Consider the following 566,185-nt stretch of genomic DNA (forward strand, 5'->3'; position numbering starts at 1 on the left):
TAATTGAAGACATTTTTTCCAAAAGACATGAAAATGACCAAGAGGTATATGAAAAGGTACACATTTTTGTCAGCCAAAAATGTACTACACAGAGATTATGTAAAATGTGATATTTTGGTATTGCCATTTGAAGCAAAGACAAGATTCTGCAGAGAAGAATTTTCTTTGCCGAGAATGACACGGGCTGATTTGAATGGCAGTCCCCGTTAGCTTCAGCCAGGGAGAGGGGTGGAGAGGGAGCATTTCCCACAACCCTCCAGCCCACTGTGCAATGTCACTACCACATTCACATGTCTCCAAGAACTCTGCTTCATCTTTACTTTGTTCTATGGCATTTTCCTGTATGATATCTTTATTTTAATTGCAATTTGAGTGAGAAATAATTACCATCCCCAAGGTTAACAATATGGTATAGAAAATGGTTCAAAAGCAGGATGTACCTTCTAGAAAATTCTCCCTTTATTCTGCTCCTTTTCTATACCGTTGCCTGCTCTGTGAATATTAGCCCATTTTCCATCACTATAATGAAATACTTGAGACTGGGTGCTTAATGAGAAAACAAGTTTATTTAGTTCATGTTTATGGGAGTTCAGGGGCAGGGCACCAGCATCTGCTTAGCTCTGGTGAGGATCTCTTGGTGGACAGAATCAAAATGGCAAGAGGGCGTGCAAGGAGGAAAGACCACACGGTGAGACAGGGGACGAATTGGGGTTCCTTGAGAACTACATTAATCCCTCCTGAGCCAGGGCCCTCTGGCCTCTAAGCACCTCCCACTGGATGTCACCTCTTAAAGGTTACCATTGTCACACTAAGGACCAAGTTCCAAATGCATGAACACATAGGGAGCAAAACATATCCAACCCAGGATACCTATTGTCACCCCCAAATATTGAGCTTCATCGTTTGGGGTGAATGATGAATGCTTGCAACATTATGTTGAATGTGCAAAGAATACTATTTATCTCAAATGTTATTGATAATACACAGTTATTTTATTGTTCTGTTAAAGCAGTTCAGCAAGGGATAGGTGCATGCCACCTGGTCCAGGACCCTGCATGGCTACAAGCTCCTCACAGAATTCTCTAATGAAGACTAACGTTTGTGAACCACTGTCTTGGGGAGTGAAAGGGGAACTTTCCCTCCAGTTAGTCTGTTCTTCGTCGCATTTTCACAGTCCTTTCCCCTTCAGACTGTCAGTGCTTGCAAAGGAAAGGCAAATTAATATAATCTTCATGAACATATTGCAATTACGAGGGGAAACTGAGATTTTTTTAATCACATAGCCAAATTACAGTGTTTTTTTCTCAATTATCCAGTTGCTCCTTCCTTTCCAATAAAGCGTTTGATTCCAAGTAGATTGCAAGCCGGACAATTTCCGGATATTCAGATTGGAGACATTCATCAGAGGCATTCCTAAATGGTTGTCAAATTTTGGCAAACCTAGATCGGAGAAAGGAGAAAAGAAATGCATAATTCATCCTCATACACAGGAAATGCAGTATCTAATCACAGTGTGCCATTGCCTTCACACAACCAGCTTAAGTAATCACAACTAGGAATGCGAACCTCAACTCAGAGCAGCTTTGGATTTTGCCCCAGCAGTTCTCAGTGCTCTCCCCTTGCTCCTTTGGGAAGGTTATAGAGGTTTTAGCCCCCAACCCCAGCTGCGTACTTCATTAACATCCATTCCGTACTGTTTCTCGTCTACCTTGTTCCATCTCCAGTAGAGTAACTCCTGGGTTTTCCTCATTCCCTAAGACTCAATCATCCACTAAGTATGATAGCAGACAGAGCAGGTGTTGCCCGTTTTGTTACTATGAGGCATAAACGTTCAGAACGTGCAGTGTGGAGGCTACCACATTATTTACACTGTGAGATGCTTGTGATGGCTTTCGTTGGCAAGGGACATTCAGGGAAATGGCGAACAGACTCTGCCTATCCTCGCAGACTTTAAATTTAATGAGGAAAGCAGCTGAATAATTGCATTATGGTGTGAAAGGGGATACAATTGAGAAGCATGAAGTGCTAATAAGCACCTGATGTAATAATCTAACTTTGCACAGTGCAGGATTATGGAAGGAGAGGGACTGCTGCTTCCATGTTTTTGAACCAAATTCAGGGCTTGCCCTCCACCATCTTAGATTCTCGTCATTGATTGATACAAGAGATTTAGGACTCATTCCTGGTTCCAGATATTAATAACCATGTCTCTGTTTATTATCTTCTGGATATGTTTATATGAGAGAGAGAGAGAGAGAGAGAGAGAGAGAGAGAGAGAGAGAGAGGCAAAATTTTTAACTTACAGGCACAGAGCTCTTGCTATATAAGAAATACTTCAAGGAATGATGCAGCAAATGCATTCAACTCAATGAATATTTATGGAGTACCTACTATTTTCAAGGTCTTGGATTGGGTACAAAAAAAGAAGTCAATAGTCCTTGTGTTCACAAGTCTTAAATTGAAGAATGTTTGCATATGAGGCTGATTGGGCAGGAAACAGAAAAAACAGGGTGGCGTGAGGATAAGAGAACCAGCTAGAGCAGGTACTCAGATGATCACAGAAGAGCTCTGCTCCCGTCGAGAGGCTGTAGGTAGAGTATTTATGTAGGATGGAAATAACATCCTGATGTAATTGCTTTTAGCAGAGAGCAAGCAAGGAGCTCCAAGCAGAGGGGTGCTGAAAAAGCCACAGATATAACTCCAGCAGGTCAAATACTGGCTCTTCCAGTTAGCTCTCCCTGCCTACACTTCCCCGTCTGTCCTAGTCAGGGAAACCACCCTCCCAGTATTCCCATGGCCCCTTTGTTTACTCTCTATTGGCACTTGCCAAATTACAATGCAGCTCCACTTTACCCTTTTTTCTTAATTTTTATTTATTTATTTGAGAGGTAGAGTTACAGACAATGAGGGAGAGACAGAGAGATAGGTCTTCCATCTGCTGATTCACTCCCCAAATGGCCACAACAGCCAGAGCTGGGTTGATCGGAAACCAGGAGCCAGGAGCTTCTTCCAAGTCTCCCACACAGGTGCAGGGGCCCAGTGACTTGAGCCATCTTCCACTGCTCTCCCAGGCCATAGGAGAGAACTGGATTGGAAGAAGAGCAGCCAGGACTAGAACCGATGCCCATATGGGATGCTGGCGCCGCAGGTGGAGGATTCACCTACTGCACCACAGCGCCAGCCTCCACTTTTCCTTTATATGTCTATTACTTTCACAAGACTTTTTAGCCTTGGCAATGTGACCTGGGGAGCCAGTAATGGCATCTTGCTCGGAGCAGAGACTACGTAAATATCTATTTAGACCAAGAAAGAAGGGATTAACACTGTTCCGTCTCACCAACCATAATAATGCCCCCACTTCGAAAAGTCAGGTTTCAAAATAGCTCTTTGGGTGAAAGACTTTTGGCAAGACGTTGTCACATAGACTGCTGCGTCTCGTCAGCGTACACAGCCGAGTCCCCATGCAAACCTGTAGTAACGCCAGGAGAGGTACACCTCCAAGAATACCTCATCCCAGAGAGGAACCTGTGGCTGGAGCAGGGAAGCAGACAGCTCAGAAGAATGTTAGACAAATTCACTAATTTATAAGGATTAAAGAATAAGGATTCCTTGGGTGACCTTCAGACCCAGTTTTCCCATAAAAAGGTTAAATAAAATTTAGCTATATCAGTGCCTGCTTCCCAAACTGGACTGCCTACAAATTATGGAAAGCAAAATTCAAAGTGATGTTGCAGGGCTGGTCTGTGGCATAGTGGGTAAAGCCACCACCTGCAGTGCCAGCATCCCACATGGGTGCCAGTTCGAGATCCGGCTGCTCCACTTCTGATCCAGCTCTCTGCTATGTCTTGGTAAAGCAGTACAAGATGGCCCAAGTGCTTTGTCCCCTGCACCCACGTAGGAGACCTGGAAGAATCTCCTGGCTCCTGGCTTCGGATTGGCACAGCTGCAGCCATTGCAGGCAACTGGGGAGTGAACCAGAGAATGGAAGCCCTCTCTCTGTCTCTTTCTCTGTCTCTGTCTCTCTCTCTCTCTCTCTGTTTCTCTCTCTCTCTCTCTCTCTCATTTCTCTGTGTAGCTCTTTCAAATAAATCAATTTTTAAACAAAAAAGAAAAACAAAACAATGTTGCCTCAAATGGCAAGCAAAATTAATCTTCGCTAAACGATTGTCATTTCAGAATTAACGCAAAGATTTCCCAAACAGGGAAGCAGCACGTTGACAGCAAGTTAATCTGAACTGTGGACGTCAACCTTGAAGCCGCAGGCATCGGTCTCTGGCAGCGAGAGTGGAGGGAAGGTAATTAGCGCAGTCCACCTCACAACTCGATGGGGCTTTGCAGACTGCTTGAAATTCTGGGAGCATCTCACTCACACCTCAGTAGCTCCTTGAAATATGCTGAGCCACAGCAGTCAGCACACAGGGGCTCATTAAGTGAATAAAAGAGGGCAGAGGAATCCCAGTTTGTAACCGAGATCATTTCATGGGCAGTTTGCCAGCCATTTGGGAGACCATAAAATAAAGATCTTTTAACATGAAGTATTTCTAAAGTCTAATGTTCTGCACCTATAAAAGCACTTTTCAAGCCATTGAAAAAAAAAGACCTCTTTCCAAATTATTTCCTAAATCCTTCTGCCTTCAAGATTAAGCCTGTTTATTTTGATGTAATGATTTAGGAGGCGGGATGACACCATCAGATTTCAGGGGGACCAGAAACTGCTCTTTGGGCCAGATGTTCCGGATGCGCCTGCATGTAGTCCATCACGGAGCAGAAACCCTTCTCAGACACCAGATTAAGGCCTGGCCGTCTTCGCGCACACAATGATCACACCGGCAACACTTACCGAGCACAGGCAGTGGCTTTGAAATGGCCAGCGAGGCTGAGCAGCAATGATTTGATAATACCTCGAGTGAAAAGGAGAATATTTTAAAAAAAAAATTTAAATGCTTAAAATTCAGATGAAATAGAGAAATTAGAGCAGCAATGTAGGAAACAGTTACTTACAAGCTACAGTTATCATCGCTGAACACGTGAAGACACTGGTTAATATGTCTCCCATGAAGCATCTGAAACCAGAAGACTGCATAGGTTATGCACTTCTAACACACAGACCTAATACAGACTTCCTATTTCAAAATCTACTATAAAACTACAGTCATAACCATAGTGTGGTATTGACAAAAAGATAGACATACAGACCAGTGGAAGAGAGAGCCTAGAAATAACTCTCAGGGGTACATTATACTGATTTTTAAAGAGGTGCATAAGCAGTTCAATGGATATTCTTTTCAACACTGGTGTTGGAACAATTGGATATCCACATGCAAAAGAATCACCCTCTAAATATCCATCACACCTTACACAAAATCTAACTTGGAATGAGTCATAGAGCAACATGGAAACCACAGAATTTCCAAAAGAAAAAATAGGAGAAAACTGTATGACATTTTATTTGATGTTTAGTTTGTTAAAATGCCACTAAATACACTAACATGAAATTTTAAAAATTTATTAATTGGACTTCCCTAAAATTCACTAAAAAGAAAAACTTTCTAAAAAGCAAAAAAAAAAAAAAAAAAAAAAAAAGAAAGAAAGAAAAAAGAAAACTTTTGTCCTGTGAAATATACTGCTAAGAGAATGAAAAGATCAGGTATAAATTGGAAAAAAAAAATACTAAGAAATCACTTATCTGATAAAGGACTTCTATCCAGAATATATAAAGAACTCATAAACACCAATAAGAGGTGCTGGCACTGTGGCCTAGCAGGTAAAGCCACCACCTGCATTTCATATGGGCTCTGGTTCGAGTCCTGTCTGCTCCTCTACTGCTCCAGCTCTCTGCTATGGCCTGGGAAAGACAGCCCAAGTCCTTGGGCCCCTGCACCCACATGGGACAGCCAGAAGAAGCAGCTGGCTCCTGGTTCCAGATCGGCACAGCTCCAGCCGTTGCGGCCAATTGGGGAGTGAACCAGTGGATGGAAGACTGCTCTTTCTTTGCCTCTCCTCTTTCTGTGTAACTCTGACTTTCAAATAAATAATTAAATTTTTAAAAAAAGACAACCAACTTGAAAATGGGTGAAAGATCTGAAAATACACTTCACCAAAGAAGCTATACATATGGCAAATACAGGAAAGATATCATTAAGGTATTGCAAATTAGAAGAATGAGACTCCATTGCATACCTATTAGAAGGACTAGAACTAAAAGGATGACTATGAAAATGCTAGAGACAGGCTATGCAGGAGCTAAGCAAGTCTACTGGGAGGAAAACAAGACTTGTTATGGGTCAAGATACACTGGAACCAAGGTCACAGCACTGGAGTGGTGGCCTTCTTCACTCGCTCTTCTCGACCCCATAGCATATATGTCTGTAAAAATGATCCAACAGAGTAACCAACTCCAACACCCACTTTCAATAACAAGCACTTTACTGAATGATAACAGTGCCCCTTCCTATCCTGAAATAAGATTCACAGATATGCTGTACCCATCCACATACATATCTAAATTAAAGAACTACATTAACAGAGAAATAGAAAATACTGTAAAACAAGGTTATATATTAACACATCTCTTACACTAGAAGGTACAGAGGTACCCAATGCTCTGCCTCCTAATGATGAATGACCCGTTCCTTAGAATTCTTTCTTGTTTGCACTTCTCTTGCATGTACATGCTCCCTCTTTCCCCCTGTTTCTGGCTCTCTCTAATTTGATCACTACCTCTTTCTCTACTGCATTTAAAACTGTGTATCATTCTGTTCTGTGGATAGATCTACTTTAGTTATCTAGGCCTCTATTCATGGATATTTGTGTTGTTTCTATTTTCTGCCACTACAAAAATGATGTCAATGAAACCGAAAAAGCTAAAAATAATGTTGAAAATGCAGAAGAAATTAGGAGAACTCATACTTTCCAATTTCAGAACTTAGCTATAACATATGCAAAAAAAGGAAGATGAAATCTCATTTTACATCATATACAAAAATTAATTCATAAGAAATTAAAGGACTAAATGTAAGACCTCAAACTACTAAACATGTTCAAGAAAATACAGAAGAAAGCGTTGTCACATGGGATTTGGCAATGGTTGTTGAATGTGATACCAAAAGAAAAAAATATATAAATTGGACTACATCAAAACTTAAAAAAAAATAACTTCTTCATATCAAAGGACACAATCAACAGAGTGAAAAGTTAGCTCATTAAACAGGAGAAAATATTTGCAAATTATATACTGGATAAAGGAATAATATACCAAATATATAAAGAACTCCTGTGACTCAACAACAAAAATTGCAAACAATCTGATTTAAAAATTGAGAAAGGGCTTGAATAGATATTTCTGTGAAAAAGACAAGTAAATGTCCAATAATTAAATGAGATGGTCGACATTGTTAGCCATCATGGACATGCAAATGAAATCATAATGAGACACCATGCCATACCCAGTTGGGTGGCTCTGGTCAGAAAGACCAACAATAACAAATGCTGTCAAGGATGAGATGATTTGGATCCATGATGGCTATGGTTTCAAGGTGATTTGTCCACCAAGCCTTCTTACACTGCAGGCTTGGTCCCCAATATGATAGTATTAAAAAGTAGTGAACCTTAAGATAGGGCCTACTGAAAGGTCACTAGGTCACTGGGGGCATCACATTCATAAGGAATTCACTTCTGCTCTCATGGAGTGATTGAGTTGTTATAGAAAGAGCAAGAATGGTCCCTCGCTGCTCATTGCTATGTGAGCTCGATCTCTTTCTCATCCACTCCCACCATTATATCGTTCACCACATTGTGATGGAGCCAGAAGACCCTCACAGGACTGCACATGCTCTCAGACCTCCAAAACTATGCATGAAATAAATCTCTTTTCTTTATAAAGTATTCAGCCTCAAGTATTTTGTTCTAGCAACAGAAAATAAATAGACTCATAAATTGCTGGTTGGAATGTACAATGGTGAGGTTTCTTGGAAAACACTTAGAAGTTTCTAGAGCTAGCACATGCCTATAAATTCCATTTCTGGAGAAATGAAAGCATGCAACCATGCATAAATGTACACACCTGCATTCATGGCAAAATTTTTTATAAAAGCCCAAGGTGGAAACAGCCCAAATGCCCATCAGCTGAATGGATTAACAAAGTGTGGTCTATCAACACAAAGAAATATTGTTCAATAATAAAAGGAATGAAGTAATAATGCATGCCACAACATGGATGAACCTTGGAGACATTACATGAAGTGATCAAAATCAAACACAAGGCTGGCACCGTGGCTCACTAGGCTAATCCTCCACCTTGCAGTGCCGGCACACCAGGTTCTAGTCCTGGTCGGGGCGCCGGATTCTGTCCCGGTTGCCCCTCTTCCAGGCCAGCTCTCTGCTGTGGCCAGGGAGTGCAGTGGAGGATGGCCCAAGTCCTTGGGCCCTGTACCCCATGGGAGACCAGGATAAGTACCTGGCTCCTGCCATCGGATCAGCGCGGTGCGCCAGCCACTGCGCGCCGGCCACAGCGGCCATTGGAGGGTGAACCAACGGCAAAGGAAGACCTTTCTCTCTGTCTCTCTCTCTCTCTCTCACTGTTCTCTCTGCCTATCAAAAAATAAAAAAAAAAAATAAAAAAATCAAACACAAAAGACTACACAGTATATGAGTCCACATGCAAGAACTCTGCAGAACAAATACATAGAGAGAGAAAGCAGCCTGGTGATATCCAGGGGGCAGAAGAGGGAAGAATGGAGAGCAATTGCTAATGGGCCCATGGTTTCTTTTTTTCAGAGATGAAATTGCTTTGGAATTAGTTAATGAAGACTGGATATTTATGAAAACACTAAAAATCACTCAGAAGTACACTTTCAAAAGACAATATTAAAAACTTTGAAAAATGCAATGAATGGCATTTTACATGTGTCAGTTCACACAATGTGCTAGTGTATGCACAAGATAACTCTAGAAATGCTATGGCCAGGTCAAAGTTGATATGAAAATTTAAGTTTGATGGAAATCGTCACACTGCCTTACCTAGGCATTTCCAGCATACATTGTTAAAACTGTTGCTACCAGGGAAGGAGAATGTGAGCTACTTAACAACCAGGCCAAAAAAGTATGTTATCAAATATTTGGATTTTTGCCATTTGGAGGTGGGATTGTGTCACAGGGTAAATGAAAACTCATCTTTTTCAATTTTATTTATAAAATAGAAATAACTTGAAAGAGATTAAATGCAAAAAAGAATGGAAAATACTATAAAAAAATCCTATGCCCAGAAGTAGCCATTATTAACATCTGGTGGACATTCTTCCAGATAACTCTGCATGCATTTAAAAACTCTTACTCTAAATTGGAATACAACAAATGAACAATAAAGCATATAGAATACACATTTTGATATTTTTATGTCAACCTCTGTAACTGCTAATGAGATGGGGAAAGAGAATATTTCCAATATCCTGTTTCTTTGTTGTCCCTTTCAGTCTGTGCTCCAAAAATTAATCATGATTCTAACCTCTATAAGTGATTCATTTTCACCTTTTATTTATACATACACACACACAATTATCCACACATGAGCATATACACGTACGTATTTGAGACCCATATATGTGAGTGTGCGCAACTATCCAACTCTGTCATGTTTCAGTTACTTAAATGTGAGAAGCACCACACTCTTGCACATACCAATAGCTCTTTTTAACTTTTTTTACTTACATAATCTATTTATTTAGAACAATTTTAGGTATACAGAGAAATTGTAATAGTAGAGTTCTCATGAGCCCCTCAGCTAAGCTTCCTGTACTATCAGAATCTTACAATTATTAATTTCCCTTTGTCACAAAGAATCCATGTTGGTATGTCACTATTACATCAATTCCACCTGTCTTCTAAGCTCTTCTGTTTTTCCCTGTTGACTTTTTCTCCATCATCCAGCTCCAGGGCTCCATCATCCAGGAGACCACACAGCTCCTTAGGTTCCTCTGGGCTATGACAACTCATCAGACTCCTTGGACTGTTGACCTTGACAGCTTGGAGAAGCACACTGCTTTGACAAGGTGGTGACTGTCCCTTCCTTTGGGTGGGTTTTCTGCTCTTTCCCTCATTATTAGACTGGATTTCAGAAGGCAGTTGAGGAAACTGCCATTCCCATGGCAGGTATCAAGGACACATGAGGTCAATGTGACCTATCACTGATGTTAACCTCGTTCACCTGAGGTGGTGTCGGCCAGGCTTGGCTACAGTAAAGCTCACTTTTCTCTCCCTTTCCATACTCTGCTCTTTAGACACAGGTTTCTAAATGCGGCTCACATGCAAAGTATGGGGAGGTAAGCTTCACCTCCCAAAGGGAGAAGGATCTATGCAGATTACCCCATGAGGAAAAGAGAAACATGCCACCAATAATAAAGAAGGTTCCATGATCAACTTGGAAGTTTGGGAAACATGAAGTTACATGAATCTAACCTGAACTCATTAAACTTCACTAAAGCATCTCCCAAGCCTTTATAATAATAGTGCACATTATGCTCGTCCAACTTCAGACATACAATGTGGCATTGTGCAAATTTATTTTTAACTAGAAGATGTCCATCTCCCTCTTTTTGTTCTTTTGGTCCCATTGTGATCTAAAAATGCTTCTCAACCCTCATAATTATCTGGGGAGCTTTTTAAAAAATATCGATTCTCACTAGACCTAAATTAGTGTCACCAGGGATAAGCACTTGGGATTTGAAAAGCAAGTCCTCTAACTGATGCTGAGGTACTTAACCCTGAAGAGGTGGGACTTGAGGGCAGCCAGCACTTGCTGACCAGAGCTCAGGGACCGTAAAGACCCCAGTACTGCACTGTTCCCCTTTGTCTCCTCCAGGCAACAGATCTCCACGAGCCCCTGGCACTGAGGGTAGGGTGAGGGAGGCACACAGTGTCTGCACCCATGGGGAGAGGTAGATGTCAAACATGTAGACAGGTGGACAGTCAATAGGCCAGGTGATGATAAGTGCTCTGAAGTGAAGCAAGGTATGTGTGATAGACTGTGCAGCGCCCTTTGTACAGGGCTATCAGAGAAGGATCCTCTATGATGTGACTTGTAAACAGATTTCAAAACAAAATAAGGTCACACATTATGACGTTACCTGGAGGTTTGTTCTAGAGAGTTACTAGCAAATGCAAAGGCACTGAGGCACTGAAAGGTCTTGATCACCGTCCTGGAGACTTGGACCAGGAAGGCAGAGGAAGGGCATGAGGACGGAGCGTAGAGCAGAAATATGCCTGCCATCGGGCACGAGCAGCTTGCGCTCTGGGATGCTCTGGACCACTTTCTGATGTCAGGACGAAAAACACAATGGAAAAGATGGAGTCTCAGCAGGGACTCAGTCTCCTCCAGACAACAGATCTCCATGAGCCCCTGGCACTGAGAGAAGGTGAGGGAGGCACACAGCATCTCAAAGCCTTTGAAATCCAGTAAGGAGCACTTAGACAGTCACCAGGATTTTAAATACAGGATGAGACATGGTAAAATCCAATTTTGAGCAAGATTCAGCAGCTTCTGTATGTTTTATGAGAGGATAGGAGGAGGATGGTGAGAGAGAGGGGGACCATGAACAAACAGATGAACCGATCTGAACCACAGAGCTCCCTAAAATGCTGTGTGGAATAAGGCAAAGAAGCCACCCATTCAATACAGCCTCATTAATTATGAAACAGCACTTCATGTGAATTAAAGCTGAATTACCTTGTGCAGGCATAAATGATTAAGCATGCAGCAAACAGAATAGCCTGAAAGGAGACCTCTCGCAATGAGCTGGGTTCTAACAGAAAGAACAAAAATAAATGAGTTAGAAATCATTGCTGATCAAGTCCTGTGGAACAGCACAACCATAATAAAACTTCTCTTCCTGCATCAAACAAAATAGCTTTCAAATATATGTCAGGTCAAGCATTTTGTCATAAATAAGACGGTAAAGTCACCTAACGTTATTCAGGGTCATTCATTAGAAAACTTTTGCAAGTAATCAGTTCTTCTATCACTATAAAACTAGACATTGTGTTAATTAAATAGTTTGGGTCTTCCCTTTTGATTTAATGTGGGGAAAGAATTTGTAGCATTTATGATAATGTCACAAATGCATAAATCTGACCACAATAGTGATGCTGATGTTAATGATAACACCTAAAATGTGTAGCACACCTTGCAGTTCACAAGGAGCTTCCATATATCAGCTCACCAACCAACCTAACGGCCCAATGTGAGGTGGGAACTCTTGTTTTAGGTGTGCAAATGAGAAGACGAAGACTGAGAGAAAAGATGAAATTATTCAAGGTCATGCAGCTATGAGATGCCAGAGCCAAGATTTGAAACTCGCATCTCGGCAGAACATAATGTTTTGTCTGAAGTGCAGCTGGCAAAGCCAATTGCAACTTTGCATAGTGGGAGCCTCCAAGGCCCCAAAAGAGAACATGGATTATGAAATATTTGTCCTTGCAAAGCCCTTTGCAATCAGCAAAATATTTCAGTGCTGTCAAATTATGGTGGAAAATGGCAGCAAATCTTCCAAAAGTTATAAACACAGGAGGTAAACCAATGAAGAACCTGAGTATTACTCTAATCACCTAAACAAAATCAGAGCTGTTTAAGGATTACTACATAAAGATCTAAAGAAAATGTAAACAGACTTTAACAAACTTTTGCCAAATGCTTCAAAAGTTCACTCTTGCGATAGCTGTTTAAAATTTGGAATGATATTCTATGAATGCAATTATTTTTGCTATTTATGCTATGAGTGAGGATTGAGTCACCTAACAAAACCTACTTAGCCCATAATGTGGGTGGAATACTGAAGATCAGCAATGCAAAATACATCAGGAAGAAATCACGCCCCTGCCAATGTACAGCATTTCGTGCACACGGTTAGATGAGTTATTGTGAGTTCAATTAATCCCTCAACCTCCTTGTAAGATGTGTTGCTATTCTTAGCCTCCCCTGATTTCATGTGGAATTTGGAAAACATTTCTTCATAGAAATAATTCCAGCCTGAAAAGCTGCAGCCATGACTACGCTTGGATACTGAAGGGCAAGTGGTTGACCCATATGCATCTCAAGATTCTTATCTGTACACTGGAGGTGGCGCACTTATTAACTGGCCCACTGAGGTCTTGGGCATCCACTCTGTGCCATGCACAGTTGCAGTTTGGAGTTCACAGATGACCTTGACCTAAAGCCACAGCCTACTGGGGGAGCTCACAGTCTGATGAGGGAAACACGGGCCAACAGGCAGCATCAGGGCAGATAATGCGCATGACAGAGGCAAACTCTGTGAGCTAGAGTGCCAAGAAGGGTGGGCTCCCTGGATGAAGTGCTGCTGAACTTTCTTAGATATTGGCAACCTAGAAACTGCATTCATTTTATTTCCTAGAGCATATTCTACACCAAATATGCCTCGTAAGTTCTCTTCCCAGTACAACTAAGAGAGACACGTCAAAGGGTGTTTCAGTTCTCTTTCTAGGTTTTGGGATAACAGAGTAAGCAGCTTTGACTGTTTTATTGTACAGGGGAAAATGTGAAGTGTTGGAGAGTTTGGTAAGTTCTCTTCTGTAATGGCTCATAGAGTTCCTGCTGACATGCAGGGAGCTGGACTTTGGATTTTGGCTAGCTGATGATAGCATTAGCTCTCATCACCTTGATGCAACACCAAGTCCAAACATGATTCATCCGATATTAGCACACTGGAGGTTAAGGGGCTCGCTTGCTGAACTTATTCCAAATCCATTCCAGATCAACACATTTATGGTTTTTTACTTCTGGCCAGGGACATAGCATTAAAAATGCTCTTTCCTTGTTTTCTTTGCTTTTCTTCTTATGAAATGTGTCAAATACACAGGTAAGTACGAAGAGTAAAGCAACAGGCACCTGTATATCCTCTAGCCTACGAAATTTTAACATCTTACCAAATGTCAAGGATTTTTAAAACTGATAAAGTGCCATAGATGCGTGCCTCTAATGCCTGTTGTCCAACACCCAAAGTCAGTCGCCTCCTCTGTGAATGCATCACGTGGGCTCTGGCAGAAACCCCAGGCAGGTCCTCCCCAACTGGCACAGGTTGATGCCAGTTCCTAAGTGTCAATTCATCATCTCTCAGTTATTCTCAGATCCTGAAGAGAAGATCTCTGTTTTTTTGGTTGGAGTTGGGGCTTGCAAAGATTTAAAAAGAAAAACAAAAAACGGAATGAGCTTACTTGAATGGTCCAACGTTCTGTCTTGGAAATACCCCGATGCTGTTGATCGGCACTGCAGAGTCCTGTCCTGGGAGTTTTCTCTGGCAGGCTGAGATCCGGTGTGGCCAGAGGAGCAGCCTTTTGCAGACTCTGCATTTAGTTTTTCTGGTTCCAAGTCATCAGCCAAAGAAAAGTCAAAATCATCGCCTGGAAAAGTAGAAATGTAATGAATATGTGTGTGTTCAGTGACTGCCCAATGCAGGTTTCTAACGATCACAGCAATAGCAATGCCAATATCCTGTTGGAATAGGGTAGAAGAATTTCTGGATTAGATAGCATTTCCATTTGTCTTCATCATTGTAGGTTGAAGACGAGGAATATCTGCAGTGTCAAGACAAGCCAAGGAAGCTGATTGCAATGTAGTCAGGACACAGTGACCAATCTGTCTTGGTTGAAGCTGAAAGCCACATTGAGAACTGTCAGGGAAGGCATTGAATACTGGCTATGTAGTTGGGGATTTATGTGGCTGGCACTGGGAGTGATAGAATGTTGCTGAATAAGAGTGACACTATATACACACATACATGGTGTTTTTATGTAACTAAAATAACACGTGGTTTTGATGTGTGATAAAATCCAGGTGTCCCTGAAAGAGTTTCTAAGATTCACACTTAATCCCCGAGGTATGTTGGGGGAGCATAGACAGATTTGAAGGCTGCCTCACCCAACATCTCTATAATACCAAGCTTTATAGAATAGCCAAATCCTTCTTCTCTTTTTACTTCTTTTAACTTTTTTCATTCATTAGAAACTTATCCAACTTGACTACATTATCAGGAGCTGACATAGCTGGCGGCTTACACTGGCAGATCAGAGAGATGTTGTCCCAGTTCTCATGTGGCTTACGTTCTGGAGTGGGGCAGGGGAGAAAATGTCCCGTGACAAGTGTCATTAAGGAAATGTGCCTCTATAAAATGCATTGAATTACCAGTAAAATATAGCAAACATTTGTTTAATTTTCTTCAGTTAGGCTATTGAATGCATACATACCTCCAAGAACATGTGCCTATTCCTTCTGCAATGGTTCATATATAAGTCTATTTTACCAGTCCTGAAGTTATCCTAACTTTCCCTCAAAGAAAAAAAGTCAAGTTTATATCAAAAGCATGCACCATTGTTTCCATATATGCCATGATAACTTCCAGGAACAGCTGGGGTCTTGAACCTGAGAATACCAAGGGACATTTCACATTGATTCTTGATTTGATTAAGAGGAATTAAGTGGAGAATTAAAACTCCTGACACCAATGTTTCACTGGAGAGGATGAATGTGTTAAGAAAGAATGTCTTCCAACTAAAGGGACAGTAGAGCACCACAGCTTGAACTCACACACTGCAAGTCTCCCCTTTGGTTCATTCTACATAAATACAGCTAGGAATTGTCTTGGTTCTATCTTTGCTAGTCTGTGTTATATGCACCCAGGGCTTCACTTAATCCTGTGGCTTTAGGTAAGAAATTGAGCCAATTTATCCAATCCAGCTCTCTGCTAGGAAAGCGGTACAAGATGGCCCAGGTCCTCAGATCTCTACACCTGCATGGGAAACCCAGAAGAAGCTTCTGGGTCCTGGCTATGGATTGGCCCAGTTCCAACCATTGCAGCCATTTGGGGAGTGAACCAGCAGATGGAAGACTTCTCTTTTTCTCTCCCAGGCTCTGCCTCTCTGTAACTCTGCCTTTCAAATAAACAAATAAACCTTTAAAGAAGAAAAAATGACTCAGGAAGTTATCAGGCATTTCTAGATGCTGGGCTTATCGAGCGTGGCTGCTTTCCACGACTTGAATGGATGGCACGGACTTTCTAGAAGAAATGCCCCCAGGGATGGAAAGGACTGTGTCCTCTGCTGTTGGCCCCGCTGCAGAGCTGAGCAAGCACAGCAGGGGATCTCCAGGCAAGAAGACAAAGCAGAAGTGTGCAGGGGAACGGCCAGAGCTCTGAGAAGGGTGCAGAGACAGAGACAAAAGAAAGCAAGGGGAGAAGAAATAATGGGCTCATGTGGGTTATTCTTATGGTGCAGTGGGGGCTTCAGGAGGAAAAGGCGTGGAATCTGAGCTGTGCTAATTAATAAATAGAAAGGCTTTCTCCCCTTGGCTTGAGCATAAGACAATTAAGGAAAGAGAGCAGCTGGGAGGAGGGACCGCAGTGACATCCCCAGAACACCCCGCAGGCCAGAGGAGTTGAGGAAGTGGAGCAAGAGTTGTGGAGAAGGTGACAGCATCCTGGGCACAGGCCAGGCACATCTGGTGCCTCCTACAATGCACTTATTATTTCTACTGCACAAATTGCGCTGAACAAGGAGCTGGAGGAAGGAAGTCAAACTGCTGTGCCCTACTTATGGTCTGGAGAGGGACAGACATGCAAGTGAACAGTCAGGACACAGCGCAGTCATTTCCACCATTTATCCAGTGGATGTCCAGGAAGGAGCATATCTGGGTCTGCCTGGGGAAATCCAGGGAGGCTTCACAGAGGTGGCAGAACTTAAATGGAGACTTAAGGGTGAGTAGGAGTTCTTCCAGAGAGATAACAAAGAGGACAGGCTGGGCAGAGACAAATGGAAGCAGGGGAGGTGGTGAAGGAGAGTACTGGAGGGTGGGGAGCAGAATGAGGAGGGGAAAGGGAAAAGAAAATGCAAGAGAGAATATGGTGGGTGCTGAGCAGAGTGACAGGAGTGGGCGTGAGGGTTGAACCTGCTAAACAGAGCTCATGTCACATACAGAAGCTTAGATGCACTCTGTGGCAATTTGGAGTGAAACAGGAGAGGTGCTGGGTGTTAAGTGCTCGCTTGGCATCGGCCACGTGCTGTGTGCTCTCTCCTAGTCCAAAGGCTGGAGTGAGCTTAGCACTCTTAGTGATGCCTGGGGTCCTTGCACAACAATGGGTCTCAACGGGGGTAGTTTCTCTTCCCAGGGTCCTCCAACAACATCCAGAGACACTGTTTGTCACAGCTTGGGGTTGGGGAGGGACTAGAGGCCCAGGGCTGTCACTGACGTCTTTTAGGCACAGAAAGCCATAACATGGAAGGACTTTCTGGCCCCAGTCACGCTGCGGCTAAGGAGCCCAGCCCTTGAGAACACAGAGCTACATGTATGAGGCCTTGTCACTGTCAGGGCTCTGGCACCCACCATGGGGAGCTTGTGTCTGGTTGTGCTTGCTCTTGTCAAAATGCCCCACTCTCCATAATTATCATACAGTCATGTGCTCTAAACACATGTTCTGTGTGGTGTTGGCCTGATGGCTGCCTCCCTCACTAGACTAAAAGCTCCCTGGGGAAGCGGGCCACACAGCAGACTCATAGAATGACAAACACCCTAAACAACACTCTGACCTTGGAATCAGCCCCTAAGGCATTCAGAATTGGCTAAGAAGCCCATGAGTGCATTTCAGGCATGGAAAGCTAAGACACTGTGGCAAAAAATGTTCTACATGAAGGATCTCTGTGAGACCCCAGCAGAAAGAAGGGGCCATCAAAGAAGGAGGTACTTTTCTCTGAAGGGAGGAGAGAACTTCCACTTTGATTATGGCCTTGTGTAAATAAGATCAGAGTTGGTGAACTCAAGAGGCTTCCATAGCCTTGGCAGCTCATGACAAGAGCCTTGGGTGATCACTGACATCATAAATAAGAGTGTCAATTGTTAAATCAACAACAGGAGTCACTGTGCACCTACTCCCCACGTAGGATCTCTGTCTTTAATGTGTTGTACACTGAGAATTAACGTTAAAACTTGTCTTCAAACAGTACTTTTTACTTTGTGTGTCTGTGTGGGTACAAACAGTTGAAATCTTTACTTAGTATAGAGTTGATCTTCTGTATATAAAGATAATTAAAAATAAATCTTAATGAAGGATGGGATGGGAGAGGGAATAGGAGGTGGGATGGTCTGGGAGTAGGAAGGCAGGTATGGGGGACGAAGTGCTATATTCCAAAAGATGTACTTATGAAATTTATATTTATTAAATAAAAGCTTTCTTTTAAAAATAACCAAAAATAAAATAAAATAAAAGCCCCCTGGGGAAAAGGTGAGCTTCTGTGTCACGCACACAGCCGCTTAGACCAAGCACTCAGCTGGTGGAGCAGGCCTAAAAAATCGCGGAGATGGCCAGGCTGCTTTGCTTCCCATGAAGGCTAAAACTGACCTGAGGGTGCTGGACGCTCCCACCACATTCAATGTAGTCTCCTTGCCCAGGCCCGGGCTCTGACACCCTCTGTGGCTCCACTCGGCCTGACTCTGAGCCCACGGAGCCGACACTGTGGGAAACCTGAGGCTTCCTCCACCAGCCCTGCCCGCGACTTTGGGCCACATGACAGGCAGTCTGAGGATGCATCCCTACTGGCTGCCCAGTGCAAAGAGAGGCTCTCAGGTACCGAGTAATGAGCTTGCTACAGAGGAAGTCCTGAACCACGCTCATGCAGCACGAGCCACAACAGCCAAAATATGGAAGCAACCGCAGCATCCACCAACAGATAGATAAAGAAAATGCAGTATGTGTATATATGTGTGTGTATAAATATTTATATACATATGTATGAACTACTAACCGTCTTTAATATCTAAGGAAATACTGACAAGTTTGAGTACACGGATGAGCCTGGAGGCAGTACACTACATGGACAAACACTATTTGATTGTTCTTCTACACGGTGTCTAAAATAGTCAAGTTCATAGAAACAGAGAATACAAAAGCGATTGCCAAGGGCAAGGGCAAGGGTGGGGGGAGACAGAGTCTCAGTTCTGTTGAATGGGTCAACAGATACGGTGAGCACGAGCCCGTGGTACAACCAAGTATGCACAGTTAACAAGCAGGTGTGTACCAAGAAAGGAAATAGCACGCTAAATAGTCTTCCCACAAACATACAAAAGGGGCTACCGGGGCCTTGGGGCTGCGTCTGCCACCCTGACTACAGCGATGGCATCATGAGTACTTGCATATGTCACACATGTTAGATTGTCCACATTAAATATGTACAGTTGTTTCTATATCAATTAGACCACAATAAAGTTGTTTAGAAAAAGAGGAAGCAACTCTTTTTCACCCAGGAGTGAGCTCAGATGGACCTCTGCTATACTCGCTTAAAGAACGGAAGCTTCCACGTACCCAGATTATTGAAATACTTGAGCCATTAATATCCCAGTGTGGAGACCAGACCAGGAGCTGCGGCTCCTCCAGGGGGAAAAGGGTGGCCTAAAGCAGACTGCTTGGTGATGACTTCTGGATCAGGAAGAAGTCCAGGAGGCTCCCAGTGATCCCAGGGGCATTAATAGCTCCAAGTCAGAACCCCAGCCAGTGGAAGACGACAGCCCCAGAGCCCTTCCTGTGCTAGGGGAGCTATCGAACTCGAAGAGTGACGTTAACGTGTCGGTGTTCATCTGGGGAATGTGGAACAAAGCAGTCCAGAGGAAAACTGTCTCTGCCGATGAAGATTTGTTTCACTTGCAATGGGAAAAGCCTCATCCGTACCCAGAGCCTGTGCACAGGCTGGGCAGAGGCAAAGGGTGGCTGAAGCTGCCGCATAGGGTAGCCTTCAAAGACAGGCGTTTCACTTGCAGCAAAATATGCCAACACAGACGACCCTGGGTAAAATAGTATGGTTAGTCCAAAGTTACACAACAAACCAGCGATGGAACTAAGACAAGAACACTTGACCAACGGGGATGTTTTATCTGAGACAGAGAAGGCGTCTGGACAAGCAGTCATAACCCTAGGGTCCAAGTGTCAAGGCCGCTGCAGGTCCAGCTTCCTGCAGAGAATAGGAAGGGGATTTGCTTGCTTTGTGCAGAGGCGGAGCCACAGGGGAAAGCAAAGCCAATGTGATTTATTGAATGAAAGCACTGGACAGTTATCCACAACTTGTTTCTCTGCTGCCTCAAACAACCTCAGCTGGAATTGCCATATGAAAAGGACCCAACAAATGCAGAATTTGCATCTTTCTCAATCAAAAAAATATTATAGTGCCCCGTCATCTCCCAGTGCTGCCAAACCCTGTGCAGGAACCTGTCTGAGAACTGGAAGGGAGCCAATGCATTGGATGATGCCTATTTTAGAACAAAAACTGCTCGGCTGGGTCTCAGAAAGACCAGAGTGAGTTTCCAGGCAATGGAGCCTTGTTTGTGGCCGCACATTGATGCTGTACAGTACACAGCAGAAGAACTAGATCTCAACACACCCAACAGTGAGGAGCTGACACCCCTGCATATTGCCATCATGACCAACAATGCACCCATCACCAGGATTCTTCTGAGGCCAGGGGCCCACCAAAGTCGGCACTTTGTCAGTATGGAAAGCCAAGCACTGCTTCTCAATACACCGGTCCAGGAAGCCCAGAAGAGGGTGAGTGAAGGAAGGGTTCACTCTGGGCAACAGAGAGAAGGGACAGCTGAAAGCTTGGGAGTGGAAGTGTCGGCTCTACAGACGTATGAAAACAGGCTTCGCACATGCCCAGCACATTGCTAATGTCATGGGAGCTGTCAAAGAGCAGGGAGCCCAGAGGTGCCCCCCACTACCTGCCTCATGGCAAGCAGCAGCACATCCCTCACGGTCAATGCCTCTTAGCATTAACACAGGTGTGACGGTGATCGGCTATGAAGGTACTGCGCTCCTGATATCTCCCACTGCTCCTTCTTAAGAATCTGTCACTTCGGGGTCAACCGTGCCTGCGGTGTATTTTTTTTCTCTGAATAGCAGGACTATTTTCACCCTACTTCTGGAGTTGAACTATTTCCCTAAGTACTCATGTGAAGAAGCAGTAAAGTGACTGAGAGCAAGTCACAGAAAGGATAAGACACAGACAAGATAAGATTGGGTTGTTCTTGCAAACGACTTGATGTTCCATTCATGTTGCAGAAGGGACTGTTCTGTGCACAGGGCTGGGACAGGCCTGAGTAGCACACAGTGAGGAATTGGATTTGATGCAAGGGTCTGACAGACTTGATCAAGCATGCTAAATAGGGGACAGAGAAGTTGACAGCTATAAACCAGGTAAGTAGCATTGAGGATTAACAACAGAATGAACCGCGAAGATGAAGTTTGCCAGTGGTCAGAAAGAACAAGGAAATTGTGAAGTGATAGAATCAGTAAAGGTCCCAGAGTGGAGGTAGCCTTTGGTGGCATCTGGGCCCGGCTGTGAAGGAGGGCTAGGATATGGACCAGAGGGAATTGGTGGAAAGCAGATTCCAAGTGGAGAGGATGGCAAGCATAAGTATAAAAACAAGAAAATGCTGAGATCAGGAGAGGACAACTTGTGGAGAGAGCAGGAAGTAGCCAGGCTCCACAGGAACACAGGTGCATGTAAGATTCGAGAACGGAATGAGGGCCAGGGAGTAGAGTGGGGCCTGACATCAAGGCTAAGGAATTTGGACTTTGTGTGGTGAATTCTGCAGGGCCACTGAGTGATGGGGGACAAGATCAGATGTGGACTTAAAGACTGAAGTAGCCACACTATGTATGATGTAATGGATACGGATTTAGAACAAGAACAAGAATGAGGAAGTCATTCAAGAGAGAGGTCATGAAGCGGACCTGGCTGCGGTGGCAGTCCTGGCGAAGAAGAGGGACAGCCCAGAGGAGGAAGGGATTTCAGAGGTGTTAGTCACAGCCAGTGCTTGCACAGAGCATTTTTCTGTGCCAGGCACGGTTTAAAGCTTATATCTGTATTAAATCTTTTTAATTCTCACAAGAGAAAGAGGAGGCCAGATGATTGAGTTCATGTGGGAGCGTTGAGAGCACCTCCGCTGATTAGGCACATGTGAGCGGCGCTTAACTACCATCTGGGGAGATGTGGACAAGACCGTGACAACGGTGAGCACGAGCCTGTGATGTTTCTCAAGGCTGCCTGGTTGGCCACTCAGCTTTGCCAGAGAGCTGGACGACATTCAAAAATGCATCATATACTAGAAATGTCACACGGAACCTTCAAAAAGAAGGTTCATTCAACGTAGGAATCATAACGAAATCTTAATTTCTAAGCGATCAACAATTTTTTTCCTCTCTGAAAAGATAATGTGCCCCTTAGTCACATTTTCCCTGACATCCAATTTTTTTTCTCCAACCTTAATAATGAATGCAAGAGTCGTGGTGCAGGAAGCATTTCAGCAGCTAGCTGTAGTGAAGTTATATCTGAAGACAACCATTGCATCATTTCTGCTTGCTTTCTTTACAGTTAAGACAGTTTAATTCTGCTGAGAGGGGAGGATTCCGTATTTTCCAAGTGCAGCCACCATATCCTTGCATGAAAAATTATGCATTATTGCCCCCGATAAAGAAGACAAAGCCACAGGCAGCTGTGGTCACCAGGGATGTCTACGGAAGAGCATTTGTTCCAGAGAAAACCACAGGACTCATACTCGAGTGATGTGCCTGGGGCCGTCTTGCCTTTGTTGGGCCACCAGCAGGCCCCACTCAGTCCTCCCTGCATGAATTTCCTATTCTTTTCCAGGATGCTTTACAAGCTCCGGGAACACATCCCGAATTTCAGTGCCGGGGTCTCGAGAGCTGCAGAATGCCAGGGTAAGAACTGAATTGCCACTAACGAGGAAAAGTTGTCTCAACACAGCTGGGGAAGGGTGAACTCAGGACAAACAAAAAAATAAAAACCCCATCTCCGCTGAAAAATGGAGCCAGAGAAAATCGGGGAAACAGTGTTTGATTGCATCCATTGGAGAGAGAGAAAACAGCACGTTAGTTTAATTGTGAGTTCTTCTGAAGTCTTCTAACTCGGCAACATTTCCAGAAAAAAAGAATGAAAGTCATGATAAAAGTCATAAGGCTGTGGGTGAGTCCAAAAGCAAGAAGTCTGGGGGACGATCTGATTGCTGTTGATAGCAGAGGTGAGCGATTTTAAGTCCTGGGTGCACTCAGGTTGACTAATCACTGACATTGGAGGGGGTGGTTTAACTGGCTATATTTAGGAGATATTTGGAAAGCATGTGAATTTTAATAAGACACCTCATGCACATGCAGAACTGGTAAAGTCCAATTGCCTTAAAATTTGTGGGCATATTTTGAAGAGAAAACTAGATGTTACTCTCCAAAACGTGAAACGTTGCCTTTAAAACAGTGAGCCCCGGATTTCAGTCATCCAAGCATCATTTTCCTGATTTTTTTCCATATCATAGGACCTGCTTGCTCTTAGCCATTTCGTATTTTCTTTAGTTTGTCTCATTTTAGAGGTTTTTTTTTTTTTTTAATATCTATTTGAGAGAAAGAGACGTAGACAGAGAGCTTCCATCTCTGGTTCACTCCCACCGCTGGGCGTGTGCCAAAGCTGAGAGCCAGCAGCCAGGAGTGCAATCCAGGTCTCGCATATGGGTGACAAGAACTCAGTTACGTGGGTTATCATGGCTGCCTTCTGGGCTCTGTGTTAGCAGGAAGCTGGAGTCAGGAGCCAGAGCCTGGCACTGAACCCAGACACTCTGACAGGGGATGCAGGTGACCTAACCTGTGGGTTAAACACCACCCTTAGACTTTTTCTTTAAAGGAAGCTATCAATCACTTAAATATTCTAAAGAGAGAGTAAATGTAAAAATAGACATTGAAAATTTAACATTTAATTTGTTCTCAATACAGAAGCACCAAAGATCTCTGAGCCTTTTCTACTTAAAACCCGCTTCACCAAAAACAAAAGCATAGCAGGTGATGGGGGGTCTGCAGGATGCTAAGCCTCCGCGCTGAGCCAGTCTCCTAGGTTTTCTTGGGATTGAAAGGGTTAGAAGAGGAGCCCCACTTCTCTCTCACTGTGCAATCCAACATTCATTTCCTCTGTGTCCAGAGGTCTCTTCTACTACCCCACACTGTGGACAACATGGCTTTACAATCAAGGAGACACTTGCGCTGTGTGTTCTGGAAAACCAGGCTACAACCAAGGGATGGAAACCAGTAAAAGCAAATGATAAATGTAGCAAGCCATCGCTGCTGCAGCAGTAGCCTATGAGTTAGAGGCAGCCATCAAAAGAGCAAGAAGGAGTTGGGGGTAAAAGGGTGCAAAGTTTCAGGCTGACAAGATGACCAAGTTCTGGACATCGATCCCAAGGCATGGTGGCTATGGCTCCCAGGAATGCGCAATTTTGGAAATTACTGAGAGTAGCTCTGAAATGTCCTCACAAAGACGTATGTGAGGTGTCGGAGATGTGAATTACTCGATTTAACCATTTCACAACACACCAAAAAAGCCCATGGAAAAAAAAATGAAAAGATAAATATACTCAGCAGACTCATAGAATGGCAGATGTCCTAAATAGCACTCTGGCCTCAGAATCAGCCCTAAAGGCATTCGGATCTGGCTGAAAAGCCCATGAGAGTATTTCAGGCATGGAAAGCCAAGACACTCTGGCAAGACAAATTTATTTTGACACCAAAAATTTTTATATTTCTTTTCATAATATTCATTTTCATGAGGTTTTTGAGGATCCTTCCTATGTATAGATTTCAAAAATTATTTTTGCCCCAAAATGAGCTTAACATTTAATTCTACTTTTCCAAGTCCTTTTGCAAGTATATCTTTGTATGCATCACATCAGACAGAATATAATTTTAACATTCAAGAAAGTCTTAGATGGGCAAATCTGTAGACACAGAACCTGTATTAGTAGTGTTAGGAGCTGGGATGATGGGGCATGTGTGGGATTTCTTTCTGAGAATGATTGAAGTGCTCTGGATTTAGAAACTGGTCGTGGCCACGTAACTTCCCTTGTAAGTCTATTAAAAATCACTCAACTATAGCCATTACAACGGTCACTTTTATGGGCTGTGGGCTATTTCTCAATTGGGAAGTAATGAGAGTCCCTTACTGCTGTAGGTGCATATGCCAATCTGGCCAAGAGTCAGGGCGATGACTTCCGGGTGAGGATTCCACACCTGACCTGTTTACAGAGACGGCTTGAAGCTCACAGCACTCTTTTTTTTTTTTTTTTTTTTTTTTTTGACAGGCAGAGTGGACAGTGAGAGAGAGAGACAGAGAGAGAAAGGTCTTCCTTTGCCGCTGGTTCACCCTCCAATGGCCGCCGCTGCAGCCGGCGCACCGCGCTGATCCTGGCAGGAGCCAGGAGCCAGGTGCTTTTCCTGGTCTCCCATGGGGTGCAGGGCCCAAGCACCTGGGCCATCCTCCACTGCACTCCCTGGCCATAGCAGAGAGCTGGCCTGGAAGAGGGGCAACCGGGACAGAATCCGGCGCCCCAACCGGGACTAGAACCCGGTGTGCCGGCGCCGCAAGGTGGAGGATTAGCCTATTGAGCCACGGCGCCGGCTAGAAGCTCACAGCACTCTTGCTGTGACCTCTTGGTCACCTCATCCTGTTAGACATTCCTTCATGCCCCCTCCTTCTAGAACGCTATACTCTTGGTTCTTGGCCTCCTGAATTTTCCCTACAGAGCCTTTCACCAGTGTGATAACAGCGGTTAAGAGCACACACTCAGACTCTTAGCTCTGCATCCTGGTCATGCCAGTTACTTGTTGGGTGGCCTTGGGAAAAGTTTTGAATCTTCCTGAGTGTTGCCCTCTGGAACATGGGAAGGCGAAGGCTAGCTGGCCCCTAGTAGGCTCTGAAGAATAAGGATGACTTCATCCCTGGGATTCATGGGGTGGGGCTGGTCTGCAGCAAACTTTCCCATCAACTTCCTGAATTCCTTCCTTACCTCTGCTTTCTGTTCATTCACCTGTGTTCCAACGGGAGACCCTCTAGTCTGCTCCTCAGACTGGTTTCCAAACTCACGTCTCTAAACCCAACTTTACTCTCCACCTCCATTGTCACATTTCCAAATCCTGACTGCTGATCTTCCTATGTCTCATAGGTACATGTCATCCATGTAAAATAGAACTCATCGTCTCTCTCACTGATCCCAATCCGTTCTTTATTGGGGGAAGGGGGGCTTCTTGGAGCTCATATACATTGAGCAGAATGCCAGCCCCTGGAGGGATTATTCTCATGGATAATTGCATTTCATCCCCACAACAATGCTATAGGTTGTTATCTTTCTTCTTTTTTGTATAAAGGAATGGAGGATCTGAGGGGTTAATTAACTTGCCCAAGAGCACTCAGGTAGGCAAAGACAGTTCCGGTCTACCCAGCTCAAAAACCCAGCTTCCTCACTGCTTTGTCATGCTCTCTTCCAGGTCTTGGTGACTGGCAGAACTTTCATGCCATCCCCTAAATTAAACCCATCAGCTTTCTCTGATTCTTCTTGCCTTTAATCTGTCACCCGCCTGTCAATTCTGGACAGGAATTGGAAACTCTTGCTGAAGTCTCTTCCCTCCTTTCTTCTCTATGTACCTGGTGGTTTTCTTTGCTCCTGGGCTCCCCTTCCTACTCTCCACCTGCTACTGTGATGATGACACCACCCTGCTCAAGAGTCTTCAAAAATACCCTGGACTCATCTCCCCTTCCCTGCCTCCTTCTCCTCCCCTGGTCCTGCTTAGACTTCCCTGAGATTTGTGTGCAACTAGAATTTACTCGATCAAATCCATCATTAGTGCATATGAGGAACTGTTTCTTCACTTAATAAGCACTTATTTTAAAAACTAACCTAGAATTACACACACACACATACACACAAGTGTGTGCAAAAACTAGGGCAATCTTCGCAGTACTGTGCAATGTCAGTTTCCTGGTTTTGATAATGTGCTCTAGGCGATGGCGCTGTGGAGTAGTGGGCAAATCTTCCGCCTGAGACGCTGGCATCCAAACTGGGCACTGGCTCGAGTCCCAGCTGCTCCTCTTCCCATCCAGCTCTCTGCTATGGTCTGCGAAGGCCATAGAAAATGGCCCAAGAACTTGGGCCCCTGCACCCACGTGGCAGACACAGAAGAAGCTCCTGGCTCCTGGCTTCAGATCAGCTCAGCTCCTGCCATTGAGGCCACATGGGGAGTGACCCAGCAAATGTCTCTCCCTCTCTGTCTGCAACCCCAACTCTCAAATAAATCTTTATAAAAAAAAGATAATGTGCTCTCATTGTGTAAGTTGTTGCCAGTGGATGAAGCTGGATAAACATGCCTTGGCCCCTCTGGACTGTTTTTTTTTTTTGTCTTTGTATGGATCTATAATTATAGGAAATTAAAAATTTAAAAAGGATAATGCAGTATTTGGGTTTTATGCCCAGGAAGCAGGTGGAAAAATAATGGCTGCATAATTACTACACTTATACTTAAATTATTACATGGTTGTAGTCTGTGATTCTTGCTTGCTTGGGCCTGGGGTGTGAGACACACCCTGGAGTTCACCTTGGAAAGGAGAACAAAGCCTTCCTGGCAAAGAGCAAAGCCCGAGCTTTCAAACCAGACAGCCCCGGGTTGCGTTCCAACTCTGCTGTTTATAAGCTAACGAATTTGGGCAAGCTACCTCACCCGGAGCCTCCCTTTCATCATGATCATAGTATGTAGGATAACAGAACCTACTTCCTAGGGTTTTCTGGGGGTTATTTAAACAAGATGATATGCAGACACGGTGGTATATTCAACTAAGACAGAATGTAAATGAGCCGCTGGACTTCTTCTCGCGTGTGTGTGGCCCACATGGCAAGTCGTGTTGCCTGGTCCACTGACATGTGTCCAGAAGCCTGCTTACTCCATCCTGTGATCGTCTTAGTTCAAGCTACCATTACCGCTCATCATCTGAATCACTCCAACAGCCTCTGCACTGGGTTCCTGGCTTCTGACTCCAACACCTGACATGTAGTCTGAACACAGCAGCCAGAGTTCTCCTGTCACGATGTAAGTTGAATCAAGTGACTCGTCTGCAATAAAATCCGCTAATGATCTCTCCTGTTGCTCAGGGAAGGCAAGGCCTTGGAAATGCCTCGCAGTGTTGCTCGTCCTTCCCCGCTTGCACCCTGTACACACACCTCTGAGGTTCTTCCCAAGCAGACTGCTCACTGGCTCAGTCTCAGGCAGCCTCCTGGTCCACAACTTGGCCCTGCTCTGATTGTTCTCCCCCAGAGATCTGCAAAGCTCTTTGACTCCTCATTTTAAGCCAGGGCTCCAGGGTCCATCTCACTGAGGCCTCCCCTAAGTACCTTTTGTAGACTTGCAATCCACATCACTGCCACTCACCCCTTTCCAACATGCTATCACATCGATTTACTGTCCCCTCCTACAAGAAAGCGAGTTCCATGAGACTGCGTGGTTTTGTCTGTGAGGTTCACTGCTGGGTCCGCTGCATTGAATGGTGCCTGGCATATAGTCGACCCTCAATGGAATCTTCTAAATGAATGCATGAATTATTTTAGTGGAGTGAATAAGGCGGGCCAAGCCATGGATGTGTGGAGAAGCCTGGTTCTTTTGAGAAACTGAGAGCAGATTACTGTGTTGACAGCTGGGTGTGTGCAAGGGAAAGAAAAAGAAGCTGAAGACAGGCTCAGCAACATGGGCGCTGGCAAAGCACAATTGCACAGGAGACACAGGGGACACAGGGTCCCTGCTTAGAAAGACTCACCTTCCGTTTAATGCTCTGCATTTGACCCTTGGAATCCTTAAACTTTGTATTTACTTATTTGTTTGAGACACAGAGAGAACGTCCATTGATTCACTCCCCAAATGCCTGCAAAGGCCAAGTCAAAACCAGGAACCAGGAACTCAATCCAGCCGCCACATGGAGTGGCAGAGACCCAACCACTTGAGAGATTGGCACTTACTCCAAGGATGCTCACCAGCAGGAAGCTGGAATCAGGAGTGGAGCTGGAGTTGGAACCCAGGCACTCTGGTATGTGATGTGGGCGTCCCAACCAGCAGCTGAGCTGCAAGGGTAAACATCTGCCCCATGATGCATAAATGTTTTTTGAACAAAGGACCCTGCATTTTATTTTTTGTACTGCATCCTACAAATGGTGCAGTCAGTTCTGGAAAGAAAGAAAGAAAGAAAGAAAGAAAGAAAGAAAGAAAGAAAGAAAGAAAGAAAGAAAGAAAGAAAGAAAGAAAAGAAAGAAAGAAAAGAAAGAAAGAAAAGAAAGAAAGAAAAGAAAGAAAGAAAGAAAGAAAGAAAGAAAGAAAGAAAGAAAGAAAGAAAGAAAGAAAGAAAGAAAGAAAGAAAGAAAGAAAGAAAGAAAGAAAGGAATAGGGAGGGAGGGAGGGAGGGAGGGAGGGAGGGAGGGAGGGAGGGAGGGAGGAAGGAAGGAAGAAAGGAAGAAAGGAAAGAAGAAATCCAAGGGCCTTGTATGCTGTGTTAAGAAGACAGTGGAAAGTCTACATTTGAGGCCACCCAGCAGTTTGGAAGATGGAACAGAGAAGGTGGAAATACCATGCCCATTCATCATCCCTACCTAGTGATTTTCCTCATCCTTGTAAGATCCATTCAGATGTTCCTTCTGCCTGGACTCCTCCCAGCCTCCAGCTGGCAGAGCTAACACAGTCTTCCCTGGCAAACCTCCTTGCATTCTCTGTGCACACTGCTCATAAATCTCTCACGGTGCTCAAGGCATTAGAATCTAATTATGTACAGACACATTTATCTTTCTGTGTTAATGCAGGAGTTGCTCAAGGTTGGGGCTTGTCTTATTCAGTCTAGATGAATGTGTGCTTAGTAAGGTGGCCACAGCGGGTCCTCAGGGAGTCTGACCAGTGAATGAGTAATTGAACAAATGACTCTTATGTGAGTGTTTGAATCTCAAAGTAGACCCATAAACCTATGTTTAGAGATTTCTTCCCTTGACAGCAGCAGGAGGAGGAAGTGGCAGAAGAGGTGGCAGTGGTTCCCCCAACCTTCACATCCCCCTCCACCTGACTCCTGGCCTCTCTCCATCCCTTTCCAGTAGATATCAGAGATTCTTCTAGATAGCAGATCTCCACGTCTTGTCTTCCCACTCTCTCCTCACCCTATTCCTCATCCGCTTCTGCCACTTCATGCCACCAACAACAACCCTAGGTCAATGAAACTGGTGAGCACTCTTAGTCCTCATTCCATCTGCCTTTTTGGCTTGAGCATTCACTGTTGACCGCTTCCTTCATCTTGAACCACTGCTCTGCCTGAACTTCCGTGCTACAGCACCCTTGGTTCTCTACCCATCTGTCTTGAGGCTTCCTCTCTGTTGATTTTACTGGCTAATCCTACCATACTCGCCCATTCAACACTGGAGTTCACAAAGCCTCATTCTAGGTCTCTTCTGCCAATCCCATACCCTCTTCCTCATCCATCTCATCAGCTTCAATGCCCACCTAGAATGAGATGACTCCAGAGACGCAAACTCTAATCCTGATCCCTTCTCAGAGCCCTGGGAGATGGAGACCAACACCACCTTGACTTTGTCCTTGGATGTCCCAAGGACCTTATATGCAATCTGTTCCAAACCATGCCTGTGGTCTCCACTTACCCAGTGAATCTGCTCACTGTGCTCCTCAGACCCTGGCTTTTTTCACGTCCTCAGCCCAGAATGCTCTTACCTTGCCCTTTTACCCAGGAAAATCTCCCCTCATTGTCCAGATCTCAGCACCATTGCCATTCCACAGGGAAGGCTTCCCTGAGTTTCTAAATGGATCAAATCCCCTACTGTATCATACACTTTTTCTTCATGCCACTTACCACAATCATTATTTCATGTTTGTTGATGCAATTATTTGGCAAAGTCCAACCTGTGCTCTAGTAAACAATAAGACCAAAGAACACAGGGGCTATATTGTTCATAATCACCTCTGTATCTCCAGACCAGGCAAATGGATGGTGTGCAATAAGCATCTATTGCTTCTGTTCTAGTAATAAAATAGTAATTAGGCAATAAATAAAAATAATTAGGCAATGATTTACTGAGCAGCAGGCTTTGAAATTTGCCTGACAGTTATTGCCCTATTTAATGTTTAAAATAGACTTTAATTCCCATCACTGTGTTTGCATACATACATGTGTGTCTATATATATACACAGAATTTACTATTATGTGTAAAATACTACATGCTATGTACCTAATACATACATATGCATGTTACATAGAACAACAGTAATATTTATCGTGTGTGTGTGTGTATTTGCTTTAAAATTGAGTTAGCCAAGTTAGCTAACTATAATGTGCCCAGACTGGGACTTGACCCTGTGTCCAGTATACTTTCCCCAATACAGGTCTTCTGGAACTGACTCCAGTATCATTTCTCCATCCATATCCCATACACAAAAGATGCACTGGACCTGCATAAGTATTTTCCCAGTATTATTGACTCAGAAATTCACAAATTTAAGTTGGACTGTTTTACATGACATGGACACATGCACATTTCTACTGCACAGGTGGTATGGAGAGAAATGTAGATGAAGTTGTAAAATGTGGCCCATCCTCTCTGTCAAAATGACTGTCCCTTTGGACTTGACATTGGTCCAGGACCACATGGCTACCACTACCCATTTGGAGACGATGCTTCCCCATGGAACGGAAGATGCAAACTCACCATTTTGACTGCAACGGTACGTGTCCAGCCTCCTGACTCCTTCCAACCACTTGTCTTTCCTTAGGGAAGAGTCAGCATCAAAGATACTTGCTTGTAGCCAGGATTCAGAGGCATTGAGGTCGAAGAGAGAAGAAAGGGAGCGACAGAACTTCCTTTTCTTTCTAAATATTCTGGGAAGATATGAAAGTAGCATGGTGGACAGTGAGCAGCAGTCCCTCTGGGTTAGAAACCAAGAGTGATCTGGTACCAAGTACACATCTGCAACCTAAGTCTGCACTTTCTGGAAGTTCCCCAAAATTCTACCGTGTGCCACATCCCAAGATCAATGTCAAGAATACTGAGTTAAAGGACCAAACTGTGTGTACACAATGTTCACAATCTATGGGAAAAAGATAAGAATAAAGCAGACACACCCAATGCTTTCATAGAGCTCATTCTGTGCCTGATGTCTTTCTAAGTGCTTTACATAAATTAACTGATACTATCCTCAGACAGCCCTGAGAGGTAGTTACAACTGCTGCCCCATTGTTCGGATCAGGAAAGAGAGACTTAGAGTAGTCAGGTCACTGACTGAGATCATCCAGCTCGTAACTGACCTGGCTGGGATACAAACCCAGACAGTCTAGCTCCAGCAATTGTTGTTGGTTGCCATGTTCTGGAGGGAGTATGGGCTTGGGAAAAGTTCCGTGAGGGTTGCTCTGAGAGCCCTAGCAAAGGCATTGCCAGTTGAGTGAGAGAGAAGGCTTTCTGGAATAAGTGCCTGGGAAGAACAAGTAGGTCTCACACTGGGTCATGTTAGGAAATGACACTGGAAAAGGAAAATGGGCAGATAAAGAACAACTTTGTGGGGCCAGTGCTGTGGTCTAGCAAGTAAAGCCACTGCCTGCAGTACTGGCATCCCATATGGGCACTGGTTCGAGTCCTGGCTGCTCCACTTCCAATCCAGCTCTCTGCTGTGGCCTGGGGAAGTAGTAGAGGATGACCCAAGTTCTTGGGCCTCTGCTCCCATGTGGGAGACCCAGGAGAAGCTCCTGGCTCCTGGCTTCGGATCAGCACAGTTCCAGCCATTGTGGCCAACTGGGGAGTGAACCAGCAGATGGAAGACCTCTCTCTCTCTGCCTCTCCTTCTCTCTGTGTAACTCTGACTTTCAAATAAATAAATAAATCTTAAAAAAAAAAAACAACCTTGTGTATCACGTGGAGGAGAGAGGATTTCATGTTAGAACAAAGGGAGACCACTGAAGCATGCCAACGGGAAAAGTACCATGGCAACATGACTTGGTTTGTTTGTCCAAAAGATCCTTGACCTTGGAGGATGACTTCAAGGGGCTGGATTGAGGGCACACAGGCCATTCAAAGTATAACTAAAAGGTGCATCCGCCTTTTGCTAAGCGTGTTATGCTGAAGGCCTAACTGAAGCCATGCCATGCAAAGAGGAACTGGGATAGTTTTAGCCTCACAAAGTTCTGCAAGGTCACCTACATGTGCAATCAGAGCTCCATTTTGAGTTGTTTCCTTTGGTGTTTAAATGGATTACAGCAAGATTTGTATATTCATTCCCCCAGTGGAGCTCAGCCAGGGTGATTTCAGGTCCAGGGGACATTTGGCAGTTTCTAAAGATATTTTTTCTAAATGTCAGCCAGAAAAGGGGTACTGTTGGTATACAGTGGATAGAGGCCAGAGATGCTGTCAATCATTCTGTCATGCACAGGACAGATATCCACAGTAAAGAATTATTCATGTCTTCCTTCCCTTCCCTTCCCCATCAGTAGGGACAAGGCAGATTTCTCTGACTCTCACTCCAGGTTTTCCATCTGACTTGAAATGATCAATGAGACATTATCAGGCTGATGCACACAGAAGCTTGAGGTGCACTTGTGTGGAGGTATGTCCTCTGGCATTTATGTGACTATGACAGGGAGAACATTCTTGATGTGATCTGCAGGTTGTAAGAGAATGCCATAAGGGGAGCAGACATAAGACCAAACTGAGGCCAAGCTTAACCCAAAGTATATGAGATCAAATCAAGTTACCCCAGCTGACTTCCAAACAAGTCTTATGTGTTATGAAGACTTTGCAGTTGCTTATTTTTTATGCAGAATTATTGTGTCAAGAAGTGACTGGTATAGTCAGCATTTGGGTGGTTTAAAACAAAGAGCAATAGATGAGATTACTCGAATTCATTGATCCAAAGTGAACTCAGTCATCTTTTTTTTTCTCCAAACAGGCCCCTACCTTTTCTCTGATCTTGGTAAATGGTCCCACTATACATGCAGTTGACAAAGACGGAGTCCTAAGTTTCACACAAGTGCTGTTCCTTTGCTGGAACTCCAACATCCAGACAATGATCACATCCTGCCTCTTCACCATCCCTCTCATCTGTACGCCCCTCCACACTTTCATCCTTGCTACTGCTGTTTTATTTCAATGCACGGATACCCTGTCTCCAATTTTTCCCACTCTATTCACTCTCTACTCACATATCCATGTTATCTACAATCCATCTTCTGCATTCTTATCCCTGCTGTTTTCCTAAGAGTAAACCTGATACTTTGTCAAAGGCCCTTCTTTTTCTACTGAATAGATCCCAAACTCCTTAACCTGACATTTAACTCCCTCCACCCAGCCCCTGCCTTTTTACTCAGTCTCCTTTCTGGCAGACTGCCACTGTAACTTGCGCCCCTATCAGACTCTTCGCTATTCCCTTTAATTACATCAGTGTCTCAGAAGCCCATGCCTGCTCCCTCTGTCCAAAAGCCCCCCTTTTTGCATTTATTTTCATTAACATCCTGCATCTTTGAAGACTCCAATCAGTCATCACCAACTCCAGGAAGCTACTTTCTGTCTGTTCCTCTATTCTCCCTTGTTTTTCCCTCCTATCCCAATTTCTAGCCCTGCCTCTGTGTCACGTCAGGACTTCTGCTTATTTCCATGTCAACTATTCTTTCTGCTTATCTCCCCTTGTATTTCCACAGTCTGGAGCAATAATGGTCTCCTTGTAAGTGCTTGTGGGATGAGCGAATGAATGAATGAATGAATGAAAGAAAAGCTAATGGATGGATTGGACTGAAGCTTCCTTTATGCAGTAGCCTCTACTTACCTAACCAAGTTCTCCTTGTACATAACACTGGTCTGGGATGGGTTCAGAGTTATGTTGCCATCTTTGTCACTGTGGAAACTGTCTTCTGTCCAAATGTAGTAGCCATTGGTGAGGAGCCTGGGACTTCGGCGACAGGTGTAGTAGGAGCCCGTCAGGGGGTCTGTGGAGCAGCATTTAAAGGAACTCTCACCATCCAGGAAATCACAGGAAAGACTAATGAAAGGAAAATGAAGAATCCTCCAAATATCCAGTACAGCCAGTCACACAAAAACCACGTTCTGGTTACTGCAATGGGAAACAACTTTGTATTCCTGACTGTCAGTGACTTCTTCAGCCCTGAAAGCCGTCACTCTACTTCTTGGGCTTCATCTGCCTCATGACATTCCTGAATTCCAGTGTCTTTTCTGTTTTCAATTTCAGGGAAGTTGAAACAACCTCTTCACCACCCAATGAGCCTGCAGTCTTGACAAAACTGCAAAACAGATTTTCTATAATGTTGGAAGCTCATCGTCCCTTCTTCCCCTTACTCTGAATACTCTCCAATTTCCACATCATCATTCTTGAGATATAATAGGAAAAGTATAACTATGTAGTTACCAGAAGCAGGCAAGATATGGGATGAACACGCAGGCAGAGTTCTTTATGGCCTTTGCAAAGTCCCCCCATAGCGTGGCTGCACAAATGGTCACTGGTTTCCTCCCCTGACTTGGTACCCAGAGCATCTTGTGCTTCTCTTGCTAAGATTTGTGAGGCTTGGGTATATAAAACAAGTACATGCCCATATGACTGAAAGGCAACCAAAGCTATGCAGGTGTTCTAGAAATTTAGAATTTCTTGGCATGAGGAATGTTGGAGCTTGGTGACAATAGCAACAGAGCCACAGTGGAGAAAAGAATACGGGATTTGACCAGGCAAAACTACTGGCTTTCTCTATCCTCTCCCACAAAAACTTGGGATTTTTCTTTGTCCCAAATCCTGATTCATTTCAGTGTTTGTGTGTATGCCTGTCTGCCTCCATAATTATTTTAGAAATGGTCATTTTCCCATTCAATTATTGTTTATAGCCATTGCCTATATTTCCACTAAACTAGGGTCCTTTTGCTTTTTAGTTTTTAAACTTCTTATTTGGTGGAGTATTAAGTAATGTAAATTTAAAGTATGTCATCTCAAAAACTAAAAATAAATAAATAAATAGAGAAGGAAGGCAGGTGGGAGAGAGGAAGGGAATATCATTGGTTTCCTAGAATTGTACCTACAGATCACATTGTATCATTAAAAGCTAATTAAAAATTAAAAGAGAAAAGAACTTTCTGGAGGGCAGGAGCTGTGTGTCTAATTGATGTTCAGTATGTTCATAAGTGCAATACCAGCTGCTGGATGACAGCACCTAGAGGCTTTGGAAATCTGACCTTAAAACACAGTGACTGAGTACATGTGTGTGTCAAGGGGCAGTGATGTCATCAGTCAGCATCCCTGGTAACAAACCCCATGAGCTCTTCACCTGGATGTTAACAAGGGACTTACACACATTTCTCCATGAGAAGATTATGCCTCCAGACAACCTCAGGGTGAAAGACTCAGAAGAGATCAAGTAAGAATCTACACCTCTTACCTTCTGTGTTAGTGCTCTTTCCCCTACTGTTCTGGCTCCTTAAGAATTAATGGGGGTTATGCATTTAGCCTAGAGGTTTAAATGCCAGTGAAGAGGACTGCATGCCACGTTGGAATGTCTGGGTTTGATGTTCCTCTCTGGCTCTCGACTCCAGTTTCCTGCCTCCCCCAGGGAGGCAGTGGTGATGGTTCAAGTAATTGGGTCCCTGCCACCACATAGGAGACTTGGATTTAGTTCCCTTCTCTCAGCCTCAGCTGTCACAGGCACGTGTGGAGTTAGTTAGCAGATAGAAATTCATTTTCTCTCTCTTTCTCTTTCTTTCTTTCTCTCTCTCTCTCTTTCTGCCTCTCAAATGAATAAATTTTAAAAAATTAGTGGGGTAATTGCATGTATAATGTGTCAGACAAGTAGGAGTTTACAGAGATATGGCCCTGCATTTCCACCCACATTCCAGTTTCAGAAGTCTCAACATTCAACAATTTTCACTTGGAGTCTCTCCAACCTTCAGCCATCTTTCCTTTCCAATGCCCTTAACTTTATCCTCCCGTGGTTGTAACCACTATGGGGACACTCTTCCAACCTCCGGATTATGGTAAAAACAAATATTCTTCCCCAACAATATCAAGCATAATAAATGGATAACAAGCTTATCCCTAGACATTGACTTCCTTCAATTCTGCTGTGCAAATTCTAACAGCTGATTAATTTTACCAGGTCCCTTCCAATTGTTCTCAGAAACCCAACCCCATACCAAAGCACAGCAACTTGCTTAATTGCCCAAAGAAAAAGTCCTTTCTTGTCCTGTGAGGTGACTAACAGACCTTGGAACAGTCTAAAGTTCATGGCCCCAGGACAGGATAAAGATGGGTTGGTGAAGAAAGAAACCCTATCACAGGGCTGGCGCCATGGCTCACTTGGCTAATCCTCCGCCTGTGGTGCCAGCATCCCATATGGGCACTGAGTTCTAGTCCCGGTTGCTTCACTTCCAGTCAAGCTCTCTGCTCTGGCCCAGAAAGGCAGTGGAGGATGGACCAAGTATTTGGGCTCCTGCACCCGCATGGGAGAGCAGGAAGAAGCACCTGACTCCTGGCTTTGGATTGGCGCAGCGCCAGCCATGGCAGCCATTTGGGGAGTGAACCAACGGAAGGAACACCTTTCTCTCTGTCTCTCTCTCTCTCTCTCTCACTGTCTGTAACTCTACCTGTCAAATAAAAAAAAAAAAAGAAAGAAACCCCGTCACAATCTTTAACAAAATTCAGACAGTTGCTCATAAATGGATAGATTATAAAATGTCTCTCACCCTTCCACACATTTCCCTCGTGCTCTACTGAATTTCTTATCTGTTTGCAAAATCAAAGACCAATGCACAAGTTAACAGACGCACTCAAGTTAATAATAAAGTACGTTTTAAATGGGTATCATTTATTGAGCGCTTTCCCGTAAGTCTGACCTCATGCTCTACTCTTTATCGACTCTTCACGAGTCTCTGCAGAAGCTAAGCCTTAGTATTATCGTCATTGTACAGAAGGGAAAAACTGAGAGCAAATTAGTTGGATCTTTTATGCAGCTATTGGGTGTCAGAGCTGATATATGAACTCCGGTCACTGTGACTCCACAGTATGTGCTTTTGTTTGTGTTTTGCTGACTCACTTGGGAATATGAGGAGGCCTGGGCTTTACAAGAAAGGACAGGTTCTGCTACAATCGCCTGATGTCTTTACATTCCAAGCACATGACACAAAATACGGGGTGGGGGGCCCTCAACTGCTGCCTGCATACAGGATGAGAGAGAAATCAGAAGACTGGAAGGAGGAAAAGACAAGCGACTCCACGTGGATTCAATGCTTGAATGAAATGGTAGATTCCACATGGGTGAGTGGAGCACCAAATTCAGCCAGCTTGTGTGCTGTTGTATAAGCCTGTGGCTCCTGAAAAATGAGCTAGGAAAGGATATTTAAGAGAAAATCAGGGGCCAGCGCCATGGCTGACTTGGTTAATCCTCCGCCTGTGGTGCCAGCATCCCATATGGGCACCGGGTTCTAGTCCCGGTTGCTCTTCTTCCAGTCCAGCTCTGTGCTGTGGCCTGGGAGTGCAGTGGAGGATGGCCCAAGTGCTTGGGCCCTGCACCTGCATAGGAGACCAGGAGGAAGCTCCTGGCTCCTGGCCTCGGATTGGTGCAGCACACTGGCCGTAACGGCCATTTGGGGGTGAACCAACAGAAGGAAGACCTTTCTCTCTGTCTCTCTCTCTCACTAACTCTGCCTGTCAAAAAAAAAAAAAAAAAAAGAGAGAGAGAGAGAGAGAAAATCAATTTGAGCAAAAGTAACTACCCATTAGTACCCAGTTGTTCGCAGTTACCTGCACACTTTTAGCCAGAGAGTCACAGCCCATTACTGAATGAGGCACATTTCTGTTGTGTATGTGCCATGGGAAAGAAGCTATGTAACTCTACCAACATGGGATGTGAGCTAAAAGAATGGTTTTGTATCAGCACAAAATAAAACACACAGGAAGAGAAGTGATCGCTTTTTCTTGAGAAAAGCCTCATACATACCTGGGGGGAATGCACGTAGGAGACAGCTCTCCAGCAAACCCTGTCTCTGACTTCGAAGCACCTGCAGAAGCCAAGGAGAGAGAAGCAGAAACATCTCACATCCATGACCGCCAAGAGTGGAATCCTCTATGAAGGCATGGACAGCGACACCCCAGCCTCAGCCAGAAGACACGAGCAAGGGTAGCACCCAGGGAATGGGCCCACTCAACTTGGCACCAGGTCTCAGAGGGAAGCAAGGGATAACCTAGGGCTGGTGTCACTGTTCCCTTCCTAGGTACAGGATTCTTTCACAGGCTCCTTAGCACAGGACGAGGCAACAATAAATCATTAGCATCAAACAGAGCTCATGATAAGGGGGAGAACACATCTAGGGGGAAGCTGTGGTTACTGTAGCTTACTCAGTAATCTAAGGGACTCAGTTATAGTCCCAGACTCTCCCTCATCAGGGCTGTTTAAGACACATCTACTGTCCGATAATGAGCAGAAGACATTAGAGGGGAAAAGTTTTGTTTGATTTTATGTTATATGTGAAGTCTTCTCAAATTTTTAAAAATTTTGTTTATTTATTTTCATTTGTATTTGAAAAGCAGAGTAAGAGAAAGAGAGAAAGAGAGAGAAAAAAAGAGAGAGAGATCTCCCATCTGCCACTCCCCAAATGCCCTCAACAATTAGGACTGGGCCATGCCAAAGTTAGGAGCTTAGAACTCAGTCAGATTCTCCCATGTGGATGGCAGGGACACAAGTACTTGGGCCACCATCTGCTGCATCCCAGGGAGCATATCAGCTAGAAATTGGATTTTAAGAAGCCAGCGTTTTGTCGTAGGGGGTTAAGTCACCGCCTGCAATGCTGGCATCCCATATGGGGACCAGTTTGTGTTCGGGCTGGTTGGTTTCTGATCCTGCTCCCTTCTAATGTGCCTGGGAAAGCAGCAGAGGATGGCCCAAGTGCTTGGGCACCTGCATCCATGTAGGAGACCTGGAAGAAGCTCCTGGCTTCTGCCTAGCCCTGCTCTGGCCTTTGTGGCCATTTGGGGAGTGAACCAGCAAATGGAAGATCTCTCTGTGTGTGTATGTGTGTGTGTGTATGTGTAATTCTGACTTATAAATAAAATAAGTCTTTTAAAAAAAGAAACTGGATTTTAAGTGCAGGAACCAAGACTCAAATTAGGTACTCTAATATGGAATACAGGTGTCCCAAGCAGCAACTTTGACTGTGTGCCAAACACCCACCTGTCAGTATTCTTAATTTTAAAAAGAGAAAGATCCACTCATTCACTCTCATTAAATCAAAGGCATAGCAACAGACTTCACGTGGGGACCATTGCAGTTGGTTAATATTCTAAAACAGAACTGTACAATGTTCAGCAGTGGTGTCAATACTTCTGTTAGGCAGGCTCAGTGAAACTTGATTCCATCACTGAAAATATCTAAGTCTTAGATTCTAAGACAAAGAAAGCGATTTAGACTTACAAATTAGACTGGATGATTTGTAGGGAGACAATTCTGAATGTGTGAGGGAGGGTTAGAAGTAGGGTTTGGGGAAAATAACAAGAGGAAGGAAGAAACTTGAAACCACTACCGTTTCAACAACGCCCTTATTTTCTGCAAGTAGCTATCAAAATCATTCAGCATTTTTTAGACACAAACAGTTTTGCATCTTAATAGTAGCTGATAAACAATCTCCTTTCACATTTATGCACAGGCATCTAAAAAAAACAGTGATTTTTTTTTCTACTAAAAGGAAAAATATCACATTTCTCTCAAGGAAAGAAATGAAGTCAAAATCATTGCCAACGTGAACACTGGCATTTAAGAAACACAAGCTACTGACAGATGGTTAATGGTCTGAGTATCAGCAAAATCAAAGCAAGGAAATTGCTAAACGGAGTCTAATCGTTCAAAAGATAATTGCATATAGCAGTTCTCTCACATTTACTTGCTGCTGGCGTTGACATCAGATGAGTTACTCGGTGCATCTTTGGAAGGCCGTTTGTTCAAACTTCACAGATTTTCTGCAAAAGACGTTAAAAAAAGGTGGACTATATATTAAAAATAGAAAAAATGATGCCAAACAGATGGCATCTACTAATTGCACTAGTCAGATTTGTTTACCGAAGTAATAGAGAGAGATAGGCTTGAGCGCAAGAGACCAGATTGCAGGACTTCACTCAAAGTGTGTCTGCTTCTAAGATTTTGTCTTACATTTTCCATTGTCTCACTTGGTGCATTTAAATAATATCCTCCCTTTATAAATAAAGACATCGTTGTATTTGGGAACACTAGACTCACAATGGTTGATTTGTAATTCAAATAAAAATAATGAGTGAGTTCGTTGATTAAGAAATCTGGAAAAACTACCAGCTCTAGAGCCCTCCAAACAAACATATTTATATTTTAATCATGCACCACAAATCAACCCCATTATCAAGTTTCAGACAGCGCTTTGGCACTCATGTCTGTCTTTGGCCCAACAGCTTGAACCATTGACAGGTAGTCACAGAGACAGTCAGTGCAATTGTTATCAGCCTAGACATTCCAAAAACAGCATAATCAGTGTTACACTAAAAATAGTGTGCCATTGGACAGTGCCTACAAACTCAGTTCCCATGAAGAGTTAGTTTACTCTCTCAATTACAAATTAGCAATAGCAAAGTACGTACATTATGCCAGCCTTAGTCATTTAGCTCTCATCCCATAATTCTACCTTCAGTAGACTGTTGGATTTTGTACTCGTATTTACCACTACTCCAGCAGCTTTATAAGGTAAGACTAAGTTATTTCTGATTTGCCAACGCTAACCACACTTTGTAATATAATAATGAGCAATGGATTGCTTTTGTAGCTGTAATACAATGAATCAAACCACACTCATTCTATAGCTCCAAATTACTTCAATCAACTGTATATAATCTATATTAGCACACAGAGAAACCTACTTATAAAGACCTTTCAAGATGTCAGAAGAACTTGCTGGCATTCCTTGGAAGATTTCTGAATCAAAGCACACATTTACAGATTCTGTTTGTTTGGAATATAAAATAATATTATTTACAATATAATATATTAGTCTGCCCCCTGCCCTTTGCATTCTTGCTGCATAAGAGTGTGCCCAGCCCAAATTACTCTGCTAGTTTTTCCCAAGAGTTAAATTAGTTTTAAGCCAAGAACTTCTGCAGCAGACAGCAAGTTATTATTATATCTTACAACTGCTTGTGGCTGTCACAGGCAGTAAACTGACAGTTAGCTGAGAATTAGTAACAGAAAAAAAGGCTGCAGACACAATTCGAGAACTTTTCAAGAAACACACGCTCTCTATCTACCAGTTCCACCAAAGCAACACATCTGTTCTGAAAAATAATGTTCCCACACACATTCCTTCCAAAGGGAGATCCCTGTCTCTTCTTCCAGTTGACAAATGCCAAAAATAATTACTGAAGTGTGCAGCTTCCTGTGGTCGGCAGCGGAGAAACCGAGGACTGAGCCGATCTTCAGTCGAAAACTGGATGTCACAAAGTCAACAGGTGCAGAACCCCGCGATAAAGGGAACCCCTTCCTCCCTTCTACCCAGATCACCGTGTGCAGGCATTTGCAGAGAAGTTGTCTTCTGCAGCCCGGCCCCTGTCCTTTGGAAGGTTTCTTAGAACAGAGACTCAAGTGCGTAGTTCTGGGGAGAGTCAGCCTTCCCACCCTCTTGTTTTCTTTCAAAATCAGCCTGCGAAACCAGAGGCAGAGAAGCAGAATGAGGTCACACTTCCTGCCGGGCTCCCACCAGAGGCGCTCACGGAGAAGCTTGGTGAAGAGTTAAGAGAGGCTCCCGGATCTGCAGCCCAGGACGTGCAGCCCATGAGTCAGGCCAGCCGGGCTCGCCATGGTTGCTGGAGGGACGCGTTTACGAGCCAACTCAACACCCCCAGTGGCAAGAACATGAGAAAATCTCCCAGTGAAGTGATACTTCCTGCTCAACATCTTCTGGTCACACTTGACTATGAGTAGTACAGAGGAGGGCTTTTGCCCAAGCCACTTAGATTTAAGGCATGGACACTCTTACATTCAGAATCCTGGCAAATAACAGGAGCTGGATCTTATGAAAATATCTCTAGTGGCACCATACTGATTTACCAAACTTTGGACATCCCCCCTCACAAAAAAAAAAAAATTCTATGGGTGGTATTTTAACTTTATATTATAGGAAAGCTCAAAGAACTTGACGCTTTTTGTAGCTCCCTACATATCTGCTATGACAATCAAAGAAACTCATTTTCTAGCAATATAGAGATAGCTTTGGGTAGCAGAAAGAACATGGGTTTTGGAATCACACAGATTGATGTTCAAATTGGCATCCCAGCTGTGTGGCTACAGACTTGTAATTGAACTTCCTGTCAGTTATATAGGCTAGCTTACAGAATTAAAGGAGATCAACGAAGTGAAAACTAACCGAGTCCTCAGCACAGACGTGCAAGGCAGCTTCCTCACTCATTTTCTGTAAACCAGCACCTCCTCTGACCCAGTGGTCAGGCCGGCAGAGAAGCCCATCCCATCCTTTCTGGTGTTCTCTTTCCCTCCAAGGTTAGGCTACTCAGCAGGATCTCATGGAGTATGTGGCCCGGGGCAGCAGAAAGGGGGCCCATCAAGTTTCAAGGTTCCCGACCTCCTGAACTTCATATTCTTGTTGAGTGTGGGCTGAAGTTCATGACCTGCTCCTTGTGAGTACAGTAAGGTCAAGGTCATCGGTTGTCATCACCACAATTTGGCTGCAAATGATGGTGGCGTCTGTCTTGCTGGACCCTCCCTAGCACCTTCTTGGCTTGCTCAAGCTGCCGTGGTGGACAGACCCACCAAGGGACCAAGCGTAGTCCCAAAGGCTGGGAGGGAACTGAGGCCTTCAGGCCAACACCCAGGAATGTGGCCTAGAACCACATGCAAAGACTTAGGAAAGGATCCTTCTCCAACGGGGCCTTGAGAGGACTACAGCCCCAGCTGACACCTGGACCATACCCTGTGAAAGACGCAGAAACAGAGGACCCCTCTTAGTCCTGCCCACATTCCTGACCCATGAAAACTGGGAGCTAATAAATGGCGTTTTCAGTCACCAAGTTTTGGGGTAATTTGTTTCGTGGAAATAAAGAGCTAATACCTAGTGCTAACAAATGCTTACTGCTTGAGCTGTCTGTCAGTGCTGACCACTGCCATGGCTCTCTGCTGCTGTAGCGCCTCCCTTAGACTATGCACTCATAAATTCAAGGCTACTGGTCACATCTACCTCTATGCCGGATAGCTATTCTGTTCTGCAGCTGTCCTGGGAGCCCCCAGCACCTTCATCTGTTAGTCAAAGCTGTCTCCTTCCTCTCCTAGACTGTGATCTCTTGTAGAGGAGGAGGGCCAATCCTTTAGACTTCAAGATCTCTGTATCTGTCTGTGTTGCCAAATCTTCTCCAGGGAGCTCACATCAGAATGAGTTTGCTGTTTCTTTAAAGGTCTGGTACATGTTGGATTCTCATTAATGATCCAAATAATCACCCATTTTATGGAGTGTGCGAGGCCGTGTTCTATGCCCTTTTCATCTATCAGCACAGTGAATTGTTATACCCACCTCTTGACAGATGCTGTTACTATCCCCATTTTAAAATTATTTACTTACCAGAGAGAGAGGAGTTCCCATGGGCTGTTTCACTCCCCAAATTTCTATGACTGGAGCTGGGCTGGGCTGAAGCCAGGAGCAGGGAACTCAGTCCAGGTCTCCCATGTGGGTGGCAGGGACCTAACCACTGAGCCATCACGTGCACATTAGCTGGAGGATGGAATCCAGGCTCTTCAATATGAGATGCAGGCCGCCCACGTGTAGCCTAACCAATAGGCCAACTACCCACTCCTGTTAACCCCACTTACAGATGACCAAACTGAGGCACAGAGTTAAATACGTCTTCCAAACACGCCTAGCTGGTTGGCAAGAAGCCAGCAGAGCTGGCTGTAGGGCTCCTGGGTGTGTATCCGTAGAAGCAATAATGACCCTATCAGATACGTATAAACATTTCCTATGAATGAGACACCACACTAAACACTGTATGTACATGGCCTTGTTTAATCCTCACCCAGACCTGGAAAACAAGTTAATGAATATCCACACGTGATATGGAGGGTTAGAGAGTCTGCCCCCATGTCTCAGCGTTGCCAGGAGCCAGAGTGAGAATCCCAACCCTGCAGCTCCTCACGGCTCTGCTCTCTGCAGGCCCACGTGTCTCCCTGTCGTTTCTCAAACACGAGATCCGTGCCAACTTCAAGATCTTCAAGATTGGCTCTGTCTCTGCCAGAGCATCCCTGCAACTGTCACCGCCCTTTCGTCCCCAGCTCCCTCAGCCCTCTCTTTCACGGTCTGGCTACCTCGCCTTCCACTCCATCCCCCACTCTGTCTCTGCTTTATTCTTCTCCTGAGCACTTTCGCCAGGCAACAGAGGTTGCTCAGTTAGAGCACAAACCTTCAACGGGCAGACTCTTGTCACTTCCCCTCATTTCTACAGGGCCTGTATCAAGAATTGTGCTGCCCCTTTAACAGGTCATCAGGTTAATATTTGTAGAATCAACCAATACATGAATGAAAATCCAGGTGAATCTGATTTCAGAATCCTTATTCTGCATGCTATAAACCAGTGTCTGTAAAAGTATGCTCTACATACCATTAACAGATTATGTGTGTGGGTAGGGAAATGGGTGAGCCGTAGACTCATGTACAAAAGGTCCCAGGACAGTTTATATATTTAAACAAAACCAGAGGTTACTATGGATTTTGTGATATAGGGCCTTGGGACCGTGCACAAGGCAAATGGTCTTACCAATTCTCAAAGTTATTTGCCTTGGGAATTTCCAGTCAGAGGATACCTCTAGAGACCTGTGTTCCAGAGTTGTGCTTTGCCAACTGCTATGAAGGGTTGAATGTGCTCCCCAGGCCCCTGCGGGAGTGCAGGATCTGAGGAGCAGAGCAAGGCTGCCTCCACCAGGTGCACTTGGCCACCAGTGCACACACTTTGGAAAACACCAACATAAACGCATGAGCTTGATGATTGGTTGAAAAATACGACGACCAATAAACAAAGCCGCCTGCAGGCTTGCTTGAGTACTTCCTGACCCCCCTTCCTGCCTGGGCTTCTCTCTCCTCTGCTACTTTGTGTCCCCTTTTCTTGCTCATGTGAGAAAATTGGCAGAGGGGCCAGCATTGTGGCAGAGTGGGTAAAGCTGCCGCCTGTGATGCCAGCATCCCGTATGGGTGCCAGTTCGTGTCCCGGCTGCTCCTCTTCTGAACCAGTTCCCTGCTGACGCACCTGGGAAAAGCATCAAAGATGGTCCAAGTGTTTGGGCCCCCACCACCCACGTGGGAGACCTGTAAGAAGCTCCTGGCTCCTGACTTTGACTGGGCCCAGCCTTTGCTGTTGCGGTCATCTGGGGAGTGAACCAGAGGGTGGAACGACTCCCTCTGTGTGTCCGCCCCCCACCCCATAACTCTGACTTTCAAATCAATTCTTTTAAAGCAAGAAACTGGGCAGAAATCAACACCATATCTCCCTCTGCTCCTGAATGCCACCCTTGCTTCATCGCACCTGTCTCCTCTGGGGCTCCAGCTACTGCCTTCTCTTGTCTGGACTTCACACCTGCCTCCTGTCTGCTTGCCACACGCCAGACCAGCCTCTACGCTGCAGCCAGAATGACTTTTCATTATGAATCTCTGATTGTGTCACTCCTCTACATCTTCCCTGGCTTATCACTGCTCCTCTCTCTCTCTTCAAGTTCCAAACCCTCCTCTTGGTCTGCAAGACTCTTCGGGATCCGGCCTGGCCCATTTTCCAGTTTCATCTTTCTCTCACCACACTTGACCTTTCTTCTTGAACTCGACTGTACCTTGATATGAAGATTTCCGAACCGTCTTGCCCCAGTGCTCGCCATTCAATACTGATCAAGGGCAGAATGAGGTCTAGAAATAAGTGCTGTTAGAAATGGGAGTGACGGGGGACACATGATTTCAGCTGGCCCAGGAGTACTCTGAAGCAGGATGATGGCATGTTACAGAGCCCCACACCCTGGGAGGAGGGACTGCTCCTGACTGAGAGCCCCGAGTTTTCTCCCAGGTGTGCAGCTCAGGCTCTACCCCTTGGATAATAAAAGTCTCCTGGGGCTGGCGCTGTGCTGTAGTAGGTTAATCCTCCACCTGCTATGTTGGTATCCCATGTGGGCACCAGTTCTAGTTCTGGCTGCTCCTCTTCCCATCCAGCTCTCTGCTACGGCCTGGGAAAGCAGTGGAAGAAGGCCCAAATCCTTGGGCCCTTGCACCCATGTGGGAGACCCAGAAGAAGCTCCTGGCTCCTGGCTTCGAATCGGCTCGGCTCCAGCCATTGCAGCCATTTGGAGAGTGAACAAGCAGATGGAAGAACTTTCTCTCTGTCTCTTCCTCTCACTGTCTGTAACTCAACCTCTCAAATAAATAAATAAAATTTTTAATAAAAAAATTCTCCTTTCTCCTTTGCTCTCTTTGGCCACCTCTGGTGCCTTCCTTGGGGGACTGAGCAACTCTCCCAACCTACTTTCTTTATTTTAAGATTTATTTTTATTTTTTATTTATTTTGGAAGAGTACAGAGAAAGAGAGGAAGAGAGAGACAGAGAAAGAGATCTTCCATCCGCTGGCTCACTCTTCAGATGGCCACAATGGCCAACACTGGACCAGGCAGAAGGCAGGTCAGGAGCTTCATCTGGATTTCCCACATGGGTGGGAAGGCCCCAAGCACTTGGGACATCTGCTGCTGCTTTTCCCAGGCCATTAGCGGGGAGTTGGATTGGAAGTGGAGCAGTCGGGACATGAACTAGCACCCATGACTGATGACAGCTTTGCAGGTGGCAGCTTTACCCACTACAGCACATGGCTGCCCACACCCACCCCCAACCTACTTTCCTTGTGTGGAAGTTGAAAATGGAAAGATTCCTTGGACTTTGTGTTGTCGGAAGTTCTTTGTACTAACCCATCACCTCTTCGACTATGTATGCACTTTCTCAAGAACGGAGACAACAGCTTTTTTATCTGTCTGATTCTGGTCAGCTCCCTGGACAAACATCCACACTTACCGTTCTTTTCAGTTATCCATACCCCTCTGTTTTCAAGCACCTTGAACTTGTCAGAGTATTCACTGCTCAGGTGTCCGTCCTGTGTCTTAGGAATAATCCTCTGTCTTTGAAGAACTTTCAAACTGTTTTGAGTTTATAATAATGAAAAGAGTCCATTGGCAGTGTGAATTGTGGTCAGACAGTGAGATCAGAAAGCCACTAAGGGTAAAAGGGGACTGGGGTGGGGGTTGGGCACAAACATCTGGAGAATAGCTTGATTCAGTTTGAGCCAGGTACTAAGACAAAGTCAATTTGGATTTACTGAAACAGCTCAGGTTGGTTCCCTTGTTATGACACTGGAGTATCTCGTGTCCAGATAAGGACAGAAGAATGAAATCACTAATAGCTTCTCCTGCTTTTTAGAATCTACAGTTTCCACATAGTTAAATTCATTGCCATACTTTCACTATCTGCCTTCACATTTGATTTTCTGTAATCAATGTTCTCAAATTTCTTTTCTTGCTAACGTGTCTTATTAGGACTAAAATAATATTTCTGGAATATTGCTGAAATCCCAGCAGCAATCTTGGGGCTGGACACAAAGTAAGCCCTCAGAAAATGTGTGTCTTCCTGAAATCGTGAAGAATAGAACTGGGACCCCCTTAGAGAAGACAATGACCAGAGATATGAGTTCCAGAAAAGGACGAGAGAGGCACATGAGGAAACACCTGGTGTTTTGATATGTCAGTTATGGTTTGCAAAAACATGTTAACCTTTTTCTATCTAATTTAATACTCATCACAATTCTGTAAAATAATTTTAAAATGCCCTCTTACAGGTGAAGAAAAGCGAATCAGAGAAGTATCTGGTGTGCAAACATACTAACAAGTATCAGGCTGAACATACAGTTCCTGGTCTAACTCCTTTCCTGGTGTAATTACAAATCCCTGCCTTCATTATCTTAGGTTGCCATTAAAAATGAAATAGAAAGAAGAAAATCAATGGGTTAATGTCCTTCAAATTTATGTCTCCTATGATCTTCAAGAAACCAATAATTCTCAAGAAAACAAGAACAATATGAGGAAAGAAAATAAAGAAAACCAAGCCATGTTCACTCACATCCTGGTAAAACTGATTCTTTTGAATGCTTTGAAAAAAACACAAAAGAGGAAGTAATCCAATACCTGATCACATGGATGAGTTGCCTCAATACTTTTGCTAAGACAAACAACGGGTTGTCACAATGCTTTCACTGACCAATACCCTGGCCCGGCCAGAGCCTTTCCCCTCCTACATCTGAGGTGTTGGTCCTGGGCCAACAGTGTAGACAGACCAAGTGCAAGAGACTGGTAGGGGCTCATACACGGACCCTCCCTGCTCTTACCTACAAAGGCCTGCTATTTATCAAAATGGCTCAGTTTGCATGTTGGCCTACTTGAGTATACTATTAAGATCAGGAATTAAGCTTATTTGCTAGTGTGCTCCTTGACCCAGCATGGCACCTGGCACATTGCAGGTGCTGAATAAACGCTTGTAGGAAAGGATGGAAATAGAATATTCTTTATTTGATAGCACTAGAATCAAAATTACAAAGAACTGCAAGGAATTGCTGATTCTAGAATCTGCCTAAAACTCTTATTTGAAGCTTACTCATGCTTCGAATCATAATTCAAGCAATCTTCCATGATTTGTCAATTCAGAATGACCACATCCTCTATTGTCTCTATTACAAACTGAGTTATGTGTGTGTGTCCATCTTCTCACTGTGGTGTCACCTTAGTATTGGAACCAAGTTATATTTTCCTTTCTGTTTCTTCAGTCTCCATCACCAAGTTTCTAAAACTAGGTAGCAATTCAATAAAAGTTTGAGTCCTGTGGAACGAATAGTTGTATCCCCTCCAAATTCACACATCAAAGCATTCATACTCAAGGCGCTGCTATTTAGAGATGGCACTTTGGGCAGGCACTTGCACCATGAGCGTGGAGCACTCACGAATGGTATTAGTGCCCTTTGAAGAAGACACGTGATAGCTGATCTCTTTCTGCCATGTAAAAGGCCACCAACTGCCCACCAAGAATAGTGTTGGACTTCAAAAGCTCTAGAACTGTCACAGATAAATTTGTGTTGTTTCAACCACCCAGATTGTGGGATTTTTGCTATTGCATCCCAAATGAAGTTAAGAGATTAAGTGATAACATAGATGCCTGAAGATGAACGGATGCACACATACGTGTTGTCCGCCGTACTTGAGTGAGTCACTCAATCGCTACCAGCTCTGCTCTCAAGGAAAACAGTGGTTGCTAAGAGATTGAGTGTTGATTGCTGCTAGTTTGGATAGTTACTGTGTTCTGTTGCTCACGCTCTTCTCCCCCTGGTTTTAACACTCTCTCCCAATGTGCTTCTATAAAACAAACACCTAAGGAATCAAAAATATAAATGTTAGGTCAATCACTCACTCCATTTGGTTCATATTTGGCTTACAACTCTCCTTTGGTTTGCTTTTCTAAGTTTGCAAATTGGGGAGCATATTCTCAGCTTTATTGGATGACTGAAAATTGTTACAGGCAGTAGAAATTAGTTGCATTGAATATTATTCTTGTTGCCCAACTTTCATTCTCTTTCTTTCAAGTCACAACATACCAATTTTGCTTTAAACAAACTACTGCTTCCAACGTCTCAGTCCATCTTCTTTGGAACAAATCTCTCCCACCTGTCTGATTAGCAATTGGACCCAGGCCTAAGTCAACTCGATATGGGTCACTCCCATGGCCGCTATGCTTGGTTCAGGGCTGCGCATCAAACTTCATTTAGTCCAGTAAGACAATGATGTCTAGGACTTGTTTTTATGTTCACCAGAATGTTGTAATGAGAAAGCTGAGACTGTTGGGTGTCAACCCTATGAATGGAACCACCTCTGGGAAGCAGAGAGAGGTTAGGATTTGATGCCTGAGTCAAATTCACCCAGAAGGCAGACTTATCCATTATCTTGTATTAATTCTCCAAAACCCATATAGTCTCTTTATGCTTACATCTGTTTTTGTTGAATTTTCTGTCATAGGTAACCAGAAGAATACTAATACACTTCAGGTCTGAAAGTTTTGTGCACATAAAAATCATTTAGGATGGCTTGTGAAAATGCAGATTTCCAGGTTCCAAACACAGGATGCAAATTAGAGCCTAGGAACTTCCATTTCAATCAACAGCCCACTAAGTCTAATGCAGATGAATGAAAACAGCCCACCCTTGGCCCTGCCATGGCAAAGGAGAATGAATGGTCCATTGAGGAATCAAGACTGGGTTCCATATCCAGTGCTTTACTCCATAGGGAGCCTTCCCCTATTTCTCGTTATTTATTTTTTATGTGCAATGATTAGATGTCCCAGTTTGTCTGGAGATCCACCTACTGTTCTGGTGCATTGTTCATGGTACTTCCCTCCCAAATGTCTGGGCTTGGACGACCAATTCTATGGTCATTTCATTGCTTCAGAATCTTCACAAAAGGGAGTTTGTTGCTTGCCTGGCTGCAATTACTAAACCAAACATACAGTTACTTTTTCTAGTTTCTGACCTTTAGTAGCAGAGACTGTGATACCTCAAAATCATTACTAACAAGTCTGAAAGTCTCAAATCTCAGAAACACAGGTGGATTTTGAGTAGCACTCAGACATATAGTAATACGTCATCTGGCACGTTCCACGTCCTTTTTCAAGAAGTGGTATTTAAACCTGCAAAGCACAATGGGAAATACACTGGAACCATGAGCAGAGTGAGGCCTGAACAGAGAAGGAGACAATGTCTGTGTCAGTTCTCATATGGCCTGAAGGTCCAACTGCCAGCAATTAGTTCTTGCGCAACCATCACTCCAGGTCAGCTGATAAAGGGATGTGGTGCCAGAAAAGACAAGTGAGCTGTTTGCCAGGTGGAGGCAGTGATGGGGTGCCACTTTCAAGATTTTTAAGGACCTACAATGGAGAGATTTCCCGAAGGTGCCTGGTGTAGCAGTTCAGCTTCCTACTGACATATGTAAGAAGAGACTGAAAACCTTGAATTGCTCTGATTCTTCTTTACTCTGCTAAATACAAATGTTAAATAAACATATAAGAAACAGCAGCTTGCTTGTGTTTTATATGTAATCAAGGAATATCTGCTATTTAGTAGTTATTTTGCCTCGCTTAAAATAGGTGTGCAGTTGTTAAATATTCCAGGAGACATTGTGGTTCCATATTCATATTTTTAACATTGGAGGAATTTAGTTCAGTGACTTCTGCCTAACAACCGTTGTTTCAAGATAATTTGCCCACTGCTTGTTTGGCTCTGTTCAAACACAGCTGTAAACTCTTTCTTTCTATATTTGGAGATGCAGTGACTGATGGCATCAACCATCTGTGAGAGGGCTGTGTTGGGGTGGAAGCCAAGAGAGGGAACTAGCAAGACACAGCTTTGCTACAGAGCTGGGGAGTCATCTCTAGATTTTCCTGTGTCCTGTGCCGCTGCCCTGACTTCTGATTCTGTACGGTCAAAAGAGGGAAGACATCCTAGCCTACCTTACGTGGTTGTCAGTTTCATTAGACTTAGTGCCCCCTTCTAAAACATTATGCATCACCTTCTCTACTCTTTTGAAATTAAATTCTCACATCACATAACCAAGCTACATACGTATTTTGACCAAATCAATCTGACATAGTGATAATATAAAGAACTGGCATCATGGAAATGTTTCATAAGAAAATAACACACATTTCATAACATCAATGTTCAGTCATGACTCCAAAGAGACACAATGAAGAAATTAGATGCTTGCATCTAATTTAGATTTGCCCTGAACTAATAGCTACAAATACAGACTGATACAGGTGTATTCTGTCAGGAACTCGGATACCACGAGTGATTTAAGAATTGGTGACATGAGTGTTTTAAAGTGGGATAAACTCTTGGTAACGTTCAAAAGAAAGGACAAGCTTCTCCTGCATTATGTAACTGCTTCTTTCCTGGAAAACTGTATGCATGTTAAAAGCTTGCAAAAATATTTGGTCCCATATGTGAAATTTAGTTCTAGGCACAGAGAATTATAAACAGGTTTTCCTCATCCACAAGCGTCTGGAGGGACCTTCTAAAGCGAGTCGTGAGTTGGGGCAGTTCTTCAAGGTTTGAGACTGGATTACGCATCTCAGGATGTCTAGAAGCCTGGTCTTTCACCACCAGGCAGTGGCAATCCTCTAACCCACTAAAGTGACAACTAAAAACATCACCTCTTCCATTTGCAAAATGCCTTCCATGGGTTGGGATGAACTCCAGAGGGAACCACTAGCCTACACATTCCACTCAAGTCAGAAATCATTTACGTAAGTCCTCATTTCCATTTTTTTCTCTCAAGTTGCATTATTGCAATGACTCATTGTTATGTTAATGGATGAATCATCTTTTGGGGGTGAGTTGGTAGATTCCCAAGAAATAATGAAGAGTGGACAGAATCTGTGTTATCCATTAGTTTATATTACAAACAACCTCAAATGTTCAGTGGTGTCTATCCTATTTACTTTTTTTCTCGCTTACTTGTGGGTCAGTGGGGATTCTTCCAGGGTTCAAAGAGATTTAGCTCCAGGCTTAAAGCAGAAACTTGACTGCTGGTACTGTCATTGTTTCAGGAGAAAAGGTTCCTCATGTTGAACATCATTAGCAACTTCTGATACAAAATCCTCAGGCATCTAATTCGCACAGCCCTGGTTCAATCTCCTTTTTGGTTCTGGGTGCCTGACTTCATCCTGCCAATAAGGCTCTCCACCCTGCATGTGCTTGGGCAACGTGCTTCCTCTTGCTGCACCTGCAAAAGAGCTCAACATTCTGTAATCCAAAGAGCCCCAAGCTTCAGCCACTCTCCTGTTGAGTGGGAAGGTGACTCGGCCTCTGAGATTCCTGAGTGAGTCTGTCCTCAGTTTGGGTAAGGTTAGGCTGAGTAACAAACAACCCCTCAAATCTTGAAAAAGTTCAAACAACTCATCCTTTAAAAAAAAAATCTTGTACTATCTATCAGTTGTAGGTTATGTTCATAGGAATCAATGGGGTCAGTAAAAAGGTTAATATGGCAGACTATGAGTGACCTAGGTCCAGGAGACACAAGTCCAACTAGTTTTAGTGTCTTCCAAAGTAGTCAACTTCTTTTTATTTATTTATTTAGACAGGCAGAGTGGACAGTGAGAGAGAGACAGAGAGAAAGGTCTTCCTTTGCCATTGGTTCACCCTCCAATGGCTGCCACGGCTGCAGCCAGCGCACTGTGCTGATCCAAAGGCAGAAGCCAGGTGCTTCTCCTGGTCTCCCATGGAGTGCAGGGCCCAAGCACTTGGGCCATCCTCCACTGCACTCCCTGGCCACAGCAGAGAGCTGACCTGGAAGAGGGGCAACCGGGACAGAATCCGGCACCCCGACTGGGACTAGAACCCAGTGTGCTGGCGCCGCAAGGCGGAGGATTAGCCTAGTGAGCCAGGGCGCCGGCCCCAAAGTAGTGAACTTCTAATCTTGCACTCTGCAGACAAGTCTCAGTAAGTGTTTGCCTTGAATGCTTTGTATGCTTTTTCAGGGCGGTTTGTTCCCAATTATTAGTGAGTCCTGGCTCACCGTAATCTGTCGAGAACCTGCGTCGATAGAACAGCTATCATCTTGAATGTTACTTTTCCTGTTCCACACAGAGAGAAGTTGGTGAGCTGGCTCTTTACCTTGTCAGCTGGCCGTGACAAAACGGCCAAGGTCACTTCTAATTTCATGTCATAGAAAATCAAAAAGCCATGCATAATTTTAAGGAAGATAGAAAGTAAAATCCTGTCATGTGTCTGCAAGATGATTCTAGAAATATTTGGTGGCCTGAACTAATGCCAATCATGGTGAGAAATTTCTCAAACATACAGGGAGTACAGATGCTGGGCAAACAAAAAGAAAGAAGACAAAAATTCACTAGAGAGTGTCTTATTTATATCTTTTCTGTGTATCTCTGTGCTGTTTGTAGCTCAGTAGCTATTAGTAACATAGTAGGTGCTGAATGAATGTCTTGAATAAAAGGATGCATATGAATACGGTTAATTTTCCAAATCTCACCATAATTGAAGCTTAAAGAGAGTAACATTTCTATTTTAACGCCACACTGCGAAGCAAGAGAAATACAAGTGCCATTTGCATGCAATGTTGCGCTTACAAAAGTTGAGCCAGGATTGGACAGCGGAAAGAGAGAAAGCTGTTTCGCATCAACAGGACTTTGAATGTGACCACGAGCTCGCTGCCCCCATAAGGGAATCCTGTCTCCTGTGCTTGGTGCTGCTTGGGCCCGGGCAGGTGCTCAGTAAGCACAGCTGTGCTGTCTTCAGCGGTGGAGTCCTGAGTCATGTCTCTGCACACACAGACACATACAACGCCCTGGGAAACGCTGCCTTTTGCATTCTAAAGACCTCCCAGGCTGTGGGGAGCAACAGAACTGTGCAGTTGTGATGGTCACGTGATAAATCTACAGTACAGTGTCTCCCACAGAGTGTCCGTTCAAGAGACACGTACGGACTTGAACAGCAACCATTCACTCAATTCTTAACGTGGAAAGGAGTGGGTCCCTAAAAAAAGCGGGCAGAGCATTTACAAAACTCTGCCTAGGGTCCAGGAAGGGTTTTGGGAACCTGGTTCCCATCCCATCAACGATCATAATCGATGGCCTTCATCTTCATCTCCCAAAGGTCAAGCATTTCACAATGGCCAATGGGTGACCAGAGCTCGCGTTCCTTCCTTCGTTAACCAGGGACCCTCCCGCGAGCCGTTGGCGAACTGTCGTCAGGCCCCGCCTCCCAGGGCGGCCGTCCAATCGGCTGCGCGGCCCGGGCCCAACCCTCCGAGTCACGTGACACGGCCCAGCCTGCTTCCGGCGCGTCGCGGGCGGCTGACGTCGTGGTGCCCGGCGTCGCGTCAGGGCTGGCCGGCGGCAGCGGCGGTGGAGGCGGAGGGGATGGCAGCGGACCCCGAGCGGGTTTGAGGGCTCGGACCCAGCTCCCTCCCGCGCTACCTCGGTTGACCCGGCTCTGCGCCCCCAGCTCGCTCCGCTGCTGCTTCCCCCACGGCCACCGCCTGGGTGGAGGCGGAGGCGGAGGCCCGGGCTGGCCGCCCCTGCTCGTGCCCCGGCTCGGCCCCGGACGACCCGGCTGCTGTGCAGGGAGGAGGCCGAGTCGGTAAGAGGTGGCGGCGGGGCCTGGAGGCCTGCTGGCCCCCGCCCGGCCGCCCGGGACGCCCCCGCGCCGGGGTCTCTCTCCCCGACCCGCTCCCCTCCCGCTTCGCTTCCCACAACTCGCCGGCCCTATTGTCTGGGCGCCGCCGCTCCCTCTCCCCGCCTCCATTCCCCCCTGCCGAGGCCCGACGGCTGTCAAACCGGGGCGGCCTCGGCTCCCCGCCCGCCCCTCGGCTTCTGTGGCCTCGCGGGCCTTTTCCGATCCTCGCTGCACTTTGTCCGTGTCTGCGTCTTGCCGAATGCCGGCTTCCCTTTCCCTTGTCATCGGCCAGGACTTCACCGCCCGTCCGCTTTCTTGCCTGCCAGTGTCCGCCGCTGTCTGCCTGCCCCTCCCTTGCTGTCTCTCCGCTTCGAGTTTTCCCACCAGTAGGCTGTCTTACTTTGTGAAAGTTGCTTACTTCGCATCCCACACCGCCCCCGCACCCAGCCACCCACCCAAGACAAAAGCAAAGCTTGCCTTCCGCCGTGCCTCGTCCGGAAGTGTCACGCGGGGGCTTCTGCCTCCTGACCGGGACACTTCCTGGGGGCTCTCAGCTTGACGCTAAAAAAGCAAAACCAAACAAAACCGTTAGTGCAGAGGGTGGCCTCGGAAAAGGTGAGGTTGCTCCACTGGCGTTAGGTTAACTGACACTGGCGAGCCCTCCGCTTAAAGCGCTGGTGGCTTTGGCCCTCTGACACCCTTGGTCGCTGCCCGCTACCTTCTTCCCGCTGATCTGGGCCGGTGCCAGGCCCCGAGGGCACCCGTCCCCCGCCCCGCCCAGCCCCGAGTGTTTTCAGTTTGATTTGCACTTAGGTTCCTGGTGAGTGTGCAGGCTGTGTTTCCCCTTACCTCTCCCAAGATTCTTTCAAAGAGGACGGAAGAAACACTTGGAATTTCATTTTTGCTGTGATGTTTTGTCTGTTTTGAATTGTGACCAAACCGTTTTATATAAAAACTGACAATTGTGGGTTTTTTTTTTCAATTGGAGGGAGCATAGTCTTAGTAATCTTAAATATTTAAAAAAAAATGGGCTACAGATCTCTTCTCCTCCGTGAACAATAGATTTACTTTTCTGATGGCCTATATATTCTGATTAGGCTATGTCAAAATAATATTTAGAGTCCTCAGATACTCATGGTGAAAAAGAGCCCCCCTTAAGCGTGCTATTTACTGCCCTGTTTACAAAAGATTGGTGAACAGTTCACATATGAGTGAGCTAGAGAGAAATAGATACTTCAATGTGGTTTCTTGTTTAACCCTAGAACCACTTCTATCATCAGTGTGGACACTGCATATTGAGGTAGTGTAGAAATAAATTCTCCAAGTAAAGGAAACCCATGTCACTGTTTCTTATTGAATGGAAAGTGTAAGGAAGAAATTTCTTTTGAAACTTGGTAAAATTAAAATGATTGAATCAGCTGCTGCCAAGGTGAGGGCTCATAGGTAGTGAAGAATCCTACTCACCAGAGGAACTGTTAAAACCCTCGCAGGTACCTAGAGTGGCTTGCAGGTTTGTATGCTTCTACCGTCTTGTCTAGTATCCTGTTGCGAGGCATTCAATAAGGATTTGTTGAGACGAAAGGAAAAACTTGGAATGACAGTAGCCATATTCCAGCTTTCTTAATTTTTCAAACAGAAGAGCATTTTCAGCTGTCTCAGTGGACCCTTCTTGCGCATTTTAACTGAACGTTAGTAACTTTTAATGACCTATCTATTCATTATTTTAAAATAGTTATCTTTTTGGTGTCATTAAAAAAATTCATGTTCAAGATTGCCTGCAAGTTGCACTGTACTTTGCTTAGAGAGATTGGTAATCATCATTCAGCTTTCTTGAAAATTTGGCAAGTATTCTACCTTCTCATGTGTTGCTTTTAATATGAATTTTTCCTCTTTCCTTACACTGTATTCCCTACACGTCTTACTACTACACAGTGGAAACTAACTTTATTTTTTTCTCCTCTTGAGGCAGTGAAGAGAGAATACTGAAGAATTGACTCTCAAGATGAGTAAAAAGCCTCCAAACCGTCCTGGAATCACTTTTGAGATTGGTGCTCGTTTGGAGGCCCTGGACTACTTACAAAAATGGTACGGAAGCTATGGAACTTTAACCTGAAGCACAGGATCTGTAGCCTTACGTACGAGTATGTTAACTGATTGCTGTTCATTCTTTAATGGTGGCAGAAGCTTCAGTGTAGTCACAGCTGAATACACATAGGTTTCCTACTTTTTAGGGTTTTCAGGGTTAACATCTATAAACTTTTTAGGTGGTTCTTAGTACAGTCATTTTAGGTGTTTGAGAACTGAAAGTAATTGTCTATACTACGAGGTATATACAGAGTAGCAGTACCTTTCTGCATTTAAAATGAGCTTTATTGGCAAATTCAAGAGAGGATTAATCTGGATAACAAACTCCCCGAGGTTAAGGTAAATTTTGATATAAATATATCTTTATGTTCTCTGTCGGAGAACACATTACAGAGCTTATTAATGGTTAGCATAGTCTTTTGTTCTGTAGAGTATGCTTTCAGAATATCTCCACTACTACAATCAGACTCTCACTTAGCCTCCCGTCCTAGAGGACAGTAATCTCAAGGCAGAGTGGGACTGTCTCAGACTGTCTATTTCTTCTCCTATTCTGGCCATTTGTGTAGAGCTAAGTTAAGAAGTGCCCTCACCCTCAGCATTTCCCTTACACAGTGGTGGATTAACTGGGATTACACCCCTATCTGGAAAGGAGAGACGGGAAGCGATACACAAGGGTCACTAGCCATCGTGGGGATGAGGAGGAGTCCCCTTGGAGACTCCTTCAGGTTAGCTGTCTGTCCTGGCAGATTCTCCTGTTACCACTCTCAGGCCCCAAACCTGAGAGGGACGTTGCAGAGATTACCCATCTGGGTGGTGCTGGTGGTTCCTCCGGAAGCCTGGGTATTTGGATTAGGGCCCCAGTGTTTTAGCACTGGTCTCACTACACCTTCCTTGCAAGCATCATGAGCATTTTGTAGTTTTGCTTTTGATTGATTTGCATTAAGTCAACTTCCTCGGTTGGCGATGTAGGCAGAAAAATCTTGTTTAGTCATATTTGACTTTAGACTAGGTTTTTCTTTCTGTTAGTGTCTGGCATTAGAGCACAATATACTTCCCTGGCTCCCAACTTAATGGCTGCCCTCTTGGTTTCTGCTTTGGTATAGTTTGAGGTGGGGAGGTACAGTTACTATGCCCCCTACTCCCAAACTACATCTTAGTGTGTAGTACTTTTTAGGGGTCTTAAGTGTTGTCTCATCAGGAGTAGAGTGTGCATAGCAGTTTTCAGGAAGGGCTTGAGATGCACCCACAAATCAGGCAGTAGTATTCTTCCTATGGGTGGTAATAGAAAATGTCTCCAGATATTGCCAGATGTCCACTGGGGGGAGGAGGAGTTGAAAATGCTCCCAACTGAGAACCCCTGCGTTGGGTTATGCAACAGAGGATGCTAGTATAGGCAGTAATTGGCTGTCTCGGTGCTGATTTGATCAAGAGGAGCTTTTTACTCTTAGGTACACAGGTGGGAGTATGGGAAATAATACTTTTTACTACTTTGATGTTTATCTTAAGTTAGTTCTATATGTTTTTTAAGTTACTCACTTTCGATAGCTAGTTTATTCATACTAACATATTCTTGCTTCTCAGCTGACATAGTTAAAATTGAACTAGCTTCAGGTTCAATGTATAGCTTACTAGTTCTTTTAGTAGTTTTCAGAGGTAACAAAGTAATTTTGATACTAGTGAGAAATTTACTTTGGTGATTAAATGTTTTTAATTTAGTAGGTGTTAAATTTGTGATCCAGAAGTTTAAAAGATTACAAAAAGAACTACTTTAAAAACCATGCCTGAATTTATGTTTACTATTCTGTGCTTTGAGTATTGGAATATCAAAAGGTATAGCTCCTTACCAAGATTTTCGTAAGTGCTTACTAAATAGAGTTAGATGTCATGCAGCTATTCTATTAGTGAAATTGAAATCTTATTTTAAAGGCCTGGTAATAGTAGGTCTCTTTAGTGTAAGTGAATGTACAAGTAAATCACATGATTATCATTGATAATTGTCATCAGTTTGATTATCATGAGCGCAGCTCATTTGTATAAAGATTTTGGCATTGTGCTTCGAGTGGCTCCTTAATAGAATTAAGAGTATTATATGTATGCTAGGTAATTCAAATAAATAATTTTCTTATTACTTTATTTAACGTCAGTAGTCTCAAGAACTAGTCAGACTTCAGAAGGTCTTAATTTTAGTGTTAAGTAGTTTGTCATAGAGCAACTATTGCTAAGATATACTTAAATTTTAATGAGGCATAAAATCTCTTTAACAAATTTTATTTCTATATAGGCTAATACATTCTTCCTTTCATTCCATTTACAGTCTGTATTTCATATAAATTCAACAAAGTTTCGCTTTAGCATCAGATAAAAGTATAAGATTATTTGATTCTTGAACTTTGACATTATTATGAGGAGCAGAATAGTTAATCATTGAACATATACCAGAGAGGGTGGGCACTTGACCTAGTAGTTACGATGCCCACATTCTGTTTTGGAATGCTTGGGTTTGATGCCCATCTCCCGCTCTTAATTCCATCTTTCTGCCAGTGTAGATTTTGGGAGGCAACAAGTGGTGGCTCTTGTAGTTGGGTCGTTGCCACCCATTTAGGAGACCCGGATTGAGTTCCTGATACCAGCTTTGATGTGGGTACTTGAGTGAACCAGCAGATAGAGGGGCTGTGTCTCTGTTTCCCTGTCTTGTTCTCTCTCTGTCCCTCTAGCTCTCAAGTATGTTTTAAAAAAGAAAATACACAGAAATAATTTGCGTCCTCTTTTGCTTTTCTCCCTCCCTCCCAAATTCTCTTTTTTCCATCCGTATTAAATGCATGGTCTTCCAAATTTATTAAGTTCAGTTTGAAAAGTATTGAGTCATATTTTATAAAATGTAATTTGAGCTATCATAGGCATTGGACAGGTAGGAGGAAGCAGGAATGCAAATCTCGCTTACTGTCTTTGACAGTTTGCGTTGTCGTATATTTATTTGGAGACACTGCCTTATCACCAGTTGGTGCGTTAGGGTTTTCCCTTGTTTTGCACCTTTGTTGCACCTTTGTTGTGCTGCACCTCCAGGTGCGGCCTCGCCTGGCTTGTGCCTTCTTGCCCACATGCTTGCTCCTCATGGCTCCTGGCCTGCTCTCTGCCTGGTATGGACCCAACTTAGCTTCTAGACTTCTTTCTCTCTAAATGAAACCCCTCACCTTCCTGTGCATTTCTCTCACTGAATAAAATGCTTAAAAAACAAAACACAACAACAAAATAGGTTTTTTTTTCTTCCAAGGGCCATTTGGATGTTTAACATCATTCATGGGCCAAATTACCAACTTAAAAATTAGCCTGCTCTAGCTTTACTGAATTTCAAGCCCCACCTGTGATTCCCTGGCAGGGCCAGACCAAATGATTTTGTGGGCCTTCCATGGCCAATGGGCTGCACATTCCTTGCCCCATTTTTAAAAAGAAGTGCAAAAGGAACGAGGTAATAATGTAGCAGCTAAAGTGCCATTTTTTTCCCTTGTAAGTAAAAGGTTTTTCATATATAAAGAGGAAAAATAATTTTAGTATGTGTCCTAGAAATAGGATAAACTATAAATTTAATGATTAGAAGTAAACTCAAGTTAAATTCTCACTTTTAGTTTAGAGATAGCTGTTTTTTTTTTTTTTATTTTTTAAAGATTTTATTTATTTATTTGAAAGTCAGATTGAGAGAGCGAGAGACTGAGACCTTCATTTGCTGGTTCACTTTCCTGATGGATGCAGTAGCCAGGGCTGGGATAGGCCAAAGCCAGGAGCCAGGAGCTGTTTCTGGATCTCCCATGTCAGTGGCAGGGGCCCAGATACTTAGGGCATTTTGTCCTGCTTTTCCCAGGCCATTAGCAAGAAACTGGATCAGAAGTGGAGCAGCCGGGACACAAACCGGCACCCATTTAGGATGCCAGTGTTGCAGGTTGCAGCTTTACCTACTGTGCCACAACGATGGCCCTGAGATAGCTTTGATTTAATAGGAGCACTCAATCTTGTTTTTCCTAGGAAAAGCACATTGTTACTGCTTGAACAAACCACATTACATATTCCTTAAAGTTCAGAAAGATATTTTATTCTTGGAAATATATTTTGTATTTTTAAGTAGTGATTTATTACTTGTTTCCAAAGTACCTTTCCAGCTGCATGAGAAAACTCATTGTCAAGTTGATTATTTACCAGTACTACTAAGTGCAGACCCTGAGAAGCCATGGACTGACCCATCATCTTCCAGTCCCACGTGTGTTTTTTGGTACTTGGGTCTCTTCTGACTAAATCTAAATCCTAATTAGTAGTGTGGGTTGTTTTCATATTTGAAAATTTTATAGTTTTACCTAAAACGTTTTCTTTAACTTCCTCCTCAGTAATCTTCATGAAGACTTTAGTTTGCTAGTGGGTATAGCCAGAACAATCAACCGTTTTCTTTTTTCCACTGTATTTTCCATTTTAACCTCTATCCATTCAAACTTTGGCATTGCGTTTTATAATCTCTTGAAGGCAGTAACATAACAATGAAAACAAGTACAGGTGTGTTGAGACAGGAACACATTGGAGTGAGAAAGTTCGGGTGTGGTGTTGTGTTGGAGATACTGTAAGTGGGTGGGTTTGCATTTAGAAGGTTACTTAATAAACCTGTAAATGTGGGTAAGTCCTTTGAAATCTTGGTTTGCCTATCAGTAAAATGGGAGCGATGTAAATGGCTTTTACTTACAGGTTAATTTTCAAGATCAAATTATGTATTAAACTTACCTTGAGCTCTATAAACTGATACCTAGTCATAAAGCACGGAGGTAAATGCACTGAAGAGGGAAAGCTGGAGAGCTGAAGACTTCAGTGCCCAAGCTTTAGGCACAGCTTTAGTGTTCACACGGGAGTAGCCTGAACGCATAGCAGAGGAAGCATGTTATCGCAACAAGCTGTAGATAGTCTTTTTGAAGCGATAGTAAGATCCTTATATTTCCATAGAGTTTTATAACTTATAGAGCACCCTTGCAAATATTTAAGTATGTAATCATTCTGAATATTGTTCAGTAAGACATGAAAATGTAAAACTGACTGATTTAGCTTCTGTCTTTGATTACAATTAAAATAATTATTGTACGTGATTTTGTTATAAAAACAGCAGATAAATAATATACTTTGTGTTAGTCGTAAAAGAAATTTGAAATATAGAGTCAATTTAAAACATTCAGATGAGATATGCTCCTCTGACTTCTTTTGGAATATTTCTATTTAATTCTCTTCTAGATCTAAAGAAAAGGAAAATGAAAGATTAAAAAATGTGGAGATGTCTCCAAGTATCAGAGTTTGATAGAACAGTATAAATTTGAATTGGCAAATGCTGTTTCCACACATTTGGAGTTTTTTGAACTATATGGAACATTTGCAAATGTGAGTTTTTAAGATGTTGATGAACAGAATTTTAATAGGGTGGGAAAATTGAGGAAATTTAAATTGTAGCAAGTACAAATACTTTCTAATTCAAATAAAAGTACATATTTTCTGAATAAAGGCAGTTACTTTTTCCTAATTCAAAGGACAACAGTAGAGATAAGTTATGTGATCTATCTTGATGGGAGGAGAAGGCTCCTGGAAAGTAGTATGTAGATCACATTTTAAAAATTAAACTGCATTTAAATTGTGTTAGATGAGCTTGAAATTTGTAGCAGTATTAGGTTAATAGTTGCTCATATGAATAAACTTTTTGTGTCACATTAGATTTTCCTAAATTTGCGTATGCCAGAAAAATCATGATCATTATTTTGAGTCATTTACTATCTGTGGAAATTTCATTTCAGTTATAGACTCAGAAGAAATGTGCAATTACATGTCTATGACAAAATAGTTGTTCATAAGCTCATGGGAATCTCGTCTGTGAATACTAGGTTGAGGATCCTTTTTGTGGTGAATTCAGATTGGGATCTGTCAGATTTACTTTTTTGTTGCTGGAGTTTTTATTTCTGAGATTCTTCACACTCATAGTCACTCACAGCTTTTGGATCCTCAGGTCTAAGTTCACTCGTCAAGCAGCTCTGTACCAGTGCACACATTTTAGTTCTTTAATTTTTAAAGTTTCTGCAAGAGAAAGCTCTGTGAATCCCTTTAAACAATGCTAAAGATAAACTCTCCTCCCCCTATTATCCTCCACTTTCCTTCTTTTAAAAACAGTGTGAAAAAGCAGGAATAGAAATGGGGACAGACCGACTTATTTTAAACACACCTGGTTTTACTGTGCTCGCCCTTGCTCTGATGTTCTTCCTTTCATCATGTTGATTTTTTTATAGAACTTCTTCTGATCCATAGACTTTTTTTGCTTATCCTAGTTTTCTTGAAAAGCAGAGAAAAGGAATATTGGAAAAAGTAAATTTAACTGAAAATCAGAAAATTGGAGTTTAAGTGCTGTTCTGCCGTGAATTCTGTGGCTTTGGAGAGGTGCTCTTCTGCCTTAATGTCCTTGCAATGAGAATACTACATTTCAGATCATCTTTTATTTTTTTGATATATTTTACCCTATTCAGGAATGACAAATTTCTAGAAACCTTTAGATGGAGAAACACAGACTTGAGACAGAAGTAAGGTAGGCCAGAGAAGTTGTATGTTGTTTGTTTGCATTGGCTATTCACAGAAGGGAAAATAAGTTGAGAAAAATGAAGATAATTTGGAGTCAAAATACAGGTTTGAAGCATTCAGTGTGTAATCATTCTGGACAGGGAGCCTCTTGACTTCGAGTATAGTGCTCTCTCTTCTACGACCTGTTGCCTCACAAGGAGATTCGCGGCAGCTTTCAGTTGACTAAACAGGCCATCCTGATTCCCGACTTACTCAAGTGTTGTGTATGTCTGGCATTTCTAAGGGCTGAAAATGTCCAATAAGTGTATGTCACTCTTGCTCCTTGGAATTAGAAAGTTTGGGCAAGACAAATCACTTCCAGGTGTATCTATCCCAGAGAGGCTTCCTCCTGAACTTCTCTTAGAATCAGCTCTCCAACCTGGCTTTCCTAACCACCTTCATAAACTTGGAATAGCATGAAGTTCAGGGGTCCAGGGCTTACCATGCTGGGCTTTGTGTACGTAAGTTTGTGTTCTTACAGTGGTAAGGGGTGGACTGAGAGAAGAGTTTCATCTGCTCATCTAACTTTTGATTGAAGTACAGCTAAAGAGTATGACACACTTCCTCTCCTTATACATTACGTCATTCCTGCTGCTGTTACGTATTGTGAGATTTCACACTTGTCACATCACGTTAGATAAATGGGTGTTTTTAGTGGGAGTTTGATTAAAGACATAGCTGGGAAATAGTTTATCTGTTGTGGTAATTTACTGAAAAGAATATGTTGTGATTTTAGTTCTGCTGAGTCTGTAGAACTGGCACCTGCAGTGCTTACATGGTTTTAATTTTGTTTGTAAATGATTTACATTGAAGGAGAAAATAGTTTTGGTTTTTTTAGAATTGTGAATATAATGTTATTTTTTTGAGAAACCATTAACTAAATTAATATCTAAGAATGTTCTTTTTATTAACTTGGAAAATTGATATGCAAGTATTATGTGATTTCAGTAATTATAATTCAATTTTGGAAGTATTCTTGTAGTATCTTGAAGGACAGATATTGGTGTTTAATATTCAGTGTCTGAAAAACCTGTTTTCTCATTTCCTCAATTCCCCTTCAATTAAAAATGATTATGTTTGTGGTATATCATTATTCATTAAGTTACTGAAGTGTTAGAGACTTACATGAAATTATATTTATTTAAGACTTAACATAGTGACTTAATCATAAAAGATACCCAACGAAGCTTATTGACCTTTGGCTACTTTGTAAAGAATGAACACAAAAATTTTGGGGATACCTTGAAATATCTGTTTAGTATTAAAGATAATTATGGTGATTGATTTGAGACATATTGTTTGAAAACTAAGCATAAGATTTTTGTCAAACTAGAATAGCAAGTTGAATTTCATTTTCTTAGTTCTATAACAAATTAATACTCTAGGTTCCTGTATTAATTTTTAAACTTATGACAGCTTTCAAACATGCTAAAAGTTCTACTTTCTTTTCTCAGAGTGTTTCATTTATTTATTTATTTGAGAGAGAGAGAGAGAGAGAGAGAAAGAGAATAAGAGAATGCTTTCATCTACTGGTTCACTCCTGAGATACCTACAGTCTAGGGGGCCAAATCTGGGAGCCAGGAATTCAATCAAGGTTTTCCACGTGGGTGGCAGGAAGCAGACTACTTGAACCATCTCTGCTGCAGTAGCAGGAAGCTGGAATCATGAGCCAGGGCTGGGGTGGAACCCAGGTGCCTGATGTGGAACCTTACCAGTGTGGGGACTTCCTAACCAGGGTGGGGACTGCTAGGCCAAACGCCTGGCTGTTGCATTATGATGATGTGATGTTTTATCCTTATGCATAGTTGAGAGACAGTGCTCGTTTTTTTTTTGGGAAATTTTAAAGACAGAAGAGTCTTTTTGCTTAGTCATGTTATGTGTAAGGGAACATTTATTTTGTCTAATATAATAAAAGCTGTTTTCTATACCCTTTGAGTTAAGAAAGACAAACGTTTTAGGTATGTTGTATGTATAAGAAGCAGAATCTTAAAATTAAATTTGCAAGAAAAAAATAACATACTTTGATTTTCATATTATTTTTATCTGTTTTCAGTACCCCTTGAAGAGCCTCCTATATTTGAAACACTGCAGTGTGACAAGAGCTGACATCGTCAGTTAGAAGATGCAGAATCTATAATGATTGAACACATAGGCTTTATGGACAGAAAATCCTAAGTTTAGTGACCCATCACTTACTACCTCTTTTAACTTGAGCTGGTCACTGAACTTTTCAGAGCCTCCTTGACCTCCCTTTATTTATTTTTTCAAGATTTATTTTTTATCTAATTTGAAAGGCAGAGTTAGAAGGAGAGACAGAGAGCTTCCATCCATTGGTTTCCTCTCCAAATGGCTGCCACAGCCGGAGGCTGGGCCAGGCTGAAGTGACGAGCCTGAAACTTCATCCAGGCATCCCACCTGAGTGACAGAGGTCCAGGCACCTGGGCCGTCTGCTGCTGCTTTCCCAGGCACGTTAACATGGAGCTGGATTAGATGTGGAGCCACTGGGACTTGAACCTCTGCCTGTATGGGATGCTGCCTTGCAGGTGGCAATTTTACCCACTATGCCACCTACTTTACCCACTACCCAGCCAGCCTCTAATGTAAATTCTTAAAACTTTAATCAGTAGGCATATAAACAAATGACTTTGTAGTAGTAAATAATTTTAAAGTGGTAAATACCAAGAAAGGGTTTTGAATAACTGCAGCCTGCTGGAACTTTGAGTTTTGCTAGTAGTGTTAAGTAACAGAATTTGCAGTAACCTGAAAACATTTCATGAATTACATTACACTTTTTTTTTAGAAGATTTATTTTTATTTATTTGAAAGAGTTACTGATCGAGGTAGAGACAGAGAGAGAGAAAGGTCTCCTCTTTGCTGGTTCATTCTCCAAATGGCTGCAACAGCTGGAGCTGGGCTGATCCGAAGCAAGAGCCAGGAGCCTCTTCTGGATCTCTAATGTGGGTGCAGAGGCCCAAGGACTTGGGCCATCTTCTACTATTATCCCAGGTGTATTAGCAGGGAGCTGGATTGGAAGTGCAGCAACCAGGACTCAAACTGGCGCCCATGTAGTATTCCGGCACTGCAGGCTGGGGCTTTAACCTGCTTCACCACAGCATGGCCCCAAATTACATGAAACTTTGAGTGAAATACTGATTTTAGGGAGAGGTATGTTTTATTAGAGTAGGAAAGGAATTCTTGATGCTGTCATGGATTCTTGTGGTGGGAGAGTCCATAGTGCAGGTTACTTTGAGTTGATTAGAACTGACAGTATGAATGCAAGTAGGCATGGCTGGAGATTGAGGTGGTAAGGTGGTAGAAAGCAGGAATTTAAATCCAGTCATCTGAAATAGAGCATGAATTTGGAAGGTGGTTGCCACAGGGTTCTAAAGGAAAATGCATGGGTAACTCTGTTCTTACCCTCCCTTTGCTGGAAAGGTTGTAGACAAGTAGGAAGCAAAGTGAACTGGTAGTCTGCACTGGATATGTATAATGGGGATGAATGGGTCTGAAAACAATACCTAAGAAATAATGTACCAAGACCCTTAAAATGCAGTGTTGGAGAAGATGTGATTTTGACCTATAGGCCTTCATCTGCATGTTCTTAAAATGCTAGATTATTTGTATTTTTATTTCCCTTTGAGGTATCAAATGAGAATTAAAGGAGTTTATTTTCAGTGCATTGTTTTAAAGTGTGAACAAAATGCAGTATCTGCAAGCACTGAGTTTTCAAATACAATACTAATACTAAGTGACATTGTCACTATGGCTCGAATCCGTGAGTGAATGGGCAAGAAGGCACTTCCGGCAGTTACCAAGCAGATGCAGATGTGCAGTGCTTTCAGGAAGCTGAAATTGTCAGGGTTACTAGGTTACAGGAATATGGTGTTTGCTTTGGATTGCAGCCTGCAATCATTTTTGTTACTTAGCAGTGATCATCCTTCTGATAATCACATGAAAGGCGGTTCTTCCCCTCTGTTTTTAGGTCTTACATGTCTCAGTCAGTTTTTTTATGAACACCATGTAACAGGTGAAGTTCTTACCCACAAAACTTCTGAATAATTAATCCTAACTCCTCGGATTCTGCTAATATTTAGATTATTCTTAAGTCTTATTTCAGGTATGTTTCACACATCGCCATCTTTTAAAACTTAACTACCTTGTCCAAGAGAGCATCTTTATTTAGGCAACTGTACTAGTATAATACATCTTTACTGGCTATCCCGTTATATTGTAACTGTGTTAACCTGTTAGATTTTCTTTGTTGGTTAAATGAATGAGGGACTGTCAATTTCTAAATTTAAGAAATTTTATTGTCTCATCAATGTAAATATGTAATTTGAAGAATTTGTGCCACAATACTTGCCCCATAAACTTATCTTTCAATTTCAGTTTTCATGAACTTTTTTTTAAAGATTTTTAATTTATTTATTTGAGAGGTAGAGTTACAGACAGTGAGAGGGAGAGACAGAGAGAGAGGTCTGCCTTCCATTGGTTCACTCCCCAAATGGCCGAAACTGTCAGAGCTGTGCTGATCTGAAGCCAGGAGCCAGGTGCTTTTTTTCTCATCTCCCATGCGGGTGCAGGGGCCCAAGGACTTGGGCCATCTTCTGTTGCTTTCCCAGGCCACAGCAGAGAGCTGGATTGGAAGAGGAGCAGCCGAGACTAGAACCAGCGCCCATATGGTATGCCGGCTCTGCAGGTGGAGGATTAACCTACTGTACCACGGCGTCGGCCCCTTCATGAACTTCTGATTCACCTTTATATATTAGGGAATTTCCCTTATAATTTCTCAATAATTTTATCATCATAGGTGAAAATCTGGATGTATCATACTTGATATATCAGAATGAGTTCCTTAACTTCAGATGATGTTTGTTTTATTACATTAAGTACAAAGAATTCTTAAACTAATATGTCAGATTATATTTCTGCCATAACCCTGCTTACCATTCCTTTTTCCTCTTTCATCCAAGGATAGTGGACTACTCACTAGTTTGAATGTTGATAATCTTGCCTTCTGGAAGTTCTTGTCTGCACATATTTGATTATGAAAATTTGATTACACTTGTCAGTCACCATCTTCAGAGTACACTGATTCCCATCGTACCAGACACATAGCCTTTGGATGCTGCTCAGGGAAGGTTCAGTCTTCTGATTGAGTGGGTGGGTCAAGACCTGCCCATGTAGAATAATTAGCAGCATTAGCAGTATAGAAATAAAGCTGTAATGCTAAGTCTTGTTGCAGTTTTCTCATACTCCCCTTGTTTTTTCGCAAGTCCAAAGAGTTGATATTATAGGGAACTGATAAACCATATTTAGTGTATAGCCAGCCTCTTTGGTCACTGTCAGATACTTATTGGATTATGCATTAGTCTAGCATCTAGATATTGTTGCTCTCTGAACAGTCTTTCACAAGTGGGAGGCAGCAGCCATAGTGTTAAACTGGCAGTATTTTGGATAAGGCAATAAAATTTGTAAGAATTCAGAGAATATAAAAATAATTTTTGTTCTTGGTGATAGCCTTAATGTATTCTGTGTTTATGGCTGTCATTTAACTTGATCATTAGTATTTTGATTCAAAAAGGGACCTAAGAAACCAATTGAGATATATGAAAATTTTGTGAAACTTAGCAAGAATCATTTTTTATTTATTTTGGAGGGATTTTTACTTCTCTTGAACCAAAAAGAGCTGAAAGAACCCACTTTAGGGTGAGTTATTTTCTTAAGTTTTTTCTGTTCTCCAGGATTGAAGTATAAAAGGTGGATGATAGCAAAGTAGACCCCAAGCAATCTCATTTTCTACACAAGTAAATAAAATTTAATTGGTGCATGCATTTAGAAATGTATAGCAGAAAACAGAGAGAGGAAATTTTATGGTACTTTGTAGTAACAGATGATTTAGGTTTAAGAGCTTTGTAGAATTTTGGTGTTGAGATTCATACTTTTTTAGTGAGGTTGTCTTCTCTTTTCCTATGAAACTCTTGAATGATGCCAACTCTAATTGTTTTCTTCATATCCTCATTGCTATTATTATCGCCTTATCTCTGACACTTTAAATTCTAAAACATCCATTTCCCACTTTGTAAATGTTTTCCCAAATCATTCATGAATGTCTGGGACTGAGCCTAATCTCTGTTCTTTAACTCTGTCAGCTTTCTGTGATTCAGCCTTTTAAAAAATTAACAAAACAAAAACATTAACACTACATCTTCCAGATTCAATAAGAAAAATCTTTGATTCAGTTCACAGTTAAAATGAGACATAAACAGTACATCAAAGTACTATTGTTGTGCTTCAACATAGGGACACATTTGTGAATACATTTGTTCAATAGTATTTTCTCTTCACTATGTGTATCCAAACATTACCATGGACCATCTGCTAGAACAGGAGAATCATTTCACTGTATAGGACTATATTTTGAGTTGTTGTTGTATTATAAAGATCTTTGATACTATGATTTTCCCCAAAGTGTAATTAATAAGACAACCAAATTCAGCATAAACTTAAGTTACTAGCTGTTGTTTGTAGAGTAAGTGGTCATTTCATTGGTTTACTGTTTCAGAGCCCTTCAAGTCTGACCCTAGCCAACAGGTCTAATAGATTATTTTGTCTACTGACAGTGCCTAGCAAATGTCTTAGTTGTACTAGATGTTCAAGTATATGTTGAATGAATCAACAGAAATTGTGCATTCTTGATACAATTTCTGACACCTGTATTTAAGATTTAAATTTGATAAATGAACATTATAAGATTAAAATAGATAATCTTAGGTATTTTTGTTATTTAATTCTCAAGTGTACCTTTCAGTCTCTAGGTATTTACACAGGGAGTGCAACAAGCCGTGCCTTGTCCTGAAGACTGTTAAACGCTGGGAAGGGGCTGGTGCCGTGGCTCACTAGGCTAATCCTCCGCCTTGCAGTGCGGGTTCCAGTCCCGGTCGGGGTGCCGGATTCTGTCCCAGTTGCCCCTCCTCCAGGCCAGCTCTCTGCTGTGGCCAGGAAGTGCAGTGGAGGATGGCCCAGGTGCTTGGGCCCTGCACCCCATGGGAGACCAGGATAAGTACCTGGCTCCTGCCATTGGATCAGTGCGGTGCGCCGGCCGCAGTGTGCTGGCTGCTGTGGCCATTGGAGGGTGAACCAACGGCAAAGGAAGACGTTTCTCTCTGTCTCTCTCTCTCTCACTGTCTACTCTGCCTGTCAAAAAAAAAAAAAAAAAAAAAAAAAAAAAAAGGCTGGGAAGGATGGGGGAATAGAGAGTCTGGACAATGGGCACTAAGTCAGAGTGAGATCAAAGGAATAAATTCCCAGTGTTCCATGGCGCAGTTGGGTGACTGTGGTTCACAGTGTGAGCAAGTGGAGGAGCGAGGTGTTGGGACCCAGTCATAAAGTAATATCAAGGAAAGGGCACTATTAATTGTTCTGATTTGATCAGTACACATGGTATGCATGTATTGAAATGTTGCACTGTGGCCCATAAATTAATGCAGTTATTGTTAATAAAGACAATAGGGGTGTATATATGGTTTCGTTCCTGATTTTAATGGTAAGCAATATTTCAGTTCAACCTTACTATTCAATACTCCATGTACAAAAATCAGGATTTTCTCTTGACAGAGCTTTTTTTGTTTTTGAGGTATCCATCACGAATTGAAAAAATCGACTATGAGGAGGGCAAGATGTTGGTACATTTTGAGCGCTGGAGTCATCGTTATGATGAATGGATTTACTGGGATAGCAATAGATTGAGGCCCCTTGAGAGACCTGCACTGAGGAAAGAAGGGCTAAAAGATGAAGAAGATTTCTTTGTAAGTAGCAGATTTTTTCCACTTGCTAATTTTGCTAAATACATAATGACATTTTTAAAGATTCTGTTCAATTTTATGAAAACCTGTTTTTGTTAAATATGTATTATACATTGTTTAAAATAGGATTTTAAAGCTGGAGAAGAGGTTTTGGCTCGTTGGACAGACTGTCGCTATTATCCTGCCAAGATTGAAGCAATTAACAAAGAAGGTATGTGCTTAAGATGATCTGAGACTTAAACTGGAATTGATAGTAAAACTTCGTTGCATTTCAAATTTTAATTAATATATGTAATTGTTGCATATGACTTCTCCTTCTCTTGGTATTTTACTGAACGAACTTTCTGCTAGTAATCATTTGGGAGCATCTAATTTGTTCTGTACGTAGTACAAATCAGACGGCACATGATTTACTGCTGAAGTAAACTGTTGGAAGTTAACAGAGGTAAATAGTTGTTAGTTTGTCTTCTATTACATGCATTTTATTTCTACTTCTCTGTAGTTTATGCAAACTATTTATGTGCATCTCAACCAGAGTGCGAGGAAAGAAATGGAAATTTGAATCGGTTCAACTCCCAAGTGTGGTGCATGCAGTATTTCCTGAAGAAAGGGTGTGGAGCTTGATCGGTGTGGACATTTCCTTCACCGCATCTTTCCCCGCTCCCTTCCCACGAGTTCCTGTAGATAATTCAGTAAATGTCCTCAACAGCCTTTTTGAATGTTTGATTCTGAACAAAAGTTAACTGACATGAATAAAAATACTGAAAATAAATCAGGTATTTTCGTATGGCGTCAAACTGGGAAATCTGTTCCACATATCAGGAGTTTAAAGTACAGAACTTGTGAACTGATTAATTTGGAAAGATGTGAAAAATTAAGATTTAAATTATTGAAAATAGTGAAAAATTTTATGATTTTAATTTCTCAGCTAAAAACCTCATTTAAAACAGTTATGAGATGTTCGCAGAAGTATTTTTCAAGTCGGTAATGTATTAGTTTTCTATTAAAATGATTGTTTAAACTTGACCGCTTACTATTTTTACTAAGGGACAGCTTCTTGGCAAGAAGGGCGTTTAGTCTAAGTAGGGGACGTTTGTTTCAAATTGTGTGTTGGGAGACAAAACGTTAGCAGGATCATGAAGGAATAAAAAGGCTTTTCTGGCAGAAGATAAGTGAGGTATGGAAAAGAATAGAAGTGAGAGATACGTCATTTTTAAGGAACTGCAAGTTGTTTGGAGTGAAGGATACAGTTTTGGCAGTTGAGATTGGAGGGGAGGCAAGGATTGACACATGAAATGTCTTGTAATATTGCTGAGGATTTTGATCTTTATTTGGAGGTTATGGGAGTCATAGAAGAGATTTAAGCTGAGAACTAAACTAATAATAAACTTGAGAGAAAATAGGAGGTAAGAGAACTTAGACGAGGAAGGCATTTAAAAAGGGCTATCTTGGGCACAGACGTTGAGTTGGCAGCAGGTTAAGAGCTACTTGGGATACCTGCATCCCAGTTCAAATCCTGCTGCCTCTGTTTCTGATCCAGCTTCCTGCCAATGTGCCTGAGAAGGCAGTGGATAATGGCCCAAGTACTTGGGAGACCCGAATGGAGTTCAGTCTCCTGGCTTTGGCCTGGTCAGAAAGATTTTCCTTTCTCTCTCTCTCTCTCTCTCTCTCTGTCTCTCTTTCAAGTAAGTAAATAAAAAAAGAGATACTAAGGAATGTTAGTTGTGAAAAATTAAATCATAGTCTAATTAGAAATCATGTTATGACTTTACAAAGACCTTAATCCAATTTGTTGTTTTAATGAATTGAAATCATGAATATGGCTAGGATCCAATTACCACTAGTTACCCTACTCCAGAGATGGGAGGCATCTTAGTCAATAAGTATGGAGGTTGTGTCTCCTTTCTAGCATGCCCTGTGTCTCACCCTCCCTTCTGCCTCTGCAGAGCTGTATTGATGGAGCTTGCATTCCTGAGTTTACTCACGTTGGCTCCCCAGTGTGTAGTCCAGAGCCTTGCATGGAGTAAGCAGCCTCTGTAACAACTTGTGGAAGAAAGCAGGAGTGAATCTGTTAGATTGGCTAATAGGATCTACCAAAAATGAAACAAAGCAAAATTAAACAATGCTTTCTACTTTAATTAAGAAAAGTTTTAAGTGTAGAGAGCTTTGGGGACCTCTCTTGTATGCCTCGAGTTCTGTGGGTGTGGGCATGTGCACACAGAAATTTGGAAACAAAGCCACCCTCATGCACTAACCCATCCTTTTTGTCCGCAGAAAATCACCTTCATTAGAGGAAGAGTAGTGATACTGATCATCATCCTTGCCATTTCAGGAGAGGTTTTCAGTGAGCTCTTAGCAAAATATTGGCAGATATTATTTTTTTAAAAATCTCCACCAGAGGTGTATTGGTTTTGTGATTTCTATATGTCCCATGTGATGGATGAGCCTGCTTCCTTTCCCCTCAAAAGAAGGAATCAAAAAAAAGCAAAGTAAACCCTTGATTCAGTGTAAAAGTAAAACAAAAAGAACAAATGTGAACATTTAGGTGTTTGTAATACAACTTAAAGAAACGAAGAGAAGGGGTAGTCAGTGTGGATTGGAATGGTCAGGGAAGTTTTCAGATTCAGGAAGGTATTTGAGTGGGTTGTAGTTAGGCAGACATGGGAAAGGAGAAGGCATCACAGCAGATAAAATAGGAGCAGTATGAGCAAGGGCAGGGAGGGCTCAGTGTCCAGATGGGCTAGGGAGCAGCCTGGCTACCCTGGAACGCCCTGTTGAAGAGGTCAGACAGGAATGATGGTGGAGCAAGGCATACGTAGGGATTGGCAGTTGCAGAATTTTGCCCGTGTGTTTGTTTACTCCCTTGGTATTCACCTTGCTGATCATTTTTTTCCCTGTAACTTGGGTCTAAATCTTCATTATCTTTGATATTTAGCATTAGACTAATTATAGAAAGTTACAAAATCAAATGATACTCAAATTGCTAAAAAGAAAAATCTTTTTGTGCATTGGCTTTGGTGCCAATTTTAGTGTCATTAATAACACTGATTGCATGTCTTGTTTATATTTCTTTTGTAAAGGCCAAGTAATCTGTTTGTTGGCCCTCTGCCCTCACTTGGGAAGTGGTGGAAAAACATTTATCTCCGGGATAGAGAAACATTTGCATTTCTTTGAATATAAAACCTATGTAATTTTTGTGTTTTTAATAGTACTGGCTCAAATTGACTTCAGAGCGTGAGGTGATAATCAAAAGTGAATATGTTTCATAGTGGACATGCAAACAGAATGTTGAGCCCCAAGTGGGTGAGTTTGAAGGAAAGGCAGGTGGCTGGATGAGACCAGGTGTGAGTGGTGGCTGTGCTGCTGCTTGGCTGCAGCCTCACCCTGCACTTCCACGTCCTGATGCACACTTGAAGAAGTTCATCTAAATGCGTTTTAAATTGTTTTCCAGTTTAACAATCTGGGAATCTGTAATTCTTATTTGCCAGTTCACTGCTGATTCCAAAAGAATATTTCTTTCCTGGGAAAATGATCTTTTCCATGTATCAGATTTTTTTCTGTGTTATTTATTTTGAAAGAAGCTTTCAAAGAGAATAATAAGTCCTATGGAAATGTTATATTTTAATAAATAATTATTTTTATCAGACATTGAAACATACTTATGTTATTATGTATTGAATTTCAAAATCAGTAGAAATCAGGTGTACATGCAATTAACTTATCAAGACTTAATTTGTGCACTTTATGAGGGAAATATTAGTTGTTTTAAGAGGGAAAGAGAAAGTAAACTTAAAAAACTTGATGGTGCTCTTAAAAGAGCTATATGTATCCAGTATTGTGATCACAGAACATTTATTTATATTGGGTCACTATTTGATAGATTCTAAGCGTTGCTATCAGGTTGAATTACATTTTCTAATGCTTCTGACTTGCTCCTGTTTCAGGAACATTCACAGTTCAGTTTTATGATGGAGTAATTCGTTGTTTAAAAAGAATGCACATTAAAGCCATGCCCGAGGATGCTAAAGGGCAGGTAAGAGTATTCAGTACCTTAGTTAACCCACAGGGACGTCTTCTTGAATGGTAACTGGAAAAAAAAATCCAAAAAAATACTTTATATATGTTGTTTTTTAAGTGAACTAATTGTAGGATTATGTGCTGATAGCCCCAAATAGCAGCAAGAAAAAGAAGCTTAGGATGTGAAGTAAAATACACTTGATAATTGCTTCTCTGGTTTTAGACCTGCTAAAGTTATAGGTCACTAGTTTCTGTTCCAGGTGAAATCCCAGCATCCTCTAAGCTGGTGTTGTCCTATCGACCCAGCTGGATCGTGTAACCAGCCTATGGGAAGTGAGGTAAGTGCCTTGTTTTAAGTTTTGGTTTTTTTTTTTTTTTTTCTGATATATAGTACCATTTACAAGGTTAATTTTTTTAATTAAAATTTTGCATTAAGTTTCTTTTCTTCTTTCCTTCTACAAGTCATTATTCATCTCCCTTTAAAAGGCGCTTACCTTATACTCTAGGCTGTTTCAGGTAGGGCTCTCGGAGTCCTGTGCTGGAAGCAGTGTGTTATGTGCCTTGTCACTGCTCAGAGCGAGAATAAACGGTAAGCATGTGAAGGAGAAACTGGAATGCACTTAAAAACCATGACTCCATTTGTTGATTCTGTCTTCTGAAATGCAGGAAAGAAGAGGTGCCATTAGCAATTTTAAACATTTTCTTGTATATTCTGCTGTTATTTGGGATTTTCAGCACCTGGACCTACAATTATTTTAAGATCTTAAAAATAATTTATAAAAATAACTAATAGGGAAATATACTACATATTTGTTCCATAACATGCAATGAAAAATGTCATTCTGAAATGTTTTAAAATCACTTGGTCAGCTACAGTCAGTTGCAAATATTTAATAGTCTAGCAATGTATATTAATACATTAAAAAATTATGCCTGAAGAAATCTCTAAGAAGTGTGATTGTTTTAAATTACTTGGTTTTCCAAATTTTAATTATAAAATGATTAGCCATCAGTTTTTCCTCGGTTCATATGGAGATGCAATGTAAGATGAAAATGCTTTTAGTAATGAAAGTGCTTCTGTCTTTCTACATGTATGTATAAATAAAATGTTCTTTTAAGCATTCAGTGGTGTGATTTCTTGATTACTGTATAGAAAAATTGAAATGTTGATTGAAATGTTGGGAATACTCTTTAAGTTTCATCAAAGAAAAATCTTGTGGGGGATTAAAAATTACTATTTTTCTGTTTCTGACTTGGCTTGGTTACTCAGCTGTTTCTGAAATGGCACCAATATTATTGCCTTAAGTCCCCCCAACCCAGTTGGGGCACTGAACCAGTTTGCTTTGTTGTAAAATTATAGGTAGTAAAATTTAAATTTATTGCATGTTTTGAATATTTATTCTTAACAAGTATGAAGGGACTTCAAAAGTGTCATGGAAAAATAGAATTAAAAGTTAAAAATATGTAAACTGTATTTCTCAACATAACCTTCATCAAGTTCAAGACACTTTAATAGGCAAAGATACTAGCCATTTAGCCTATCTATAAAGAACTGAGGGACCTGGGAATATAACCATATCAATGAAGTCTTTTTGAACATAATTAACTGAAGAAGAATGGATGATCTTTAAAGATTTTTTTAAGTTTTGAAAGTGAAAATAAGTCAGAAGAAGCCAAATCAGGATGGCAAGGTGAATGCTTAATGATTTTCCATCAAGATGCTTAAAACTTGCCCTAGTGTGATGAGCAGAATGAGAAGGAGCATTGTTGTGGTGAAGAAGGGCTCTTGTAACGCTTTCCCAGGCTTTTTTTCTACTACAGCTTTAGCTAACTTTCTCAAAACACTCTCCTAATCAGCAGATGGTATTATCCTTTTGGTCTCCAGAAAAATTAATAAGCAAAATGCCTTGAGCATCCAAAACAGAACATAACAAAAAAACTGTTGCCATGACCTTTGGTCTTGACATGTCTGCCTTTCCTTTAACCAGACACTTCCATATCTTGGTAACCATTGCTTTGATTGTGCTTTGTTTTCAGGATCATACTGGTAAAGCCATGTTCTTCTCCTGTTACAGTTCTTTGAACAAGTACATCAGGATCTTGATCTTACCTGTTTAAAATCTCCATTGAAAGCCCTACTCTTGTCTCCAGCTGATGTGGGTGCCAGTTTTGGCACCCCTTGAGTAAAATGTTTACTGTACTTAATTTTTCAGACAGAATTGTGTAAGCTGAAGTAGTTGAGCTGTCTATGGTGTTGGATATTTCTGCTTTTACTCTTCAGACTTCTTGAATTAGGGCACAAACAAGATATTTTTCCTGGCAAATTGATGTGGGTGGTCTGTAGTTGTGGACTTCATCTTTGGCATTGTCTTGTCACTGCTTAAAAGGAGTTGTCTGTCTGTAAGCTGCATTGTTCTCATCAACTTTTCATAAAGCATCTATGATTTCAACACTTTTCTTCACAAGCTTCACAATTTAATGTTTGTTCTGGCTTCAGTTTTAGCAAGATTCCTATTGCTCTGATGGGGGTTCTTTTTAAATGAATTGGTCTCAAACCTAGGTCCTGTTCAGAAGTGTTATAACAAGTTAGTATTTGATTATTTTATTAAAAGTATTTTGAAATCCATGGATAGTTTTTTTGAAATACTTATTTTCCATGAACGATATGAAGACCCCTCCTGTTTATCCACACCATGTTAACATTAAAGTGGGTGCTGGGGTGGGCATTTATTTAGCCTAGTAGTTAAAATGCCAGTTACTGTGCCCGTATCCAGTATTGGAGTGCCTGGGTTTGATGCCTGGTTCCAGCTCCTGATTCCAGCTCCCACTAGTGCCGGCCTTGGGAGGCAACAATGACAGCTCACATATTTGGGTTCCTGCTCCACAAGTAGGAGACCTGGATTGAATTCCAAGCTCCTAGCTTTGGCACAGCCCTGTCTTAGTCATTGTGGGCATCTGAGGAAGGAACTAGTGGATGGGCGATCTCTGTTTCTCTCTCCTTGTCTCTACAAATAAATAATTTTTAAAAATCTATGCAAACTGTAAAACTACTAAAAGAGTTATTTGAGTATTCAGTATTTAGTTTCTAATTTTTCATTCACAATTTTTACATACATTAAAATATTGATGAAATTGTTTTTAAAAACTATTCCCATTTGTGGGCTTTTTTTCTCTTCCTGCAAGTTTTTGACTTGATTTTACCTTGACAGTATGCTAAATCAACTATTGTTTAGGCAAAACACAAAGAATCCTTTCTGATTATCTTCTAGATTTTGAGTACCTTTGGAATTCATTTATAAATATGTGCAATAAAATTTCTTTTGTTAAACTGGCAAAGAATACTGTAGTAAATAAATTCAGTTTTCCAAACTTTCTATAGGTTCTGTACAAAATGTGACATAACAATTTAAAATATACAAATTATTGTTTATTTGAATCAGTTGGTTAATAATTCCTGTGTTCAGAGGTTACCTTGGGATCCTTTAAGAGCTTTTAATGGATTGTTAGCTGTACCTCTAGACTTTTCTCACTGAAATAGAAGATATGATAGACATGTGAACTGCCCAAAAATGTAATTTCCCTCTCTCCTTCCTTTCCTTTTCCCCTTCTTTTACCTAGTTTTGAGCAGAATGGCTGTGTTGATACATAAATAGCTATGAAACTGGCCTAATTTACAGTATGAGGATTGATTCCTCCATCTGGTGTCTGTCTTCTTACAGTTAATTCTGATACTCTACCCTATAAAGCATAGGGTGAGGATTGAACCATTATAGTCTTAATTTGGAGGTATGTAACAAAGGGAAGTTTTTGTTTTGTCTCCTATTCTTTTCAAGAATTACGGTTCATAATGATACATTGCCAGGTTCTCTGAAGACAATATATAGTATACTGAGAGCACTTTCTTTTTTCTTCTTGAAGGTGTGCTAATACAACATTAATGTTGTAACTCACTAGTGTTAACCATTGTGTCCTAAGATCCTTTCCTGTTTCCTGAACATTTTTTGCATGTGTTTTATTGGATTCTTAAACCAAGTCCTCTGACATAGGTATGGCTCATATTTCCATTTCGTAGTTGAGGCAGTTCGAGACTTAGAGAACTGAGTGACTTAACGTTTCCCTTCACTCTTACAGGCTCTTTGAATGCAGATTTTTGACTTCAAACACAGTGCTCTCAGTGCACTGCTCTCTTCTGTTGTCTACCCAGAAACTGGAAATGTATCGTTATGAACTGTACTTGAAAAGACCACGTTTCAGTTATTCATACAGTGAAGGTTTCCTACTTAAAAATGCAAGAGCACATGATGCTGCAATGTCGCTGTGACAAAAATTGCATCACCAAGGAGCATTTTTTAAATGACATAAAAAGTAGAATATGGTTCTCTTCTAGTTTTCTGTTGGAGCCATAAAACAACTTGGAATGGACATCACTTGACATTTTTTGGTGTTTCTCTCACAAGTTAAACATTTCCCCATGTGGAACCCAGAATTAAATACTCTGGCTTTTAGAATTAGGGAGCCCGCAAACGTAGGTGCCACGCGCTGCTTCTTGGGCTTTCCGTCACTCTTTTTCCCAGTGCCGTATTCTCTGACTTCAGTGCTTCTGTGTAGCGCGTTTCTTTCTGCCTGGAGTACCTGTCTGCCCCTTTTCTGCCAGCCTTTTCCCTGGCAGATTCTTGCCTGCCTTCAGTGTTCAGCTCGTCTATTATTTTCTGTGGCACCTTCACCAGCCTCTTCAAAAATTAGTCAAAGTAGTAAAAATTGATCATTTCTGTTCTCTCATAGTCTTTTGTTTATTCCTCTAGTATATCTCTTGTCACAGTGTCCTACAGTTAATTTTATTTTCTTACAAATTCCTTATGAGCAGGACCAGTCTCTTATCAATGTTGTTTCTTAAGTACTTGGTATGTTTCCTTACATACTTAGCAGATTACTCCATTTAAACAATGCTGAATGAGTGTGCTAGGTGCAGTCCCGTGATGTTTTCAGTTCGTCTTAGTCATGAGCGATGCATAGGTTTTGCTTGTTTGTTTTGTTAATGGCTTCTTATCTTTCTATTATTTTCAAAATGGATAGCCACCAACCTACATTGCCTATTACTTAGTTTTGTTAACCTCTAGTGCTTCTATCTGTTCATGTAACTCATGGATTGCATTCATTTGAGGTTTTGAAATTATTTTTAGTTGCTAGCACTAGGAGTGTAACATTGTGTGCATTTTGGATGACTGAATCAAACATTTCTCACTAGGAGTGTAACATTTATACATTTTGGTGACTGGTCTGTTTGACAGAAGTTGGTGCTTCTTGTAGATTAACTCTGGGGATATTACAATGTTTGTTTTTAAAAATAGCTTTCTAATTGTGTAAATTAGCTTGTTACCACAACTTTACACTTCTTTACACTTTTGCAGGTTTTTTGCAATAAGCATTTGTAGTGAGAGGTACACTAGTAAAATTTACTTAGCGATAGACTAAATAATTAACACCAGAAAAATAAATATTCATACCTCAAAAGTATAGTAACTAATACTGACCTAGGAAGTTGTAGAGATAGAGGAATTAGTTGGAGACCAATTGTAAGCTTTATTGTAGTCAAGTCATGTAGCCATTTTTTTTTTTCCTTCAGTAGTATTAAGCAATTGTGATAAATTGGTATCCAGACTTTAGCTTTAGAAAATAATAAATCCATATCCTGAGTTTTATGAAGTCTGTTATAATTTGGATAGTACATTGTTAGAAGGAATAGTTATTTGTCCATTGGGGATATATTTCTTTTCATCTTTATGGAAATGCAACATGAGCATTTTTCTCTTTTATGGTCCATTGTGCAATGGGAAACAAATGCATTACAGCACTTAAGCCCTAAAAAGGACTAAGGTCATGTAATAATCCATATTTGCTATAGGCTTCCTCTGTTACTTTGGATGTTGTCCCTGTAAAAAATATTTTAGAGAAATACTCATTACTGAATATTTTTTGATTTTTGGAAGGTTGTACAGTCCAACTAACCAGTTACATTGTTAAATTAGATACTCTGTTGATGATCTACTGTGTAAATATAATTAATTTGATTTTATGTGTTTATGGGAAAGTAGCTTTGAAAGTGTGATATTTATTTTTATTTACTCATAGTACATTTTGATCGGTTTTTAATACTTCACATGTTTTGTGTTTTTTCTTTGGAGGACTGGATAGCTTTAGTCAAAGCAGCTGCTGCAGCTGCAGCCAAGAATAAAACAGGGGGTAAACCTCGAACCAGCGCCAACAGCAATAAAGATAAAGAGAAAGATGAGAGAAAATGGTTTAAAGTACCTTCGAAGAAAGAGGAGACTTCAACTTGTATAGCCACGCCAGAAGTTGAGAAGAAGGAAGAGTTGCCTGCATCTAGCGAGACATTTGGTACAAGATACGCTCTTATGTTCCTTCCTTATGACACTGGTAAACTCAGGTAGTAAGTTAATGAGTCCCTTAAACCTGTAACATTGAACGTGTAGTTAAATTATGAGTTTTTTTTCTTCCCATAGTGTGGCAGGTTGACAGTCTTCAGATAGATTTGAACATTAATGGTATAAAATGCGTACCTGATATTGGGTGCCCTCAGTATTGTTGGTAGTAAGATTTTGTTTGTTTTTTCTTTATCCTTTTATATATTTCTTTATATATTCAATGTATAATATGGAAAAAGCAATGTTTTTTCCTGATTTTCTTTTTTAAAGAAAAGTGCTTAGCAGTCATTTATTTCTTATACATGTAAATCTCTCAGTATAGAGTAATTTATGTTTTCTGAAATTCTCATCAGATACTAGATTTAAAAAGTTAATATGCAAAGCATTTTGACCATTTTGGTAATTTTTTAAAAAAGAAATCATATGTTTTAATTTTGGATTCTACTGAACTCTCATATATGTGTTCTGTTAAAAGTAGGACTTCATGTAGAGAACATTCCAAAGATGGTCTTTCCACAGCCAGAGAGCACATTATCAAACAAGAGGAAAAGTAATCAAGGCACCTCATTTCAGGCAAAGAGAGCTCGACTTAACAAGATTACTGGTAAACTACAATGATTCTTTTTCGGGGGAATGGAGGGTTTGATTTTAGAGTAGTTTATTTTTAATAAAGTAGAATGCACCTTTGGTGTAAAAATGAACTGGTTAATAAGAAAGTTTTTCCAGTTCTTCAAGGTCAGTGTCTTAATGTTGTCGGCTTTTCTATTGTAAAACGTTTATCTTCTACCTACCTCACAGGGATGTTGTGAGGATTGATAATGCTACAAACTTAGAAAGTTTTGAAATCACCTTGCTGGTAGGAGTAGTTTCTATAAGAAATACATTATCTACTTTTTCTGAGGTTCTAAATATCTTTATGCAAACATTCTACATTTAGGAATAGAACAATATATGGTTGGAAAGATGAAAATCCAAATGAAATTCAGTTTCTGAATCTGTTAATTCCTAATGTAAAAGTACTTCTTTAAGTTCTTTGCTTTCTTTTCTTTTCTTTTTTAAAAAATTTCTTTCAGATTGATATCTAGAATTTGGGCTTATTTCCATATGTTCCTTGTAGTTTAGGAAGTAGCAGTGCTAGGATATGGGAAACACTGACAATTCTAACTTGGTTACTGTTCATAGAGAGAAAAATTGAAGTATTAGAATGGTGCCAATCATGAGGCTCTGTCACTTTCAAGACTGTTTCAATTTCAATATTATTGTCTTTAAAAGCAATTATGAATGTACAAGTATTTTATTTTTCTGAGTATGTTTTAAAAGGGTAGTTTAAATACTTTAATGATTCTTATGTTCTTATTTTAAGGACAAAATGGTTTTTAGTGCCTCTGGTCTAATAAAGCTGTATAAACTCTGTTGGCATTCATTCAGTTAACTTGAAGAAGTGTGGTTTCATTGGCAAGATGTAGGAATAAACATAAAATATACATTTTGACCATTTTCTGAAAATAGGGAATCTCTTGAGAGTTGCTTCTGGAGTGAGTGTTCATCCAAGTGATTACAAGTGATTTCAACAGATGAAAATAGGTTCTTTACATTCATTTATATTATTTTTATACCTTTCTATGATAAAGAATGCATTTGGTCCCAGGACAGGAAAGATTTCAAGTCAATTCATCCATTACACCTTTTCTTCAGAAACTGTAAGCCTTGGGGAAAACCAAAATTTTCTCTAAGTGGTCCTTCTGACAGCGACTTGAGACTTTAGTTTTGCCTTAAAACGTGGAACCCAATGCAGTCCGCTGAGCAGAAGTGGAACAGTACTTGTAGCTGTGTGGATGCAGAGATTGGACAGCACTGTTGGAGGAGTCAAGTTCAAGGAAGACAAAGGTGGCACTGACACAGCACGACTGCCAGCTGACCAGCATTGTGTTTATTTTTTTACCTTCAGTCCGGATGACCTGCTTTCAGTTTCAGTTAGTGTACTCTGAAATATGTCTGTTCTTGCGTGCCTTACCAGGAGATTCAGACTCAGCGTTTAAAGAAGTAAAAAAGAAAACAGTTGATGCCACATTGATCATTATCTCTGTGAGGCCTTGAGAAGCCAGTAATGGGGGGAAGAACTTTTTTCCGTGTGCCTGGAGTTACGGTCCTGGTTGTTCAGAGATGCCCTGTGCCTTTTCTGGAGGGACCTTCTCTTCACGTTCCCTGGGGAATCTCAAATGGCATTTGGCAGAAGCAGCAAAACATAAGACTTTATGAAACAAACCATGGTGATCTTTTTCCCTTTATATACTCAGGAGTAAATTCTTTTAATGGCACATTTCTCTTCATCGACTTCTAATTTCTGCTTGAAACTGTATTGTGCAAAAGACAATAGATATTTTAATGTTGTCTTAAGTGGTTGAAACTCAGGCTTGCCTCTGTACAATAAATTTCATATGCAGCTCATAAAAAGAAATGGTATTGAATATAAAATAGCTGTTTTACTCTAGAATTATGGCATCTTTTAACTTAATTGAGATCAGCTATATGTTTCTTCTGGTCCCTTTGCTTCCAAGTGACTGGGGCTAGGGGATTATGGCAGCTTACCCTCATGTAGTCCTCTCTACTCCATTGTATTTTATGTTTTGAATAATTTTAGCTGAAAATAAATAGATGAGCTATGGTTAAGTTTAATTCATATATTCACTTTTCCTGTTCCCTTCCCCAAACACACACCCCTACAACTGTTCCAAACCTGGTATGTATAGAGAATAATACAAGAATGGCTTTTTTCAAAACTTCCAAATAGGTAAGACAGTGAAAATGTAGTTGCACAGTATATATGAGAGGACTTCAAAAAGTTTATAGAAAGATGAAATTCAAGATAATGCAGATGTTTGATGAGCTGTTGAAGTCTCCTGTGTATGTGTTCTCCCAGGTTCTTCCCATTATGCAGAGTGCCTTAGAGATTAATACAGAACATTGGTTTATCAAAACCATTGTTTTTTAGTCTTACCTATTTTAAGTTATAATCTCAATGTTACATATTCAGCTTTCCAAGAAACCTTTTGCTGAAATCAACATTTGGTTCTAGTATTACTTTCAGAATATAATTTTAATGTGTGAATTCCTACATAGATCCCTACCCAACTTTAGGGTATAGTCAAGTTGTATTGCCTTCTAGACAGATAGCCCCACCTCATGGGGTGTTTGGGGGCACTCTCTTTTTCCTATTAGTTATGTTGTGAACAGCTTCAGTAATAAATGTGCTATTACTGTTTTATTATGTTATTAGTTGCTAAGTATGCTTCCTTTGGTTTTCTTGGCCACCTTTGAAATGACACATCAATGATTTTCGGTGGCCTTTTATGAGCAAGGTGGCCATAAAAAGTACAAGGTTTATAGCCCTGGCCTCATTGAAGGTTCCTGACTGGCTTCGCAAATAGTTTATACCAAGTAAATGCCTTTTATTTATTAATTGAAGCAGAGTTTAATCTTTTTTGAAATTAATTATGTTTATTCCAGAGAAAATATTCTGTCTTCTAACTTTGAGAATTGACATTCATTGGGGAAAGCTAGCACTTCCAATTTTTTTTCAGTATTTATGGAATGAAATTATAGTGTTAAGTTCAAATGTTTTAAAAAGGATCCATACTTTTCCACTTTTCCTCCTTTTTTTTTTTTTTTTGGACAGGCAGAGTGGACAGTGAGAGAGAGATAGAGAGAAAGGTCTTCCTTTTGCCGTTGGTTCACCCTCCAATGGCTGCCGCGGCTGGCGCACTGCGCTGATCCGATGGCAGGAGCCAGGTGCTTCTCCTGGTCTCCCATGGGGTGCAGGGCCCAAGCACTTGGGCCATCCTCCACTGCACTCCCTGGCCACAGCAGAGAGCTGGACTAGAAGAGGGGCAACTGGGACAGAATCCGGCGCCCCGACCGGGACTAGAACCCGGTGTGCTGGCGCCACAAGGCGGAGGATTAGCTTAGTGAGCCGTGGCGCCAGCCCATACTTTTCCTCCTTAACATTAAATAGAGCTGCCAATGTTTTTAGAACTTTTTTAAGTAGATAAGATGCAGCTAGGTGTAGCAGTAAACAAAGAAGTCTTGAGTGAAGGTACCCACGTGAAATTAAAAGTAGCGAAGATATTTTAAGCTAAGAATAATGCAACAAACAATCTTGTTTTATATTCTGTGTGTTTCAAGGATTTAACCTGTCTTGAATATTCTGTATTTTATTTCTCTTGTATAAGCAAAGCCCACATTATAAGTACTGGCATTCTAAACAATCTTATTCTGGGCATTAAGCCATAGAATTTTACAATTTTACAGAATAAGCGTGTGTATGTGTTAAAGGATATCATTAGGAATAATATTTAAAACCCACACAATTATGTAAGGAACTCTGAAGTTTTGATGCAGTCCCTTGACTTAGTAGGGGTGTTTGTAGTTTTGAAAAGTAAATATTTGAGAATATTTACTTCATGCTTAGAAAGTGTGGGAGATTTTAGCTGCTCAAATTTTTGGAAAGTTAATTAGGATGAAAATCAGTATTTTTTTCTAATAAGCAATTTCTGTACAATTTTTCTCAAGGTTTGTTGGCATCCAAAGCTGTTGGGGTGGATGGTGCTGAAAAAAAGGAAGACTACAATGAAACAGCTCCAATGCTGGAGCAGGTATGAAATGGTAGCATTTGATTTTTTTCAAGGTTCCCACTGGAATGATCATGGAGCTATAGTATCCATGCAGTTGAAATTGACATTTGGATCAGATATGGGAATAGACAGCTAATTACTTGATGATACATTTTTAACTTTGCCTTCTCTGAGATGTACAGATCAACTACAGACTTCATTAGTATTTGTTTTCAATAGACTGGCATTATAAGCCATTGTCTCTAAAATTTGAAGGCCTGGAGACAGGTATCCCAGGGTATAAGCTTCCAGCCGGATCCCCTTTCACTGGCTTACATAAAGACCCTTACACAAATACTTTTCATTTGTGAGTTAAAACAGGGTTTTTTGACATCTAATAAAGCTTCTTTTGTAAGAAGTTTCTTTTATAACAATTGGTATTGTTAGACTATGTGTTTTATGAATTGATCAATGAGCCATACATTTTTGCTAGGATGTATATTTTAATAACTACAAAAAAAGAATTTAAAAAACTATTAAGGGTCTGTCTTTAAACCACCTAATAGAGGAATTTAAAAATGAAGGTGGCAGTTGCTAGATTTTGCCTTGGCTACCTTCAGATTCCCACAGTACTTGTACATACGAACTGTGCATGCTTTTACATTCTCTAAGGGCTTAATTCTTAGGCACTGTTAAGACTAAAAGAACACAATAATAGCCATAACTGGATTTCCTTGGTTCTCTTGTTTTAAAATCTGAGCCTTAATGTAGTTTTAATATATCCTTTTTGTATTATTTTAATTTTCTTTATTAGTAGACTAATAAAGAAGACTTTAAAATAAATACCTTTTGCTCTTCTCTATTTGCGTTTTAAAGAGTAGTCTAAATTTAATTGATATTGTATTGAGTTTTTCAGGGTTATTTTGGGCCTGATTTGATAACAGTGTGTTGTTTTGGTGCCTCCATTAATGTTATATTAAATCAATGGTCTTTTAAATTGATTAATATGTCAATGCATCATATCTTCTGATTTTCTGTGATCATCAGACGGTTAAGTCTTTGCCGTTATTGTCAGTATATAACCAAATTTTAAATGACTTTTTTTTACTGTGTACTACTATATTCAACATCTCAGATAATAACAATATTTTGTATATTCACCACTGTTTATGGTATTCTCAGAATGCGATAAATCAGGGACTTGGGTAATAAAATGTTTCTGGAAAATTCATTACAATGTCAATCTTTCATTACGCACAATCCTGCTGAGCTGAATGTGGTTATGAGAATTACTTATATATGTCGAAGTTAGTGTAAAGGACAGTACACATTTCAGAGAGAAGTACAGAAAATATTTTGAAATTGGGGTTAAAAAAGAAGATAAGGAAAATTGAAAAACTCGGCTATTTCTGTTTGCATAATTGAAAATTTTGAGTCCTTGCCAGTTTTGTAACAAAGAGACCAATAATCGTTAATGAGAACTTTGTAAATTATTTTAGATTTTAAGGAACATCATGCTGTTCCTTTATTTTTTGTCATTCAGGTTGATTTCAGTGTGAAAATGTTTTGTAACCAAACTCTTGACTTTTATGCTATGTGTTAGCCCTGTTACAGAATTAAAAAGCCGAGTTATAAAACTCTTAATTATATCTCAGTTGGTTTCAACAATAAATCTAAAAGAGGTATTGATTGTCATTAACCTCTGTTGTCCTGAGTTCAGATGTCACTTGTGACATAGATTGATAACAGGCATGTAGCTAAAACTTCATGTGCTAATGGATTTATTTATATATTTTAAAAATATAAATTTTGTGGTCTTGAACCCCCATTCTCAGATTATTAACTATAGATTATTTAATTGTATTAGGGAAATGTCATGTTATACTTTTTGGATAAAATTTGCATTAGATGCATAATAATTCAGTAAGTTTTTAAAAATGTTAATTTGTCCTTGTTTAGAAGTTAAGCATCTTATCAAGATATTAATTTAAGTTTAAATCTTGTTTTATAACTTTGTAACTTGAGAGTAATGGATGCTGTAGTGATGTCTTTCACGTATGTGAAGAACAATAAAATTGTTTATTTACAAGTAATGGCTCTAATTACTTTTCTGGCAACACCTTTTATGATAAGCTTAGCAATGCTTTGCCTTTATGGAGTACTTTTTCAAGTGACTAATCTGCACTTATACACATGTATAATGAGTGAATTCAACAATAGAAATAATGACAACTGAATGAATGTGACACTTGACCCTTGTATGTGGTATGTCCAACATGCCGTTTATAGAGCATTCAGAAGTGCCCTACCTAATACCAAGTGTACACTTTTTTCCCCACCAGAATTTGAGTGCTTTGTTTATTAGTGGGAAGAGAGTGATTTATTTGGTTCCCAGACACTGGTCTTTCATAGTCCAGAGAATGACAGACAACAGACCCAGTGTTCATCCCTCACAAAAGATAGGGAAGTAAAAAGGTTTATTGGGAACAAATTTCTTGTTCATAGTTCTTAGCAACTTGACTTTATAGTGGCCGATATTAGTATAGGTTTAGAAAAAAATGTGTCTTCCATATATTGCTCTCCAGTAAGTATATATGTCAGAAAATGAGACAGTGCAGGCATTCCAGCACGTAGGCGCAGACTCATCCAGTGTTGCTGTTATCTGTTGTCTTTGAACAGTGGACACATTCACACATACTATACATATGTAGGAAATTTTACTGCCAAATGAATAAAAGTATTCTTTGTGAAAGAACTGACAAAGTTCTAATTTTTTTTTAAAAGTATCAGTTTTCAGGAAGAAGGTAAAAACTCTCATCTAAGAATGCGACGTATTTTGTTTTTAAATCCAATGTTTTTAACTTACACTTTATCTCTTTGGTTGTTTTTTTTTTGTTGTTGCTTGTTTTGTATTGTTTTTTAGTCTTTTAACTCTATATTGCTGGTGGCTCTGATTTCATGATGCGTTATGCTTATGAAACTCTAGCTTTCAGCACTAAGAGGAGTTAAAGATAATGTTTTGTTAATTTGGTCATTGTTTTCCTGTTGAGATCTTTCTTTAAAGGGAAACTGTCTACTTAGACCTCCACATTCAGCTTGATTAAATGTAGAACTCAAAACATGAAAATACTCTTTATTAATCTGATTATTGTTAATGTCATTAGCAATTATTCCAAAGATATACATATCAATTTAATACTGAAATATTTGTCTTATAAGATAGCATTTTATGAGACTATTATAAATAATGTATTTAAAATAAATTTAGACTGAAAGTTGACAGCATCCCTTTAAAGACAGTCTATTCAACTTTTAGTTAATAATTTGTGGGGTTCTTTTTGGTTTTTCATTTGTAATAGAAATGTTATATGTTGCTTAACAATGTTTTTGGATACTAAAGTTGCTTAACAATCAAAATAGAAAACAAGAACAAAAATGAAGAAACCAAAATAAAAATATCAATTTTTTATTATTTATTCAGGCGATTTCACCTAAACCTCAAAGTCAGAAAAAAAATGAAGCTGACATTAGCAGTTCTGCCAACACTCAGAAACCTGCACTGTTATCCTCAACTTTGTCTTCAGGGAAGGCTCGCAGCAAGAAATGCAAACATGAATCTGGAGATTCTTCTGGGTGTATAAAAACCCCTAAATCACCACTGTCCCCAGAATTAATACAAGTCGAGGATTTGACGCTTGTATCTCAGCTTTCTTCTTCAGTGATAAATAAAACTAGTGAGCACAGATTTTTAAAAAATAGTTATTTATCATATAAGATACATTACAAACAGTTTGATTGTAGTAAATATTGTTTTTTTATGAAGTTGCTTTTTAAAATCTTAGCTTTGGATGATACAATAGTGAAGGCTTGAAACTATTTCAGGGGCAGAAACCATCTACATTGCTTACTGATGTGTTGTTCAGAAACTATGCTGCTGGGTGAGAAACCTTACACAGATCCCACTGCAGTTGACGCTCCTCAACTCAAAGAACCCAAGCACAATGAGAGGCCTGATTCATTACAAAAAAACCTCCCCTGCAAAACAGAAACACATTGAAAAAGACCTGTGGTAGACATTTTTACTTAACTCCTAACACTGTTCTTTTGGATATATTTATTGTCACCACCTTTCTGTAAACCTGTGCAGCACATTTTACTCATTCTGATATATAATACAGACTTGTGTTTAATCCTACTAATGAAAGGAGTGCCTCCTTGGTCAGACTTTAAAAAAGATTGTATTGTTTCAGTACCACTAACCTTTCAAGGGTTAACCTTTTTAAAAATAGCCTTTTAACATGGGTTTGGAAATAGCGATGTATGTAGACGATCCCTGTGGGCCCTGAGTTCCTCATATCAGCTTAGTATTCCAAGTTAGAGACACATGAAAAACAGTTATCCAGAAAGTCACTGGTCAAATAATGCCTTTTTTTCCCCCTGCTTGACAAATAAATCAGTAATATAATTAATAAATGAATATGACATGGTTCCTATTTCATATTACATCTTTCAGAATTATTAAAAATGTTGTCATGGAGAAGACATTTATCAATCAAGCATGTTAACCTCTTCCATTCAGTTGCCATATTTTCTACTAAACAACATTTAAAATTTTTTCATCAGTTTTTAAAATTCTTTTAAAATAAGTGACTAGAAAGAATGAGAAGAGAAAAAATTGTTTCCTCATAAGCTTCATTTTGTATGGCATTTATAATGAAATAATGTCATTAGTAGTCACTAGAATGTCATGACATTGGTAAGCACTTTATTTTGAAATTGTTTTTATCGATGTTATAACTACAATATTATAGTAGTTGAATTTTATTCATTTTTTTCCAGTTATCACCATGTCTCTTTTCATTTTGATTGTTGTAAAATTGCTCGTAAATACCCAAGTTTCAACCTCTTTCAAGCATTCTTACTTCCTCTAAATTAATATGAATATATCGTTCTATCTTGCCTTTCCTTAAAAGTCAAATTTTTTGACATGTAGAAAGAGCATATCTCAAAAAAAAAAAAGATTTCCAAGTATTTATGTTGCATCCTTAGAAAATGCTTAAATGGCTCACCAACTTATTTATTAAAAAACCAACAAAAATATATATAAGGGCAAGAATAATATACTCTAACAAATCCCCATCATTTCTCACAGTAGCTACATGAAGTTGTTTGTGTTCAATTTTTTTTAATGAATCAGGCCCAGGCATATGTTTATAAAAATCCATTTGGGGGAAGGAGGATGGTATAATCATTACATTAGTTTTACTTTGGCAAGTAAGTAAAGCACTAACTATAATATAAGATTTTTGTTGCTTGTGCCCCCTTTTTTGCTTAAAGTGTTTAAATTTATAATGTGGCAAAAAGAAAATACATATCTATATATATGTAATTTTTCTTTTATCTTTGCTATAAAGAAACTGTTTCTCCAAAGGAAAAATGTCAATTTACACAACAATTTGTAATTTGAAATTTAAATTTAGTCTATATTTTGGGGGAGCTAGTTGAAAATATTGTTCTGTGTTTTTTTTATTTTTCTTTTTTTCTTTTTTTAGTTCTTGTAGGTTTAAGATTATAGAAGTTTTGATTAACTCTGAATAGGGCACAATTTTTGCCTTTGATTACCTTTGGAAGATGCCATTCCTTGTGGATATCTTACAACCACATCAAAGGACAGAATATGAATCCTTTTCCCCATTTGCTTCCTTAAGTATTTTAAGATGCTCCTGGTATGTATCTGCTTCGTGAACATTGAAGATCTTTTTCTAGGTCCTCCACAGCCTGTGAATCCCCCTAGACCTTTCAAGCATAGTGAGCGGAGAAGAAGATCTCAGCGTTTAGCCACCTTACCCATGCCTGATGATTCAATAGAAAAGGTTTCTTCTCCCTCTCCAGCCACTGATGGGAAAGTATTCTCCATCAGTTCTCAGAACCAGCAAGAGTCGTCAGTACCAGAGGGTAATGTATATTGATTTCCTATAGAACCAAACATAAAAGAAGATAGAGAAAAAACTAAAAATTAAAGATTGCTTTTAGAATATTAAGCGATTTATGCTTGTTTCGTACATCTTTTGGACTTATAAACACTTGGTTTATTCTGCAAACATTGAGTACCTTCTTTATGCCAGGCACTGTTTAAATGTAACACTTGAATCCACATTGATACTAACTCAGCCAGTTTATCTGTATTAATATGGTATTGTGTTCTCTATTTTGTATAGTGCCTGATGTTTCACATTTGCCACTTGAGAAACTGGGACCTTGTCTTCCTCTTGATCTAAGTCGTGGTTCCGAAGTTACAGCACCACTAGTCCCAGATTCCTCTTACCATAATGAATGTCCCAAGGTAGAAAAGGAAGATACCCAAATACTTACAAATCCTTCCAAAGCAGTCAGTGATGGAAGAGGAGCTCCAACAGCAGCAGGTAAAAAAAAAAAATAAAAATAAAACAAGACATGATTTGTAAATAATTAGGACTGCTGTTACTAGATAGGAACATTTTGGTGTTTAACTGCATCATTTTAACTCCTGTATAGTTTCACATATACTGTGATACAACATTTATGGAAGATAATTTCTCTGTTTTAAAAGTTCTTCTGTGTGATCAGTTTACCATCATATTCCCTGAAAATTCTTTGTACCTTGTCAGTTTCATCTACTTTGTTCTCCCTGTATGTTTCTTATTTATTTATTTATTTATTTTTGACAGGCAGAGTGGACAGTGAGAGAGAGACAGAGAGAAAGGTCTTCCTTTTGCCATTGGTTCACCCTCCAATGGTCGCCGCGGCTGGCGCGCTGCGGCCAGAACACCGTGCTGACCCGAAGGCAGGAGCCAGGGACTTCTGGTCTCCCATGGGGTGCAGGGCCCAAGCACTTGGGCCATCCTCCACTGCACTCCCTGGCCACAGCAGAGAGCTGGCCTGGAAGGGGCAACTGGGACAGAATCCGGCGCCCTGACCGGGACTAGAACCCGGTGTGCTGGCGCTATAGGCGGAGGATTAGCCTATTGAGCTGCGGTGCCGGCTGTCCCTGTATATCTCTTAAATCTTTATTTCCACTAAGTGTTATTTATTGGAACTAAGTGTAATTATTTTTAAGCCAGAAAATAGTTAATATCATCCATATCAGAATGCTATTTTGAGTCCTGGCTGCTCTGCTTCCAGCCCAGTCCCCTGCTAATGCACCTGGGAAGGCAGCAGAAGATGGACAAATACTTGGGCCCCTTCCACCCATGTGGAAGACCCAAATGGACTTCTAGGCTCCTGGCTTCAGCCCAACCCATCACCTGGCCGTTGAGGTTATGGGAGTGAATCAGCAGATGCAAGTTATATCTCTCTCTCCCTCTCTCTCCTCTGTCTCTCTGTTCACTCTGCCTGTTAAATATTTACATATTTTAAAAAATGAATATATAAACTGAATATCTGAATCTTAAGTATAATTTATATTTGGAGGAAGAATCTCCCAGTCAAATGAAATTTACTGTGAAGTTATTTGAGGACTCTAATCAGTAAAATCAGTCATACTTAAAACACATTTTTTGGATGATTTTGTGATATTTATTATAATGTGACAGTATTTGGATGTCTTCTATCAAATTGATACTTTAAATCTAATAGAATGTTGATTTGCATCTCCCTTATATGATGCATTTTTTAATTTAGAAGTTTTAACCTGATCCAGAGTCCATGTGATGAAAAAAAGGCATATAATAGTTCCAATGAAAGTAAATTACTAACTTGATAGAGGGTGAAGGAGGTCTGAAGTGATTCAGTCTGAAATGGAAATGGAAGAAAGCATAAAGAAGTATGTTGGCATATTTACCAGCATCTTCCCTGAACCTACTCTATCAACTCCTTAGATGAAGAAACATAAAATACCAGAGCTGCCTCTTTCTGGTGGTGGCATTTATTGAAATAAAGTGATTGAAGTAACTTAGGACACATACTTTATTTTTTAATTTACTTCCTTCACATTCTTATCCTTCCCTAAATTAGTGTTACTGTTGGCAAAAAGTGTACAGTTCTCTACAATACCATTTTATCTATAAAGGTTGAAGTCATTTTTCACATGACTATGTTTCCATGTCTTTTTTTTTTTTTTTTTTTTTTTTTTTTTTTTTTTTTTTTTTTTTTTTTTTTTTAGGAAAAGCTACAAAATACAGCATTTTTTATAGTTTCTCAGTTGGCTCTTTCTAAGCCTGGTGTTTCCTTAGAGTAATTTTTCTCCTTTTCTCATCAGATTTGTGAATTATCATTTATCTTTGAGATAATTTTCCTGATGAAGGTCTTACGCAGTTCTTTGACAGTCTTGGTTTTGCCATTGTTTGAAAAGATGAGGAGTATGTTAAAGCCTTAATGGAGTATATCCATTAAGCAAGTCATTTTTATATTATGAAAATGTTTGTATTTTCCTTAATATACATATATTTTAATGAGTATAACAAAACTGAAATATAGACCAGTTAAGTAGCTATTATAGTTAAAAGTGTTATACTACCCAGATTATATATATTGTAAAATATCAAAGCGATGACTCTGCATGGAGATCCTTGACAGAGATGATTTTGTCTGTAACCAGGGAATTAGCCTTGTCTTCTTCTCAGAATCTCTGGTGTGGTTGTGGAGATACTGCTGAACTCCTCATCTCTCATAATGGTTGGAATTGTGCTGGAGTATAGGGAATGCTGTCAGTGTTCTTTTTCCTTTTAAAAATTAGCAACCACTATTTGGGAAAGTAAAAGTATTAAGATAGTTTTCTTGGAAAGTGAAGGAGCAGAGCTTAGGCTGATAAGATAACTGAATTGCTGGTGGAAGAGAAAGGTTCATGTGAGTAGTGAGTGCAGTGGTTGGCGCATTTAATTGCTTACAGCAAGGAAATGTGTAGTTTTTTGTTTTTGTTTTTGTTTTTTTTTAAGATATATTTATTTGAAAGAGTTACTGTGAAACAGAGAGAAAGAGAGACAGAGAGATCTTCCATCCACTAGCTCACTCCCCAAATGGCTGCAATGGCGGAACTGGGCCGATCCAAAGTCAGGAGCCAGAGATCATCTTCCGCTGCTTTCCCAGGTGCATTATCAGGGAGCTGCATCGGAAATGGAGCATCCAGGACTCCAGCAAGTGCCCATATGAGATGCTAGCACGAAAGGCAGCCTTACCTGCTCTGCCACAGTGCCAGCCGGAAATACATAGTTTTAAATGTTGATTACTGAAAATCAATCTATTAGAGGTTTGATCTCAGTATTTGAATGAAGGGAAGTAATTCTACCTTGTTTCTGTATTGCCTTTTAATTTTTTTACTTTTTGAGGAAAGTAATGGAATTTAGGTCATATTCTGTTGGATATCTTTTAATTAAAGCCTTGTGAGCTTATGTCACTTGCATTGAAATTCCAAGTGATCTGCATGCTTTTCTCCCTGAACGCTTTTGTTATCCACCTTCTCTGTACGGTTTTGCATTATTTCTTTAATTTCTGTCTGCCTCTCGGGTTGTCTTACATCTAGTCCAAGTTCCAGACAGTTATGCTTTTGTTTTCGTTTTGTTCCTTTTTCTTACGTTTGTGCCTTTTTCTTCGATTGGTGTCCATCTTGAACATCAAAGTAAATTTTGTTACTTTTGATTTTAAAACTTCTCTAGAAAGTGTTAATCACCAGAACTTAGTCAGAGATGTTTTCTGGATTGTATCCATTTGAAACCTCTGGAGACTTTAGAATGCAAAGATGTTAGGTGCTAGCAGTGGAACAGTTTAACAAACTTAGGCTGTGTGTGTGTGTGTGTGTGTGTGTGTAAGATAATATGCACGGTGCTGGGTTTAAGAGTAATACTACAGGATTGGTGGTATTATGCAAATAGCTCAAGTATTATATACACCTGTTCTTAACAGGTTAAATTTAGCTTTTAATTGTTTTTCCAGTAGAGATAATGAGTTTGCACTCATCTGTCTACATTCTCCTGCTGGGATGGATACTACCCAAGGCTGGCTACATTACCAAAATGTTTAATTGGTATTTTTATAAAAGTTGATGCCTTTGTTTCTATTTTATTATCAGAATTTTTTGACAGCAGGCAAAGGATTTTACTTAAGAATACAGCTTCAGATAACCTTAGTCCTGTCAGTGTCTGGAAATGTAGTGTGGATTAAGTATTTTCAGAAGTATGCTCTTGAAAAAGAAGCACTTTAGTGTACCAACAGATTTCTGTTCTTTCCTTGTCAGGATCTCTGAAGGTAGGGAGCACCTCATGCATAAGATATGGGATCTGCCTTCCAGAAACTTAAAGTCTAGAAGGAACACAAAAGCTAATGACCAAAGTGTAACTAACTATTTAATGCACAATGTTAAGTGCCTCAAGATATGTAGAGTGTCCTTGGGTGCAAAGGAAGACAGGGTTGTCCTCAGGAGGCCTCAGACAGAGAAGCAGATGGCTTATTAGGTGGTCTTGTTGGGGCTGGCAGTTGGTCTCTTAAGAGCCTATGGGGCAACCCAACCTGCCTGTCCTCCTGTTTTCTATCCCTTCAGAGCAAAGATTAAGTAAATCAACTTCTTGAAACCCAGTTTTTCGTCTATATAAAAAGATTGCATTCTAAAATGTTGGCTTTTTAAATTTACTGTATCATCAGTTATGCTTTTTAATGGAGTCTTAAGTTTATTCCAAAGAAAAGATCATGATATGATGGGATTTAATTTTCAAATATTTGACAACTTTTATTCCCACTAACCCCAGTGAAGACAAAATTGGGATTACTAGATAAGATGAAAATGACTTTAAGCCTTAGGCCTGTGTTGAAAGAAATACCTTTTTCGTAACATACCCTGTTTTCTAATTTTTCAGCAAATTGGCACACATGTATCAAACAGTTGACCTGTTACATTACAGCATCTCTTAGTGAATACAGATACAAACATTGGCTTGGCATGGTTATGAAGACCACACCATTGTAATCCCACAGTGTTCATTAGCAGACCATCTAGTTTCAGAGTAGGATTTGATGACAATCATTACACTTCTTCAGTGACATTCACAGTCGTTTCTTCGTTTTTACATGAAATACAGACATAAGTATAGAAATAGTGTCAAAATTTGTATTTGAGTTAAGTTAGTTGGACTCTTCTTTTTTTAATTTTTTTTAAAGATTTTTATTTTTATTTGAAAGGCAGAGTTACAGAAAAGAGGAGAGAGAGAGAGAGCGATCGATCGATCGATCCATCTTCTGTTCGCTGGCTCATTACCCAAATGACTGCAACAGCCAGGGCTGGACCAGGCTGAAGCCAGGAGCTTCATCTAGGTCTCCCACATGAGTGCAGGGGCCCAAGCACTTGGGCCATCTTCCACTGCTTTCTCAGGTACATTAGCGGGGGAGCTGGATCAGAAGTGAAGCAGCCAGGACTCGAACTGGTGCCCATATGGAATGCCATTATCACAGGTGGAGGCTTAACCTGCTACACCAGAACAGCAGCCCCAGTTGGACTCTTCTTAAGTGAATCCTCTGTAGAGAGTCCATGAACTATATTATTGTTGGTTAATGTAATGCTTTTTATCACCAAAGAAAAACAGAGGGTCATGTTGTTAGCCTAAATTAGTATGGCAAGAAAGCATGCCATAAACTCTACCTAATCTGATTGTGTCTGGTTTTAAAGTGGCCTTCGTTTTTGTTCCAACATCTTTTGTCACTTTTACATTTGCTATTTAAAGGCTTCATTGTTTTAAATTGTTCTTCAGTTTATTTTACAGATTTTTCAAAACTAAGTTATAACTAGGGCCTCTTCTCTACCTCCTCCCCCACACCAACTGTTCATGGCTTCTGCACAGCCCAGGGTTTCCATGGAAAGGCTCAGGGCTCGCCTCTTTTTAGCCAGAAGAATCTGAGATCCTTACCACACTAGGAAGGATTTGAGAGGTCACTCTCCATTGCTGGTTTTTACAATGTGTATACGCAAGCATGGTTCAGAGCTCTGCTTCTTTTGCTTTAATCTAAGTGACTTTCTCTTTTTGTGTTATGTACTGGCCTGCCACTTTTTTTTTTTTTTTTTTTTTTTTTAAGATTTGTTTGAAAGGCAGAGTTACAGAGAGAGAAAAGGAAGATAGATCTTTCATCAGCTGGTTCACTCCCCAAATGGCCACAATGGCCAGGCTGGGCCGGGCTGTAGCCAGGAGCAGGAGCTTCATCAGGATCTCCCAGTGGTTTCAGGGGCCCAAGCACTTGGGCCATCTTCTGCCTTCCTGGTTGCATTAGCACAGAGCTGGATCGGAAGTGGAGTAACCAGGATCTGAACCGGTGTCCATATGGGATGCCAGCGTTGTAGATGGCAGCTTAACCCTGTTACCACAACACCAGCTCCTACATAATATTATATTCAAAGAAATGTTCTGTTGATTAAATTTTGTATAAAATTTGTGAGAGAACCTCTGTTCTATAAACTAGTACTTAGGTTTCCCAATTCTAATACATGATGACATAAGAAATTGTGAACTTTTTTTTAAGATTTATTTATTTATGTGAAAGAGTTACACAGAGAGAGAGGAGAGGCTAAGAGAGAGAGAGAGAGGTCTTCCATCTGCTGGTTCACTCCTCAATTGGTTGCATTAACCAGAGCTGCACCAGTCCGAAGCCAGGAGCTTCCTCTGGGTCTCCCATGCAGGTGCAGGGGCTCAAGGACTTGGGCCATCAGAAGTGGAGCAGCCTGGACTTGAACCGGTGCCCACATAGGATGCTGGCACTGCAGGCAGTGGCTTTACCTACTATGCCTCAGAGCTGACCCCTGTGGACTTCTTATAAAACTAAATGCATAGGGCTGGCACCGTAGTGCAGTAGATTAATCCTCCACCTGCGCCACTGGCATCCCATATGGGTGCCAGTTCTAGTCCCAGCTGCTCCACTTCCAGGCCAGCTCTCTGCTATGGCCTGGGGAAGCAGAAGATGGCCCAAGTCTTTGGGCCCCTGCAGCCACATGGGAGACCCAGAAGAAGCTCCTGGTTCCTGGCTTCAGATTGGCGGAGCTCCAGCCATTCAGGCCATTTAGTGAGTGAACCAGCAGATGGAAGGCATCTCTCTCTCTCTCTCCCTCTCACTGTCTGTAAATCTAACTCTCAAATAAAAACAAATCTTAAAAAAAAAAAAAAAAACTAAGTTCATTCTTTGGCTGTATTCTAAAATAGGTTTATTTTTGCTTTTCTGTTTGTGCATACCTCAAAAGTCCTGTCAGTTTTGCATATATGAATATTTATTTTGATATTCTGTGTAAAATGTTGACAACAAACCATTTGTCAGTCCCCTAGTTTTGTGTCTGAACTTTCATCATTTATGAAATCTAAAGCTTTGGGAACAACCAGAACATAGGACAAATGAGTCTAGAATTAACTCTTCTGAAACCACTTTGGGATTGATTATTTATATCTACCCTACTGGACTTAGCTCTGTATTCTAGAGCAGAGATTGATAAGCACTGGATTTGTCTTCCATATCCCTGAAGGAGTGGTACCCATTGTAGTCAGCGAAGGTAGACCAGTAATGCAGTTCCTTTCATGGACACCCTGGCCCCGGTCCAAGAGGCTGTAGGCTTCACGCTATGGCTTTCATCCTGGAAGAGGAACCTAAGAGTCTGTCACATTGCCAAGTGCCACTTCTGAAAACACCAGTGCTGCTCCTGAGGCTCGAGAAAGCACATTTGCAAATACATGTTTCTATTTTATATTGACATCTAGACAAAAATGACTTGCACAATTGTTCTGTTTTGAATATTATCATTACTGAACAGCAACACATTCATGATGGAATTCAAAGGTACAAATTTGGTTTGGGCCAGAAGAGGTTAAATGTTAGTTTACAAATTTTGTGCAGGTTGTTGGAAATCAGTATATATAATATTTCAATGAGCTGAGTAGCAGCAGATCCTGTCACCAGAGCAGAAATGGTACCTGTTAATACTGCTACAATGGCTTTTGACATCTTCTGTGGTGTCAAAAGTGGCAGTGCTAGTGAGCTACAGTACAGTTACTTGAACATTTCTGTGTGTGTCAGACCCACGTTTATGCTATTTTTGGGAATGGTATAGTCTCAAATTAATGCCCCATCACAGAAAATAAAATAAAAAGAAATACTTATTTACCAGACAGTAGTATAAACACTTTACATATTTTAATTTATAGAATCCTTACAATAAAACAGAGTAGCTACTTTTATTCCCATTTGACAGATAAGGAAACTGAAGCCCAGAGACACTAAATGACATACTCACCACCATATGACTAGTAAGTGCTGGAACCAAGATTTGAATCTAGGTAGCCTGAAGGAACAGAAATCGTCCTTACCTTATCAATTTTTTGAAGTAAGAAATCTCACTTCTTTGTTAACTAGGTCTGGCAGTAAAATTACATAGACTTTTAGGGAAAAAAGAATCTTATGTAGAGTTTGGGGAGGGGTTTTAATTTAAGATATCATTTGATTCTTTTAACTCTTCCTGATTAAACTTACATATTTTCCTCCTAACCCACAGGAATATCGAAAACAGAAAAAAAAGTGAAATCGGAAGAAAAAAGTTCCACTGCATTTGGTATGAACAGAAAGTAATCTTTAACAAAGACTAAAGCTTGGCAGAGCGGGAAGAGATAGTCTGTCCCTTACTCTTTACCTGTTAATCTTGCTTTAGGTGTAAGTGACCATCTGCTTTAGTATCTGTTAGCATTAGCTCCAGAGACGTGATTTCTTAAATAGATATCTTGTTTTATATATGTGCGTGCATATGTATACACACACACGCATATATATGTATTTTTTGATCAAAGATCCTGTGGCTTTCTCTAGGAACATGTCTATTTATGTACATCTGTGTTTGTGAAAGTGTGGTTGTTTGAAAATAAGGTTCCATTTACTATATCATTAAGACTTAAAGGATGGATGATCTGTAAGAATAGTCATTTGTTGTTAGTCTTGTCTCTTCAATGTACTTATAAAAATTTGCTGAGTTTTATGCTATCTTTTCTCTCTACTGTTATGTAGTGACTAAAAGTCAAGAAATAACGAGTGACCACTTTAAAAATGTTCTCGGTTAGTAACTGAGAGCTTGGGTCACAGAAAGTTGTTTAAATATGGTTGATAAATTGTAGGCGGAACCAGTCTGCATTAGAATGATCGCTAATGGAATACATGGGATGATTCAAATTGAAATAAAATGCTCTCAGATCCATTTCTTCTCTTTAACATACTTACACCTGGAAAAAGGAACGCTTCGAAATTTGAGGATAGGAATAACAGAATGCCTTTTTGTGTGTGTTCTTAGCCTTCATTCTTGTACATGCAGGGGAAGTGAGGGAAGACTGAGGAGTTGTTTAGGCAGTGATTTAATTGACTTACTCATTTTTCCAAAGAGGAAAGTCCATAAAGTTTTTTTATAATTTCTATATTTTCTCATTAAATTACACATGGAGATGCTGAGTCTCCTCAGTCAGACCTTTTATAAGTCATGAAATTTCATTTCTTGCCACACCAGGAAATTGACCACATTCCTCACTTCAAGGTTTTAACTACTATCTATGTTAACTTTAAGGTGTCAGGAGTTGGGATTTCTCTACACTGCTAACGAAGACCCCCTCTTGTAGTTCAGTAAGCCAATGAGATGTTCCAGACTCATGGCATGAGCAGTTTAACTGAATCTGGCCACTCTGGGCATGTGACTGGCATAGCTGGTTCAAACAGAAATGCTGCTTTTAGGTTAACCTCAGAGGAACAGCCCAAGGTAAACCATGATTACTAAAGTATCCATTTCTGTTGTTTAGGGAAGAGAAAAGAAAAGGATAAGGAAAGGAAAGAGAAGAGAGAGAAAGATCACTACAAACCAAAACAAAAGAAGAAGAAAAAAAAGAAAAAGAAATCTAAGCAGCATGGTAAGTATGCTGGTTAATTTAAGTAATACTGAGTATGGTTAGTCCCAGTTTTAAAAATTCTAAGATTCTTTCAGCTCTCCCCTTTTACCAACATGGAGTTAGGACGAGCTACTCATGCTTCAACACTGGTGAAGTTCCCATGGCTTTCCTTTGTCTTGCACTCTGGTGAATAAACTGATTTTTGCTACCAAGAAGACACTTTAATTCCCAGCACTGTAGTGGATCCGACCCTCTCACCAAATCACCTCAACATCCTGGAGGAAATATCCTGAATCTCGGAGCGTAGCATTCCTTAGATTCACTTTCCAGAATGAAGGAGAAATAAAGATATTTTTAGGAAAAGCCACAGGATTTCTAGCAGCAGCCCTTTTCTACAGGCAGATCTGAAGGCTGCACTCGAGGGCAGAAGGAAGATAATGACAAGAGGAAGGTTTACGATTCCAGGAGTCCCAGGGAGCAGGGTGTAGGGTGCCTAAGTTGGAACTCTTGACTATATGAAACAGCTTGGTTTGTGAGGATGATTTCAGCCACATGTTACAAAGCGTCTGCCTTGGGCTGAGCACCCCGTGTTCAGTGTTTCTAAGCTCCTTGTGTCGTTTTGGAGGAATAGGAGATGTTGGCTGCTTTTAGGCTCCAGTAAGTTAGATCTGCACACTAAAATCTCTAACGTGAACACTAAAAGAAACGTAGGGCATAATTTACAGAGCAGAGGGAGGAAGAAATGTGGTACTTAACTATCCAAAGAAGACAAGGCGATAAGAAAGTATGGAAAACAAGAAAAATACAAATGTATGTCCAAGTCCTAACCACTGGTTACTATGGATGTGAGTGTATTTTGGACTGGAGTCTTTGAGTATAGTTAAGTCCAGTGTCTTGAATGAGATCTTCCCGGACGCAGGGTGTACCCTATAGCTACTAACTGGGGAGGGAAAGGGAAGGGAGATTGGAACACAAAGGGGGAAACCATGTGCGGGCTGTAAGTGGAAAAATGCAATGTAAAACTATAAACTTTATTTTGTGACATAAGTTCCAAGAAGTTGAAAACACGTGTGGGCAGTGATATCAGCCATTTAGCCCATCCCTGCAGAGCTGCAAGTGTGCTTCAGTGAATGAAGAAATCTGGTTCAGTATTAGTGTTAGAAGACCTAGAATCTTCTGTGCTTTGAATAGAGAAACAGTTAAAAGTGATAAACTGATAAGAACAAATCAGAAGGGGGACATACTGGTATCAGAGTGATGGACAGAACCACAAGAATTCAGTAAGTGGTAACACAAAGTGGTTAGAACTAATAGAGAAAAAATTGCAAAGAAAACTTGTTCCTTATAATTGTAATCAGCCTCTAACTGATAACCCTTTATAATGAGCCTTTTCTAAAAAGTCACACTTTTTATTTCTTAATAAAAAAGTGAAGAACATCGTGTGATTGTTTACACTGTAAAATTAGACCTATACATTGAAAAATTTACCTCTGTAAACAGAGTCCTGGGCAATACTGAAGAAGCACAGAACATTGCTATTTGGAAGCAGCAGGTGCTCAGCCTGCTAGTACCAGTGTCTGTGTAGTTAATTATTACATCTGAGGAGAACTCATTCTGGGATATTTACATCCCTATTGGAAATGATCCTTACCTCAGACAATTAAATTAGAAGAGTAGACTTTCAGAAGAGGGAAATATGGAGTTTAAAATAACTTTAGAATTTTCAGGACATCTAAGTGTGAGAGAAGTCACATTATTATTCGGTGTGGTTACTGGAATAAAGTGTTCTTTAGTCCACAGTTATCACCTTCAGGAAGTTTTAAAAATTCTTTTATTCACCACTGAGTGTTTTTTCATGTATCCTGCTGGTGGTTGTTAGTTGCCAGGCTTGACCTGTGCCTTTGATATTAGTTCATTACGTCCTCATATTAACCGTTCACAAGAGGGCCTGTGGTCTTCATGTCGCAGTCAACTACAGCACAGAGAGAGCTGTTCAGCTCACATGGGGAGTGAGTGGTGAAAACCAGATACAAATCTGTGTAGTTTGGCTTCAGAGTCAGAGTGTTTAACTGTAGCCATTGGGCTGTGTTAACTTTACGTCCTTTACTTTAAATATTGTTTACCAGGCTGGGTAGTCTTCCCTTCAACAAGTTTTTACTTATTTTTGTTGCTCTGCTAAGTTCTTATCCTTATCTGTTACTTTAAATGAGGTTACAAAGAGTAATAATTTAATGAAGTCATTTTTTTAATTATTCCATGTGGTAGTGGGTTAATAAATTTCTTGATTACTGGAGTTAGTGTACAGACATAAAACTAACATTATGTATGAGAAGTTGCCATGTTGATATGTTTTAAAAATTTTTTATTTAGTTTCATTTTGTTTGAAAGAGAGAGTGAGTCAGAGTCAGACAGAGATCTTCTGTCTGCTGATTTATTCCCCACTTGCCCACAACAGCAGGGACTGGGCTGAACTGAAGCCAGGATCCCAGATCTCAGTCAAGGTCTGCCATGCGAGTGGTAGGAATCCATCTGCCTCCCATGGGGCACATCAGCAGGAAGCTGGAATAGGAAGCAGAACTGGGACGTTAATACAGGCACACTGGTCAGGTGTGCCCACATCCCAGGCAGCATCCAAAACGCCACATCAGATGCCTGTCCTACCACGGTAGAGTCAACAAGTGATGTCTTCACAGATTTGTAGCTGTGTTTGAGCAGGTCACTTCATTTCTGTGTTTCATCTGCGTGTAAATATGAGGAAACTGAAAGCATGTCAAGATGTAAACAAACTAGGACAAGAAATACAGGAGAATTCAAAGCATCATGTAGTAACAGCAAAGATGCCCTGTAGGGAGTTGGTAGTCAGCAAGTACGTATGCAGGTGGGGCTTCAACATTCATGAATGCAAAATACGGAGTCAACGCCGAGTAGTCCATCCCTAGAGAACCAGCAGTTCTGGGAATTTAACCCTGTCAGTGCAGTCATTTTTACCTTAGTAACAAGAAAAATGGGTGCCCTTCAAGGATTTTTAAGATTGTGAAACCAAAAGAAGTCAGAGGAGCCAACTGAGGACTGTAAGGTGGCTGCCTAATAACTTCCGGCAGAATCTCACAGCATTGCCCTTGTCTGGAGAGGGGAAAGAGCGTTGTGGTGAGAAGGACTCTCCTGAGGAGCCTTCCCCAGGCGTTTTTCTGATAATGCTTAAGCTAGCTTTCTCAGAACAGTCCCCCCTGACCTTTCTTCTTGACCTGTCCGCTCTTCCTTTCACTGCACCACTTCCTCTTGTCTTCAGGATCACGCTTGGTCAAGCCAGGTTTCATCCCTTGTTCCAGTTCCTTGAAGAAACGCTTCGGGATCTTGACTCAGTCTGTTTAGAATTTCCATTGTAAGCTCTGTGCTTGTCTGCAGCTGATCTGGGCAAAAGAGTTTTGACATTCATCAAACAGAAAGTTTGCTCCACTTTAATTTCCCGGTCAGAATTGTATATGGTGAGGCCGGCGCCACGGCTCAATAGGCTAATCCTCCACCTAGTGGTGCCGGCACACCAGGTTCTAGTCCCGGTTGGGGCGCCGGATTCTGTTCCGGTTGCCCCTCTTCCAGGCCAGCTCTCTGCTGTGGCCAGGGAAGGCAGTGGAATATGGCCCAAGTGCTTGGGCCCTGCACCCCATGGGAGACCAGGAGAAGCACCTGGCTCCTGCCTTCAGATCAGCGCGGTGCACCCGCCGCAGCACGCCAGCCACAGCGGCCATTGGAGGGTGAACCAATGGCAAAGGAAGACCTTTCTCTCTGTCTCTCTCTCTCACTATCCACTCTGCCTGTCAAAAAAAAAAAAAAATGTATATGCTGAACCACTTGAGACCTCTGTGGTTTGGCTGTTGTTTCTGCTGGTAATCACTGATTCTCTTTAAGTAGGGCATTGAGAAGATGTGTTTTGTTTTGTTTTTTTCCCTTACAAATGTGTCCGGAAGGTCTGCCTCCGTGTGCTTCATCAGCCGTTTTTTTGTTTGTTTTTTGTATTTTTTCAGGATTTATTTATTTATTTGAAAGTCAGAGTTACACAGAGAGAGGAGAGGCAGAGAGAGGGAGAGAGAGAGGTCTTCCAACCATTGGTTCACTCCCCAGATGGCCGCAATGGCCGGACAGCAGCCCTTTTTAAAATGGATTATTCATTGCCCCCATAAGCTTTGCATAAAGCATCCCTGGTCTCACTGTATTCCCACCAGGCTTTATCACAAATTTAATTTGTTCCGACTTCAATTTTAACAGAATTTATATTGCTCTGATAGATTCTTTTCAACTGCTGTCTTATCCTTCTTAGTGCCTCAAACTTGGTCCTATTCAGACATGTTACTGTGAGTTTATTTTGATGCAAACAGTTTAGAGATCAGTGCATAGTTTCTTCACACTATGATTTTCTATGACCATTTTGAAGCCCCATCATATAGTAAGAACGATAAGAGGCATATCTGCATCTACCAGGAATGTGTGATATTTGTGGTGAGGTTGGTACCTGATAAATCTGTTAAAAATTTAGAGAAGCAAGAGTGATCAAGGGACATCTGTAGGACAGGGTTGAGGAACCATTTTTCTGCCAAGGGCCATTTGGATGCTTATAACATCATGGGCCATACGAATTGTCATTTTAGATTATCCTGTGATAGACTTATTGTATTTCCAATCCTGCCTGCGATTGCCTGGGCAAGGCCAGACCAGATGATGTCCTGTGCCTTATAGAGCCAGCAGGCCGTGTGTTCCCCACTCCTGATGTAGGAGACTATACACATTCTGCATTTAGAAACACAGCAGTAGACTTTTTAATTCATAACAGCCAGAGAGGATTGGAGTTAGAATGCCAAAACATTTTTATTCATTTGGTAATGCAACATAGACTAAATGTTAGCCAGGTTTTGTTTTCAGTACCAAACTGATATTTCTTTGATTATTTTACAGTAAGTCCCTACTTCTGCTTTGACTTTTGCTGAGAGGAGCATGTAGAATGTGGTTGCTAGGGGGCAGCTTTGAAATGTCTAGCAGAAGATTTCAGATCCTGGTCATAACACCGCTGGATGACCTCTGACAGGCCACTTACAAGTCTCTAAATCCTAATTTCTTCACTTTCTAGATGGTAATGATGCTTTCTACTACATAGAAGTATTACTGGAATTAAATAAGATGATCATTGTAAAGTACTGTGTGTCGCTCCCCCTCTTCGTGGAGGAGCAACACTAAACCCTGCCTAGGCTTCATATCCGAGTCACGGCACCATTATGTCGCTCCCCGTCTTCGTGGAGGAACGACACAGGACCCTGCGCTGTTCTTTCGTCTGCTCGGCCCTCCCCGGGTTTGCTGCTGGTTCTTCCCGGGTTGGCTACCGACCCTTCCACCTCCGTGGAAGGGCAGTTCCCCCTGCCACATTCCCCACTTCCGCGGGGGAGCGGCACACCGCCGGCCGGCTCTCTCGGGGGCTGCACAGGTGTTCCTTCAGATGTTCCCCTTAGATGTTCCTGGTGCATGTTGTCTCTCTCCTTCTTTATAGTCCTCTTCCGCCAATCCCAACTCTGCTACCCACACGCCGAGTACGCTGCTCTCCTCCAATCAGGAGCAGGTCCTGCTGTTTATTGGTTGAACTGGAGGCAGCTGTGTAGAAGCTGTTTCTCCCTTCTCAGCGCCATATTGTGGGAGAGCAGATGCATAGAATAAGTCTTAATTCCAGTAACTTAGTCTAGTCCGAGTTGCTCCCAGTTGCTCCCCACAACTGTGCACATTACCTAGCATTTAATAAGTACCCTTTCATGCCTGTCCTTAAATAACAAGGTTTTGGGCAAGACTGCACTGTAGTCCAACAGCAGAGCGTCTGGCAGTGGTCCTAGGTTGAGGTTCAGGGTGAGGCCCAGGAACCTGGGTTTTAACAAATGTGTTGGTCACTTTTCCATTACTGTATGGAAAATCCTGAGGCCGAATGGCTTCATAAAGAAAGGATGTTTGTTTAGCTCACTGTTTTGGAGGCGGAAAGTGCAGCATTGAGTGACCTCCGTGATTGGTTCTTTGGTGAGGGCTTGTAGGTGCTTGGTGTTAGGATGGGAGTGTGTGTGGAAATGAGAGGTCAGATGGCTAAATGGGAAGCCAGAGAGCCAGACAGGCTGTTCAGGAGTAAGGTTCAAGTTCTTCTAACTCAGTCTGGCAGGAACTAATTCAGGGGTCCCCTGATAATAGCCTTGGATCCTTTCTTCCAAAGACAGTATCCTTGGTGACCTGAAGATCCCAGGGGACCTAGGCCCCACCTCTTAAAGGTCCACACCACCTAAAACATCACCAACACATGAACCATTGGGGAACAAGCCACATCCACACTGTAGCAACATGCTTTCCAGTTTGTGTACACTTCCAGTGTTGAAATCTACTGATACTGCTTTCTGGCAAAGAGTGAGGCTTCTGAGGTCAGGCTGTCTGGGTTTGAATGTTGCCTTTGCCTTGGATACCTGTGTTTCCTTGGATGGTTCACTTAACCTGTTCTGCCTCAGTTCTGTTTGTAAAATAGCTCTAGCAAATTACTTCCCTTATTGGATGGTTGGGAAGAGAAAAAGAATTTAAAAAAATGGAGGACTTCAGAAAGTTCATGGAAAATGGAATTCAAAGATGCTTATTGTGGTACAAAAAGCTTTGAAAATCCATGTATACACCAGGTCTTCAGAAAATTCACAGAAAATGTACATAATGGAAAAACTACACATGGATATCAAAAAATCTTTTGTACCAAAATGAGCTTAGCTTTTTTTTTAACCTTTATTTAATGAATATAAATTTCCAAAGTACAGAATATGGATTACAATGGCTTCCCCCCCAATAACATCCCTCCCACCCGCAACCCTCCCCTTATCCACTCCCTCTCCCCTTCCATTCACTTCAAGATTCATTTTCTATTCTCTTTATATACAGAAGATCAGTTTAGCATACATTAAGTAAAGATTTCAACAGTTTGCTCCCACACAGAAACATAAACTGTAAAATACTGTTTGAGTACTAGTTATAGCATTAAATCTCAATGTACACCACACTAAGGACAGAGATCCTACATGAGGAGTAAGTGCACAGTGACTCCTGTTGTTGACTTAACAAATTGACACTCTTGTTTATGGCCTCAGTAATCACCCTAGGCTCTTGTCATGAGCTGCCAAGGCTGTGGAAGCCCCCTGAGTTCACTGACTCTGATCATATTTAGACAAGGCCATGGTCAAAGTGGAAGTTCTCTCCTCCCTTCAGAGAAAGGTACCTCCTTCTTTGATGACCCATTCTTTCCACTGGGATCTCACTCGTGGAGATCTTTCATTTAAGTTTTTTTTTCCCCCAGAGTGTCTTGGCTTTCCATGCCTGAAATACTCTCATGGGCATTTCAGCCGGATCCACATGCCTTAAGGGCTGATTATGAGGCCAGGGTGCTGTTAGGATATTTGCCATTCTATGGGTCTGCTGTGTATCTCACTTCCCATGTTGTATCATTCTCTCCCTTTTTTATTCTATCAGCTAGTATTTGCAGACACTATTCTTGTTTATGTGATCCCTTTGGTTCTTAGTCCTATCATTACGATCAATTGTGAACAGAAATTGATCACTGGGACTAGTGAGATGGCATTGGTACATGCCACCTCGATGGGATTGAATTCGAATTCCCTGGTATGTTTCTAACTCTACCGTTTGAGGTAAGTCAGCTTGAGCATGTCCCGAATTGCACATCTCTTCCCTCTCTTATTCCCACTCTTATTTTTAACAGCGATCACTTTTCAGTTAAGTTTCAGCACTTAAGAAGAATTGTGTATTGATTACAGTATTCAACCAAAAGTATTAAGTAGAACAAACAAAAAAAATACTAAGAGGGATAACATATTAAGCTGCTCATCAACAGTCAGGGTGACGGCTGATCCAGTCACCGTTTCTCATAGTGTTCATTTCACTTTAACAGGTTTCCTTTTTGGTGCTCAGTTAGTTGTCACCTATCAAGGAGAACAAGTGGTATTTGTCCCTTTGGGATTGGCTTATTTCACTCAACATAATGTTTTCCAAATTCCTAACAGGGATCACTTTTCAGTTAAAATTTAAACACCTAAGAATAATTGTGTGTTAATTACAGAGTTCAACCAATGGTACTAAAACAAAAAAAAATACTAAAATGGATAAAGTATTACATTGTACATCAACTGTCAGGACAAGAGCTGATCAAGTCACTGTTTCTCACAGTGTCCATTTCACTTCAACAAGTTTCCCCTTTGGTGCTCAGTTAGTTGTCGCCAATCAGGGAGAACATATGATATTTGTCCCTTTGGGACTGGCTTAATTCACTCAGCATGATGTTTTCCAAATTCCTCCATCTTGTTGCAAATGACTGGGTTTCGTTGTTTTTGACTGCTGTATAGTATTCTATAGAGTACATGTCCCATAATTTCTTTATCCAGTCTACTGTTGATGGGCTTTGGGTTGGTTCCAGGTCTTAGCTATTGTGAATTGAGCTGCAATAAACATTAATGTGCAGACAGCATGGTACTGGTACAGAAACAGATGTATAGACCAATGGAACAGAATTGAAACACCAGAAATCAATTCAAACATCTACAGCCAACTCATATTTGATCAAGGATCCAGAAACCAATCCCTGGAGTAAGGACAGTCTATTCAATAAATGGTGCTGGGAAAATTGGATTTCCACGTGCAGAATCATGAAGCAAGACTCCTACCTTTCACCTTACACAAAAATCCACTCAACATGGATTAAAGACTTAAATCTACGACCTGACACCATCAAATTATTAGAGAGCATTAGAAAAACCCTGCAAGATATAGGTACCGGCAATGACTTCTTGGAAAACACCCCAGAAGCACAGGCAGTCAAAGCCAAAATTAACATTTGGGATTGCATCAAATTGAGAAGTGTCTGTACTGCAAAAGAAACAGGAAAGTGAAGAGACAACCGACAGAATGGGAAAATATATTTGCAAACTGTGCAACTGATAAAGGGTTGATAACAAAGAAATCAAGAAACTCCACAAGATCAAAACAAACAGCTCACTTAAGAGATGGGCCAAGGACCTCAATAAACATTTTACAAAAGAGGAAATCCAAATGGCCAACAGACACATGAAAAAATGTTCAAGATCACTAGCAATCAGGGAAATGCAAATCAAAACCACAATGAGGTTCCACCTCACCCCAGTTAGAATGGCTCACATTCAGAAATCTACCAACAATAGATGCTGGCGAGGATGTGGGGAAAAAGGGACACTAACCCACTGTTGGTGGGAATGCAAACTGGTTAAGTCACTATGGAAGTCAGTCTGGAGATTCCTCAGAAACCTGAATATAACCCTACCATTCAACCCAGCCATCCCACTCCTTGGAATTTACCCAAAGGAAATTAAATTGGCAAACAAAAAAAGCAGTCTGCACCTTAATGTTTATTGCAGCTCAATTCACAATAGCTAAGACCTGGAACCAACCCAAATGTCCATCAACAGTAGACTGGATAAAGAAATTATGGGACATGTACTCTATAGAATACTATACAGCTTAGCTTTTTATTTTCTATTTTTTTCAAAGCAGGGAGTTATTCATGTATTTTGAAAGAAAGCACATAAGTATACTATCTCCCATCTACTGACCCACTTCCCAAATGCTCATAACAGCTGGGGCTGGCCCAGGCTGAAGTCACAAACTAAGAACCCGGCCAGAGTCTCTTATGTAGGTGGCAGAGGTCCAACTACGTGAACCATCACCTGCTGACAGGGTACACATGAGCAGGAAGGTGGAATCAGGAGTGGAGCTGGGACTCGAACCCAGGACCTCCTGTATGGCTGCAGGCATCCCAGGCAGCAGCTTAATCACTACTCGAAACCCCTTTCCCAGCCTTACCTTTTAGTTCCATTCTTTCCATGAACTTGTTGAAGTGTCCTTGAACACATATGGTATTAAAAATTGTGTCATGTAGGGAGTCGATGTTGGCTGTGCTCTAGCAGTCATGATGATAGCTGTGTAAGTTTCACGTTGCTGCTGTCAATAAATTACTGTATACCAGTGACTTTAAAAATTCCTGTTTATTAAAATTCTAGAAGTCAGAATTCCAAAATGGGTCTTACTAGGCTAAAATCAAGGTATCAGCGGGGAGGGGAGGGACCCTGGTGCTATGGCATAGCAGCTAAAGCTGCCACCTGCAATGCCAACATCCCCTATGGTGCCACTTTGAGTCCCAGTTGCTCCACTTCCAATCCAGCTCCCTGCTGATAGTCTGGGAAAGCAGAAGATGGCCCAAGTCCTTGGGCCCCTGCACCCACATGGGAGACCCAGAAGAAGCTCCTAGCTCCTGGCTTCAGGTGGGCCCAGCTCTGGCCATTGTACCATTTGGGGAGTGAACCAGTGGATGGAAGAACTCCCTCTGTCTCTTCCTCTCTCTGTAACCCTACCCTTCAAATAAATAAAATAAATCTTAAAAAAAAAAATGTATCGACAGGGCTGTATTCCATTCAAGAAGCTCTAGGGAGCAATCTGTTTTCTTGCCTGTTTTAGCTTCTAGAGGCCACCACATTGCTTGGTTTGTGTCCTCCTATGATTTGTACAGCTAGCAATGGTCAGTGAAATCTCATTTTGCTTCTGATTCTGTTGCCTCCCTCCTTCACTAAAAAGACTTTTTAAAAGTTATTTATTATATGAAAGGTGGAGAGAGAGTATGTGAGCACACAAACTCCCAACTGCTGGTTCACTCTTCAAATGCCTGCAATAGTTAGGGTTTCACCAGAGGCAAAGCAGGGAGCCTGGAATGCAGTCTCAGGTTCCCAGGAACCCAGTTATTTGAGCTATCCCTGCTGGTTTTGCTGTTCCTCAGGGCCTGCATTGGCAGGAAGCTCAGTCTAGAGGCTGAACCGGGAGTGTAATCCAGATATTCTGATGTGAGAGGTGCCATCTTCCCTTTCACTTCTGAGGACCCTTGTGACTATGTTGAGGCCACCCAGATAAACCAAGATACCAACCTTAATTCCCCAGTGCCACAAAATTTGAAGTGTTTATAGATTCCAAGGATTAGAACATGAACATGTTTGAGAGATTGGTATTCTGCCTACAACCACCAACTTCAGACAGATACCTGTACAGATCAGTGGTATTACTGCTTTTCTCTTACAAACTTGCTTTTCTACTCTACCTCTCCTGGATGTTTTCCACCCTTCCACATCTCACTGACATGTTCCCTAATCTGCTTCAGTTGACGTGGCTTGCTGTATATTCAGCTGAAGAATTAGGGACTGGCAGGTGGAAACTTACTCAGCTTCTGTAGACCACTCACCTGAATGTGCTCATCTTCTGCCTCTGTTTAAAAGGAGGGAATGTCCACAGATGCTTAAAACCTTGGCACTGCTGCCACCCCACCCACTGCCTCCGCATCTTCAGATTCCTGTAGGTGAGCCGCATGAGCTCCCATTTTAAAAAGCCCTCCAATTCATTTTGCTTTTCTTGTCCCTGCACCTTGCACAGCCCCATCTCAGACCCACTCTCAGTCACTTCATTGCTTAAGCAGAAGCCAAATGTCAAGCTTGATGTCGCTGTCTGCACTCTGTGCCTCCCATCTATAGCCTCACTACACCTTCCTCTCAGTATCCCCCTCAGCTACCATCATCCCATGCCTAGCCACCAGCATCCCTGTCCTGTACTGTGACTGCAGCTGCAGCCTCTGAGCTGTCTCCTCACTCTCACCAGTGCCTCCCTGCACCCCATCCTCCCTTCCACAGTTGAGTGAACTTTGGCAAATGAAACTGGACTTGTGTCACAACCCTTGAATGGGTTAGGGTGAGGCTTCAAAATGATAATAATCTGATCGGGATGTTGTCACAGTAGCCTCATTTCTTACCTGCCGCGTGCCCGGGGCTGCAGCCACAGTCTCAGTTTGTCACATGGGCATGCACTCTTGGCTTTGGAACCTTCCCATGTGCCTCAGCTTGAGCCTTCCCCCGGTTTTCCTTCCCCTGTCCTCAGCTGCAGCCTTTGTGAGCTGCGTGGAAACTCTCCCCTTGCACATGTCTGTGCTGCTCACTCCAGGCCCAGAGCAGAATCATGTTTGATGGATTCCTCCCAGGGCCAGTTAATTTCTTGTAGAGGTGTTTTGCATATTTGTCGATCCCATTAGCACTATAATGATCAGTGTGGTAGACATAAGAAGAACTTTTTTGTTGTTGTTGCAAATCACAATTTTTCATTTTTATTTATTTATTTTTTAACTTTTATTTAATGAATATAAATTTCCAAAGTACAGAATATGGATTACAATGGCTTCCCCCCCCATAACTTCCCTCCCACCCGCAACCCTCCCCTTTCCCTCTCCCTCTCCCCTTCCATTCACATCAAGATTCATTTTCGATTCTCTTTATATACAGAAGATCAGTTTAGCATACATTAAGTAAAGATTTCAACAGTTTGCTCCCACACAGAAACATAAAGTGAAAAATACTGTTTGAGTACTAGTTATAGCATTAAATCACAATGTACAGCACACTAGGGACAGAGATCCTACATGAGGAGTAAGTGCACAGTGACTCCTGTTGTTGACTTAACAAATTGACACTCTTGTTTTAAAATGGCAAAAAAAAAAAAAAAAAAAAAGTCTTACACATCATGTAATTGTGAGTATAATGGGGGAGAAAATGTGGAAATAACTTTTTCTGTCCTGGCCGAGAGTCTGCTGGTAACAGTAGAACTCAGTGATCCCGTCTGTGCATATACTTCTGCATGTGTTTACTTCCCAAGTGCTCTTGCCGAACCCCGCGTGTCAGACACACGATGCTAGCCGTGGACGGCCAAGGCGACAGCGTGGTGGTGTGAGGGTGCTTCGTGTGCTGAAGGAGGGCGTCCTCATTATTTCTCTAGTGGCCCGGAATGCGTACCTGCGCCTCATTAATGTTCCTTTATGTGTCTTGCGTTGCAGACTATTCAGACTATGAAGACAGCTCCCTCGAGTTTTTGGAAAGGTGCTCTTCTCCACTTACTCGATCTTCTGGGAGTTCCCTGGCTCCACGAAGCATGTTTATGGAGAAAACTACGACCTATCAGTACCCGAGGGCGATTCTGTCTGTCGACCTCAGTGGTGAAAGTAGGTGTGACTGGGTCATGGTTCAAACGAAACACGATTCCCAATGTAGAGCTGCGAATGAAATGTGCTCTGTTGAATGTCTGAGCAGGGCACACAGTTTAGCAGTTGTGACACAAACTTTGACAAAAGGTCTGAGCATTGGAAGTTTGAACTACTTTCCAGTTCATTTAAAGTGAAGCTGGCTTGTATGAGTGGGAGGGATGGTGATGGGATCAGCCTTAGTGTCTGCTCTCTCTAGAGTGACCCTTCCTAGGTGTTTGCCATGTGAGGGTATTTACAGATTCTTTTCTACCAGCTTACCAACTAGCTGTTGTTACCTGCCTTTTGTAATTAACAAGCAAAGGCTTAGCAGTTAAAGTAACTTTAAAGTTAATGCTAGGTTTAAAATTCACATCAAGATCTGTCATGACTCCAAAGTTAATGCTCTATCAAATATTTATCATAGTCTTAAAAATGTACTTTGAGGTTTTTTTTGAAACTTTTATTTAATGAATATAAATTTCCAAAGTACGATTTATGGATTACAATGGCTTCCCCCATATACCGTCCCTCCCACCCGCAACCCTCCCCTTTACCACTCTCTCTCCCCTTCCATTCACATCAAGATTCATTTTCGATTATCTTAATATACAGAAGATCAGCTTAGTATACATTAAGTAAAGATTTCAACAGTTTGCTCCCACACAGAAACATAAAGTGAAAAATAATAGATGATTTTTTTAAATGATGACGAAATCAGATCAGACCTATTGTCATGTTTAATCCCAGTGAGAGTCAAGTTAGGAATTGATAATTTCTTTTTTTTTTTTGACAGAAGATCAGTTTAGTATGCATTAAGTAAAGATTTCAACAGTTTGCACCCCCATAGAAACACAAAGTGAAATATACTGTTTGAGTACTCATTATAGCATTAAATCTCAATGTACAGCACATTAAGGACAGAGATCCTACATGAGGAGTAAGTGCACAGTGACTCCTGTTGTTGACTTTACAAATTGACACTCCTGTCTATGGCATCAGTAATCTCCCTATGCTCCAGTAATGAGTTTCCAAGGCTATGGAAGCCCTCTGAGTTCTCTGACTCTTATCTTGTTTAGACAAGGTCATAGTCAAAGTAGAGATTCTCTCCTCCCTTCAGAGAAAGGTACCTCCTTCTTTGAAGACCTGTTCTTTCCACTGGGATCTCACTCACAGAGATCTTTCTGCCAGAGTGTCTTGGCTTTCCATGCCTGAAATACTCTCATGGGCTTTTCAGCCAGATCCGATTGGCTTTAGGGCTGATTCTGAGGCCAGAGTGCTATTTAGGACATCTGCCATTCTATGAGTCTGCTGAGTATCTCGCTTCCCATGTTGGATCACTCTCCCCTTTATTTATTTATTTATTTATTTATTTATTTATTTATTTTGACAAGCAGAGTGGACAGTGAGAGAGAGAGACAGAGAGAAAGGTCTTCCTTTGCCATTGGTTCACCCTCCAATGGCCACCGCCACCAGCGCGCTGTGGCCGGCGCACCGCGCTGATCCAATGGCAGGAGCCAGGTACTTATCCTGGTCTCCCATGGGGTGCAGGGCCCAAGCACTTGGGCCATCCTCCACTGCACTCCCTGGCCACAGCAGAGAGCTGGCCTGGAAGAGGGGCAGCCGGGACAGAATCCGGTGCCCCGACCGGGACTAGAACCCAGTGTGCCGGCGCCGCAAGGCGGAGGATTAGCCTAGTGAGCCGCGGCGCCGGCTTCTCCCCTTTATTTATTCTATCGGTTAGTGTTAGCAGGTACTAGACTTGTTTATGTGCTCCCTTTGACTCTTAGTCCTTTCATTATGATCAATTTTTTGTGAACTGAAATTGATCACTTGGAATAGTGAGATGGCATTGGTACATGCCACCTTGATGGGATTGAATTGGAATCCCCTTGTATGTTTCTAACTCTGCCATTTGGGGCAAGTCAGCTTGAGCATGTCCCAAATTATACATCTCTTCCCTCTCTTATTCCCACTCTTATGTTTAACAGGGATCACATTTCAGTTAATTTTCAACACTTAAGAATAACTGTGTGATAATTACAGAATTAAACCAGTCATATTAAGTAGAACAGACAAAAAAAAAACTACTAAGAGGGATAATGTATTAAGTTGTTCATTAACAGTCAGGGCTATGCTGATCAAGTCACCATTTCTCATAGTGTCCATTTCACTTCAGGAGGTTTCCTTTTTGGTGTTCAGTCAGTTGTCACCGATCAGGGAGAACATATGGTATTTGTCCCTTTGGGACTGGCTTACTTCACTCAGCATGATGTGTTCCAGATTCCTCCATTTTGTTGCAAATGACTGGATTTCGTTGTTTCTTACTGCGGTATAGTATTCTAAAGAATACATATCCCATAATTTCTTTATCCAGTCTACCATTGATGGGCATTTAGGTTGGTTCCAGGTCTTAGCTATTGTGAATTGAGCTGCAATAAACATTAGGGTGCAGACCGCTTTTTTGTTTGCCAATTTAAACTCCTTTGGGTAAATTCCAAGGAGTGGGATGGCTGGGTCAAACAGTAGGGTTATCTTCAGGTTTCTGAGGAATCTCCAGACTGACTTCCATAGTGGCTTGACCAGTTTGCATTCCCACCAACAGTGGGTTAGTGTCCCTTTTTCCCCACATCCTCGCCAGCATCTATTGTTGGTAGATTTCTGTATATGAGCCATTCTAACCAGGGTGAGGTGAAACCTCATTGTGGTTTTGATTTGCATTTCCCTGATTGCTAGTGATCTTGAACATTTTTTCATGTGTCTGTTGGCCATTTGGATTTCCTCTTTTGAAAAATGTCTGTTGAGGTCCTTGGCCCATCTCTTAAGTGGGTTGTTGGTTTTGTTTTTGTGGAGTTTCTTGATCTCTTTGTAGATTCTGGTTATTAACCCTTTATCTGTTGCATAGTTTGCAAATATTTTTTCCCATTCTGTCGGTTGTCTCTTCACTCTCCTGACTGTTTCTTTTGCAGCACAGAAACTTCTCAATTTGATGCAATCCCAATAGTTGATTTTGGCTTTGACTGCCTGTGCCTCCCGGGTCTTTTCCAGAAACTCTTTGCCTGTGCCAATATCTTGAAGGGTTTCTCCAATGTTCTCTAATAACTTGATGGTGTCAGGACGTAGATTTAGGTCTTTAATCCACGTTGAGTGGATTTTTGTGTAAGGTGTAAGGTAGGGGTCTTGCTTCATGCTTCTGCACGTGGAAAGAGTTTTTTTTTATTTAAAAATTTTTTTTTTAATTTGACAGGTAGAGTTATAGACAGAGAGAGACAGAGAGAAAGGTCTTCCATCCGTTGTTTCACTCGCCTAATGGCCGCTACGGCCTGCACTGCGCTGATCTGAAGCCAGGAGCTGGATACTTCCTCCCGGTCTCCCATGTGGTGCAGGGCCCAAGCACTTGGGCCATCCTCCGCTGCCCTCTCGGCCACAGCAGAGAGCTGGACTGGAAGAGAAGCAACCAGGACTAGTACCTGGCACTCCAACCGGGACTAGAATCTGGGGTGCCAGCGTTGCAGGCAGAGGATTAGCCAAGTGAGCCATGGCGCCAGCCCTTTTAAAATTTATTTTTAAATTTTACATCAACATGTAATGGTTGGCACATTTTTATGGGGACACAGTGCTACTTTTCAACACATTTGCATAGCTTAAATTGACTACATCCAGCAACCTGTCTTTGCTTTTCCTTATGTTTTCTTTGTGTTTGGATCCTCCTAGCTCTTCTCTTCCAGGTGTTTATACAGATTATACATCATCCTGACCGGTGGTCACCCACATCACACCCAGTGTTCTGTGTCATTTTGTTAGCAGGAAACAAATACTGCATGTTGAATTTCTGTTCACAGATAGATCTGTAACCACAGATCTGTGACTAATCCAATCCGTGATTTAAACACAGTCAGGCACTAAACACCCACACGTAGATAGGAAGCCATGTCGCGTGAAAAGAGTGCTGTGTTGGAACCTGCTGGGTTTTCCTGGCAGAGCAGTGCTTGTGGTAGAAGTGTCGACGACTCTTCCCTTCCTTGTGATGGACAGGCAGCCTGTTGCTTCGGAGAGGCTCTCCAGGTCTAGATGCCAAGGGCAAGTTCTGCCCAGTAGAGACGAGAGCCAGGGAGTGAACCCTGAGAGATAAGGTCCTCATTTAGGTAAAACACAAGGATCCCTATGGATGAGCTCACTCCCTATCTTTTCCTTTCTTCTGAGTGCCTTATGTGGTAGATACAGGATTATACAGAGGTCTTCAGGAAGTTCGTGGAAAATGCTTCTTATGAGAAAATGATGCATGGATTTTCAAAAGTTTTATGCACCAAAATAAACTTATTTTTTAATTCTATGACATGAACTTTTTGAAGTACTCTCGTTACAGTACAAATTATAAATCTGTTCATCTTACAACCAAAAAATGGATAATATCTGTGGAAATGACCAAAATGGATAGTGTTTGTGAAAGTGTGTGGAAGCTATGCAAATTTAAATCATGAGTATCAACCTTAGCCATAACCTCTGTGAGCATGAAGACTAGGGGAAATTTTGAGTTACTAACGATGATATATATATTAAGGTACAAAGCAATCATAGTCACCCAAGGTTTAGAAATAATCGGTGTCTTTGCCAGAGACCAGTACTCTGTCTTCCATTTGTTTGCTCCTCTTTCTAAATGCTGACTAGCTTCTAATCACTTCCCAGAGCCCCTTTATTTCTGAAAAATGATTTGAAAATGGGAGAAAATGTGCTGAGTATATTTTTGTGTACATTGTAGACTTATCAGATGTGGAATTCCTAGATGATTCTTCCACGGAGAGTTTGCTTCTGAGTGGAGATGAGTACAATCAGGACTTTGATTCAACCAATTTTGAAGAATCTCAGGATGAAGACGACGCTCTTAATGAAATTGTGCGATGCATTTGTGAGATGGATGAAGAGAATGGCTTCATGATTCAGGTAACTGGTGAGCCTCTCCTTACAGTACTGAGTTAGTTATTCCAGGTGCTCAGTTAGAGGCTCCTGACTTACTATCCTGTGTAAAATGCCAGTGATAGTGATTGGCAGATTTCTTCATCAAATGAAGTAGTGTTCTTGTTTTAGGGTCACTTTCCCTTTACTAGGGAATTTAATTTGAGGACTTCATGCTGAAACTTCTGAAATACCCTTAGGGTGGACAAGCGTCTACAAAGAAGAGTAGACCATGACAATCCTTCTCATTGCTGTCAGTCTTGCTTAATAATTAACAGTGTGCAATTTGAGTCACCCTTCAATGGGCAAAAATGGAAGCACAGCTTTCCAGTATTCTCAAGGAAGAAAGGGAAACTTTACTGCAGGAGTTAACAGCCTTTCCCTCTAGGAAGGAGTATTTCAGAGAAAAGGGCAGCATCACCCCTACTTTATGACAGCGCATTTAAGATAAAGATGCTAACTGCAGAGGCGAAGCACCCATAATCTTCTTTTGTTTCGCCCCTTTCCAATGATATTCTCAAGTAAGGGAACTACGGATTGATAATTTCGCCATGCAGGTACTTAAAAAAGGTCATTGCAAGCTTTGTTATAAACATGCTTGAAAAAAAATGCGTCTTTACTAAACCATTATAAAGGGCTTTTCTGTTGTGATTGCCTAAAGGTCAGGAAGAGACAGACAAGGGAAAACCTGACCTTTTTTAAATGATTTAAATAATTTATCAAAAGATATTTTAATAGGTACAACAGAGGAAATTCTTGAAATAGTTTACTATTTCAAAAATAAGATTCATCTAAATCATGACTTAACCTTCGTTAAGCATCTGTCCTTGCCCTGAGCGAGTCTCCCGGCCTGGAAGCACTGTAAGCGCGCGTCTGTTTTCTGGCAGTGTGAAGAGTGCCTGTGCTGGCAGCACAGTGTGTGCATGGGGCTGCTGGAGGAGAGCATTCCAGAGCAGTACATCTGCTACGTCTGCCGGGACCCTCCTGGTAAGGCTGTCTTCACTGTGCTCGTTGCACGGTGCCGAAACATCTTCTGCTTATTCCAGAGCGTATCTGCGGTATAAAACATTATCACTTCTTGGTCAGTTCGACTCAGCTTCCATATCCAAACTTCAAAATATTTTTCCTTGTTTGTTGTATTTTTAATTTCCATAGTATCTCCTTAAACAAATGCATCAGCAGCAGGGTATCAACAGAACACCAGCTTTCTGGAAGGGCCAGAGGCACTGCTTCTTCTAGTTGAGTTAGCGCATATGGACTCCTGTTTGTTGATTTCCAGCACGGCTCATTTACAGTACTGAGTTAGTTAGCGCTCCTGCTGGCGTGATTGTGCTGCATATCCAACTCATCGTAGCTCAGACAGGGCTCTCGGGTCACCCCCTGTGATCCCTGCATTTACTGATGAGTCACAGGCCTGGTGCAGAGGGGTAGCACGACACGTGGCAGACTGAGAGGGAGCCTGTGGTCCGACTCCCCGTCCACCGTGCTCTCTGAGTGCCTTTCTACATGCAGTGCGGTCTTCGGTGGCATTTTCTGCATATTTGATATAGTTTTAGCCTCAAAGGTGGAAAGTTACTAGATATTCTCAGAAGGCAAATGAATTACCTCTATGCCTATCAAAAAAAAAAGGAAAAAAATCACAATTATACAGACCTATATGATATCGGCACTTATTTAGTCAGTTGCCAGCATTTATTGGATAACAGATGTCTATGTGTTAGTCATTGCATTCATTCAAACAACAAATATGCCCATTTATTATTCATTCAGCAGAATTTATTGGAAATCTTCTGTTTGCCAAACACTGATGCCATGATGGGTTTAAACCCTGCCTTCTACTCGTGATGTGACAGAGGACACAGACATAGAAGTGTCTAATTTTAGTAGGATCCAGCTTGTATAAACATGAAGGTTATAAGGTGATTTGGGATTTTGTGAGGTCACAGGCTCGGGGGAGTTGTCCATGTTCACTCACCTAGAACTCTGTCTCACCTAGTGTCAAACAAGCTTAAGTGAGAGAAAGAAGAACCTTTGTCTAGTTTCTCCCTAGTCCTTTGGCCATTATTATAGAGAGCAGATACCTGCTCCATAAAAGGTGAAGGCAGTCCACGTAAGGTCCTGTTGAAAGTGGCGTCTCCCACTTCACCCTTGGTCAAGTTTCTTCTTCGTGGTAGGCAGGAACACTGAGGGTGTGGTGTGGAGGGACTCAAAGCACTCTTTGAATCTGCTCTTTGTGCTGGAGCTGCCTCGCTTACTGAGAAAGTTGAAGGGTTATCTGAAAAGTGGAATCTTTTGTGACTTTGATGTTAACTTCATCTACAGGTCAAAGGTGGAGTGCGAAATACCGTTATGATAAGGACTGGTTAAATAATGGGAGAATGTGCGGGCTATCGTTTCTAAAAGAAAATTACTCTCATCTCAATGCCAAAAAGATCGTTTCCACACATCATCTGCTTGCTGATGTCTATGGTGTTACAGAAGTCCTACATGGGTTACAGCTGAAGATTGGAATACTGAAGTAAGTGGATGGTGGCCAAGGGAGGCTCACGCTTAAGGATGCAAGTTAATAACTTTTTTTTAAACAGAATTGACCATAAACTAAACACACACACACACACAAAGGGCCCACTGAAGGTCCAGAGCAGCATTTTTGTGAGAGAATAAAGTTTAATTTTTAAGAACAAGGGAAAATGACTAGTGGTTGTAGTGGCTAGCTGCTTCCGCTTGTTGTCCCAGACAGAGCAAGCATAGGTGAAGGAGGATATAGTGTCTGATATTTGAACAGGTTTTATGTGCTCACCCTGTACATAAAGTTAGGTGCAGCTGATGTGGTGAGCCTTGCATTTTGTGTCCTCCTTCAGGAATTCTATCAAAATGAAAGATTTTACACAGAGTAAGTGTATTTTTATATACTTTTATATCTTTAATTGCCTGAAGATTGATTTAGAGAGGAGGAAAGGAGCTGATGGATCATGAGTCCACCTTTCTGCTGCGAGCCACGAGTGTTTAGTCACCCAGAGTCTGAGCTTTCCTAAATAGCATCAAATGTCCTCAGAGTTCTTGTGTTCAGTCCTTCTAATGTATTGCCTGATTGTAGTTCCTCTTTAAAGGAACAGGCAGAATCCATGTTTTCTATAAAAACCTGAAGAACCACTGGTTCCTCACGAGACGGTCTTCCTGTGCACTCACCTGTCTTAGGTGGGGCCTCACCCCACCCCGTCTTCGTGCCCCTCCCCGTGTCCACGCCCTCCTTCACTGTGGTTCCTCAGCATTGTGCGATGGGTCCTCTCTGTCTTGTACCCTAACAGCACCTCCTTCACTGCTGTCAGCGTGATCTCAGTGAAAGATAGGTAAGGTGGTTCCTTTTAGCTTAAGGTACCATTGCCTTCCTGTTCTCCAGTGAACAAAGTCTGCGCTCTTCAGCGTGCTCTCCGAGTTCTTCTGTGATACGTATGCTTCTGTCTGCCATCTTGGTGTGCTTTCCCTCCCCTGGGTTTTTATCCCCAGATGTTCCAGTGTGCCCGCCCATAATCCCTGAGTACAACGTGCTCTTCCACAGCTAGGCCTTTACTTAGTCCCAGAATATCCACCTACCTCTCGCCCCTCTTGGCCTTGTCACGATTATTGTCTGCCCATCTAGAACTGACCATGCTCTTGACAAGCTCCATGTATGCCAGTGTTGTGCACTTTGGTGCACTTCATTTTCCTGTGTGTCCCCTTGCTCTACCCTGAGTTCTTCTGTAGAGCTGTGTCTTACTCATGATTTTATCCCAGGTGCACAGTGGAGGCCTAAGTTCTCAGTAACTGTTAAGTGATATTTGCTTCACTTATGTATCGTAAGCCTGACTCTGCATTTCTTTATGAAAAGTCAACATGAATGTCAAGACTTGAAGGAAAGACAAATTTATTAGGCTTAAAAAAAAGTGGTTGTTCCTCTCTTGGCATCTGTATGAATTTCTGTTGTCATAATTTTGATAAGAATTTTAACTTGACTGTTTCTGCTTCATGAGCCTCTAGGCCCTCTTTATATTAATGCTTTTAGTAATAATAGTGATTATTATTATTACCTACTATTTATTGAAAACCTAGTACATGCCAGATAATTGTGGTTTTGTGTGAGATTTCATTTAATTTTTACAGTAAGTCAGAGAAAGCATCATCAGACATGGCTTGTCCAAGCTTCTCCGTGACACAGCAGGGTTTAAATCATTGGCCTTTTGGACTGCAAAGCCAGTTCTCTTTCTACTCTACTGGTGGAGAATTTTAGTGTTTCCTGGGTATTGTTAGGCAATGAAAAGATAAAATTTATCATCTCAGAAACAATACTTGCATGTAATATTAAGAACAGTTTGACTCTGAGGTTTATCTAATTTGGAAATTATTAAATCCCAAACATGGTTGAGTCTTTGGAAAAGTTTATGCCCCAGATGTCCTCCTCTGTCTCCAGTGCTGTGGCTGTTTGGCTTGCTGCACAGTTGTAGTTACCACAGAGCTAACTGCACACCATTGTGCTCTCATGTCTGGTGACAATAGAGGCGGGTGGGCATTACAGTAGGCCACTTTCCCAGTGTTACTTTCTTCAAAGTAAAAATGATTATTATTCAGCGTTTGCATATCTAGAAATTTATCTGACTGGAATATACCTGTCTGCAAATACACGTTTTCTCTCTCTCTCACTCTCACTCTCACGTTCCCCATCTGCCTCAGCAGAGATTGTTTGTCTGGACTCAGTGGGTAATTAATGCTGTTGGTTGGCCAGACTCAGCAGGTCTACTGTGTACTGCTCTGGCAAAACGCCCGTAAGGAGGTGTGTTTGAGGGAAAGAAAAAAAAAAAACAAAACAGTAAATTGCTGGAGTCCCATACAGAAACAACAAAAGAGAGAGTATGCTTTCCCATTGAGGATCATTTGATGTGTATGGAAAACATCTGGAAGATTATCCCTCAGTTGTGACTGCCATGGTGGAGATTTTTACTTTGTGGACATGTGAATTTGCAATTTATTTTCTTGCCACTTTGTGACCGAAAGGAAGTTTTAAAATAAACTTATAAAATTTTTCCATATTATACAATAAAAAAAAACAGCAGTGAAAAATCTATAGGAAAAAAATGCATGTATCAATCAATGATGTGAACTGTCAACAGATTTAAATTCAGTATTGCTTTTCTGAGGATTATTTCTTTAAAATTGAGACATGTCAAGCTTTGCTTTTGTCTTCAGTTCCTGCCCTCCTCCTAGCCTGACTGTGAAATGGTGCCCCACTTGTTGCTTTTTGTGAACTGCTGTTTTTCCACCTTTGTTTGAAGGAATAAACATCATCCTGACCTTCACCTCTGGGCATGTTCGGGGAAGCGCAAAGACCGAGATCAAGTAATAGCGGGGATAGAGAAAAAAGTAGCAGTGCGAGACACAGTTACCCTAGAAGAAAAGAAATATGTACAGAACCATAAAGAGCCTCCTCGTTTGCCCCTAAAAATTGAAGGAACCTATATTACAAGTGAGCACAGCTACCAAAAGCCACAAAGTTTTGGTCAGGACTGCAAATCTCTCGCAGACCCTGGGAGCTCAGATGATGATGATGTTAGTAGTTTTGAAGAAGAACAAGAATTCCGCATGGGAGATAAAAACCGTTTAAAATTCTCAGCAAAAGAGCATAGAATGCCTGAAAAGGTAAAGCTGGTTCATTTTTCTTTGCATGGAAGGTGATAGAAAAACACAGGAAAATTTTGTAAAATAGCATACTGAATTTCCAGGTTTCACTTACATTTCCAAATTCGTGGTATTTTGTTAAGGTAGACTTTTGTTTTTTCTATAGGAAAACACTGGCGATATGAATATTTAATTAGCCCCTCATTCAGATTTGTAGTAATTCTGTTTACTATTAACCTAATAAAAATTTCAATTTTGTAACCACACTTAATGCCTCAGAAAGATAATAATGAGTCACATTGCTTCCAGATGAAAATGTCTGCCTGTGAGGACACGAAGGCACATGTGGGTGACGTGATTTGTCTCTCACATGTTTCAGAAAAGGCCCGGCCCTCTCATTTTCTTTCCTTCCGTTTTAGCACATTTGTAAATGCATGAAGATCCATTTCACAGTAAGCTGAATTCTTACAGCTCTGTATGTATGCTGAATTTTTGTAAACTTACTTCCTATTCACTGAGATCATCTTAAAGAGTTTGTGCCTTCATTTTTTAGAGATTTTCAACTAGCAAAGCCACTTTTACTTTAGTTCTTTATTTCTATGATTTCCTTATAAAGTAATCATGTAAACTAGTACTTCCTAATAATTTAGAAATTTATATTTCATGAAATCTGTGGTAAATTATTTTAGCAAAATAATATCCCTCGTGTAAAATGAGTTGTCACTGGCAAATCCAAGTCCAGATTTGGTGTGTGTGTATGTGTTTGTATGTATGTGTGCATGTGCACGCACACATGACATGCACACACACACTAAGCAGTTTGCCCTTCTGACTTTCTTTAAAGATACGCAGCTTTCCCTCACCTCATGATTTAATTGTAGCAGTAAAGCCCAGTCTGTAGTTAATTACACTTCCTCCTGGTCTTTGACAACTTTCTTGATTTTTCCATCATTGCCTTGCCCTGAGCTTAATTGAGGGTGGGGCCAGTCTAAATGGGCTGATTGTAATTACAGAATAGACTGAGTGACTTTGTTTATTGAACACGTTTTGTTTTGTTGAAGCATCTCCCATTGTCATGCTGTGCTAGGCTCTACAGAAGCACCAGGCCACACCTCTGTCAGATACCCTAGGAGTCAGACTGGGTTTCCCGTATCATTGTGGGTGATATGGTTTTAATGTATCTTTCCCATATTGGTGACATTGCATTTTATCCAATTTTCTTATTTTTCCCAATGGTCCTTTGGAGAAGAACCCAGCAGAAGGGAATGTGGTGTTTGTTTATAATGACAAAAAGGGCTCTGAAGACCCACGAGACTCGCATCTTCAGTGGCAACTCAATCTCCTGACACACATAGAAAACGTGCAGAATGAAGTCACCAGCAGGATGGACCGAATAGAAAAAGAAGTTGATGGTAATTTAAGAAAGAACTAAAATGCAACTGTAGTGTGTCTGTTATGATGGAGACGTATGATGAGAACTTCAGATGCGCTGCAGACCGAGGGAGCCTCGTGTGTCCCTTTATGCTGTATTTAACTTTGTTGTGTCTTTTTGGTGAAGATGGTAAGACTGTGTCTTAGGTGGTTGTTTTTTTCAAGGTGATAATTGAATACTGCCCATGTGCCAGGCTCGATATAGGACACTTATTTCAGAATAGCCTTCAGTTTCCTTAAACTGTGTGGGTTTGTTTTTATCAGCATAAGGAATTTAAGCATATTTGAAATATGAGAGGAATAAATTTTTTTAAGATTTATTTTATTTATTAGAGTTACTGAGAGAGGTAGAGACAGAGAGAGAGGTCTTCCATCCGCTGGTTCACTCTCCAGATGGCTGCAATGGCCGGAGCTGTGCTGATCTGAAGCCAGGAGCTAGGAACCTCCTCTGGGTCTCCCACATGGGTGCAGGGGCCCAAACATTTGGGCCATCTTCCACTGCCTTCCCAGGCCGCAACAGAGAACTGAATCAGAAGAGGAGCAGCCGGGACTAGAACCAGTGCCCACATGGGATGCCGGTGCTTCAGGCCAGGGCTTTAACCCACTGCGCCACAGTGCCGGCCTGAGGAAAAATATTTTGAATGTTTGCTCGCAGTTTTGTTAGTATTTGCTAAGGGAAATTAACAAAACAAAAACTCCTAAAAGAGTAAGTGGATAAACTTTAGGTTTGCATACAAATTTTCAAATGCTTTTCCATTATATATTTTATATCTTCATTTGTCATCCCTGAAGAGCCCTGCAAAGCCGGGGGAAAAAGAGTGTCCACTGCATAGCTGAGAAAGTGGAGTCATCTGGGTTACACAACTCCTAACCTAGTGTTCATTTTATGCTCTCTGACTTCTCTTTTCTCTGACCTCAGAGACTGTATCCCACTGTCCCCATCACCACTCCTTTTGTTCATTTTGCAATTGCAAAAGCACATGTTACTTCCACACTGTGCCAGGTTAGACCTTCTGCCTTTACTTTGCCCTGAAAAGAGTGGAGGGCAAATAGAAGCCTATTCAGCACCTACTGTTTGGTTAGAAACCAACTATAGAGTTAATGTCTTACACAGACTTTTTGAAGAAAGGGAACTGTAGCTTGACATTATTCTATAGTATATTTATATTTCCAATAGAAAGGAATTGTAATACAGTTTTTACAAAGTAATGAGATAATTCGGTTGAAAAGGACACAGAAATTGCCACTGCCTTTCCTTTGTTACAAAGAATTTCTTTATTTTTTAAAAGAATGGTTAGAGCAGATAAATTTCATTTAATTGTGGTAGAGATGGTTTAGATCTACATTAATCAAAAACCTGAGCAGGCATAGGACACAGTTGTTTCCTGTTCGAGAAGAAGGTAAAGGTGACGTTCAAAGTGAAGTGTGTGTGTGTGTGTGTGTGAGACCTAAATTAACAGGTCACATTTCTAAAGAGGAGTGAGACGTAAAGAATTCTTGTCACAAATGATTTGAGTAAGCTGACCTTTTCAAAGACAGAAATTGAGCCCTCTATTACCCTTCCATCCTTGTAATGATAAGGATTTTTTTACTCTTCTTCCAGCAGTCATTTGGATTTGTTTGTTCTCTTTTCTCTTTCAGTTCTGGAAAGCTGGCTTGATTTCACAGGGGAACTGGAGCCACCAGACCCTCTGGCAAGACTACCCCAGCTTAAACGCCACATAAAACAGCTCCTAATTGACATGGGAAAAGTACAACAAATAGCAACTCTTTGCTCTGTATGACAGCAGGGAAAACTTAATGAAAAGAATGTGGGTCTCTTTAGGCGAATCACTTTTACTCTCCACGTGACTGCCAAGTGGATAGTTAAAAAGCTTAGTGACATTTGGCCATGAACTGCTTTGTGATGTCGGTGGGATGGCACCTTGGAAAGCGAAGTGAAGAACAGCTTTATCAAGGAAGCTTACACTGAAACATCGTGAGCAGGCTTCGAGCGAGCATGTGTTGTATGCCAAGGATCTGGGAAGTAGAGTATCATCTACGCTAAGGGCATCCAATGTGCAGGATTTGTGAATAGTTGCTTATGTGAAGCTTGAGATGCCCATAGAAGTGTGGTGTATTTATATGGATTTTTGTAGAAGGAGTCACGTTTAGAAGCCAGCATTTGGCCAAAAACAAAATTGTAAAGGAAATTGAAATTCTAGAGTTCTACAAAGTAGTTCTAAGAACTGCCTTCTCAGCAGTGGGAACCAGCTGCACGGACGTTCGGGTTGTGTAAGCTTTCGGAGGATCATGAGCTGTTTCTGGGTAATGAATGTCCTGAATCAGAAAGCTGACAGTGAAGCCTCACTTCTGGGAGGAATAACTGTGGAGTTCTTACTTCATTGTGAATGTATTTGAAAAACACCAAATAATTGGAATCTATTGCGGGCATTGAGCTCATTAGAAACAGACCACCTTGCAGAAGAGTCTGATGTGCCAAATGTTGATGATCCTGCTGGGAAGAGGACTTTAAATATTGTGGGAGTTCTCTCATGCCCAGTTTTCTCTAACTGCATCAGTCCATCTGAAACCAGTACATCACATGTGCTGGGTAAATAGTTGAGAGGCAGTATTCAGGATTCAACATACGGTTTGAGCCTGAATATGCTGGCTGTTTGCCTTCACAAAAAACTTGTAAATAACCTCAGCTGGGATGAGGAGTGACAGAAATATCAAAATAACTTGTGGCTGTGGATTTTTCAACTGCTACTAGCAGAATACTGGAAAAGCTTCATTTCTGAAGATGAATTTTATTTTTAAAAAATACATGCGCACTCAAAACTTTTAGCTTTGATTACAAATGGACAGATTTCTGAACCAAAGGCAACTAAGTTGCTGTCTTAGCTCTTGCTGGATTTTGAGCCTAGGTCCTACTGTGTGCCGGTCCTCAAGTGAGTTGTTCGCGCCCAGTGCTCCATACGCAGGTATGCGGAAGTGTGTGTGCTTGTTCTGAACAGACACTCAGTGTACGTATGTACATAGTCTACACATATTTATATCACACATGCCTAGTTTTATTACCATAGACTATACGAATTGGTGGTTAACATGAAATGTTACCTTTTAACAGACTGTTTTTAAAAATTAAAAGTGTATGTACAGGTTTTGAAAAATTTTTTAAGGGGGAAAAGGACTGTTAAGAGGAGGCTATTTGATGACTATAACACTTGAATATTTTATGCCTCGTTCTGTTTATCAGTTCTAGCGATCTGTATAAATGCATTTGAGAACTGATAGACAGTAAACTTGAATTTATCTTTGATAAGAATACATGCCACTGTACATTCAGATATTATTTAAATTTGCAAACACACTGTTCTATATGTAAGGTACTGTATGTAAACCCTTTATTAAAACTATTCCACATATCCTAAAATTTCAGCTTGCCTTTTTGCGGCCTTATATTTTAATGTAAAGACTAAAAGAATGTGCAAAACAGAAACTTTTATTGCCTTTTGAGATTCTACAACTTGACAAATGTGCCAAAGATCAACAGACATAAAATATGATCCTGTGTATTTACTTGTGATGCAGTGATTTTGTCAAAGATCTTGCTGATCAATGGAAAGCTTTAGCAGAGGTGATATTGTGGGGTAGTCGCTTAAATTTGCCTATTAAAGTGAAAAAAAAGTGCCTGTGTTCTGTGTGTGGAGTAAATTTGCGAATGTCTGTATTTCATGATTGATACTAACTAAACCTTTGACTTATCTTTTAAAATAATGGCTCTTATTTCCCTGTTGTGGCTAACTTCCAGACATTGAATTTATATTTCTTTTCTCAGAAACGGAGCAAGTAGCCCCCTAATCTAGGGATGGTAGTGTTGCTTAGAATCTGGCCACACTCACAGAAGAGCCTTTGTGCCCAGTAGCACTGATCTTCTACTCCCTGGTGACCGTGGGTAAATCCATGCACATTTGGCCTGGTAGCACAGGTTGGGCATCCCTAATCCAGAAATCCACAATCAGAAATACTCCAGAATCTGCTGGAACTTTCTGAGCACTGACGTGATATGCCACAAATGGAAAATTCCATCACTCATCTCACACTACGGTCTCAGCCAAAATGTGGGCACACTGCACATGCTGTGTGAAGCCACCTTCGGTTAGGTGTATAAAGGTGTATATGAAACATACATGAGTTTTGAGTTGAGACTTAAGTCCCATCTTCAAGATAATTTATGTGTGCGAATATTTTAAAATCTGAAATTCTTAGTTGCAAGCATTTTGGATCAGAGATACTCAAGCTGTGTCTAAAATAAAATCAGTGTTTGTTAGCAGCCAGCAGGCTGAAGTTCCATTTAATAATTAGATGTTTAAAATTGTTGCTTATGTGTATATGAATTAGAAATTGAATTCTTTTAAATTTATATCTTTAACACTATTATTTGCACATACCTTTAATACACAGACTATCAACAATTGGTTGAAGCCTTTTAAAAACATTTTATTTGAAAGGTGGGGTGATGAACTTGTTACACCCACTGACTCATTCCCCAAATGGAGCCAGGAGCTTCATCCGGGTCTTCCACATAGGTGCAGGGACTCAAGCACTTGGGACATCTTCTGCCACTTTCCCAGGCACATTAGCAGGCAGCTGGATCAGAAGTGGAGCAGCTGGGACTTGAACCTGTGCCCACATGGGCTGCTGCTGGCACTGCAGGCGATGGCTTTATCTGCTACGCCACAGCGCCAGCCCCTGGGTGAAGCCTGATCGATTAGTGGGCAGGGCTTTTCTGTATGAGTTCCAGAGGACAGTTTCGTTGCAGGCAGTCTCAGGTAAAGATAAGACTTTTTTTTTTCCCTTTCAGTCTTTAAATATACCCATATAGGTATGTTTAAGCAATATACTGTAGAGGATTTCTTAAAAAAAAAAAAAGTTATTTATTTGAAAGGCAGAGGCAGAGAGAGGTCTTCCATCCGCTGGTTCACCGAGAGGATTTCTTGAGAAGATGTTTTAATTGCCGCCTAGACGGTAGTGTGGGCATTGCTGGGGGAGGGATCCCCACTAGTGTAATACTGATAAGTCTAGTTTGTATTTCCTCACAGTTGTGTGTTTCCGCTGATTTATTTTCATGCCTAAGAATAGTTAATTTTTCCTGAAAGGAACTGGTTATTAGAATTTCAGGCAAAGCCCCTTTTCCTAACATTCATCTTAATTCCACTTACTTCCGCTGAGATGTTCTCACTTCCACATGTGTAAAAAGCAGCGTACTGTTTCCGCTCCGAGAAACCGAGCCTCCTGCCAGCCTCACTCTCCGTGGATCACATTACCCTCAGAGCCCAGGCTAGAAACAGTCACTGCTCACCTCCGTGCCACCGCAGTGTCGTCTTCCTCTGCAGTTCTCCCTGGAAGCCTGCTGTCTTTCTGAAGAAAATGTGGAGCTATTAATGCTGACCTGAAATGCCAACGTCATTATTCTACTCCATCAAAATGACCACTGCCAACCTAGAAGGTTGGGTCAGGCTTTGTGTATCTTAGCTGCAGTATCCGTACTAATTGAATGCTTTTGTAAGACGGGTGAAATGGTCCTTTGCTAGCTGAAGACACTGGTGTCTGAGACAGAAACTTCTAGTTAGGATGCAAATGGCGAGTTCAGGATTCAAACTTTGTGCTAGTCCAAGTTCATGTTGTTTTCTAGCCTGTGTGCTTCAACTGCTGTCATCTCCATTTGCTACTGTGAAACTTCTAGAACTACTGCCAATCGTGTTTAAGTCCGTGCTATCTGGATCATTTGCAGTTCACCTAACCATGTCTCAATTGGAAACCCAGACATTGCTTCAAGCTTTGATCTCTCTTCCAATGAGAAGCACTCCATTATGGCAGGCTTCATATAGCACCCAGTGCTGTGCCAGGAGCCACCCCAGTGACTGGAGATTGGGTGGAGTGGACCAGGTGGGCACTCTGAGTCCTGAACTCAGACTTGCGCTCTGGCAGTTGACCAGCCATGCGATCCTTCTGAGCTTTGATTTCCTGACCTTCATGGCAATGATGCCTAGTTTAGAACTTGCATGAGAATGTAAACAAATAAGGTACCTAGAAGCTTTTACTAAATAAAATTGAAACTGGTAGACATACTGAATGTCTTTATGTGTCAGCCATTAAGTGAAGCTAAGAGGAGATGTAGAATTAGTAAGATCGTGGTTTATAGGCTATTACAAACAAAATCAGTTCCAGCTAGGAAAGAGTCCAGGGGGCCAGCCAGGGAGGCCAGAGAAAGGAAAGGCAGGTGGACTTGCAGGTGGAGGGGTTTTCATTAAAACGTGTACGCGCATGTGTGTGTGAAAGAGACTTCTAAAGGATTTTTGAAAAATTGTCTTTGAGCACCCTTGAGAGAGCCAGTGACAAGACTTGGATGTATTTGGGGATTCGAGATGAGCCGAGAGGAAAGAGCTCATAGAAGTGGGCGTGGCTTAGGACACCGCTATGGGCAGTGAAGGGCTGCTGCTTCCATCTGAAGTTCCCTCGCAGATATAAACTTCCGAAAAGAGCAGGACCTCCCCGATGTGTGAATACTGATCTTCATCTCAACCAGTATTGGCATTTTAAAATGTATTCGATGGGATCCGAGTACATATTTGGTAGTACCCACTATCGCTAAAACACAAGGGGACATTTGGCACAGAACAAAGTTGCTGTTTGGGTGCTCTGCTGGGTTCAAGTCCTGGTTCCACTCCTGCCTGTGGCTTTCGGCTAATGTGCACCACAGGAGGCAGCAAATAGGACTCATGGACTTGAGACCGTGCCACGCATGTGGGAGACCCACACTGATTCCCTAGCTCCTGGCTCTGGCCTGGTCCAGTCTCTGCTGCTTCAGGCATTTGTGGGGTCAGGAAGAGTGAACCAGTGGGTGGGAGATCTCCGTCCATCTCTCTCACATTACCTTTCCAGTGGGGGAAAAAAAACTTGAAATATATGAGCAACACTTCCACAATATTTGGAAACTTTTCAAAAATTTGTTTTTGCTTTTCCATTTTATTTCTCAACAAAACATTACCTTCTTTTATATTTAGAAGGGTACTTTAGTGGCAGGAATGGAATGAGAAGACAGTGCATGTTTTTGAAGTCTTCATACAAATCTTTATCATCTTCTAGCACTTCTCTCTGCAGTAAAATGGTACCTTGTAGCAATAGTAAAAGTAAAATGTTACAGTAACAGCGTCAAAATGCACGAAGCAAACACTTATCCCTGAACAGAGAAACAGGAAAGTCTCCAATTACACCCTCCTTTCACATTAATAGAATAGAATCTGTACGGATGTAGACAAATGTAACAAAAATGGTCACCCGGCTTAACTGACGTGGAACATTTCACCCAACAATGTAAGAATCTGAATGTCCTTTTCATATGTGCAGGGGGCACAAGAGGTATCCAGTCTATAAAAACAAGTCTCAGTGTAAGATGATTGAAATCAGGGATATGTGTTCTGGCCACAATGGAATTGAGCAGGAAAGTAATACCAGATAATTACCTGAGAAAGAACCCAAATGCTTGAAAACTAAGCAATATACTTCTAAATAATCCATGAAGCCAAGAAAAAGACTGTATAGAATAAGAAAATATTTCAGACAGTGAAAATAAAAACACAACGAGGTTACATTTGTGAGATATAGCCCATGCTATGTTAGATTTCTGGCCTTAAATGCTTCCATGTGTAAAAACGGAGGTACAAAAAATGACTGATCATGTGGGGAGCAACTCGGACTAGACTAAGTTACTGGAATTAAGACTTATTCTATGCATCTGCTCTTCCACAATATGGCGCTGGGAGAGGAGCGTACAGCTTCTACCCAGCTGCCTCTCACCAACTTGACAAACTGTAGGACCTGCTCCTGATTGGAGGAGAGCAGCGTACTCGGCGTGTGGGTAGCAGAGTTGGGATTGGCGGAAGAGGACTATAAAGGAGGAGAGAGACAACATGCACAAGGAACATCTATCTGAAGGAACACCTGTGCAGCCTTCCACGGAGGTGGAAGGGTCGGCAGCCAACCCGGGAAGAACCAGCAGCAAACCCGGGGAGGGCCGAGCAGACGAAAGAACAGCGCAGGGTCCTGTGTCGTTCCTCCATGAAGAGGGGGAGTGACATAATGGTGCCGTGACTCGGATATGAAGCCTAGGCAGGGTTTAGTGTCGTTCCTCCATGAAGAGGGGGAGCGACAGATCAGGGGTCCCACAAACTTGGATATGTTGACATGTTCATTCCATTAAATCTGGTTTTTAAAGATTTGTTTATTTGAAAGGCAAAGTAACAGAGGGAGAAAGGGATGGGGCAATGGGAGGGGAGAGGGCCGGAGGGAGAGAGAAAGCGCGAGCAAGCAAGCAAGTGCCAGCTTCCATTCACTGGTTCACTCTCCGTATAGATGCAATAGCTGGGGCTGGACCATGCTGAAGCCTGGAGCCAGGAACTCCTTTCTGGTCTCCCACATGGGTGGCAGGGGCCCAAGGTGCTGGGCACTCTTCCTTTGCCTTCTCAGATGCGTTAGCAGGGAGCTGGGAGGGGAATGGAACAGCTGGGACTCTAACCAGTGCTCTGATATGGGATGCCAGAATCACAAATGGTGGCTTAACCTCCTGCCCTGACACTGGTCCCAGTTCAATTATATTTAAATTTCCCCTAGAGATTTCCTCTTTGATGCATGCATTATTTGGAAGTATGTCATTTAGTTTCAAGTGTTTAGAAATATTTTCTGTTGTCTTCCTGTTGCTTGTTTCTAGTTTGGTTCCACTGATATCAGAGAACATACTGTATGATTTTTAATTCATTGAAATCTGTTGGGATTTGTTGTATATGGCTCAGGAATAGTCTATCTTACTGTGTGTTCCGTGGAGATGCTTAAAAGAGCATGTGCTCTGCTCTTGTCCGGGCTGCATTGGTCCGCTCCTGTTGGTGATGATGTTGAGTTCTTCTGTGTCCTTGCTGGTTTTCCTTTCTAGTTGGTCTGTCAACTATTGAGAGAGGGGTGTGGAAGTCTCTCACTTTAACTGTCAGTTGTCTATTTCTCCTCTCAGTTCTCTCAGTGTTTGCCTCACAGATTTGGCAGCTCTGTTGTTTGATGCATAGACAGCAGGATTACTTTATCTTCTTGGAGGACTGACCCTTATGCTATTGTGGAACCTCCCTCCTCACCGCAGGGAGCTTCATGTGCTCTAAAATCTGTCTTATCTTTCAATAGTAGGGCTATCCCTGCATTCTCTGATTAATATTTGCATGGAATTGAGTATGTCTTTTTCCATCTTTTACTTTCATCTACCTATATCATTCTATTTGAGGTGAGCCTTTTATAGACAGTATGTAGTTGAGTCATTTTTAAGAAACATACTCTGCCAATCTCTGTCCTTTAAGTGGTGGACCATTTAGCATATTGTAATAATCTATATTTTAGGCTTAAAGTATGCTGTTTGGTTACTCATTTTTTGTATTGAGTTCATTCTCACTGCCTTCTCTTTCGCTGTTTTTTTTTTTCTACCTTTCTATGTGTTATTTGAACAATTAGAATTCCATTTTAGTTCATCTGTAGCATTTTCGAGTGTATCTTTTGGCAAATCTTTGTAGTGATTGCTTAAGCTGCTGCAATCACAAGAGGCCTCAGAAAATTCATGGTAATATGTATTGTGCAAAGAAAAAGTGTGTGGCTTTTGAAATTTTGGGTGCCATGATAAACACCACTTCATCCATTTTTTTATTACCTTTTTGAAGTACTCTCAAATATACACAATATATAATAGCTTATTTTTACATTTTCCCAGTTTGAAATATTACTCTCCTTTATTTATAATTATCTTAAATAAACTTTTGTATAACTACCGAAGATAATTTAGAGCACTCACGAGAAAGAAGATATGTTCTGTTTACACAGACAGGACTTTGATGTGTCCTAGGATTGGTTTCTCTGGGTTTATTCTCTGGGGTTTGCTCAGTTTCTTAAATCTGTAGGTTTATGATTTTTGCCAAATTTGGGAAACGTTCAACTATGATTTCTATCCTTTTTCAGTTTTACCTTTTTCTTGTCCCTTTCTGGCACTCAAGTAGTATTGAGCATTGCCTAAAATAGTCCCTAACAACATGGCGCCTGGCGGATGTTCGGGGGGCGTGTCTGCGGCCGCTGCAGTTAAGCCACCTGCAGGGATAGGTCCACTTTAGTTCCGGACACGTGGACTGTGCACAATCCCTATATGCCCCTGTGCGTGGTCCACCCATGCCTGCATGACCTTTTCACTGATTAGCTCCCCTACTGCACATGTCTTTCGTAAGCTTTATAAGCCTGGACACTTCCTCAATAAAGTAGTTCCTGCTTCGACAGAGCTCACGGGTGCTTGCTGTGGCATGCTTGACCCATCGACCTTACCTCTCCCGTTCACCTTGTCGGGGAGTGCTTGTACTGTCCCCTGCTGGTCAGGGGCCAGTCTCAGACCCCCAACAAGTGTTGCCCAACCTAGGGCTCGAGGGACACAAACGAGCCCTAAAGAAGGACTGACTCCGGCCAAAGTGAAAGTACTGGCGGACACGGCTAAGCGAGGCTCTCGAGGCAAGGTATCCCCGAAAGGATGGGGCAATCTCATGGTAAGTGATGACCCAGTGCCTAAGGCGCTGAGATGCATACTAAAGACTCAAGGCTTAGAAATTTCTGACTCTCAAGCCGAGGAGGTTTGGGAAGTCCTTACTGAAGTGGTGCCATGGCTCGCAGCTGCCAATCTTTTTGATTGGTCCACATGGGACCGGGTGGAACAGCTGGTTCAAACACAGGAGGTCAGTCTTGGGACTTTTCCTACATTGGGGACCTACCCTACCCTGTAAGCCCTTAAGGCTTGCTTTCCACCGACCCCAAGCAAAAGAAAGCTGCACAAAAATCTTGCACATCTAAGCCGGTTGATATGAAACAGATGAGCTGGGTGGCCTTCGATGAGGAAGGTCAGGAGGCTCAGAAATCCCCAGAGGCAGTTGTAACTCAGGTAGAGCCTTCAGGTGTGTCGGTAACCCCTAAACACCCAGCATGGCCTCAACCCACTGCGCCTCCAATTACAGAGGGGATGTCCGGCCTTGTGTCGCCCACGTGGTCACCCCCTTATGGGCATTCCCCTCCCTTGGATCACCCACCGCCCTCTTGTCCTTCTGACTGAGATGGCTTACAGCTGCCATTTGATGGATCGGGTGGAGTCTCACCCTCACCCTGCATGGCTTTTCCAGTAAACGTCAATCCGGGAGGCAACCGGCCTGCACCCTGGTATCCTTGGGAAGCCCATGAGCTAAAAGAATTAAAGGCTGTTTCTGAAGATGGGCCAAATTCTCCATGGGCTGAGACTATTCTCCAGGGTCTCGCTCATCAACAATGTACTACCCAAGACTGGAAAAATTTGGCTAAAGCTGTACTCCCTGGTCCTCTATACATAAAGTGGTGTGCCTTTTTTAATGACGAGTGTCATACGCAGGCGGAAAGAAACCAGGCCGCTAATCCTCCTATACCAGTAACTTTCGGAATGCTTTCTGGATCTAGTGACCAATATGTTACTGGCCTGCAACAGGCTGCCATTCCTGCTCCTTACCAGGAGCAAGTAAGAGCCATAGGACTGGCTGCCTGGAAAAAGCTGGAGGAAGGCCCCTCTGAACCACCCGTAGCTGGGATCACTCAAAGGCCATCTGAGGACCCAGCCACCTTTATAGAGTGGGTTCCCCCCAGGGCCCCTGAGAGACCAATTCGTTAAGATGTTAGTATGGGAGGGCATGACCACAGATCATAAACTTGCTTGTGCAGGTATGAAAGACAGGTCAATGGGTAGATGGGTCGTGGCCACCAAGGATGTGGGGACACAAGCCCATCAATCTCAGTCCTTGGCGGCTGCCTTAGAAACCCAGACAACCTTACTGTCTGAGGCCTTTGCTAATGCCCTCACTCTGGCCACTGGGAAAAAGTGGGGAACTTGCTTTGGATGTGGTCAATCGGGTCACTTTAAGAGGGAATGTCCCAATAGCCGCCCTGCTGCTCAAGCACCACCTCATTCTCTGCCCTTTGGAGGAAAAGGTGGCACTAAACCTGAGACTCCATGTCCCTGCTGTCACAAAGGTTTCCATTGGCTAAAGGACTGTCAATCAAAGTTTGATATTGAAGGGAAGCCTTTAAACTAGACACGGGGCACCCTCCAGCCCCGTCACATAAAGGAGGTATCTCCTCAGGCTCTACCTTGACCTCACCAGCCGCAGGAGATAATAGGTCTAGGTTTACTCCCAAAGGTCCCCTCCCCCCCCCCCCGTGCCCATTGGACTGTCCCCATTATTCCAGGAATTAGGCCCAAGATGAATATTTTCATAGCTGAAAAGAAATTCCGCTGTCTGATTGACACTGGGGCCAACCACATGGTTTTGAGAAAAGAAGTTCCTCCACAGTGGAAACTAGTCCTGGGGCCCCATCTGATGGGAGTTGGTCAGAAGAAACTAAAGATTTCCTAAAATGGGAGGATGTGGATGGTAGCCAGGGGGAAGTGCGCCCCCTTGTGGCCACTGGTCTATCCACTAACCTGTTGGGACAAGATATACTGGGAGAAACTGAAGTGTATATTACTACAGATCATAAGGCATTCTATGAGGATCTCCTAGAGGAGGAAGAACATCAACAGTAATTTAAGTCACCAGGCTCCCTAAGCAACTACAGGGGTGACCCATTCTTCGAGGTTTCTAGGACTGGTGTTCCAGCCCCCTGGGTCAGACCTCACCCTCAATTCTAGAGGCCACTGTTCCATTGGTCCCTGCAATTCAATGGCTCCCGGGGCCACCTATATCAGTAGAACAGTGCTGCCTCAAAACAAGTTGTCAATATTAAAAGAAATCATGTCAGAACAATTACAACTTGGACACATTAGGCCCTCTGTGAGTCTATGGAATAGCCCTGTATTTGTTATTCGAAAGGCTTCTGGAAAATGGAGAATGCTACAAGACCTTAGAAAGATCAATGACCGCATAACCCAGGTGGGAACTCCCCTCTGAGGGCTGCCTTGGGTCTCTTCTATACCCTCCAATTTGACACTTATAGTAGTATACATCAAAGATTGTGTCTTTTCTATCCCCTTAAATCCTAATGATTGTGAAAAATTTGCCTTCTCCATACCTTCCACAAACCTTCAGGGTCCGGATGAAAGATATGAATGGGTAGTTCTTCCCCAAGGAATGGCCAATACTCCTGCTTTTGCCAACATTTTGTCTCCCAGGTTTTGCACCCCTTACAACAGGAAGGGATCACACTTATATAGATATAGATATAGATATAGATATAGATATAGATATAGATATATAGATAGATGGATGGATGACATTATTATTGGATCTGCTAACCCAGAACAATTAGGGTCCACTTTCAGACAGTTACAAAAACTCCTAGCTCAAGCTGGTCTCCATATGTCCAGCAATAAGGTCCAGACTGTCCCCCCCCCCCCGTTCAAAATCTTGGGGATGCATCTCAATATGGATTCTGTCTCCCCACTTAAACCTCAGCTATCAATACAGCCCAAATAGTCGTTAGTGGAACTACAAAAACTACTGGGAGAGCTAAATTGGCTGAGGCCCTGGCTCCATATTTCTACTGAAGATCTCCTCCCTCTATTTGATTTATTAGAAGACAAGGACCTTACTGAGACTATCAGTCTAAATGAAACACACCTCAATATACTACAAGAGGTCCAATCGGCCCTTAATAGTGTCCAACTAGCTAGATATAACCCTAAGTGTCCCGTGAGCCTTTGGATCCTTTCAGGAGCCAAACTGGTCATGGCTGTAATCACCCAAAAAGGAAATCCTCTCCAATGGATATACACCTCCATTGCCGGAGCCCCTAGAGTGTATTCACATCTTGACCATTGGCAAACCTCATCATTAAGGGGAGGGACACCTCTGTTAGACATTATGGCAAAGATTTTGAGATGCTTGTTGTCCCCTACTGGTCCTCAGACTTTGAATGGATACAAAGAAACAATCCTAGAATGTCCTTAGCTCTAGAGGGTTTTCTAGGAAAAATTGACTGCAATTGTGGTCCAACTAGGTGGGTAACTTCCTTTTCCCACCTGTCATGGATACCCCCTACCCTCTTCTCTACCAGGCCCCTAAAGGAGGCTGTCAATGTGTTTATGGATGGGCAACAAGCTGGTTCTGCAGTAGTAGTTTACCTCCTGCATCAAGTGCTCTAAAAAGGTCGCCTCAATTATATTTTGAGTCTGTAAGGGATCTGCCCAATTTAAGGAACTATATGCTGTAGCCATGCCATGTCCCATATTGGAGAGCCACTAAATCTATTCTCAGATAGTCTCTGTGGTCAATCTCCTGCCCACTCTAATTTTGTTCCACATTAGGTTGGATAACAATCCTATCACCCCATTAATGACCCAGGTAAGGTCCTTATTGAGACAAAGGTGTCAACCTCTCTTTGTACAACATTTGAGAGGACGTTAAAATTTGCCAGGTTTCTTGTCACAAGGCAATAAAATGGCAGATCAACTGGCTATGCGTGGGGTCTTGACAGCCCCAATTCAAACCATTCCTGATTTACAGCTCGCTCAAGGTCTTCATGACCTTACACATCTACATTGGAGAGGGTTACATCATAGATTTCCTTCCGTTCCCATTAAAGAAATAGATTATAAGAACCTGCAAATCATGTCTTCCCCTGTTACAAGTCCCACCTTTTCAAACACCTGGAGTAAATCCTAGAGGACTAAAGCCCAACATACTATGGCAAACTGATGTTACACACTATGCACCACTTGGCAAGCTTAGATATATCTTTATGTCCATTGACACGTACTCCCATGCCTGTTGGGCCACTGCTCACTCCGGTGAAAAGGCCAAACATGCTGTTAGTCATTTTCTGCAGTGTTTTGCTATTTGGGGGCTACCAGTAAAAGTTAAGACTGATAATGGCCCTGTTTCATTAGTAAGACAACACAAGAATTCTTCAACAGATGGCATATTCAACACTCTACTGGAATTCCTCACAACCCACAAGGACAAGCAATCATCAAAAGACAAAATAAGATTTTAAAAGACCAACTTATAAAACAAATGGGGAATCATACCCCCACAAGACCAGCTACGAATGGCCATGCTCACCTTAAATATTTTACATTTTCCAAAAACATCAGCTCTTGTCAGCCTTTCACAAACATTGGTCCCTCCAAGTACCCTACCTTTCGGTTATGGTAAAATGGAAGGACCCACTAACCGGTGCTGGCAAGGACCAGACCCACTGATGAGCACTGGTAGAGGATTTGGATGTGTCTTCCCCCAGGGGAATTCCAATCCCATATGGGACCTGCGAGAAACCTTAAATATCTCCCCTCTGCCGAAGAAGGTCACCCAGGAGGACCCCCTCCTGAGGAGTAACTTTTCTTTTCTCTTACAGGGATGAAAAGACCATATCGGACTCTGCCTCATTGTGACTGGAGCATCATGGTACATCAGGAGTGCTGCTTTTATGCTAATCGCTCCTGCATCATCCAGGACAAGATCCTCCAAGAAGACCTTGAAAAATGTTGTAATGAGGCCGGCGCCATGGCTCACTAGGCTAACCCTCCGCCTTGCGGCACTGGCACACCGGGTTCTAGTCCTGGTCGGGGCACCGGATTCTGTCCCGGTTGCTCCTCTTCCTGTCCAGCTCTCTGCTGTGGACAGGGAGTGCAGTGGAGGATGGCACAAGTCCTTGGGCCCTGCACCAGCACGGGAGACCAGGAGGAAGCACCTGGCTCCTGGCTTCGGATCAGTGCAGTGCGCCGGCCACAGCATGCCTGCCACAGCGGCCACTGGGGAGTGAACCAACGGCAAAAGGAAGACCTTTCTCTCTGTCTCTCTCTCACTGTCCACTCTGCCTGTCTCTAGTTACCTGTGGTCGGGCTTTGGGGGATGGCTTCCTTATCTCCTCCCCCTTGTGGGCCCCTTGGTCTCCACTGTCCTTGTAAATTTGTCTAAGATTGCATCGCTGCGGTTCAGTTAATGGTGGTCCGACAACAATATGCCACTCTTCAGGAACCGGGTTATGCCACTCTTTAAGCGCCAGATTGGCAACCCTATATGTCCACCTACGGCCACTGCCAAGATGCAGAGGTGTAATACATCATACCCTGAATTGCTGAGGTGGTAGCTGGTGATGGGTAAGATCCCCTGGGGCAGCCCCTAACAGCTGGAGTAGTAGTCAAAGACGGGTAAGATCCCCAGAGGGGGACAACCTAGGAGACATGCTCCTTAAAGGGCTGATCCCAGTCAGAGGGGCAACCTAAGACAGGCACACTCTCCGCTCAGTTCCTCTTTCTCTCTAATATAAAACAAAAAGGGGAAAATACTGGGCATTGCGTAAAATAGTCCCTAACAACATGGCGCCTGGCGGATGTTCGGGGGACGTGTCTGTGGCCACTGCAGTTAAGCCACGGGAGATCGGACCACCTGCAGGGATAGGTCCCCTTTAGTTCCAGACACGTGGACAGTGCATGATCCCTCTATGCCCTGTGCGTGGTCCACCCATGCCTGCATGACCTTTTCGCTGATTGGCTCCCCTACTGCGCATGTCTTTTGTAAGCTTTATAAGCCTGGACATTTCCTCAATAAAGTAGTTCCTGCTTCGACAGAGCTCACGGGTGCTTGCTGTGGCGTGCTTGACCCGTCGACCTTACCTCTCCTGTTCACCTTGTCGGGGAGTGCTTGTACTGTCCCCTGCTGGTCAGGGGCCAGCCTCAGGCTTAAGCCCCCAACAAAGTAACTTAAGTGTTAGATCTGTTATAGTTATGTAGGTTACTGAGGATTTGTTTATTTGTAGTATGTTTTAAACTTTGTATTTATTTGAAGAGAGAGAGAGAGAGTCAGTTTATTGTTCTCTCCCCAAATGCCCACAATAGCCAGGGATGGGATGCCAGGAGCCAGGAGCTCAACCCAGGTCTACCACATAGGCGGTAGGGACTCAACTAATTGGACATTACCTGCCCCCTCCCAGGGTGTGCATTAGGAGGAATCAGGGTCAGAATCAGAGCCTAAACTCAAACCCAGGTATCCTGACATGGATGGTGGCATCCCAAGTGGCATGGTGACCATTACACAAAACTCCTGTTGGTGGGTCTTTAAGTCTCTTTGAGTCTCTCATCCTCGAGTTTATAGACTCTTCTGTCAGTTCTGTTCAGCACACTTACTGAGCTTTTTATTTTGGTTACTTTGCTTCTCAGCTCTAAGATTTCTGTGGGTTTCCTTTGGGCCCTCTATTCTGTTCTCTCACATGCCTCAGATGGAGTCACAGTGGTTCATGGAAGGTTTTTGTGCTTTAATGACGAATGCTTTACGGTCCTGTCAGATAATAATTCTGACATCAGTGTCGTGTAGTGCTGATGTCTGTTCATTGTTCTCATTCAAGTTGAGATTTCCCTGGCTCCTGGCACAGCGAGTGATGTCCCAGCAAAGCCCGGGCCGTTTGGGTGTTACGTGAAGCAGCTCTAGATCTCATTTAAACCTCCCTGTTCATCAGAACCCCTGTAACAGCCCGACGGCAGAGAAAGAGGGATGCACGCCAGTCCTGCCAAGAAGAGTTGGAAGTCCAGGTGTTCACTCTCTTGAGCCCTGGCTGGGGGTGTGCTCCTCCTTAGTGCTGAGCGAGGGTGGGGTTCAGGCTCTCCACTCAGCCTCTGCGGAGGCTGGCAGGGAGCGGGTGTCTCATTGCTCCCTGCGTGGTCTCCCCTGACACCACAGGGAGACGGCCTTATTGCTGCCATCATGGGGTCTCCATTGGTACTGCAGAGTGAGGGGAAGCGCCACTGCCCATCATGGGTGGAAGTCTTGACTTCCCACTCAAAATCCTGCAACATCAGCCGTCAGGGGGCCGGGGGGCTCCTCGCAGCCTGGCAAGGGTGGAATTCTGGGTCCCCACCTGGCCCGTGACGTTTGCCTTAGTAAAGAGGTCGTTGTCTGAAATTTCTGTCTCGCCAGGCTGCCCGCTACCCTGGAACTTTGGCTTGCGAGGGCTTTTGTTTGTTTGTTTGTTTGTTTTTTGCTTTTTACCTGTGCTTCCTGGCATTTCTGAGTTTCTCCAGCACTCAGTCTGACTCTCATGAGAGAAAAAAAAAAAAAAAAGCAAACCCCAAGAAACCCCAAGGATCTCACAGCCGTTTCGTGCCTCTGGCCCTGTAGCCGCTGCCCAATCTGCCTTTTCCTCCACCTTTCAGTATCGTCTGCCCCGGCTTCTCTACGTAATGGCCACGTTTTAAACCAGACTTAACAGGAAGACTGGGGAAACTCGTTCTACTTCCTGTTTCTGGACAGAGGAATCAAGTAGCTGGCATATTTAGGATTGCCATGGACACCTAGAAGGAGGAGGAACGTGGCTGAGTGTGGCTGTGGGTCTGTGGGAGACCGGGAGAAGCTGTTCTCAGCAGGGGGCAGGGACCCGGCAGTCCGTGGCAGGCTGGGCCAGGGCAGTGATGCTGTGGAGCAGGCCCTGTGGCCGGTGGGAGCTGCCGCATGGATGAGGTCAGAAGCGACAGTGGGTGGTCCCTCCTTGAAGTGATAGGCTTCTGGGTGCTGCAGTCACTCTCCATCCCCGCCCCCACACCGAATCCTCTCGGTAAGCATTATTGGCCATAGCACCTTAGGACTAGAGACTGAAGGAGATGGTTATGTAGGGAGTGGGAGAGGCGACAGGCCTGCGAGGAAGAGCCTGGCCCAGTGATGGGCGCTCCAGCCAGGAGCAGGCTGGCCTTGCGAGGTCTCCAGGGAACCTGTGTGTCCCGGGAGCTTGGTGGAGAGGAGGCAGAGGCAGGGCCGAGGAGCTGAGTCATGGTGAGCAGACGGTTTCGGTGGAGGAGGTGACGCCACGCCGTGGTTCTCTCCAGGCTCACTGCTCTGTTGCTTGGGCACAGAGAAGCACTGTGCGTCTGGGTGTGCACGAAGCTCCCGGGCGGACTCTGCACAGAGCCCCACACGGTTCTGGTCTGCTGAGTGCTCCGGGCGCCAGCTCCAGGAGGAGTCTCGTCTCAAGTGTGGGCTGCTGCCCGCCCGCAGGGCTCTCTTCATTCTGGTGATGCCCTGCTGCTCCGTGGACCCTAAAGCAGCAGACCCAGTGGAGCAGAGATGCCCCTGGCATGGGTCTGAGTGCATCGGGTCCCAGGGACCAGGCCAACGAGAATGACTTAGCACCTGGGGCAACTGTGCAAGCTTGGGGAGATGGGAAGCATGGTGATCGGGTGGGGTTTGGGGGAGCCCTCTAAGCGCGGTCAGCTTTCTCTGAGACTCGTCTGCGTTAGGATGCCTGCAGATGGGGAGTGGAAGGCTGCTCAGTGCCCTGCTTTTTACATTACTGTGGTGAGAACGGGGCTGCTGGCTCCCCAGAGCATGGGGGCCGTGGCCCTGGCGAGAGGCGGCTGTAAGTGGAAAATAGCCTTGGACTGAAATCTCAGTGATCTTTGTGGCCATCCCTCCCTGCCCAGGGCTCCTTGGCGCTCCTGCACTTTGGGTCCCCACCCCAGCAGCAGGAGGCAGAGTGTAAGGGCTGTCCCTCAGCTGGTGAAGCAGCCGCAGCGGGGGCTAGGCTAGGAGGCTGATCTGATCAGCCAGTCCAGAGCTGGGGGGATCTGAAGGAGGCAGGAGGGGCGAGGATGCAGGGGAGGGGTTGCCTGGGAAATGGTTACCAGGTAGGGTGTGGAGCTGTGAGCTAAGAGGCTCGGCAGGTGCTCAGGGGTGCTGTGTGAGGTGGTGGGGACTGGGGGTACTCCCTTCTGTTTGGGGTGTGCTGGATCCCCCAGTGTCTGGGGAGCATCCAGGTGGTGTGTGTGTGGCAGCGTGGCTGGAGGCAGTGGCAGCAGAGTAGCATCCCCAGGTCAGCTGTGCGTGCCCCCAGACACTGGAAATGGCTGTGGAGGGCTGCTTTCTCTAGTTCATGTCATGAACACGATAGTGATGCCGATGACCAAGGAGCCGGCAGGGGCTGATCTGTGTCCCGGGAATTCCCATGTGCTGCAGTTCTAACCCCACGGCCCCAGGATGCCACTACTGTGGGAGAGAAAAAGAGGCAATGACATTGAACCATGATGCCTGGGCGGGGGCCGAGGGCCCTTACTCAGGCTGACCGGCATCCTCATCACAAGAGGAGACAGACGAGGACAGAAGGACACAGGCAGCAAAGAGCATGTGAAGACACGGGGAGGCAGTGGCGGTATGGGCCTGCGAGAGAAGAAACCAGCTCAGCCGACATTTTGACCTTGGACTTCAGACTCCCCCACCCCACCCTGCGGCCTGGGACGCCCTGGGATGGCACTGCTATGGCTGTATGTGACAGTCACAGGCACTGATCATCCCACAGAACTGCAGCTGTAGCTTCCCCTCTCCCCCGCCCCCCAGTGTGGCACCCGCCCTGCACGGGCCCTCTCCCTGGACCTCTGCTCCTTTAGATTTCTGCACGAATCCCCTTCCTCCTCAGCTGCCCCGTCTTCACTGAATCCCCCTGGTCATCTCTCCACCCCTGCCCCTACCTGGCCCCAGCCCCGTGCCCTGTGGGTCACTGCTCTGTGCACCTGCCATGGGCACAGTGAGAAGATCCATGATGATAGTAACTGCTGACTTTTAATGAGCACCTGCTGGCCAACATCTCACTCATTCTCCTGCAGCTCCCCGGACACCCAGAGAGGCCTGAGCATCCCTGGGGGACCTTGCTTCCTGGAGAAGAAGGCTGAGGCTTGGGGAGACAAGGGAACACTCACCTCGTCAGGCCATGCTTGGCGAGGTCTGAGGACCCCAGGGAAGGAGGAAAGGCAGGGAAGTGGGACCACGCATGCGTGGTTGGATGTTTGCTCTACTCTCATCTGCTGCATTCATGGGGGCGACACTGTCCTGTTTCATTCTCCACCATATGCTCGAGGGGCTCTAAAAATACTGGAGGGAGGGAGGAAGCAAAGAAGGAAGGGAGGGGAAGGGAGAGGAGAGAGGGAGGCAGGGGAGGAAGGAGGGAGGGGTGGAGGGAAGGGATTGCGTTGCGCCCACAGAGGGCCTGAGCCTGTGGCCCACAAAGCTGCAGAACTGGGCTCTTTTCCTGAGAAGCAGCTACTCAAAGCCACTCCATTCGCTCCCCTGCAGTGTAGACAAGGCCCTCCTGCCCCACTGCTCACACAAGTGTGCTCAGGGGGAGCTGGCGCAGGTGCAGGCAGCAGCCCGTGACCAGCAGAGCAGAGTGGGGGGGGCCGCCTCCCTGAGCGCCCACAGGCAGCAGGGCAGTGCCAGCTGTGGCCCTATAAAGCAGCCCGGGACAGAGGCCCCAGCGAGGCTGCTGGCTTCTGTGCCTTCAGTCCAGGAAGGGGCCAGGAAAATGGCCCCGATCCTGTGGGTCTTCAGCCTGCTGGCCTCTCCCTGCTTGGTGTGGGCTAACATCTTTGGTGAGTTTTGAGGCCGAGGCCCTGGAGCAGGGGCGTGGGGAGGGAGCTCTCGGGCTCAGAGCACCATTGTCAGCCAAACTCTGCCTCAGGGCCTTTGGACGTGCGGTTTCCTTTCCAGAGGAGGAATCGGGAGGTTCAGAGGCGAGCTGAATTGCTGAGGCGGGGTGGAGACGGGAAACCAGATCTTTCTAATTACCTTGTGGCTCCCCTCACCTCACCTTCTCAGCAGATTTTTGGCACCAACCCTGGTGTTTTACCCCTGCAGCTATCCCAGAGTCAGTGTCATCTATGCGAAGTATAGAAGTAGTAGCGGGCAGAGTGTGGAAAAAGTGGCAGCCCTGAAGCGAGATGGACCCGTGTTACCCTCGGCTCAGTCACTTGCCTGTGTGACGTGGAGCAAGTGCCAAGCTTCAGCGTCAGAGTGGGGCTTGGTGGGGATGAGCCGTGCATCTGGTCTGACGATGCTAAGACTCCTGCATCCCATAGTACGCACGATGGATTCCAGGCCCAGCTCTAGCTTCCTGACCTGGGGGGCAGGGGTGATGGCTCAGGCAGTGAGCCCCCATCGCACTTGTGGGCCAACTGCCTTGGGATCATAGCCGGAGCTTTGGCTTGGCCCAGCCCCTGCTGCAGCTGGCATTGGGGAAGGGAACCAAACAAATCAAAACACACAAGAACACGAGTTAGGATTTCTAAGATATTGAAGCTCCCACCACCTCTCGCTGGAGAATACGTGGTTCATTAGCCTCTATCCCCCCTGCACTCAGCAGGGAAGGCTTGATAAACCGAGGAACAACTCCCTCGTGGTGTTCTGACCCCAGATGACAGCAGCTCAGAGGGAGGTGGGGTCCCAGGACTGAGTTTGGAATCTTCGGCTTTGCCTTGGCCATAACCTTGGGCAGGTACCTATCTTGGTTGGTGCCGCATGGGTGGATGGAGATACCACCTGTCACCTCTCAGGGAGTGTTGGGGACTGAGAGATGGATACCATGTTGTGATAGGGAACACTGGTGACGCCACATGGGCTTCTGTGCTAAGGGTTCTCCTTGGTGCCCCGAGCCCAGTGTGCACCCAGCTCTGAGTGTCAGCTGGCCTCCCCCCCTTCATAGAGTACCAGGTGGATGCCCAGCCGCTTCGCCCGTGTGAGCAGCAGAGGGAAAGGGCCTTCTTGCGCGGCGCAGACTATGTTCCCCAGTGCTCCGAGGACGGCAGCTTCCGGTAAGGCTCTGGGCTCTCCAGGTCCTCAAGGCACTCTCCCCACCCCGCACCCTGGGCTACTGCTGTTTGGAAGGCACCCCTGTGAGTTCCCAGGATGCACTACTGCCTGCTGCCATCCCATCTTTCCCTTCCGTGTCTGGGATTGGGGGAGGGCATCTCCCCCTCTTCCCAGTGTCCTCCTGGGCAGTCGCAGCCTGTGCCCGTGCTGTTGTAGTCACGGGGCTGGGGGGCCAGTAGGGGACCCCACCATTGTGGCCATGCTCTTGGCAACATCTGACCTCCTTCCCCACCACCATCTCACACAGGCTGGCCCCCGCAGAACTCCTCCATACTCCCTAGGGTGCAAAGACGTGGCCGGCTCCGGTCCTGCTCACATCTCTGCTGTGGCAAGGAAGGGGTTAAGGAGGAGCCCTTGGCCTTGCCAGGCCCTTCTGTGCTTGACCCGGGCCATTTCCAGTTCCAGTTCCAAGGCCAGCCCGTGCCCGGGCAGCTCTGCGTCTGCTCTTTCCTTTACCGGCATACGCCGGCTTCCACCTGCTCAAGTCTCAGTTTAGCCACCACTCTCCCTGGGGAGCCGACGTCCCCAGGCCTGGCCTGACCCTCTGCACCTGCTTCCCCATGTAGCCTTCCTGACCCCACGCCCCCCTAAGAGGGCACCACCTTTACCCTCTGCAGCCTCAGATCAACGAAGGGCACCTGCTGGGTGGAGCTGCCCCTGGAACCCCTGGGCGGGCACCTGTCTCGAGGTCGGCAGCCAGGCTGGTTGGCGAGTAGATGCTGGGGTTGGGAGGCTACAAGGAGTCAGCAGGGCAGAAGCGCGAGGTCTTTCCTTCCGCAAGGCACCCGCTGCTCTCCACCGCACCCTCTCATCCAAACCAGCCACAGCCGGGAGGAACGCGAGTGAGGAAGGCGACCTGGCTGGGAGCCAACAGTGTAACACTGCCACCTGCCGTGTCTGTCCCCTCAGGTCTCTGCAGTGCCAGAACGACGGCCGCTCCTGCTGGTGTGTGGATGCCGCGGGCACAGAGGTGCCGGGCAGCAGGCAGCCGGGGAGACCCGCAGCTTGTGAGTATCAGAGTGGGGCTCGGTGAGGGTGAGCCGTGGGCTTGGACAGGTGCCCCGCCACCCCAAATGTCCAGTGCCTGGTGCGAGAAGCTAGGAGCTGTCTTCTCGTGTGCGGCGGGAGATAGGAGACGGTTCTGAAATCTGGGACCTGGCCGAAAGCCGTCCCTTAGATAACTCTGGTGGGTCATGGAAGGAGCCAGAGTCCACTAACACAAGGGTCCATTAGCATGGTGGGAAAAGGAGCCTAAAATGAATGCCCTTTCAGGGCATGAACGCTGTGTTCTGGGACTGGTTTTTCATGGCCAGCCTGGTAGCTTCGCGTCTAGGCAGCTCCTCGCCCTCTCCAGCTGTGTAAATTTGGCCTGGCACACCGCCTCATGGAGCTAGGTTTCCTCCTGGAGTGGGCTCTGCCCCCGGGTGCTGCTGGGAGGATTCGGCACACAGCAGGTGAACAGGGGACAATGACCGGGTCTCTGGACTCCACAGAGGTGCGAGAGAAGCCCAGGGCCGTGAAGCAGCTTCCGCGAGGCCACACAGCGAGCAGGTGCAGAAATTGCTTGCATTCAGACAGCTCTGTTTGGCACAGGCCTTCCCTCCCAGCGTCTCCGCTCTGCAGCGCCAGCGCTGTGGCGGTGCGGGCGACTGGTGTGGCGCTGCTGAGACCAGCTCGCCTCTGCTGCCCCGACCCCCGGCATGGCCTGGGCCATGCCCTGCCCTGCCCTCCCAGCCGGATCCCTGTAGGGACGGGAGTCCTGCCAGATTCTCTGCCCCACGCACCTGACGCCGCTCTGTGCCCCCCGCCCCAGGCCTGTCATTCTGCCAGCTACAGAAACAGCAGATCCTGCTAAGCGGCTACCTTAACAGCACGGCCACATCCTACCTCCCTCAGTGCTTGGATTCTGGGGACTACTCGCCCGTCCAGTGCGACGTGTGGCAGGCGCAGTGCTGGTGTGTGGACGCCGAGGGCATGGAGGTGTATGGCACGCGCCAGCGGGGACGGCCAACGCGATGTAAGCCCCTCCCCCTCGACCCCAGGGCACCAGCGCTGCCGGGGCGGGGTTGCAGCCTTCCTCACTGTCAATCAAAGGGTTGGGTCGCCCTGATTGGACGTGACCCTGATGAAAGGAAATGCAAACGTTGTGACGGCTGGTATCCTCATCTTGGGGTTTCCATGCGGTGGTTCTGTGGCTGCTCCTTAGATGCTCATGCAGGGTGTCACGTTGAGGTTCACGAGCCTCCCGCCGCAGACCTGGGTCGCTGAACCACTCCCCCCCCCCCCCCCCAGTATGCACCTGCTGCTATCTCACTCCAAACATCTGTCGTGAAAACACGTAGGTCCAAGGAGCTGCGAGATAAGAAACCGTCGCCTGCTGCATGGGGTGGGAGACAGGTCACCTCCGCAGTGCTCGGCGGATGGCGAGTTTATGCCGGTGCAGTGCAAGTTCGTCAACACCACGGACATGATGGTATTCGATTTGGTCCACAGCTACAACAGGTAAGGGGAGCTGGGCCCCGGCGTGGGGACTCTGAGTGTCACCAGCACAGCGTGGCGAAGAGCGATGGTGCTTTGCTCTTATGCCTCCGATGGGTGTCCCGGGGGCTGCGGCATCTTTCACTAGACCACCATGGCTGCTACAATGAAAATATATGTAGCTTCGGGCCAGAACATCTCTCAGAATAGAGACATTGCGCCCTAGCCGGGGGTTTACCGAGTCACCTTTCACTGCACGGGAAGCTGGGGAGCAAGTGACAGATGGTCCAAAGGTGGACGGCGGGATCCAGGTGATATGTATGCAGCCACTCAAGAGAATGCATTCGAGCCAGAAAAGCTGCCTTGGAAAGGATTCCACAGGCTAGGATGATAGCATAGCAGGGTGCGAGACGCGAAGTACAGCTAACGCAGGCATCATACCTAATTAAAGCAGATCCGTTATGTGCGCCTACGTGGTTACGACCGCGGTGGGGTCTGTAGGGGACTAGGGGTGCAGAGGGTGCAAATATGAGACGGTGCTTGCTCTGCTGTCCTCCTGGGCTACTTTGAGGGTCAAGGGTGCCATGGGGTTGCAGAGATGTCCACACAGGCATCCTATTTCAGAAATGATCGTGCTTAGAACACTTTGTAAACAGTGTGTCTGCAGGCACGTGTGAATAACTTTGAAGACGTAAATGGCAACGTTGTAAATGGAGCTGTGTTGTAGATCATGGCCGGGACAGCCAGGCAAGCTTCCGGCTATTCACGATGGCCACTTGCTGAGGGTGAAGGAGCTCCCAGCAGACTTCACGTGCAACTGAACCATTCTGGGTGGGGAAAAGAAGGGAGTGAGTCTGGGTGTTGATGAGGACTCTCTTGGAGAAGGCAGCATTTTGGCGGCTGGCTTCCCAATCCAGCAGTGTCTCCCCCTGGGAGAGAGAGGAACTCCTCATGGGCTGGTCTGGGGGAGGTGCAGGCTGGCAGTCTGCCTCAGGAGTGGCCCCCACGCACAAGCTGTGCTGGAGCTACATGAGTTTTTTTTTTTTTTTTTTTTTTGACAGGAAGAGTGCACAGTGAGAGAGAGACAGAGAGAAAGGTCTTCCTTTGCCGTTGGTTCACCCTCCAATGGCCAGCACACTGCGCTGATCCGAAGGCAGGAGCCAGGTGCTTCTCCTGGTCTCCCATGGGGTGCAGGGCCCAGGGACTTGGGCCATCCTCCACTGCACTCCCTGGCCACAGCAGAGAGCTGGCCTGGAAGAGGGGCAAGCAGGACAGACTCCAGTGCCCCTACCGGGACTAGAACCCGGTGTGCTGGTGCCGCAAGGCGGAGGATTAGCCTAGTGAGCCACAGCGCCGGCCTGCATGAGGTTTTAAAAGCCGAGAGCTTGCCCTCGGTTACACCTGTGATCCTTCCGGTTTTCTGTAGGAAGAATCCTATTCACAGCAGGAATTTCATGCATTCGACCCCCAACACAGAGTTCTGAATTCCCAGGGAGAAAGAACAAGGGTCGGAGGTTGTGCTCTTGTGCACGTCTGCCCACGGCAGCAGGAAGCCGGGCTGCAGCTGTGCCCTTAGCCCCCGGGGCACAGCCTCCTGGGCTCGGGTCCTCTGTTCCTGGCTGCCAGACCCCTGTCTATTTCATTCTTGTGCGTGACTGCATGCCCTTGGTAGTGCTTTAGCGGCCTGCAGCGTGCCTGCCGTCATTGGCCCTCTCAACGCATCTGCGGCACCTTTGCAGATTTATAAAACTCCACACTTTATGCACCTGCAGGGAGTTCTTAGGCAGCACCCAGTTTCAGCAAATGTGGGTACTTCTGTCCCTAGGCCCAGGGCTGGCCTTCCTGTGAGCACACACAGATCTTAGTCTGACCGATCCAATGCTTCCTATAAACAGGAGATTTTGCATCCTTTTTTTTAAAAAAGTTATTTATTTATTTATTTATTTATTTGAGAGGTAGACAGACAGGGAAGGAGAGACAGAGAGAGAGGTCTTCCATCCGCTGGTTCACTCCCCAAATGGCCGCAATGGCTGGAGCTGAGTCGATAAGAAGCCAGGAGCCAGGAGCTTCTTCCGGGTCTCCGACATGGGTGCAGGGGCCCAAGCACTTGGGCCATCTTCCACTGCTTTCCCAGGCCATAGCAGAGAACTGGATCGGAAGTGGAGCAGCCAGGACTTGAACCGGTGCCCATATGGGAGGCCAGCACCATAGATGGAGGCTTAGCCTACTATGCCACAGCACCAGCCACAGATGTTACATCCTCTTGCCTACTTTAATTGATGGTTACTGTCTCTAGCATACAAATGAGAGGCGTGAGGCAGAGATTAAGGAACTCACGTAGGGAGGCGTAATTAGTGTGCACTAGAGCTTTCTGGTTCCTTTTATAAGTTTACTTTACCACTTTTACTATTGCCACTCATCTCTATCACCCCAAGCACATAGCACAGAGTCTTGCACACAGGAGGTCTACAACAACCAGTGTTCACCAAATAATGTGTCAAGGAACCTTGTGGGTACCACTTTGAAGATGAGGTGCAATTCACAGATATTTCCACAAGAGGGCAGTCATGTTAAAGGTAAAAGTTCAGAAGCGCCCATTGTATTAAAACAAATTCACTCCTGAAACACGATCCTTACTTTTTTGTAAGAAAGCATGCCTTGGAGCATACTGTAGCTTAGGAAGGTCGTGGGAAGGAGTGCACGGTTGGTTACTGAAAGTACAGCTGTAATCAGAGGTGTTCTGATATCTATGTTGAATGGAGTAGTCCCAGGCTCAGGGCCCTAACCCCCAAGGGTGGAAGGTGCTGTATAGAGTCTCAGCTTAGTGCTAATGCTCACCAGAAAAAAATACAGGATGGCTAGTTGCATTTGCATCTCCGAGAAGCAAAGACTACTTCATGCATCTCTCCAGTATTGCTTCAAGAGGGAGTAGGAAGTATCCTAGTCACCACCAGTCTTGGGTTTGGGAAAGAATGGATCTGGAGGGAAGAGAGAGCTGAGTGGATGTTGGAAGTGAGCGATGGCGCTGCCTGGGGCAAGGGGCGGGGAGGGCACGTGTGGCTAAAGAAGTGTTTCCCGGGTGGGACCCACGCTACCTGCTGGAGGAATCAAGTGGACAGCTCCTAGGCTTCCACTTCACCCTAGGTTAAGGGTGAGCTTGGGAAGTTGGGAATGTAGAATCTGATGGGGTTTCTTTGGGGAACCCAAGTGGAGGAGTGGTGGAAGGCAGCTGGCTTACCCCACGGGGCCCCAGGAAGGCTGGGAGCCCAGCTGCTGAGAGGTTTTTTGTTTGTTTGTTTGTTTGTTTTTGACAGGCAGAGTGGACAGTGAGAGAGAGAGACAGAGAGAAAGGTCTTCCTTTACCGTTGGTTCACCCCACAATGGCCGCCGTGGCCTGCGCGCTGCGGCAGGCGCACCATGCTGATCCGATGGCAGGAGCCAGGTACTTATCCTGGTCTCCCATGCGGGTGCAGGGCCCAAGCACTTGGGCCATCCTCCACTGCACTCCCGGGCCACAGCAGAGAGCTGGCCTGGAAGAGGGGAAACCGGGACAGAACCGGCGCCCCCAACTGGGACTAGAACCCGGGGTTCCGGTGCCGCAGGCGGAGGATTAGCCTAGTGAGCCTTTTTATGCAACAAAAGGCAAACATCCTTTCCCACCAGTCATGTTATTGTTATTTTAAAATATTTTGTTGATTTTTTTATCTTCAGCCTTTATTCCGACATGTCCAAAATAGGTCCAAGGTGGAAAAGAGAGGAAAACCCAGGGCAGGCGAAGTGAGAGTAGAAAACGAGAAGTCAGGGGCAGCCCTGGCGCACACCAGGCCCCCTGGGAGGTGGTGACGCACGTGAGGGCTGCATTTTCTACCCTGTGCTTTCCTAGCACCAGAGAAAAGATAAAATCCTCTAAGCTATGCGGTGTCCACCTGCCAGAAACAAGTCGGGTTCTCAGGGGAGCATATGGCTCCCCCCAGAGGATGGAAGGGAGTTTGTTCCTTGGGTCGTCATCAAGGACGCAAGTCCGGAGGGGACCACGTAACTTGCCGGTCTGGTGCTGCCGCCCAGACCACTGCCTTCCCAAGGCTGCTGCCCGGAAGACGCAGAGAGGCAGGATCTTCACTGCTTTTCTAAGACTGAGTTGCTCGGGTCCTGGCCTTCAGGGTCGTTAAGTTGATAGGAATGCGTATTACAAAAAAATCATGCTTGGGCTTGAAAACTATTTTGCACCAGAATCAAGTTGTCTTTTAACTACGGTTTCCATGAACTTCTCCAGCCTGTTGAGTCCTTCTGTGGCTACGGCCATTTCCATTTCCCTGCTGCCTGCACGCAGGGTTCTGTCTCCCACCTTGAGGTTGGAAGTCTATGAATGATCCTTCTAGAAAGGTTCTCCAGCCTCCATTCTCCCCTGATCCAATCGCCATTCTTGGTTTTAGAATCCCACTCCAGGCCGCACCGCAGCTCACTTGGCTAATCCTCCGCCTGTGACGCTGGCACCCCGGGTTCTAGTCCCAGTTGGGGGCGCCGGTTCTGTCCCGGTTGCTCCTCTTCCAGTCCAGCTCTCTGCTGTGGCCCGGGAAGGCAGTGGAGGATGGCCCAAGTGCTTGGGCCCTGCACCCGCATGGGAGACCAGGAGAAGCACCTGGCTCCTGGCTTTGGATCAGCGCGGCGCGCCGGCCGTAGTGACCATTTGAGGGGTGAACCAACGGAAGGAAGACCTTTCTCTCTGTCTCTCTCTCTCACTGTCTAACTCTGCCTGTCAAGAAAAAAAAAGTATCCCACTCCAGATCACTGCTTCCGGAAGCATTCTTTGGCTATGAACAAGTTTCAAACCCAGACAACCCAAGGATAAGCCAGGATGGAGCCAGGGCTGTCTGGCCCGATTTCCTCGGTAGAAGCAGGGTCCCGGATCTCCTAGGGAGGAGGCTGAAAGCGTGGCAGACGGTGCCCTGGTGGCGGTAAGTTACCAACGAACCAGAAGAAGCAGCAGCGAAACCACCTCAGCAGTGCTAATTCTTACGCTGGGGAAGGTTCTAGAATTCCTAGATGGTGACGTCCTTTCAGAAATCAGCCGTAAAAGGACACAGTGTCACAGTGGCTTGTGGGCACTAGAGGGCCCCAGAGCTTGAAGTCAGTGCTGGTGGCAGGGCGGCCTCTGGGAAGACCACGCTCACCAGGCGGCCGCCCACCGGTGCTGCAAGGGCACAGGAAGCGACTCAGGATCCCTGGCCCTGGTCCTGACCAGGTGGGCTTGACCCAGTCAGAATCCCATCTTTCTCATTTGTAAGGTGGATTTCTGTAGAAAGAAATGGGGTAAGGTATGGAGAGTATTTGGTGTGGTGTGTTTGAAAACGCGTCGCCTCTTGTTATTTTGGGGACTAGGAACTAGCAGTGATGATCCTGTGTGGCCAGGGCAGGGCTAGCATTCTGCTGTGTCTGCCGCAGGTCCTTAGCTCTAGAATTGGTGAGGGGGGACTAACGATGACAATGCGGGGTGTGCCCGGAAGTGAGCAGCAGACGGGCCTGTAGCTCCTTTAGGGTGGTCTTCTGGGGAAAGGTGGGAGGAGCCTCCTTCTAGCTAAGGCCAAGGATGGGGGAAGACACCCAGATGAAGGCCTATGCAAACAGTGCTGCAATGTCTGACCCCAAGACGAGGGCTTTGACCAGAAAGTGGTGGGATTCAGATCAAAACTCTGAAGGTCGTGTCTGCCCCGAGCCAAGATGGTTGAGGTTGAATCCTGGGTTGAACTGGCAGAGCACGGAGCTAGAGTAATATACATTTCTTGTGCCTTGGGCTGGGTTGGGTTTCAGGCCAGCCAGGGGTCTGGGCAATGCATTTATCCAGACACGTGAATACGTCGATGAGATGCCAGGAAAAATGAGGTGTTGGATATGCACCCTAGAGTGCTGGAGGAGTGACATGGCCTGCAGGATTCGGGTACCGCCAAACACCCACTGGGTGGCACCACTGAGAGACAGCCATCCGGCGGTGGATAAAGCCAGGGTGTGACCTCAGTTCTCAGTATGGCTTCCAGGTGGCGACCCACAAACTTCACCTTCTTCATTTCTAAAATGGAGAGGACAGTAATACCAGCTTCCTTTCAACAGTGTAATGAGCAGTCAGTGGGCCAAAGATAGTACACATTTTGTGGGTGGGCTTTTCCAAAGTACAGCTCAGCAGATAGGAAAATCTATTATTAGCACGTTTAGAATTGAATTTCCAGGTTCCATGGAGCCAATTTTTATTATGTACCCCTTGTTAGTGGCCAGTAGACAGAGCAAGGTTCTGGTTTCCATTATGCAGCTCAATTGCTACAACACTCTTTGGTTAAAAGATTGATCGATTTGAAAGGCAGAATGACAGAAATGGAGAGCCAGACACAGAGATGTTCCATCCACTGCTTTACTCCCCAAGCACCCACAACGGCTGGGGAGGGACCAAGTCAAAGCCAAGAGCCGAGAGCTTCAGCTGAGCCTCTCACATGGAGACAGTGACCCAAGCACTTGAGCCATCAGCTGCTGCCTCCCAGGTACATTAGCGAGAAACCGGAGTGGAAGTGGAGTGGCCGGAGTTAATCCCAGCACTCAGATACGAGATGCAGGCATCCTGGGCAATGGCTTAGCCTGCTGCACCACAACGTCATTGTAACGTCCTTTTTATTTAACTCCCACGCACATACAGGCCAGTAGGACAGAAGAAAGTATCCATAATATCCATATTGATTTCCATTAAGTTGGCTAATACTTGTTGCATTACAATGTTGGGGCTCGAGGAGCTACTAGGCCATTAATTGCCTTCTAGTAATAGTTTAGTAATTAGTAATTGTGGTGTGCGTGCAGGCCATTTTACAAGGGTCTTCAAAAGTTTGTGGAAAATGGAATTAAAGGATGCTTATTTTGATGCAGAACTTTTTTTTAATGTAGAAATTACATCTTTCTGGAGTGATTCTGATTTTTTAAAAAAGTATTTATTTATTCAAAAAGCACAGAGACAGGGAGAGAGGGAGAGAGACAGAGAAAGTGCCCTTCCACTGGTTCACTCCCCAAATACCCAGGACAACCGATGTTGACCCAAGGTCAGAGCCAGGAGCTGGAAATCCGATCCAGGTGTCCCTGGTGGGGGCTGGAACCTAAACTTGAGCCATTGCTGCTGCCTCTGGGCTTGCGTTGTCAGGAAGCTGAGTCAGCAGCCGGAGATGGGCACTGAACCCAGGACTCTGACACGGGACGTGCAGGTCTTACGCACCCTGGTGCAAAAACTTCTGAAATCCATGCAAGTTGTTTTTACAATGCATTTTCCATGAACTTTCTGAAGATTCTGCATTTGTGTGGATTTCAAATTCTTTTGCACCCAAGCTTATCTTTTACGTCCATGTCCGACTGTCTGCACAGGTCACACACGTTTGCTTTCGGCTAGAGTTTATAATTACCACCACCAACTGTAGCATTTTATTTCCTTGGTGAGATTTAGTTGTTTTCGTCTGAATGTTCCCATCTTTGGATGCTGAGGTTTTTTTAATATTTTGCTAGCAGAGATCACAAGGCCGTAGCCCTGTCCAGGTTATGGCTGCTGCTTCCGCTGGCCTCTTGTTTAGGGATATGTCTGCAGGCACAGGTTAATGCCTCTTATGTGGGCCTCTCGCACTGGCTGCAGAGGGCTGAGAACAAAGCCCGCCATGCTCTATCAACAGAAGTTCCTCTCTTGTTGCCGAATCCCTGCACATGGCGGGAATTCCTCCGTCCGGCTCTGCATAGCCTGACTTCCTGTCACCCCCAGGGAGCCCAGGCGGTGAGCCCTACAGCCAGGGCCCGCGTGATTAAGTCCCTTGACTTGTGAGAAGGGGCGTGTAGCCCTCCTTAGCGATGTGGTGATGATGCTGTGGTTTTCCAAGCCTGGAACTGGAAGTGTTGGGATCTGCTGTAGGGAAATGAGGCTGCTTTTCTGTCCCAGGGGGCTCTGAAACTGTCTGGTCTCCCCAAGGAAAGCATCGGCCGTGTGCCAGTGTCTGTGACACAGAGCTGGCCTCCGGCCTCTCCCCGAGCTGTGTCCCTGTAAAGGGAGCGGCCGATGCCACAGTCATCCCACGAGACGCACGCACGCACTCCACTGGTTGGTCCAGGCTCACGGCTAAGGGACAGCGCTTGCTAGGTGACCACTAAGGGCAGCTCCATCCCACAAGATGCAGCCTCGCTGTGGCCTGGGAAGGCCAGCCGAGGGAAAAGCTGCAGGAGGCGTGGGGCTCGGCCAGGCGGGTGCGGGTCCCCTTCCCACGGCTGGGGCTCGGCCACGTCCGTGGGCACCGGAAGAGCCTGGGACGGCTTGGATGAGGCAGTGCCCGGATCTCGTTCTCAGGTTCCCAGACGCGTTCGTGACCTTCAGCGCGTTCCGGGGCAGGTTCCCCGAGGTGTCCGGGTATTGTCACTGCACCGACAGCCAAGGGCGGGAGCTGGCTGAGACAGGTGAGCGCGCGCTCTGCAGGGGCGGGAGCCGAGGCATCGCCACTTGCGCCACTTGCGAGGCAGAGATCACCAGGGGCTGCTGGGGACGCCTGCCAGGCTGCTGCGGGGCCTGAGGGGACACGGCCTCGGCCCACCTGACCGCAGGGGGCTTAGCACGCAGCCGCTACCAGCCCATCTGTGCATGCTGCAACGTGGCACCCCCTCGTGGGCAGACGCATGGAGTCCAGCGTCTCTAGGGTTGCCCCTGGTGCTGTGCACAACCTGCACAACCTTGCGCAGCCGGCAGCCCTGACTCGCGAAGCTCCTCCAGTGTCGTCCAGGCCTGGTGCAGAGCTACGGCGGGAAGGCTCTGTGCCCCTCGCTGCCGTTCGCACTGCGAGGTCGGGCGTCCTTTCGGAACGCCCGTCGCTGACACGCTGGCTGTCCTTGCGCAGGCTTGGAGCTCTTACTGGATGAAATCTACGACACCATTTTCGCTGGCCTGGACCCTGCTTCCACCTTCGCCGACACCACCCTGTACCGGATCCTGCAGCGACGCTTCCTGGCGGTGCAGTTCGTCGTCTCCGGCCGGTTCCGATGTGAGTTAAGGCGCTGCCCGCGGCCGCGCCGGCCCTACCCCCTCGGCGGCTCGAAGTCGCCGCAGTCCACGCGGCTCCGGGGCCGGAGCGGGCGTGCGAGCACGAGCCGCAAGGCACGCCGGGAGCAGGCGGGCGGCCTGCTTTACGGCGCGGATTTCTTCCAGGCCCTACGCGATGTGAGGTGGAGCGCTTTACGGCAGCCAGCTTCGGGCACTCCTACGTCCCGAGCTGTGGCCCGAGCGGGGCCTACGAGGCGGTGCAGTGCGAGACCGGAGGGCCGTGCTGGTGTGTGGATGCCCGCGGGCAGGAGCGCCTCGGCTCTCGGCGCCAAGGGCGGCCGCCAGCTTGCGGTAGGTGTCTCCCGGGGCGGGCTGGGGCTTCCTCGCCTCTCTGGCTGGAGGAGCCCCAGGTCCTCTGCCGGCTGCCTGCTCCCCGCGCGCCCTGGCAGGTGCACGTGACCGAAGACCTGTCCCAGAGTTAGTTTCCGGGATGCTTCTTGCCTCGTGTCAGGCACGGTGGGTTCCTCTGGGAGATCCGGAGGAAGAGCGAGAAGGGAGAACGAAGGGGCGCTGTGCACCGAGAGAAGTGGGTGCAGGCAGCCGCGTGTGGTGGAGTGAAGGGCAGGTGCCTAGTGCGTCCGCCAGGGGTGAGGAGGGCACCGCGCGACGTGTGGTTTGAGCCTTCCACAATGACGTTTCCTGCAGTGGAAAGTAGGGTAAGGGCGAGAGAGGGAGAGGGAGAGAGAGAAAGAGAGGGAGAGGGAAGGGGAGTGGAGGGAGAGAGAGAGAGGGAAGGGGGAGGGAGAGGGGGAGAGGGAGAGAGGGAGGGGGAGGGAGAGGGAGGGAGAGAAAAAGAGGGAGAGGGAGGGAGAGGGAGAGAGGGTGGGGGAGGGAGAGAAAGAGGGAGAGGGAGGGAGAGGGAGAGAGGGTGGGGGAGGGAGAGAAAGAGGGAGAGGGAAGGGGAGGGGAGGAAGAGAGAGAGAGGGAAGGGGGAGGGAGAGGGAGAGAGAGAAAGAGAGGGGAGGGGAGGGAGAGAGTGAGGGAAGGGAGAGAGGGAGAGGGAAGGGGAGGGGAGGGAGAGAGAGGGAGAGGGAAGGGGAGGTAAGGGAGAGAGAGGGAAGGGGGAGGGAGAGGGAGAGAGAGAAAGAGAGGGGGAGGGGAGGGAGAGAGAGAAAGGGAAGGGAGAGAGGGAGAGGGAAGGGGAGGGGTGGGGAAGGGGGAGGGAGAGGGAGAGAGGTAAGGGGAGGGAGGGGGAGGGAGAGAGAGAGGGAGAGAGGGAGAGGGAGGGAGAGAGGGAAGGAGAGAGAGAGAGGGAGAGAGAGAGGGAGGGGAGGGGGAGGGAGAGGGAGGGAGAGACTGGGACTCCAAGGTCAAGGTGTCAGCGGGGTTGCGCCCCCCTGAGGGTGGGGGTGCGTTTCTTGCCCCTTCCCGACTTGCTGGCTGCGGCAGCCCTTGGTGTGCTTTGTCTTGCCATGCATGTGATGCACGTGGCCACCCTGTGCCTCCATTGTCACGCGGCTGGCTTCCCTCCGCCTCTGCTCTACTTACAGGCGCACTAGTCGTGTTGGTGTTGGTTTAAGCACCACCACCCCCTTCCGCTCTGACCTTCTTTAGCTGACTCTGTCTACCATGACTTGCTAAATAAGGTTGCATTCTGCGGCTCCAGAAGGGATGTGGACTTTGAGGGGACACTGTTCAGCCCAGTGGGGGGACTGGTGATCCTAAGAGGGTGTGGGGAAGGGTGTGAACTTGAAAACTCTTCTAGCGAGGCAAGGATGAGAGAGAGGGGAGAACCCAGGAGCTCTCCCGACGCGCATAAACTGGCTCAGTTCAGGAAGACCTGACACCGTGAATAGAGGAATACCGGTCTTTTCAGAGTTTTAAAATGGTTTGCGCTAGCATTCATTCCATAATTCCTGTTACATCGTTCACCGTCTCCCACTCAGTATTTTGAGTTTGGTGGTGTTCTTTCTGTAAGAAGGCTGCAAATTAGGAAGCCCGCCCTGAGGATATTTGCAGTCCTATTTCAGTCCTGTTAAACCTAGAGAATGTTGTGCCCTTGTTTCCAGATGGGAATAAAGACCGATGGCTTGAGGTTGAAATCAACAGCACCATGCAGTGCGGGGCAGGCCATGGGTTGTGACTCGCTCTCTGGCACAGCAGTCCTGCCTGTGGGAACGCATGCCAGGGGAAATACTGCCTGACTTGCTCTGCTGGGTAGCCCGACTTAACAGTGTATGGAAGGAGGAGGCTCTTCATCCGCAAGGGGATAAGCAAAGCAGTGAGCTTCGTTTCTCCCAAACCTTCCAGAAACATCCGTCGGAGGAAGCCAGGCCCTAGTAGAGGATGGGCTATGGGATCTGAGGCTGCCAGTCCCCCCCACCACACACACACTACAGGTTCCAGTTCTTTCTCTGCTGCCTGGTGGCGCAGGGACATGGGCTGACTTCCTTTTTTGGCATCCATGTGAATCCAAAGGAAAAGAATTATCTTAAAAAGCTGAGGAGAGAACGGGTGGTCTGAAAGCTCCCGTAGATGTGTGGTTTAGGAAGAGAAAGGAAGTGACTGAGAGAGCCACTTGGCATTTGGAGCCTATGCCCCCATCCCCAGGGAGGCCCCTTGCAGTGTGGCTCCAGTCTGCCTGGAATGTTTGACTAGAATGACTGACTGTGCATGGGGTTGACTGGGTTGACCCCTGTTTAACTCTGTAGGACCCCATTCTGTCTTAGCAGACAGCTGGGAAGGAGGAGGACAAGGGAAGGCAGTGCTCTCTCAGTCTTCCAGCTCGGGTCAGCTGGCGAGATTCAGAGAGATTGGAAACCACAAAGAGGAAAAGCAGACCTCTTACAGTTTTATCATAGTCTAACCTAGCGTGCATTCCATGATTCCAAGGCCAAGTCAGGAATCCCAAGACAATGCGTGACATGTGTTTACCATGTGAGCGATCTGGCGTTATTTCATAGGAAATAGTCTATTTCTTATATATCACACTCTGGGGAAAAACGTCCCAGCAGAGGAAACACAAATAGCAGATGCCCTGGGGCTCCTGGCCTTGTGGCTACCTCTCTCTGAATGTGTGCCTCTGTCCACACAGCCTTCTGCTGGGCGTCTTTCTGTGCCTTCACACGACCCTCTTAGAAAGCACCATCCTTAGGCTTCGGGCCCACTCTAAGTTGGTGTGACGCCATCTTCAGTCCATTACACCCGCCAAGATCCTGTTTCTAAGTTAGCTCATGTTTTCAGGTTCTGGGTGGACATTAATTTCCTTTTTTTTGGGGGTGGGGGGGCACTGTTGAACCCAGTCCCATAGACTTGTGTGATCAGATTTCCCCAGAGTGAGCCAGCATCAGGAGACCTGCTATAGGAAGGGCCCAGCGTCCCGTGGAAGCCGAGGCAGAGCATAGGGGAGGGAAGATGGAGAAATACAGAGAGGAGAGTGACCCAACAGGGTCGCTGGTCTGGGTGGGGTTTGTTGGCCTCTGACGCCAGGAGAGGCCTGAGGGGACGGCTCAGGGTCGCCTCTGAAAGCACCTCTCCTGCTTGCTTCTGTTCTGTGCAGCTGAAAACCAGGCTTGTGCCTCAGAAAGGCAGCGGGCCCTGTCCAGACTCTACCATGGGGCTCCGGGCGACCTCCGCCAGCGCGACTTGGACTCAGCGCTGGGGGAAGGACAGGTCCCTCCGGGAGCGGCCGGCTCTGCCGCGTCCTGCCCACCCGCGATCAAGGAGCTCTTTGTGGACTCTGGGCTTCTCCGCCCCATGGTGGAAGGGCAGGAGCCAGCGTCTGCCGCCTCTGGAAGTCTCCTCAAAGATGCCGTCCGAGCGGTTTTTCCCTCCCGAGAGCTGGCTCGCCTCGCCCTTCGGTTTACCACCAACCCAAAGCGACTGCAGCAGAACCTCTTTGGAGGGAAGTTTTTGGAGAACCTTGGCCAGTTTAACATGTCTGGCGCTCTTGGCACGAGAGGCACTTTCAACTTCAGTCGGTTTTTCCAGCAACTCGGACTGCCAGGCTTCCAGAACGGAGGGGCCGTATCGGAGTCCAGTGCGACCGCAGGACCTCCCAAAGCCTCGCCGCAGGGTGTTGCTATGAATGAGCCCATTGTGGGCAGCTTTGGCTCTGAAGTCAACTTGGAAGAGAACCAAAAGGCCCTGAAGTTCCTGGCTTCTCTCTTGGAGCTCCCCGAATTCCTCCTCTTCTTGGAGCATGCTATTTCCGTGCCGGAAGACGTAGCCAGGGATTTAGGTGATGTCTTGGACATGGTACTCAGCAACCAGACCTGCAGGCAGGCACCTGGAGGGCTATTTGTCCCAGCGTGCACGGCAGAAGGAAGCTATGAGGATGTCCAGTGTTTCGCTGGAGAGTGCTGGTGTGTGGACTCGGGGGGCAAAGAACTTCCTGGCTCGAGAGTGAGAGGTGGACCACCGAGGTGCCCCACGGAGTGTGAGAAGCAAAGGGCTCGCATGCAAAGCCTCATGGGCAGCCAGCCTGCTGGGTCCAGCTTGCCCGTCCCTTCTTGCACCAGCGAGGGACTTTTCCTGCCTGTGCAGTGCTTCGACACGGAGTGCTACTGTGTTGATGCTGAGGGCCAGGCTATTCCTGGAACGCAGAGTGCAGTTGGTGACCTCCAGCAATGTAAGTCTGTTGGTTGCTCTGTTTATAGATGCTTAGAGCATTTAGGCCTTGACCCGATGCATTGCAGAACAATGAACACACACATGGCTGAAGCCCAAACTTCATTTCATGACAAAATTAGCTACTTAAATGAAAAATTCGCCAGGAAAACTTGGATAATGTTCATTATTCCAAGGTCTATTGGGTCTAAAAGAACTGCTACGTACATTTCTGTATTTCCAGTCAGCAGGTGCTCATGGGGTGCCCTCTGTCTAGACAGTGTTCGCACGTTTAAGGCGGATGGTATTTCTATGGCTGTGTTAGGTTTTAGATGGGGGTTGACAGTAAGTGGTTTCATCTTGGTTTTTGCCAGCTTATTACATTTTTCAAGCTGAAATACCCGTTCCCTGTTCCTCCCCAGGCCCCAGCCCCTGCCAGCTGCAGGCTGAGCGAGCTTTCCTTGGGGTGGTGCAGGCCCTCCTGGCCAACTCCAGCACGTCAGCCCCTCTCTCCAGCATCCACGTGCCGCAGTGCCGTGCCGACGGGGAGTGGAGCCGAGTGCAGTGCGATGGGCCCCCCGAGCAGGTCTTCGAGTGGTATGAACAGTGGCGGGCTCAGAACGCTGAAGGCCAGGAGCTGAGCCTTGCTGAGCTGCTAATGAAGACCATGAGCTACAGAGAAGCAGCTTCCGGAAGCTTCCATCTCTTTCTTCAACGTCTCTATGAGGCTGGCCAGCAAGGCGTCTTCCCGGTGCTGGCTCAGTACCCTTCCGTGCAAGATGTCCCCCTGGCAGTGCTGGAAGGGACGCCGACTCAGCCCGGGGAGAACATCCTCCTGCAGCCCTATCTCTTCTGGCAGATACTAGATGGTCAGCTCAGCCGCTACCCAGGGCCCTACTCAGACTTCAGTGAGCCGCTGGCGCACTTGAACCTTCGCAGCTGCTGGTGTGTGGACAAGGACGGTCGAGAACTGGAAGGAACACGGGCTGAGCCGAGCGAGGTCCCAGCATGTGAGTTAACTCGTGTGAAGAACTGAGCCTGCGTGGTTTAAAAGCAGACGTCTCGTGGGAGGGTACTGAGTGTCCGAGGGGTCTGGAGGTTAAAGGTAGCCAAGGACATCGCTTCGACACGTGGGTGGGAGAATCCAGGCTCAGCGAGGGCACAGGACTGCCCCCAGGCAGATGGGCAGGTATTGACAAGGTTGACATAAGGAAGACATCTTTAAAATCTTCACGATTGGTTAGGTCAGCGCTTTTGATTTTTGTTGCAGATCTTACGTACACCTAGCATCGTCTATTTTTTTTAAACATTTATTTATTTCACTTGAAAGTCAGAGTTACACACAGAAAGAGAGGCGGAGAGACAGAGTAAGGTCTTCCAACCCCAATGGGCTGCAACGGCCAGAACTGTGCTGGTCTGAAGCCAGGAGCTTCCTCAGGGTCTCCCACATGGGTGCAGGGGCCCAAGGACTTGGGCCATCTTCTACTGCTTCCCCAGGCCATAGCAAAGCTGGATCAGAAGAGGAGCAGCCGGGTCTTGAACTGGCATCCTCATGGGATGCCGGCACTGCAGGTAGCAGCTTCATCTGCTGTGCCACAGCGCTGGCCCCAGCATTGTCTTAAAAGCAATGAAGGCCCAGGAGTGGATGGGTCCTGGCTCTGTCCTCCTATGGTAATGCTTTAGTAATCTCTCATGTGTTAGGTGTACTGATGGATTAATCAACAAGCAGAATGCACCTGGGTGCTAAGGGCATGAGGAAAAGACCACGTACTGTGCCTTAACTGGCGGGAGGGATTTAATTAAGGGATGGATTGCAGAGCTGCAGATGGAAGTCTGTAAGATCTGCGTTGTGGTAGCAGATTATAGGAGGCAAAAATAGAATAAAGCTGACTTTACGTGTCTTAAGTTACTATGCCTTATTCCCAAATAGCCATACCAGCTGTTTGAGAGACCGGATTCAATGCTGGTGTGACCAAATCAGAATCTAACCAGACGTTGCTGATATTGTTAGGTGCTATTGTAACTGTTGAGCCTCGGTGAAATCTGTTTTTGCAATGCTGGCCTGTTTTCGGGGTAATATAGCAACTCATCAGACTATTTTTATATTAGCTGCATTTCAGGCTTTGGAAGCCGCTGGGTTTAGAAAGCTGGGTGGCGGGACTGTGTGGTGACAGCTTTGGTCCCTGAGCAGTTTTTATTTGTCCTGAGCATTTTGAACAGCCTGGAGACTGTACTACTAGGATTGCCCACTTGAACGCCAAGATCTAGCACTAGGACCCCGCGATGTCCCCCCGACGGATACATAGGAACTCGCATTTGGTATTGCGAGGCCTGTGGAACATTCTCCAGACCAGCGCTCAGACCTCCACAGCGATGGCCCTCTGCGTTCTGATGCGCTGAGACTGAACTCGTTCCCCGTGACATGCAGTCTTAGCCGTCTGAGATGCTGGTACCTGAAGTACCTGGTAGTAACCCAGTGTGTAGGCTCCTTGGCCTTTCTCTCGATGCTGGGCTGAGTGTTAGAATTGGGGTTGGGGTTGGGATGTGGCCCAGTGGTCAGGTCACCGCTTGGAACACTCGCATCCCATATTGGAGTGCATTGGTGTCACAGCTGTTCCACTTCCCATCCAGCGTCCTCCTAATGCCTCCTGGGAAGCAGCAAATGGAGGCCCAAGTGCTTGGGCCCCTTCCACATGCATGGGAGACCTGGATGGAGTTCCAGGCTCCTGCTTTCATCCTGTCCCATCCTGGCTGGTGCAGGCATTTGAAAAGTGAACCAGTGGATGGAAGCTCTCTCCCTTCCCACCCACCCCACTCTGACTTTCAAGTAGATGACAATAAACAAACAGAAGAACTAGGTCTAGAGAATTTTGGATTTTTAATTGAGTAACAGGGCTTTGTAGAGGACCAGGTGCACAAGATCATGCATTAGGAAGCGAATGTTAACCACCTGTGTTCAGTGTTTTACTTTTGTATTTCTGTTTTTGAAGTTAAGTGTTAACAGCTGAACTGGCCGGGAAAGCAGCCACACGTTGTGTGTTCCTGCAGTGGCACACGTGTGTGTGTTATGAATACACACCCCTATTTGGGGGTGCAGATGCACACTGTTCATTGACATGGATGGGTCGCCAGCAGTGCTGGGGGGTCGTTGGTTTGGAGCCTTGCTGCTCCAGCAGTGGTGTGGCAACGTCAGCCCTCACTCAGGAACTAGAGGCAGGATCTGGGCCCCTGCCCTGCAGCTGAGTCAGAACCTGCAGTTCTACAATTCTTGCTGCGGAATCTCATCCACCAGAAAGCCCGAGAAGTCCTTGGCTGGAGGGAGGAGCTCGAGTTGTCTGCAGTCCTGGTCCTGGTCAGCCGTGGAGTGAGCCAGAGGAGGGGCCCTCAGTAAGGCCTGGCACATAGGAAGTACTTAAATGGCAGTGAGGACAGGACCAGGACCTTCCTACATTCCCAACCCTGCCTGGGATGGAGGACTCGGGCCTCTAGGAGCAGGAGGCCACACTGCTCTCTGGCCTGACATTTTCCCTCCTTTCTTTATGTAACACGCACTTGTGCGCCACCTAGAGTGTGTTCTGTGCAGTACTGATGGGTGGATAGGAAGAGTGGGATCTGACCCTAGGAGCTGAGAAGCCAGAGGGGGCGCTGTCGAGCTATCAGCGCAGTAATCCACTGCAGGTGTGCGCACAGGGAGGCACCACGGACGGGACTCACTGGGGCCCGGGTAGAGTAACCACTTGGCACCAACTCGGGGCCGGATCTGGAGGGGTCTTTGTCCAGCCACAGAGTCCCGGCAGGCCCTCTCCGGCGGAGGAAAGAGCACGTGGCAGTCAGGGACGCTAAGAGGCTGCATGGGTGGATGTGGGCTTGGGGCAAAGTGGGAAAGAAGGACAGAGCGGCAGAAGGTAAATCGGGACCAGATTTCAAGTGCGCTCCTGTGCCCAGTGAAAGAATTTTCACCTGTCCTAGAAGAAACGGAGAACAAGTTGCAATTTTCAAATGTAAGTTTTTGTCTCAGGGATCCCAAACCGCTGGGGTTAATAGAGGAGGTTATTTGGTTGGGATATCCACTTGATCAAGAAAACAACAATGACTTCAGATTCCAGAGGCTAAGTTTTCTGCTGATCCTACACTCAAAATAATTCACTCAACACGTCTGCTTTTGAATTCACAATGTGGTTGGTGGAAATCCGTATGTCAAGGGCAGCTCTGACAGTGTGATGGTCATAAGGCCAGCATGTGCCAGACGCCATGTCAAACCCTTGCGCTGCAGCATTTCATGGAATCAGTACAAAACCCATGATCACCTGGAAGAGGTGTCCCAGCTGTGCCCATTCCACAGACAGGCTCAGCCAAGCTAGGCACATTATCCACTGTCACGCGGCTAATGAGAGATCCTTGCGTTAAACACTGGGGACAAGAATAACTTGCTACTAATCCACCAAGCCTCCTTTCAGCCTTTGCTGTCTGCCCATCTGTCCACTCACCTGTCTACCTTCCGTTTGTCCATGCTTACACTGGTGACAGCTGGGCAAGATCGCTGTTTCCAGAGTGTGACGCCTGGGCTGGAATTGAGTATCGTGTAGTTACACACAGGCGTCTTGAAGCTGTTTGGCTTCTGCGTGTCTCAGTTTGTAACCTGTGTGGTAAGGGGATAAGAATGTCGTACTGGGCTCTTGCACAGCTGAAGTTGCCCTGTGTGTCTAGGTTTCCTTGGCACAATGCCTAGTGGGAATAAACATTAGCTACTGCTGATCGTATGCAGTAGGCCCTCCATAAATGCTGAGCGCATGGAATTGTGGCAGCAAACCAGAACGTTCCAGTGCACGTGTGTGCCTGCATGCACACGTGTGCATCACAGCAGGGTGGAAGGAGCCATGTGTGCCTCGCGGATGGATCCATCTGGGATCTATTTGTACCCCTCTAGGTCCTGGTTCCTGTGAGGAAGTGAAGCTTCGAGCTCTGCAGTTCATGAAGGAAGCGGAAGAGATTGTCGCAGCTTCCAACGGTTCTCAGTTCCCTCTGGGAGAGAGCTTCCTAGCGGCCAAGGGCATCCAGCTGACCAACGAGGACCTCGGCCTCCCCCCGCTCTATCCGTCCCGCCAGGCGTTCTGGGAGAAGTCTCTGCGTGGGAGTGATTACGCCGTCCGCTTGGCGGCTCAGTCGAGTGAGTGCCGTGCCCTTGAGCTTTCTTGCTGCAGCTGCTTGGGGAAGCCAGGGCTGAACTCATCTCTGCTAAGTCGCCTTGAGGGTTTTGCCGCCTCGGTTTCTTCAGCCTGGTGAATTCCTGAGAGCGAAGAGGCGAGGCGGTTTTGTGCGCCCTGTCAGAGTTGACATGCTACACACGTCTGCCCGGGCCTCCCAGCCAAACCGTCCTGGGCACGTCTCCCCAATTTGTATTGCAGTCCCCTGGGAGCCAAATGTCTTTATGCAAATATGGAGGAGCCCAGCCCATTGTGGTCTGTTCTGTGCTTCCCACTGTTTCCTAGGATTTGGAAACACTGTGAAAGGGCAAGGGTGAGGGCAAGGGCAAGGGCAAAGGACCCTCATGTGGGGGAGCTGCTACGCTTGTGATGGCCTCTGGGCCACAGCACGGCTCCCTGCCTGCGTGGGGCAGAGCAAGCTGAGAGCCCAGCCTCCTGCCCCAGGGCAGCAGCGGCGGGATCCTCAGGCGGGACGAGTCTGGGGCTGAATCAGCTGCCCAAGTTCATCCAGGTGATAGCCAGCGGAGCCTGGCTGGGGTTCCAGCACTCTGGTCCTCAAGCCCATGCTCTTAGCGCCTCTGTGCCCTGCCAGGCTGACCCCAGGGGTGGCTGGGGGCGGTGCCAGCATCGTCCTCCTCCTCGCCCTGCAGTCTGCTCTGGCAGGAGAGGCCTGTCCCCTACAAGTTTTCTCGCTGACACCCAACTTTGCAAGGACACGTGCTTCCTCGCTGGGCCTCGCCTGAGCTCCTCAACTCTTCCAGGTTGGCTCGGCTGAGTCTCTGGAGTTTTCTTGATCTGGGTCCCAAAAGAGCAAAGCAGTCTTCCCCCTACATCAGTACCAAATGAGGGAGAATTCGCTCCAGCAGGCTGGAGCCTCCCTGTCGCTCCCCCTCTTCGTGGAGGAACGACACAGGACCCTGCGCTGTTCTTTCGTCTGCTCGGCCCTCCCCGGGTTTGCTGCTGGTTCTTCCCGGGTTGGCTACTGTCCCTTCCACCTCCGTGGAAGGGCAGTTCCCCCTGCCACATTCCCCACTTCCGCAGGGGAGCGGCACACCGCCGGCCGGCTCTCTCGGGGGCTGCATAGGTGTTCCCCTTAGATGTTCCCTCTAGATGTTCCTGGTGCATGCCGTCTCTCTCCTCCTTTATAGTCCTCCTCTGCCAATCCCAACTCGGCTGCCCACACGCCGAGTACGCTGCTCTCCTCCAATCAGGAGCAAGTCCTGCTGTTTATTGGTTGAACTGGAGGCAGCTGGGTAGAAGCTGTTTACTCCTCTCCCAGCGCCATATTGTGGGAGAGCAGATGCATAGAATAAGTCTTAATTCCAGTAACTTAGTCTAGTCCAGGTTGCTCCCCACACTCCCTGCCTTCCCAGCTGGGCTGTCGCCTGCTGCCTTGGCTTTGTTCTCTTACGGCCACGAGAGCAGCTCCCCTGTGCCGCCTGTTTCGCACCTGTCCCCTCAGCAGATTTGTCTGTGCCCTGTCCACTGTCATCACTCCAGTGCCTGGCCCAGCACCTGACGTCACGTGTGCATTGGATGGTAATTAATTAACCGTCCTTCGTGCTTCCTGGCTCTTTCTTCCTCTTCCTTCAACCCTTGCTCTGTGGCCAGGCACATCTTTCTGTGTTCCTCAGGGACCTGGGGACTTCTGCTTTTAGCGAGAAACCATTTTTAAATGTGGGGCATGGGCAGGATTGGAGGTAGTCAAACAGAGAAGTGGGCTTGGTGCCCTCTGGTGTGACCGCCTCGGTCAGGGAGATCAGTGCAGAGTGTGGGCAGAAACAGCTGGAGGAGCTGTGGGAATGTGGTGCTGGGTGGTTTGCTGGCTGCGTGACCAGCCCCAAGCTCGATGTTGCAATCGGAGGCTGTAGAGAAAAGAGGAAGGGGCTGCCCAGAGGGCCAGGGCTGCTATTTTCCCAGAGAGTCTGGGTGGGGTTTAAGGGCTCAGGTCAAGAAAGACATTGAAGGGAATAAAGTATCTTCAGCCAACAGCACATGACGGCCATGTGCTGGGCCTTGGTAAGGCTGTAGGAGAGGTTTGGGGGTCAGGGCACACAGCCATGCCTGGCAAGAGCCTCTCATTCATCCACCTGGGAAGTATGAGACCCATTCAGGTTCAGAGAGGTTGGGCAGATTGCTAATGATCACACAGAGGCTTATGTGAGTCCAGAACCCTGTGCACTGTACCAGGCTACCTCAGTGGCAGGTGCTGGGTCCCCAGACATCCTAGCTGTGGGATGGGGTATGCAGGCTCTCCCCTCTGTAGCCAAGAAGCCTGGTTCTGACAGGTGGCGAGCTGGGGAGAGGTGCCCTGTGTGCAGCAGGTGACAGCCAGGCGGCCACAGACGCGGTCACTGTCCTCCGAGATCCCTGGGAGGAGCCACAACCTCACTCCAGGCTCCAGCAGGAGTGCAGGGGAGGGCGGGGGCAGGCCGTAGACACCTGGAAGGAGGGAGGCAGTGGGGCCAATCAGACTGGAGGGTGCCAGGGGTTCCGTGTTGGCAGCAAGGCCAGACCAGCCTGCCGTGGGCACACCTGCTGTCTGCTTTTCCTCTCCTTCCCCTCCTCCTCGCCCCTCCCGACCCCGTCCTTCCTCCCTCCCAGTTATTTCCTGAGTGGCTTTTAAAAGCCAGACACTGCTCCTTAGTACAAAACAGGCAGAGATCCCTACACAGAGAGCGGAAAAGCTGGCGGAGATGAGACAAGCTGGATCCGCAAGCACAGCATCTGTGTGTCGGCGCGGAGGGTGCCGTGTGGGGAAGCCGGGCAGGGCAGGCGTGAGGGAGCTGCAGGCCGTGCGGCTCCCTTCGTGCGGGAACCAGCAGTTCCTCGGCAGCCCTCCCTGAGCCTCTGTTCCGTCAGCTGGCGAAAGGTCGGAGCTGCCGGGGGGCTCAGACAGATTGGGTGGGCTACAGAGCTTTGAAGGGGCAGAAGAACTGAAGTGGAAGGGTTTGGCAGGAAAGAACAAGGCAGCGGGCACAGACGGGCCTCTTAGTTCCAAGGCCAGCCCCTCCACTTCCTAGCTGGCCAACTCGCTGCATCCGCCTATGCCTCAGTTTTCTCATCTGCTGAACGGGACGATAGGATCTCCTCGGTAGGGCTAGTGTGAGGATAAAACCAAAGCACGTATCCAGGTGGTGCCCGGCACATCACAGATGCCTCTGAGTCTCATTGGCTGTCCCTGTACCTTCACGTGTCTGAAAGCCCGACACTGACCCGGTCACTTCCACCTTGGGGGTTTGGCAGAGGCATGCCAGACTCTGTCGAGGCCCTCCCCTCCCTTCCAAGAGCCCCTGTGCTGGTGTTGTGGGTGGAAATATCCATCGGATAAATCTGAAGGCCCCCTTACCTGGACAGAGCCCACACCGGGCCGCCGTCACCCTGTCCTCTCTCCCGGCTGCAGCCTTCGCCTTCCATCAGAGACGCCGCTCTTCCCTGGGTGACTCGGCGGGCGCACCCTCCCTCCTGCAGCCGGGCCCCTACGTGCCGCAGTGTGACGTGCTTGGAAACTGGGAGCCTGTGCAGTGCCACGCTGGGACGGGTGAGGGGGCCGGCACCCTGGGGGGGAGGGGCGAGGAAGGAAGGAGCCCCCTCAGGCTGCTCTTCTGTGACAAGCCTTGTAGCCTCTCTGGCTTCCAGTATACTGGGAGCAGTGACCTTCAGCCAGCCTGAAGGTCACGAGGGTGGATGCTCGGGTGCTAAGAGCTGTGAGTGGGCAGTGGCAGGGGGAGGGCCTAGACCAGGGGACAGACGGGAGGTTCTGCAGGTGCTGCTGAGATCCTGACTTCCGGCCCTGGCTCTTTCCTAGGGCACTGCTGGTGTGTGGACAGGAAAGGAGAGTCCCTCCCCGCCTTGCTGACTGCCCGCTCCACACAGACCCTTCAGTGTAAGTGGCGTCCACTACACTGTCCACCTGCCCCGGCAGTGGGCACTTGAGGCTGGGGCCATGGCCTGCCCTGCATACCAGCCCTGGCATGCACCAAGAGGCATTTCCCCCTGTCCTCAGGTTGGGAGGCTCATGCTGACCTTGGCCTCTCCCAGTTGGTGCTCCCAGTTCTGTAGGTACAGAGGAGCCTCTTCTCCTCCTGAGCACCTGCTCCCTGGGCAGTTCCTGCCATTCCCAGAGTCCCACACTGCCCCGCACCTGCACGCCAGCCCTGTGTAAATGATGACCCCCGTGGCATCACAAAGCTGGTCCATCCATCGCCCTCATTGTCCTTGAACTTCAGCCTGGGTTTCTCCTGCAGTTCCAGCTCTCTGTGAACCCAGACCCATGGCTCTGAAGCTCTGGGCCAGGCCATGCACCCTGGGCTCTCCCAGGGCATTAAAGCAGCCTCTCTCCCATGCCAGGCCCTACGCCCTGTGAGAGATCTCGGGCCAATGCGCTCCTCTCCGGTTGGAAACAGGCTGCATCCCCCAGGAATCCCTCTCCAAAAGACCTCTTCACGCCCACCTGCCTAGAGGTAAGTCTGATGGCCCAGGACACGTGGGATGGGGGAAGCTGGTACTCACTCCATGTGTTCAGAGGTAAATTTTCTAGTTTTCAATATGTTTGCCCTAGTTAAAAACTCATAGGGAGTTCTCGGCCTGGGTGTTTTTCCGGGAACTGGTGGACTCTGGCTTTGTGACCTTGGACAACTTAGTTACCTTCTCTATTCTCTGGTCTGTTTTTTAATGCTAAAGTCAGGCCATAATCCTCTTTAATGCTAGGATTGAGATCTTCCAGAAACACCTTCCAAGAAAAGTCTTTGAAGATAGCGTGTGTGTGTGTGTATGTGTGTGCGCACGCACCAATGCCACCATGTCTTTCCTGAAGCCATCTTGGCCATGTCACCATCCTGCGTGTCAGGTTGTCAGCATCAATGGATGACATTGTCCTGTTTCCCTCCCCAGCTCCGTAATTCCGTGGAGCCCTGATTGAGTGCTTAGAGAAGGCACTCGTGCCTTGAGGCTTAACCACTGCTTCCCAAGAGATGGCCATGTCTGCTCCTCTGTTTCCTCTCCCTGAAGGAGGCCTGATAGGCACACCTCCACCTGCTCTGCTCAGCTCCCAGGGGCCTCATGCAGGGCAGCCGCAGTCAGCAGTATAGGAGTTCATAAAACCCTCTAGTGCTGAGTGGAGCTCCCTGTGTTGGAGGCGCCCTGTCTGGTGCCATGAGCGAGGACCCCGGCTCGAAGCGAGTGTTGTGGATGAGTTAGCCCGTGTTACTTAGTCTTTGTCTTCACTCACGGTCACCTCCAATGAGAATACAAGTCTGTCTGTCCTGGGCACTGCTGCTCTCGGAGAAGGAGAAGTGGAGGTAGAAGTAGAGATGGCAACTTCCACGGGTGGGGAAAGTGGTTCAAGTGCAGGATCCAGGACGGGTCTCACAGCCACCCCTCTGCAGGACCCTGGGCCATGCACAGCACCCACGGCCCTCACCGACCAAACTGAGTGCTTGTGTCTTTGGCCCAGCCACCCAAGGATAGTCAGGTTAATAGCTAGAATGTTCTTAGTTTTGAGAGTTAACCCCATACAGTGTTCTCAAACCGTTGCTAGTTTGAATCTTAGCTGTGTAACTTATATGCAGTGTCACCAGAGGCACTGCGGGTCTCTCTGGTGGGGACAGCAGGGTCCCCCCACTGCCCTCAGGCACTGTGTGGCTTCAGTGGCACACTGTGGTTGTGCTGGGGGGTGGGGAGCCCAGCGTTGCGCCCCCTGTAATTGCTGGGTGCTGTTGTTCCTGTCCTTGCTTCTCTGCAGACCAGGCCCAGCCAGTCATCAGGTGAGCAGGTGCCAGGTGCCCACTCAGGGAACACTGAGCAGGGGCCAGGAGGTGCACACCTGCTCAGGGTGGATGTTCTGTCGCAGCCATAGGAGAGAGGATGTTGCCATCATCAGAGGGGTTCCTGGAAGGCATGGGCTCCAGGATCTATCTGGTCCTGTCTCCTGGTTTTATAAACGGGGAGACTGAGGCCCAGAGTTGCAGTGGCGTGCTGCTGTCCCCCAGCTGACAGGGTCCAGGCACTGGCCTGGGTTCTGTTCTTTGGGTCCCTTGCCGGATGGGAGTTTGAGCAGCTGCCTTACGCCATTGTCTTTGTTCCCCCTGGTGCTGGGGGCCTTCTCCGGGGCTCCTCCTTAAGAATCATTTCTGGGCTTGGTAGGTTGGGTCAAGAGGGTGAGGGCTGTGGGCTGTGCTCCACTCTTGCTTCTCTCCACCATAAAATGGAATAACTGTGGTCCCTGCCCCGTGGGTCCATCGCACCCACCGATGCAGTTTACGTATGTGAAGGGTTTGGTAGTGACCGCTCCCCACCTGCAGTGACCCGGCCCTATCCCCTACCGTTTGGACAAGCTATCACCAGTTGTTCCATTTTCTTTTTTTTTTTTCCCCTAAGATTTATTTATTTATTTATTTATTTATTTGAAAGGCAGAGTTACAGAGAGAAAGAGAAAGGGAGAGTCAGAGAGAGAGCGCACTTCCATCTGCTGTTTCTCTTCCTAAATGGCTACAACAGCTGGGGCTGAGCCAGGCTGAAGCCAGCAGCCTGGAACTCCGTCTGGGTCTCCCTCTGGTGCATTAACAGGGAGCTGGATTGGAAGTGGAGCAACCAAGATTCAACACAGTAGTCATATGAAAAGCTGGTGATGCAGGTGCCGTGCCACACACCAGCCCCTCACCAATTGTTAGGGAAGGGACATCCTCAACACCAGCCCACCGACAAGTGGACTCCCAGAGCCTCCTGCCTGCCATGACATGACCTTGGTTCTGTCTCAGACAGGGGAGTACGCCAGGCTGCAGACGTCAGAGGCTGGCCCGTGGTGTGTGGACCCCGTGTCGGGAGAAGGAATGTCACCCAACTCAAGCAGCAGGGCCCAGTGTGAGTAGCTGTCCCTCTGCTGGTCGCCCCAACCCCTCCCTGCTGAATGCTAGGTGTCGAGTCCCTCGAGCTGGCTGTGTGTCCCAGCTCTGCTGCTTCTGTCCGTAGCTGTGGGGACAGCCCTTGATGGCAGGATGCCGCAGTTTTCTCATCTGTAAAACACGGGCAATGTCACCCAGCTCCAGAAGGTCTTGGGAGAAGTAGATGCTGTAGGGCATGGGGTTGGCATTGGTCCCTGGTAACAGGGACACTGGTGCTTTCAAGGTTGACCAGCTGTCTGTAGTGATGCTTGGCGGACCCTGCCTGGCCCTGGGCTTTCTTCCTGGTCCTGTGATCCGGCATCCACAGTGGGGCCCTGGGGGTGCCCTTGAAGTGCAAGGCCCCTCAAGCCGTCAGTACTCCCACTGTGGGACCCATAGGACCAAGCCTGTGCTCCTAGACGGAGCTCAGGGCCCTGCACATCTGGCTACTGGGACTTTGGCTTCTCTTGCTTATCTGTCACTCACACCTCCAATGGGCCAGACTTGAAGAAGCAGGCCTGGGTTTTCTCGTGTTCTGGCTCTGTTGCCTGCAACACTTCCATCCCCTCTTCAACCCCTGCCGGGCTGATTCTGGTATCAGCCCCTCCAGAGAAGCTCACCGGCCCTCCCAGTGCTGTACTCAGTGCCTCCCTGTGGCTGCTGAATTGCACCACGGTCACCTTTATCTCCGTGGCTCACCTGGCTCACCTGGCTTCTCTCTGTACCAAGGCCCTGGCCTCTGCGAGGTGCTCAAGAGTGGAGTCCTTTCCAGGAGGGTCGGCCCAGGCTACGTCCCAGCCTGCCAGGCACAGGATGGAAGCTTTGCCCCAGTGCAGTGCGACTTAGCCCAGGGCAGCTGCTGGTGTGTCCTGGGCAGTGGAGAGGAGGTGCCCGGGACCCGTGTGACCAGCAGTCAGCCTGCCTGTGAGAGTAAGTTATGGACCTCCCCTGGAGGGACCGTGGGATCTTCCTGCAGCCAGGCTGGGGACCCTGGGATTGGTGGGAGGACAGGAAGTGCGGGAGGGAGGTGGTGATGGTTGACTGATGATGTGGAAACCTGTGTCTACTTCCTAAACATGCCCAACTTGGGAGGCTGAGGCCAGGAAGTGCCCGCCAGGGCCTCTCCAGAACTGGGACACTGGCTGCTGGGGGCTCTTGCTCTCGGGCTGTCTGCTCCGGAGTGGGGAGAGGCAGCCCGAGCGCAGGGACTCGGTGGGCCTGGTTCTACCCTGCTAGGGCACTGTGGACACTTTCTGGGGTTCAACTTGTTTGTTTTTGTTTTTCTAGTTAAAAAGCTGAGTCTCAGATGTTGAAAGGCACATCCTGTGGATAGAGCAGCAGAGTGAAGAATATTATTAAAAGTATTGTTTAGTTATCAGTGACTTTCCTTTTATTTCTCTACATACTCAAGCCGCAGGACTCTGCAGTCATTTTACAGTTCATATGACAGCAAGTGCAGACAGCATACAATATTCATTATAAATGGGGTGGGCCTGGCCAGGGTGAGGAAAATCGCACTGAATGATTCTGCTTTGACTGCGGTTGCTGAGTCTCGGCCACAGTGCAGGGTTCCTACACGGAAGCTGCACCCTAGAGGTCAAAGTGGGTCATTCGCATCTCAGAGGCCCCCGTACCCTGATGTCAAGTGCAGATTGTCGGTTCTAAAGCCAGACACCAGCAGTGGTAAGGCTGTGCTCAGGGTCTACTAAGTGAGTCTAATCTGATAGGAACTTGTCACATGCAATGTGTGTGATCTTTTTCTCCTTCACCCATGCATGTGCTACACACTTGTGGAGCTTGTGTGTGACATCCATGTGCGTGACACACACTCACTGAGCCCATGTCTGGCACCCATGTATGTGACACATACTGAGTCCATATCTGGCACTCATGTGTGTGGCATGCACTCACGGAACCCATGTCTGGCCCCCATATGTCCCATATGTGTGACACATATTTGTTAAGCCTGTGTCTGGCACCCATGTGTGTGACACTGAGCCCATGTCTGGCACCTGTGTGTGTGACACTGAGCCCATGTCTGGCACCCATGTGTGTGACACTGAGTCCATGTCTGGCACCCATGTGTGTGACACTGAGCCCATGTCTGGCACCTGTGTGTGTGACACATACTTGTTAAGCCGTGTCTGGCACCCACATGAGTGACACACACTCAGTTGCGATCGTGTGTGGGTCGCTTTGTGCCATGGCCTGGGTGAGCAGAGGAAAGACTTTATCTCTCCCATGGGCTCAGCAGGGGACCCTGTGCAGATGACTAGAATCCCAGAAAATTGATAAAATGCATGTGACACTGGGGCTTGGCATTTCAGAGCAAGGAGACCCACATCTGCCTGGGAGAACCACAGAAGTTGTTCAGAGTCCAACAGGAATCCCCCAGGCAGATGAGCTGGGGGTGGGAAAGCAAAGGGGTGTGTGCAGGGGAGGGCAGACCTGCCTGGAGGCAGCAGGGTTGGAGGCAGTGGGTGCATAGAGAAAGGCAGAGTCCCTGACATGCGGGGAAACTAACAGCCCATGTCCAGCTGTGCTGTGATTTCTCTGCTGGCAACAGCACTGGGTGGGATGTGGGGGCAGAAAGGCAGGGATGAGGCCCAATCGCAGAGGCCTGGCAGGGACGCCTCACTGGCCGTAGAGGGGGGAGGTCTGCAGTGTGAGAGAGGCAGGGGAAATGAGACAGGGAGCAGGTGTGAGCTGCCGCACGGGTGGAGGAGGCGGGCCTGTGTGGGAGGCCATCCTCTTCCTGGCCTGTGCTGGCTGGCAGCCGAGGTTCCACTGCTCGGGCTCAGGATGCAGGAGCAGGAGCAGGAGCAGGCCTGTGCTCACGTGTTGGCTGGGAGGAGGGAATATGCGATGGTGATCAGTTGGATTTGGAAGGGGAAGAAGCCCCAAGAGGCATGTGTGTTCAAGTCTCTGTTCCAGTGGAGAGGATGGGGGCAGGTCCAGGCCAGAACCTCGGCGCCTCGCACACCCAGGGGAGGGGAGAGGACTGAGCGGGAGACGCGTCATGATGTCCCCAGAGGCCTGTCATGATGTCCCCAGAGGCCTGTCATGATGTCCCCAGAGGCCTGTGCTCTTGCCGCCACCGCCACGGGGGTTTAGTTGCAACATGAATTGTGCAGCAACCGAATTCAAACTACAGCAGCCCCCTCCCCATGCAACCTTGAGCCTCCTGTGCGTGGCAGGCTCACTGAGGGCTGGGCAGGTGCCCACCGCTGCTCCTTTCTCCCTCCTAGGCCCACAGTGCCCACTGCTGTTCAACATGTCAGAAGTTGTTGGTGGAGTGATCCTGTGTGGCCCAGCCTCGGGCCCTCCGGGGGCCGCTGTCCAGCAGTGCCAGCTGATCTGCAGCCGGGGCTACCAGAACGTGTTCCCGCCCGAGCCGCTGGTGTGCAGCCTAGAGAGCAGACGCTGGGTGTCGCAGCCGCCTCAGCCCCGGGCCTGCCAGCGTGAGTGACTTGGGGGATGTCTGTCCCGTGACAGGAATGCAGGTGTGCAATGCTCCACTTCTCAAACCCAAACGAAGCCTCCCGTGTGTGGTGGGCTGCATGGCACCAAGAGCAGGAGAGTCGGTGTCTGGAGTGTTTCTTACGAAGGATCAGGTACACCTCATAGACCCCTGGACCAAGGTTTTGTTTGGGGCCTCTGAGCCATCTGCCCCTTGGGAGAATTTGCCACTGGCCCAACTCTCCCAGCATGCCTTGGGTTCAGGACAAATCCTCTGCAGGCGGGTATTCCACTGGCCATATTGGTGACTCGTGGTGAAATGCTCAGAGCTGCTCATCCAGCCTCTGAGGGTCGTCCTGACCCACCAGCCTCTCCGCGACGTCCACCTGGAGATCCAGGGCTAATGCCTGGCAGGGCTGAGGTGCTGGACCCCACTCCAGGTGGGCGCCAGTGCCCTGTTTCAGCATCACCTGGCTCTGAAGTGCTCTGTGAGAACGCCTGCCTCTGCTCGCCTGCTGACCTACTTGACCCGAGGAAGGGCACCACGCTCTAACCATGTCTGCCTTGGCAAAGCCTAGCCGTGGTCACCAGCAGCCGTGCAGGGCCGGGGCACACAGGAGACCTTGCATTTGGCCTGCCCAGTGCCGTTGGAGGAGCATCTAGGACAGACACCCAGCTCCTGGTATCTGAGTGTCACAGGGCTCTGGGAGGCCTCCAGGGTGTCAGGACAGTATTCGTTGCAAAGCACTGTGGGATATAGAAGATCCCCATCCCGAGAAAGTTCACATGTGATTTGTACAAAACAGTGAGCTGTCCTCCTGACTCTGACCAGTGGTCTGAGCTGAGAGCAAAACCAGGCTGATGACAACTGAAGACAGAGCAGGGACTTTGGGGAGGGAAGGTGTGGGCCTTCAGCCCTGGTGAGTGATGAGGGCCACTGTGTATGATCGTGCAGGCTGTACACTGAGCAACTCAGAGGACAACTCAGAGTATCCCAGAGTCGGGATGTCTGTTCCCAACCTGCAGAATCACACGGAGTGGGCTGTCCAAGGCCTGACAGGACAGAGTTTCCCGGAGAATGTCCAGGGCCCCCAGATGTGAAGCACTCTGGTTTGGAGGCAGAAGCAGGACCGAGCTGGCTGTGGGGTGCTGAGCGCTTTCAGAGACGAATCCTCATGCCAGGGAGGGCGACAATGCAAATGGCTGTGCCAGTGTGTTTTGAGCAGTGAAGAAGGGCTACCTTTGCAGAGGAAAAGCCGTAGAGAAGAACCCGTGGGCGGTCACCTCTGCTGACCTCGGGGCTTGCCTGCAGGGCCTCAGCTGTGGCAGAGCATCCGGGCCCAGGGACACTTCCAGCTCCAGCTCCCGCCGGGCAAGATGTGCAGTGCCGACTACGCGGGCTTGCTGCAGGCTTTCCAGGTCTTCATACTGGACGAGCTCACGGCCCGTGGCTTCTGCCAGATCCAGGTATGTGCTGGCCTTCCCCCAGTGGATGCTGGGATTCAACTCAGGCTCACCTTGGAGGGAACCTCAGGGCTTGAGTAAACCTAGGGTTCAGGTTCATGCCCCATTCGTTTGGCCAGTGAGGCCCAGCATTGGGCAGTCATAGCGGCAGAGGTGGGGTCCACACCTCTCTCTCACTGGCCATTCTTTTTACATCACGATGCCAAACGTGTCCTGAGCACTTGTGTGTGCCAGGCACTGTCTTTCTCTAGGCATGGCTTCATGGCTAAGTCCTCACAGGGACTTAGCATCTTGTAGAGGAGGCAGACGAAGGCCAGGGAGCTAGAAACTAACAAGCCCAGCGTCACAGAGCTAGGGAATGACGGAGCCAGGCCAGCTGGCACGAGTTGGATCACCATGCAGTAGTGCCACCGGCCGTGGCCAAGGAGCCTGGAGGCCTGGGGCAGGCCAGCTGGGGTGCTGGAAGGCACTGCCGGAGGTGTCCCCAACAAGCCTGCAAGGAGGCACGAAGCTGTCCCCGGGAGTGGGAGGTCACAGGCCGCCTCCAAAGCACCCTACCATAAACAACAACAGCAGGGGCTGTCAGCTGTGCCAAGTGCGGGCTTTGGTGACACGGAGTCACCTGTACATATCACCTCATTAAATAAATCTTCTGCTCAAAATTTGCGGAGTCAGCATTTTTGGCATCTTGTGATACGAATTTGAAGAACATGCATTTTCACAAATTGAAACACAGAGAATGTGGGTTCTAAAAACCATTCAAAGAAATGAGCTCGACAACACTATCCGCGGCATCTCTTAACCACGGCACTGGCTGTGTTCCTGGCACCAGGCTGGTGCTTCCACATTCCTGCTAGTCATCACAGCATCCTACTTGTGGTGCCGTTAGCCCTCAGTTTGTAAGTGAATTAACCAAAACCCGCAGAAGGCACATCAGTTGCTTACTAAGACTATGTCTGCCTGGACTCTTTCAGTAAACCTAAACTGTTCATTCATTTCTCTGTTTAACAAATGCTTGAGGCCAAGCATGGTTCTAGATGCTGAAGATTGTCAAAGATAAAGAAAGCTAGTTAAAGGGGTAAGCGTAGGGTTTTAAGCAGTACTACACTAAAACAGGCGGGGAGGGGGTCTGGCAGGAGTTGAACTGAACTTTGGTTGGTACAGAGGTGACCGGGCGCTTTGAGAGAGAAGCTGCTGCACCCAGGAGACCCCGTGAATCAGGACTGCGTGGGCTCCCGAGGCACAGGGCTCTGCTGCTTCCACTGCCCCTCTGTGAGCTGGCTGCCCGGGGCAGGTCATTTCACTTCTCTGGAGCTTGTGTGCCTCCAGTAGGGAAAAGGGAGCTACCACGTCCTGGCTTCCTCAAGCAGGACCAGCAGAGGGGGAGAGGGAGTGATGGAGGCCGTGTTCCCGGCCTGGTGTGGCATCAGAGGAACCAGCTCGCCACTCTGCCCCCATCTGAAAGTGTCTGTTTCCACGCAGGTGCAGACTTCGGGGACCCCCATTTCCATCCCTGCCTGTGACGGCTCCTCAGTGCAGGTGTGGTGTCTGACTGGGGAGCGTTTGGGAGTCAATGTCACATGGACATCGCGGCTCGAGGACATCCCCGCGGCCTTCCTGCCTGATTTCCGTGACGTTGGTATGCTTTTCTGCACAGCTGTCTTGAAGAGCGGTGTAGCTTCTCTAGGTCCCGTTTTCCTCCTCTGTCCAATGGAGCTAGTGGAGCCCGAGCTGCCTCCCATTGAGGGTCTGCGGAAGGAGTCCTACACTTCACCCCCTGGGAGAGCTAATTACTGAAAAGTGTAGGGCTCACAAAGTTCTCAGTAGCTCACTACCAATGCACAATGTCATCAAGAAGAAAGCGTGATCGTACCAAGAGTATTCTCCAGTTCTTCTCTTGGATTTCTCTGCGCAGAGGTGTGAAGGGGAGAGTGGAGTAGAGTGGGCGTCTTCATTGGCTTGGCATTTGGGTCCCACCCACTTGCAGTTATAAGCCATTTGGAACCACTTACGCTGCTTGAACCAGGGAGGTGTGATATGGATATAGCAGTGGAGTAGAGAGATAAGGGTCAGAATGGAGTTTATAATCTCAGTTATGAACATGCATCAAGTTGAGCTCTGAGCTTTCTGGTAGGAAGTAACTCATGTATCTCTCCTTTCTTTTAAAGATCAATCTATTTATTTATTTATAAGTCAGCATTACAAATAGAGAGAGAGAGAGAGGATAGAGATAGCTTCCATCCACTGGCTCATTCCCCAGGTGGCCACAATGGCCAGGGCTGGGCCTGGCCAAAGCCAGAAGCCAGCAGCTTCCTCTGGGTCTCCCGTGTGAGTGGCAGGGGCCCAACCACTTGAGTCATCTTTCGTTGCTTCCCCAGCCCATTAGCAGGGAGCAGGATTGGAAGTGCAGCAGCTGGGACACGAACGAGCTAATCCATGTATTTCTGACCGGAAACCGGGGGTCAACTCTTCTCTCTTCTACCATCCAGTGGCACAGAGCCAGGGCCAGCATGGGTTGGCGTTTGCCTTCTCTTTTAGGAGGGAAACTTGTAGAAAATGTTGCCAGGGTGTAATCCCAGAGTCTGCTCCGTTGGCAGAGATCTGTGGGAAGTACCCCTCCCCCAGTGTGCCCAGCCTTATGGATTATGAGGCCCTCTCTGATTTCCTCCGGAGAGCCTGGGTGCTCGGATAGCTTTGGAGCTGCCCAAGCACGAGTCCTGGCTTCCACGGGGAGGTGGCAGTGAGTGGGCTTTCCAGCTGCCAGCAGTACCACAAAAGTTGGCTCCTTGCCGGGATCTGCCCCAGCCCTTATGTGGTGCTCATCTGCTCCCTTGCAGGAGAAAAGACAGTTCAGAAGGCTGGAGGCCTTCTCCGAGGCGTGGCCTCCTCTCTGAGGGGCTGTCCTGGAATGCCTAGCAGAGGCATGCCCAGACCATTTTGCTGATGGGAAGGCTGAGGCACAGAAGCGGTGCTGAGGGTGGAGGTGGGTGGATGGCTAGATAGTGCCTGTCTGATGACTGACTGAAGACATGATACCCTGTACCGATAGGGGTCGCACTGGTGCCACAGAAGCGACGGGAGCCAGGAGGCCTTGGTTGCAGTCCTGCCTGTACTCCTGACTCCTGTGTGGCCTTGGGCCGCTCAGTCTCTGGGCTTCAGTTCGCCCCCTGTAAGATGAGGCCCCAGATGATGCCTACGTCTCCTTGCAGCTAGAGTGTTCCTGGCAGCCCTGCCCTCCTGATCCCCCCAGGCCTTACGGAGAACAGCTGGTGACCTCTGCCTCGTCCTGTGTCTTCCAGAGAGGGCCCTGGTGGGCAAGGAGCTGCTCGGGCACTTCACGGAGCTGATCCAGAGTGGCGCCTTCCAGCTGCATCTGGATTCCAAGACTTTCCGGGCAGACACCGCCGTCCGCTTCCTCCAAGGGGACCACTTGGGCACCTCTCCCAGGCCATGGTTTGGGTGCTTGGAAGGATTCGCCCGAGTCCCACCCACTGGCAGCGCCGTTCCAGGCTCACTGGGATGCGGTAGGTTCACCTCCTTCTCCTGGGACTGCAGTTATGGGGCTCCCTGAGGCTTGGAGAAGGGGCACAGGTGCTCTGGGCAGTCCCAAGTGGCGATGGATCAGTCCTGTCCTTTAGGACCCATGGCAAGTGATCCGTGGAGGAGACTTGCTTGGGTTGCTCTTGTCCTTGGCGGCAAGCTTCAGAGGTCACTTTCACTGGAGTCCAGCTGCAGGTGCCTTGGATGGAAGCTGTATTTCCTGCTGCACAGCCCAAATTCCCGCCAGTTCAGTGGCCCACGGCAACACACACACAGTGTCTAGGTCTGTCGGTCTGGAGTCTGGCATGGCTTTCCTAGAGCAAAGTCAGGATGTCTGCAGGGTGTGTTCCTCCTGGAGACCCTCGAGGGGAATCTGTTTCCTTGCTTTCCAGTGGCCAAGGGCTGTCCGCATTTCCTGGCTGGCGGCTCCTTCCTTCCTCGCCAAAACCAGCCGTGGGTGACCCTTCTTCCATGGGCACATCCCTCCCTGGCTGCTTTCTGCTTCTCGACACTTGTAATGACACACAGTGGGGCGATCCAGGATACGCCCCCACCCCCGACGCGAGGTCAGCTGGTTGGCGGTGACCTTCATCCCATGTGCAGCCTGCATTCCGCTTGGTGAAGTGGCCTGACAGCCACAGGTCTGGGGCATGAGGATGCAGACGTCGCGTTCTCTCACTGAGGCCGCCAGGGTCTCATGGCATAGACCCATGCTCTCATGGGAAAGGAGACCGAGCGGTGTTTCTGTTGAGCTGAAGAGGAGAGGTTTCATGTTTCTTTACTCATTATTTATATTGGTTACGACACAAAAGCTACATGGCCTCTCCTTTCCTGAGATCCACGCCAGTTGTGCATTCCACACTGGAGCTGAGATGGAATCCTACCCGAGCACAGAGACCCCACCGCTTCCCCCTGATGTTCAGACGAGACTGGCAGTTTGCACTGCGCCTTGTAGCTCTGTGGTGCTCACACTAGCCCAGATGCAGAGCTGGGGGAGATTGTGTGTGTGTGTGGGGGGAAGGGTGGCCTTGAGCAGGGCTGACCCCCAGCAGGGAGCACAGCCCACCTGACTACCAGGGGCTGAGTCAGCCCCACCCTCTGGCAGCAGAACCCATGGTTTTTCCTTCCGCCTCGCAGGAAGTGGGAGCAGGAGAGGAGGGTGCTGCCTGCCAGGGTGGGTGGGGCAGGGGTGCGGGAAGGGAGAGACAGCCAGCATGCTGGCTGCGGGGGTCCCAGATTTCAGCCCGCTGAGTCTTGGCTTCCACTAGTAGGGGTGTGTGTGTGTGGGGGTGTGATGTGTGATATGTGTGGTGTGTTTGTGGTGTGTATGTGTGTGGCATCTGTGTGTATGTATGTGGTGTGTGGTGTGTAGGTGGTTTATCTTTGGTGTGTGTATGTGGTATGTGTGGGACGTCTGTGTAGGGTTGTGTGTGTCACAGGTGTGTGTGTGTGTATGAAATACATAAAGAGGCTGGACTAGAAGTTGGACCCCACGGTTCTTCCCTCAAGAACTCGATTTCTGCTTCCCGTCAGCAGGGGCATGAGCAGGGGTGCTTAGCTCAGAGTGAGGGGGAGAGCTTAGCGGAGGGTGTGGGTGTTTCACCTGACTGGAAACCCCTGGCTCTTCCTGGGACTCAGGCAGTCTCAGGGTGGCCAGGGTTTCAGAGCACCCAGGAAAGGCAGGGTGCGGTGTTCCCAGGACGCTGTGTCCTTGCTGTAGAACTGGGGCTGGCTGCCTTTTCCGGGCAAAGACCAGCTGGCAAGTGTTTTAGGCTTTGTGGCCCACGCCATCTCTGTCCCCATGTCCCCACTCAGCCACTGCAGGAAGAAATGGGGCCGAGTTGCAGTCGACCTTGATTTACCCAGACAGAAGGGGAGCTGGATGTGGCTCAGGGGCTGCAGCTTCATAGGGCTTGCTCCCAACCCGTGTTCTGCTTGTCAGCTGCTGCCACCTCTTCCTGCCTCAGATTCATCAGGTGCACCGTTGGGCTCTACCGCCTGGCTCCACATGGCTAGAAGGGCCCAGAAGGGAAGTCACAGATGCAGTTTCGCCAGCATCAGTGGTGGTATTTTTCGCCTGCTGAGTTTCTAGGCTTTGCTAGCCCCCGGGGCATGCGTGGTAATCCCGTGTTACAGATGAAGAGGAAGCTGGGAGCGTATGGTTGCCTGTATCACTTGGAAACTGCCAGCTATGAACGTTGGGCGGACCTGGGCTGGAGTCCAGGCCCCAGCCCTCTCTCGCGGCGGGATCCTGGGAAAGTCGCTTATCCTGTCGGCAGAATGTGAGGAGCAGGGACAGTAATATGCATTCCACAAGGCTGTGGCTTGGGGAGCATGAGACGGTCCATGCACAGCATGTCCCTGGGCACACAGCCAACCCCCACCCCCACTCCCACCCCACCCCACCCCAACACAAGCAGTTTTGCTGAGATTGCAACTCGGCTCCATCGGCCTCCAGTCTTGTCTTCTTGCATGCCTCATCTCCCTTCACAACAAGGGGATCCTGCGTGAACTCGCACCCTCCAGTTCTCGCGTCTGTTCTTCCTGGCTCTTGTCCTCCTAAAACACACCTGGCACACAGCTGTGGAGGCACAAAGTGCAGCATTGTCTGTAGAGGTGGGGCAGGGTTTCTGTGGTCACCTCAGGGGACTCGTTGAGGTGGCCCTGGGAGGGCCATGACTTAGGGGCCAGTGGGCGCTTCCACCCCGTGACCCGTGGAAGTGGACCCTGATGGTTGTGGATGGGGTCACTGCTATTCACCACGTGCTTCAAGGCCAGCCCCAGGGCTTCCCCTTGGAATTCCCTGCTGGCAGCCCCATGGCAGAGTAGCTCATTAACAAGGATCCCAGAGAACTTGTCTGGATTTTCCATTGTATGTTCTGGATGGCATTGACCTTGACTCATTCACTAGGACTTGTTACCATAGAGCTGTGACGAGAGCCAGGCTCAGGGAAGTCACAGACAGGGCTCCCCGTCAGGGAGCTCACAGTTGGAGAGCTGGGAGGGAGTAGACGGCTACACCATCCTGTGGAAAAGCCTTTTGTACCCTGGTCAGAGCCGTCGGGAGAGGCTTGCTGGGGTGGCTGGGGGGAGGAAGTGTGGAAGGTGAGAACTTGCTGCTTGGATGAGAGCAGGCAGGAGGTGGGGTGTGTGTGTGTGTGTGCGCACCTGCATGTGTTCCTGTGTGTGTGTGCATGCCTGCATGTGTTCCTGTGTGTGTGTGTGTGCGTGTGCGCGCCTACATGTGTTCCTGTGTGTGTGTTCCTGTGTGTGTGTGCACGTGCCTGCATGTGTTCCTCTGTGTGTATGTGTTCCTGTGTGTGTGTGCGCATGCCTGCATGTGTTCCTGTGTGTGTGTTCCTGTGTGTGTGTGCGCGCGCCTGCATGTGTTCCTCTGTGTGTGTGTGTGTGTGTGTGCGCATGCCTGCATGCGTTCTTGTGCCAGGGATGATGAGGCAATGAAGAACATTCCAGAAATGGGAATGAGTGTTAAAGCGGGGAGCCCTGAAGTGCCCCTGCGTCAGGCAGATAGTTGATACAGTTAGGGAGCCGGCTGTTTTGGGAATGTGACAGGAGGCGGGGCCCGGGAGCCAGGCAGGAACCAGGGCAGGAGAGGCCTCTAGTGATGAAGGTTTTTTATGTTGGGGAGTGAGTGGGCCAGGTGGGCTTCAGAGAGCTTCCTAGTGGGCAAGGGGCCAAGGGGTTCCTCACAGGTGTCTTCCCGCAGCATGGGCCGGGTTGGCACGAGGGGTAGCCTGATTCCAAAGCCTTGGAGAGCGCTCCGACTTGGTCTCAGCTGCCTCACTTTGAAGGCAAATGCGCGGTGGCAGTGGTGGGCTCAGTGGTAGGGGAGGAGCCCCCTGCTGAAGGAAGCCTGGCCCTGGTCCGCGAGGTCTCATTCTGACTCAGGAGAGTGTTCTTTGGGGTGGAAAAGACTGACGTCAGAGACAGAGAGCTGGGGTGGGAGGAGGCAGCACACGCCTTCCTGGAGCACAGGAGGCTGGGAGTTGCCGGCCCTGCAGCCCACGGCCATTCCCAGCCTTCGGTTTTCTACCTCGCCTGCCCTTTGGGTTTTAGATGCGAGGCCGCTTGCGCTGAAAAGCTTTTGTTTTCCTTTAGCTGAGTTTGGAGGCCACTTCCCTGAAAACCTAGCCACCGTGAAGGGACCGAAGAGCTAGAAATGATTATCAACAGCCTGACTCATAGGAGTAACGAAACTGCCCTTGCTGCGGGGGGTGTCACTTGCTGGTCCAGACCGGAAAGCACACAGCTCAGTTTCCAAGACGTGGCCCGAGTTTCTGATTTACTCAGACACGCCACGTACGTATGCAGGCCAGGGACAGCGGCTGCTCCCCCAACACTGGCTCCTGCCGCCCCAGCCCTCTACCTGGTGCTCACTTCAAGGGAAGCGATGGATTTGGAGGTGGAGCAGAGGCTTTGGTTTGGAGACCAGTGAATGGGACTCAAATCCCGCTTCCATCACCTCACAGCCTGCTCAGCTAGGACCTTGAATTTCCGTTTTCTCCAGTCTAGATTGGGGTTTATGCTTTTCTCATAGGCCTGTGATATAGGGCACTAAAACATCTGGCACTGTGGTTGGCATTGTCTGTAATCTCACGTCTCTACTGCCTTCTGCAGAAAAACACACTAGGAAGTAATGCATGAGTGTCTTGAGCTCGGTGCGCTCATCTGTGAAATGGGGCCAAAATTCCGCTCTTGAGACAGTGCTGAGTGAGTGCACAGAGCACCCAGCAGAGTGCCGGGCAGGACAGTGGGCCAGGATTTTGCTCCTACTTTTTACTGGGTGAAAGGTCAGTTCTGCCGGGAGTTATTTGACAAACTCTTTGGGAACACAATACCGAAACAGGAAAAAAGCAGGAAAAGCCTTGTCCTGCACCCTCTTCTGTGAGCGACCAGGTTCAGTGGGGTCAAGTTCAAGGACGTCCCTCCCAGCAGAGCTCCCCAAACCCTGACTCAAGTTTTTTGTGAGGCCTGCATCGCCCTAGTTGGCTATGTGGCTTCCCTGCCTGTGCTGTGTTGGAGGAGGAGAGTTGGGAGATCAGCAGTGTCAGAGCCACAGGATCACAAAGCCCTGGGAGCAGGCCGAAGAGCGGCTCCAGGGTGCAGTGAAGGGGGCATCCAGGGGCATGGGTTGTAGGGGCTCCACCCTCAGGGTCATATTTGGGTGTTCGGAGTCAGTCGGGAACCCAGGAGCCCCAACAGTGAGAGCCCCCTCAGTCGTGATTTCTGGGTGCCTCACTCACCTCTCCTTGGTCCTGGGTCTAAGAGTGCTCTTGGGGGCCACCTGTGGGGACCAGAGGCCACAGGAGTCATATGAGATGGCACCCAGCTATTGGCATTGCCCCCCGTACGGATGGGTGGGTGTTGAGGCTGGTTGTATGGAAGGGCTTTCTCCCAGTGGAAAAGCGATGACTGAGCCCACCCAGGAAGCTGGCATCCTGTGTGTGCTTTAGGCATCCTGGGAGGCAGGACTCCACCCTCCCCCCCCATTTCACAAGGGAGACAGTCAACCTTAGGACAGTCCAAGGTTACACAGGGGCAGTGGCAGATTACCCGACCCCAGCATTTGTGACCTTGACCACACTCCACCACACCCTTGGCTTTGGGAAGCATTCCCATGGCAACCTGGGCACAGACTCGTCTTTTAAGCTGTTCTCCAACTTGCCCTGCTGCCATTCTTCCCTTGGGACCCAAGGTCTGGCTCGGCATCTGGCTCTGGTGGGCCGTTTTCATTCCTTTCCTCGGATGGGCCCATCTCACTTCCCACTGCAGCACTTTGCCATTGCACTTGCCCCTGCCTGGACGTCTCTGCTCCTGCGTCTTTGCCTGGGGTCCTCTCCATCCCCCTCAGGTGCATCCCCTCACTAGCACACCCACCCCTCCTGCTGCAGGTCACCCATAACTGGAATCCTTGTCTGACTCCCTCCTTTCCTACAAGTGTACCAGCTCCTAGGGAGCAGGAGCCTCGTCTGCCTCCTTCATGGAGCCCGGGACAGAGTCGGTTCTTAGTGGGCGGTCTCTAAGCTGATTGTGTTTGTAAAGAGATTGTCTTGTTCCTTAATGTCATCTCTCTGCTTGCTGTTTCCAGTTAAGTGTCCTGAAGGAAGCTATGCCCAGGATGAACGGTGTGTCCCCTGCCCTGTTGGATTCTACCAGGAACGGGCAGGTAGCCTGGCCTGTGTGCCGTGTCCGGTGGGCAGAACCACCACTTCTGCTGGAGCTTTCAGCCAGACTCACTGTAAGTTCTGCAGGGCTCAGGTTTGAAATAAAACCCCGCAGTGTTTGGGACACAGCCGAATCTCTGCACCTCTACCTGACTGACGCGTTGGGCCTGCTGCTTCGCTCTTATGGGAGGCTCTGCTGAGCATGGTAGGATGCTTGGTAGCATCACTAACTGTACTACTCCAGTAGCACTCCCTCCCCCAAGCTGTGGCACCCAAGTGTGTCTCCAGATAATGCCAAGCGACTCTTGGAATGGGGGGGGTGGTGGTAGTTGCCCACCACTGAGAGGCACACAGTGTGATTAATAACCAAAGGGCCACCGTCTTCGAGTCCCCATCCTGTGCCAGGCTCAGGGCCGGGCATATCACCTGTGCTCTCTCAAGTTCACCCCTCCCCACATCCCTAACTGTTACAGATCGGAAGGAAGGGGCTCAGAGAAGTAATGGAGTAGCCAGATTCACTCAGCTCATTGGTGGCATAGCTACCTTTTGATCTTGCCTGTGTCTGATTCTGAAACTTCTGCTTTTTGTACGTCAACCTTATCAGACAGAGAGGTGGGAGATATTTTCCATCCACACTCATTGCCCCCGTGGAGCTCGTCTTCCCTTTCTGGCTCTGTACCCTTGTCGGCACCGTGTGCACACATGGCCTTCCCATATATCATGTGATTTCGCTTGGCCTACTTACTTGATGCTCACGGAGGTGTTGTGGGTTTTTCCTAGCTAGGACCCATAACTAGCCTTATTGGAAATTTTCTCAGGTTACTCTAAAATTGTGTCAGTGTGAGGCAAAAACTTTTTGGCTCACAATATGAATTATTTCTAGAATTTTTAAAACAAGTGATCAAAGGAGGCCATGTTGCTTTCTTTAATGAAGTTTCCTTGGACAGGAGAGCAATGGTGATGCGACATTAATTCCAAGAAAGTACAAATAAGAGGACTTTCCTGGGCTGCAGTCTGCCGTTCCTCCTGGGGAAGGAACTCTCCCCAAGGATCTAGATTGTCCTTAGCATCCAGGCAGCACTCTCAGTCTGCCCCACACTGTGCTTTGAGATGCCCTGGAGTGCTGTGCAGGGACCGTGAGGGTTAGGGGAACAGAGGCAGGGGCTGAGACGGGCACAGTCTGTCCCTACTCTCTTCTCTGGCTGGGGATCTAGGCCAAGTCCCCTCCAGTCCCTGAATGTCAACTCCCTCATCTATGACATCTGAGACGTACCCCTGGGTGGCTACAAAACGCATCTGAGTTCAGGCGATGGTTTTCCCTTATCATAGACTGGTGCTTACACAGCACACATTGCTTCTCCCAGTTCCAGAGGCTGCAAGTCAGGTCAGCATGCCAGGCTGGGGGGCTCTTTGTGGGCTCTCTTCCTGGCTAGGTCGTCACATGGCATATGCTTGGTGTATCACCAAGGAATGAGAGCTCTCCTGTGTTCCTCTTCTGATTAGGGCGTGGATCCCAGCATAGGGTCTACCTTTCCGACCTCATCTAATCCTACTCCCCTCTCAACATCACACCCCCAGACTCCATCACGTTAAGGATCAGAGTTGCTACAGAGGATTTTATAGGGACACAAGACAGTCAGTGCCCAGCAGAGCAGAACCAAGATGTTTAACGTGAACAGTGGACAGTTGTCCTGTGTCCTGCCTTGGGAGCCAGCTTGGACGGCATTCTGTGCGGTCATGGAGGCTGTATTGTATCACTTCCCCATGGCTAGACATCTTCCTTAAATAATAGAACTGATTTGAGTCAGCAGTTATCCAGGATCAAGATCGGAGTTTGGGCTAAGAGTCTGTTTGTATCTAAGAACTTCTCCATGGCTCATGAACTTCCTCGTGTGCCAATCATTTTACATGTTTTGTGTTCCTACATGGATTCACACAGGAGAAGCACAAGGAGGGAGGCAGTGCTGAGTGTTAGTGATGCCAGGCAACCTCAATGCTTCCTGGTTTCCTTTGGGTGTTGGGATAGCTCTGATCCCAGTTCCTCTGTCTCATCGATGTCTGCATTGTAGCTCCTGCTTACACTCTTCTCCTGTGTCGTCTACCTTAGCAGGCTCACTGGGAGTGTTTGAGGTTGTGTTGATAAAGAAGTAGCTCTCTGTCTGCTATTTAATGAGGTGTGGATTCACAGATACAATGTAACCTTTGGAGCCCCCCCCCCCAAGTTGTTACTAATGAGTGGTTAATCCTATAACTAACAATCTTGAAACATTGAAGCCGTGTTGTGATTGAGTCTCTGGGCTGGCACAGAAGGTGACCTTTCACCTACTTTCTTGCCTGTGGCTCCAAGTCAAGGTATTCCCTTTGATATCAGTCATCAAAATTCATGCAGCACCTGATTTGTGCCAAGGATCTATGAGTATATACAACAAATTGAGAGAAAGTCCTTGTCCTCAGGAACTTGAGAGCGATAGGAAGAGGAAGCCAGTGAGTCTATGAACATAAGTCCAGTGTATGTAATACTATGGAGGAGCTATGTGTTGGCCACTTACGGCACCTTGCACTTGATCTTGAAAGATGGGGGAGGATTGGCTATGTGGCCAGGTGGAGAAGAGACTTCCAGGAAGGGGAAATAGCTTGAGCACAGGCATGGAGGGTTCCATCCATGCATTTGACTAATATTTTTTCTAAAATTTATTTGAGAAGAAAATGCCCACAAAGGTTGGGGCCAGACAGGGGCTGGGAACTCACTCCAGGTCTCCTGCATGAATGGCAGGTATCCAGCTACTTGGGCCGTCACTGCTGCTTCCCGGGGTCTGCGTTAGCAGACAGCTGGAGTCAGTGTTGAACCCAGGCACTCTGACGGGGGCTGTGGGTGCCTTAACTGCTAGGCAAACACCTAACTCCTGGACTAATGCTCAATTTTGGATTTGAGGGAGGGAGAGCTTTTACTGTGACGTGTCAGATGTTGAGCAAGGCACTGAGTTATGTTCATGAGCTCAGCCAGCTCTGGTCCCTGCCCCACGGGGTAGACTGGGGACTGCCAGGTGGATACATGGACACAGCAGTTACTCTCCTGCCATGAAGGAGAGGCATGGGTCCTTGGGAGACTGTGCAGCTGTTGGACCTGGCCTCGTGGTCAGGGTGGAGGTGTCCCAGGCTCTTTGAGCTGCTGTAGCCAAACACTCTGGGGTGCCTTCTGGAAACATGTGCTCCAGAAGCAGGCCAAGGCCAAGACACTGGCAGGCGTAGCACCCGGTAGACAGTGGCTTCATGAGTGGGCACCCCTGGGCATCTTTGATAAGGGCACTATCTGTTCATGAAGGCTCCACCCTTGTGACCTAACTCCTGTCACATGGGGCATAGGATTTAATACATGAAGTTTGGGAGATGCCAACATCCAGACCCTAGAAGGAGGGCATCCTGAGGAAATGGGAAATGATGGACAGTGAAGAGTTTTCCCAGTGAGCACTGGGGGCGCGTGTACCAGGAGACGGGACGCCACGAGCAATGCCTGTGTTAGGGTAGTGGTATCAGAGGGGCTGGCGTGTTCAGGGCACTCAGTGTAGTGGGTGTGTGGGGGGCAGAGGCAGCGTGTACAGGAGGGAGGAAGGGTGTGGGGCAGATTTCAGGGCCTTATCGATCCAAAGAGGCAGGCTCAGTGCGGTCCTTTGGTCAGGGTGGGTACGCTAAAGAGTTTGGCGTTAGGAAGTCGGGCTGAGGTGTATGAGTTGGCCATCTGGTCAGTGGCCAGCTGACTGGGAGTCCAGAGGGGAGGGATCCTGTCACTGATCGCCATGTCTGTCTCTTGTTCCAGGTGTCACCGACTGTCAGAGGAGTGAGGCAGGCCTGCAGTGTGACCAGGATGGCCAGTACCGAGCCAGCCAGAGGGACAGCATCAGTGGGAAGGCTTTCTGCGTAGACAGCGAAGGGCGGAGGTTGCCGTGGTCGGAAACAGAGGCCGCGCTGGAGGACTCCCAGTGTGTGGGTACGTGGGGAGGCTGAGCGGTCATGGTCATGGGGCTGGAGGAGGCTCTGAGCAGCCTTGTGCTAAAGGAGACACTGCTGGAGGTCTGTTTGTCTCCGTCTTCTTGGTTTGAGGACTTGTAACCTATGCAGAAGCTAGAAGAAGAGTAAGATGAACAAACGCTCATCATCTGGATCCAAAAATTGTTAGTAGTGTTTCGTTCTCTCTCTTTTGTTTTTCTGAATCATTTGGAAAGTGGTATTCAGACGTTATGAAACTTCGCGCTGAACCACTTCAGCCCGCACGAGGGATGAACTTTCATAGAAGAATCGTCTCTGCAGGCTTCCCTTCCGGCAGGCGGCTTGCTCTAAATCTGGCCCGCCTTTCTCCCCACTAGGGTGCCGGGTGCCTGTCCTGTTTCATGACTTCCTGGGCAGCCCAGAATAAGTTGCTCAAGCTCTCTGACCCTCCATCCCCAAACACTTGCTGCTTGTGTCTGAGGCACTTTGAAGGCTGACACCATCTTCTGCTGTCAGCAGGTGTTTATTGAGCACCACTGCCATGGTTGTTGCTCCAGCAGAATATGGGAGACTGAGTGATTTATACAGAAGAAAGGGTTTTTGGCTCATAGTTCTGGAGGCTGGGACAGCCACAAGCTTGGCACTGGCATCATCTTAGCTGGTGAGGGCCTCAGGCTGCGACATGAGCTGGAGGAGGAGAGGAAGGGCGGGGGCACTGCTGAAGAGAAGAGACAGCAGCTAACAGCCCTCTCTCGGGTAACCCTGCAGTCCCCTGAGAGCAGCCTAATCCCTCTCTCTGACCCGGTCACCTCTTAAGGTCTCACCGCCTCTTAGCACTGTCACATTGGGAACCAGACTTCAACATGTGTTTCAGAGAGGATGAGCCATACTCACAGCATAGCAACCGCCCCGGGCCAGCCACAGTGCTCCAGTGAAACAGCGGGTCGGGAGGGGCCAGGCGGAGCCTCAGGCATCCTGCAGTGTCAGGTGCCAGCAGGGGGTGGGCGTGGTCTGCAGAGCCAGGAGGCCTGCAGTCCCTTCACCTTTGCGGTCTTGGGCAGTACTCGTCCTGTGCAGTGGGGGTATCAGCGCCTGCCCCGTAGGAGCTCTGGGTATCAGCAGGGACGTGCCTGGCAGAGGCCATGAACGCTCTAGACTGATAAGAAGGCGCAGGAGCCGGGGCTGCCCTGTGCGCTCATCTGTTAACCACGGAGGCGGCTGAAACCCCCTGGAGCCCCCTTACTCCCCACCTGCAGGGCTCTGCTCCGGCTGCCCATTGTCTCCTGCCTCTGCTTGAAGGCACGTGGCTTGAGGTCCGTGGCACTCCCGGCTCAGCAGAGCGAGCCCCGCTGCCAGGGTCTCCCACTGTTTCTGTGGAAGGAGGGAGTTTGCACGCGTGGGCTTGCCATGGCCTGGCATTTTCCATGTCTTATCAATTGCAACTCCCAAGTGGTTCCCTATGTAGATATATTGTCGCCGAGGAAACCGAGGCAGAGAGTTTAAGTACTTCTCTTCCTCACGTAGTCAGGGTCCAGCACACCTAGAATTTGAATGTGTGTCAGACCTCCAGCCCCCTGGTTTTTCTGCTTCTGTCTGGAGTTGTCTGCTTCCCCGTTCAACACACACACAGGCACACGTACACTCTTGCATACACACATGCCTGGTGATCCTCGAGGGAAGCTGGTCCAGCTAATGAGGAAACAGCAGAAAAAACTCCCAGTGAGAGATTATGTTCTTGCCAAGCTCAGAGCAATCATCCCCATCCCTTGCAAACAGCTAACACATCGCAGGATTTTTTTTGGTGTGTGTGTGTGTGTATGTGTGTGTGCGTGCACGTCCCTCCATGAGTAAATTGCAAATCCTATGCAAGTCTTCTGATTTTTCCCAGTATCACTCCTCTCGTGCAGGAATAACAACCAGTGAGCTAGAGCTGGAAGGAGCTGTCAGAGGGCAGCTGGGGCTCCTGCACTGAGAAGAGGTGGGGCTTCTCAGGGGAGCAGCCATTTGCCCCAGGGCCCTGCTGATGGCCGGCCATCCCAGAGCCGGCTCTGGGGATCCGTTTGTGGGCATGTCGCAGCTCGCAGCTCGTTCAACTCTGCATTCAGAGCAGAAGAGAGTCTAATTAGTGGCACCAGGCGTGTCCTGAGTCGGGGCACGGCATTGGTTGGCAGCTTTGATGCCGCCTCCCTGTGGGCTGGCTTGGGAAGAACCTCCGGATGATCCCCAGCGCTGGCTTCCTGTGCCCCCTCGGAGCCTAGGCTTCGCGTTCCGGAGGTGCAGGGGATTTCCACGCTAATGGGCTGGCCGTCCCCGGCGAGTGAACCCCTCTTCTCCAGACCCTTCCATAGCAGCTGTCTCTGTAAGACTGGCAGTGCAAAAGCCGAGGGCTTCAGTCAGCCATGTTCCTGCCACGCAGGAGCCTACCTGAGAGGCATCTGCCCTTCTCTGCCCCGTGGCCGCCGCCTTTGTCCATGCTGCTGTTGTCACCCATTGAGGTCACGGCCATATTCTCCTAATTCCCCGTTCTGCTCAGCCCAACACGTTTTTAATGATATTTTCAGCACAGTTATTTTAAAAGGCAAGTCTGCTTATGCGATGGCCCGTAAAATTCTACAGTGGTTCTGCAGTACTCTTGGGATCAGGTCAGCTTGTAACATCCCAGTCTCCTCTCTCAACTCAGGACAATAAAACCTGCATTCCACTCGGGCTGGCACTGCACCCTGTTTCTTTTTCTACACCAGAGTAGTACGTAGTTGTTGACAGAAAGACTGCATCCCTCTGGTCCTCTGGGTGTCTTCAAGACTGTTTGCTGGCCGGCGCCACAGCTCAACAGGCTAATCCTCCGCCTTGCGGCGCCGGCACACCGGGTTCTAGTCCCGGTCGGGGCGCCGGATTCTGTCCCAGTTGCTCCTCTTCCAGGCCAGCTCTCTACTGTGGCCCGGGAGGGCAGTGGAGGATGGCCCAAGTGCTTGGGCCCTGCACCCGCATGGGAGACCAGGAGAAGCACCTGGCTCCTGGCGTTGGATCAGCATGATGCGCCGGCCGCAGGGTGCCGGCCGCGGCAGCCATTGGAGGGTGAACTAATGGCAAAGGAAGACCTTTCTTTCTGTCTCTCTCTCTCTCTCACTGTCCACTCTGCCTGTCAAAAAAAATTTTTTTTAAATTAAAAATAAATAAAAAAATTTAAAAAAGACTGTTTGCTAAAGGTCTTCAAGGAATGAGATGCTCCCAGCACTGGAGTTCCTGTGGCTGGCCCTCTGAGCCCTAACGCTTAGGGAGTGTGTCCTCACAGGCGGCAGAGGGGCGTGGCATAGACTGCACTGGGCACCAGCTTCCCACGCTGCTTGACTTAATTTTCACAGCCAGCAAGCTGGGGCTGGAAGAGGCTGAGATGTGCCCAAGAGCTTGGTGCTGGTGAGGAGTGCGGGTGTGAGGGCCTGCACCCAGGGCTGCCTTCTGACTGGTGCTCTGTCCCCCCTGCCTGCTGCCCTGACCCGAGTCCTCCCCTGGTGCTCCCCTTCATCTTCTCTGCGTTTCCTGTAGTAAATGTGCTTATTCCACATGGCCTTTGCTTACATAAACAGTGAGTCTGACACTGGCCAGCAGAAGTATTTCAAGGTCCTCTTACCTTTAGCTTCAGAAACAGTTTCCTAATTCTGCTCTGTTGACCCAGGCTAAGGATTTCATACACCAAGTCAAGTGCCTACACAGTGGTACCTACTTCCTGTTGGCATTATGTCTTCATAATGTTCTCTGCTGCTTTCCTGGCCTTGTAAGGGTACCAGTAGTCATCACTTGTCTGTCCATCTATCCATCCATCCAATAAACAGGGGACTGTTCCCTGTCATTCTCCCAGCCAGCCAGGGCTGCATGAGGGTCAGAACATTCCCTGAATCATCTGCAGCACCAGTGCAGGCTCTAGGATCATGCACCTTAATAGCCGTGTCAGTCTGTGACACAATCGTGATGCGGCGTATGTGCACTCTCATGTGAACTCTGGGTTCTCTCCCCAAGACAGTTGCAAATTATCAGGCAAGTAAGGATGTGGAAAATTATCCCAATAGCATCTATAAGTCTACAAATGACATCAGCACTCATTGACAACTTGACTGGCTTCCTGGAGCTGCTTCAGTGAGAGCTGATGTCTCCTCTAAAACCCAGCAGATCCACTAATTGTGTTGTGAAGCCGACTACATTTTTGGAAGCTTTAATTAGAGACTGGAAGATCGTTCAGATTTCATTCAGTCTCCTGGACTGTTTGGAGCATCTGTTCTATTCCAACCAAGACTTAAGTGCACATTGATGTGAACAGCACAGTATTTGCTAGACTAGAGGCTGAAGTCTACACACATACCAAGGAGTGTGAAAGCAAAAGCAGAGAGGAGGAAATCAGAGAAGGGCTGAGCCCGAGAATGTGGTGACTTCGATATTCCATGTGGACTGACCACTTCATAGACTTAGAATTATTTTCTCTAAATGTTTTAAGACTTTACATACATTACATATGTTGTATTAAAATTACCTCCTGGGGGCTGGCGCCATGGCTCACTTGTCTAATCCTCTGCCTTTGGTGCCAGAATCCCATATGGGCGCTGGGTTCTAGTCCTGGTTGCTCCTCTTCCAGTCCAGCTCTCTGCTGTGGCCAGGGAAGGCACTGGGGGATGGCCCAAGTGCTTGGGCACCTGCACCTGCGTGGGAGACCAGGAGAAAGCACCTGGCTCCTGGCTTCGGATAGGCATAGCTCTGGCCATAGCAGCCATTTGGGGGGTGAACCATCGGAAGGAAGACCTTTCTCTCTGTCTGTCTCTCTCTCTCTCTCTCTTTCTCACTGTCTAATTCTATCTGTCAAATAAAAAAAATTACCTCCTAACCCATCCCAAAAGCAATAAACTGCTTTTTTTTCCTTAAGATTTGTTTATTTATTTGAAAGGCAGAGTTACAGAGAGGCAGAGAAAGAGAGAGAGAGAGAGAGAGAGAGAGAGACAGACAGACAGACAGAAAGAAAGAAAGAAAGAAAGAAAGAAAGAAAGAAAGAGAGAGATCTTCCATCTGCTGGTTCACTCCCACATGGCTGCGCCAAACAGAAGGCAGGAGCCAGAATCATCTTCTGGGTCTCCCACAGGGCCATCTTTTATTGCTTTCCTAGACCATAGCAGAGAGCTGGATTGGAAGAGGAACAGCCAGGTTTTGAACTGGCGCCCATATAGGATGCCAGCACTGCAGGCTGCGGCTTTAGCAGCCATGCCACAGCACTGGCCCCAAGCAATAAACTACTTTTAAAAAATTATTTGAAAGGCATAGAAAGAGAGAGTCAGACAGGGACAGACAGGTAGATGCAGATTGTTCATTCCCTGGTTCACTCCCTAAATGCCTGCAACAGCCATGGCTGGGCCAGGCCAAAGCATTGCTTATAATGAAAGCTGAGAAAAGATGGTGGCTTTGGATGACCTTGAGTATATGACCAATCTAGACACAGACGTCTTTGATAGAGCCGTAGATGTGTATGATAACGAGTGCTTCTATAGGGTTTATAAGTGCTTCTGCAGAGAGCTGATACTCAGGTACTTTGGATTTAAGAATAAGTCTTGCTTTTTGATAGTTACCTGCAAAATACTGATACACTTGGGCATTTGTGGCTTGGAGGATGGATCTTTAGAGTTACCCTCCATGGTTTTTTTTTTTTTTTTTTTTTTCTTGGTGAAGAATGAGTTCCAAGTCTGATAGCTTGGAATTTATATCTCTTTCTTCTCAGTTGTCTAGTTCAGTGGGAATGTAGCAATGATATTTCTACCAAATGGAGTTCACGTGTGTTGATGGTGACTAGAGAAATGTGATGATATATCACTTAAGCAAATACTGTTCTAAAAACATCTAAGTCACAAGACACATCTCCAAATTTATATGAACTTGTATGAACACACCTTACAGAAGTAAAATACTGTATATCAGAAAAAATTAAAGTTGCTTCATTGAAAGAAAGATTCTAATAAAATAATTGCATGATATAATTAGCACTCAAAGACAATGACAGGAAAATACAAGTTTAGAAAGAAAAATCAGGAGAAGAAAGTTGTAATGGCGAATGTAATATTAAATTTCTCCTTATTTCCTAAAAATGAGGCAGAAAAGGGGAGACCTGGTCGGTTAGGTCTGTCCATATTGGGTAAGAGAGCAGACTAGAGCTACCTGAAAAGAAATTCTCTCCAAATGTGTGACCGAGGGCTGACGATGGGAACTCACTTCTGGTCCCACTATTCTTTTTTGCTTCTCTGTAGCTGCTGCACACCCTTCAGAGTAAGACTCATAAAACTCACACATGTGCTTGCTTCTTAGTGATGCGGAAGTTCGAGAGGGCCCCAGCCTGGAAAGTGATCTTCAGTGCTGATGCCCCTGTGGCACTCAGGTCCGAAGTTCCCAGCTCTGAATCCCCACTGATGCAGTGCTTGGCAGGTAAGGGATGGTGGTCAGATGGGCACCCGATGAATGGTATGGAAATCTGTCCTCTTGACATTGGCAAAGCAAACCAAGTCAAAGCACTACAGCTGTGACAAAAATGCCTTCTCAGAAACACTAAATCCATGGATTTTTAAAATGCATACTCAACTCAGAATTTCATAGCAGAATTTATAATGCACCTGCTGTGTGCCAAGAACTATGCTAAATGTTAGGGAATGGACATGGAGGGAATTAGTTCTTCATAAAACTATTTGTTCCGATTGGGATAGAGATCTATTTCAACAGGGAGGTCAGGGAGGTAGAAATAACAGCCACCATTTGCTGAATTCCTATCTGTACCAGGGTTATCTCATAATCCTACAACCACCTATAATGCAGCCATGACTATTGTGAGTTACAGTTGAGGAAAATAAGGTTTTGAAAGTTTAAGTGACTTTCTCAGTGACACAGAGCTAACAAGTGACAGAATTTAAACTCAAACCCAAGCTAATGGATGTCAAAGCCTGCAGTCCTTACTACTGTGTTCTGCTGACCTGGGTAGGCACATGTGATTTAATCATCAAAGGCATTCTTGAGTGTGAATTGATTTGGGACATCTAATTTGGTTATTCTCAGCATATGCTATTGTTTGTATCATAACCACAGTGCCAAAAAATGAAGTAGGGACTTCATTCATGTTAGAGTGAATAAAATTCACAGGAAGCAGAGAGACAGAACCAGGACATCAACAGAGTCAACATGGGGAATTAGCATGAAAAGCATCATGCTTGAAGGATAGCCACAACAGTTGTGCCACCAAGGACTGTCATACACCTGGCTGTGCACACACACTGTGACACAGGCAGAGGTGGACAGGCACACTAGTGGGAGAGGAGAAACAAGAGGATGCAGAATCCCAGGGAGTGAAGCGAGCAGGACAGCTCCATCGGTCAGTGTCATGGTTTATCCAACCAGGCTGACCCTGACGTCCAAAAGAGGGTAAGAAGAAACAGGTAAGATTTGGAGCAAGGCAGCCTCTCATGATGCTGGCTGGCAGGTGTCCTATCAGAGGCGAGCAGGACCCTCCAAGACACGTGGTTCTTTCAGATCCACTGGCCATCGAGCATGCAGCGTGCGTGTGTGCATGCGTGCATGCGTCTGCCCTGACTGCCATGGCACTGAACCACAGACCAGGTGTCTCAGTTCTGGAGGCTGCTGGTCTAAGAGGTGGCATCGGAGTTGATTTCTTCTGAGGCCCTTGGCATGGGGCTTGCCGTCCTCTCCCTGTGGCTTCCCGGGATCTCCCCTGTGTGTGCCTCTGTCTTGACCTTCTTTTCCTCTGAGGTCACCAGCCCTGCTGGATCTCGGCCCACCCTAAAGCCCTCATTGTGCCCTGTGCCTCTGTAAAGGCCCTGTTGCTAACTGCAGTCACACACTAATCCTGGCGATTAGAGTTTTCACATCAGAATTCTGAGCGGGGACACAACTCAGCCGAAAACAAGCATCACAAAGATTTGACAGTAGGCCAAGGGGTAGTTCAAGATGTTGGAAAATGAAGCCACTGTGCAATGGGAGACGTGGGTACTGCTGGGGTGGGAGAGGGTTCTGGTAAGAACACTGGGTCATCTACAGAACCAAACCACACACAGAGGGACAGGCAGGAGATGTGGCCCAGAGCTGGCCCGGGGCAGAGCTGTGCTTGGGGCCAGAGCAAAAGCCAGGGTTAAGGTCCGTGCTTGACCAATCCAAGTTCAGGATGCCGATGTTGTAATCCTGACCTGTGACCTTTGTTGCTCTCCTGAACCTGAAGCAGGGCTGCTTCTGCAGTGAGGACCACGGGAGTTCAGCCGAGGGAGGAAGGCAGTGGGACAGGAATGATTTTCATTGAGAATCCAGTGGGCCGGGTGTTTGTGGGTGAAAGGCTGCCCGTCTCTCCTGGGGACCTTGTCCATGAGACATCAGCACTGTCTGATACGGACACGAATGTGGAGAGATGACGCACAGGCCAGCGTCACACCCGAGGGTGGGTGGTCAGCCATGGTTTGGGGGGTCCTGTAGAGAAAAGAGAAACCCCCTCAGTCTCAGATGTGAGTGGCGTGGGCCTGGCCTTCACTGGAGCAGTGTGTTGGCGAGGGCTGGGGTTGACATTTGCAGCTGTGCTTGCCCTGTGTGAGCTGGGCCTCCCCGTCTCTAAACTGACCTCTTCCTTGATGAACACGCAGCATGAGTAATCCACAGTACAAGAAGGGGGCTCCTACATCACTAACTCCCTCCACGGGGCAGCCCCTCGCCCCATGGAAACAGTGAAGCGATGAACGTGTAACAAAGGCTAACGCAGGTAGAGGCAGCCTCGGGACCCCACCTTAGAATTCAGCCGCAGCTCTGCCTCCCGGTGGGTAACTGACCTGTGCTTCGATTTCTCCTCGCTGAGCTGGGAGATCCTCGAGTGGGTCCAGCAAGGGAAAGCACCCAGCAAAGCAGGTGCTACGCGAGATGTGCTCAGACATCTCCCGTGTGCGCTTCTGTGTGTTTGCTTGTGTCTGTGTGTATTTCGGTGTGATGGCACGGGCGAGGGTCTGCTGTACTCGGTGTCCCTGAGACAGCTGGGTGGGTAACTGTTCCACGGTGCTTGCAGATTGTGCCAAGGACCAAGCCTGCAGCTTTGTCACGGTGTCCACGAAGGGGTCGGAGGTCTCGTGTGATTTCTACGCTTGGACGAGTGACAACTATGTCTGCGTGACTTCTGGGCAGGTGAGGCGGGGCAGCTCTGCCTCTTGTCCCTTTAGGTCAGAGGCACCCTCAGGTGACACCAGGCCGGTCAGGTGACGGAGGAGAGAGCGGGCAGCTGCTCCCCGTGCCCTCCATTTCTTCAGAGCGATGGGATGCAGGGAAATCGAGGCTGTGATTGGATGGGAGGGGGTGGGTTCACGCTGATCTTCCAAGGCACCCGTCAGGAGGGCGCCTCGATGCTGGGCAGTCTTCCCTGTTCTCACTGCTGTGGCAGGCGGCGGGGGATGGGGTGCCGTGGGGACATTGGCCAGGGCCCTAAACTCCATGTGCCCCTCAGCACTTCTTCCCGTTGTAGAAGTAACGCGTGATTAGTTTTAAAAGAAAAACTATCCAGTACTCATTAGTGCCACGTGAAGTGGCTGGGTCTGTGAGTCAGCGCCATGGAACGTGGGCGGTTTTCCGTGGCATCCACTGAAAACTGCAAATCTCCCAACTCCTCATCCTGAGCGGGCGCAAGTCTCCGCTTTGCCCTCCAGCTTCTGCTGCCTTCGGGAAGGAGCGCGCTCATAAGCGTGTCTGTGTGTGTGTGCTAACGGCTTACAATCCGCCGCCTTTTCTGCCTGGATTACTGCGTGACATTCCCCTCTGTGTCCGTGTCTGCAGCGTTAAGCATCCTGCGGGTTTGTGTGACTTCCTCCCTGCTCCCTGCGCTGAGGACGTGCAGTTCTGTCGCTGGTGCATCACACGCCCCTTTGCCCGTGCATTTGCATCTGAGAGCAGAGTCGTAAGCGACATCTTAGAAAGGGAATGCAGGGGGGCCCCTGGAATTTAGGGTTCTTAAGCCAGGGTCTGTAGCTACAAGACAGAAGTGGGAGGGAGGGACTGGATTCAGATCTCAGCTTCACTGTCTGCTTGTTGCTGTTCAGCCCTCAGATGGTGTGGGGTCACATGGGACCCCACATCCCAGGATCCTGCTGAGGACTGGGTAAGGCCACCATGGGGAAGGCTCCCAGAGCGGCCTGCACTGCGTAGTAAATGCTCAGTGGCCGACCATTCCTGTAATGGTTGTAATTGCCCTCCGTATCGTTAGCTGCCCCTGCGCCCAAATCAGGTCTCTAGGACATTCTGTGCCAACCATGAAGGCTCCTTTCTGGGGCCCTGGGCTCTTTGTACAGTCCACAGCATGGTCTGCCACAGTATGGTCCTCCCTGATGACAGCACTGGGCCCTGGGCTCTCCACACAGTCCACGGCATGGCCTGCCGCAGGACGGTCCTCCCTGATGACAGCACTGGGGCCCTGGGCTCTCCGCACAGCCCACGGCATGGCCTGCCACAGGATGGTCCTCCCTGGTGACAGCACTGGGCCTTGGGCTCTCCACACAGTCCACGGCATGGCCTGCCGCAGGACGGTCCTCCCTGATGACAGCACTGGGCCCTGGGCTCTCCGCACAGCCCACGGCATGGCCTGCCGCAGGACAGTCCTCTCTGATGACAGCACTGGGCCCTGGGCTCTCCGCACAGTCCACGGCATGGCCTGCCGCAGGATGGTCCTCCCTGGTGACAGCACTGGGGCCCTGGGCTCTCCGCACAGTCCACAGCATGGCCTGCTGCAGGATGGTCCTCCCCGATGACAGCACTGGGCCCTGGGCTCTCCGCACAGTCCATGGCATGGCCTGCCACAGGATGGTCCTCCCCGATGACAGCACTGGGCCCTGGGCTCTCCGCACAGTCCACAGCATGGCCTGCTGCAGGATGGTTCTCCCCGATGACAGCACTGGGCCCTGGGCTCTCCGCACAGTCCACGACATGGCCTGCCGCAGGACGGTCCTCCCCGATGACAGCACTGAGCCCTGGGCTCTCCACACAGTCCACAGCATGGCCTGCCGCAGGACGGTCCTCCCTGATGATAGCACTGGGGCCCTGGGCTCTCTGCACAGTCCATGGCATGGCCTGCCGCAGGATGGTCCTCCCCGATGACAGCACTGGGCCCTGGGCTCTCCACACAGTCCACGGCATGGCCTGCCGCAGGACGGTCCTCCCTGATGACAGCACTGGGCCCTGGGCTCTCCGCACAGCCCACGGCATGGCCTGCCGCAGGACAGTCCTCTCTGATGACAGCACTGGGCCCTGGGCTCTCCGCACAGTCCACGGCATGGCCTGCCGCAGGATGGTCCTCCCTGGTGACAGCACTGGGGCCCTGGGCTCTCCGCACAGTCCACAGCATGGCCTGCTGCAGGATGGTCCTCCCCGATGACAGCACTGGGCCCTGGGCTCTCCGCACAGTCCACGGCATGGCCTGCCACAGGATGGTCCTCCCCGATGACAGCACTGGGCCCTGGGCTCTCCGCACAGTCCACAGCATGGCCTGCTGCAGGATGGTTCTCCCCGATGACAGCACTGGGCCCTGGGCTCTCCGCACAGTCCACAGCATGGCCTGCCGCAGGACGGTCCTCCCTGATGACAGCACTGGGGCCCTGGGCTCTCCGCACAGTCCACGACATGGCCTGCCACAGGACGGTCCTCCCTGATGATAGCACTGGGGCCCTGGGCTCTCCACACAGTCCACGGCATGGCCTGCCACAGGATGGTCCTCCCTGATGATAGCACTGGGGCCCTGGGCTCTCTGCACAGTCCATGGCATGGCCTGCCGCAGGATGGTCCTCCCCGATGACAGCACTGGGCCCTGGGCTCTCTGCACAGTCCATGGCATGGCCTGCCACAGGACGGTCCTCCCCGATGACAGCACTGGGCCCTGGGCTCTCTGCACAGTCCACGGCATGGCCTGCCGCAGGATGGTCCTCCCCGATGACAGCACTGGGCCCTGGGCTCTCTGCACAGTCCATGGCATGGCCTGCCGCAGGACGGTCCTCCCTGATTGCCCGACAACTCTCAATGCTGAGGCCCACGGTCCCAGCTCCGCCTCTTCTGGGCCGAGCTTAGGGTGTGGCAGGGACTGTTGGTCCAGGTGGGAAGATTTAGCTGCCCCAGGTCCAGCTGTCCTGTACCTTGCTGCCATAGAAGGAGCGGGGGCTCCTGCTGCTCTGGGATCCTCGGCTGGCATCCTGGGGTCTGCCACAGTCCCGTCCCTCCCTGTGCTCTCCCAGCCTCTCCTCCCCTGGTCTCCCCAGGGAGTCCAACTTCCTGAAAAGCAGTGAGAGCTGAGACCTTCGAATAGCCTTTGCCTGAACTCTCACCCTCCAAAGCTTCCCATAGGGAACTCAGGGACTGGAAACAACCACGAATTGATGGGGTCGAATGTCTCCTTCCCCACCTGCTACATGGCCCAGTTGCTGGAGATAAGGCAGAGAGGTCAGAGGTGCCCTAGAACAGCGAATTCTTCGCAATCTGATCTTGCTCTCCCCAAGCTTAAATCCCTCCCACAGGGCCTCAGTGGATCTCACCTGCATGTCTGGTCCAGGAGATGGCTCCTGCCCCTCCTCTCCCTTCACTCCACTCATGGTAACCAATAGTCCAAAAACCACTGGACCTGGTGCTCAAAGTAACCCGGGCTTCCAAGTCTCTGTGTCTGCTGTTCGCTCCATGTAAAACACCCTTCTGCTGTTTGCACCTGGTAAACTCTTGCACATACATCAGCACCTTACCCGGATTCCCCTTTTCTGGGGAAGTTCTAGTGCTCCTTTCTCAGCAGAATCAGCCACTCTGTCAGCTCTGTAGCCTGTTCTCTGGCTACGTACATCTTTGCAGCTAGCACTCTGGGGCGTGGAATCTATGCTTACGTGGCTGTCTGTGCCAATGGAAGAGCAGGCCTCTCCTGAGCCTTGTGGTCATGGCTTGAGTCACTGTATTCAAGTGTCAGACATCACAGGATGATAACGCGGCTTCTTTCCATCTCCAGGAACAAGACACGACGGGGAACTCGAAGGCCACCAGCTTTGCAAGTCTTAGGTGCCAGGTGAAGGCGAGGAACCGCGATTCGGATTCGCTGACCGTGTATTTGAAGAAGGGTAGGTTGGCCGAGCGGGCTGGCACAGGGCCTCGGTGGCCTCCCTCGATCGTGGCCGGGGCTGGCCCGTCCCCCTCTCCGTGCACTGAGCCCAGCTTCCTTCACCCCATCCTGCAGCAGACTCGTCACAGCTGCGCCCTCACAGGCAAAGAGCTCACCATGTCATTTTTGCTTGTCTACTCATTCCTTTCATTTTATTTATTTATTTGAGAGGTAGAGTTACAAACAGAGAGAGGGAGAGACAGGGAGAAGAAAGGGCTTCCGTCTGCTGGTTCACCCTCCAAGTGGCCACAACAGCCGGAGCTGCCCCAATCCGAAGCCAGGAGTCATGCAGGTGCAGAGGCCCAGGCACTTGGGCCATCTTCCACTGCTTTCCCAGGCCATAAGCAGAGGGTTAGATGGGAAGAGGAGCAGCAGAGACTAGAACTGGCGCCCACATGGGATGCCAGCCCCGCAGGCAGACAACCTACTAAGCCACAGCGCTGGCCCCGTCACCACATCCTATCCTGTCCCATGTGCAAGCTTGGCGGCCTGGAGCTGCAAGTGAGGGGTGAAGTTGGGGAGCAGACACAAAGCTGCCCGAAGGGTTCAGGCAGAAACCAGCTGCGGCCAGACTGTGCCCCCGGCAACCCCTGCTGCTGCCAGTAGTGAGGCCATCGCTTGAGGGGCCTGGCTCTGGGCTTCCCACAACTGCCCCACCTGGGCCTCCTGACCCAGGATCTTCTCTGCCTGCATCCTTCCAGGACATGGCCTGAACCAACTCAGACCTCAAAGGGCTTTGTCTCCATCCCCCAGCTGCAGTGTGCATATCCTTGACCTGGGTCGGGGGTGGAGCACACATTCTACTGCAGTATGCATGCTATGACCTGGGAGAGTGGGAACCACGCACTCCGGGCACTGTGCACTCGCATGATCTGGGGGAGTGAACCTCACTCTGGGCAGCACATGGGGTGGGGCTACAATGCTGTATGTCTTCTCTCGCTCTCTCTCTCTCTCTCTCTTTTTTTTTTTTAAGATTTATTTGTTTATTTAAAGTCAGAGTTAGGGAGAGGGAGGGAGAGATCTTCTGTCTGCTAGTTCACTCCCCAGGTAGACCAGGCCAAAGCCAGGAGCCAGGATCTTCATCCAGGTCTCCCACATGGGTGCAGGGGCCCAAACACTTGAGCCATCTTGTGCTGCGTTTCCCAGGCCATTAGCAGGGAGCTGGATCACAAATGGAGCAGCCAGGACTTGAACTGGAGCCCATATGGGATGCTGGCGTGGCAGGCAGTGGCTTTGCCTGCTTTGTCGCAATGCCAGCCCCGAGGTAGTGCATTTCTAATACCCAGGATGCAATGCTGATGGTCGGGAACCACCCTTTTTTGTGGAGTAGTGAGAAGCACACCTGCAGGTTTTCCGTGCATGTTCCCACCTTGCCTTTCATCCACTCCTAAGGAATCTCTTAGAAGAAGGCGCAAAGGGGCTTTGTCGTTTCACAGGCATTGGGTGAGCAGGCTGGGGAGCTGTCTGTGGCTCAGGTATTTCTGGGTTCTCACGCAGCACCTCCTGGAAGGACAGCGGGGATACTCTGGACCCTGGTAGTGTGTGCGGGACCAGCAGTGAGTCCTTCCCCAGAATGCTGTGGTCGTGCTTTCCAGCAGTGTCCTGCCCTGTCTGGACCAAGGGACGTGCCAGTAAGCACGACGCTGTGAGTCTTGGGCCACAACGAGGCTGTGCCCCCATGACCTGGCTCCTTCCACAGTCACTGCTCTCTCTCATGTCCCCGCAGTGCATGACTTAACAGCAGGGACCCTGAGTCTGCCTGCCTGGGTGCAAGCCCACCTCTCCCATCCACGCGGCCTGGGAGCTTGGCCACCCTCCTTGCCATTCTAGGCCTCAGTTTCCATGGCTGAAAAACAGGTGTCCCGAGAGGACCCAGGTTACTCAGAGGTTTGGAAAAGGCAACCCTGGGAAGCTCTTAGAACGGCACCGGGCATGTGACAAATACTGGAAAAGGGGGGACCTGCGTGTGATCAATTTTCCTTCTTGCTATGAAGTTTCCTGACCGCCCAAGGCCAGGATCTACAGACCAGAAAACAGCCAGAGGTGACTAGTGACTAGTGACTGGACAGGGCATGGAAGGAACGGGTGGGGGTCGTAGCTCAGGGCAGGTGGCTGGGGGCTCCCGGCAGCTTTGGCCTGGTGCTGGGGACCAGTGCTGTATGCAAAGCCTCCTCAGCAGGGAAGGGTGCTGGGGCTCTGTCCCCACCTCCACCTTGACTTAGCAGAGCCTGCCAGGGTGGCTGGAGTCAGCACAGCTCCGCTTTCTGTGATCACCAGCCAGAGGCACTAGAATTTCTGCCTTTTTTTTTTTTTTGCTTTTTTGCTATCTATTTTTAAAATAACAAAGCATAGGGATTGTTTTCTAAAATAAGAACCAAAATCAGCGAGTAATCTCTACCAGGAATGTTCCTTAAAATCATAACTTGGCTTTGTCATAGTTGTAAAGAATGTAATTATAATTTCTTTTTAAGTATTTGTTCCTTGTTCTTCTTTTTCCACCTCTCTCGAAAGGAAATTGAGAAACTTCCTTCCTGCCAAACTGAATCCAGGACAGAACTATGCTTTGCTCTTTGGGGTTTGTTTTGTTTCAGGTGGGAGACGCTCAGAGGCAGCCATTCTGGCTCCTAGCACAGAGGAGGGTAGGGAGGTGAGGGCCGCTGGATCTGGCTTCAGACCCCTGCCCCCCACTCCCTAGCCCTGAGCAGGAATGACCTCCCAGGCTGATCTGAAGCTAGCTCGCATCTCTCTGCAGTGGGACTGGTGCATCACAGCCAAGGGGCATGGGTCACGGTTTCAGACTCTGCAGCACACTCCCTGGCATGCAGTGGCAGGCAGTTAATCACGTCCTTTCATATCCCTCACCCTGCCTGGCCTGCACGATGGGGCCAAAGACTTGATCTGTTGTCCAGAGCCATCCCCTGTCCTTGCCTGTTGAGGTCTGTGGGCCTTGCACGTGGAGGAGGAGCCCCGAGGCCTCTTGCTGCTCACTGTGCCCAGGTGGAACTGCCTGCACTCTGAAAGGTCCACGGAGCGACCCTGGTGTCGGGCAGCTCGGTGTGCAGCGCCCCGTACGTGGTTCCCGAGTGCCTGTGATAGCATAAGTCTCTTCTGGGCACCGTGGATGCCTCTGTGAACAAAACAGACCAGGGAGTTGCTCCAGCAATAAGATGTTGCAGTGGGTGCTAAGTGCTTGGTGACAGTGACACAGACAATAGGACAAAGATGCACATGTGCTGCTTTAGGGAAGTCCAGAGGACGATCCACTGGGGCTGAGACCTGGAGGTTGGGAAGGAGCCTGGCACGCACAGACCTCAGGGACGCTGGACCTCTGTGCCGCCGGCCCACTGTGGAGGACACCACACTCGGACGTGGCCCGAGACGCTAGTGCAGCACTGCCCTGCAGGGAGACGGCCTGTAGAGCCGCAGTGTCCAGAGTGCCGAGTGTTTGCAGTGTGGCCCCTGCAGCACGAGCACTGGTGAGCTGGAAGTGCTGCTGAAGCAGTCACCTGTGGCTAGTGACCGCTGCCTCCGACGTCGCACGGCAGCAAGCTGGGAGGGGGTGTGGACACAGTTGTAGGTTGCTTGGATGAAGCCTGCTGGAGTCTTCGCCAGAGGCACAAATAGAATGAGAGAGAGATGGGGGGAGGAGGAGATGAATTCTGCCTGTACAGGTGTAGCAGTGGGCTCTTAATGCTTAGCTGGGCCTTTGCCTGACCTCCTTAGAGCCCTGTGGGCAGACAGGGCTGCGTGAGGGCCCGGAGGGAGGAGATGCCTGAGTTCTGGCCATGAGTACAACCTCTGAGCATACACTACGTGCCAGACTCATGGCTTCACCTCTGTGTACACGCCGATCTCTTTACCTGCTCAGCATCCATGTGGAGTCCATGTTCCCATCTCCCCTGTGTGCAGCTGAGGCACTGAGGAACCTGGAGCACTGTGGGGCTGACAGACCTGTGGTCAGGTCGGGAGGAGCACAGGCTGGGGTATTCCTTCTGCCACCCCCAGCAGGGCAGGCAAGTTCATGTGTTAAGACCATCTTAGAACAGGCATAAGAGACTCACACCTTGGCTATCATGATATATCTGTAGGAGGGTTCTCACATATAAAAGGTTCATGGAAAAGTGTTTGCTACACAACTATGCATGGATTTCAATTGTTTTTGCATCAAAATAAACCGTTAATTCCATTTCCGTGAACTTTTTGTTCATTTCCATGAACTTTTTGAAGTACCCTCATGTATCCCTTTTAAAAAAAAATCTCATGTTTGCAAAATATGAGAAATAGCAGGACTGGCAGGAAAGCCTGAGTTAGGGACAGGAAGAAACTAAACCATAGCACTTCTAACCAGAGGGCTGGTGAGAACCATGAGCAATCCTCCTTGGGAGGCGGTTGTGGGGGAGGGAATGGCCCAAGGCCATGACTGGAGGTAGAGCAGCCAATGCGACTTCAGCCTTGCAGTGCCTAAGCCTCCTCATTTACCACAGTAGCCTGTTGCAGACATGCGTTTGACAGCAGCACAGAGCAGTGAGAATGAAACCAAACCTGCAGGGAACGCGTGTGGCACAGTGTCTGTGTGTGTAGTCGGAGCTCAAGGAAAACTTGCTGGTATTGACAACAATACTGTATACCAGTTTCCCACGTATACTCTTTAGACCCTTGAAGGTGCAGAGGGTGTTTGTCCTGGCCTGGTGTGGGGCCCCGGCCTTGACTGGCTCTGCACTTTTCATGCGCAGGCAGGCCCAGAAGCTACATGGCTCAGGGACAGGTGTTGTGGTGCAGTGGGTTAAAACACTGCTTAGGATGCCCATATTGGAGTGTTTGGGCTCGACTCCTGCCTCTACTTCTGATCCAGCTCCATGCCAATGCACCTGGGAGGCAATAGATGATGGCCCAAGTGCCTGGGCCCCTGCCACCCACATGGGAGACCCAGATGGAGTTCCTGGATTCCGCCTGGTCCAGCCCCAGCTGTTGTGGATATTTGGGGAGAGAGCCAGGAGATGGAAGATCTCTCTCCCTCCCTCTCCCTGTCTGTCTCTCTGCCTTTCAAATAAAATAAACAAATGAATCTTAAAAAAAAAAAAAGTTTCATGGTACTGCATGCAGCTCCTCCAGGACTACACGTTGGTCCTGGGTGGCTCAGTGGATTATCGTGTGAACCGAGCAAACTTGGTTCAGCTCTGCGGTGTTTCAATGTTGTTTTAAAATTTGTCTCCCTTTCTGCAGGCCAAGAATTCACCACAACAAGTCAGAAAAGCTTTGAACCAACGGGGTTCCAAAATCTGCTCTCTGGATTGTACAGCCCCGTCACGTTTTCAGCCTCAGGAGCCAACCTGACCGACGCTCATCTCTTCTGTCTGCTTGCTTGTGACCATGATTCGTGCTGTGACGGCTTCATCCTGGCGCAGGTGCAAGGAGGTAATGGTGACAGTGAGGGCTGGGACTGACAAGGGACAGGGAACAATATGTCCAGGAGCCGGGACATGCAGCACAGAGCCTGGTGTAGAGAGTTTAAGGTCTGAGGTAGCCAGGCCCAAACAGAAGGGGATAGTCACGTACACCAACTGAGGGACAAACCGTGACCCCTTCTGCCTGCCACACACAGTGCTAGCCATGTCATGTGGTCCTGTTGACTTCTGCCTCATTGCTGATTCCAGGGGAGGTGTTGTGAGCTCTATTTCTTAAGTGATGTCCTATGCGGAGAGGAAGACGTCCTTAAGTGTTGGACAGTGCGTAGGTCCCAACTTGGTGGAGAGAAGAGGGGAGCAGGTGCCAGGGTCCTGGTACAAAGCAGAGGAGCTGTGAGGAAGCTGGGGCCACAGCAGGGAGAGGAAGTAGGAGGTGGGCCTTGGCTTTGACCAGGAGCAGGAGGGAAAGGCAGGGGCCAGGCCACCAAAAACTTTGCAGGTTGCACTAACTGTCATTTGTCCCCAGAGATTCTGGAATCCTTAGAAGGCCTAAGCAAAGAAGTGTCCTGAGTGGCTTTGAGACGGGCACTGTGGCTGGTGTGTGTGGAAGGCGGGGTGTAGAATAGGCATAGAGAGGTCAGTGAGGAGCTCCCCAAGAGTCCAGGTGAAATGGAGGAAAGGGGGCAGATTCGAGATCTTCTCAGGAGACAAATTCAGGAGACTTTCGGGGAGGGTTGAGGAGAGAAACTTGTCAGAGATCATTCCTGAGTGGCTGGTGACCCTCATTGGATAATCAGCTGGTGTGAGAAAGAGTGGAAGGCAGCAGATTTCAGATTTGGTGATGGGAAACGGAGGTTTACAGAAGTGCTGAGTCCCTGTGGGCTACACTAGCTTTGAGTGCTTTCGAGGCCCCCACAGCATGCAGGTCACGCCTTTGGATACCACCATCCAGAGCTGAGAGTGGCTTCTGAGTGGGATATGGAGATGTGTGGGTCACCAGCGTCAGGTGTGGGCTGGAGGGAGACAGGAAAGGGGGCGGGAGTGATGGTGATTGCTTGGAGGGGTGGCCAGACAGGAGGAAGAGACCCAGGAGAGCCGGCCTCATGGAAACCAAGGTGGGAGAGCACTGGGAGATAAAGGAAGTTGTCCACGGTCAGCCGTGGTGCTCAGTGGTGCCTATGAAGAGAATGTTGTGTTAGCACAGCGGGCCAGGAACTCGGGTGGGAGTGAGCTGATTCCTCAAGTTCCTTCCAGGCTTAGTGCCCTGTGATCCTGTGGTGTGCATTTATGCTGGTGTTTAGACAGGGAAAACACGTTACACACACACATCCATGTCTCTGTGAATACCTGTATTTAGAAACAATGAATTCACACCCAGGATGTCTTCATTGAACTAAATGTAGTTTCTTAGGATGCCATGATTTCCCCAGACGCTCAGCCACTCACCAGACCGTAAGATTTTTCATGTTGGAAAGATTGATTTCATTTTCCATAGCAGCGTCTGTGGAAGAGTGGTTGCATTCCATGGAGCAGTAAGCCCACAAATCCTTTCTCCATGACATTTCTGGCTGGTGGCTCGCTTGCTTTTCCTGCCAAGTGTAACCTGTGGTCTGTGCATTATGTGGACCTGAGTGATTCCCTCCCAGTGGAGAAAACAGACCAACTTCAAGGCACACAAAGCGTCTCCAGGAGGTGTTGTTCCGGGTCTGGCCCAGTGGGTGGATTTGCAGTTCTGCTTAGAAAGCTTTGGTTAGATCTGCCAACAGCCAGCAACAGAATCCTACTACATCATTCACACGGTCTGGAAAGTCGCTTAATGTCGTGGTGGATCGCCCTCCTCCCCCAACTCCATTTTCTTCTCCTTCCACCTGAACTCTGTGAGTTGAGGATACTTGGGAGTGGGGCCCCAAGGGCCTTGGGAGTCTGAAGCTGGTGTGACTACAGTGAGGCTGGCAGTGACCTCTCATTTCTGGCCGGCCCCCACCTCTCCGCCTGGGAGCTCTCACTGACAGCACCAGCACCAGTGGGAGAAGCTGCCTGGCACCTCCACTGAGGTCTGAGTGCTTCTTTCTTAACTTTAAGAAATTCATGCAGAAATTGTAATTGACATACAGTATTTGTGTGCGTGTATGGGGCACAGTGTGATAACTCACTGTGTGCGTACAATGGTAGAGGTCCCTCAGGGTGATTTTGTTTCCTCAAACATTCATCCTCTCTGTATGTCTGGAACCTTCCACCCCATCGTCTTCTGGTGATTCTGAAGTCCACAGTGACTTGTCAGTGCAGGTTCCCCTGCTGTGCTAGAGAATGTGAGCACCTCCTCCCCCTATCTGATTGCATTCTGGTCCCTGTGATCCCCACCCGACCTCCCCAGCCTCTGGGAACCGCGGTTCTACTCTTTACTTTTATGAGAGCGGCTCTGCAGTTTCACATGTGAGAACATGCAGTATTCGTTTCTCTGTGCCTGGTTTATTTCACTTAGCATAATGTCCTCCAGCTCTTGTATAATTTCATTATGCTGTTTTTCGGCTTGCAACAGGGTCAGACCGTAGCTTCCAGACTTCCTCTGGGCTCCTGCAGGGCGCATACTGCGTCCTGTGCTGCTGCTGGGTCCACAGCCCACTCAGTCTGCCCCATGCTGAGGCTTTGCTGCCCACTGGCCATTCCACTCTCTTTGTCAGGAATTGCGCCTCTGATTGCTGCCCTGTAAAACAATGTGGTCGTATGAGGTCAGTGGCCTTGAACCACCATGAGCACTGATTGCGCAACACAGCTCCACCCCTTGCACGTGGCCGCTGAGTCAGAAGCACCACGGTGGGTGCCTGGGAACGAGCATCCCCAAACCCTCCCCGTATTCTGATGTCATCGGCCTGAGCACCTCGGACTGGCGACGACACCTCAGATGACTTCTAAGATCATTTTTAGAAAATACCGAGTTGCAGCTGTTACTATTTTATTTAAACGACTGCCATTTAAATGCAGTCAGTGGAGGGGTGAGGACAAACTATCACACCCACAGGCCAGACAGCCATGAGTCATCTCTCCTGGGGACAGTTTGGTGAGAGACAGATTTGAAGGCATTTCTGGATTTGGTCATAAATTAGGATAAGCAGTAGGAAGCAGGAGTTGCAGGATATTGCATTTCCTCTTTTTTTTTTTTTGGCGAAATGCGGACAATTATACTACTTTCAAGGGTTATTTATCCAAATGATGCATAAATTATTAGTTTGTAGATCTGAGTCAACTTGGGCAATTTCCTCATTTATATGAGACACATTCTCATCAGGAAAGTGGAGGAAGCATTGTCTATGAGAACTAAGGGACTCAGTGTACCTAATGTGTTTACCATAGTGGTTGGCAAATTGCAGGCATCTAAAACACTTCTGTTACTTGGATTCAGCCAACTAAGATCATCATCGACTTCAAGTAGTTTGGAGGTAGGCCTTCCTGATGGTAAAGGAAGTCATAACTTTTGGGCAGTTTCTTAAAATTCTGAGCCGAGCTGGCGCCGTGGCTCAATAGGCTAATCCTCCACCTTGCGGCGCCGGCACACCGGGTTCTAGTCCCGGTCGGGGCGCCAGATTCTCTCCTGGTTGCCCCTCTTCCAGGCCAGCTCTCTGCTGTGGCCCGGGAAGGCAGTGGAGGATGGCCCAAGTGCTTGGGCCCTGCACCCCATGGGAGACCAGGAGAAGCACCTGGCTCCTGCCTTTGGATCAGTGCGGTGCGCCAGCCGTGGCAGCCATTGGAGGGTGAACCAACGGCAAAAAGAAAGACCTTTCTCTCTGTCTCTCTCTCACTGTCCACTCTGCCTGTCAAAAAAAAAAAAAAAAAAAAAAAAAAAAAAAAAAATTCTGAGCCGGGAGTCATTCAATACAAATGCAAGAACAGTCCAGTGCCTCTGCGAATCTCAGATTCTCTCAGCGTGGCATGGCCTTGGGCACATGGCCTCTGCTTGCACTTGTCCACACACTACATCTTGGGGCACAGGTCTTAGTTATTTTTAATATATATTTGTTTAACTTGAAAGACAGGGAGAGCTGTCTTCCCTCTGCTGGTTCACTCCCCAAGTGCCCATAGCAACCAGGACTTGGTCAGGCTGAAGGCAGGGTCTCCCAGGTGGGTGGCAGGGTTCCAAGCCATCACCTGCTCTCTCCCAGTGTGTGCATGAGCAGGAAGCTGGAATCAGAAGCAAAGGTGAGGATTGAACCCAGGGACTCCAGGATGGGATGCGGGCATCCCACATGGTGACTTAACCATAGGGCAGATGCCTGCCTCGGAGGTCTCAGTGGGAGTCCCTTCAGAGTTGGCCTGTGTGTGTCAGGGTGGGGGAGAGCAGAGAATGGGCCAGGCACAGCCGTTTGTGCCTGCGATTCTGGCAGTGACATCCCCAGGGTGCTGGAAGTGTCGTCAGCGTGCTGACCCCATGAAGAGGCTGTGATGGCAGGAGTGCTCCGTGGGCTTGGTGGCAGCTCTGCCCTCGGGTATGTGCCAGTATGACAATAGGACCACAGGGAAGATGAGCCCAACTTAAAAACAGGCCCTTGCGTCCTCGTGTTGCCAGCTACTCCTTTGTTCTTGTTGTCTGACCCCAGCTGCAAAGCTCCCAAGGCCCAGTGGTGTTTCCAGCACGTCAACTTCTCCCCGTCTCGTGGCCCTGCAGGTCCCATCATCTGTGGGCTGCTGAGCTCCCCCGATGTCCTGCTCTGCAGCGTGGAAGACTGGAGGGACATCACTGAAGCCCAGGCCGATGCCACCTGTCCTGGTGTGATGGACGACCAGGCGCGCCGCCAGGTGACGCTGCGCTTAGGAGGCCAGGAATTCAGTACAGGCAAGTCTCTGTCTTGGGCCCACGCTCTCTCCAAGTGATTCTTCCTACCAGCAAGACCTTCTTCTTTCCTGTGAGCCCTCCCTGTGCACCCAGGAATTTATACTTCTAGAAGGGAAATCAAACCACCCCCGATCCCCCGCCCCACCCCCCACAAGCAGGTGAGCTGCGTTGCACTGGAAGATCATTTAGCTCCCAAGACCGCGGGTTGACTGGAGGGGACGTGGCAGCTGGCGGGGCTGCTGGTCTCAGCTGGTGCCCTCACCAGTCTAGGGGCTTGGCTGTTGGCTGACTGGGTCCAGGTCTGGACATGGCTGGGAGGCCTGGCCCTGCTTCTGGTCTCCTGTGTGGCTGAGCATGTTCGTCTCCTGTAGATGGCAGAGGCAGGACAGAGCAAGGAAAAGCAAGGGTGGGGGGTCCTCTCTCAGTTCAGCATGGGCCTGCCAGGCCATCACACCTGCCTCATTCTACCAGGTAAAGCAAATCACATGGCAAAATCAGAGGTCCAAGAGACTAAATACCCTCGGCTCCTTAGTGGGATTGCAAAGTCAGTGTGTAAAATGTGTGATTATGAGAAAGGGTGAGAAATTGGAGCCCAAATGCAATCTGTCCCCCTCACCATTGCCCCCAGGGCAGGTTCCCCTCTGTGGGAAGTAAGAAATGCCGGGTGGTACCCACTGCACTGCCCATGCTCAATACAGAAGGGCAGGGGCTGTGGTCCTCACTGTGCGGCTCAGTTAACAGAGGTAACCACCGCGCTTCCTCCTCCCCACTCTTTCTCTGACTTTTCCTTTGTGTAAGCTTATACACATTAGTGCTAAAAGTCTTCCCCCCATCATCCGTCTCAAACCGTCAGTTTGCAGAGATGGGCTGTCATTGCTGGAGACCTCTGTCTGTCTTCCACGGCCCTGTCCTGCCACTCCCACAGACCTCATCAGACCAGTGCTCCTCATGGAGTCAGGACCATCACCGGGAGCTGGCTAGAAATGCAGATTCCCAGGCCCCGCCCTGCATGGCCAGGGGCCCAGGCACCTGTGTTCCAACAAGTGGTCTGGATGATGCCAGTGCCTGTAAGGTTGGGTGACAGATGGCCTGGAAGTTTCCTTCCAGCATCAAGAGTCCAAACTGCAGTGAGTGCAGGAGACAGCTGCTCCCTCCCCTCTTCCAGTTCCAGTGTGTGATTGGGAAGAACCCTCCTCTCTTTTGTCTGCTCTGCTCCTCTATTTATCCGCCAGCGCGAGGACTCAAAGGGAGCACTGTGCTTCCACTGCACCCTCTTCTGGCTGCACACCTGCCAGTGAGAGGGTCGGAGGAGTCTTGAGTGGAGCTCTCGGGGTCATTACGTGGTCCTCTCGGGGGTCGTTACGTGGTCCTCTCGGGGTCCAGAGATGCTCTACTCCCTCCCAGGAAGCTCTGAGACCCACTTCTCCAAGTAGTGCCATTCTCAGGGTTCTGGTGGTGGAGAGGTCAACATCACCTCCTCCAGAATCCCTCCCTGATTGCCTGCAGAGCTTATTGCTTCGTGCCCTGGCACAGGGCAGGGGCCCCTCTAGTTCTGCTGGCAGGCAGTGCATGGTGTTTGCCTTTCCCTGACGGTGGGCTTTGGACACTAGTTGTGTGATTTTGTGCGAGTCAGTGAGTCTCATTGGGCTTACATGCTTGTCTGTATAATGGGAGTGGTGACAGTGTTCATCTCACAAGGCTCTGCAGATGACAGGGAGACAGAGGCATCATGGGAATATCTGATGCAGCATTTGCTAGACTGGGCACTGCTCAGAAGCCTTGGCCTACACTCAGCACAGCGCTTCCAGGGGAGCGCTGTTATTGTCATTCTCCCCATCTTACAGCTTGAGAAACTGAGGCCCATGGAAGTCCCCAAGGCTGTAGAGCCTGGAAGTAGGAGGGTTGAGATCTGATACCAGGCATTATGGCTCCAAAGCAGAAGTTCATAAGAGTGTTTGTCCACGGTGGCTCTTGGAGCTAATACTTGAGGAGTTTAGTGGGGTGCCTGACATGTAGCTTTAACACCAGGTGCCACCATCATGATCAACGTCTGTTAGCTTTATCTTTGCTCATTGTCCTGCTTTGAGAACTGGATTCTGTCTCGTTCATGTCTGGATTCACAACCCAGAGCATTAAACCTGGCGTAGAAAATTCACAGTCTCTGGAGCGAGTTACCAAGGCCTTAGAAAAATGCTGCAGAATTTAGTGGAATTCCACGAGGCTGTGACAGTTAGTAAACATGTGGTCTCCCTCACTTGGAGAGGTAGCCCAGGGCGAAAAATGCATTTCAAGGAAGACTTCTGAGGTATTTGTGAGTGATAAATCAGAGAGAGCTGCTTAACCCAGAGCCTGTGCGTGGTGTGTGCCCAAGAAACGAGGCATGTGCCCTGACTGTCTCCCTGGGGACAGGGGGTCACTGCACGGGGCTGGAACGATTGGGATTTCCTCAGTGCGCTTGGTGTGTCTTCTGGGGTAAGGCCAACATGGGAGAAGACTGTCCTGTGACAGAGACTTCAGTCTGCCTGAGCGGGGCTCTCAGTGTTCTCAATTGGAGGCTACCCTCGCGTGGACTAAAGAGGAGGCCGCCTCCCGCTGGCCACAATAGGTGCAGATGCTTCTTGTCCACCACGAGAGACCATTGATTGATTGAATACCATTAACTCTTTGGGCAGGGGCACATGGTTCTTGCTGAGATGTGAGTGGCTGATAGATAGCCTTTCCTAACAGCAGATATTGGTAGCGGGAGACAGGAGTGAGGGTTTCAGGGATATGAACAACGGAAGGAGAGGGCATAGCATAGATTGAAAGGACATGGGGTGGGGCCAGAAACAAAAAAAGACAAATTCTGTTGCTCCCAAAGCTGGCTGAGGGCCAGCCTCTTTCTTCCCAGTTAGCGATTGTAGATAGAGGGCGGTTGGAGTGTGGTCTCTGGAGTCAGACCCAGGATTCCGGTCCCAGTGTGAATGTTAGCTCATTGCATGGCTTCGTTAGGCCTTCATATTCCTGTTTGCCCAGTGAGGGCGATTGTGGTATCTTACTCTTAGGCAAATGAAGATTAACGGAGGAATGTATGTGAAAGAGGACGACTGGTGCCTGCAGCAAGGCGGGGACCCAGTAGATTAGGGAGAAGTGAGTTTAGATTTGAAATTCCTGGAACTGAGTCCTGTGAAGTTCCAGAGCTCTGGGACTGGACTTCAGGTCTGTGATGCTGAGCCCCAGGATCTGTCAGTAACACAGGGCCCTTTCTTACTGATCTGCGAGTGGGGCACGGGCAAACTCTGCTAGTGTGACAGCAGACTGTCTGCAGGCTGTAGCACAAGACATATGTTTTCTGAGTTCCTGGTCTCTGGTCTCCCACCCGCACATCCATCAGAGCCACTTAGTAGGACTTCTGATATGGACGCCCTGTGTTCTGGAACCAGCTTGCAGGCCCTCTCAGGGTGTGGCTCAGCAGGTGACCTGGTTCAAGGAGAGCTAGCTTTGACAGACGCTCCTCAAATTGCAATGGGGCTACCTCCTGATAAACCCACTGCAAGTTGGAAATATTGCTGCAAGTCAAAATGCATTTACTACACTCTAGCTGGGCAACACAGTGCATTGCAGGGCACCAGGTCTGCCTAGACACGTGCAGAGAGGATGAAGAGGATTGTGCCCAATGTGGCTAACCCAGGAAAAGATCAAAGTTCAAAACTCAACGAATGGTTTCTGCTGTTTACATATCATTTTCACACCAGTTCAAGTTGAAAAGTCGTAATTCAGGGACGGGCAATACTTAGAAAGCATTGGCGTATTGATTGTCATTTGGAGAAATAACCCGACAGAATTCTCTGGATTCCAAGAGTAAGTGTGTCAGTCTCCTGCGTGTGTTCACAGCCGGTGGCTCAGCTGTCCTTTTGGTCACGGGGAAGGCAGTTGGCTTGGTCGCAGTTCTGCCCATGAGGGTGAAGCACAGAGCTGTGACAAGGCCTACTTAAAGAAGCGATCTCTGCCTGAAGTGCCATGGCCGGCGCTCAGACCTTCAGCCCCAGAGAGAGGAGCTGGCCACGGAAGCTCCCCTCTGCACCTCTCAGTCCACCCCTGCTGCCACGACCCCCTTTCACGTTACTGGGGATGGAAAGTGCTTCTGCGTTAACGTTGTCTTTGGACCAGCAAATGAAGCAGTTTCTAACCACAGAGTTTCACCCCTCAGGTATCCCTTTGGGGCTTGCTACACTCATCACGTCCTCATGGGAGCTAACAGTGTATTAGACTTCAAGAGTTTTCTGTCCTTGATTTTGTTTTCTCCGTGTGCCCAAGACATGAACGAGCCATGGGCACAGACCAGAAGCCAAACTTGGGTAAACAAGGGGTAGCTTTGTCCTTGCCTGATGAGACGGATGGCACTAACCTCTTGCTGTTCTATCCAGAATAGGGATTTGGGCTTCAAGGATTTTAAAGAGCTATGGTGAGAAGTGGATAACAGGTTCAGAGGAGCTATAGGGTCAGGCGTGAGCCGCAGAGGTGTGTGTGTGTGTGTGTGTGTGCACATGTGCGCACAGCCACAGCAGAGGTGAACTGGAGGCAGAGTGGCTATGGCTCTTGCGCTCAGTTTTGCGTCACTCTTAGCCTGAGAACTGGCTAGGCAGGCCTGAGGCACCAGACCCAGTACTGGGGAGCAAGGTGTGTAGAAGACTTCTACCCACAGGGAGCCCCCAGCTTGTAGGGGTGACAGATGTGGGCATTATTGAATTCAGCAGGCCTCCTGTTTGCCTGCATTAGTGTACCTATGAGGACTGTAGGAACAGAGTGTGCCTTTTGAACAGCTTTTCCCATTTGTTAAAAACCACAAGCCCCATCCAGGTCACCTGTCCCACAGAAGTTTAGGGTTGACTATTTTTTTTTAAGATTTATTTATTTATTTGAAAGGTATAGTTACAGAGAGAGGAGAGGCAGAGAGAGAGGCCTTTCACTCCCCAGTTGTCTGCAGTAGCAGAGCTGAGCCAATCCAAAGCCAGGAGCCAGGAGCATCCTCCAGGTCTCCCATAGGGGTGCAAGGGCCCAAGGACTTGAGCCATCTTCCACTGCTTTCCCAGGCCATAGCAGAGAGCTGGATCGGAAGTGGAGCAGCTGGGACTAGAACCAGTGCCCATATGGGATCCCGGCACTGCAGGCAGTGGCTTTACCCAGTACACCACAGCGCCAAACCCAAGGGTTGACTTATTTTTTTTTTTTAATTTTTTAAAATGTTTTTGACAGGCAGAGTGGACAATGAGAGAGAGAGACAGAGAGAAAGGTCTTCCTTTTGCTGTTGGTTCACCCTCCAATGGCCGCCGCGGCCGGCGAGCTGCGGCTGGCGCACCGCGCTGATCTGATGGCAGGAGCCAGGTGCTTCTCCTGGTCTCCCATGGGGTGCATGGCCAAGGACTTGGGCCATCCTCCACTGCACTCCCTGGCCACAGCAGAGAGCTGGCCTGGAAGAGGGGCAACCGGGACAGAATCCGGCGCCCCGGCCGGGACTAGAACCCAGTGTGCCGGCGCCAGGCGGAGGATTAGCCTAGTGAGCCGTGGCGCCGACCTAAGGGTTGACTTATAATACCAGCCTGCAGCAAACTACAAACAAACCATCCCACAACACGCACAGAGCCCTGTGTATATGATCGGAAGAGATAGGAATTTTTGTCTGGGGTTTGTCTTTCCTGTCAGCATCAGGAAGTAAAGCCTGGGAGTCTGGGTCTCTGCTTCCTTCTGTGCCAGGGTGATGTGTGTTCCCAGGGAAGGAGTCCATCCAGGCTGTGCAACTCCTGAGTTTCCAGGGAACACCTCTGGGCCTTTTCAACTATTTGGTGCTGGCAGGATCCAGCTTCCTGTTTGTGAGACAAAGGGCTTAGCTGGCCATGGAACTGCATGTGGCTGGTGCTGACGATATCTTGAGGCACAAATAAATGGAAACCTGGCAGATTAAATGCCTCTTGATGCCCATAAAGACTTAAAACTTGATAGGAAAAACAGAATGCCTCAGCAGAAATACTGATTTCAGAGAACATTCTGGATCCAAAAAGGCAGTTGCAAGCCTTGGCCTGCTCTACCCTACTGAGGACAGCTGGGGTGCCAGGAGCGAGGTGGAGAGATGTACAGTGCATCCAGGATTCTCAATGTAACCAGGTGTGTCTAGGTTAGATGTCTCCTGAGCACCTACAGACAGGGTGGGCCCTTAAAAATAACCCATTGGTGACCCGCGACAGCTCTCAGGGCTGTGCGCTCTCGCATGCTTGGTACCTTGCATTCTGTCTTAATCAACCTCGAGACAGACTCAGGAGGCTATCAGAAGGGCGAGGAATGCAAGTAGAAACGTGGGGGAGGGGACACAGAAAGCAGACAGTGGATGATCGGCAAGCTCTGAGGCAGTCGTGCTTGATCCCACGAATCCGTGCAAATCACAGAACCATCAGAACTGCCCCCCTGGGGAGTTCCCACACGTCAGGATTCCCAGTGTGCACTGGCTCTCCAGAGCGTGGGGGGGGGGGGGGTCGCTGGAAGGATGGCCCTGTGCATCCAACCTGCTGCTGTGGCCAGGCAGCCTCTGGCTTGTGCACTTCCCCGGGAAGGGTGGCAGGCAGCAGAGCTCCCTGGGTGCCTGAGTTATCTGTCAGTGCATACGGTCTGGAGGCAGAGCGATAACACAGACTCAGGGCGACTTCCTCAAGACTGCTCAGCATACAAGGAGCACGGCTCGGTCTTCACTTACACCCCGACCATTCCTTCAGCTCCAGCTTCATGCTGGCACCCCAGGGCTTGGCCCCTCACGAGGAAGCTCGCCATCCAGGAGAGGAGACAGGGAAATGAACAGATGACCCTAGTGGGGACGAGTGCTATTGACCAGATGAGCCACCTCTGATGGACAGAACCTTAGGAGACTGTCTCAGCCTCAATCCTGCCTCCAGGCTCGGGGGTCAGGGGCCTGAAGAGATCTCCCAGAGCTGCCGTAGCTGTTGTGAACCCACCTAAGCTGAAGCAGAGGTCCCGGATTGTTCTTGGCAGTGGTGATCTTGGATCACGGAAGAGCCCTTCCCCCACAGCCCTCCAGTGGACCATGATGAAAGGCCGTCTCTAACTTCTGCTGCCCATCTGTGCGGCGGCCAGCAAGCAGGCTCAGAAATCATCACTCCACCTATCACCTGTTCAGTGAGCCCAGGGACATCCCAGCTCCTGCCTTTGTAGGTGTCTCCAGGGCACCTTTTTGGAAAGGCTTATTTAAGATAAACCCGGCAGTCCAAGCTCACCTTCTCCTCAACATCTGACAAGCAGGAACCCTTTAGATTGGAAACTGGCCACAGACTGGCTCTGGAACCAAGCCAAGGACGCTGGGCGCCGGAGGCTGTCATGCCCCCTCCTTGCAGGTGCCCCAGTGGTGCCGAGACACTGTTAGCCAACCCGTTGTCTTGAATACCACGAACCTGGTTGCTTGCTACGTATTTCTAGCATGCATGATGCTGAGAGGAAATCTCATGCAGTTTGCCGGGAATGAAGAGAATCCGTGTCCGGGTTCCTCTTGGGGTGTAGCGATCCTGGGGAGCAGCTTCTCGATGCTCCTAAGCCCTCCTACAGTGTGCGTGCCAGTTTAGGATCCTGCCCAAGCACAGCTGCAGTGCGCGGCCTCTGCCGGGGGCTTCGAAGTAAACTAAGAGCACAGGCCACCCACCAGTGCTGAAGAATCAGGCTGCATGCCAAACTGCCAGTACTCCAGGTGTGTACGTGTTCCTACAGCCTCGGCCACAGGGAGAGGGGCTGCGAGTCAGTGTCTGACGGCCTGTTCCACTGGCGGGAGTGGGAGAGATGCCTGGGCTGTCACCACTGTTCTTGTTCATCAGGGAAAAGGAGGGACAGTGTCTGCCCCGTTCTGTGTCGCTTCTCAAGATTGTGCGAGGGTCGCTTTGGGGAAAGGAGTGGAAGGTCAGATGTCGGCTTCAGGAGGTCTCATTTGGTGACTCGGCTTCTTAGGGTGGGAAGATAGGCCCCAGGTTTACTTCGTGGGCTCTGGGTTGCATACTCATGGCTCTGGGTTCCCATATTTATTCTTCCTTGTGTTTGTTTCCATACTGAACTCCAGGTCCATACCAAGGATCGTGCTGGGGTGGAAGACAGACAGAGGAGTAAGGCCCAGTTCCTGGTCTCAGGAGTCTCCTAGCACAATCAAGGAGCCATGAAGCATGAGATGAAAGACAGAGGTGCCCTCTGGGTGTTGTGAAAAATCCCTAGGAGGGTTGGCAATGCAGCCAGAGAGCACGGGGAGGCCTCCAGGAGCCAGTACGGAACCTGGCTTGGAAAAACTGAGTATGGAGGCGATCAAGTGGAAACGTCAGGGGCTGTAGGCAGAGAGAAACTGTAGCAGTGACGTGGAAGCTTGAACCCAAGCATGAGGCTGGGGAGACAAGTTTCTTGGGGACAGAAGTGAGCACGAGGCTCTCAGACTGGGGGAAGAATAATTGTTTCTTCCACCCCCTGAGCTTTCAGTGGGAACCGACCCCTGTGGCAGACAGGACAGTCAGAAGGAGCAGACAGAGGCTTATTAACATCCAAGGAATGAGTGGTTAGCAAGGAGGTGGCTTTGAGTTTCCAGATGGTAGAGCACCGTCAACAAAGCAGAGCCTGTTCCTAGGGACGGGCAAAGAAAAGGAAAACGACTTGGGGTCTCTGGAGGCAGCTCTCGTGGACAGCAGTGACTGGTGGATAAAGAGGGTTCGTGAAGTGCGTCCCAGTGGCTCCCTCGGGTGCCACCCCTGGATCTGCCCTTGTCTGCTGTGGTTGACCTTTGTTCTGCCTGGTAGACGTGGGGCGTGCGACACCTCTCTTCCTTGTCACTCTGTCCTGCTTTCAGCCATTTAGTTTCCTCTGGGGACCTCACAATCATTTTTAACAATCACAGCTGCCAGGAGGTCATCATTTCCTCTTGCTGATCACAGCGATGCTGCCTGGGACACACTGATCTTTTAGATGCTGGAAGGGACCCTCCCCAGGGGCTCACCAGGTGTGTGGTGGACTCAGCGGAGTTCCACTGGCTGAATTGTGCTGAAATGGGCAGAATGGAAGGATGGAGCGAAGGCTCCCCATGGTTCTGAGGCTGCAGGACACCGGCCTCCATGGCCTCGCCATGCAAAGGGGAGGCTCCATTCCTGTCTCAGCTCGGTGCACTCTGGGCCAGAAATTGTCTTCACCTGGGTGCCTATGTGTGGAGCCCCACCTTTCTCTGGGTGACGGCGAGAACCCTCTGTTCTCTACTTTATGTACAGCAGGGGACACATGGCGGGTGACAACACTGTGGTTCTGGCATATGAAAGGCCCACCAGCTTGCCAAGTCAGAAACAGAGACCGCTGAGAGCTGCAGGTTCCTCTGGGCTTCCGTGAGGGATCACTCCCTGCTCTTGGGCAGCAGCAGGTGTGGGGATGTGAGCTGACTTCTACTGAGGACTCAGAACTGAAATGCCTAGCAGGCTCCCAGGCCAGACTGTTTCTTAAAGTGATCATTGGTTTGAGCCCTAAATTTGAGAGCAGTAGAGCTGCCTAGAGGTCAGCTTTTGTTTCTCCGACTTTGATATGTTGAACAAAAGTTCCAGTGCATGGCCTAATGTATTTGGTACATCTGTACAAAATATACATCAGTATTACATATATATACATATATATATATATCTCAACATATATCATATATCTATCAGGAAAGACTCAATACACCTGATGTGGGCATTAAAAGATTTTAAAAACTGAATTCCCTGGTTGCCCTGTGACCAGGTACAAAGCGCCACGGCCTGCCCTTCGTAATGTGTAAATGATGAAATTGCAAGGAGACGGTGAAAGTAGAACAGAAACTGAGCAGGCGGCCGCACGCTCTGTGTTGGCATCCTAGGACCGTGTTGAGCTGCCTCCCCTGTAATGTGGAAGTGTCAGAATTGCAGCAATCCAAGTGTGGGTCACCCAGATGTCATAGGGTTTTCACTTCCTCAATTTTATGAGTGACTTCCGTCCTCTGAAGAAGACTATGAGAGAAGTGTGTAAGAGTCCTTACAAGAAATACATGTTCCAGTCTAGGGCAGGATGAGAAGTTCTGGCATCATCCCGGTTAGGTAGTTTTGGTAGTTTTGGCTAGCCCTGTGGCGTGAGGCAGGGTCTTGCTCGTATATAGGGAACTCATCACTTTGAGAGCCAGGTTTTCCTTAGAGTTAACGGTGTATCTTGTTTTGTTGTTGTTGTTTGGTTTTTACTGTATATCTCCTTAAACACAAGAACTTGTACATTTTTAACCAGTTTGGATGGATAGAATTGTAAAATATAAAACATGATGGTTAAAAGTATGGTTTATGGAGCCAAGCAGATGGGATTGAGCTCGGGCATTAAGTTCTATTGAGCTGGAACTGGGAGACTTTGCCTTATAGCATGACAGTGAGGTTTACAGGAAGTATTGTAATAAAGGTGCAGATGGTAGCCCTAGATCTATGATAGTGGCTCTTTATGCATAACTGACTCTTAATTGAAAGCAAAAGTTGACCTTTGCTTGTGTTCTCAATTTGTCAGCCAGCTGTCTCCTGCAGTACATGGAGCTGTTTGTCCCTGGACACTACAGTTTCTGAGTTCTTTTCTTAGCCTTCAGAATTGCAGAGGGAGTTGGCAGGAACTGAGGGCTGGACGGGATCAGAGGAGGCAACATTGATGTGGCAAGTACAGCCTCATCCAGGGGCATATCCATGGATGTAGAGTTCACCAGAAGGAGACTTCAGCATTAGTTACTGGAAGACAGCCTGTACACTTACTCCCACCTTCGCAGTCACCAGCCCCGTTGGCGAAGGAGGCAAGAGTCTAGAGGACATAGGTGATGTGGGAAAAATTTTCTCAAGTCTCGCCAGAGCCCTGCTTGGTTTAAGGCAGCCCCCAGTTCCTTGAGTGATGCTCTTGTCCCAGGCTTTGGTGCCTCATGCATGACATTTGAGATCTGACCAGCTCTGGGGTCGTACCAGGGACAGTCATAGATCTTCAAGATTCTGGCCCACGCTTTGTACAGGAAACTGAGTTCTCAAGCCCAGGAAGGGCCAGTTGGGGGAAAAAAAAACACTTGGCAAGAGTGTATGACCAGTGGGAACAAGCACATGTATGTTCATGAAAATAAACATCCTCCTTTGCAGGTCTGGCAGCCCTGGAGGGAACTCAAGACACCGCTCCCCGTTTCCAGCAGATTTATCTCTGGAAAGGTGAGCTCATGGGGAAGGGGTGGGGCTTACTGTGAGTGTCTAGCCCCACCTCTCATTCACAGAGAAAGTACAGGCTGAGCAGGTCTGAAAGGCAAAGGGACACTGGAAACCCAAGGATGGAGGGAGGAAGCACTAGGCTCCTGGGAGATCAAGTTCGCTGGCCACAAGCTTCCCTTGTTTCCAAGACGGGAGCTTGGAGGCCACTGAAAACCACAGGAGGCACCCAGGGCACTGAGCCCCTGCACCTCTTTGCTTGGGTCTCTGTAGGAATAGGACCCAGGCAGGTGGTGCCCTGGACTCCTCTGCGGAGAGAATGCACCCATGGGTGCCTGGGGCAGGTGGGGGCAAGGTGAAATGTACACTTGGTAATTCCTTTCTGTTTGTTTGGCCCCCTTGGAGCTCCTGAACGTTGAGTGTCTACTCAGACCCAGGGACTATGAAAGGCAGGGGAGGGGTGCACAGAATGAGAGAGGTACAGCCCTAGACTCTCAGGGGTTATGACCTGAGAGCAGCAAGTCAGTGACCTGTCACACTTCACGATCACAAGGCCAGGTGAGAGCGAGGGAAAAGTCCCTGACCCCCTCCCCGCCCCCCGTCCGGATACGCCCTCTTCACGTCAGGTGCAGGAGTGCAGAGGAGCACAGACTCGGGGTGCACGCCCAGCGACTGGCTGTGGATTCCGGTCGCCTCTTTACCACCCATGTGGCTTTGACTGCGTCCGTTAGCCCCTCCCAGCCCAGGTGCCCAGGGTCAGGGTGGCAATGAATATAGTGCTTGTGAGCACTGGGTCAGTGCTGCAGGGAAAGTGCTTCGCCCAGTGCCGAGTGCACAATAAATGCTCGTTACCGTCTGGTGGTGGTGGTGGTGGCGAAGAGGAGGGCAAGGAGGAAGTAGAAGGAGGCAGAAAGGGGTGGGAGAGGCAGAAGAAAAGGGAAGTGTGCGCCATCACTCTCGATGTAAAGTAGTCAGTCAGATGCTCCACTCACTGTCAGGCAGGTCTGCAAGGGAGGGGCCAGGCAAGAACAAGGAGGCGTGCAGAGGCTAAGGGGAATCCTGTGGGATGCCTGGCAGGGAGTCCTGGGCGGGCCCCTGGCCCCTGGGGTGAGCCCGCAGTCTGGGCCTTCCCAGTTATCAGAAGTCTCTGAGACATGAGGTGTGATCTGACAGACCAAGAAGGAACTACTTCTCAGGATGTCAGGATGTCCGCCGCCCGGGATGGAAAGCCCAGAAGCTCAGCCAAAGACTCTGTTCCCGCCTTCCTGAGACTCTGTTCCCGCCTTTGTGGCAGAGCTCTTCCTGTCTTGGACATTTTGTTATTATTTTTTTCAAATTCCAGCTTGTCCACTGAGCACCTGAGTGGTCTGGGGGAAATTATTTCACTTCCTGGCCTCTCAGTTTTCCTAAGAGTAACATAGAACTCTTACTCTGCACCTTCACAGGTGTCGTAAATGCCAACACCTATGAACATTTTATTTCCTCTAAAAGACTGAAAGTGTTAATAGTTTCAGTATCATGCACAACAGCTCTGTTATCGAGAGGGAGGCGAATGGTCCGTAAAAGGCCAGAGAGTGGGGCCCTGTGCCTCTGGGTCTACTCCAGATCCCGTCTTGGGGCCTGGTGTGCGCATCTGCGAGGGAGTCACACGCTGGCTCCACCTTTTCCTCCCGGCATTACAACTATCCTCTGCGTCTTCCTCCTAGACTCTGACATGGGGTCTCGGCCTGAGTCTGTGGGATGCAGAAGAGACGCGGAACGAAGGCCAGAGTCTCCAGCAGAAACAGGTACCAGCGCCAGAAACTTGCTCACGCCCTTGGGTGGGTGTCCAGCTGTGGGGCCAGGCTGGTGGCGCCAAGGGTTGCGTCAAGAATACACTCACGGCATTATCATTTCTTCAGACGTAGACTTACTTCAGTGTGCCCACCCAGTCGTCCATGTCATAGACATGAACAGCTCCTGAGATAGACAAGTGGCACAGAAAATAAGGCAAAGTCATGGCAAATGCACCACAGATGCTGGCAGTGAAAGCAACCGAAATGACAGAACCAGAAGGTACCCCAGCTGTGAGACAGGGCAGGCTCACCGGGCTGGTCGTGGACTCACTCGCGTCAGCCTGAGGGGTGTAAGCAAAGTCGCACGATTTAGAGAGAGTTCAGTGAGAGAGAGAATCCCGGGACTCTTTGGAAGAGACTGATGAGGTGCAGTGGACGCTATGAAGATGCACATTAAATGGTATGACGTTTATTTGACAACAGGAGGAACTGAAATTCAGGGGGAAGGAGAGAGAGAGACAGACGTGAGAGGGAGAATGAAAGAAGGCAGGGAGGGCACGTTGCAAAGCAGGTCGGCCAGAGCTTCAACTGCCCTTTTGCCACCTAGTGCTCAGGGCGGTTTCTCCACCTGTTACGGACCTTGGATTCCTTGTGGGTACAGTGAAGCAGTCTTGCCTACCTCCTATCCCATTAGATGGGAAACACCTGGCTGTTGCCCTGGACCCAGCAGGGACCTGAACAGTGGCTGTTCCTTCCCCTTCCCAGAGTTGGTGTGCAGCTCCACATGAGATAACACTCCCCTCCACTGGGGATAGAGCGCATGCCATTGCAGTCGTTTAGCAGTTCTGAAGACACTCTGCACTGATAGAGTCGTTGTAAGGTCCCAGGAACTTGTTCTGGTTTAGAGTGTGGGTTCTTAGGTCAGGAGACTGGAGTTCGAATCCCAGCTCTGCCGCTGCCTGTGTCACCCTAAGTGAGCCCCCTTCTCCAAGCCTCAGCTTGCCAAAGCCCCATGTGCAAAACGAACACCTGATTCCTGCAGGAAGGGCTGCCTCCGGCCCCTCCTGCCAAGAAGGGGAACTTGGCCCGGGCCCAGGACCTTGGAGGGGTTCACTCGGTGGACAGACCAAGCTCAGCTTAGTGTTCCCTTTCTCAGCTGATTGCGTTCCTGGGCTTAGGAGATCAGGCGCCTGCATCGTGCCAGGCTGTGCTTCTCAAGTCCGTGGGAACGAGCTCTCGAGTCAAAGCACACCAAGGGATTTCTTGCATCCGGTAGCTGCCACCAGTCTGGGACGTTTGAGGCCAGCGCAGGGGAGCCACGAGAGCAGACTCCCTTCTTACGAGTCCTCCTTGCCTTTAAGGGCTTGCAGAGTCTGCAGGGAAGGCTCCCAGGACAGCAGGAAAGTGACGGCTGCAGGATGCAGTCTTCCATCCCATTCTGAGCACAGACACCGTGCCCTTGGATGGCCACAGGCTTATGAGAATTTCTTTGGGCCAGCCACGGCCCAGCAGCGTGGCAGACACAGCGGGGCCAGGTGCTGAAGGCAGTGGGACAGAAGATGCCAGACAGTCTGCAGGAGTAAGGAGAGGCTTCTCAAAGGAACCTGGAAGGGGTTTCCAGATGCTTCCAAGGGGACACCTGGGCAAAGGCGCCCTGGGTAGGGAGAACACCTGTGCCAGGACTCCAGGCATGAGTGTGGCTGAGCCAGTGTCCAGTGTGCCTTTGGACCTGCCGCCTCCAGAGCAGCCTGTGCTCTCCTTGAGGTCCGGCCTGGGCCAGGCACGTTCCAGCAGGCTGCTGTATGATAAAGTGCAAGGCAGCATCCAAAGAGCTGAGTGCCAAGCTGATCTCTGGGGTCTACCGGTGCCAAACTTCTCTCCTTGCCAGGTGCCCATCGAGCCTTTATCACGGGCGGTGGCTGTCACTAGCAAAGGAGTTCAATCTCCTCAATCTCCAAGTTCATGTTTGATGGAGCATGGAAGGTGGACTGCCAAGTACCCCAGCCCAAGCAAAGCGAGGTTGTGTGGAGTATACTGGCCCTTATTCCAGAGCCCTGAGCTAAGGGACACTGCACTCATGCCCTGGCTCTTCCCCTGATCTGCGTCGTACCCATCTGGAGAGACTGAGCTCTCATGAGGTTTAAATCTGTTCCCCGTGGGCCTGGGAGCTGGGGCCCTCTGTCCTGGGAAATCGCTTCAGAGAGCCACAGCCCCAGAGCAGGAGGGAGCATCACTGGTCCTTGAAGCGTGAGTAGGACTCGAGAGGAAGGGAGGGGTGTCATGGGTTGTGTGCCAGCAGACGATGGGCAGGAGCGGTGACACGGGGACGGTGAGCAGCATGGGGATGAGCCGGCGGTGCTTGTGCGCTGCCGGCGTGTCACCAAGGTGATCAGAAGAGCTTCACCCGCAGGTGGATCTCAGACTGAGGAAAGATCCTGGACTGGCGGACGCGGCAGGCGTGGAGGGAGCAAGGGTCTTGGGCCGGGGATCACAGCCCGGAAAGACAAGAGGAAGACTCAGAAATGGCCAGACTTGGAGCAGAGAGCTGGGGTGGGGCAGAGCTGACGGCAGGCCTCATGGAGACGTTGGGCTTCCATGTGGCTTCAGCAGACAGAGTGAGAATGAGAGTTGAAGGCTAAGAAGGGACGGATTGCGCCCCCCTGCTCCCTGTTGTCGGGGTGCACTGCTGTGATCAGCACAGATGCGGGCAGGGCGATAGGAGCGCTGGACAAGAATCCCATGGGGAAAAGCCCTGCACTGGGTGAACAGGGAGGCCAGCGCTCCCACGGCATCTTCCAAACCAGTATTCCAGGTGCTCCGATTCCATGACTTCCAGGCTTTCTGGGACCTTCAGAACCTTTCCTGTTCCCCCAGTTCTCAGCCCTATTCACTTCAGACCTGGCCTCTCACAGCCTAAAAATGGCTTGCTCTGTCTGTCTGTCTATCTATCTATCTATCTATCTATCTATCTATCTATCTACATCTCTTTCTCTTTCATGTTTATTGTAGAGATAAGGGCAAAGGAATTTGATGGTGTCCTTTTTTTTTTTCCAGATCTGACAACAGAACTTTTCTCATCTGTGGACATTAACCAAGTCATTGTCAATGGAAGCCAAGCCCTGCCCAGCCGGCAGCACTGGCTTTTCAAACAGCAGTTTTCAGCCCAGCAGGCCAACCAGTGGTGTCTCTCTCGTAAGCATCCGCGGAGCTCATCCTTCTTCTGGACCCTGTGGTTGGACACCCAGGCCAAGCCTGACGACTCCTGGGACACAGATCAGATCAAGCCCTGTGACGTAACTCAGCAGTCATTACACTCTGAGTACAGTGGGTGATACATGAGGGTGCTTCAAAAAGTTCATGGAAAATGCATGTTGTAAAGACTGCATGGATTTCAAAGTTTTTTTTATATAAAAGTAGACTTCTCTTTTGATTTCATTTCCATGAGCTTTTTCATTTGTGAGAAACACACACACACACACACACACACTCACGGCACACGGAGCTTTCACCCGCTGGATCTTCTCCAGATGTTCACAAGCACCAAGCCTGGACTGTAACTGGGAATGCAGTCCAGGTCCCCGTGTGGGTGGAGGGAGCACAGTTCCTTGAGCCATCAGGGCTGCCTCCCAGGGTCTGCATTAGCAAGAGGCTGGAGTTAGGAGCTGGAGCCAAGAATCTAAGCCAGGTACACTGATGTGGGACACAGAGCTCGCAGCTCTTAGGCCGAATGCGTGGATTCTGTGAAGTTCTCTAACAGAAGAAAGATAGGACATGATTCCTATCTTTAAGAATGCCACTTACTCTTCATTCTGTTTCCAGAGTCTGTTGTCCATCCATATGCCCATCTGTCCATCTGTCTGTTTGTCCATCCCGCTCACCCATCCATCCCTCCCACCCACCCATCTATCTAACTACCTATCTATCCATCTCCCTCCCTCCCTCCCTCCCTTCCTTCCTTCCTTCCTTCCTTCCTCCATCCATCCATCCACCCACCCATCTATCCATCCCCTCCCTCCCTTCTTTCTTTTTTCCTTCCTTCCTTCCTTCCTTCCTTCCATCCATCCATCCATCCTTTACCCAACAGGCAGTTGTTGAGTATGCACTATGTTCTAGACTTCGGGTTTGACTTTGGGAATGAAAACAAAAACAAAGAAAAAACAAAATAAGTCAAACATATTCCTTGCCCCCAGACTGCTCACATATAGCAGTGACAAAGGCTGACACGGGTGTGGGGTCGGGGAGGCCCATTCAGAGTTGACAGTTTTTATAGCCCTGTGGCCTCTGCCCTGTAGACCCTCCCCTTACTGAGCCCCATATTTTACTCCACCTTTATTCATAGCGTCTGCCCAGCTAGTAGAACACTGGTGTTGTTTCCTGGCCTTTCGGACTGGATGGGCATAGCTGTCCTGGGCCTCCCCCCTGCCTTGGAAGAGCCTCTCCCGCTGCCATTCCCACCCTACCCCTCTGCCGAGGCTCTGAGAGAGCACTCTCCCTGTAGGCCTTCCGAGGCCTGAAACCGAGCGCTCTCTTGCCTGTAGGCTGTGTCCAGGAGCCCTCCTTCTGTCGGCTCGCAGACATAACAGAGAGCGCACCCTTGTACTACACCTGCACCCTCTACCCCGAGGCTCAGGAGTGTGATGACACCATGGAACCCAGCAACCAGGGCTGCAGGCTGGTTCTGCCCCACAGGCCCAAGGCCTTGTACCGGAAGAAAGGTGGGTGTCTGGGGGGAATCTGTGTGTATCACCTGTAGGTTTCTCAGGATAATCGGTATTTCCAGTGGGCTGCTGGCTCCGTTGTTTTGGAAACATGTAGATTAACTCCTTCCTCTCAAAGTTAAGTTATACATGGTCCTTGGAGAGGTGGGAAGCCATTTGGAAATGCATCAAGTCAACCCTAGGGAATAATCCTGCCCTGGACTAACTCTGTGGAAGGAGCTACTGTGAGTGCACAGTCTGTGAGAACACACCCAGCTCCTCAGTTCAGACAACAGCAGCAGCTTTGGCGAGATGCTTATTTCAAAGATTGGTTGATTGATTTGGAAAGGCAGAGTGACTGACAGACAAATTGGGAGGGATTCCATCTGCTGCTTCACTCTGCAAATGGCTGTAACAGGCAGGGCTGGGCCAGGTCAAAACCAGGAAACTGGAACACCATCCAAGCCTCCCACATGGGTGCCAGGAACCCAAACATTTGAGCCATCTTCTGCTGCTTTCCCAGGTGCAATAGCAGGGAGCTGAATCAGAAGCGGATTCCAACTAGTACTCTTAGGTGGGACACCAGCAGTGTCAAAAGTGCTGGCCCAACCCGCTGTGCCTCAGCCCTGGCCCTAGTGATGCGTTTTCATTTTATTGTATTTTTTTCACCCTGTACAATTTCTGTTATTTCTGCCAAATGTTGTCTCCCTTCATTTCCTGTCCTGTCTGCTTTGCTGGGGTTTCTGAGATCTGAGTGCCCCTTGTGGGTTTATGTGGTGGTGGGGGGCACCGGCAGCTGTGGGAAGCAGGGAGGGGCGTGTGGAGAACTAAGTGCATATTGTAGGGTCCTCAGCCGACCCTCTGCCTCAGGCACCTTCACTGTGGCACTGCTGGCCCTAACACCTGCTGAGATTTCCGATGGAATATTGAGCTGCGTCTTGGTTCTTCCCATGGAGATGTGGAGTCGGCTATTTGGGGGGTTATTAAGCCAGTTTGTGCTTCTCTGTGTGCTTGCTAGCTCCCCAGATTTCTTGCTGTGTTACCCTCTCCTATTCTCTGTCCTTCATGAGGCTATGCCTTTACCAGAATCTCTTTATTATTACAGTTTGGTGAGATTTGGGACGGGAGCCAAGAGAAAAATGAGTTTAATATTCTTTGAGCAGAGGCTGTCAGTCTGATTGTTTTTGCTCCTTTGTCTATATTTTCATGGACACAATGCATATTTCTTTAAACAATATTGTTTCTTTCTTCCCTTGTGTAGCTGTGCTGGCAGATAAAGTGAAAAACTTCTACACACGCCTGCCATTCCAAAAAGTGTCGGGGATTTCCATTAGAGATAAAGTAGCCATGTCTGAAAAATCCATTTCCAATGGGTGAGTTACTTCTGCTCTAGCCCTGAAATCTACTGCTAAGGCCACTCTGCTTCCATAGCAAAGATAACACAATAAAAATTCAAGGCAAAAGATTTAAAAAAAAAAAGGAAAAAATTCTATAAAACACAAAACTGAGGGGGAAGTAGATAATGAGGAGGTTACCATATCTAAATTTTAGCTAAGAAAAATTCCTGATATTTAACAGAGTTTAGCCCAGAGCCTCCATTCAGCCGAGAAAAGAGACACATTGAGCTTTGTTATGACAGTCATGACAGTGAACTTGATCTGTTCAAGAGGATTGGAGGACACTCGAGATCCGGGTCATCTTGGCCTGGAGCCTGGCATGTGACAGGCACAGGATATATGCTTGATGAATGGCTGAGCCAGTGAACGAAGGGTGACATTCCTGAGAAAAGAGTGGAATGCTGTCTTCAGAGAGAACCTCATAACCAGGATCCGCTCGTGCACATTGGTCCAAACGCCTCCCATGTAGGTAGTCGTAAAGAAAATGGCCCCCCAAATAGGCACGACCCAACAGTAGTCCCTGGGCCACCCACAAGGGTCTCAGGTTGCTCTTCCTCCTCTCACGCCAGGTTCTTCGAATGTGAGCGACGGTGTGACGTGGACCCGTGCTGCACCGGCTTTGGCTTTCTGAATGTTTCCCAGCTAGAAGGTGACCTCAGCAACAGCCCCGTCCCCGCACACAGCACGCGGCGGTCTGGGAAACGCTGTCCCATCTGGAGTCTTATCTGGGCCCCGCATCTCCTCAAGGAGGGAGGGGAGGGGCGATCCTCACCTCTACCGGGCAATGAATTTGCAGAGTTTTTCTCATTCAGTCAGAATCTTCCAGGGTTCATCTTCCTGGTCGTGGCTGTGTTTTGCTGCAGGAGGGGAGGTGACGTGCCTCATTCTGAACAGCCTGGGACTTCAGACATGCACGGAGGAAAACGGAGGAGCCTGGCGTATTTTGGACTGTGGCTCTCCCGACACCGAAGTCCGCACCTATCCCTTTGGATGGTACCAGAAGCCCAGTAAGTAACTTTCCCAAGCGCTGCATGGGCATGTTTGACTAGACAGTGTCCCAGTCCTGCGTGGGGTGAGGTCCTTGGGTCAGGAAGGACATTGGGATACAGTGGTTGTAAGCAGTAGAAACTGATCCCGTATTACCAGAGTAGGAAGAGCATCAATCAGCAGTCTGCTCCTTGGCTCAAAGGAAAGGTAATGACTGAATCTCTTTCTGAGATGGACATGGGTCAGCTCCATGGATGCATTTAGCGTGAACAGTGGACAACTTCTTCAGTGCTCCACAGTCATCCTTGGTCTGCTCTGCAGGCTTGGCTGTTGTATTCAAACCTTAAATTCCGGGGAGAATTTGGCCCAGCTTGGGCTGTGTCAAAGAGATAGTGAGGGTACTGTTGCCAGTCAGGAAAATCCAACAAATGCGTCCTCCGCCAGATTCCCATAGTTTTCTCATCTTGTCAGTTCACTGGGACAGTGTAGCCCATGGCAGTCTCAGGGAGGGAAAGGGGGTACAGCGAGTGTGTACTTGACAGGGTACACACAGGTCGGATTTCATGGCCTCGAGACTGGCAGCCCAGAGCAGGTCCTTAAGGCGTGTGTGCTGGATCTGTCTTGGCCGTATCCAGAGCTCAGTGTAGGGCTGATGGAGGAATGAATGAATGAATGAATGGCCAGCCTTCAGGGTGTGCTGGAGGAGCCACTGCTCTCAAATGAGGAGGCATCAGTGTCTTCTCAGCGCTGCTGTGCGGGGTTTGTTTTCAGGAATTTGCACCACTTCCTCAGTTTCCCTGGGAGTGAGACTCGCGGCAGTGCTGTCGCTTCTGGCTTGGCTAGACTTGGGGAGCAGTGGGCGACATCTCCACCTGTGTCTGAGACACACCCTCACAAGGATGTCCCGGATCCAGAAAGATCAAAAGCACTGAATCAGGATGCAGAGAGGCTGAGCATCCCGCCAGCAGCTGCCCCCTTAGCTCCAGAGTCAGCGTAAGACGGGTGCGGGCTGCCTGGCCCTGCCCTGGGAAGGAGTCATGGAAAGTCTGATGGGGAAGGCGTCCTAGCAAGTCCACAGCAGTGAGGTGCACCTCCAGTGCATCACCCACCGCAGCGCTTGCACTCTCTCCCTCTCCAGTGCTGCCCTTCCCTTGCGTGGCTGACGCTGAAACGCCCAGACAGGCAGTCTGCTGGTTTTCCCCTTAGGCAGTTGATGAACAAACAAGTGGCTAATACATTAAAGAAGACAAAGACCAACAGACCTAAGCTCTGGTGGTTTGGCCCCTTATTCGGAGGCCACCTCCAACCTGAAAGATCCAGACAGGGCCTCCGGGCCGAGCCTGGCGCTGGGAGCTTGTTCGTGAGCCCACCAGCCCCTCCAACTTCCTCTGCTTTGTGACAGATTGGGAGTTGATTGTTACCAGGCCGAACACACTCTTCCTGCTGGTGTCTGCACTCAGCATCCTGAGGCTGGATCTGAGTTCTCGCCGTTGGCTGTTCATTTCATCTTAGCATCTTGAATTATTTTAACAAATACCTCAGGGCTGTATAATGCAATATACAGCCTTGCTGGGTTTTTGTTTGGAAAAAAACTGGTCTGTGCATGTATATGTAGTCCCACTTACACCCCCCCACCCCACCCCCCGGGGCATGGAGGGGAGTGTGTCTGCTGGTCCCCCGTGAGCTCTGTGAGTTTTCCGGTGGCCTCAGGACAGAGCTGTCACCGTCAGTGCTTCCTCACCCCATCTGTCCTTTCACCGCCTCACCCCACCAGCGCCTGAAGAAAGTCATTTTCCATCTTCATATGACTCATGGAAGAGTTGGGCAAAAAGGAGCGTACGGCGTTATTTATCTGCTCAGAGGCACGACGGGAATTAGACAGGGCGCTAGAACATCTTGACAGGCGCTGGCGAGGGAAGGAACCTGGCACGCTCCTTGTCCCCGCTCACGCCATCAGCCCTGTTTCTTTTCATCTCACTGCCCAGACCACTTGCTTTTTCCAACATATATTCTTCGGGGTCACTCTGGGGACTCGGGAGCTTTGAGAAGAAGCTGTGGGGCGGGGAGCTGAGCAGTCACAGAGGAGTTCTTGGTCAGCAGACGTGGACGGAGCATCAGCCGTGCTCTGGCGCCTCTGGAGTTACCAACCCCGCCTCTCTCTGCTGGGCTCTCACCGAGTGCCGGCTGCTTGCCCAGCACCATCTCATTTAGTGTTCACACCAGCATTGGGTGAGAACACGGGAGCTCGGGGAGGTTCAGTCACTTACCCAACATCCCGGAGCAGTAGACAACCGAGGTAGAATCTGGGCCCAGGTCCCGCTGATTTTAAATCCCCACGTCCTGTGGCTGAGTGTGGCTAAGACCTGAATCCTGCCTTCCAGGTACTCACAGGCTAAAGCAGAGTGACCAGCCATCAGCAAACCATTTTGGTGCTGGGACCCTCACTGGTGAGGCTGGAAGCTCGGGGGCTTTACAGTGTGCACTAGGTCATGTGTTTATCAGGTGCAAGGAAGCACGAGATGAATGAGATGCAGTTATTTTACACAGATCCAACCTAGAAAGGAGAACAGGCTCATCTCATCTGATCTTGGAAGCTAAGCAGGGTCGAGCCTGGTTAGTACTTGGATGGGAGAGGAGAACAGGGACCCATGAGATGAACGACAACATAATGGGTGAGTCCTAGAGTGCATCTTGGGCATACAGTGCTGTGGGCACACGTGACAAGAAGTCCACTCTGCTTGGGCATGGTGGATGTCTGCTGACAGCTCCTACAGCCCACCCTGTCCCCTGGCTCCCGGACCACCTCCTGCAGGCTCCAGGCTCCCAGGCCTGCAGCCATGGAGATGCCCGAGAAGGCAGGAAGCCTTTTACATGTGTGCTGCCTGCTTCCTCTGTTCAAGTGTGAAAGCAGAGGAAGAAAAAATGGTCCGCGGGTGGTCGTCTCTCATTCTTCCATTCATGGCCCAGTTAGGAAATACCTTGAGCTGCACGTGGCTTCTGGCTGTTCTGGTGCAGGGGGCTCGGAGTCCCCACATTCGAGCAGAAGAGAAGGGCTGACAGGGCTGTGCCGACAGGCTGTAGCGGGACGCTACATCAGATGTGGGCAGGAGTGGGGTAAGTCTTAAGACTATGGGTGGTTATGTCTCCTAAGACCTAGGCAGTGGAAAAGAATCTCATTTAAGGAGATTGGTTTCGTAATTAGACTGTTCTCCCAGTTGAACCGTGTTGACAAGCACAAAACCATCTTTTGATTTATGAGTTAGGATGAGCCAAAGCATACTCAGTAGCTGGGATCTGAACATTTGTTAGTCTCCAACTGTCTTTTCTCTAGGAGATAAAAAGCACACCAGGATACTCCTGGAAAACCCCAGCACAGAATCTGGCATTGCCACGTCTTCCCCACCCCTGCCTTTGTGTGAACAGTCCTGCACATGAGGCTGGCATTGCCATGTCTTCCCCACCCCTGCCTTTGTGTGAACAGTCCTGCCCATGAAGCTGGCATTGCTACGTCTTCCCCACCCCTGCCTTTGTGTGAACAGTCCTGCACAGGAAGCTGGCATTGCTACGTCTTCCCCACCCCTGCCTTTGTGTGAACAGTCATGCACACGAAGCTGGCATTGCTACGTCTTCCCCACCCCTGCCTTTGTGTGAACAGTCCTGCACATGAGGCTGGCATTGCCATGTCTTCCCCACCCCTGCCTTTGTGTGAACAGTCCTGCACATGAAGCTGGCATTGCTACGTCTTCCCCACCCCTGCCTTTGTGTGAACAGTCCTGCACATGAAGCTGGCATTGCTGCATCTTCCCCACCCCTGCCTTCCCCACCCCTGCACATGGCAGTAAGAAACTCTGGAAGGGAGCTAGGGAAGAGCAGCTACTGGGCAGAAACGTGAAGGGTGGAACAAGAGACATAGAGTTCTGCCAGGCGGTTCTGATGAAGAGTCGCAGTCCTGGCCTTGGCCTTGCTTCAGATGCATGGTTTGATCTTTTAGTGTAGTGACGTCCGTGTTCCATAGTTACTGTCAGCACATGAATGCCGGGTCCCTGGCTATTGGGACATAGCTCCTACTGTGTGCCAGACACCATGGGGACACCAGGGGTGGAAGTCCCTTCCTGTGAAAGGCTGACTGTGCAGCAAAGGAGACAGAGGTGACGGAAGGGGGACCTTTCTTAAGCACTTAGCATGTGCTCGTCCTGCACAGACTTACACCCTCTAAGAAGGGAGTGCCCTTCCCAGGCCCGCTGTGGGAGGTGATCGTGCCCTGTTTTCAGACCCGTACAGCCTGTGGCTCGTGCTGTGGTGGTGGGGTCCTTGGGGGTGGATGGGAGGTGCCTCTCCAGAGCATGAAGAAGCAATTCTGTTTGTTGAGGGCTTGTGCAGAAGTGACCCCAGGGCAAAGCTGGGCAGAGATGGAGGGGAGCGGAGGGAAGCAGCAGTGGTCCCGTCTGTGATAGCAGCAGGTTGCAGGGCTGAGGGAGGCAGGTGCTGGCCCTTGCAGATCTCAGGACCTCAGAGGAAGAGACCCGCACATGGGTGCTTGCAGCGTGAACTTCTGTCCCAGCTCTGTTCCGAGAGCGAAGGGCCACACAGAGTCTCCCAGCATCCATGTGGAGCAAGGCACACACCTGGAGTGGGGGGCACTGAGGAGGGACTCCCCGGAGCCTGTGGCTCTGTCTGCAAGTGAACACAGGGTTCCGTGGGTCTCGGCCAGATGGGCAGAGACTCAGACAAAGCCGTCGTGAATGCCGATGAGCTGGTTGCAGCCCCATCTGTGACTCCCTGGAGTTCAAGGCAGACCCACAGTTAAGTACTCAGACCAGAGTACTGCCCCCTACTTCAGATGCCAATCACAAGTCCGAGTTTCTGTGTATGAATGACTGGCTACATCAGGGAACCTCGTGACTCCTGCCTGGTGCTCAGTAAATGCTGGACTAGCTCACAGAACTCAGGAGATAGTTATTTTTGTATTCCTGGTTTATGATAAAGGCTGTGCTTCAGAAACGGCTGTGGGGAAGAGAGGCATAGAGCAAGGCGGGAAGAGGGGCTAGCGCTTCCGTGCTGTGCCCTGGTGCTCACTGCTCCAGCTCCTCCACGTGTCCAGCCACTCGGGGGTTAAAGAAGCCCTGTGCCAAGAACTGGGATGAAGAGCAATATACATCAGTGCACCATCACAGTATCATAAGTGTTTGCCATTCTCCGTGGTGTAAATTCTCCCACCATGCTCCACTTGAATGCATCAGCTGGCTGCCGAAAGCAGAGCTGGGCAGGAGCAGGCACACTGGCTCCAGCACACCACCTCCCAAATCTGTGGTCTATTTAACAAGTCATAGTTAGCTGAGCACTTCCCCTAGGTTTTCTGCAAAAGTTCCCCGTGTAGGAGGGTACCCGGGAGAGCTTGCAGGCCTCCAATGGACTGCGGCTCTGAAGCTGTTGATGCCCACAGCTCAGTGAAGCTTATGAGGAACCTCAGGCAGCTCAGGAAGTGCCACCGCCAGGCGAATAGCACCCGTTGACATCATCACTTTTTTCTCACTAGCAGAACCGTATGATAAATGCTTTGCCGAAATGCAGTCCTCAGGATCTCCTGCAGCTCGCTCAGGGCACCAGATATTTATACAGTTTGCGGCTGTCCTCTGTGTTGCAGAAACGTGCAACTGTGCAAACTGCGCTGGCTTGGAATTCAAAACCAGCTGCTAGGAGCAGCATAGCAGTGTCCAAGGGCGAGGCCACTGAGTGCCCTCAGGCAGACAGATTGTCCTCCGAGGGCTGTGCTCCCAGCACCCTTGTTCGGAGAATCCCTTTCAGGAAGGACAGACATTTAAACAAACCAATGTCAACAACACAGGGCAACAAGTGCCCAGCCGGGTGCAGTGGAGCATGAAGGGTGGTTATTAGGAAGCGTGTGTGTGTGTGTGTGTGTAACTCACAGGATGAGCGATAGCAGCAGCCTTAGCTCAGGGCTTCTGATCCTGGACCAGTATCATTAGCATTGCCTCAGAGTTTGTTCAAAATGCACATCTTGGGCTCTGCCCCAGGCCTGCAGTAGCAGACCCTCTGGGGTGGGGTCCCGTCTGGTGTGTGTTACCAAGCCTTCCACATGGTTTCATGGCTGCTAAAGTTTGAGAACCAGGGCCTACAGTGATGGCAGCAGGTCCCACCAAGCAGGAAAAGACACCTGACCGAAGGGAAGAAAGCAGGAGAGAGGCAGGTGTGAGAGGCCACAGGCAGTGACCTTGGGCACCAGAATAGAGCAGGACTCTGACCCAAAGCTTTTCATGGATATAGATAGGGGTAAGAGACAATCGCAAGGATGTGTCCTTGTGAAAGGACAATATTAGGGGTAAATAATGGCCAGCATTTATTGAGTGCTTACTTTCTGCCCCAAACTACACATGTATCAATTCCTCAAAACCTCACAGCTCTGAGGTCTTACTATCACTCTCATTTTTTAGAAAACTGAGGACAGAGAGGTTAAGTAATTTGCTCAAGATCACACAGCAGGGGAATGGCCAGACAAGTGTTGTCCTGGGCCACTGAGCCCGAAGCCCCTGTCTTGAGCACTGACCACGCTGCATGCAGCCCCCCATGAGCAGGGACATGCTGTTGGCAGCCCTGCTTGGGCCATTGGAAGAGAACACAGTGATGGGTCCTTGAAGGCTTAGAAGTGTTCAGTAAAAGGAAGAGGAAGGGGAAGGAGGTAATTAGCATTTGTGAGCCAGCCGTCTGCCGGGTAGAAATGGTGTCTGCTTTCATTCTTACATCAATCTAATTTTACCAGTGCTGACACTGGGTGAAGAAGAAGTCAGGTGGATTATCATTGCACTTGGTTCCTAAGCAGCATACTGAGTTCAAGTGCAGGTCTGTCTCCCAGTTCTAGGCTGCCCACCCATGCCACACTGGCTACATTGCCAGCTGCCGGCTGGTGAGATCTTACCCTATGCCTGGCCCAGTCCCAAATGTCACACACAGCCTTGTCTCCTGTGATTCCACAGTAATTCTGGAGGCAAGTACCACTATCCCCATTGCACAGATGTGGAAACTGAGGCCCAGAGAGGTTGAGTGCCTTGCCCAAGGTCACAGAATCGCTAAGTGATGGCGGCAGTCATTGTCGTTTGCCTTCTGTTTCCACTCTCTGTTCCCTGGCACGTGGTGGGGCTACATGTCTTCACCTTGGCTTTGGTCAATGCCATGTGAGCGGCTGTAATGTGCCACTTCTAGACAGAAGTGCAAGAGCAAGATTGAGATTGGCTGCCTGGTCTTTGCCCTGGGGGTCTTCCTTAGCTGTGGCCTTGGGGAAGGATTACACAGCTGCGCCCACAGCCCCTCTGCAGTGGCCTGGCCACGAGGAAGAGGCTTCCTTCACGGTTGGGAGCTGGCTGGTTATCTCACAATACCCTAGGCCATCCCGACTGGTACCGGTGCCCTCATCTCACTGCCTGGGTCCGATTCATGTCTGTCCAACTCTGTGATAACGAGGTGAAAGAGCTAAAAGCCCGCCCTTTTCTCCTTTGCAGTTGCTCAAGGTGACGCTCCCGGTTTTTGCCCTCCGGTCACTCTGCCGTCCCTCCCAGAGAAGGGTAAGTCCAGTGACACTTTGACCTTTCTTGCCAGGTGCACCTGCTCTTTGTTCGCCTCTTCTCCTTTCTCCCTTTGCTTCTGTCGGCCACTGAGAGCTCCCATGCACTCTCTGGTCATTACTCCTGATTTGTTTCAATTGTGCATGTACAGAGGGAGGGCAGATGAGGCAGTGCACCCACTGTGCAGGTGGGAAAAGCGACTCACGGAATGACAAGATCTGCTCCTCTGACTGGAGGCAAGGTGGGCCTTCGGCCCAGGTCTTCAGGTGTTTATTTTAAGGATTGTTTCACCCTATCTGGTAATGAATGGCTAGACCTGCACTGCCCTGGGAAAATGGCAAGATGAGTGAACTCAGATCTTATCAGGGAGAGAATTGGGGCTCACAGTAACTGGAGATACTATGGGTGACACCTAAGGAGGAAGCCTGGCCCGGAGCCCTAGGGCCTGGAGTGCAGCCCAGATGGAGCGGCTGTTCTGCACGTCAGTCACGGCTGTCACATCAGCCTGTTCCATGTGACCACCACGGAGCAGGAAGTGGGCGACAGCGGGGGCAGTGGGGCATCCTGTGTTCTGCACGGGGGTATGATGGAGGGGACAGCCCCGCATGGACCACACCGCACCGGCCTCTCATCAGGAAATGAGAGGTTTGGCTCAGGCTCCAGACGCCACTGGGCTGGTGTGTGACATGATGTCTGAGGGACTCTAGACACCTGTCATTATAGCTCTGACTTTGGAGACAGAGCACAGCTCATGTGGGAGGAATTATTTAAAGCCAAGGAGTGGCTGAAAGTATTAAAAGTCCCCGCCCGGTGCCGTCTCTCTGCTTCGCTCAGTAGCGCAGCTGACTTTGGCCGTGGTGAGTGTAGGATGCGTGCAACTTCCCCCGAGCAGTCTCTGTGGAATATCCACGCTAAGCACTTTCCATTCATGGTCGGGGGCTGGCTTCCTGAGGTGTTGCAAGGAGAGCGTTATTATTACCATGTCACAGAGTGCCCAGGCGGGACTCAGGGCAAGGCCACAATGCCAAGGACCAACAGATAACACACGTCCAAGCCGTACTTCGGGTGCAATTCATTTTGAATTTGATTCTAAAACGTGCAAACAGTTGAATGAATCCAAAAGTCCCCAAAGATTTGTGATTTCAAAAACAAAGGTGACAAACAAACGAGGTCACCATCCCATCCCACCTCTGCCCACCTCAGAGGCCACCACTTTCTAATCTGTCAGCACTGAAAGACTGGCTCATCCTGTGTCCTTGTCTCTAAGTTGTGTGAGAATCCTGCTGTCCTTGGATGTGCCAGTTTGATGCGTGACTGTGGAGTTCCCATATTGATGGGTGAGAACTTGACTCTGGAAATCACCCGTTTTCCGGTTATCCTCCGTCATCCTCTACAGTCATGTCAACACTGGGGGTGAACTCTAGATAAGTACTGGATTATTGTGATCAGAGCAAGAAGGTGCCGCAGGGGTGCCAGTGGGTGAACAGCAGCACTCTGTCCTCACTGTCACCCCCGTGGAGCACCCCTGCTTTCCACAGCACCCAGCACCTCCTACAGTCACATGAGCCTCACTTCTGCAGGGCGTGGATCATCCCGTTCCTCGGCCGATCTGCTGGCTTGCTTGCGGCTTGTCTTCATCCAAAACCACGCTGAAATCCTTGTCCACTTCCTCTCTCCACTGTTTCTCCTTCCTCCCACCCTCTCTTTTCTCCTCTCCTCCCCTCCCCTCCACTCCCCTCCCCTCTCCTCCCCTCCCCTCTCCTCCCCTCCCCTCTCCTCCCCTCTCCTCCCCTCCCTTTCCTCCCCTCCCCTCCCCTCCTCTCCTCTCCTCCCTTCCCTTCTCCTCCCCTCCCCTCCTCTTCCTTCCTTTCTTCCCCCATCCCACCCTGCCTCCTTCCTTCCTTCTTCTCTTCTTCCCTCCCTCTTTTCCTTCCTTCCTTCCTCCCTTATTTTCTTTTTTACCTTGTGGAGATAGACGTTTTTATTCCTTTGCTTCCTTTCGTAGACGTTCATCCAAGGAGAGAAGAGAAAGGTGTGTGCCAAGCCAGAGGCCATGAGTGTGTTTTTCAAACCTTTCAAGCCTTAAGGAAACTCGTTTCCTCCTCAGCACTGTGCTAAGCGTTTGGGCCACACATAAACCCCAAGAGAGGAGCGCTTTGATGGTTTTGCTAGTTAGAGAAAATGCAAACCAGGCGGAAACAGAGAAGGAGCCCACACAGTTATTTCAGAGTCGCTGCATGCCGGTTAATACATTGGATTCCCTTCCGTTTTCCTTGGGTTCTTCTGTAAGTGAGGGGGTTGTAGTCTCCATGTGTAGCGTGGCGGTGTCACCCGGTGTTGTAGCATGTGTCTCCTTCCAGAGTGCCGCCTGTCTCTGAACCGTTCCTGCCACGCGCGTGTGCATTCAGTCACTCACTCGCCTCGTGCGCTCCCGTTTCCACAGCCCTCACGCTCTGGCGATGAGCAAGCATGTTCGGGCCCCATGTGGCTGTCCTGTGGTCGCACCAGTTCCCGGGCCCACTCTTCCAGTTTTGAACACTTGTCTTTTGTGATTCCTCATCCATCATGTCGAATACTGTGGCGCCCACAGCTCCTTCTAGGTGCAGATGATTCCCCGGGCCCCGTGAAAGCTTAGGGTTCCAGAAATTGATATTTAAAGGCTCTACATTTATATTGCCAAAGTGCAGTCTCCAGCGTTTGTTGCCAATTGCGTGCTTACTAGCTGAGGACGTGTATTCTCTCCATCAGAAGTTTCCATGCGTAAGAATCATTTCAAGAAAGAATTACTAACTTAGTAGGGAGATGAGGGCTGCTTTGGTAGCGGCCAGGGCAACACTGAGCCCTGGAAAGGGAAGCAAAGCGTAGGCACCTGGCTGGCCGCACAGTGCTCCTGCTGCTGTGGCTGAGTCTCGTCTCACCAACGAGACAGAGAAAAGCTGGAGTGCTCAATGTCTCCCTTCACGTTCACATAGTCCTCGAATCTGAGTAGACTGTGCCGCCTCACAGGCAGCATTGGGTGGCGCAGTATTTTTAAATGTGCCTCGAACAAGTGTGATTTCGAAGCAGGAGAGGAGAGGTGCCAGAGCCGACAGCCCATCTGTGCCGAGTGCCCAAGTTGGAATTTGAGAGCTTGTGCGTCGCCCTTGGATGTGCATCAGGGGAGGGGATACTCCTGCCTTCAGGGCACTGATGTGTCAGGGGCATCCTGACACGGATTACGTGCGTGCGTGTGTGTGTGTGTGTGTGTGGGCATGTGTGTACTGTGCATATGTAAAACCTCGTCTTTGTGTACGTCCTGTCTAGAGAGAAAAGGAGATATTTATTATATACCACACATTTATAAATCATTCCATGCTCACGAGGCAGTTGGGTGGGAGCAGAGCCTGTTTTTCAAATCAGGAAAGTGAGGCCCTGAGACGTCTAGACATAGCCACAGACCCAATATCTTGGTCTGTGTGTGTGTGTGTGTGTGTGTGTCTAAGCCACCTATTCAAAATCTAACTTGAAGAAAGGATCCTGATACCCAATTGGTTGATAAGGGTGGAGTGGGGGTGCAGGTGACCTCTGAGCTCTGACAGGCCAGCGTTGAGTACCTACTGTGTGCTAAGGATTCCTCCAAGGGCTTGATTTCTGTGGCTTTAGAGAAGGCTTCTGGCACATTAACAGCATGGGCCACGAGACACAGGAACAGTTCAGTCTTGTGGGCAAAAAGCCACGCGTGGTGTGGCATAGAACATGAGAGCTGGAGACAGACTGGAGCTTGAGTGTGGAGCCTGTGGAAGAAAGGTACGTTCTTAGAGACTTCCTGCTGGGTTTGCCCTTGACCTTGGCGGGATCTCTCTGGGGACACGAGTGAGCAGAAGAGTGACAGTGAAGTCTAGGGCAGGCAAATGTGAGGTTGTGTGTTCAGGAGCCATGGCCGTCTTTCCTTTCAGCTTAACTCAGTTGAGTGAATATAGACACTAGCACCATTTGGGTAATGGGTCCTGGGTTTTCACTTGGCTGGAGGGCCTGCCAGCAAACACAGGTGCTCCCCTTGTAGTGGGGAGGAAGGTGTAGGAGGCGGCCATGAGCCATCCGCACAGTGGAGTTGTTAGTAGGCCACCAATGTGGGTACAGGAAGGCTCCCCCACATTCACCTCTCCAGGATGGGCACTCATGTGTTGGACAGCAAAAGGAGAGGGGATCAACCCACACAGAGCGGATGGCGTGAGCCGTCCCACAGGGACCTGCACCAGCCTGGGGCACACAGGAGCCTCTGAGTCAGTATTGCAGAGCCCACAGGAGGCCAGACAGGGCCGGGAATAAAAATCAAGGGCCTTGGGAACCTGGGATCCTTGAACACTGATCTCGGAAACTCTTCCCCAGCTTGCTGTGTGCTCTGCGAGGAGGAAGCACTGGGGGGCGGCCGAGTTAAATTTGAGAAAATGAGGCCGATTGGATCATCTGTGTGTCATCTGCGGTTTTCCTCTCTTCCCGGGGAGAAGTTTTGTTTTTGTAAACAAGCAAAACAGTGGGATGTTGTTTCGTTCGTGAGAAAGATGTGTGGCAGTGGTGCTTCTTAAAAGACCAGCAGCAGCCAGAGTGGAGAGGGGGCTTGGGGCGTGGATGGGGGCCACACACTGGAGCCTGCCTGGTCACTCCCTGGGCAGCCCTCCTCCAGCCCCAGTGCTGCCGTTCTTCCCAGGATGATTGTCTAAAGAGTTCTGTTGTTGACTTGGAAGGCAGAGTGACAGGAGTGGAGGCGGGGCGGGGGGGGGGGTGTCTTCCATCTGCTGATTCACTCCCCAGATAGCCACAATGGCTAACTCTGGGCAAGGCCAAAGCCAGCAGCCCAGAACTCTTATCTGGGTCTCCCAGGTCGCTGGTAGGAACCCCAGCACTTGAGCCATCCTCCACTGCCTTCCCGGGAGCATTAGCTGGCAGCTGGCTAGAAGTGGAGCAGCCACGACTTGAACCATCGCTCCAGTATGGGATGCTGGTGTCGCCTCTACCACTAGCTCCTTCCCAGAGTGATTGGCATGATGCCCCCATCCAGTTTCAGAAGCACTCCTCTTAGAGGGGCCACTGAAATAAATCCCATAGTTAGACTGGAGGCTTTTCCCAGCCTCCCTCCTAACCTCAGCCTGTAGCTCAGTGACAGGGTCAAAGGCTGGACTCAGAACCCAAGTGGCTACACTGACAGCCTTCTGGGCCACGAGACAGAAAGGAACCAGTCTTGTCTGCTGTGCCTCTGTCTTGAACTTTGGGCTGTGCCAGTGGCTTGGTGAACGTACTTGGTCTTTATTGCAAATGCTTCCCATTAAGGCAAGAGACAGCCATGTCGGATCTGAAAACAATGTGGGCCCTGGCAGGGAGCATGCCTGTCATCTCACGAAGGGAAGCCCGGTGGCGTCATGGGCAACACCCAGGGATTTCCCAGCCTCCCTCTGCCTCTGTGTGCGGCTCCATTGAGGTGGCGGTGAGCAGGGAGAGCCCCACCGCCCAGGCTTGCAGGAAAGAGCACGGTGCACACGGCGCAGCATTGCAAGAGCAGGGCGCTCAGGGAATGCTGCCGCTGCCTCCCAAGTCCCATCCTGTCCCTTCACAGAGGAGGAGACGGGGGCACGGAGAGTCACAGCCTTCAAGCCGAGCTTTCGAATGATGCTTCTGACGTTTACTGAGGGCCAAGCACGCCAAGCTATGCAGAGTGCTTTCTCTTTTCATCTTTGCAACAGCCCAGTGAGGAGTGCGTGATGGCGTCCATTCTACAGATTTGGAAGCTAAGCTTCAGAGAGGCCCAGGGCCCTAGATTGGTAGAGCTGAAACTCAGATCGGAGCGCAGTCCACACCCAGAGCCCTCCCTTGTGGATGGCAGCTGATGCCGTGTAGATTGTCAGGGCATCAGCCCCTGGCGTGGACTGCAGCATGCTGGTGATTTGTAGGGAATTCCGTCCCAGGGTGGCAGGAGGGGAGGTGAGTGGTGATGGCCTCTTGGCAGGCTTCGGCTGACCTTGAGGGATGCCAGGACCAGGATGACCTTCTTATGTCGTCACAATGGCCACTCGCTGACGGGGCTGCCCTGAGATGGGGCATAGACTGCAGCCGAGCGGTTGCCAAAGGGGCTGATAGTGGTCCGTCCATTTCCCGGCAGCCCACCGCCTCCCGGTGGAGCACTTCAGCCCTGATGGGGGTCTGGAGAGACCCTCTGGCATCCTCTCCAGGGGGCAGGCACTTTCAGTGCCCAGTAGGGGATATGTTGAGGGTGGAGCCGTGCTATAAACAGGGGGCTGTGCCAGCCCAGGGGCACCACCACACTGGCTGCAGTCCCCGGGCTGCTGGCCCCGAAGGCACACGAGACTCATTCTTAGCACTTTCAGTCCTTGGGCAAGAAGGCCTGGGTGGACAGGCTCTGACAGCAGCACTGTTTAGTGTGTGTAAACCTTTCTGATACGCAGACGGCTCACACGCATACACACACACAAACACACACATACACACTGCTGACGGGGCTCATGGGGCCAACTCTGTCCCTGTTCCATGAGCACAGTTATCCAGAGCAGGTTTCATATCCCAGGGCCCAGCAAGGCAAGGCTGGTGCACCCTGACCCCTGCCTTCGCTTGTGAGCTTTTAGGGAACAGCCGCAACACTCGGCGTGTGGTCAACTCCACTGCCGAGCCAGTGCGTGCCGCAGGGTTCGCGTTAATCACTGGCCGCTGCGGGCCGGGAGGCCGTCATCCACGGCTGAGTGTGCTGCACATGCAGCCTCGTGCCTGATGACCCCCTGGACTTGCTCTCTGACTCTCTGAGACTGGGAAGGAGAAAGTGGGAAGTGGGGCCACGGCAGTGACAGGCCTCGGGAGAATGGGAGCTGGGAGGAAGCTGGCCCCAGCCCCGAAGGTTTCACGTCTCCCTAGGGTGCCAAGGGAGCTGACAGCCCGCTGGGCAGGAGATGGGTTTGCGACACAGTTGTGGTTTTCCCTGCCTGCACCACTTCTCCCCTCATTCATTCGCTGTTCGTTCAGCAAGTGTTTAGTGAGAACCTACTCAGTGCTGGGCACTGCAGGCTGGACAAAGGCCGACTCTTCCTCCTCTGCTCTGAGCCCAGTCACTCCTCAAAGGGCCCCTGAGCACCCATCCAAAGCAGCTCGCAGCCACACTGTCTGCCCTTCACCCTGCCCTGTTGTCTCGGCTCCCTCGCTGCTGGGTGCTGTCTGTGCCTTCTGGAAGGGCAGGCGTGAGGGGCCGGGGTCCTCTCTGTTCCTCACTGCTGTGTTCTCAGCACATGTAGGGTTCCATGACCTGTAATTGCTGGTTAGGTTTTGTGATTCATGGTTATGCCTCACACTTAGAAAATTGTCTGGTATACAGTTGGTGCCACATAGTACTTACTTACAGTTACTGAATTTTGAGTATATCAACATCAATTTCCACTTTGATCCAGGTTAGTGATTAAGTGTGATTCAATTAATGTTTGTTGAGTGAATGAGTGAATGGTATTAGTGGTGGGTGGTGATGGCAGAGTATTGAAAGCCACTTGGGGGCTGGTGTCGCAGCTCAATAGGCTAATCCTCCGCCTTGCAGCGCCAGCACACCGGGTTCTAGTCCCGGCCGGGGCGCCGGATTCTGTCCCAGTTGCTCCTCTTCCAGGCCAGCTCTCTGCTGTGGCCCGGGACTGCAGTGGAGGATGGCCCAAGTACTTGGGCCCTGCCACCCGCATGGGAGACCAGGAGAAGCACCTGGCTCCTGGCTTTGGATCAGTGCAGTGCGCTGGCCGCAGTGCGCTGGCCGCGACGGCCATTGGAGGGTGAACCAACGGCAAAGGAAGACCTTTCTCTCTGTCTCTCTCTCTCACTGTCCACTCTGCCTGTCAAAAAAAAAAAAAAAGAAAGAAAGCCACTTGGACGAGAGGGTCAGGCCACCTGGGTTGAATCCCTCCTTTGCCCCTGCTTAGGGTTGTGACCCTGAGCCATCTACAGGATGTTTATGAGTCCGAGTTGCCTCACCTGTGGAATGAGATGATGACGCCTACCTCCAAGAGGTTGTAAGGAAGCTTGGAAGAGATTCCCTGTGAAATTGCTGCCAAGGCCTGGTGATGACCGACAGTGCGGAGTAGCAGGGTTAGGACTACAGGCCCGAAGGCCTGGTGACGACTGACAGTGTGGAGTAGCAGGGTTAGGACTACATGTCCTAAGGCCTGGTGACGACTGACAGTGCGGAGTAGCAGGGTTAGGACTACAGGTCCTAAGGCCTGGTGACGACTGACAGTGCGGAGTAGCAGGGTTAGGACTACAGGTCCTAAGGCCTGGTGATGACCAACAGTGTGGAGTAGCAGGGTTAGGACTACAGGCCCTAAGGCCTGGTGATGACTGGCAGTGCAGAGTAGCAGGGTTAGGACTACAGGCCCTAAGGCCTGGTGACGACTGATAGTACTGGAGTAGCAGGGTTAGAACTACAGGCCCTAAGGCCTGGTGATGACTGGCAGTGTGGAGTAGCAGGGGTAGGTCTACAGGCCCTAAGGCCTGGTGACGACTGACAGTACTGGAGTAGCAGGGTTAGAACTACAGGCCCTAAGGCCTGGTGATGACTGGCAGTGCGGAGTAGCAGGGTTAGGACTACAGGCCTAAGGCCTGGTGACGACGGACAGTGAGGAGTAGCAGGGTTAGGACTACAGGCCCTAAGGCCTGGTGACGACCGACAGTGTGGAGTAGCAGGGTTAGGACTACAGGCCCTAAGGCCTGGTGATGACCGACAGTGTGGAGTGGCAGGGTTAGGACTACAGGCCCTAAGGCCTGGTGACGACCGACAGTGTGGAGTAGCAGGGTTAGGACTACAGGCCCGAAGGCCTGGTGATGACTGGCAGTGCGGAGTAGCAGGGTTAGGACTACAGGCCTAAGGCCTGGTGATGACTGACAGTGTGGAGTAGCAGGGTTAGGACTACAGGCCTAAGGCCTGGTGACGACGGACAGTGAGGAGTAGTAGGGTTAGGGCTACAGGGCCCTTTCATAGGTAGTCTTTATGAATGCTACCCCTGCAGTAGTGCAGTACACAACCTGGGCGGCTGTACTTAGGGAGCCTGGAAGACTCTTGATAATTCTTTGCTGAATGTCTAGATCTTAAACCTTTGAACTTGGAATCTTGGAGAAAACAGGACCCCCCAGCCCACCCCATCACTCCCAGTAACATCCTCCCCAGACAGCACCTATTTTGTATCTGGTCCATCACATAAATTGAGTTTAAAGGAGATAAAGCCAAGAAGGAAATATGCCAACCTAAGACCTATCTCTTGGTTATTTAAGCTTAGCCTTAATTTTTTTTTTTCAAATCTCCTGCTTAGCTAGGGAAGATATTTTTTTTCCCAGCCTGAAGTCAATCAGAAAACACAGGATCAAAAATGCCCTCAGTCACAATCGTGGGGTAGAGGGTGTGGCCTCACCTTCCTTCCCTCGTCCACACCTGGCTCAGCTGGATCACGCCAGCTATCACGGAGTGGCGTGGGATAGAACAGTGTTTGTTGTTTTTGTTTCCCAGTGCCATGCTGGCGTCCCCTGTCAATCCACATGGAATCAATCAGACCATGCTGAAGCAAAAACACTGCTGTTTTCATACATTTTTCCCACGCGTGGTCACAGTTTACTGAGAGGATAAACCAGAAAGATCTCATTTCTTAGACATGCAGACCATCGTCAGGGACGCGGGAGAAGTTTGTCCGGCAGGCTGCCCTTCCTTGGGCCCCTCAGACCGGCCTGCACAGCCAGTGGTGTCTGGAACCTTCCCTGACTGGGACCCACAGATGGTGTCCCATTAGTTGTATGGACTGGAATGATTTTAACAGCTGATTTAAAATGGTGACATTATGTTATAAACACGTGATGAAGTCCCTTGTTGTGTAAGGGGTTGGCTCAGACGACTTCTCAGTGTCTCTTCATTTCTATTTGCGCAACTCTAGTGGTGGGCTCAGTGGGGCTGTAGCAGCACGTGGCTTTGTTCCCTATGTTTTTGCGATCACCTTACCAGTAGACAAGCAGAGGGCCTTAGCTGACGTAGGAGCCGTAAGGCACAGAGACCATGGCTTTGGGGGAGATCTCGTTTCTATTCCAGCTCTGCTCCTGCCTTGTATGACCTAGGACAAGTCTCTGCCCTGAGCCTCAGTTTCCTTAAGGTGAGATTCGTAGTGCTAGCTGCTTCCCCACGCTGCTGTGATGTCTGGGTGAACTCACACACCTGAGGTGCCCCGCGCCTATAGCCAGCAGTTGGTATATGACAGCCGCAGCAGCTGCCATGCCATGTGGTGACTAGAGGGGCGTGCAGCACAGAGGGTAACGGCTGCCCTCAGGGGTCTGCCCGTCTGGGTTCCCGCCAGCGTATCAGTTATGAGCTCAGGCCAGGCTCCCACAGTCCACCATGCTGGTTCAGCATCCCCGGGCAGCCCTGCACAGTCCTGGGACGTCTGCTCGGCTCCGCTTGGCTCTGTGTGCATTTGTGCCGCGGCATGTCTGTGGTTGTGCCGGCCACCCAAGATCAGGCACGGTGACCCCGGGACGGAGCAGGTCAGACGCTCTTTTTTTTTTTTTTTTTTAATGATGAAAAACTTTATTCTGCATCAAGGTATGAGGAAAATGAAGCTGCATTTGGGGCACATTATAGATGAGAAATGATCCATGTACAGTGAGTACAAAATAATCACAGAATTACTTCTTAGCTAGTACCACTTACTCCAAATTACCAATGCTTAAGTGAAAATAAAATGATTTGCCACACTAAAAGACTAGAAGTGAAACATGACAGAATTTAAACCAGCACCTATCTGCATTTAAAAAAAAATCAAATATTGGAAAAATCAAATGTTGAGGAACAGCTCTGGACTTCAGCATCTCCTCTGAAATCCAACCAGTGAGCCAGTCCATGATTTTTTTTTAGCAACTTTTCATTCATTGTATGAAAATTATGAATGCAAGGTGAATTTATTGACAAAAAGGGCACTTTTTGGCTAACACTACAAAATAAACTGGTTTTCTAAAATTATTTAGGAAAACATTTCAAATAATTTTCCAAGTGTCTAACTGATACGCTGATCTTTAGAAAATATCTAGTCTGTAGAAATTCATCTTGAGTATGAGTGCCCATGCCAGCTCCAGGAAGCCTTTGGGAGTTGGGGCAGGTTGGCCGGGGGAGTGGTGTTCACTTGAAAGGAAATCAGACTTCTTAGAAAACAGATTCTGTCTAAGCCTTTGAATTTCTTCCACTTGGAATTTTGCTTGTGATGAACTTGGTAATTTTTCATGAGGACATGGGGGGTGTAGATCCAAGTCTGGTTCATGTGTATGGTGCTTCCTCTTAATTAGACCTTTCTCTGGGAGTGCTTTTGAAGTTAGCACGAAAGATGATTACTCACCAGCCCACAAGCTCACAGCCCCAACAGCTGCGGAACCATCAGTGTCTCTAGAAACTTCTGCCCGGAGTGGGCACGCACTAAAGGCCACCGCTTTAGGAGATGTCAGCCGAGTCACAGGGAGAAGCAGAGCTGTGCTTGGACTTGGAGAGGGGGCACTCTGCACACGTGCTGCTGGGAAGTCGTGCGCTGTGCTGCTGGGTGTGCTGTGTGGCGCCTCTGAGCCTCAGCTCAGTCCTCTGCACGGTGGTGACAGTGACAGTGCCTGGCGTGCTGCACCTACGATTCTTACAGTACAAATGAAAGTGTTTTGTACACCGAGAGGCAACGCGTGAAAGTGAGATATGATCTCTGTCAACTTCCTATTAGTTGCTTCCTCTGTGATTAATAAATCAATTTGTGAATTTATTCAGTCATTATTTAGTGAGGCCTTAAGCCTGTGAACAATAATCTTCATCTTTGTAGAGATGAAAGTGTAAAGAATTAGTGCCCATTAATTAAGGACTTCATTATTTAGTTCGTGCAGTACACACTTATTCATGGGGTAGTTCACGGAAAACGGGGATAATATTCTTCCTGTTGGGTGCAGTGAATACTTAATAAGCACAGGCTGTAGCTGTTTCTACTTCTATTGTTAGTGTTTTTCTCACAGTATCATGATAGGTCTTGAACTTCAGTGAACACTGAGGCAAAACCTTTGCTGATCTCCAGGAGATCCTGATTTACCAGGAAGGTACAGTACAGCACAGCGTGATAGTGGAGCACAGGCATCGTTTGGTACTTAGGAAAAAAACTGTTAGGGTAGCGGTGGAGGAAGGAGTCTTAGGAGGGCCTGCAGAGCAGATGACATTTGAGTTGGGTTTGAAGGATGGCTTGAGTCTGTCCTTCGAATAAGCTGTCTTTGGGTTGCGAGGGAACAGTGTGGTTCTCTATTAGTGGTACAGCATCATACAATACAGAGTATTCCGATAGGTTGCCAGGTGAGGGCAGGCGATCAAGTGATGTGCGAGGTAGCCAGGGGGGCACCAGACCCTGAGACATCTTGAGCATCCTTTTTGGTTGGGGGACATTAGAAGCCTAAGTGAGGGTGGGGCGTTGACTCCATGGAGGGTAGGTAAAGGTTGAATGTGAGATTTAGGGTTGGAGGCTGTCTTTCTGACTTCCTACTAGTGTCCTCTCTAGGTGGACATTCAGACCACTTAAACGCCAGTCAAGGACAACACTTAGGGTTTCAAGTTGGGTGGCCCAAGGCTGGCGGTGCCGACCCCGAGCTAGAGGAACCAGCTGATGAATGTGGGTGGGGTTGAATGTAAGATTAAATGTTCAAATGTTCAGCCTTCAACATCTGAGCTGGGGTGTGGGGGGCCATAGCCTGGAAGTGCCTAGTAAGCACTGACTGTATAATTCTGAGCAAAAGTCTTGGCCTGGGTGTGATCGCTGACAGTAGTAGGTAAGCGGTTGAGGCTAGTGAATCGCTATGGAGAGTGTGTGACGTGTGAGTGGTGAAGGTCCAGGGCAGAAGCAGAAGCCACAGCGGTAGTTACGGGAAGGGCAGAGGAGGAGAAGCCAGGAGTGCAGATGGAAAAGTGGGAGAAGCCCCAGTGGCAGATGTCATAGAAACCAGGGCAGGGGGACGTGGCCAGCAATTGCAAGCAAGCCGGAGGCTGCAACATTCGTTGGGTTCATCATCAAGAGCCCTTTACAAATTGAGTGGGCTGACGGGAAGAAGCTGAATGGTGGTGATTTGAGGAAGCCCCACTGTTTCCCCAAAATTCTTGGCAATGAAGAGAAAGACGGGACAAATTGACACATTAGTGCCAGTAATCCCATGTATGCATGGACCACCCATGAGAGTGGATTAAAAATAGTTACGCCCCTCCCATTCAGAAGAGATTCTTTCCCTGTATTTTTGGGAAAATGGGTCCTTCGACACTCAAACCTGAGTAAAGAAACCTTGGGTTAGAGGCAGGTGTGGTTTTTGTAATGGGAGAGGTTCGAGCACCTTCTTATGCAAAGCCTGGAAGGGTCAGCGTGGAGGGACAGAGCAGTGATCTAGCAGTGCTGGGGTTTTTGCAGGGTCTGGGTGGGGGATGAGTGACAAGTGAATGGGGGAGGAAGAACACGCCCTGGAGCACGTCCAACAGCTGCACTTCTGTGTTAGGGGAGAGGGAGAGACGCCTTGGCCTGGAGACGTGTCGGGGGGGAGTGGTCCCCTTTTTCCTGGACAGCAAGAGGCCAGGCACTTGCAGAGAGAGTAAGGGATTATGATGACCTCTGGGCCTGGGAGAGCAGCATGCTGGCCGTGGTGAGGGCTGGCCCCCGCAGCATCCAGGCTGCTGGCATTCACCGTGCTGCTGAAGATGTCCTGCCTCCCCAGGGATGGCCAGCACCGCCAGCATTCAGGAGCGCAGCTCAGTGGTGAGCACTCAGGCACTGGCGGCTGATAGGCAGGGCGGATGCCTGACGAGCTAAGCAGTGAGCAGGCAGCGCCCATTCAGCCTGCGTCCACGCCCAGAGCTCACCTGCTTTTCGGTCGTGGCACATAGAGGAAATGATACATCTGGAACAACTGGATGGAATGAGGGGACCAGCCTCGCTCCCTCCATCCCTTCCCCCACCACAGTCCAGAAGGTTGGGTGGAACCTGTGACCCCTGTCCCATAAGAAGAGCTCTGTGATACGAGTGCAGGTGATCTGGCCGCTCCTGTTGCCAGATAACAGCGAAATAACAGTCACGCAGACACCGAGCACGCCCGACAGTGACGCGGACGCGGAGCACGCCTGACAGTCATGCAGACGCCGAGCGCACCTGACTCAGTCACAGCAAAGTCACAGGAAGTGATCCCGAGGCCGGTGCCCGGAGTGGGGGTGTCCTGAAGGCCGTGAGCAGCTGGTGGCTGTGTGGGGGTGAACTGGAAGCGCACGCAGCACATCGCCATGTGCTGGCCACGGGAGAGGCTCCATAAACACGAGCCACTTCCACGTGTGCTGTTGTCTGTGCTCGGCCACGGTCCCGAGGCCAGGGAGCAGCACCGGGGCGAGAGCAGGTTCTGCAAATCCACGAGTGGACGTTTTCAGCAAGGACGCACTCACGGCCGCAGACCACGTGGCTTAAACAGCAGACACTGCCTCGGGAATCTGGCTGCTGCAAGTCCCGGATCGGGTGGCAGCATGGCGGGCTTCTGCCAAGGACCTGGCCCGGACCTCCGCTCTGGGCTCCTGTGGCAGCTTCTCTGTCTTTGCCCGTCTTCCCTCGGGAGCATCTCTGGTCAGTTTTCCCTTTTGATGGGGGCATCGGATATTTTGCATTAGGACCCACTCTGATGACCTCATTTGCACTCCAGTACCTCAATAAAGACCCTGTCTCTGGACGAGGCACATCCTGAGGTACCAAGGGTCTGGGCTTCAGTGTCTGAAAGTGGGGGCGGACCCCATTTGGCCCATGGCATTTGCTGCCACTCTTGTGTTGTGCGCTGGAAACAGCATTGACAAGGAAAGCACGACGGGGTTCCATGGTGTCATGGTGAGCACTCTGCATGCTGAATCCAGCTACCGATGAAAGCGTGCTCCCTGGAGAGTACAGGGCCCAGCACATCCGGGCCTTTTTCTGATGTCCTCAACGTCAGAAAGGCCAGGTGTGTCTGCTGCAGGTGCCAGACGTTTCTCTCTGGGGAACTGCTAAGCCAGGGACAGCTCTGGTCCCATCTGTCAAATGACCACAAGCTAACCAGGCTGTCTTTCTTATTCCCCTTCCTTTTTGGCTCTGTTTTCAACAGAACACCTAATATATTTTTTTTCTTTTTTGTACGTGCTATCAAGGGCAAAATTCTCCCCGTGCTTGAACGTGGCCTCTGGTGGGAAGACAGTTGTCTGGGTGCTGCTGTGGCCCAGGATGGGTGTGCCTGGCCCGCTGGGCCAGTCCCTCCAGGGAGCACACTGTGGCCTTCAGCGCTGGGCCAGCGGTGTGGAGTGTGTTCTGTTGTGCCAGCGCAGTGTCAGGGAGGTTTGCTGGGAACTGAGAGGCTGCGCGTCTGAAGGGCTTCAGATCTCTGCTCTTTCCCCACGTGGGTGCCCCTCTGACGCTTCGTCCAGCCACTCCGCGGAGAGCCTGCCCCGGGATGTGTGCTGAGGGGCTCTGATCACAGGGCGCGGAGTCAGGATTGGGTGGGCCCTGGGCTGCCTCACAGCTGGCACCCCTTGCTGTGTCCTAAGAAAGCCCCTGTGATGTTTTCCGTCAGAAGATGGGGCTGTGAATGTGTGTGCAGGAGGGCGTCAGAGTTTCAGCGCCTTGATCTTATGTAAAAATGCTGGAAGGCAGTTTTCCTTCATCCTTCAAATGCGCAAGCTGAGGGCTATGGCAGGAACGGGCCTGTGCCTGCCCAGCCAGCCAGCGACAGGCTTGCTCCTGCCGCGTCCTAGCATAGCCCTGTGGCTGCTACCATACTGGAGGAGGGGGGCTATATATTTTTTTAAAGATTGGTTTATTTATTTAAAAGAGTTACAGAGAGAGAGGGAGAGACACACAGAGAGAGAAAGAGAGAGAAACATCTTCTGTCTATTAGTTCAGTACCCAGATGGCCGCAGTGGGCCAGGCCACAGCCAGGAGCTTCGTTTGGGTCTCCCACATGGGTGCAGAGGCCCAAACACTGGGGCCATCGTTTGCTGCTTTCCCAGGCACATCAGCAGGGAGCTGGATTCCAAGCTGAGCAGCCAGGACTTGAGAAGGTACTTACATGACAGAGTCCCAGACGGTGGCTTGACCTGCTGTGCCAGCACGCTGGCCCCAGTCTTATCGTCAGAGGAGCCCCAGTGAAGCACCCAAGTTCACTCTTGTCTGTGAGTTGCATTGATGGTGAGCTCTGTGAGGTGCCTTGCTAGAAAACATGAACACACAAATAAACAGCTGTTCTTTTTGCAGCAATAACCACTTTGAAAATAGGATGGAAAAATATCACATCCCATTCTTAATGACATCAGGTATTAAATACAGTAAAATACAAATTAAAAAACCCTCTCATGTGTTCAACCTCAAAATCATTCCCAGAAATAATTCAAAGGAGCAGTCTTGGTTTTCAGTTTCATCAGAATGATATATAGCCAAGAAAACATTTTCTAAAGTAAAATAATATGGGAAGAATTGTGTCACCGGATGATAACCTACATTGTAAAGTGACTGTGGCTTATACAGGGCAGAGGGAGAGCGAGAACGTACAGAGAGACCCACCAAAGCAAACCATTTGTAAATACAAGTATTTAACATGCTAAGGATGCATTTCCAATTCATTGGAGATTGTGCTTTTTGATAGATGTTGCTGGCATGGCAATCTACAAACTGTTTTAAGAAAGAGAAAAAACAACATGAAGGTGAATGAATAAACCATAGGTTCTGCTGTTTAGGAGAAAAATCACCTTTGGGTGGGATAGAAAGCTGCTGTGATCCCATCCACCTGGGTTCTGTACCTGGGGGCGCTGAGGCTCCAGCCCTGGCCAGCTCTGCCATGGAACCGGCTAAGCTGGCGTGGGCTCAGCCAATTGACTAGTAAAGGGTGTGTCAGAGGTCCCCTGCCCTCCCCGGGGTGGGGTGCTTGCACACTGTGAGGAAGGACAGGTAGAGGGCATGGCAGGGACTTGGCTCCAGGGATGGCAGCAGACAAGCTGGCTTTCACGTTGGAGATGGGATTCACTCTTCAATTACAGTGCTTTTCCCCAAACAGCAACCTAAGCACAGGGTGTGGCCAAGGCTTCCATTTTAAGACCATAATTGGCACGCTGGGCCCGAAGCCCCTCCCAGCTCTTCTCTGAAATTGCAGTGCACCCGGCATCTAAAAATACGCAGCTCCTGGTTTGTGCACAAATGCCGCTCGTGTGGACCCTGGAAAGAGCAGCCTGTGGGAGAAGCTTAAGAAAATGAAAGCCCAGACTTGTCTGCGGTGAAGCCAGGTCCCAGGCTCAAAGTCACAGCTGCTGACGCGAGGCCGGTGCCCGTGGCTCCCATGGCTCCAGGGTGCAGCGTGGGGCTCCACCTGCCGCTTGCTGAACTCCTGGGAACCTGCAGACACTGTGTGGTGGCGTCGCTGGGTGAACCTTTGCTTTCTTCCTCTCTCTCTTTTTAGCTGAAATGACAGTGGTAGCGCAGCTTATTTTGCTGCTTTATTTAGCATTCTGTTTTAGTGATGCTCCCAGTGCTCTAATGGCAGAGACAGATTTGTCATACAGTGAGGTGCTCTCCAGGACCTTTCATCCCTGGGGACCACATTCTGGAAAGGGTGCTTATCTTCAGAGAAACCTAGAGGGGGCAGGAGGGTATTGCGCAGAGCCAAGAGGCCTGGTTCTCTTCTGACTGGCTCACTTCCCCAGGTCTCCCTGTCCTCATGGACATCATTAACCTCTCCAAGCTTCTGACTCGACTTGTAGAGGAGGCATTAGGCCAGGCCCCCTATCCCACAGGCCATCTGGGGCACCATGGGGGATCAGATGTGTTGTTGAAGTGGCTATGTTTTGAGCAACACCTGAGATTGCCATTGTGTCCTGCTAACACAAGGTCAATGCTGAGGTTTATTAAAAGGGTAAGCTACTGTGGTCTTCGTAAACAGCAAAGGAAGAAGGAGAGAGAGGAAGAGGAGGTTTCTCCACTGAGTCCCAGTGATGCCTCTGCTGAGCATGGCTCTAGGGTCTTTTAGATCGGAGCTCCCAAATGACTACTTGGGCTCTGTCGGAGGCAGCACTTTGGCCTCGCTGCTGCTGTCTGTGGACAGTGTTGTACCCATTGACCAGGTTCACAGTCCTCCTTTCTGGTGGGACTTCACGCCAGAGGATCAGGATCTGTGTCATTGCAAGGATGCACTGCCCGACTCTAGCCACGACCTTTGCAGCAAACGGGATGAGCTCCAGCATAGCTCTTCATCTCGGTGCATGCCGGCAGCTGGCTGCGGCACCTGCCCTCCCACCATCATACCAAGCCAGCCTTGCCCTGCATGCAGGACTTGGGAGACAGCACCCAAAAGCAGTCAGGGCACAGCCTGTGTAGCCACAACGAGCCCGTTCTCATTTCCTTCCGAGCTCGGGAGCAGTGCACCCTCCACGAGTCGTGTGAGCCTGTCTGCGTCTCATCTTCTGTAGGAGACGATGTCTGTGCTGGGGCTTTCCAGGAACAGACTCTGAGATGGAGATTTGCATGCAGGAAGTCTGGTACCCAGGGCCTCAGGATGAGCACCTGCAAGAAAAAGTGAAGGCACGATGGGGAAGAAAAGAATTTTTTTATTTATTTCTAAGATTTTCATTTTATGTGAAAAGTAGAGAGGGAGGGAGGAAGAGAGAGAGATCTTCCATCTCCTGATTCACTCCCCAAATACCCACAACAGCTAGGGCTGGGCCAGGCCAAAACCAGGAGCCTGGAATTCCCATCTAGGTCCCCGACTTGGGCCATCCTCTGCTGCTCATTAGCAGGAAGCCAGATCAGAAGCAGAGCAGCTGGGGCTCTCATCAGGCACTCCTATGGGAGGCAGGCATCCTAACTGCTGAGCCAAACCCCTGCCCTGGGAGAATTGCAGTGTGAATGAAGCAGTGCCCCACAGATCCCCCAGTGAGCTCTGCAGCCCGGCTGACCTCTCAGTCACCCATGTTGAGATCAGGGGCCTTGGTCTCCTTTCTTGAACTAGTTTTGAGATGCAGGCCATCCCTAGGGAAGGGAGGCAGCTCTCTAAGACCAAGGGCAGTTCCTGGATGCAGACTCAGTTGAAAGCCACCAGCCACCAAGCTCCCAACAGCGGAAGGAGGAGGAGGCTGGCCAGTCCTGACTGGGGCACTGGGCAGCCCATCATAGTGTGTACTGCAGAGGGCACTGGCCTTGAGGAGGATGGCACTGGCCTTGAGGAGGAGGGCACTGGCCTTGAGGGGGATGATGGGATATAGACTAAGAACATTGCACACTCAGGAAGCACAGGGTTGCTGCATGACAGGCCCGCTAAGCCGGTTACTGTCTTTGGTACCTAATACTATTCTAACCGGTGCATTGTAACAACCGTGTCACCATGGTTTCCTTTTCTTCTCTACTTGGCTCCCATTCCACTGGGAATTGATTAATAGAACAGCCATACTATTCTTTGTTGGTTTGTCTTGTTTTTTAACCATTGTATCTCTTGAGCTTGGCTCACAGGAAAAAATTTGACCAATAGTCCTAGAATGGAGCTATTCATAAAGGCACAGGGTCATATGAGAATGGAGACGAGGAGAAGGGTGCACCTGGGGCTTTCTCTGGTGCACCCCAGGTGATCTCTGAGTGACTGTCCCCCACTTTCTCTTGCAGTCTCTCTGGACTCGTGGCAGGCCCTGGCACCGGCTTCAGTACTTGTGGATCCATCTGTCAGGAAGTTTGATGTTGCCCACATCAGCACTGCTGCCGTCAGCAACTTCTCTGCTGCCCGAGATCTATGCTTGTTGGGTAAGGGGAGTTTCCACCCCAACATGGGGAAGGATGTGGTCTCATGTGAGTGCTGCTAAGATTCTGACCTTAGAAAGGCACAGGAGACCCTGCGATAAGTTGGGGTGCCTTGTGGGTGGGGGGTCTTCTCATTCCCATGGGAGGCACCCCGTAGTCAGGACCTGCAAAGGTGAACTAGCCAGTGACAGAGCAACATTGAGGAAGATCAGCTGGAGGAGCAAGGGTGTGACACCAGCCTTAGATAGTTGGTGAGGAGAAAGTACTCCAGTGTTGATCCATCTCATAGGGCAGAGCTAAGTCCTATGGGTAAAACTCTAATTTCAAGAGATGTTTTTCAATGCAATTTGAAAAACTTTCAAATAGGCAAAACTGTCTACAGATACATAATTCCTTTAGAGTGTTTCTAGTCACTGGTGGTGAATTCTGGTGCCATTCAAATAAAAACCAGGTGATTGTTTGATTGGGACATTCTGCAAAGACTTTTGACTTGTAAAGGAGGCTGAGACCAGATATCACTTACACTCATCCAAGATTCTGAGTGCCTCTGAGATTCCATGAGTTTCATGGTTCTCCTTTCCCATGAGATTGGATAATAAAATGCACAAAACCATGTTTATCAAACAGATTGGACCACCGTGTACAGAAGTGCAGGTGGTGCACTGCACCACTCTGGGTGGTACTGTTCACAGAGACTGCATTAGGGATTGGGTCTTAAGCCACACACAACTAACCCAATCCAATAAAGCTGCACTATTTTGGGAGCTGCCCTCACCATTTTATGCCATGAAGTAGTTTAAAGTATTAAGTGCATAGCCCATGGGAGGACATGATGGGTATGTAGCCAGCTGGGGAAGAAGTAAAGCAGACAGAGAGAGAAGAGGCTGAATAGGATGGCAGGGCCTGGAGCATGGAAAGCCTTGTCTCCCATGACCAAATCTCCCAGTCCAGAATGACAAGGCCACATTTGCAAGTTAAATGAATGAATATATCCCTGCTTGTTATGTGGAAAATAGGTTGATAGAGGGGTTGGGCTCCCCATCTCTGCATTTCATTTCCCAGCTCTTGGTGTGGTGACTAGGATGTTTAGTTGGTACTCAGGTGAATAAGTGAGTGATTGCACAACTGGATGGATGGATAGAAGGATGCACAGATGGGTGGATGGGTGAGTGGATGGATGGTTGGGTGGGTGCATGGATGGGTGAGTGGATGGATGGACGGGTGCATAGATGGGTGAGTGGATGGATGGATGGATGGATGGGTGCATAGATGGGTGAGTGGATGGATGGGTACGTGGATGGGTGAGTGGATGGATGGGTGCATAGATGGGTGAGTGGATGGATGGGTACATGGATGGGTGAGTGGATGGATGGATGCATGCATGGATGGATGGGTGCATAGATGGGTGAGTGGATGGATGGATGGATGGGTGCATAGATGGGTGAGTGGATGGATGGATGGATGGATGGGTGAGTGGATGGATGGATGCATGCATGGATGGATGGGTGAGTGGATGGATGGATGGATACATGGATGGATGGGTGCATAGATGGGTGAGTGGATGGATGGATGGATGGATGGGTGAGTAGATGGATGGATGGGTACGTGGATGGGTGAGTGGATGGATGGATGGATGGATGCGTGCATGCATGCCTGGATGTATACATGTTTCAAGACTGAGATAAGAACTCTGAGGCTAAGGCGCTCTCTTCGTCCTCTTCCGTTCAGAATGTTCCCGACACCAGGCCTGCCTCATCACCACCCTGCAGACCCGACCTGGAGCTGTGAGGTGCATATTCTATGCTGATACCCAGAGCTGCACACATAGCCTACAGGGTCAAAACTGCCAACTTCTGCTCCGTGAAGAGGCCACCCATATCTACCGGAAGCCAGGTAGGCCCAAGCCTGTGCCATTGCTGGCAACCTGGGTGTGGCTGTGAATGATTGCTCACGTGGCGACCTGGTGGGCAGTGGCCTTTGATACTTAGGGAAAAGTTGGCCCAAGTTATCCTAGGCCAGGTGGCACTCACCTGGGGTGGACTGAAGGAAAGTAGGAAAAACGACTTCTGTGGCCCTTGGATTCCATTATTCCTTTGAGCTATAGATGCCATCTTGGCCTTTGAATTTCCTAGGTCACTTTTCATGGCCATTTCATAGTCTAGAACATTCTTTCACATGCCTTCTTTTCCGTCATTTAGTCCTTACACCAGTGCTGGGAGGTGGTGGGGTGAGGGCTGTATTCCTACCACTGGGATCGGGAGGCTGGAGCCCAGAGGAGCGCAGTTACTTCCGATGCACCCAGCTCGCAGGGGCGGAGGGGACACTTGCAGCCAGGGTCCCTGTCTCCGGTGGAGAGCCCCTCCCTCAGAGCCACACTGCCCACCCACCTCATTGTAGCCACTTTGGAGAGGGGGCTGTTTCTGGATGAGATGTGTCAGACTTTGTGTTAGGGGCTGGGGAGAGAAGGGTGGAGTGAGCAAGGCGGGTGTAGCATCTAAAACCAACAGGAAGTGAAGTCAGAGACTCTGGACACCAGGACACCCGAGGGCTGGGGAGGCTGGCGAAGCCCCTCCCTGTTAGGCTTGTTTCCTGAGTGAGACAGGTGACTGCAAGGCATTGCCGATGTCTGCCATCTTGTCTCCTAGAACAGAGGTCACAGGGATTCTCAGTAAAGAGTTACATGACAAATATTTTGGGCTCCTTTACCCACATGGTCCTGTTGTAGCCACTCAACTGCCGCTACAGTGTGAAAGCAGCATTAACAGCTTTCCCGGAAAGCTCGTGGGAAGTGGAACTAAAGATAAATTGATTTTGCTACAAAAGTTTTGAAATCCATGCATAGTTTTTCATGATACACATTTTCATGAACACTTTGAAAATCCTTTGTAAGGAAACCAGTGGACGTGACTGTGGTCCCATAAAATCTTGGTTGGAAAACCACGTGGTTGTTGGGTTTGGCCCCACCCTGTCCTAGAGCGCTGCCAGCCCTTCGGTCCTGTCTTGAGGCTGATGGTTCCCTCCTCGTCTGCCTCATCCTCCCCCTCAGCCTCAGCCCAGGGCGTTGTCTCCCTCAGCTGGGGATACTTTGGTCCTTCTGTGTGGAGGGCTCAGGGCCTCATGGGCCTCCACTGGCAGTCCTGTTCTCTGCCTGTGTGGACGTCACATCGGTCAGTTAAGGGAGATTGATTTTAATAGCGCGTTTCACCATAGTGCATCCAACCTGTGTGACTGTTCCGCTGAGGATGCCTGAGCATCCAGATCTGAGTGCTGTGAACCAAATCGTGTACCTATTGCTTCTTTATGAATGAACTAAAATCCACTGGGAAATGCTCACTTCCAAGAAAGGATGCACGCACACATGCGTGTATGTGCAGCCTGTTTGCAGCAAACGCACACAGCTGCCGAAAGTTCTCTGAACCCAGGTAGTCATGTGGCTGAGCGAGTGGGTGTTTGGGAGAGACTCCACCAGTTCTGCAAAAGAGCTCAAGGGCGGAACTGCCCAGCTAACGATGTTCCCATGTTTGATCTCCCTGGGCAGCCTCTGCGGGAGGATCGGATGCCACAGTGCCTGAGAAAGCAGCTTGCATTCCCTCGAAATGCTTTTGCTGGTGTGCTTTTCTGGCTTTGCTCTCGCCTGCAGCTGGTGCCACGTTCATGAAATGTGACTGTTTCCTGCGTAGCAAAGGAAGGTCTGCCCCTTCAGCAGCCACAGCCCTGAAGACTTGCCCGAGAGCCTTTGATTTCTGATTGAGCAGGAAATCTTGTGAGAAGGAACTGTGGGGGTGAGGTCCGTCATGATCCGTGATGGAGGCCAGCTTAAATAAAATAACAGCAACTTTCCACCCTGAGTTTCCATTCTGAGTTCTAACTCGTACTCCCCTGTTTTTACCGTGGGGAGGCCTCTGTTAGCTCGCTCTTCTTTCTCTTCCAAACCCTCTCCTTGCTTCCCTTATTCTCACTGCTTTCTGCATTCCACTCATTCCATCACCCATTCATGCATGTGTTGAACTCCTGCACTTGGAACACATGGACGTCATTCCATTTTCCTAACGTGGTTGTGTTCTAGAGGCCGCTACCATTCCTGTTCCACAGAGGATGGGGGAGGATTGAAGGTCAGAAGATTCCAGGGTTTTTCCAATTAATAGCCATTGCATCATGTAAAACACAGGCCTACTGCACTTTCCAGACCGTCTAGGAAGAATATTTTAGAAGTTCATGGGAAATGCATAATATGCAAAATGATGCAAGAATTTCTGATTTTTTTGACCCAAATAAACTCTCTCTCTCTCTTTCTGTCTCTCTAAGATATATTTATTTACTTGAAAGAGTTATGGAGGGAGGGAGGGAGGGAGGGAGGGAGAGAGAGAGAGAGAGAGAGAGAGAGAATCTTCTATCTGCTGATTTACTTCTCAAATGGCCCAACAGTCAGGGCTGCACTGGACCAAAGCCAGGAGTTTTATCCAGGTCTCCCACATGGGTGCAGGGGCCCGAGCATATGAACCATCTTCCTCTGCTTTCCCAAGTAAATTAGCAGGGAACCGGATTGGAGTTGGAGCAACTGGGACTTGAACCAGCACCCATATGGGATGCTGGCATTGCAGGTGGTAGCCCAACCCAGGATGCCATGGTGCCAGCCCCCAAACGTATCTTTTAATTGGATTTTCTGTGATCTCTCTGGAATATCTTTGTATCAGTTCCAGCTCACCATACTGACCCTCTGTGATCTGGAAGCTGTGAACAGACATGGTTCCAGGGCCCCTCAACATTGTAGCCTACTGGCATTTGGGGCCAGAGAATTTTTGGTTGTGGGAAGTAGTTCTATCTAGTGTGGGGTGATTAGCAATGTCCCTGGCCTCTGCTATCAGGTGCTAGTGACATCTCCTGCAGCCTAAGGACAGCCAAAAAGGTTTCCTAGAATGGTCATATCCCCCTGGGGACAGAACTGACTTCCCTCTGAGAACCACCACAGTATACCATTATACATCGATGTATATGTATAATGTGTAACATATACACTATACATTATACATTAAGCTCTTGAGGAATGGAGAGACATCTGTCTGTCTGTGTGTCTTTCTGTCTCCTCTCCCCACATCCCTGCTTAGTCATCATTGCAGGGCGTGTGTTTTGATAGAAGGAGCTGCAGGGACCAACAGGCCACAGCCTGCTCTTAGGCTTCCTGAGAGCCTTCCCTCCACGGTGTTTATCATTCCTTTTACGCAGGACCCTGAGTCAGATGCAGGAATCAGACCCGTGCGGGTCTCAGGTTCCTGGAAACAGTGCTTGGCACCAAGCCTGGGCGCAACAAAAGTTCACTGAATCAATGAATGAATGAAAGAAAATGCAGTAGAGGAAATAAGATAGGGTGACCAAGATGCTGATAAGTGTGGCAGGAGATTAGCACTTCAGGGAGGGGGGGCCCAAGTGGCTTTGGGGCACCAAGCAGGGATGGCAGGAGGTGCCTGAGTCTTGAACTTGAGGGGCCGGGGGGATTTGGACGTGAGCCAGTAGGAAGGGAGTCTTGCCAGCATGGGCATCTGGCAGCAGAGGCACAGAAGGGGCACAGATGGAACTGACTCTTGACCCAGTGTGAAGAGGGGCGTGGTCAGAGTCGGAGGTCAGAAAGGTGAGCTTTGAATCTGACAGCGCCTTAATGTCCCAGCAGGCTCCCCACCTGCAGGATTTTGAAATGTCCCTCAAGCCTGCAGCCCTTTTGCTGCAGTTCTGAAATCCAAAAGTTCTTGAAGTCCTTTCGTTTCGTAAGTTTGCAGTAAACACATTTGGTGGGGGAAGCGGGAACCTGACCTGAAATAATTGTAGAAGACAGCCTGATTCTTTATCCCTGCTACTAGGAGGACTCCACCCGTCTCAGCACAGCAGTGGTGGCTGGGACTGGCCGTGAGTCTGGCGTAGAGGTCTTCTGCAGACCGCCTCGGAGGATTGCATCTTGTCTGCTTTTTAAAGGCCCCGGTGCTGGTGAACAGTTGCAGGCCTGGGCTGGCAGGGACCTTGCAGGCCACCTGGGAAGAATGCACCCATGATAGGAAGGATCGGTGCTACAGTTGGCATGCATCTGATGCCTCGTACAGATTAGCAGGCTGTGCTGTTGTTTTTGTTGTTCACATGGAAAACTAACTTGATTAGACTCAAGCTGTGGATCTGAATGAACTACTGACATTTTCAAGTTGCAAAAGACAGTCGTTTTATTTCCTTGTGCCTCAGGCACATTCAGGATGCCCGTACTTGAGCACTCACTGCTGCCTCCCCTCCTTGTTCACCCTGCCTCCCTGCCAGGCACCCCGCTGCTCCGCTCTGAGACGTCTGCACCCTCTGTGTCCATTGCCACCCACGGCCAGCTGCTAGGCAGGTCCGTGGTCATCCAGCTGGGTGCATCATGGAAGCAAGTGGATCAGTTCCTTGGAGTTCCGTATGCCGCCCCACCCCTGGCAGAGAGCCGCTTCCGGGCACCAGAGCCCTCGAACTGGACAGGCTCCTGGGATGCCACCAAGCCGAGGTATGGGTTGAGGGGAATGCGTTCTGATGACTTCCCCAGAAAATTCTGCTCCCATTCGAATCCACCGAACTGATACTGCATAGCACCCAGCCTATGGGGGCTTTAATTAGGGGCTGGGAGACACAGCGTTGAAGAGAAAGGAAATGAGCAAATGAAAAAATTCAAGAGGATTTCCTCTCCCCTCAGTGAGAGTATTATAAGGAGGTTTGTTGCGTGAAGCGTGCACATCCTTCTTCCCCTCCTGAGAATACTCCTCTCTGCCGCTCCTTCCGCGTAGATGCCACTTTCCATAGCTGAGGTGCTGGGGAACAGCTGTGCGATGTTCTCCCAATTGAAGTGCACCCAGAGCGCCTGTGGGGAGGATTTCACTGCCGACAGGCATCCCATAGACCTGCCTGGCGGTGTCACACTGTCACCCTCCATGTCCAGTACTGCCCGTGGTCAGATTTAAGGCCCCTGGCATAAAGTTTGTGGGAAATGGAATTAACGAAGCCATTTATTTTGGTGCAAGAAGTTTGAAACCCAAGGGCTGATGTTTCCTAATAAGCATTGGCCGTGGCCTTTTTGAAGTGCTCGCCTCAAGCCGTGTACCAAGAGGCTCTTGAAGTCTTCTAGGGGAAAGGATGGTGACGGCGTAGGCCCTGACCATGGTAGAGGGAGTACAGAGAGGCAGGGTTGAAATCTGCCCCACCCCTGGGTGCACTGACTAAGGCGTCTTACTGTCAGGCTGGGCCCACGTGACAGGCGAGGTGACGGAGTCCTGAGTGGACAGTGTGTGTAGCTCAGGGCTAGTGAGGCTGGGTGATGAGTCAGGTTGCCTTGCGGGCAGGTGAGGGCCGCTCAGCCTTTCAGCATGATCCGGCTTCTTACACCAGGAGCAGCTCAAACTGGTGCCCTGGGCTCTGTGGTACAGACGGCACGTCAGACTCTGCATCCAGTGCAAGGTCTGCACGCCTGAGCTAGGAAGAGCCCAGGCCCAAGGCAGCAGCCACCATCATCTTGCTTCTCCTCTTTACTTGGACTGCTGGGGTCACACCCTACCTCTGGGTTGGCATGTTATCCCTGGGGAGTGGTGTTCCATGGGTAGTTGACAGGGGGGAGACTGAGGGGTACTCTGTCTCTCCTTCCATTCGCTGGCCACTCCCATGTCCTGGAAATGGAGAGAGACCTCAGACCTTTGGGATGGGGCCATGAGCTCTGGCCATGGGTGATGGGTGACTGGGGAGACAAGGGTGTCGCTTTGGTTGCTCCTCCCGGGAGCTACGTGGTCTGTCTCTGCAGGGCCAGCTGCTGGCAGCCAGGCACCCGAACACCTGCACCTCCCAGTGTCAGTGAAGACTGCTTGTACCTCAATGTCTTTGTCCCTGGCAATGTGGTGAGTTTGGAAGCTCTCGCTGCTGTTTCTCCTTCCAGGTCTCCCATTAGAAATCCTGCCCCTGCCACTGTCAGCCCAGGTCACAGCTACACGGTGCTCTGCGAAGCTTGTGCCCATCCAGCACCGTCCCCAGCGCTGTCAGCTTGGTAGGGGTCTGAGTGCTATGAGCAAGCAGAGGGGGCCCCGGCCCCTCCAGGACCTCATCTGATCCCCCTACATCCTCACCACTGCAGCATGTGGGGGTGACCCTTATCTCCACTTGGTGCTCTAAGAAATCTTTGGAAAGGACCTGTGATGGCTGGGCAGTGTGATGGGTGAGGCACAGCTCTGGACTCTGTACAGCTGCTGCCCTCGGGAGGCTTATGTTTTAGTGGGAGGGGCCAGAATAATTAGAGAAGCAATGAATCTTGCGTCATTTGTGGAACTGCTAATGCTCTGAAGGAAAAGCAGAACAAGGAGATACCCAGTGACAGGCAGGGCAGCCTGAGCACGGGGTGAGGTGTGGCCAGTGGTCAGTGAGACGAGCCAGTGATGCCGGCGGGGGCTGGGGATTGTGGAACCGAGATCAGAATCAGTCCATAAACATGGAACCCAGATGCTTTCCTTAGGGAGAGCCCCTGGGAACGTGTCTCTGGGGCTTTCCACATGGACTGTTTCTTGAGGCAGAGGAGGATGGGATTTTGGGTTTTGGGCGTGAAACCACTTACGCCAGTGTTGCAGCCTGAGTCTGCCTGAGTAGTTGCAGCAATCCTGGTGCTGAGTTTGAGTTTCCCGTCAGCAGGGGAAGGGCCAGAGGGCGTGAGAGGAAAAGGGATGATGGGTTTCTGGAGTCTGACTCTGAAAGTGCTGACGGACCGTGGAGGGGTGGCGGTGCCAGCGCTTCCTGGTCCCCAAGCTCGCGAGCAGTGAGCTTCGGAGGTTTGGTCACAGCGAGCTGGTCTGAATGAGCTTTGTAATGAAAGTGTGGAAGCTCTCTGGCTGTGTTAAAGGAAGTGTGGGCTCTTCAGTGAGAGAGATGGTAGACTTGTGTTCTGCCCAGTGCTGTGCACACTGTACTTGCAGAACTGAATCAAGTCCAGGCTTCAAACCAGCCCTGCTGCCTACTACTCCTCATTGCTGTGGGCGTGGCTGCTTCCAAGGCTCTCGAACTGGCTTATGGATGCCATGTCCCCCCAGTGCCTTCACGCCATCTTCCCTCTGTACCTGCCTGCGTCCAAAGTCCCTCAGCATCCTGGGTGAGAGCCCTCACGTGTGACCTCATTCCAGCGGTCTCTGTGGACTGGGCTCTTTCTCCACGAACAGTCCCACTCTAAGAAGCATCAGTTACTTTTGAGATACTATAATGAAATGCCAGAGGCAGACTGCACTTGAAGAAGTTTACTTAGCTTGGTTTGCAGACTGAAAAGCCAAGACCAGGTGGCCCCATGGGCCTGGTCTTAGGTGGGGCCCCTCAGTAGATGGCGTCAGGTGGGACCGCGTTCAGTAGGGAGAGATTGCATGGCCAGACAGGAAGCCAGAGAGCTGCAGAGGGCCTGGCTTACTCCTTCTATCGCAAATCTCTGTGAGAATTAACGCAGTACTACTTAATCCTTTCCAATGATTCTCTGAGGTCCCACCTCTTAAAGGGCCACTCCCCCCAACATCACCACACAGTGGACCAAGCCTCCAAACTGCAGCGGGGGGGTCAGGACATCAGCCTAAAGTTTGAGGTGCCACAGCCCAGCCCAGGCCTGAGCCAGGTGTCCCTCCAGGGAGGAGCTGTGTGGATGGGCTGAGAAGCTGGCCCCTGCAGGGAAGGCTGCCGTCGCATGCTCTCGCCTCAAGCCCCTCCGATTCTCCAACCGCACAGGTCCCCAATGCGTCCGCGCTCGTGTTCTTCCACAACACCATGGAAGGGGATCGGGAAGAGCGGCTGGAGATCGACGGCTCCTTCCTGGCCGCTCTTGGTGACATCATCGTGGTCACTGCCGGCTACCGCGTGGGCGTCTTCGGCTTCCTGAGTTCCGGTGAGCTGCTGGTGTTGGCAGGGACTGCCGGTCCCTGTGGCTGAGACCCCCTCTGTGAGCGCAAGTGTGCCCGTGATTTCTTCCTGAAGCTGCCTCTCATCCTGCTGCCCCTCCGGCAGCCCATCTGTGCATAGTCCAGGCACTAGCAGCCCCAAGAGCCTGCGGCAGTGCCGACGCCTACGGAGAGAGGCGGCTCTCGTCACTGGACAACACATGTCTGATGCTGTTCCAAGTGCACTGTGGATTCTATCTGATGGCGGGGGCGGGGAGCGGGAATCGGATGCCCAAGGAGGTTAGAAACTTGTTCAAGGTCATAAGGTTCGGAAGTAGCAGAGCAGGCTCATCGGGAGCTGTCTGTCCTGGGAAAGCTCCAAGGAGTGGACTGCAGCCCTTCCGTGCACAGGGAGGCCGTGCGTCTCAACTCAAGGGCTGCACCAATGAAGTATTCCCATTTATTTCCCTTTCTTTCCTGCCTGCTTCCTTCAGGGCACAAACCTGCTTGTCACCCTGGCTCCCTGCTCCTCCATCATCCCCAACTGCCAGGGCAAGGTTGAGCCTTGGACCAACCCAGCCACCTTCCGGCCACAGCTTTGCCTCCCCTCCAGCCACCAGCAAGCGTGGAGGAAGCATCAGGCAGCATCTACAGTGGGCAGGGGCACTGGCCTCAGAATCTGAGGGATCAGTGGCAGCCCTGCCATTCACTGGCCGTGTGACCTAAGACAAAAACAAAAAGAAACCTTCCTTTCTCCCAGTCTCAGCTTTCTCCTGTGTAATGTGGGGGTGATTCTACTCAGTTTCCAAAGTTACAGTGAGACTTGAGTGAGACAATACATGGTATGTGGGGAGTTTTAGAGATGGTAGTAGGTTTAAAGTCCTTGAAAAAGGGACTGAGCTTCCCCCCTGGTTTCCAAAGGTCTCCTTCACCACCTGGACTATCTGATGTGCTAAGAATGGATGGGAGGTGGAGGCAGCGTGGCCAGAATGACAGATAGCACTCGAATGTATGTGAGCAGGCGTCCTGTGTGAGTGTGGGGGCAGGGGGGCTGAGTAGACCATGCAGCGTGAGCCTCAGGTTCCATGAAGCCCTCCAGTATTGCAAGGGACAGGCAGGTGAAATGCAACCCAAGGCCAGCATGGGAGATGTGAGAGATAGGAAGACAGTAGACGTAATGGGAACGTTACGGGGCAGGCACTGCTGGGAACCGAAGAATGCCCATGGCTTCCGCTTGCCTGCTTTGCGCCCTGTCCGACAGATCCCAGACGGTGGTGAGAAGCAAATGTGGTAGCTGGGTTTTGTGAAAGACTTAGGTGAACATTAAAGGTTACTCCCAGACAAGTTTACTTTCCTTTAAAGAAAGCTCTGCTGGGCTCCCCTTTCCCAAACGCAAGGTTGACAAGGATTTGTTAAACCACTCGGTGCCTTCCCTGACGAGGGGGTGAGATCAGGGCTGATCCTGTTGAACCCTGGGCTGGGGAGGTTTTCCCAGCCGTGGCTGACTCTCTGGCTCAGGGCATTTCTAGACAGAGCGAGCAAGTTTCCGTATGTCGTCTGTCCATCCCCGAGGGGCAGGAGATGACAATTGCACAGAGGGTAATCTTGTTTAGAGTCCTGTGCTTCCGGAAAGGGAATCTCATTTTGGCTGCCAGCAGTGGCAGTCTGTGGGTGGGGGGGGACAGGAGGGGGGCGACAGAAGCTTCCAGAACATCCAGCCCCCTCATTCCTGATGAATCAGTGCTGCCTCTTCATGTTGCTCAAGGGAAAAACCATCAGCTCGAGAGAAGGGAAGTTAAACTTACAGGGTGTTTTTCAGGAACCAACACTGTGGTCCCATTTCATTGATGAAATAACAAGGCTTGGAGCCATACAGGAGGCCAATCACCCAGTCCCAAGTGGCAGTCAAACAATGACAAGGAGGACCATGCTTTAGCCTGCTCCTTCCATGCCTAGAAAGGCCCTTTGGGCTTCTTGTTCTTCGGTTACACAGATCAGGGTTGGCGTTCCACACTTGTTTGGTCACAGACAGCATCTTTGCTGTTTTATCAGGCCTCCTTGCATGCCCTGCCTTCCCCAGCCCTCTGGGCTCTTGCCTGGGGCTTTCTGAGAGTGAGCCTAGGGAGAGGCCACAGCCATTGGCATCCTCACCAGATAACCAGGAAGCCGAGGCACGGGAGCAGGGCAGTGGGCAGAGGAGCGGCAGAGCCACGGCACAGGCTCCCTGGGTGCCCATGAGCCACCCCCGGACTGCCGCGGGCCAGTTTGGCAAGGAGACTTGGGCAGAGCAGCAGCTGCACGGGGCGTGGAAGCCAGCAGGAAGCAGGCGCGTGCAGCCGGCAGGACGCTCCCGGGGGCGGCTTCTGACCATACGTATTCCTCCCGGCAGCCTGAGACACGGGCGGCAGCCATCTCCTTTTCTGTTTGTTGTGTCTACTTACTGGATTTTTAGGATCCAGAGTGGTGTTCAGTTTACAGAGAAACCAAGCAGTAAGCACAGAGTCCCCGTGCGCGCCCCGTGCCCTTCCCCCAGCATGCCCTACTACTGCCACCATGATCCGGGTGGCGCACCTCTTACACCTGGGGAGCTGCCGCGACCCCTCACCAGTCACTCAAGTCCAGAGCTACCATTAGGGGTCTCTCATCCTGTTGTTGGTTCCGTGGGTTTTGCCGACTGCACCCTGTCCGTGCACACCCTCAGCACCCTGCAGAGTGGGTGTATCGCCCTCTGACCCCCTTGTGCTGTCTCATGCGGCCTCCCTTTTTCCTTCTGCACGGTTGAGAAGCACAGCCTGGAGCATATATTTGGAAGGGCTGGGCTGCTCTGAGTGCCCACGGTCTCAGCCTCGCGTCCTGCTTTCAAACAGGACAGGGTCTAAGGGTAGTGGCTTCACTCTGTGGGCCTGTAACACCCCAGACCCACACACCCTCCCTCCCTCCCTCATCACAGCTGCCCCTCTGTCAGGGGAACCTGCTAAGACTTGCAAGGCGGCATATGTGAGATAAGGTATGTGGAAGACGAGCACAGAACGTGGCCCTGGAACCGTGCCTGGCACCTGAGCTCCCCCACTGATCCCCCCTTGTCCGAGGCAGGGGCTCTGGCAGGCCATGCCTGTGTCATCCTCACTTCCTGGCTGGCCTCTGGCCACAAAGCTGCCTCCAGGTTGCAGCAGGGGCCCCTGTCCCTTGCTGAGTCAGGTGCATGGCCTTGCAGAGTGGAACATCCCTCCAGAGATGGACAGATGCGCATAGCCACTCCTGCTGGGCCTCAGGCTGCCTGCACAAACTTGTGCTCTCTGAGAGACAAGACGAGCCAAGCCCTGCATTTCCGGGAGCCTTGCTTCTGTTGCTATGGAGCAGTTGGAAAGGAAGTGAGAGGGTGTGTGGTGGGCCAAGGGAGGGGGCCATTTCTGTGAGCTTGGATCCCACCCTGGAGACAGATCCTGGGAGCATCAGCACCCTGTAACGTGTCACGTTCTGTCTGGCAAAGTATGACAGTGATGGGGGCGGCAGCACACAGGGACAGAGGAGGGGTGGCTAGCAGGCATGCAGGAGCAGAGGAAGTGTTCTTTGGCCAGGGAGCCAGACAGCAGGCCAGGAAGCCACCAGTAACCGCACACAGCCATGACCTCATCGTCCTTGGACACTCAGCTCCACTTCCCCCTCCTGCACCCCCAGAGGGTCTGCCAGGCTCCCTGAGCAGAGGAACAGGCACGGACCCTGCCCCAGGGGCACCCTGTCACAGGCGCACAGGCCTGAACTTGCTAAGGGCCTTGCTGAGGTGCTGCTAGAACTACACCTGTTTCATTTTATTTAAGGGGGAAAAAATCCTCTTTAATGCCTTGTGCCAGGTGGAGGAGTTCTGCCCCCTTTACCGATGTCAACTGATTTGATCATTGTGGCAGCCGCCTGAGGCACGTTCTGGTGAAATCCCCCTTTCACAGACGGGGAAAATGGAAGCACACCAGGGTCTCACACGGCACTCAGCACCGTGTCTGCTGCCTTCCATTGACGCCCATCGCCAAGACTGGGTTTTGCTAAGGGTCTTCTGTCAGATGGTTGAGGAAGTAGAACGGGCAGGTGAGAACCAGCTTGTGGGATGGTCCTGCGCAGAGCGTAGGAGACTGGTGGTGCAGGGCAGAGTAGGGCACTGGATGGGTGGAGAAGGGTGTCAGCACTAGGTCCAGGAATCTCACACGTCTGTGCCCCCAGTGGCTGAAGCTTCTGGCCAGTAGGGCACAGCCCTCTGCAGTGCCCTGCCTCTGGGGCCAAGCAGCGGGCTCATGAGTAGAAGCACAGTGCGTGTGACAGGACTGGGGTGGTGGGACCAGTGCAGGACACTGAGGATACAAGGAACCGGAGCTCAGCACACAGCGAGTGCAGAACGAACATGGATGTGATGAGCGGCCCCTGGGCAGTGCTGGGAACCCAAACCGAAGAGACAGGAGGAGCGCACATCCTAGGGGCCTGAAAGCCGAGAAGTTCCAACTTCATGCGGTAGTGACGAGGCAGTTCCTCAGGCTTTCACAGCAGAGAAAGCTCCACAACAAAGGGCACTCAAATTTTACAGTGCACGTCTTAGAGATTCTTCCCCAAGTATCTGTTGACTTGGGTTGAAAGTTAGGACTAAGAGTTTGGTTGTGAGTTAGGATTTGCATCCCAGGTTGCCATGTAGTGGGGACACTGAGAGAGCAAGTGAGAGGCAGCGACATCCCCATTTGTTGTTGCTGGAAATGCAGGCCGTGGAGGTCACGTCCCAGACTCACAGGGCTCGCTCTGCTCAGCTGGCGCCCTGCTTTCCTGGGCTGCCTAGGCCTTGAGGGAAACAGACACGTTCACCCTGACAAATGGAGCACACACACAATGCCGAAAAGGCCGCAGTGAGGACCGTGCTGTGCCAATGGCTTCACCAGACCCAGAACATGAAAAGCACTTGAAGAAATTCCAGAAGCCTCCACGGCTGGAAGACTCATTGTGTCTTTCTTGCACTCTGAGCTGGTGCGCTCTTCAGCTCGGAGAATGCAAGGTTGGGAATTCAGACGCAAGCTTTTTTGTTTTTGTTGTTTTTTCTATTTGGGAAATAGGGAAACTGTGAACAGTTTCTTGCTAGGAACTGAATCCTGTTCATTATAACTTTGGTGCATGGTGGAGAACTGCGAGCAGTGCAGGGCTTGGGGGGCAGTCTGAGCAGTTGATCTGCACCCTAGAGTCACCCGTGTGTGATTGTTGATGAAGCCGTGGAATCTGATGAGGTTTCCTGGCACAGCCAGAAAAGCATGTGGACCTCAGATGAGATCAGAATGAGGTGTGCTCTTTCAAGGTGTGATGGAGAAGTTAATGGAGGTAGTGCAGTCAGTTGGAAATGACCCACTGAATTCAGGGGTCCCCCAGGGGGTGGGGTCATGGGGTGTCCTAAAAAGCCAAGGAGAAGAGCACAATTGTGCTTCACTCTTTTTATGTCTTTTTATGTTTCATTTAAAAACAGTGCTGCGTTTTCAGTTTTGAACTTTATGAGAAAGGAAAGGGAGATCAGGTCTGTGTGTGCTGCTGGAGGCCACAGCAGATGGGACAGTGGGGAGGAGTGGAATCCAGGGCTCTACCCTGGGCTGGCTGTTGTCATGGAAGCCACTTGCAGAGTCAAAAACCTGGGACAGGATCGCCTCCTTCCCAGCAGGTGTGCTGAGCTGGGTGGTGGGGCTGAACACGCATGGCTGTGATCGACCAGCCTTCCAGCAACTGCCCTTGTCTGCCAGTGGGGAAGCAGAGCCCCAAGAGTGCAGGGACATGGGCAAGGTCTCCCAGCCAGTGCTGGCTGAAGCTGGCATTGAGACCTGAGTGTGTTTGGGTTGGAAGGCCACATTCTTCCCATTGCCACTGACTGTGTTTGGAACCCACAGTGCTGACCTGTGGGGATAAGAACCCAGGGCCCCTGCAGGAGCCATGTGCCTGGTGTAGATAGCACCATGATTATTAAATCCGAGGTTGTGCAAAATCACAAAAGGCTTTCCTGTTTTCTGAAGGATCTAACGAAGTGACTGGCAACTGGGGACTGCTGGACCAGGTGGCAGCTCTGAGCTGGGTGCAGACCTACATCGGAGCCTTTGGTGGGGACCCTCGGCGCGTATCCCTGGCAGCAGACCGAGGTGGAGCTGACGTGGCCAGCATCCACCTTCTCACAGCCAGTGCCAAGGACTCCAGACTCTTCCGGAGAGCCGTGCTGATGGTGAGTTACAGGTTCTCTCTTCAGTCTTACTGAAGATTTGGGTGAACAGCTCCTCTCCTCTGCCCCTTGAGACCAGTTGGCTTAGTTGCTGGATTCCCCTTAGCCTTTGTGCTGTGGCTTCTGCTCGTGGCCATCTTTCCAGGCTCTGTGCCTCCAGGATGCCGAAGCTCCCCTGACTACATGGAGTGGGGTCTAAAGTGCTGTGACTCTGAGAGGTTGGAATGTCTGTTTCCTGGGAGTTCCTCGTGAGGATTTAGTGGTCTGAATGGAGGCAAAGACTAGAACTAACCAGGCAGGAACCTACTGGATGGACCGGATGGTCTGCAGTGCCTGCTAAACGATGATGATGGTGATGATGCTGTTGATCATAATGGTGATGATGATGGTGATTTTGAGGATGGTAGTGATGATGACAATGACAGTGATGCTGATAATACAGTGATCTTGATAATGGCAATAATTAGGATGGAAAAAATCACCTAGCTGGCCTGGGATCCATTGTTCTGTCCTTGATTAGCTCCTGATTTTATTGAGTATCTAATTTGTGCCAGGTGTGCTGTGTTAGATTCTGGCAAGCCATGATAAATGCTACATGCCACCGGGCTTGGGAAGTATGTAGTCACCGAGTGCTGGGGACAAACACTTAAAGTGGGTAATTTAAAAGAGAATCTTAGGATGGGTCACAGAGAAGGACCCAGTCCAGTGTCAGAGAAGGAAGGGGGTATGGAGGAATGTTTCCCTGGAGTGGGAATGGCGTAGCTACATGATGAATGCTGTGGAGGCATTAATTGTCAGCCAAGTCCTGGGAAAGAAGATTGAGGGCCGGAGTCCTGGCAGCCAGTGTGTGCAGGCACAGAGGCGTCCACCTGCCCCGAATACTTGGATTGTTACCCTGAGAGAGGGAGATTCATTGCTCAATGACTGCTCACTGTTTGTTTCCAGCTTAGGATTTTAACGATTGTAAATGTCTAGTTCAGTGGCATTAAGTACATTTCCAGGGTTGTGCAACCATCACCACTGTCCATTGCCAGAACTTTCCCGTCATCTCAAACAGAAAGCCTATACCAATGAAACATGACTTTCCATTCTCCCAATGCCTGAAGCCCCGGTTAACCTCTTTTCTTCTTTGGTCTCTACAAATTTGCTCATTCTGGGTACCTCATGTAAGTGGAACCATACAATATTTAACATTTTGTGTCTGGCTTGCTTCACTTGGAATCACATCTTCCAGGTTCATGCCTGGGGTAGCACGGATCAGAATCTCCTTCCTTCTTAAAGTTGAATACTACTCCATTCTGCATATGGAGCTTACTTCGTGCACACATTCATCTGTTGACGGGCACATGAGGTGTATCTACCACTCGACTGTTGTAAACAGTACTGCTAGAACATTGCTCTGTGGCAAATGATTTTTAAGCAAGTAAGAAGCTTAGAGCTACACTTCAGGACCACTGCTCGTAGGGCTGGGTAAAAAGTGAATTTAAGAGGGGTAACACTGGAGATCAAGGAAGCAATTAGGAGACTGGAAAGGAACCTAAACAGAGGAAAGATGGAGAACCACTGAAGTCAACACCATGAACTGAGTTCCTCAGTGACTGGCCAGCAAGTCCAAGGCCATTTAGCTGCACCCCAGTCTTGCACAACCTCTGGAGTTCAAGCGCTTGATTTGAAGGAGGTGGGAGAAGTGTCTTTGTTTGGGCATAACTTAGCTGAGGTCAGCGTTGTCACCATTTCCAACAGAAGGCAGTGCCACCTGCCACTCCATCCCTCTCCTTCAGCCGCAGGGCCCAGTCGTGTCCCTTGGGGGCCATACTGTGTTGTGCCTTATACAAGGGTATTTCACAAAGTGAATGGAAAATGGAATTGAAAGCTGAGTTTATTTTGATGCAGACTTTTTATTGAAATCCACATGTAGATTTTTTCATAACAGGCATTTTCTATAGACTTTTTGAAGGCCCCTTGCACAGGACGTGTTCTTTGCATGGAAGACTTTTCTCTCATTCTCCTCGTTGTGTGATGTATTGGTCCATTTTCTGTAAGCAAAGCAAGACACTTGAGGCTAGGTACCACATAAGGAAAAGAGGTTTATTCTGCCTAGAGGCATGGCATTGGACTGGCTGGGCTCTGGGGAAGACCCCGTGATGGATGACGTCACAGCACACAAAGGGATAGAGCCGTGGTGGGACAGGAAGTCAGGGAGAGGTCGGCTTCCGTTACAACAGTCCTCTCGGGGCACCAACTCAGAGTCCCACAGGTACTGAATCCCTTCCGAGGACGCTACCCCCAACACCTCACTGTCAGTGGGCCCTCTTCCACGCCCACCACCTCTCACATTGCCATCCTGGGCACACACTTGCAACGCCTGAGCCTCTGGGGACATGCTCACCCCATATCCACATCCTAGCACCTGCCCTGCTTGTCCTTTAGAGAAGTCTTCTGGACCTCCAGCTTAGAGCCTCTGCCTGTCCTCCTGCACAGCGTTTATCATGGTATCCGCCAGTGAATAAGGATGCTGGGCCTGCTTGGCCTCCCTCACGGACCTTAAACTGCAGCAGAACAGGGGCCGACATGCCTTACTGCTCTCCACAGGGCCCTGAGGCCCCCACCCAGCAATCTGACAGTAGGCGCTCTCCAGGTAACATGGCCAGCAGGGCAGCAAATGGGCACGTGCACGTGGCAGCATTCAGACATTCCAGCATCTTCTTCCTCCCCTTGTGTTTTCCCATCTGGGTCCATCTTAATGGCAAGAGGTTTGAGCCCAAACATCTCCCAGGTGTGGTGTTGACAACAGACCTTCGTGTTGCGCTAATCCTGGAGGAACTTCTCCAGAGTCCTCTTGGAAGCGAGGCGCTCACTAGGACCCAGAAGATGCCAGAAGCATCTTCCAAAAGGCCCAGAAGGCAGATTTTTCTTTTTCAGGGTTTAGGTGTTTGGGGAATTTCAAAAACTAATCTGTTTTAACAAATGGCAGTGTATTTAAAAATAAATCCTCCCGTCTGTTTGAGTCATTTGGAAGCAGCTTTCCCAACTGCTCCCGGCAGCCCTTGGGATGCATGTGAAATTACTTGGGAATGAAAGGACAAATATACTTCAGTATATTAGCGGTTATTAAATGTGCTCTTCCCCGGCAGATGTTTGGGGAGTGAGTGTCAGTTGGCAGTTTATCTGGGAGTAGAATCTAAAGTCTGTGAATCTTGGGGCAGGAGCTGCTAAGACAACATCAGTCAAGAGGAGTTTCTACGGTGATGATTATTCATCTGTTTGTTTAGTACATTTGGGTCCTCAGAGTGCTTCCGTATCTTATCTCCCAGATCCTCACTTTGACTGGCATGTGGCCGTTACTCCCTTTTCAGTCCAGAGGTAAGAAATCTGAGTGGCACAGAGGCTCCATGACCTGCCAAAGAGCACACAGCAGGTAACTATTGGCAGAGATTAGAACCTAAAGACATGAGACTGCTTCTTCAGGAACTTGAGGTTCTCCCAGGGGTCTCTCAGGCCTATGATCAGAGAGTCCTGTCCTGGCTTTGGACAAACCTTCCACCTTGCATCCTCCACCTGTGAAATCAAAGCAGTGGGTTCCGTCTCCCAAGGTCACAGCAAGCTGCCATGCTTAGAGTTTGCAGTGTCCTGCACACCACAGGAACTCGAGAAATCCAAGCTCCCCACTTCCCTCACAAGAGACAGCAACTCCAAACTAAGCAAGTCCCAGATTGCTTCCCTGGACCTGGGGGACGGGGCACAGGCTGAAGGGTGACTTGTCGCACACACGCCTTGTGGGCTCAGTTTTGAGAGAAGACTTTGGGATCATGTCCTCTGTGGTTTGACTCTGGGACCCTCGCCGTCCTTCGGCATTGCTCCAGTTCCACATTCCTTGGGGTGAACCCCTGGCCTCAAGCTAGGCTTTCCTGTCCCCTTTCCACCTCCATTCCCGCTGGAATGCCACACTCCAGGCTCACTGGTTGCAGCATTCCTAGGAAATGCCATGCCTTCTCCGGCACCTTTGAGTCTACACTGTGGGCAGCACATGCGGTGTCCACCTGGACCATCCTTGGATCTGCCCCCAGGCTCAGCTGAGTTCCCAGGCCTCCAGCCCTTCCCCCTGTTCTCAGAGCAGAGGGAAGGTCACCTTAGTGAAGAGACTCCCTGCCTCAGTCTGTGTTCTGTTGCTGTGACAGGAGGCCAGCGGCTTGGCACTTTATAGAAAGACAAGGGGTAGATTTTGGCTCTTGGGGGCTGAAAAATGTAAGGTCAGGGCCCCAGCATCTGCTCAGCTTCCTGCGAGGGCCTCCAGCCTGCTCCACGTGTGGCCGAAAAGCAGAAGGCAAGACTGTGCGAGCAGAGGCAGGGCAGAGGGAGCTGTAACACCCACATCGGGACAGCTCACCCACCCCTGGGAACTACACCAATGCCTTCGTGACAGAAGAGCCCCATGACCCAGACACCTCTGAAAGTCCCCGCCACTTCGTGCTGCCATCACGTTAGCAATGACATCTCAGCAGAGGTCTCAACCGGGACAAGCAGATCCAAACGCCACAGCACGTCAGGGAGCAGTTCTCAGGAATTCTGTCTTGTCTTACACCCTTGGCATTTTTCTGACATTTCTTATTTCACTTCTCCTGTGAGTTGCTTGTCACCCTGATGGAAGTGTAATTCTCCTAGCACTTCCTTAACGCTCAGAGAGTCCCTGGTTCACAAAGGGTGCCTGAGACCGTGCCACATTCCATTAAACTGACGTGGAGGAAGACGGTGGTTGGGGGCCAGAACACTATTTTCTGTTGTTTGGGCAATAGCTCTCCTAGTGTGAGCGCCTCCCTTAGGCTTATTTGGCTCAAAATTACCCTAGCTGTTCATGGGCTCTGAGGCTTCCGTATGTATTTTAGAATAAGTTAATTTTTTCTAATATTCCTTCTGGGACTATAAGATTAGTTTCGTGGAATTTTTTTGTTTAATTTTAGGGAGAAAAAGAAGCCCTGTGTTTTTGATGTTCCGCCTTGCAGCCATACATCAGGTTAACCCCACAACTCCTCGGGTCTTTTCCTAGTTTTGGACCCTTACACGTGAAGGTTGCGAGGCACGCTCCTCCATAGGCTATCGTTTGGTTGGTTTTGTGGATGGTGACTTAGTTTCCGTTGTGTTTTCCAGCTCTGGGAATGACTTGGTTTAGCAAATTACTGTAATTTTTCCACAGAAGAATAAGTTGACTTAGCAACTGGCTGATGTCTCATCACTTCTAAAGTCTTGCCTGTTGGTTTCATTGGATTTTCTATGAAGATACCTCATCATTGGCAAATAATGGCAGGATTAGTTCTATAATTGTTGGGGCAAAATGCTCAGATATCGTTAACAGAGAGACCTACCACTAAAGTAGCTTATGGAGTGAAGAAGCTTTTTCTCTATTTTCTGTTGTCATTTCCCAAGGTGAGAAGTGTCCAGGTGTTGCTCAGGGCCCTGGTTTGTTCTCAGTGGCTCTCTGCCATCCCTTAGGGCCTTGCTCTCAGCTCCCTGCTCTGCAGAGCTGCATCTGGGCCGCTTGCCTGGGTTCCAGACAGCAGGGAGGGCAGGGGAGGGGAGGGAGGAGCCGTCCTAGGCTGTCTCAGGGCTTTGGGGCACTCTCCCCTGCAGGCTGGTAGGAGCAGAAGTGCATTTGCTTGCTGTTCTGCCTTTGGCGCTCTTGGCCACGCCTGTGTGTGTTTTGTCTGTCGTATTACTCCTACTGCACAGGCCGCGTCTTCACAGCTCTCTGGCTTCTCTGTGGCTGTGTTTTGAGAACTCGGCTTCACTGACGCCCTCCCTTTGTGACTCTCCTCCACTTTCTCCTTGTTCTTTTAGCTTCTGGAGTTGAAGGCTGACATCATTGCTTTCCCTTCTTTGTTCTTGGATCAGTGTATTTTAATCAGCCAACTCCCTGCCTGTGATTTTACCAGCTATGGCTCTCACAATTTGAAAAGTAGCCTTAGGTTGTTTATTTCTAAGTATTTATTCTATCATTTTCTTCTCAACGGAAGGACTTTAAGTTTTTTGGGTTTTAGGGTCATAGATTTTTTTCCATCCTTTTACAAATCTATTTGCAATTTTATTTCATTATTGTCAGAGAGCGTGAATGGGAAGAGGCTGACCCTGAAATGTATCAGGACAGCCACTGTGACCTAATGTCTTCTCCATTTGTGGGCAGCAAAGTTAAACAGTGTTGTCAAAATCTAGCTGTTTGTGTGCCTTTGCTTAATCCATTAGTTTCTGACAGTTGTGTGTTAAAGTCTCCAAGTAAGATTACATAGCTGTTTCTTTCTGTACTAGTTGTGTGATACCTTTTGAAACTGTTGATTAACTAGATGGCAGTCGTTACATTGTCTTAATGTATGGTTCCTTTTGCAGCAGCTCTCTGCTCCGATGTAACTTATTTCCCCCTTGAATTCCATTTAGCCTCAGAATACAACACGTTTTCCTCTTGCTCAGGTTTCCCGTGGCTTTGTCTTCAAACCCTCTGCGCCCTTTGCTTTAAGGCTGTAGCAAGTAGACAACACAGAGCTGTGTGCATAGACCCCGTCTGCCACAAGGCAGCTGATGTGGCCCTTTTAAATCGAGCCCGTGAGTGAGAAGGTTCCACTCCCCTGTTGAGGGCTTCCCAGCTCTTTTAGCGTGGACCTGCCCCTGCCCTCTAGCGAAGGCCCTGCTGGACCTGTCTGTCTGCCTCCTCTCCCCACCTCCTCCGCCTCCCTCAGCCCTGGCCACTCCTCTTCCTGCAGACCCCTCAGCCTGCACTCTCGCTCTGCCTGTAGGGACGGCCATGCTGTGCCCACGGCCTCCAGCGCACTTCCCGGTCTTTGCATGCCTGCTTGCAGCTCGCCTCTCAGGCCTCTCCTCGGAGCCCCTCCTGAGCACCCTCAGATGGAACCCCGCCATTTCCTGCACTGCACTCCCTCCTGTGGGACAGCTTCTCGTTTCTGGGTGACGTCAGTGCCGTGTCCCAGAAGCCTCCTGTGGCTTTCATTGCTGCAGCCTGGCACCTAGAGCAGAGTCTGAAAAGCACTGGTCCCAAGAATCTCTGGGAAGAATGGACAGGGCAGGTGTCACAGGTGGTGTGAAGAGTCTAGGGAGACGCAGAATTCTCATGGCCGTCACTCAGGGTGTGCTGTCCAGTGTGCGAGCTCGCCCTCAAGCCTCCCACAGTCTGTGCCTCCCAGCCAGTCTCCTGTGGTGTTGGAGAAGTTGTGCCCCTCTGTCCAGCTGGCCCTGACTTGAAAATCCCAAACCCACAGGGCTCCTGAACCTCCCTCCCACCTCACCCTAGACACTCTCCCCGCTTTCCAAGGCTTAAATACGCATTAGGTTTATTTTCATCGGGAATAAATACGGGCTTTAATACAGTGTAATGCTTCCCACTGGGAAGTCCCTCTGAGTGCTTCCCTGGTGTCTCAGTCACGTTTCCCACAGTGGGGAACAAGGCCCAAGACGCTGTGCAGGCATCTGGAGGCGGCTCTGGCCAGCAGCTGGCCTCGCGGTGGGAGGCGGAGTCCCCAGGTTACATTCGTCTCCCACACGCTGACTGGTCCCCTTGACACAGCCCTCCGTGATTGCCAAGACCACAGATGTCCCCGTGCATAAACGCCTGAGGCCTGCCGGGACACAGGGCCACGTGAAGGCATGGCTGCACACTGCAGCCGGGGTGAGCTGGGATCTGCAGAATGCTGGCAGGAGTAGCCGGGCTTCTCCCACGGCAGGGGACACCACAGCGCACGCCTTCCTCCCCCCGAGTCCCCGTGACACGGAGGGGAGCGAGTCACGTATTCTGCTCCTTCCTTCTCAGCAGGATCTGGTTGGAGGGCCTGGGCAGGACAGCCTCTGTCTCTCTGGTCTCTCACAGTGATAGGGACGGGATGCAGTCACTCGGGCTCCCCTCCTTCCTGGAGCTCTGCGTTTGTAGCCCCGTGGACTTCAGACCTTGCTTAGAGTAAGACTGAAGGAGAGGCTTGTTTGGACCTCGCCAGCTGCCTTTCGTAAGCAGAACCAGCCACTTCTTAGTGCAGCCGGCCCTTGCACCCCCGAGGGCCTGCTGAACGAGCGCTCCTGTGTCACTCTTGCCTGATCCAAACCCATCCTAAGCCATGAGTTAGTTTCTCTTCTTCACTCTCCTCGGCGTATTACTGGCTTGGACACTTGTCTCCCTGTCAGCAACTCCATTAGGAGCTGGGACTTGTCCATCTTTTTTTTTTTTTTCTTTTCTTTTTTGGCCTGACACCTTGCACGGGGACTTAACTTGGTGCCTCTTCGAGTGGCTATGCAGGAATAATTGATGCATTAATACAGCAAAAATCCAGGCAGCCTAGGGTAACTCTCTGTGCCCTGCAAGCCATGGCTGGCGATAGCACAGAAGCCTGTGCGGTTCCAGCCCCATGGGCTCCTTCCCCGCCAGCTGTCCCCTCTCTCCCATCTGCCTGGCCCTGTCAGCATCACAGAGGCCCTCTGACTTTTACCCAGCATGCCCAAGGCGTCTCCTGATTCAGGCCAGCGTGTCCCTTGGGCTGGTGTGTAGTGTCACGGAGTTCCCTTAGACTGAAGCGATGCATCCCCTGGGTTAAGGAGTTCCCTGCAGGGCTGCATGTGCAGAGCCAGATGGCAGCTTTTGATCTGTCTTCCTCTCAGGGTTTCCTGTGCACGTGTTCCCTCAGAGTGTGGCCGCCTGGGGTTTGCTGGAGAATGGGCCTGGCGCATGTCTGTGTCCTGCCCACCTGCACCGTGTGCACGTGCATGGCCCTGTCCCATCACAGTTCAACATGCTGTGACGTCACATGCGTGCTGTGAGGCTCCTTTGGTCATGATGTGGATAGAGAGGAGGAGAGTTGGAGTCTCCATGTGGCTTCTCTTGGCCCCAGAGATCCAGGAACTCTGCTCTGCCCCCAGGCGACAGCTGGAACTTCAGTGCCTTGTGGGCGTGAACCCCACTGTCTGCTGTCTGGCTAGTCCTCAAAGTAGGGTGGCGAGGAGAACAGAGAACTCTTCCTCTTGCTCCCGCTGTACATCAAGGAGATGCTTTTCTTCTTTCGGTCAAAGGGGGCGCTGTCGTCACTGGTTAGGGACAGGTAGGAGGCGATGCTTTCCCGAAGGCCGTAGCTGAAGAGGGACTCGTCCATCCCGAGGGGGTTCGCGGCTCCCTCACCGTCTTCCTGCAGTCTGCAAGTTGGGAAAAGGGGGGGAGAGGGTGAGGACATGCGAGTGAGAAGAGAAGAGGGGAGCCGGGTTAGTGCTTCTCAAACCTGCTGTTCTTCTGGTTCTAGCACTGGGGCACTGCGTGACCTTGGGCAAATCACTCGCCAGTGGGCCTGAGCCACCGCCCCTCACAAGGCTCAGACGTCCACCAGCAGTGAAGGTTTCTCTGTTGTGTTTACAGGAAGAGCAGTTGCACATCTCCCAGGCAACTCTGGTTTCTGATTTCCTTTGACTTTGACAATGATGTGTCTGGATGAGCATTAATTAATGAGATAACCCACCAGCCCCAAAGTACAGATAGCCCTTAACATGTGATGGCTGATGATCGGATAAACAGAACAAATCAGCGGGAGGTGTTTTTTCCTTATCATAAATTAAGCAACTTTAGAATTTTACTAGTGTGCTTAAACTTCGTGAATGGGATTAAATAATATTAAATTAAATTTTCACAAAATTTACTTGTATGTGACTCTCTGGGAGTCTCACATATAGAAGCTGAGTGACGTATCTCAGTGGGAAGATGTCCTGTTAACATTGTGTCGGACTCAGTAAACATTGGCGGAAGCATGGCACCGAGGGGCGTGGCAAAGAGCTGCCATAGGCTGCAGGAGGCCTCCCAGGGGTCTGTACCTGCCCCGGTGCTCCCAGGTTTCGGCAGGGCCAGCTGACACTGGCCATGGTGTGCCTGTGCCAGCCTCACATGCTGTTTTGTGCTCCCAAGTGTGTGGCGGACATGCACGCATGCACACACACACACACACACACCTGGATACCCTCTTCCAGTCGAAAGTCTTCTGGCGCAAGGTGACCGGCGAGCTGGGGGCCCTCGCTGCCGGGGCGGCCGTGCTTTGCGTCAGGCAGGGCGTGGTCAGCACACAGCATAGGCCGTCAGCCACCTCTGGGGAGGGAAGCAGACAGTGGGCCCGGGGCTCTGAGGATGCCACAGCCAGCCTGGAGTGAGGCCTGGGACCCTACCCAGCACAGCTCCCTGAGCCAAGGTCAGAATGAAGCCTGACAGGCAGGGGCAAGATTGTGGGCGAGGCAGGGGTGAGGCAGCGAGTGGGGCAGGGGCAGGGGTGAGGCTGTGAGTGAGGCAGGGGCAAGGCAGCAAGTGAGGCAGGGGTGAGGCTGTGAGTGAGGTGGGGGCAAGGCAGCGAGTGAGGCAGGGGCATGGGTGAGGCAGCAAGTGAGGCAGGGGCAGGGGTGAGGCTGTGTGTGAGGCAGGGATGAGGCTGTGAGTGAGGTAGGGGTGAGGCAGCCAGTGAGGCAGGGGCGAGGCTGTGAGTGAGGTGGGAGCGAGGCAGCCAGTGAGGCAGGGGTGAGGCTGCGAGTGAGGCCGCCCTGTTTTTGAGAAGCATTAAGATGCCCTGAGGGTGCTTGTACACGGAGAAGGGTGCAGGGTCCAGAGCAGCTCAGCCTGCGTGTGAATTCCGGCTGTGCCCGATGGGACGGCATGACCCTGGACCTCTGAACCTCGCCTCCTCCGTGGCAGTGGAGGCGAATGAGGTGACAGGTGACTGCAGCGGCAGCCTGGCCCCATGGGTGAGCCTCAGCAAGGCGGCCTTGCTGAGGAAAGGAAATGGAAGGGAAAAGAAACAGAAATACGGGAGTCAAGGAGCAAGGGAAAGGGGGCCATGGGAGGCAGTGGGGGTGGGGTGGCAGTGAGGAGGGCACAGGAGCGCAAAAGACGCAGGGAAGGAGGTGGGAGCAATGATCCAGAGGCAGAAGAGAGCACGGGGCCCAAGACAGAGGGAAGGAAATCTCCATCTACCCCATGTACTCGGGCGGAGAGAGAGGAAACTGAGCGAACCCATTTCTGTCTCCTTGGCTCATGTGAGAGAGCTGAGCTCCCAGGGACATTAAGACAAGGCCTCCGGGTCTGGGAGCCCAGGTCCCTGTGGGAAAGAGGTGTCTGAGAGCAGGTGCAGAAACTCTGCCCCCTGGTTTAGCCTGAACAGCCCAGGGCTGCTTCTGCCCCCCACCCCAGGAGCACAGGGACCACAGACGTGCAGTGCCCTGGTCTCCAGCAGGACAGAAACCCCTGCCCCCGCCGCTTCCTGGAGCCCACCTGTCACTGCTTTCAGCGCCACATCCCTCCCACCTCCCCCTCCCACCCGATTTGCCAAAGAACAGAAGGAAACTATAGCCCGAGAAGCACACCAGCCCATCGGGCAACGATGCCCCGTTCCGTGGGTGCAGTGGGACTTTCCCCGGGGACTCAAGGGTCCACCCACATGGGGCCTTTCAGGAAAAAGATGAGGTGGCACGGTGAGGTCAGTGGGAAGCATAATTGGATATGAATCTCAAATAATTTGCCTGTCATGGCTGGAAATTGAAATGACCTCCCAGGTTAGGAGGTGAGGCAGATGGAGTGAGAGACAGACTGGCAGAGTCAGCTCGGCCATGCACAGTCCTGGCATGCTCATGGCACGTGTCCCACCTGGGACAGGTTAAGGCCCTGTTTTGCCAGGAGCACAAGCACTCTGCCTTATAAGCTGGTAGCACAGGCCGAGGGCTGAGCCAGCCTCACCCCTCCATCTCATTGAGGCCCACGTCTACTTGGTGCAGTGGAATTTTCCAGACCCATTTGGGGTTGAGGAAACTGAGGCGTCCAGGGTCACGTCACTTGCTGGGGGACGGAACATGTGACCATGTGACCGAAACCCATTTCATTGACGCAGAGTCGGGCGGTTGGTCTATGAGCGACGCAGAGCTTCTGAGGCAGAGAAGCAAGGCGCTCCCCCTGGGTCTGGGTCTGGACGCACCAGTGTGTCGTAGCCCGATCTTCACTGCTGGCCTGGTCGCTCTGCTGTCACTCCCTGAGCTCCGGGGTCAGCGTCCCCAGGCCACTGCCCTTTCTCCTCCCAGCCATATTTGTGCCTCCACTCTTTCAGTAACCTCCGTGCACGAAGTCTTTTAGGCACCCAGGATTTCCCCGTGCACCACGCCTGCAGAGGCATTTAATCCCCATTTATAGAGGCAGAGACGACGTTCTGAGATGTTAGGCGATCTCCCCAAAGGCACAAGCACAAGAACTGAAAGCAACCTGCAAAACGAGGTCGTGTGCCAGATCTGGTGCTCTGCATCTCTGACTCAGTGCCTCCAGGAAGAATCTCTGCTCTTTCTACTTGGGGACCTCTGCCGAGGTCAACTGATGACTGGGACCGCTGAGTGACGCGACAGCTGGGGCCTGAGGGTGAGATCCTCCCCCCATGCAGTGCCTCAGGTGGACGCAGGTGTTCTGGACCCGGCCTCCTGGTGGCCTCCCTTCCCGGTTTGTCAGCACTTTGCTGGGGCAGTAGCCTTCTCATGTTTGCTTTAGTGTATGCAAAACTTCTGGTCTCCACATCACTTTGATGATTGTTATTAAAAGCCAAATACCACAAACAACCTGTGCTCATACCCAGTAAAAACGGGCTGTTTCCAGGACTCCCTTCCTCTTTCATTTTTAACGAGCTGCTGGGTTTTCGGGTATCCCAGGAACCACCTTAGATATCATTTTTTCTGCATCTGGCACATACCAGGCTTGGCTGGATACATTAGAGGACCCGTGTGGCCGGTCACCCACCCTCCATTAGTGGAGAACACAGCTCTGGGTGGTGGAGGACCTTGGCCAGGGTCTCCCACAGCCGGATGCCAGCTGGGCCCTGCCTCTGGCCACACCTAGATCTCTTTATCACTGCTGCTTCTCGTAGGGCAGCCGTGACAACGCAAGGCTCTTCCCCCTTGGAATACCCTTCATGTCTTTGGTTCACGACCCCAGAGCCTAAAGAACAAATTCCCCCAGGAGCATGAGGTCGGCACCCGGAAGGGGTGAGAGCAGCTGCTTCTTCGCCTCCTCTGCCTGAGCAGAGGAGGTGCGAGGAGGAAGTCCTGCCCAAGGAAAAGCTGAGGCCAGTTGGTGGGTGCTGGTGCTGGTGTGCCTGGCACCCTGCACAGCCCCTTGCCCGCACTCCCTCTGTGACTCCTCAGCACCCCTGGGAGACAGGAGCAATGAGTACCTGCCTTCCACCAGTAAAGGGAGGGAGGCCCCAGGAGGCAGTGACCCCGCCAGCACCTGCCCAGCTGGGACCTGGGACCTGGGACATCAACACGGCACTTCCCAGCCAGTCTCTGGAAACTTAGCCAAATGCCCAGCACTGACCTCTTTCCTATGGGGACAGCGTTCAAACTAGGGCTGGTGCCCAAGCCTTCCACCGTCCGACTCCACTCTTTCTCTGACCCTGCTGTGTCCCCTCCCCCGGGTGTCTGGGGCAGAGGCAGCCTGGGAACCTCTGGACCTTGGCCCTGGGTGCAGGAAGGACTCAGAAAGGAGAGAGATACAGTCCCTAGTCTTAGAGCTGGTGGGCAGTGCAGACCAGGACGGGACTAACTGGGCCACATCCAGGGGCTAGGGAGCGTGTGCGTGAGTCGTTCCCCTGGGGCTTCATCGAGGAGCTGGGCTGCTGCTGGCCACGACAAGAAAAGGGGAAATGAGTGGCACTGTGGAGCAAAGCCCCGGAGGGCCCACGGCAGGCAGGAAGTGCAGCGTGCTTGTGGTTGTGGGGATGGGGCTTGCTGATGTGGCCTGTTTACAGGTAGGAAGAGGGCGGCTTTGAGATGCGTAGGGAGCAGGAGTAAATCAGAGGCATTTTGGGGATGAGCCGGGCACAGGCCTGCCTGCTGGCGCCCCTGGGCAGGTAGCTAGGCGCCTGCCTCTGGTCCTCACCGAGGGTTCCTTACCAGAGTAGTGGTTGACCAGGTCCTCCAGGCACTGGAAGGTGAGCCTCGGGGAAATGTAGTACCAGTTGTTGGGCAGGCGGAAGATGCGGTAATGCTTCACCTGCCTGTGCCTCACAGATAGCGAGTAAAAACCTGCGGAGGCCGAGCAGATGTCAGCGGTGCCCACACGTCCCCACCCAGGGGCAGCCACCAACAGCCCAGCGCCACGGAGACAGAGTGTTACCCCCACTGCCACTGGGCTCTGTGGTTAGAGACCATAGAGTGTGTTATTTTAGCAGTCCACACGCCTGGACCCTGGGACCCAATATGGGTTCCCAAGTGCACAGGCCTAATCCCCCACCCTCCTTTCCTCCCTCCTTCCCTCCCTCCCTTCCTCCCTCCCTTCATCCCTCCCTCCTTCCCTCCCTCTCCCCTTCCTTCCTTCTTATCTGAAAGACAGAGATCTTCTGTCCATCCTCCATTTCCCCAAATGCCTGCAACAGCTGAAGCTGGGCGAGGCCAAAGCCAGGAGCCAGGAACTCCATCCAGGTCTCCCACATGGGGCCAGAGACCCAACTGCTTGAGCCTTTTTACTGCCCACCCCCTACCAGGGTGCAAAATAGCAGAAAGCTGGGACTGGGAGTGGATTTGGACTTGAACCCAGGCTCTCAGGTGTGGGACACTGGTGTCTCAAGCAGGGCTCAACCGCTGCACCAAGCACTCACACTCCCTGGCCTTTTGAGGTGGACGTTTGGGGTGCTTCCTCACACTTCTGCAACCCCTTAGGACAAACTAAATGCATAGTTTGGTTGCAACCCGGAGATCCAAGATCTGTGGTCATTCCCTGTGTATGTCTCCACGGCTGTCTTCTTCCTTTTGATGGTGGGGTCTTACAGTCCCACCCCCTTTCCTGTCCCTCGAACTTCAGCTTGGTTTTCTCAGACAGAGAGCAAGCGGCCGGTAAGGCGTGTTTCTAGGTATACCAAAGAAGTGTGGGAAAGCCATGTGGTTCTCCCGTCAGCGTTTTTGGACCCAGGGAGGAGGACCTCAGCCTCCTGCCATCACCTCTCTCAGCCTTGATTTCCCCAGCTGAAACAGAGAAGTGAACTTGGGTGGTGTTTGGGAATTCTGCTGGCTCTGTCTTCTGGGAATTCAGGACTGGACATACGCTCAGGAGGCCACGAGACGGGAAGAACTGGTGTCTATTGAATCTCGGCTGTCAGAATGGAGCAGGGGGCTGAGCTGTTGCTAAGCAACATCTCTGTCAATTCTCCAAAAGATCCCAGGAAGCATTGTCCCCAAGTGTTTTAGAAATTGGGAATACGGGCAGACACCCAGCGTGGGAAGGGCAGCCTGCGTGTGGCTTCCTAGCAAGGCACCACCAAAGGTTTGTGTAAAGTGGGATTAAATATAAGCTTATGGTAGGGCAAAAACCTTTTGAAATCCATATATAGTTTTTTTATGACTTTTTTTCATCAACTTTCTGAAGATTGCACGTATGCATGGATTTCAGTTTTGTCTCATACCAAAAGTAAGTTATCTTTTGCTTCCATTTTCCATGAACTCTTTGAAGTGCCTGCGTAGAACCTTCTGAAGGATGTACTTAAATGTGCCCCAGGCCTGCCCCCTTCCCCTCCCCAGCGAGTGACTTCTCGTCATGTCAACGGGAACTGGAAGTATGGTCAAGGGCAGGGGGTGGAAAATTGTCAGAACTCTGCGTCCCCAAGGGAGCTGCCTGCCACTCCCACCCCAGCCTGCCTGCAGATCTGCCTGAGGGCATCTTCCTGTTTGGATGAGCTGTGGCGCCCGCACTGGGCTCTTCTTCCCCGTGGCTGTGCCAGCTGAGGTGGCCCTGAGTCTGGGCATCTTGCCATGGGGACCCCAGGGACACGCACATGGGGTTTTGTTTCTGCCTTGCTCTTGTACTCCCACAGTGCATTCAGGTTTCTGAGAGCGAAGTGTCACTAGGAGGGCCTTAGCCCCCAAGTCCCTGCTTCCCCAATGCCAGGCTGCTGCACCTGTTCACTAAGGGCCCCAGGAGGCGCTGGCTCTTAGTAGGTGCGCAGCACCCCTTTGACTGCGGGTGTACACGAAGCAGGCTCAGAGCTTGCAAGCATCTTCTACATGTGAAAGGTTTTATTAGCTATGATTTAGCTGGGGGAAGTTGTAGCGGTTCGGTGTTCTGCTTCTGAGAGTTGAAGCCTTTGGTACTAAGCTCTTGTCTCCAGTTAACCCCTGAGTTGTAAGTAAGGGAGGCAGAGGTCAGGGCTGATTAATTCTCAGGGCTGAAGCTATGACTTGAGACTTTGCTGGGATGCAGAACAGAGCCCCTGCTAGGGCTGTTTCCCCTGGGGCCAGGCAGTCATAAGGGAGCAGGTGGCAGTGGCTGTGTGAGCACAGGCCTCTGTGTGCCCTGGTTCTCTAAGCTGCAAAGGGACCTCCCACCAAGGGCTTCCTGTGTGGCAAGAGCCCTCCAGATGTTAGGACATTTGAATCTCATCACAGCCTTACGAGGGAGGGGTTTCCTTCCATTTCACAGATGAGAAAACTCAGCCACTAATCTGCCCCATCACAGAGGCCAGGCCAGGCCTACAGCAGCGTCCACGCTTGGTCTCCCGCAGCACATCGCCCACACCTGGCATTCACTTTGGTTCTCACTTGATGGAAGGCTCTGAGCGGGAGGTGCAGGGCCTGATACCATTCAGGGCCAGGGAGAATGGCCCCATTTCTGGTTGCCTGGCTTTGCCTGCCTCCCCAGTGGTATGTGGGCTGCAGGGCGCTGACCACACATGGTGGATTTGCATGCCCATGGGAAGAGGTTAAGGGAGTTCTGTACTGAGTCAGCCGGGGACAGACCCTGCCTGTCTGCCCTGAGCACGGAAAGCCGGGCCACTCACCTTTCTTCGTCTCACTCTCTCTGATCATGAACGAGCCGATCTTCGTGTCTGGCAGCTGCAGCAGCTCCTCGGCCTTGTCTCTGCCCAGCCCCTCAAACAACCAGCTGGGAAGTGGGAAGATGGCAGTGAGCATCCCGAGTGCGACCTGAGCGCACCCCCCACCCCCAGTCACCACCACCACAAAGGACAGGCAGGCCAACAGTCATCCTGGTCATGTCCAAGTGAACCTGAAACTCAGGCCTGAGTGATGTCAAGCTGCTGGAATTGAAAAGATGGGGACAGGTGCCCCCTCAGTCGTTCATATTTTTAATCTTCCAAATGGAATTTCCTGTGCCAGGTGTCCCACCAGATGACGATACAGCAATGCGTACGATGTCTTCCTCGTCCTATTCTCCAGGGCTAGCAGGGGTGTCCCCAGTCCAGATGATGATGTAACTGATGCGCACTACAACACATGCTAACGTGCCTGCTGGGTGCTTTGTTTACTGTATGTCTCTCTGATCGTCTGCTCGCTGTAGGGATGTCTGTCGTGGGGGCTGTGGCTTTGTGTCCAGGGAATTGCTGTTGGTATATCTTTGTGAATGAGTGAGTAGCCACAAGGAAGAAACAAATGGCAGTACAGCATTTCACTGGCCTAACAAGTGTCACTTTGCAGTCATTATATTTCCTGGTTGTCTCCCCTGTCCTTGCAGACTTTGAACACACTTGTCATTGAGCTATACGCTTATGTGTGATTCTTGCTTTTTCATTTGGTGAGGAAAAGCAGGTGTTATGCTGTGGCCCAGATATCCAATAGAGGGTTCACCTGCCTTAGGGGAGCCAGCCCTTCTGCATGCTCTTAGCAAGCTGCTTGGACACAAGGGATCTGTGTTCCCAGGAGAGACCCTTGCTCGTCTGTCAGATCCATCTCCGCCAGATCTCAGCAGGGAAGGAAATACTCCGTTGGCAGCTGGCTGGTGTGTCCTCAGGAGCAGGTGCACACTGCCACGTGGGAGACCCTGTGACTCAGTGAGTGTGCCCTGGCTTCTATGCCACAGGCCCAGTCCCTGCACACCATGGCTACTCTTGACCGTGCCCTGTTATGCAGCCGCTCCCATCCTCCGTGGCACAGGAGCAGGTTGGTCAAGTGCTCCCTGAGCACCCTGGGAGAAGACTCAGCATTGCGACAGCAGCTTTCCCTCAGCTGTGCACTGATCGTTGTAACAGCTTTGTTGTGGAGACCATGGTGTGCTGCACTGGACCAAATAGCTCAGCAATTTCTCCGGCTTGCATAGTGCATGATGCATTAATTATTTCCGTGTATGTGGCAAGCACTCGTGCGTTCAAGTCCTTACATGAAAGTCCACTCCCAAGGATGAAAGCAACACAGCAGTAACAAGAGAGCGCTAACTCAGGGCCGCCTCCTGGGGGAAGCACGGAGAGGTGGCCCTCACCTCGGCCCTCTCACTGTCTCCCCCTCCCACAGAGGGGTCAGAGTGCCAAAGTGGTTTGTCCGAGTAGCCATGTCAGCGACTGACACAGCTAGACCTGGAGGGCCTTCTGCAGGGACAGCCCTTCTGCATCCCAGTCCTTGACCGTGTCGCCCCGTTTGTTCTTCGTGCTAAGGAATGCTGCTGCGGCTGTGAGACGGGTAACTCGGGGGGCCGTTGTGCGCCCATCTGGGTTCTCGTTGCTCCTAGCTCCTGGCCGCTTCAGCTCCACGTCTTTGTCACGGAGGCCCTGGGCACGTTTGCTAGAGGAGTGAGGACCCAGGACCCGCAGCTGACCTAGGAGGGTCCGCGGCTCGCGTCTCCTTCAGGACGTGCCTTGCACCGCGGCCGCTGACCCGCTTTCCCCCACCGTCCCATCCTGAGCCCAGCAATCGTGTCGACTGCTCATAATTAGGATCATCGCTGCAGCCTCCAGGGTGTCCAGGCGGTTAGCTCTGCTTCGCTAGACAGCGTGCGTGTGGCAGGTGCGGTCCCCAGGAAGTTCACGTTACCGTGCATGAAAACGGGCTTCTTCCGTCTCCCCCTTTCCCTGCGTGTGGGGCGCCTCTTTGCTGGGATCCAGCTGTGGCAGCTCAACAGCTCAGGAGCCCGAGGCTCGAGGAGGCTCAAGGAGGTTAGGGGGGTTTGCCAAGGCCCATCTGTGGAAGCGGGGGAGTCAGGATTGGAGCCCAGGTGGGCCGTCCTTCCATGCCCGGGAGGCCACACACCTTCACCTGCACAGCCACAGAAGACAGGTGCTGCTTTCTCCTCTGCCAAGGCCGACTCTGAACTGTGTCTTCCTCTTCCTGTTGCACTCGTCGCCTCGGTTCTTGGAGCGTTTCCAGCAGTGGGTGCGCACCGCAGGGCTCTAGCTGCACACTGATGAGAAGGCAGCCGGGGTGGACTGAGCGTGCCCTTCACCCTGGCTTTGCTCCCGTCTCATCCTCCTCACCGCCCTGTACTCAGGGGTCACACTGTGACCCCTGTCACTGTCCCGGATGTCTGTCTGGCAGTGGAGGAAAGGAAACAGGCCTAGAAAGTTAAGTGCCTTGTCCACCGTCACAGGCCAGTGAGCGACCGAGGCAGCACTGGGCTCCAGACAGATAGGTGTCTAGCCGCAGCTCCCTGCTGTGTCCTGTGATCACCGCTTCTGAGTGCCTGCTGCCGCGTGCCAGGTGCGCTGTGGTGCGGCCACGAGCCAGGTGCAGTGTGGGAGAGCCGTGAGCTAACTTCTTCCATTCATCCCAGGAAAGAGTGATGAATTAGGCCAAGGTCTCCTCTTGACTCATGGGCCGAGTGGGGAGCAGGAGCTTCCTTTCTCAAGTCAACACCTTCCTTGCCATCCACACCAGCAAGCTGGGCCCCCTGTGAGCTGCCAGCATTCCAGCGCATCTACCTGAGAAATGTACTCACCCGTGGTAAACCCTGGCCACGCATATTCCAGGGATGTAGCTCTCGCGGCCAGTGCTGAGTGAGATGGCTTTCCACCAGCCCCCTTCACTGCAGGAACAAGAACAGACAGGACCGGGTGCGCAGGTCAGTGACGGCAACAGATAAGTGGACAGAGCGATTGGAGTGGACAGCTCTCTTCCAAGGTCTGTCCTCGGCCACAGTAACCAGAATCACTCCACCGGAAAGCCTGCTTTTTAGAATATGTACGTCTAGTCACGGCCGCCCACACCAGGCTAACTGGTAAACCATTCCCCCCGGGTAGCACCAGCTGATGCACCCAGCGAAGGAGCCTTTGTAAAAATCAATTTGCCTGTATTGCTGGGTACCCTGCCATCAAGTCAAAAATGGCTGCACATCAGTGGGGCTGTAAATAGAGGAGCTGTTTGTTCATTCATTCAGTTCTTCAGCCCATTTTCAGTTAGGCTAGAGAGACAGCAGGCCAGAGAGCCATGCTTTTTGCTCACCAGTGGCCATGTTTTCATACCCAAGTCTTACTTCCCTGGCCGCACACCACCCATGTGATGGGCACTAGGCCACTGTGAGAAGCGGAAGTTGACTCCCAAGCACTGTCAAAAGCCAAGGCAAGCAAAGGAAATCTTTATCTCCCAGGCAATGAGGAGCCACTGAGGAGAGTCGCAGTGTGCACCTGGTTTCTCGTCTCACAGTGGGGACCAGGGCTGACTGCAGCTGGATGACTAGCCATACGCTAGCCACGCCCCCCAGACCAGCTTCACTCACTTGTGAGGGTTGTGAAAGTTTTGCAAAGTGAACTCACTCGGATATCACCCGCAGCTTCTCCCCGCGGCGGAATATTGGGGGGCTGATGTCAGGAGACGGGTAGTCACTCAGCACAGCCAGGAAGTCGCTCTCCAGACCTGGGGAGACAGAGGCACCAGGTGTTTTTACTCACAAGGTCCTGGAAGGCGCCTGGGAGGGGAGGGTGTGGGGGTGATGGGCTCCTTGGGCCTCCAGCTCTGACCTGCAGGGCGCAGTGGCCTCCTCTTCAGGGGTGTGGCAGGTGCAGGCACCTGCAGGAGCCTGGGGCTGGTGGCACACTCCTGCCTTCTAGCTGCCTTGGCTCTGGTGTTCTCACCCGAAAAACCAGTAGACTGAGGCCTGTGAGCTGAAGTCCCAGGACTGGGCTTCAGGTCCTGCCCCTGTGTCTCCTTAACTCAGTCTTTTCCTCTTTTTTTTTTTTTTTTTTTTAATTTGACAGGTAGAGTTAGACAGTGAGAGAGAGAGACAGAGAGAAAGGTCTTCCTTCCATTGGTTCACCTCCCAAATGGCCGCTATGGCTGGCGCTGTGCCGATCCGAAGCCAGGAGCCAGGTGCTTCCTCCTAGTCTCCCATGTGGGTGCAGGGGCCCAAGCACCTGGCCATCCTCCACTGCCTTCCTGGGCCACAGCAGAGAGCTGGACTGGAAGAGGAGCAACCGGAACTAGAACCCGGCGCCCATATGGGATGCCAGCACCGCAGGCGGAGGATTAACCAAGTGAGCCATGGCACTGGCCCCAATCTTTTCCTCTTTAAACGGGGGTAATAATGCCTCCCTCCAAGGTCCTTAGGAGATAAGATGAATGTTTATAGCATCACCTCCTGATGTTAAACAGACATTTAGCTGGTAGTCAAGACGCCTGCATCCCGTGTTGGAGTACCTGGGTTCCATTCCTGGCTCTAGCTTCTGACTGCAGATTCCTGCTAACACAGACTGTGGGAGGCAGCAGTGGTGGCTCAAAGAGTGGGGTCCCTGCCACCCCATGCAGGACGCCTCGATTGAGTTCCTAGCTCCCAGCTTCAGCCCTGGCCAGCCTCAGTTGATGCGGGCATTTGGGGCGTAAACTGGCAGATGGGAGCTGTGTCTCTCAGATACAAAGAAGTCCCTTTTATTCCCATTGTCTCCGGTCCCCTCCCTGGGGAAAGAGCCCTGTGGCCCCACGACAGGTGAGGTCACCAACTCTGAGGTGAAAGGAAGCACTTCTCCTCCTAGAATGGGGTGGGCTCTTCAGAGTTCACGGAAAATGCATCATATGCAAAAACCATGCACTGGTTTCAAAAATGTTTGCACCAAAATGAGCTGCTTTTTAAAATTCCATTTTCCATGAGCTTTTTGAGATTCCTGCATGTAATAAGGAGCTATGTTGGGGATCTGTTGAGTAGAGACTTTTGTCAGGGGTGAGGAGGGAGAAGAAAAATATTTGTCATTGCATGTGTATGGAAAATAATTCTAGTGAGGTCTTGAAAAGGAGGGAATGCTATGTACTTGGTTCATGTGACCACAGCTTACGTAGAGATAAAGTGAGAATGTAGGAAGCCACTTTTATTTTGAAAGGATTTGTTTGTTCGTTTGAAAGGCAGAGCGACAGACAGGGAGAGGCAAAGAGAGAGATTTTCCATCTGCTGGTTTACTTCCCAAATGGCCACAACAGCCAGGTCTGGGCCAGACCGAAGCCAGGAGCCAGGACCTCATCCTGGTCTCCCACATGGTGGCAGGGGCCCAAGCACCCAGGCCATCCTCCGTGCCTTCCCAAGAGCATTAGCAAGAAGCTGGTCAGAGGCAGAGCAGCTGGGACTGGCATCAGTGCTCCAGTGTGGGATGCCAGTGTCACGGGCAGTGGCACAGCCCTGGCCCCGGAATTTGCTTTTTGATGCTAGGCAGTATATCTGTCTTACATCCTTAGTGATTTACCATAATTGAGATGCACTAGGTGCAGGGTGATCTTGGGGTACATTTGTGGGGAAATCCTCTGTGTTACAAATTAGCAAATACAGTCATTGCTGGCTGTGCCAACAATCGCTCCACCTGCTGGCTGGGCATCTGAACTCAGAATTCTGGGGAACGCACCATGTATTCATTCAACCAGCAGTTATTCAGAGAGCATCTGCCTCAAGCCAGGCATTGGCGAGCAGAGCAGACCGGGCCCCCTGCTCTCACGGAGCTCGCATACTAGAGAACACAGACACCGCCCTGGCAGGTGGCATTCCCTGGTCCCTCTCCCCAGGGACATCTGAAGAAACTCCGGCCCACAAGTGGCGGGCGAGTTCTGTGCCTAAACTGACTGCCTACTAGGATCAAGACGCCCCCACGCTGGCACCCCCAGATCCTGCCTCCTACAACCCAGATGTCCCAGGGTCTCCAAGTCACAAGTCTCTTTGACAAAGAAAGGTCGCAGAGTAGAATGAGTCAGGGGGATGGATGAGGGTTTTGGAGAAACGTTTGGTCACCAGTGGGTATGTGAATCAGAGACAAGGTAGCACAGTGGACAGGGCATTCCAGTGGGCTGTGCCCTTGGGGAGGCTGAGTCACAAGTACACCAGGTAAGAGCAAGAGCTTCTGGGGTGAGATGGAAACAAAACGTGGTCTTTGGCGACCTTAGAGTCCTAGGAAAACGCATTGAGGGGCCATGCCAGGGCTGGAGAGGCAGGACCACAGGCCTAGCTCCCTGCCTACCTTCCCTGTGCCCACAGGGGCACACCCCACTTCCCGCCTCCCTGAATTCCAAAAACCAGGGAGCCTTTCCTTGTGTAACCTGGTGCTGGCTTTGAAGCCCCAAGTCCCGAGTTCTAAGAAGGGGCTGATCCAGATGTGGTGGGGCGAGTCGCTTATGCAAATCAGGAGGTCCTCCTAAGCAGAACTTGAAATTGCAAACACAACATGAGGGGCAGCCCAGGAGGACGCAGGGCCTGTGAGGGGGCCTCAGGCCCGTGACTTGCTCAGCTTCCGATACATGTGCCCAGAGGCTGGGGCTGATACACCCTGGCCCAGGCGGCAGCGTCTTTCCCTTCTGCTGCCTGGGTTTCCTTATCTGTAGGACGAGCGGCTGGAGAATGGCTCCCTGGTGGAACTCTGTTCTTCCCAGACTGATGGCCCCGTATCTGAAAGGACTTCCTGCTAGCATGCTCCTCGCCACCTCGGCTCAGTGTGGCCGCTCTTTCTCAAAGCTGCCAGGCTCCTGGCCCCAAGGCCCCTGCAGAAGCTGTTCCCTTAGCCTGGAGCACATGAACTGTCCCTTGGCCTGCTCCTCCCACCTCAGTCAACACCAAGGCCACCTGCCCAGGAGCTCCAGAGGAGCCTCAGCCTTCCTGCTACACCCATACCTCCGACCCCTAGAACTTCCCTTTGAAGCCATTGTCCCATGGTAATGAATTGACAGCTCTCACACCTAGAAACCACTTGGGCTTCTTCTTCTTCTTCTTCTTTTTTTTTTTTTTTTTTTTTTTTTTTTTGACAGGCAGAGTGGACAGTGAGAGAGAGAGACAGAGAGAAAGGTCTTCCTTTGCCGTTGGTTCACCCTCCAATGGCCGCCGCGGCCGGCGCACCGCGCTGATCCGATGGCAGGAGCCAGGAGCCAGGTGCTTTTCCTGGTCTCCCATGGGGTGCAGGGCCCAAGCACCTGGGCCATCCTCCACTGCACTCCCTGGCCACAGCAGAGGGCTGGCTTGGAAGAGGGGCAACTGGGACAGAATCCGGCGCCCCGACCGGGACTAGAACCCGGTGTGCCGGCGCCGCTAGGCGGAGGATTAGCCTAGTGAGCCGCGGCGCCGGCCTTGGGCTTCTTCTTAAGGACTCCGTGGCCCATCCTGGTCCTTGGCGGGGGGTCTAGTATGGGTCCCCGTTCCCTGCATCATCAGTGTTAGAAACCAGAAGGTATGGCGGCGGGGAAGGGGGCCTTTCTGAGCAAGCTATGGTGCCGAGACCCCTCCCAACACGTCCCTGGTCTTCTGTAAGGTAGGAAATTCAAGTTTACTCCTGAAGTTCAAGCATATCACCATGTACTCCCGAGGCTCCTGGCTTTGTGACTGGCTGAGCATTTGAATTCCATCAGATGGGGCATGCTGAGGAAGGAGGTGGAATTATTGCAGGCTTAAGATAAGAAAATGAATTAAGTAAAGAAATATGTGCCAGGCATGAAAGAAGAAATCCAGAGAGAATTTTCAGGGGAGCTTTGTAGAAAGAGAATGGACTTTGAAATCAATCAGACCTGGCTTCAATTCCACCTTCACCACTTAATAGCTCTGCGATTTGGGGAAAGATTTTATTTTTAACTAACCTGAGCTGGGTTGCTTCATGTGTAAAAAGGGCGATAGCCACATCGGCCTCCTTTGATTGGGGTAAGCATTCATGATAAATCGTACATTTAGAGTCTGCCTCGGTGAGTGGCAGGCAGCTGGCACCCTTCTCAGGGGAGCAGGGTTACTGTTCCATCACCCGGGGCCAATTTCCGCCAACTGTGTTTTGATGCGACAATGTCTTCTCATCTAAACACCAGCTCTGTTTGGTGAGAACAGAAACTGAAGTTTAAAATACACAATACTTGCTGAGAGCTCAACTCAGCAAGGAGCCGGCTGAACGAGTGGAAAGGAGGAGGTGAAGAATCAGGCCCGGGCGGAGCTCAGCGGCTACTGGGACTGCTTAGGTCTGCTTTTCAGGTGTTAGTCTTTGGAACATCATGATCATCTCTTAAGAATGTCATTCTTAATAGAGAGCGAGCTTTCCTTCACTGGTTCACTTGTCCCAAATGCCTGCAGCAGTCAAGGCTGGGTCAGGCTGAAGCCAGGAGCCTAGAACGTAACTTGGACCTCCCACATGGGTGGCAGGAACCCAGGTCCTTGAGCCGGCATCTGCTGCCTCCCAGGGTGTGCCTTGGCAGGAAGCTGGATCAGAAGCAGAGCAGCCAGGACTTGAACCAGGCACTCCTGCTAGGAGACCTCCCAAGTAGTGAGTTAAACATCATACCAGATGCCCACCCTAGTCCTTAATAAGAGTAGTAAATATTCTTAATAGCTCCAGTTGTACAAAAAGTTATCTTTGGCCCCAAATCTTGGTTTCTCCTTTTGTTACAGGGACAGATTGGGACCTTATAGTCTGTGAGGCTCTTTGTGTTTCCAAAAGCTGGGTCAGGATCTTTTACCTCTGAAACCTGGCCCATCTCCATCGAGTTCTGCTGCCTCTGTGGGCTTGGTGACGCTCTAGCCCCTGCGAAGCGGACTAATGAAGAATGTGTTGGGAAGCTTATTTTGGGAGAAGAGCCAGATGCCCCGAGGCAGACAGTCTTGGTGTGGGGAGAGCGTGCAGGTCGGCATCCTGCTGACCCTGTGCAGGGCCCGGGCGGCAGTGCCCTGGGCCCGTGGACATTTCATCTAGCATCAGAGGTAGCTGTACGTGTGTGTTGGCCTAAACCTTTTTTTCCTGCCAGGGGCCATTTGGGCATTTATAACATCATTCATGGGTCATACAAAATTACCAAGTTAAAAATTAGCCTGCGGTGTACTTAATGAATTTCGAGTGTCGCCTGCAGTTGCCTTGACAGGGCCAGACCACCTGTGTCCTAAAGCGAGGAGCAGGAGCTGCACCATCTCCTCCGTGTTTGAGACTAACCTAAGAAGGAGACTTAGCTCAGACGGAGCTCGTGCCATGAGGACCCCAACCCTGGGCAGCCTGCAGACAGGGACCAAAGCATCACCAACTACACTTTCCTCTCCTCCGTGGTTGACGTCAGAGAGAAGAGGAAACAAAGTCAGGATGGGTGATAAGGGAAATTTTGGGGGGTGGGGTTGGGGGTTGAAAAAGCACCCCACCAGTGCTTGATGTGGTTGCCTGGATCATAGGCTGGGTAGGCCTGGGGAATTCTCTCAACCAAGGGGTGGAGGGGTGGGGAGACCCCTCACCTTCTCTGTAGAGGTGCCCTCCCACCCACACAATGGAAAAAGAGAAATTGACTTCATTACGATTTGCATCTGAAAAAGAAAGGCAGATGGGCCAGTCCTTAGAGGCCACTGTTTGCCTGAGGCTTGTTCAAGCATACCCTGTGCCCTGGGCTGAGAGACCACAACACAACAAGGGCCGGGGCAGGTGCTTCCCGAGCCCAGCCCTGCCCAGCCCTGGGCATGGCACTGGCAGATTTCTAGCACTGGTTCTTGGCCAGCGGAGGAGGCTGTGACCTGAGCCAGTTTGGAGAAGGTGAAAATGGAGCCCAAGCTGCCTCCCCACAGTGGCAGCAGGCAGGGGACTGCCTGCACAAGGGCATCCTGTTCTGGGGTCTGCATGGGAGGTAGAGAAGCCCCTCTCCTCTCGGGCCCCCAGCACATACACTCTGCTCCACCTTGCGCGCAGACTCCAGGAGAACATTCCTCCTGTTTGTCCTCCTTTCACCTGAGGAGGGGAGTCACTAGAAAAATAAGGGCCGGTAAGGCTGCCCTAGGGTCTGACTGGCAGGTGGAGCTGGCAGTCTCCCCACATTCACGTGCGTGAGCGGTGCAGCCAGGCAAGGAGCAAAAGCCAAAGGCAGGGTGGGATCCGGCGTGGTGGGCAGGATGGCTGTCTGTGCTCGGGGAACTCTGCCCAGTGCGGTGCTGCGGGGCACGGGGCAGCCCAGGGTAGTCATGGTGCGGGAGATGCACACCAGGCCCGAGGCAGGATGGAAGGTGGGAGGCCTGAGTGTCCTAAAATCGCCCTTGGTGTTCACCCTGCAGGCGCCGAGGGACAGGTGGCTGCCCTGACCTTCCCCTTCTCAGTCCTCCAGGGCACCCACACGCTATGCCCTCTGCCCAGTGCCCACCCCAGGAATCCTCAGCAGTGAACTCAGGGGCATTAGAGTCACCAGCACTGCTGAGCTGGGGGCACAGTGGATCCGGCCCTCGGCCTTAGCCCTCTGTTCCCTGCTGTTCCTTCCCAGTGGCTGTGAACTCTTTGTAGCCTTGGGAATCTGTCCCAACCTGGCATCTTTTCAAAACCTGTATCAGGGCCAGCGTTGTGGCCTAGGGGGTGAAGCCATCACCTGCAACACCGCATCTCATATGGGTGCCAGTTCATGTCGTGGCTGCTCCACTTTCGACCCAGCTCCCTGCTAATCTGCCTGGGAAAGCAGCAAATGATGGCCCAAGTGCTTGGGTCCCAGCCACCTACGTGGGAGACCCAGATGGAGCTCTGGGCTCCTGGCTTTGGCCCAACCCAGCCTGGCTGTCGTGGCCACCTGGGAGTGAACCAGTGGATGGAAGACCTCTGTCTCACTTTCTGTCTCTCTCTCTTTCTCCCTCCTGCCCTCCCTCCCTCTCTCTGTCTGTGTAACTTTGACTTTCCAATAAATCTGTAAAAAAGAAAAGGCTGCCTGGTCCGCAGTGACGAGGCGGCAGGCTTGTGCTCTACCTCTAGAAGGCTGGCCCCCTGCCTCTGCCCAGGGGACGCAGGCGTGCTTTCTTTCCCGGGAGTGGTCACAAAGAGCGTCAGCCTGGCAGCCGGATGCTGGTGAGGCTCTTGCAGCTAACCGTGCAGACGGTGATAAGCGGCTAACTGGCTCTCAGAGTCAGCCTCCCCGGCGTGGGGATCTGACTCTGGGCATGGCGAGTGACATGAGTGACATTCCCTCTGCAAGCCCTAGCTTCCTCGCCTCTAGAGCACAGGGACTGAGCTCACTGGTCTTGGAGAGCCACCTCCACATGCCAACTCTTTAGCATCCTTGAGGGGTGCCACACACTCCGTCCTCTTATACTTTTCAGTACGTAGCGTTTGAGCTACAAACGCGGCACAGAGACCAGTGAGGTGACAGCCTCACCAGGTGTCAGTGCCCTGTGGGGCAGTTACAACCACCCGTCTCCCTCGGGCTCTCCCGGGACAGAGCCAAGAGAGTGAGCCAAGAGTCAGACTTACCGTCCGAGCTGGGCAGAGGCCTCTCCGGGGGTGCCGGGGTGGACTTCACGCTGTTCCCCATCTGTCTCTCTGCTGGGGCCGCCGGGGCTGCTCGGAGCCTGGGGCACAGGAGACACACACGGAAAGTCAGCCGCGCCACGCGCCCTGGCAGTGGGGAATGACCCAGTTTAGAGTGCATGGCGCATCCTCTCGCACAGCCTGCTCTCGGAGGGCGGCCGTTTGTGTGTGAAGATGCGATTCGTGAACCTCGGTGACACTGGCAGCTCGCATTCTTTTATCAAGGGAATGACAGAGACAAACCACAGAGAGGGAAGTTGCTCGCAGAGACTGTTGGTGGCAGAAGTTTCCATTCCTCTGCTCTGAGGACAGGAGGCAGGGTTTGTGTCGGAAGCCGAGCGACGTTTCCGGGGGGCCCACAAAGGACCCGCGCTCAGGAACCCTGGCCACCAGCTGCCTTGCAGCGGGAATTCAGGGCGCACGCAGCTTGGAAGTGGTAAAGGATGAGGGAGGGCCCTCACGGGTCCTGCCTTTTCTCAGCTCTTTGAGTTTCTTAACAAGTACAGCTCAGGGACTTTCAACTCTGCCATTGCTTTTGCGTGTTGCCAAGTCCCTGCCTCCATGAACCCATTTTGCTGTGAAGGAAACTGAGTCTCAAAGAGGTGCCAGGTGCAGAGTCACGTGGCAAGTGGTGGTGGAGCTAAGATGTGCCCCACAGATGCTAACTTGCCCCTTCGCTCCGCTACCGTTTCCAGGGTGGGTTCTGGAGGAAGGCTACCCCACGTGCCTTCCGGCTGTGCACATACCAGGTGGCTGGTCTGCAGCAAGTTGCTAGATTTGCTGGCCTGCGGAGGGGGTGATCATAGGACAGCCTTGGGTTATGGCTGCAAAACTAGCTGATTCATAGCACACAGAACACTTGCAGTGCGGCCTGAGGTCAAACACGTGTTAGTCGTGGACATTGCCCGTCTCTGGTCTGTTGGCATTAATGTCCTTGAAAAGGAGCGAATTCTGCGCCCTCGAACAGGTGTTTTGGTACAGGGACGTAGAGAACCACAGAACAGAGTCTCGGGGAAGCTGCCCCCTGCAAGAGGATTGGAGAAGGCCACGCCCACAGATAGAGCTGCCCCTGTCTGGTGGGGACAGAGACAGGAGAGAAGGGACAGGCCCCAGCCCAGCTGCTAACTTATTTTCCCCCTGCTCTTAGATGCTTGGAAGGGCCCCTAAGTCAGCCAGGCCAACTCGCAGCTGGCATCTGTCCCCTCTGTGCCTCACACATCCAGCTGCTCCTTGGCTTGCGGTGGGCCTCATCCTGAAAAACCCATCTCCGTAAATGGAGAATACTGTGAATCGGAAATGTGTCTCAGCCACGTGACCTGTTGCACACTGCGTGGTACTTTCCCAGGATCATGGGGTTGACAGGGAGCTGCACCCTGCCACATCGCCCAGCGCCACGAGAGAGAATGGTATCTTATGTTGTGAGCCAGGGGAAAAAATCGAAATTCAGGATTCCTGGGACAGTTTCTGCAGAATGCGCATTGCTTTTGCAAAGTGTATACGTGGTAATCTGAGCAGTCTTAAGTCGGGGACCACCCACACAGTTTCTGGAAAGACCTCGCAGTCAGAACAGGCAGGGCTGCACACTGCCTGATGTAGGGGAACAGATGGTATCTGGTGGGACTCCTGGGTTATTAAAGAAAGAAGGGGAAACAAACGAGGGATTTGTAGAAGTCCATATAGGCTACACTGTTACACACACACCATCATGCATAACCTGGTGATGCTTTGTAACACTCCCCACGTCATTGCCAGCTTGCACAGTCAGCAGACTCGAGCTGCAGCACAGAAGGCGGGACTGGAGGAAGGGCCTCAGATTCTACGCTAGGTGCACCCCCCCCCCCATCGCCTTCAGCTGCTCCCAGCCTTGGTGACTGCAGAGGGCAAGGCCCTTGCTAAGGCGAAGCCTGGGCCCTTCTCTCCCCGCTCTCACAAATAGAGCCTGGGGTCCGGGGGGATGCCTTCGGGCGTGGCGGGATCCTTTCTCTGGGTGGGGAAGGTGTTAAGAACATCACCCCAACACCAGCCAGCCTTGTCCCCAGGCCCTGGCCAGGTGAAGACACTCAAGAATGCATGCTCAGAAACTGGAACCCACCTCCCCTCAGCTGAGCAGACACTTGGCGGGCAGCTGAAGTGTCTGGGCTCTGAGCCAGTGCCTTGAGAACAGCAGGGCCATGTGGGAGCAGGGACGCAGTAGGGACAGGCACTGCCCAGGGCCCCGTCTCAGACGGTACCGGGGAAGGAGCAAACCTGTGCTCTGAAAGGCTGCCAGCACTGCACAGAATGTGTGTGTGTAATGCACACAGACTATCCCATGCAGACCTTGTAAAGCAGGTGTGTAATGCACAGGCTATCCCATGCAAACCTCACGAAGCAGGCATGTGACATGCACAGGCTATCCCATGCAGACCTCACAAAGCAGACGTGTGACATGCACAGGCTATCCCATGCAGACCTCACAAAGCAGACGTGTGACATGCACAGGCTATCCCATGCAGACCTCACAAAGCAGACGTGTGACATGCACAGGCTATCCCATGCAGACCTCACAAAGCAGACGTGTGACATGCACAGGCTATCCCATGCAGACCTCACAAAGCAGGCGTGTGACATGCACAGGCTATCCCATGCAGACCTCACAAAGCAGACGTGTGACATGCACAGGCTATCCCATGCAGACCTCACAAAGCAAACATGTGACATGCACAGGCTATCCCATGCAGACCTCACAAAGCAGACGTGTGACATGCACAGGCTATCCCATGCAGACCTCACAAAGCAGACGTGTGACATGCACAGGCTATCCCACACAGACTCCATGCCATGGGTGCATAATGTGCCCAGGCTGTGCCATGCAGGCCAGCCACCACCTCGGTCCTGCTCCTCATTCTTCTTGGATCCCTCCCCCCACTCCCCCAGCTGCCTCTGGGCCTGAGCCACCCAGTCTGTGACCACTGAGGCCTTTGAGTGCCTGGGGAGAAAACTCTGATGCAGGTGTGTGCTGGCCTAGCCCAGCTCCTCCCTCACCACAGTGCCCTCAGCAATGCCAGTTTGTCTCTCACCAGACACATGGTAGCAGGTGTCACAAAGCACCAACAGATTGTGCCCTGAACCCCACCCCTCCAGGAGTGCTGGCACCCACTTCCCTCCAGCCTGTGGCCTCTGCCGACCAGAGCCATGTCTGAGCGGCAGGCTGGCACCTTGATGCCTGTCCCTCCCCTTCCTTCACCCACAGCCGTACAGAAAGCTAGTCAGGAAGAGGCTGCCGACTTTCACCGTGAACTCTGACATCTCCGTCCTTCCCAGCAGCATTCTACGTCTCCTCACAGGCTCTCGTGGTATTTTGGGGGCGATCCCTGGTATCCAGTAAAGGAGGAAAAAGGCGAGAATGTGCAGCATTCAGATAGAAAAACGGGGGTCCCCGTAAGAAATTCAAGTCCAACCTACCCAGGGTCGCGAGCTGAGGAAGGTCGAGTCACTCCCGCCAGCCCAGGGCTTCCGTCTAACGCACGCCTTCTCTCCGTCTCTCGCATTCCAGCCCCTTCTTTCCGCTGCTCGTCTGCTTTGTGAGAGCAGGGGCTGCGGCTAGCCTAGAAGCCCTCCAAAATCACCCACCAGAAATCTCCTCGGTGGTCTGTTCCCTGGCTTCCTCGTCTCCACGAAGGAGTTAACTGAGACGAGAGAGGCTTTCATTTGAGCGGAGTGAGAATGCCCCCCGGAGAATGAGAGCTGGAGGCTCCCTGATGAAAACTGCACAATCTGATTTAATCTGTGACAGTTTTATGCAGTGGCTGGGAGTGGGAGAGAGGGGCCCGGAGTCGAAATTGCTTCTCGGAACAATAGGAAAAGGGCAAAAGAGAAATGAGTTAATTAACACTGACTCTGAGGAGGCGGGATTCCTCCGCCCCGGCCTCCGCGGGCTGGTCCCGAGGTTCCAGGTCAGGGAGCCACAGTGATCGTCCTCTCGTTTTCCCTCCAGCCTGTGGATCAGTGAGGCTTGCTTTGTGTGACCTTGGGCCTCAGTTTCCTCTTTGGAAAAATGAGATGAATGAGAGATGATCTCCAAAGAGAGAGCCTTTTGACCTCATTTAATTTTAGCTATCAAGACTCACTGTCTTTTTGAAAGTTATTAATAAGAGAGCAGGTTCATCGCAGCTTCGTTACGAAATCCCGCTAGACAGAATCCAAACTTTTTCTTCATGTTCTTCAGGATCAGGGGAAGGCCGGTAACACGTATAGCACCTGCCATTGGGCGGGCAGTCCATGGACACCCGTGAAACCTGTGTTGACCACGTCCCTTCGTCACGTGGAGGTCAGGGGTCAGCCCACCTGCCCACAGTCCTAGAGCTGGAAAACCTCGTATCTCCGGGTTTCAGACCCTGTGCTCTCTGCTTGGAACCTTGCTGCTGTCTCAGGTCTCTGGTCAGCTGGTCAGTATATGGCTGCTGGTCACCGTGAGTGGACATGTGGCATGCAAGGGACGCACGCCTGCAGGGGGTCGCCATCAGTAATGCACCACTTGTGTGCTGGCAGCCTTTGTGGGTGTGGTTCCTGTCTCCCACAGCCTGGGCTGTTTGGCTGTGCACTTTGCATTGTCACCAAAACACGAGGCGCCAGGCTTCTCAGAACCTGCCAACTCCACGGGAGAACCAGGAACCAAACCATTGGCGACTGTGGGGTGTGAAAGCCTAGTTGGAGATGCACCCCCTTTCCTTGGTCACGGCTGTTCACACCTCCCCAGGACCTCTAGGGCTCGGACCTCCACGCCTCGCGTAGAAAAGCCTCATACCCATCATGTACGAGGGTACGTCCAGAAACTCATGGGAAAAATGGAATTGCAAGTTCATTTTGGTGCGAACAAATCTGAGATCCATGCCATTTTTTGCATAATATACATTTTCCGGGAACTTTGGAAGACCCCTTGTATCAGAGTCTTAAAATGCTTTGCACCAAAATAAACTGACCTCCTCATTCCATTTTTCTATGAACTTCTGGAAGTAGCCGACGTTGGCTCCAGCAGCAGCAGTGACCCCCAGAACAGCCCCGCCACTGGGTCAGTCAGCTTCTGTTTCCTGCGAGCCAAGAGGCTAGCTCTTGGTGAGCCCCATACCCCAGCCTTGTTGCCACAGTGGCCTGTATGGAACAGGTCGGCTAAGGGATGTGTCCAAGGTGATATAGAGAGGAAGAAGTAGAACTGGGGTTCCAACCAGGCCTGCCTGACTCTAAAACCCGTGCTCTGAACCCCCGGGAAGTGCTGCCCATTGTCCACCCTCTGTCCAGTCCAAGAAGGGAACATAAAAGTGACTTTTTTAAAAGTCATAAAGTGAACTCCAGGGACCATTACTTTTGAGGGGAACCCTTAGCAGAAGGGCCCTGGGGGCCCTGAGGTGTGTGGGGGCTATTGCATGGCCGTGTTTGGAACCCCAGATCTGGGGAACCAGCTGTGGGGAGCAGACGGGAGAGTGGAGGCAGGGGTGCTGGGAGCACCGAAGCAAATTGTCTGGAAAACCAAAGTAAACAAGCAGGAGAAAGACTAGCTGTGCTTACAGTACCCCATCTTTGTAACAATCCAATGTGCATGGGGGTGTACGGCGCACAGAACAATAGAAAGGGAAAATTCACAAACTGTTTTGCAGGGTTTTCTCAGGATGGTGAGCTTACCAATGAATCCATCAATCTATTCTGTACCCGCTTCTACAAGACCCAAATTCTGTCCCGTGTGCATGCGTTGCTTGCATAATCTGAAGCCTTAAAGGGCGGATTTTGGAGGCAGATCCTGGCTCCCCAACGCCTGGCTCTGTGTCCTTTGGCACGTCACTTCCTTCCTCTGAGCCTATGGGAGTTTTGTGAGGGCTACCTCACAGGTCATATCGCAGCAGAGATGTGTTAGAAGACAGTAGCTGCTACCACGTCTGGGTCCTGGAGGTGGGGGGTCGAGTGGGCAGGTCACAGCAAGTCCTTTCGCATCTCAGCTCCTTAGGGTCCTCACGGTTGGTGGGGAAAGAGTTGGACACAACGGTGGCCCATGGCTCTATTGCCCTAACTGTCTGCACCCCCACGACTGTTGCTGTGGCTCACGTAACCGTCTCCCAGCCGGTTCAGCCCTGCTCGTGGGCTGACACTTTGCTTGGGGGAAAGCAGAAGGAGCTCAGGGGCTACACATCTAATTCTTCTCCCTGCCAAGAATCTCAAAGGATTTCCGGGGCACCCGCACCACATCCTGACCCACTCAACAGGTGCGCCTCCCCAAGCACAAGACTGGGGGCTGCCTGCCTGCCAGGGTTGCCTGCCCGTGACCTACATTATTCCCTGTTCCCCAGTGCAGGGTGGCTGCAGGTGCAGCCACAGGTCTTTGCCCTCAGCCCATCTTGCTCGCCTTCTGCGGAACTGCAGAGGAGAGTCGTGGCATCACTGTGGGCTCCTGGGCTACGGGGCGAGGGCGAGACACAGAGAGCAAGTGGCCAGCTCGGTGGGGCTCAGGCATTTCTCCAGTCTTCTCAGGCCTGGCTCGAAATCAGAGGCACGGGAGAGCCGCTGGGAGAACTTGGGATAGCCTCCTCTAGGCTAAGGCTCAAACTGTGTTTTAAAGAAAGCGTCCTTAGGAGCCCTCCAGACACAAGCGTCTTGCTGGGTGGGATCGGAGCTTCGCCATCTTGCCCCTCCACTGCTCTGGGTACAGCACTTTAACCCTGGGATATCATAAAGCACTCATTGAAAAAACTGCAGATCAACACCCTCGCATTACCGAGGCAAGGCTCAGAAAGGGCAAGCAACCTGCTCAAGGTCACCCAGTTAAGTCTTCTGTGCACCTTGTACAAGAAAGTGACGGATCATTTATCAGTGTGGCTGCTGTGTCTCGGAGCCCCTTCTGCTCCTAGGGACCTGGAAAGTGATCTCACCTGTTCTCAGGCTCACAAAGAGGCATTCACCTGAGACTGGATTGGGATGGAATTGTCCCAGGGGACACTTTCTGGTCATTCTAAGACATCATGAAAAGAAGAAGAGGGCTGCCCAGTCCTGGGGCAGCTTTGAATTTCACCCTCTGTAAAGTCCTGAACCTCTGCTCTTGATTGCTGGTTGTGCTTTGGGGGTTTTGATGGCCGTCGCCATATCTGCTTGGCTGGGCTTCTGCACTCAGATCAGTGAGAGCAGGGACTGACGGCCAGGCACATGGCTGGTGTACCAGCCTCAGTGGCCCTGTCACGGGCAGGTGGAGTGCAGGGGTGCAGGTGAGGGACACCTGGCAGGCAGAGGTGGCCACTGAGGGCCATCTCTGACATGGGCCTTTGCTCCTCTCCTCCTGCAACGTCCCCACCACCCAGGACGGTAGGGGCCAGGGCGCCACGTGGTCGGGGATTCTGTTGGATGCAGAACACATTCCTCAACAAGAACCATGTTTTAAATGGGATTTGGGCCCCGGGCCAGGCCCCGGATGCCTGCACACCCTGTAATCTGGCTGGCATAACAAACCCTGGCAAGAAGAAAACAACAACAAAGACCATTATTTTCATCCCCAGCAATTACACAGAACGGGCACACAGGGGCTACAGAATGGGCCTTTGCATTTCAGATGTGAGTGTGTGGGAGGCAGATGGAGACCTCCCCGGGAGGCTGTGTCACTCGGCATGCAGGTACGGGCATCAGAAAGGTCTGGCTTTCTGTGACGTCACGCTTCCCAGCAAGCCTGAGCCATGTGTTTCGTACATTTGCGTGAATCGCCCGTGTTACTCAGAAGCTTATCAGTGAGATGGAAATGGTGTCGTGGCTTAACCCAGCACGTGCGGGCTGTGCCTGAGTCACTTGTCAATCACGCAGATGTCGGGCCACCCTGGGGTTCTTGGGCGCAGTGGGTGCCCCACAAGGAGAGAGGAAGGAAGCGGTGTGCTTGGGAGAGAGTGCATCAGAGATGTGCAGATGCAGGCTTATTACTGAGTGTGCTGGGGAGAAAAGTCCGGATTCTCACTGTTTGCCCATGTCAGCCGTGTCAATACCACCTTGGGCTGATGTCCGGCTTCCCTTGGGACGCGTCTGGACCCCAGGGGTGGGAAGAAATGTGCAGAGAGAGACTGGAGGGAAGCAATTCTGTGCTGAGGCTGTCTCCAGGCAGCTTTCCTTACTTGGAACGGCAGCCTGCAGACAGCTCCGTTCTCAGAGAGAGCAGGCTGGATCCACTGCGTGGGGGCCTCAGTGCGATGCTGAAAGAACGCATACTTGTTTCATGCTCCAACAAGCCCCCCTTGCACAGAGAAGGAGATTGAGGCTCAGAGAGATTAAGTTTCTTGTTCAAGGTCACACAGCTATTCAGGCATGGGGCCAGCATTCAAATCCTAGTATTCTAGTTCTTTTTACTCCCAGTCCTGATACCACCAATACCTGCATCCCAGTTTGATAAAATTTTAATCCAAACGATAGATGCTCTAGGAGCTGGGGCTGCTGGTGAGACCAGAGGAAAACGCACGGAGGCCTGGGACCCAGGATGCCCACTGCCTTGTGTCTCCAGGCGCCCTTGCCTCTGACCACAGAGAAGCCACCCCATGGCAGCCAGCCAGGGAGCCAGCTGTCGGGGTTCTGCCCTTCTGCTCTGAGCCCTGAGGTTGCCGATGTGGTGTCGTAAAATCACTTGGACAGTGACTCCAATATTGCGAGCACAAGAGTGAACCCCATTTCCCCCATTCATTTTGACTTGTCACACATTATGTCTTTAGAACACACGGTGGGTCTACTCTACTGTCTTCCCTGAGGTGACGGGCAAGCCGCTTTCTGACTTTGGCCATCAGTTAGTCAGTCTACCTCTCTATACATGGTGTGTGTCCAGGCGGCGTGCCCTGGCGCTTGGCAAGGCTGAGCACGGGAAGCAGGCGCAGGCGGGACTCACAAGTATGGAGGAAAGTGAGTCCACAGTGTCTTAGATGGCGCCTCCTCGCCACCTGCACAGCTCTGCATGGTGTATGCGTCGTTGTACTTGGACCTCAGGTGGGACTGGGGAAACTGAGGCTGGAGCAGTCACTTAACTGGTCAGTGGTGGACACAGGGTTTGAATCAAGGTGAGCTGGCTCTGTGCCACCCACCATGCCCTGGGGTGGAAGGAAGTGGCTGGAGAGTGGCGTAACACCGCCATGCCCTGGGGTGGACGGAAGTGGCTGGAGAGTGGCGTAACACCAAGCTTCGCTACTTCACAGCAAGCTGCTGGTGCGCTGTTCTGTGTGCTCGGGGGCCGTCCATGACCGACGGGCAGTCAGTGGGCCGCTGGGCATACAGACAGAGCGGAAGCCCGAAGCAGCCACGACGCAGGGGGCTTGGAGCGTGTGTTCCAAAGGTGCAGGTTTTAACCTGGCTGCGCAGGAGACTTGGAAAGTGGGGGCAGGGAGGAGGGTTGGTGGCACATCTGTAGGTCAAGGGCAATGTGTCCCTCTCCCAGGGCTAATGGGAGAATTGACTTAAACTGACTTCATCGGCTGCACCGGCTTTCCTCGCTTCCTCATCCCCAAGCTCTCGTTGGTCCCCTCGTGAAATACAGCGTCTGTCTTCACGCATTCATTTCATGAAGGGTTTAGTGAGCACCCCGTCTCTGGATAGCTTTCCCAGGACGGCATCCATGTTGGTTCTGGTCCTCAGTGGGAAACCTTGCCCTGGCAGGTGCCTGGTTCCTCCCTTGCACTCAGTCCATCAGGTTGAATGACTGACTGTGATGCATACGAGGGGCCCCATGTATTGCATGCAGGAGGTGCTCTGCTCTCAGGTCTGCCTGCCCCGTCCAAGGTCACCATTTTGCCTGCACTGCAAGCCAGAGGACCATTGCACTTTCCTAGACTTTCCTCGGGTCCCTACTTTGTTCACACTACACACAGACACAGAGACAGACAGACAGACACACACACACACACACTCTCCAGCCGTGGTCCAGGCTGCCTGCTGCCCAGAGAAGTATGACCTACTGAGCCCCTGAACCCTGAGGCCCCTGTTTCTGTCCACGGCCAGAGTTACCATAATGAAATGCACCCCTCCCTTCGTGGTGCCCGGATGGGAGGAAGTGGTTGGGACAGGCTGTTCTTGGTTCCTTCAGACCTGTAGTAGAGTCAGAGGGTGGGGAAGTCAGTCGCATGGAATAACCTCAATGGGTATTTGTTGAGAAAACGGACAGACAGATGGGTCAATGTCCAGCAGGGCCCTCGCTGCTACCAAGAACCAGATGGTTTGCTAGGACATGGTAGAAGCCCTTAAAGACACCTTCTGGTTCCAGCCTCTCTCAGAACCAGGGAGAAGGAGCCCCTGCTGTGTGGCAGGTGCAAAATGAGAACCCAGCAGCGTGTATTACTGCAGGAAGCCGATATGGGGGCATGCCGGGCCAAATGCTCTCTGTGTCTTTAAGATAGGCCCATGCATCTCGGAAGTGTGTTGCCAACCCCCACAGCTGTGAGTGAGGCAGTACCTCTGTCTTAGGAAAAGGATCTCAGTTGGCTGAAATGCGATCCTCTCCGTGCCTGCTCCATTTGTATCAGACAGAAGAGCAGTAAGGGGATGTGTTTGGCAGGTTGGTGGTATTGCAATTTCAACCACTGTGTGTGCCCTGCTGGCTAACAGAGGGACTGGTTATTGTCTGCTTAAGGGTGGTGCTCACAGCTGCTGCGTCTGACTTAGCACCTCCTACAGAGCACACACAGCGTAAACTTCTTTCCAACATTCAAGGAAGCAGGGCTGCTTTTTATGGGGGCTCAGAGAGGTACAGTGACTGTCCAGAGGGGCTCAGTTCATCGGCGGCCCACCTGGAGAGCTGAGCCATGGGTGCTTCATCCTATCCTATTTCACTTTTGTGGTGTATTAACCACTCCAAACTGGCAGTCTTCTAACTGGGGCGTAGCAGTGGCAACAGAACTTGCCAGAATGTTCATCCGGGCTTACTTGCCTGTTGTCAAAGGACCACAGCCCAGTTTGCTAGACTTGCAGGGCCATGATTGTAGTGGATAGTAGAGTGGCCGCTCGCAGACTACAGAATGCATTTCTCCTGCCGGGACAGGCACTGTTGTGGACCCTGGCCTCTGTCATCCACCACTGTCAGTCCCTGGGAGCCCCTCCCTGCCTCTGCCTCCTACCAGCTGGGCTACTTGGACAAGTCACTTCACCTCTCTGAGTCTTGTTTTCTTACGCATCCAAAGCAAACAGCAGGCGCACAGGATGGCTCTGAGCACTGCAGGCCCCTCCCCTGTCACTCAGAAGAGGGAGGCATCATCGTCTACTCAACAGAGCTCCAACTAGGACATCCTAAGGCCAAAGCCCCAGTACCAGACTCTCGGGATATGTGGGTGCCTCAAGGAACGGGTAGCATGTGCCACATTGCTTAGAAAGTTCTAGGTCTCCCAAATGTCCTCGGATCCCAGCAGGCTTTCAGAGTTCGTATGCTTCCCACGTTTCCCCTTCCTTTCATCCACCCCTCCCCATGCACACCCCTTCACTTGTGTGCTTGTCACTGACCTCTGGCTGTGCAGACCCAATGTGCTCAGCCACCTGAGCCCCACACGCCGCAGCGGTCAGGACCCCAGGGCAGCAGCATGCGCTGAGCACCCGCTGCGTATCTGAAACCGGCCTTGGCCTCCAGCGTGTGTTCATAATCCACCAATGCCCGTGAGACTCAGGTGCCATTTCCCATTTCACAGATGAGAAAGTGAAGGTCTGGAGAGGCCTCGGTGCCTTGCCCAAGGTCACACAGCTAGGAAGTCTAACAGCAAGTCCTAGGTGCCCCCGCAGGCTGCTCTTGGGCCAAAAGAACTCCTCTGGCCGGACAGAGGCTTTTGCAAGCCCCAGCCCTTCTTTGCATAGCTCAAGGCCTCAGCCATTCACTGAGCAACTACACTGTGCGAGGCGTGGGCTGGGGCCCCAGCTCCACTGTGCGCCCTTGGGGGCTCTTGGCTTCAGAAAATCAACCCTGCCTCCTGTACACCAGAAAATCCCAAAGTCTGTCCCTGCCCCGTCCCTGCCGTCTCCCCCAAGATACCTGCAAAGGCCAGGCCTGGCCTCCCTGGGAGTCAGCTGCGGAGGGGCTGGAGGGGACACTGGCGGCGTCACCGACTGTCCATCAGCTGCTGCCACTGGGGAATGAGCAGGCGATGGGGCCTCTCGCGGGTGTGCAGGAGCCGCCCAGGCTAGCAGGCAGCGCTGCAGTCACTAAAGCCTCACACTTCCTCCTGCGAGAAGCGAGCAGAGCGCGGGCTGGTAGCGGGGCAGGTTCCTGTTTCTGTGACCACACCGAGCAGGCTTCTCTGCTAAGACGGGGAAGACAGACGCGTTATCGATATTTTTATGTAGCGCTAGAGAACAGCGGCAGCTCACTTCCCGAGAGCCAGGCCCTGGAGCAGCTGGCCCTCTCTCTCTAACGAAAGGTTGCCTGGGGCTGTCGCTGTGCCCCGTGCCTTCCCGGAGCTGGCTGCCGGGCTCACCCCCTGGCCGAGGCTTAGAGATGCAGCTTGCCTTTTCTGTTTCCCAGTTGGTTCCGTTGCCTTGTGTCACTAGCGCTGGCTCTGTCTTCCATGAGTGTCAAATCATCAGAGGCCTGAAACAGCCCCCACTGCTCTCCTCCTCTTGCTGGGTCATGACCAGCAGATACTAGAAGGTTTATGAAAAACAGCTTCCCCCCGAGATGCTGGGCTAAAAAGCCAGGGCGACTCAGTGCAGCGTGTGGGCTCGGTTGCATCCTGCGTCACGGCAAAGACCATGAACGACCAGGGCGGGGGTGGGGTAGGAGCTTGTGCAGATACGCATGGGGTTGGATTGAGTCAAAGGCAGTCCCCCCCCGGGGGGGGGGGGGGCGGTGATAATGGCATTGTGGTTATGGGGGTGGAGGGTGGGAGGACGCTCCAGGTCGTAGGGGGCATGGGTGGAGGAATCTGGAAGTGAGCTGGCACCATGGCTCTAACTCTCCAGTGGTTCACAGAGAGAATAATGCACTGGGAGACTTGGAAATGAGAGAGCACACAAGCATGGCGCGGTGTTAATGCTGGGTGACTCTGGGCGAAGGGGGTACCAAGGCACTTCAAAGACATTTGTGGGAAACAGGATTAAAATGGAAGTGTGTTATAGTGCAAAAGGCGTTGAAATCTGTGCATACAATAGGCTTCCCAAAAGCTAGTGAAAAATGCGTATTATTAAAAACTATGTGTAGATTTCCATATTTTGCATCAAAATATGCTTATCTTTTAATTCTGTTTTCCCACAAACTTTCCAAAGGACACTCATATGAGGTGTTCATTGTTCTACTCTTTCAGCTTTGTGATGGGTTTGAAACTTTAATGTATATTATATAGCATGTATCACAAAATGCATCCTGTATACGCACATGTCTGTCTGTCTGTGTAAAACCTTCCTGTTCACACTGTATGAGTCTGAAGCCAGGAAACCCAGATAGGAGGCGTCTTGGAGGAAGAGACAGACGGTTCCAGCACGCTGATTCCAGCATTGCTCTGGGAGTTGCCTGTTGGGCTGGGAATGCTGGCTGGCCTGGCTGGAGTGGCCCTCTGAGAGCCCCCACAGAAGGGACAGAGCATCAGAGTGGGGTGACTTACCCACAAGCTGCCCCCACCCAGAGCCAGGGCAGAGCGCGGGCTGGTGGCAGCCACCTGCGACAGTCATTTGGAAACTTCACTCAGTGTAGACGAATTGCGATCTAAATCTGGAAGGCACTCTGTACTAGGCAGAGGCTTCCTCAGATGACGTGTGACGAAAGCCACTGTGTGAAGAGCATGCTGGGAAGGGGCGAGGGGAAATATGGCAGGAGACCAAGTGGGCAGTTGCCTAAACAGGCAGAAGTGAAGCTCCCCGCAGACGCACTCGGCGGGGAGGAAGACGGTGTGGCACTCAGGCCGGAGGGCCCGGGAGTGCCGTGTTTGCTCACTCTCCCGTTTTGGCGGTTACCGTGCACCCACCCCTGCGGTTCTTCTCGGAGCCCACGCCCTCGCTCCATCCTTTCTTCCCTGAAGCTTCATTGAGAAGCTGCTGTTCCGGGCACATGGGCTCCAGCCCTGAACCAAAGCAGGCCACGGCCCTGCATGCCTGCTGTGGGGGAGTCATGGGACAGAGATGTGCCTGCTAAGGAATTGCACTGGATGGATGCGACTGGGCCAGGGAGCTGTCTCTCGGGTGTCACTGCGCTGAGACCCGGAGGAGGAGGAGCCAGCCCGGGGCGTGCCGCTGGTTAACACAGGCTGGGGATGCTTGGGGACAGACAAGGCTGAGTAGAGGCAGACACGTCTCATTGCAAGGGTGTGTGAAGTGGGCTCCCCTTCGTGGTCCCAGGAATTGGAGCCCAGGTCAGGGTCGGTCCCTGCCCTGCCCACTTCCAGGAAGTCACTGGGAGACTGGGGCCTGGTGTAAATCCCCCTAGCCTGGAGTGATTCCTGGGTAGCTGAGAGGAGGGCCAGGGGGGTTGAGAAATGCTCCTCAAACTGGACACTGTGAGCAGAGCAGGGGTCAGGTGGAGGTGTGAGCTCGGAACCGTGGTCCACAGAGCAGGTGAACCCTGCGCTAACACTGGCTCCTGTCACAGGCCTCTCTCTCTGGCTGGTGGTTCAGAAGGTAGAGCTCTGTTTCCAGGGACCCCCAGGGGTTAGCAATTGCTGTAGTGTTGATAGCATGGGCCACAGCTGGGCCACAGCAGTCTGTTGTGTGTATGCGTGGGATGAACTAGGCTGGGTCAGTGGTGACCAGCATCCCTGAACCTGACCTAGTAGCTGCCAGGAGCACTCCCTCCAGGTCCCCTCCCCTGCAACCTAGTGGTGACAACCAAAAATGTCCTAGATGTCATCACTGTGCCCTGGTGGAAGGGCCAGGAGCACTCAGCAGAGAGACACCTGTGCAGGGTCTTTCACGGACTGCGGGGGCTGCTGGGGTCAGCCAGTCTCTGGCTTTCACAGGGACTCAGCTCTGCAGCTGGCCACGCTGTGCTCCCCAGTGTACATGGCAGAAGGAAGCAAGATGGCAAAACTCCCCCAGGCTGGCTCTCTGCCTGGCCTCCCTCGCCCCCAGCACAGAAGAGGGGCAGGTGCACCACCTGGGCACACAGACAAGGACAAGGAGGTACACAAGGCAGGGAGCGATCGGCCTCCTTAACAAGGGGCAGTTTTCAGAGGGAGGGCACGTGAGCCATAGACTGCTCAGCACAGGAAGGTCAAGGCCTGTGGGAGGGCAGAGGCCCCGCCCAGGAGGATGGAGGAGCGTGTTCCCTTGGCATGCTCCCTGAGCGCCCTGGCCCGACAGCTGCTCCTGCCATCTGTCTCCCACAGCACACCCTCATGGTGCATGAGGCTTTCTCCCTGACCTGCGACGGAGCCCTGGAGCACAAGCGTGAGGTCGTCTCGTGCTCAGGCCTGCATTTGTCCGGTCAGTTGTCCACTCGGTGAAGCTCGTGAGCATCCCTATGTGCCAGGACCTGTACCTGCACAAGACTTGCTCCGCGCCAAGCAGGGCTACCCCTGCCTCCAAGGAGCTCACGGCCAAACCCTCGTCTGCCCTGTTTCCCAGCCCCGCCCCAAATCATGTCTGCCGCGTGTGTGTGTCGAGGTGCTGAACTTAGTAAGCGTCCATTGCAGACTTCTCCCATGGAGGGAGGACGGGGGGATCCGCAGATAAAGACAGAGGGAGTTCTGCCCCTCCCTGCCCTGGTGGAGTTCACAGCCTAGTGGAGGAACCAGTCCCATGGCAAAACCCCAGAGTCTACAGGAAGGAACAGGGAGGGAGGGAGCCAGGATCGGAGGCAGAGTGGAAGCCAGGGCTCCCAGTTCCAAAGAGGACCAGGTGAGACCAGGGTGGATTCCCTCCCAGCAGTGTGCTCACGGTCAAGGTCATTGACAGCCTCAGCCAGCCCAAGAAGGAAGACACAAACACTTGGCAGTGATGCCCCTGCCGAGGACCGAGTCAGCCAGGCTCCACTTCACCAGCCAGGAGACGGTCACAAGATCGGGCCCCCAGGACCATGTGTGCAGGAAGCAGCTGATTTCTGCAGGACTTTGTAAATTAATTAGCAGTGAATGCCCAGGCCGGTGGCCAGAGGCAGATTTTCAAGACGCCAGCCCACACAGGGTTGGGGGTCGCTCAATTAGGTCTGAGCAGTGGTCATCAGCTTCATTAACATGACACGGCTCCCTGGGTAAGCGGCCAGCTTTGTGCATTGGAAGTTGTCAGAGCCAGGCTGCAGCTGAAGAGCGTCCTAAGCCAAGCAATAGGAGGCTCATTTCTCCAGTTTCCATCTCGGAGGGACTCCGGGTTGGGGAGGTTAAGTGTTTCCAAGACAATGCATCCATCCGTGGCAGGGGTGCAGTGTTTAAGCCCCACGCTTGGTTAAAGTTCACAGCATGGGCCAGTATTCGCAGGTTCCCAGCTCTACTTGGAGGTTTTATTTATATTTCCGGGAAATTTAGAAAGTCAGAAAGGCAGCCTTGGGAACTAGTAAGCTCACTGTCAATGAGGAGAATCAGGAGTAAGCTAGCCCGCCCCGGGCAGACAGGTCAGAAAGTATTTCTTTATGGCATGCAAGGCATTGTGCTTGGTGCCACAAAACTGTCGATGGGAGTCTCATATCTGGAGGGAAATCTACATGAATGTCCTTCAGATGAGTGACTTTCAAGATGCCGTGCAAGCTAGACCATCTCTGAGAGTCAGGTGTGTGCCCCTCTGTGGCTGGATGAGTGCCAGCTCGCTCACCCCTTCGGTAAAGAGGAGCTGAGCACCTTCTGTAAGAACTGAGTCCGAGAAATGAACGAACAATGCCAGAGGACATGGCTGAGGGGGTGGGGGCGGCAAGAGACCCCTCGCGCTGGAAGGGGGGGCTCGTGAACTGCGCCAAGTGAGGCCGGCAGGGAGACCAAGAGGAAGAACTGTCGGTTCAAGGCGATGGCAGGTGCAGAGGGCTGCTGTGGAGGAGTGGGGAGAAAGGAAAGCGAGCGAAGATTCGGGGATTGCCAGCAAAGACAGCTGGCTCCCACGGATGCTGTACTTTCAGTCGCCGTCCGTGGCTCCACTTTGCCGGAGAAACTGAGGCTTGGGTTTAACTGCCTTTGTCACTGGGCGGCTGAGTGACACCGGAGTCCAGGCCCCCAGCTCTAGAGGGTGTGTGTTCACTCCCCGGTCAGACCTGCCTGCCGCCTCCGTCTTTGGGCCTCTTCACCATGTGCTTTGCCTCTGCTTCCCCTACCTGTGTGGACATCTTACCCCCTGAAAGGGGCACGGGGTAAAGGGCCCTTCAGCCCCGCCCAGAGCTCACCTTGTCAACACCTGTGCCCAGAGCTGCCCCGCAGAAGTGAGCGTCTTCTCTGAACTCCCTTGGGGTTTGTCTGCACCCAGGACCAGGACACATGCATCTTGGGGTCAAGATCAAGGCAGGGATTCAGGGTACCTGGAAGCTGTTGACCTTGCACAGGTTTCTCTCTCAGCCTAAATGATGTCATAACGCTACTCGGTCCTGGGAATCATAGGGTAATGTGTTTATATAAACTTGTGAGGGACTGTTGAACACAGAAGTCCCTCTCGTCTTTCCAAGGTAGGGCATAAGCTTGGGAATGCAGGTCGTGTCTTGTACTCGGCCACAGAGCCCAGCCCCAAAGAGCTGAGCCCCAACTAGCCATCCATCAAATGAACAAGTGAAGGCGGGGCCTTCGGAACAAAAGAAGAATTTATGAAAATTATAAGCGCACTGAGGAAACCACTCTAGGGCAGAGCAGAGCCCCTTGCTGCTCTGGAGAGAAGAGTCCACCTTAGCAGGGCCATCCCCAAAGTCCGAGGAGGTGAGCTCTTTGGCCAGGGCTGGACCTCATATGTGCTGCTCAGACTCTGGGTTCCTTTGGGCGGCCTCCTGGCCCAACAGTGTTCTCCAGAAGGAAGTGGAGGCTTCCTTTCCCACTGTCCCCCTCTGCTGCAAAGAGTTACACAAATATGTTGATTTGTTAGAGCTGTTCTCTTCCGCCATTGCTCAACCTAAACGTAGGGCCTGCACCCTGGGGGAGACAGCGCTGCTCTCGGCCTTGCGAGCGTGGATAAGGAGGTTAGCAGGTCGGGAAGTTCCCTGAGCAGGGCCTGCTTGCAGTCTTTTGCAACCTCGCTTTCTCACTAACTTCCTGTGGATGTGCTAAGCCGTGACACTCTGTTTCATAGAACCTGGAGACTTGGGAGCTTCTTCGTTTCGGTGGATATTAATTCAGTAGCTCCGTGGGCCCGCCATGAGGCTGAGCCATGGAGCGCTGGGGAGGTGAGGTGGGGCTGACGCATGCCCTGACCCCTAGGAGCTCAGCGTAAGTCCAACAGGCGCCCGGAATGGCCCACACGATGGGGCAGGGGGGCGGGGCTTCCTGGGCTTGGGAAGACCAAAGGAAATACTGGCAACGCTGCAGTGACCCTGAGGCTGGCAGGGAGCTGGGCTTCAGCTGAAGCTGGAGTGTGCTAGACAGGTGGAGAACTAGCCAGGGTCCTCTCTGCGCCTTCTCCGTCCTTTCCATTGCGGGGAAGCTTCTGTGGGACCTTGTCTCGAGCCTGCCATTCAAATCCTCTGCCCCTCTCAGATCCACCAGGATGGCTGACGGGGGGAGCGCTCCAGTCAGCTGTCTCCCCTTCTGCTGCAGTCAGCCACGCCCCCACTGTCCTCGGCATTCGTGTGGATTCCTTCCAGCTTGCTTCCCCTGTTGGCTGCTGCTGCACAGGCTCTGTCGAGTTTTGTCTGTGACTTCACGGACACGGGGTGGAGCGGCTTCTCCCATCTGAGGCCCAGCCAGGCTCAGGGATGAGCCTCCTCTCAGGGCCCAGCCAAGACTTAGTCCCTTCATCTCCCTGAGGCAGAGTCTGCTGGAAGTGTCACGGCTTCCTTTACCCCTGCCTGCCCCGGACCCTTGCTCCTGTCCTTTGCATAAAAGCTCACACCCAAGAACTGGCTCGTGCCACGCGGCACCCGTGGATGCAGAACAGCAGGGCCCGTGTTGCCTGCCTGCCGCGCAGCCATTGCCACCGGCCCTGCACGCGTCCTGGGGCAGGGGGCTTGCTGACCCTTGGTGGCTCTCAGCAGAGCAGAAACTGTCTGCAGTGACGTCCCAGCCTGCCCTGTCCTGCAGCCCACTCGGAGAAGGGCTACTTCTGATTGGCTAGTGGGCTCATCCACACTTCCCACGGTGCTCCTCACTAGCCAGAAGGCTTCAGGTAGGCATCCCCCGTGGGTTCATCTGTGGTCAGTAGGGACAGGCTCGGATGACTCAGCTGGTGCTTACACCATAGACGTGAAAGTGACTGGAAAGCGACCAGAGTTCTCAAGTGATGGTTGCAAGGGAGTGCTCTAGAATGTTCTTCCTGTGCTCTCAGGCTTGGTTTTATGCACACCAGTCACAAGATCGCAGCTCTAACAGAAAAACGGAAGAGGGCAAACAGGCTTCATTTCTAAGCAAAGCGGGATCTTAACGAGGAACTTAGAAACTTCACATTCTATCTGCTCTTGGGTGTCAGTCCACAGCCAATCCTCCGCGCAGGATGAAGATGGCCTTGTCAGCTCTGTTTGAGGACAGAGACAGCGTCCTGGTTGTTCCAAGGAGGACAAGTCAGTAGGCGGAGGTGGGGGCCTTGTCAGGGCCATGCGGGAGCTGTTTCAAGGTGGTCTCAGCACCACCTTGCCCTACGCCTCCACCACTCTGACGTCCAAAAACTATGGGTACCAAGAAGGCAGGGAGCAGGTCTGTTTCATCAGTGATCAACACCTGGCACTCACTAGGGCTCACATGGCGTGAGCAGCCCATGGATACCCACGTGCAGGAAGGAAGGGAATGAGAGGGAGAGACTGAGGGAGCAGCGTGCCCTCTCCGGGCCTGCGGACTTCCTTGAGGGCTTGATCGTCTCTGATTCCCTGTGTCATCCGGCGCAGGGACCAAGTCACAGACACTGGTGGGATTTTCTGATAAGAGCTGCAGCGCGAGACAGCCGTGTGCACTTTCACGATACGCCCTGTGCGGCCAGCTTCCCCCACATCATTCCTTAACAGCTCCCAGCAGTGAGACCGCGACACGTGCCCTGCCGCCCCTCCGTGTGCTCTAGCGACACAAGACGAGCGCAGATCTGTAACAGAATGACTGTGGCTTTTCTCGAAGTCCCTCCAATGCTCTCGTCCTGTGGTGCTTCCGTACTTGGGTGAGGCCTGCTTTCCTCCACAGCTGGATCCTCTTGTGCTCATCAGGAGAAGAGCGAGCTTGAAGCCGGCCTCAGTGTCATTCAGAGTAGCGAACGTTAAAGCTGACCCGACAGATGTGGCGTGGTCAGCCAGCATCGTCCATTCAGTACCCGCCGGGCGGGGAGCCGGGCGGCTCAGCACACCGCAGTGCGCACCGCCAAAACAGAGTTCCGACCCCCAGCACCCTTATCAAGAACATTCCGCCACCCTTAATTTTGAGCAGTAATGATATCATAAATAATCCCTTACGTCTAAACAGTGTTTGGCTGGGGGTGAAGTTCAGACCTGATATTTCATTTCACAAGCACTCTCGGAAATACCCGTTGGGACGTCCGTGGCTGCCACTGTCTCCTGGAAGTTGGACGAATGCAAGTAGGCATTTGCCGTGTTGTCTCCTCAGTCCATCTCTGCAGGTGACTGGGAGAAATAGTGTTCTGAGCCCTACTTTACATCTGAGGAAACTGAGGCACGGGGATGCAAAGCTCTTCTAGCAATACAGAGCTGGTGAGAGGGCGTGTCACACCCCAGCACATCCTTAGGCAGCCATTTTGCACCTGAGGAAACTGAACCCAGCAAAGAACGAAGCCAGTGGCCAAGGTGTCGGTGCAGGACTCAGCAAGATTTCTTGAATCCAAAGCTCGTAGCTCACACTCTGCCTGTTTTTGCATCTCTTTAAAGAGATAATAATTCACGCTAGCTTTTCATTTGACAAATTTGAAGATGATGGTGCTGGTAGCAGTGTGGTACAGACCGGGGCCAGCTGTGTGTGCCCATTTCATGTACAGGAATGCCTGGGGAGCTTAGGAAAGCACTACACCCACCAGGAGAGGGAGAGTCCAGCAGGGAAAGTCTGGCGTGAGGGTGTGCTTGAGCGATGAGCCCGGGAGCTGTCAGGGCTGTCCTCATGCAGAGCCCAACGTGAGGAAGTAGGTACCGCAGTGGAAACGCTGGGTCCACTTGGACACGCCGGGGCATGTGGGACAGGGAGGGGTGTGTGACTCTGGTCTACAGACACCAATGCAGAAGCAGGCCAGGGCCGGGGACTTGGGGGCAGCTGGCCCGCTGGATGCTTTGTCGTCAGGAACCCCAGAGGTGGTGTCCAAGGTCCCTGGATGGTCAGGATGTTGGGGCTGTGTCCTGGACATCGACTTGCAGCGCCGGCCCCTCTCGGCGGCCATCTTCCCCATGGCGGCGGCCAGTGTGAGCTGTCAGCGTCACACTGACTCCAGCCCCTTCCTGCTGCATCCACAGCAGCTCCTGGCTCGTTCCCCCCACTGTGGTCCCTGGAGGCTCCTGCAGGCCAGTGTCCTGCCTCTCTGTCCAGCCTTCAGCCAGGCCACCTCCTCCTCAGAAGGCCCCTCTCTATGTCCAGTGACTCCTGCCTCTGGGTTTGGCTCACCACTCCCCCTGCATGGAGTCACGGCACAAGTCCCTCGGCCAGGTCTCGCGTCCTTGTGGCCCTGTCCTGAGAGGCCCCTGAGCCCCCGCGGGCACCACTGTGTCATTGCCTGCCCTCCGCGGGCACCCACTGTGTCATTGCCTGCCCCCCGCCCCCGCGGGCACCCACTGTGCCACTGCCTGTCCTGCACCCCCTTGGCCGTCTGTCCCCCCCAGCATCCCGGGAGCTGCTGCACAGGCGGTGTGTGTGCGCTAGGGCAGCGCGGTAGGTGCTTCCTACTGGTCCGTGCCTTTGCTGAGAGAAGGAGGGAGGGTGGGAGGAAGCCAGGTGGGGAGAAAATAAGACGAGGGAAGCAGGAGAGAGTAACAGCTATGGCGCCTGCTCCTGAGTGCTCTCCCCTGATCCTCTTCTCGGGCCCTTTGCACAATCAAGGCTCACGGCAGAGGTCAGGGTGTGCAGGGAGCAGCAGCAACCCGGGCTCTCCCCTGGGATGCAGAGAGGCCAGACCTCAGCTCCCCTGGGCTTCCTCCCTCCTCGGGGTTCCTCTCAGCAGCCCTCTGCCTCCACCTCTCCCCACCTTGAGGGCAGAGGGCCAGGTGCACAGCTCCCAGGCTGCCGCCGGGACTTACAGGCTCTTCACCAACAAGCAGAGCAAGGCTCTGACGTCTGCCTCAAATCCCGCCCTGACAGAACGGAACTGGTGAGAGTCCTCGGTTTGCCCACAGCGACTAAGGACCGGGGCAGAGATTTGAACGTGGCCCTTCCCAGTTTCTAAATCCACCGGAAGAAGCCTGGGTTTTTGACGCTGGGGAGTTGTTTCTCAAAGCTTCACAAAGACCGGTGACGCAAAACAAGTGTGCAGCGGCAGCGCTGTTTCTGATAAGACTGGAAGTTGCGTAAGCCAGCTGAGCCCTGAGTCACATGGAAGTCCTCACCCGGTGCCTCTGCTGTACACCTGCGACGTGTGGACAAGGCAGACACAACCCAAGGGGCCGAGGCTTGGGAGGGTGTTCCAGGACATGCCCCCCCAGCTCCGGAAGCTAAAGCCCTGCCCCCAGTGTCTCACAGGGTGACTATTTGGGTTTAGAGTCAGCCAGCAGTTAAGTTAAAATGAGGCACAGTGTGGGCCCTGATGCACTCTGATTGCTGCCTTTTAGGAAGAGGGGATCAGGACACACAAAGGGACAGCCATAGGAAGAGGTACCAGCGGCAGCCACCTCCCAGGCAGGGAGGGAGGTCTTGGGGGGCACCAGCCTTGCCAGCAGCCTGGCCTCAGACCCCAAGCTCCAGCCAGTGTGTGGCATGCTGGCATGGCCGCCCTGGAAGTCACATGCAGGGACCACGAAAAAAAGTGGCAAAGCCACCATTCTCGTGGGGCTGCTGTTGTCTCCTTGGTGCAGTCCCCGTTCCCTGGGCCACTCGGTTCCTGAAACAAGCTAGGAGAACAAGTGGCTGGAAAGAGACATCAAGGCTGTCTTGCAAGTTAGAATTCTGCAATTATTTATGAAGGCAGACACATGCCTATGTGTATGCAGGAAGTGTACAAGGGGAGGCTCGGAGCCTGCATTTTGGATTCCCTCTGTGGTAACGGGCAGCCATAGCCTCGGCTGTCACTCATGGTGTCACTTTTAAAGTGTGACACCTTCGCTTGGAAATCAGTAATTTTTCAGTGCCAAGCATTTAAATGGTTTCTGACAGCCAGAAGGTGAGGGAGGCAATTAGACGTCACGTTCATGACAGATGGAAAAAGGCATTTTGTCATCTCCAAGACCCAGAGGAGGAGTCTGGCAGGTGAATTCTCCATCCCACGGCCCATGCACCCTCCATGTCCAAGCCAAAGAAGTACCTGGGAAAGACCCCCCGGAGGGCCTCCCCTTCAGGGGCGACCACAGCCACATAGGCAGTACCGCAGCCAAGACACATGGAACGCCGTGTTTGCCCAAGGAGGCTGGAGAAGGGAAGTGCTGCAGATTCTGTCTGGCAGGTGGAGGCTGGCTGGTATGATGGCCTTGGAGACAAAACAGCCTGCACCCAGCTTCTCAGCAGGGGTGATTTGGAGCAAGGTGGGCACCCTCCCTGAGCCACTGCCATTCTTGAATAAAACAGTGATGGCCTGGGTCCCTGCTTCAAACACAACCCTCTGTAACCTGCTTAGAACACAGCAGGTGCCCACTGTTGTACAACTCCGTGTTTGCCCTTCCGTCTCTCTCCCCCAGCTGGTGGGTGATTTAAATTTGCAAATAAAGATACACAAAGGTTCAACATTTTCGTGGGGCAAGTGGACAGCACCTTGTCCCTAAAAGGAAAAAAAATTCAAAAATAGGCATCTGTAGAGTGCAAGACAAAGGTTTCTTAGACACAACACCAAAAGCACAAGTGGCAAAAGGAAAAAAATGATTGATTGGACCTTGTCGATATTAAGAATATTTGTGTTGCAAAAGACACTTGAAAATGAGAAGTCAGCCCACAGCGTGGGAGAAAATATTGGCCATAATGGATCTGATAAGAGACTCCTACCAAGAAAGGAATGCAGGTAACTCACTCTCAAAAAGACAAACAACTCAATTCAAAAACAAAGGATCTGAATAGCTGTTTCTCCAAAGAAAATGTGCAAGGGACCCGTACACACCTGAGAAGATTCTCAGTGTCATCAGTCATTAAGGAGACATAAATCAAAACCTCAGCAAAGTGATGCTTCACACCCCTAGGACGCCTGTAATGAAAGAGCAAACACGCAGATGCTAGCAAGTGTTGGCGAGGTGTGGAGAAACAGGCTGTTCGCCCGCTGCGGCCGGGAGTATGGGGTGGTGCACCTCTTTGGAAAATGGCTTGACAGCTTCTCCTGAGATTAAGCACCCCCACCCTCACTGCTAGCTGCAGGCCACCACTAGTCTGCCTTCTGCACCCGTGGCTTCGCCTCTCGTGGGCATTGCTCTAACGGAATCCTAGAAGATACAGCCTCTGGTGTGCGGCTCCTGTCGCCTCATCCAGAGGGTAGCAGCTATGAGAATGCCATCTCTCACATTGCTGAGTGACGCTCCTTCGTATGGACACACCCTGGTCATCCTGATCTGTGCATCATTTGAGAGCCATGTGGGGTGTTTCCATTTATTAGCCATTATAACACTGCTGCTGTGAACATTTATGTCCAAGTTAACATGCAGACATTAAAAAAAACTTGCAAAAGCACAGAGTGACAAACACAGTGGCTGTCAGGTGAACAAGGCAGGTTCAAGAGCAGTATGATCTCACTTATTTCCCACATATAAATATTTAACTGTATGTGTTCACACACACAGACACACACACACACACACACACACATATGGAAGAGACGGACCAGGAAGCTAACGGTATCCAACAGTGGTTCTCTTTGGATTACATGTAAATTTAATTTGGTTTTGCTCACCCGTGATTTTTGACCGTGGATTTTTGTAATGCTATTTTTGCTATGAAAATGGCAAAACCCATTCTGTTTCACCTCTGAAGGAACCCAGGTACCCTGACTGTTGTGCACAAAGAATGGTCCCTGCCAGCCTTCTCCTAGAGTGTGGACAGGCCCAGTGTGGCCCCTCTCCGTGCTTGGTGCCGCCCCCTTCCCCCCTGAGAGTCTCCCTCTGCCCACCCCCTTGACCAGCCCTACAGAGAGTTCTGCAGTGGTCTGGCCAGGCTACTCACTCACTGACCCATGCACTTGACCCCATGCACTTGACAAGTGCTCACGCTGTCCTCTTGGTAAGTAAGAGTCAGTGACATTTTAGTGTGCAGTTAGTATTTTAAATGTAATTTAATTTTTTCCTAATTAAAAACTTGATAGTCATTGAACAGCGGGAACACTCTGCAAAGTAGAAAATGCCAATAAAACTCGTCCCCCATCCACTCACCTTGAACTGCCAAAGGGCTCTGGGAATTGGCGAGGTTGGACTGTCCAAGGAGACTTGGAGGAGGGCCTGGCGACAGGGCAGGGGTGGGGTCAGCTGCCTCTGGATCTCAGGTGACACCTGCCGAAGGCTGGGGCAGCAGGGCATCCTGTGGAAGCACCTGGAGTCAGAACTCAGGAGGTGTGGGTCCTACCCCCTCTCACCTGGACCAGCAGGTTCTCAGACCTCTGATACTCTCTCCTGAGTCTGCTCCAAATGCTTCTTGGAATGAAGTGGGCCGTGCACAAAGGAATGGCTAAGTAAGCAGCGTATGTTTGTTTTACGTGATGTTAGTTCTTCCCACTTCCCAAGCAGACTGTGGGCGCTGAGTGAGGCAACCCAAGGGAGAGGTCCACATTAAGTGGCATGCAGGCCAACTGTGACTGTGCATCACAGTGCTGGAGGGTGGGTTCTTCTTAGAATTTAACTTTGTATTTATTTATTCGAAAGGCAGAGATAGAGAGAAAGCTCACATTTGATGGTTCACTCCCCACATGCCCACAGCAGCGGGGCTGGGAGCCAGGAACCCAATGCAGGCCTCCCATGTAGGTGGCAGGGACCCAAGTCCTTGACCATCGCCTGCTGCTGTCCCAGGCTGCATATTAGCAGGAAACTGGAGTGGAAAGCAGAGCCAGGACCAAACCCAGGCTGGCCAGCATGGGATGCAGGCGTCCCACATGTTGTTGGTATAATTGCTGTGCTAAATGCCTGCCACTATTTCAGTGTCTTTGAAGAAGGCAAGGGTAGGACTGGCTGCTTGGTGTAGAAGTTGAGACGGCACTGGGATGCCTGCATCCGACATCAGAGTGCCTGGGCCCCAGTTCTCAGCTCCACCCCAATTCCAGTTCCTTACTAATGTGCACCCTGGGTAGGACCCTTGACTTGGGTCCCTACTTCCCATGTGGGAGACAAGGATTGAGTTCCTGACTTTGACCTGGCCCAGACCCGACTGTTGGGGGTGTTTGGAGAATGACAGAGATCTCTGTCTGTGTGATTCTGTGCACGTGTCTGTTTTGCTCTGCCTTTCAATACATAAGTAAATAAATAAATGAAAATTTTTTTAAAAAAGGAAGAAGGCCTAGTAAGTCCTTGCTCTGGTAGTCAGACATTGAGCAGGGGCTAAGCTCCACCTTTGCTCTTCTCGCCCACATCCCATGGGCGGTCACTGAGTAAAACCAGGAGTTGCGTGCTCCTGGGATCAGACCAGGGAAGCCTGGGCCTCAGGATGAAAGAGCCATCGGTCATCACACTGACCCTAGTGTTGCTAGAACTGCAGGGCTACAACTCAGAGTCAAACTCTCAGGTCAGGAAAAGATGAGTCCAGTGTAGAAGGCACTCAAGAGAATACTAATATGAACATGAACTTGAATGTACAGCAGGTACCTCGCCTGAGCTATCCTAGTAGCTCAATCGAATGCCCTACTTTAACTCGTCCCTGGGACTTGGGTGGCACCCTTCCAGGTTCGGGTGTATTCCCTGGTGAGGTGGTGGACACGGTCACCCTCTGTGCATCCACCACCATCTGTGCACCTTGCAAGTCTCCACTGGACTCCCAGCTCAGGCCCCCCACTCTCCAGTCTGCCCCTCAGCCAGCCAGTCAGGCTGCAAGCCTTCCCCTTGTTCCAGCTCAGTTCTGTCCAACACATATGCGGCAGAACCCTACTGTGCGCCAAGGTTTGTGTGAGGCTCTGGGGGGAAAGGAACAGCCACCTTACCACCTCTGCCATCAGAAGTTCACGCCCCGGGAGTGTCAGTGCCCAGTCGTTTCCCGAGGGCATCTTCAGCACCAAGGCACGTGACCCGGTGGCATCCCTAAATACTTCTATCATCTCCGCCCACTGCCGTACCCGTCCCCCATCGCAGGTTAACACCCTCCAGATGGTGTCTCTCGCCTGGTCTGAGACTCGATGTCCCATCAACCTTTATTCCTCACCCGCTCTGTGCACATCCCTCTCTGGATCCAGGAGAATGATTTGGTCCTACCATCCCTCCCTCCATTCATCCGTTCACTCCTTTATTCTCACGGCTACTCGCTCCCTCGTTCAAGACCTAGTTTTTGAGTTTCAGACCCTCTGTTGGGGGCCGATGGGATACTTGGACCTAGCCTGAACTCGCCACAGCTTCTTTGGCTAACCGGGCCCCTGATCACCCCTGCTGCCCCGCCCACTCCCCTGGGAGTGGACGCCCAGGCCCCTTCTTTTCCCTCAGTCACTCCTCCCATTAAATCCACGTGAGTCCTGCGGCTTCTCTGGGCTACCGGGCGGCTCAGAAACCCCTCCCTCTGAACTCCCAAAGCAGGAGAGACCCTCCTCCTGAGGCCCCTGGGGTGGGTATACGCCCCCTGCACCCAGGCTGCATTTCCAATCATTTGCCTAACCTGGGCACAGGACTTCTGCTCCCTGGTGACTCCCGGTGGCTCCCGGGTGCCGGAGTAGAGCAGAGTCCAAGTACATCGTGGACTGAGAACTCTCGGGTAATGAGCAGTCATCAGCTTCAGCCCCGTGGCCACCCTTCTGGAGGCCCAGTGGCCTGCTCAGGGCCTGGGAGTCACACACCCGGTTTCTCCCAGCCCCGCATTTATTTATTTATTTTTATTTTTATTTATTTTTTTTTTTTGACAGGCAGAGTGGACAGTGAGAGAGAGAGACAGAGAAAAAGGTCTTCCTTTGCCGTTGGTTCACCCTCCAATGGCCGCCACGGCCAGCACACTGCAGTGATCCGATGGCAGGAGCCAGGTGCTTCTCCTGGTCTCCCATGGGGTGCAGGGCCCAAGCACTTGGGCCATCCTCCACTGCACTCCCTGACCACAGCAGAGAGCTGGCCTGGAAGAGGGGCAACCGGGACAGAATCCGGTGCCCTGACCGGGACTAGAACCTGGTGTGCCGGCGCCACAAGGCGGAGGATTAGCCTAGTGAGCCGCGGCGCCGGCTCCAGCCCCGCATTTAGAGTTGGAACACGTGGACTCAAGTTCTGGGTGAGAGTTCCTCCCTAAAAAGAGCCGGTTGGTCCTTCCTGCCTCATTCTGTCGTAATGAACTAGATCATGACAGTGAGCCAGAAAGCACTGTGGCCAGTGCTTGGTGCCAGACAACGGGCAGGGGTTCCAGCACTCCTTGGCCCCACAAGGACAGCCCACGGCTGTGAGCTTACACTGGTCTCCAGGGTGGACACTGACGGGGACTCGCTGGCCATCAGCCTGGTTCGCACTCAGAGGCTTGGTTTAGCAACCTTCTTGGCCAGGATCATGTAAGCGCTGTGGGAATTAAGCCCTGGTTAACAGTAGTCCTATGCTAAAGACAATGCACTGATCCCTAGTGCCACTGTGTATTCGGTGTTCTGCCCACCTGCTCTGTGGCTGCAATACCCCGTTTATAGAACAGAACCCCCATGTTCCCGGAGATAAAGAGAACTGGCAGAATGGCAACCGGCAGAGCTGGGATAGAATCCCTGGTCTGGCTGACCCCAGAGCCAGGATCTTTCCACTTGGCTGTGCCTCCCCTTCTCACAGGAACAGAAAGAGACAGATGGCCATAGGCATGAGACTGCTGGTGCAAGCGGCTGGACATGGAGCTGGGCAGCCGACAGGTTCCAGTGCCCGGTGCTGCCTGCCCCTCCCCCCAGCTGTGAGATGCCAGTGTCCTCCTTATAGGCTACTTCTGAGCAGAGATGAGGCCTCCCAGGGGGCCTTCCTGGGGTCCTGGTGCACACTGGTCCAGTGTAGTGGCCAACCCTCTCACTACTGCCTCAGGGGCTTTGCGGGAGCTCACTCTTGATTCTGCGCGACCCTGGAGGAGGAACTCATGGGCAGGAGGAGCCCTGGGACACCTGCTGTTCCCCCTCCCCCTGGTTCCCCACCCTGGAGAGCAGGAGCCACCAGCAGAGAGGGCTGAGGACTTGAGAGGGGTGAGGAAAGAGGTGGGGCTTCCAGTGTGCCCAGGGTCACTGCCCGGCTCACTGATGCCCCTCGGATGGCCAGGCTCACCGTGAGATGACCCTTCTCCCCCCAGTGACTGGCATGGCTAACTGAGGTCAAGGCAGTGTTCAGAGGCTCCAGGAAGTAAAGCCATCGTCAGCAATTGTGGTTTGGGCCCGTGCTATTTTTAGAGTTATAAAAAACAACAAGAGGAAACTCATTGCCACTTAATAGCTGAGTCAGATTTAGATAAAGCACAAGCGGGGCTCTGGACCTGCCAGTGCGACAGGGTGGACCGAGGGGCCTCCTGGGTGGTCCCTGCAGGGCTCGTGTGAGGCCCCAACCACACTCCTGCTGCGGGGAGGGGACACGGGCCACCCTCGCCCACGTCACTCTGGCGTCCTCACCATGGCCCGAGAGCACGGTTCTTACACAGGCCTGTGTGGATGGACAGATCGAGGCCTGCAGTGGCCACACACCCCAGTCACTGCCTCAATGAGCGACAGAACCGGCGGCCGGCCTGGGGCCTTGTGCCCCAGAGTCCAAGCTCGTGGTGTGACTGCAGGAGGCCCTGCTCCTGTCCCTCTCTTCTTGGTCTCCAGTCGAGGGCTTGACAGCTGAGGCTGGGCAGCTGTTTCGTTTTGTTTTGCTTTTGTGTGTTTTTGTTTTTTGCTTAACCACTGCTTTTCCATGAAGAGAGAGGTTTCCTTCAGAAAAGTGGTGAGAACCAGTGCTGTAGCAGACAGGAAAGTTCTCATAGCTATCACAGCATCGCTGGCACCCACGCCTTTAATCACTTCCTCCCCGGATCCAGAGCCCTGGCTTTTTACGGCTGAGGAAAATGCTGAAAATATCTGAGGCTCCATCCGAATTTGCATCCCCTCCCGGCTTGGGGGTGGGGTGGGGGTGGGGCGGGGCTGGGCAGCCCCGGGGAGGTGTCCAGGTTTGCCTTTTAGACCTTGAATATCCAGAGAGTGTGTCCGTATTTTTTTTGTTTAAAGAGCACAACCCATCTGCTGGTGTTCAGAAAAGCTGGCCTCTCACTGGTGAAGGGATAAACCCCAGGGCACAGGATGCAGGCAGCAAGGGCACTGAATCACCTTGACCTGAGTTCATGGCCACCGTCATTGAAGTTCAGGCCGTGGGCTGGCTGCTGTTGTCAGGATCAGCCTGGGGCTGGAGTTGTCCTGTTTCTGTAGATGCGTGAGGTCACGGGGAGCCACTGGCTGGGGATCACACAGCTGGGAGCCTTGTCTGTGCTTCTGGGGGAAGAATCTGACAGTGTCAGCAGGCTGAGTCTGTCTGAACAGGTTGAGGGCCAGAGATCTTGGAAACTGCCTTGTCCCTGATTGGGTCAGCAGCCCAAGCTGCCGTGCCTGTTCCAAGCAGTGTGGGAGGGAGCTCCTTGGGCCCCAGCCCATGCAGCACATGTGTCAAGGGTCCTCCAACTCCTTGCCCCAGTTTTCTTCCAGGCATAGACTGTCTTCCAGGCACTGTCTGGCTTTGCTTTTCACTGTGGCCACAAGGTCCTTCCTTGGACTTGGCAATGAAACAGAAATGGTGATGGTTGTGTTGCCACGTTGCATCAAGACCACCTCAGATGTACGTGCAAGATCTACGTGGTAGCGACCAGTTCAGTTCCCAGTCCTGGTTCGTTCTTATTAAGTCTTGCGTTCTTGGGCAGGCCATTCACCTCTCTGTGCCTCAACACCCTCATCTGTAAAATGGGCCGACATCATCTCCCTTGAAGGATGGTTGTGAGGTTAAATACGTTAGTGTCTGGGCCTGTCCTATCAGCATTAGCCCTTGTGGTGAGCGGGCATCCCACTGGCTGGGGAACCACGAGGGGTTGGTAGCATCATGGGAAGTTGCCAAGGAGAAAAAGGTGTTCAGTGACTCTCTGAAGTCACCCCTGTGCAGCTGGAAGCCAGGCCTGGGCTACAGGGCTTCTCCTCCACGTTGGCCTTTAGCTGCCGGTTACAGTTGGCCTTCTGAGGACAGAGGCTCCGATCGGGGCTCTCCTTGTGGCCAAGGCCAGCCTTAGGCCCGTCCGTCTTGGTCATCTCCCTGGCTTGGGTGTCAGCTCCCAGGTCTACTTGCAGCCCAGCCCAGACTCACTGCTCTGCCTGGGCTCTGCCCAGGACCTCTCGGTCCTGACTGTGAAAGCACAAACCACCGGCCCCTTGCTTCAGTGGGACTGTTATGAGCGCCTTCTTCCAGGAGCTGTGCCCAGTTCTCCTTGGGACTTCCAGCTGGGGAAGGGATCTTCTCCCATCAGGGATCTATCCTTGTCCTTTCAGCACGATGGGGTAACAGCGCCCATGACAGGAGTGAGCAGGGTCACCCCTGGCTAGTTACTGGTGCTTCCCTCTGCACTCCTGCCAGCCTTGCTGGTGCACCCGTCCAGGAAACTGAGCCCTGCCTCTCTGCTATTTTCCGCTGCTGGTACATTCAGCTCACTGTAAGGCCTAGAGTTGGGACACACAGACCGTGGAGTCCGCCAGATCAGTGCCGTCTTTGCATTCATGTAAGAGGAGCCAGCTCAGCTCAAGGAGGCACCATCTTGTTCTGGATAGAAACACACAAGGGAAGGCGTGGGAGTGGAGACCACGGCCCGGCGTGGATCTCTAGGACAGGAGGCCCGGCTCTGCCACTCGCCAGCTTGGGGAAGAGATGGAAGCTGTCTCTGCCCCAGCTCCCCCCCTCTAGGACAAGAGGGTGACTAGCATCTGCCTCCTGGGGACTTGGCGTGTGAAGAGCGCTTAGCACTCGGTGCCCAGCCCTCAGTGAGCACTCAGGAAACCTGAGATCATGCATCTGTGGGTGGCACCTGACTCCTGCCTGGCACACGCCAGACATCGGATCACGCAGACTCCCCCTTTCCTTTCGGGGCCTGGTTGCTTTATCTCAAAAATGGGTGCCAGCTATGGAGAGCTCACACCACCACTGTGACGACTGCGTGAAGCCCAACAGGCCCAGTTCCTGGTGGAGGAGGAGCCGGCAGAGGCCGGCAGATGCTGATGGGTGGCTGATGGCAATGCTGTCCTCGTTAGAGGCCAGGGGAACCCCTCACTCAAGATGCATTCATTGCTCATAGATCTAGAACCTTCCACTCTCCCTGGGGCCCAGCCCAGCATCCAGACACACCCCGGAGCCCAGCTGGCTGACCCCGTGGGCTGGCTCCGCATCTTGCAAGGTTTCTCCACTTTGGTTAAGTTGCTTTGGTCCCTTATTTTATTCATGTTTTATTCCTGCATCTGTAAAATAAGACAATAAGAGAAGGCAACTTCTGTGTTGCTGGGAGGATGAGCTGCGTCCGTGGTCATCGTCGTTCTGTTGTAGAGCCTGCAGCACTAGGGGAAGCAGTGGCGCCATTATTACCGCTACTGCCGCCCGTGCTGCCCCGATTGCACGCTGCGGCGGGAATGCCCTGGCCCCATACACAGGTCAGGACCATCCACTCACCTGCCCCCGCCAGGGCAGAGGCCTGGATTCTGCCAGGCGGAGCTGGACCTCCTAGTCCTGGCTCCAGTGCGTAGACTCTGAGAAAGGAAATGCTCCCAGCACGCTGGCCTTTGAACACGGATGTGTGCTGGCCCCACTGCTGGCCCAGCTCACTGTCTCTCTCTCTCTCTCTTTTTTTTTTTTTTTTTTTTTTTTTTTGAGAATCAGAGTTACAGAGAGAGAGGGAGAGACAGAGAAAGAGAGAAAGGTCTTCCATCTGCTGGTTCACTCCCCCAAATGGCCACAATGGCTAGAGCTGGGCTGATCCGAAACCAGGAGCCAGGAGCTTCTTCTGGGTCTTCCATGTGAGTGCAGGAGCCCAAGTGCCCGGGCCATCTTCCACTGCTTTCCCAGGCCATAGCAGAGAGTTGGATCAGAAGAGGAGCAGCCAGGACTAGAACCGGTGTCCATATGGGATGCTGGCACCACAGGTGAAGGCTTAACCCACTGTACCAGAGTGCCAGCCCCCAGCTCACTTTCTCAATGGCTATGTTGCCAGCACCTCTTTGAAAGTCAAGCTCTCTCTTACTTGACCAGGGAACTTGGCTGGTTAGGGAGCGCCCAGGAGGTGGTAGTGCCGAGTTGGCAGAGTTCTGTTCCCAGAGGATTGCTCTAACCCATCAGCCTTTTGTCTCCATACACAACTCCAGCTTCGTCACCAAGGCTAAAGGTCACCTTGTCCACGCCCTCACTTCACAGACAACGGTCAGGGTCACACAGCGTGTGGGGTGGCTACTGATCAGTGCTCACCACCCACATGTGGGCATCCCCAGGCACACTCTGCCACTCCCAAGCGTGGGGGTGGCCTGCGGGTCTCCGAGGTGAGCAGTGGAAGGAGCTGGTGTAGACCATCCGCCCTGAGCCTGCCTTCTCTTCCAGGGAGGCTCCGCCCTCTCCCCAGCTGCCGTCATCAGCCCCGAGAGGGCTCAGCTGCAGACCGCTGCCTTGGCAAAGGAGGTTGGCTGTCCCAGCTCATCCAGCCAAGACGTGGTGTCCTGCCTCCGCCAGAAGCCTGCCAGCATCCTCAATGATGCCCAGACCAAGGTAGGTGCCCGGATGGGATCCCCCGGCCCCTCCGCTGGCTGCTGAGCAGCAGGGCTACAGTGCACATTCCCTGGCCGCAGGTACCGTGGTGGCCAGGGACTGTTAGTCACGGCATCATACTAAGGTAGACACAGCTCTGTGACCCTCGGGCTTGCCATCCATGAAATGGGAATGAGGAGACAGACCTCATAGAGGAGGCGGCTAGCACCACCACACGCGTGGAGGGCCCTGCCCTGTGCCGGGACCCCAGGAGCCCTGGGTCAGGTCCCAGCAGCGCGCACTGAGGGCTGTGCACGTGGCTTCCCAGGCGGGCAGCGGCCTCTGGCCCTCACCAGGGAGCTGTGTGCCCCTTTCCAGCCTACGGTGACCTTGTTCCCAGCCCGAGTCTCCAGTTGACCCTGACACTCAGGGATAATTCGTCTCGGCTAAGGGTTTGAGTGCGTCTGGACTCACAGACGGGGTGCAGGCTTCATCCTCAGCTCACCCAGCCCAGGTGGGCTCATCTGACAGTGAATGAGCAAATTCATTTCCTCTGGCAGTGCCACCACCTCCTCCACCTCTGTCTCCCCTGCCTGGGGCTCTGCTGTGACCTTGGTAGGGCAGCTCCAGCAAGCGCTCCTGGGGACAACCATGGCCGAGGGCAAGATGAACCTCCCAGCCGCTCAGTGCCCTGGCTGCCTGCTCCCATCGTGTGAACCTTGACTTCCCGTACAGCCCACGTGCGTGACATTGGCGTGCCTTAGGAAGCAAAGCGATGCAACTGGGTATTCCAGCGCCATTGCTCTAAAGGGCAAGATTCACACAAGTAACATCACCCCTTTGAATCCACCGCAGCTCCTGGCCGTGAGCGGGCCTTTCCACTACTGGGGTCCCGTGGTGGACGGCCGGTACCTGCGCGAGGCTCCAGCCAGAGCGCTGCAGAGGCCTGCCCGGGCCAAGGTGGATCTGCTGGTCGGGAGCTCTCAGGACGACGGGCTGATCAACAGAGCCAAAGCCGTGAAGGTAGGCAGGGAGGGGCCGGGAGTGTCTACAGCTGGGTGTGCCTCCATGGCTCTGGGCATCCAAATCCTACTCTGGCCAAGCATCATGGACTTGCTTGTTTATTCACACCAAGGGCTACTGACAATGTCCCAGGGCCAAAGGCTGCAGGGCACTGGGCGGGGTCCTGGAGTTGGCAGCTCAGGAATCAGACGCTTGCAGGGTCCTGAGCAGCACAGATACAGCCGCAGGTAACAGCTGTGAATGGATCGGGGTGAACTGCAGGCTCCCAGCACCTGTGGGGCTCCACGTGGGAGCTCCCAGGCTCTGGGCGGTTGAGGACCTCAGTTCCATGAGGGAGGTGGGTGCAGGGGCCCAACACCAGCCCTCCAAGCAGGTTTCCTCACCCGGTTAAGCCTGTGGGAGGCACCTGGCAGAAACACAGCTCCGGGCAGTGGCGGGAGGCCCGCAAGTGGGAGTTTGCACCTGGAGGTGTTTTACCTGCTTGAGCACACAGTGTCTGCTCGGGGCTGGGAGTCACAGCCGCCTGCCAGGACTAACCCTGGAAGGGAGCCCAGCGTGTGTCCTCTGCTGCTGCCCCAGGCTGCCTCAGACAAGCTGCTCGTGACCAAAGCAGGCCCTGCAGGTGGTCAGACTGGGGTGGAGGCGTGGCACGCGTGAAACCCAGGAGAGGCCTACTGTGGCAGGGGTGGAAGGGCCCTCTCCCACCTGTGCACACGCATCTCGTGGGTCTCCGTCAGCTCTGCTGGGTAAGGCGGCGTAACCAGCATGGTTAGAAGACATTACCCGAGCTGAACAGGACCCTGTATGCCTCTGGATTGTTCCATTTCCTTCCGGTAATGTATCTCGCCTTGGGGACATCTGTCTTCCAGCTGTGAAAGCTGCGGTTTTATGTGCTAGATGTACAGGGGCTTTTATCATGGCATCAATTATCGTGGCAAAGAGTTGGAAACACCTCAAGTGTCCATTAACAGGGAAGTGGTGGTGAAGTTAAGTTCCACACACACCGTTAAACATTATGCAGATGTGAAGAGGCCTTGACCTGAGGGTGTCTCCCCTTGCTGGGGGACACCTGTGACACGTGCTCAGTTGGGGGAGAAAGATGCAGAGACAGGAAGGCGGCTTTCATATGTAAGAAAAGCAAAGCCGTCCCTACTGTGGCTGTGTCAGTGCGCATATTTCCATAAGCTTCCGTGTGACAAGACTATGGCACAGAAAGAGAGACGGTGAGCAGCTAGCTTCTGCCACCTGAGAGGTGTGAGAGAGCAGCATGGAGTCATTACTACAAGTGCTACAAATGATCGCAGCTGCCCTGGGCCACACCGTTTCTCAGCAGTGTCTTCTGGAATCTCCCAACTCTGTCCTGACTCTCGGAGCCATCCCAGCAGCAGCTGAGTTCCGGGGCCAGGAACCCCACCCAGCACTGCATCCCCCTCCGTCACTGAGCCTCCCTGACCCTAGTGCTCCAACCTGCAGAACTTCCTGGGTGTCCTTGTGACGCCACAGGTAAAGTTTGCACACCGTGACGTTTTGGCTCCTGGCTTCTCATGCTCCCTAATCCAGAACGCACAGCTCCTTCCAGCCCTGGGCTCCACCCCGTCTAGCATGTTCTCCCACACTCTTCCTCATCTCCAAAAGCAGCAGTTTGTCCTGTAGGCCCAGTTCAATGTCAAAAGCCATTCTCTGCTCCCTCATGTCCAGTTAACATTCCATCAGCAAATCCAGCGGCTCTTTGAAACATCCAGGACCCAACCATTGTCCCCAGTCTTCTGCCCCCATCCTGGGCCAGCACTGGCTTCTCCATGATGTCCGATGGCCTGCCTCCTTCTCTGCCCCTTATAATCGAGGGAAAACCCCATAGACCGAGCGGATCCTTCGCAGGAGAAGTCCCAACACCAGCTACTCCTAGTACCGCAGTGGCTCTGTGTCCTGCCGGGTCAGAGCTGCGGAGCCTGTGGTCACTCCCAGAGTCCTAATGCTGTGGCTCCCATTGCTCCCTCCCTCGCCTTCTGCCACTGCCCCAGCTCTCTGCACTTCTGCCCTGCTGCTCAGGCCCTCTGGTCTTCCTCAGATAGAAGCGCCAAGCACACCTCCACCTTAGTCTCGGTATGTGCCGTCTCCTCAGGAATGTCCTTCCCCACGTAATAACTCACTACCACGTCTGCATTAGGGCCTGCTTGTCAGAGAGACCTTGCTCGACCACGCTGCTGGACCGTCAGGGCTTAGCCCTGCCCCTGGCTCCTTATCCTCTCCCACCCACCCGGTTCCACATATAATATGTCGGGAGACTCGCACCTCCTGTCCTGTGGCACATTTACTTGCCTGTTGTCTTTCTCCCCAGCTAGAATGTGTACCCACGAGCACTGAGACTGCGATGTCTTGGGTGCCTGGGAAAGTGTCTGGTGCATAGTAGGTGTACAAACGCACATCAGGTCGAATGAATGAACTTAGGAAGAACTGACTACGTGCAGGTCCCAGCCCAGGAGTCTTCACTGGAATAAGTCACCCTCACCTCGAGCCTAAAGGCAGGGGTTGTTATGACCGTTGTGCAGGTGGGAAGTCGGGCCAGAGAGAACCAAAGTGGAAATCCAGGTCTGTCTGAGTGCAGAGGCATCCTCTGGCCATCGCAGCTCTGGGAGAAGCCAGGTTTGCCTCCACGAGCCTTCAGTCCACCCACAGAGGTGTGCGGTGTGCAAGTGTAGGTGAGCGCAGCTAGCAGAAGGCTCCCATGTGCAAGCACTCTGCAGCGTGTCCTCACCCTCACTGCACGCCAACCCAGGCCAGGAGGCAGGGAGCCGCACACTGCTGTTGGCCGCCAGTGCACTGAGCGCGAAAGGCTTAGCGAGGTTCATGGATTGCTCCAGTCTTTGGCAAAGCCCCGACTGCACTGGCGACCTCTGGCTCCAAATGGGGTTCTTTACCCATGAGCCCGTTCTTCACCATGACTCTAGAGCAGACATGGGAGAGGCACCGGCACAATTATCACCTGGAGCAGTCCTCAGGATCCTGCCCGACACAGAGCTGCAGGAGCAAGCGTGGACACCAGGCTACCAGCTGCTGTCTCGCACAGGGTAGAAGCCCCTCGATTACAGACCATCCTGCCCACGCATGCCCTCTGGTTACCCCCACCTCTGCTTTCCCTGGGCCTCGCTTTCACTTAGAGTGGCTTTTGTGAGGTTCTCGATTCACCCCAGAAAGCTCCATAGCACCTGGGACCAACCACCGTTAGCTGAGGGGGACCCCGGGATGGCCCAGGAGTTCCCAAGGACTCGATGCCGGCAACTCCTCCTCCTCCTCCTCACCTTCCTCTGTTCCTTGACATCCTCCTGCAGCCCCCTGCTCATCTGGGGCCGAGAGGCAGGGCACGCCACTACCCACAGCTGCCAAGGCGGGATGGCAAGCCTGCTTCCCGAATACCCAGACAGGCTTGTTCAGCCACCTAGCAGCTGCAAGGCGATGCCTCTGCGCCAGATGCAGGGAGAGGTGTTTGGGACATAAATATCAGCCTCCTTCTCCCCTCAAGGAGTTCACAGTCAGTCAAGGAAACAGAGTGAACAAGGCCAACAGTCGAGGTACAGTTGGCCCCCACGCTGCAAAGAGATGGACACACTGTGCCAGAACCTTGGGATCCAGTGGCAGCATTGCCAGCCAGGGTGACATCTTGGGCAAGACCCTGAACAGGACCCTCCCACCACCACCACTGGCCCGCAGAGCAGGGAGATGCCCCTGGATGGTAGTCAGGTCATTCAAGTTCCCCGGAGTCCATGCCTCAGTTTCCCTCTCTGTAAAATTGGGAGGTTATTAGTAAATATTCTCATAGAGATGGCCAGAGGATTCAGATGCACACCAGTATCTGGAAAACAGTTCAGCCTGCCCAAATGTGAGTTTTTCCACTTCCTTAATTTCTGTAGTAGGATTAGTGTCCACAGCTATTGTCCCTGATCCAAAGCCGTAGCCCAGGGTAAGTAGGAACACAAAGAATGTGCCATCCCCGAGTCACCTCGCCTGACCTGAGACCGAGTTTCCAAATCGTAGCAGGCACACACACACCCCTCCTCCTGGTGCCAGCCCTGCAGCTGTGCCAGCCAGAGCCCAGTGCTGAGCACACACAGCCCAGCTGCCCAGAGGGTCAGGAGCCTCCTGCCCCACGTTCAGCTCCCGGCACCACCCATCACCTTGGCAGAGACCCACAGAATCCCTGCAGAGACCCTCACCCAGCTCCCACGATGGGCCAGCCAGGGCCCCACCCAGTCCGCACACCCAGCGAAGTTAGTAACATACCCGCTCGCCTGGGGAAGGCTGCGTTCGCGGAGACCGATCTTAGTTCCTGAAGGAGCCGCTCGCTATTGAAATCCTTCATCAGCCGCGCGGTGGGGAATGTTTCCCCCTCTTCGCGCTCTCCCTCCCTGATGAAACTGACAGTCTGCCTACATTAGCCGGGCACTCATTTGCATGATCAAAAGCAGATTCGTTCCAAGATGCGCGGTCTGCCTTCCCCTCCAAGCACAGGCATCTCCAAGGAAGCCCGAGAGATCAGAGCCGGGCTCTGCCACTGACTGTGCCCCCAGCTTAGCCAGGGACTGGCCTTGGCCGGGAGCAGGTGCAGTGGGGGCCCTGGGGGAGGGGCAGCCCGTCTGAGAGTTGGGAAGCAGCACCTGGCAGCCCGAGGCGCTGGCCCTGGCACAAGCCCCAGCACGGGAACGCGGAGCCTTTGGTGACAGATTACAGTAAGAGAGGCACGAGGGAGGTTCCCTGTGTGTGTGATTTCCTGAAAAGAGGCGCTGCAGCGCCCAGTCCCGGCACTTGGGGAGGTGGCTGGGTGTTAGGGCCTGGAGCCAGGGCGGCCGGGCCGTGGAATCAGAACTGCCATGCAATTCAGCAAGTCGAACTGCTCACCTGAGCTGCCGTCTGTTCAGCCTCTGGACAGTGCATTCGGGGCTGTCAGGCAGTCTCCCCCGGGGGAGGAGACAGCTCCCAACACCCGGGGAGCCCCGTCTGCCCGGCCTGTGGCCCTGGGCTGTCTTGGCACGCACAGAACCCCCCGCACCAGTGCTGTGCCCCAGACCCTTATCACCCGCACCTGTCGCTCATCCAAGTCTCCCCATGGGGCTGAGACCAGGACTTGCCCTTCAGAGGAAGCACAGGCTCAGAACTCATGGCTCATCCAGCCCAGAGTATCACAAATAATATTTAATGACCGCCATGGCATCAATCAAGATGAATGTAAGTCAGACTGGATTCAGGAGTATACCTCCACTATTTATGTTTCTGCTGCTTTTCAAAGAAATTGCAAGTATTCTTGTGGGTGCCTCCTGAGCACTGGGCCTGCTCTGGCCCCTTGTCCCTGACAGCCATGGTGAGCAGTGGAGCCCGGCGTCCTGCAGACGGCCAACTGCGTGAGCACACAGCCGAGATTTGTAGGAGCTGGGCTCCCTCCCAGACAAAGCCCTGACTTGTGAACTTGGGAACTCGGGCTGCCAGGTGCTGCTTTCCAACTCTTAGACGGGCTGCTCCTGCCCCAGGGGCCCCACTGGTCTCGTGGGAAGAGGCAGACATGGAACCAAGTAAATTAGGGCTTTGGGGGGTCTCACAAGGGTCCCAAGGGAACCCGAAGCAAGGTCATGACACTTCAGGGTGTGCTTTGTAGAGGAGGTGAGTTTTGGATCGGGACCTGAATGTTCACGAGGAGATCCAGGTGAGGAGCTGACCTTGGCCATGTGGGGGACCTCTGGGGACCGTGAGGCCAGGTAGGAGCGGAAGGCAAAGGCACTGGAGGAGATGGGTTATATTGGCTCTCAGAGGCCATGAGAAAAATGGTTTCTGCCCCTCACAATGGGAAGTTATTGGATAGTTTAAGCAAGGATGTGATCATGTTGATTTGCCTTTATTTTTTTTTTAACAAAAGCCATTCTGGAAGCTGTATGGAATCTTGACTAGGGTGGTAGCAAGTGAAGTGGTGACCAGACTGCACTATGTTGCAGAAGCCAGGGAGCAAGAGGGAGGTTTAAAGTAGGGCTGAGACACACTAGCATAGGGTGAGATCTGGGGTTGGCAGCTGGGTCTGAGTCTTGGGATTCAGGAGGAGGACCGGGCCAGAGAGAGATTCGGGAGAAAACCAGGAAAACTTCCCAGAGGAAGCAGAGGTCAAGGGTCAGATGTCCCTGGCCCTGCCAAGGTGGGTCATGGGAGTCCCTGACGAGGGCCCCTCAGTGGAGGGAGGAGAGAGAGGCTGTCAGAGCAGCAGGCAAGGGCAGAAGTGGTCACTCCCCTTGCCAAACTGGCCCCGTCTCCACCACACGGCCGTCTCCACTGCACACAGATGGTCAGCGCATGTCCACGGCACACTTGGCACAGTCCCAAGTCAGCCTCTCCAACCTCGCCAGGCTCCAGTCCTTGGCAAGAACTACACCACATTCACTTCGGAGCCTCGAGTCCTGGCCGACTGTTGGTCAGTCTCAACTCATGTCCAGCAGATCTGTATCCATCAGGGCATCCGTATCTCCCTCTGTCTCGGAGCTCCAGAGACTTGTAGAAGGCACTCATTCATTCATTCACTGGCTCATTCATTCATTCATGTCGTCCTGCCAGAGCAGGTAAAGTGATAGGTTTCTGGGGCTCCTTCCCAAACGTGTGGTATCATCGTCACTTTGCAGTAACAAATGCGCAAAAATTGACTAAGGACCTCTGTGTACCAAGCACTCCCCTCATGGCAGCAGCCCTGTGTCTGCCTGTGGGTGGTGCCCAGCCTGGAGGAGGCCTGGACCAGCACAGGCAGGAGAGCGAACAGCGAGGAGGAGAAGCATCCTGAAGGGGGAATCAGGACCCCTGGGGTTTTAATCGGGGGCTTGGTGCTGGCCCTAGGCACTGGGAATGAGGAGGCAGGAGAAGAAGAAGGTTCTAGAGGTGAGGATGACACAGACTGAGTCAGAGGGGCTGAGAGGTGCTCCGATGAGAAACAATCGGTGTGAAGCTCCGAGGTTTAGGCTGGAGAGAGACGGGGGCATCTGGTCATCGCGATGCAGAGAGAAACTGCACCACCCGCCAAGCATGTGTGGGGCAGATGGGGAGGACAAGGGGGTCAGGACGGCAGCTCAGGGCCTCTGAATTCAAAAGGGGTCCGAGAGAGCTGGGGCTGGGGGCACTGACCTGAAGTGGAGCCACAGAGGGCTGGGCTTACAAGACACATTTGCTGGTGGGAGAGGCGTCACGGGGGACGCACAGCAGAGCTGGATTTGAACCCGAGTCTCTCAGATGCCAAGTCCCGTGCTCACTGTTGGGCCCCAGGGCACCAGGGTGACGGCATGGCCGCTCAGAGCCTCTCAGGATTTCCCAGGGGTCTAACTTCTCACGGTGGGCTAAGCCGCTGCTGGCTGGACCGCGTCCCACCTCTCCTGCGGCTTCCCGTCAGCTTCCTGTTGATGTGCCAGGGATGCAGCTGGGGACCGCGTCCCTGCCACTCGTGAGGGAGACCTGGCTGAAATTCCAGGCTCCTGGCTTTGGCCTGGCCCAGCCCTCTGTCTTGTTAGTGTCTGTGGAGTGAACTCGCAGATGGAAGATCTGTTTCTTCTCTCTGTCATTCCGTCTTCCAAGTAAATAAAACTGAGTAAATATTTAACTTTTCTTGAGGATCTGCTAATGGCAGTCCTTCAGAGCACACACCAAGGACCGGCCAGTGCTTCACAGCTCCTTAACACAGCCCTCTGTGACGGGGCAGACACCTGCAGCCACACGGTGGCCTTGCACCTGCCGGCCTCTGCACATACGGCCCAGCATCTGTGCTCTCGGCCTCACCAAGAGTGATGAGCCCAGGTGCCTGGGTCTTCCAGCCACTTTGAGTTCCCTCCTGCCCCTTGGCCTTGGGTCCCCAGTCCAGACCAGATTGCTGGTCGCTCAGCCAGGCCACACTCACCTGGAGGCTTAGGTCTCCCATTTTTTAATTTAAAATGTTAAAGATTTATCTTATAGGGTTACAGAGAAAGAGGGGGAGAGAGATCTTCCATTTGTTGGTTTACCCCCCAAATTTCAGCATCAGCTGGGACTGGACCAGGCCAAAGCCAAGAATTTGCATCTCCATCCGGGTCTCCCACATGATCATCAGGAGCCCAATTAAATGGGCCATCTTCCACTGCCTTCCCAGGCACATTGGCAAGGAGCTGGATCTGAAGTGGAGCAGCTGGGATTCAAGTCAGCACTCAAATGGGATGCTGGTTTTATAGGCGGTGGCTTAACCCTCTGTGCCACAACACAGAGGGTTGTAAGTCATTCTGTCTGTAAGTTGTAAGTCATTCTATTTGATTTTTTAGACAATGAAGGGAAGGCCAGCAGCCACTTAGTCATTCTGGTGAGCTCATTGGTTCCATATTTCTGCACTTCCTTTAGTTCAGTGTGGTATCTTTACTCTGGGGTTGACTTCCTTTGGAGTAGTAAAACAGAAACCAGTACTTTTGGGTTTCCAAGCTCCCTCTTCCTTGTTCAGTAGCAAGGAGTGCATTTCTTCACCAAACCACCGGAACAAAGTCCTGGGCTTCTTTCTGAGTGGACATATCCAGCCCTCACCTAACATCCCTGAGGCGCATTGTGGCTTATTGCTAGGCCTGGAGGACATGTATCTTAGCCAACTTTCTGTTACTGTGACTAAATACCTAAGGCAAGCTGCTTATGAAGAGAAAGGGTCACTGTTGAAGAGGTTCACAGTCCAAGATCAAGTGAGCACCATTGTAAGGCCGCCACAAAACACACCAAACACCGGAGTAAGGGAAAGGGTTACTGGGGGAAACCTGACAGACCAGAGGGAAGGGGCGAAGAAGGAAAAGAGGGAGAAGGAGAGCGTGAGAGAGAGAGAGAGTAAGAGTGAGACAGATCGAGAGAAAGAGACAGAGAGAAGGAGAGAGATCAGGAGATGGAGAGAAAGAGAGCCACGTGTTCAGGAACAGGTCGTCTTAAACCTTTGCTGGGGGGTGGGCAGGGAAGTGGGAGCAGCGAATCCCATTAGGATGGGGGTGGAGCTGACCCCGGTGGTTGGGCCAGGTGGTCACCACTCAGGTCCCCTGGACAGGTGCATCTCAGGTCTCCATCTGAAGACTGGGGACACAGAGCCCCCTCCTGTTTCTGGCTGGTTTTAGGGGAGAAGCACTTCTTCTAGCGACACCCAGGGCTTGTCTGGTGCTCCTGGCCGCTCCCTCATCGAGGGAAGTTCCTGCAGAAGCATGGAGCAGATTCTGTCCTTGACCTGACACCTGGTAACCTGGAAGAGGTTCCGAGTGTTCAGGCCTCTCTTAGTGAGGCGTGGGCTTTCGTGGCCCCCTGAGCCAGCCACAGAGTGGAGTCTACAGATAGCTGTTGGCCATCACAGAGGGCACGGCACTCAGCCCTTTGTGGGTCTTAGGTCCTTGAACCTCACAACTGTTTTATGATGAAGGCCACATGATCGTGCCCATTTTATAGATGGGGAAACAAAGGCATGGGGAGAATAAGTAACTTCCCCAAGGCCACAAAGCTGACAAGCAGCAGAGCTGGCCCTCAGGCTCAGATCCTTCTAGCTCTTGGATTTGGATCCCCAAGGCTTGTCATTGGAGACCTCCCCTGGCCAGCATTGTCTGCACAGTGGTCAAAGCCTCGACTACCCATGCCTGGTGCCATCCTGAACTCTGGAGCTGTTGCCATGGTCCCTGGCCCTCTCCCCACTGGGCGCCTCACTCTGTAGTAGTGGGTAAAGTGACAACACCAGCACTTGGGAACAGGGGCCTCTGGCCTAGCCTGGGGCATGGGTTAGTAATAATCACTCACATTTACTGTTTCATTGGAATCGGACACTCTGTGCAGCAGGCATCTTTTAGCTCATTCTCTGCTTTGCGTAAGTAAGGAAGCAGAGGTGCAGACAACGTCAGCAGTTTGCTTAGCTCTGGAACACAGGAGTGGAACTGGGTTTGGAGCTAGGTGGTCTGCCTTCAGGGCCTGCCCTCTTGGCTGCTGTCTGTCCTGCTCCCTGGAGGAGGTGGCCCCAGAGGGAACCCTGGATGTCCTAGCGCCTGTGACAGGGTGACAAGGTAGGCCCGTGGTGGCCGCACTGCCTGGGAGCTTGTTAAAGTGCACTTTCCCAGGGCAGGCGTCTGGCCAGTGGGTAGGATGCCAGTCGGACACCCACGTCCCACATCACAGTGCCTGGGTTTGATGTCCAGCTCTGGCTCCTGACTCCTGCTTCCTGCTGACCAAACCCTGGGAGGCAGCAGCGATGGCCCAGTGGTTGGGTCCCTGCCACCCACACGGTAGACCCAGATGGACTTCTGGGCTCCTGGCTTCAGCCTGACCCAGCCCTGGCCGTTGTGGGCATCTGGGGGGAAGTAAGCCAGCAGATAGAACTCTCCCTCCCTCCCTCCCTCCCTCCCTCCCTGTCTCTCCCCCCACCACCACCCCACTGTCCCCACCCTGTGTTTCTGTTTCTCAAGTAAGCAAGTAAATAAATCCATCAAGAGAATATTCCAGGGATCAACCCAGACCTACTACATCAGAATTGCATTTTATCAAGATTGCCAGGCTACTTGGATATACTTTGAATTTAAAAAAAAAAAAAAAAAAGTGGGCCCAGTCTAGTAGCGGCTATACAGGCGAACCAGGGAAGGGTGTTTAGGCAGAAGGAACAGCCAAGACTTGAAAGGTAGAGAACCTGTTTAGAATGTGGAGAATGCAGTGACCTTGACACTTCCCAGATTTCGGGGTCACCTCAGGATCTCAGTCTCAGGTCCAGCGGCCAGGGCAAGGCGAGCAGGGTGCCTCTCCTGAGCCAGTCATGGGGATGAGCCGGGAGAACATGTCCCCCGGGGCCAGCACAGCGCCCCCCACGCCAGGGGTGCTCAGGGCCCAGCACGTCTCCTTGGCCATGGCCTTAGCAGACCAGACCACTGGGAGCAGAACATGAGGGACAGCATGGCCGCCCCTCGCTTCCTGCGGGTTGCAGCAGGCTCGCTTGCCTGGAGGGGCCGTATCTCAGCCCTAGTGCTGCTTCCTCTGCTCTGCCGGGCTCCTGGCCGGAGGCCTCACTGTGGCCCCCTCATGGCACAGCGCAGGACTGCCTCTGGAAAGAGAAGTCACTTGTGGGGCTTGCAGGGTGATGGCCAACCCAGCTGGGACAGGGCCTCCACAGTCCTGCTGCACACGTGTCCTTGTGCTGGGAACCCAGCTGGGACAGGGCCTCCACAGTCCTGCTGCACAGGTCTCCTTGTGCTGGGAACCCAGCTGGGACAGGGCCTCCACAGTCCTGCACACGTGTCCTTGTGCTGGGAACCCAGCTGGGACAGGGCCTCCACAGTCCTGCTGCACACGTGTCCTTGTGCTGGGAACCCAGCTGGGACAGGGCCTCCACAGTCCTGCTGCACAGGTCTCCTTGTGCTGGGAACCCAGCTGGGACAGGGCCTCCACAGTCCTGCACACGTGTCCTTGTGCTGGGAACCCAGCTGGGACAGGGCCTGCACAGTCCTGCTGCACACGTGTCCTTGTGCTGGGAACCCAGCTGGGACAGGGCCTCCACAGTCCTGCACACGTCTCCTTGTGCTGGCAACTGGAAGCGGCTTTGCCTCCCACAGGGTGAATGCCACTGGGAGCCTTGTGTGTGTACATCCCAGCCCCACTCCAGCCCCACCCCAAGGTATCCCGACTCAGCATCTGAGGCTGGGACACTGACAGTTCTCTTCTAAAGCAGGCAGCCAGCAAGCAGCCCGCGGGTTTTGCTCCATCCGCCACTCCGTCTGCCTTCGCTTAATCACGCCCTCCCTGCTTCCAGCTCAGAGCAGAGCAAACGGCCAGAGCATCGCGACACCTGCAGGAACAGGGCAGCCGGGCCGGGCCGTGCCCCTGCACGGCTTCCCACACCTCCGTGCATTGAGGACGGAAGCCTGGCAGGAGGAGGACCCCTCCCTGGGGGACGAGGAGGCGGCACGCACGGCGGCCAGTGTCCTCTTTGAGGACACCCAGCTGGCCTGGTGTTCACCCCTTGCTTTTATAGTGAAACCGGGGAACTCCACGGCCGATACAAACAGGCCTGGCAGACTCGGGGCTCCGTGCCTGGCTGGGGGCCAGGTGCCTGGACAGCTGTTTCTCGGTGTCAGCACAGCCAGGCAGACTTCAGTAAATGCCATTTGTCCACAAGGAAGCTGCGGGGGTTGGGCGGCCTCCCCAAAGGGGCACAGCTGGGTAGTGCAAGCCCAGCTTGCTGGCTGCGGGCTCCTGCCGCTTGCACTGAGACCTGGTTCCTCTCAGTCTGCAAACCCCAGAGCCAGCCGCCGCCGCGCAGGGCTGGGAGGACACAGCCTGTGTGAACACCATCACACCGATTTTAGAGGTGGATAGCCCAGTCTCCCCAGGCTCGCCCAGTGCAACTTGAACCCCGCATTTTGACTTCAGCCTCAGGGTTCTCCTTTCAGTTTCCTTTTTAAGCCTAATTAATAATAGTTGTGCGCACGGATGAGGCACAGCGTGATGGTGCGGTGCACGTACGCACTGACTAATGCTCACCTCAAGCATGTATCTTTTTTTAAGATTTATTTATTTATTTGAAAGAGTTACAGAGAAGGAGAGGCAGAGGCAGAGATCTTCCACCTGCTGCGTCACTCCCCCAAATGGCCACAGTGGTTAGGACCAGGCGGGGCCGAAGCCAGGAGCCGGGAGCCTCATCTGGGTCTCCCGTGTGGGTGCAGGGGCCCAAGGACTTGGGCCATCTTCCTCTACTTTCCCAGGCCGTAGCAGAGAGCTGGGTCAAAAGTGGAGCAGCCGGGACTCAAACTGTTACCCATATGGGCTGCAGCCACTGTAGGTAGAGGCATTACTCACTGGGCCAAAGCCTGGCCCCAAGCGTGTATCATTTCTTTGTGGTGTTCCGTTCACCATCTTCTCTCCTAGCTGTGTGGAAGTGTGAGATGACTTGTTATTCAGAGTCCAGAGTGCTCACCATTACACCATGGAACCAGGCTTGATGATTTGTTATTGATGATAGTCCCCCTGCTGTACAAGAGAATTCTAGAACACGCACTTTCTGTCTGGCTGTAACACGGTGCCCATGGACCACCCCTCCCCTCCCCACTCTGCCCGGCCCCCTGTAGCCACCAGCCCACTCTGTGTCTACAAGATCGGCTTCTGCAGGCTGCGCAGGCGCGTGAGCACACAGCAGCGGCAGGATTTCCTGTGGTCCGTGGCGGAGGGATGCGGGCACCACATTGTCCTCTGGTGGATGCAGATGTCCCTGGTGGATGCAGATGTCCTCTGGTGGATGCAGATGTCCCTGGTGGGTGCAGGGTTGGCCACGCCTTGGCCAGGGAGAACAGGGCATGGCACTGGGGTGCAAATGACCTTGCTCCTTCCCTGCACCCCACAGGCAGACTTCCCGTCCTGCTGTCTGCCGAGAACCCCGATGTCTACAGCTCTGATGTGGGGCTGCAGTCAAGTCAGAGCGGGGGGGAGGGCTGACATTTCCAGCAGGAAGACCCAGTTAAATCCCAGCTCACGCCCCCTGTGTGGATGCTCCTAGGCAGCTGTGTGCCTCCTCTGAGCCTCGAAGTTCCGCTCTGTGAAACGGGACAGCATAACGCCCCACTCACACGGCTAGCCATAGGCTTCTATGAACGCATGTGTGAAATATCTAGCACATGTTTGGAAATAACAGGAGACGTGCAAATAGTTACTGTTTTTTTATTTTTTATTTATTTATTTATTTATTTGATACACAGAGACGGGGAGAGAGAGTGTGTGTGTATGTGTGTTCCCATCTGCTGGTTCCATCCCCAAATGCCCACAATGGCCAGGGCTGCTGTGGCCAAAGTCCGGAGCGGTGCATGCCACCCAGGTCTCCCACACGGGTGGCAGGACCTGACGATTTAATCTATACCACGGTCTCCCGGGGTCTGTGTGGGCAGGAAGCTGGAGTCAGGCTCCAGCTGGGGCCCCATGTACTCCAGGCCCTCTGATGTGGGATGTGGGTACCTTAACCACTAGGCTGAACGCCCACTCCACCAGTATCATTTCTGTTTTGAGATGTTCCAAGCAGACAAGAACAGAGAATGATGCAATGCAGTTTTCTCCCTACACTATTAGTAAGTTGTGCCGTCAACACAATTGTTGTTTGAATAGACTAGAATAGAAACTTTCAGATTTATTGTGTCAGGCAGGCATCAGGAATATGAACATTGTTTGTGAATGTTATCTCAGATCTGTGAGTGTGAGTGTGGGTGGGAGTGAGAGTGTGGGTGAGTGTGTATGAATATGTTTAGATGAGTATGGTTGTGTGTGTGTGTGGATGAGTGTGGGTGTGCATGGGAGAGTGTGGGTGAGTGTGTATGAATGTGGATGAGTGTGGTTGGGTATGCATGGGAGAGTGTGGGTGTGTATATGTGTGGATGAGTGTGGGTGAATGTGTGCATGGGAGAGTGTGAGTGTGTATGTGTGTGAATGAGTGTGGTGAGTGTGTATGAATGTGTGGATGAGTGTGGTTGTGTGAGTGTGCATGGGAGAGTGTGGGTGGGTGTGTATGAATATGTGTGGATGAGTGTGGTTGTGTGGGTGTGCATGGGAGAGTATGGGTGAGTGTGTATGCATCTGTAGATGAGTGTGGTTGTGTATGTGTGTGGATGAATGTGGGTGAGTGTGCACATGGGAGAGTGTGGCTGAGTGTGACCGTACACCTTGTATGTATGAAGTTTCTTTCGTGCAGTCGGATCGTGGCCTTGGTGGGACGAAGTATTTGAAAGGGGCTGGTGTGATGAGCACTGGTGCCTTCACTGTTTGGCTGTAGCCGGTATTACTAACACGGCTCACATTTGCTCCAGACCGTTTGCAAGAAATAAGTGTTAGAATAAAAAGAAGCCCACTCAGCACATGCTGGCCCATGCTGTCCGCACCTGGTTGTCCCAGAAGCCACCGTGGGCTTGCCTTTGAGAGGCCATTCCCTCTGCTGGGCCTGCTCTCCTCCTCAAGCCGGGCTGAGGGGCCACCTCACCCACGAGGGGTCGCTGCCTGATCGTGCCCACTCCCCTGGTGCCAACCCCCACGCTGCATATTGGCGCATGTTTACAGAAGCCAGGAGTGCCGTAGCACTGCTCATTGGTTACAGCAGACCTGAGAGCTACGCAAACCCAGAAACCTGCGGCAAAGGACCATCCATGGCCGAGGAGCTGCCCCCGGTGTCCCCCTGCCCCTTGTCCTCACACACGGGCAGGCTGGCTCCTGGAGGCAGAGAATGGCCTGCCCCCAGGTGCCCACAACACAGGCAGCAGCAAAGCTGGGAGGGAGGAGAGAGAGAAGGAAGGAGGGAGGGAGGGAGGGAGGGAGGGAGAAGACACACATACGCACAAAGCCAAAGAGAGCCAGCCCCATCAGCCCCAGCCACTCCCGCCGGGCTGACCTTCCATGGGACCCAGCTCCTGGCTGCAGCGCCCCCACCCCACCCCCAGCCCTCATCCCTGTCCTGCTCTCTGAAGAGCTACATAGCTAGTTGTGGATTCTCCATCTTTGTCCACCAGAACACGAGCCCCTGAGATGGGAGATCCTTGAGTGTGCTCAGGGCTACTTCCTCAGGCCTAGTACACACGTGGCCCTGCATGAAGCGTGTCTTTATCTGAAAGCATGCACACGGACCGGGGCTCTCCCACAGGCACTCGTGGCTGGCTGAGGGGCAGTAGGGAAACGGGGCCATAATCATGGCTCATGTGGACCATTCCACTCACTTCACCTGCGGTAACCCTTTCCGTCTGTCCCACCACCCTATGAGAGGAGGAGGCAGAGCTGGGCTTCAGACCCCAGGGGTCTGGTCTGGGGTCATGGGCCACTGCCTGGAGAGAAATTTCTAGAACAGGGGTGTGCGGGCCACTGACTGGAGCTTTCCAGGATCTGGCTGAGGAGTCTTGTGTCTTTTCAGCAATTTGAGGAAAGTCAAGGCCGGAGCAGCAGCAAAGCAGCCTTCTACCAGGCACTGCAGAACTCGTTGGGCGGTGAGGACGCCGACGCCGGCGTGCTGGCTGCCGCCACGTGGTATTACTCCCTGGAGCACTCCGCCGACGACTACGCCTCCTTCTCCCGGGCGCTGGAGAACGCCACCCGGTGAGCCGAGCCCCGGCGGGCAGCCCACGCGGTGGGCGCTCAGTGAGCAAGGAGCGAGGGCGTGTGGCCTTGTGCTTCCCGCCGCCTCTGTGACCCTGCCCAGAGGACAAAGGCGAGGTGGCCCCAGCTGTCCCCCGGGTGGCACAGGAGCCATCGGAGGGCAGGGACAAGGTGGGAGGTGGCCGTCGCGTGCTGCACACAGGCGGCGACCCTTCGGCAAATGCTGATGGGGACTCCCTGCGCGTCTGTGGGCAGCGTGTGACGGGCTGGGTCCCGGGTGTCAGCTGACCCTGCTGTCCCCACTGTGTAGCCAGGCCATGGGAAACAGAGGCACAGCCGGGGGGGTCTGTGGCTGACGTCACACCCAGACAGGCGCGGTCCCCGGGCTCTGATGGCCGCTGCCATCTCTCGTGCCCGCTGCTGTGAGCCTCGTGCTCTCTGCGCCCCGAGTGTCCCTCTCTGGAGAGCCCTGGGGTCAGGACCGGCCTGGCTCCCTCCAGCACTGGTCTGTGCTTCCCTGAGCGCCCAGCAGATGCGCCAGGAGTAGCTTCAGAATGAAAATCCCAGGTCCCTCCTGCGTCAGAGGCCCCTGTGGCTAGGACCACGGTGGGGACTCCGTTCTTCCTCCTCCCTCTCGGTGCTTGGGGGGAGGTCTGCTCACTTTTAACTCCCTGTCCCTGGGGGCAGAGCCCATGTCCAGGTCCAGATGACTGCTGAACTGTCTGTGTTGGGAGGGGCAGCCTGGAGGCCTCCGGGTCCCACTGCTGGGCTGGGTCTCTCCGTCGGGGGCGTGTGGTTGCCAGTGGAGGGTCCCTAGCCCAGCATGCTCAGTACCACCCACATGGATCATGGGGCCAGACGGCCCCGGCTTCCCTCTGCTGGGCAGAGCTGTGCTGCAGCCCAGGTAGCCAGCGGCATGTCTGGAGGCCCAGTCCCAGGCTGCCCTGCGCGATGGGCTTGTCATCAAGTTCTGCGTTGTGGAGCAAGCTCAGGGCTGGAGTCCAGAGCACCTAAGCTCCTCCCATAGTGCTCCAAGGACAACCTGTGCCTGGGGTAAGAGCTGAGAGCTGAGGACGGCAGTGCAACCAAGGGAGGCTTCCCTGAGGAGGCGGGCTCTAGTCCTCCCATAACTCATCCTGGCCAGACTTAGGCAAGGCCTCCTGGTGGCCCCTCTGCCTCTCTTCTCCTGGCAGTGTCCCTCCTGGGTGTGTGACTTCCTGCGGGCCTGCTCCCTTCCCTGTCCTGCACACAAACTCCTCAGGAGCCATGACAGGAAGCATGGCTGCCGCCCAGTGCGCTCCCAGCCCCGACACCGGCCCCACCAGCTGTGGGGCCCCACTAGATGCAGCTGCACCCACGGCATTCACTTTAGTGACCGGGAGACGGTGGGCACTCCCAGCTGAGGGGCTTCCCCGCTGTTACCAGCCTTGGTCACTGCACAGTCTCGGCCGTTCGGGCCTGTGAAACCCATTTCTCAGCTGGAAGGATAGAGATCAAAGTGATGAAGGGCTGCCGAGTCATGCGTCTTCAGGTGGGATGCAGCGCTGGGGGCCCAGGCCAGCCAGGTGCTGCTTGGTCCTCGGCCCTCACCAGGCCAGCCCTGGATGCCACCACACGGAGGGCACCACTGTTAAGAGGCTACAGTTTTGCAAATGCATTTGTGTCCCCGCCCCGCCAAGGGAGCATGGATGTGGGATGCTTCAGGGGAGGGCGTCCTGGCATGGGGGGCTGGCTCGCTCCTTGCTTGCAGCAGCAGGGGGTGGGGGTGGGGCAGAATCCTGTGTGTTAGAGTTTGTTCAGCAGCCTCCTGGCCCCTCCCCGCCAGGGCTGGGGGAACCTTCCCACCGAGTTTCTTCCAGCTCTCCAGAGTAAGGGCAAGGGGCCCAAGCACTTGGGCCATCTTGTACTGCTTTCCCAGGCCATAGCAGGTGAGCTGGATCAGAAACGGAGCAGCCAGGACTGGAACTAGAGCCCCTATGGGAGGCCAGTGCCGCAGGTGGAGGGTTAACCTACTACACCACAGCGTGGGTCCCCACGCCTTGGTGTGCACCGCCGGGGAGGCCAGGTCTGGTGCTCCTGGCCCATCACGGGCCTGACACACTGCGCTGTGACCCAGCCCTCCCATCAGTGTCCAGCAAAGGCCCTTGGAGGGCAGCCTGACCGTGAGGACGGTGTTCTCTGCAGGCCTGGGAAGGGGGCCAGATGTTCCCAGAGCAACACGTGATACCCCCACCCCGGTCTCATTTCCCCAGGGACTACTTCATCACCTGCCCCCTGATCGACCTGGCCCGCCTGTGGGCACAGAGCGCCCGAGGAAACGTCTTCATGTACCACGCACCTGAGAGCTACGGCCACGGCAGGTAAGGGGCGGTGTGCAAGGCAGGTGCTGGCGACGGAGGCAGGTTGGCCGGGGCCCCTGTTACCGCTGTGAGACACAGGCAAGCAGAGAAAAGAGGGCAGGACCAGGGTACAAGTTGTGGCTCCGTGGTGTGGGGCATACTCTTAAAGCCTCAGTTTTATCATCTGAGAGATGGGTGTGATAGTCCTGGCCGCTCCAGCCAATGGTATTGTAAGCAGGGAAGGTAAGATAAAAGATGTAGAAAGCTTTGTAAGTGGTGACACACGTTGGGTTCCCAGCATTAGGAGTTAATTAGTACGTAATGAGTCGTTGATGATCTTGGTTTGAGGAGTCTCCATCATTGACCTTGTAATCCATGCCTCTATACACGGAGAACTTACTTAGCTTAAGAAGATGGCTTTGCAAAGTATAAAAGGCTTTTTTATTTTTCAGCTAATAGGAAGTTTTATTTCCCCCCTTTGGGGCTCCTTTTTCACTTCCGGGATCAGTTCAAGGCCCTCTGTGACTGAAGTCTCAGGTGGGGGAGGGAGGAGTCAGGTGTAAATGGGCGGGGGGATGGGTGGGGGAGACACTCAGTGGGCTCAGAACTCAGCCCCGGGGGCTCCCAGAAGCCATGGGTGAGGTTTTCAAAAGCAGAGAGGCCTGGTTCCAATCGCTCCGTGAGCTGAGGGTGGGGGCAGGGGCACGCTGGGTCTCCACTGCAGTCTGAGAGGGATGCGCCTGGGGAGCCGGGGGCTTGCAAGGGAGGCTGAGGGGCCGCCTGCTCCACTTCTCGGCCTTTGAGCCCCGGAACATCCCCCACCGAGCCACGCCAGAGTCACCGCTTCATGCCGGAGCGCCCTGCAGCTCAGCCACCAGGGTGCCAGCGCTCCTGTCTCCAGCAGAGGCACGAGGACTCTGGGTGCGTCCAGTGTCAGCGCTGGAGCCAGGCCTGGCAGGGCTTCAGCCACCCACCCCATGGTCTCAGTTGTGAGCCGTGGGAGCTGGGGGAAGGAGCGGCAGGCGCGAGGCTGGGGCCCAGCTGTGCCACCTGGAGCAGGCTCCCCTGCTTCTCTGAGCCAGGGTGGCCTCTTCTGTAGAAGAAGCCTCATGTCTGGCCCTCTTGGGGTTGGCACTGACAGCATCGGGCACACAGCAGCGCGTTCAGCTGGGTGGCGTCAAGGGGCGTTACCATGCGAATTGGCAGCGTCCCGTGATAGGCTGGCTGAAGGCTGCCCACAGGCACTAGGTCCCCATTGCTGGGAGCTGTGGATGTTTCTGTAAGGAGACGTGAGTAAGGAAGCATCTGGAGTCGGGAAAATCCTCCTGGGTTTTCCTGGGTGGGCCCTCATTGCAATCGCAAGTGGCCTGTGGGAGAGAGGCAGAGGGAGCTTGCCCTTTGCAGCAGAGGTGAGGTGACCAGGACTGGGGGAGGCGGCCAGAAACCAGGGGATGCTGGCAGCTCCCAGAGCTGGACGAGCGAGGGGCCGGATTTCTCCTGGAGCCTCCAGAGCGAGTGTGGCCCTGCTGATGTCTTGATTTGGGTTCAGACTGGGTTTGGACTCATGGCCACCAGAACTGTGAAAAAAAATTTAAATGTTATATATTTATTTTTCTTTATTCAAAAGGTAGAATGACAGTGAGAGAGGTCTTCCTTCCCCTGTCCCCTACCCCAGTGCTGGAAGCAGCCAGTGGGGCTGGGTCCGGCTGAGGCCAGAAGCCGGGAACTCCATCTGAGTTTCCCACGTGAGTGGCAGGGACCCAACCACTTGAGCCATCACCTGCTGCCTCCCAGAGTGTGCATAGCAGGAAGCCAGACTGTAAGCAGAGCAGGGCCTGGAACCCAGGCACTCCAGCGTGGAAGACGGATGTCCCAAGTGTACTCTTCACCACTGCCAAATGCGCAGCCCGAACTTCCATAGCTGAGAGGCCCCACGGGTGTGCCCAGTGGTTACAGCAGCCTCGGGAGGCTGCAGATCCGCCCATGGTCCAGTGTCCCCTGAGCTCCTGTTCTTTCTGTGGCTGCTACAGGCAGGTGGTTCCGTTTTCCTCGCGGAGTCCCCGCAAGGCAGCAGGGTGGCGAGGGCATCCCTGTATAACAGACGAGGTGTGCTTAGTGCATTGGGCTGCAGTGACTGGGTGATTTATAACCAGCGGCAATGTGGTGCTCACAGCTCTGGAGACTGGAAGTCCACGGTCCAGACTCGCCCTCTGCATCATGGGTGGGGTCCTTCCTGTGTGCTCGCGTGGGCAAAGCGGGGAGCCAGCTGCCTCCGGCCTCTCTCCTGGTACTGAGCCGGGAGCACTCCTCCCCTGTGGCCTGGTCTTCTCGAAGTGCATCCACCTCGTACTGCCACGCGCCAGGGACTGGATTTCCACATTCCCACCAGAGCGCAGCCTGAGATTCGAGGAGTGCCACGCCATCCCCCCAGGGACCAGCGGCGGTGCACGGAAGAGCAGGCACCCACAGTGACTTCCACGAAAACCCCAGTCTCTGCTTCCAGCCCTCTGATCATTTCCACCAGAGGTACTGTCCAGATGCCAGCAGCTGTCCCCAGGCTGTGGGAAGAGAGCAGGCCAGGGTGCCGGCCCGGAGGGGCATGTGAAAGAAGGGACGCTGCAGAGAGCCCCGTGGCGTGGACAGAGATGAAAGGGGCCTCGGGAGTGCAGAGGTCTATGGCCACCCACAGCGCGGGAGGCCCAGGGCGGGACATGGCTTCCAGAATCTGCCCTGGGCGCACCCCTGTGCTCTCACTCCTCCATCTGCTCAGTTCATCAAGGGCCTCAAAGCACGCATACACTTTTGGACCCTGAAACGCACAGTGGCAAGACAGCAGGAATACGTGTGCTACACAGAGTGAAGGAAAGGAAGCAATGCAGGGGCCGGCACCGTGGCGCAGCGGGTTAGGCCACTGCCTGCAGTGCCGACATCCCATAGGGGCGCTGGTTCAAGTCCTGGCTGCTCCACTTCCCAGCCAGCTCTCTGCTATGGCCTGGGAAAGCAGTAGAAGATGGCCCAAGTGCTTGGGCCCCTGAACCCACGTGGGAGACCAGAGGAAGCTCCTGGCTCCTGGCTTCAGACCAGCTCAGCTGTAGCTGTTGTGGCCAATTGGAGAGTGAACCAATGTATAGAAGGCCTCTCTCTCTCTCTCTCTGCCTCTCCTTCTCTTTCTGTGTAACTCTGACTTTCAAATAAATAAATAAAATCTTAAAAAAAAAAAAAAAGGCAAAGCAAAGCTCCTGCCAGGATCTGTGGTACCGGGACCCAAGCGCCACAGACCTGGTGGCCAGGAGTGACAGAGATGTGCTGTCCCTAGGCCTGGAGGCCGGAAGTCCAAAGGCTGGGTGTCGCCAGGACCCCGTGTGAAGCCCCCAGGGAAGGAGCTGTCCCACGGCTGCAGCAGCCGGAGATGTTGCTGCTGTAATGGAGGCAGACTAGGGGCCTGGCTCAAGGCAGGGGCTCCAGCGTCTCCCGCTTCCAGTGTGCGCCCTGCCTTTGACTCAGTGGCCTCAGGCGAGTCATGGAGCCTCCCCGGGGACTCGGTTTCTTCATCTGGAAAGTGGGTGTTAATACAGGCCCCAACTCAGGGGGCTGCTGGGATTAGCCCGCATGTAGGACAGGGCCTGGGACACCATGAGTGCTAAGAGCTGCCTCTTATTCTCGGCCCAGACAGGTTCCTTACAGCGCCCTGTGCAGGTCTCGGCGTCCCCACCCCACGGTGGCGGTGTGGTGCTGTCCTTGTAGCACAGAAACTAACTCATTTAATTATCGGCAAGTGTATCTCCTCCTTCCAAAAATATTTCTGTCTCCCCCGCTCATTCGCTCGCTCGCTCGCTCTCTCCCTCCCTTTCTCTCTCTGCTCTGTCACACCTCTCATTTTATTTCTGGCTCCAGTCTCCATACTTAAAATATATGTGTGTGTGCTACGTTCTCAGCCATCTGTCTCCTGCCCCCATTCCTGAGAGCATACATTAACTCCCCTGGCAGGAGCCAACCAGCACGCTGGGACACGCTGTCGCTCCCTCGCAGGCCGTTGTCGATGGCTCGCAGGACAACATCACAGTTCTCTGCGTGCCCACTAGGTGAGACGCAAGGTCCGTCTCTGGAACCGAAGGTGCCAGTCCGGGAGGGGGATGAGAGGCGGGGTAAGGAAGACATTGAACTCTGCAGGGTGAGGAGATTCAGATTCAGAGGGTAGCAGCACAGGAGGGTGGTCTTGTCCAACTCCTTTGTCTCACAGATAAACAGAAGCCCTACTCCCAGAGCAAGGAAGTGGCAGCCTGCCCCCACCCCTGCCGACTGCCCTGTCTCCAGCCTCCCTTCAGTTGCACCTGCCACGGTAGCCATGGCAACCGTGGAGTTCCGGTCTCCAGGGCATTCAGTGGCCAGCAGGCTGAGGTGGTTACCCCCCTCGGACTGTGTGCTGGGGTGTCATTTCCATGCCCCGAGGGTGCAGAAGGTGGTTCAGAGACTGCCTTTGACTTATCTTGCAGCGGGGGTAGGATTGAACACCTAACTGGGCTCCATATAGAACTTAGACTATTCTTTTAATTCAGTAAGAGGCGGCCCAGTTGAGTGACAACACATCCTCTGAGGTTAAATCAGCTGGCGCCTATTCTCATCTTCCATCGATGAGCCGTCTGCGTTTGAGCGAGTTCCTTTGCCCGCGTCCTCGTCTGTGATATGGGTGCAGTTGTACCTGCATCAGAGTGAAGACGCAAGGTCACGTGTGCTGGAAACCTCACATATGGTAGATGTCCAGCGTTTGGTCAGTAGGCTCATTCCCTGTTTAGCCAACAGGAAAAAAAATCAAAATGACTAATGAGGCAGTAACGCTCCTCTTTTATAACTCGTCCCAACCCCGGAACACGAAGCTGTGAATTCCAGATGTTTTGCACAGCCATGCATTTGCATCCTAGATGTCTCTCTGCATTCCAGAGGCCGTTAGCATTCCTGATTCAAAACAGTAGCTTTTTAGTTGACTCCCTTGGACTTAACAAAGCAGAAGAGAGAGAGAGAGAGAGAGAGAGAGAGAGAGAGAGAGAGAGAGAGAGGGCGGGCAGAAGGAAGGAAATACTAAGAGGTAGGTCCTGGACTTGGGTCCAGTAGCCTCACTATTCTGCGTGATTCGCAAGCTTGCTTCCTGGTTTAGATGGGAAGCGATCGTTTTCTGGACCTGACTGCCCCAAGTCTGCGGCGTGTGAGGGTTACACTGCACGTCCTTGGTGACGTGGAGTCAGCCGATAGTTTTGTGGTGTCTGTGAGGATCCCAGGCCCTGGTCTTCTCCCCCGGGCCTGGAGATGGCGTGGAGTGGCCTGCGAGGAACAGCTGCCCTGGGACTAAGGCTGCAGTGGGCAGCGCGCAGCAGCGGTGGCCGGGGGCGGCTGGTACATTGGCGGGCAGACCACACACTCATCAGCAAGCAGAGTAGGCTCAGAACAGCACTGGGTAGGACACGTACTGAGGCACCCACGTCAGTGGCAAGGGTAAGGGTGGAACCTGCTGAGAAGGTAACTTTTGGAATTGGGAACCGAGAAAGAGGAGGACGGGACTGTGGTGCTGAGCTGAGCAGGTAGGAGTCGTCCCTCAGCAAGGCCTGGGTGTGACTGAGGGTAGAGAGCAGGACCAGGCAGCCAGAGGCCTGAGTGGAAACACAGGGTCTTGCAGTTTGCATAGGAGTTAGCAGGCAAAGAGGTCGTATTTCATGTGAGTGAGATGGCAGTCACTTGAATACTTTTTAAGAAGCCATGTTGTTGTTGTTGTTTTTAAGATTTATGTATTCATTTGAAAGGCAGACTTACAGAGAGGCAGAGAGAGAGAGAGGTCTTCCATCCACTGATTCACTCCCCAAATGGCCACAATGGCCAAAGCTGGACCAATCCAAAGCCAGGAGCCAGGAACTTCCTCCTGGTCTCCCATGTGGGTGAGAGGCCGAAGGACCTGGGCCATCCTCCACTGCTTTCCCGGGCCGTAGCAGAGAGCTAGATCAGAAGAGGAGCAGCCAGGTCTCGAACCCATGCCCATATGGGATGCCAGCACTTCAGGCCAGGGCGTTAACCCACTGCGCCACAGCGCTGGCCCCATGGCATTTTCTTTCACCCTGCAAATGCTGCTCAAAAGAGACCTGAACCACTAGGTGTCTAGAAAAACAATAGAGGCAAATAAAAATGCTGTTACGCAGCATGACGGTCAGTAAGAAAAATCCATAAAAGTGGGAGCTTGAGAAAAGTGGCCGAGTTTGGCATTGATCATATGTATCTTAAATAGATGTGCCTTCTCCTGGCGCAGGTCACAGGCTGGAGACGGAGCGCGCTTTGGCAGGGTCCCTGTGAGTTTCCTTAAAAGCCATCCACGTAGAGCATGGGCTGTTGCCAGGTCTGGGCTCTCGGAAGTGGGGCATGTGCATGGTAGGCAGTGAATTGTATTAAACTCCGAAAGCCCGATGAAACCTACGACTGGCACCGGGCGTTGGCTCCTGGGCAGACGCACAAGCTCGCGAGGGAGAACAGACGTGCTGGGTCTGGGAGACTGGGACTTCTCCAGGCTTTCTGTTGTGACGCTCTGTGGAGGGAGTGAAGCCTTCAGGGTAATCCGCGGCCCACCGAGAGGTCCGCCCGCCCTGCTTCAGGACCCTAAACCAACAGCTCTGCAGGGCTTCCGTGCCCCGTGCTCCGGTGCGGGGGAGGGGCTGTGACCCTGAGCTCAGTTTTAAGGGATTGCATGGCAGAGCCTTCTGCAAAACACAAAGCAGACAGTCACCTCCTGAGTCGTTCCTGACCGGGATCTGAAGTTGTGCACATGAGATTTGCCCCCAAAGAAAGGCACGCTCAGAGAGGCGTCTATTCATAAAGCTTTAACAGTATCTCGGAGACAGAGACAGAGCCGGGGACTCTTATCCGTCCTGTCCCTCCTTCCGAGACAGCTGTTGGAGATGCCGGCCGGAGATAAGAAAGGGAGTGTGTGTTACGGGATGGAGCCACCGAGCTGGCTCCCGCAGACAGAACACAGGGACAGACACAGCCTTTCAAGTCAGCGCTGTTGCCGTCAGTGGGCTGGAATGCAGCGGACCCTTTTCCCGGCACAGGCCTCTCCCCTCCGTTATCAGCAGAGCAGCAGCCTCTGTGGTGCGAGCCGGGTCTCCTTTCAGGCGGTCATCCTGCGTCCTGGTGAACCCCATGCGTGCACGGATTACGGCTCCAGACGCTGGAGACGGGGCTCGAGTCAGGGCTGCTGCCCTGGGGAACCTCAGAAATGTGTCTCAAGGCTTGTAGCTCCCTAGGATGCCGGTCCCCCCCGCTGGGAGACCACAGCAGCACCAGCAGTGCTGAGGGAAGCAAAGTGGCCGACTGGTAAGGTCAGGAGCATTATGGGAAAAATAGTACCAACGCCCTGTCCTCATCGTAAAGGTTTGTTTATTTACTTGAAAGGCAGAGCAACAGCCGAGAGATCTTTCATCCTCTGGTTCACTCCTCAAAGGGCCACAAGAGCCAGGGCTGGACAGGGCCAAAGCTAGGAGCCAGGGACTCCATCCTGGCCTCCCACATGGGTGCCAGTGGCCCGAGTATTTGGGCCATCTTCCACTGCCTGCCCAGGTGCATTGGCAGGGAGCTGGGTAGGAGGCGGAGCAGCTGGGACTTGAACCAGTGCTCCCATGTGGGAGGCCGGCATCCCACGCAGTGGCTCCCCCTGCCACACCGCCCTGGCCCCTGACCTGTTTTCTTGGACAGCTGCAGTGACTACGTTCCCTCAGCTCTAGTTCTCCTGACTAACACGCCAGCAATTGTTCCACCAGACCCGCCAGCTCACGGCTTGCCAGTGTTCCCCAGCCCCTTTAAGACACGATCCTCCGCTCTCCTGTCTTCTCGCCTTTCACAGAAGCGGAGCTACGTGTCATTTAGTGGCTCCTGCTCTCGAGACTTCCCTGGGCTAGGAACACTTCCAAGTTCACGGCTTAGCACGGTGGACTTCCCAGCAGGACCCGTGGGCTGGGCATCCTGGCTCCCCAGCCCTTACCCGTTCTGTGTTTGGCCATGCCGCAGCTCAGAGCCGGCCTCCCCTCCAGGGCTTCCCCTGTGCCAAAGGCTACCCAAATGTCCTTCCCTGGGTCCACTCACTAGCCCTGCTCAGCCATCAATGCCCCGTCCACAGCCACGCCTCTTCCCATGCACACCTGTCCACTGCCCTGCCCCATAGGAGTGGCTGCTGCCTTTCTCTCTGCTCTTGCAGGGCTGAGTGGTTAATCCTGTCTTTGATAGACAGCTGTCTTTCATCTGTTGTGATGCCCAGCGTTTTATTTGGGGAAAACATTGACTCTTCCCCACTTCCTGCTGGATTACGAACGCCAGCCCAGGGCGACTCGCACTGGGCTTCCCAGCTGCTGTGTGCGTGCCGCTCTCGTGGGCAGGAACCACTGATTTTCTCACCTTGGCCTGCAGCACCTTCAGGGGGTGGGGGGTTGCATAACCCTGGGCCCTGGCTCCCCTGTGGCTGGCACAGAACAGGTGTGGTGGCCAAGAAGGAACCGTCACTGAGCTCAGCAGTGGCACTGAGGAGGAGACACTGGCGGCACGGCGCGGGGATGGCAGGCCTGGCATCACCGCTATAGTGTTACGTTGGCCGGAAAACGGCCAGCTTCTGCCTGAGCTTCGTCTGTGGCTGGAGGGAGGGATCCTGCCTGTCCCGGGGTCGTGACGCGGGGTGCGGGGGACAGCAAGCCGCCACACGGGGGTCTGTGGTGTGCCGTGGTTGGCTCCGTGCCCGTTGCCAACCCCATGAAGAATTGACATCGGTGTGATCGCCTCGTGTTCCTCGGTGGCCTGCCACACGTGGAGAGGAGCTGAGAGTGTGCCATCTGGGGCTTGGGAGACTCGGGTTCAAATCCTGCCCCTCCTGTGCCCCGGGCACACATTCGATCTTCCAGAGCCTCGAGTCATCCCCGGGGAGTTTGGGGGATGGTGATGTTTTCTTCTCCCTCTGGTCCCGAGTGGGGCAGTCACAGGCGTCAGGGGTCCACCACGGGCCCAAGGATGTGGGATGTGCACAGGAAGTGGGACCACGAACAGACACTGAGTGGAGACGGTTGCGAAACAGGTCGCCTTGGTGACCGCAAAGTGCAAAGCTGCGCTCTGAGCTGGATCGCAGACACCTGTGCCACTGGACGCTTCGGTCCCAGCATCCTACGACTTCCATACGCTTACCACTTCCTGCTCCCTCTCAGCGAGCAGCTGCAGCTGGCACCGCGACTCTGATATTCTCCTCGTCCTGCCCGCCCTGCGTGTCTCGCACGCTTCGCATGCCTCCCTGGGGTGGTGTCTGCTGTAGGGACCCCCTCTGGGTTCTCTGATCTGCACGAGTGGAGGCTGCCTCTGACAGTGAGTGGGGGCTGCCTCTGACAGTGAGTGGGGGCCAACTGCAAGGTCAGAGGGTTCCGTCCCCGCACAAGGCCGCCCTCCCTTCTGACACCAACAGCAAGCTCAGGGGCTCCCCACACCACCCTCAACACTCACAGAACTCCCCACAAGCTGCTCAAGGAGCGACTGGTTACAGGGAAAGGATGCAGATCAAGAGCAGATGACGGGGGCCGGTGCTGTGGCCTAGTGGGCTAAGCCTCCACCTGCTAACCCTCCCATGTGGACACCGGTTCGTGTCCCAGCTGCTCCTCTTCCCATCCTGGGAAATCATGGGAGATGGCCCACATGCTTGGGCCCCTGCACCTGCGCGGGAGACCCAGAAGAAGCTCCTGGCTCCTGGCTATGGATTGGCCCAGCTCCAGCCATTATGGCCGTCTGGGGAGTGAACCAGCAGATGGAAGATCTCTCTGTCTCTCTGTCTGTAACTATACCTCTCAAATAAATAAATAAAATCTTTAAAAAAAAAAAAAATAACAGCAGGTGAAGGAAGAGAGGCATGGAGCCCAGGGCTCCCAGTGTGAAGCCACACCCTGGGTGCTGTGCGGCAGTACAGGCAAAACACTGCCGTCCAGAGAGGCTGCCCCTGGCATTGCGAGTTTGCGGCTGGGGCTCCTGTGTCGGTGTCACCGGGTGACTGCCTGCACGCTTAGCCACAGCCTGCGGATCAGCCAACACCGTGTGACCAGAGGGCCTCCCCCTGCAGCACGTGATTGGCCTTTGTGGCACTGCCAGGCCTGGCCCGAGACTGCAGAGAATGGGCACAGCCACTCTGTGGCCTGTGTGGCCAACCGCTCCCAAGGAGCCCTACCAGGTGCGACTCCGTCCCTGAGGCTGAGGGCACGGGCCAGGCCTCTCTCTGAGCACAGCCGAATTCCTCCCCAGGCAGCTGCAAAACCTCCCCCAGCTTCCCCCTGTGACCCCTGCCCGACTCCCAGGGCACACCCCGTGGCCTCGTTCTCCCCGGTGCTGGCTCGTGCTCAGGTCATCCAGAGCGCTGGGCTGGCTTCGGAATCCTCGCGCCCATCATCTGCCCTCCCCCCGTGTCCCATTCCATCATCAGATTCATTCCCAAGTTCCGTGAGCCAGGCGCTGTGCCGGGGCGGGCTGCGTGGCAGGACGCCAACGTGAAGCGTTGTGAGGGTGCCACGCAGGTGCGGGAGAGGGGCCAACACACACAGCCTCTCTCCACGATCCCTTCTTCCAGGGGGCGGACGGACAAACAGACGTGCAGTCATTCTATTAGGTAGCAGGGCAGGCTACGGTAGGTGAGCAATGTCGGGGAACCACTCCCCAGTACTGGCGTTCAGGGCCCAGCGCCGGGTCCACATCCACCCACGCTGTGCCGTGGGTCTGTCCTGAAGGGGCCACCTGGAGGCCGAGCCGAGCCTCGAGCAAGCTGAGGGGGTGTCTTTGGGGCGGGACACAGGGGTTCGCCATCTGATTTCTCCCGTGGTTTCCTCTCCTTCACTTCTGCTGCGCCGTCCTCCGTGTGTCCCCAGCCTGGACCTGCTGACAGACGTGCAGTACGCCTTCGGGCTCCCTCTCCACCCTGCCTACCAGGGGCAGTTTGCGCTGCAGGAGAGGGGCCTGGCTCTGAAAACCATGCAGTACTTCTCCAACTTCGTCCGGTCCGGGTAAGGGGGCCCCGCCCCGCCCCGCCCCTCCCAGGAGTCACAGGTCACCGGGTGCCCTGGCTCCAGCTCCCTCGCTTCTGTTGTGGTGGGTGGGCTCCCTCGGGAAAGCTTCCAATTAAGGGGCTCTCTCGGCCACTTCCGATGGCTTCTGACGGCTTCTCAGCCTTGGCGCCAGTGACCCTGGGGCACGGGTCAGTCCTTGTTGGGTCCTGTGCAGCCTTGGCTTCTACGCACCAGATGCCGGTGGCACCCAACCCCATCCCAGTTGTGCCAACCAAAAATGGCTCAGGCAGCTGCCCCCTGGGGGCAAGCCACTGGGGAGAGACCGACTCTCGCTGTGCCCCAGGGGCGCACCCTGCCGTAGCCACCAGCTGAAGGTGAAATGCTCACGACCCTACAGCTTCCCCTCTCTCCCAGCAGCCCCTGCTCGGGTCCGATTAGCATCCCCGCCGTCCCCGCTCCCCGAGTGGGCCTGGTGCTCCCTCCTCCTGGCAGTCTGGTTCCCCTTCTCCCTTCGCCAGACACGCACTGGTGAGCTGGAGCCGCGCCAGGCTCCAAGGAAAGAAAGCCATGGCCCAGCTATAAACTACTGACGACCGGACACAGACGGACCGGCCGGAACTCAGATCGAGACAAAGCTTGATGCAGTCTGTTACCGGAGGAGGGCCCGTTAAAGCAGGGCCTTGGCGGGTGCATGGGACAGTCCCGTAAGCCAGGAGAAGCCACTGGGGAGCAGCGGGGTGAGCGGGCAGGGCCAGGACAAGCACACCCGGTCTGCTGGCAGGTGCCGGGGGAAGCACTTTCCCTGGCTCGTGACGCACCCTCCTGCCCTCGGCCTCCTGCCACCCAGAAACCGCGTGGCAAGCAGTGAGAGGCCATGAGCACAGAGGGGACGCGGGGGCCTCCTGGGCACTCAGGGCCCCCAGCTTCCCTTTCCCAGAGAAGCCCGAGGAAGGGCGCCCAGGGAGCTCCTCCAGGCTGGTCCTGTCCGGGACCGCAGTACAGACCCCGCCCGGCACAGCCAGAGCAGCGCCCTCCGAGCGAGAGCCCACAAGCGTGCGCGCATGGCGTCCAGAGACCACGTGGCGTCTAGAGGCCACGTGCAAGAGAGAGACCGATTTCCCTTGCGCATGTGGCTTGCTTCTCCTTGCCCAGGAATCCCAACTACCCGCACGAGTTCTCCAGGAAAGCCCCTGAATTTGCCGCCCCGTGGCCTGACTTTGTCCCCGGCGCCGGCGGAGAGACCTACAAGGAGCTCAGCGCGCTGCTCCCCAATCGCCAGGCCCTAAAGCGAGCCGACTGCTCTTTCTGGTCCAAGTACATCGGGTCTCTGAAGGCGACCACAGGTAGCCGAGCCCTGTGGCGGGGAGGGGTGGGAGGAGAGAGACACAGGGCGGGCGAGGACCTGGAGGGGACCAGGGCAGGAAGGGCGGGGGTCGGGGGAGCTTCTCACGGGAGGGCCCGAGGCACCTGCAGGGGGGGCGGCGCTGGAGCTGAGGACGCCGCCGTGACAGGCAGCCTTCAGTGCAAGGGCTGCCAGCGGGGCATCGGGCAGACGAGGGGGTCTGGGAGAAGCCCTGGCCCGGCCTGGACCGGCCCACCCACGCCCCTTCTCTTCCAGCTGGAGCCCAGGACGGGCAGTCGGCAGAGACCGGCGAGGAGGAGCTGGCGGCCGGATCTGGCCTGAGGGAGGAACTCCCGGAGGAGCCAGGCTCCAAGAGCTACAGCAAGTGACCAGCCCTGGGTCCCCCCCACGCCCCCAACCCCCCCCCCCCCACCGCACCACCCTTGCAATAAAGCCTTGGCATGCAGTGACGCGCCGTTGAATTGTCTTCATCTTCCCCAGCGTGGGCTCCCGGGCTGCTGCTTCCTGGAACAGGTAGTTCCGGGACACACAGCAGGCCCCGGGCTGGGTGCTGGGAAGCCAGGGACCTGCCCACCAAGAGAGGCAAATGGACAACAGTGAGTACCCGAATACGAATCCAAAATGTCTTCACCGAAGGATACCCCCAATAGGTAAGGTGGGCCCTGGAGGGCCAGTTGTTGTGTGAGGTCATCAAGGACCCACTCCTCCCAGCCCTCACCTTGACATCTTCAGGACAAGGATGGTGGCTGACTTCACTGGCACAACATGGCTGCCACAGCTCCAGTTATCACATCCCATCCTGAACACATTCCACAGCGGAGGCAGGCAGGGCAAGAACAAGGGTTTTTCTCCCCAGTGCCTCTTTTCTTTGCTTGAAGCAAAGTGTTTCCCAGGGAATTTCCACCGTAGCCCATTGGCCAGAATTGAGTCACATGGCCACGTTTAAAGCAGCCCCTTGGGCCTGCTGTGACCCAGTTGGGCCAGGCCAGCTCAGCTCCAGGAGCAGGACACGCTGAGGAATGGGTGACAGTTATTGGGGTGACAGCCGTGAGAGCTGGCCGCAGCCCCACAGCCTTGCAGCCTTCCGGCTCGACCCCGAGTTAGCCCAGAGCGGGCTGTGGAGCCAGCTGGTGCCCGGGAGCCAGGCTGGGCCCCGGGGGACTGTGACAGGATGCAGGGGGCACGGTGCAGGAGCAGCCCTCAGCCTCCCCGGCTGTGTTCGATTCTGCGAGACCCAGATGAGGGTGGGTGGGGCCACGTAATCTCCCTGCGGCTGCTGTAGCCCCTTCCCACAAGCTGTGTGTATTCAGTGTTGGCAGCACCCCACTCACCCCAGCACGCAGAGGGAGAATGGGCGCCGTGCCTCTCCAGCTCCCGGTGGCTGCAGGTGTGCCTGCTCTTGCAGGAGGGTCCTCTTCCTGCTCCCAGGGGCCTCATGCATTCTTGGGGCCACAGCCCCTCCTCCACCTTCAAAGCTAGGGCCCTGGAGCCGAGTTCTTGTTTGTTTTTTGTTTTTAATTTATTTTATTTATTTGAAAGACAGTTGCAGAGAGAGGTAAAGACAGAGAGAAGCCTTCCACCCGCTGGTTCACTCCCCAGTTGGCCACAATGGCCGGAGCTGCACCAATCTGAAGCCAGGAGCCAGGAGCTTCCTCCTGGTCTCCCACGTGGATGCAGGGGCCCAAGCACTTGGGCCATCCTCCACTGCCTTCCTGGGCCACAGCAGAGAGCTGGCCTGGAAAAGGAGCAGCCGGGTCTCGAACCCATATGGGATGCCGGCGCTTCAGGCCAGGGCGTTAACCCGCTGCACCACAGCGCCAGCCCGAGGATTAGAGGGCCAGTGACGTCCACCTCAACTGCGCATGCAATGGTGCCTGGGACCCTGGCCTCCAGGGAGCCTCATCTAAGCGGCCGGAGCGATGGCCTGGGTCTCGGCAGTTTGCAGACACTCCCTGGTGATTCTAGGGAATGGCCGGGCTGGAGAGCAGTGGGTCCAGGGGGAGGAAGTCCCCCAGGCTGTCCTGACTCCTGGTGAGGGCAGCCAGCACCGGCACTGAGGCCCCGCCTTGGGAGTCGCCACGCAGGCGCTGGGGGAAGGGAGCTTGCACTCCAACCGGAAACAGCCTGTAGTGGAAACCAGAGGAGCGCCGCTTCGCTTCGGGCAGAAAATGGAGCCCCCGCCTGGGGCAGCCACGGGCAGGCTGTGCTCTGGGGGAGGGCGGCATCACATCCGGCCACTCTGTGTCAGCAAGGCCTCCCTCACCCTCAGCCTCGCCCCAACGCCCACAGGGGCTCCTCTTCCTCCCCGTAACTCAGCGCCTGCTCTCAGAGCTGCCCCAGACCAGCCGGGGCGAGGGGGGCTCTCCTGCTGCAGCCCAGCCCCACCCCCGCGGTCCAGCCCCCAGGCCCCGCTCCCTGTACTGGGCTGAGCTGCATGCCCCAGGACCCGTGCATGTGAGTGAGTTTGGAGGCTGGCGCCGCGGCTCACTAGGCTAATCCTCCGCTTGTGGCGCCAGCACACCAGGTTCTCGTCCCAGTTGCCCCTCTTCCAGGCCAGCTCTCTGCTGTGGCCAGGGAGGGCAGTGGAGGATGGCCCAAGTCCTTGGGCCCTGCACCCCATGGGAGACCAGGAGAAGCACCTGGCTCCTGCCATCGGATCAGTGCGGTGCGCCGGCCGTAGCGGCCGTTTTGGGGGTGAACCAACAGAAGGAAGACCTTCTAGTCCCGACCGGGACCAGAACCCGTTGTGCCGGCGCCACAAGTGGAGGATTAGCCTGGTGAGCCGCGGCGCCAGCCTCTTTCATGCACTTCTGAAAGTTCCTGGTACATGCAAAGATTCTTTTTTTTTTTTTTTTTTTTTTTTTTTTGCTCTAAAGCATAAAAATGCAGACTGGCTGCATATCGTTTACATAACGCACATTTCATGGGTCCTCAGGACCTCTGGCTGCCTGGGTTTCAAGATGGTCCTGAAACTCCCCGACTTCTGGTGCCAGGAACTTCTCCAAGTCCCCTCGCGCTGTTCAGACTTTCAGATCAACTTTGCCCCGCACCCTCTGCGAACTAACGCTTTCGTGCTTTGTCCGGAGGGCGAATTCCAGCAAGTCCAAAGCGGGGACTTCATGGGCTTTGCATACACTGTGGGCGGGCCAGGCAGCCGGCCAGGCCCACACGTCCTGCTCCCTTGGTCCATGTTGCAGCCTCTTAGCATTCCACGAGGACCGCTTGCCACCTCCAGGTCCAAGGCTCCCTTTTATTATTCTCTGCCAGTTGCTTAAAACCATGCTATGTTTCAGCGCAGTTTCTGTTCAGACCACATCATGGCACTGCTTTGGGTTTTTCTACCACTTAGAATTGCTTTTCTTCCTCCCACCTTCCCTCCTTAACGCTCTTCCTCCATTCGTTAATGATCCTGCCTCCACCCAGCCAGGTACCCCAAGTCCCGCCCCTAGACCGAGACCGCTGAGCTAATGCGATACACCCTGGCCGCAATCATTTCTGCGTGAGCCCGCGTTCTGCCCCCCAGAGGCTGGAGAGTGAGTGGCAGCCACAGTGGGGAGGCAGACCCAGGGACGGAGCTGTAAGTGGACGTGGGGGCAGTGGCCAGTGCCCAGGGTCCACCAAGGTGGAATAGAGGTGTCGCGCAGGTGACACAGAGACTGACTCCCTCTGTTCAGAAGTGCAAGGGCCAACATTTGTCCGATACCTTTGCTGCTCCCTTTCTAGGCTAACACTTGGGATTTCCTGCTTATTCGAGCTAAAGCTCAGGGGGTCTCCCGTTCCTCTGCAGGCACCCACATTCCTTCCTCCTTGCGGGGACTTCATGGGCTTTGCATACACTGTGGACGGGCCAGGCAGCCGGCCAGGCCCACACGTCCTGTTCCCTTGGTCCATGTCGCAGCCTCTTAGCGTAAAAGAGGACTGCTTGCCACCAGTGTCCAGTGTCCCCAGACGCCCTGTGCATCCAGTCGTGTGCCAGGCCAGAGGGCGGTGTGAGGGGAGAGAGGGGCCCCGCGTAGCCTCCCTGCGAGGTGACACCTGTGTGGACGTCTGATCCCTGACCTGGACCCGCTGTGGAGGAGCCGGGAGAAGCGTGTTCCGGGCAGAAGAACAGCAAATGGGGACAAACAAGGGAAGTGCGCATCTTGGGGGAGAGAGGAGAGCTGTGGATTCCGGCCCGGCCCCATGTGCTCTGTTCCCGAAGTCGGCCTGAACACAGGCACCTGTGAGAGTGTCCGCATCATCCCCAAGGAGAACAGCACAGCCCCGAGGAGCTGGGGCGCTGGGCACAGGTCCCAACCTGCTGTCTCCTGCTCCCCTTGGAAACCGAGTGCCGGCCACAGCAGGGACCAAGGAGGGGGCCAGTGGCGGGAGGAGGGGAGGGGCGGTCCATGGGGGAGCCCCCTGCTGTTCTTTGTCATGGTGGCCGCCAGGCACAGCCTTGCTGAGGCTTGCTGGGCCTGACTACAAAACGGGGAACGAAAACGGGCATCTGCCCAGAGCTGTTGGCCTTGGGTGCCTCCCCGTGTGGCCAGTGGAGGGAGCCTGGGTGCGCGGTGGCAGGGGTGCACCTGCTGTCCCTGAGGTCCCGCACCTTCCCGCCCGGGGCCTAGAACAAGTTATGTAGCAACTCTGACTGTGTCCCTGGTCTGTGATGAAGTACATAGTAAACAGATGAACACCCGTGACAGGCGCGAAGCCCCTGAACACGACCACTCCTGCCCATGAGGGGCCTGTGGGAGCTAAGAATCGTGTTGAAAAGCAGAAGGGAACCTCTCTCTGAGTTTCTACGTGCGTGCGTCTGGCCTTTCACTGCAGCCCTTCCAGCTTGTCCACAGCACCGACAAAGCTGCTCATTGCTTCCAGCTTCTCTGTTAGTGGTGTAAAGACTGAAGCCCCCGACTCACCGCCCTTTGGAGGGTGCGCTATAAATACACGAGGTCAGTAGAAAGAGGAAGACGTGCACCTGAGCCGTGAGACCAAGGAAGCCCAGCCCAGAGCCCGCCAGCACCTCGCCCTGCCCTGTGGGCATCCAGGTTGGTCCCTGCTGTCAGCTCCCAGAACCCCCGTGGCTCCCTCAGGAGGGCGGCCCCCAAGTCCCTACTCTGTGCTGCCACCTCCCCTTTCGTGGCCTGGAGCCTCTGGGGCTAGCTCGGGGCTTCCTGTGGGCTGAGGCCAGGGACACAGCTTGGGGGCGGAGGGGGGGGGGCCTCCAGGGAGCTCTCCTCCGCAGTGGCTGCTCCCAGCCAGACAGCAGATGACAGCATAACCACAGCCACGGCTGGCCCGCCGGCGGACGTCACGGGCCGCAAATAGCTCTGACATGTGCTTGGGTGAAGGAGTGAGCAGGGCCAGCTGTGGCCTCCGTCCCGGCCACCGCTGCTCCCTGTGGAATCCCTCTGAGCCGTGGAGACCCAGACCTTTGGTCCATGTACTGTTTGGTTACAGCAGCCAAAAAAAAAAAAAAAAAAAAAAGAAAAGAAAAAGAAAAAAAAAGAATGAAAAAAGAAAAAAGCCCAGGACAAAAGGCAGACGGGCGGCAGCTTGAGAAGTGACATCAGCCTCTGCCCCCCCCCCCCCGCCCGGCCGGGGTTGCTGGCTCTCTTGGGGAGTGTCCCCTCTCAGACTCACAGACTCACAGAGCCCCGTAGCAGGTGACAGTGCATGTCGGGAGACAGATGTGGCTCGTAGCACTCCGCAAGTTTATAATAAAATGTGGATACCCGCTGTGTCCGTAATTATTCTTGTAAGCTAACCTTGCACATCTGTGACGGCCACGGGCACAGCTGGGGTGCCGGGGGAGGCCTCTGCACAGGGTTGGAGCAGCTCCTGTGGGACGGTAGACGAGGAGGGAGTGGATGGCGCACGCTCGCGGGTGCTGGGTACGGAGGTTTCTTTTCTATCCTCGTCCTTATTGCTCAGCGGTGCGGGTAAGGTTAACGCGTCCTCAGCTCCACCCGCTCCGCCTTTCGCCCCATGAACGCCCCTGCTGCTGGCCATTCCCCAGCCCCCGCCTTGCCCTCCTCTCTGAAGGTCGGGAAAAGTTCTGAAGTCCCCCATAATTCGATGACGGAATTGTACGGAACTGAATTCTTGGAGAATGTCGGAGATCAAAGGGAAACTGAGGCCCGGAGGGAGGCAGCCCCCCCTCCAAGTGGACAGTGGCTGAGTCTGGTCAGCCTCTTCCCGCACTCCAAAGACGCATCCTGCGGGGAGCCCCTGGCAGGGAGCTTGGGGACGGTGTGACAGGGTCCACCGAGTGGCTTCACACAGGGTTCATCGTGGAACGCGTGGGGTCACCAGACTTGCTCCCTGGACTGCTTCATAGCCACCCCAACGTCCCATGGGTGTGCCCAGGCCGGGACACTCTGACCCTTGCGACAGCCCTGTAGGGTAAGGCTGGGGTAGGGCTGGGCCTCCCCACGGGGCAGACAGGACCGCCCAGGCTCAGCAGGGGTGAGCGACTTGCCCACTGTCCCCATGATGGTCCCTGCGAGTCCCTTATCTGACACCACCACCAGGGCAGCTTTCTCAGCACGGTCATGCATGCGCACGCACACGCACACACGCACACGTGGTGCCAGGCTGCGTGGCACCCCAGAGCCATTTCTTCCGGAAGAGTCGGGCAGATCCCACGGAGGAGCAGCCCGTGCTCCCCGACACGAGCACCTGTGCCACCTGGAACACATGCCCCTCCTCCACCAGGGAGCCCCCGACCCTCCCAGCCCCCAGCCTGGCCAGCAGAGCCGTAGCTGTGTTGCAGCCCTGACTCTGGTCCCATGAGACTGAAGCCGCTGCCATTGTGTGGGACTCGCCTCCCTCGGTGAGATCCGACAGCCTGGCCTGCACCTGCTCAGCGGGTCTGCCATGAGGACGGCCAGCCTCCTTGGCACGGGCTGGCCACACATCCATGGCCATCGTAATCCTATCCTCGGTTCACCTTCCAAACCACAAGGGCTGGAATTCCCTCCAGCCCAGCCCCACGCACCCCAAGCCTGCGGAGAAAGCAGGAGCAGACAGCAGAAGACACGGCCAGCCGGCACTTCCTGCCCGAGACCTTGGTCTTCCCTGTTGTGGGTGACTGGCTCAGGGGAGGTCACAGAAGAGCCGTCTTCCAGAACAGCTCCCGAGTGGGGCAGGGCTGCGTCTCCCAGGCTTGGCTTTGCTTACACGGTTTCCTGGGCCTGGAACGTGCTCCCATCCCCACTTGCCCAACCCACCCCCACCCAGGGCCCACGGCGACCTCCTTCCTGTTCAGGTCCCCATCTGTGAGGGGCACGTCCCCTCCCGGCTCCCTCTTCCCAGTTCTGCCACCCACAGGGCAGCGTTGCCACCTCTGCCAGGCACGGGGCTGAGCGTATCCCTCCGATGTCTGCAGCCAGACCCGCTGGTCTCCGGGCGGTCCCCTTTCCATTTCGAGAGAATGGACGGCTCCAGGTCCTGCCCCGCACACTGTGCTGGAAGGGTGTGGTGCCTGTGCCCTCCCCTCTTGCCAACATCGCCTGGAAGGCTCTTCAAGGTCCCTGCATGTGACCTTGGGGGTCATCTGCAACCTGATGCCTGGCCAGTGGGGATGCCCCAGCAGTGAGCCCATGCACACAAGGTGGACATTCCCAGGCAGGCTCACCCACCCTCCTCTCCCTCCAGGGCCAGCCCGTGAGCGCCACGCAGCCCCTGCACCTGCTGCCTTCTTCCTAGAGCGCCTCACCCCTTACGGGCTTCCTTCTTCTCCCTTTGATTTCTTTTTTTTTTAATTTTTTTTTATCAGGCAGAGTGGACAGTGAGAGAGAGAGACAGAGAGAAAGGTCTTCCTTTTTGCCATTGGTTCATCTTCCAATGGCCGCCGCGGCCGGCGCGCTACGGCCGGCACATCGTGCTGATCCGAAGGCAGGAGCCAGGTACTTATCCTGGTCTCCCATGCGGCTGCAGGGCCCAAGCACTTGGGCCATCCTCCACTGCACTCCCTGGCCATAGCAGAGAGCTGGCCTGACAGAATCCGGCGCCCCAACCAGGACTAAAACCCGGTGTGCCGGCGCTGCAAGGCAGAGGATTAGCCTAGTGAGCCGCGGTGCTGGCCCCCTTTGATTTCTAATCCCAGTATATGTGGCAGGCCCTTACTGGAGGCTGGAGAACACTGCCCAGTTCAGAGAGACCAGGGATCACTCGACATTGGAGACCAGATCACGTGGGTTTCTTGGCCACCTGTTCCCCTGCCGGTCATCCACCATCCCTCTCCCTGTCCCAGTCCCACTAGCTGTGAGTGGCACCTCCTCCCAGACCCAGGCCCATCTCTCTCCCTCTGCCCAATAGAAAACTGCGATGCCTGTGACGCCCGGGGAAGGCGTCTCCACCTGTAGCTAGCCTGTGCTCATTGCCGAGTAGGCTGACACCAAGTTTGCTTTTCTTAATCCCAACCAAAGAGTCATCTGCCAGATTTCCATCTTTCTCTCCAGCAAGAAACTTCAGGGTCTTTAAAACGCGAGCAGACACTTAGCGTGCGTGTCTGCATTGTCACACCCTGCCTCTCTCCAGCTCTGCCGGTGACGCAGGAGCGTCCCCTGTCCAGGGGCTTCCTCCATCCATGCCGGCACAGTGTGAATGAGTGGGTGAGTGCGTGGCGGCGTTCTATAGTGGCAGGAGGAAGAGCATAGAAAGGCGTTGGGGTTGCAGGCTATGACACATGCGTGTTTGCACACGTGTGTGCCTGCACAACCCGTGCTGGCCCCGGAGAGCTGTGATGTGCACGTGGGAGGTTACATGTGCCGGGCCGGAGGGCGACATGGTGCTCCTGTCTGCCAGTGCAGGGTGGGGGAGAGGCAGAAATTTGTATATGATTTGAGATTTCTCAGCCTGCCTCTTGCCAAGTGGTTTCCTCTGCAGCTCAGAATCAGCCCATATGGCCCGGGGTGGAAAATCAGCCCCATGCATAGCCAGCCCCTGACTCATTCCGAAAGCCTGCGGCGGCGGCTGACTGCCCTGGGGCTCTCGCTCCAGGGGCTCTGAGGACCCATGTCCCCTCCCACAAGCTGGGGAGGAGCCGCGGAGACCCCCGATCGCATCCACTTCCCCCACTGCCTCCCTCTGCCTGGACCCCTTCCCTGGGTCACAGCCCCCAGCCTCCCTTGTGCCCTGGATATGCACCAACCTGCCCCCTACCCCCATCCCAACTGCAGTGCCTGTCCTCGCCCAGGAAGTCTCGCCAAGCCCACGGCCTCTCCTGCTGGAACCGAGACCAGGGGGCAGAGCAGAGGATGACCCCACACGGCGCTGTCTCCCTGAGCCCCTCTCCCAGCTCCTCTGTTGCCCACTGTCAGCCCCGCCCCCACCCCTTTCCCTACCTGCCCTTGACCTCTGCATAAACTCATTTGCCATCACCTTCCAGGAATGCAAAATGGAATGACTAGAGCAGGCCGGCGCCGCGGCTCACTAGGCTAATCCTCCGCCTTGTGGCGCCGGCACACGGGGTTCTAGTCCCGGTTGGGGCACCAGATTCTGTCCCGATTGCCCCTCTTCCAGGCCAGCTCTCTGCTGTGACCAGGGAGTGCAGTGGAGGATGGCCCAAGTGCTTGGGTCCTGCACCCCATGGGAGACCAGGAGAAGCACCTGGCTCCTGCCATTGGATCAGCACGGTGCGCCGGCCAGTGTGCCAGCCGTGATGGCAAAGGAAGACCTTTCTCTCTGTCTCTCTCTCTCACTGTCCAATCTGACTGTCAAAAAAAAAAAAAAAAAGAAGAAGAAGAAGCTGGAATGACTGGAGCACCCAGCACAGACTTCCACACAGTCCGAGCAGCACCGTCTCCAGGAAGCAACACTGGCCCAGGATGCTGGACTTCGCTGCCTGTGACAGCTCTGCTGAGAAAGCCTGAGATGGGCACTCACTGCCTCCCCAGAAAGCGTCTGACTGCTATACAGGGTGGATTGTGAATTTTACCAGCAGGGACAGGAATTCACTCAAGGCTTCCGTGAGCGGCCAGCTGGTCTGGTGCTAGCACGATGCAGCCCTTTCTTCACAAGCTGAGCCGCTGCTAGGACAGGTGCATTCTCTCTGGGCGGGGGCCCTCCTGCCGCCTCTCCTGTCACCAGGAGTCTGAGTCCTCGGGTCTCAAGGCTTTGACACGGCGTAGGCGTCTGGTCCGTGCCCGAGTGACACACCCTGTGCCCACCTTCTCTTCCAGCGTGCGCCCCTTGGGTCCCAGGCAAGCAGCAGCCAGTCTGGGCTTGCTCAAGACAAAGGGCAGCCGAGCTGGGCTACAGCTGGCTCCCTGGCCCCAAATCCTGTTGTTCTGGCTGCTTCCAGACAGGTACCGAGTGATGGGTGACTGGCCTTGGAGTCCACGCTGCAGATGATTTCTGATTGGTGCACATTGTAATCCCCAGTGGTGTTACGGGGGAGAAGAGGAAGTCACTGGGGCAGAGAGCTTTGCTTCTACACACAGCAGCCGTGACTTAACTCACGGGTTTGGAGAAGCCACATCTGGCTTCGTCCATCAGAGTGTGACTGACCCAGCCTGCGAGCGCTCAAACGCGACCCGTGCGCACTCTTGCCTGATGCTGTATTGGTGACAGCAGCATTTTAGTTGAGCTGCCTCTTTTTTCCTTCAAGGACTCTCATTACTTTCTTGGTTGTAGAAAAAAATCCTTATGGGAAAAATTTTTTTAAAAAATTTTAAATTCTAGGGCGGGCGCAGTGGTATAGAAGGTTAAGCCTCCACCTGTGGCGCTGGCAGCCCATATGTGCACCCCTCCAAGTCCTGGCTGCTCCACTTCCAATCCAGCTCCCCGCTGGTGTACATGGGAAAGCAGTAGAAGATGGCCCAAGTCCTTGGGCCCCTGCACCTGCGTGGGAGACCCGAAAGAGGCTCCTGACTCCTGGGTTTGGATCAGCCCAGCTCCAGCTGTTGCAGCCATTTGGAGAGTGAACCAGAGGATGGAAGACCTCTCTCTCTGTCTCTCCCTCTCTCTGTCTGTAACTTTACTTCTTAAATAAGTAAAAAAAATCTTTTTTTAAAAAAAAGACCTCTTCTCTCTCTGCCTCTCCTCCTCCTCCTCTCTCTCTGTAACTCTGCCTTGCAAATAATCTTTAAAAAAATTTTCAATGTAAAAAATTTGTCAGTGTAAAAAATATACAAATAAAAAAATTCGAAGTCATTTTCCTAATCCCACCAGGAATTCCAAAAATAGCCTCTGCAAATATTTTGCATGTTTTCTTCTGGCCTTTTGTCTCTGTGTGTGGGTGTGCATAGATTTACATAATTTACACTAATTATTTTCATATACTTTTTTTTTTGCTTTTTCTTAAATCTGCTATGTACCATGAGCTGCTCCAATTTTCCGCTGAAATATCTGTGAAACCACCAAACATCAAGTTGAAAGAGAAACTTAAAAACAAGAATCTGTTTTTTCCCGAGAATGTATTACGCGTCTGTCTCTGGGTGTTTGATAAACATCTTACCTCCCTACCCCTCACGACACCCCAAGGGGGGTCCTCCATTTCCTCCCATGTTACAGTTCCACTGGTGGGCTGGGCTGGTGGGCTGAGAACAGACGATGCCTAGAAGAAACACAGAAATGTCTGTATTCGGAGCCGGTGCTGTGAGTGTCGTGAAGAATCAGCAAGCAGGGGTGAGGTGGGACAGTGCTGCTCCAGGTGGGTTTCTGGAGGGCAGCCAGGCAGAGGGCGCCGTGTGTGCAAAGTCCCTGGGGCAGGAGGGTGCTTGGATGGCTTGAGGACCAGAGAGGCTGGAGTAGGGTGAGAGCTGAGATTCGGGTCAGGGCCCAGCTCCTGTGCAAATCCTGCGGCCCCTCCCTCAGGTGAGATGAGTAGGGGGTGGCTCCACCTTGCATTCTGAAGGGTCCCTGTGTTTGTCCAATGAAGAAAACACTGTGGAGGGGGCCAGGATGAAAAGCCAGACAACGTGGGGCTGGACCAGGCCGTGGCAGGGACGTGAGACACACAGCATGGGTGGGCTCAGGTTTCCCAGGCCTTCTGCTTTCCCGGGATCACCCGGGGCCACATGTCCCGGGGGGAGCAGGGCCTGAGGCCGGACCCTGGCCTGGCCTCTCTTTTCTTTCCCTTTCCTTTTTTTTTTTTTTTTTTTTTTGAAGATTTATTTTGTTTATTAGAAAGACAGAGAGAGGGGGAGACAGAGAAAAAGGGATTTTTGCATCCACTGCTTCACTCCCTATATGGCTATAATGGTTGGGGCTGGGTCAGGCAGGCCTGGAGCCTGGAGCTCTACCCAGGTCTCCCACGTGGGTGCAGGCGCCCAGGGACTTGGGCCATCCTCCACTGCTTTCCCAGGTGCACTGGCAGGGAGCTGGATCAGAAGTGGAGCAGCCGGGACTCGAACCAGTGCCCATACGGGGTGCCGGCATCACAGACAGCAGCTTACCTTCTGCACCACAGCGCCAAGGACAGATGTGTCCCCAGGCACTGGGCCCGCTCAGGGCTGTGTCCCAGCCTGCAGTGGGTGTGTAGGGGTGGGAACTGTACACGCTGCGTGTGCAGGAGGGAGACCCGTGGGCCCAGGCACACACCCCTGTGTGAACATGGGCGTCCTCAGGTGCGTGCCAGCCTCTCAGTGCCAAATGGCCCATGGGGGTGTAAATACAGGGCCAGCAGACTACACCGTTCCGGCCTCTAGTCACCGCGGAGTCCTGCAGCCTGGCCGCCCCTCCCCCAGGGAGAGTGGGAGTGGAGGTGGAGAAACGAGGTTATTTTTATCCTGGGGATTTCAGCATTCTGGTCTGCACCTCCCACCCACCTGCGCCCCACCCCCACCCCAGAGAGACAGTGAGGTTCTGGAACCCCCTGGGCAAAGCAGTGCCACCCCCACTGCTCCTCACAGAGAGACTCGAGACCACCCCCTGGCTCCCCCAAGCCACCTCACACCGGTGCTCCCACCTCCAGGGAAGAGGGTGGGCGGACACCAGACACGAAGCAGCAGTAGACCAGATCAGGGACAGAAACTGCGGGTTTGCAGTCCACCTCGCTGTTTGCTGGTGCCGGGCCATTCAGGCCCCCTGAGCGCGAGGGGCTTGCCATCCCCAATCCCAGGTGGGTGCTGAGAGCCGCTAATGAGTCCCGGAGCCAAAGCCGGAGGGGAGCTTGTGCTGGAGCAGATCTGAGGGCTGGACAGACTCAGGTTCAGACTCGCTCTCTGCCTGTCTGTGACCTGACCTTGGGGCGTGAACTCAACCTCTGATTCTCTGTAGCCTCCTCTGTAACATAAGGATTAAAACGGCGTTAGGGGCAGGCACTGACCCAGTGGTAAGGTGCCGGCGAGGACACCCACGTCCACATCAGAGTGCCCAGCTGTGCGTCCCGAGTCCAGCTTCCTGTGCTGTGCACACACACCCCCCGGTGTGCAGCAGGTGGGGGCTCAAGTAGTTGGTTTCCTGCCATCCGTGTGGGAGACCTGGATTGAGTGGCCAGTGCCAGCCTCAGTCAGTGCTGAGAGTGAAACGGCAAATGGCAGCTGCCTCTGTCTCTGTCTCTCGCTCACTCGCTCTCTCTCTCTCTCCATCTCTCTGCCTCTCAAACAAGTACACACGTTAGATGTTGTCTAAAACCACAGCACCGGGATCTGCGCACTGGAGCAGACCCCTTTCTCCTGACCACGGTCTGAGAAGCTTCGTGGGCGAGAGGAGGAGGGGACGGAAGACAGCCCTGCGCGAGAGACACCGGACAATCACAAGGCAGCGAGTGAGAACAGTGATTTGGGGGGATTTGGGTGAACCTTGAAAAATGCCCGTATTTTATAGGGACATCATGGCCCCCAAATTCCTGACTGTGTGATTTTTAGTGATATCTTTTAGAACTGCCAACTTAAAGTGAGTGTAGGACCCAGGCTGACTGGGGCTTTGTCTTTGGAACTGGGTGAACTGATTGCGTGGCATAGGTATGTGCTGTGCAGAAGTGTGTGTGTGCGTGTACATGTATGTTCAGTGGGTGAGCAGAGGTGTGCGTGTGTGTGTGTGCAGTGGGTGAGCAGAGGTGTGTGTATGTGTGTGTGTGCAGTGGGTGAGCAGAGGTGTGTGTGTGTGTACAGTGGGTGAGCAGAGGTACGTGTGTGTGCAGTGGGTGAACAGAGGGGTGTGTGTGTGTGCGTGTGTGTGTATGTGTGTGCGTGTGTGTATGTGTGTGTGTGCAGTAGGTGAGCAGAGGTGTGTGTGTATGTGTGTGTGCAGAGGGTGAGCAGAGGTGTGTGTGTGTGTGTGCAGTGGGTGAGCAGAGGTGTGTGTGTGTATGTGTGTGTGTGTGTGCAGTGGGTGAGCAGAGGTGTGTGTGTGTGTGTGTGTGTGTGTGTGCAGTGGGTGAGCAGAGGGGTGTGTGTGTGCAGTGGGTGAGCAGAGGTGTGTGTGTGCAGTGGGTGAGAAGAGGTGTGTGTGTGTGTGTATAGTAGGTGAGCAGAGGTGTGTGTATGTGTGTGTGCAGAGGGTGAGTAGAGGTGTGTGTGTGCAGTGGATGAGCAGAGGTGTGTGTGTGTGTATAGTAGGTGAGTAGAGATGTGGATGTGTATGTGTGTGTGCAGTGGATGAGCAGAGGTGTGTGTGTGTATAGTAGGTGAGCAGAGGTGTGTGTGTGTGTGCAGTAGGTGAGCAGAGGTGTGTGTGTATGTGTGTGTGTGTGCAGTAGGTGAGCAGAGGTACGTGTGTGTGCAGTGGGTGAACAGAGGTGTGTGTGTGCAGTGGGTGAGCAGAGGTGTGTGTGTGTGTGTGTGTGTGCAGTGGGTGAGCAGAGGTGTGTATGTATGTATGTGTGCGGTGGGTGAGCAGAGGTGTGTGTGTGTATAGTAGGTGAGCAGAGGTGTTTGTGTATGTGTGTGCAGTAGGTGAGCAGAGGTGTGTGTGTGTGTGCAGTGGGTGAGCAGAGGTGTGTGTGTGTATGTGTGTGTGTGTGCAGTGGGTGAGCAGAGGTGTGTGTGTGCATGTGTGGAGAGGGAGGAACAGGGCAGTGAAGCGGTGTCACATCGCCCTCGGAAAGCTGACCACACCGCGGACCGCTCAGAGCAGGACCCGCCTGGGCCTCTGTGCACTAACCCAGAGCTAGGTCTCTGGATCTGGTGAACCCAGAAAGACCTGCCAAGAACGGTGAAGAGATGCCGGTTGTTCCTTTCAGCCTGATGTCCTGATGACACAATTGAGAGTGGACCCTCGGTGACGTCCAGAGCTGCCTGAGGCTGTCCTCCACTGCTGGCGTGCGCTTGGTGCTGGAACCACAGGAGTGTGTCAGGTCACCACACAGACAAGAGACCCTAACGTCTTCAAACTCCAACTCAGTTATCTCCAAAGCAAATGCCCAGCTCCTGAGGATGTTTTAAAATAAATAGGGGCCGGCAATGTGGCATAGCCAGTAAAGCTGCCACCTGCAGCACCGGCATCCCATATGGCCACTGGTTCAAGTCCCGGCTGCTCCACTTCTTATCAACCTCTCTGCTATGACCTGGGAAAGCAGTGGAAGATGGCCCAAGTGCTTGGGCCCCTGCACCGATGTGGGAGACCTGGAAGAATCTCCTGGCTCCTGGCTTTGAATCGGCGAAGCTCCAGCCATTGCAGCCAATTGGGGAGTGAGCCAGCAGATGGAAGACCCCCCTCTCTCTCTCTCTCTCTCCCCCTCTCCCTCCCTCTTCTTCTCTCTCTCTGTAACTCCAACTTTCAAATAAATGAATAAATATTTAAAATAAATAAATGACTTTGAAGGGTTTTGTTCCTGGGGCTGGGTTCCACCAGTCATCTTTGGCTGTGGGTGACAGTGCTGGTCCAAGCTCACAACTGGCTTACAGGATCACACTAACCCAGCTCAGACACCCTACTCTTCCTCCCTCTCCCCTTCCTTCCATAGCACCTCTGCTGGAAGACAATGGGACTTCAGTCTTGAGTTTCTGGAAAGATCTTAAGGGTTTTCCTTCTTTCTCACATGCTAGCATCAGCTCATCAGCCCCAAGGGCCTAAAACAAGAGTGGGAGAACAGGTTGTATGGGATTCACTTGTAGGAGAGCCCCGTGCCTGGATGATGGAGGGAGCTGGCCAGGTGGACACAGCTCAGGAGAGCTGTGGTGTGGGGCAGGTAGAGGCCACTGACTGCAGAGGGCACATCTTCTTCTGGTAGCTTGGGCTGCAGAAAACCAACCCCTTCTGTGCTTCCTGTTACACCCATGGTCACCTCCTACCTCCCCTGTGACGCTGGCCACCAGCTTTGCTATTTCCACGTGGGTTCTTCTCACTTACTGTGCCCACACTGAATGCTTGATGCATCTTTCCTCCAAAGTGGACCTTCATCCAGTCTTCTGAATTTCTGTCAATCACATCGTCCCTCGCCAACTGACCCAGAAGAGAACATGGACCAGGCTCCAAGCTGTCTTCTGCTTCCCCCTGGCTGCCATCTGTCAGTCTCCAGGTGATAGTGACTCTGCCTGCCTGCAGTACTGTTTGGGGCCATCCTCTGCGCTCCTCGGCTTCTGTCACTACCTTAGCTCTCGCTTCCACCAAGCCTGGCTTGTCTCCCTCTGCCCAGAGGCTCATCACACTAATACCTCCACCCCAAAAATCCACACTGCTGCTTGATCTTCCTACACCACAAATCTGATTCTCCTGATCCTCAGTCTCTCTGACAGAACTCTGCCAGGGTCTCATCTTCCCTTAGGATGAACTCCAAATTCCTTAGCTGTCCAAGGGCTCGGTGGTATGGCCACCACCTGGCTCCTCAGGCTGGCGTCCCTTTGATCTTAGGGAGGTGCATTGGGCATCCCAAGGCTCTCTCCATCTGCCCCTCCTCCCATCAGCTTCCTTCTTTGTCCCCTTCCCCAATCCTCCATGCGCCATCTCTCACCTGAGACACCTGCTCCCCTGGGATCCTGTTCTCACACTGTTCTCACCTGACACTTGGCTCCTGTGCTGTGTGCTTTGACTTAATCTGCTGTCTCCCCAGCTGGTCTGCGTGTCCCCTGAAGACAGGGCTTTCTCAAGTCCTGTGTTTCCAGCAGCGGCTGCAGTGCCTGGCTCAGAGAAGGCATCATGAATGTCTCTGGATGAGAGAAGGAATGACTGGCATGACGTCCTCGAGGGTGCACTGGAAGACTCCTGCAGGGACGGCAAACGTGTCCGAGGGACCTGGCAGGGCCAAGGACTGGCAAAGAAGACATGGGAGGAGACAGTTACACCAGCAACACTGGGACGTCCTGAAGCGTCCCCCCACCTTAGATCAGGTCACCCCATTTTTCTGCTCACCTGTGGTTCTGGACATCCATCGTCTGCTCCCATCTCCTTGGCCCTCCTCTCCGTCTTTGCTCCCACAGGGCTCCGACTCCCACTGCCCTGTGAAGCCACTGCTGTGGTCACCTGTGACCTGGCCCAGCCTCTCAGCACTCCTCCCGGCAGGTTGTCCTGCAGCCTCCGTAGCACAGCTGGCTCTCGTCTCACCAGCGTCTCCTCAGTCTCGAAAGCTGGAGAGGGTGGTGTTGTCACATGGACCTGAATTCGGGTTCTGATCCCATTGGCTGTGTGTCTTGCCCAACCTACTTAACTTCGCCAAGTAAAACAGCAGTAACAGCAGCCCTTCCTCCCTGGGAGGGAGTCTGTGAGGATCACTGGGGTGGAGAACATGGCCAGTCCTCTAATTTAATCTTTCTAACAGTGGGTCGAGCACTCGGTGCAATAGTGAAGACACTGCCTAGGACACGCACCTCCCTTATCGAAGAGCCTAGGTTTGAGTCCTGCCTCCACTTCTGACCCAGCTTCCTGTTAATGCACACCCTGGGTGGCAGCAGTTGACAGCTCAAATACTCGATTTGTTTTTAAGTTTTTATTTTATTTTTTATCTATTTGAAAGGCAAGATGACATAGAGAGAGAGAGAGACAGAGACAGAGACAGAGATCCATCCACTGTTCACTCCCCAAACGACCAAAACATCCAGAGCTGTGCCAGGCTCAAACCAGGAACCCAGAACTCCATCCAAGTCTCCCACATGGCTGTCAGGGGCCCAGGCACCTGGGCCATACCCCGTTGCTTTCCTAGGAGCATCAGTGGGAAGCTGGATTGGAAGCAGAGCAGCCGGAAATCCAGTATGGGATACTGGTGTTGCAAGTGGTGGCTTAACCTGCTGCGAGATGACTCAAGTACTTAGGTCCCTGCCACTCATGTGGGTGACCCAAATGGTCCAGGAATGAGGTAGAACATGGAAAATCTCCCTCTCGTTCTCTCGCTCTGCCTTTCAAATAAAAATTAGTTAATATTTCCAACAGCTGCCATGAAATGTTTTTGTCCCATTTTACAGATGGTAAGACCAAAGCTCTGAGCACGTGCCGGGCTCCCTGGACCTCACAGGGTACATTTCAGCAGAGCAGGTCCCAGCCGGTTCCTGTCTGGTGCCGATAGCAGACCTCCTGTTGACAATTGACCATCCAGGCCAGCTTTCCTGGTGAGTTCAGGTTTAGCCTCTCTCTTGGCCTTGGTCCTACGCTCCGTGAGTGGTCTACATGGTGCCCAGGACCTCCCAGCCCTGAGTCCGTGAGCCCCAGCTGGGCTGGAAGGACTCACGAGGCCGGCACTGGCGTCCCCTCCATTCCTGGAATGTCTGGTCACCCTCCCAGAATTATTCGTGGCAGGAAAGCAAAACCAACATCTCCAGAACACGCAGTTCCGCGGACTGAAGTCTGAGCTCCAGTGTTGGCTTTGGGCGCCGTAACCAACCACAAATGTGCTCCTATCCCGGAGCAGGCGGGTCTCATGCAGTGCTGTCCGAGGCTTACATGGCTTGTGAGTGAGCTAGCTCACGGTGGTGAGGTGTGGGGGGAACCGCAGCATGCACTGGGATCGCTCGGCACGTTGTCCAGCCACGCGACAGAGCTGCCCCTGCCCAGGCCCATGGAGCAGCCTCGGCCGTGGTTTATTGTGAATGCCAAGCCCGAAATCAGCTCTGATGACTGATCAGCCAAACCTCAGCCCTGGCCTAGGGGCACCGCGAGAGACTGGGGTGGAGTGGGAGGGGCTAGAATCTCATGGTGCAGCAAGGGTCAGAGGGGACAGGGGCTGGTGCCAGAAGAGTGTCCCAATCTGCTCTGGTGCCCACCGCGTCCCTCACCCAGACCTGATCTTGCCAACGCTGGCTCCTCTTTCAGACGTCAACTCCAGAAACCCAATCTCTAAGCACCATTAGATTCCTGATCCTTGATGGCGCACCGGAAAAAACCTTTGAAAGGTGTGACGGTTGGCATCAGGGTCCCTTCCAGTTGCTCGTGGCTTTCACCTGTCTGACTCTAGGGAAAGTCCCTGCCCTCCTCGCGTGTGCACAGGGGACAAGGACAATTCCAAATACGCAAGATGCACAGTGTTAGGTAGGCACCTGTGCTTTGAGCAAAATAGAGGGGAAGGGGCTGGCCATGTCCGGTACGAGGGGCCCAGAAACCTGTCTACGGAGGCAACTTTTGAGCAGAGATGAGGGTTTAGGATGGACTGTTGACCGGCCACTTGGTGTGGCCGCTGGGATCCTGGGGGCGTCATTCGTGGAAGTGTTGGAGACAAAGACACGGATTCACAGTTGGGGACAGGGAGAGAGAGAGAGAGAGAAGCGAGAAGTCAAGAGGCCTGACAGAGACCCAGGTGGGCCCCCGCGCAGACACAGCTGGCGCCCTGACTTGTCTCACCGGGAATCAGTTCCCCTCTACAGTCTCCCAGCTTCGTGGTAAATGCTAGCTACAGAGGCTGTGTGCGCATGTGCACGCGAGTTCCGGGTCTGGGTTTGCAGCGAGACACGGAGCAGCCAGGCTGCAGGAAGACGCAGCCATGGGCGGTCCACCCACCGTGAGGCAAGTGGCTCCCTGGACCCCTGAGGTTGCCCCCAGGCAGAGCGGGGCTGGTGAGGGACCCGCACCTGCATTCTCCGCCCCTTCACGCCCCCTACCCCAGGAAGGGGTAGCTGGGCATGCGCAGTCCAGCTCTCATCCCTCTCAGCTTGCCTGAGCCCGGCTCCAGGTGAGCCCCACTGGGAATTCAAACCACCCACCCTCGGAGCAGGCGGAACTACCCGCTCGGCTGCCTGTCGGCCATTGTCATCATCAGAGCTATTACACCATATAGGAGAGTAATTCAGAAGCAAGTGGATAATTGAAGAAAAAGGTAAGATTTTTAAAGATTTACTTATTTGAAAGGCAGAGTTACAGAGAGAGAGGGAGAGAGACAGACCTTCCATCCACTGATTTACTCTCACCCAGATGATTGCAATAGCCAGGGCTGCGCCAAGCCACGCCACAGCCAGAAGCCCGGAGCTCCAGCTGGGTCTCCCAAAGACTGGGATCGTCTTCCGCTGCTCTCCCAGGTACATTAGCAGGGAGCTGGCTGGGAAGTGGAGAGCGGAAGTGGACTTGAACTGGCACTCCAGTGTGGGATGCTGACCTTGCAGGCGGTGGCTCAACCCACTGCACCACAATGCCCACCCCAAGATAAGCTGATGTGTGTGTGTGTGTGTGTGCAAAATGTGTTTGAAATCCACGCCCAGTTTGTTCACAATGCACGCTTTCCAGAACGTTCTGAAGACCCGTCTGGCACTGAGTACTGTGTTCTGGAGCAGCGCTAAGCAGAGAGAAGTGCCACAACTGAAAGGCGAGGAGACCCAGGACGCTCCCCAGAGAAGCCACGTCAGCCATCTATCGCTGCACTCAGGCGACTCCAAACGCCGCGTCTTAAGATAACACTTTGTTCTAGTCCCAATTTTAGGGAGCAAGGGGTTAAGAAGGGCTCAGCTCAGTGGCTGGCTCCCAGCCACAAGGCTTCAGCTGGGACGGCCGTGGCTGGGACACCTGCTTCCAAGACGGCTGCTTCAGCTTGGCCCCTTGGCAGGGATGGATACGGAGCTGGGCATCGGGGGGCACCTCTGTCTCTGTGTGTAGTCCTAGCACCTCCCAGGAAGATTCCAGGAGCCCCGGGAGGAAGCCACTCAACCTTTGCAAAGCTGTACTCAGAACTCAGTCACTCCGCCATACCCGCTTGGTCAAAGTGGTCCTGGGGCTGGGCCAGAGCCCGTGGAAGCAGGCGGGCCTTGCTGTCATTGGCGAGGCAACAAAGACTTGGCAGGCAGCTTTAATCTAAAGGCAAAGGTGACATCCAGACATCAGAGGGAGGGATGAGAGTCGAGGGGGCAGGAGACACACCCCAGAGGGGTTTTAAGAACGAGAAGGGAATGGTCCAGTTTCTACTGCAGAGCCCTGGCCCTGGCATCGGGAAGAGAATGGATCCGAGGAGCCGGGCTTCAAGATGGGTTTGCTGCAGGCGTGGGTTCGGATGGCATGATTTGTGCAAGCCAGCCCGCTGAGTTCCCAGGAGTCGCGCCAGGGGCACATCCATGCCCAGCCGCAAGCAGGGAGCTCTGTCCAGCACCAGCACCATCTGGACCCGAATGCTTCCCAGTCCCTGGCAGTATGGAGTTCAAAGAACCAGAAACACACGGTGTGGGGCTTCCCTCCCTTAGGAAAATTGCAGTGGACTCAAGGGCTTACAGCAGAAAATCCTGAACTTGTGCTTTGAAACCCTGGGCCAAACCCTAAAAGATTTAAAAAAAATCTCACCAAGACCTTCTTTCCTGGCCATCTCAACAGGGCAACTCAGTGCACCTGCTCTCCCCAAGCCCCATCCTCCAGCCCCTCCCACCCTGGCAGGCCGCATGGGGAGGCAGCGGGTGTGGCTGCAAAAGGCACATCTGAAGCTTCTTAGTGCATTGTGAGTGGTACCCAGCTACTGGGGTCCTGGAGGGCGGCCGGGGAGAAGCAGTGGGAACAAAAGAGTGCAGAGATGGCCTGTGGGACCCTTCAGGGAGGTTGGCCCGATACTGATGCCTCAGCCCCACTGGGCGGCTCCACAGGCTAATGGAATCTGCTTTGGTTTCTCGCAGACCTGGGTTCCAATTCTGAGCCTACACTGCCACGGTGGTAGGAAGCTGGAAACAAGCTCAGTGTCCAACGACAAGGGACTGTGTCCTAAGTCAGCGTGTCCATCCGCAGGACTCCACGTGGCCTTTTATACCAGGTCCCAAGGGATGTGGAAGGCACAGAAATGTTTAGGTTATGATATTAGGCAAAAATAAATGAGCCAAAGTAATACAATATCACTCAGAATGTAATAGCACTCACCCTTGGAACTGTGTCTGTGTGTGTCATTTTATTTTATCTAAGATTTATTTCATTTATTTGAAAGGCAGAGTTAGAGAGAAGGAGGAACACAGAGAGAATTTTCCATCTGCTGGTTCACTCCCAAATTGCTTGCAATGGCCAGGGCTGGGCCAGACCTAAGCCAGGAGCCAGGAGATTCCTCCAGGTCACCTACGTGGGTCCAGGGGCCTAAGGACTTGGGCCATCTTCTGCTGCTTTCCCAGGACATAGCAGAGAGCTGGATGGGGAGTGGAGCAGCCAGGACTCAAGCTGGCGCCTATATGGGATGCTGGCACTGCAGGCAGCGGCTTCACCTACTACACCACAGCGCCGGCCCAGGGTATACGATGTTATTCAAAGTTCTCTCCAGGTTGATGCCTTCAGTATGTGTATTTTAGTGCACATATATGTATATAATATACATTCATCTACCCAGACACTTGTACACAAACTGCTATTAAACATAGCTACCACATCCCCATGTGCTGGGTATTTGAGCAGATCCTTTAGAAAATTTCTATTCTGATGTTCACAAAAGCCCTTTCTGGTCCATGATTAATTTTCCCTAACAGACGAAGACATCAGAAGTTTAAGCAGCTCGTCCTGAGAGACCCAGCAAATGAGCTGCCCAGTCCAGTTCCCTGAATCCAGAGTGCTGAGCCCAGAGCCCCTGTCCCCGCCCCGCAGCCAGAACCGTCCACAGCTGCAGCCTGTGGCGCCGAGTTCTGGAAGCCACCTCGGGCTGTTCTCTCTGTGCAGGATCACATGGAGCTCAGTCTGTTGACAAACACTGGGTTCCCACTGTCCTGGCAGCGTCCTCGGGGCAGAATTTGCTGAAACCCATAGAAAAGCAAGGACACATGACAGCGGAGGGTTTATCTAACCCAGATCTTCAAGAGAGAAGACAGGCAGCATTGTGCCTGAGAGAGAGTGCCCGGGGAGACGGGGCAGATAGGTGTCCCCTGGGAGAGCCGCCCACACAGAGCCAAGGTGCCCAGACGGCTGCGGGGACTCGGGCCAGCCAGGCAGGGGCTGTCCCCGATTCCCCTCTCCCAAGGAAGGGAGAGGCCGGGGCTTGCTGGGAAAGTCAGGCGGAGCCAGAGCAAGAAGGTTCCTGGAGAGGCCCAGGGAGGTGAAGGATCAGACCAGGGACAAACAGCAAAGTAGCGCCCAGGTGCTGCCGAAGCCAGCGTGGCACCAGGCACCAGGGACACAGCACTGAGAAGACATGAGGCTATTGCTCCTGTGGTGGCTGCAAGCCCGTGTGATCAGCCCTGTGCCCCCATTTTACAGAAAGGGAAACTGAGTCTGAGTGGTGAGCAACATCCTCAAGCCCATAAGCAGGAACGCTGCGGCCTTCCCTGTGCCTCTGTGTGCACGCCCATGGGAAGCAGACACAGCCCTGAGGGCAGAGCCAGGAGGCGGGTGTTCGGGCCCAGCCACTCCAACAACACGCCAGGTGACCCTCTCACTCTCTGAAGGTGGAGATGCAAGGCTGGCCTGGCCACGCTGCATTTGCAAGACTTGAAAATTCAGCTTCAGTTTCTCCAGATTTCTGTTACTTTATTCTTTAGTCATCCATTGAACTGCTGTCTATCCATCCACATATCTGTCCACCAACCCAACTATCCCTCCACTCACAAACCCACCCATTCATCCACCTTCTAAACTATCCATCTACACACTGCCTCTGGGGATGCCTACATTCCGTATCAGAGGGTCTGACTTCACACTCACGCTCCACTTCCAGTGTGGCTTCCTGCGTATGTACATCCCAGGAGGCAGAAAATTATGAATCAAATGCCTGGGCCCCGGCCACCTGTGGAGGAGACCTAATGGGGTTCTAGGCTCCTGGCTTTAGCCTGGCCCAGCCTTGGCTGTCACAGGCATTTGGAAAGTGAACCAGTGATCGGAGGATCTCCTCTCTCTCTCTCTCTCTCTCTCTGCCTTTCAAATAAATACAAATAAATAAATAAATATTTTCCCCAGAAACCTTTTATTTAAGGTATGCAAACTTCATGCATTTCATAAATACAACTTTATGAACATAGTGATTCTTCCCACTGTACCCACCCTCCCACCTACTCTCCCACCCTTCTTCCCCCTCCCTGTCCTATTCCCATTCTTACTAAAATCTATTTTCAATTAACTTTATACACAGAAGACTAACTCTGTACTAAGTAAAGAGTTCAACAAATAGTATGAAAAAATGCCCCTTAACAGTTTTTGATTTCTCTTTTGCTTTCTTCTATGACCCACAGTTCCTGCAGGAGCATGGTGTTCAGTCTCCATGTTCGCATATGCTCCAGGGATTCCTGAGTTGTTGATTTCCAGCTTCATTCCACTGTGGTCAGAGAAGATGCATGGTGTGATTTCAGTTTTTTTGATTTTGCTGAGACTTGCTTTATGGCCTAGCATGTGGTCTGTCCTAGAGAAAGTCCCATGCACTGCTGAGAAGAATGTGTGTTCTGCAACTGTGGGATGAAACGTTCTTTAGATATCTGTTAGGTCCATTTGGTCTATGAGGCGATTAATTGTTGTTTCCTTGCTGATTTTCTGTCTAATTAACCTGTCCATTGCTGAAAGTGGAGTATTGAAATCCCCCAATACCATTTGTATTGGAGTCTATGTCTCCCTTAAGATATATTAACATATCTTTTAAATAGCTAGGTGCCTTGTAAGTGGGTGCATATACATTTACAATAGTCACATCTTCCTATTGAATTGATCCCTTAATCTTTGTCTCTTTTACCAGTTTTTGTGTGCAAGTCTATTTTGTCTGATATTAGGATGGCTACACCAGCTCTTTTTTGGTTTATGTTGGCATGGAATATCTTTGCATCCTTTCACTTTCAGTCTACATGTATCTTTGCTGGTGAAATGTGTTTGTTGTAGGCAACAAATACACAGATTTAGTTTTTTAGTCCATTCTGCCAGTCTATATCTTTTAACTGGAGAGTTGAGGCCATTTACATTCAAGGTGACTATTAATAAGCAACTGCTTAACCCTGCTATTTTTCCATAAGTGTTGCTATTTTTGCTTTGTATTTCCTTTTTACTTGTTCTGGGAGATTTTCTGCCTTTATGTTATTTTGTAGAGATGACCATGTTTCTGCATTTCTGTGTGTAGCACATCCTTAAGCATCTTTTGTAAGGCTGGACGAGTGGTGACAAATTCTTTCAATTTATGTCTGTTACAGAAGGTCTTTATTTCACCTTCATTTAGATTTGCATAAATGAGAGCGTAGACCATTCTGTGTTGACAGTTTTTTCTCTTAAGACTTGGACTATATCTCGCCATTCTCTCCTGGCCTGCAGGGTTTCTGGTGAGAAGTCAGCTGTGTGTCTAATTGGAGATCCTCTGAAAGCAATCTGGTGTTTCTCTCATGTCCATTTTTTAATCTTTTCTCTATGTTTTACTGTGGAGAGCTTGACTATAATGTGTTGTGGTGAAGATCTTTTCTGGTCATGTCTGTTAGGAGTTCTATATGCTTCCTGTACTCAGATGACCCTTTCTTTGTCCAAATTGGGGAAGTTTTCTGTAATTATTTCACTAAAAAGGCCTTCTAATCCTTTCTCTCTGTCCACACCTTCAGGAATTCCTAAGACCTGTATGTTGGGTCATTTGATAGTATCCCATAAATCTCCAACACTGTTTTTTAGTTTTCTAATTTCTTGTTTTTTTTTTTTTCTTTTGGTCTGACTATAAAATTTTCAGAGATTTGTCTTCTAAGTCAGATATTCTTTCTTCTGCCTCACCAAGTCTGTTGTTAAGGCTTTCCACCACATTTCTATTTGATCTATTGAATTCTTTGCTTCCAATATTTCATTTTGATATCTCTCCAAAATCTCAATTTTATGGGAAAAATGCTCATGCATGTTATGTATGGATGTCTTTAATTCATGAATTCACTTCTGATTACCTCTAAGTAGTCCTATGATCAGTTTTTTGAATTCCGTTTCCAGCATTTCTTCAATCTCTTCGTTGTCACATTCTAGTGTTGAAGTGTTGTGTTCCTTTGAAGGTGTCAATGCATCTTCCTCACGCTTGTTTCTTGAATTGCTGCATTTATTATTAGGCATTTGTGGAGATTCTTGTTCTGATGGCTTTTATCTTTGGACTGCACATCTGTGGATTAGTGGAGTGTCTGCTCTTTCAGTGACTACCCAGAGGTGTGTGCTGGGTGTGGTCAGGGAGCTCTGAGCAGTGCTCCAGGGTGAGGGGAGTGTCCAGGGGACACACAAGTTGGCTGTGGTCAATCTCTCTCTTTTTTTTTAATCAGAGGGGAGGTTTGTTCTCTGTTGTGTTCTCATGTTCACCTCCTCCTCCAAGGAGACCAATGCCTGGGCACTAGCCCCAATGGGGACAGTATTTGTGCTGCTACAAGAACCACACGAATCATCCATGCAGCCCTCCCTGTGAGCATGGATCCTGCAGCAATGGCCCTCACCAGGGAATCAGGGAGCCCCAAGCGTGTGGAGTCACCACAGTGACTGCCCAAGGTCCCAGCCTAACCCTGCACCCTCCCATGAGGCCATGGTGTGTTTCCTGTCCCAGAACACAGGGTTCCCACTGTCCCGAGCTCCCAGCCCCCTGTCGGTTCCCCCAGCCAGACTCAGGCGTCTCCTCTCAGCTGGTTGCTGGGTGCCTGGACACAAGCTGGTGCATCTGTTACCTATATCCAAAATGGCACCCGTCCCCTCTCGGCTAATTACAGGACACTGGTGCCTGGTGGTTGGGAGAGGAAAAAGTGCCCCCTTTTTTCCATCTAGGTTGGCAGGTGCACTGTCCCCCACAGAGCTCCAAGCCAGACTCCCACCCGGCTCTTCCCACAGCTGTATCGCCAATGGCTTGGGCTGCTGCAGCCTGGTCTCACCTCACTCCGGACCTGGTGCCAAGGCTCTTGGCTGCTGGGGTCCTGAGTTGTGCGCGTCCCCATCCTCTAAGGGTCCCCAGTGTCCCTGTAATTTGCATCGAGTTTCCTCTGCCATTTTCTCCATAACTCTTCCCGGAGACTGCACTCTGTCCACACTAATATTTTTATTAACTATCTTCTCCTGGAATAGAGCAGTAAGCTCCCTCCCTATTGCACCGTCTTGGTGTCTCCCTCTGAATAAACAATTTAAAAGAGAGGGACACCATCAGATTTGCAACCCTGCCTTTGGCCTAAGTCTTACCTCTTCCTCCATCACTGTGCCTGCTGTGAGGATGTGGCCCATGGCTGCCTGTTCCCCAGCTGCACCCAGTGCCAAACACGATGCCAGGCAGTGGCGTGAGCCACGCCCCTGCCCCGCCCACACCTCTGTGCTCCCAGCCATGCTCCTCACAGCCTTCCTGGGACTGTCCATGCTTCTGTCCCCTTGGTGCACAGGAAACGCCATCTGCCCCTTGAGAAATTGCTTGCGGACCCACCATGATCCCCTGTGGTAATGCGGTGGCTGGGACCTCAGCTCATCCCTTGTTTGTCTTTGCACACTCTCTGCGCCAGCCTGGGTGTGGCTCAGGGTCAGGTGGCACACACTTGCCGAGTTATACTGACTTACTCTCCTCACAGGCCAGGGAGAGCGTGGAGGGTGCAGGGGTGAGCATTTGGGGCTGCAGGGACAGAAGGCCAGGGCAAGAGACAGAATGCCATCATATTTCCCCGCCACGGTGACATCAGTGCCTCCGTATGTGATGTGCAGGCCGTGCACAGAGCGGGGAAGAGTTTTGAGATGATTTAGCACTCAGTGTCCCAAGTCCCCTCTGCAGAGACACTGGGAAGAAATCCCGGCCATGTCCAAAAATCCCAGACAGTCTTGGCAGGCAAAGGCTCTGAGCCATGGTGACCGTCTGACCCCTCGGACCCTCCCAAGTGTGCAAAACCCCAGGAGAGCCCTCGGCCAAGCCCAGACTTCAAGTCTGACGCCAGGCGCACGGCAGTGCCGAGAGGGGCGCATGCATGCCTGCACATGACCTCGCCCTGCGGACGGGCCTCGCCCAATGTGCTCCCCCTCCTGGGAGGACCACAAATTCGGCCACCACCCCAGCCTCCCCCACCTCTGCCCACACTCTACTGGACTGAGTCAGGCAGTGTCTGGCCGCAGCCCTGCCTTTCCCACTCAGATTTTCCCATCCTTGGAGCGTTTGCCCTGATGATGGAGTTAAAGGAATTTGGCAAGAATCCCCGTGGGCCTGATCCCAGTCCCAGTGTTGATTTCCAGCTGTGTCTTAGGGGAGCTGTCGTGCCCCCCCAACTCCACACCACCACCAAAGATCCACGTGAAGTCTGCATGCCTGGGGCCCCCAGAAGGGACTGGGTTTGAAAATAGGGTCTTGGAAGAGAAGAGGACGTTAGAATCGGGCTATCCGGGTGAGTACCAATGCACTAAATGGGAGCAGTGAGGGAAGAAGCAAGCACGTGGCCGCACGCACGCGGACAATGGCAGCCCGTGGAGGCACAGAGAGGCCATGGCACCCACCAGCCAAGGAGCGGCTACGGGAGAACACAGCCAGGGACAGCGACTCTAATACCTGTGTCCCTGACCATCCACAGACTTGTGAAATACGGAATGTGGCTGTGTGCATCTGCTTTGCGTCCACACCAGTGGTGGCAGCTGGAGGGCTCGTTTCCATTCTACTTCTCCGTGCATCTCTGCACTGTAAGCTCTCGCCCTGTTGCTCTGTGCACATCCGTGGCCCTTACTTCTCATGGTCATGGGGCCCCGTGGTACATCCATCTGCAGTTGCTTCCTCTTCCCCATTGTTTGCACCCCCAGGCTGCCCCAGCTGCTCACCATGGCAAGCGATGTCCAGATGAAGTCTTCCCCCAGGTCCCTTCTGGTTCTCGGGGAAATGTCACCGGAGCAGAGACACAGAGGCGGCATTGCTGGACCGTTGGGCATCCACTTGCTTTGCTTGATGAAGCAGCAGCAGTGTCTTGCGGAAGAGCTGTCCCAGCCGCGCTGGGTGGAGCGCAGTCGTGCAGACGCTGCAGCTGCAGTCATGTCCAAGAAGCTGGAGAGTGGGGGGGTATCGCTCCCCCTCTTCGTGGAGGAGCACCACAGGACCCTGCGCTGTTCTTTTGTCTGCTCGGCCCTTCCCAGGTTTGCTGCTGGTTCTTCCCGGGTTGGCTACCATCCCTTCCACCTCCGTGGAAGGGCGGTTCCCCCTGCCACATTCCCCACTTCCGCGGGGGAGCAGCACACCGCCGGTCGGCTCTCTCGGGGGCTGCACAGGTGTTCCCCTTAGATGTTCCCCTTAGATGTTCCTGGTGCATGTTGTCTCTCTCCTCCTTTATAGTCCTCTTCCACCAATCCCAACTCAGCTGCCCACATGCCGAGTACGCTGCTCTCCTCCAATCAGGAGCAGGATCAGCTCCTGGAGGTCATCACTCAAGTTGGCAAGAGGCAGCTGCGTAGAAGCTGTTTTCTCCTCTCCCAGCACCATATTGTGGGAGAGCAGATGCATAGAATAAGTCTTAATTCCAGTAACTTAGTCTAGTCCGAGTTGCTCCCCACAGGGGGGAGGGTGTGACCTCGAGGAGACCCCCAGCCCTGGGGCCCCAAGCCTGCAGCAGGTGGCAGAGAGGACTGCCCATGGCAGGCACCCACACTCCCTACCCAGAGCGCGGGGGAGACCTGGGACGGACCAGGAGATCCAAACACACAGGTACAGATGCAGTGTAGAGGATAAAGGGGTGGGTGTGTGTGTGTGTGTGTGGTCTGTGTGCATCTATGTGTGCTTCTATGTGTGCTCTGTATGAATGTATGTGTGTGGTCTGTGTGTACATGTGTGTGCTCATGTGTGGTCTGTGTGCACGCGTGTGTGGTCCGTATTCATGTGTGTGGTGTGTGCATGTGTGTGGTCCATGTGCACATGTGTGTGGTCCTTGTATGTGTGTGTGTGGTGTGTCCACATGTGTGTGTGCCTGTGTGTACACGCTCATGATCATGAGGGCTGGCAGGTGTGGAGTCCACAGGGAAGACCCGTAGGCTGGAGCCTCCCGGGCAGGAGCTGATGCTGGAGTCCACAGGTGCAATATCTGTGTCTGGATGTGGATTGCAGTGAACTTGAACTTGAGCCTTCAGACACAAGGCATGCTCCACTCTGACCCTCTCTTAACTGCCTGCCCATCTAGGATGTTCTGCCCCTGGTCTCACCAAATCTCAAGATACTCCCAGGCCCTCATTTTTCTCCCTCCCCTTGGCCTCTCTGTTACCCCCAGATTCAGCCAGTGTACAGACTAGGCTGTGAACTCTGGAGTCTGGCACTGTACCAGCCCCCCCAAGCCTCAGGTCTCAGCTTGCCACCTGTGAGCTGGGTGGCCCTGGACAAGTTGCTTAACACTTCTGTGCGTCAGGCCTCTCAAGTGCCAGGGATGACTGTTAGCAACAGCCGCGCCTCTGTGAGCAGGGAATGAATGGGGTTGGCACAGGGCAGGTTCCACGCAGCTATGAGTTGCTATTACTGTTTGTGACAAACACCAGGGCTATGGTCTTAATCTCCATGGAGCTCACAGCTCAAAGGGAGTGAGGAATAGAAAACAGGTGGGGCCAGCGCCGCGACTCACTAGGCTAATCCTCTGCCTTGCAGCGCCGGCACACCGGGTTCTAGTCCTGGTCGGGGCACCGGATTCTGTCCCGGTTGCCCCTCTTCCAGACCAGCTCTATGCTGTGGCCAGGGAGTGCAGTGGAGGATGGCCCAAGTGCTTGGGTCCTGCACCCCATGGGAGACCAGGAGAAGCACCTGGCTCCTGCCATCGGATCAGCTCGGTGTGCCGGCCATGGCGGCCATTGGAGGGTGAACCAACGGCAAAGGAGGACCTTTCTCTCTGTCTCTCTCTCTCACTGTCCACTCTGCCTGTCAAAAAAAAAATAAATAAAAAAAGAAAACAGGTGGAGATGTAAGAGAGCCCGGAGGTGAACAACAGGCAAAGAACCAATGAATTAGGTAAGGATTTGAGGGAGGACAGGGAGGGGTACTTAACCCACACTCTGGGGTCACAGAAAGTGAGTTATGTGTGTCAAGTTGGCTAATGTTGGCAACTGTAACACCCAGAATCCTCTTCTCTGTATGGTGCCGCATAGATATGTCCGAAAGAAGACCTTCCATGGGACTTGAAGGGTGGAAGTCAAAATACAGCCATCGTCCTCAGCGGTCAACAAAATCAAGTGTGTGCTGGGTTGACTTGAACCACCCTGGGGCTATGCTGTCCTCTCCATTGCTGTCCCTGTGGCCCTTCCATGGTCCCAGGCTGTAGTCAGGTACTGGGCTGCTGACCTACGGGGGGGGGGGGAGCAGTAGCATCCTCACGGGTGGACCTCTCCCCAGACCTCTCCGTGAGCTCCCCCCCGTGGCTCTGAAAGCTCCCTCTGTGCACCTGCTCCCTCTGTGCACCTGCAGAGCTTCCCGATGACAGAGTCAGCCTCTCTGATCCTCCCGCTCCCTTCGCCATCACTGTTCCTGCTCGTCGTGCAAAGCCGACTTCCTGGAGCAGGTGCCTTGATATCTTGCGGACAATGCCTCTGTTGTGCGTGATGGCAACAGCTCACGGGTACCGGTGTGGGTCCATGGGAACACAGCCCCGAGGGCAGCATATGGACCTGGTTCCCTGGTCTGACCACTCCATGCCCACAGTTCATGAAATACTGGAAATTCACAGCATGTGGGGCAGAACAGATACTTAAACCATCACTTGTGTCAACCGGGCCAAGTGCTTTCAGCGTGCACGGTTTTGAGGGACCTAGCACCTTACAAAGGTGGGATTGGCTGGTCGCACCGAAGTGCACAAAGAAAATGATGATCTCAGGGCTGAAAATCCCCAGCTCAAGATCTGGATAAGGACCTACAAAGCTTCTATTGTGGTCCTGGACAAAATCTTTGTTCTTTGCAGCCCTTCTGAAAGCCAAACCCAACACCAAATCCTGGGGTGGCTGCATTGCAATGCAAATTGAATTCGGAGCCTCCCAGGGAAGGAGGAACCAGGAGAGCAAGTAGGGGGCTGGACTTTGCGGTGGAAACCTAAGTCCCACCCCAGGGAATCCCAGGACACAACTCTGCAGGCTTCTTTTTCCGGTTGAAGCTGCCCTTCCTCCCTGAGCGGTTCGTCGTTTCTTGCCTGTAGAGCCCATTCTGAAACGTCCTGAGGCGGCCGCCCTGTGTGGACCTGCTGGCCCTCCCCCCACCGGGTCCACCCCAACAAGATGCATCTTACGTCATCTAGACTCGTAACAGCCTGCGATCTCTGCTGTGGCAGCAGGGGCGTCGATCTGTCCCCTGCGTGTGCTGACTCACCCCGGCGGGCACTCGGGGCACACAGATCTCAATGGTTGATAAGAACGCGTGATGCTGGAAGGGGCCATGGCCATCATCACGGGCTCTCGAACCAGCGTGTAGACTGACGCACCCGCTCAAGCAGTGGCTCTGACCGTTGGCTTGGCAGATTCATGGAAAGCTCCATCAAGTGGCTTTCCCAGCTCACTGGGGATGGGGGAGTCCCAGACAGGGGACCACCAGAGCCCCAGGTGGGCACGGGTACCAAAGTGGGCATCAGGGTCTAAACCAAACCTGGATGGGCTGATTAGAGACCCGCGACCCCACTCCTTCTTCCCAGATCTTCAGTACCCCAGTCCTACACTTGCTTGATCCCCACTGCCAAAAACCCCCCAATGCAGTAAGTCCCATAAATAAACTGCCAATCACAATCCATATTCCTTAGCGTTGATGGGGACTCCTGTCCCCCAGAACCTGAGGGACACAGAAGCTTAGTGGGGGACGCAATCCCCAAGCAGAACCCTGCGGGGTAAGTAGAGAATTCTCAGCACAGCAAGCGGTGCAGGGCACTGTGGGGACATTCTTGCCCTGCAGGAGCGCAGGTGGCTCAGCCGGACCTGAGAAGAGTGAGGAAGAAGGTGGGTGTGGAGGAGCTCTGGCCAGAGAGAAGGGCACACTTCGGGGTGCGGGGTTAAGGACATCCGTCTCCCATTGTCGCAGATTTTTCTTTCCACCAAATTCTTGCAGCTCTCTTGTGTTACAACTCTTAGACAAGAACGTAGGTGTTCTAATCGCCTGGGATCATGTCTCGTGACCACAAAAACTTGGGAACACGGACGGAGAAGAGTGTGCAAAGCAGAAGCCGTTGACCGAAAGAAGCAAGAAAGCTCCCTGCAGCTGGAGGCGTCCCTGAAGGGGGGCGTTGTCCCTTGGAGGGCTGATTGTCTGGGGCTTCCTGTAGGCTGTGACGGCAGTAGTGCTTCTGATTGGTCAGGACAGGCATTGAGCTGGGCAGGTCGGGTGGAAATCACAGGAGCTACCTGTTTGATTTTTCTCGGGCCCTCTGGGATGGATCTCCAGACAGTGGGGAGGGACCCCAGTCTCTGTGTACCTACCCGGGAGGCTGCCTCTATCCCATGTCCAGAAGGCCCCACTTTCTGCTGGAGCCCTGGCTCATCCCTCCCCTCGGAACAAATGCACCTGTCGCGCAGAGAAGAGCCGCCCCACACAGATCGGTGCAGCCCCTCCAGGGCTAGGGTGGGCCTCCTCACCACAGGGGTGGGGACCTTGGGGATGATGGGCAGCCGTGCTGACTCCGGAAGCCCCAGCCCCCTAGGGCCAGCCTCCAGGAGCAGGGCGGTGGCTGTGTTGGGGAAAGAGTCTGGGCAGGGGGGTGAGTCTGAGGTGAGGCCACCCTCCATGGCCCCGGGGGGCGCTAACCCAGTGCAGGTCTGATTTGTACAGACATGCATGGAGGATGGACGGACAGACAGGAGGAGAGGCGAGGCCGTGTGAGGACAGAGAGGCTGCAGCCACAGCCCAGCGCCACCCGGAGCGGCCAGAAGGCGCAGACGGTGTCTCTCAAGAGCCTGTGGATGACGCACTGCCCAGCGACACCTTGATTTCTGACTCCCGGCCTCCTGGGCGGGGAGAGAAGATGCTGAGCTTGGAGCCTCCCAGGTAGAGGGAAGGGGTCGGTGCAGCCGCAGGAGAGCAAAGCAGCTGCTCCGTCTCAGGCCACACCTCCCAGGGACCGTGGTATCGCCCCATTTTACCGCTGGGGGATCTGTGGCCTCCCCGTGATGAAGCTCTGGCAGGAGGCAGATGGGGTTCCGGTCCACGCACATCACAGCCCAGCCTCTCGTGCCCGGCGCCGTTTCTCCAGACAGCTCCACGCAGACGCCCTCAGGCTCACCTGGGTGTGCTGGGTGAAAAGCAAAGGCGCAGGGCCTGCCAGGCACACGGAGCGAGAGCCTGCGGATCCCAGGCCGGAGGATGTGCACGCTGTGTAGGCCTCCAGGACAAAGACCGCAGAGAATTCTTGTGCAAGCCGGCGCCGCACCCACCGCGGCTCAGCCACCCAAGCCCAGGAGCTCCACAAAGCAGACCGACTCAGGGCTGGCCCAGCGGGGACCTGGGGCTGCAGGCATGGCCCGGAGGCTGGGCTGCTGCTGGCCCAGGCTGGCTGTGCGCCTCCTCTTTGCCCTTTCTTCCCTGGGCTGTTCTGGAAACCCTGCAAACCGAGGACCAGCACGGAGTCCCGCTGTATCCCAGCAAGGCGGCTGGGCACCTGCTCGCTGCTGCCTCGGCCTGGAATGCCCGCTTCCTGCCACTGCCAACCCAAACCAGCGCAGCTGCCAGAAGCCAGCGTGAGACCAGCTCTGCCCACAGCCCGCCAGCACTGCAGGCCACGCTCGCCTCTGTCCCAGATGGCTCCGAGGACTCCGGCTGCTTCCGGGAGAGGCGGGGACAGAGGAGAGCAGGGGAGACCGTCCCACCTCATAGCTCTGCTGAGGGACAGAGACTCAGAGAAAGGGGTGGAAAAGATTGGCCCAGGCTGGGGACACCGAATAAGCCTCTGTGGCAAGAAAGAATGATATGGTGAGCAACAAATTATTCGCAATCCGTGGAGGGACATTTGAGCATTACCCCATTTTACAGACAAGAAAACTGAGGCCCAGAGAAAAGTGGCGTCTGACAGTTCTCCACCTGGCAGGCTACAAAATGAGGGTTTTTTTTTTGTTTTTTTTTTTTTTGACAGGCAGAGTGGACAGTGAGAGAGAGAGAGAGAGAAAGGTTTTCCTTTGCCGTTGGTTCACCCTCCAATGGCCGCTGTGGCTGGCACACCGAGCTGATCCGATGGCAGGAGCCAGGTGCTTCTCCTGGTCTCCCATGGGGTGCAGGGCCCAAGCACCTGGGCCATCCTCCACTGCACTCCCTGGCCACAGCAGAGAGCTGGCCTGGAAGAGGGGCAACCGGGACAGAATCCGGCGCCCCGACCTTGACTAGAACCCGGTGTGCCGGCGCCGCAGGCGGAAGATTAGCCTAGTGAGCCAAGGCGCTGGCCAAGGGTTTGTTTACTTAACACAGGCCGGTCTGACCCCCCAAAGCCCTTGTTATTCTGCTCTTCCTCCCTAGATTCAAAGCGGGGAGGCCGGGAGACCCAGTTTGCGGTCAAGGCTGGGGCTAGAGGTGCTTTCCAGCCCGAGTCAGCAGTAATTCAAGAAGCAGGTGACAAGGACCGGAGTCCCCACCTCCCAGAGCAGAGCCGCTTGGGGTGGGCTTGAGGGCCCCCTTCTGGGGTCCACCCCTTCTTGCTCGGGCCCCACAAAGAGAGGCAGAGCCTCTGCTGGCCACCAGCACTCACAGCGGGAGACCGAGGGCTGAGCAGGGCCACACACACCTACACCCTCTCCTCCATCCCGCACAGCCAGGCTGGGCCTGGGCCTGCAGAGGCGGGTGCCTGCCGCAGGGGCCGGGAGGGGCTGTGTGCAGCCGAGTGGCCCCCAGGGGACTGGCATGGAGCCGCCCCTACAGCATGGGCTCCGCGCGAGGTCATGAAACAGAGGACAAGCAAACATCCCACGTGGACGGCGGCGCCCAGACCTGAGCTGGTCTCCCCCAAGCCTGTGAGTCCAGTGGCGCTGGTGTCAGGAATGTTCCCTGCTGGCCCCTGGCCCGACACCCCCAACAGCCCTCCTCAGGAATTTGCTTCCAGCTGCTCTGGAGGTCTGGGAGGCAGCCACGTGCAACCCCCCCTCCATCGCGGCAGAGCTGGCCGCGGGGGCCCAGGCCACAGGAGAAGGGGACGCGGGAGGCCCCACCTTCAGGGCGGAAAGATGGCTCCAGGCGGGCCCCCACCACTGGGGCTTCTCCACCGCACACTGAAGAGCCTGCTGTGTGACAGCGGAGGTGGGGCACCAGGGAGCGAGGCGCCAAGGCCAAGGGGGAGGGTCTTCATCCGGGGCCAGGGCTCCATGGAGCTCATTCTGCGTGGGGAGCTGTTGGACGAATCCCCACCTCACTCATCCCCACCCAGCAGATGCGGAAACCGCACAGAGAGGTTGTGGGGTGTCTCTGAGACCACGCAGCAGTGAGAGTCTGCAGGCAGGGGCCCAGCCGGGGCTGCTGCAGGCGACACTGCCCCGTGTGCCACCACAGGGGAGTCAGGGCAGCCATGGTGACACCAACAGCTGAGCCTGAGCCCCAGCTAGGAAAGGGGCCGTGTCTGGGGCCGCTGATGGGGACGTGGCCGGGTGAGGGCCCCTCGCTGGGGGAGGGCGTGGGCTGGGGAAACTGAGGCAGCCAGCTCCTCCCTCACGCACTCCCCCACAGGTGCTTCCTGGAGACCGGGGGCTGCACATTCTCCTTAGCACTTTAGGAGCAGAATGGGGGCTGAGCGCCAGGGGCCACCTCTGTCTCCTCCTCCAGGTCTTCCTGCCCTCCCCCCCCCGTCCCCTCTCTCCCTCCCCCTCCTCCCTCCCACCCCCTCCTCCCCTCCCATCCTGTCCTCTCCTCTCTCCTCCCTCCTCCCCCCATTCCTTCTCCCCTCCTCCCTCCCCCCTCCCTCCCCTCCCTGTCCCCCGCCCTCCCTCCCTTCATCCCCTTCCTCTCTCCCATCCTCTCCTCTCCTCCCCCACTCCTTCCCCCTCCTCCCTCCCTCCTCCCCCACTCCTTCTCCCCTCCTCCCTCCCCCCTCCCTCCCCTCCCTGTCCCCCGCCCTCCCTCCCTTCATCCCCTTCCTCTCTCCCATCCTCTCCTCTCCTCCCCCACTCCTTCCCCCTCCTCCCTCCCTCCTCCCCCACTCCTTCTCCCCCCTCCCTCCCCTCCCTCCCCCTCCCTCCCCTCCCTGTCCCCCGCCCTCCCTCCCTTCGTCCCCTTCCTCTCTCCCATCCTCTCCTCTCCTCCCCCACTCCTTCTCCCCCCTCCTTCCCCCTCCCCCTCCCTCCCCTCCCTGTCCCCCGCCCTCCCTCCCTTCGTCCCCTTCCTCTCTCCCATCCTCTCCTCTCCTCCCCCACTCCTTCTCCCTCCTCCCTCCCTCCTCCCCCCACTCCTTCTCCCCCCCTCCCTCCCCCTCCCTCCCCTCCCTGTCCCCCTCCCTCCCTTCGTCCCCTTCCTCTCTCCCATCCTCTCCTCTCCTCCCCCACTCCTTCTCCCCCCTCCTTCCCCCTCCCTCCCCCTCCCTCCCCTCCCTGTCCCCCGCCCTCCCTCCCTTCGTCCCCTTCCTCTCTCCCATCCTCTCCTCTCCTCCCCCACTCCTTCTCCCTCCTCCCCCCCTCCTCCCCCACTCCTTCTCCCTCCTCCCCCCCTCCTCCCCCACTCCTTCTCCCCCCTCCTTCCCCCCTCCCTCCCCCACCCTCCCTCCCTTCGTCCCCTTCCTCTCTCCCATCCTCTCCTCTCCTCCCCCACTCCTTCTCCCTCCTCCCCCCCTCCTCCCCCACTCCTTCTCCCTCCTCCCCCCCTCCTCCCCCACTCCTTCTCCCCCCTCCTTCCCCCCTCCCTCCCCCACCCTCCCTCCCTTCGTCCCCTTCCTCTCTCCCATCCTCTCCTCTCCTCCCCCACTCCTTCTCCTCCCTCCCTCCCCCTCCCTCTCCCTCCCTCCCCTCCCTGTCCCCCTCCCTCCCTTCATCCCCTTCCTCTCTCCCCTTCATCAGTGCACATGCACATGCCCCTTCGCCACCTCTTGGCCATCCCCTTGAACTACGCCCCAGGTCCCCTCCATGCGCCAGGCGCCACGCTGGTGCTGGGACACAGGAGGATGTGGGCTCTGGGTTGACCTTGGACCTGGAACGCCATGAGGAAGAAGGTCAAGCAAACAAGCGGGAACACGCGGGGCTAGGTCGGTGGCAGGGGCAGAGGTGCCGGGCTGGAGGCCGACTCCATGGGCCTGTCGTGGTGCGGTGACCAGGACAGCAGGACGCGGTGCAGGAACCTGAGGGAGAGCTGGGGAAAGGCCCATCCAGGGAAGCCCTCCCAGCCGGCCGCCTGCCGGACTCTGCGGCTGTTCCTTGCTGTGCTTCTTCATGTGCCCAGCAGGGGGCATGGGAGGGGCACTTGTCTGGAGCCGCAGGGGTCTGAGTGTGGGGCTAAGCCTTGCCACATGCTGGCTGAGTGGCAGGAGCATGTGGCTGAGCCATCCACGCCTCTGTTGGGTCACCTGTAGGAGAGGTACAGCCGTGCTGTGTGGAAGGTCGGCCGTGGGCGGGGCTGAGACGAGGGTTCCGGGCCATCTGGAGCCCGGAAGGGCTCTATGCACGGCCGACAGTGGCTGGACCAGTGGCCGGGCACTGGGCATTAGCCCAGCTCATGCGGGGATGGACGTATGGCAAGCCAATAGCGTCGGCCTGGTGCCACGACTCTCCCAATCAGATGCACGACAAGCTCATAGCCTCCTTCGGGCTGCCCCCACCCCGGGCCCTGAGTGCGAGGCACTGATGGGACCTGTTTCTCCAGATGAAGGGGCTGGGACCCAGGGCGGCAGCCACTCACCCAGAGAGCTCACGGGGAGCGGCAGGACTGGCTGGCACCGAGATGCTGTCCTAACAGACCACCCTGCCGGGTCCCCAGGGTTCCCAGAGCACCTGCCAGGGAGGCGGGGACTGAGCCATCTGACGTCTCCCCAGCTGGCAGACGTGGTCAGCGGTGTGAGCACGTGTCCAGGCGTCTGTCCCAAATGCTCACGGCAGTCACAGCTCTCCTACACGGCAGCTGTGCTCCGGGTTCTCCCGCGCAGCATGGGGAGTCCTGGGCGGGTCTGGTCCTGGCTCTGTGCCTTGTGGGGCGAGGAGACTTTGGCCTGGCATCTCTGGGGTTTCTCTCCTGTATGTGTAGCTCCAAGGAGTAAGCCATGTGGCTGACAATGGCTTACACAGTAAGTGATGATGAATGTGGTGGTGGTTCCAGGTTTGGTTCAGGAGCAACACAAAGTCCCAAGAACACACAACCTATTATTCTTTGTGCTTTGCTGTTCCCAGTAGGTTGGTTTTTCATTCTCAGGCTGGTGCCTCACACATCCAAAATGGCTGCTCCAGCTCCAGCCATCACATTTGGACATAAGGAGAAGAAGAGGAAGAGAAGAGATGATCTTTCGTCTCTTGCGGAAAGAAATCTTTTCTAGGAGCCCCCCGCCCCCAGAAATTTCCCATTTTGGCTCATGGATCATAATCAGGTCAGAAGCCCACCCCTCAGTAATGGATAGAGAAGTCACCAGAGCCAGCCCCTGTGGAGCCCTTTGTACAGACACAAGCCGGCTGCCACCTCCAAGCATCCACACACACGTCCCCTCCTGCGGGAAGAGGGAAGCCAAGGAGCACCCGGGGTTTTACCCACAGGGTCGAGTGTTCCTTCTGTAGCCTGCAGAGGGGGACTTGCTGGGGTGTGACAGGAGCTGCGAGCGGGTCAGCACAGCTGAGCACAGGGCAAGGGGGGGAGGGGGGAGAGAGAGTGAGAAGGGGGGAGAGTGGGGGGGAAGGGAGAGAGAGAGAGAGGGAGAGACAGTGGGGGGGAGAGAGGGAGAGAGAGAGAAAGGGAGAGGAGGGAGGGGGGAGAGAGAGTGAGAAGGGGGGAGAGTGGGGGGAAGAGGGAGAGAGAGAGAGAGGGAGAGAGAGAGAAAGGGAGAGAGGGGGGAGAGAGGGAGAGAAAGGGAGAGACAGAGATGGAGAGAGAGTGAGGGGGGAGAGGGGAGGAGAGAGAGTGGGGGGGAGAGAGAGAGAGAGGGAGAGACAGTGGGGGGAGAGAGAGTGAGAAGGGGGGAGAGTGGGGGGGAAGGGAGAGAGAGAGGAGAGACAGTGGGGGGGAGAGAGGGGGAGAGAGAGAAAGGGAGAGGGGGGAGGGGGGAGAGAGAGTGAGAAGGGGGGAGAGTGGGGAGAAGAGGGAGAGAGAGAAAGGGAGAGAAAGAGAGGGAGAGACAGTGGGTGGGAGAGAGGGAGAGAGAGAGAGAGAGGGAGAGAGAGAGAAAGGGAGAGAGAGGGAGAGAGAGGGGGAGAGAGGGAGAGAAAGGGAGAGACAGAGAGGGAGAGGGAGTGAGAGGGGGGAGAGAGAGAGTGGGGGGAGAGGGGGGGAGAGAGAGTGGGGGGAGAGAGAGACGGGGTGGGGGTCCGGGAGCAGGCTGGCCCCAGAGGCCACTCCAGGACTGGGTATGCCGTGCCAAGTGCGACAGCCAAGAGGCGACCCGTGGAGACCAGGTCCCAAGATAGCCCCAGCGGATGCTGGGGGAAGGGAGAAGCAGCTGGCGACCAGGCAGGAGGCCCCTGCAGTGGTCCAGGTGGGGGTGGCGGGGGGGGGGGAGCCCATCAGGCCCCCAGTGGAGACGGCCCAGCAGGAAAAATGTGTCCAGGCTCCTACACCAGGGCCCCTCTGGCTGAGGGGCAGGCGCAGGGCCCCTTTCATTGGTGGGGAAGGTCGTGATGCTAGCTTGAGCTTCGGGGGTCCCTGGGCCTAAGCCCCCCTCTGCTCACAGCCTGAGAACTGCAAATGAGGACCAGGAGTGAGGGGTCGCATTTCTACCCCTTGCACCCCTCCTGCTGCTGGGAGGGAATGTAGCACCCCCGTGTGAAAGCATAGCTGGGAAGCGTCCCCTTTAAGAGCTGTCAGAGCTGGGGGAGGCTGGCCCAGCTCAGGCTGGAGGTGGGGACAGAGGGAAGAAAGAAAAAAAAGGAGAGAGAGAGAGAGAGGCAGGAAAAGTTTTTCGGAGGAAAATGCGAGGTTTGTCCTCCACCCTGACGTCAGATCTCGCTTTCATAAAAGCCGCCGCGGGCCGCGGAAGAGGCTCAGCTGCTGTTTGCCTGATGGGCCCGGCCAGTCTGGGCCCAGCTCCCCCGAGAGGCGGCCACATCCTCCGGGCTGCTCGCTCCATGCCTGTGCTGCCCACTTCCAGGCATGAGGTGGCTCCTGCCCTGGGCACTGGCGGCAGTGACAGCAGTCGCGGCGGCTGGCGGCGGCCTGGCCACGGTGAGTCCTGTCCTGGGGGGAGCTCAGAGAGGGGACCCAGCTGCTTTCCCTCCAGGTCCTGCGGCAGCCGGGGGCCGGCGGGCAGGGTGGGCAGCGCGGGCTGGTGGGGGCGGACAGGGAGGTGCTGATCCAGGGGACCAGGGCGAGCCCGTGGGGGAGAGGCAGGGCCGCCGGCTCCCAGGGACCTGGCAGGCGAGGAGAGGAAGGGGCATCCTTTGGCGGGGGCAACCTGGCAGGTCCTGCCTCCTCCCTCTTCCCACTCGCCACGAAACAGAAAGGGGCGCTCAACAGAGCCGGTGACCGTGGACCTGGACCCCAGATCGGCCCTGCCAGTCTGGTCCTGGGAACTTGCACGCGTCCTCCGCCCCCAGCCCCGGAGCAGCCCAAAGCCAGGCAGTTTCACAACACCTCTGGGGTCTCTGCGTCAAACTTCTACAACCCCGAGTCTCCGAGATGGGACGCGAGGGAGAGAGGGAAATGCCAGTGTCTGGCAAAAACTCTGCTCTTGAGCAGTCGGGGGGCACCTGCCGCCGCCCTGGGCTGGCACAGCAGCGGCTGGCAGAGTGCGCACACTTGGGGCTGCCGGTGAGGCCGCCGTCCCTCGGGGAGGCATCCTGTGGCCTCGCTGTCTCCCACCTGCACCCCAGGGTGCCCCAAGGGGGAGGGGCAGAGGTGGGCACCTCCCAGAAGCTGGGCAGCTGGACACGTGGCAGCGCACACCCATGCCACTGCAGCCGGTGTGGCAGGAGGAGCAGGAGGAGGCAGGCGCAGGGCGGGCAGCCGGGAGGCAGGCGGGCGGCATCTGAATCCGGGAGCCCACAGCCTGGGCCAGTGCCTGCTGCTGGCAGGAGGACCGTCCGGACTCACTCACTGATGGGATCCAAGTGCCCCTTTCACAGATGAGGCCATCGAGGCTCGGGGCTAAGCTACTCACCTGTGGGCTCACAGACTCTGCATCTGAGTCAGGCAGATGGGAGGCTGGGAGCTGGCGCCGATGGGGAGCAGGGTGACAGGCTGTAGTGACAACCCGGGCGGGGACTGTGTGTCTGGCTCAAGTCTGGGTGCTCCTCACCTTGCAATGGGGCCAGCCTGCAACCCTGCACAGAGAGCACTGGCTCCGTGTCACGAGGGAGACCGAGGGAGCCTTGGGGGTGGGGGGTAGGGGGAGAGAAGGGACTTGCCCAGGGTCTCAGGAAGTGGCCAGGGACCCAAGGGGGAATGCCAAACCCCAAGCTTTCTTCTAGAGTTTTCCCAGAATAGCTAGAGGGAGCCAGGTGAGCCCTCACCTCTATTGGGAGAGCGGCACCTAGGTTTGGGTGCAGGCTCACAGGTTGCTGCAAGAGGCAGGAGTTTTGGGGAAGTCTGAGACTGCAGGATGAGGAAGAGGAGGAGGAGGAGGTGGAGGAGGGAGAGAGATGTTTGTGGGTGACTCCAGGGAGCCCCCAGAGCAGCCGGTGCTGGGGGCAGTGGGGCCACAGCCGAGGGCTCCCTCAAAGCCCACGTGGCCACAGCCGGCAGCAGGGACAGAGGGGGCTCCCAGGAGGAACCAAGGCTGCTTCTCCCCAGCAGCCCCCGCCTGGGGAGCCACCCCTGCTCGTCCACGCCTCAGGGGTCCCCAGGACCCAGCCTCGGCACTGGAGTTCTGGGGGAGCCCTCAAACCTGGCAGGGTCCCCCACCACGTGGCACCAAGCCGGGATCCACTCCACAGCCGGCAGGGCTGCGCTTTCTAAATTCCATACACAGCACCCGCCCGGTTTATATGGAAAGGGAATCCACTCAGGGTCCCGGGGCGGGCGGGATGCCGATGGAAACAATGACCGCACACGTTCCTATGGAGCAGACGGCTGCGATTGCCAGGCCGACTTCGGGGAGGGAGGCTGCTGGGCGAAGACCTCCCTCCAGATGGGAACACGTTTCTTGGAAGGGGCTGCGAGGCGCGGAGCCAGGGCCAGTGCGGGGAGGGAGAGGGAGCCCAGGAACACAGTCGCACGGGCTCGGGAATCCGCGCTGTGTATCGGCGCCCACACACAGGCCTGCTTTTTCTCCTCTTTCTTCCTTGTGCGTTTTTCTGATGCCCACCGTGTGCTAAGCACGCCCGAGCCCTGGGCTGAACGTTCCAGGTGTGGCCCTGTGGAAGCACTACCCCAATTCATCCAGCCCACAAGCTCATCAAACCCCTCCTCAAATCCCCTCAGCAGGAGAGCTGAAACCCAGAGAGGCTAAGTCGCTTGCCCAAGGTCACACAGCGAGCTAGCCATCCCATGGAGCGGATCTCTGAACCTGGGCCCTGGTTCCTGTAATCCAGCCTCCCACCTCCCTGGTCCCGGGACTTGTGCAGAAGGGAGAAGTTCCTGGTCCCTGCCCGACAGAACGTGCAGCCTCGGCTGGGAGGCAGGGTCGCCAGGGTGGAAAGGCTGCGATGCGGGCCCTGCTGCTGCTATATTGGTCTCCGCGTGTCCCTCCCCGGTCCTCCTGGGTGGATGGGGCTCAGCTCCTCCAGTCCACAACCCCGGCACCTAAGGACTGACACCTCGCAGGGTGTCCCGCAGGTGCAGAGAGGTTGTAGGTCCAGGTGTACAGGCGTCCTGGTGAGACATCCTCTGGCCCCTGTCAGTGGGCACGGGGTGTGCACAGCAGTCTGAGCGTTGTGCAAGTGCGTGTGTGCTGTGTCTGAGCGTGCGGGACTCGCCTCTGCTCCCAGGACCTACGGCAGAATCGTGTGCCTCGGGTATGTGGCTGAACAGCCTCTTTATAAACCAGAGGACGTAAACCGCACGGCTTTCTTACACCTCCCATTCAGAGTCGGGATCCAAGTGTGTGCTTCCAACCCCACCCAAGGCCACACCCTCAGCCCCGCTCCCAGCCCCTTCTGGCTCCGAAGTGCTCTGCTGCCAGCATGGCCCCTCCCGCCCTCAGCTGTGCCCGGGATGCTGGCCCACGCAGCACGGACAGGCGTGCCCCCTGCAGGCAGCCGGCCATCTGGCACGGCGTGGTAGTAGGCACAGCAGGAGGCCTCCGCCCACGCCTCCTTGGGAGACAGCGCCAGCCCTTGTGCTGGCCACACCTCTGGAACCTCAGCCCACCCAGCCCACCAGGTTGTAGAGACGGCCCCGCCCTGGCCAGCAGAGCAGCCACACTGCTGGGAGCGTTGGTCAAACAGAAACCCTGGGATGGCTCCAGGAACCTCTGCCATCTCCCCGGGCACAGGCTGGGGTCAGTCCACAGGCTGTGGCTCCAACACAGGAGCAGAGAGGAGAAGCGGCCTCGGCTGGGGGTCCCGGGAGGGGCCGGGAAGGGTAGCAAGCACAGCCCAGGCAGCCAAGCGAGGAGACAAGGAAGCTGCAGACCTCCCATCACAGCCACTAGCTGTGGTGTGCATCTACGGCTCGCACGGTCTTTGACTGGACAAGGCTGGCAAGCAGGACACAGGGCCCCTGGAGCGCTGCTAATCCAAGGGCAGCGATAATGCCCAGGGCACTTAGACAAGCTGTGCTCTCCCAGATGGGAAACGCAGGCTGGCTGAGCTCACACCGTGCCCTGAGAGCAACCTCCTGGGCTTGCTGGGAGCACCGAAGAATGGACATGGCACAGCCAGCTCCTGGCACCCCCAAGGGGACCAATCCCCAGCGCTCCAACCACAGGGGCAGGGACAGGGAATCCCAATCTGGCTGGACGCACCGGCCGCAGACAAAGTCCCAGAAGGGAGCGGGGGTTTATAAAGATCCCAGGTTAAGAGCCAGGTGGGGAGGAGGGGCAGGTTTATCAATGGGCTGTCCTGAACACCTGTCTGGGGCACCTGTCCTGGCGACAAGTACTGGGGGCATCTTCTAAAGATCCTCCGATGTCCACATCCTTGTCTCATCTAGAGGAGAGCCAATGAACACTCCGGGTTACTGTGGGGAAGAAAGGGGAGATAACAGTGATGATGATGGTGGTGGTGTTGATGATGGTGATGATGGTGGTGATGATGATGGAGTTGACGATGGTGGTGATGATGATGGTGTTGATGATGGTGATGATGGTGATGATGGTGTTGATGATGGAGTTGATGATGGTGGTGATGATGATGGTGGTGATGATGGTGGTGATGATGGTAGTGTTGATGGTGTTGATGGTGACAATGATGATGGAGTTGATGATGGTGGTGATGATGGTGATGATGATGATGGTGATGGAGTTGATGATGATGGTGATGGTGATGATGGTGGTTATGATGGTGTTGATAATGGTGATGATGATGGTGGTGGTGGTGGTGTTGATGGTAGTAATGATACTGATGATGGTGATGATGGTGGTGATGTTGAGATGGTGATGATAGTGGTGATGATGGTGGTGACAATACTGAGGTGAGGATGACAATGGTGATGATAGTGATGATGGTGGTGATGATGGTGGTGATGATATTGATGGTGATGATGATGCTGGTGGTGGTGATGATGGTGATGATGGTGGTGATGATGGTGGTGATGATATTGATGGTGATGATGATGCTGGTGGTGGTGATGATGGTGATGATGGTGGTGATGATGGTGGTGATGATATTGATGGTGAGGATGACGATGGTGATGATGACACCTGCAGGCAACCCTCCTCTCTGGCCAGAGTAACAGGGTCCCTTGATGCTGCCTGTGGTTCCCGTGGTCATCCTTGCTCTGTGGACCCAATAGTCCTGCTGTGCATGAGCCCCTGCAGTTTCCAGAGCCGTGCTGATGGGCAGTCTGCTCTGTCCTTACCCGGCAGTGGTGTCGAAAACCCTTCTTTTTTACTGGCCTATTTATTTATTTATTTATTTATTTGAAAGGCAGAGTTAGAGAGAGGTGGAGAGACAGAGAGGGCTCTTCCAGCTGCTGGTTCACTCCCCAGATGGTCTCAAAGGCCAGGGCTGGGCCTGGCCAAAGCCAGAAGCCAGGAGCGTCTTCCAGGCCATCTTCCACTGCTTTCTGGGGCGCATGAGCAGGGAGCTGAATTGGAAGTTGAGCAGCCAGGACACGAACTGGAGCCCTTCGATGCCGGCATTGCAGGCGGCAGCTTAACCCGCTCGGCCACAGCGCTGGCCCTGAAAATGCTTTCTTACCTGGCTGAGAGGAAAGTGTGAGGATTCCGGGGGCGCCTGGGGCCTCGCTCAGCTAGCGTCTGCTAAGCCTTGATGGGGGCGGGGCAGTGAGAGGAGAGCCCCGGCCCCTCCAGGAACTGGAGAGAAGGACTTGGGCTCTGAGGCTGCCCGGGATGGGGATGCGGGCAGGGCGGGGAGGACCTAAGGGTAGAGAAGTGCTCAGAGACCAGGGATCTGGGACGCTGGCCCTGAGGTGGGACAGAGGGACCCAGCGCTGCGCTGTGTGACTTTACCTAAGCCACCTGCTCTCTCTGGGCTCATTTTCTCACCTGCAACCTAAGGGACTCGTAAGTGGGCTCCCGGCTGCTGTTGTCCCAGGGTCCTAGAGCCCAGTGGGCATTTGCTGGGGGAAGGTGTATGGCCAAGCCACAGGGCACATGTGTGGCACCTGTTGCTACGGCAGCTCAGGCTGCCGCCTCTCTGGAGAGGATGTGGTCGGCCCTGGGGTGGCCCTCCACACACGCCCCCTGCCTCTCAGCCTACTTGTCCCTATCCAGGCACACACGGTGTGCCCCCAGCAGCTTCATCCCCGCCCCCACCATTCTGCAGGCTTCCCAGCCACGCCTCCACCCCTGCTCCCCCCCAGCCTCATCCTCGGGAGGGGAGCACCTTCTTACCGTTCTCCCAAACCCTGCCTCTGTGCGCATGCCTGCTCTGTTCCCACCCTCCCCGGCCTCATGAAGCCAATGCTGTCTTAGGTGCTGGGTCTCCTTGACCACTTCTTTTTTTTTTAATTTTTTAAAATTTTTTAATTTTTTGACAGGCAGAGTGGACAGTGAGAGAGAGAGACAGAGAGAAAGGTCTTCCTTTTGCCGTTGGTTCACCCTCCAATGGCCGCCGTGGCTGGCGCGATGCGGCTAGCGCACCGCGCTGATCCGATGGCAGGAGCCAGGAGCCAGGTGCTTCTCCTGATCTCCCATGGGGTGCAGGGCCCAAGCACTTGGGCCATCCTCCACTGCACTCCCAAGCCACAGCAGAGAGCTGAAGAGGGGCAACCGGGACAGAATCCGGCGCCCCGACTGGGACTAGAACCCAGTGTGCCGGTGCCGCAAGGTGGAGGATTAGCCTAGTGAGCCGCAGCGCTGGCCCTTGACCACTTCTCGCCCCCTGAGGGTGCCACAGGCCTTGTTCCCGTGCAGAAGGACCCACGCCCTCAGCCGGCGTGCTCTGCGGGCCCTGCTCCCTGTGGGTTACCCATCCTCACACCCTTCCTCCTGCAAAGCCCCTGTCCTCGCATGCCTCTGGGCCTTTGCATACACCATGCCCGCCACCAGCCTTGCTCATGTCTCTCCCTTGCTGGGTTTGCTCTCACCGTCTTTGCTGGCACATTATGGGTGCACAGGATGTCCCTGTGGAGTGACAGTCTCCGTGGCCTGGCTGGAATGTGCGAGCAGGGGGTGGAGGGGACAAGAGCTGACCTCTGCTAAGCCAGGGCTTCCTGCTGCAGAATGGGGGGGGAGGGGCTCTGGACCCCTTTGCTAAGAGAGTCAAATAGCAAGCAGTAGCTTATGGGCTTGGTTCCTGAGTACCTGTTCTATCGTGGCTCTGCTATCATGTGTGGGCCTCAATTTCTTCCCTGAAAATGGGTACAGGGTGGCATGGCTCCCCCTGCCCACGTCCCCAGTGCAGTGGTTAGAAGGAGGTCGCAGCCCACAGCCTGGCGCCACCACTTTGAAATTCCACAAACAAATGAGCAAATGGCCGGGCCCTTCTAACCTGCCTGTATAAACCCAGCCCTCTGCACTAGAGGCTCTGGGGCTGCGAGTTTGTGAAACCAATGAGTAGGAAAGCTTACAAAGCCACCGGTCCCTCGCGGGGTCAGCCGCGGGGCCCTCGGGGCCCTGGCACCTGCCCTGGGGAGCTGAGTGCAGAAGGCTCTGGTCCCATGGTGGGCGGAGACCTGGTCCTCCCAGCGCAGGTGTCCCCGGGGACGCGGAGCTGAGCATCCCAAGAAGGCAGCCTAAGCTGGAGCGCTCTCCCAGCCCCCCTGAAGGGCGGCCCCTCAGGGAGTGACTGAGCACAGGCGCCCAGCGGTACTCCTCCTCGGAGGCACTGAGAGCCCGTTCCTCGCATTAGTGGCAGCTCTGCCCTCTGCAGGATCAGCAGTGCAGCGGGGACGCAGGTGGGCCCCGGGCGAGTGCCGGGGAGGCACAGCCCCGGGCCCCGGCGGCCCGCATCTCCCACTCCCCGGGACCCTCTCTTCAGGGGAAAGGGAAGCAAATCCCTTCCAAGCTGAGCCCTGCCTCCCTGAAACCTCAGGGCCCAGCTGGGGCTGGTGGGGCCGTTCCTGCCTCCACTCTGCCCCCTGGTGGAACATTTGAGTACTGACCGACCAAAGTCTGCCTGCGCTCCAGAGAGCTAGGCGGGCACAGAGGGTGCTGGGCTCCGAGAACGTGGGGAAGGGGCAACCTGCGCCCAAAAAGCAAAAAGCCCCTGAAAGGCTCCTCCCCTCTCTCCTGGAGCCTCTTGGCTCCGTGGGCTCCGCCGCAGTGCACATCTGTCTCCACCTGACTGCGGGCATATAGCAGACAGATGTGTGTGTGTGACAAGCGGGTGATCACGGCGAGCTGCCCCTTCATCTGGTTTCTGCCCCCATTTTCCAATCATTTTAATGAAGCATCAAGGGCAAAATCCATCGTTGTCGATGAACGGCACAAGACGTGCTGGCTGAGCCAGGCCCCTGGGGACCCAGCACCAGGTGCGTGAACTCACAGGGGGAGTGAGTTGGGGGGTCCGTGGGTAATGCATACATGCAAAAGCCAAGTGGGCTGGCGTTTGGCACCGTGGCCAAGTGGCCGGTTGCGATGCCCACACCCCATTCCGGAGCACCTGGGTTTGAGTCCTGGCTCCACTCCCTGTTCCAGCTTCCCGCTAATGCACACCCTGGGAGGCAGCAGGTGGTGGCTCAAGTGGCTGGGTCCCTGCCCTCTGCCCTGGGTGGAGTTCCCAGCTCTAGGACATTTGGGCAATGAGCCCAACAGATAAAAGGTCTCTGTCTTTTTCTCTGTGTGTATCTTAAAGAAACAAACAGAAAATATTTTACATGGAAGACTCCCCCTCCCCCTGCCCAGTGCTTTAAGGCCATGGTTCCCATGCCCAGAAGAATCCCCAGGGGTCACAGGTCAAGCTGTAGGTCCTGGCCCCTAGTCTAGAGTACCCCCCATCGAGAAAAGTTACAGCCAAACATTGCAGAAGCCAGCAATCTGCATTGCAAACAATTCTGCAGAACAGGATCTCAAAGTTTGCTGCTTCCGAACAATCTAGAAAAAGCCCAGGATCCAGACTCCTGTCCAGGCAGCGTAGGTCAAGATTCTGGGGGACAGTGCCGGCCGTCAGTGTGCACGGAGGTTCCGCGGGGTTCCGGGCAGCAGAGGTCAGGATTCTTGGGGGACAGGGCCAGCCGTCAGTGTGCACGGAGGTTCCGCGGGGTTCTGGGCAGTGTAGGTCAGGATTCTTGGGGGGCAGTGCAGGCTGTCAGTGTGCACAGAGGTTCCGTGGGGTTCTGGGCCGTGTAGGTCAGGATTCTTGGGGGGCAGTGCAGGCTGTCAGTGTGCACGGAGGTTCCGCAGGGTTCTAGGCAGCGTAGGTCAGGATTCTTGGGGGGCAGTGCTGGCCGTCAGTGTGCACAGAGGTTCCGTGGGGTTCTAGGCAGCGTAGGTCAGGATTCTTGGGAGGCAGTGCCGGCCGTCAGTGTGCACAGAGGTTCCTCGGGGTTCCGGGCAGCATAGGTCAGGATTCTTGGGGGGCAGTGCAGACTGTCAGTGTGCACGGAGGTTCCACGGGGTTCCGGGCAGCATAGGTCAGGATTCTTGGGGGGCAGTGCCGGCCGTCGGTGTGCACGGAGGTTCCGCGGGGTTCCAGGCAGCGTAGGTCAAGATTCTGGGGGACAGGGCCAGCCGTCAGTGTGCACAGAGGTTCCACGGGGTTCCGGGCAGCATAGGTCAGGATTCTTGGGGGACAGGGCCAGCCGTCAGTGTGCACAGAGGTTCCGCGGGGTTCCGGGCAGCATAGGTCAGGATTCTTGGAGGGCAGTGCAGGCTGTCAGTGTGCACGGAGGTTCCGTGGGGTTCCGGGCAGCGTAGGTCAGGATTCTTGGGGGGCAGGGCCAGCCGTCAGTGTGCACAGAGGTTCCGCGGGGTTCTAGGCAGTGTAGGTCAGGATTCTTGGGGGGCAGGGCCAGCCGTCAGTGTGCACAGAGGTTCCGTGGGGTTCCACCGTGCAACAGTTTGGGAAGCGCTGCAGCCACTGTGGCTGGGAGCAGCTGGCTTGGCTGGTAGGAGGGGCCTGGCGAGGCTGAGCATGTGCTGGGCCCCTGCCCTGGAAATACCAGGAGCTGCCACCTCCTTCCCGGCGTCCACACCCGCTGTGGGCTCTGCCGAGTGTAGTTCCAGGAACACATCGTAAAGGCGACTTTTATACGAGCAGCTGCCACTTGCGAGTGCCAAGGGGAGTTTCTCTCTCTCTCTCTCTCTCTCTCTCTCCCTGGCGTTCCCTAGATAACATTCTGCTGGCTTCATTTTTTCTTTTTTCCTTCTGGTTTCTGCTGCTGGAGAGAATGACCTGGGCCTCACATAGCCTGGGCTTGCATAGGTCAGTTTCTCCATCTGCAGAATGGGCACACTCATTCCTGCTTGAGTAGCTCATGACGGGCAAGGGAATGGCAGGGATTTCTGGGGAAGGGGTGGGGTGGGGTAGGAGGCAGACTCCTGCCTGAAGGTGTGGACAGCAGGGACAGTTGCCAATCCCCATGGAAATGACAGCCTGGTAAGAACCTTGGGTTGGGGGCGGACAGCAAGTTAGGCCACCTCTTGTAATGCCCACATCCCATAATGTAGCACCTAATCAAGTCCTGGCTGCTCCGCTTCCGATCCAGCTCCCTGCAAATGTGCCTGGGAAGGCCGTAGAAGATGGCCCAACTCCCTGGGCCCCTGCACCCACGTGGGAGACCCAGATGGAGTTCTGGGCTCCTGGTTTCAGCCTGGCCCTGCTCAGGCTGTTACACCCATTTGGGGAATGAATGAGTAGATGGAAGATTGCTCTCTCTCTGTGTCTTCCCCTCTCTCTCTGTCACTCTGCCTTTCAAGTAAATAAACAAATACATAAAAAAGTAAACAGAAAACCTCAAAGGCGCCCAACGGCATGGGCAAGAATCCTGGGGTTGCTAGGGACAGCCGTTCATTCTCGCGTGCCCGTGACAAGCTGCCTGAGGCAGGCTACTTTGTACAGAAAACAGGTGGATTTTGCCTTGTGCTTCTGGAGCTGTGAGGTCTGGGACTTTGCTTGCCTGGTAGCAGAGTCCCAGGTAGCCCAGGGCATGATGTGGCGAGAGATGGGGAGCAGGTGTGTCTGTGTCTGCCTCCCTCCTCCCGTAAAACACCGTGATTCGCTTATGGGGGCTCCACCGTAAGGATTTTATCTCAACCTCATCACTTCTCAAAGCCTCCTCCAGCCCCACAGTCAGGGGAAGCACCCCCCACCCCCTGAATACCTGGTGGTGGGATGAAGGCCCCGGGGACACTCAGACCATAGCCATGGAGTCCCCCAGCCCTGGACAGAGGCAGCATCAGCAGCCCTGGCGGGGACGTGACCACAGAGCCGCCCCCTACTGCCTTCCTTGAAGGCCACGTGTGGTTGACATCGGTGCCAGGTGGATCGGAGGCAAGGAGAGGTGGTGTGGCCCTAGTGCTGGCTTGGTCTGACCCCTGGCTCAGGGCCCGACACGTAATTAGCAGCGGACATTGATGTGGGGGCCATGGCGCCTCGCCGCTATGCCTGTCTGGAAGACGGTGGCCCCTGCAGTCACTATGTCGCCACCTAGGGCGTGGAAGTGGACGCTGAGCCGTCGACCCTGGCCGCACAGATCGCGAGGGGTCTGCGCTCGCTGGTGGCTGTGGTCATGTGCTCTGGGTGTCCATGCTGGACCAGGCGCCCTGACCATGGAGAGGCTCACTTAGCAAAGCCAGGTTTGCCCGGCTATGCTGGTCTAGTCTGGGCGGGGTCTGGAAGGCTTCTGACCACTAGGTGGTGCCAACAGCAAGGGCTCAGCTCCTTGATGGGCAGGCGCTCATCTGCGCCCTGCCCCAGAAATCCCGTAAGCAGGATTTCTCTGTAGCTTCCTTTCACTCGGCTTCGGCACTCGCAAAGGAAGCTTCCTTCTGGGGATCTTTAATGTGGCCAGCAGCCCCAAGGGAGTGGGGTGTCCTTCCCAACCCAGCCCAGAGTGGGCAGACCCCATGCTGCCAGGGACACCGTGGGGGGCAGGGGCTGCACAGCCCCAGTGGTGCACAGGGCAGTGACGCTCCTAAGGGTGCGCCGTGCACAGGATCTCCCAGGGCTTCTGTGCGCACGGTGCCCCTGCACCCTCCCAGCAGCCTCTGGAGCGGATGTTCCTGTGCCCATTCTGCAGATGCAAATGTTGAGGTTTAGGTTAGGAAGCTTGTCCGAGGCCACTAAGAGAGAACCCGTGTCTGACTATCTCAGGTCCCATGTTCTTTAAAAAATATTTATTTATTTATTTGAAAGGCAGAATTAAACAGAGAGGCAGAGAAAGAGAGAGAGAGGTCTTCCAGCCTCTGGTTCACTCCCCAAATGGCCACATTGGCTGGATCTGGACCGATTGGAAGCCAGGAGCCAGGAGCTTCTTCCAGGTCTCCCACGTGGATGCAGGGGCCCAAGGACCTGGGCCATCCTCCACTGCTTTCCCAGGCCATAGCAGAGAGCTGGATCAGAAGAGGAGCAGCTGGGACTTGAACCGGCGCCCATATGGGATGCTGGCACTGCAGGCCAGGGCTTTAACCCGCCACGCCACAGCACTGGCCCACCATCCAGCCCCCTATGTTGTTTCTTTGACACCCGAACTCAATGCTGATAGGTAATGTTCCAGGACACGACCTCTGGACATCTTGGACATCACATAACATCAAGCCCTGTTTATTCAATCTCCCTCTGCCTCCATCCAATTCCCCAACCAACTTGTAGGGAGCCCTGCTAAGCATCCCGCGTGGTGCCCCAGGCACAAGGCAGGGAAGGCTGCCTGGAGGAGAGGGCGCCTTCCCTTCTCAGCCAACAGCACCGTATACAAGGCCCATGGATGCTTACGCACCTCCAAGGGACTGGAGTCACTGTGCATGTGTGTGCACGTGTGTGTGTATGCGTGTGTGTGTACATGTATGTGTGTGTGGGTGTACATGTGTGTGCGTGCGTGGGTGGCGTGTGTGGGTGTGGTTGATTTTACTGACTTGAGATTTAGAGGCTTTTATTGTGTCTTATGTGTTTTGGGGAAAATGTAAACAAGGTAGGCAAGCTAGTGCCTCCCAGGTGAGCACTGTCCAGGTGAGCCTCGCCCAGGTGAGCGCCGCCCAGGTGAGCGTCGCCCAGCACTGCCAACCCCGGGGGAGCTCTCTGCCCCCTGCTGGAAAGCCTTGCAAAGCCAGGTGGCCCCCAGAGGCCCCCCTCGCTGCAGCCTTGATCCCCTTGATTTTCTTGAGTGTCCGCCTATGCCCTCACAGACAAGCCACCCTGTCCCCAGCACAGACAGTGCCACCCGGCCTGTCCCCATGGAGAGCACAGGCATCAGCCGCCAACCCCAGCACAGGCGTCTGCTACCCGTGTGTGCCGAGTCTGCGGGAGAGCCAGGCAGGAACAGCATCTCAGCCACAGGGAACAGCAGGGTGGCGGCCCTGAGGTCAGCCTGAAATCAAGCCTGGAGCTGGCAAGAGCCCAGCTTGGTGTTGGCCTGCCTGAGTGCCATGACCCCCACATCAATGTCCACTGCTAATTACGTGTCAGGCCCTGAGCCAGGGGTCAGACTAAGCCAGCACCGGGGCCATGCCATGTCTCCTTGCCTCTGATCCACCTGGCCCCCCACTCATCCAGCCAGGAAGGTGTCTGCCAGGGCCCAGAGTCTCTGCATGCTTCCCCAGGGGCGCCCGGCCCCTCACCCAGGACCCGGTGCCCCTCTTCTGTCCGTCTCCCCCACGAGCTGTGGGATGTTGAAGTCTGTCTTCGAAGGCCTGGGCTGGCTCGGCGAACCACAGTGGAGGGAAGGAAGGAGCCCCAAAGAGGCCAGCCTGCCGGGGAGAAGGACGGGGCTCACCCAAGTCCGGCTGATGCGGACGGCGTTGTCTTGGCCGTGCCCGTTGGGCCTGGGGGTCCCAGCTTCCTCCCCGGTAGACAGGTGGGAGGGGCATCGGGCTGAGAGCATGCTGAGGTCTGTGCACCAACAGAAAGCGCTGCCCTCCTCTCTGCACCATGGCCGAGAGGCCTGGACATCAGGCTCCATGTGTGGGGGTGGGAGGCGGCGGGCAGTCTGGTTCCAGCCTCCATTGGGGTCTTCCTAGGGCTCAGGCCTCCTCCAGGGCAGGGTGTAGGGCGCGGTGGGGTTCAGGGGGCAGCCAAGGAGGTGGGAGGGTAGAGGATTCTCTGGGAGACCCTGGACTCAGACACTGGGACCCCGCCCCCCTCCTGCTCTCATCTCTTTGGCCCTCGGTTTTCCTCCCACCATGGTCCATTGCTCTGTGCGTCACATCTGCCAAGTTAGAGACAAACGCTGAGGGATGGGTATGTGGTGGGGTACGGGTATGCTGGGGAGGAGTGTGGGTAGGGGAGTGGCCTGAGGGGTCCAGCGCCCTGAGCTCAAACCAGGGCCTGTGCCTGCAACAGGAGCTGTGATCACTTCCCCACAGCTGTGAGGAGCTACAGAGCTGTGCACCTGCTGCCGCCGCCCGCCAGGCTGCTGCGGCTCACGGCGGGAATGCAACAGCATTAAGAGGAGAGCTGGCAGAGGCTGGGGTTGAACAGATGCCGTGTGACTCAGAGTAGAGGATGGGACTGCATGATGCAGCAAAGAGCCTGGGCTATGGGCAGTTTGGGAGATGCTTGGCTATGGGAATGGCTGAAAGGAAAAGCCAGTGTAATGGGCATGTGACCGCAGAGCTCTCTGGGGTAGAGACCTCAGCCTCCACAGCCCCTTCACCTCTGCCCTTTCCCCACAGGCCCTCTCTCTGCTGCCCACAGCCATGGCCCCCACCGCAGCACCACAGGAGGAGACCACTTCCTCACGCCCCCAGTTCTGCAAGTGGCCGTGCGAGTGCCCGCCCTCTCCACCCCGCTGCCCGCTGGGGGTCAGCCTCATCACGGATGGCTGTGAGTGCTGTAAGATGTGTGCCCAGCAGCTTGGGGACAACTGCACGGAGGCCGCCATCTGTGACCCCCATCGGGGCCTCTACTGCGACTACAGTGGGGACCGCCCGAGGTACGCAATAGGAGTGTGTGCACGTAAGTGAGAACCCCCTGTACTTTCTGATCAGCCCTCAGCACCCCGGCTCTGCCCAAGGCCCCTCTCCCTGCCCCTGGACAGGTCTCTGTTCTACAGGAAGTGCTCTCTACCCTGGCCCATGGGTGGCCATAGGCTGTGCCTTTCCTAGGAAGAGAGGGATTCCTGCCCTCCTCTTGCCTCCGAAATCTCTCTCTCCTTGCTCTCTTCTCAGTCCTGGAGACACACTCGGGCCTGTCCACCAGGAAAGACCTCAGCCTGTTCTTGTCTCTTACCGGCAAGGTCTTTGGTCAATACCCATCACCTCTCCAGGATCCTAAAAGCTCCAGATATTTTAGAAGTATTATAAATTAAAGTGATGTAGTTTAAAAATCAGTAGACTTGAAAGAATGGAAACCAGCCATCTAAAAGCATTCCCTTCCTGCTAGCCTTGTTCCTTTAGTTACTACACTTGTAACTTTTTAATCCTTATAGTAACAAGGTGTGCAATGTATGTCTTCTGCAATATATTAACCACAGTGATATATTAATTTTGGATGATGTATTAACATTCCTATATGACAGCTGATGATTCGCCTCTTCAATACCACCAAACACCTCCCTGTCTTCCAGAAACAGCCGCCATGATATTTGCTTACACAATCGTCTGTATTTGCAATATTATGATGATGTAAATACTGTTCCCTGCAGCATGAGGGAGTGCACTGTTTGAATTTCCTTTCTTGTGATACTTTATGTTTTTCCTGGAGTTCCTAATTGCCTTTGCTTTTCCTTCCCTCTTGGTCTTTATAGCATTCTCATGTTTGGAGGGAGAGCTATTATCTGTTTTTTGATCTTCAAGTGTCACATCCTGGGTATTGCTTGAATTCTCCTTGAAGATCCTCTTTCTGGGACTCTCAGACCTCCTGCTCTGATCTGATCTGGAGTTCCCTTCCTCTGAGTCATCCAAGCAGTGTCTTAGGCAGTAATCAGCATGACAAAGCGTGGTTACAAGGCATCAGGATGCTGCAGGCCAGCTTGTGGGAAGTTCCACAAAGTCTCCTAAACCGAGAACCATCTCACTTCCCTCATGCGAGATCAAAGCTTCCTCCTAAATGTGACCCTATGGTTTGCTCCATTATGTAGCCACCCAGGGTACCCACTCTCGCCCTCAGCTAACCCATGTGCTTCCTGAGGTGGGCTGTCAGCAGTGACTGCATTTGTAATTCCAACCCTGACAATTCTATCTGAGCTTCATTGCTAACTTGTGGCGCTTCCTTGTCTTTGATCATTGGTTCTGGCTTCAACTTTCACGCCAAGTCATGCGGCTTTGGCTTTGCAATAGTCACCCCGCCTTACCCCATCTTCCCGGTGTGTATCATTTAATGAGCCTCATTACCAGCCCCACAAAATGGTGTGTTCAAAGACAGCTTGTGGCATCATTTGCACAGGATCACTGATTGCATTGATTAAAAAAAAAAAAAAAGTCACCCCTGAGCCCCAGCCCAGACTTGTTCAATCAAATTCCCTGGAAGTGGGGCTGGGAATCTCAACCGCCAACATTTCCAGGGGATTCTCCTACATGCCGAATTTCAAGACTGATTGCTGATGTGCACAGCCAGCTTCCCTCACCTCACGGCCTCGGCAGGGAGAGGTTGGCCCGGCCTTCCTGCCCTAGACCGCATCCAGTTATATGCAACTGTCTCGCCGTTTCCTTCCCCTTTTCCAACGGTTCTTCAAGGCCACCAAGACAGTACTTCTGCTCACTGCGATGGCACTCATCTCCAAAGCTGTCTTGAGATCGACTCAGGTGCCAGGCACTGCCCCTTGAGGAACACTGCCTCCCAGACCCAGAGATGGGACGGCCCCGTAAGCTGCCCCTGCTGCCTGCCTTCTCCCCCAGGGACCTGGAAAAGCTGTCCCTGTCCCTGCTGTCAATCACTTCCTTCGGCCACTGTGGCCTCTCAGTCCCCAGCCCCAGGGAGACTGACTGTTTCCGTTCCATTTCCACGGCTGTCCTCATAGATTCACAGACCTTGGAATGAATACATTTCAGTAGATACTACAGGACTTCTCAGAGGCTGTGAACGTTCACGTCCATTGCCAAATCCCGAAAGAGCCATCGTAAGAAGCCTTTTCCTTTCAAACTGAATTAAGCATTGGGCTCTTTTGTTAACCCACTGAACTCCCACCTGTCACTTCACCTCCCTGACACATACACACATCACACGCATACCTAAGGACACACACACACACACACACACACATACACACCCCACTCCTTTTCTACTGAACATGCCCCCAGAAATGCTGCCATTGCGTCTGAGGCCATGAGCCCCTAGGGAAACAAAGAAGAGAAACCAGGGACCCCTGGAGGAACAGAGAGGAAGGCATCTGGGGCCCAGAGTGGGGGCAGAAACGAGGGGCCCTCCAACAGACCACCTTTAAGCGATGGTCAGCCCAGCTGACCGACAGGCTGAAGCTGCCCTTGGAGATGTGCAGGCGAGCAGGCCAGCACGAGGCAGTGGACAAAAAAGCAGCTGTCGCCAGCCTGGCGCATCCGACTCCCGACAGTGGAGACTGTGCACGTGGACTGCGGCCGTCAGAGGTTGCGCTGGTGCCCCAGCCACCGTGACCAAGCAGAAAAGTCAGCCTGAGCTCACCCAGCTTACTCAGTGTGCAAGGGAACCCAAAAATCCACATTTGTATATGATTTGTAAACGCTGGCAATACTTTCCAAACAATTTTTAAAAAAAAGAAAAACACACTCTGTGGGCCAAACTAACTTGGTCTGTGGGCAGCGTGACCTCTGCATGGGAGCGCCCGGCTATTTCAGTTGTGTAAACACCAGGCCCCGGGTCGGGCCCGAGGGCAGTGTGGTGCGGCGGGAGGATCCTGCATTTCCAGGCAGACACTGGGCTTCCAGACGCACTCGCTGGCTACGTGACTCTGAGCACGTCACGCAAAGACCTCGATCAGACCAGCGCCCCGTGAGCACTGGGGTCTAAACACGGCAGAACACGGGAGAGAAGCTGTCCACACCATTGGTTTGTGCTGTTTGTCTCAGGTTCACCCTCCTTCACAACAGGGTCTCTGTCCTGTCCACTCCCATCCTCAGAGCAGAGGGTGGGTCCCCTCCCAGGCCCAGACCCCAGTGGGCAGGCTGAGGGAGCCTGAATTCAAGCAAGGTCTTTGGAGCAGCCCAGCTTCGAGTCCCAGCCCACTGCTGCCTGGTGCTGGGACTGCACGGAGAACCCTGCTGGGGCTGCTCCCTCACCATGCAGACTGTAACGGAGAAGGCCAGGTGCTCCGGGCAGACGGGACAAGCTAAGGGATTGGCACGTGGTAGGGGCTCAGTCAACATTAGGCCTGCCCCAGCCACCAGCTCACATCTCTCTCGCCTGCCCTCTGTCCATGCACACACCCACCCCCCATCCATCATCTTTCCACCCCTCCCTCCTTCCAGCCATCCATCTACCCACCTACTCATCCATCCCTCTATCCCTCCATCCATCTACCTGCCTACTCCTGTATCCCTCCATCCACCCATCCCTCCATCCATCCCCCATCCCTCCCTTCCTCCCTTCCTCCCTCCCTCTCTCCCCTCCTCCCTCCCTCCCTCCTCCATCCATCCTTTCCTCCCTCCCTCCATCCATTCTTCCCTTCTTCCTCCTCTTTCCCTCTCTTATTCCATCTTCCCATCTGCTCATCCCTCCCTGCATCCCTCCACCCATCCATCACTCACCCTCCCACCCCTCCCTCTCTCCCACCCTCCCTCCTTCCATCCATCTACCCTCCATTCCTCCTCCATCCATCCTCCATTCATCCGCCCATCCACCCACCCAGTGACTCACTCACACGGAGGACCTAGGTGAGTGACAGAAGAGTGAGGGCGTTATAAGGTGTGCCCCACTGTTGCCGCCCTCACAGGGCATGCTGAGGGCAGTAAGGCCCCCGTGGCAGAGCGAGGTGGCCTGAGATCCTGGGAGGCCTTTAGTGAGAAGAAAGCTAACTTGGTCATGCCCAGACTTGCAAATCTGAGCTGAGCGAGGAGTTGTGACGGAAATTTGACCAGCCTCGCCGTCTTGCCAGGAGCCAGCTTTTTGATGGTTGGCAAGCAGGGCAAAGAGAGTGGACCCTTGAGCCTGCCGGTGGGAGTGTGCACAGCCATCACATACGCGCTGAGCCCGCCCGCCTGTGGCAGGCTGGCTGCGGGAGGCACAGCAGCACCAGCCCACGTCCCCACCCCAAGCGTGCGGGAGCCCAGAGAACCTTCCAGATGCAGTGCTTCTCAAACTTGGATGCAAGTTGATTCCCTTGGAGAGCTCCAAAAATTCCTGGGGAGGTCCAAACCAGAAACCCACGGGGCCAGGCCCACCCCTGTGTGTTCTGGCGCATGGCGTGGGCTCAAACATTTTTTTCTAGAATTTATTTCTGTATTTGAATGACTGAGTTATAGAGGAGGGAGGAAGGGAGGGAGGGAGGGAGAGAGGGAGAGAGAGAGAGAGAGAGAGAGAGAGAGAGAGAGATCTGCCATCTGCTGGTTCACTCCCCATATGGCTGCAACAGTCAGAGCTGGACCAGGCTGAAGCCAGGAGCCAGGAACTGCATCCGGGTCTCCCACATGGGTGCGAGGGTCCAAGCACTTGGGCCATCTTCTGCTGATTTCCCAGATGCATTAGCAGGGAGCTGGATCAGAAGCAGAGCATCCGGGGCTCAGACTGAGTACCCCTATGGGATGCTGGCATCGCAGGCAATGGCTTAACCCACTGCACCCAACACGAGCACCTTGGGTGCTTTTTAAAGGGCCCCGGGAGGTTGCACTGTGCAGTAAGAAAGAGGATCACCGTGCTAAGGATGACCAAGCAGCTGCCCTGACTTCTCTTGCCAAGTCTCCACGCACAGGGGCAGAGCCCAAGAAGAGCCCACCCCCTCTCTCCACAGCCAGCACACACACACACACACACACTCACATCGTCCTGAGGGCACAGCCACTGGTGCCCCAGAACACAGAGCTGAGCGAGTCACCCAGGCTTCCTCTGCTTGCTTATTTTTCCTTTTTGTTCATTTCCCTCCCCCCCTGCCTGGCATCGGGTAGGAAGGAAGGGGCGGTGGAGTCAGATCCCCTGCGTGTGAGCCCAGACCTATCAGTCACCGGCTTCATGGCCTTGAGCAGGCGGGCCCCTGATGCTCTGGGCTTTCCCGTCTGCAGGGAAGGAGCCGAGCTGTGCCTGTGAGGTCACGGGCAGCCTCGTGGTGCCTGGCATGGATCAGGTGGGCAGGAGGTGTGGCCGCCCTCCTTCCCCCACCGCCTCTGCCGGCCACCACACCTCGGCACACTGCAGCCTCTGCAGGCCTCCCTCTGTTGTCATCTGGGCTTGGGTTTTGCCCCATGTAGAAGTGAAGGCGCCATCGTGGTGGCGTTTCCTTGTAGAACAGAGGAAGCAATGCAACCTGCACACCACACAGCACATGTGGCGCGTGCAGGAGCTGGTACTTAGGAAACCTCACCCTTGCTGAGTGCTGCGACGGCGGTTCCCGCCGGCAACCGCCTCCAGGCAAAGCCGGGGGCTGCAGACTCAAGCCATCCTTCCTCAGACAGGCGCTCTTGCTTCTGCCGGAGCTCTCCGCCTGGGTTTGCAGACGTTGTCCCCAGCTGGGCATCAAGAGTGACATCTGCCCCAACAGCCCCCAGGTCGCTCCCTGGAACCCCAGGTTTGCATAAACAATGCCCCCGGGCGCTGGAGTCGCCACCTGCACCTCACAGTATCTCTGACCTGGCTCTCCGGCCGGCAGGTGACTACATCCAGGGCTGAGCTCGTCTCCTCCTGGCTGCAGGACCCTCCCCGGCCCCAGCCAGCACCAGCTCTTGCTGGGTTCCTGGCCTCTTGATGCTGCCCCGGCCTCTTTTCAGTTTGGTCTCTGCTCAGCCTGAGTGTTCTTACGAAGCTTAAAGCATTTCATTCACCCAACAGTCACTTATTGAGCACCTACTGTGTGCTCTAACAACTTTGCATCTTAGGCTGATCCTACAGGGAGGCCTCCTCCAACCTCATTTCCTTCCCCTCCTCTGCCCTCCCCCCTCTCCTGTCCCCTCCCCATCCTTCCACCCGAGGTAGGTCACCTGCCTTCTAGAAGGTTCCAGGACCCAGGCTGGCTCACTTCCTCACTCCCACCCAGTCTTTGTGGCAGTACTGTCATCCCCAGTGAGGTTTTCTCCGTCCATCTGAATAGATTAGAAGCTGCCTCCTCCCAACACCCCTCCCTGCTCCACTTTTCTCTGGGACACTTGTCCCTGTCACCATTCCCTATGGCCTCTTTGTCTTTCCTCTACCACCCTCTGCATGTGAGCTCTTGGAGGGCCCAGCTGTTGTGTGTTTTCCCCACAGCTGAGTGCCCAGCACCTGGACCGCTGTGTAGAGACTGCTGCTTTCTGATGCACTCTGCTTGCCTACCCAGAATGCAGAGCAGCATCAGGCTTTGTGCCGGGGTGGGGGGGGGGGGACGGGACAGGGAGCAAGGCCCCTGGGACCCCAGCCCTGGGGAGGCTCTGTCCTCTCTCCCCAGTGCCCAGCTGCGAGGGCACTCCCACCCTCTCTGTGCTCAGGTCCCAGCAAAGCCCCCGCCTCCGGGAGTCACCCCTTTTGCATCTCCCTGCCTGGGACTTTGGCGTGCTCCCTCGCCCGTGTTGGGAGCGGTGCCCCAGGGACTTGGGGTTGGGGTTGGGGTGTGACCCAGCCGTGGGAGGCGGCCATAGAGGCCCCCTCCGGGCCTGACTCGGCCACCCCCACCCCCGTGTTTGCAGAGGTGGTCGGCGTGGGCTGCATCCTGGACGGGGTGCGCTACGACAACGGCGAGTCCTTCCAGCCCAACTGCAAATACAACTGCACGTGCATCGACGGCACCGTGGGCTGCACCCCGCAGTGTCTCAGCGCGCGCCCCCCGCGCCTCTGGTGCCGCCGCCCGCGGCGAGTGAAGGTGCCCGGCAGCTGCTGCGAGCAGTGGGTGTGCGAGGAGGATGCGAGGAGGCCACGCAAGGCCACGCCCCGCGACACCGGGGCCTTCGGTGGGTGCCGGGCCTCCAGGGAACAGGAGCCGGGGGAGGGGAGGCTGTACCCGTGGAACTGCCACCGCCTGGGAACCACTCCAACCCCTGAGCCTGGCCCCCGCCCCGCCTCTTACCAGCTGTGTGACCTGGGAAAGTCACGTCTCCTCTGGGACCCAATTTTCCCATCTGTAAAATGGGAATAATATCACTCGCCCTGCCTGTCTCATGGATCCTCCCAGCATAAAATGAGGAGATGCTTTGGAAAGAACAAAGCCTTACACACGCAATCCTTTGTGAGGCTAGTCGAGAGCTTGGGTGGGGGAGTAGAGGAGGGGTGTGTCTCTAGGGGGGGAAGACACGAGCAGCAGGTGCAAGCGAGGGCAGGGCTCCGGTAGAAGCTTCGTGATGGCTTGAGTGCCACCCACCCCCACGTACTTGCAATGGAGAATGGGTGGGCAGGTGAGGTTTCAGCCAGGTAAACCAGATAGGAGGAAGCCCTGAACAGGAAGGGTACAGACAGGTTTGTTTGTTTCACCACTGACTCCTGGAGCCTGGCCCAGGACCAGACACTTAGTGGGTACCCAATCAGTGTTTGTCATATAGATGGATGGATGGATAAATGGATGGATGATTGGATAGTGAGATGGATGGGTGACGCAGGGAGAGATAGATGGATGATGAGTGGATTGGTGGATGGATGGCTGATGAATGGATGGATAGATGGGTGGGTGAATGGATGATAAACGGATTGGTGAATGGGATGATGATGACTGAATTGGTCAGTGAAATGATGGATGGTGAATGGATGGGTGATGAATGGATGGATAGATGGATGATGAATGGATGGGTGGATGGATGGGTAGACAGAAAGATGAATGGATGGATGATACATGGATTGGTGAATGGGGTGATAGGGAATGAATGGGTGAGTGGACTGATGGATGGGTGATGAATGGATGGATGGAGGGATGGATGGGTAGATGGAAAGATGAATGGATGGATGATAAATGGATTGGTGAATGGTGTGATGGGGAATGAATGGGTGAGTGGACTGATGGATGGGTGGGTGGATGGGCTAATATGGACCTGAACTAGGGCAGCGGGAGTACATGTGCTGAGGATGGAACCAACGAAGAGGTGATGCCAAGAGTGAAGGTCCTGGCATCGATCCAATGCCAATGTGTAGGGGGCAGTGAGTGAAAACAGGGTGACTCCCAGGGCTCATCCTTATCTAGGACAGAATACAAGAGAAGGAACATGTTTGGGGCCCAGGGGATCTGCCTGGGGTGAGACAGGCTGGCTTGGACCGGTGGAAGCAGGGTGCCCTGCCTATGAGACCATAAAGAGGTGCGCCCACTGGAGACAGTCTCGGAGGAGGGAGCGAGCCCTGGCGTCATCTGCTTGGAGCTGGTGGAGGGAGATGGCCGAGGGATGCTACTGGGGGCAGGGGACCAGGCTGACCTCTGAGCGCTGGGCCGTGGGCAGGAGACAAGGAGGTGACGGGAGACAATGAGGGTCAAGAGGAGGACCAGGGGCCTCTGTGCCATTTCTAGAGAGAAGTCTGTGCCAGGCAAGTGGCCATGAAGGACTGAGGGAAGGAACAGAGCGGCGGCTCTGAGTCTTGAGTTTGGGCTCTGTTTTTTCATTAAAAGCGCGTGGGATCACTCAGGGGCTCAGGGGCTTTGTCGACTCCTCAGCACTGGTGCCGCCGGCACTTGGCTGGGTGCTTCTCTGGGGTGGGGGCTGTTGCCTGCACTGCCAGAGGTCAGCAGCACCTCCTGCCCTGACAACCCCAAACACTCCTCACATCGCCCCATGTGGCTCTGGGGGCAGCAGTGCCCAGGGGGCGCTGCAGGGACAGCCCGGTCCCCAGCGGGCCTAAGGCAGTGGGGCAGCTGTCTCACCACAGCCCCCTCAGCAGGGCCACGGCAGGGTCACGGGGAGGGGCGAGGCAGAGGCCAGCTGCCCATCGGGTGTGGCCCAGTGACCCCGTTCTGGCCGGCACAGGCTGAGCCCCTGCAATGCTGCCCAGCTGACCCAGAAACCCAAGCTCTTGATCCTCCCTAGCACCACCTCCCAGATGCTCACAGCCCGGCTCAGCCGAGCCCGGCTCTCCTCTGCCATCAGACGCTCCTCCCCCCACCCCCACCCCAGTCTTGCAGGCTTCTCCTCCTCCCAGTCACACTCTGGAGTTCCCTGCACAGGTCTGGGGGGGCGGTGTGTGCCACACTGAATGTCCCTCTCTTTCTTTCTCCTTCTGATCCGCCATAGACATAGACTCCTCCCTCCCGGGCTTCTTGCCTCTCCCCTGTCCTGCCCCACTGCAAGCACGCCCTACTCCCTTCCATCCTTCCCTCTCCCCCTTCCTGCCTCTCTGCCTGCTGCTCCCTCCCTGGTGCTCGCCCGTGTGCTCACGGTGGGTGAGCCTCCTGTTATCTTGTGCATCGGGCGGCGGCATCTCTCTGGGGGCAGCCCTCTTGCTGCCTTGTCACCTACGTCAGCCCCTCCTCCCTCTAATGTTGGCACATATACCTGCCAATAGAACCCCCAGGGGTCAGTGGCTGAGCCAGCCAAAGGTCAAGTAACCACACAAGCTTGCAGCGACCGACGGATGGCTAAGGGCCAGGACCAGCCGGACAATTTCACACGTGTGCAGTCGGCTCCCGACTCTTCCCTGGAAGGGCTATGCTGCTGGCAACTCCATCTGATGTGGGCTTTGGGGGTGGGATGGGAGGGGGAGGGGAGAGCCAGCTGGTTGGAAGTTTGGCAGCCCATAGACAGCAGTGCCAGGGGCTGCAAGCCGAAGCCTGATGCCCCCTGAACGCTATGCCCTGGTATGGTGTGATGAGGTGTCAGGAGCCAGGCTACAGAGACTCACCTGTGACCCTCCCCCAGATACACAGAACCTCTGCAGAGGCAGGCTGCGTGTCTCCTTAACCCCCTCTTCCCAGCACCCAGCAAGGTGCTCTGTGTGTACCCAGCCAGCCCTGTAAGGCAGATGTGATTGTTCCCAGGAGGAGAGCGAGGCCAGCGGGGGCTGTGTAAGGTGACACAGCTTGTGGGTGGCAGAGCAGGTGAACGTGGGGCCGCCAGTCTCTAAGGAGGGCTTCCTTCAGGGTTTCCATGTGGCCACCAGATGGCTGACAGATGCCCTCCTCTCCCGCTGCTGGGAAGCCCACTGGCTCTGCTGTGGGGAGGAACAGCCCGGTCCCCCGCCCCACCCCAGTCCCCAATCCTGGATGTGGTGATGGAAGGGTTAGGGACGGGTGAGGTCGGAGCTTCATGGGGAATGTGGTCTCTCTGCAGAGGTGGCGGGCGAGGTGGAGCCGTGGCACAGTAACTGTATCGCCTACACCAGCCCTTGGAGCCCCTGCTCCACCAGCTGTGGCCTGGGGATCTCGACTCGGATCTCCAACGTGAACGCTCGGTGCTGGCCAGAACAGGAGAGCCGCCTGTGCAACCTGCGACCCTGTGATGTGGACATCCGCCATCATATCAAGGTGGGTCCAGAGCGGGGCTGACCTCTTGCTCTTCCCAGACAAGCCCGGCCTCCGGCCTGACGCCGGGGCTTCCTCGTGGGGGCCGCTGACACAGTGGGAGTCAGTAGCCCAGCTGGCAGGGTCTGCCGTCGCCGACATCTGGGACAATCCATGTCACTAGGCTGGTGAATTTCACTCATCAGAAGCTTCTGTGATTCCTATTGGCAGAACCAAGGTCACAGGGAATTCAGGGCTCCCCTGAAATGACCGAGGGCCTCTCCCTGACTTCTGTCCTCCCTCCACGCCCACGCCTGCCCACATCCGCCTGCACCGAGGCGTAAGACAGCCGTGCTCAGTGACAGGAGGGCTCTGGAGCGTGGGCGCCGCTGCATGCAGCCATCCGTGCACTGTGGCTGACTGTGGCCAGTCGCCCCCCTCCGAGCCTCAGGCCCTCAGTATTGGAATACTGGAGTTCAGCTCTGAAATCCCTTCCAGCTCTGGGAGTCGATGATAATTAAAATAAATCGACTGAGCTCCGGCCCTCAGAGCTAAACATGGATCTGATCTGCCTAGTCCAAGGCCTCCTCACTCATTGGCCTCACACTGGCCTGCCCGGTATCACAGCAAAACCAAGCTTGGCACCGGCCCCGGGCTTGCAGCCTTCTCGGGATACTAAGGAGAAGGCGGTGCAGCTGACGAGACAGCCCCGCTTCCCATGATCCTCTTCAGACATCCAACACTGCCCCGATTCCTGGGCCGCGTCTGCAGCCATCTCTCAGTTGGTCGGCCGGATCCACCCACCCTCTTTCTTCTCTCTTCTGCTTCTTCTCTGAGCATTTCCTCCTGCCACAGCGGCCTCTGTATGCTGGGTGCTCGGCACACAGTGGTCCTTGGTAGACACCTCTCACCTGAAATCATGAGTGGAAAAGACACCAACAGCAGGGGACTCGGGAGCTGAGATGCTGAGCTGAGAGACGGTTCTACCACAAAGCAGAGGCACATCTGTCACTGCAGGCTTACGGCTCCTGCCCAATTCTGTTTCCATAGTTACCATTCTAAGGGGTCCCTCCAACTGTGGAAGTGTCATGTCCCACATAGCCTACACCTCTGCTCCACCCCAGCTCCATCAGTCTGGAGTAGACCCCAGGCACGATTCATGCAATGAGTTTGGGAAATGATCACGATGTACAAGGCATGCAATGAGCCACAGACACAGAGCCCCCAGCATCAAAGCAGCCACAGCACCTTCGATTCAAGTCCATCCAGGTGAATGGAGTGGGAGGCCGTGGGGAGAGGGGGTTAGGGCAGAGCACGGCTGCTGTGTGCGGCGTCCCTGGGTTCACTCGACTCCCCAGGCTGGTGAGGCTGTGATGAATGACTGGGCAGAAACATGGAAGGAAAGGGAAGGGACAGGCGGTCAGATACAACCCACGCAAAGCAATGCTCCTCTGTGCTCCCCGGTTTACTTGTGCTGAACACGGCTGGACCACACTGGACTTGACAATGTTCCTCCTTGCTTGAAGGTGCTGAGGAGCCAGAAGGAAGATGAGGTGCCCCGGGAGAACTGAGGGTGTGGAGGGGAGGCTGGTGGGTGCTCATCCTCTGAGCACACCGACTCAAACTGCCTTTCCTTTCCTGCAGGCAGGGAAGAAGTGTCTGGCTGTGTACCAGCCAGAGGTGCCCATGAACTTCACGCTCGCCGGCTGTGTCAGCACCCGCTCCTACCAACCCAAGTACTGTGGGGTCTGCACGGACGACAGGTGCTGCATACCCTACAAGTCCAAGACCATCAGTGTGTCCTTCCAGTGCCCCAGCGGGCCTGGCTTCTCCCGCCAGGTCCAGTGGATTAACGCTTGCTTCTGCAACCTGAGCTGCCGGAATCCCAATGACATCTTTGCTGACTTGGAATCTTACCCCGACTTCTCAGAAATCGCCAATTAGGCAGACACACAACACAGGGCGCAGAGTCTGGCCAGCCCTCCGTGGCCAGCAACTTTCACAATTGGTTCTTCCTCGGCCAGCTTCCTACTCACTTCTCACTAGCCTGGTCATGGCTCATGGCCTCCTTTATTTCTCAGACCACCCGGATGACCCATGACGGTGCTGCTCCAGCCCAGACTGCGTCCCCTCCATGGCAGGCTCCTGCAGCCACTCCAAAGAAAAGGCCCGATTCTGGCTTCTCAGGACAAAGCCCACGCCTGGTCCAGCCTGTCCAGGTTGCTGGGAGCCCTGCTCGGTCTTGTCTGAACTGCAAGGAGTGGGGGGCAGCCAGACTTGCGATCTCATTAATTCCTCTTTAGAGGACAAATCACAGAATGCGCCCCATTCAGAAACACGGGCGGGCTCGGGGGCTACAGTTCCTTGGGCCCTACCAAGTGGCACTCGAATGCTCCCGTCACACCCCAAGACTAGCTCTGACGCCAAAGACTCGTGCATGCTGAGGTCACCAGGCATTTGCCAGGTGAGGTGAATGGCTGCTTGGTTTGGATTTGTAAGGGAAAGTTGCATCCACTAACCTGAGCACTGCTAGAAGTTAGGTTTCTCTTCACCCATTCTAGAGAGTCCCAGTTGGGTTCATTCCAGTGAGAAATGCGATTTGACAAACTTTATTCATGCTCGTGGAAAAAAAAAAAAAGTCAATACCCCAGGGACAGGGCAAGGTCAGCCAAGTTCAGAGGCAGCCATTGACTGACAGGGCTTCAGGCTGTGGGCCTGGCCCTTCTTGCATCCCAGGTCTCTCCTGCCAGAGGGGCTCATGGGAGTTGACAGAACCCCTGTGGGTGGTGTCTGGAACATTCCTTTCTTTTAGGGGCCTTGGGAGGTGCCACTGAAGTCCAGGCCACCCCCACCTATGATGACCAAAGACAGGTACAGGTGTGCCGTGGATCACCCAAGAAGTGGGTGCAGCCTGCCTCCCTCCAGAGCGGAGCCTACAGGACCACAAAGGGCCTGGAACCTGGACCAGCACACATCTGTGTCTGTGGCAGGAACCCCTGGCACGGCTTCGGGTCTGCTGACCAATGGGCTGTCCAGTTTTCTGGTCTGAACACAGGGGTTGACCTCTGTAGAAATGGACAGACGTTGGAGCAGGTGTTATAACCCCAAAGCGGGTAGAGGTAAAAGGGAGGGAAGGCTATGATCCATGGAAATGAAGCCATCACTTATTTTGTTAGTAAAAGACCATTCTTGCTGTTGCGGTTCTTGCAACACCTCTGCATGCCCTGCACTGTTCTCAGGGCTCCACATCCCCCAGCTCACCGACTCCGCATGGTCATGGGCAGCCAATCCCGTCAGGCCTTGGGCTCCTACAAGTGTGAAATGGGAGCTCCGAGAGGCAGGCGAGGAAACTTGACCAGAGTCACCCAGCTGGTGGGGGAGGGACTGGGACTCAGAGCCAAGAGGGACTGACTTGATAGCTCCTGCTCCCTGCCCCCCCCCACACTTCTTTTAGAGCTTCCGAAAGCGTAGGATAGGAATGCATAGAGGAATCGCCATGTCCTACTTTGACGTTTCACTCTTCTCTTCCCCAGAGAGGACAGTCCGGGTGTTTGATGTCAGGTACCCAAAAAGGCAGGGGGGATAGACAGAAGTCCACGCATTCCTTATAGATCACCTCCCCCTTTACACCAGAACCAGCCCGCTTCATGCATTCAAAAGTGACTCTGTCCACCCAGCACTGCACATTGAATACTCACGCACGGCTACTCACGAGGGACTCGTGTGCACCGCCCGGGGGATTCCTGAGCAGAAGGAACAGGGAACGGACCCTCCTACTGTGACCTCCCGAGAGCCTAGCCAGCGCTAGGCAGACCGTGGTGCTCAAACATATCCGATGAATTCCTGTTGTATGTGTTCCGACTTCTATTCCGAAGCTCTCCCTGCCAGGGTTTACGTGAAAATCCAATTTTCACCAGCCAAACCTTCTCTTAAGAGCCATATGGAAAGAGATGGCTAACGTTTTAAAGGAACGTGGAGTGGTTTGCATTCCTGTGTCGCGTCTTCTGGGTGCACGTTGTGGGTTTTCTTCCAGGGCAAACAGCTGCGTCCGTGAATCACAAGGCTAGGCGTGAGCTGATTCCACCTGAAATATTCAAGAAAACCCCTGGTCCTACTGAACTGGTGTTCTGATTTGGGAAACTGAACAGAGCTTCCCAGGTCATTGTAGGCACGGCGGGAGGGACTGGGGGTCATCCCGAGAGTGGGTGGGGGGTGATGTTGGGAACGCGCCAGCTCCTGGTGGCTTTGGGAAAATAACCTGCCCCACGCAGGGCCTGGAGAGAATTCTGGAATCCACGGAGTGAGATCAGGAGGAAGACCTTTTCCACAACTGTGTGGCCCGCTGCTGAGAATGACAATCGTTAATGAAAAACCTCCTCTGACCGAGTGCTTACTGGAGCCAAGCACCACGTTACACTGTGCGTGATCTTACTATGGCGGCCGCTTGTGTCTGCTTCTCTTCTCTATTCCGCACGCGGAGAAGCCAGGACTCCAGGAAGCTGGGACATCAGCCAAATCACTGCTGCAGCCCAGGCCCCCGCTGGTGCTCCTCTGCCTTGCTCTCGGGAGGACCCAAGGCACGGCCCGAACAGCTCCTGTTGGAGAACCCATCGGCTGGGGGTGCAAAGAGGCCAAGGGCTCCTCGCGGTCTCTCTGATCCTTTGTAACTCCACAATCTGACACAGGAGAGAGAACCTCACATTACTGCTTAGGATGAAGCTCTGGTGTGCCGCGGTGGAGACGGAGGGGGCTCGGGATTCATCAAACCACTCTTTCTGAAGCTTAGCGAACTTTATTATGAGCATATGGTGACGGCTTAGCGTGTGCCAGCCTTGCACTACGTACGTTAAGTGCTGAATCTCATGGAACCCTCATAGCAAACCCCAAGACACGGAATTGCTTGTGTTTGTCTTAGAAGACGAGCTGTGCTTCCTAGAGGCTATGTCATTGGCTCAGGCTCTTTCCAGCCAGCAAATGGCAGACCGGGATGGCAAACCCAGGATTCTCCGACCCCTGAGCCGTCTCTCCTAATGCCACACCTGGGTCTCCTGGCACTCGATCAGGAGGTAGGATTTCTCCAAGAGGTGCTTAACTGACAATCGCCGCCATCTCAACTCTGCAGTGACTCAGAGAGTGATCAAAGGAAGCCGATGCAAAGGCCAGGACAGTCTGGGATCTCAGTGACAGCGGCTGTGTAGCCGAAGGGACTGTGCACACGTAGTGTGGCTCGTACCACGATGTTGATCATGTCGCCGCTTTTCAAATACTTATTTTTGATGCAAAATAACCCGCACGATAACCCTGCCCGTGAGCGAGCGAGAACTTTGTCCGTGTCTCTCTGTACCTCTCGATGTGTATATATGTATGTATCTATTTTTAAGCTGTGACTTAATATTAACTATTTCTACTGCCACTTTTGTTAAGTGACCAAAACTATGAAACGTCTTAGACTTTCTCACAGAGGGCCCACAGCCCTCGGGCCGTCCGCCATGTCTTAGAGCATCCCTCCTCTTGCTCGTGATGTGTGTAGCATGCAACGTGTTTGTTCATCGCAAATGGTTTTTGTCCCGCAAATCCCCTGTGTAAGCTTCTTTCCTTAAAGCAATAAACCTTCAGCAGAGCAACCCCTGGATGTGGTGGCTTTCTCATCTCCTCGGTTACGAGGAGGTGGTGCTGCACCATTGAGTGCATTCAATGACTGCCGGGTGGTGGACACAGGTCTCAGTGCGTTACGCATGGAAACAATGATAGCTTAGATGGGCTTGGAAACATCAGTTCTAGGAGTCAGAGCAGAGCAGAGCTGCCAATGCGTTCCGGATGAAAGACGTCACGTGAATACACAGTGGAGGTTTGGGGCATTCACGCACCCACTCACACGTTCATTTCTTCAATGCCATTCTACTCCCCATCTGGACTGAGGGTTCCCCGGAGGTCAGGGACTGCTATGTCTGCACAGCAGGGTGCGTGGCACGTGGCCAGTGCTGCTTGCCGAGGGCTCCAGGGGAGCACCTGCAGGGGTGAGGGGGGCTGCTGGACACAGTGGAGACGGACCTGACTTCGGGGGGCCAGGTGGACTTTGACACACAGGTCGAGTGTCCCTAACCTGAGATGTTCCAAAGCCCAAAGGGATGCGCACGACGCTGCAGGTTTGTCCGCATTTCAGAGTTCAGACTTTCAGGTTACGGAGGGATAACTCGCAGAGCCTGGGCACACATTGCAAAACCAAAGAACCCTGAATCTGAAGCACGTCTCTCCCACGCATTCCGGGTACGGGCTGCTCAGCGTGCGTTACTCCTTCCCGGAGTGAGCCCTTGGCAGTCTCAGCTTCCTCGGCTGTGGAATGCAGGCGACAGAACCGGCCTCTTGGTGGGATCCGCATCACGCACTGCACAAGCTTAAATAGAGCTCGGGACACGGTCGGCACGGAGTGACCCGTCTGCTGCCTGCCCAGTCCCAGTCCCAGTCCCCCGGTAAAAGAGGGCTTATCCACAAGTTACAATTTCTACCAATGTGCTTACGTATTTCTTTAGAAGTAGCAAGTAAGATATGTCACTAATATCCAGTTGAATGCTTTTTACTTTAATCCCAGACTTGTTCCCTTAATTTTTTTTATTTTTATGTCCTGATTTTATGCTGCAACTTGATTTAAAATCATACACTCTTGCAGCTTTTGAAGGCTAGAGGCTGTCACACACTCTTCCACGTCTCCCAACACCAGCATAGGATGCAGCCCTCATTCAGCCGCGTGAACAGATGTGCGGATGGCTGGAAACGATGGCGTGGGTGACTCTTGATCCCTTCAAATCAAGTTTCCATCTCGCCAATATCCTCCCCCGCCCAACACATGATGAAGCAATCAAAGTCAGGGGAGAGTTCATTCCAACAGAAAATTCCCAGGCGAATGGTTTCTAAGCACACCTGTCTGCGGAGGCATATTTGGTTCAAAGTGGAAAGCTAGACGGTGGAGCCCGTGGGCGTGTCGGATGAAGAGGAATGTGTGTGTATGTGTGTGTGTGCGTGTGCGCACATGTGTGTGTAGACTTTGGGGGGAATTCCTGAGGATCTCAGGCAGTTGCAGTTTTAGGAAAATAGAATTTGGAAAAAAATGGCCAGAGCATTTCACTCTGAGGCATTTTCTTCTAAGATGCATCCAGCAGAGGGGCCGGTGCTGTGGCGTAGCAGGTAAAGCCGCTGCCTGCACGCTGGCATCCCATGTGGGCACCGGTTCGGGTCCCGGCTGCTCCACTTACGATCCACCTCCCTGCTATTGTGCCTGGGAAAGCAGTGGAAGATGGCTCAAATGTTTGGGCCCCTGCACTTACGTGGGAGACCAGGATGAAGCCATTTGGGGAATGAACCAGTGGATGGAGGATCTCTGTTTCTCCCCCTCTCTAACTCTGCCTTTCAAATAAACAAACACTTAAAAAAAAAAAAAAGCATACAGCAGAGATGCCTGTGTAATCCATCAGCAAAACAAAAAACACACAATGTATCCTCTGTCTCCAGAGGCTCCACTCCAGCTGAATCCGAGCTCTCTCCCAATGTAAGACCGAGCAAAAATGACCTCTAAGGAGAAGCAAAAATGACCTCTAAGGAGAAGAGAAAGCCGGCCCAGAGCTCACGTACTGGCTCCCACACTCTGTAAAGAATGGACGTCTCCAAATCGCCACTCAAAACTCATTGTTGGAGCAGGCATTCGGGGCAGGGCTTAAATCATCAGCTCAGACGCCTGCATCTCACACTGTCGTGTCGGGCTTTGAATCAATGTTCTGCTTCCAATTCCAGCTTCCGGCTATGCACACCCTGAGAGGCAGCAGGGACGGTTTAAGTAGCTGGGTCCCCGCTACCCACAAGGGAGACCTTGTATAAAGAGCTGAGCTTCAGGGCCGGCACTGTGGCACAGCAGGTAAAGCTGCTGCCTGCAGTGCCAGCATCCCATATGGGTACCGGTTTGAGACCCGGCTGCTCCACTTCTGATCCAACTCTCTGCTATGGCCTGGGAAAGTCCTTGGGTCCCTGCACCCACGTGGGAAACCCGGAAGAAGCTCCTGGCTTCGGATCAGCGCAGCTCCAGCCATTGTAGCCAATTGGGGAATGAACTGGACAGAAGACCTCTCTCTCTCTCTCTCTGCCTCTCCTCTCTCTGTGTAACTCTGACTTTCAAATAAACAAATCTTAAAAAAAAAGACACCATGAAAGCAAGTCACTGGACTTTGAGAGGGACAACAGAATGGAGAGACAAACACTCCCACAGGCAATAAAGTCCTGATGGCACCCACTGTCCCCGGATGGCATCCACAGTCCTACTTGGTCCCAGGAACCAACCGATGCTTCCCAAGCCAAGACATCAACAGGCGACAGCACAAGTTACGTGCTCAGGGACCTGTTCTCAAAGGCGGGAGGAATCTAATCCACTTCTGACTGCTCAAGCCGGGTCACCCCAAGCCTTGGTTTTCTTATTCACGGAGCCACGGGAACTCCTCCTCCCAGGAAAGAAGAAGCTGGGGGCGGAGTCATCAGTTAACAGAGCAAGCAAGCGTTGCTCCGTGTTTCCAGAGCTCTCCACCCTGTGCTCTGCCCCCCCCCCCCTGTTGCCACACGCAGCTGGGAGATGGCTAGTTTTGGGGGAAAGAACTCAGGAGGTCATGTGCATTAGAAGTGCGGCTTGGGCCACCTCCGCAGGGTGGGTCTCTGGGGAGGGCTCCGAGGCCGGGTTGAGGAAGGCCACGTTCTGCGGCAGTGAGCCAGGCTCTCAGTGGCATCAGCTGCCACAGCCCCATCAAGTGCTCAGCGTCCCCCCTACCCTGACCCCCATGTGTACGCCACTCACTTCACAAAGTCGGCAGAAAAATGGAATTTCATAAGTGTGTTTTGCTGCAAATGCATTGTGAAACCCATGCATGGCTTTTTGTTTTTTTAAGATTTATTTATTTGAGGGGCAGAGCTACAGACAGAGGGAAAGAGAAAGAGAGAGAGACCTTCCATCTACTGGTTCACTCCCCAAATGGCTGCAATGGCTAGAGCTGGGATGATCTGAAGCCAGGAGCCAGGAGCTTCTTCTGGGTCTCCCTGATGGGTGCAGGGGCCCAAACATCTGGACCATCTTCTACTGCCTTCCCAGACCATTAGCAAGGAGCTGGATCTGAAGTGGAGCAGTTGGGACTTGAACCTGCATCCATAGTGGGTGGTGGTGCTGCAGGCAGAGGCTTGGCCCACTATGCCACAGCGCCAGCCCCCACACATGGCTTCTCATCAGCCTTTTCCCATGAACTTTTTGAAGACTCCTCTTATATAAGGCAGAGAGGGTCTGGGAGCCAGGTGCACCCCATCCCGGTTGACTGGACAGGGGTGAACACTTGAGCCCAGCTGGGCAGATTAGAGACTCAAGACGGCATTAGATCCAGGCCCAGAACAGAAAGCCCAGGTCGCAGCTGCGTTAGGGGTCCTGTTTCATGCCGGAGACACAGAGAAATCTGGTTTGAGGAGGAAGGAAGTGGATCTGCTCGGTGGACCCCTCCCCAATCCCATCTCCAACCCCACCAGGCCATGCCTGGACTTCTCCCCAGGGATTCCACGTGGGACACTGCAGATGGGCTCCTGCACCCCCAAAGAGGCCCAAGACACACCCGCCATCAGATGCACTTTTGCCACTTCGAGGGCCACTCCCGGGGCTCTCACTGCAACACTGCTGTTGGGGGAGAAGCAGCGAGGAAGACGGCAGGTGGAGGCTGTGCTGGGCCCTGCAGGGCCCCCCTCTGGCTGACCTCAGTGTACGTGGCCTCCCAACTGCAGCTGAAAGCCAAGGTCAGGGGCTCTGAAACCAAAACCAGAAGCCAGGGAGAACAGAAATAGACGCTCTGGGCTCACCACCTCTAAGCAGCACCTGACACCTGCAGACACATGGAAGTCCCCTCCCCCCCCAAAGCTGCCTGCGCCAACCCCTAAAGCTGATGCGTGCACCCCCGCAGGGCTGTCCCATCGCTCGCTCCTCCTCGTCCTGCCTGTGCCTTCTCTCTTCCCACCTCTCACACAGGACCTGAGGCAGGCAAGGCGCAGCTTGTGTCTGCTGAGTCAGCCCTGTGCCTGCAGAGCCGGCCTCCCTCACCTGGGGCCTCGCACAGAATTCAGGGGCCACATCCTTGCATGGGGAAACAAAGGCAGCTTTGTTTGCCCTGAGCTCTACCTGCAATTTCGCACTTCCTTCTGTCTACGTGCAGGCCAAGAGACCTCAGCGATGTCACCAGCTGGAATGAGAGAAGCGTTATGCTGAGGCAGCCAGGGCCGGGCACTCACCAGTAGGGCAGACTGCTGGCCTGCCCTTCCGTTTCACTAAGAAAGCAGCCCGTGATACCAAGGCACACAGGTGCCACCTTCGGATCATTCCACTGCACTCTAAGTGGTACCTGTAGTAGCCTTTGGTATGTCGTGGGGTCATAAGACGACTCTGGCTTATCGGAGGAATCACCTCCCAGCCCAAGGCGCCAGCCTTCCCCTCTGCCAGCCCCTCCCCAGGGTCCTCTCTCCAGCCTCATTTCCTGCCCTGCGTAGCCTCTCACGAAGGCTGACCACGCCCACCCTCCTCCGTGCCTGGTGCCACGCTGACCCCCATGCTGGGAACGCCTCTGAAATTGGTGTAAGCCAATCCCAAACAAAACCTTGAAGACACTGGGAGGTTACTCCAAAGCCTGTCCATGATTGCGGGGTGTATTTTCACTTGAAAGGTCGAGAGACAGAGAGACATCTTCTATTCACTGGTTCATTCCTCAAATGGCCGCAACAGCCAGATCTGGGCCAGGCCAAGGCCAAAGCCCGGAACTCAATCCGGGTCCCCTATTTGGGCACAGGTACTTGAGCCACTCACCTGCTTCCTCCCGGGATGCACCTCGGCAGGAAGCTGCATCAGAGGCAGAGCCAGGACTCACACGAGGAGCTCCAAGCTGGGATCCAGCCCTCCAGCCCGGTGGTACCCAAACACTGCCCACGGTTTTCTGCTTAAAGGTACAGGAGTCAAAGCGCTACCTTGGCTGTCACTGGTCATCAGAGGCCTGGCCTTTCTGCAGACATAAACAAGAGGCTCTCACTTGGGTTGAAGAGCTTTATCCTCTTAGCACTGTCTGTCCAAGCTCTTGAGAACTTCAGATGGGACTCCGTCTGCAGGGAGACCTAACCGGGAATGCGAAACACAGTGGATTTCTTAGTATGAAAAAAACACGCCAGGGACCGCGCTGTGGTGCAACGGGCTAAGGTGCCGCCTGCAATGCTAGCATCCCACATGGGCACCGGTTCGAATCCTGGCTGCTCCACTTCTGATCCAGCTCTGTGCTAATGTGCCTGGGAAAGCAGTAGAGGGTGGCCCAAGTGCTTGGGCCCCTACACCCACATGGGAGACCTGGAAGAAGCCCCTGGCTTCAGCCTGGACCAGCCCTGGCCCTTGCAGCCATTTGTGGAGAGAAGATCTCTCTCTCTCTCTCCCTCTCTCTTTCAAATAAATAAAATAAATTTTTAAAAAAATAAAAATGTATTTGCTTTTTTTTTTTAAAGAACCAATTTAGTTATTTGAGAGGCAGAGGTAGAGACAGGCCATAACATCCTCTGGCCCACTCCCCAAATGCCCATGACACCTAGGACTAGGTAAAGGCTGGGACTCCATCCAGGTCTCCCGTGGGGGTGGCAGAAACCCAGTCACCTGAGCCACCAGCTGCTGCCTCCCAGGCTGCGCATTAGCAGGAGGTGGGAGCCGGAGCTGCAGATCACATCGTGGCACTGGCAGGGCACACGGGCGTCCTAGCCCCATCTAGGCACCATGTCTGCCTCTGCTCCCTACTTTTTACGGGAATGGTACAGGAATGACAGGGCACCCCGAAAGTTAGGGATGTTGGGAGCATTTTGGGATCAGGTTTTTAGAGCGGTGATGCTCAACCGGCAAATATTCCCAGAGCTGAAAAAGCTCAAACTCTGGAACACCTCTGGCCCCAGCATCTTAGGTAAGGGATATTCAACTGTAGTACTTTGCAAACAGTGGGCTAGATGAAATAGGCTAGTGAAGTCAGTCTCACCCATTTCTACTCTTGCGAATGTGGCCACTAGAAGTGTGCCAGTTACGTATGTGGATACTATTGTATTTTCCAAGGACAGAACTGCTCTACAGCAAAGAATGTCGCTGTAGGGGGGAGGGGGCAGGTGGCAGGAGGCCCCAGGAACCAGGCCTGGTAGTCCCTTCATGCAAAGACACATCCCTGGATCTCAACATCACATACCCGCTCTCCCAGGTCGAGAAAAAAAAAGACACAGCCATTGCAAAGTTACAAATTTATTGGTCTGGAAATAAATACAAATATCTCATTAAGAAACTCCTCTGGAAAGGCTAGACACATGGTTTCTGGTCCATGCTGGGCCACTCTGGACCTGACCCCCAACCTTTCTGCACGAAGCAGGGGGCCGCCCCCCGGGGGGTAGGTGGCAGGTAAACTGAGTCACGGCTTCTCCAGTCACCTGGGAAGCTTGGCCACTTCCTTCTACTAATTCTAGGGTCCCCAAAAATCACCAGGCCCCAGCAGCTGATTCAATGCTCGATTTGGTCTGATCACACTTCCTATAAGAAAATCCATAGTTAGCCAAAATGAAAATCAAAAGGCAGTAGTACAGGAACTTGACAGCTACGCCGACATTGCCAGAATGTCAGGGGTGCCGCCCCATTCGGCAGAGGTTAGAGGGGCTGGGAGGAGGGGAAGGCAGCAGAGTCCCACGGATCAGAGTCCTAGTATTCCCTCAACCACTGCCCGCTGGAGCTCCCGTCCTCCACAAGGACAGAAATTCTATGCAAAGTCGCAACAGTACCAGGTCAGCAACGCCCAGCGGTCAAGTTCAGGTTCAACCCCAGTGGCCGAACATCGGAGACTGGATTTAACTCAATCACGAGGTTTCTGGGAAACAGGCCAGGAGCCACTGAATGACGACACCACTGGATTCCATCACAGCCACAAAGAATCCTCCACATCCAGGGAGCAGCCCCCAGCCAGCCCCACCCCGACCCCTCCCAGCCAGCACCCACTGTGTCACAACATTTGGCTGCATTTCAGAGACATCCTCCCCTGGGAACAGAAGAGCACCCCCAACTCGTGTATGTGGGGTGGGGACAGAGGCTGGGGCAGGGGGTGCCGGAGGGGGCGGCAGGTAGCAGAGCTAAAACCTTAAAAAAACCATGGCCCCAAATGCTGGCCAACACGGTCTCTTTGGGAGACGTGGCTTCCCCGCCCATGTTCACGGCACCTGGAGAGCATGCCAGAAAGACAGGCCAGATGCTCCCGCATCCAAAAGCTCACAGGGCCACTGACCTGACAAACGAGTTTCTCCAAGTTAGCTACGAAGATTTGTTCCTCCACGTCTCAGCGTCATGTCAATTCCACCTTTTTTCCCCCTGCCTTCTTGCTCTGCCTACTTAAAAGCGGTACCCACACTCCCCTACCCCAGATCAGAAAAGGGTTGAGTTTCCAGAGCCCGGCCAGTGGGTCCTGGGCTGCTGAGGAAGCAGCAGGACTCTGCTGGCCCCTTGGAGCTCGGCCGAGGCATGGACCTGCAAGTGCCTGCGGCCACGTGGTTTCTGTTCCGGCATCGCCAAGTGGGGGGGCGAGGGAGGACTGGGCACTGCGCACCAACATCAGGACACCGCGATGCTTTTTCCTTAGGTTCCCCCACTGCCCCACCCTGGCCAGACTCCATCTGTCACCACCAGAGCTCACGCTTACAAAATAAGCTTTGGGTTAATACGGAGTTACAGGGGGTGGCAGGCAGGGAGGGGTGGGTGAGGGGAGGAGCTGCAGAGTCCCGGGCGGTGACGGGGGTCACGCAGGCCGCCTAGCAGGAGACCTCCATGGACTTGGGCCCGGCGCTGTTCCCCGTGGCACCAGAGTTGGGGGTGATGTCAAGGTGGGCTCCCTCGCTGGTGTGGGAGCGGCTGCGGGAGCCCTCGCTGGTGTGGGAGCGGCTGCGCGGTCCCTCGCTGGTATGGGAGCGGCTGCGGGAGCCCTCCAGGGAGGTGACACTGGAGCCGGAGGCCGTGCGGGACCGCATCAGGCGGGTCATACTGGCAGAGGGCACTGGGGAGACAGGAGACAGGTGGTTAGGGGGCGGGCGGCCTCTGTCGCAGGTGAAGGGCCAGGCACACCTGCCCCCCAGCCATGGTGCCTTCCTCCTGGCCTGCCTTAATCCTCACTGCTGCAAGCCACCTCCAGGCTTCCCTGTGTCCCCTGTGGTGACCACACGGGAAGTGACCTCAACTCAGATGTGGGTCTGGCTCTCACTCCAGCCACTTGGTCAACAGCCGTGTGACTCTGGGAACATCCCTCCCTAGGTTCCCAGTCCCCATCTAGAAAACGGAGACAAAACATGGGCCGCCCAGCACGGGCCGCTCTGCAACCCGCTCTCCCCCCACCCACCTCCATGCTGGCGGGAACTGCAGGGGCCGGGAGGGCACTCTAGGCCAGCCAGGGGGATCCTCCCATGTCACAGGTAGGCCACCAGGGCTACACGGGCTTGCAGCCCATCGTCTACCCGAAGAAGCCCGTCAGCCCCCAGGCACTGGCCAAGAATGGAGCGCCTCCCCTCCCCCACAGCCACGTCCACCTGTGGCACCACAGCACATGCGTGGCCTTTGCAAGTATCATTAGTTAAGAGGAGGCCATTCTGGATTAGGGCGGCCCCTGACCACCATGGTTGCTGTCCTTAAGAAGAGAAAAAGAGATGGAGACAGCAGTGGAGAAGGCCAGGTGGAGAGGGAGGCAGAGGGGTCAGAGCGAGGCAGCTCCAGCCAGGGAGGCGGCGGCCTGGGGGATCCACCAGAGGCCGGGGGGAGGCAAGGGCGGGGACCTCCCCAGTGCCACCGTAGCAGCACCACAGCGGGTAGACCCGACACCTCCAGAACCGAGCCACCCCGTTTGTGGGACTGGTCAGAGCAGCCCTAGGAAGCGAGCAGCCCAGGCCATGGAAGTGCGGCTGCTGTGAGAATGAGGCGGCGGCGGCTGCTGCCCACCAGGCAAGCAGAGGTCAAGTGCACAGGCTGGCTGTCCCCGGCGGCCACTCACACACGGAGCTCCTCCCGCTCGACCCAACTCCCTTCTCAGAGAGCTTCGGACCCAGAAAGCAGCAGCTGGGACAGATCTCCCATCCCTGGCTCACATCTCTTCCCTGCGCCCTCCATGTCTCAATTCCAAGCCCGGGAGCTCTGCTGGCCTCCCAAGGCCATGGCCACCAGGCACTGCTGTCAGGGGGACCCGGGGACTAGCCACACAGGCTGCCGTCGCGAGTAGGCACTCAGACAATGTTCCTTCTCTTTGGTCAAGGCCTCTGGGGCGCGAGCTCTCCCTGCTATTTCCCCCAAGGTGTGCAGGTGCTTCGGCTTCCTGGAAATAGCTGCTGGTTTGGGGGGGAGCAGGGCCCCACTTTTGCTTTCTCTCCCCTTCAGAAACACGCAAACCCACAGCAGGCTGATGCAAGGCAACCAAGCCAGACTTCCCACCCTGAAAAAGCCAACCCAGGTTGCCGGCGGCTTTCTCCAGGTACCGCCTTTGCCTGCACACTGCCCACGGGGGCAGCAGGTGCGCGGGCAGGAGGCTTCTGCAGAGCAGGGCACGGTACGGCGGCCCCCGCCCCAGGCACACGGAGCAGACCCAGCCACTCCCCAGCTCTGGGTCGGCTCCTAAAGGAGACTAGGCTTGGGCTCAGCACACAATGCTGTTGCCATTTTAAAACAGGCAAGCGGTGTGAGGAAAACACTAAGGAGGCTGGAGGTCCAAGTCTTCCCAGCCAAGCAGGGCACCCGCACTGGGATTCCAAGCGGTAGGCAAGGGAGCCCAGCTCCCACCCACGCCAACCAGGACCAGCCTGGTCCTGGTCACAGGATGGCACTTATGAAAAACAGGCCAGCAGTGTCTGAGTAATAAGCTATAACCACAAAGCAAGAAATCTCAAGTTCCCCCACGGTGCACCTGTTCACCGCTCAGTCCCCGCACCTGCGACTCAGCCAAGCCGTGCCCCGTAGTGAACCTGGGCAACCAACGCCCACCTAAGTGAGTTCCGGTTTTCAGTGAGCTGTCACAGAGCCCCGCTGTGCTCTCGCTTAGTGCCACACCCACTCGGCTCCATCATTTGCAGAATCAGATCTCATAGGATTACGAGACCAAAGGAAAGATCTGTTCACCTTCCACCACTATCGCCACCACGACCCGCATCGCCAACCCTGGTGGGCTCAGAAGCCAGCGTGGGATCAGAACGAGCAAGGTGTGCACCTTCCCACTGCTGTCACCCCCGAGCTTCAGGGGACAGCCCTCACCCAAACCTCCAAGAACCTCTGGTGGAAACAACGTCTAGCCCCAAAGGAGGGAAAACAAAACACGACGGTGATGGTTGGCCCCCAAGACATGGGCCTCGGAACGCTGCCTGGCCTTTCCCCCTCTGCCCCAAAGAACCAGGGTTGGCCCAGGAGACACTGGCTCAGGGCACGGCACTCCTCGCCCCCACCCCTGCCCCGAGCCACCGCCTACCAGGAAGTCCCATACTCACTGTATCCCATGCCCTGCACGAAGTACTTGAAGGCCTCAGCGAGCTTGGCCGGCTGCAAGGGAGAGCAACAGTCAGGGCTGGGGCCCGGTGGACCACAGGCCACAGCCCCTGCAGGTGACAGCATGGCCCGGGCCAGGGGCCACTACATGTTGAGGGGACAAAGCAGACACACGGGAATGATGGAGGCTGGTATTAGCTTTGGCCAGGGGCAGACAGTCATGCCTTTATTTCACGTACTCCTCACCACCTCCTCACGAGGCCGCTGCCACCTGAGGGACATCTCACAGCTGAACACACCTCGGATGGTAATGATCCAGCCCAGTCCTACTAGCTAAGTGAAGAGTCATCCAGGCCTCTCCAGACTCAGAAGCCAGGCCCTCAGGGCAGCTCACCTCGGCCTCAACAGTAGGGTGGCTGGCTGGCAGGGGGCAAGTGTGATGGAGAGGTGGACAAAAAAAAAGATGAACAGACGGATAGAAGAATTTAAAGAAGGAAAGATGGATGGATGGATGGAGGGATGGATGAATGGAGAAGTGGATAGGTGGATGAATGGATGGAGAGATGGATGCATGGATGGATGGATGGATGGATGGATGGATGGATAGATGAGTGGATGGATGGATGGAGAGATGGAGGGATGGATGGTGTTGAATGGGTGGATGGAGGGATGTAGAAACAGATGAGTGGATGTAGGGAGGGAGGGAGAGATGGATGGAGAGATGGAGGAGAGAAGGAGGAAGGGATGGATGGATGGAAGAAAAAACTTTGGATAAATTCATAGACCAAGAGAAAAGATTCATAGAAGAAAGGAGGGCAGGGAAGATGAAAGGAAGAAAGGACAGATGGTTGACTGGTTAAGTAGACAGACAAGCCACTGCATCAACTAACGAGACCAGTTACTCTCGAGTGATTAATTTAATCTGAACCAGGAGGTGACTCCTCAGGGAGCAAAGCCACGTGTGCAGCCTTCAGTGGATCCCACCACCCAGCTGCAGTGCCCTGGGTCCCACTCTCCCACAACGGAGAGAAGTCACGGACAGAGGCGCTGCCGCCCCCACCCCCACCAGCCCTGCCACTGTCTCACAGGAGCCAAATGACACTGCAAGGAGAGACCAGGTGCAAACTGCCCCCAGGACCTGCACCTCTGCGTATTCAGGATGGGGGAAGAACCAAGACCCTGGGCTTGGGGACGAGAACGCCGGGCCGAAACCGGGCTCTCTGGGCAGTGGGGACATCGCTCCCGTCTTCCGCCTCAGTTTCCCCTTCTGTAACTCTAAGATAACCTGCTTGCTCTGCAGACTTCTGCCGCAAGGAGCTACCTGGACCAAGGATGGGAAGACCCCTTTCCGACAGACACCCAGCCTGCGAGAGCCCGAGGGCTGAGGGCTGAGGACTGAGGGGTTACAGCAGAACTGGGCCTCCCTGGGCTGCTTTCCTGGAGCCTGTGCTAACCGAGCTCCTGCCATGCACTTAAAATTACTTTCATTATGGCGAGGGTTGGCTCTGTTCTCATTTCAGTAGGCCAAGGAAGAAGAGAGAAGGCAGCAGAGTGTTTGAGGGGAGAAAAAAGCAAGTCACACAACATTTCATGTGCAGATAGAAGAGTATGAGGACGCAAAATCCCAGGAACGTGGGTGAGAAGCCGCGTGTTGGGTTGGGAGGGGTCCTGGAGAGGCGTCAGTGATTGGGGAGATGCAGACACGCGTGCACACATGCAGACACACGTGTGTGCACACACCTGCACATGTCTGTGTGCAAACACACACACATCTGTGTGGTTGAACCTCCTCTATCTCTCCGCTCTGGGCCTGAGCTCCCTGCGGGGCCTTGGCTGTGGTCTTTGGGGCAGAAACACCCGGACCCTGGACCACGAGAACGAGCTGTGCCCACTGGGCAGATCTGTCACCCCCCGTCTCCCGGGGCCCCTCAGGAGCCGAGTTCTGGGCGATGCAATGACTGCCGGCAAGCGAGCACCCAGCACAGACTAGATGGAGCCCGCACGGTCTTCCCGTGAGACAGGCAGGGAGGGAAGAGGCACCCGCGGTCACAGGGGGCCCGCACTCGGCCGGGAGAAGGCAGGGGGTCCAAAGCAAAAGCCAGGGTGACGCTCACCTGGGAGATCTGCGGGAGGCCGCCGCAGTCCGCCATCTGGAATGGAGAGGGGACGGTCAGTGCTCAGCCACTGCCCTGCCCAGGGGGACCGGGGTGGGTGACGGGACCTCCCCCACCTCCCCCCACCCCTGCAAGGCGGCTGCTGCCTTAGTCACCCCGCCCTCAGCACTAGATCAGTCTCCTTGGCAAACGCTGTCTGTGCCTTGCGAGGGGCCCCAGAGATCACTACATGGCTCCCCGCCCCCTGCCCTGCCAAGAGCCGAGCCAGAGACAGCAACCGGGCCAACAGGCGAGAACCGCAGGGTCTTGCAGGATCCTGGCCAGCACCTGGGCGATCTGAGCCAGGCCCCCTCCCAAGGGCACGGTGGGGCCCCGGGCGCCAGGCCTGCTGGGGCTCCCGACTGCCACCCCAACAAAGGCCGTGACTCCCAAAGCCCCTGATAAACCTGCAGGCTGGGAGACAGCCCACCTCAGGAGGCCTGGAGGTGCGTGATTATCAATCAGAAGGGGGGGAGATGGGGTGGAGGGCTTGCAGATGTGGGGGGGGGGGGGACAAGGTAGGAAGGGGTATGGCTGCCGCCAGGCTGCTCCAGGGGACCAAAAGCAATGGGGTGCTGGGGCTTTAACTCTGGAGGCAGTGGGGGTGGGGAGTTAGGCAGGGCCGGTTCGGGCAGGGACAAAGTCTGCCCAGAAACAGGCTGAAGCGGTCTGATCCGGGAACTCCAGCCAGTCACCTCCCCTTCTCTGAGGGTTGAGCTGTGTTCCCCAGAGTCACCCTGAGGTCCTGGTTCCCAGTAGTTGTGACTGTGACCTTGTTTGGCAACAAGGGTCTTTGCAGACAGACTCCAGGTCCTACTGGATGAGGGTGGCCCTGAATCCAAGGACTGGTGATGTCGTTAAGAGGACAGGGACATGGGGACATAGCCACTCGGGGAGCTGGCCATGTGGTCCTGGAGCTGCACCTCGGGGGGAGGGGCGCCAAGGAAGGGAACTGCTAGTGACCATGACCACCAGGAGCGTGAGAGGCGAGCACACAGCCTCCTCCCGAGAGCCCTGGGGCGAGCTCGGCCCTGTGATGCTCTGGTCCAGAGGCCTCCGAAACCAGGAGGGACGGGATCCCTCTCGTCTGAGGGAGCCTGGTGCGTGCTACTTTGTGGTGCAGACATCGTGCAGCCCCAAGGCCCAGCACTTTGCAATCTCACCACTTCCCGGGGCAGGAGTCTTGAAGGAAGACGCGTCCCCAGGGCCCAGTGTGGGGCCTTGCCCTGCTCAGAACAGGAATCCAACACCCAGCTCGGGCCACTCAGGGGCACTCCACTCTGCCCAGGGGACTGTGACCGCACCCACCCACCCCACGTGCAGCTGGGGAGCCCCAGCAAGGGCCCTGCTCTCGTGCAGTCGGTAGTCACCGACAAGGCACCTGCAGCAGTGGCCACAGATCCTTCTGGAAGGCAGCTCCCAGACGGCCAGTGCGCCATGTGCTCAGAGGGCCTGCGGGAGAGGCCTAAGGACAGGCCTAGGGAGACATCTGCTCGCACTGGGCAAGCAGAGGCCCTTCTGGGAGGGACATCCTGGCGCCACCCTCGTGCGGGTCCCGGCTGAGCCGTTCCTAGTCCTCCCCTCCACAGAGCCCGGGGACCAATAGCTCTGACTCCCATGGACAGAGACAGCCTGAGACGTAATCACTACCTCCACGGGTCCATCGGCCCAGGGCTGCTCTGCAGAGAACCCGGGAGGTGCTAAGAATGCCCGCCTGCCCGCCTGCCTGCCCGCCCGCCTTGTTTCCTGTGTACCTTGAGCAGCGTGGTCTTCGTTGGGTCCAGTTTCGAGTTGCACTCCACCTGGACAAGAAGGAAAAAGACACTTGCTAGTTCTCTGCCTGGAGCCCGCTCCAAGCCAATACCGTTCCCTGCCCGGCCACTGTGCCGCTGTCGACAATGGCAGCGTTCCTACTGGCACAGAGGTGGCCTTCAGGGTTAAGCAGGGGTCCTGGTCCTGACACGGGCACCTGTGTGACCCAGGCCAAGTTCCTGAACTTCGTTTCCCCATCCATACAGGGGGGACAGCGTCTCCTTTCCCAGGTGTGTGAAGGGGATCGGCTGACGTGCAGACGGCCGGGGCCGCACAAGCACCTGCTCCATGAGCTGCCTGGATCCCCAGCCGCCGTCAGACACGCCTGCCCTGACAATTGCTCCTCCTATGAAATCACATCCGCCAAACCGGTCTGACCCACTTCAAAGTGGCGTTCAGCACCGGCCAGCGCGCCCACTCGCCACGCTAGGCAGAGCCGGCGCCTCCCTTGATGTGGGCCATCTGTCCTGGCTGATGTAGCCATGGCCCATCCCAGTGGCTCGGCCCCCAGGAAGAGCGAGGCTGGCTATACCACGCCAGCTTCTATGACACGGACACCAGCATGCTCCATTCGGCTGCCACCGCACCCGGCGTGCGCCGCTCTGGGACGTGGCTCGACAGCCCCATCCCCCCATTGCAGGGATGCGGAAAGCAGGCTCCTCTTTCTGCCCCCACAGCAGCGCAGGTGGGCAGTAAGGAGTGCGAGAGGCCTGCCTGAGCCGCACGGTCCGGGTGCCTCTGGCTCTTGCCAGGCAACCAGGACCCCTGTGGCCCGGCAGAGCCACCTGCTTCCCAAGAGGCCACAGGCGTGGAATCGAGATAACGGATGCAGACTGGCCGGTGAGGGGCCTGGGACCGTTGCCAAGCAACCAGGGACTGCAGGCACCAGGGACAGAGGCCGCTGGCTGGGCGCTGTGCCCAGAGGCCCAGCCCAGCACTGAAAACATGCCACCTGGCGCCAGGGCAGGGACCGGCACAGAAACTCAACCAGGCTGGGGTCACTGGGTGAACCGCTGACCGCAGCCGCTGCTCCCCACGTACCACGGCATCCACAGCAGGAGAGCTGTCTCCAACCACCAGCAACGCAGGGCACCTGGGGGAGGGAGAGAAGAGGAGGGATTGGCACAAGGTTCAAGTAACTGACTCGCACGTTCCCACGCCTGCCAGGCCGGAAGCGGAGTCCTAACAAGGGTATGCTGGCCTCCCCAGGACCCGGGATCTTTCTGCTTCATTGTTGCAATGCCTTCTGCTTTGCTCTTAGGATAAGAGGCGCTGGTAGTCATGTACACTTTAGTATGAATTTCAGCCAGGTAACTTCTGTGCCCTGATGTTCTTAATTTTGATCTTCTCTGGGAAAGATGAGCGGGGCTCTGCTGGCAGCCAAGACGGACATGAGAATGGCATGTGTGACAAGGGAAAGACAAGCACCAGGTACACACACGTCAGACGAGGTGGCAAACTCGAGGAGCCACAAAAAGACACCACTGATACCAGGGAATCTGAGTTGGGTCTGCCCTGTCTTTCCCTTCCAAATTCACAGAGCGCTTTTAAGAGTGCATCCTAGGGCCGGCGCCGTGGCTCACTAGGCTAATCCTCCACCTGCGGCGCCGGCATCCCATATGGGTGCCGGGTTCTAGTCCCAGTTGCTCCTCTTCCAGTCCAGCTCTCTGCTATGGCCAAGGAGGGCAGTGGAGGATGGCCCAGGTGGTTGGTCTCCCTGCACCCGCATGGGAGACCAGGAGGAAGCACCTGGCTCCTGGCTTTGGATCAGCGCAGCGCCGGCCATAGCAGCCATTTGGGGGGTGAACCAATGGAAGGAAGGCCTTTCTCTCTGTCTATCTCACTGTCTAACTCTATCTGTCAAATAAAAAAAAAAATTAGTGCATCCTATGTCACTCATTTTTATTTTTAGGCTTTGGAAGGCAAAGCCCAGTATGGACACTGACATGGTAGGTGCTTAATAAGTGGCATCCAAAGAGTGGCCACAAGTCCACCTCTGCTACAGGAGGCACCAACACACGTGCTGGGGACTCATGCCACCTGCGCAGGGAGAAACCGGGCCAGGCTGGGCAGTGCTCGGTCCCCGGAGAGGAGTCTCCCAGGTGTCCCCGACCACAGTGTGCCACCCAGGGGCCACTGGGTGAGGCCATCCTGCTGTACCCAGGGTGCCCCTGCATCAGGCGTGAGCAAACGAGGGCAGGCAGCGCGCGTGGAGGAGAGAAAGAGAGAAAAGCGACTCACTGCAGGGTGACGGTGTGGGCTCCCGGCATCGGCCGCTCGATCTCCAGGTCCCGCCGGCTACGGCAACACAGCCATCGTTAGCATCCACAGACCCCAGAGCGAGGGCCTGCAGGCCAAGCCCCACATCCCCAGCTGGGTGGGGTCCCCCCAGCTGTCTGGCCACTCGGGGTCCCCAGACGCCATTAAAGGGACATCAGGACTCGGCGCTTGTGAGGAGCTGGCCTCGTCCTGTCCCAGCTGTGTGCTGCCATCCTACATTTCCACAGGAGCACAAGCCACGTCCTCTGCCACCTGTCCACCTGTCAGAGGCTGGAGGCCCAGCCTCCCTCATGGTCTCCCAGGCTCCACGGGAGTCCTGCCTTCACCTCCATGGCTCCCGTCTGTCGTGGCATGCGGCCCAGTGTGGCCAGCTCTCCTCTCCCCTGCACCACACGCCCTCGCTCCCTCCCCACCACCCTGCAGCTCCCAGCACCGTGAGCAGCCCTCTGCCAGCTCATGAGCGGATTCAAATCTTGTCCCGCCACTTCCGAGCTATGTGACCTCGGGCTGAACGCGCACCCTCTCTGTGCCGTCACCTCCTCAGCAGAAAAACGGCTGTCACAACAGCACCTTCGGGCCATGTCGCAGGCTCTCCCGGGGCTCCCAGTGTCTGCCTGTGGCCAGCCCTCCTGCTCTGAGGTGCTGGCGGGCTCCTCCAACGACACTGATCCTGAATTCTGCCGCAAGCCTGAACCAAGTCAACTTACTGACACTGGGGGAGAGGCGACCGCGGGGGGCTCACTCCTGCCTCCTTCTTTGGCAGAGTGGCGCTAGCAGGCTAAGTGAACCCACTGGAAGATTCCGGAACCCTGGCCCTGACTGAGCTCATGAGGAGCACTTAGCTCTTGCCTTAGACTGTGCCCCTCCTCCTCCTCCTGGGAATGACAAACCCGCCTCCCAGAAGCCCGCCTGGATTGCCCCCTCCCTTCCAAGGTGCTCTGTGGCCCTCCCAGCTCTCTTTGTGCCTGGCCTCTCCTGAATTTCAGCTGTGGCCTGACTCACGCATGACTGCGCCCCTAGAGGCCAGGATTGGTAGCTCAGGTCTTGGCGCACCCACCTCCGGGGTCTTTCCAAGCACCCCATCTACTCATCTCTTTGCACAAATTCAGGGCTTGCGCTGTCACAGCCCTCCGCTCCCTCGCGCCACATCCCAGACCTGCAAAGGAGCCCGGGCGGCGGCGCCTGCGTGGCCGAGGGAGTGCCCCCCCCCCCGTACCTGTTGTAGGCGTTGATGAACAGGTGCAGGTTGCCGGGGTTCAGGTCGTTCAGGATGTGCTGGCGGTAGGTGTGCACGACCTCCACGTTGTTCTGCATCTCCTCCTGCAGGGAGAGCAGCGGGAGAGGGTGGCCCTCATGGAGCTGGGGCCCTGGTCTGGCCACTCCCCCTGCACCGCCCAGGGGACTCAGGTTCAAAGATGATGATGCCCAATGCACAGGACCATGGCAGCGCCAGAGGGATGGCTCCAGAAAGACTGGGGTTGGCTGGGCTGGGAGCTGAGCCCACTGGGAAGGTCACGGCCGGCCCTGGGGGGCTCCTAACGTGGGACCTCCTGGCGGGGGCCCTGGCTCCCTCACTGCCTCTCTTGAGAACAGCACTTTCCTCTCTGAGCCCCAGTGTGGGACTCCCCAGAGGCTGCCACTCAAAAGCCCTCTTGCAAGAGGCAAACACCGCCCACGTCTAACGGCCACAGCTGAAAAGCAGCTTTTCACGCTTGAAAAACAAAACCGACTCAAGCAACAGGAAGCTGCTGGAAAGAGAACACCGTTGGCTCCCACTGAGGGCCGGCCAGAGCCCTGTGTCGGCCAGCCCGGCTCGGCCCGCCTTCAGCTTGCTTTTGGGATCCCATCTGGGGCGAGCCCACAAGTGAGGAGCTTGCTCCGCGAGCCCCGTGCTTGGTGGCAGATGCTGCAGTGCGTACAAAAGGCCTGGACGCGTTAGCGGCTGACAGAGTGGGACAGGGAGCAAGCAAGCCGAGGTCCAGCCTGCGCTGTTCCCGACACGGACGCCGACTGGCTATTCAGAGAGAAGCGAGGGGGAAAACTGAGGCAAGACAGGTCAAAAGAGCTGCAGCGACTTGGGGATGCTGGCAGGCACCCCTGCAGCCCAGGCGGTCTCCAGGGAACCTGGGGTGCCATCGGGGAGGACTCTCGGTGCCCTAACCGCCTCCAAGGACACACACACGCTGGCTCTGAGTTCCCCCAAATTCCTATGCGTTACCGACATGAACAGCTAAGAAGGAAAGAGAAAGGAGACGCGCATGGCCCCCAGAAGATCTGGCCCTGGGACTTCTGGATGCAGGCTGATGTGGGGAAGGGGTCTTGGCAGGTGTACTTGGGGGTCTGGGGGTGAGGTGACTGGGAAAGGTAGGGCAGAGACTGGAGCCAGGGCAGCCAGCAGCAGGGCAGGGATCTCGCCTGGAGTCCCACACGCATCCAAGTTCAGGGCTGTGGCTCCAGAACCGTGTGCGTATCTGTCTTTGGGTTTCTACACCAGGGCCGGGAACCTTTTTCAGCCACGGGCCATTTGGATATTTATAATATCTACAGGCCATATAAAATCATCAGCTTAAAAATCAGCCTGCTCTAGATCTGTTGAATTTCGAGCCTGCGATCGGTTGTCCTGGCAGGGCTGGACTGAATGATCCTGTGGGCCTTCTGCTGGACGCTCCCCACCCCTGCTCTGAGCTGTCTGCAGCAGGTCACCGGTGCAAGGACCGATCCCCGCGTGCATACCTCGCCAGCTCCAAAGCGGAGTGCCTGTGGCCCGGCGGCGTCACCCATGCTAGCCCAGGCTCGGGCCACCCAGAGCAAACAGGGCAGGTCAGCTCGAGTTCAGGCAACTGAGGGGTTTTCCAGGCCCTGGGCTTGCATCAGAGCCCACAGCACCCCCTGCTCGGGGGCTGCCAGCCCCAGCTGGAGACACAACCCCGGCGCCAAGGCCAGGAGACGAGGAGGAAGAGGACGGGACTGGCACCATGCCTGCTGCGGGAGGCCAGGCTCTGCCTGCCACGGGCGGGCGACGCTGCAGACTGCCGCTGAGCCGGGGGCAGGCAGGAGCAGAGGCTTGGATGGCTGTGAGGTCTGACACGAGTCGCTCAACCTCTCTGGTCTGATTCCTCATCCAGAACCCGGGAATGCAAGCAGCCCCATGGCCCCTTGCAGACAACACTTAGTCACTTGCTGTGTGTGGACGAGGGCGCCGGGCTGCACTACTCACCTTCCCGAAGAGGTGGGACACCACCATGTCGGGCAGGGCCTGGGTCCACCCGGAGATCTGGGGGAGAGGAGCCGGCAGTTAACAGCAGCAAATGTGGGTCGGCAAGACCCACGGCCCGGGCATGCAGTAGCACTTGCCCGGTGTGGGCCTGGCATCCAGGGGCTAAAGAAAGACCCCAGCAGCTCCCAGCCCACCCTGCTCCCAAATCTGAGCCCTGAGAAGAGAAGGCCCCCCCACTGCTCATCACACCCGACTTCCCCTCCTCCGCCTCCCAGGACCCGTGTGGCTCCCAGCTGTTCCGTCTACACCACCCTGCAACTTCTCCCTCGCAGCCTGTTTCCTATCTCAGACCCTAAGACACTGGTAACCAGCTCCTCTCTCACCATCGAGGCTAGGTATACAGCAGGAGCTCCACAGATGCTATTCGGTAATTGCAGGTATACAGCAGGAGCTCCATAAATGGTAGATGATAGCAAGAGCTGCACAAACTCTAGGTATACAACAGGAGCTCTATAACGGCCAGGTATACAGCAGGAGCTCCACAAACAGGGATACAACAGGAGCTCTGCACTGCTAGGTAGGCAATGGGAGCTACATAAATGCTTCGTATACAGCAAGAGCTCCAAAGATTCTATCTGTACTGCAGGAGGTCCCTAAATGCTAGGTCCTTAGGACACACTCAATAATGTGTGCCGAGCGACCGCAGTATGGCAGGAACCAGCAGGGGCGAGCAGCTCAGGCCTGGGGTCCTTGGCCAGCCCGGACTGCCACCTCCCAGGCCAGCGGCACTGTGCACACTACAGAGCTCCGCAGCCCAGATTCTCGTCTAACTGGGGTGCCAGGAACCACTGCACATGTTGACAGTGGCGGACCCCGGGGTCCAGCATGCAGCAGGCCCTCGAGACAGCATTTGCAGCCTGGGATCCACATAGCTCCCCGTTACCCGCCTCCCATATCGCCCTTCCCCCACCCCACCATGTCCCCTCCAAGCCAGCTGTGGCCGATGGCCCCACTCGGAGGCTACAGCCCCCAGCATTCCACAGGCTCCCCCTGATGCCAGCTTCTCTTCGCCTGGCTCGGAACGGCCAGCCGGGAGCCAAACGGGCTGACTGCAATGTCACTTCCCTTGCTGGGAAAATCAAATGAAAAACAGGGAGTGGGCCCCCCTCCCGGAGGTCACACAGGCAGGAGGGAAGGGCTCCGTGTTCTGGCACCACGGTCGGGAAAGAGAAAGGCACCATGGGAGCAGCCAGAATGGGCTGGGAGGGGGCGAGGGGCATGACCCCCTCAAGCATCCGTCCTGGGCAGCCACCCCAAACTTGGCAAAAACACCCTTTCCGAGTGAGAAGCCAGCCCCACTCCGCCCTAGCCTTTGAAACAGAGCTTTGTCCTGTTTCAGTTGGAATGACTTCCCCACTCCTTGGGGCCTCCATGAAAAAAAAAAAAAAAACCCACAATGATCAGTTTTAAAAGATAAACAAGGAACCTCGGGACTCCAGCCAGGGCCGAGCTCCCAGGCCCGCTCACGCCCCTTCTGCCCTCCCCCACCCTGGACCAGGAGCCCCAGCGCCAGGGCTGGTCAGCACCACGCACCACGGGGTCACTGTCACGGACATCCAGTCCCTGGGCGATGTCCTCAACCACCCGGGCCTCAGTTCCCTTCTCTTCGCTGCCACCGGTGGGGACGGAGGATCAGGGGACGGTGCATGGACAGTGGTGAGCAGCACAGGGCAGGCGCCAGCTCCCCATCACCCCAACACTCCGTGGCACCAGCAGGCAGCGGCAGGGGTGGGAGAGGGGGCGGACAGGCCTTGCAGCCCCACGGCTCCTCCGGCCAAAGGCTGGGAACCCGCACGCCCGCCCGCCCGCCCGGGGCCCCAGGCTCACCTTGGAGGCGGCCCAGTCCATCCAGCCTTCGGCACAGGGGTTCACGTTGATCAGCACGAGGCCCTCCACCATCTCGGGGTTGTTGAGCTGCAATTCAAGACGCGAGCTGAGACCCAGCCCGGAGGCCTGAAACACTCGGCACTCCCATGGTCAAACCAGCTCCCAGGGTAATACCCGGAAGAGGGTCAGGGCCGGGCACCAGGCCCCCACCCTGGACAAGACTGAGGGCCCCGAGGGAGGAGGAAGCGGCAGCCCCACAAGAGAAGTGCAAAGCAGATGCCCTGCACAGACCCGCCTTGGGCAAATCACTCCACCTGGCTGGCTAGACCTCCACTTCCCCAGCTGTCAAATGGGTATAGAACCCCGCCAGCCTCATACATCAGACAGGGGGCAGCAGTAACCACGCTGTTACTCCTCGGAAACCCACAGGCACCTAGGCTACAGCCCCATTTCACACTCGGCTCAGTCTCTCCCATGGGCAGCAAAGCCCAGCAAGCGACAGGCAGGCAAAATGTCCATTTCTGGATGAGATGAGGATGGCGCCATTTTTAAACAACTGCGTGGTAAGGATGCAAAGGACCCTGCAGGCCCACAGTAGTAATAATACCCGGGCAGCCATCGGGTTCACACGAGTAACTTAGGACACAAGAGGACCCTGGCCACAAAACAGCAGGTGGCTATCATAGACGCGGGCTGCAGCAGGCTCCCCGGTGGGAGGACACTGTCCATGTGGACGGCCAAGTGCTTGGAGGAGCCTGCCTCGGACAGGAAGTGGGGAAGTCCCTACAGGTTCCCACACGGGAGGCGAGCCCCCCCCCCAATGGCAATGCTGGAGGCTGTGGGCCCTTTGGGGGGCTAACAGGTGGCCCTGGCCGTGCTGCCCATAGCAGGGCTCAGACGGTCCTTGTGGGACCCTGAGCTCGCTCTCATGAGAGCAAGCCTGATCCTGCCTCGCTCTTTGAACCTCCAGAACCGGGAACCAAATAAGCGTCTTCTCCTTTGAAGTAGCCCACTTCCGGATTTTTGTTGTCATCAACAACCAAAATAAAAATGCACAGACAGAAAGCGTAGGACAAAGGACGAGTGTAGCGCATAGAAGCTATGGCTGCCTGCATGCGTGAGGGCACCGCGCCTGCACCCGCACATGGAACGGAGGAGCCACAGCAAACACTGTGCGGGCAGCAGGGCTGCCCCTTGGGAAATGGACTTCGGGGTCACTTCTCTTTCCCTTGGGGCCCTCTGGTGCTTCCCCACCTTTCTCTCTGAAGTCTTGACTTAATTGCATGCATCATGTAACTTCAAAACAATGCCAAAGGACTCACAGCAAACCGGGTCAGGATGTAGGCGCCCGCACCTGTTCCCATGCCAATGATGCTTTTCAGCCTGGAAGCGGAAGGGAAGAAGGCGTGACGGGAGCTGTCACTCTCCGCCCCGCCCCCCTCACCATGACACTCCCGGGGCCCCGGTCACTGAGGAGCCTCGTCCCCCTCCGAGCCCGCAGCGCTGGCCGAGGGTGGCTGACAAGCGGCACAGACTGGGAGCACACCGCCAGGCTGGGTCTTGGAGGACCCAAGACTCCAGACACCGTGACCTTGGAGACCCCGGCTCCCTTCCCCGGCTCCCTTCCCCGGCTCCCAGGGCCTGCCTCGCGTTTACGAGAAGCCAATCACAGCATCCCGCTCTTGGCCTGGGAGGCAAACACTCCTTGGAACAGAAGCGAATTGGGCACATGCACGAGGCATCGGCATTACCCAAGAGCCCCGGGGGAGAAGGGGGGCAGCGCTGAGCTGACACGCCCAGGGTCCCGCGCAGCCCTAGGGCCCTCTGCTGGGCTGGGGGTGCCCGCCCCGGACAGTCACATGCTGGGGATTTCATACGTGTGAGGTACTCGGAGGCGAGGTGTCTGGGAGGTGACGGATGCCAGGGCCATGCTCTGAGACCGCCCAGCCTCCAGATCCGGGAGCCAGAAAACTCTAGAAACCACCCAGCCTCCGGCGGGCAGTGACGGCCACAGGAAACAGCCCGAGCACGTCCCACCAGGAGGAGGACAGGGCTGAAGACAGGGCGGGCAGCAGAGTTTACAAGGCGTAGCGAGTTCATCCAGCCCAGAGCGGGACGGGCAGGCAGGGCAAGGCCAAGGGACAGGGAGGAGCGAGGGCTGCCCTTCTCTCTGTAACCTCTTACCCAAACTGGTGAAGAACTCCAGGGAGCATCTCAGCCAGCTGGTCCATGGAGGGGTACATGTACCTGCACAAGACACCCAGCGGCGTCAGTGGGAACCCACGCCCCGGCAGGAGTGCGTCGTGCAACAGGGACCCACCCGGCCCTGCACCCACACCCCCCCGGCCCAGGGCCCTTCCCCTCTCGTCCTGAGCACCCAGCGGCATGCCTGGACGCGGGCTCCCCCCACACATCTACTGGGACAGTCGCACGCAAAGAGGGGAGACTGAGGCAGGGAGACCATTCTGATCAAGCAGTCAGGGAAGGCTTCCTGGAAGCAGTGACACTGAAGGTGGGGGGCATGAGCGTCTGATGAGTGTAGAGTGCAGGAAATCTATTCTAAGCAGAACACCAGCACGTGCAAGAGCCTGGAAAGATCTGGAAGGGGCCTGGATGTGTGTGGGCCAATGTGTGTGTCGGGGGGGCACTACATTGAGGGAGACTTGCGGGGAGGGGGAAGAGGAGCAGACTTCAGGCCCCTTCTGAAGAGGCCTCAGCTCTGTCTGGAGCCAGCAGCCCCCAGGGTGAGGCAGGAAGGAAGCCAGCTCCATTCCGGGGCCTCTGACAGCTCCTCCCTGCTCCCCAGGGTTGGGGGCACAGCAAGGGGGCTCCTCCTGTGTAGTAAGCGGTCCCAGAACCAGGACAGGAGGGGCCTGGCCGGGCGCCCCAGCCCTGCTTTGCTGCCTTGGCCTCAGCACGGAGGTGCTGGGATCCCCACCGCACCCCCATCCCAGTGGCACAGGAGGCAGGAACTCCCAGCAGGGCCTCCCGCCCGCGACCTTGGAGAAACACACCCTGCACCTGGGCCTCCGCTCCACTGAGCACCCACTCCCAGGGTGGCCCCAAACGGTTGGCTGGGCTAGCTGACCCCCAGCTTACCTGCTGGCTAACCGTCAAGCTATCTCACGGTTTTGATAAGCTTTTAATTGGTGGTCCCAGCCCCTTCTTCTCTGATAAGGGTTAATTATTAATAATAAAAAGAGCTAATAAAAAACTCTCTCTCGGCCAATGCTGGGAAGGTGCCTCTGGAAGCTGCAAACCCAGGAACCTGCTCCTGGTGGTCAGTGAGCTTGACCTTGGCTGCGCCATGGGACCCTGCAGGCCACGCCCACTGCATGCTGGGTGGGGGCTGGGCAGAGCAAACAGGCTGCAGCTTTAAAGACAGCTGTGTGAAGTCAGCAGCCAGGCCCAGAGCCCCGCCCCCCCCCCCCCCCCAAGCAGGGCACCCCTGAGCAAGGCGGTGAACGAGCGAGGGCTGCATCGGCCACACTCGGCACACCGGGAAGATGACACCCAGACCACACTGAAGACAACCAGGCGGCCTGCGACAGGGGCCTGCAGTGGGGTTACCCTCCCTGGTTTTCTGCCTGAGCTTCTGCCTTGCCAAGGCCTTGTCCCGGGTCAGGCCTGCCAGGGTGGGCACATCTGTCACAAAGCCGGTCTCAGCTGGGGGCACAGGGCAGCAGGGAGATGATGGTGCGTGCTGGGCACGGAGCTTCATTGGATGGCACTGCTGGCTGCCCAACAATGGGCGAATGAATGGACGCAGTGCCACGGCCACTTACACTTACAAATGGCCAACACTGTGACCCATATGTGACGTCGGTTCGACCCCAAGGAAACGGGAAAGCTCACACCTCACTGTAATGAGACACTCGCTGAGAACAGCCGCTCAACATGCCCCTTCCAGTGCGCAACGCACACGCACGAAGCCCCTGCTCTCACCCCACGGGGAAGGACGCAGCGCCGTCCTGCTGGCCGGGGGCGTCCACGTGGCAGACCGCGAAGTGCTGGGTGATCTCCTGCATGTCCTCGTAGTTGAAGAGGGGGTTGTAGCAGGTTTTGTCTGCAGGAGCGAGATGACAGGGAATGAGGTGAGGAAGGGGTGGGGGGCCGGTGAGGGGGCGGGCACGGAGCAGTCAGTTTCACTCCTACCCAGCAGGTGCCAGAAGGAAGGCGGACCCCACTCCCACATCCTGCTGGTGACAAAGTCAAGGACAGGGCTGGGCACGCAGCGGAGGTGATCAATGAGCGGCTGCCTTAGCATTGGCGGTTGGTGCCAGGAGGGGCTCCCGGACTGGCTCCATGGCCCTGGTGCACGGCTGGGCTGCTTCACTGACAATCTCTCCTAGCCCCTCATGCCTTGGTTACCGGCCGGTGCACACACACTGATTTTCTAACAAGGAAGAGCTTAGTAGATACAGCATGGACCCTTTTTTACTTATAGCCTTAGACTCTGCCAGTTGCTGAGGGCTTGAGGCAAAGCTGCCACCAAACCGTGTCTCTTCTTACCCTGGGCACCGGCTGGACTACATTTCCCAGATGCCCTTGCAATCAAAGCCGGTCATGTGATCAGCTTCTGGCCAACAAACAGCCATGATGCTTATCATTTTTCCCATCACCCTCCCAGGAGTGTCTCTGCCATCTCCCATCTGCCTCCCAGATGCAGAGCCACAGGGAGGAGGGGCCCGGGTGCCTGAACCACACGTGGAACCTGTACGACAGAACACCCACCAAACTGCCTCAGGGGTCAGCAGTGAGCGGACCCCGTGCAGGTGCCTCAGGGATCTCGGGGACTTTAGAGTTTCACTTCTCTACAACGGGGAGAAAACTGACGCAGGCAGTTCCATCTCCACGCCAGAGTCCACAAGACACAATGCCTGTCACGGCACCGGGCCGGGACCGGCACCAGCACCGGACGGCCCCAAGGGGAACAGACGTGAGATAAAGCAGAAGTGAGGATGAAGAAGAGAAAACGTGGTTTTCAGTGACTCATGGCATCCCCAGCCTCAAGACTGTGATTAATGAGCAGGGGGGAGGAAAATGTAAATCAGGTAATCTAGCCATCAAAAAGCAAAATTTACCAAGCGTCCAATCTGCAGCACTTAAGTTTCCAAAGATACGTGGACAGGAAGGTCTGTAAGAGCCTCCTGAGTGAACAGATTCACTTCCATTCCATCTGAATTTTTTTATTATTATTTATTTCAAAGGCAGAGCAACAGAGAGAAAGAGAGAGAGAGAGAAAGATCTTCCATCTGCTGGTGCACTCCCCAAATACCCACAACAGCCAGGGCTGGGTCAGGCTGAATCCAGGAGCCCGGAGCTCCCATCTGGGTCTCCCACTGGGGTGGTGGGCACCCAGGTACTTAGCCATCACCCTCGGTTTCCTAGGATGCCAATCGGCAGGAAGCTGGAAATCAGAGGCACAGCCGGCACTCAAACCCAAACACTCTGACATTGGCTGTGGGTGTCCCTGGCTCCTATGTGGCTTTTTAAGTAGATCTCATGCATTCTCATCTTGGGAAAGCGGGGAACGTATGTGGTAACAAATTCTGGAATTCTCCGGAACTCTCTATCCAAACACTCCCAAGTCAAGAAGTGGCAAGAGCCTGAAGGTTGAACACCTGAAGACGGATAAACTGATTGTGGGCCAGCCCCCCGCAGGTGCACTGCTGTGCAGTGAAGCACGGATGACACACGCTGCAACACGGGGGAAGCTTGGACACATCACAGAAGCCCACAGCTCATAGGATTCCACTGATGGAAAATTCTAGAACAGGCAGACCACGGAGATGGAAAGTAGAGAGCGGTCAGTCCCAGCAGCTGGGGAGGGTGGGAGACTAGGGAACCGCAGACGCGGGGTTCAGGGTTCCTTTGGGGAGTGACGAAAAAGGTCGTAAAGCGATTAGGGTGGCCACTACACAGCTCTTAGACACAACCCACCGCTGTCACATTAACTTAGGTCACGGCCACAGAAGCCAGCCAGACGGCGGAGGGCTCCCGTGTTCCCACACTGTCACATTAACTTCTGAAAGTCCCTGGAGAGGAGACAGCCGGCTCCCTACCCCAGCCCTCCCTCTACCCCTCCGAGCCCCGCCCGTGGCTCCTGGAAACTCACGGTTCATGCCGATGTCGTGGTACGTGAGGATGACAGGCCGGTTTCCCTTGGGGGTCCCGCACAGGGTGACGTGCAGGGAGCCATGCAGAGTCTCGATGTCCTGCTCCTGGGGAGACAGCAGACATGGGGCCTGTCACGTGGGCGGCATGGTGGCGGCGTGGCTGCATTTACTGAGGCACACACCCAGCAGCTGAGGAAGCCCCAGGTGCACCTGCTGTCCGGCCACCAGAGCTGTGGCCGGCAGCCGCGCCCAGAGCAAGGGTGGAGAGGGAAAGGAGCGGGAGTCAACAGAGGGTGGGGGGTGGGGTAGAGGAGACACCCCCGGTCCAGGCACTGGACGAGGGGACAGGCTGCTCCCAGCCCTCCCTGCACAGCGCCAAGTCTTCACCTGAGAAATGGGGGCCTCGGAGACACGAGCGTCCTTGATTCCCTGCAGCCACGCCTCACCTGCCTCACAGGGTATCAGACCTGCCGTGACGTTTGCAGGGTTAGGGCTGCCCAGAATCCACCCCCGAGTTCCTCGTTTCCTCTGGGCGTGCACCCAACTCTTGCCTGCTCATCCTACTGACATTCACCCTTCCCCCACCTCTCCCAGGCCAAGGCCAAGGCCAGGCCTGGGTTCCACCTCCCAGCTGCGAGGGCATGAGCTGGGTCAGGCCCATCAGGACCAACCACACTCACTTCCAGCTACTGGTGAAGTGGGTTGGACTTGATGTAGCACAGCTGGGAGGACCGGATCTACAGCAGCCATGTTGTTACCACGAGGTAAGCAGTGCTAGGCACAACACTCAAGAAGTGGCAAGAGCCCAAGGGCTCAGCAACTGAATATAGGTAAACTGAATGCGGGCCGCCCACCCAGAGGTGTGGTGACGTGCAACAAAGCACTGATGACTGGACACACGTTACATCACAGAAGCAGCCTGCAGGCTTCCAGGCCACGTCTGTACAAATTCTAGAGCAGGCAAACTCATGGAGATAGGAGGCAGAGGAGCCGTCGGGAGCGTGGGAGATGGGGGTGGGGGGCGAGGTGGTCACAGACACGGGGTACAGGAAAATCCAATCAGCCCTGAGCTGGAAACAGAGAGAAGCCGGCACTCCCCACCTGGGATTCCCAGTGACAGGAACAAGTTCCAACTGCACATAGACCCCTTACTCCCCTACACGGGCTGGGATCGGAACCACCCATCTCTCCCCTACACCCACTTCTCTATGAAGCACCTACTACGTGCCACCCCACTTCTCTATCAAGCACCTCCTACGTGCCACCCGCCTTGGTCCCTAGAGGGTTGAGAAGACAGGCACTCACGCCTGGCAGGGGTGGTGGGGAGGGTCCCGGGAGTGCTGGGAACTCGGGGCTCTCGGTGTGAACCCATGGGCGGGGGGACCAGGGTAGGCTCCCACAGCCCCAGGCCACGCTCCCCCAGGGAGGGGCAGATCCGGAAGGGTGAACACGGTCCTAACCCCCAGGCTGCACTCTCTGTAGGAACCCACGCCCTGCTGTGAAGCCCGCGATTCCTGGCCCAAGGGAATGGGCAGAGTGACCTGAGCCCCCCAGTGATGCAGAACTATTTGCAAGGCCACAGGGCCCACGCGCACAGAGGTGGCCCAGGACCCCGGCCCCACACAGTCACCCCCTTCCCCACTGACCCTAGATTGGATCCCCGAGATCCCAGAGCCCAGCCCTGTCTCCCTGCCTCCTCTCTGCCCCCACCCTCCTTTCCTGCTGACACCAGGCCCTGGAAAAATCCAGACGCTGGAGCCACGGGCCAGCCCCCAGCGGGGGCCACAGATCATCCATGGGGCCTGACCAGGAACAATGAGCCACTGTGGGGCCTGCATTCTTCATTGTCTGCCAGCCCACCCACATGGCTCCTTCTAAAAATAGGCCACGCCAGGCAGTGTCCCCTGGGCCTGTGGACGAGGGCCAGCCCCCTCCAAGCCTCCCAGGCCCTGTCACCTCCCTTGCGGAGGGGCCACCTGGAACACAGCGTGGCACACACAGGACGCTGGGCCCCGCTGCACCCACAATGTCCCTGGCAGCCCTCGGGGGTGGGCAGCGGTACAGGCCTTCAAACTGTATGCCTTCATTTGGGGCAGTCCAACAAGGAAAGGGCCACCTGGGTCTCACTGACTGGCACAGAGGCCCTGTATACATCAGGCGCTCAATACCTGCTGGACTCAAGACCTAGACTCTCACGGGGATGCCGAGTGTGACCTCCTGGGGAGGCACATCCCCTGCTCGGTGTGCTGGGCCATGGGGGTTCACCCGCCACAGTGCTTCTGAGCTGGCTGGGAGCCCCTTAGCAAGCTCCCTCTGCTCCCTCCCCCACAGCATTGCTCACTCAGCACGGGCAGCGCCTCCCCAAGCACCTGAGGTCTCCTCACCAGACACCAGGCCGGGGCCTGACCCCCCGAGCCACGGAGAAGCCCACCTTACAGACGAAGACACTGAGAGCACTCCCCCGAGGCCACCAGCTTGTGGTGCTGCAATTAGATTGCAGCTTGTGGTGCATTAGATTCCTTGCAACTGGGCCCTGGGGACCCTGGGGACAAGAGTATCTTGGTCCCCGCCAGCCGGCCCTCTGTGTTCTAGAATTCTGGACAGGTCCAGCAAGTAGCGTGGTCTCCCCTGTGCCCCACCCTGAGCCGTGCACCTGCACGCTGACACCCACTGCAGGGCCGTGAGCCAGCCCTGGTGCCCGCTCCCCATTGGCCAAAACCAGGAAGATTGTGCGAGACTGAATGAGGCAAATGGAAACACTCAGAACACCATTGTTCTCTGCTGCCCCACAGGCACAGTCTGTCCCCGCCGGGGTGAGCCACCCGCTGTCCTGCCCGAGGAACGCAGACCTGCAGGGCCGCGTGTCCCCTTGCGTGCCCTGTCCTGGGGGTCATCTGCTTGTGCTCCCAGCACCCCTTCTGCAACACCGGAAACAGGTCTGTGTTACATCAGCCAGACAGAGCCTGGCCCAGACAGACTGGGGAGATGCCAGCCTGAGCCCCACCCTGAGCACCTGGTGGGCCAGACATGCTCTCCTCACCCCACTGGGGGGATGTCCCCAGCAGAGCCCCGGGGGAGGGCCCAAAGCCTCGCTAATCCAGATGAGCGCTCCTGCCAGCTGTCGCTGGGCCCAGAGTCCCTGCTGGAAGGGGGCTGGGGAGGGGCACGGCCTTCCAGGCTCCTGAGTTCTGCCCACTTCCCATCAGGGGACAAGGAGCACGGAGCAAGCATGTGGAAGGAAGGGAATGAACGAAGGCTCAGGACGGGCCACGAGCCCATCTGCTTCAAGGGCAGGGCAAACAAGCGGCCCCTGCCAGACAGGACCCGGCTCAGCCACGCCCGACCACCGGGGCTCCGAAGCAGGGCACGAGGGTGCCAGCACTCAGGGGACCTTGCCGTGGGTAACAGCGCTGCTTCCCGGGGCGCCCCGGTGAACCCCCAAACACGGATTCCTGTGGAAACCAAACCCGCTCAGCCTAGCTGGACAACCAGAGATGCAGGTGGCGGCGATGAGAAACAGGAAGGGGATCGGGGGCCACAGGCAACTGCCCGGCCCGCAAGCCAGGATCTGCGGGCGGCGGACGTGCGACGGCGCAGCCCTGGCACCAGCTCGGGCCTTGCCCACGCCCTCACCTCGTCACCAGGGGACACCAGGCGGACCCCTGGGCTCTCCGCAGGCCGCGGATCCCACACTGGACCAGCACCGAGGCTCCCTTCGGAGGAAGCGTGAGACCCAACAGGAAGCTTCGGGAAGAAGCCTCAGCCCAGGCTTTGGGGAGATCAGAGCTGAAGGGACGCGGGCGGGGACGACTTCTGTTGGTGACATTTTGGGGAGGCAGAGGCATCTCAATTTAGCACCACCTCGCCAGCACCCCTTGGCAAGTACTTAATATCCTCAGAGCGGTCCTCGTCCCCAAGCAGGGGACACGCCCCGCCCCGGGAAGCAAGCCCTGTAACACCGGTGACCATGCAGCGGCTTTGGAAACGGCCTCCCCGTGTGGAGGAGAAGGGGTATGGCTGGGCCGCCCCAAAGGTCTCTGCCAACACTGGTCGTCTTGGACGAAAATTCTAGCCAAAGAAAATAAGCTGGAACCCGAAATACTCCCACCCGCGCCACTCCTCAAACTTGCAGACCTGACTGTCCCTAACCTGATGCCAGCGCACTCTCAGCAGTCGGATCAAACGGCCCCCCTCCCTCGCAGGTCCTTCCTGCGGCCACGGCACCTCAGGCCTGCGGCCCGCCCAGCCCACACGCTGCGCAATCTGTCCGGGAAGGGCTTTGCTGCAGCGTCCTGGGAGCAGCGGGCAGAACCTCACAAGCACCGAGCCCACCGTTTGTCCGGAAACGTCACCCAGGCCAGAACAACCCGAACCACTCTCGGGGATGCCAGCTCGCAAGAGAGGGCTGCCAAGCCACCGGCTCTGGACGCCCACAGCCGGGGAGACCCCGCCAGCAGCTGCTCACTGCTGAGCTCCGACTGCGGGAGGGAGCACCTGCCACCCCCGTGGGAGACCCGGATGGAGGTCCTGGCCCCTGGCTTCAGCCTGGCCCAGCTCTGGCAGTTGTGGGCATCCGGGGAGTGAACTGGCGGATGGAAGATTCTCTCTCTCTCTCTCTCTCTCAGTTGTGGGCATCTGGGGAGTGAACTGGCGGATGGAAGATCTCTCTCTCTCTCTCTTTCTGCTTTTGAAATACAAAGTTTTTTTTTTTTTTTTTTTTATGTGCAGACCTGCTTTTCACACACATACAACAAGGCAGCTCAGATTCAGTCCCAGTTCCCAAAGAACTGGCCAAACCAACCACATGAACAGGTGAGAGCCGCCGGCTATTAAGACAACCGTGACAGACCCCCGAGGCCCCAGCGTCAGCTCCCCCTCCAGGGCTTAAGCACAAGCCCAGTGGGGCAGCGATTTGAAACACAAATGGCCAAGGTGAGCCTCGAAGGGTGTAGCCCGTGAGCACCAGACTGGCCCTGGCAGGCTTCAAACCACAGGGAAGCTCCGTGGGCGAGAGCACTCTGAAAGTAACGATGATGCTACAGGTCCCAGAAGACGCGGCGAGAGGGCAGGGGGCGCCCCCGCCACAGGGCTGGCCTATCAGAGGCCGGCAGGCGACAGGTTTCGCTGGGTCTGTGCGAGTCCCCACGTCGAGGCATGCTGGCCAGCCCCCGGGTGCTACGTCCTGCACCCTCCTCCATCCGTAGCTCCCAGCCCTGCACACAGGAGCACATGGGTTCAGACAGCATCGCTGGCCACACTGATGCCTGGGGGACCCCACACCCGAGGCCGGGAGACTCGCAGTGTTCCCATCACACCGGAATCTGGACCCGGGAAGCAAACCCAAACTCACAGTTTTAGACAATATCTCAGCGCCAATGCTGTCACTCATTTGTAGCGTGGAGCCCCTAGTAACAGCTCCCAGGTTGCTAACAGGACGTTCGCTGGGCAGGCTCAGGATCCGGGCTGGCAGGCGCTGTTTCCCCTCCCTGCAATGATCCATCCCTCATCTCCCTCCACTCTGTCGATGGCTCCAACTGTCCTCGAACCCTCAGCCTCTGGCCGTGCCCAGGGTCCCCCAACTCTGTCTCAGCCTGCACCACACTCTGCCACAGCCGGAGTTGCTGCACCTGCTGCTGTGTTTTTCCCTTTCACGCAGGCAGGGCAGTGGTTTCCAACACGAAATCCAGAAGCACAAGGGCTCAAGTTCAAACACAGCCCTGCCGCTTGGCAGCCCGTGAGCCCGGGCAGGTCACCCCCCCGGCCCTCCACCTGCTGGGCTGGGCTGCTGCGGGCGTCAGAGGAACACGGCGCGGACGCACCCAGAACTACACCTGGTGCCCACCAGTCTCCAGGGTGTTGAACCTTTAGTCCGGGGCACACGCTCCGGGGCCCGAAAGCTGCTGCCTGCCAGGCTCGCCACTGTCTGCCCAGCACCTGAGACAACGCCAGGCACAAAGTGGGCATTGCTTAACGGACAAAGGAAGGCGCACCAGGGAAACACACCTCCCGACTGCACTCCGGGCCCGCGGGCTCAGCCAGGCCTGCGCACGGCGCGGGAAAACCTGTTCTCACCTCTGCTTTCCTGGGCAAAGCCTGCTCTACAGGCTGCCCTGTGTCGTGGGATGCAAAGTACATTGGGGGCGGGGGCAGGCTTTGCAAGTGACCAAGCCAGGAGGGATTACCCTCTCAGGAGTAAGACGGCTCTCTAGGCTTCTCAGAACCAATAACCAAGATTTCCAGACTTCCCGCTCCAGCAATCCCACTCCCCACGGAACTGAAGGCAGAGTCAATGCCGGATGTGTGCCCACAGTCACAGTAGCACGGTGCACAGGAGCCAAAGGCGGGAGCACCTGAGTGTCGGCTCACAGACGGACGGACAGACGGACAAGCGAGACGAGGTCGACCCACGGCAAGATACTCAGCCTCGCAAAGGCAACGCTGGCACACAACACGACCAAGCCCTGAGGATGCCAAGTGAGGAGTCGGTGCTGCAGCGTAGCAGGTTAAGGCACTGCCTGCAGCCCCCGCATCCCACATGGGCGCCGGTTCGAGTCCCGGCTGCTCCACTTCTGATCCAGCTCCCTGCTGGTGCGCCTGGGAAATCAGCGGAAGACGGCCCAGGTGCTTGGGCCCTTACCCCAGTGGGAGGGGTGGGAAGCAGTCTCACAGGCGCTGAGGTTCAGTCTGGCAAGGTCGTCAGTTGAGCAGATGGATGGAATGGCCCGAATGTTCTGGGGCCGGACACATGAACGTGGCTCAGACTCTGGTGAACCTCAGGGGCCAGCACTGTGGCGCAGCAGGTTAAGCCACAGCTGTACAGTGGCATCTTACACAGCAGCGCTGGTCCCAGTCCCAGCTGCTGCTTCCCATCTAGCTCCCTGCTAGTGCAGCTGGGGAGTCGGCAGAAGACAACCAAGTGCTTGGGCCCCTGCACCCAATGTGGGATTCCCAGGAAGAAGCCCCTGGCTCCCGGCTTCGGCCTGAGTCAGCCCTGGCTGTTGCAGCCATTCGGGGAGTGAAGCAGAGCAGGCTGGAATCCCTCTCTCTCTCTCTCTCTCTACCTCTCAAATAAGTTTAATAATAAAGTAAGTTTAAAAAATCTTTTTTTGAAAAATCACAATTAAAAAAAGAAGAAGAAATGCTCACCCGGACTGGTATCCTTAAAAAAAAGATGGTGGACGTTACGTCACAGAGCGGGGTGGGGGCAGGAGCGTGGTATCTGGCCCAGCCCAGCACCCTTCTCTCTGCACTCTATCTCACAGATAAGGAAACTGAGGCCCAAGGGGGTGAGCGCCTCGCCCTGGCACCCTGGGCTCGCAGGCTGCTCTTCCTGGCTCTTGGAAGCAGCCTTGACCCTGAGGGGGACGGGCGATCCCAACACCCCTGCAGGAAGACTCAGCATCTGCCGCAGGAGGCACTGCACGGACAGTTCTGTGACGGGCAGGAGGTTGGGGTGCTCCAGCCCAGCCCCAAGTGAGCAGGTTGCCCCCTCCCCCACCCGGGGCTGCCCCCTTACAGCACTGCTCAGTCCACAGAGCTAATGGAGTGAGCGGCTGAACCCCTGTCTTCCTGCTCCCCTGGGGTGGACAATGTTGGAAGCAAGGCCCATCCCAGAATTCCATGCAGCCTTGGACAAAGGACTTGCCCCTCTTCTCAGCCCCTCAGTTTCCCCAGCTGCACCAGGAAGGGCTGGCACCTGTCACCTCCTACCCCCCCCCACAACACCCCCACTGCCTAGCATCCTTGAGACAGAGGGAGACGACAGTGAGCCCCAGCCAGGGGGCAGAGGAGACCCCAGCCCGTGAGCAGCACAGCGAGACATGAGCTCCTGCCCCACCAGGCAGAGCTGGAGCGACTCCCACCCCCACCACACTGTCTGCTTCCCCACCCGAACTGTGAGGACAGCCACTCACCAGAAGCCCCCGGCACCTCGCCAACACCATCGCGCCCCTGCAGGCAGAACAGGCGGCTCTTGGCGGTGACAGGGAGAGGCCAGGGTGGCCCCAGGGACATCGCTTCCCGGTGCCGACTCCCTTCCTCTTAAACCAGTGTAAGGAAGAGGAACCGGAGGCCACCTCAAGACCACGTGCTCCTTAAAGACCAAGAGCCGTGCTCCACGTGCAGGACATGGCCAGCAAAATGACAGCTCTGGGCCCTCCCTACCCTTCACCAGCCAGCAGGTGCAGCCGATGGACTGAGTCACAGGAGACCGTGCAAGCCAGACACAGAGGGACAGCGGTGGGCAGGACCCTGCTCCTCCTCCCTCACCCCCACCCAGGTCCCTCTCCTGCTCCTATTCACAAGAGTGTCTTACGGGTCCTACGGGCTGGGGGCCTGTGTTCCCGACACCCCTTCCCCCAGGGCCCCAGGGCAAGCCCAGAAGCAGACTCTTGCTCTGGTTCCCTTCCCCCTCCCGCAGGAAGCTGGCGCTCAGGGCTCCTGGCCCCTGAGGGTAAGGGGCGCTTCCACCCACCCAGGCTCGCGTCCTGCACCCTTGCAGACGGTGGCCTGGCTTTTGAGCTGCGGGCACTCCAGGTGGCAGAGCTGTCACTAAGGGGAGGTGGCAGGCGGAAGAAGGGAGGAGACCTGCCCGGGGTCGGGGGAAGCGGGGAGGAGACCTCAGTGGTGGCCCTGGGTATGTCCCCAGCTTCGTGGCTCCCAGCCTTGGTGACCCGCAGGCTCTGCGCAGCTGTAAATGCATGCTACTAGAAGCCCTACCCAGAACTACCCAGACCCAGTGAGTGCAAGAGACGACAGGAAATAAGTCAGGCTCCTGACAGTGCCCAGACACACAGCGCAAGTCCAAAGAGCAGAACGGGGCTCAGAACAGGTGAGCAACCTGCTCACAGGCCTGCAGTTTGAAAGTCAGCGAAGATTAAATCCGTGCGGGCTGATTCTTTCACAGAGAAAGAAAAGCGGAAAAAAAGACGCTCTGGGGGAGGTGGCAGGCCGCCTCCGCCTCTGCCGGACCTCAGGCAAGTTTCATGCCTTCCCGTGATCCTGTGCTTCCAAGCCCTCTCCCATGCCTTCCTTTCCTTCCAAACACCAGGCCAGAAGCCCAGCGTCAGGGGGGGCTGGGGAAAGGGCGGTTTGGGAGGGAGAAGGTGGAGCAGGGTGGAGACACTGAGCTGAGGCTGCTGGGAGTAGCTCCAGGCTGCAGATGCCCCTGCTTCCAAGGTCAAGGTCAGGTGGGCGTGGCTCAGCCTGCCCTAGGGCACCCTGAGTGAGCAGCCCTCCTTCCTGCAGCCCATAAGCTCAGCACAGCACGGGGCCCAGCCAGGCTTGCAGACCATGAGCCCAGGACCTCTGGTTCCCACAGCTCTGACCCTCCTGCCCAGCCCACTGCCGCAACAGCTTGTTCTTGGGCTCCTCTGGCCCTCCGCGGAGTGGGCACGCTTCAGGCGCAGGGCCATAAACCAGGGAGAAGGCTGGTTTCACTCTCCCAGGAAAGCCAGGAACATTCTAACCCCACTCCTTCCCATCAGAGACCCCAGGCCCCACTGTCCCGCCCACGCTCCCAGCTCCGCCAGGCTCGGGGTGGCCACACGGGGTTGAGTCTGTCCAACTGTCACAGGAAGTGACCGGCAGCTTCTTCTTCAGCCAGGACTCAGGCCAGCTTCGAAGAGCGCCTGGGTGCAGGCAGCCGGCTCTGTGTACCACCTTACGCCTCTGCCCTGCCCACCCCCACCTGCACCACCGCTGCTGCAAACCAACAGACAGAAGAGGGGGTGGGGAGGGGCGAGAGGCCACGTGCTCTACTTGCCTGCACATCAAACTCCCGCAGAAGGCCGCTGATGGTCTGTGGAAAGAGAGACAGTGGGTTTCGTCACTTTCTGCAGGCAGAGAAACGAGGCAGGAACCTTACCCTGATCACCCACACATGCCCCCCCACACACACACTCTGTCTCAATGTGCCGAAAAGCAGGTGCGCTGCACTGCACACCCCCCCCCCCCGTGACAGCAGCCTTGGGGACAAGTGTCCATGCACTGGCACTGGCCAGATGCGGGGCACTGGCACTGGCCAGATGCGGGGGCGGGGGGACACCAGGCACAGGAAAGAGAACAGCAACTGCTGACCACACTGCCACTGGGGAAACGCGAAGTGACTCAAGGGAAGGATTTCAACACATGGGTTGTAAAAGCAGAGCACGGTGGGATGCACTGAGCCACGGGAGATTGGCTGTGTGGGTGCTCAGAGGACCGCTGGCTCCACGCCCTTACTTTAAAAGCGGGAGCAGGGCATGTGGGCAGAGGAGCCACGGAGAGGTGTGGGCAAGAGCTGTGGCATGTGGTGGCCCAGCTGGCCCACCCTTTGCATTCAAGGGAGCAGCATGCAGTACATGTATGTTTGTGATCTGGTGCACGTGTGTGTTTGTGTATGTATACTGTGTATGTATGTGTGCCTGCTGTGTGCACAGTGTGCCTGTGTGCCCATGTGCACGTGTGCTGAGTATGCCCATGTGTGCATGCCCGTGTGTGTATGGTGTGTACGGAGAGTGCCTCTGTGTGCATGCCCGTGTGTGTGTGGTATGTAGAGTGTGCCTCTGTGTGCATGCCCATGTGTGCATGGTGTGTAGAGAGTACCTGTGTGCACGCCCATGTGTGCGTGCCCATGTATGTGTGGTGTATACAGAGTGTGCCTCTGTGTGCATGCCCATGTGTGCATGGTGTGTACGCTCTGTGTGCATGCCCCCATGTGCATGGTGTGTACAAAAAGTGTGTGCACTCCTATGTGTGCATGCCCATGTATGTGCAGTGTGCAGAGTGTGCCTCTGTGTGCACGCCCATGTGTGCATGGTGTGTAGAGAGTGCCTCTGTGTGCACGCCCATGTGTGCATGGTGTGTAGAGAGTGCCTCTGTGTGCACGCCCATGTGTGCATGGTGTGTAGAGAGTGCCTCTGTGTGCACGCCCATGTGTGCATGGTGTGTAGAGAGTACCTGTGTGCACGCCCATGTGTGCATGGTGTGTAGAGAGTGCCTCTGTGTGCATGCCCATGTGTGCATGGTGTGTAGAGAGTGCCTGTGTGCACACCCATGTGTGCATGGTGTGTAGAGAGTGCCTGTGTGCACACCCATGTGTGCATGGTGTGTAGAGAGTGCCTCTGTGTGCACACCCCTGTGTGCCTGCCCATGTATGGTGTATACAGAGTATGCTTCTGTGTGCATGCCCATGTGTGCATGGCATGTATGGAGAGTGCCTCTGTGTGCACGCCCATGTGTGCATGGTGTATAGAGAGTGCCTGTGTGCACGCCCCTGTGTGCACGCCCATGTATGTGTGGTGTATACAGAGTGTGCCTCTGTGTGCATGCCCATGTGTGCATGGTGTGTAGAGAGTGCCTCTGTGTGCATGCCCATGTGTGCATGGTGTGTAGAGAGTGCCTCTGTGTGCATGCCCATGTGTGCGTGCCCATGTATGGTGTATACAGAGTATGCCTCTGTGTGCGTGCCCGTGTATGTGCAGTGTGCAGAGTGTGCCTCTGTGTGCATGCATGCCCATGTGTGCATGGTGTATAGAGAGTGCCTCTGTGTGCATGCCCATGTGTGCATGGTGTGTAGAGAGTGCCTCTGTGTGCATGCCCATGTGTGCATGGTGTGTAGAGAGTACCTGTGTGCACGCCCATGTGTGCATGGCATGTGTGGAGAGTGCTCGTGTGTGCACACATGTGCACGGGATGTGGGGGCATCTGCACTCACCTCCCCTTTCTCCACCAAAGGCTTCACCTCCGCGAGGTCCACGTCCTGCAGCTCCCGAGACATGTCCGTCTCTGCTCTCACTGCCTGTAAGGAGATAAAGGCCCAGAGGTCAGCGCGTCCTCCTGAGACGCCTCCTGCAGGAAGCAAATCCGAGCCCAGGGAGCGAGACGGGCTCCACTCTGCCCAGCGGCTCGTCCACCCTGCACAGGCATCACGAGTGTCGGGGAGGCCCTCGTGCCCACTGCCCCACACCAGGATCCCTGTGGGGTCACAGACACAGCTACCTTCCCAATTAAATGGATGGACCGGGACTCAAAACTGGGTCCCCACATCAACTCCAAGTCCACCCACCACACCCAGGGGGCTCCTTGCAGCCTTCTGCAATGGGTCCCATGTCACTGATGCCCGTGTCAGGCAGTCCCAGACTGACAGCTGAAGGTCACGCACATGGACCCAGTGCAGAGAACACGTGTGTACACACACACTCGCATCCCACAGCTGCCTTTGTACAGGACCCCCCAGCTGCCTACCGAGAGAGAAGAGGGCCAGGGCACAGGGACAATGTGAAGCCAGAGGTGACAGGCCCGGAGAGCTCCCTGGGGCTCTGAAAGGAGAGAGCTGGGAGGCAGAAAGCACTTCATGACCCCTCCTCGTCTGACCTAGGCAGGTGCAGGACAGGAAATGAAAGGTGGATTGGCGAGGAGCCAGGATGAGCATGGAAAGCCGCCACCACCCCGTTCTTGGAGGGCAGGGCTTGGGCAGCGTGGGACTTTCCCCTGGTCACGGCCCCACGAGCTTCCTGTGGGCTTCAGGGCCAGCAGCGTTGACTCCCTCAGATCTGGTCAAGAAGGGAAGGGCTGGGTGCCCACCAATGCCTGGGGGACGACCCCTCCCCCCCCAAAAAAGGAAGTGACAGGAGGGAGAGGCTCGGGCCACCCACCCATTATGCAGAGGAAGACCTAAACTGGCAAACTCCGTGAGAAACAGCTGACCCCTTCCAGAGTGGGGGCCCGGGGCTCCCGGCTGCCTGAGGAAGGTTTGAACCTCGGCGCCCCAGTCCAGGGCACCTCTGAGGGCCCGTGCGACACGAGGCAGAGGTCAGTGAGCGGCCGTGGCATCCCGTGGGCGGGTCCTGCTGGCCACTGGAGGCCCCACTCTGCGGCCTGGAGAGAGCTCCCCAGCAGATAAGCAGCCCATAAGGCTGCCTTTATGAGGCCCCTGGAGTCCGGGCTCCAGAACATTCCGAAAACAAAGTCGGTTTTATGTTTGTCAGCATTCCTGGGCAGCCTCCAGCTCAGAGGCAGGGGTTTCAAAGGCCAGGGTCTGTTGGGTTTGCAAATTCAGCGTGTTCGTGGTCCCGAGACCCTGGCCTGTGGGACACCTCGCCCACGCAGCTGAGGGGGCTGGCCAGAAACCCTGGCCTCACCAAGCCACATGCTGAGAGCCTAAGGACTGTGCGCTTCACAGAGCCTCTGACCCTGGGCTCGGCCGGGAAGCCTGGGGGTGCAGGGCAGGCTGGAGCCCGCCCTCCCCGACGTGGCCCGGGTGGCCCAGGTGGTGAGCTCCCCGGGCAGGGAGCCTCCCCCTGGTTCCCTGTCCACCTCTCGCTGCTGGCATCACACCAGGTGCAGGCCGGCCACAGTGCGGTCCCTGCACAGATGGGCCGGGCGGTTTTAGAGCAAAGCTCTCCTCTAGCCTGCCCTTGAGCCGGCACTAAGCCATGAGCGTGAAACAACTTGGAAGCCAGTCCACCTGCCCGAGGACGACGGGCGGCAGCTCAGCCCGGTTTAGTCTGCTCCCCTTGGCTTTCAGATCACACGGTCAGCCTCCCAGGCCATCCCCTCCCTCAGAACACAAGGGAGACACGTCCAGCCATCCTGGTGTGCCAGACGTGCACCTGCTGAGAAACCTTCACTCCCCCCTCCCCCCGACCTTCCTACAGCTTAGTTTCCTAGCCCAAAGAGGCAGCGAGTTGAAAAGTGACCAAGTCTTCTAGAAACACCAGGTTCTCACCCGATCTGCTTTCGGGGGGGGGGGGGGGGGAACACACCTGGCCCAGCCCCTTTCTTTAGCAAACTCAGGGTCCTGGGAGGCTGGGAGGTGCGGCCCCTGAGGACTGAGGCCACCGCGGCACTTGCCCCAAGCAGGGGTGCTTCTGACTCCCCTGGGGACATCTGGCCATGTCTGGGGACACTTCTGACGGTCACAACGGGGGGACTGCTACCGGCATGGAGTGGGCAGATGCCACTGAGCTGCTGAGCCTCCTACAGCATCCGGGACAGCCGCTGGCACAAAGAACCAACCCAAATGGCGTCGGAGCCTCGGCACAGCTGCCGGTCTACATCCACAACCATCCAGGAAGCCAGTAAAGCAGAGGAGCCTCAACTTTTGTCCCCTGGGGGAGCTTGCGTGTTCAAAAACACCAGCATCCTGCCAGGGGCTCTGCCGGGTCCAGGCCACCCCATCCCACCCCCGAGTAACCAGGGCTGCCTTCTCCTGGGGCCACACAAGGGCTTCTCTGCACCTTGCACCGCACAGGCCACAAAAGCTGCTCCTTCGCGTCCTCCTGACGCGGGAGGTCTGGCCACGAAGCAGAGTCCGAAACCCCGATATTCTTCGGGCAGCAGGCTCTTCGCACCCCACACGGAGCCAAACCCGGGAGTCACCCACGCTGGCTGCGTGGCCTGGGACCGACTTCCTACCAGGTCTGTGAAGTGGGCAGCAGCAAGCAGGCCCGGCCCTGCCCCAGGCAGCCCACTCTGCAGGCTGCAGCCCGGCCCTGTGTCCCACCAGGGCGGTGCCTCCTGTGTCTCCAGCGGCGACTCCACCCTGCACTACTGACGCACAGGCCAGGGAACTGTTTGCTGTGGAGCGCGGCAGGTTCAGCAGCTCCGCTGGCCCCTGCCAATCACGCCGCTGTGATAATGGAGAACAACTACAGATTGGCCGCGTGCACCCTGGGTACACAGCCAGCCCCGGTGGGGAACGGCGCACCATGGCAGTTCCTGGTGCGAGTCCTACGCCCAGCTCCTAATCTAGCACGCACACACCCACTCAAGGCCATGTTCACAGTCTCACACACTCTCCCCCGTGCACGCACTCACGTGTCTGCTCATACACGCACTCACACAGACTCACACACACTCCTGGTTTGCTCATACACCTTCTCACCCACGTTCTTACATACACACACACACACACACATACACACACCACCATCCATGTCCGGCAATCTCCTCCTAGCGCTTCTTGTCTGGGATTCAGTCACTGCCAACAGCGTGAGGGTCCTTGTAAGGGTCATCCTGGCACAAGATGCAGCTGGCCAGATGTGTGGCCTCCTCCACTGCCCATCATATGCTGGAGTCCCTCCCTGCCCGGCAACCCAGAGGCTCCTGGCCTCAACTCAGCAGGTACAACAGGCCAGGCCCAGCCTTTCCCTGAGCATGAACTCCACCCTGGACTCCAGGCCTTCGCACCCACTACTGCCCTTAGAAAGTCCTAGTTACAGAGTGTCAGTCCCGGGGCCGGCGCTGTGGCATAGCAGGCTAAGCCTCCCCACTGTGGTGCCATCAATATCATATGGTGCTGGTTGGTATCCCAGCTGTTCCTCTTCCAATCCAGTTCTCTGCTGTGGCCTAGGAAAGCAACAGAAGATGGTCCAAGTGCTTGGACCTCTGCACCTGCGTGGGAGACCCAAAAGAAGCTCCAGGCTCCCAGCTTCAGATCATCCCAGCTCCGGCCGTTGTAGCCATCTGGGGAGTGAACCAGTGGATGGAAGACCTCTCTCTCTGCCTTTCCCTCTCTGTCTGTAACTCTCTCTCAAATAAATAAATAATGTCAGTTCCCAGGACGGGAAAGGGCCAGAGCGACAGCTCCATGGGGATGGGTTAGGTGACTGGGCGCAGCCACACACAGCAGGACAATGCAGAGCTGACTCCCAGCCCGCCTGCTGCACCTCGGCCAATGACCTGCTGACCCACGTCTCCCAGGTCATCTTGGCCCCCTAAGAAGCCCCTCTAGAAAGAAAATTAGGTCAGGGTGCATCTCCTACTAAAACCTGCTTAACAGCAGGGCTCCAGGCCACTCCACCAGCTCTGAGCCTGGCTTCTAATACCCTTTCTCCCTCAGCTACTTGTCCCACCAAGGTAAGAGACATAAAGGCCAAGGTCAGAGACGTGAAGGGTAGCCAGAGGAAAAGAGGGGGGGGTGCTCCCTTTCTTAGCTCTGGCATCCTGAACAAGTTCCCACCTGCTGGCTTGATCTGCTCTAAGATGGGCATGATAACCCCAGCTCCCAGCTCCCGGCTCCCGGCTCCAGGGGAGCCAAGTCACAGCCCACAGGATCCGGCAAACTGCTGCCTAACCAGTGCCCTCCCTCTCCCAGGACACGTGCGAGGACACGACCTGCGTTTGACACATGGTGAGTATCCCCAAGGAGGACACACCCACAGGAGATATGCAGCAAATGCCACACAGGTTTCTGGCTCTCAGACCCTGAGAGCCACCACCCCCAGGGGCTCCTCTGAATCAGCCCAGTCAGTGGATGAGTAACCATGGGCCAAGAGGGCCGGGCAAGTCTTCTTTCTGGTTCAGCAGCCTGGGAGACAGTCAGTCGGTGATCACCTGAACCTCAAGAGCTCCATGCAAAGCCAAGGGAAGGGCAGAACACAACGGGGCCAGGGAGGGCAGCGACCCGGGCGTCTCAGGCCATCCGAGTCATTACCCAGTGACCGGGGCACCGAGAGGACACACAGAGCCTCAGCCTCTCCCGAGGCCTCGGTGGGCAGCTGAAGCACCGGCTGGAGGGCCCCAGGCACGCCACCTTCTTGCTATGTGACTCTGAGCAAGCCAATACATTTCTGGGCCTCAGCTCTCCACCTGCAAGGCCCCGGACCCCTTCACACAGCACCAGCAGGAAGGCACCACTGAACAGACAGGAAAACGGAGGCACGGAGCACTTGCACCACGTGCCCCACATCCGCAGGCATCGTGCAAGGCAAAGCCAACAGTGACGTCACCCTAAACACAGGGAGCTCACCTGCACCCCCTGTCCAGGTACAAGGTTCTGCAGGTGGCCCGCATGTGGCTGGGACACTGTGAGGGGGTGCAGGGCAGCTGCAGCAGTCACATGTTCCACCCTATAGTCACCACGGAGCCACCAAGAGCAGCTCAGACTGGTCTACTTCCCCCCGCACGACACCCACAGGGGTCTCCTTCCCCCAGTGCCCTCCTGACCCGGCAGGTGCAGTGCCTTGAGGCAGCTTCATCTGCCCCTCAAAGAGCTCCCTGGGCGAGGGTGGGCGTGCCTGTGCCCAGGTTACAGCCACACCCCTACCCCGCCCCGACTTCCTCCTGGCAGAGAGGCAAGGGCATGCAGCTCCCTCCTTGGCTGTGGGGACAGGTGTGGGGTTCAGGGAAGGCAGGAAAGAGCAGCAGCGAGGGGGGGGGGGGGCTGGCCAGCACGGGTTGTTGACAAGTTAAGCATCGACCATGGTCGTCACAACTGGCCCAGATTTCGCCCCCTGCACGACACGTCTGGTTTCGAAGCCACATGAAAGCTGGTGTTCTTTCCAGCACACTGGCTCTTTATAGAGCAGTTTTGAAGGAGAGGAAAAAAAAAAAAAAAGAAATCAATGTGCACTGCTGCTGTGTGGCCGGGCAACTCTCCCGAGCACAACAACCCATAGAAGGTTCCAGAAAGTCCTGCTCCACCTGAACCGGAGGAAAGTCGCCGAGGGGCTGCCCTGGAGACCCCGTGCCCCTGCTGTGGACACCTGCTTTAGTCTCCTTTTGCTGGGCAGGTTTGACTACCAGGGGTTCGGAAGGCTCCGGGGACAGTGAGGGAGCCGCTCCAGGCCCAGTGTTTCTCTTATGCAACCAACAGGGGGGCTTTCCGGAACAGCCAGCAAGTCCACCCCTCCCCCGCCTCTGCCAGGGACAGGAAGTCGACAAGAGGGTTCTCAAAGCCTCAGAGCGATCATGATCAGTAGAACAGTGCCACGATGGCGTGGAGGGGACACCCCCACCAGGAATGCCTTCGGGGTCCCATCGTTGCCTGGAGCCCACCACTCAGGACCAGACGTTCAGAGAGAAACGGAACCACCCTCGCTCACTCCACTCTGCCAGGGCTGCCTTCCTCCCCGGGGGCGGGGGGGGGGAGGCTGGGGCTCAGTCTGCCTGTATCCAACTTGAGCGAAGCCCCAAAGGTCAGGGGGTCAGGGAGAGGGGCGGAGAGGGAGGTGTCAGGAATCCCTCATCACCCCCACCCCCACCCCCCATTCTCCGTGGTACAAGGGGTCGGATCTTTCTGCAGATTCTCCTTGGGGCTTGGCAAGCGTCCACAGGGAGGGGACAAGACAAGTCCCAGGAGGGTGGGGGGCGCTCGCGTGGGAGGATGGGTCTGACTCTGCAGGCCAGATGCTCAAATCGTTGGTTGAAATCACACAGGTGGGAGCCCGCGTTAGCCAGCCTCGGGGGAACCAGGGACAGCACGCAGACCGCGGTGGGGGCCCAGCCCAGACTCAGGCAGTAGGAAAAGGGGGGCACCCTGCAGGCAGCAGGAGAAGGGGGACGAAGGGCCCCTCCCTGGTAAGAACCCCGCAGCAGCCCCGTCCAGGGAGGGCCGCTCAGAAGCCTCTGGAAGCCAGCGGGAGGGGAGATGGGGGTGGATGGACAGCGCCCTCGAAGCAGAGCTCTCTGTGGGCAGTTAACAGGCGAGCTTGTACAAGGCTCCGTGTGGGTGCAGGAGCGGACGACCTGTGAGACAGTGCAGCAGGGTGCTCGGCCCCAGGCTGTCAGGGGCCCCACCTTAGGAGGGACCCAGCAGGGATTCGAAGGGCCCTGGGGACAAAGGGCAGCTCTGCAAAGGTTGGAAGGGAGAGTCAAGGACTCTGGGTAGAAAGAAAACCACCGTTGGTGGACCCGACTCCACGGTCCGCTCCTCCTCCGTGCACGGGGCCCAGCGTGGGGGGCTCCACTGCGCTCCACGCAGACATCAGTGGGGGCCCTGTGTCTCGGCAGCCTCCACCTCCTCTACAGAACCCCTCCCTTCCCAACCAGCCTAGGCCAGCACCCTCCAGGCCGGCTGGATGCCCGCGTTTGAAGAGAAAGAGCGAGCAGAAAAGCAGGTGCACATGGCCAAGGAGGCCACCTGACATGAACAGGGACAGCCCAGTTCACTCTGAGGGGCAGGCCCAGAGGAGGAAGGGGAGGGCAGAAAGGGCATTGCTGGCGCTTGAACAGGCGGGGCCAACGCGCTCACGCTGACCGGGGCAGGTGTGTGCCCTGGCCTGGTCGGGCTGAGAAGTGGGAAGAATGTCTCCTACCTCAACAGATGAGGTGAGGCGCTGAGCCACAGGGCACACTGGCCTGACACAAGATATTCATCAAAGCCACCAACCCTGGAGAGAGGGTAGCCCTAGGAAGTACAGCTGACATGGCCACCGCCTCCTCCCTCCTGTCCCCATCCCCAGTCAGTCCAGAGGAGAGGGCTCGGCTCTGGGTGCCTCTGGGGTAAGCTTGGCTTTTTGGAAGAATCTCGAAAAACCAACCCTGGGTCCAGCATTCGCAAGCAGGCACTCTTCACAGGCCCGGAAGGTTGAGGACAAAAGGCCCTGAGACGCCTAGTGAGTGTTTCTATGTGGGTGTTGGGAGACAAACACCTCCATGGGGCATCGCGCGTGCTAGAACCTGTTCTCATTCACATGGACTAACAGCTCCCAAAGTTCACAGGAAAATGGAACCCAAGGAGAAGCCGCTGCCTGCAACGCCGGCATCCTACGTGGGCACCGGTTCGTGTCCTGGCTGCTCCACTTCCGATCCAGCTCCCTGCTGACGGCTTGCAGAAAGCAGAAGATGGCCCAAGTGTTTGGGCCTCTGCACCCAGGTGGGATGAAGCTCCTGGCTCTTAGCTTTAGCCTGGCTCAGCCCCAGCTGTTACCGCCATCTGGGGAGTGAACCAGCAGATGGAAGATCTCTCTCTCTCTCTCTCTTTCTCTCTCTCTCTGTGTGTGTATGTGTCTCTCTCTCCTCCTCTCTCTGTAACTCTTTCAAATAAGTAAATAACTTTAAAAATAAATCTCTAAAAATAAATAAATCTTCAAAAAATTAAGTTCATTTGGTTCAAAAAATTCTGAAATCCAAGCAGTATGTCATAATATGCATTTTTTAGGATTTATTTGTTTATTTGAAAGGCAGAGTTACAGAGAGGCAGAGGCAGAGACACAGAGAGAAGTCTTCCATCCACTGGTTCACTCCCCAGATGGCCGCAATGGCCAGAGCGGGACCAATCCGAAGCCAGGAGCCAGGAGCCTCCTCCAGGTCTCTCATGTGGGTGCAGGGGCCCAAGGACTTGGGCCATCTTCTACTGCTTTCCCAGGCCACAGCAGTGAGCTGGATAGGAAGAGGAGCAGCCAGGATGCAAACCGGTGCCCATATAGGATGCTGGCACTGCAGGCGGAGACTTTACCCACTATGCCACAGCACCAGCCCCCATAATATGCATTTTCCACGAATTTTTTGAAGACCCCCATAGGCATGGATATAAACATCCATGCACCATCAACATAAGCATCTTTAATTCCAGCTCCCTCCAACTTTCTCCAGTGCCCTCCTGTCTTCGTCCTGATGAGATGCACCTGGTATTCTCAGTTTACAGAAGAAACTGAGGTACAGCGTTCTCTGCTCTCTCCGGTTCTGGTCTGACTCCCCCCCTCACACCACAGCATGCGGTCCCGGAAATGCACCAAGGCTGTGAGCCTCTCACTCTGGGCTCAAAATCCGGCTCTCTTGCTTGCAGCCATGTGGCTACAGACAAGCCCTCAAGCCGGCCAGCCTCGGCTTCCTCACCCATTCAGTGGGGTCACACAGTCCAGGCAGAGCTCCCACAAGTTCTGAATGGGATGGAGGAGGCAGCAGGTGACCTGGAGAAACTGGCGGGGGGTGGGGGGGTGTCTGACCCTGACCCTCGGGTCTTCCCTCCAGCTTCCAGGCCTGAGCCCAGCCTGAGCCCAGCCTGTTCCCTGCTGAGTCAGACTGCTCCCTGCTGGGGTCTCAGATGCTGAGTCATCACGTTGGCTCTCTTTCCCAGGCCAGGGCCTTTGAGTCAAGCCTTGGACAGGATTCTCTGGAGTTGAGTCCCAAGGAAGAAAACACCAGCAAACACAATGGCAGCTTTCTCTCCGGTCCACGCTGGGGCAAGTTCAGGCCAGCGGTTTCAATGCTCCCTGGGAAGGGGGTGGGGCAGAGCCTGCCATCCATCACCTGGACCTGGCAGCCCCCATCCAGCGAAAGGCCCCCTGCCAGGGGCTGAGACCCTGGGTCTCTTCCCCTGGGGCCTGATTTTGCTCATCTCTAAATACCTGATATAAACTTAAAAGAAAAAACAAAAACTCACCTTCTGCCTCCGAAGTTTCCTTACAAGACACTAGTTTGCCCCTCAGAAGCAGACGGGCCCAAATGGAGTCTGGAACCCCTTACACGGCCTCTGCCCAGACCACAGACTCCCGGGGGAGCTCCGGTTCCCACCAGGACTGGGCACAACCCTCCCTCCACCTGGAAGATGCAAAGAGGTTGGACTGGACTAGCACCCGTGTGGATATTCTGTTCCATGCCAAGCAACCAAGCCAACAGTCGGCAGTCCTGGGTGTGCCTGTGGCTTCAAGGAGACGACCTCGGGAGGGCAAGACCCCAAGGCACGTGCCAAGCTCCCTGGAGAGCCCAACCCCACACCTCCACCTGCCAAGGGCGGCTCCCTCCTCGGGACTCCACCTGCTGGGTCACAGGAGGCAGAAGCATTCGGTTGGCCCTGTGAAAGTGTCCTCTGCGTGCCAGGCCCTGGGCCGGGTGACAAGTTGCAGGGCGAGGCAGGCACAGCCCCCACCCCTGTGCAGCCCACCTTGTAGCGGGAAACAAGGTCCCGCATGGCTAAGAAGTCACAGGTTGGGGGACACCGCAGGGGGCGCTCCTTACACCCACACCCGAGCACCACTCCTGAGGCTTTCCACCACTCACAGCCGTCCCTCCCCCACTCTGTCCTTCCCGACACCCCCCACCACCACCAGCCACAGCACAAACCGCCCACCTTTGCACCCGCACGGTCTCCCCAACAGCCAGCAGCAGCCCCTGGCAGGCAGGCGCTGGGGCCCTGCCTCTGGGCACCTGGCTTTCTTCAGTGCCCACTTGTGGCACTCAGTAAAGACTGGGAGTCTATATGGGGAGCTGGGTTGGGTCTGTCGGAACTGCATTTTCCTAGCAAGCCTGGGGTTTGCATGTAGATAGCATGTTTACTGGAGGCTCTCGGGAGGACAAGCGCGCGAAGGGGCATTGGATGGTTGTCCAAATTCCTCCGACATGGCCATTGGCTGACCTCGCAAGCTTTGCTCTTCTCCAGTAGCTTAACGGAGCCGCTCTTAAGTGCCCGGGTCATCTGTTAGAAAGGGGGTGCTCCCGGGCCCCAAATAAGGCGGCCCTCCCTCCCCCACCTGCTGCTGGGCGCCTCCTCCCAGTTCCAGCCAGGAGGGGTGCTGCTCTGAGGGAGTGGGCTCTGTAGGCGGAGTGGGGCCGTGGGGTGAGGCCGCGACCCCCCGAATTCCTAGCTTTGGCTCCTCACAGGACAGAGGCGCAGGCAGCACGTCCCCCCGAGCTCGCCGCGCGGCCCCTCGTCCTGCCCCAAAGTCTTCCGCGAGGCCGAAGCAGCGCATCTCCCGGGAATGGCCGAGCAACTCCAGCTGTTCTCCCCCTAGGGAGGGCAGGAGAGGCCGGGCCCAGAGACAGCCAAGGAAGGAAAGCGGGGGAGGGTGGGCGGAGGCGAAAATGACGCCACGCATTGCTACGGCCAGCGCAGGGGGCCGCCAGACGCCCGCGAGACCCTCGGCACCCCGGCCACCTCCCCTGCGCTGCACAGCACCAACCCCGGGCCACCTCGGGGGGCGCACGCTGCTTGGCGGTGCCCGCGGACATTGGCTCCCGCGCGCGTCGCACGCGCCGCGACACACCCCGGACCCTCCCCACACACACACACACACACACACACACACACACACACACACACACAGGACCCCGGTCTCGGGGCTGCGTCGGCACCCGCCCCTCGCATCCACACCCATCGGGGCCCAGCCTGGGCAGCCACACACCCAGGAGCCGCTCACCCCTATCCAACCCACCCACACCCGCGCGCGCAACCTCTCGCTCCGTGGGCTCTGTGCCTCTTTCTCTCCACCTAGCTCCTGCGCCCCGGCCAGCGCCGCCAGCCGCGACCGGGAGAGGCCGCCAGGAAGCGCCATCCAGGTGTTCCCAGGCTGGCTCCCGCCTCCTTCCAGACCCGCGGACGCCCATATCCCCAGCCAGGACGAAGGCGAACTGGGATGGCTCCCCACGCCCTTGTCCCCTCATCGAAGCCCAGTCCCCAGAGTCCCCTCGCGCCCGCGCCCTGGGTGGGTGGCCGCGCGCGGGGAGCTCCGGGGCGCTGGCTCTTGGAACCCACGGAGCCACAAAGGGCGGCTCGGGCGCCGCCACAGCGCCCCTGTCTGCTCCCCCGCGGGGCCCGGGACGAGGAGCGCGACGGGCTTACCTACGGCAGAGGGAGAAAGGAAAGGCGCGGTGCCCAGGCGTCCAGCGGGAGGCGAGCGGAGCGGCGAGGATGGGTGTGCACCCGCGGGCGCGAGCCGGCAGCCAGGCGCGGTTTGTTTATGTCCCGGCCGAGGGCGGCTTTATAGGCGCCGCGGCCCCGCCTCCGCGCGCGCCCCGCCCCGGCCTCCCGGGCCGCACGCCGGGGGGACACACCCCTTCCCGCTCCCTCCACCCGGGCGCGCCGGGCCGCACCGGGGCAGCGCTCGGCGGGCGCCCGCCCGGACCGCCGCCTGTTGCGCAAGCCTCGGTCGGGGCGCGGCGGCGGCGGGGGGCAGGGAGCGAGCGGTGACCCGGGCCGCGGTTCGGCTCTGCCTGCCGCGCGACCTGCGTCCCGAGGGCCGGGGGTGCGTTGGCGAGCGAGTGTGTGTGTGTGCGCGCGCGCGCGCGTGGGCGTTCACGCGTGTGCACGTGCGTCCCCGCTGGCCCCCATCCCTGCCTCACAGCTCCTTCTAAGAACCGCGCGGCGCCACGCCCTGGCGCCCCTCCGGGCGACTCGCCCCACCTCCCCCAGTGCTCGGCTCCAGAGCCCCCAGTCGCCGCCTTCCCAAGGCGCTTCCGCTGGGCCGGCTCCCTGTGATTACCACCGGGTGCCCGCCCGTGCAGCCTCGGCGCTCGCGAATCCTGCCTCCACCCCCGCCCCAAGGCCGGCGCCTCCCCTCGCCCTCACTTTCCCTTCCCTGCCCCACAAACTGAGCCCCAGTCGAGGGCGGGATGAGGGGGCGAGCCGTGGAGGTTCTCGACCCCTTTCCAACCTCAGCGCCGGCCCGACAGCAGCCATTTCTCGGCCCCAGAGGAGCTTTTGTGTTTCTCTTTTTAACAAAGGTGGATGCCAGGGCCCAGCCCGGATAATCAGAATCTCAAGAGAGCAGGAGAGAGGAGACTTTGGGGTTCCTTAAAAGCTCCCCAGTGGTTTCTGATATGTTGCGGGCTGCGGCTGCACTCACAGCTCAGCAGGGTCCTGTCCCCAGGCCAGCCACCCAGTGGCAGCTTGAATCTGCCACTGAGCCCAGGGCTAGACCCCAAGACAAACTCTCCCCTCCCCAACCCCTCAAGCCCAAACTTGCCCCAAAGCTGACCTCCGAGGGCCCTGACACTAACTTGTGCTGGCTCCCACAAGTCTTTATTGAGCTGCTGCTATGAGCTGGTCTCTGTAGAGAAGAGCCCTGGGCCTCAGTCTCCCCATCCGTACAGCGAGATGAGCCAAGTCCATTTGCTCCGTAATCCTGATGAGCGCCTGCTACCTCCAGGCTCCGTTCTAGATTTGAGGACGTGGGGATGAACACAGAGTTGGCAACCTCGGGCACCGTCCTATTGTCCAAAGACACTCCCAGACCCGACAGGCTGGGTGACAATTTTCTTCCACCCCTTCATTTCCCCGCGGTGACTTCTGTTTTGGCTTTCAACGAAGGTATATTGAGCACCTCTGCTTTGCTACATGCCAAAGATAGTGTCAAGTTCAGAAGTACAGCAGCTGCTCCAGTGGAAGCCCTAGTGTGTGGGTTGGAGAAGGGCTGCTTGCCAGGAGAGGCCACTTCCTGTCCCTTTGAGGAAGTCTTCCTTCAGGCCCCAAGGCACAGCTCAGCCCTGTGCTGGTCCCCGGTCCTGGAGCCGCCTGCCCAGCTTATAATCTGCCACTGAGCCCAGGGCCAGTTCCCAGGCAAACTCAGGTGCCGCTTCCCCACCCCACTCCCTGCTGAGCTGTGAACCCGGTCCCTCCAGCAGCCCTGGCTCTCCTCCAGGCTGGGGACCTGGGCACACAGAGCCGCCCAGAGCTGTAGCTCAAAGCTGTGATGACCTTTCGCGGTGGAAGGTGGGTTTTGTGTTTAGGAAGCCCAACCTTCTGGAAGGGGAGGGGTGGAAGAGTGTGACACGGGCAGGGAGGATGGGGACGGTGGAGGGGAACTGTCCCCAGCAGAGGCTTCCGTTCCAAGGCCAGCCCTGCCCACCTTGGGAAAGGTGTCTGGATGAGGCGCTGTCTCCTGTTTCACTCACCGTCACAACCTGTGTGCACGCACACAGGAAGAGGGTGCTCCCTCCGTGGCGGCGTCACCCCCTAGAACAGAGAGCTGCCGGCCCCTCCGCAGCCCTAGCCCTCGCCGAGGGAGGAATCAAAGGCTCTCGGAGCTGAACCGGCTGCCGTCGCTTGGAGCTGATGGGATGCTTTCTCCTTCTCACTGGTCAGCAGCAGAATTCGATTTGCTTAGCGAAGGCACAGGTGCTGTAAATCCATCACGGGAAGAGACTGGATTTTCTGAACTCCAGTTCGCTGGAAATTTCTATTTGTCAACACCTTCAAGTTCATGCTAGAATTATTATAATATAATTTAAATGAATTATCTATTCCCAACCCTCCTTGGAGCCTGTGGGTTCTTGGGACCTCAGGCCAATTCCCACCCCTCCGTGTGCGTGGGGGAAGTGAGCGAGAAAAGCTGGGGTCTTCCCACACCTGCCCTGGCAGTGAGCCCACTGCTGCATCCCCAAACTCTGTTCCCACCTGAACGGCCAGTGTCTCTCCCCAGATCCGGTAGGGGGCTCCCTCAGGGTTCCCTCTCCCCAGCATCCACCCGTCTCTCTAGTGTGAGTCATTCCAGTCAATATGTCCATCTGCATATTCCCTTGGTCAGGGACCCTCGCTAAATGAGGCGTCTCTGGATCCCAAGCCCTGGCCCAGGCCGCCTCACTCCTTCCTCCCCAGGCTTCTCAAAACTCGCCCTGCACAAATGGTGCCCACTTCCTCATCTCCTCTTCTGGTTCCTCTTGGACCTGGTCCCACAGTTTGGGAAAAACAGCAGCCTTTGTTCCCTCCCCAGAAGCCAAGTTTCGATCTCTTTCTTTGGGAATCATTTGCATCTTAGCATTGTCCTCCACACCCGTCTCCCTCCAACAGAGGTCATTGCCAGTGATACATGTGCGTTAGTGATGCCTGGAAGGAGCTGACAACAGTGCCTGGAGCAGAGAAGGCTCTGGATAAGACGCCAGTCCACACCATCCTGGTCGCGGCCCACCCCTCCCTGCTCCGTCCACAAGGCATCCCCGTGCACAGCAGATGCAAATGTTTCTCTGAGCCCTCCTCGCTCTGCCCAGTCGTGCTGCAGGCACAGGGGAGATTCTTTTACTTGCTGCCTGACCCCTTGTGGAGAGACCTCGCTCTGAGGCTCAGGATGTGTTACAGATCACCCCAGCTCTCCGCGAGCTTGCCTGGCCTGGAACACCCAGCTACAAACGTGGAAAAGACTGGGGAAGGAAGCAGTTGCAAATGAGAGTAACTAGGCTGTGCCGGTGTGCGGAACAAGCCTTTCACTGAGTGGGAATGAAGGGGTGCACAAGCTTTGGCCCCCGAAAATCAGCTTCCTCCAGCTCCTGGTTGGCGTGTTTTCCTAGAACTGCAGTGACGAATCCCCACTACCTGGGTGTCTGGGTGTCACCAGAAACACATTCCTGCCCAGGTCAGGAGGCCAGACACCAACAAAGGTCCAGGTGGGAGCCGGGGTGGAGAAGTGGTTCCCTCCTCCTCCAGCCCCTGGCGCTTGTTGGCCGTGCCTGGCGTCCCTCCAGTCTCTAGAGACCTCTGTCCTCCTGTGTCCCTCCATGAGCCCTCTCCTCTTCTGATAAGGATGCCCGAGATGTCACCTGGAGGACCCATCCTAATCCAGCGTGACCCCAAGCCCCCACCTCCTAAATTCGGTTCTAACTTGGAATTCTAGGTGGACGTGTGTTTGACTGGGGACAGACACGCTGAACGTGGACTTGGCAAATGTTTGTAGCAGGTGAGCAGGGAAACTCCCGCAGCAGCTTCCGCCCGGCTTCCCCACTGTGCCCCCTTCCCTCCAGCCCCTATCACCACCTGCTGCCACCTTGAACACGGGTCTGGCCTCCTGAAACCTGGCAAGGCTCCTGCTGCCCGCCGACTCCGTTGTCCCCTTCCTGTTGTGGCAAGGGGCCACGAGGATGTCCCACCCAGGAGTGGGGCACTGCTTCCCTCTCCATGCCCTCCCCCCTCTCACCTCCACTCTGGTCCTCTGGTGGAGCGGTCTTGTCCCCATGCACTCAGCCACCCATCTGGGACACACACTGGAAGCCCATCCCTCCTTAAATGTGCGTGTAGCAGCACGACCTGGGTTGGCAAGGTGAGTGGAAGTGACTGTCACTTGAACAGCCAGTGTGTGACTGGCCACGCTCTCCTTACTCCTGGGACATGGAGCAGCATCCGTAGCTACCCACGTGGGCTTGTCACATGGGACTGCTATGGTCTCGATGGCTAGATTCAACCGAACACACCGTGGGATGATGTTTGGAGGTGGGGCCCTCAGGGGATCAGGAATGGCATTGGTGCCCTGATAAAGAGGCCCAGAGCACTGGCTTAGGACATCCACACCCCACACCAGAGCGCCTACATTTGAGCCCTGCCTCTGCCCACCACTCCAGCTGCCTGCCAGTGTGCACCCTGGGAGGAAGCAGGTGACGGCTCAGTAGCTGAGTCCCTGCCACCTACATGGGAGACCTGGTCTGGGCTTTGGACTGCTGTCTTTGGCCCGGCCCAACCCCGCCTGATAGCAGTGGGCTGTCTGTCTCAGCATCTCCCACCTCTCAGCCCTTCTTGGTGTTGGCTCTGTTCTTAGAGAGATTCTTTCTCGATTAAATGTCATGGCTTTCTGGGCTGGTGTGGTGACATGACAGGGTAGGCTGCTGCCTGTGATGCTGGCATCCCATGTGGACACTGGTTCGAGTCTTGGCTGCTCCCTGCTATTGTGCCTCGGAAAGCAACAGATGGCACAAGGGCTTGGGCCCCTGCACCCACGTGGGAGGCCCAGATGCAGCTCCTGGCTCCTGGCTTCAACCTGGTCCAGCCCCGGCCGTTTCAGACATTTGGGGAGTTGAAGCAGTGGATGGGAAGATATTCTTTCTCTCTCTCTCTCTCTCTCTCTTCCTCTCCCTCTCCCTCTCCCTCTCCTCCTCCCCTCTCTCTGTAACTCTGCCTTTCAAATAAATAAATAAATCTTTTCAAGAAATATCATGGCTGTCATTAATTTCACATAAATTAGTTAGAGACCTTCGCACCTGTGGGAAGGTGGGAATCCCAGGAGGTTTCCCCAATTTTCCTTGGAGAGCCTTGGGACCTTGAGGGCCTGCCTGTGTGCTTGGCGGCCACGCCTCCCGAGCCTGCTGGCCCTGCATGCCCTGCCCCTGGCCTGCACTTTCCGGACAAACCTGCCTGCCTGCCTCATCCAGTCGAGCTGGGCCCCTTCCCGCCCTCTGCATCTTTGCTTGGCCACTGCAGAGTGGAGCTCCCTGCTGGGGGACCGTGGCTCCTCCATCTCGGGGACACCCCATCTTTCACAGGGTGCCCGAGACTCAAGTGGTACTTAATTAGATGGAAGGAGGGCGGCAGGGAGAGCAGGGGAGGGGGAAGCGGAGAGGGGAGTTGGGGGCGGTGGAAGATGGAGTCTCTGTGTGCAGACAGTCGGCCGGAAGCTGCGCTCCCGCATCCGGCTTTGCAGACTTGCAGGAGGATTTTATGGCCTGATGTTGCATGCTTTATGTCACGTTACATTTCAGACAGATTGCCCTTGGCTGTACCTGGAGGTCAAGTCCCTGCTGGTCAGCAACCATCCGGCCACTGCTGTTAGAACAAGGAAGACGAGGAAGCGGGTCGGGTGCCCTCCTGTTTTATACTTGTCACGCTTGCTCTCTGAACTGAATCCTGAAACCCCTCGCTAGGAGCTCCCTGATCCCCTGCTCCTCGACAGCACTGATGCTCCTGGGCCCTGCCCGGGTCTGCCTCTTTCTGGACACAGAGTGAAATGTCCACCCCACACACACATGCGAGCAAGAAGTGTCTGACATGTACCACGACCAAGGGCAAGGGACAGCTTCTTTGTGCAGGCCCCCTGACATTCCGGGAGGGGCAAGCCATCCAACAACACACAGGTGCATACCCAGGGCTTGGTGGGCAGGAGCGCAGAACAGCTAACGTTGTCTTCAGGTACAAGACAATGCAAACATGGCGACCCTGTTCCTAAGCCAAATGGGGGGGGTGCAGAGAGAACCCCACAAACACTCCAAATCCGGCTGTGTTCAATGAGTTCTGAGTGGGAGGAGGATGGACCTACCGACCTTCCTTCCGAGTGCAGAGCACAGGGGCTATTCAGGGGGGAGTGTCCCCAGTTCTGTAGGCAGCCCTTTCCCGATGAGGAAGCCGAAGTCACAGCTGGCCAACACCACACACAAAATCCGACTCTCAGCCCAGGCTTGGCTCACTGACCGCCTGGTCGCTGGCCAGGGATCTGGAGGCATGGGAGGCTGTGGGGCTTCCTGGAAACACCCAAGCTATGACTGCGTAGGAAGGAGGAGGCAAAGGCAGCACCAGGGCATGCCAGGAGAGGAGAAAATATAGCCCTTGCAGTCCAAACAGCAGGACAGGGCCACCCAGCTCCGCCTGAGGGGGTGTGGCCTCTGATGCTCCGCCCCCCAAGGGGCGGGACCTAAAACAAACCAGGGGTTCCCAGCTTATGGAGGTCAATCAGTTAGATTCCTGTATGCAGGAGCTTTTAGTGCCAGCAGAGAATGCTTCAGTCCTGAGCACACTAGCAACTGGGAAATCCTCCCCAAATGGTCGTACGACAGTTGAGAGGGAGATGGTCCGTGTAGAACTATTAGACCATTCAGGCAATCACTAACTACGTACATTCACACCTTTGAAAAATAGGCATCACAAAACTTCAAACAAATGAGCACTCAGAAATAATCTCTAGTAATATGGTGCTTTTTGTGCCTGTAGGCATTGTTCTGTGGGTCTATATGCATGTATGTATGTATGTGTGTGTGTAAATATATTTTTAAATTTTATAACAGCATTTAAAAATAGGGATTTTTGATGACAGTGTTTAAAAATCTTATACTGTATTGACTTTTTTTTAAGGTTTATTTATTTATTTGAAAGGCAGAGTTACAGAGAGGCAGAGGCAGAGAGAGAGAAAGGTCTTCCATCTGGTTCACTCCCCAAATGGCTGCAATGGCCAGAGCTGTGCTGATCCAAAGCCAGGAGCCAGGAGCTTCTTCCAGGTCTCCCACACTGGAGCAGGGGCACAAGGACTTGGGCCATCTTCTACTAGTTTCCCAGGCCATCGCAGAGAGCTGGCTCAGAAGTGGAACAGCTGGGACTCAAACCAGCGCCCAGATGGGAGGCCAATGCCACAGGTGGAAACTTAGCCTACTATGCCACACCGCCAGCCCCTCTACTGACTTTTTATAACTTGCTTTTGCATTAAATTAATTGCTTTGCATTAAAAAATTGCCTACATATTTCTTTACTTTCTTATTACAGAATACAACATGTGTGAAAGAAAAAATGCAAAGAGCTGAAGTGCAGAACAGTTATAAAAAGGGAGACCCAAAGAGCCAACAGGGGTCATGACCGCCCCCCTGGAACCTCCCCACAGCTCCACCCCCATGGCCCTATCCAGGACAAGGGGTATTTATTCGGTCACTGGAAGGACCTCTCACGAATTATTGGTCCTGCTGGATGTTCCCACTTTCCTGCTGGAGGGGCCAGCCTCCCACATGCTACCCCACTTCCTGTACCATTATTGGGTCAAGGCAGGAAGGGAAGTGTGTGGGTCAGTGTATCTCCTTTCAAGGTCTTTGCTACTATGTTGCCAGTTGCCTTCCCACAGGCAGAGGAAGGTGGGGTCCGCCAGGTGGGTGTGGGCCTGTCTGCCTCTGGATGCTTTCCCAAGCGACAGGTGGAAGCTGGGATCTCATTGCCATCCCCATACATTTGCATGTGCTTTGCTGATGAGGCCAGACAAGGCTGATATCATCTATTTCACGTATTTACATGCGGCCTCCAAGGATGGCGAGTGAGATTCTTTTTTTTTTTAAATGCAAAGCTGTGCATCATGTATGGCTATGGGAAAAAAGCAAGTTATAAAAAATCAGTAGAGGGGCCAGCAGTGTGGCATAATAGGCTAAGCCTCCACCTGTGGCACTGGCCTCCCATCTGGGCGCCAGTTCCAGTCCTGGCTGCTCCATTTCTGATGAGAGGTCCTGCTATGAAGGAAACCCTCTCAAGAGCTCGTCCTTGCTCTGCTCCTCCATGAGAAATACAAATCCTAGCCCATCCGCTCTCTTCCAACTCCATGTCTGCAGCCATTTCCCATTCCTGGACTTGAAGGCAAGCTTGGCATTGCTGCAAACTTGCTGGGTTTTGCTGTGGGAACTGGGCTAAGCCACGCCCCTCTCTGAACCGCATGGTCCTCGGCTGCTACCGACTTAGCAAAGGAGAGGATGGAGAGTATGGAAAAGAATTATGCACCACGGATTTTAATCCATGAAGACTTGAGGAACGCCTGCGGCGTGTCAGGCACTCTCCGGGGCCCTCTAAGCACTTCAGTTCTGATTTTTGCAACCACCTTGCAAAGCATGTACTATAGCCCCATTTAACAACAAGGCAACAGGCTCACAGAGGTGAGGTGAGCCACCCCTGCTCATTCTGGGGAGACCCAGCTCCGTCAGCATCTCCTGACAGGCACGCAGGTGGCCGTCAGTGAATGTGAGTGCAGGCTGTGTCCTATTGAATGCTCTGAGCAGCTCGCTCCTGTCCCATGGGGAGGCATTGCTGTTTGCCACACGCTCCAGGATGGCGGACTGCTGCTCCCTGTGCGGCCTGCGTGAAGCTTAGGGCCTGTTCCCATCAAACTCCCTGAGAATGGGACACTGTCCATCCCTCCCCTGCCCCCTTCTGCGGCTCTCTCCCCTGTATTCTCCTCGTCCTCCTCCTCCTCCTCCATCTTCGCTTGGTGTTCTCTTCTCTTGGAGCTCTGTCTATGCCGGAAGCCCCACTGACTGGAACGCAGAATGTCTGGCCTTCGAGGCTTGCAAGAGGAAAGAATGAGAAGCAGGCACGTGGTCAGCTTGCCGTGACCCACATGGCTCCCCTGAGCCAGGGAGTTTACTTGTGTCCTCTCATGCAGGGAGCACCCCAGCCACAAAGAAGGGGTTACCCCATGTCTGTTTGGCAAATGGGCCAGGTGAGTTTCAGACAGGGTCAAGTCCTGGACTATGGGTTCATGGCTAAGGGCAACAGAGAACGCGTAACCAGGGGCAGAGGGCTGCTGTAAGCCATGTGCCTGCTCTTGTCATAACCTGTGCTATGTCACCCTCTTGTTATGAGGGCGAAGAATGAAGTCTCTGGACCAAGGTGCCCCAGCTAAAGCATCTGCCAAGCCAGTCCCTAACTGCCCCGTCCAGGTGACCTCCAAACCCATATTGGTTCCCTCTTTCCCCTTGCTACCGACATTGCCTTGAGAAATTCAACCTTGACTTGAGCTTCTGTAACAACAAACCATAGCAGATAGCTCTTGCACACCTGACCTGTGGTCTGCGGTCCCCACCCACACACCTGCAGCCGGACGCCTGCATCCCTGAAGGAGACAGAGGCCAGGGCGCAAAGCTCATGGTCCCTCCTAGAGAGCGCCTCCCTATATGCAAGGGACTCTAGGCACGGAAGGCTGGTGGGGAATGCTGGGCGCCGGCACCAGCAGAGTGTAGCTGGCCCTAGGTCCCAGGTCTCAGGAAACTGAACCTGCCTCACCGCAATTCTAGCCCTGAGCAGAACACTTCTATTGAAAAGGAGAAAGGGGTGGGGCCGGTGATCTCACCTCTCCCCGCCCCCTGGGTGGGGTGGGGACGCTGAGTAGGAGTGACAAGGGGATTGACCATTAAAGGAGATGCTAGGGGGTTGGGGGTGAGGCTTTGGGAGGCAGGCAGCCCTCCAGAATAGAATCACCTGGATGATTCAGCACCAGGACCCTCTCCTGTGACTCATTCCCTCAAGCCCTGACTGAGGACTCCTCCCATACCCAAGGCACTTGGCTGTTTGCCCCTCTCCTTCCTCCACGTTTGCAGCACCTGCTCCTGGGCTGGCTGTGGGAACAGAAGCTTCTAGACGGTCAGTCCTGGGTTACATCCCCAGAGACCTTGGCCGCATCGTCTGGCCTCTTGGGAGCCCAGCGTCCTCGTCTCTGAAATGGACAATGCCAACACCAACCCCTCCCAAGGGCCTCCAAGGCAACCGCCCAGCAGGCCCCATGGTGGTCATGGCTACTCAGAGCTGCCCTACGAGAACCCACTGGCTACGGGGCTGCCCTGGCCTCTCCCCCATCTTCTGCACGTAGAGTGAGAGTCCTTGGAGGGAGAATCTGTGCGGCAGAGTTAAATAGCGGACTTCTTTCCACTTTGTAGCAGGGCTCTTGGGAAGAACCCTGGCCTGCTGGAGCCGTCTCCACCCAGAGATTAGCATCGCCAGGCCCAAAGGGAGGCTCGGCCCTTACTGGGTTTTGTTTGGGTGAAACCTAAGGCATGTACCCTCTGTGCCAAGAACACCAAAGGGAAGCTGAGAAACTGGAAGGTGAAGAGGCGGGGAGAATCCTCCGCCGGGGTGGGGCAGGGTTTGGGGTTCTGTTAGCAACAGAGGCCCTGTCCCTGCCACCAGGAGGTAAGGACAAGCTGCTGTGTCCTCAACCTGTCCCCTCTCAGGAGATCCTGGTGCCCAGGCAGCATCCTGCCCGGAAGGAAGCCCGGGTTACCCCCAAAGCCTGGCGGCTCCATGCTTAGCCCTGGAAACCCGACACAGGTGTCGGGAGCTGGATGCCCCCTTCATGACCAAGATGGAATTTTCCACTTAGCAGGCAAAATGGGGTCTGCAGGTCTCCACTGACTTAAAGAAAATAAAGAAACAGATACTGTTTGGGGCTGTCTTCTGTGGCTCTATCAAACTCCCAAGGCTGGGGCATGTATAAGGTGCAGCTGGTTTGGGCTTACAGATTCCAGAAGCTGGAAGGCCAAGGTCAGGCGGCTGCACAGAGCAAGGTCCTGGGGCTGCCTCGGCTCTCACAGTGATGGACACAGGCCTACAAGAATGTTAATCCATTTGGAAGGCCCTGCCCCGGTGACTCAGACACTGCCCGCCAGGCCCCTGCTACCGACATTGCCTTGAGAAATTCAACCTTGACTTGAGCTTCTGTAACAACAAACCATAGCAGCTAGCTCTTGCACACCTGACCTGTGGTCTGCGGTCCCCACCCACACACCTGCAGCCGGACGCCTGCATCCCTGAAGGAGACAGAGGCCAGGGCGCAAAGCTCATGGTCCCTCATAGAGAGAGCAGGCTTCAGGCACACAGGAGTAGAACAGGGTGGCGGTGGGGCTGAGAGGGAGACACCTCCCCGGTGGGTGTCTAAAACTGTGTGGCCTAATTGTCACATAATAGTGAGTAGCCTCATGAGGCTTGCTTTAAATTAGTTCAGATGAAACGAAATGAAAAATCAGCCACATTTCAATGACCCCCACGACCAATGGCTACTGGGTTGACCAGCACACGTTTCCACGAGTAGAGAACGTTCTATTGATCTGTGAGTCTAGAAAGTTCTGCCTGGGCAATTTAACTAACACATGACAATGATGCCCCAGGAAACACCGGGAAGATCTTTCTCTACTCTGCTGGACAACAGATGGAGACGGACTTCCATTTTGGGGGACACTGTAGTGATTTTCAAGTCAACCTAGAGGAATAGGCCTAGAAAAAGCGTGGGCCAAGAGAGGGGAGAGAAGGCCGTGTGCAAACAGGTGCGTGGCTGCTTTGTCTTTCCAGACCCAAACAAGGGCCCCTCCAGGATCCCATTCCTTGTCCATGGCGTGGCCACCCCGACCTGTGGTGACCCTGGAGGTTCTTAGGAGTGATCATGGCACGTGGAAGCCTCATTTGCAGTTTGTGGGGCTTCCTCTCTTCTTGGAGAACCAACTCCTGGTCACCGGTATCCTGGACACCCAGAGCTCAGTGGCCAGGACGGATGGGCCCACTGCCAGGCGTCAGGCTGCCCTTGACCTCCAACACGCCTCATCTTCCACAGGAAACCAGTGGACTCGGGACTGGAAAACTGGAAGGCAAGCTGGGGTAGGCGCTCAGGAGACCAAAGGGAACAAGATGGATGTGGGGGTGTTTGCAGGTGGACAGGCCCTTCTGGTCCAAGGACTGACTGCCCAGCAGTGGCCAGCAGCAGATACCCAACAGCACCCATTTGTGCCTCCCTGCACTTCTGAAATTTCGTGGAGCAGACAATGGACTATTATTCCACATAAGTCTTTATCCAGGGACCTGCGCGACCCCTTTCAGTGACTTGCAGAGAGGCCCCTGGGGGAGGGTGGGGGGAAGGGCCAGGCCCAGGAGTCTCGCCCTGGGGCAGATGGGGGCCCAGCCCTGTTAGCAGTCCCAGCCCTGTTAGCAGTCCCCGCCCTGGAGGACAACCCCAGCACTGCCGACCTGGGGCTGTGTGCTGGCTTCAGGCTGCAGCCCTGCAGGGCTCTGTTCTCCCAGGCGGCCCGGCTCTGCAGGCGTGTCTGGTAGCGCCTCCCAGGATTCCACCACCATGCACACACTTGCCCACATGCTCAGTCACGTTCCACTCGTCCACCACGTTCCACACACAGGCTGTGGCCGCCTCCAAAATACAGGTGAGCCTCTGGCAGGGGGCCAGGCGTCTCTGGCCCAGCTCACCTGCTGGGCGGGGTGCGGGCTAGCACCATTGTCCCCACCCCCAACAAAAAAGCCCTCACTTTCACTCTGACACATGCACATTCCTGCCACCAGCAGTTTTACTTTTGTCTTTAAACATTTACGATTAGATAGCAACAAGACATCAACTGGAAGTGTGTTTTTACTTTATGACATCGCAGCCCTGTTTTCTCCCAATACACTTTGAGGCAGCATTCGTTCATTCATTCATCAGTCTGGTGGTCCTGTGTTTGTCCAGCAACAGTCCCTCCTATGAGTGAAGCACCCAGCCCCCTGGCGCGGATGGCAAGGGCACTGAGCTCCGGGGCCGTGCAGAGAGCAGACAGGTGGCAATCAACAACACAGCAGCTACTGCTCCCACGGCTCTCAGTGCCGCCCTGTTGCAACTGCTCCCATAATTGCAACCTCAGAGAGTCCTTACGAGGGAGATGGTACTGTAATCCCGATTTTACAAACGGGGAAAGAGGGTGTTTAACGGGGAAAAGTGGCACCCAGCGTGTGGGCCAGTGGCTGGGATCACAGAAATGTGTTTTCTCCCAGGCTGGGGGTGCCAGGTCACACGCTCAGCCAGGTGGGTTTCCTCCGGAGCTTGCGAGGCCGTCTCCTCCCTGCGTCTTCACCTGCTCTGGCCTCTGAATTTGCCTGTGGCCGGATCTTCTCTTCCTGTAAGGACACAGCCATCTAGGATTAGATCATCCTAGAGACCTCGGGGTAACTTGGTTTCCTCTTTAAAGACCCGAATGCGGTCCCATTTGGAGATGCTGTGGGCTAGGACTCTGCCATAAGGAATCTGGGGACACAATTCAGCCCCAACCCTAGCTAGCAGGTGGCAGAGTCGGGGTTTGGTCCCAGGCTGGTGACCCTTACATCCCTGTGCTACCTCTGGGCGAATACCCCGCCTGGTGAGAGACCTACTGCGAGGCTGGACAGGATGCCCAGGGCAGGGGCTGTGGTGACTGAGTGGCAGTGCGCTTGGTGCCCACCAGTCCCCCTAGATGACCCTCTATTGGTGGCCAGGGGCTCTCCTGTCCCCTTCAGCAGAGCCACAGGCAAACAAGAGATACACAACAAAGAACCTCCTCTCTCCCAGGCGCCTGGCTAGGCACTGCCTGGTGAAGGAGAACCCTGGGGTGGGCATTCAGCTTGGTGCTTAAGGCCCCGGTTAGAACACCCACGCGCCACATCAGATGCCTGGGTTCACTCCCGGCTCCAGCTCCTGATTCCAGCTTCCTGCTGATGCAGTCCCTGGGAGGCAGTGGTGACGGCCCAAGTCATAGGGCTCCTGTCACTCGCATTGGAAACCTGGATGGAGTTTCTCTCTCTTGGCTTTTGCCTGGCCTGTCCCTAGCTGTTGTGGCCATTTGGGGAGTTTACCAGCAAAATAAAGAGTCTGTGTGTGTGTGTGCATGCATGTGCACACGTGTGTGCTAGTGTGTCTGTCTCTCAAATAAATGAATACAGTTTTTATAAAGGATACCCTAAGTCAGTGATTGTTGTCCCCAAGAGTTAGAAATGGAAGCCAAGGTGTTTATCAACAACCTACTCAATTCAGGGGACACTGGTCACAGGCCTGGTAACTGAGTCCAGACTGGCTTTGGGGTCCGGAGCTCCACACGGAAAACATGAGGCTCAGGGAGGGATGTGGTGTCAGACGTCACAGCACCCCCCCCCCCAAGTCAGAGGCTGGACACCGCCTGCACCTGCACGGACGGATGCTGAGGGTCTTACTGCCCCTGACTGCCTAGGATAGGGAACCAGGGGGACTCCAAGGAAGCCACTCATGTTTATTTGAGAATGAGCGAGTAGGGGTGGGCGCCGTGGCACAGGTGTTTAAGCCAGCAGTGAGCCTGCACGCATGGGGACAGAGGGCTGCCAGGAGTGGCAGGCACAGATTGCCAGACTGGAGAATTTTCTGGAAATGTGAGTGGCCCATAGGGACCTGAGCTGACTGCTCCACGGTGCTAAAGCCATCAGAACAAAACAGGCTATACCCATGCAACCGTGCACATCCAAATCAACATTCCTGCTGCTTTCTGCCCCCAGATATTTTCCAACACTTGAAGTTACAGGAGCAAACAGAACTTCGGGTTTAGGCTGCAAGTGCAAGGATTTGGAGGAGATCTGGTTCCCAAACTCATACAGACATTTGCGCTTCAAAGTCATAAATTAATGGCACCAAGAGGGTGGAGTCTTAATCCTACAGCCGTGTTGAGGAGGGGGACCTAGTGCGAGGGCCATAAGAGCCGAGGAGGCTCCATTCTAAAGGCTGAGAGGGGCCCAGGCACTGCCCCTCCTTCTCGGCTCCCCCAGGGCTCCCCCACCCCCAAGCTCTACCAGCACCACCCTCTAACCTCGCCAAAACCGATGGGGCCGCCCAGTCTGGGACTGAATCTCCAAATCTCCAGCTTCCCAGGGAGCGTCTCTCAAGTGTTTTGCTCCGCTGACAGAAAGCCGAGTAGTACGGGGGTCTGTTCTGTCTCACGTCTGTGGTTTCCAAAGGCAGGAAGGAGGAGCGTGCGGCACAGCGGTCCAGGCACCTCTTGGAATGCCTGCTCTCTCCTCTGCAGTGCTTGGGTTCGAGTCCTGTCTCCGCTTCCATTCCAGCTCCGTGCGAATGTGCACCCTGCGAGGCAACAGGGGAGCTCAAGAACTTGGGTTCCTGCGTCCGAGTGCCAGAACCAGACTGAGTTCCAGGCTCTCAGCTGCAGCCTGTCCTGCAGGCACCCGGGGAACGAAGCAGGAGATGGAAGACCTCTCGCTCTCGCTCTCGCTCTCTCTGCCTTTCAAATAAATCAATTGAAAATTTAAAGGGGGCCTGCGCTGTGGCGTAGTGGGTAAAGCCACCGCCTGCAGTGCCGGCATCCCATATGGGTGCCAGTTTGAGTCCTGGCTGCTCCACTTCCCACCCAGCTCTCTGCTATGGCCTGGGAAAGCAGTAGAAGATGGCCCAAGTCCTTGGGCCCCTGCACCCATGTGGGAGACCTGGAAGAGGCTCCTGGCTCCTGGCTTCGGATCAGCACAGCTCTGGCCGTTGTGGCCAACTGGGGAGTGAACCATCAGATGGAAGACCTCTCTCTCTCTCTCTCTCTCTCTCTCTCTCTCTCTCTCTGCCTCTCCTTCTCTCTGTGTGTAACTCTGATTTTCAAATAAATAAATACATCTTTAAAAAAAGGTAAAAAGGAACTATGTTCATTTACTCAGTTATTAGCTCTGGGACCTTGGAAAGAAGCCACTTAAACTCTGAGTGTTAAATGTGCCATCTGTACCACAGGAAGTGTAATGGCTACCTCAGAAGGCCCCCAAGAGGAAGAGAGGAAATAAGATTCCCCACAAGCAGCAGGTGTTTAATTAATATCCTCTGTCCCTTTCCTCCCCCCAGGGCCACCACAGGGGACCCCTGCCAAGTAAATGTGCTTGGACCTGCGTGGGGACAGACACACCTGCCACAGGTGAGCTGGGCAGGTGACAGCCACTGCACACGGGCAGGGCCTTGCAGGAGACCACGGCTGCTGCCTGGCTCCCCGCTCGCCACGGAGAACCGTTCTCCTGGGAAATAAGCGATTTGGAATCGGCAGTCTGCTTTGCCGTTTCCAAATTAAATATTAAAGTGATTTACATTCTCCTTTCTGATGGAATCTGAGAAATCAGGTGGCAAGCTTGGGCTGACACTTCGGGACACTTGTCGAGAACTGATGCATGGATTTCACCTCCCTTGCCTGGTGGTCCGTAGGGCATGGAGAAGAGTTCCCCATGTCACAGCAACTGGCGATGTCTGTCCTGGGTGTAGACCTCAGGGGTGACAGCACCCACAGGGTCAGGGGGGTCACCACCCCAGACCTGGCACCTTCTTCTTTATTATTATTATTTTTGACAGGCAGAGTTAGACAGTGAGAGAGAGACAGAGAGAAAGGTCTTCCTTCCATTGGTTCACTCCCCTAATGGCCTCTACAGCCAGCGCTGTGCTGATCTGAAGCCAGGAGCCAGGTGCTTCCTCCCGGTCTCCCATGTGGGTGCAGGGCCCAAGCACTTGGGCCATCCTCCACTGCCTTCCCGGGCCACAGCAGAGAGCTGGACTGGAAGAGGAGCAACTGGGACAGAATCCAGCGCCCCTGCCGGGACTAGAACCCGGGGTGCTGGCCCCTTCTTGCCATCTGCTTAAACCCAGTCCATGTGGGCGTAACCAATTACCTGGGGAAGCCAGGTCAGACTTAGCAAAGCCAGGTAATAACTCTTAGAGTTCTCCTGGGTCAGAGCTGGGGGTGAAACATGGAGACACATGGACTCCCCGCCGTCGCCCAGAACTGGGGACAGAATACTCAGCACTGCGCTTATGTGATTTCCTGCCCGGCCAACAATTCTACATGTTAGGCACAAGCAAACCCATTTTACAGACTAGCAAACTGAGTTTCTGGGGTCTTGGGTGACTTCCCCTGGAGTTTCTGTGCACTGTTTCAGAGCTGGCAGCCACCCCTGGGTCTAATCTCCCAGCTCATGCGGTCATCAGTTCACTGGCCACGAGGTGTTCCCAGGAGGGAGCGGGGAGGGACCCCCTGACAGACGACAGCCCTAGCCCGGCTGGGCAGGCAGCCTGCTGGGGCCCTGCTGGTTGTGACTCTGGGACGCCGCCGTGGTTGTCAGCACAGTTGGTTGGGTGGCTCCTCTGGTGGTTGGGAAAGGCTGTATTTTGCTCCAACCCTGTTATCTGCACCAACAGCACGTCCCTCACGTACTCGCCTTGAGAAAGACTTGTCTGCATGCAGAGGCAGTGCCCGCTGCCAGCTCAGCACCACCACGAAGGTCGGGACCCACGGCCTCGGACGCAGGCTCGTCACTGGGGGCACAGGAGCACCTGCCCCTCTGTCTTCCCCACCAAGAAAAGTCCCAGAGGCTTCTGTGCGAATGGGACAGGAAACACATTCTCACAGCTTACAAACAAAGCCAGTTGAAAAGGTACCCAGGCAAGATGTCTTACTCTCACACGAATCTCTTTTTCCTGTTCCCATCTCCCACCCACCACCACGGCAGCCATGTTTATTGCATCCTTCCTAAGACACCTGCAGAAAACAAACTCCACTTCCGTCACGCACACCTTAGTGGACGGTAGAGGCCCCCTGCACCTGGCTTCAGGTCCCAACAGGTCCCGAAGCTCTTAGAACAAACACACAACGAAGGCTTTTTCGTTTTGGTGTCTGCATAGGTCCGGTTGAATGAATGTCCTGGGTTTGTTTGTTAGTCTTCTCTCGACGCTCATTCTGCACGTTTCCAACTTTGTAGCACAAACAGTGCTGTGACAGCTCATGTGACTTCCTAACCAAGCGGATTTGCAGCATACAAACTCTCGGAAGTCAGCGTGTTGGTCCAAGGGTATAGGCTTTTTTTTTTTTTAAAGTTTTGTTTATTTATTTGAAAGGCAGAGTTACAGTGAGGCAGAGGCAGTGAGAAAGAGAGAGAGGTCTTTGCTCTGCTGGTTCACTCCCCAAATGGCCACAACAACAAGAGATAGACCCATCCGAAGCCAGGAGCCAGGAGCTTCTTCCGGGTCTCCCACGTGGGTGCAGGGGCCCAAGGACTTGGACCATCTTCTACTGCTTTCCCAGGCCACAGCAGAGAGCTGGATTGAAAGAGGAGCTGCCGGGAGTGAACCAGTGCCCCTATGGGATGCCGGCACTGAAGGAGGAGGCCCAGCCCACTATGCCACAGTTCTGGCCCCAAGATTTCAGTTCTTTTATGAATGTTGGGTTTTGAGGCTTAATTAAACAGGTCTTCTTTACATTTTATTCTGGTACTTTCATGTTTTAAAATTTTACATTTATATATTTTATCCCTTTGGAATTTATTTTAGGGTATGAAGTAAGATGTGTTTAGGCTTTTACTTGGTCTTTTCTCTCCTGACTTAGGAATTTGCACTAAATTACAGAATGCATTTGATTCTATTCATCACTTCTATCCTGTTCCATAGAACTATTTATGTATCAATGTCACATTAGTTTAATTAATGATTAACCATTGAACTTCATGCCATACTTCAATATCTGATAAGCCAAGACCTCTCTCATTGTTCTTTTTTTTTTAGATTTTTCCTTATTTGTTATAAGCTTTAGAATCATCTAGTCTACTTCTAAAACTAAAAACAAAACATGTTTCTTTTTTTTGTAATGTGATTACCCTAAATTTAAAAATTAACTTGGAGAGAATTGCCATTGTCATGTTATTGAACCTACCTAACCAAGGACAAGTTTGATCTTTTTATTTTTTCAAAGCTATAATAGGTCTATATAAAAGGTCTTGCTTATGTCTTTTATAGTTTTTTGGCTGTAAAAATTTTGTCATTTTGGTACTGTTGCTACTAGGGTTTTATTCCACTGCTTTGCCCATCAGGGTCATACATTCAGTTAAAAAAAAAAAAAAGTCACATTAGGTGTAGCACTCTGTGGGAACTGAATGTAGGAATTCATTTCCAAATGACAGGGAGTGCTGGGACCCCAGAGGAGAGGACAGCGTGAGTGTGGGTTAGTGGGCAGTGAGGTGGGCCAGGTGGAAAAGGAGGGAAAGGGAGTCCCCCTGAGAGGGTGCCAAGTTATCTTTAGCAAGATCACAGTGATGATCCCACTGCAGTTTCTCCCCAAAAGCTGCCTTTAGCAAAACAAAAATACCTGTCTCACGCCTTGAGCTTCCAACTTTATCATGAGAATGGCATGGGAGTGGTGATTGCAGCCTCCTGAGAGCCCAGTTCCCTGTCCCACCCTTCCCTATGGCTCTTCTGTTTGATCTGGAGCAAGCCAGAAAGGGCAAATAAGATTACAAATTACAAACTGCAGAAGCACCTAGGTAATCTTTTCTCCACCTCTGTCCTGCCTGTGCTGCTGCTGTCACCGGTGCTGGAGAGATGACCTCGGTTCTTTGTCTCACGTGGAAGGAGAATTTCCAAGTCGACAAGGCAGAGAGAAAAACAAGATGTATTTAAAAGCAAGACTTATTTAAGTCAGAGACCCCCAGCCAGAGTGGCCTGGGTGGGGGGCTCCAAGAGAGGCAAAACCCAAAGTGGCTGGTGGCAGTGGGTTTTTAAGCACAATTTTGGGGAAAAAAACCCTGTCAATCAGTAGGAGGCAGGGACAAACGCATTAAAGACCTGCTTTGCAATCTAATTTATACTGTCTGGCTTGTTCATGATAAAACAAGAGCCGTCAGAAGGGTGGGGCACCTAACTTGCTTTACAGTAAACTGTGAACTCAGAAGGATGGAATCGCCACTCCCTTGCTATTCTCCTGAGATTGGAAGCTCCCAAGCAGTGGGCAGGCAGGCACTTTTGACCTTGCTAAAGATAACTTTGGGGAAAGCAAGCATTTTGCAACCTCCATTGCCACCATAACCACCATGACTATTAACTTGACTCCTCACATTATGGGCACAGGTTCAATTCCTGACTGCTCCACTTCTGATCCAGCTCCCTGCTAATGTGCCTGGGAAATAGCCTGAGTGCTTGGGCCACTGCACCCATGAGGGAGAACCATAAGAAACTCCTTGGCTCCTGGCTCCTGGCTTCGGATCGGCCCAGCTCCAGCTATTGTGGCCATTTGGGGAGTGCACCAGCAGATGGAATCTCTTTCTCTGTGTGTGTGTCTCGTCCCCTCTCTCTCTAACTCTGCCTTTCAAATAAAATAAATAAAAATCTTTAAAAAATATGGTGGTTATTCATGTGAATGGTTTGATTTTCTGAGTATGTGATCATATTTTATTCACAGTCATCATTTTGCTTCTTCCTTTCAAAAATTTCTCTTTCTAAAATGCACCTGAGAAAGCAGCGGATGAGGGCCTGAGTGCCTGAGCCCCTGCCACCCATGTGGGAGACCCGGATGCAGTTCCTGGCTCCCCAGCCCCAGCTATTGTGGACAGTGGGGAGTGAAGCCAGTAGAAGGAAGAAATCGCTGTATGTCTGTCTCTCTATGTCACTTTGCTTTTCAAATAAATACAGAAAACTATTTTCAAAAATCCAAATTATTGTTGATTTTGTCAAATGGTTTTCTTTTTACAGAAATAATCTTATGACATTTTCTGAGATTGATTAATGTAATAAATTATGTTAGAAGATTTCATAATACTGAACATGTTCTTGAATTCTTAGATAAAGTCCATCTGGCTGCAATATTTCATTCTCTTAATATGCTGCTGTATATTGCTAGTATTTTATTTATCTAAAATTTTTACATTAATGCCTGTTAGCGAGTTTTTTTTTTTTAAGATTTATTTATTTGAAAGGCACAGTTACAGAAAGGCAGAGAGAGAGAGAGAGAGAGAGAGAGAAAGAGAAGGCTTCCATCTACTGGTTCACTCCCCAGATGGCTGCAACAGCTGAAGCTGTGTGGATCTGAAGCCTGGAACCAGGAGCCTCTTCTGGGTCTCCTACGTGGGTGCAGGGGCCCAAGGACTTGGACCATCTTCCACTGCTTTCCCAGGCCACAGCAGAGAGCTGGATCGGAAGAGGAGGATCTGGGACTAGAACCGGCGCCCACATGGGATGCTGGTACTGCAGGTGGCAGCTTTACCTACTAAGCCACAATGCTGACCCTGCCTCTTGTCATTTTAATGTTCTTTCTTTTTTTGAGTTTAGTGCTTAATTTATTTTCTTTAATTTTGTAATCATTATTTAGAACCTCCTATTTCCCCAGAGCACGGTTTATCTTCCATTTAACCCGATGCATTGTTCTCTAGACAATCTTGTAATTTGGGTTTGTATTTGGTTTTTGACCTAAGAGTCCTTTGAAAGAGAAGGACTTTTAGAGTTTCTAAGAGAAAAGTCTTTTCTGTTTCCAGCTTTAATTTATTAATTTCTAGTTTTATTACAGCGGGTCAGAATATGTTTTATTTTTACACTTTGGAGCTTATTAAAGTTTTTTGGGGGAATAGTATGTTCAGTTTCAGGCATTCCAATAACTGTAGGAAGAGGAAAGTGTATCTTGGGTTGTCAGTATAGAAGTCAAATACAGCTTCTAACCTACTTCTTCTGCAGCTTCCACTGTGGTCTGTCTTGCCCTGAGAGCAAAGGCAGATGAACCGAATTCTCCTACAAACCCAAGCCTTTATGTCTGGTTCTCTTGTGGGTTCCCATAATTCATGGTTTGTGAATGCCACTACTATACTGGATCATTAATGCTTGTAACTGTTTGATTTTCATCATAAAGTGTATTCCTTAAATTGTATGTTTCCAGCTTTGTCCCAGCTGATGCTTTTTCTGGCCCAAACTCCACTTTGCTGATAAGCTGGGTGACTGCCATATTTCCTTGTGTGCTTTTGCCTGAGAAATGTAGTCCATGCTTGTGTTTTTAATGTGCATATAGAGTGGTCTGGATATTTCTAGTGTAATACAGTACAGCTCCCATTTTCCTTTGTAATCCAACCTGGGAATATTATTCTTTCATAGGTAATCTAAGCTTATTTATATTGATTCATAAATGTGATGAATATTTAGCCTTAATTTTGTCATATGATTTCTTGTAATGTTTTCTGTTTTAATCCTTTAAAATTTTACTGTGTGGTCTGTTTTGATGTGTTTGTGATTCTTTTTTTATCAAAGATTTATTTTTATTTGAATGTCAGAGTCATAGAGGGGGAGAGAGAGAGATTCATCTTCCATCTACTGATTCACTCCCCAAACTCCTGGGCCAGGTCAAAGCCAGGAGCCTGGAGCTTCTTCTGGGTCTCCCATGTTGATGCAGGGGCCCAAACTCTTGAGCCGTCTTCCACTGCTTTCCCAGGTGCATTAGCAGGGAGCTGGATAGGAAGTGGAGCAGCCAGGTCTTGAACTGGCATCCATATGGGATGCTGGGGTTGCAGGCAGCAGGTTAACCCACTGTGCCACAGCACCGGCCCCCTGTGTGTGATTCTTAAAACATTTGGAAAGTTGGTATTATTGTTATTAGAATAATTATCCCTATGATTACACCTTCATCTTTTATTTCTTTAAATTCACTCCCAAAAGCAATAGTAAAGTTCACAGGCATCCCTCTTCCTTTCCCTCACAGACTTTAGTTCAGGCTGAAGTCTCCTGGAGCAGCTACCTTTGGACTGTCAGATGCACTAAGAGGTCTGCTCATTGATGTGGTGAGTTTAAACAGCAATGCACAGCTCCCGGCGACTACAGAAGAAATCGTCAGCAACTGGTTGCTTGTGTTTGGATTCCACTTTGTTGTCTTAACTCCATCTTAGTTTTGGTCTTAAATGTATCTGGTGCTCACAGCCAATCTTTTTTTTAAAATATTTATTTATTTATTTGCTAGCCAGAGTTACAGAGAAGCAGAGGGAGAGAGACAGAGAAAGGTCTTCCATCCACTGGTTCACTCCCCAGATGGCTGCAACAGCTGGAGCTGGGCCAGTCTGAAATCAGGAGCCAGGAGCTTCTTCCAGGTCTCCCATGTGGGTGCAGGGGCCCAAGGACTTGGGCCATCTTCCACTGCTTCCCCAGGGCATAGCTGAGAGCTGGGTGGGATGTGGAGCAGCTGGGTCTCAAACTGGCACCCATTTGGAATGTCAGCAGTGCAGGTGGCTGCTTTCTCTGCTAAGCCACAATGCTGACCCCACAGCCAGTCTTTACTAGGGGTCACCAGTCACACTGATCTGGCAGAGGTGAGTAGTCCCCTCAAGAGGGACTCATGGGAGCAACAGCTCCTGAGTTGTGTGTTTAGGCTTGCGAGCCTGCAAGGTCAGCTGTGCTGGGTATGAAATCCCTGTCGGACACTTCCTTTCCTGATGAGGGCGCTGCTGTTCCCTCCTGGCCCTGGGGCTGCTGTGGCCTGATGGTTAGCCCCGGGAGGAGTGACTGTCTTTTTGCCTGGCATTCTGAATGATTGTCTCTTTACCTTTAATTCAGCAACTTCATAGGCATACATGAAAGGCGTTGATGGCTTTGAGTCAGTTTTCCCTGGTGCAGAGTAAGCTTGAGAGCAGCAAATGTGTTGTTATTTGTAGCAAGTGTTCAATACTTCCTCCCCATGGGGTGGTTGTGGTACCTATGAGACAATGTGTGTGAGCCCCCGCCTCAGGGTCTGATGCAGATAGATGGACTTGTCACTGCTAGCAGTAGTATTGTTGCTACTAGGAGTATAGCTGCTACTACTGCTACTCTCACTACTGCATAGCAGGTACATCCTATCCGGTTTCATTTCCAGAGTTTAGGTTAGCCACGGTTGGTCATGGCCTAAAAAATTTTAAAGAAAAACTCTATAAATAAAATAATTCAGAAGTTCATTTTTTTTTAATTGGGGAGGAAGACACACACACACACACACACGCAGGCAGAGAGAAAGAGAACAAAAGAAATGGACATAGACGGAAAGCTCATTCGCCAACTGCCTACAACAGCTGGGGTTGGGCCAGGCTGAACTGGGAGCTGGAACTCAGTCCAGGTCTCTTCCCTGGGTGGCACGGACCCAGCTACACGAGTGGGAAGCCAGAGCGGGGGCTTGGGCTGAAACAGTCCCATATGGGAGGCAGGCGTCCTGGCCGGCGGTTTCACTACTCAAGGTTGTGCTGCCTGCAACACTGCCACACTGGAGACCAAGCCCCGGGAGCGTGGATCCCTGTGGGACTCATGCCACCCACAGCAGGTGCTGGCTGCTGGCCCCAAGTGGGTGGAGGCCCAGGACGCTGCCACACAGGACGCCCCCACAACCAAGAACTACATTGAAGTGGTCACGGAGTAAAGTGATCCCAGGGGAGCAGTGAGATCTCGCTGATGGAGGGCTGGCCCCACACCCCGCTCCTCGGCTGGGCCCCGAGAGGAGCAGTTACTCACTGCCCAGACCTCAGCTTTCTCATCACCCTTCCCTCACTGGGTTCTTAGGAAGATGAACTGCCCCACATGTTAAACAGCTGGTGCATAATAAGCACTTAGTCACTTGATTGGTTGTCCTCTTTCCCTCCAGATCTCCAGCCTCAGAAATCTTTCCATGGAGACCCCGGGTGGCTGACAGCAGTGGTGGCAGACCTGGTGGCCTTTGGGTCTCCTATGGACTCTCAGCTACAAGTCCCCTTCCCCCTCCCTGCCCCCACCTCCATGCAAACCAGCCTTCCTTCCTTTCTGTCTCTGTCTTGTGACTCTAGCTCACCTTCGCCTGGGGCGGCGACACCTGTGCCGTGACCCTGTGTCTGTCTTGGCTAGCCTGGCGGCTGCTTGCTCTCCCTTCCAGACTGCAAGATGAGAAGGATCTGTCTGCCTTAGTCACTACTGCAGATCGAGGGCACGCAGTGAATATTTCACACATGAAGGAATGGATGCATAAAGAATTCTGCCCCAGTTTAAAAATACAAGCAGGCAGCGAACGCTGTATTCACAGCCCTCTGAGTGTCTTCAAAGAGAGAGGCAGAGGAGGGGATGGGAGAGGAGGGAGGTGGCCCTGTGAGGGACAAGGAGCAGGAAGAGGAGCCCTGGGCTTCAGAGACCCAGGCTGGCTCCTGTTACTCACCAAAGGGGCAACAACCCAAAGACCCCCGAGCCCTCGACTTCCTGGGATGCTGCAGAAGCAGCCAAGGACTCCCATGGAGGGACACACGCTTAGGTGCGGTCTGGACGCATTGCCCAGCTCCTCACGCAGGCGTGGGGTCTGCAGACGCGGGGAGAGTTAACGCTGCATCTTCTTTCCAATACCTGGGATGGAGCTGGACCGCCCAGCCTGCTTTGTGCAGCGGATTGGAGATCCCGGCTCGTGCAGGTTCAAGCAGAACGTGCAGACAGGAAGTGCTCCCGGGGCTGGAGAGAGCGCGGCAGCTCGGGGCAGACCAAGACGCAGGGGAGGGTTAGACGGGGTCTCCTTGTCAGAAAGGGATCCTTGTCGCTGCCTCGTGCACGCGTCATTCACTTAAACTGCAGAAGCGGCTGTCACAGCAGCCCCGTCCGGCCCACGTCCTCCCTCGGCTGTGGCTCACAGCGCTGGAGTAGAACCGGGTCAGCTGAGCCTCTGCTCTAAGCCCTGCAGCAACAAGGATGTGCGCCCCCAAGGTGCTGTCCCGAGCACCTTGCTGTCAGGAAAACGGGGAGATGGAGGAGTAACGCGTTCAGGACCTGGAGCTTAGCGTCCAGTGATGGACGCTCAGGCGTGGACAGCCTCTCTCCTGATGCAGGCACAGGTGCGAGGCAGCTTGTGGAGACACATGTATGGCAAGCCTCTGTCCTGGGGGTGTGGGCACAGGCTCCATCCTGGTGGAGGCCCAGGTGTGGGTGCACCTACTGTGCCACAGCGCCAGCCCCCAAATAAATAAATCTTAAAAAAAAAAAAAAAGCTTTCAGTAACGCTGAGAAAGGTCCCTGCAGGAGAGCCTTGAGGGCTGACTGTCTGGAGCTTGTTACAGGCTGTGAAGCGGAGATCAGTGACAGCAGCACAGGGAAGCTTGGTTACAGGACAGCGCACGACAGCAGCGACATCAGAGCCTTCAGGAGCGGCTGTGCGGCTTCTCTGAGATGCGCCTGCAGGCGGTGGGGGAGGCTGCCTGGTGGGAGTCTCCCTCTGTCAGCACAGCGCCTTGTATTCCTCAGGCTTTGCCAGGCTATGCAGCAGGGACAAAACCCCCACCGATGGGGGCTGCAGATACCAACAGTTTGTTTCCTGCTCAGCTCTGAGTCAGGTTTGGGCCAGACGGCCCTCCTCCGTCCTGTCCCCAGGCCGTCCAGGCACCCGGCCACTGGGGTGCCCCTGCGGGAGAGAAGGGGGCGGCGTACGCACTGTGTCTGTGCTCGCAGTCCAGCGACCCCATGCGAATGGACAGGATCTAGGAGCAAGGGCCCCGTCGGCCTGAGTGGGCCACGGGGGCCGTCCACCATACACACGGCATCTGCGGTGTCTGGGCGTGTTCCCAGATGAGCCGGTGTGCTCGGGTGTCCTCCAATCCACTGAGGACCCGAATGGAAGAAAAGCTGGAGGAAGCAGGACGCGCCCGCCTGTGCTGCCTGCCCGCCTGTGTGAGCGGGCCGTCTCTCCTCCCCTCTCCCGCTGGGACTGGCATTCACAGCACTGATCCTGGGGTCCTGGGCCTTTTCACTCAGCTGTCCTGGTCTCCAGCTCACAGACAGCAGGTGTGCCGCTTCTCGGCCTCCGTAGTACACGAGCCGATCGCTCATGTGTGTATGTGTGTGCTGTGTGTGGGTGTACATGTGTGCCTGTGTGTGTGTACATGGGTGCACGCACGTGTGCATGTGTATACTGTGTGTGTGCACATGTGTGTCTGCAGTGCGTGCATACGTGTTGTATGTGGATGTACATGTGTGTGCATGTGTACATGTGTGCTGACATGTGTGCATGTATGTGCTGTGTGTATGTGCAAGTGCCCGTGCCGGTATGTGTGCATTCATGCACATGTGTGCTGTGTGTGGATGTACATGTGTGGCTGTGCATGAATATGTGTGCATGTATATACTGTGTATTTGTAATGTGTGTGTGCATGTGCGTGTCTGTGGGTATGTGTGCATGCTATGTACGTGTACGTGTGTGTGTGTAGGTATGTGTGTGCAGGTGTGTGTGGATATACATGTGTATCTGTTCATGTGTGTACATGTGTGCATGTGTGTGTCTGTGGGTATGTGTGAGTGCTGTCTACATGTACATGTGTGTGTGGGTATGTGTGTGCAGGTGTGTGTGGATATACATGTGTATCTGTTCATGTGTGTACATGTGTGCATGTGCATGTCTGTGGGTATGTGTGAGTGCTGTGTACGTGTACATGTGTGTGCAGGTGGTGTGGATATACATGTGTATCTATTCATGTGTGTACATGTGTGCATGTGCATGTCTGTGGGTATGTGTGAGTGCTGTGTACGTGTACATGTGTGTAGGTATGTGTGTGCAGGTGCGTGTGGGTATACATGTGTATCTGTTCATGTGTGTACATGTGTGCATGTGTGTGTCTGTGGGTATGTGTGCATGCTATGTACGTGTGTGTAGGTATGTGTGCGCAGGTGCGTGTGGATATACATGTGTATCTGTTCATGTGTGTACATGCGTGCATGTGTGTGACTGTGGGTATGTGTGAGTGCTGTGTATGTGTACGTGTGTGTAGGTATGTGTGTGCAGGTGCGTGTGGATATACATGTGTATCTGTTCATGTGTGTACATGCGTGCATGTGTGTGACTGTGGGTATGTGTGCAGGCATGCCCTTGTGTGTTGTGTGGATGTACAGGCATGTACTTACGCATGTGCATGCATGTGTACATGCATGTACTGCATGTACGTGTGTGCATGTGTGTCTGCAGGTATGTGTGTGCTTGTAAGGATGTACATGTGTGGCTGTGTGTGCACACATGTGCGTGCATTCTCACGTGTGTCTTGAGAGAGAGGTGTCCTAAGAGGACACTTCCCGGGGTGCACACACCCAGACCACCCCATTTCCCAGTGGGTAAACTGAGCTTCGCAGGCCCTGGCGGCTGTCTGGGGGCCTCACAGCTGGTAGGAGCTAAGAGTCCTCGGCTGTCTGATTCCACAGTCTTCCCACCTCACCCGGCTCTCCTGTCCCGTTCCCAGGCCGGGAGGTGCTCTCCTTCCGGGCCTGCCGGCTGTTTTCCTCTGGCTGGGGTTCAGCAGACCCTGAGTCACAGCCTAGGAAACAGTGGGCTGCAAGAAGCCACGTCCCCTGTACGGTGTATGGAGGTGCCCCGGACGTTAGCACCAGGGTCTCGGTAAGTCAGGCCCTGCCCGCTGCCTGGAGGGCTGAGCAGCGAGCCGCACCCTTCTGCCCGGCCCAGTGGGAGCTGCTTCCCAAACGCAGACAACGCGGCCAGCTGGGCTGCGCCAGGCGGCTCCTCGGAGACTTCCTGCGAAGAGCGTGAGTCAGGTTTGGGGAATCTGCTCTTCCAAAAGTGCCAAGTCGGCATCCCAAGGGGCCTCCGCCGGGGTGGACCAGCACCAAAGCATGCTTGAGTGCTTGACCCCTACTCCTGCGAAAACCGCACGTCCCCTCCCAGGGCTGAGGGGTCACCCCAGGAATCCGCACTGCTCCTCCGGGTCTGGCCGTGGCCGTGTGGCTTCGCACACGTGGGCAGAGCAGCCCGCCCTCCGGGAGCCTGGGTGGGGACTGCATGCAGGAATTCACATATTGTTCTGCTGCGTGCTCACATGGTTAGCCCGTTTGCTTCGAGGGTCAAGTTTGTACTCGGCACCCTGCCAGGCCACCGGGAGTCCCACGGTGATGTGGGGAACGTGTGGTTGCCTGAGTGGCACTTACATCACAGTGGGAGGAGACAGATGACCTAACAAGACGGTGAATAAATGGGTGGTCAACCAGATGGCACTGGGTGGCCACGCAAGCTCACAGGGAGCAGGGTGGGAAGAGGGTTCTGGGAGCCCTGCCACCGTGGGGTGAGCTGCCAAGGAGCCAGTAGGCGAGAGCTGGGCGGCAGTGTCCCCACAGCCCGTGTGGCACACAGGTGCATCCTGAGAGGAAAAGGAGGTGGCCGATGGGGGCTGGTGTCCAGCCAGGGGCTGGCAGGAGGTTGCCAAGGAGGCTTGTCTGGGTCCGGGTGTGGCCAGGAGCTGCGGCTGCCTCCCAGTGGCTGGGGTGACTGGCCCGGGGTGGGGGGGCAGAATCCACAGGGAAAAGGGCCCAGCTGGAAGGATGCTGAGCCATGGGGCACAGAACTGGCACCCAGCAGGGGCTCGGCAAGCAGGAGTGCCTCTCCCGGGGCCCCGAGCACAACTCACTTCACACGCCCTGCGTAGCCCAGGCCCTGCACATGGAAGGGGCTTGGGGGCATTTGTTGTGTTGAACCCAGTCCCTTCCACCTGTGTGATCTTAAGGCAGGCCACTAACCTCTCCATGCCTCAGTCTCCTCATCTGTAAAATGGGAACAGTACCACCACCAAGCTCTCGGGGTTTTTGTGAGAAGCCAGTGAGTTACATGGGTAACCCAGATGGAATTCCAGGCTCCTGGCTTCGGCCTGGCCCAGACCTGGCTGTTGCAGCCATCTGGGGATCAACCAGCAGACAGAGGTGCGCTCTCTCTCTCTCTCTCTCTTTCTGTGTGTGTGTTTCTCTTCTTCTCACGGTGTCATTCTGCCTTTCAAATACATACAGACGTACTTAAATCTTTAAAAAACGTGCCATCTGTGCAAGCAAAATGGGATTTTCTAATGAACTGAGCCCAGAACCTAGTCACGTTGTATACAGATGCTCCAAGGGGTTTGGGCCCATGTTGCCGTCTGTCCTGCAGTGGAGTACCAGGGACTGGGTGATTTTTAAAGAACAGGGATTTGATCTCACAGTTCTGCAGGCCGGGCAGCCCGGGATCCAGGAGCTGGCCTGCGGTGAAGGCCTTGGGCCTCACAACACGGTGGAAGCCAGCACTCACGGTGTGGAACTCTGCTGCGTGGGGAGCCAACTCGCTTCTGTGATGGTGCTCCCCATTCACAGGGGCCCTCAGCAGCCACCTGCCTCCCTGAGAGTGCCAGCCCATGGACTTCAGGGGGCAGCAGCCCATGTTCATCTTTCTAGAACCTTCTAGGAAGCAACTACAGGCCCACCCGAGGAAGTCTGTGTTTGTCTGGCCTGTGGTTTTTCTCAAGGGTGGCTCACTGTGGCGTACTCCCCTCCCTCACAGCTACTCATGGCGTTTGAGTCATGGTCTTGAGTCACCAAGGAAACAGCCGAGCCTTCTGTGTTGTAACTGGACCTATGGGTGGTTACTTATGCAGCTAAAGGCAGCCTGTCTGTGGCTCCAGGGGCTCAGGTACCAGCATGCCCAACCCTTGCACCCTGAAACATCTACCAGTGTGTTCCAACTCTGCTCCTTTGTATACAGAAGTTAGAGCATTCTATGTGTTGTTAAGTGTATCAGGGTTGGCACTGTGGTGTAGTGGGTTAAAACCCTGGTCTGCAGTGCCGGCATCCCCTATGGGCTCTGGTTCAAGTCACGGCTGCTCCACTTCCATTCCAGCTCTCTGCTATGGTCTGGGAAAGCAGTGGAAGATGGCCCAAGTCCTTGGGTCCTTGCCACCCACGTGGGAGATCTGGAAGAAGCTCCTGGCTCCTGGCTTTGTATTGGCCCAGCTCCAACTGTTGTAGCGTTTTGGGGAGTGAACCAGTGGGTGGAAGACCCCCACCCTCGCCTCTCTGTAACTGTGCCTTTCAAATAAATACATCTTTAAAAAAAATTAAGTGTATCAGTAGCTCATGCTAGGTCTGCTTTTGAGTTTAGGGTAGTAAAGAGTGTTTGCTCTGGGTATAAATGGAGACATGCATTTGGAATGCTCCCTAGGAAATAAGCAGGCCAGAGAGAGGGAGCTTGCACGGAGAGAGGGGCCGCAGTGGAGTCCCAGGCGTGTCGGCGTTGCACGGAGAAGCTCTGCGAAGCCCCTCAGCCATTCTTCCCGGCCTCCTGGGCTGCTGGCTCTTCCAGCCTCCCATGCAGGCCACACCATGCCTCCGGTCTTCGAACGTCTCCAGACTTCTCTCCTGGCCGGGTCTCGTTCCTCTCGTTAGAGGGCAAGGCAGCCGAGGGCGTCCGCTGCTGCAGTCTGGTGCTGTAACCCAGGGCGTTGAACTTCTCTGGGACTCTTGTCTCTTCGTGAAGCTGAGAGGCACGGGTCCCATCTCAGAGGGCCCAATGCTGTGAGACCGGACAAGGACAAGGGCGACGGCTGGGACCCCAGCCACTGGCCAAAGAGCAAGGCCAGCAGGGCCTGGGCCACCCATGTGTCCTGCAACCCACGGTCCACTCTTCCAGTTCCCCGTCCACAAAACAGGCGCGGGGCAGAGCTCACTGGATGGTTCCCGAGCCCTGCATGTGCACAGGGTCCCTGTGGGATTAGGTTAAGGTCAGCTTGTTCCCGGAAAGCCGGGGGTGTACTTACTCAGAGGAGAGGGGTTCTGGGATGCTTTCATTGTGTGTGCCAACTTGTCTGGGCCACGGGGCGCCCCGAGTGAGCATTCTGCCCGTACGCGGCTCTGCGGGTGTGACCGGATGACATCAGCATTGCCCGCCCCCATCTGGTTGGATCTTATCCAGTCCACTGAGGGCGAGGGCCAGATAGGACAAACGGTAGAAGAGGGATTCGCTCACCTTTTCCTGGCTCATGGCTCCGGCTGTAGCATCTCATCTGCTCTTGCCCTTGAACTTATACCCCCGGTGCCCTGGTTCTGTCTTTGGAGTCCAGCTGAACCCTGCCACCAGCAGAGAGGACTGTGAGCCGCCCCAGCCTCCACCATCGCAGGTACATCACCTCTCTCTATGTGCACAAGGATGCTTCCAAAAGTCATAGAAAATGGAATTAAAAGACAGGTGTATTTGATACAAAAAGTTTACAAACCCATCATTGGTTTTCTTAGAATACACATTTCAATGAATGTTTTGAAGACCCTTACTTTGTGTGCGTGTGTGTGTGTGTGTGTGTGTGTGTCTACCATCATTTCTATTTCTCTGGAGAATCCTAATACATCGTATTCTAATAATGGAACGCAGCTAAGCCCCAATAGCTCCACGTGTTAGGGAACTGGAAGGAATAACTACTCCCAGAGAAGAAGCTGACGTTGGCCAACACCATTTGCTGTGGAAGCTCCTGGGCAGGAGCTGCTGCGTCAGAGACTCGGGCAAAGGCTTTTCACCCGCTCCCTGGGGCAGCACAAGGAGCTTTGGTTGTCTGGCACCTCGTCCACCAGGCCCAGTGCTGGGCAGACCACCTAGTTGCTCTAGGTTACTGGGGGAGGAGGTGAGAACAGCTAAGCCCAGGATGAGAGATGACTGAGGGAGCCCAGAGAGCCAGGGGAGGGCATGGCAGGGGAGGGGAGGGGAGGGGAGAGCTAAGTCTGGGCATGGCACGTGAGCATTCTCCTTTGTGGGATCCGACCTCCAGGTCTTGCACACCACACAGCCAGGTCCAGCCCGGGAGGCTGGTGCAAGGGGGAAGCAGAGGAGGCAACGGGTGAAACCTTCTAGACAAAGAGGAGGCTCGGAAGGCCTGGTAGCTCCAGGCAATGGAAACATTCAACACTAAGGCACGGAGGCACGAGGAAACGTGGAGTGTTAGGGCTGCTGGCCCTCACGTCTATTGGGCGTGAAGAAGGAGGGTTGGGATCTCTGGAATTGAACCCAGTTGAGCAGACAGGGGCTGGCTGTGAAGGCCCTTGCACACCCTCACAAGGAGCAGGAGAGTGACACAGGGCCAGACTGGTGTTTCCAGGGACCTTGATGTCTTCCATCGTGTGGCAAGGAGACAATGCACAAGGGAGTGAGCACTATGGGATTTGGTAAATGGGGCCTGGCCTGAACGGCGTTTGAGGAGGAAGAGGAGGGAAGAGCAAGCAGAGGGCAGCTTGGGAAGCCTGTTGTCATGGTTCCCTGTTGGGATGTGTTGCCCGGATGTGTAGAGGATAAGCCCAAGGCATTTGAGATCTGAGACAGCAGTGAGTTTTGTACACCTGCTGTGGGACAATGTCCCATGAATCTTTGCACTAATCCCGAGTGAGTTGACCAGCGATACTGCCTCTTCCAAGGAAGAGAGTGACTTGCCCGTGGTGGCTCCTCAGGGAATCCAGCCATGATCGCAGCTGCCCTGTGTTGTCTGAGAACCCAAATAGCCGCAGCGGGGGGAGCCCCACCATGGCCTCTCAGCAGCCTGCTGTTGTGTTGTTGAAACACCTTGGAAAAGCTAAGAAAGAGCATGGGGTGCACTCATGCCAACTACGCCGGGAGCGGAGCCAAAGGGCCCGCAAAGACCATCGCTCTCAGCAGAAGGGTCTCTGGTTGCCATGGTGACCAGGGCTGGGGAGAGAAGCCCCCATTCCCATTCCCTTTGGGAACACCTAGGTGCCATTCCTTCTGGGATAAGCCAGGAAACGCCTTGCGTGGGCCCCCCAGCCGGGACACCTCTCCTCCCACCTCTCTTCCCTCTGGCCTGTGGATTTCTCGTTCCTGCCAAATAGGTCAGCTGACCTGGCAGGGTTCGTTGTTTGCTCTGCGGGATGCCAAGGTTCCTGTCTGGACTTCCTCCCCCAACCCAGGTTCTTGCATCCTTCAAAGCCCAGCTCGGAGGGCCCCTTGTCTTTGGCGCCTCCCACCTCTCTGCCAGCCCTCCATGGCCCCACCCTTGTGGCTTATTGGGGTCCAGCTCTGTGTCTGAGCCCTGGCCCAGCCTTGGGGTGGATCTCGTTGCCGTGGGCCTCTGAGGGTCCCACTCTGAGAGCAGAGGCCTTGCCTTCTCCACCTTTGTACCTTATTTCCACCGGACAGCTGAATGAATCCGTGAATAAATGGATAAACAAGTGAATTGATTTAAAAGATACAAGGTGAACTGCAATAAAAACACTGTCTTTCATACCTTTAAAATGTTTTATTATTGTATCATTTTAATGAAATAGACATGCTGGGTGCAAAAATTTCATAGCGCCCAAGGCCATGAAGTGGAAGCTGGATCCTCTGTCGCCTCCTACGGCTCCTATCCAGCTGTCATTCCCTGCAAATCCATTTCTTATATTTCAACACATTTCCCTTTTATACACATAGTGGGTATGGGGAACACATTGTTCTAGCAAGAAAGGGGGGGAATGGTAGGGCTGCCACTGTGGCACAGCAGGCTAAGATGCTGCTCGTAACACCAGCACCCTCTGCGAGCACCGCTTTGGGTCCTACCTGCTCTGCTTCCAATCCAGCTCCCTGCCAGTGAGCCTGAGAAGGTGGTGGAAGATGGCCCAAGTGCCTGGGCCCCTGCCACCCACATGGGAGATATGGAGGGAGTCCCACGCTCCTGGTTCCAGCCTGGCCCAGCCCCAGGTGTTGGGACATTTGGAAAGTAAACCAGTGGATGGAAGCACGCTCTCTCTCTCTCTCTCTGTCACTCACTCCACCTTTCAAATAAATAAATGAATATTTAAAACAAGACGAGGGGGCCGGCACTGTGGCTCACTTGATTGATCCTCCGCCTGAGGTGCCGGCATCCCGTATGGGCACCAGTTCTGTCCCAGTGGCTCCTCTTCCAGTCCAGCTCTCTGCTGTGGCCCGGGAGGACAGTGGAGGATGGCCCAAGTGCTTGAGCTCCTGCACCCACATGGGAGACCAGGAGGAAGCATCTGGCTCCTGGCTTCGGATCCACGCAGTGCGCCGGCCGTAGTGGCCATTTGGGGAGTGAACCAATGGAAGGAAGACCTTTCTCTCTGTCTTTTTCTCTCACTGTCTATATCTCTACCTGTCAAAAAAAAAAAAAAAAGACAATAAGAAGTAATCTTTTTGCTTTTTTAACAGCATCATGGTATCCACAACGGGGTGCAGGTGCACCCCAGGGCGCAGTGGGCTGCCAGCCGCGTCTCCAGGGTCTGGGCATGGAAGGCCAGCGTTCTCCTTTGTGGGATCTGACCTCCAGGTCTCGCACACCACACAGCCCCCTCCGCGGCCCAGGTCCAGCTCAGGCTGGCGGACGCACACAACCAGAGCAGGTGGAACGAACGGCTGTGGGAGGCGTGCTGTGCTCCGAGGCCTGGCCCGCATAACCTCTCTGACCTCCTGCTCTGCCCGCTGCCAGGCCTCCTGGCCCATCGGACACTGTGCCATGCCTTTGAAGCCTGGTGATCGTTTTCCAGGGTGTGGCTTAGAAACTGGGGCACAGATCACTATTGATTGGTGAAGACTGCCAGCAGGACCCGAGGGGTCGTGGGAAGGTCACTTATTTATTCATCCAAGTATTCATTCATTCAAGATACTGGCTCTGCTCAAGTGCACTGACCTGGGGGTGGGGAGATAAGTGAGCCCGGCCCTTGCCCTTCAGGCTGTCCCCAGCAAACACCAGCACACATGAAGCCCAATGCCCGCCGTGGGGTGTGTGCTCAGAGGTAGGCATGGTGCTGGGAGAGCGGGGTGCCATCCAACCCCAGGAAGGAAAGGAAGGAAGTGAGCTGAGCCCAGAGGCCTCCGGGAGTTGAGAGCCACGCTGGTGGCTCTGACTTGTGACGACTCGCGATGAGTTGTCGTCGCTCCTTTGCAGATGGGGAAACTGAGGCCACATGTGGTATCATCTTTATGCTCCTGAGAACCCACAGAAGCAGCTTTGACTCCTGGGCTCCGCTGGGCAGACAGGAAGCCCTGGTTGAGAGCAACTGGGTGGTTCTCCCTGACACACAGGCGTTGGCAGAACAAGAGCCACACTTAGATGCCTACTCCGGAGCCCTGCGGCTACCACCAGGCTGCACTGTCCCAGCCAGGGAGGGGCAGAGGCGATGGAGGAGGCAGGGACATAAAGTCAGGCAGGGGAGGAGAGGCCGGCCAGAGCTGCAGTGCGTTAGGCAGGGCGGGGGCGAGGAGGGCAAGGGTGGGGCTGGAGGCGGGAGGCTCAGACCCAGATCCCTTTCCGTCCACACTGGAGGCAGAGCTAGAACTCAGAGCCCAACATTCTCTGCAGAAGAACCCCCTGCTCTGTCCCCAGCAGGGTGGCCTGGTAGGCTGTGGTTGACCTTGCACCAGAGGGGAGCCAAGGTCCCCTGGGGAGTGGGGGTTGGGGTGGGCAGACACGAGCGAAAGGAGCACGTAGCTATATTTCCCCCTCTTCTAGTTAAATAAAAACCCAAATAATAAAAGTGCTGCCTAAGCCCTAAGCCCTTCTGTGCACAAGGCCATGTCCAGATGGAACTGCTGAGCTTACGGGTCAAACTTCTCTGGATAGGGCCAAAAGCGGGCAAATATTTAACCAGGGAGGGGACAGGTCAGCCCTGTGCTTCCCCCGAGTCTACACGGCTTGGCCCCGGGGATGACCCCTGGCCCCGTAGAAAGTGCTGTGCGAGGCTTCTGCCTGCACCTGCCTCTCCCTCCCACACCACCGGGACCTGGGGCACCGCCAGGCTCTCACAGCCTGAAGAGTGCCGGCCCCACGGTTTTCTGGAGAGGAGAGTCTGCCCATGCGCTCAGCACCAGGCAGCAGAGGTGCAGGGCCCTGCTGGGACCGGGGCAGAAACGTCTCTCCTTTGCCAATAAGGAGACTGAGGCCGGAGGAGAGAAGCCCCCTCCCGGCAGGACAAGACCCAAAGGCAGTGCACGGACAGCCAGCTAGCTGCAGGCTCCATTTTCCCCTTCCTTGTTGGGGGGGGGGGGGGCTGCCGTGACAGGGACCACAGACCTGGCCACTTCCACACTTCCACACATGCGTTCGCTGACTGCCCAAGGCCCAGGCGTCAGCCGCCTGGGTCTCCGTAGCCGGCTGCCTTCATGCTGCACCTGCCCATCAGGAGAAGGGGGTCTCACGTCTCTCCCTCTTCCTGCGAAGGCCCTGATCCCACCACGAAGGCCCCTCCTCTAGCCCTAACCACCTCCAAAGCCCATCACGCTGGGGGTGGGCCCCAGAGTCTGCAGCCGTGGGGGTGGACTGGAACATTCTGTGCTGCGCTACCTGATGGGACTGTCAGCACCCCTGCCGTGCAAAGCATTCGGCCTGCTCCCTGTGCAGAGTGGCCTCTGCAGCGATGGGACGCTCCTCTATTCATCTCTGCAGCTCTGGGTGGGCTTAATGTGCACACAGAGTGGCTGCTGAGGGAACGTCGACTAAACGCATTCCACACCCTGGTTCTGGATGTGTCTTTCTGTGGCCATGCGAGACAAAGCGCAGGCAGGGGACTCAGCCCACCTAGAGGCCCTGAGGGAGGAGCGGGCACAAGCGGTGCTGGGAACGTGGAGGGAGCTGCACGGCTGAGCAGAGAGCAAGGGGAGGAGTCTCAGCACTGTGTGGGGGCGGCTCAGGCTGCCTTTCTCGGGGGGTGCTTCCCATGTCCCTAGCGGCTGCCGGAACCATGGGCGGTATCAATCCCTACCATGTAGGCTAGGATTTTTCCATACATTCCTGTGATCTAGTTTAATGCATAAATTAGGCACAATAAGATTTAATAATAATAATAACCAATAACAGAACACCCATAACAACATCCATGATGACACTGCCAGGGTCACCGTTCATGCATTTTGGGGTGATTACTAGGCAAAATAAAGGTTACCTGAGCACACACATTGCGAACCCGTCACAGGCCATCGAATGGTCCAGCCGGCTACAGGATGACTCGCGGGCAGGCACTGTATACAGTGTGGATCCGCTGGGCACAGGGGAGCTTCATGTCTGGGCAGGATGCAGCACCTACTCAGAGCCGTGTGCAATTTAACACGCATCCACTGTTTATCTCTGGAATTTTCCACTTACTATTTTTGTCCCAGTTGGCCCCAGACGACTGAAACTGTGGAAAATGCAAGTGCGGATAAAGTGGGGGTCGCTGTACCACAGACCCGCGGCCGAAGCATCAGACCCATCTCCTCACCTTTCTGGAGGTGGCAAGGCCCAGCCCACGGTGCTGGTGCCGCAGGGCTGGTTTCTGCTGAGGCCTCTTCCCCCTGGCGCCAGCGTACGATCTGCCCTCCGTATGCACCTGTGACCAGATCCCCTCTTCTCTCTCTCTGCCTTCAAATGAGTGGTTTATTGTACACATGGATGGGGTGCTGTGTCATAATTCAATACATGGATCCCATGTGTGATGACCAAGTCAGGTGAGTTAGCATTTCTATCTGCTTCAATATTAAAATAAACAACTAATTAACTGTATATGTTTTTTTCTTTTCTTTTTTTTCAGAGAGAGTGGGGGAGACATTTTCTATCCACTGGTTTATTACCCAAATGGCTGCAATGGCCAGAGGTGGGCCAGGCCAAAGCCAGGAGCCAGGAGCTTCTCCTGGATCTCCCACATGGGTGCAGGGGTCCAAGGACTTGGGCCATCTCCCACTGCTTTCCCAGGTGCACTAGCAGGGAGCTGAATCAGAAGTGGAGCAATTGGGTCCTGAACCAGCCCCCACATGGGATGCTGGCACTGCAGGTCCCAGCCTAACCCAGCATGCCACAGTGCCAGCCCCCAAATTCCCTCTTCTAATGGCACCAGGCTTATTGGGTGACCAATGACTCCATTTTACCTTATTACCTAGTCAAAATCCTATCTCCAAAGCAGCCACATTCTGAGCTCTGGGGACCGGAACCTCAATATGGGAATTTTAGGGGGACACAATTAAGCTCATAGCTGGCAGGGCCCTTGGAAGGCCCTGTAGAGCCTGAGAAATGGATTGGACCTTGTCCTAAGTGGAGGTGAGGCCAGCAGAGGGTTTTGAGCCAAGGCTTAAATATTAGGTTTGCTTTTTAAAAGACGCTCTTGGCTGCTCTGTGATGAGAATACAGGGGGTAAGGGGTGAATCAAAGCAGAGGCCCTTGGAGTAGAGCTGGTGAAAGCCACCGAGGTTGGACTGGGACAGTGATGGCGGTGGGGAGAAGTGTTGGACTGGCTGGGCTGTGAAGACAGCAATGCCAGTCCCTGCATGCAGGTGACTGAGTGTAGGATACGAGAGACAGGAATTGCGACGGACACTTGGATTCCACTCCTGCTCGGCCCGAGTGGCGGGTGACTTCGGGAAGGTGACTTCACATCTCTGCTGCTGTTTGCAAGGCTGTGAAATCAGAATCAGCAGGCACAGATGCTGGCTGGCTGCAAGACAGGGCCGTCTCGTGTGGGAAGGGCCCTCAGCCCTGCGTGATTCTGACCGGCCATGCCCGTCCCAGGAGCCTGCTGCCCTCATAGGTAAGCTCAGGACGAGCGTCATCACCCCAGGGCTGCTGTGGCGAGGAAAGGGCACAACCTGTGCAAAGCCTGGGCGCTGAGGACCAAAACTCCCGTCGTGAGCAAAACTAAAGCTCCTGAACCACGTCTGGGAGGCAGACGTGGGGGATCTCACAGCGTTGTCATCAGCCACGCTGGGCCTCTCACTTCCCGGGGTCCCTCTGAGCTTCCTGGACCGTGTCCCTGCCCTTCCCTCTACCCTGGTCACTGCGGGCCACGCCATTGCTGTCACCAACCTCCCCTGCCATGACTCCCACACGCCACTTCCTCCTCACGCACCGCCACTTCCTCCTCACGCACCGCCACTTCCGGTGGTGCTCTGCATCACCTTATGGCGGTCCAGGACTGCCTTGCCGGGGAGCCGACTCTGTCTGAACCAGACTCTGTCTGAAGGCCCTTGGGATATCTTAGCGAGAGAGGTGCGTTCTAGGTGGTGCCTGCCCCACCCTCCCTGATCCAGGCGCCCTTTGTAACTTCTTCCCACCCCCAACCCGTTCCAGACTCTGTCTATGCAGGGTGGACCACCGAACTCACCAGGGTCGTGTGTCCCAGGGTAAGGACCCTACCACCATGAGGTCAGGGCTCCTCAGCGTCAGATTCTAAGGCTCAAAGTTTTAAACAAAATCAAGCCACACAGGATGAAAACGGTCCCCAAGTTAACTGCCTAAACCCTGGGGTTACCTCCAGGAGCAAGCCTCAGTGTAGCCCGTGCTGCTAAGGGTTCCTAACAACTGTTGCTCTCTCCTTTCACCCAGGACAGAGTGACCTCCAAGCTCAGAACCCCCTGGGCAGCTGTAGCCAGCTATTACGACCGCACTCTAAATTGAGACTTTGCTATTGATTGCACTTGTTTTCACCAAGGCCTTCAATTTACGACCCTCCAAATTGCTTTTCCACTTAGAACAGTTAGATAATGATTTTCCTTTAATTTTTATATGTCAATTTATGCAAAGGAACCCATTGTTTTTAATAGGAAAGGATACATTTTACGAAGTGTATTTGGATTATGGCAAAAATCATAAATGGTGTTTGCCAAAGATCACCGTTTGAGAAGCTACTCCCACTCCTTATGGATCCAGCCAGGGAGACGGTGAGGGCCTGGAAGTTATGCTACACAGATTGGGTTGAGCATCCCTAATCTGAAAATGCAAGACCCCTAATCCTCCAAAATCTGGAACTTCTTGAGTGGTGACATGATGCTGTAAGTGGAAAGTCCCACATCTGACTTCCGTGACAGGCCATGGTCAAAACACAGGTGCACTACAAATATTGCATGAATTTGCTTGCAGGCTATGTGCGTGAAATGTCTATGAAACAAAAGTGAATTAGACTCGGGTTCCATCCCCAAGATACCTCAGTATGTGTATGCACAAACTCCACATTCTGAAAACAAATCCAAAATCGGAACCACATTTCTGAAGTGTTCAACCTTGGAGGAGCTGGGCCTGTCCCGAGTCGCATTTGCTAGGGGCCCACAGTGCACCAGCCCCAGGCATGCTCAGGTATGCGTCACAAGTAGCCAGCAAGAAGCTGTGTTCCCTGTTGGGGTTCGGAACACCAGTGTCAGAAAGGTTGAGTGACTTACCCAGAGTCACACAGAAAGTGGAGCTGAAGCCAAGGCCAGAGACCTCGTGTCCTGGGCTGCTGCTCTTTCCACACGGGCCTGAGCAGGCCCCTTCCCTCTGGACATCTGGAGAGCTGAGTTTGGGAGCCCTCAGCTGGCTTCTGGTCTCAGCAGAGGGTGGGATTCCTCCTTGTGCCGAGAGCAGCCAGGCTCGGAGTCAGCTCCTGGAACTCTTAATTTCTGCTGCAGAAGCCCAGCCCAGCCCATCAAGAGCTCTTGTGCCAAGGAGCACCTGCTTGGGGCCTGGATCCTGGGGCACCTGGGGCCTGATTTTTGCTAACTTGACCTTACCCACAGTTTTGTGTGTTGTTCCATTTACGCCTGGGTACACTGAGGCTCTCTGTGGAGGAGGGGATGGGCTGGGATTCCAGGTAGGCTCCAGCTGGCGGCAGGGTCCACATCGGTCCCCTTGTCCTTTACCCACACTCTCAGAGAAGCCCCCGTCTCTGCCACCACCAGCGTGCCTGCCATCGGCTTCCTGTTCCTGACCCCTGGGCCCACTCCTGGGGTAGTGCCGTGAAGACCACCTGGGGCTTGAACAGTGGGCACCCACGGTCACAGCAGGCCCTGACAGAGGTGTGGTTGTAGGGGCAGATGGAGGCTCTTGGGCCTGGATCCTCCTGAAACAGTCTGCCTCTGGGGTGCACAGCCCCAGGCCTCAAGGGGACAGCAGGTCTGGGCTGGGCAGTGAGAACCCCTGCTCCGGACCTTGGGCCTCCGGAGCCCTCAGCATACTCATCTGTGAAATGGGCTGAGCTCCAGGTATTGTGAACTCACAGACTTGCCACGGCCACCAACTTTGTTGTTCCTGACTTCTGTAGTGTCCTTTCTCATATACAGAGTGATTTAAGAATCAATTTGTTTTAAATACAAATCCAGCTGTCCAGTTGTTTCTGGAAAAGGGGTACCTGGCCTCTCTGGGCCACATTCCTGCAGGCTAGATTAGAGACTTTTTTTTTTAAAGATTTATTTAGTTACTTGAAAGGCAGAGTTCCCAGAGAGAGAGGTCTTCCATCCGCTGGTTCACTCCCCAGATGGCTGCAACGGCTGGAGCTGCACTGATGAAGCCAGGAGCCAGGAGCTTCTTCCAGGTCTTTCACGTGGGTGCAGGGCCCAAGGGCATGGGCCATCTTCTACTGCTTTCCCAGGCCATAGCAGAGAGCTGCATTGGAAGTGGAGCAGCCGGGACTCGAACCGGCACCCTCATGCAATGCAGGCGGTGGCTTTACCCACTGCACCACAGTAGAGATTTGTTCTTCCCTTTGTCTGGGCCTGCCCCTCCCCACGGCCCACCAGGGCGCCCCAGGCCTGGTCTCCATGGCCCTTGTCAGTGTACTTGCTCTGGTGGGGTTGTTGTATGGGAGAGGAGTGATTCTCAGTACTGCATCTCCAAAGAGAGGAGGCGTGTGTCAGAGTGTCTATCTATCTGCCTTCCTGCCTTCCTCCTCCCCTCCCTCCCTCCCCTCCTTCTCTCCCTGTTTTGGGGTGTGTGTGTGTGTGTGTGTGTGTACACGCCACACATGTGTAGAAATGAAAACGCGTGTTTGATTGATGCAAAGTAAGCTGTGAGCGCGGCTGCATCCCCCGTGGGCCACTGCCTGTCCCCGGAGGCGCAGCACCTGCCTCGAGGCCCGGAAGCTGGCTTCCCCAGGCAGCCCGTACAGCAGCCCGAGGCTCAGGCACCGAGGCCGGGTCCAGAGTGCTTTCTCTGGCTGTGTGGATCCGCACAGTGTGAGTTTGTAAGGCCCCCGCATTCCTGCGGGGTCAGAGGGAGCCTGCTCTTGGCAGTTGCTTCCTCAGTCAGCCCTCAGCAAACCCTCATCAGGTGCCGCATGGGGCCAGGCCCGCAGGACTGTGGGGGAGGCCGGGCTCTAAGGGGACAGCTCCAGGGGTCAGAACGGTGATGGTGTTGGGCCCCGCACACGGTGGGCAGGGGGTAGGAGGAAGGAAGGATGGAGGGGTGGCTGCGTGGAGCCCTGAGGCCTGCATCTGAGCCCTGAACCCCACGCCCACCCTTCCTCCATTCCAGGGAGTGTGAGAGAAGGATGCACGCACGGCCCCGGGAGGGTCTTTGGACACTGGTGACTTTGTCTCTCAGCCTGGTCCAGCTCCAGTTGTTGCAGGCATTTGGGAAGTGAATGAGCAGATGGAAGATTCCACTCCACCCAACCTGTCTCTCTCCCCTCTCTCTCTCTGCTTTTCAGATAAATAAATCTTTTCAAAAATATTAAGTGCAGCACCAGTGTTGTGGTGCAGAGGGTTAAGCCGCCGCCTACAATGCCAGCATCCCCTATGGGCGCCAGTTTGAGTCCCGGCTGCCCCACTTCTGATCCAGCTCCCTGCTAATGCACCTGGGAAACAACGAATGATAACTCAAGTGCTTGGGCCCCTGCACCCACGTGGGAGACCTGAAAGAAGTTCCTGGCTCCTGCTTCAGCCTGGCTGAACCCCAGCCGTTACAGCCTTTTGGGGGAGTGAACCAGTGGATGGAAGATTTCTTTCTCTCTGTCTGTGTGTCTTCCTTTCAAATAACAAAAATTATCACTTACTGAAATGGCCTCGTGGTGTTAGGAGTATTCCACACTTCAGGTGGAACCTGTACCACCTGGCTTGTTCTCCCAAGCAAATCAGCCTCCCTCCCTCGATACGCCACGTCTTGTAATTAATGCCATCATGGATCCGCCCAGTCTCCTCTCTCCGTTTTTTTGAGTGGTTTCCCATTTTCTGCTCTTGCCAACAATGGTCCCGTCAGAGTACAGAGCATTTCAGCACAGCTGGTTCCTAGAAGGGGCACGGCCGGCTCAGCCCTGCCCAAGATGCCCGCAGGACAGCTGGCCCCCACTCAGCTCTGTTGCGCTCTTACAGGAAGAGGGCTGAGCTGGGTGGCGTTTGAATGGCTTTTCCCGTGCTGGCGGCTTGCAGGACCCTGTTCCACAGCCTTCTTGCACTTGACATTTATCTGCGCTCTGAGATGATGTTGAAAAGGGCACGATTTTAAAACGAAAAAATCAATCATGCCAACGACAAAAGCCGCCATGTGGCCAGCAGCTGTCTATCCCAGGAGGTCATGTGTGGCTTGGCGGTCCTTATGTATGTCTGTGTCACACAAGCAGCCCTGTGTCAACACACACAACATACACAGCCCAGGAGAGTACAATTCCAGCTGGATTTCAGTCTCTGTGTGCCCCGGGACCAGGAGTCCTTGTGCAGTGCACAGCCTGATCAACCTCACACATTATTATACTTAGGGCAGTAAGCCGGATCCAAGCTGCCCAGGACTCAGATCCGCCCCTTAAATCCTGTTAATTGAATGCCCGTGGCCAGCTTACTTAAACTCTCAATTCCCAGGGTGCAATTGAGGCTGATAATGACACTAGCTCCTGCCTTACAGAGCAGCAGCGGCGAGGATCAAGCTGAATGTTGAAAGCCTTCACAGTCATACGTCGTGTGTAATGAGCACTCAGTAGGGATTTGCTGTCGGGCAGTTAGAATCCCACTGAGCCATTAGTTAGGGCGCACCGCCCTTCCGCCCTGAGCCTCTTTCTGGCCACCCCAGAAGCGCTTCCTTTGCCTTCAAGGCAACGGGTTTTAATGGGACAAGGCTGGGTTTGGGAACCCACGAAGCAGCTAAAATCCTGGTTTCCTCCCTCCTGTCCACGCGGCCCCAGGCATCTCTCCTTGCAAATCTGGTCTTCGTGGCGCAGAGCTTTCTTATGCCTCTGAGAGCGGGCAGTGAGCCAAACAGGGAGCTGCATGGTGCCTGCCGGCGTTCCCACCACTTTGGGGGCAATGAGGCTCAGCTTGGGATGGAAGGTGAGGGTTTAGGGGCTGGGAGGCTGGTGGGCTGTGGGGGGGGGGGCAGGAGAGGAGCTCACAGATGTAGCTCCCGGTGCAGCCCGGCACCCTCTCGCAGGCCAACCACAGAGCCATCCTGGGCCCAGGCCACTCTGTGTGGGCAGCGTCACGCGCACCAGGGCCCAGCATCCACGCACCTCCAGCCTGCTCGTTCTGCAGCACCCGAGCCCTGTGCTGCCTCCTCCTGGAAGCCCGGCCCTTAGCCCCTGCAGCTCTTAGCTGGCACCCTTTTTGTTTTATTAAAGATTTATTTATTTATTTTAAAAGCAGAGTTACAGAGAGAGAAGGAAAAAAAGAAAGAAAGAGAGAGAGAAAGATATCTTCCATCCACTGATTCACTCCCTAAATGGCTACAATGGCCGGGGCAGGGCCAGGCTGCAGCCAGGAGCCTGGAACTCCATCCTGTTCTCCCACATGGGTCCCAAGGTCTTAGGCCGCAATTTGTTGCTTTCCCAAGCACATTAGCAGGGAGCCGGATTGGAAGTGGAGCAGCCGGGACTGAAACGGGCATCCATCTGAGATGCCAGCGTTGCAGACGGCGGCTTGACCCACTGCGCCCCAACGCCGGCCCCAGCTTGCACCTTTTGCAGATGTTTTGAGTCCACCTGAATTTCAGGCACCTCTGTGCTGCTTCTACCCTCTCGGGGTAGCTGGAAGCTTCCTTAGGGCAGAGGAATGTCAAGAAGTTGGTATGGGGCATTGGAGGCATGGATTTCCCAGGGACCTGTTCTGGGGTTCAGTCTCCAGCTCTGATCCTTGCTAACCCAATATCCCTGGGGAAGGCACACAGCTCCTCTGTCTTGGGTTCCCCCCTTGATGTGCAGGGGAGCAGACACTGGTCACCACTGCTCTGTGCCAGGCGGCCACATGCATTGCTGAGGGCCCTGAACTTCTCTTTGTACCCATTGTGTAGAGGAGGAAGCAGAGGCCTTGACCCAGGCTCACCCACAGAAAGGGGCTGAGCCGCAAGCTGAAGCCACGCTGGCACGGGCTGACTTACGCTCCACGTGGCACTGCCGTGAGAGCGAGGAGGGCGCGGAGCAGCGCCCAGCTCTGGGTCCCACACAGCCTGGCACACGGATTTCCAGTGCAGAGTTTGACCTTGCAGCTGGGGAAGGTGTTTGCTGCTGGCCCAGCCTGATTTGGGCTTTTCTCTCCGGGAGGAACATGGGCCATGACCCCCTCCCTGGAGGAGGAAGAGCAGTGGCCGGAAGTCAGAAGAGGTGCACCTGCCTTCCAGCTCCACCCCAGCCCTGGCCTTTCCCTTGCACTTGAAATTTTTTTAAGACTTATTTATTTGAAAGGCAGAGTTACAGGGAGACAAGGAGAGATGAGAAAGAGAGAGAGAGAGAGAGAGAGAGAGAGAGAGAGAGAGAGAGAGAGAGAGAACGAGTGATCTTCCATCTGCTGATTCACTCTCCAAATGGCCAAAATAGCCAGGCTGGGCCAGGCTGAAGCCAGGAGCCAGTAACTTTTTCCAGGTCTCCCACATAGGTGTGGGGGCCCAGACACTTGGGCCACCTGCTGCTGCTTTCCCACTCGCATCACCAAGGAGCTGGATCAGACATGGGGCTGCCAGGACTCCAACCGGCACCCATATGGGATGCCTGCGTGGCAGGCAGCAGCTTAACCCACAATGCCGTCCCAGCTCGGGAATCTCAGCTTCCTTACATAAACCCCCTCGATCTGATTTGCCCCTGGATAGGTGTCGTGGTGAAAATCACCCGGGTTGCCCCTGGGAGGTCAGGGTGTGTTCACGCATGTGCATCCACGTCTTCACAGCCGCCCTGGGTCCTGCGGCCATCGGCACGCCTGCTTCGCGGGGACACAAGTCTGGAACATGAGAGAGCCTGCCTGCAAGTGGAGGCGCCTGGATTTCCAGGCCAGGCGAGCCAGGGGCATCTGTCCAGCCCGGATTCGGCTGCCTCCCTCCATCACACGGTGCAGCCCAAGACCGGCGGGCGATGCTGGAGGACACAGAAAGACAAATGCGGGGCCTGGCATCGCCGGGGTCTACATCCACGTCCCCAAGGCCGCTGGCCTCCTGGCCGCTCGGATATCGCTGCATTTCACGTCTGCCTCTTCACCCGCGTTTGTTTTATTTATGATTTCTACTTCTTAACAGATTTTATTCATGATTTTTCATGATTTCTACTTTTTTTTTTTTTTGACAGGCAGAGTGGAAGTGACAGAGAGAGACAGAGAGAAAGGTCTTCCTTTTGCCGTTGGTTCACCCTCCAATGGCCGCCACGGCTGGCACGCTGCAGCCGGCGCACCGCGCTGATCCAAAGGCAGGAGCCAGGTGCTTCTCTGGTCTCCCGTGAGGTGCAGGGCCCAAGGACCTGGGCCATCCTCCACTGCCTTCCCGGGCCACAGCAGAGAGCTGGACTGGAAGAAGGGCAACCGGGACAGAATCTGGTGCCCTGACCGGGACCAGAACCCGGTGTGCCAGCACCGCTAGGTGGAGGATTAGCCTAGTGAGCCGCGGCGCCGGCTCGATTTCTACTTCTAAACTGATAGCGCCGGCCCCAGTCCACAGCCCCTGGAAGGAGATATTCTGCTTGGTCCCTCCCATTGGCTGGAACAGCTGCAGAGAGCCGACAGAGCGGTGCAAGCCGTGGTGGAGGGCGTCAGCTCCTGTGACCCTGCTGTCTCCCACCCACGGGGCCCTGTGCCTCAGTGGCCTGGCCTGGAGGAAGGGTGCTACGTCACAGCTCCCGGGGCTTGCTGGTGACACAGAGCACGCGCTTAAACTCTTTGTGCTCCATTTGTGCACAACGTATACAAGAGTCCACCCTGGTGGTGAGAGAGAAGACACAGCAAAGCCAGAGGAATGCCGGCAGCTGGCCAACGTTTGATGTCTGTGATTGCCAGTTCTTTTTCTTCTCTTCACTGTTAGAAATCATGTTCCCGGCTCCTTCTTCAGAAATGCACTCTTGGCCAGCGCCACGGCTCACTAGGCTAATCCTCCACCTAGCGGCGCCGGCACACCGGGTTCTAGTCCCGGTCGGGGCGCCGGATTCTGTCCCAGTTGCCCCTCTTCCAGGCCAGCTCTCTGCTGTGGCCCGGGAGTGCAGTGGAGGATGGCCCAAGTCCTTGGGCCCTGCACCCCATGGGAGACCAGGAGAAGCACCTGGCTCCTGCCTTCGGATCAGTGTGGTGCGCCGGCCGCAGCGCGCCAGCCACGGCGGCCATTGGAGGGTGAACCAACGGCAAAAGGAAGACCTTTCTCTCTGTCTCTCTCTCTCACTGTCCACTCTGCCTGTCAAAAAAAAAAAATGCACTCTGGGCACTGGGAGGAGGCTGCTGTTGAGAGTGTGATGGACATGACTCCGTGTGGCATTGCCTGGTCTGTGTTTAAGTCTCCGTGCAGGAGCCGACTAGACGGGTGCCCCATGTCATTATTCAGACTTAAAGCGCTGGTTCACACCGTCGGAGGCCTGGCAAGGAGTGGAGAGTGGAGGTGATGGAAGTCTTATCCTGCGGCTAGCAGCTCCTGAGAAGTCAGGTGGCCTCCGCCAGGAAGGACCAGAGGGACAGGCACCCCCACTGGACACCTGCGGGACCTGGAGGACACATGTCCTCATTGCTCAACTAAACTTCCTGAGGCTGGGCACCGGCCGAGAGAGGAGAGGCTGATTTGGCTGACGATTCTGTCATCGTCCAACGAGCACGGCCCTGTGTTTGGTGCGGGCTCCCTGGGGAAGGGAAAAAAGTGGATGGAGAAAGGCCAGGCACATAGGGTTGACTCTGTGACCAGCCGCTCTGGGGGCCAGAAGTCCGAGGTCCCGACGTCACAGGGCCTTGGCTGGCCTTTGGTACTGCCCAGGCGTCCTCAGCGTCCCTCCCGGTGCACGGTACCGCTCGGTCTCCACCTCCGTAGCCCCTGCCCGTCTTCTCCCAGCGCCGTCTGTGTCGCCTCTCCTCTGTGTCTCATCTCAAAGACACCTGTCTTGGAAGTCAAAGCCCAGCCTACTTCAGGGTGACCTCATCGTCACTAACTACCTCGGCCATGATCCTGTTTCCAAATACAGTCACTTTCTGAGGCTTCTACCGTGTCTTTCGGGGGGACCCAACTGAACCCAGCCTGGCTGGGTGAGTTTGTGACCACATCCACTTGTCACTGCACACGGTGGTGCGATGTCCTCAGACGGGGGACAGTCTGCACTCACTGATGGGGGTCGACGGCCAGTGGCCTGCCCGGCATATCCCACCCTGTACTGCATGGGGGTCTGACAGGCAGCTTGTAGGCCACCCGAAATTTCATCTTTCTGTGTGTTTTTAATGTAGACAAGTGAACACTGAGTGTGGAAACCCAGCTCTAAGGCATTCTGCATTGCACCAAGCCTGGTCTTGTTCAGGTTCCCACCTCAGCGCCTGGCATGGTGTCTGGTTCATGTTGGTGCTACCATTGCTGTGGAAGATGAGGGATGCAGCCCAGGTTGTTGTTGGCAGCCTTTTTGTGACCTGAGGAGATGAAGCCTCAGGTGAAACCAACACAGTAAAAAGTAGGAGGGGAACTTGAGAAGAATCTGGGTCTTATTGATAGCCAGGGAGGGGCTGAACCAAGCCTTTCCCAGGGTCAACAAATTCCTTCCTCCCTTAGTCTGGCTGTGTGTGGGTGCTCTTTCTTCCAGTCAAAGCCACTGTAGCTGTATGAGAGGTTACAGTGGGCTCTGGGACACCGAAGATGCCTGGATAACTTAGCTACCTCGTGTCCCAGAGACTGCCGGCCCCGGAAAGTCACGCCACCGACCCGGCTGCCCTTACGTGTTCATCTGATGATGCGATCCAGTTGAAATGAGGGCAGGTGTCGGGGTGCAGTTGGTCCAACTGCCTCTTGGGACGAGAATATCCCACATCAGAGGGTTCTAGTCCAAGCCACTCCACTTCGAGTCCTGCTTCCTGCTGTGCACCCGGGGAGGAAGCAGAAGATGGCCCAAGTACTTGGATCCCTGCCCCCTCTGGGGTAGACCAGGATGGAGTTCCTGGCTCCTGGCTTTGGCCTGGCCCAGAGCTGGCTGGGATTTATCCCACTGCTATAAATAGCCTGGGCCACCTCTGAAATCCCAAACAAAAGCAGCCTGGGGTTCTAAGCCCTGCCCGGCTCGAGTTAACTGTGATGTAGCAGGTGGCTCCTAGCTGGGTCTCTGAGGAGCTTCTCTGAGCCACTGTTCTTCCGACAAACAGGCCAGACAATTGTGTTCGGATGAATCCTGGCCCCCCACGATGCCTAGCTCCTGAGCGCTGAGATGTGCCAACGGCACAAGGGATTTCATTCTGCGACTCTGACGAATCCCGCGAGGGCTCGCCCCGCTGGTCCAGGTGGGCCCTACTGCAATCACAGGTGTCCTCGTGAGGCAGAGACAGAGATGTGACCACCAGGGCAGAGAATGGCCAGACGGACCACCTGCCACAGCACACAGCGGTCCCCAGAAGCTGGGTAGGCATGGAATGGAGTCTGCCCTGGACTTGGAAGTGGCCCTGTGGACACTTCGACACCAGCCCAGGGACACTGAGTTCCAGATTCCGGGCCTCAGGGCTGCGGGAAAGTCAACTGGCTGCTTTAAGCTGGGACATGGACCGGGCGGTCATCACCAGGTGCAGCGGGCGAGAGTGCCCGAGACATCATCCAGCCCCTGAAGTCTTGCTCGGAACGGAAGGCTGGCTGGAAATTCCGATTTCCAGGCCCCGACCCCAGCACAGTGGCTGTGTTGTTAACAAGCAGCTGGGTGATTCAAATGACCAGGGATCTTCGCTTCTGCCTTCAGCCTTAACTCTGGGGAGCAGTGCATGCAGCATGCCCCGGGCAGGCTGCCCACGTGGGCGAGGACCTTAAACTCCATATCCGTGAAGGTGGAGCAGCAGGCACAGCTTTGGGTTTTACCAGAGAATGTGGAGACGCAGGAGGCTGGCGATTGCACACAGGCAGAGACAGGGCCAGCCTTCCCTGAATAACAGACCCCAAGGCCAAGCCCCCCACCACTCCGGAGCTCTGGGACCCCTCCCTCCACCTGCCTCCCCTCCCCCACAAGGGCGCTGGCACACAAAGGCAGCTACTCGGGCTCCTGATCTGCTTACCTTTGCCACCCAGGGTACCTGCCCACAATAAACCTCCCAGGGAGCCCAGCCCTGCAGGGCAGGGCCTGATAACAATATCCAGGCCACCCTATCTCGGATAGAAGGCAGGTGCTCAGATGCCCCCAGGCCTGCAAGCCAGGGGTTCCCCGGCACTGAAGGCACTCAAGGATCAAGAGTGCATAGATGGTCGGGGCAGCCAAGACCACCCATTTGCCCGTCCCGCCACCCGCAGGTGCAATGCCTGGATCCTATTCCACCTCCTGATTCACCCACCTTCTACCAGTCCCCATTTACTGAGCGCCCCTGTGTGCAGTGTAGAGGGGGCTGTTTAACTCCCAGCCCTGTCTCTCAGTAGCCTGTGTCTGAGCTCAGCTTCCTTATCTACAAAGCGGGGGTGCAGAGTTGTTGCGAGGGTCACAGATGAGGCATGTGCAGTGCCCGGCAAACTGTCCGTGCTCGCTAATAGCAGCTGTGGTTGCTCCATAAGCCATGCCGGGGGCTGAGGATTCTGGGCTATTCAGAGCACCCCACAGTGCCTGTGCCGCTGTCCTGCAGCCCCGGGGGTCCTGCACGTGGGGACAGAGTCCCGCTGACCACGCCGCCACCCAGAGAGTAGCCATTGTCAGAGCCGCACGGTGCCTGCCCCACCTTTAGCATGGGAGCTTCATTCCCGCAGTAACCGTGGGCACAGCCGTGACCGCCCTGACATGGCAGACGTGGAGGCAAACGGGCAGAGAGTGCAAGGTGGCAGGGAAGATGAAGTCCAAGCCTCCTGGTTCCACGAGGCCATTTCCAGAGTGCTCGTGCCTTCTACGGCTTGGCCCTGCTGCCCCCTGATCCTGGACCGCCCATCCCCGCCTCTCAGCTGCTCCAGCCCCTGGGTTCTCTGCAGGCCCCGGCTCCCAGGGTCCCTCCTGCTGCTGGAAGCTTTCTGTGGGCCCCAGCAAAGTCTGTGGCTGTCTCCCGGCTCCCAGAGCCTTGCTCCAAAGCCCAGTCCAGCCCTTGTCATAAACCACAGTAATTGCCTGGTTTTGCCTCTGCCCCACTGAGCCACCCCCGGGCCAAGGGGCCCGCTGGAGAAACCAGTCTGCTATGTCCCCAAACAGCGGTTAGGCCCTGGCCTCACCCCAGCCTGGCTGTCCTCATCTCAAGGGCCCTGAAGCCTTCGCACTGCCATCGGCGCCCTCCCCAGTGCCAGCGGGGTTGAGGCCAGAGACAGTTTCCAAAGCACAGGTGCAGGGCATGGGGGGAGGGGGCGGCCTGAGGGAGGGGGCAGGGAAGTGCAGGGTAAGTGGGCAGGTAGGAGAGAGAGGGAGAGGAGGAGAGGGAGAGGAGGGAGTAAGGGCGAGGAGGAAGCTTAACGTGTGTAGGATGTGCAGCGAACCAGGGGCCCCGTGGCTTGCATGTGCTCCCTGGAGCCTTCTCTGCAGCCGGGCTTGGCCTGGGACCTGGTATCAGGAGTGCCCCCTTCCAGGCTCCGAGAAGAGGTGCCTGCACGAGGCCCATGGGGTGTGCCACGGGGAAGCAGCTCCTGGAGGGCGGAGCCTGTGCACCCTGGCTCTTCGCTAGGACACCCAGCTGGGGCCCTGCACCAGGGTGCTGTGGGCAGGCCCAGGCATGGCCACACCAGGCGGCAAGGCTGGCCTTGGCACCGACGCACTGCGTGATGGACAGCAAGGGAGTCCCTGGGCCCACTGGGGCTTCCATCGCCTCCACTGTGAACAGACTGGGGATGTCCAAGCTCCAGGCTCCTCATTGGGGTTAAATGATGAGCTGGAAGGGGCTGGCGCCGTGACACAGTGGGTTAATCCTCCGCCTGCGGTGCCGGCATCCCATATGGGCGCCGGTTCTAGTCCCTGCTGCTTCTCTTCCAATCCAGCTCTCTGCTGTGGCCTGGGAAGGCAATGGAAGATGGCCCAGGTGCTTGGGCCCCTGCACCTGTGTGGGAGACCAGGAAGAAGCTCCTGGCTCCTGGCTTCGGATTGGCACAGCTCTGGCTGTTGCGGCCAGTTGGGGAGTGAGCCAACGGGAGGAAGACCTTTCTCTCTGTCTCTTCCTCTCACTGTCTATAATTCTACCTCTCAAATAAATAAATAGTGATGAGCTGGAAGCAGAGCTGGGATCCGAGGTGGGACAGGAAAATGGCAGCTCTCTCGCTCGCTCGCTCACTCTACCCCTGAGCGACACAGCAAGAGCCCAGGAAGGAAGGAGTGAAGCCAGGACGTTCGGCTCCTCTGACCGTGCCTTGCAGACCTGGGGGATTTGCAGGGCGTCATGCTACCTGTGGAACAGGAAGTTGCCCCTGCAGTGGGGGTGGGAGGGAGAGAGCCCATCTGGTGGGCCAGGGAGCCTAAGATCGCACACAGAGTCATGAGCGTTGGAGAAGGCGTGGCTGGTGCTGTGGACATTCTCCAGTGAGTCCCAGAGTCCGTTGAGGAACTGAGTCACAGGTGTGTGTTTCTGGGCCTCTTCCTGTGGCCGGCATGGGAGACAGACTCCAGCATTTCAACCACGTGGGCATGTGCTGGCTCGTGCAGGCCGATCCGAAGGGCTGTGGACTGCGGGCATGGCTGGGTGCAGGTGCTTCGACAATGCAGTCAGAATCGGGTGTGTGTGTGTGCGCGCGTGCGCATGTAGAAGCACCTGCTTTCTTTCCTGTGGTTTCAGTGGCAGCAAAGCCTCCCCCAGACACAACACAGAAGTGACAAAGTCATCGCGTGGTTCCTCTGAGATGAAGTCCAAGCCGAGTGGGCGTTACCTCTCAGGGAAGGGCTGCGCGTTGGCCGGGAAGGGGCCCGGGGGTGTTGGGACCTGGGGTAAGCTCTACCTCAATCTTGCCAATGGCTTCCTGATGCACACACATGTCACAAGTCACTACACCCTCATCTGCCTCGTCGTCCCTCAGCTAAACAGAAATGCATGCAGCCACAGTGACCTGTGGCCCCCGAGACATCCCTCTGGGTGACCACACTCTCCGTCACCTTGCTGCTGCCTCGGCTCCAGCCACCCATTGTAGAGACGAGAGAACTGAGGCGCACGTGGTTAGGTGCGGGGCTTGGTGTGTGAACAGTTTAGCCAGACCCAAGCCCACCTCTGAGCCCTCCAGGGTATCTGCCTTGACCCCCTTTGAGCCGCTCAGCGCCCTGCTCCCCTCCCCTGCAGTGTCCCTCCCAGAGTCACCTTTACCCCTGTGGCTTCCCAGTTGGGGGTGTGGTGCGGAAATGGAGGTTGTGTCTCCTCTCTGTGTCCACATGGTTTTTGGCTTCCAAAAGCTGCTGTCTCAGCAGCAATCACTGGTCCCAGTCCCCACTGTCCCCTGAGCCCACCTGGGGCAGCTGGAGGGGCTGTGCACCTGCTTCCAGCACACCCCTGCCAATCTCCCTTTCCACTGGTTCAGCCAGCTGGGCCCAGGAACGGGGTGCAGCTGAGTGTCCAGAGCATGAGAAAGCAGGCAACAGATGAGACGGTGGACCCCCGAGCGGCCAGGGAGCGCCCGCCTGCTCAGCATCCTTCGCCTCATTTCACCCTCAGCGCGCATTTTGCCCTGGGACAAAGCGGGAATCTGCCCATTAGCCAGAGAAACAAACTGAGGCTCCCAAGTGCCCCGTTCCCCACATCCTCTGAGTGGCAAAGCCCAGCTTTGGCCCAGTGTCCTTCCTCCAGGCTGGCCTCCCACAGTCAGCCTCCTCAGACCTCCGCTCCTGACTCCAGGGGCACGGGGCTTTCCCCTCTGCACAGCGCCTGGCCCTCCCAGGGGTGGAGGTGGGGGAAGCAGAAGGGATGAGGCCCCCCCACCCCCGGTGCCGTTCATGCCCATTTTGTGGACCCGTAGCTCAGAGAGCAAAGAGCCTGCTGGGGTCACTGCTTCTGGGGACAGAGCCTGGCACCCACTGACACGACTCTAGGAGGACTGGGTCAGGGTCTGAGTTCAACTCCTGAACCCCCAGGGGGCCCTTAGCTGCCTCCTGCCCCCCAGCACGACTCCAAGTTCACTGTCCCAGGCTGGGGAGGGGGTGGCAGACACACTGGGAAGGCTGAGCTGGCAGGTTGGCAGGGCGTGTGTGGCTGCAAGTCACGCCCCTCTCCACCCAATCAGGACGTGCAGTGTCTCACACCCCTCCCAGGAATTCCTCAAGGCTGGGAGGTGACTCAGCACCGCGAGCCTCCCTCCTGCCAGATTCAGGGCCAGGCCACCCCTCCCAGGGGCTGGGCTGTGTGTGGTCACCTGCACCTGTGCAGCCACCTGGACTTTGTCCCCTTGGCTGCCCCAGCCTCTCCTGCCTGTGCCCTCCTGTTATTGCAGGGACCCCACATCCCTGCTCTGCCTCCATTCAACCCTGTCCTTGCTCCACGGCATGAGAGGCAGGACCACTCTCTATCCACACTACCCCTGCTGCGATCCTCTTACAATCTGGCCCATCGCGGGGAAACGGAGGCTCAGCAGAGGGCTGCGACTTGTCCAAGGAGTTGAGATTCAAACCCTGCTCAGCCTGACTCCCCAGGAGATGCTGAGTGGAGCAGGTGGACTCGGGGACTCTGGGAAGGGAGGGAAGAGGGGAGGGAGGGAGGGAGGGAGGGAGGGAGGAGGGGAGGGGGGAAGGAGGGAGGGAGGGAGGAGAAGGGGGGGAAGGAGGGAGGGAGGGAGGAGAGGAGGGGTGAGGAAGGAGGGAGGAAGAGGAAGAAGGGAAGGGAGGAAGGGGAGGAAGGGAAGGGGGGAGGGAGGGAGGGAGGGAGGAGGGGAGGGGGAAGGGAGTAGGGGAGGGAGGAAGGAAGGGAGGGAGGGAGAAGGGGAGGGGGGAGGAAGGGAGGGGGGAGAGAGGAGGGGAAGGAAGGGGGGAGGAGGGGAGGGAAGGAGGGAGGAGGGCAGGGGGGAAGGAGGAAGGAAGATGCTAGAACTGCGTTGTCAATCTGTAGCCCTGGAGTACTCGACCTGTGATGAAGGAACTGCTTTTTAAATTTGATTTCATTTAAGACACTTTATTTCTTTGAAAATACTCTCTGTCTTTCTTTTGAGAGACAGAGAGTATTTCCACCCACTGGTTCCCTCCCCATCTGCCTGCAGCACCCAGGGCCAGCCCAGGGCAGGAGCTGGGAGCCAGGTCTCACATGTGGGTGGCCGGAACCCGGTGCCTGGAGCTATCTCTGCTGCCTCCCAAGGGGAGCATTAGTGAAGTAAGCAGCTGTGATTTCATTTGAATTAACCTAAATTTAAATTTAGGGACGCGGATTGGCCTGGTGGTTAAGCCACGGCTCAGGGCACCCACACCCACATCAGAATGCCTTGGTTCCAGTCCCGACCACTGACCGGAGCCCCTGAATCCAGCTTCCTGCTAACGAGCAGCCTGGGAGGCAGCAGCTAAAAGCTCAAGTAATTGGATCCCTGCTGCCCACGAGGGAGACCATGACTGTGTTACCAGTTCCTGGCTGAGGTGTGAGCCAATGGATGAGCTTTTAATTATTTTTCCCTGACTCTCTGTCTCTTCAATAAACAGCATAAATAAATTTAAACTTAAGAATCTGAAGTCCAGAGAGGCCACGAGACTTGCTCAAGCTCACACAGCCAGGAAGTGGCCGAGCCGGACCACCTGGATGTCCGGATGGTCTCTCACTTCCTCCTCACCCCGGCAAATGCTCCTGTGTCGCGGGGCACCTGTGAGCGCTCCACCTGCTTAGCCATTTACTCTCCCCACCTCCCTGCGAGAGAAGAAGCCTTTCTCCTCCAGTTCTGAGACAAGGAGACAGAGTGATTCCACTTCCTGCCTGATGCTGTCCAATCCGACGCCAGCAGAGCAGGGGTTTGGACCCAGATGCTGGTTCGAGCCCTGCGGCAGAGTGGACAGCCTTCCATGGGTGCAGTGTGGGGCGTGTGGGGTGGGCAGTGCTCCTGTCACTGAAGGCCGTGGAGGATGGCTGGGCCCCGGGGGCTGCTGGGAGCTGCTCAGGCTGGGATGGTGTCTGTCTAGGAGATGGTAGTTCAGTGTTAAAGAGCCAGGTCAGAGAGGCCCAGTGTGCCCAGCTGGCACAGGGAGGAAAGCCAGGTGGTCCAAAGGGGCCTGGGAAAAGGCAGTGGAGAGGACAAAGCCAAGAGTCTGGGCTCCCCCCACCCCGCCTCTCTGTAACTCTGACTTTCATTTAGATAAATAAAATATTAAAAGGATGGTGCAGCGGGTTAAAGCCCTGGCTTGCAGCACCTGCATCCCATATGGGCGCCAGTTCAAGTCCTGGCTGCTCCACTTCTGAGCCAGCTCTCTGCTATGGGCTGGGAAAGCAGTAGAAGATGGCCCAAGTCCTTGGGCCCCTGCACTGGCTCCTGGCTTCAGAACAGCTCAACTCCGGCTGTTGTGGCCAATTGGGGAGTGAACCAGCAGATGGAAGACCTCTCTCTCTGTCTCTACCTCTCTCTGTAACTCTGTCTTCCAGAATAAAATAAAAATAAATATATATATATTTTAAAAAAGCCAAGAGTCTGAGGTGGCAACCATGCCAACCTATGTGGGTACAAGAAGGCCGATGCAGACAAAGGCCCGCTGGTGAGGAGCTGAAGAGGGTGTGGGAAAAGAGCCCGCCCATTGTTTAGGGAGCTGCTGCAGGGCCTGGGGCCTGGCAGGGACCAGCACAGAAAGATGGCTGCATAGGGGGCTCCAAGGTGTGACATTCATGGTCAGTCAACTCAGGGTTTCAACCTGGCCTTGCTCTTGGGGCCTGAGGACCCGGGGCCCCTTGGCTAACTTGTCTAGGCTGCAGCTGTGGCCTCTCAAGCAGCAGGCGGGACTCCAGCCAGATGCAGGGCCAGCCAGTGCGGGGAGGATGCCTGGGCCAGCTTCCTCCACCTGCTTGTGGTTCCATAAACACCAGCTTTAGCAGCGAGACAAAACAAATAGCAAATGCAAGGTGAATCTGTTTGTAGAAGACTGACATGTGATTGACCTTGAAGAAGGTTTATGATAGCTGTATTTGGTAGCATTCCAAAAATGACTTATTTGCAGGAAGATCTTGTTTAAAATTGCAAACCAGCCACTCTTCTCATGCCGGGTTCTTTGTTCCTAGTTTAGTTTTCTCTGCAGCACTGATCCCTACTTCATGTTCAGCTCTGTCCAATGCAGATTTACTTTGCTAGAAAGTAACTTTCGGGGGAGTAGCAATGCTTTGGATTCTCTAGTTCACCATCCAACCCCCAGGGCCTCCAATTGCACCTGGGACACAGTAGCCGCTCCTTAAGTTTCTGTGCAATGAATGAGTGAAAGAGTAGCAACAATCGACAGTGACATGATAAGCTAGTGGGCTGCCTGTAGAGGGAGCTATCCAGTGGTTGCCACGGACCAGGTCCTGGGTTAGGGGATTTCCAGTAGGAGACCCAGTGAACAGAGGTAAGGACAGGGTCCCTAGGAAGTCATTGTCTCTGCCTAATGCCACCCAGGCCCCAGGTGAGGCAAGTTAAGCCAGCTCAAGGCCATGAATGAGCAATAAGTGTCAGCCCCATGGCTAAGGGTGTGAGGAATTAGAAGGGCGAGTAGGCAGTTAGGAAAGGTGCCTATGGGAATAAGGTTTGTCTGAAACCTGAAGTCAGCTGATTAGACCCAAAATAAGGCCCCAAGGAAATGAAAAGGCTGATAGGGAACACAATGGATCCCCTACCCAGAGGCAACCCTATGAGAAACCAGGCTCTGGCATCAGACTAGAGCACTCCACAAAACAACATGACTCAAGTGTTTAGCAACTGATCAGGTAGGCACAACCTACCTTCATTGGCCAGGTCAACTGTGTTTCTCAACCGTCACATCTCCCACGTAGTCAGCATGGAAACATTTGATGATTGATCGGGACCCATAACTGCTACGCAAGAGACACAGATAAAAAAAAAAGCAGATCCCTGACATATAGAAATTATGTAGAAGAATGGACCAATTGATTCACACGCCCTGTATGAGCTCCCAGCACCCAGAGGCAGATGGCCCCTGCCTTGGGAGCCCCTCTCGGCAAGCAGGAGTCTGTGTTTCTCAGTAGCATCAGCCCTCGCTTGCTTGGCTCACCACGCTTTATCGTTGGTGTCATAATTCTTCATTGCTGTGAGATAAAGAACCGACTCTGCTCTCCGACAACGGGGTGGGGGGTGGGTCGGGGGCAGTACTGCCGAGGCTGGCAGACAGCCTGACACGAAAGAACAGGGCCCCGGGGCCCAGAGACAGAGGGCAGTCTGGCTGTGTTAGCTGTGACCCGTCAAACTCAAAGCAGCTGGGCCTGGACGGGAGGCCTGGGGCCGCCACTTGGTAGCCGTGTGTCTTTGGCAAAGAGCCTCAGGCTCCTCGTGGGGAGCACAGCACAGCTCCCAGGGTTGTCATGGGGACCCACAGCGAACACGCAGGAGTGCCCGTGCTGCCGGCCGTGTCGCCACCCTGCTCAGCAGTCTGTCTGCTCTTAGAAAGCAGCCTTGGTTCCTGAGTTTACTTTAGAAAGAGCAGCCTCACGCCCCTGTGGGGCCCGAGCCCTTGGAGGCGGAGGAGCGGCTGGGGCCGCCACAGTGGAGACGGAGCCACAGCCCCGGGAAGTCCTGATGGCACTGAGGCTCTGAGCCCCGGTTCCGCCTGTGGAAGCCAGGCTAGGACAGGCTGAGTCTCACCTCTGACGCCATCTAAGATCACTTCCCAGAAATGCTAGCTACAATGATCCAGACCAACCCAAATCTGGCCCAAAGCCTGTTTTTATAGGGACAGCACATTGAGCCTCACTGTTATATTTTTAAATGGCTGAAAAAAAATCAGAAGGTTGGTATTTGGTGACATGTTAAAAGGATGCAAAATTCAAACGCTGATGGCTACAAAGAAAGTGTCATTGGCACTCAGCCTGCTGGGCCGCTCACCTGTCGCCCATGGGGGCTGAGTTGGGAAGCGGCTGCAGGGGCCGGCTGGCTGGCGAGACCAGGGAGTCCCTCTCTGGCCCTTAGTGAGAAAGCCCTGCCCCAGCTGCAGAGCTGCTCCGGCAGATTGCTCACTGTTTGGGAATAGTTTACATTTTTCCCTTTCTCCAAAGGTCACTGCTTGCAAAGACCAACACTGATTACAGAACAGGACAGAAAGCACGGGTGATGGAACCCTTGAGCGGATCCTAGAGGTGCGGCTGGGGTCTGCTGTCTGCGTGTGGGGGTGTAGAGAGGCTTGGAGCCCAGCGCCTTCTTGATACCCTTCCCCGGGGACACAGCTAAAACTCGCATCTCTGGAGGAGCCAAAAAGGCATCAAAAGAGAAATCTGGGGCTGGCGCAGTGGGAGCAGCTGCTGCATACGACGCTGAAGTCTGGTGTCGGAGAGCCGCTGGTTCAAGTCCTGGCTGCCCCACTTCTGTCCAGCTTCCTGCTAAAGCACCTGGGAAAGCAGCAGAAGATGACGCGAGTGGGTCCTGGTTGACTACATGGGAAACTAGGAAGAAGCTCCTGGCTCCTGGCTTCAGCCTGACCCAGTCCTGGCCACTGTGGCTATTTGGGGGAGCTCGGGCCCTGCACCCCATGGGAGACCAGGATACCTGGCTCCTGCCATTGGATCAGCGCGGTGAGCCGGCCGCAGCGCGCTGGCCGTGGCGGCCATTGGAGGGTGAACCAACGGCAAAGGAAGACCTTTCTCTCTGTCTCTCTCTCTCTCACTGTCCACTCTGCCTGTCAAAAAAAAAAAAAAAAAGATTTATTTATTTATTTGAAAGCCAGGGTTATGCAGAAAGGGAGGGGGGGGAAGAGAGAGAGAGAGAGAGATAGAGATCTTCCATCTGCTGGCACTCCCCAGGTGGCCACGGTGGCTAGGGCTGGTCCAGGCTGGTCAGGAGTTTCATCCGGGTCTCTCAGGTGAGTGGCAAGGGTTCTCAGGTCACTAGCAGGGAGCTGGATCAGAAGTGGAGCAGCCAGGGCTCGGAACCAGCACCCACATGGGATGCCAGCGTCACAGGCAGCAGCTTCATCCGCTATGCCACAACACCAGCCCTCCTCTCTCTGTAGCTCTACCTTTCAAATAAAATAAAGAAATGCTGGAGAAAGAGAGAGGGAGAGGGAGAAATCTGCGGAGTGCAGCTAATGGGCTTGGAGTCAGACAGATTGGAGCTGCAGCCTCACCTCCTACTTCTTAGCTGTGTGACCTGGAACAAGGGACGTCACCTGTCTAAGACTCGGTTTATGTATCTGTAGACTGAGAACAGTAGAATCGCCCAGTCTGCGTTTGAAGGGCTCCTTCAGAGACGACCAGACAGGGTGGCTTAAGTAGCAGGAATCCTTCCCTAGCTGTTCTTGAGGTTAGAAAGGAAGGCAGCAGGAGTCGGTGCCTGCTACAGCCTCTCCCGGTCTGCCCGCTGTGACCTCACCGCGCTCCCCCCTCCCTGCGAGTCTATCTGATTTCCTTCTCTCAAGGACACCCATCACCCTCCCCGGTCACTTCTGTTTACCTTCATTGCCTCTTCAAAGACTGCTTCCAAGTGCGACCACACGCAGAGCTCAGTGGGGTTAGGACTACCGCCCCTGCTAGGGGTGGGTGTGGGGCACAGCTCAGCCCGCTCCCTGGCCTCGTGGGAGCTGGGGCGACCACGTGGCACCAGGAAGCTGGGGTATGAGTGCGTCTGCAACCCCAAACTCAGCTCTCACACTCAGGAGTGATGGTCACGCGGACGTCCGGGGCAGGGCTGCAGGGCACAGGTGGGCAGCGTGCCCCCTAAACAGCCACGGGAGGCTGCTCATGTTGCTGGGGTCCACGTGCGCTTTGAATAGGACGGTTTTTCAGAGGAAAAGAAACTCTTCCTGCTGTCCCCACAAAGGCACTGCGCGGTCCAGGGCAGTGTGGCTGCAACCGGGTCAGACGGTCACTCCTGGAAGAGGCCAGCGTGGAGAGAAAGGGCCGGGCACACCGGAAGTACCCCACACAGCCTTGCGGGATACCTGCGTGGAAAGGGTGCGTCTTCTCCACGGTGCGCAGGGCTGTAAACCACGAGACCGAGGGCAGAGCAATTTCTGTCCCAGTCATTGAGTTCTGCCCACTTCAGGCTCTAGCGCGCAGTAGGTGCTCAGTGAATACTTGTGGGATGCAAGGAAGGTAGCAGCCATCGCAGTAGATCTTCCTCCCCTCCCACTCAATGAGTCTTCAGCCTGTGCCCGAGTTGCTCAGAGACGGAAGCACCGCGAACGTTTGTTGAGCGCTTGCTGTGTGTGTGTCCACTGTAGCTTTTCGCCATGCTGGTTCTATGTCCCTCGTCGCAGCCCCGTGGGGTGGGTCCTGTCCTGGAAAGTCCCTGGTCACATCCGGTTGCTTTAGTTCTCTGAGCTTCTGTTCTCTTCTGCTGGGAGTACTGGATGCCAGGGCTTAGCGCACAGTAGGTGTCCAATGAATGCTCCTTTGCTTTCTCCTCCCTCTGCCCCCAGCACAGTTGCAATACCTGCACCTCTGAGCCTCCCCCTCCAGGGCTCCTCTGATTGCCCTGGGGCTTAGGAGGTGAGGAGACCCCACGCCTGCCCAGCAGTTTAGGGGAAGGCCGCTGCCTTCACCCTCGCAGGCTCAGGGGCGCATCCGGCCCTGACCCCACACAGCAGTCAGGGGTCACAGGTGCCCAGCCGGCGGGGCTCCAGGCCTGGAGGAAGCACTGTGCTGAAAGAGCCCATTCTCTCCCAAGACAAATGCTCCCCTTGTTAGCAGGTTTGTTTGTCTGTTTGTTTCCCTCGCTGTTTCTGTCCTTCTCCTCCTCCTCCTCCTCCCTCCCTCCCTCCCTCCGCAGGGCTCAGCCCCAGGCAGGCGCCAACAAGAGCCCGGGGGCTTCGAGAATTTCCAGAGCACTGCTCACCTTGGGTCTAGCCAAGTGCAAGGAGCCCCAGGGGCTGTCCAGATCTGCACAGGAGGACAATACCTTGTCCCCAGGCATGCAAGGCCCTCACAGGCAGCCACGCTGACAAGAGTCTCTGCCTATATCCTGCTTCAAGCCCTTGGCTCCCCACCGTCAGCTTGCGGCATAAAGAGAGCCCGCAGGGGCTGCATTGGCACCTGAGCCTGCCTGCGCCCCTCTGTTCTCCCATGCTGCAGCCTCGGGCGAGGACCCAGCCTCAGCCGCTGCACTCGGGCAGGGTCTGTCCTCAGGAAGCAATGCCCCAGCTCTCCGGGCGCACACAGGTGCCTGCGTGGCCAAGACAGGCCAGCTGCTCCCGTTCTCCTCCTCGGAGGAGGAGCGCCTCAGGGAGGGGCCCTTGTTCCAATTTCACAGATGCCTCCACCGAAAGGCAGCCCAGGGGTGCCGCCGGGCTGGGACTTGGGGCTGGCATGGGGCACGGTGCTTCCTGGCCAGCGCCCCACTGTGGGGGCCAGCCTGGATGTGGGCAGGGTGAGGGGGTGTTCTGGCCACGCAGGGTTGCATGGAGCAGAATTAAGGGGAGGCTGCTCTTGGGCGCTTGTCCA

At 52.6% G+C, this 566,185-nt stretch overlaps 6 protein-coding genes and 1 non-coding gene across 40 annotated transcripts; 3 read left to right on the forward strand and 4 right to left on the reverse strand.

Annotated features, from left to right (window-relative positions):
- Positions 1-547: 547 nt before the first annotated feature.
- TMEM71 (transmembrane protein 71) lies at positions 548-42,585 on the reverse strand. Of its 3 annotated transcripts, XM_008255920.4 has the most exons (11): positions 42,305-42,585; positions 41,809-41,890; positions 40,803-40,884; positions 38,873-38,933; positions 34,708-34,920; positions 31,608-31,777; positions 14,221-14,406; positions 11,720-11,795; positions 5,002-5,063; positions 4,841-4,901; positions 548-1,440 (listed from the first exon to the last, which is right to left on the reverse strand). In XM_008255920.4, the coding sequence occupies exons 3-11, from the start codon at positions 40,846-40,848 to the stop codon at positions 1,425-1,427; spliced, it is 891 nt and encodes a 296-aa protein (XP_008254142.1). In that variant the 5' UTR covers positions 40,849-40,884; positions 41,809-41,890; positions 42,305-42,585; the 3' UTR covers positions 548-1,424. The 3 variants fall into 3 exon arrangements, with proteins under 3 accessions (XP_008254142.1, XP_008254141.1, XP_008254147.1); XM_008255919.4 differs by lacking the exon at positions 41,809-41,890 and having other exon boundaries at positions 42,305-42,584; XM_008255925.4 differs by lacking the exon at positions 41,809-41,890 and having other exon boundaries at positions 42,446-42,565.
- Positions 42,586-55,819: 13,234 nt separating this feature from the next.
- On the forward strand, positions 55,820-132,456 carry PHF20L1 (PHD finger protein 20 like 1). 30 transcript variants are annotated; one of them, XM_051844050.2, is made up of 23 exons: positions 55,860-56,151; positions 58,157-58,272; positions 63,529-63,672; positions 66,944-67,433; positions 72,527-72,698; positions 72,822-72,906; positions 76,640-76,728; positions 76,961-77,050; positions 82,895-83,108; positions 83,631-83,759; positions 87,725-87,807; positions 91,247-91,499; positions 93,532-93,720; positions 93,984-94,187; positions 102,251-102,307; positions 103,530-103,637; positions 116,566-116,730; positions 121,508-121,689; positions 122,589-122,688; positions 124,024-124,219; positions 127,008-127,371; positions 128,597-128,762; positions 130,423-132,456. In XM_051844050.2, the coding sequence occupies exons 4-23, from the start codon at positions 67,381-67,383 to the stop codon at positions 130,563-130,565; spliced, it is 3,042 nt and encodes a 1,013-aa protein (XP_051700010.1). In that variant the 5' UTR covers positions 55,860-56,151; positions 58,157-58,272; positions 63,529-63,672; positions 66,944-67,380; the 3' UTR covers positions 130,566-132,456. The 30 variants fall into 30 exon arrangements, 29 of the variants coding, with proteins under 29 accessions (XP_069931619.1, XP_069931621.1, XP_069931622.1 ...); XR_007918794.2 differs by lacking the exon at positions 127,008-127,371 and having other exon boundaries at positions 55,859-56,151; positions 66,944-67,490; positions 128,600-128,762; XM_070075515.1 differs by lacking the exon at positions 66,944-67,433 and having other exon boundaries at positions 58,153-58,272; positions 83,634-83,759.
- Positions 132,457-150,126: 17,670 nt separating this feature from the next.
- TG (thyroglobulin) lies at positions 150,127-379,924 on the forward strand. The gene is made up of 48 exons (XM_051844054.2): positions 150,127-150,193; positions 151,303-151,411; positions 152,379-152,476; positions 153,283-153,486; positions 153,812-153,971; positions 162,298-162,404; positions 162,839-162,982; positions 163,147-163,332; positions 166,541-167,611; positions 168,012-168,599; positions 172,517-172,756; positions 176,197-176,334; positions 176,602-176,679; positions 177,144-177,256; positions 179,552-179,654; positions 180,404-180,604; positions 182,923-183,135; positions 184,446-184,600; positions 186,080-186,236; positions 187,897-188,121; positions 194,247-194,396; positions 198,137-198,307; positions 204,640-204,756; positions 207,377-207,492; positions 211,328-211,436; positions 216,701-216,892; positions 221,543-221,710; positions 232,861-232,926; positions 234,627-234,707; positions 237,750-237,887; positions 239,234-239,410; positions 240,654-240,765; positions 241,359-241,438; positions 241,653-241,796; positions 249,291-249,353; positions 269,030-269,164; positions 270,890-271,054; positions 275,456-275,675; positions 276,957-277,050; positions 278,900-279,056; positions 285,069-285,271; positions 347,486-347,650; positions 348,485-348,652; positions 364,548-364,729; positions 366,982-367,089; positions 377,979-378,113; positions 379,269-379,459; positions 379,735-379,924. Exons 1-48 carry the CDS (start codon positions 150,127-150,129, stop codon positions 379,845-379,847), a joined length of 8,277 nt encoding a protein of 2,758 aa, XP_051700014.2. The 3' UTR covers positions 379,848-379,924.
- On the reverse strand, positions 225,994-226,126 carry LOC138850262 (small nucleolar RNA SNORA48). Its single transcript, XR_011390014.1, has one exon. It is a non-coding gene; the product is annotated as a small nucleolar RNA SNORA48 (small nucleolar RNA).
- SLA (Src like adaptor) lies at positions 292,573-326,356 on the reverse strand. 2 transcript variants are annotated; one of them, XM_070075530.1, is made up of 8 exons: positions 325,682-326,356; positions 313,639-313,736; positions 305,770-305,869; positions 304,956-305,042; positions 302,074-302,177; positions 299,198-299,329; positions 295,241-295,373; positions 292,573-294,439 (listed from the first exon to the last, which is right to left on the reverse strand). In XM_070075530.1, exons 2-8 carry the CDS (start codon positions 313,697-313,699, stop codon positions 294,226-294,228), a joined length of 831 nt encoding a protein of 276 aa, XP_069931631.1. In that variant the 5' UTR covers positions 313,700-313,736; positions 325,682-326,356; the 3' UTR covers positions 292,573-294,225. The 2 variants fall into 2 exon arrangements, with proteins under 2 accessions (XP_069931631.1, XP_069931630.1); XM_070075529.1 differs by lacking the exon at positions 325,682-326,356 and having other exon boundaries at positions 313,639-314,096.
- A 40,622-nt stretch (positions 379,925-420,546) lies between the features above and the next one.
- CCN4 (cellular communication network factor 4) lies at positions 420,547-451,335 on the forward strand. Its single transcript, XM_070075860.1, has 5 exons — positions 420,547-420,820; positions 434,928-435,210; positions 441,993-442,253; positions 445,542-445,735; positions 447,356-451,335. The coding sequence occupies exons 1-5, from the start codon at positions 420,749-420,751 to the stop codon at positions 447,653-447,655; spliced, it is 1,110 nt and encodes a 369-aa protein (XP_069931961.1). The 5' UTR covers positions 420,547-420,748; the 3' UTR covers positions 447,656-451,335.
- A 6,670-nt stretch (positions 451,336-458,005) lies between these two features.
- On the reverse strand, positions 458,006-503,150 carry NDRG1 (N-myc downstream regulated 1). 2 transcript variants are annotated; one of them, XM_002710623.5, is made up of 16 exons: positions 502,998-503,150; positions 491,430-491,513; positions 489,498-489,533; positions 479,734-479,839; positions 477,561-477,681; positions 475,800-475,862; positions 474,938-474,998; positions 473,616-473,702; positions 471,729-471,785; positions 469,728-469,831; positions 468,473-468,529; positions 467,273-467,324; positions 466,174-466,221; positions 464,381-464,416; positions 462,269-462,320; positions 458,006-459,807 (listed from the first exon to the last, which is right to left on the reverse strand). In XM_002710623.5, the coding sequence occupies exons 2-16, from the start codon at positions 491,490-491,492 to the stop codon at positions 459,566-459,568; spliced, it is 1,185 nt and encodes a 394-aa protein (XP_002710669.2). In that variant the 5' UTR covers positions 491,493-491,513; positions 502,998-503,150; the 3' UTR covers positions 458,006-459,565. The 2 variants fall into 2 exon arrangements, with proteins under 2 accessions (XP_002710669.2, XP_017197032.2); XM_017341543.3 differs by lacking the exons at positions 489,498-489,533; positions 491,430-491,513; positions 502,998-503,150 and adding exons at positions 480,122-480,201; positions 480,415-480,563.
- Positions 503,151-566,185: the final 63,035 nt, after the last annotated feature.

The sequence above is a fragment of the Oryctolagus cuniculus genome, chromosome 6 (assembly GCF_964237555.1).
Source record: "Oryctolagus cuniculus chromosome 6, mOryCun1.1, whole genome shotgun sequence".
NCBI lineage: Eukaryota > Metazoa > Chordata > Mammalia > Lagomorpha > Leporidae > Oryctolagus > Oryctolagus cuniculus.

Coding starts and splice junctions, on each gene's coding strand:
- TMEM71 (XM_008255920.4), bottom strand. CDS start 40,848: ATGCACCGAGTAACTCATCTGATGTCAACGCCAGCAGCAAGTAAAT. Junction 14,407..31,607: donor GTACCGTTGCAGTCAAAATG/GTGAGTTTGCAT, acceptor CTACTTTTCCAG/GCGATGATTTTGACTTTTCT. Junction 11,796..14,220: donor CAGAACGTTGGACCATTCAA/GTAAGCTCATTC, acceptor TCTTTCTGTTAG/AACCCAGCTCATTGCGAGAG.
- PHF20L1 (XM_051844047.2), top strand. CDS start 58,190: ATGAGTAAAAAGCCTCCAAACCGTCCTGGAATCACTTTTGAGATTGGT. Junction 76,729..76,960: donor CCGAGGATGCTAAAGGGCAG/GTAAGAGTATTC, acceptor ATAGGTCACTAG/TTTCTGTTCCAGGTGAAATC. Junction 83,109..83,630: donor TGCATCTAGCGAGACATTTG/GTACAAGATACG, acceptor TTCTGTTAAAAG/TAGGACTTCATGTAGAGAAC.
- TG (XM_051844054.2), top strand. CDS start 150,127: ATGGCCCCGATCCTGTGGGTCTTCAGCCTGCTGGCCTCTCCCTGCTTG. Junction 179,655..180,403: donor CTCAAGCAGCAGGGCCCAGT/GTGAGTAGCTGT, acceptor CTCTGTACCAAG/GCCCTGGCCTCTGCGAGGTG. Junction 367,090..377,978: donor GAGAGCTACGGCCACGGCAG/GTAAGGGGCGGT, acceptor GTGTGTCCCCAG/CCTGGACCTGCTGACAGACG.
- SLA (XM_070075529.1), bottom strand. CDS start 313,816: ATGCACTCTAAACTGGGTCATTCCCCACTGCCAGGGCGCGTGGCGCGG. Junction 302,178..304,955: donor GTGGCCAGGGTTTACCACGG/GTGAGTACATTT, acceptor CCCACTTCCCAG/CTGGTTGTTTGAGGGGCTGG. Junction 295,374..299,197: donor CCTGGTCAACCACTACTCTG/GTAAGGAACCCT, acceptor TTCCCTCCCCAG/AGGTGGCTGACGGCCTATGC.
- CCN4 (XM_070075860.1), top strand. CDS start 420,749: ATGAGGTGGCTCCTGCCCTGGGCACTGGCGGCAGTGACAGCAGTCGCG. Junction 435,211..441,992: donor CGCAATAGGAGTGTGTGCAC/GTAAGTGAGAAC, acceptor CCGTGTTTGCAG/AGGTGGTCGGCGTGGGCTGC. Junction 445,736..447,355: donor ACATCCGCCATCATATCAAG/GTGGGTCCAGAG, acceptor CCTTTCCTGCAG/GCAGGGAAGAAGTGTCTGGC.
- NDRG1 (XM_017341543.3), bottom strand. CDS start 480,484: ATGGCTGCTGTAGATCCGGTCCTCCCAGCTGTGCTACATCAAGTCCAA. Junction 469,832..471,728: donor TGTCCCACCTCTTCGGGAAG/GTGAGTAGTGCA, acceptor CTCTCCCTGCAG/GAGGAGATGCAGAACAACGT. Junction 468,530..469,727: donor TTCATCAACGCCTACAACAG/GTACGGGGGGGG, acceptor GTGTTGCCGTAG/CCGGCGGGACCTGGAGATCG.